Source organism: Chelonia mydas, chromosome 13, assembly GCF_015237465.2.
Source record: "Chelonia mydas isolate rCheMyd1 chromosome 13, rCheMyd1.pri.v2, whole genome shotgun sequence".
Lineage (NCBI taxonomy): Eukaryota > Metazoa > Chordata > Testudines > Cheloniidae > Chelonia > Chelonia mydas.
In genome coordinates, this window is record NC_051253.2 from 28,359,607 (window position 1) to 28,936,322 (window position 576,716).

The 576,716-nt window shown below is 45.1% G+C and overlaps 1 protein-coding gene and 1 long non-coding RNA gene across 6 annotated transcripts; both read right to left on the reverse strand.

The window, feature by feature from the left end:
• Nucleotides 1-51,254: 51,254 nt before the first annotated feature.
• Nucleotides 51,255-56,568, reverse strand: LOC122462800. Its single transcript, XR_006285603.1, has 3 exons — nucleotides 56,431-56,568; nucleotides 54,041-54,181; nucleotides 51,255-52,483 (listed from the first exon to the last, which is right to left on the reverse strand). It is a non-coding gene; the product is annotated as an uncharacterized LOC122462800 (long non-coding RNA).
• A 22,760-nt stretch (nucleotides 56,569-79,328) lies between these two features.
• Nucleotides 79,329-336,503, reverse strand: TOX2 (TOX high mobility group box family member 2). Of its 5 annotated transcripts, none has more exons than XM_037915730.2 (10): nucleotides 336,183-336,445; nucleotides 238,965-239,030; nucleotides 192,760-193,005; nucleotides 135,688-135,834; nucleotides 131,537-131,776; nucleotides 123,012-123,239; nucleotides 101,033-101,113; nucleotides 92,996-93,403; nucleotides 90,492-90,622; nucleotides 79,329-80,427 (listed from the first exon to the last, which is right to left on the reverse strand). In XM_037915730.2, the coding sequence occupies exons 1-10, from the start codon at nucleotides 336,282-336,284 to the stop codon at nucleotides 80,391-80,393; spliced, it is 1,686 nt and encodes a 561-aa protein (XP_037771658.1). In that variant the 5' UTR covers nucleotides 336,285-336,445; the 3' UTR covers nucleotides 79,329-80,390. The 5 variants fall into 5 exon arrangements, with proteins under 5 accessions (XP_037771658.1, XP_037771659.1, XP_037771661.1 ...); XM_037915731.2 differs by lacking the exon at nucleotides 336,183-336,445 and adding an exon at nucleotides 335,683-335,782; XM_037915733.2 differs by lacking the exon at nucleotides 135,688-135,834 and having other exon boundaries at nucleotides 336,183-336,503.
• Nucleotides 336,504-576,716: the final 240,213 nt, after the last annotated feature.

Sequence of the window (576,716 nt, forward strand, 5' to 3'; positions counted from 1 at the left end):
CAAATGCCTCCTGAAGGTTGGAGATGCCATTAGGACACCACATTGCACTGTGCCGGTAGGTACCTCAGTTGTGAGCGACGGTAAGGACAGCTTGCCAGTTTATTTTGGACATGGTGTAGGAGCAAGAGTAGGTTGGGGACCCTCTGGGTTAGTGGGTAGGTAGAGTAAGTGCTAGCAGAGTCCACAATATGACTAGGAATAGAAAGCCCCAAAAGACCCCTCTACAGTAAAGGCTACTGACTGATAAAGAAGGTTCTGAGGCTGCTGCAGGCCTGTGACACTGTAGCTGGGCACTGGTGTGTGCCTGGGGCCTGCTCGCTTATTATTTTACCCCTGGGCACTTGTAACCGTCAGGGGCCTTCAGTTTGAACTCCTGATTTTCCATTGTTAAAAAGCTTCTTCTCTGCACTCACTGGGTACATCACTGTGTTAGTGATGGACTCACAGCTCTGTGTCTGTCCCTGGGGAATGTGCTAAGGGCAGGGGACTTATGTACAGAACTACTGTGTTTTCCAAAGCTCATTGCGGTACTGCAGATGCAGACCCCAATGCACTGAAGGGTTCCCCCACCACCATTGCTCATCTAGGCCATGATTCATTGAGAACTTCAGCACCTAACCTGAGAAGAAAGGCTGGTCTAGTGGGTAGAGCACAGCTGGGGCTTTAGGAGACCCAAGTTCAATTCCTGACTGAGCCACAGACTTTACAAAAGTCCCATTAACTTGGGTGCTTTCAAATATATTATCCTTAATCTGCTCTGTGCCTCCGTTCCCATCTGTAAAATGGGGATAATCCTTCCTGACCTCACAGTGGTGCTGTGAGTATCAATCTATTAACCACTGTGAGCTGGCAGATGCGATGACCCCGAGGGGCCATACGTGTACTTAGGATGGTGACTGAAGCTAGCAAGTTGATCTCCCTTCCCAAGAGTTTGGTCCGACTGCTAGGAGGTTCAAGTGAATCTCCTGCTCCATTTCGTGTGGACCATGGGATGCCATGGTGAGCTGTCCAGCTTCGGGGGAAGGGGGCTTGCTTGGGAAATTCCTGGAGCAAGTCAGATACAAAATACCTGGCATGTCTGATCTCAGCTAGAATCCAGGAGGAAAGAGGCAGCAGCAAAAATGAAATTAAATTGGGAATAAGGTTGATCCCAAACAGTTCAGTGAACAACTGGAAACGTATCTGACCCTTGGATACCCGTTGCTAACGCTACACCATCGTGGGGTGCCTGCCACACAGCAGTACTTGCTGATCCTGTGACATCCCGAAGCCCTGCTGAATAATTCCCTTGTTTGGCGGAGCCTGGAAGAGTAATAAACACAAGGAGATCATGCAGCTAGCACATCACTGCCTGCTGTTTATTCCCTTTCACAGCCAGATTAGAGCCTCATGACGCTAATGACTGCCGCGGCTTCACACAAATCCTCCAGCTTGAAACGTCTGGTAGGAAAAAGCTCTTTTAACATGTCAACTTCTCCCACCCACACGTGCTCCAAATGGCCAGAGGCTACGAGGGCAGAGACTGGGGAAGCCAGGAGAATGTTGCCAGGTTGACTGGAGGCAGAAAAGCTGGAAAGCTACAATGTTTATCTTATGTGGGTCTGTTCACCACAAGTATATATGTGTGTGTGTATGTATGGTTGTATGTGTGTGTGTGACAGAGATGTCCATTTCCTGTAACCACCTTCAAAAAAATCGCATTGAATTCAGTTTGAGTCTCTTTGGAGGTCATGGTATTAACTACAGAGGTGAGCCTGGGAAGTGTTATGAATTTCAGAGGACTTTATTGACCAATGGGCCAGACAGGAATGGACTTTTGGACCAACTGTGTCAAGTGGTTTGCCTGGAGCTCTCTAGCGGGAGGTGAATGGAGATTCCCATCTCCAGTTGTGCAGGAACCCAGCTTTTTGAAGCTATGCCCTCAAGAGGGCACCACTGTCTGCTCATTACCTGTTCCTAAAATCTGCAAGCTGTATATAGGAAAGACTGACCTATGCATGGGGGCCTGGGTCTGAGCTAGGGCTGTTATGAACTTGTAACCACAGACAGGAGCGTCTCCTGCCAGAGCCCCTGCTGGAGTCAGGGATGATCTCTGGTGAGCTTATTGGCATGTGTGTAGGTTCTTTGTTCTTTTTAATAGGTTTTCTCTGCATTGCTTTCACCTCAAGAATAAATGTGCTTGACTAGAAAGAGCTGTGGGGTACCTTATCACTGGTGCAGTTACGTTGTTTCTAGCCTCTGAAGAGAGAAAGCAAAGCACAAATGCTGGCCTGGTTAGGCCATCTGGCTTGCTGGGTATATCATGGTGTAAGCAGTGAACTGCGTAGCCTGGAAAAAAACCCCAGTCATGATGGAGAGAGACGTGGGTCCCCTCCCCAGCGAGGTAGCTGGGAGCCTACAGTGGGTATTCTTGGTGGAGCTCCTTTGCCCCTGCTCTACAGACTGGAATGGCTTGTTGGATGTGAGTAATCTTAGATCCCTGGCTCAGGATCCTTTGGGCAAATCCCCTGGGCCACAGTCAGGGATTCTGACTCCTGAAACAAGATGCAAAATTCCCCCCCACTCCAGCTAGTTCCCCTTCCATTCCCTCACCCTGGTGTTTCCCATCATCTCTCCTGCCCTCTCCCCTCCCCCACCCACCCCCCGGGGCCAGCTCTTTCACTGACGGTTTGGTTCACTGGCTTTCAGTCTGACTATACATTACTAGAGTCTGTGACCAGCAGCATCTCCCCAGCGAGCTCCAGGAGAGGTGACAGAAGCCGTAGCTGCCAGGCCAGTGACAGGCTCCTAGAGGTCTCTTGCAATAGCTGGCAATCCAGTCTCTGGTAAAAGTGGTGCCCCCTCCTCTAGCCAGCCACCCCCGCCCCCATCTCTCACTCACTGCGCACCCTTCTCTCCCCAACCTCAATGACTTGTCCCTCCCTCTCCCAGCCACACACGCTTTGCCGCTCTCTCCCTCTGCCCTCCCAGTCTCCTGTCCCACAAAAGCACACCCTCGCTCTCTTCCCGTTATCCTGGCACGCTTCCCCCTCTCTGCCTCTTGAACTCCCCCTCGCACGCTCAGTCCCTCGTCCATCCTCTCCTGCTGGGCTGGCAGCACTGGAAAGTGATGGCCTCTCTGCCCCGAATGGGAACAACACCAGCACCAGCCGTGCAAGCGTCCTCAGTGTGTCTCAGCTCTGCCCAGGAGGAAGCATGGTTTGTCTGGGGGCGGAGGGGGTTCAGCCTCCAGGTCCCGTCGGATCCTTGGCCTGTCAGCTGAGACTGCAATAACTTGCACCCGTGTTGGCAAGAGTGGTGGTGTCTGTGCTGTGCACACCTCGTCATTAGGAAAGAGACTGAGTCTCCCAGTGGAAACACTTAGCTAAGGGTGTGCCTGTGTCTGTGTGAACATGCGTGCGCATGCCCGCCATTGGCAGCTGGTGGGGAAGGTGCCTGGGCAGCAGTAGAATAAAGATAACTGACTGCCCCGCGGTTTGTATCTATGACCAGCTTGCCCTGTGCTGTTCCCATTCAGGCCGCTTCAATGGGCAGGGCTGGCTTTCCCCGGCTCTTTCCGAAGCTCTGCTTTGCTCTACATTGATTGCGTCCAAATAAAACTACTCAGCCAGCAATAATGCTCAATACTTTATAATGCAGGAGCACAAGGGATGTGAGTTCTGGGAACTGGCTGAGTCTATTGTTTTCTTCTTGCAATAACTTAGCTATCAGAGCACTTTGCTGGGAGCGGGGCGGTAATGCCCCGCACTTGTACTGAAAGGAGCATGAGGCATTGTAAGGGCAGGTTCAATAGTTGTAATGCCCAGCACTGGAGCGTCTCAGAAGAGATTTTATTGTATGGGGCACTAAGTTGATCCATATTCATTCTAGTTCATTGATTTAAGGGCTGCAGTACTGCATTAGTGAGGCTAACCTGACCAGCAAACCCTCAGATCTTGGCTTTCTATTCTCCTCAGGTTCTTGTAGACTAGAGCCATCATCACCATAGTATCTTAGATGCCGCTCACCGAGCTCATTTCATGCCTAATTGTTTTATCACCTCAAAAAGCTTCCACAAATCAATACAAATGGCAGGTTTAACAAATACAACCGCAGCCCTCAAGGGCTTCTTAGCCAGCCTGTTCTGAGCCTTGTCCAGATTGCTGAAAAGAGACTCACAAAGGGTCCTCACAAAGTCTCACAAAAGAGACTCTGATGCTTGGAGCTACCCACCAGAGACTGAAGTATTGATAGGATACACCGGTGGATCGCACAGGCATGGGAGTCAGTGTGGGTTGAAAGTGCACAATAACCTGCAAGATCAGGCCCCTTTTAACAAAATTGAGTACAGCCACTAAAGCAAAAGCCCAGTTGGTCTGTGAATCCCGCTGACTCCTTTTACCAGGAAGCAAAAAACTTGGTGTGATGTTTCTATATTACAGAATTAAGAATCAGTTAACAAGCTGCTGGAGTTTCTCAGGCTTAAAGAAAAAAGCATGTGAATATGGATTAAAAAATTAAAGTGGAAAAATATTCCATTAAATCCTTTCTTTCCATCTAATCTATTTGCCTGCTTGGCTAGTTGGCCTTATCTATCGGGCAGTCGATCACAGCACACACTGTGGTGGTATCTGAGCACCGCTCAAGAGCTCAGAACCAAAATCACAGCAGGCCAGTGGCTTGTGGATTGGAAATTCACCTCTCTCTGGAGACTGGTGCTGGGACACAAACCATGCCATTCTGCTTCTAGGTTAGGGATCTGAATCTAGCACAGATGGTTATTAAATAACTGCAAATTACCACCAGTTGATATCTGTTTGGTGGCCAGTGTGAGGTGAGTTTGGTAGGTCTCAATCTCTTTTTTAGCGGATGCTGGTCTCTGTCAGAAAAATGTCCACCGGCGTTATCAGTGTTATCTGTCACTTAGCTCTACAGAGTGTAAAAAGAAAGTGCAAGTGAACAGACTCAAATCGCTCCTGAGACAGAGAAAAACACGGAAAGGTTAAAAACAGCTAAACAATGAAAAGTGATGGACGTCTATCAATTCTGGAATCCTAAAAGCCCCCGGGGCCAGACATGCAGAAAAGCTCAGCACATCAGGTACACGCTCTTGCTGACTGCGCTCTTTTGAAAATCAGCCCACAGGTGTCACAATGGTGGGCCATGGCTGGGATCTGTGCAGGACTGAAAATCTGAACCCCAACTGTGGGTGCTGCGCAACTGAGAATCTGGCCCTGAGCTCTTTTGCAGCCCTGTGTGTGAATGTCCCATTGACTGCTGTGGGACGTCAGCTGATGAACAGGAGGCCTGCAAGACTGAATGTTTAATAATCTAAGACAGGGGTTCTCAAACTGTGGGTCAGGTCCCCAAAGTGGGTCGCAACCTCATTTTAATGGGGTCACCAAGGCTGGTGTTTGACTTGCTGGGGCCCAGGGCCGAAACCAAAGCATGAGCCCCACTTCCCGGGGCTGAAGCTGAAGCCCGGGGCAGTGGGGCTTGGGCTTCGGTCCCCCTTCCTGGGGTCATGTAGTAAGTTTTGTTGTCAGAAGGGGGTCATGGTGCAATGAAGTTTGATCTAAGATGACCTTAGTGACACAGGTTAGAAACTTACAGCAAATGGGGCTAAATACAGCTCTCAGTTACACCCATGTAGCCCCACTGACTGCAGTGGGGTCACTCGAGAGCAGAATTTAACTTATTCTGGGCCAGCTGTTCATGCTAAGCTTTTGATAGCGGAGGTAACAGGTTTTTGTTAGAGAGATTAGTATATTTTGTTTTTAAATGTTTCCCTGTATAAAAAAAGACATCGGCATTGGTAATGCAAAAAGATGAGCTGTCTGCAAATACTCTTGCAGAGTCCCTGAGCAGGTGTTTACACCTTTTACACATTGATCTAGTAGTGAGAGCCTTTTGCTACGTACTTATTTGCACAATTTTCGCCACTCTGTCAAGTCACATAGCACCAGCACTGAGTGTCTTCTCAAGGATTTCCTTAATGCCCAGGCAAAATGCCTCTCTCACAGCTGCCCTTTTGCTCAAACCATACTACTTAGATCTAGATGCTGAGAGATGCTAAGTGCGCTGCCCAAGGTTACTCGACGAGCCAGGACAGAGCCCCCGGGACACATCCTACATGCCTGGGTTGTGCATTAGCTACATCTCAGGGGTGTTGTCAGGCTGAAGTGCACTGAAATCTTTGGATGCAAGTATCACAGTGAGAGCAAATACTGTTAACTATCCGGGGAAAAAGCCACCAGGACCCATCAGAGTTCATTCACTGTCAGGTCAAACCGGGCACCTCAAATCCTGTCATACCTCAACAAAAAAACACCACCCTAAACAGGAGGTTAGTGCTGAGATATTTACCATTGGATTGAGCCAACCATAGCGCAGGCAAATGCCACACAAACATCTCCGCCAATGCACCTCTGCCCCACCCTCAGCCCCTCACATGGCTCTGCCAATGCACCTCAAACCTGCCATGCCCCGGTATTCCATACCTGAGCGCAGACTGCCAGTCATGCCAAAGGCAGAGAGGTTTTATGATGTGCACAAATGGGGACAAAGGACAAGACCCCTTAAGCATGGTGCACTTGGGACCTCAATAAGAAATTGCAGCCGATCTCCAGGAGAGAAAAGTCAAGGTCCTGTCACTGAGCAGAATTCCAACCTGCCCTTGAGCTTGGCTCATCATTAGTCTTCATCTATTCAGAATAAGCACAATATTCTGCATTTGCAAATGCACTCTCTCTGTCAAAACTATATATCCACCCATGTCCTTCTCTCTACACCTGTCACAGTGCACTCATCTTCTTTGCCTGTAAGGGCTTTGGGGCAGGGGCTGTTTCCTCATAGTTTTGTACATCAGGCCTCTGGCTGTTATTGCAATACAAATAATAATTGATAACAGTCATTGAGAATAACACAGGCACAGCTAGGGATGTGCTAAATATTCAGCAACAGCTGAGAACAAAAGCAGATCACCTAGGTGTCAGAAAAGACAGTAGGCTGTAATTATCCCCAGTGTAACTTCACTGACTGCAGAGATGCAGGCAGAAATTTGAGTTTGCTTTAATTACTACTTCTCCCTCCTCTTCCTCCTACTCCCTTTCACTAAATGTGGTGAAACATGAGCCTTCCCTTTCATTTTCACACCCACGTAGGGTTGTTGCAGAGTATTTATACTGGGAAATCTCTCCTGGTAAAACACACACAAACATTTCTGAATCCCCATCAACAAAGTGAGCAAGAAAACTCCTCTGAGACAGGGTTTCTTGTACTTCGCTCCCCTTTTGCTGAGGGAGCAGAACAAAACAGACATCTCCATCCCAACAGTGTATCCCCTTTAACTAGCGTTGCCAGGCATCTGGTTTTCGAATGGAACACCTGGTCAAAAAGTGACCCTGGTGGCTTCAGTCAGCACTGCTGACCGGGCCACTAAAAGTCCAGTTGGTGGCACAGTGGGGCTCAGGCAGGCTCCCTCCCTGCCTGGCTCCACCTGGCTCCTGGAAGCAGCCGGTATGCCCGGCTCCTAGGCACAGGGGCAGCCAGGGGGCCTCCGCACGTTGTCCCCACCCCGAGCACCGGCTCTGCAGCTCCCGTTGGCCAGGAACCACGGCCAATGGGAGCTGCGGGGGCAGCACCTGCAGTGGAGGCAGTGCACGGAGCGTCTTGGCCCCTCTGCCTAGAAGCTGGTAATGCCAGCTGCTTTCGGCAACCACCTGAAGGTAAGCACCACCCAGCCAGAGCCTGCATCCCCAATCCCCTCCTGCTGGTTTTTGAATGTTATATTCCTGAAGTCAGATTTGTGTCCATTTATTCTTTTGCATAGAGACTGTCTGGTCTGGCCAATGTACATGGCAGAGGGGCATTGCTGGCACATGATGGCATATATAACATTGGTAGATGTGCAGTGTTAGGGTTATAACATTCAAAAACCAGTAGAAGAACACTTCAATCTCCCTGGTCACTAAATAACAGACTTAAAAGTGGCAATTCTTCAACAAAAAAAACTTCAAAAATAGACTCCAACGAGAAACTGCAGAACTGGAATTAATTTTCAAACTGGACACCATCAAAATTTGGGGGGAGGGATAGTTCAGTGGTTTGAGCATTGGCCTGCTAAACCCAGGGTTGTGAGTTCAATCCTTGAGGGGGCCATTTAGGGATCTGGGGCAAAAATTGGGGATTGGCCCTGCTTTGAGCAGGGGGGTTGACTAGATGACCTCCTGAGGTCCCTTCCAACCCTGATATTCTATGAAATTAGGCCTGAATAAAGACTGGGAGTGGATGGGTCATTACAAAAACTAATTTCCCCCTACTGTTACTCACACCTTCTTGTCAACTGTTTGAAATGGGCCACACTCATTACCACTACAAAAGTGATTTTTCCTCCCTTGGTATTCTACTGTTAATTGAACTGTCTTGTTAGCATTGACCCCCCACTTAGTAAGGCAACTCCCATCTTTTCATGTACTGTGTGTATATATATACCTGCTACTGTATTTTCCACTCCATGCATCTGATGAAGTGGGTTTTAGCCCACGAAAGCTTATGCCCAAATACATTTGTTAGTCTCTAAGGTGCCACAAGGACTCCCCATTTTTGCTGCTACAGACTAACACGGCTACCACTCTGAAACCTGCATTTTAATAAGCGCATCAGCCATGAGACCCAGAGAATCTGTTGACCAGACAAAACTCTCACCTGGTGTCCTTGTACTAAAGAGAAGTCATCTGTATAGAGATCTCTAAGCAAGAGCATGCTCTTGAGAATCCATAAATAAATGCAACAGACTAGCAGGATTATAGCATTCTATTTTAGCGCCACTATCCAATAACACTTCATAATCCCAAGGACATTATCTTAACTCAGGAGACTGAAATATGAGTGAATGGTAATTCTACTAACCTTCATGTCTAGCAGGGAAGCAAGAGCAGCAATGATTCCCTGATAGGCCTGTGGCAGAGCTCCTCCATTCAAATCCGTCTGAGGACCAGTATAGTATCTCCTGCATTTATCAAGGGCCCCGTTGCCCTTCACAGGGGACAGGAAACCCCACAAGTTTGACTCATGCTGTTATCTTGCCAGCCTTTGTACATGCTCTCACACACACACACATATCAGTGGTCCTGGCCCCTCAAACCAACAGACACATGATGGCCCTGGGCTGTGCTCAGACATCCTGTGTGTCTTCACTGGGTACTATGTCCAGTCCCCCGACTCCTGGGGCTGCATGGCTGTGAAATCTGCAGATCTGCGCAGGGTTGGATGCATTTTCTTCCCAGTGCTTTTGGCTGTGATGTGAGAAATATTTGAGGTCAAATTTCCAAATGTGAGATTCGCGGTTTGTTTGTTAAATGTGCATGTGCATCTCTGAACCCCACTTGGTGACTTGCAGTAACTCCCCTACCCCCCAGCAGTGCATAAATCCTCACTTGTGTGAGCAAATCTGGGATTTGTACTCTGCTTCTCTAACTCTTTTCCCCTGGAGTTTGCAATAATGATTCAAAGCTCAGAACAGCTTCTAACAAACAAACTGCCAGCAAATTAGTTCCTCTTTTCCCTCCAGGTGCAGAATGTACCCCCCAAATTACCCTGGGCTGATGGCCAGCACTGGTAATATTCATTCTTGAACGAAGCACGGGTTTAAGGCCTACTATTCAGTGGTGTTGGAACAATTTGTGTAGTAGGGGTGCTGAGAGCCACTGAACAAAAGTGTAAACCGTGTACATGATGGAAACCACTTCAAGCCAAGGGGTGTGGCAGCATCCCTAGTTCCAGCACCCATGCTAGTATTTCAAAACCCATCAAAGCTATCTGTGAAACTGTATTCCAATTAGAGAGGAACTGAGAATGCCCCCTAGCAATGGGACAAGGCATAACTTTCTAAATTTCTAACAAAAATGATTTGAGGTATGGAACAGCTTCCATATGAGGAGAGATTAAAAGGACTGGGACTTTTCAGCTTGGAAAAGAGACGACTAAGGGGAGATATGATAGAGGCTTATAAAATCATGACTGGTGTGGAGAAAGTGAATAAGGAAATGTTATTTACTCCTTCTCATAACACAAGAACTAGGGATCGCCAAATGAAACTAATAGGCCGCAGGTTTAAAATAGGGCTGTCAAGCGATTAATAAAATTAATCATGATTAATCGTGCAATTAATCGCGCTGTTAAACAATAACAAAATACCTGTATTTAAATATTTTTGGATGTTTTCTACATTTTCAAATAAATTGATTTCAATTACAACACAGAATACAAAGTGTACAGTGCTCACTTTATATTTATTTTTATTACAAATATTTGCATTGTAAAAAACAAAAGAAATAGTATTTTTCAATACACCTAATACAAATACTGTAGTGGAATCTCTTTATCATGAAAGTTGAACTTACAAATGTAGAATTATGTACAAAAAAAAACTGCATTCAAAACCAAAACAATGTAAAACTTTAGAGCCTACAAGTGCACTCAATCTTACTTCTTGTTCAGCCAATCACTGAGACAAATAAATTTGTTTACATTTGCAGGAGATAATGCTGCCCACTTCTTGTTTACAATGTCATCGGAAAGTGAGAACAGGCATTCTCCTGGCACTGTTGTAGCCAGTGTCGCAAGATATTTACATGCCATATGTCCCTTCATGCTTCAACCACCATTCCAGAGAACATGCATCCATGCTGATGATGGGTTCTGCTCGATAACAATCCAAAGCAGTGCAGACCGACGCATGTTCATTTTCATCATCTGAGTCAGATGCCACCAGCAGAAGGTTGATTTTCTTTTTTGGTGGTTCAGGTTCTGTAGTTCTGGCATCAGAGTGTTACTCCTTTAAGACTTCTGACAGCATGCTCCACACCTCGTCCCTCTCAGATTTTGGAAGGCACTTCAGATTCTTAAACCTTGGGTCGAGTGCTGTAGCTATTTTAGAAATTTCAAATTGGTACTGTGACATTCTGTACCCTGGAGGAGCACCCTGTAACCCCCCATATTCCTCATCTATATATCGTTGTGATATTACATATAAAGTATACCTTGTATGGTATCAGGGGAAAGGTTCTGATCTGCTGAAAGTCATTTATCTATCCATATATGTATATCATTAATGCATATGAAATTATGAGATTGTGTTGTATGGTTGTCACTAAAACATGCTGTAAATTGGGGAATCAGCCCCCAGAGGCAACAGCAAAGCAAGTAAGCAACACCCAGATGGAGTGTCAATCAACGCATCAACAACCATTGTCCAGCAAGGGAGTTACAATGCAATGATTCACCTGCATGATACCACACCAGAGGAATTGCGCAAGCTTGCCTGGAGACTCAGCAATGCCCACCCAGACATGCCTGGACTTGTGCTTTCCAAGCACATGGACTGAGGGTATAAAACCGAACACAGGGGGTCCATGTGGGGCCTTTCTCCTTCACCCACCTACGCCCCAAGCAACAAGGACACTCTGAAGACTCCATCTGAGGGGACTGGCCCAGATTTCAAGCTTGAAATCTGTGTACTATGGATTGCAATATCCAGTGGGGTGAGAAAAACTGCTTAGTCTAGTTGTTGCCCAGTCTAATAGGATTGAGAGTTTAGACTGCGTCCTTATATTTTATTTCTTTTGGTAACTAACTCTGACTTTTTGCCTATCACTTATAGTCACTGAAAATCTATCTTTTGAAATCAATAAATTTGTTTAACTGTTTATCTTTACCAGTGAGTTTGTATGAAGTGTGTGGCAAATCTGCTCAGGTTTTGCAAAGGCTGGTGTATGTCCACTTTCCATTGATGAAGTGGTGAACCAATTAATAAATTTGAACTGCCAATTCTGAGCTGTGCAAAATGGTATATTCCTGGGGTACAGTTCTGGGAGATGGGGGGATTTGGCTCTGGTGCCTTTCTCTGTGTGATTCATGAGTGGTTCTGGAAGCATTCATGCAATATAGCTGGGTGTTTGGGGCTCCACATGCTGTTGTGCTGAGTGATCACAGTGCCTAGAGGGGCTTACTGCTGGTCACTAGCAAAGCATTGTGAGAGACAGCCCAGGCTGGAGAGAGTTCAGGTGGGCACAGTGGTCCCACAGTCCCAGGATGCACCCTGGGGATCCTGTCACAGTTACCTTCTTTGCATGTTGTCACATACGCAGTGAAAGTTTCTTCAAATGAACAACATGTGCTGGGTCATCATCCAAGATTGCTATAAGATGCAATATATGGGAGAATGCATGTAAAACAGAATACGAGACATACAATTCTCCCCCCAAGGAATTCAGTCACAAATTTTATTAATGCATTATTTTTTTAACAAGCATCACCAGCATGGAAGCATGTCCTCTGGAATGATGGCCAAAGCATGAAGGGGCAAATGAATATTTAGCATATCAGGCGTGTAAATACCTTGCAATGCCAGCTACAAAAGTGCCATGTGAACGCCTGTTCTCACTTTCAAGTGACATTGTAAATAAGAAGCCGGCAGCATTATCGCCTGTAAATGTACACAAACTTGTTTCTCTTAGCGATTGGCTGAACATGAAATAGGACTGAGCAGATATGTAGGCTCTAAAGTTTTATATTGTTTTGTTTTTGAGTGGTTATATAACAACAAAAAAATCTACATTTGTAAGTTGCACTTTCATAATAAAGAGATCACACTACAGTATTTGTATATGGTAAACTGAAAAATACTATTTCTTTTGTTTATTATTTTTACAGTGCAAATATTGATTAAAAAATAATGAAGTGAGCACTGTACACTTTGTATTCTGTGTTGTAATTGAAATCAATATATTTGAAAATGTCGAAAAACATCCAAAAATATTTAATAAATTTCAATTGGTATTCTATTGTTTAATAATGCAATTAAGACTGTGAGTAATCGTGATTAGATTTTTTAATCACGATTAATATTTGTGAGTTAATTGCGTGAGTTAACTGTGATTGATTGACAGTCCTAATTTAAAACAAACAAAAGGAAGTATTTCTTCACACAACGCACAGTCAACCTGTGGAACTCTTTGCCAGAGGATGTTGTGAAAGCAAAGGCTATAACAGGGTTCAAAAAAGAACTAGATAAGTTCATGGAGGATAGGTCCATCAGTGGCTATTAGCCAGGAATGGTATCCCTAGCCTCGGTTTTGTCAGAAGCTGGGAATGGGGGTCAGGGATGGATCACTTGATGATTACCTGTTCTGCTCATTCCCTCTGGGACACCTAGCATTGGTCACTATCAGAAGACAGGATAGTGGGCTAAATGGACCTTTGGTCTGACCCAGTATGCCCCTTCTTAGGTTCTTATGTATCCCTAGTGAATTGCCGGGTATTGGACCTTACAATCGGAATCTTGTTATATATAAAAATGATGTTTCCAGGGTTCTCAAAATGTCTTTGTTTTTCTTCTTTCCTTCTGACACCTGAAAAATTGGCCTTACAGAACCAAGCATCTATAGGCAGCGGAAATAACACCAATCCATTTTTTTAAAGCTTTCTAAAATATTTCTAAAAATAATTTTTCAATAAAATATGGAGCATGTCAAGAGAACATGGTGCTATGGTGTGGTGTGAGGGTTTTATTGGCATGGGTTGGGCTGACCAGCACACTCCTGCCAATAGAAATCTTTATATTTCCCCAAAACATCCTATCCTATAGACACATCCTATCCTCTTTATATCCTAAAGATATAAAGAGGATAGGCATCCTAGCCTCCCAAGCCAAATGCGCTGAAACCAGTGGGAGTTTTGCCTGAGGAAGGAATTGGGGATTTGGCCCATCTGTATTATGTTTATAAAATACTGGAAGGTTCTATACAATGTAGAAAAGGTACAAAAAAAGCTGAAGTTTGGGTCTGAGACAGGATGAGGGAACCAGATAGATGGATAGATAGAATAAGGCCTTGTGTACACACAAATCTGCACTGGCTTAATTAAACTGATTTAACCTGTGCAAACCCCTAGGTGGACAATATTATTTCAGTTAAGAGTGACCTACTTTGGTTTCTCTTAAACCTGCTTCCAAGCAACTTGAACTAAACTGAAGGAAGTCTGGTTTAAAACAAAATAAGAGTGTCCAGGCAATCTTTTGAACTGGTTTAACTAAACTGGTTTAAAATCACATTTTGAGTTATGTCAGCACAGCTCTGCATGTAGATGAGCCCAAAGGAACTCAAAATGATATTCTGGCCTGCAAGCCATTCCAGCTGAGGATTCGGGGCTCCTTCTTAGGCAGTTTTCCCTCTGTGCTGTAGGGGGAGCTGTTGTGTTTTCAAAACAGCGGCACAAATTATCAGCAAATATTCTGCTAATTTGATTTTTTCAGAGTAGTCTTTGCAAATGATTCAAAGTTTCATATCTTGCAGTTTGCTCCCAAACTAACTTAAAAGAAATTGAAGATGATCATATCTTTCTCCTAATGACTCTCTGCTGCAATTTGGGACAGTTAGTTTATGAAGTAAATTATAAATGACAGCTGACAAAGAACATTTGTTTGTACCTCACAATCATATTCATACACACACACACACTCCCCCCCCCACCCCAGCCAATGCACTCAAGATGGCTGTGGCTAGGCATTGCACTCTGAAAATACAGCAAGAGAGAGCTTAGGCAGCAGGGAGGATCCAAACTCTGGATCAGCAATCCCTCGCTCTGCAGAAGCTTGCACATTCTCTGATTATGAAAAGCATGCAAGAGACTTTCACGGTTTCTCTTTGGAGGGTGAGATATTTTATCAGTCAGAAAGAAAGACAGACTTTGGACACATTTAGCTCCCACTGCCACTTGTGTAAACCTGAAGTACTGGCTTTTATCTAAATTGACACCAATGCCACTGAATGCAGCATTGGGCCCTTTTATCATGTTTTTTAATGCTCCTGAAATAGTCCGGTCCTACAGCCCCAACATGCGGCTTGAACCCATTACTCACTCCCTCCTCAGGCAAAAGGAGAGTTGGCCTGAGCAAAGAGCATTGTAAGCTGAAGAGGGCTTCTGTGAACAGCTCCATAGACCTGCTGGCCTTTGACTCCGTGAAAGAGAACCTAATGAGTCATCTTTTTAATAGTGGGGGGATTTTCTAGCCCTTGCCTTTGTAGAGAGGCTGGAGAATGTTCAGATGTAAACTGGAGCGAACTGGTTGCTCTAACAAAAAGGAATAGGCCACAGGTCTTACATATGCAGCAGAAGGCTGGGAAGTTCTACAGATAAGCACACGCACATTTCTCTATGAACACCTGGGCATACCCACAATGTGCCCATAAGCATATGCACGCAAACACTCACAGGCACACACATACTCACAACACTGCACATGCACAATTGACTTTGATGGGATTTTTTAAGCAATGGGATTCACTGCTGTCTCCAAAAGAGCTATGTTTCTATTTGGGACCCAAGTGCAGTTCCAGAATGAAATGATACATCAGTGACACAAGACTACTTTCATTTAGTTCTGTGTATTACAAAACAGAAATAATCTTTGTCTTTGATTTTATTTTAGTGTTGTGCAAAGACTTGCTGAAGTGGCTAAGCCAGAGCTCCTAGCAGAACCCTGCTCGCCACCGACTCTGTGTTTGAGGGGTCAGGGTTACATGTCATTTTGTACCAAAATGATTTTCAAGTTTAGACATCAATATTGCACAGATTGTTCTAACATTTCATCTAGATTTACTGCTGCTAATACGTGTACAGCACCGAATGGAGAAATTCCAGGAAACATACAAATGCGCTGAGAAAGTCACTGCTGTTTGAGAAAATCACTTCTGTGGGTAGATTTCCCACCACTACCTGAAACCACATTTGCTTTGGCTCATGTGTGCGCATTTTCATTTCTACTGACATATAAACTCATATTTTCCTGTGTAACTTAAGGATGAAAATGCACCACTTACCTAAAGCAGCTAGGAAAAATCAGACTTGACCCATGGTCTTTTGGAAGGTTTTCATTTTTTGCAACCTTTACTTCCTTTAATGGAACAAGAATATTCCCATGATGGATTTCCAGACTTTCCCCTGGATGGCTACAAATAAAGCACAAGTGACAGAATATTTTCTAGGGGAATCTCTTTCTGGTCACAGTATCAGTTCAAACACTTATAAAGCTAACAGCAGAAAAGCAAGCAAACAACTGAAGAAGGAGGTTAAATATCATTCTAAAGACGGAATTATGCATATTACACTGCTTGCACTAAAGATCAGGTAAAAAGGAATTAAGGAATTATTAGTTAATTTGTCCTCCGAAGAGCCATTTATATTAGTCCTTTATCCCATGTACGTGCCAATTTCACATTTTCAAATATATGTATGAAACTGGCACCCACCTGGGTTAAATGTAAAGGACTAATAAAAAGGACTCTGTGGGACAATTTAACTAATTAGACAGATAGATTAGATAGATAGATGAAAATGTATGTAATTGTTAAAGGAGACAGTGCCAAGATGAAGAATCATATATGCAAAAAACCACCTTACATAATCAAAATGAATGGATTTTTTTAAAACGTCCCATTTGCGTCTTACTACAGCTGGTCAGAAAATGTTTCCTGCCATCTCCACAGAAAATGTTGACTTTGCATCAAAAAAACAAAATACCAGCGATCAAAAGTTTTCCAAGAAAAAGTCAGACATTACCATGGAAGGCAAACACTTTCCGTGACCATTTTTGGTTATGTCGAAAACATTTTATACCGAAAAACAGTTTTGATAAATAATTTCTGCCCATCTCTAGTCATTGCTGCTAGTGCTATGATTATTTTATTTTTGACATTTCACTCGTCTTGGGCAGTGAAAACCGACTGAGATTCTTCCCCTTTGTTTGGAGTCACTTTCTAATCAGTTTCTCTTCCTGTTTCTCAGATACTAGCACAGGGGCCCTGTGTTTTGGCAAGGAAGTATATAAACCATGTCAGAAACTGGCTTTAGTGAATTTTGGTTTTAGAGAAATAATTTCTGATCATGTGAGATTTTATAACCTCCTCTCCTCTCCCCCTACCACTTTTGCGGGTGGGAGGAATGGCCCTGAAACCACTTGGCAGCTTTCTTTCAGTTTGGAAATCTAGATTTAAAATCCCTGGGAGGTTTCTCTGCCTTTGGCTGCCTAGGCCATGTTAGCTTTCTTACCCTTGCCCTAAAGAGAAGATAGCAGCACAGCACCAATTGCAGGTTAATGCTGCTTCCACCGACAATCCAGATGAAATACTACAATTTAAGGTACGTCTACCCTATAGTCCCAGGGTGTGACTGCAGCTGGGGTAGACATTCCCGAGCTAGCTTTAATCTAGTGTGCTGGAGTACTGGAACAGTGAAGACCTGGCAGCACAGGCTTGCTCTGTGAGGAATTACCAGGGTTCCCGGCAGTCTTGTACAGCCTGTGTGGTAGGGTGCGCTGCCACAGCGTCCCTGCTCTGGTACCCAAGCTGCCTAGATTAAAGGTCTCTTGGGTATATCTACCTGACTTTCATCACACCCCCTGATTGCAGTCTATAAACGTCCCCTAAGGCTGAGACATATGCCATACAGTATAATGGCTCTGCGGCCTAAATAGACACAACTCCTCTGAGCCACAGAATTCTGACCCTTTGGTACTGCTGCAGAGGGTCATGTCTTGAGGTACCACTTACCTGGGCCAGAGCTATAACAATTAATGAACGGGCCTGGCTCTGGGATGCTGGGCTCCCTTCTCTGTGCCGTAGTGAACTACTCGAATTCAGGCTCTCCCTATCTCCATCTTTTCCTAAGGCTCCCATCACCATAGTAACAACAGCCTGTTTATCAGTCTCTCAAATGGGTGTAATCGACTCACCTAACCCCAGATGTGGTTTGACGCAATTAATTAATTAATGCCCTGAAAGTGCTTTGAGGTACTCAGGTGAAAGGTGCTGTATATATGTAAAAAGTTTGATCACTTTTTGTTCTGTGTTATGCCTCCCATGTGAAACCTTCTCAAATGTACCACTGACATTTGTGTGCGTCTATTTCTGTTTGTCTCCTCTCTTTAGATTTTTAAACTCTTTGGGGCAGGAACTATTTTGCACTGTATGTATGCATAGCACCTAGCAAAACAGGGCCCTGATCTGGATCAGGGTCTTTGGGCACTACTGCAATGTAAATATTAAAATATAAATTCCTTATTTTGTGTCAGCAGAACTGCCACCTTGTCACTGGCTCAGGGATTTCCTGGAGCAGCTTCTCTAATTCACACACCAGTCGTAATGGGATGATATTTGAAAAAAAATACCAAAGGCAAAGGAAAAGCAAAGCCTTGAAGTAGCAATGTTTAGGGCTTCTCTGGAGAGGACAGTGGCTTCTCAGCTTCAGTTTAATTGCAGACAGAACATTAGTTGTTTTTCAATTTCGTTTCCTTTCTACGAGTAACCCCAGCTTTGTATTTCCCTTAAATTGATTGAAATAAAGTATTTGCACAAATGTCACCTGCATTCAGAAATCTCCTGTTTACTCTCTCTTGCTTTCATTCTGTCCATCTTCTGCAGTGCCTGCTCTTAAGGCTTTGAGTGCTGCCTGTCTAAATTAATGCATCTTGTAGCCAGGATACCGTACAAATTCATTAATTTTTGTACATTGGAAATATGCCTTTATTAATCCTCTAGTCTTGTTCCTCCAATTGTTGAACAGTCAAGCTTCTTTGTGAGCCATCGGCAGAGAGCTCAGGACTCCTTGAGATCCATTAGGTGCATACCTCTGGGAAAACATTATTCATCCAACAAATATTTATATTCATTATAGAAAATAGGCCCTAACTCCCAGAAAGTGTCCTGTTCGCCAAACTCCATTCCAAACCTCCAGCGAGGCTGATCGCTTTAAAATGTGAATCACTGAGACACAGGTGGGCAACTTGCCCTGGGTTTCTATCTACCTAATGTCTACAATCTTCAATGTATTTAGCCTCATCACCCCCGTAGGCAGGAAAATACAATTATCCCCCCATTTTACAGATGGGGCAGCAGGAGACTAATGACTTACCCAATGTCACACAGGAAACCTGTGTCAGATCAGGGAATCAATCCAGCATTTCTGAAGTCCCAAGCTAACATTGTAACAACTGAACTGCCCTTCCTCTCTGTGAGATGTTGAACAGCACAGTGAGAGAGACCTGCACTTAGATGGACTGATTCTGCTCTCAACGGAGTGACTCCTGATTGACACTAGTGTGAAGGAGATCAGGCTCAGCCCCAGGAGCTCAGCAGCTTGGTTCTATGAGCAGATATTAAGCTAAATCCCAAGAACTCTGCTGGCCTTCTCTTGGAGCCCAAAAGGGGTCTACTTATGGGAGACGAGTGCAATGACCTTCTCCCTTCTCAGAGGTGATGGTAGTATTCAGGGGATCTTCATGGAGAGCTTTGCCCATCAAGAGACAGGAGTGAATTTTGTCTCTATTTCCATCAAAAGGAGAACAAAGGGCTTTTAAAATGTCCAGTGACTCTGTTTTACTCATCCTGTGCCATAAGCAAAACATGCTGATGCTCAAAGAATAAAAATTCAATACTACACCAGCCATCACATTCACACTTTGAAACAGGGAACTTGCGCCCATCCCACAGGAAGGAGTGCAATATACACTGGATAGAGATGGAAAGTTGCAAGAAAGAAACACATACTGATAAGCAGAGCAACATTCAGTCCTGGCATCCAGAGGTGCAGCTCTATGGAAATCTATGGCGGGACAGAATTTTGTCCTCTTGGGAGCATACTAAAGAAGAAAAGTATAAGCAATTGCTGTTTGCACTGATCTGCTCCTGGAACTATGGTCACTTGTAGGGTGGGTGAACTCATTCAAGGAAAATGAAAACCCACCTCAGTTTCATAGACCCATAGGTTTTAAGGCCAGTGGGGATCATTAGGATCATCTAGCCCGATCTCCTGCATAACAGAGGTGAGAGAACATCCTCTGGGAAGTTCTGCCTCAAGCCCATAATGTCTGCTTGAGTTACAGCATCTCTTTTAGAAAGAGATTCAGTTGTCGTCTGCACAAACTGTGAAATAAACCAGAATCTATGGTGAGCTTCAAAAATGGTGCATTTATTTTTTCATATTTGTTTTTAATTTTGCCCTGCCACTGCAGTTCCTAATCCAGCCAGGATGGAAAGCACCACACAAAATACTGCAAGAAAGGCTGGCTGCCCCATAGAGCACCTTTGCCCCATATAGCAGGCTGAAGCCCCTCTTACTTGGTGAGGGAAAGGGCCCCCATCTCTAGGCAAAGACAGCAAGGACAAGGTGACTGTGGTCTCTATCTCCTGCCCCTGATTGGGAATCTTGGGTGTGTGGAGTTCGCCTTGCTGTTTGCATGCATGAGTGAGAGCAGCAGACTTGTCCAGGGCTCTTCCCATTCTGGTATGCCATGATGGTGGGGTAGTGAAATAGAAATCAGTAGTGGTTTCCCCTGAACATGCAGTCAAGGCTGCTATCCTCCAAGGGTAGGATTTTGAAAACCTAGCCAGGTCCAGCGGTGGCCACTGCCATAGTTTATCTACTGCCAAGAAGTTGGCAGATCCAAGATTGTCCTAATTTCAAACCCACTCTAAAATTCTGGGATCTGCAATTTTACACAGATTTGCGCATTACTGTGCCAACGTGCTGCTTAGGGGAGACAGGGAAAGAACAGAGAGGGAGACAGAAAATTACAACTGAGAGAGTAACTGCACAGATAGCATCTAGATAGCAGAGCAGCCTCTTGTGCTGGCTGAGCTCCAGGGCGTGGGGGAGAGTGTCTCTTGTCCCTAATACAGAGCACGGTTTCCCTATAGTTAAGAAAACATGTGGGTCCACATCTCCAGCTGGGTTGCCAAGTTTATGCTCATGATTCAACTCCACTGATTCTGGGTTGGCCGGGGCTAAAATGGCTCCCAGCATAATTTAGGGAAACATAAGGGCTGCTCTAAGTTACTCTGCCTGCAGCAGTCCAGAGGGTCTGCTGCTCTGGCCAAGCATCTGTCCCAGCATGTCCACTCCCTGACATTCCCCTTCTTTGCATTGTATAACAAGTCCTGAGAGCAGCGTGGCTAATACTTCTGCCCACCACTGATTGATTTAGGATTTGTTTACAGCATCCAAGGGAATGTAGGATTATTTTTAAAGTTTCTCCCAGGCATGCTACCAACCCATGCTATCTCACAGCCATGCACCACACGAGGAGTCTGTGGTTCAATGCAAAGCCTCAGCTGCCCCATTAGGGCTGGGAATCTGGCTTGTTGTTTTTAAATTAGCCAAACTTAAACCTGGGGCACCTGACAATACACTCAAAGTTGTTTGCAAACCCTCCAACTCCAGAGGATTCCCATGTGTGTGCAGACAGGATGGCCTCAGGGTCAGACAGCTCAGAAACCAACCTTTGGAAGTCCACCTTTTAGTCTTTGTTAACCCTGAAGTGCCTGCTAAATGTACAGCTGCACGTAATATTTCTGCCTGTGGTTTCAGTTTAATAGGTTAGCTCCTGATATGAGTCAGATGAGTGTGTTTCATTTGCAGAAGCAAATGCTCCCAGGGAGCGAAGATAAGCACCCAGAGTTCTCCAGCCCTTGCTGAGTGCTCTAAACTCCAGCTGGCTTTAGCAGACATTGAGGACACATTGCACCTTGTAGGATCGGCCTGTGGGTGAACAGATCATAAGGAGGCTCCCTCAGACATAGAATTAGAGGTGTTCGGTCCCTGCCGAAAGTGCTTTGGAGCCTGTTCCTGCCATCCGCTGTGCTGGGTCAGCATTTCTAAACGGGGTTGGGGTTCCAGGGGCTGTCTCTTCACCACAGAGGTGGGGGAAGGCTGCACCTGCTGGAAACCTTTAGAAATTAATACAAAATCACAACAGGAGCTGGGGGACTGAAACTAGCTGATGTGACTCATCCCCTACAGCCAGACACAGGGTGTTACAGGAGCATCAATGTTATAAAGAAGTCTCCAGGTCATAGCCCTGAAAGAGCTAGTGAAATATTTCTCTGCACTGAATGCCCAGTCAGCAGGGGAACCTGGGTAAATATAATTTGCCATGGGCGATAAACCAGTGGTGACATAATCCCCATGGCTTGGGGCATTTAAAAGTGGACTGGCCAAAGCAGTCAGAAATGGCCTACAGGGAACAATCCTGCACTGGTCTCAGGCTGACAGGCTGCATGGGACCTAGCAGGTCTCCTCCGTTCTAATTTGCGTTATTCAGATTAGGTGGGGATAAGCGCAGTTGTCCCTCGAAGAAGCACCGATCCCACCTTAGGCTAAGCTCCTCATGAGACGCGGCATCAGTTCTCTGGGCCCAGCATATCAGCCATGCGAACTGCTGTCAGAGCGAGAAGCGAAGTGGTTCTTTTTCTGTGTATGTGGAGCCTGTAGCACAGAATCCTCCTGTCTGATGGCGGGAGGGGACTGACACAGATGCTCCAAGGTGCTTCCAAATGAGCTGATGAAATTTAAACCTTTGGGGCCAGATCTGGTGGCTTGGGGTGGGGGACCCTCTACTACAGCTCCACTCATTTGGGTTTTGTCCATGGGAGAAGCAGACCCCTCCTTCTTGCCCTCTCTTCATACAGGCTTCAGAGTGGCCTTCAGAGAAGCAGGCCCCTCCTTCCCAGTCTCCCTCTGTATAGGCTTCAGAGAGGCTTTTGATAGCTGGTGGTGTTTGTCAAAGGACCTGTTGGATGTTTGTGAGGGCTGGACACAGGTCCAAAGAACAAAACCCCCAAAGAAGGCACAAAAGAGCCCCAGCGCATGACTCCATCTCGAACAATCAGAAAGGACCCTGGGGCCCCTCTGCCCTTTTCAGGAGTGTTTTCCTCCCTCTCCCAGAGGTTGGAACCAGTCCTGTAGGTGAAGGCAGATCACTGTCCATCCCTGCTCTGCAGCAAAGGTATTTTCTGTTCCCGGCCCTATGGCAGGTGGCTCCACTGGAGCTGGTAATTGAGTGAAGACATCGTTAGAATGATGTCAAAGATTAATCGTTTCATTTTCCTCCGGGGATGAGAGGGAGCATGTTTTGTTCAGAAGGCAAGAGAACATTATGTGGGCAGAAGGGTCCTTGTCCTTCCAGAGGGGTCACACGCAGCACAGCTCAGAAGGCAGAAACCAGGACTGTACAAACATCAGGTTTACAAAACCAGAGCAGAGACTGGGGTCGGGCTGGTTTGATTTCCTTTGTGTGGTGGGAAATAGGGGAATTGTTTGTTCATTTCATCCAGCAAAACCCATAGAGCCACATTCTGCTTTCATTTACCCCCAGTGAAGATGAATGCTGTCAAGACAGGACAGTGGCACCGACCTTGGGCAAATCACATGATCTCTCTGTGCCCTATCTGTGAAAAGGGGGCAATGATACTCCCCTATCCCACAGAGGTGTTCTGAGGATGAATTCCTCCAAGTCTGCGAGGTGCTGAGGTACTGTGGGAGATAGAATTTGGCGCACTGTTGCTCAGCAGGGAATTAGACATGCCCCTGTTATTTATGGTGACACCATCAAATTCTAAATGGGCAGCAGCTTCCTGAGGGCTGGACTTGGAAGATGACCCCGTGGCGGGAATAATGGAGAGTAAAACAACCCAGGAGTCACAATCACCTGGAATTCAGAGCTGTTGATAAGGTCTGGTTCCCCCAATTCATGGTCTGAGGATGCTCTTAGTGACTCCTCCTCTTTGTAGGAAACATTTTTCTGATGAGTGTATCTCTGTACACAGGGTAACATAAGGAAGTGTTTCTATGAACATGTGGTTGGCAGTCACGTCACTTGTCTGATGTGATTTCATTCCCTGCCTCTACTCACTTTCTTCATACATTGTGGGCTGGTGATTCTGACCCATTGTGCTACCAGCCTGGGTGAAATTCTCCTAAGGAGATGACCAGAACAAGGTTTAGGTACCATGTAATCGCCAGTGAGATTCAGTCTTTCCACACGTGAATTTTGTCGATGTATCTCAGGGTATGGATTGAGATTAGGATCTAATTTTAGATGTTATTGTCTGCAGCAGACTCCTCTGATCAACAGAGATGGGCTAAGGGGATGGTTAGATCTGGATGAGGTTTGAAGGAGGGTGGATTCTTTGTTACTTGAAGTCTTTTAACCATGACATGAGGACGTCAGTAACTCAGCCAGAGGTTAGGGGTCTATTGCAGGAGTGGGTGAGTGAGGTTCAGTGGCCTGCAACGTGCAGAGGTCAGACTAGATCAGGGGTGGGGAACCTTTTTTCTATCACAGGCCATTGACCCACAGGAAAAATCAGTTACAGGCCACACACAGCCCCGCGCGCGGGGGAGGAGCGGAGGGTTGGGGCTTCCCCTGGGGTGGGGCCAGAAATGAGGGGTTCAGGGTGTGGGAGGGCACTCAGGGCTGGGGCAAGGGGTTGGGGTGCAGGATCTGGGAGGGAGTTAGGGTGTGTTTCCTGGATCTGCTGCCCAGGAGCAGAGGTGCATTCCCTGTTCTCTGTAAGGCCCCGGAACCAGTGCCACATTCAGTAGTTCTAGGGCTGTGAGCAGGGTCTAGTAGTTGTATTTGTGGTTTTTTACCAGTTCACATGGGCTTTTGCATTGCTGCTGGAAGGGAAGCCGGCATGCACTCCAGAGCCATGCAATAAAAGCAGTTCAACTCCTGTCTGAGCATAGTTGTTGCACAGAGAAGGGAATAAATTAAAAAATAATTTTAAAATGACAATTTTGATTGTAATAACTGCCAGTTTGATGATCCTCTGCAAAATCCCTGCTGGTGGTGGAACCGCAGCCAAGAATGTAAACTGGCAACACAAATAAAGTTACAGTCTATAGGATGGTCTGGATGGAAACAAGCGTTGATGCAGGCTTCAGACGGGCCTTATGAGGTCTGATTGTTCAAAGACACTGTCGACTGTACTAAAGACACAGTCACTCTATGCACTACCGTGCACCTTGGAAGCCACTGCTAATAGGCAGAGGATGGAGGGCGCAGTCACTTTGCTCAAGGTAACATTCTGGCCCTGGAGGCCAAGCACCAGCGCTCGGGTGATGGAAGAGTTTATTGCCATCTTTCCCTATTGAACTGTTCAGTTATTATTATTCCTGTTAGATGGCATTTATACTACAATGGCTCCAGCCAGGATGGCGGTGCCATGGCACATGCGCATTCTCCCAAACCTCATACAATCAGATTCCAGTTCAACTGAAGTCTTCAAGCTGCCCCCTTAGGAAGAACTGCTGCTTCCACCAGCTCCTCCCATCTCACCCTCAGGCTCAGCACAGCTCCTCCCATCTAGCTGGTATGGCTCCTAGGGACAAAGAGTGAAAGCTGCTCACTCTTAGCTGATATGAACAGTTAGTTGGTCTTAATGGGTAGGATTTTCAACAGCACCTGAGTTAGGAGCGCAATTATCCTTGGGTACGTCTACACTGCAGCCGGGGATGTCATTTCGGGCTCAGGTAGATGTAGTTGCACTAGCTCTGATCGAGCTAGCATGCTAAAAATGACAGTGTAACCGCGGCTAGCTGCCGAATACAGACCCAGGGAGCCAGGCAGGGCTGCACTCGGGTGGCTAGCCCCAGCCACTGTCTATTTTTAGCACAATCAGAGCTAGCGCAGGCATGTCTATCCCGGCCAGAAATTCTACCCCCCAGCTGCAGTGTAGACGGACGTAGCCACTGAAAGTCAAGGTTCGCTGACTGGTCCTCCAAACTCACTCAGGTGGTGTTGAAAAGCCCACACTATAGTTCTACAGAGTTTCTTTGCATGAAACAGTAGCTGACACTTTGCACCCCCGAAGCTCTGCTGGGGGGGATTTTAAGGATAATGAATAAGAGGGAGGTGCTTCAAAAACTGCCTTAGGGTGAACACAAAGGGAAGCAGACTTGACACATCTGAGTGCCTCCTGTTGGACTGTTTTATTAACTGGTATTCAGAATGGAAGGCCATGTTGCAATGGCTGTGAAGGGCACCGGCCAAGCCACCTATGAAAATGCTCTTATGCAAAGTATGAAGACCGCTTAGGACTGGTGGCCCCTTCTGCAGTATAACAACCTTGTTCAGTGCTCCTTCAGATCACACCCAAGGGCATCAGTGGTGAAAACAGCGCTTGGCAGGTCAGATAGTCCAGAGAGTCATGTGGAAAGCATGGCACAAAGGCCTTCTAGGAGACAGAGCCTGCCGAGGACTGTCCAGTAGCAGTTGCTGCCTACAAAAGAAGAAAGTGGAGGGGCAAAGCATCCCCACCAAGAAGAGCAGCTGCCAGTGAGATCAGAGAGGAGCCAGCAGACACCACTGCTAATGGCAGAGGACAGTGGGACAACGCAAGGAACTGACACCAGGGAGGAGAGCCAGGAGCTGCATCAATGAACGAGAGAAAGAGGAGCAGGAGCCAGAGCAGCATGGAAGGTGGAAGGAAGACATAGGGAAGCATGCTATGGGGACCAGGGAAGACAGGACAAGAACAAGGGAAGGCGTAGATGGCTGGAAGGCTGGGAGAGGAAGTGGTCATGGTGAACTGGCAGGGCAAACACCAGAAGTGTTGTCTCGGTCTCCCTCCAGGCAGCATTTATTTAGCTGAGCACAATGATTCTCTCCCAAGAGATAGGCTTCACTCCACCCAATGTGAGTGCTCTTCTCCCCACCCCCAGTCTCTCCTTTGCTCTTTCTGCCCCAAAGACTGCTGGAACCACTCCGCTAAAAGCAGGGATCACACCCCACAGTGTCTCTGCTGCGTCATTGCAAAGTTCAGAGCTTCTTTTCACCCAACCACAAAACCAGACATCAGCTTGCTGGGGATCATTTTCTCAGCAGAGTGAGTCTCTGCAGCAAAGGGAAACTCCCACTTGATCATTATGAGAAACACTAAGTGCCTGGTTTCTGCTTATTAGTGTGTTTATTTTCAGAACTTGTGGCTGTGTTGAGCTCTGCTGCCTGGCATCAGAGGGCCCAGGGACAGCCTCCCTTATCTTCCCAGCACACCTGGGCTCAGCAGTATATTATGCACCATTCAGGCTGATGATCACTTGTTTTATGGCCCTTTTCAACCAATGACAAGTTGAGTGACCAGCAGACAAAATAGCCCTGACAGCCTGACTACGGAATGCAAGCTGAGCTCAGGGCAGAGATGGGGATGCAGCAATGGGTGAAGTTCCCAAGGGCCAATAGTCCAGACTTTTCCCCAAAACTTGGCTGAACTGCTTGAGCCTGCTTTTCCTGTCACTTGCATCAGTATTGTAGTGGTGTAATTCCATGAACTTGAATGCAGTTACTCCTGATTTACACCAGTGTAAGCGAGAGGAAAATCGGGGCCCCCGGAGCTGCAAATTCTGCTGGGAATCTCACAAGAACAGGCTCTTCCATGAGATTTCTGGCCCTGGTTTTTGCTCAAGCTGGAGATAAGCAGGAATCAGCCTTTCTTGGGGTATTTCTGCATTTCCACTGATGGTGCCAACAGGAATTCTGAATCAGGAAGGAGAATTACCAACCCCAATCATTCAAAAAGCATGACTCAGCCCCAGCCCCCAGATCATGAGACTGGATTTAAAATCATCAGATTTTAATAATAATAAAGCTAGGTTCTTTCTATTAACCTTCTAGTTTCTGAACCTTTAGCATTCACGTTTTCAAGCTTTTCTTTGAAACCAAAAGGCCTACTAGATACTCATGGGATCTTTAATGAAAGCTGGATTGTCATGAAATCACACGACTCCTGGAGCAGGGGCTTTAGGAACAATACCGAATATTGCAAGACTTGTGATAGAATCATGAGAGCTGGCAACAGCACATGTAGAGATTTTTAAGTTAGCCAAACCTTTTCAAGCCTCAAAAGAGCAACACTCCAGGTTCTGTCTGTGTGTTAGGGATAAGTCTGGCTGGGTTCACAGTTCCTTGAAGCCCTTGCTGGGCAGGAGTTTCTACACTGTGAGTAGGACAATGACCCACAAGAAACAGAGACATATGGGATGAAAGAAAAAAGGGGAAAGAAAAGCAGGGGAAATAGGTCCCGCCCCTGCAAGGGATGGGTCAAGACTGGGGCAGCCCTGCGGATACCTCATGTCCAGGGCCCTGTAAATACTGGCTACTATTGTTTGCTGAAGGATTGCACTGTGTGCTGAGGAGCTGATCCTGTTGAATAGAGGCCTGAGGGGCCTAACATGCAAGAGCCTGAGCTCCTTCAACTCCTATAGATGCCAATGGGAGAAGGGCCAGTTAGTGCGCAAAAACTCAGTGCAAATCACGCCCCCGTATAGACAAGGCCTAACTCCTTTTCAGAATATATTCTGTTCCGCTGGGCATGAGGGACCAGAACAGGGAAGGCATCCAGCAGAAGAATATCAAAAGACAGCACCAGTGCACGGAGAACATAAATACCATCATCCCAATTGGGAACTCCTTCCTGTTGTTAGCCAGAAGGTCCTGGCAGAAGTGGCCCTATTCATTTCAGAGGGATTGCGTGTGTGAGTAACGGCCCGCCGTTGGGAGTAAGAGACACAATCCAGACCCATGAAAATAGAAAAAAAACAGCATCACGGTGTGTTCAGGTACAGAGTCACACCACCAAGCCACAGGAATAGCCAGATTTCAGAACATTGTTCTCCTGGATTTGAAATGTCCAGTTTTCTAGATTGGCTGGCTCTCTCAGGCCTAGGCACCAATCAGCCATTTTAATGGCTTTAGCCGGCTGCCAGCTGTGTGGAGTGAATTTGTATTTGCTCAGAAAACTCTCCCCCCATCCTAGAGGCCAGTGGAGTGAGAAGGAAGGACTGCCCTGCAGTGAGAGCAGAGTCTGGAAATGTCAGGAGGAGCTGTGAGTTCTCGTCATAGTTCTAGCTCTCACAGACTGACTTAGAGACGCTGTGCAAGTCGCTTCACCCGCCCATGCCTTAGTTTCCTCAGCTTCATAATCCGAATGAGGCCACGTCACAGGGAAGCTGTGAGGATCAAAGGGGTATTGTCAACTTAAAAATCACACTGACATTTGATATTTCCCCCTCTTTTGGTACAAGTGACTCCTCCAAATCCTGCAACTGAAAACAATTATGGGGAAACGTTCTCTGTTCTTCCGTGTCTTTCCTGTGTGCATTTGGCAGCACTTTGCATACCGTCAGCTGTATGTGTCCCCCGTATAGGAAGCTGTTGCAGCCATTTCACTGAAGTTTCTGTGGCTCTTTCACACAGCAACAGAGAAATCACATGTAAAAGCTGTGCAAAACATCTGGGAACCCACCTCTTATCTAGTGGACTCAGGGGTCATGGGCAGAATTTGAAAAAAACTTTTCACTGTTTTTTCAATTGTCTAGATTTCATGTTGACACTCAGGGTTTGTCTACACTAGAGCCAGAAGGGGTAAATTCTGGCTTGAAGTGACATACCCATATTAGCTCTAATTGAGCTAGTGCGATAAACACAGCAGTGTGGCCACAGTGCTGGGAGGGGGCAGCTGCCCTGAGTACAGGCCCATCCAAGACCTTAGCTATACACTTGCTAAGAGCTAGCCTCTCATGACACGTCTGTTTTTAGAGAACTACCTTGATCGGAGCTAGCGCGGGTATGTCTCCTTGAGCCGGAATTTACACCTTCCAGCTCTAGTGTAGACACCCTCTGTGTCCCCTCAATGGTTGTAAAGTGCTTTGAGATTCTTGGATGGAGCACAGCATTATTACAGGGCTGCGGAGGAGGGCATGCTGCTGAGCTGTGCCATAGTAATAGCAAGGGGAAACGAGACACTTTTTAGCTTTATGGTTGAATACAGGGGGCAGCATCACTTTTATGTGACCTACAGAAGATGGGCAGAGATTGCTCTCCAGCTGCTACCGGTGTAAACAGTAAAAAAGGCTGTCATTTGGCCCCTGGTACAGCTGCAACCATTGACACATTTGTATATTGTCTACCTGGGTGTTTTCTGGAGCTGGTCAGAGAAAGTTCAGTAGAACCATACTCTGTTGGAATATATTGTTCCCTCCAAACTGAAACACTCCACAAAATCAGGACAGTTTTGCCAGAATTTCATTTTGGAAGAAAACTGGTGGGGGGGAGGGACACACATGACATGGAATTTCTGACTTTAAACATCCCAGGTGGGCATTTTTGAAACAAAACATTTTGATTTTTCATTTTGAAGCGACTGGTCATTGAGAATTATTTTAAATTGTGTGTTTTAGATAGTGGATATATAACATATAAAATAGAAAATTAGAAAAAAGTCAAAATCAAAATCAGATTTTTCAATCCACCCCAATATAGAAATCTGAGGGGATTTTTTTCCCAGTGGAGCATTTTGAAATTTTCACTTTTTGCTCCAAGTCGGAACAAAGCCAAATTTTGAAATCTCAAAAATCCTTCATGAACTAGAAGTTCAATTATTATCACAGGGTTATCTGAGCTTCTTAATTGCACATGGTTCATCTTGGTTGTGGTGACATGTTCACAGACAGACAGGTTGCTGGGTAGGACTCCATTAACCGGGTCACTCTGGTTACAAGCTGGCCACACATCAACCCACAGAAGTCTTGTTGGTTAGGGTCCCACCCTTGGCACACAGCTCACTGCTATGGATAGAGAAGGGTGTTTTGTATTGGATAGAAATTCTGCTGGCTGCACAGTTCACCTTTGTTTGCAAGGTAACAAAAGCAGAGCCCAGTGTGTAATATGAATATTCATCTGAATTGTTATATGAATTTGCTTCAACTTTGTTTGCATCCCCATTGTCTACTTTCCAGGAATATTCTCTTGAATGAGCTCCCGGGGAAGGAGTTCCTGGGAGGGTCATGAATTTCAAATGGCTCTGGAGAATAGTCATAGAAAGTGAATCTGGAGCTATACATGTGAATATTTTCACTGGAAATTTAAGTTTAAGAGTTACACTCATCCTACCAGGGAACAGAAACAATCCCATATGACCTGTACAGCCAATCAAAACTAACCAACCCACCTGAGATTTGGAATGCTCACGATGAACTGCTTATGGACACGAAAAAGACCAAGGCTCCTGCTCCAAACACATCTGATAGAGCTTTGCAGCATGAAGGCAACCGTCGCCATTAGCCACTTGTGGACAATCCACCTGCTGGAAAAGGCAAAATTTGTCAGATCAGTTATTTGCTGTGGAGCAAGCTGTAAATGAAAGTTAGGCCAGGCGGTGATGCAAATTGTTAGCAAATGTTTTACATGACAGTTATTGTGCGTGTGTTACTTGCATGCGTCTATATGACAATGGTGTAACCCTTCTGCCAGGTGAAGCCAGCAGCAACCAGGGCCGAGTTCAGTATCTAGGGGTTCTTCTTCAACAAGACAACACAGAATCCACTCGAGCCCTCACCCAGTAACCTGGGAAAATTACACGCTACCCCTAGGTGCCTCTGAGAGGCAATACTTCCCCACTCACAAGCACAGAGTCTGAGTGTAAAAAAGAAACTTTTAATGAAAGGAGAGAAGTCACCCGACATTAATTAGGGAAAATGCCGCAAGCAGGATTCATAATAATAAAACCGTGAGCAGGACGCCCACCCCAGAGTGCGTGGGGCAGAGCCTTCCGCCTCATGTTCTTGAGTTCTACAACCAAGAGTTCCTTTTCTCTGCCCCTCTCTGCTCCCTCACCACATCCCACTCACAGTGGTTGTACTTGGTCAGTAAGGACCCAGGGTTCAGAGGTGCATGTGTGTGAGTTCACCTCCCACCTGGGAAAGAAGGCACCTTGCTTGCTCCGCCCTCTGAGCACTTGCTCTGGCTGGCCATCCTGCCACACACACCTCCACTCCGCCGGCCGCCCTGCCAACCGCAGTTCCTCACTGCCTGGCCGCCCCGCCAGCCACTCGTTCTGCTCGCCACCTCGCCAGCCGCTTGTTCGCCGGCCGACTGTCAGTCACCTTCTGCTGTCACCTGCCTTGCTCCTGTGACCTCTGCACACCAGTCTCTTAGTGATTTTCTGCTTTTTGCAGGCTAGGCAGAAACACTGCCCCCCCCAAGTGATTTCAGCTTTCATTCAAGCACTTTAACATAACAAAAGGCTCCTAATGAAGCCTATTTAGCTCTATCTTTGAACAGTGGGAAGGAACAGGTTAAAACAGATAGGGGACCCTTAGGGAGCATCCACACCTCCTAGCTGGGACACTTATCCCCACCCTTCTTACTTTCACAGGGGTCTGACATGCGAGCCTCTGTCTTAGAGAGTTCCTATCAGCTGAGAGTGAGCCCTCCATCGGGACAAGCTCAGCACAGTTCTGCTCCCCTTTAGTCATCCAATGAAGATAACATTGACAACAACATTTCACTACCTCTGCATTCCAGATTTAATAATTTTATTAAGATAATGTTGAACTAAAGGGATTTGTAACCCAACACCAGCCAAAGCTGATCACTTGGAGCTACCCAGCTCCTGTCTGCTAGATACCTACACAGAGTAAATGTGTTCGTGTAAATACAGTCTGCTCCTGAAGTTTCTCCCCCACCCCCACTAGCTGTCAGGGGACAGTTCATTCAGATCTTGCTTACAATGGCATGTGCAAGTATTACTGCATGTAATATTAACATGTCTTACTATGCCACATGTTGGTGTAACAGACCATGAGGTGCAGAGCTGGTCAGGTAAATATTTGTCTAGTGCCAGTGGCTACCTTTACATGGATTCACCTTTACATGGGTAAGAGGTAGAGATTCTAGTGATCATCCAGTAGGGCCAGATTTTCAAAGGTATTTTGGCACTTAAAAATGCAGATAGAGGCCTGGATCCTACTCCTTGCTTAACGCCCACTGATCTCATCACAGCATAATATGAGTGGCTCCTCTGGAACATCTGCACTGAACTGAAAAAGGCAGCCAGCCTCTGCAAACGGAGATGTAAAGGCCCAGTCCCATTTACATAGCTCTGTACATCACACTCAGCCTTAGCCATGGCCCTTCTAAGTCGAGGTTAAGCCATACTGGGCAGTGGTATGAAGGAAGCATGCATTACTGCTGTCTCAGCTCTCCTAGCTCTGTGGATAAACAGGGGACTTCAGCCTTTCGAGCTGGCAGTTGCAGTGGGTGTTGTCCAGGGTTCTTCACTTGGTGCACCCCTCTGGATCCCTTGTTCTGACCTGGTGACCTGTACCCCCAGCCATGGTTTTCATTTTTCTCCCCCACCATCACTGAAACTCAGGCTGGTGGCCCCTCCTGCACCTGAGCGGGTGGGTCTTTCATTGGTGGGCTGCCCCCAGAAGCCGGCATCTTTCCTCAGCAGAGCACATTCACTTTACTCTGTGTCTGCCTGTATCCATGACTCTTGATATTAATGCAGGCCATTAATAGTACAAATAAGTCTAGAGCACAAACATTTATGTCTGTGATGAATTCATTCTCTGTTGTGCCTTTCTTTATGGAGTTTACACTTGCTCTTTAAGGAGGCGAGCTAATTTAGTTCTGTCCTTTCATAAAAGCCATTGTGTGATGGATGAAATGTCAGCCGTCATTAAGCAAAATCGCTGATGTATCCCCCAAAAGAAGAGATACAGACTGCGCTGGAGAAATGCTGCATGCAAGCCAGGTAAGGTCAGCCTGCATCCTTCGCGGGGCTTGTCCGCCTCTCTTTAGCGAGATTGTGACCATGTTTATGCTTATATTCTGGTTTTGGTTTGGCTGCAAGTGGGATACCTTTGACAAACCCACACTCAGGTTTTCCAAGGGAAATGGAGGACTATGGGAGCTGCCATAACCAAACAAAGCCCTGGACCCTCTAATCTGCCATCCCATTGGAAGTGATCAACTCTTTTTTTTCTGTGCAGCTCCTTTTCGGGGTCTGTGAACTATCCCCATGGTGATTTTCTGAGAATGGATTTGTTATTCATCAGCACTCACTGAACAAGTGGGAGGAACAACTGTCATCCTCTGGCTCTTCTGGAAACTGATCACGAACAGCCAACAATCGAAGTGGTGTATGATGGGTCACCTAAATCACATGGTATTGTTTCTGCTGCCTGACTGGAGAACCTGAACTTTTAAAGCAGGTTGAACCGCTAGAAGCAAAAAAACATACCCATTTTCAGAACAGAATTTCTGAGGGACCATCATTTCCATGAAATGTTCAGGTTGCAATGAAAGCTTTTGCCAGTGCTCTGCTGTGGATCAGCCCCACTGCATGTCAGGCCCTCCCTGGGCATTACGAGTGGATAGGAGTTGGCCCAGCTACAGCAACATGAAAAATGCTGATTCCTGAATTTCTCTTCACTTTAGTTCTAATCAGGCCAGAGAAACGGGAAAGGACAGCAGAAAGTGGTCCCTGGTCCCTAGAAGTGAGTGAATGGCTCATAGAGTATCCCCTCCAGAATACGTTCCCTGCACATATTGAAGATGATGCAGAGCTGGACAGAGGCACAGGCCTTTCCTAGGTCCCAGGAGGAGTCATGAGATTAGATCAGAGTCTCGGTTTTCATTAATTAAAAAGTGCAAGTTTCTGACCATCCCAGTTAGCAAGAAAAGCTTGAAAATGAAACCTGAGTTTAGCTGTTCGCCTGAGTCTGCAGACAGCCTGAAACAAGCACTGGGAGGTGTGATCTGCCCTACTCACCTCAAGGGGGTGCTAACTACAAGAGACACCTTTTTGGTATCACTGGCCCAACAGAGGAATCTGTGGATGTGTCTAAACTGGAGTTCTTTTTTCTGTTGAGCTAAGCAACTGCCCGCTACCCAAATGTTCAAAAATTATGGGCCAAACCCCCCAAATAATGAGATTGGCTTAAAAAGGAAGAGATATTTTTAAACAAATAAATGCATTTTGGGTTCTTTTTATTTTCCTTCTGGGTTTTGAGCCTTTAGGGGGCACTTGGGTTCATGTTTTCACTTTTTTTTCTGCACTCACAAGGGCTAGAAACCTACTTTTTAAAATAAAAGCAGAGATTCTCACTTAATCACATGCCTCCAGGAGCTGGGACTTCAAGGCAAACAGAAAATATCATGGGGCCCACAATAAACTCCTGAGAGTTAGTGACATTGCTAATCCAGGCACTCCACAGGTGTTTGTTCCAGGACACAAATGTACGTCATTTACTCCAGGCTGAGACCCAGGCTGGACCACAAGCCCTAGTCCAGATGTGCCCTGTGTGGGGCAGAAGGGGCCTGGCTCCACTCAGATACACTTTAGTGGCTAGGGAAACATTGGACAGCCCTGCTGTTACCACCCAGGGGATAAGGGACCATTTTTGCTTCTGAGGGGAGAGAGTTCCATGCTGCCCTTCCAGGGCTCCATGATGCCCCTGGCTCAGCATCTCTGGAAGATGAGGCAGGTCCCCTAGCCTTTCCCACCACACATGTGGGGCAGAGCCATGGTGCAGATGCAGGGAGCCAAATCCTATGTCATGGTGTGCCTGGATTGCCTTACTCTGGGCCTGGGCCGATAGACGCCTCTCCCTGGCCCTTCTGACCTTGAGCAGCATTACAGAGCCAATTGTTTACACACACAAGTGACTTGCTCATGACCTATCCCATAAATGGGACACAAATGAGCTTCTCCTCATCATCTGGCAGTGCGAAGATCCAGTTTGCCTCTCTTTGCACAGACACAAGGAAGCAGGAGGAGGAAGAGCCAATGCACTGTGCACTCCCTGGCAGCTGGCTCAGGAGCGGAAGGATGGCCCAGGGCTGAGGGTGCTAGCCTACAACTGGAGAGCGCTGGGTTCAATTACCTGCTTAGTCATCAACTTCCTCCATGGCCTTGGGCAAGCCCCTTAGCTTCTCTGTGCCGTAGTTTCCCAGCTGTAAAATGGGATGACAATATCTTCCTGTCTCACAGGGATGTTGCATTAAAGACTGTGAAGTGCCACTAGTCCAGGGAAAATGTGTTAAATAATACTTGTCCATATCTGATGCCCTCAGTAGATCTGGTTAGCATTTCAACAATAAAAAAATTGGCTTTTCAACCAAAATGAATATTTTGACCCCCCAAAGCCATTCTTTTTTAGTAAAAAGTTTGGGGTTTTGGTTTGGTTTTCAGTAAAAATGTTCAGTTGTTGAAAACTGACTCTTCTTTAACCTAAAATGTTTTTTGAAAACAAAACCAGGTACACAAACCAAAATTCCTGATTATATGCAGAGAGAATACCATCATGCAGTGTACACAGTCACCGAGCCATGTAAATACTCTGGGGAGCCAAAAGATACACAAACATATTGCAGAATACAGCTACAACAGAGGGGCCACAGGAAAAAAAAGTAAAGAGCCAGGTGAATATGTCAGGCATCCCAGGGAGAAGAAGGAGAATGGGTGTGTGTGTGGGGGGGGGGGGGGGGGGGGATGGGGGAGGCGGTTGGGGGAGTTGGATCCAGGGTTTTGATTTGGTCCATTATAAAGATAGAGGCATTTATGTAATGAGGATCCAGACCCTGGTTTGCATCTTCAATACCTTCAGACTTCTTAAATAATATTACTAGGTCACCACATAGAACAATTAACACAAACATTTTATTTAGTGGCAGTTAAAGTTGCATCAGGACATGCCTCACCCACTCAGCCCTTCAAAGCAAGAAGATAAGAGAGAAGTCACTTGCATTCTTTGTCACTTTCATATTGACTACACTGCTGATAACGTACTACAACCTGGTCTCCACCCAAGTGGCAGGCAAAATTGAAAGACTGCATGTCTGTTAATTTCTGTGTTTTGTTTATTGTCATTTTCACCATGACACTTCTGTTAAGATGAAAACTCTGGTGCATCTTTAAGCTGGCGATAGCCTTTTTTTAATCTGAGGCTTTCAATGTTTTTCAAAAGAGAAGTGTTATTATTCCAGGGCAAAGTGAGGAGCAGAGAAGATAAGCAATATAGCTAAGGCAACACTGCATGTTTGGGAAAGAGATGGGTCTAGAACCAAGGTCTCCTGGCTGCTAGTGTTTTGCTCACTGACCTACTTTGCTTGTAAGTAGAGGTGTAGAACCACAGTATTGGAATGGAGCCATCTCTAACATCTACCATTGTATAAATTAACCAGGTAGTATTCATGGGGTCTAGGAGCATTCTACAGGATGCTCCTAATACGATCATGAACAGAATATTAAAATAACATTAGAGAAAATGGAACCTTCTTGGCAATTATTTCAGAACTGAGCTGGCAAGTCTGCTGGTTTTGTTCATGTTCATTTGAAAGCCTTTGACACATCAGTGCTGTATGTTTCTTTTATGAATATGCAAATCAAAGCAGTGAAATTACAGATAATGATATGTAGTCAAAACTTTTCAGAAGTTAATGCATATTCCTTATTTTGCAGATTTCTATCACATTTGTATTTGCAAAATAGATGAGATAACGCAGCTCAAGAGAACAGCTTTCCTGTCACGGAAACAGCGATACACCTTTCAAATCCAGCAATGGAGAAGTGCCAACTGCCTTCACATTGACAGGGGTGCCTTTTGGGGGGGAGTGAGGTTGTTAAGCCAACTCTCTTATACTGACTACATTGGGGGTAAATGAAGGACAATTGCCCTGGGAAACCATATAACTGGCTCAAGCAAATAGATCATTGCACACGGAGGCCACAGTTGTGCAGTTAGCTGCTTTGTGTGCACCATTTGGATATCTATTTTGCCAACCTCATGTGGGCTGCTAGTGAACCCAGGTCCTTCAGAGCCAAAAGCCTAAACTCAGCCAAAGCACCAGGCCCCTGAGGTGTAAGCAGTAGCACACACATAAACGTCCTATGCAGACCCGCCATCAGAGCCTCTTCCTAGTGTGGGTTACACACATACAGTGACTTGTTTTGCTCACAGAGTTACTATCAAGGTAGGATTTGCCCTTTCAAGAGAGTACAGAGATTAACAATGGACACAAGGAAGCTGCAAGACTGAACTTGGCTTTGTCTGGATAGTTGCTGTTGCATTATGTTTGTGTTCTAACCATTGATGAGCGTGTGGGGCTGCTACTGTGTGGCTGGCATCGGGGCAGAGTGCCCACATGTCCTATGTTAACACCCCCACCTGCTACCCATAGCTCTGCCATTGGACTAGTATTGATTTACACTCCCTCCTCCCTGCTACTTTAGCTCTGGGGTTTCAGGGATGGTTACAATAATACGTGTGGTATAAATATGGGGTCGTATCCATCACTGTGTTACTCCACTTTTACTCCTGATTGAGTGCATTTACACTGTCCTATGGCTTCACTGACTTTGTGGTGCATCAAGGCCGTTGGTATTTGCAAGTGTGCTAATAATATTAGTGGATAACACAAAGTTGGGAGGTATTGCCAATACGGAGGAGGACCAGAATATCATATAAGCAGATCTGGAGGACCTTGAAAACTGGAATAATAGAAATGGGGTGAAATTTAATAGTGTAAAGTTCAAGGTCATGCACTTAGGGGTTTACAACAAGAATTTTTACTATAAGCTGGGGATGTATCAGTCGGAAGCGACAGAGAGGAGAAAGACCTGGGTGTATTGGTTGATCACAGGATGCGACCATGAAAAAGGTTAATGCATCAGGCGAGGTATTTCCAGGAGAGACAGGGAAGTGTTATTTCCATTATACACGGCATTGGCGAGACCTCATCTGGACTACTGTGTGCAGTTCTGGTCTCCCTTATTTAAGAAAGATGAATTCAAACTGGAACAGGTACAGAGAAAGGCAAATAGGATGATCAGAGAAATGGAAAACCTACCTTCTGAGAGGAGACTCAAAGAGTTTGGCTTGTTTAGCCTAACCAAACAAAGGCTGAGTGAATGAATATGATTGCTCTCTATAAACACATCAGGGGGATAAATGCCAGGGAGGGAGATGAGTTATTTAAATTAAGCACCAACGATGACATAAGAACACATGGATACAAACTAGCCATCAACTAGTTTAGGCTTGAAATTAGACAAAGGTATCTGGCCATCAAAGGAGTAAAGTTCTGGAACAGCCTTCCAAGGGGAGCAGTGGGGGGGGAGAGGAGGGGCAAAAGACTGTTTCAAGACTGAGCTTGATAAGTTTATGGAGGGGATAGTACGATGAGACTGCCTACAGTGGCATGTAGCCAATCTGCGATTGCTACCAGCAAATATCCCCAACAGTCAGAGATAGGACACTAGATGGGGAGGGCTCTGAGTTACTACAGTGAATTCTTTCTCAGGTGTCTGGCTGGTGGCTCTTGCTGCCATGCTCAGGGTTCAACTGATCGCCATATTTAGGGTCAGGAAGAAATTTCCCCTCAGGTCAGATTGGCTGAGACCCTGGGGGGTTTTCACATCCTCTGCATCATGGGACACAGGTCACTTGCTGGTTTAAACTAGTGTAAATGGGGGATTCTCTGTAACTTGACGTCTTTAAATCATGACATGAGAACGTCAGTGACTCAGCCAGAGGTTAGGGGTCTGTTACAGGAGTGGGTGGGTGAGGTTCTGTGGCCTGCGATGTGCAGGAGGTCAGGACTAGATGAGCACAATGGTCCCTTCTGGCCTTAAAGTCTATAAATCTATGAAGAATGCAATTAATATCTCAGTTGTATGAAAAGTGAAGCGCACATCACACAAAAAATACATCAGCCTGCAACCATTCATTTTACTCCTTTGTGCTCTAATTGAAGTTAAAATCAACAAACTCTGCAAACATTTTATCGGCTCCCAGGTAGTTCTGTGCTTGTTCTATCATCCAGCAAACAAATCAGAAACTTCGGTGAGGTGTTTTCTCTCAGTATTAACCTCTGAATGCCACATTGCTGACTTGGTGGTTTCTAAAAGACAGGCAACATTTAAGAATAAAGAAATGACGTCTGTAGGCAGAGAGAAATATTGTAGCTCAATGTGATTCATGAAGGTCATTGTCTAGAGAGAATATCTCCTGCGGAGAGCCAAGCAAAATCACATCTCACCTCACTGGTAAGACAAAAATGCCATCTGAAAAGCAAAACCAAATCTGAGAAGTGCATTGATTTGAAGAATCCACTGTGGTTGCACACCACCTGTATGCACATGCCTGGGACTGAGGGAGGGCAGAGGTATCGGACGAGAAGAGTTATGGAAGGAAGAGGCATTTGTTTTTCTTTGAAGCATACGGTCCTGTTCACTGTTGAGAGACCATTCCAGACTGGACCATTGGATTGGTCTAGTGTGGAGAATTCCTTGATCTTAGGCATCAAAGTGGGGCAGTCAGCTCCCAGCAGGAGAGTGGAGCAGACAACTTTGCTTCATCTTCTTCTGAGCGGCTGCTACTCCAAACTGACTTGTAATGAGCATCCCCCAAGTCAAATCTTTGCTGTGGTTAGAAGCAGTGATGATGATGGATAACGAGAAAGCAGAGCCACGAGAGAGAAACATGAGGAACTCTTTGTATTCGTTTAAAGACACACTAATGGAAAAGGGGACTATGCCTCGTGAATTGAAGACAAAGAAACTGCATCCTCCAGCAGAACGAGGGGTCGGGTGTATGTGCCCTCCCAAGCAGCTATTCCATCCACCACCTCTTGTATAGCCATCTCCCACTCTTGTCTTTGTGCCTGTTTCCATGTGGCCTCATCCTCCCAAAGCCCCTGCACCTCCTCAATGTGGCAAAGTATAGGCTGATTTTCATTCAGATCCCTCCTTCACACACCCCTCTCCTGTAAGGCTTCACAACAATGACCCATAAGAGACATGGAGTACGCACTCAGGATATCCCTGGGGTCGCCTTGTGACCAGATCTTCATCTGCAGCTGATAGAATGCCAGTTCCCTCGGACAGGGGCCCTATCTCCTGCCATGTTTCCCACTGAGCTCAGCCCTCTGGCAGTGTCCCAGTAAGAAGACTGTGACAAATTAATAGCAGGGCACAATAATAATAGCAAATACTAGTGTGAACTGGCCACAGCGGCTCACTAACACAGCCATGCTGTAACTAATGAAAGCTTCCTAGTCAAGACGCCGTGGAAGAGTGAGCTGGTCTCTCAGTTTGCATGGGATGTGGAAGCTGGTGCAGTGACTGCTCTCATCAGACTCAAGGCTAGTCTGAATTTCATGCTTTGCACAGGAGCTGAGAGCAAATTCCTTCCTGACCCCTGGGGGCACCTTCGGTCCTGAAGCAGGGGGTTTGGTTGCCCTCATGTTACCATGCATAACCACAATTGTTATTGAACATCTAGTTATCCCTGGTTTCAGAGTAGCAGCTGTGTTAGTCTGCATCCGTAAAAAGAAAAGGAGGACTTATGGCACCTTAGAGAGCAACAGGTGCAGCTTGTAACCAGTCCTCTGGCTCTTCCAGCTGAAGACAAGAGCCCTTCCACTGAACAGGAGCTGGATTGGGTAGTATGGGAGAAAACAGTTAAGGGCTTAGCTCTGCCCCTTCTCCCTCTCACTGAGCCACTCACAAGCATTGCGATACCCTTCCAAAGCCTCCCTGATGGGAACTTGACCCCGGCTGCGCCATTCACTCCAAGATTTATTTCATCAGCCTTTGTAACAATGAGTGAATGACTGTATGTCTATTTCTCACTGTGTCCTTTCACCTTCCTGCAAGTGACAAACACACAGAGACCTTTTCAGCTGCACAAGGGCCCTCTCCCCCACTTCTTTCTTCTTGCATACACCTACATCCTTCCTGTATTGTTTCAAACCACAAGAGAATAAATTAACTGACAAGCAAGCTTCAGCAGCCCCCCATCAAATGGCAAGTGGAAAGGTCTGTGGCTATGGAGCCGGGTGTGGTTCGAGGTGGACCTTTGCACCTCGCATGCTCCCCCTCCTTGTGCAAATATCACCGGAAACCTGTGGCCTGCTTATTACATAACCACAGCCTGGGTCAACAGAGAAGTTTATAATAACTTGGTAGGGCTTGGGACGTGACTTTAATGAGTTCCGGCCTTTTAAGGTCATTTCTCCCCTCCCCTGCAGCCTGCCCTGGCTGCACGGCAGTTTCGTGCTAGCAGCTGGGGGCTCACCAGCCCTGCGCCCAGGGGCTGGTTTTCTGGGTTCCTCGCAGCGTTCTCACCAGCTGCTATTTTAAGCAACAGGTTTGTGAACTCTTCGATAATCCTTCCCTTCCGCATCAAAGCCCAAAAGGGCTGATTTCTCACTGGCAATAGCAGGCCTTGAGAAGGCAATGACCCCCCCACCCTCCAGACATTGCTGAAAGGGTGGGCAGAGGTTCGCTGGGTCAGAAATATTCACCACCTGGATCAGAACCGGGATCCGCTTCCACACAGATCACTTCAGTGCCATGCCACACACCACCCATCTGGTGAAATTCCCTCCCCCTGGGGCAAGGGAGAGAGACACTCAGGGGCTGGGTATTTCTTTTAAAACTTTGTAAGGTGCCCAGACACTATGGTGCTGGGCCTGGTGTCAGAACTTGAGAGAGAAAGTGAGGCATGCTTCAGTCTCATTTGTCCCAGGCTCCCATCTTGACTGTGGCCTTAACTTAGACTTGGTGGAGGAGTCATAGACCCATAGACTTTAAGGACAGAAGTGACCATCTGATCATCTAGTCCAGTGGCTCTCAACCTTTCCAAACCACTGTACCCTGTTCAGGAGTCTGATTTGTCTTGCGTACCCCAAAGTTTCACCTCACTCTTAAAAACAACTTGCTTACAAAATCAGACATAAAAATACAAAAGTGTCCCAGCGCACTGTTACTGAAAAAATGGCTGACTTTCTCATTTTTACCATATAATTATAAAATAAATCAACTGGAATATAAATATTGTACTTATATTTCAGTATATAGTATATGGAGGAGTATAAACAAGTCATTGTCTGTATGAAATTTTAGTTTGTACTGACTTGGCTAGTGCTTTTTATGTAGCCTGTGTAAAACTAGGCAAATATCTAGATGAGTTGATGTACCCCCGGAAGACCTCTGCGTACACCCTGGGGTACATGTATCCCTGGTTGAGAACCACTGATCTACTCTGACCTCGTGCACATCACAGGCAACAGAACCTCACCCACCCACTCCTGTATTAGATCCATAACCTCTGGCTGAGTTACTGAAGTTCTCAAATCATGATTTAAAGACTTGCAGTTACAGAGAATCCCCCATTTATACTAGTTTAAACCTGCAAGTGACCTGTGCCTCATGCAGTAGAAGACGTCAACCCCCTCCACTCCCCCAGGATTTTTGCCCATCTGACCCAATGGAAGTCCTGGTGAAGAAGCAGCAATTGGAGAAGGGGAGCTAGGCACATTGGCATGAGTTGCATGCACCCTGCTGTATATTATCCTTTTAATCCTTTTCCAAGGTTTTTCATTTTTGTCTCCTGAACACCCTGATGATTCGATATTCTGGCTCCCACAGCAAGACTCCTGGGCCCAAAGCTCCCAGTGTGGAAGCCTACTGGCACCCAGAGAGATGCACCAAGGAGGAATTTGGCATCTACTCCCCATTTTTAAAAATGAGCAGGCAGCGGTCCTGGGATAACCCCCGTTGCTCGGTTGGGGCTTCAAAACCAGAAAGCAAACAGACAGCAGGCTGAATCAAGGTCACCATTATGGAAAATGGAAACAAATACCAAGATTTCAAGGGGAGGCAATGTCCAGTGAAAAGGCTTTCGAAAGGAGTGGGGTGCAGGCAGGGGGAAGGTGGGGACTGAGGCCTGGTGCTCTCCACTCACACAGACAATCCCAGTTGCCACATTCCAGCCGCTTTACCAGGATATGCTTGGGTTCTCTCGGAAGTGAGGAGATTTCTTCATGCGGCCTGTAGGTGGCAGCATTGCAAGCTGATACTGGGCCGCAGGGCTTCATACAAGGAGGAAGAAGAGCACGCCAGCCTTTGAGACAGCAGAGATCTCCTGCTACGCTGCTGGCTCTCTGTGGAACATCCACCATGACTTTACGCCGAGACTTTGTTAGTAGTTTTTGAAGCCCATACGTACCTAACATCAATGAGTGGAAGGATCTCAGGCAGAAGCAGGGAAGCCCAGAGGACACAGACTATCACAGAAGACGATAAAGTTCTGTCCACACCTACGCTGCGGTAAATCTGGAGTAAGTACTCCATCGTCATCAGTTGACTCCAGATCTTGCTCCAGCATCTATACAATGACTCGTCTGAGTGGGAAAGCTCAGACCAGCGGGTTTATATGGGGTCATGGGGGGCAGTGCTGATGAAAGGGCCCTAAAGAAAATAAGGTTGGAGACAGTCACATTGGGTCAAACCCTGAGGTTCTGGCTCAAGTTCTACCTGGCCTGTTCTCAGGCAAAACTCCCTGGGACGTTGAGAGGAATTTGCCGGAGTTAGGGCTGAGTAAGAACTGATTAAAGGAGCTGTAGCAAGAAAAGTGCTTATCTGTTAAAACATTTCTAATATACAGAAAAGCTGGCGGGGCATTGATCCTGGCCGTGTCAATCTCCACTGACCGCAATGGATATTACATTACATTCCCTCCACCCCCCTCAGCTGAAAGTATCCCCCATGTAACATGGATCAGATAATATATTTGGGATTGTGAAGGTCAGCGGTCAATTAAAGCAAACTGTGGTCCATATACTGGGAAAGAGGGCTGTGTGTCCTGCATGGAAACCTTGTTCAGTCAGACCAGGATCCAGGGAGTGTCACTGAACCTCGCTCTAGTAAATACACAGCAGGATCAGCTGAACAATCCACCTATTTAGTGAGCAAAACAACAGGAGGGTCAGCCCACGAGTGCATCCTGTTTGCCCACGTGCTTCTCTGCTTCCCATCCCTGCTCAAGCAGAGCCCTGCATGATTTCACTAGCATGTCACCGATAGATTATACGGCACTTCAGCTTTAAACCCCAGAGCATATTTCATGACTAAAACATCATAATTAGGAAGACTAGGGAGAGGAGGCACGAACAAAAGGCTCCCATGAATCTCCATAACTCTGCCAGCTGAGCACGGGGAGTTTGGAGAGATAGTATATTATCCTAGCGTGGAGGAGAGCCTTGACTCAGGCTTGCTCATCACACTCGTCCACCAAGCATCTGTCTCTTAGGAGTCACGATGCATCCCCAAGGCAAAGGCGCCCGGCAATTCCAGGCAAATTCAAAGCCAGGCAGCTTTTCGTTTTATTTATTTTTGAGCTACTTTGGGACCGTCAAGGGGCATATCTTTAGGTCCAGATTGTGGCCCATCCAGTGAGCCCAGGCGGGCTCCCCTCTTACTGCTCTGCATCAGCTCTCCATGTTGCAGGTAGCAACACAGGACATAGACTGATATATTGCAAGGTCAGAAGGGATCACTGTGCACATCTAGTCTGCCCTCCTGTATAACACAGGCCAGAGACCTTCCCCAAAATAACGCCTGTTTGAACGAGAGCAAATCTTGTAGAAAAACAGCCAGTCTGGATTTCAAAATTACCAGTGCTGGAGAACCCACCACCACCCTGGGTAAATTGTTCCAATGGTTTAAAAGTGTTAACATTTGCATCTTATTTCCAATCTGGATTTGTCGAGGTTCAGCTCCCAGCCATTGGATGATGCAGGCTCTGCAGAGCTGGTACTCCTCCTCCCATGCAGATGAGCAGAGAGCAGGTGGAGTGGGGCTGGGGGTTGGGGGGGAGAGCCTGGAGTTCCACTCCCACAATGCACCAGGCAGCAGAGGGAAGTCAGGAAGCAGGTTTTGACTCTAAGTCACAGCCTGACTCCCAGACTGCAGCATAACAATGTGCTGCCCCCAAACGGGGCTGGCAGCAAAGTAACAATACAGTCTGTACAGGGGGCTCCAATTTCACACCCGTAATTAAGTGATTTGCTCTAAATCTGTCACTGCTTATCAGTAGCATGCCGTCTGTGTGCACCAGGCAGACGTGGCATGCCCCAGGACCCACTGTGCTCACGGGATGGTTCCATCCGGCCCAAATGCACATGGAGGATGCCATTTTATAAAACAAGATGGCATTGCTAAATAGTGCAACCTTGCACACACCATACATGTGAGGTCACGCTGCATGGAGGACACCATTTTGCACGCCTGACTAAAAGTGTCACGGCACGCCGCTGCTACTTACGCAAAACAGAATGGGAAACGTTTGAAATTCCAGTTCTGCTCACCGCCCACCTTTTTAAAGTCCTGGGTCTGGCATATTTTGCCATATTTGGCTTACATTGCATCCTGGGATGAGTAAATCCTGAGCAGTAAATGCCTCTCTGTACTGTGTATCTATATAACGAGATTCCAGGAACGTCACTGTGTGTGTCACTCCGAAGTCTGGAATGTCTGAGTCAGTGTGAAGTGATGGAAGCAGCTACAAGCATGGCTGAGAGCAATTTCTGTTCAGAATTTCACTGGGTTCTGTCATCGCTGGATTTCATGGTCTCTTACTGTCCATGTTTGAAGTTCTCAGCCATTTTAATTTTACTAAATATGCTCATGCTGTGTACAGCTACAATAAGGCATGTATCTATGCCATGCCAACAGTTCCAGACAATTGTGATATCCTCGTTAACTCAACCAGTCACCACCCTCACTCTCCAGTAATTTGCATGCAATAATTTCATTGGTTGTATGATGGAGACTGCAGAGCAGGTGTTTTACTTGGCTCAGCTGCCCCACCTGTGCACCCAACTGCTACTTACACAATTCAGTGGTTAACCCCCACAGATGCAAATCAACACAACCACCTACTCAGCAAGCGGACCAGCACGCACAATAACCCCAAGCATCATGAATGCCTGTTGAGTCAGGGTGAAGCAATGGAAAGCTACACACGTGGTTAAGGGCTCTTTTTGTTTAGAATATCACCAGGTTCAGTCATTGCTGGGATTTGCGGTCTGTTGCCATTCAGTTTTTAAGTTCAGCCATTTTTGGCTTTTATACACACATGGCTTTATGAATTACCCCCATGCGACAACACGGGCCTTCAGCTATTAGTAACACCATAAGCTGGCCTCAGCAGCACTTGGAAATCAAATCCCATGACAGCTTTATCATAGATTTCCATAGCAAAGTCCACTTTCACTCATTCAAAACTTTGCATCCTAAATCTGTAGGAGTCTGGGTTTGCAAAAAAACCAGCACCAGGAGCGAAAAGATAGTCTTTAGGTATACCACTACCTGCACCACTTTGCACTTGTGCAACATTTGTACAACTCCCGGGCGCTACCGCTACATTTTTCGTGTGTGGTTTTTGTCAAGTGTGTTGTTTACAACCCAGGGTGATGTGTAAGGCACACTTGTACTCCTCGAGCTTTTCGTTTCCTTTCTTATTTTCTAGCTGCAAAATCCCCAGGGAATGGAATGCAAAAGCTTATATCAATGCAACGGCATGGCTGCGAGTCTGTACACAAAGGGCCTGCTTTCCAGCCCCATGGGAGGGTGGTTTTTGTGTGAGTGCCGTGCCTAAAACATTACACACTGTGGACATGGAAAGGAGTTGGATGTCAGCAGTCCCACGATGGGCCAGAATCCGTCCCGGTCTGAGTAGTTTCAACTCCATTGGCTTCAATATGCCAAAAACTACAAGCAAACTCAGCTCAGCTGATTTCAACAGGATCGCACTTGCTTGTGCCAGGGTTGAGTCCTAGGAGTTCACTGGTCCCTGCAGAATCCAGTGGACTGTTAGGGAGTAGGCACCGACTGAAACAAAACATAGCGTTGGTACCTACACAGGCACGGAGAAGAGAGAGAAGGAAAAATCAGTGAATCTGATACAGTGACGAGTTTGCCCCCACAGGAAGATCTGTTCCTTGCCTCAGGTAGTCATGCAGGTGCGTACCTCTGCAACAGCCGGGTGCACTAGCTTAGAACAAGAGCAGCAGTGAAAGACCAACTCTATGGAAAAGAGCACTGTGCAGCCGTCACTATGATGACAGGCCTCAGGCAGCCATCCTGAATTGTGAGGTCTGATGGCAGGGTGCACAGTGTTCTCAAAGAAAGATGCTTTACACTTAATGAATTACTATTACTGTTGCAGTGGCACCTAGGAGCCCCAGGCTGAACCAGGCCCCCACTGTGTCAGGCGCTGTACAAACACAGAGCAAAGATAATCCCACAGAGCTTACTTCAAAGAACACCTGGAAGTGGTCTAGTGGGGAGGGCAGTGAACTGGGAGCCAGAAGATCTAAGTTCCATGCCTAGCTCTGTCACTGACTTGCTGTGTGAAATTTGGCAAGTCCCTGCACCTCTCTGCCTCAGTTTCCCCTCCCAACCTTTGTCTTTCTCATCTATTTGGAAGGTAATCTCTTCAGGGCATGGGCCATATCTCTGGATGTGTTTGTACAGCAACCACCACAAAGGGGCCAGGATCTTAGCTGAAGCCTCTAGAGGTGACTGTAATAAAATAAAATTAATAAGGGCCTGATCCAAACCCCACTGAAATAAATGGAGAGACTTTTACTGACTTCAGTGGGCTTTGGACTAAGCTCAGGCTGATGAAGAAGCTTTGGTGGCTGGATTTCTGCGCGTTCACTCATGCTGAGTAGTGTCGGTACCACCTGCCTCTGCGAGCAGTTCCACTGACACCCGAGGGACTAACTGTAGAGTAGGAAGGCACTACGCGGTGTAAGAAAGGGTCACAGAGTCTGTACCTTTCTGAGCAGCACCTATACTTCCCCCCATCCGTGCTCAGCCTGCCCAGAGAATTATGGGCCAGATCAGCGCCCAGGGAATATACCATATACACCAGCTAAGCATTTGGCCCATATATAGAGAATCTAATCCACTGTAGGTATTTATACAGTTCCAATCACTGGAGTATTGAGCCCCCATTGTTCCTGCTTGAATACCCAATATATGTCCTAACAGCACTTGTCTCGATGAGTTGCCTACACGGCCCCTTCAGTGCTTGCCAGCTGCACGGCTGGATTTAGGCACATTACTGTTCTCCTGCACGGGGCTCCACAGTCACAGAACAGGCTGTACATACGAGAGAGAAAACTGTCGCTCGACTCCTACTCAGAACACAGGAAGGTTACTTCCACCCTTCAAAGCTAGTGTTAGACAATTTGCTGCAATAGCTTCCCCCAGTAATATATAGGTATAGGCGACCAAATATGGCAGGTGCCCAGCATGGCTTAACAGAGAAATCTTCGGCGAGCTGAAACACAAAAAAGGAAGCTTTACAAGAAATGGAAACTTGGACAGATGACTAGGGTATAACAACATTGCTTGAGCATGCAGGGGTGTAATCAGCAAGGCCAAAGCACAATTGGAGTTGCAGCTAGCAAGGGATGTGAAGGGTTTCTGCAGGTATGTTAGCAACAAGAAGGTCAGGGAAAGTATGGGACCCTTACTGAATGGGGGAGGCAACCTAGTGACAGATGATGTGGAAAAGCTGAAGTATTCAATCCTATTTTTGCCTCAGTCTTCACAGACCAGGTCAGCTCCCAGACTGCTGCACTGGGCAGCACAGTATGGGGAGCAGGTGAGCAGCGCTCAGTGGTGAAAGAACAGGTTAAGGACTATTTAGAAAAGCTGGACATGCACAGGTCCATGGGGCTGGATGCAATGCATCCGAGGGTGCTGAGGGAGTTGGCTGATGTGATTGCAGAGCCATTGGCCCTCATCTTTGAAAACTCATGGTGGTCTGGGGAGGTCACGGACGATTGGAAAAAGGCAAATATAGTACCCATCTTTTAAAAAAGGAAGAAAGACAATCTGGGGAACTACAGCCTCACCTCAGTCCCCAGAAAACTCATGGAGCAGGTCCTCAAGGAATCCGTTTTGAAGCACTTGGAGGAGAGAAAGGTGATCAGGAACAGTCAACATGGATTCACCAAGGGCAAGTCATGCCTGACCAACCTGATTGCCTTCTATGATGAGATAACTGGCTCTGTGGATATGGGGAAAGCAGTGGATGTGATATACCTTGACTTTAGCAAAGCTTTCGTTACAATCTCCCACAATATTCTTGCCAGCAAGTTAAAGACGTATGGATTAGATGACTGGACTATAAGGTGGACAGAAAGCTGGCTAGATCATCAGGGTCAATGTGTAGTGATTAACGGCTCGATGTTTATTTGGCAGCCAGTATCAAGCAGAGTGCCCCAGGGGTCAGTCCTGGGGCTGATTTTGTTCAACATCTTCATTAAATGTTCATTAATGATCTGGATGGTGCGATGGATTGCACCCTCAGCAAATTCGCGGATGGCACTAAGCTGGGGGGAAGAGCTACATACGCTGAAGGATAGGGATAGGGTCCAGAGTGACCTAGACATATTAGAGGATTGGGCCAAAAGAAATTGGATGAGGTTCAACAAGGACAAGTGCAGAGTCCTGCACTTAGGACGGAAGAATCCCATGCACCGCTACAGGCTAGGGACCGACTGGCTAAGCCGCAGTTCTGCAGAAAAGGACCTGGGGATTACAGTGGATGAGAAGCTGGATATGAGTCAGCAGTGTGCCCTTGTTGCCAAGATGGCTAACGGCATATTGGGCTGCATTAGTAGGAGCATTGCCAGCAGATTAAGGGAAGTGATTATTCCCCTCTATTCGGCACTGGTGAGGAGTATTGTGTCCAGTTTTCGGCCCCCCACTACAGAAAGGATGTGGAAAAATTGGAGAGAATCCAGTGGAGGGCAATAAAAATTATTAGGGGGCTGGGGCACATGACTTTCGAGGAGAGGCTGAGGGAACTGGGATGATTTAGTTTGCAGAAGAGAAGAGTGAGAGGGGATTTGATAGCAGCCTTCAACTACTTGAAGGGGGGTTCCAAAGAGGATGGAGCTAGGCTGTTCTCAGTGGTGGCAGATGACAGAACAAGGAGCAATGGTCTCAAGTTGCAGTGTGGGAGGTCTAGGTTGGATATTAGGAAAAACTATTTCATTAGGAGGGTGGTTAAGCCCTGGAATGGGTTACCTAGGGAGGTGGTGGAATCTCCATCCTTAGAGGTTTTTAAGGCTCAGCTTGACAAAGCCCTGGCTGGGATGATTTAGTTGGGGTTGGTCCTGCTTCGAGTAGGGGGTTGGACTAGATGACCTCTTGAGGTCTCTTCCAACCCTAATCTTCTGTGATTCTGACAGAGGAAATACACATGTTAAAAGGACCCAGCAACAACTGAACCTATTCATTATTATGATGACTACTATTATTTATTTATTTGTTGTACCATAACATGTAACAGCCGCAGTCATGGAGCTGGACCTCATTGTGCTGGGTGCTTTCAAAAACAGAACAAAATATAGCCCGTACCCCTAAAATCTTACTATCTAAGTGCTATTTAAATGCTGTCCTCTCATGGCTAGGCTTAGACACAAGGGAATTTGAGCGTCAAAATGTTCAGAAACAGAGCTAGTCAAAAGTTTTTGAAGGAAAAAATTTCCCACTGAGAAACTGAGTTTTGCCTTAATTAAATGGGTCATTGGGCAAATTTAATTGTTATTAGCGATTTTTATATGCAAATTTCTAAATGAAATTAAAGTAAAATTTTTATTTTGAATTTTATTTTTCCATCTTGGTTTTTGGAAACCATTCCCCACCTCTCAAGTCTGGATTTTTCTCCCCTTTCTTTTCTGTTTTTTGCCACCAAAGGAGTGATGGCCGGGGGTGGGAAGGAGGTTATTTTCCTTTTTGTTCGTGGTTTCCAGTTTTCCACTCTGCAACTTTAAACAAGGACATCAGTGGTGGAAACATGGTGGGCACAGCAAGACAACTGGAATGCCGTAACCCTGCCACAGTTCCGAAGTTGGAGAACTTTTCAAAAGAGACCAGAAACAAAGGAAAAGAAAAGGAAGACAAAACTGAACCCTGGACACTATCACTTGAATCCACTTTGTGGCAAAAAGCGAGGAAGGAGGAAAATGGAAATTTTGAAACTTAAAAAAAAAAATCATAAATATTGAAAAAATAAACCAAAAATTGTTTCATTTCTAATGCTGCAAAATGGAAACTCCTGGGAAATTTTTATGCAAAATTGTTTTTCCCATTTTTCAGGCCACTCTATTCAGAATAAAATGCCAACTCCTGGTCTTGGTTCTGGATTTCCTTCGGAACCCAAACCCTGAATAAGGTTTTTTTGAAGGTACACAAACATTTTAAGTGGAGCAGTTGTGTTCCAGGCAAACTCCTCCACGTTTGTTTTGACTCAAAACAAAATGAATCTTTGAGGTTTCAGTTGAATGTTGCTTTTAATTTTGGGACAAACGGTGCAAAATTCAGAAGGTGTGCAGGCCAATAGGAATCAGCCTCTCTCCCCGAAATGTTATTGAAAGCTATGGGAACTGAAACTGCCGTGTTTCACACTGTTATAGGAAACAGCCCAGAGCAGATAGCTATGAGTATGTTGGCCTTTGGTTGCAAACTCTGGCTGCCTGAGATCACGGTGAGTGTGAGTTGTATCATATTCAGAGCACAATGCAGCTTCTTCTCACGGGTCTCCCGTCAGTAGAGGAGACAGCAAAGCAGTCTTGCATCTTTGCTCCTTTGAAATCAATGTCTAAGGATGCTCGTTCAGGAACCAGAGCGAGCAGAGAACATGGTGCAAGGAGCTCCCCTTGGATGCTCTTTGAGGATGGAGAAGCTTTTAAATATGTTACTCCACCATGTCTCTCCTTTTCCCTCTGATGCTTTTAGCAACAAGAAGCGCCTTGCATAGTGTTATTCTCCAGGGACACACAGTAGAGGCGAGTCAATGTTCATGTCCTTTCTATCATAGTTTTCTGAGACTGATTAACCCAGCAAGTCACAGTGCTGCCCAAACCCCTTACCAGAGTCCTGGCACAGAGGTGAGTAAGGAAACCAGACAAGGATCTGATCTCACCCTTTGCAAACAGCCTGGTATGCACCTATAGAAATATTTGGAATAAATGCACTGAAAGAAAATTCAGTGTAAACCTTGCCCCAGGCCAATAAATATTACAGTATTCTAAAGTCACCAGAAACAATGCTTTGGATCAGGCTTGTGTGGTCAATAAAAGAAAAGGGTTAATATGTTCTACAACACCTTAACCCTGGGTCTCTGCTTCCTCTCCCCAGGCCATTCCCACTCCCTGAGGAATTCCAAACCCCAGTGGCTTCTCCCAGCCCTTCTTTCCATATTCTAAGAGTTATGATCATCCAATCAGGAAACTGAATGATATCACATGACACGTGACCAATCAAAAGTAACAGAGACAGATAAACTTTAGACTATCGAGCATCAGCGCTCCCTAGAGTAGGAAGAAATTTTAAAAAAGCTAGTCTGGCCAGCGATTGAGTGAGATCCCGGACTACTCCCAGGCCTTACCCCTCTCGCCTGCTGCGGGAAGGATCAAGTGAGGCCGCCTGCTCATAGTAAACGGATTTTGGCTTCTTTCTTTGTGTAATTGCCTATTTTGTCTATATTTTGCTTGTTGCTTGTTTTGGGGGCTTTTTCGGGGGTGTGGCTTCTGCTTTTGGGGGGGGGGTTGTTTTTGTTTTTAATTTCCCGCCAGAGAGTGTGATTGGCTCTTGGTTGCACAATCTGTCTTCTCTGCGCATGAGAACACTGCTAAAAAAAACTTAAAACGCTGCCTTTGGTGACAACCTGGCTCTGGGTGCATATGAACACAGAGGAAATTGCAACTTGTTTCCAGAAATTCCAACAGGAGAAAACAAAAATCATTGATTTGCTGTAGACTGTTTGCTCATCTCAAGTAGTCCGTCAGTGCATTTATCCCCCAGCCTAGTCCTGAGCATGAATCACAGACGGACATGCACAAAGGCAGAGCTCCATTACGACACAGGCGCAGTGCTCTGCATTGGTGGCCCTCCATTGCTCCCCTACTGAGTATCTCTTGGCTCTAAATTGACTCCACTAGCTAAAGGGACAGGAATCCTAAGCAGGGAATTACCAAGAAGAGCCAAATGCTCTTGTTGTTTTCTGGTTCCTGTACTAGAGTGGGGGATAGGACTTGTTTTCCTGGATCCATTTAGAAACCCGCGTCCCGCGCATTTTTATCATGATCTGCCTGGGACCTAACAGAAAGAACATAAGAGGGAAGCCTTATTATCCCACAGCCATTACATTAAATTGCTTAGGAAAGATGACATTTTGAGAAAATTGTCCCAACAAGCACCCTCTCCCGGCCCCCACTGCTGCCGTGCAGCTGCGACAGCAGTGGGACTGTGTGTGTAGGTTGTGCGGGAAAGTGTTGTTACACATCATTGTGCTGAATGGGGGAAAATAACCCAATAAAAATCCTTGATGGCAGATATTTCTAGATCACTCTGTGCCTTCTGCTCTTGCTATTCATGCACCAATCACCTACTTCCCCCCAAATAAAGCAATCATGAGTTGCTTGAATCCCTCACACGGAGAATGAGCTCTGAGTGGCACAATAAAGAAACACCTGGAGATGAGGATTGCTCTTAGTTATACTCACCGGCCAAACCATTTTGGAACAAATTCTGCCACCTTCACTCCTGCTGACTTGTAACATACTCCTTGGTTGCTCCCATTCATTTCACTGAGAGTTCTCAAGTAGTAAGGTCCAGATCCCCAAAGGTATTTAGGTCTTTAACTCCTGCTGAAACCAATGGGAATTAGGCACCCTCATACCTTTAAGTATCTGGGCCTAAGATACTACTCAGAGGGAATAAAGAGGGCAGATTCTGACCCTTTAGTTGTATAAATTGATAGACTCCAAGGCCAGAAGGGACCATAGTGAACATCTACTCTGACCTCCAGTATAACACAGGCCAGAGAACTGCCCCAAAATCATTTCTAGAGCAGATCTTTTAGAAAAACAGCCCATCTTGATTTTAAAATTCTCACTGATGGAGAATCCACCACCACCCTTGGTAAGTTCTTCTGATGATTAATTCCACTCACTGTTAAAAATGTACACTTTATTTAAATTATATACATATATAATTTATATATATTACCCATCTACAGCACTTCTATTAACTACTTTATTTTATTATTAATAATAATTATTATTAGTTAAAGTAGATCCCAAAGGTCCCAGACAGATCGGAGCCCCATTGTGCTGGGAACTGTACAAACACATAGCAGAAGATAGGCCCTACCCTGAAGAGCTTATAGTCATAGAATCATAAAACCACAATGTTAGAAGGGACCGCCAGGGTCATCTCGTCCAACCCTCTGCCAAGATGCGGGATTTGTTGTGTCTAAACCAGCCAAGACAGATGCTCTCCAGCCTCTTTTTGAGAGCCTCCAGTGAAGGAGCTTCTACAGCCTCCCTAGGCAGTGTGTTCCATTGCCCTACTGCTCTTACAGGTAGGAAATTTTCCCTGAGATGTAATGTAAATCTGCTCTGCTGTAGTTTGAACCCATTGCCTCTGTGGCAAGAGAGAACAACTTTTCTTTAGGTAGTATTTGAAGACCACTGACATCTTCCCACTTAATCTCCTCTTTTCCAAACTAAACAGCCCCAGTTCCTTCAGCCTTTCTCATATGTCTTTTCATCAAAAGATCTTAAAATGCTTCTGGAAAAGGCAGTGATCTGAACCATGCACCCTCCTAAGTTAGAGAAATAGGGTTTGTGATCCTCGTTTTACGGATGGGAAACTGAGACACTATAGGTAAAATTCTCAAAAGGACTTCAGGCAGGTCTACACTGACAGCTGTGCCTAGACTCTGCACACCAGCTAGCAGGGGTATAAATAGCAGTGTAGAGACTGCTTAGGTGGGTAGAGGGCCTTATACACCTGAACCCCAAGGTATGTATGCTACATGGCTCTCCACATGGTCAAGCCATCCCTACCCCATCTACACTGCCATTTTTATCAGTGTAGTGTCCCACTGCGTCCATCCTTTCCTGCTGCAGTGAAAGACTCTGGCAGGGGGGAAAGGTGGCAGCTCCCTGCTGCTGGAGCCTCTCCCCGTTGCCTGCCCCCGCCCGAGCCTTTCATTGCTGCATGTGAGTGTGGACACCACCTGCCTTTCACTGCAGTGTGTAACTATACATACCCTAGATGCCGCTGCAAGTGTAGACTAGGTCTAAGTGACTTAGAAGCCTGAAAGTCACCAGGACTTAGGCTCTTAAATCACATAGATGCTTTTGAGACCTTTACCCAGAGAGGGTAAATGACTCACTCACGGTCACACTAAGGCAATAGCAGAGACAGGAGCAGAATGCAGCTGTCCTGACTCTAGCTGAGCACTAGGGCTGGGATTTACAAATGGGGCCTGTAATCATGTGCTGCTCACCTCTCACGAGCACCCCCTGGCCAGGTGCACGTGCCTCCCTCAGCTAGTGCTGCTTGCACTGTTGGTTGTTCTGGTCTTCTCAGGTGGGTGCTCCGTGACTCAGCCCTGCAGCCCCATCCCTGGGCTCAGGCCTCAATTAGTGCAATAGGGCCCATTGCCAGACCCTCAGTTACTAATGTCTACGGCCCATTCCTGGGCTAGCTTTCAATTCTCTCTCAACCCTGGTATGGGACCATGCCCCCAGGGCTTCCTCCCTGGAGCCTTTTCGCCCTTAGCAGTCAGTCTCTGATCCCAGCTCTCCAGCTGAGGCCCTCATTGGTCCCCATCTGGGGGTGTATCACAGTCCACAAATGCTCACCCTCTTCAGTGTCTTCAGCCCCTTTCACTGGGCCTGTTAAATTCCCCTCTTTGGGGTTAGGCCACTCCACCAGTGGCCAGAGTGGGGTCCTGGGCCCGCCCACTACTCCAGACCCTCCCACTACTCCGGGCCCCAACCCAGAGACCCTCTAAATAGCAGCCACCCATTGCTTCCCCCTAAATCTGCTGCTACTACTCCTTGGGCCACTTCCCACATGGCCCCTTCACCTTCACTCTTACCTCAGGGTTCTTCCAGCTTAAGTCCCAGTAGCCAGTCAGGAGTTCCTCCCTGCTTCCCCAGCCCCGGCCAGCAACTGCTCTGCTCTGGTGCTGCAGCTTCTTCAGCCAGCCAGGAGCACCCTCCGTGGTCCTCTAGCTCCAGGCAGCAACCTTTGCTCAGGCCCTGCAGCTCCTTTTAACTGGGCCTGCACCACTCTGATTTGTTGATCCCTGTAGCCTCTCCCTGATTGGCTTTTTCCCCCCACAGCCTCTCTGCGCAGTCTGGAGCACTCACCTCTATTGCTTTCTGTGGTGGGGTGTGCTAGGACCGTGAGGCTTCAAGCAGGGGGCCTGGTGGCCTAGTGTACCCTATCACAGGTGCCTAAAAGAATGAGGTGCCCAGATCAATGGGACTGATACAATCAATGGGTCTAATTCCCTTAGCCCCTCTGAAACCCACAGTCTAGTTCACACTCAGCCCCTGTGACTGAGAACTAAGGAACAGGGCTTTTATTATGAAATCTGGATCTCCTTTCTCTGAGCCACTTCTGAGACCTTTCCCTGCACCTTGGGTCTTTTTGCTGAGTTCTCATTTTTACTGGGATCCTTCTGGCACCATGCACAATTCTCCCACCCCCTCAACGCCCATTACAGATCTACAGAGAAAAGCTAATCTGCAGCATATGGGGCAGGAGACTGCCCCCTGTGGCCCTCTGGGAGGCATTACAAGGGCAGTGTGATTTCCACATTGGGGAATATATAATTGCCAATCTAAGTCTTCAAGTGTTCATTGCATAAATGCCTCAGCCTAGCAGATCCACCCATGTTTAGGACATGTGTTTTCTTGCATGTTTGCTGAGCTTGGAATCTGCAGTGTTCACTTACGCTTCCAAGGTAAACTTTTCAGGTTTACTGCATTTTATAAGCACATTTCTGGGGGCACATACTGTCTGACCATAGCAGGTCCAGTTTCAGGGGGTGTTAGACCACTGTGAAGCTTCTAAGATAAGAAGGGGTGTCTGCAGTAATCTGAGTCCAATTACTGCAGGTCTCTGGAGGCAAATTTTCAGAAGGCCCTCAACCTTTCACCTGCAATTGCACCCACAATTAACATGCCCGTCTATATGCACACAATTTTTCATGCCCCATATTGTTTGCAAGAGAATGTGCACAGACAGCTATATGTATAAACATGGGGGCATGAAAAATCCCACCCACGCAGAGTTGAGCAATCAAACCAGAGTTCAATTTCAGAAGCCACTTTTGACGATTTGACCCCCAAGGATGCAGAAAAAACTATTTTCTGAAGTCATAAGACTAGGCTTAGAAGCCATCTTTAGAAGGAGCTATTCCTCTCCCAGAAATGGTTTTAGGCTTCTCTGACCATGACGGCCTTGGGTCACCCCACATACCATGTCCCTTAACCATTCAGCACCACGGCCAGAGCATGAGGAGAGCAATACAGAAACACTCTAGTACGAAGATGAAAACAGGCAGAAACAAAAAATCTCCACTATGTTATTGATGCCTCTCCAATCATTTCTCTGACCCAGTCCACGTTCCATGGAAAGAGCAGGTATTTTATTTAAAGGTGTTTTGAACATTTTCATTTGTGCTCTTTTCTTTGTGACACCCTCTCAGATGTTTGGTGGTTCCAGCTAAGTAACCAGACTTAAGGGGTCTCTAACAGGTGGGCTGACTGCACACAAGTACTCTGGGCTAATTCTATTGCACGCTCCCAACTTCAGGCTGTTTATTAGCTCGCCTGTGTTATTACCCAGCGAATGGAGTCTCCGCTTTGTATCCAAAGGGCTGCATTGTCCTGATCCAGTCCCTTCCGATGAAGCCAGCGTGAGTAATGCTGATTATGCAGTAAGATCGGGGGAGGACTCTGTCAGCTTCATAGAAGAGTGTAACCTATACTCTTTACCCCATCAAAACTAACTGTCATTTTACAGCCATAACTATCTCCCATGACAAAAATTCATTTGGAAAGCAATGGCATGTACATTAATTACACATTGAAAAGCAGTAAAAGTTTTCCTCTGTCCCATCAACTTGCAGCGCAAGAGGCTTTGTTCATAATAAAGGTTTAATGTGATTACATTCTGAGGAACTGTATTATAGCAACGGGACTAACTGCAGTCAGGGGCATAAAACGGGGACGGGAGGAAGAGGGGGCAGAGCTGGCTGCCCTAAAAGTCAAGGCTGTGTGCTGGGACAGGCCTGGAGCACTATCCCTGCAGCTGCTCAGCGGCAATGCCTGGACCAGCTGCGAGTGTTGGGAGACAGAGAGCAGGACAGAGAAGTCAAGTGGTTGTGCTGGCATCCCAAGGGGCAGTGACAGGACACTGACCCATCCAATGGCCTGCCTGTGGGGCGTGTTGTCAGAAATCTTTCTCTGGATTTCTTTTCGCAGAGTTGCTGCCTGGGTGCTCAGCAGAGCCAGAACACAACGGACCTGTTATTAAGTAATCTGACGGGTAGGAATGTTCGGTCCAGTCCCCTGCTCCAAAATGAATCGGAAGCAGTTTGGGGTAGAGGATGGCTTTGTTTTTTGGCTAATGATAAAAGCTAAGTTCTGCTGAAACAACTGTCAACGGGGGCTGTAAGACCTCCGCCCTAGAGCACTGTCGGGGCTTTACAACACAAATATATTTGTTTGCACTAGAGTTAGTTGAAAAATGGTAACAATTTTTCATTAAGAATTTCTAAAACATTTTCGTGCTCCTGACTTTGAAGCACGAGTTTTCGTTTATTTGTCTTTTTTTTCAAAAATGTTTGTTTGAAAATGTTTTTATTCCTGCCATCCCCCGCTCTTTTTCTTTGTTGCCTTTGGAAAAGGGGGTGGGTGGAAAGAGAAAAAAAACCTGTAAAAATAAACCAAAAATGTTTTTGTTTTCAGGTTTTGTTGAAAAACCAGAACATTTTAAAAAAAATGAAGTTTTTTTCCATGACGTTGTGTTTTTTTAAAAAAGCCAATTTCCAATTAGAGCTGGGAAAACATTTTCATCAACGTTTTTTTCCCCTAGCAAAAAACTTGCAGATTTGGTGTCAATTTCAATTAATTGTTTTGCTTTAAAAAGGGGGTTCTAAAAAAGCCACCCCAAATATTTCATGTCAACATTTGTAAAACAAAACCATTTTGACTTTTTGATTCAAAATAATTTTTGCATCAAATTCCTTTAATTTTACTTTTAAAAAATTAAATGTTAAAAATGTTCAAAAGCTAAAGATTTTTTTTTACTTTTTACGTCTCTAACATTTTTGGAAAAAAAATTTTTTTAGTTCAATCCAAATGTATTTTTTTCCACATTTTTTCAGATTTACCAACAAACCACAAAATCCATTATTTCCACAGCTCTACTTTCAGTTAAAACATATTTCATTTGAAAAATTATGATGAGCCTCTTGATGTATTTTAAATATGGTGTACATAGTAGAATGTCCCATCAAAAGGTAAGCTAAATTCTCTTTGTTACTTCCAAGCATTCTCCGTCACTCTGAGAGCAGAACATGTGTTAACTGGTTCAGCATTTTGTAGGTTTCTGAATAGGGTGGGCACAGCACACTGTGCAGCTCGGGGGTGTGTGTGTGTGTGTGTGTAGTAACTGATAATCAAATAGGGACTCCTTTGCTAAATGCGTATGAGCAGCATTGTTTTATTTTTGAGTGGAAAAATGGTCCAGGTCCTTCACCAAGAAATTCATCAAAAGGACCAACAAAACAGATGAACTTCTCCTAAGAGCCATCTGATGGGTGTCAGGATGGGCACATCGGACCCAGTAGCCTGGAGAAAGGGTCAGTGTTACCCTAAAACAAATGTGATTTTAAAAGAAGGTAAACATTGAAAGTATTTCCTACTGAACTGTTTCCCTTGTTGTTATTACACTGTATTCTATGGAGATGGAGCCAATTGCTGGGTGGCTTACCCTAAGGCATAGCATTACTTGCTGGGTCCTGTAGTCTTCACGGACCTCCCTGTTGTTAAAGATGAGAGGAGCTGCAAACTGTTCAGTTGCTTTGCTGGCTAGATACCTGGCAAGTTGCCCCTGCAGCCCTTGGCTGGGTGGCCTCTCTTCCTAAGATGTGATAATTCCATGTGGACTGCTGAGGAGGCTGATGGAAAAGACAAGCTAGTCAGCGTTCACCTTGCTCAGAGGGAGCATTTAAGGGTATTTTTGCCAAGCTTGTTTCACTTGAGGGGTGAGTAGTTCAAACTGAAACGCAAATGGATGCCATGGAAACTACCATTACTGCAGTGAAAGCGAGAGCCAAGGCGCAGAATGAACCTTCCAAATCTCTAGTCCCAGGCAATGCTGCAGCAGAATGAAGGACTGGAGTTTTGGCATTTCAACTGTGGGCTACGAACGAGAGGATGCTGGATGTTCCTCCTGGTGGGGGGTCTCCAGAGCTGCTTCCATTCAGGGACAGAGCAGGACTGATCATTCCAATAATGCTGAGCATCATCTAGATTCCATATGGAGCTTTCCACCCAGAGAACTCACTGATATGGAGAAGTAGCATCATCCCTATTTTACAAAAGGGGAAAACGAGCTGCAGAGGGGTTAAGAAACTTACCCAATGAGCCACTGGTGGAGCCAGGAAGAGAATCCAACTTCTCTTGACTGGTGACCAATCCCTTGGCTTGCCTGCCTCCTTTAGAAAGGCTGTAGTGAGGTTCAGTTACCCTTAGAGGGTACCTATGGCTGTTTGTTGAGATTACTAAGGAGATGTCCTGCATTCATTGAATAGTTTATGGCAAATAAAGATCACCCTATGGGATGCTCCCAAATTGTTCACTTTGATTAGTCGCTAATTGTTATCTGTGCTTTTTGATTAGCCAGCTATGTCACATGATATTGTTCCTGTTGTCTTACTGGTTGGCTGAAACTTTTCAAACAGGAGAATAATGCATATCAACTAAGTGAATGTCATAAGAATATAAGAACAGCCATACTTGGTCATCTAGCCCAGTATCCTGTCTTCTGTCAGTGGCCAATGCCAGGTGCCCCAGAGGGAATGAACAGAACAGGTAATCATCAAGTGATCCATTCCTTGTCTCTCATTCCCAGCTTCTAGCTAACAGTCGCTGGGGACACCATCCCTGCCCATTGATGGACCTATCCTCCATTAATTTATCTAGTTCTTTTTTGAACCCTGTTATAGTCTTGGCCTTCACAACATCCTCTGGCAAGGAGTTCCACAGGTTAACTGTACGTTGTGAAAAAATACTTCCTTTTCTTTGTTTTAAACCTGTTGCCTATTAATTTCATTTGGTGACCCCTAGTTCTTGCGTTATGAGAATAACAATAACACTATTTACTTTCTTAAAACCAGTCATGATTTTATAGACCTCTGTCATATCCCACTTTAGTCGTCTCTTTTCCAAACTGAAAAATCCCAATCTTATTAATCTCTCCTCATATAGCAGCCATTCCATACCCCAATCATTTTTTGTTGCCCTTTTCTGAACCTTTTCCAATTCCAATATATCTTTTTTGAGATGGGGCAATCACATCTGCATGCAGTATCCATGTACTATGTATTTATAAAGAGGCAATATGATATTTTCTGTCTTATTATTTATCCCTTTCTTAATGAGTCCGATATGAAATTATAGAAACTTTGGGGATTCCTAAAGACTCTCTCTCAGACAATGTGGCAGGCTGGCTAGAAGTGTAAGCCATTGGTTAGGTCACTGGCCTAAAACTTGGTGGACTGGTGGTCGGTCAATCCTCTGCTCTGCCACAGACTTTGTGACCATGGGCAAATCACTTAGCCTGTCTGAGCCTCAGTGCCCCACATGTATAATGGGAATAATAGCCCTGCCTTACCGGGGGGGGGGGGCGGGGATTGTGAGGCTAAATATGTTACAGGTTGGGAGGTACTCAGATATTATGGTGATGGAGGCCAGATAAGTATGATGGATAGTTTGAATACTCATAAGCAACAAATCTCCTGACACTGCAGATAACAGAGAATTGAGCAGGCCAGTTTTATTTGCAAAAATATTTACCCAATTTTTTTTGCATTCTTTGAGCTGCTTTACCCACAACTAATAATGGTAGAGTAACAAAAATCTCCTCTCTAATGTGCTTGCAGTGTAATAAACTAACCCCACTTGGAATAAAACCTAACGCAATTACTGTGCCTGGTATTATGCTGATTTATCAAATCGCAGTTGAAAGTCAAGAAGAGTTGAGGATATAGTGATAAAACGGCTGATCTAAAATCGGACTCTAAATTACCCTTTTGCCTGGCATGATATTTCACCCAGAAGAATTGTTATTCCTCTGATCTCTCCTCTTCAAAAATCAGAGTGCAAACTGCTCATTTTGCACTCCTTACCCACTGGAGTAAGTGCTTTCCATGCACTCGGTGCTTTATAATTAGCGATTAAAGGGGCACTAGGCATTTTGGAGCACTGTGCCCAAATAACACAAACAGCATTCAGGGGGGAGAGGGCTGGGAAATCAAACAGAAAATGGAAGCAAAGCTAATGCATTCTGGCGCTGCCAGCCCAGGACAAAGTGCCTGTTACAGATCCTTTTTAAATATTAAGGAAGGAAGAGATTAAAGGCCAGATTCTATCCTTGGTGCCAGTGAGCAGCTTCCAGTGACTTGACTGGCTACGTACACATCCAGGGGCAGAAACTGGCTAGGTGGGGTTTAAGTCAGTCCATGCTTGCGGGTCACAATATCTCCTCTAAACTAGAAGGGCAGGGCATCGAGTCTCCCACCCGCCTGCACCTGGGCAAATAGCAGCACTCGATTGGGGTTGCTCTGCGGTTCATGGAGCTGTCCTTCAGGTGACGCGGGGAGAGGGCTCTTTTCTGAGGTGGTCCAGATGAACACGAAACAGCTCACCTCTGATCTGTGGCTAATCTGTGCTTCTCTCTGCTACCCATGAGCCTAGGACGCCCTTCATAAAGAGAAGATTAGTCCAACACTCTGTTTAACGTTCATCTTCCACTTTGCAGAGCACCCCTGAAGGATTTGTGAACCCAGGCCAGGGACTCTGGTTATACCATGTGCCTACAATGGAGTGTACTGGGTTTGGTGTCCCCTGGAGCGGTTCCTGGAATGCTGGCACTCGTAGGAGTAGGTCCTACTGAGCTCGGTAGCAGCGTGGAGTTTGGTGGTTAAATCAGTGTGGGAGTTCTCAGTGACTTCTGATGCAATCACATTCAGCTGTGCCGAGCCAAGCTCCAGTTACTTGGGGCTGGCCCTGGCCCAGAGACTGTATTCTAATGTGCCTGTGTAGATGTGTGTAGATCTAATGTGTAGATCTCCTGGGCCTGATTCCCTTTGGCCCTGTACCGTATGCTGTCACTTAAACCTGTGTAAAATGCTCCCAAACCAGAAAGTTAGTTTTGACACTCAATCTCCCAGGTGCGTGAAGCTACCCAAGGTCCAAGGCAGGGGGCAGTCACATCTTCAACTGGGGGAGCTGTTCCCTCTACTGTGAAAGTGAAATGCATCAGTGAAATGCACTTGTTTTCCCATCAGATCTGGCCTATCCAGTAGCAGTAAGGTGGTTTCTGTTATTCGTCATTGTGATGGAGCCGGTGGAGGCTGGTGACTTCTGAGAGTGGGCAGGGGAAAAACAAAGCAGAAGGGGGTACCCAGAATCATTTCCCACTGGCAGAAAATGGTGACGACACCTCTGGCTGCAGACGGAACGGGAAATGCACGCTCTGGGCAGAACTGCTGTCTTCTTAAGCTGCAGATCATGTGATCTTGTTCGCTGGAGGCCCTGGAATTTTTCAGATGAAGTTCTTTGCTTTGATCCTTCTTGCATAACATTTTCAATATTACGTGTCAACACTGTTTTCACTTCCATTCCATCATCTTAATAACAATAACAGAAATGTAACAAAGACAAAGTATCCCTCTGTCAGCTCACAGATGCGCCATCAGAGCTCACCCAACTCCACACTCTCCGCTGGGACTTCAGGGAGGATTTGCTGCAGGTACCTAATGCAAAAGGGCACAAAAGATGGACATTTCAAGGGGGAAAACACCCGAGGGAGGCGAATGGCTCAGGAAGGTCCAAGGAGGTATAGTCAGGAGCAATGGGGTGAAATTAAATGGAAGAGTATTCAGGCTAAACTTTCTGTGCCTAGGCCGCTAAGGGGATAGTGGCAAATCAGTCTGTTGAATTATTTAAAACTCTATTGGAGCAAGTATTGTAGAGGACAATTTTGCACCAGCATTGGGACAGATCAGAAGATCAAATAGGTCTTTGCTATCTCTAACTCCCACGATCCTGCTTATCAATAAAGGAGGAGACCTGAGAAGCTCTTTGAATGCTCCTCCTGAGATCTTTACATTCCCACATGTCCTGTAGGTAGGGAGGGTTTTTTGCAGGAAGTCAGTGCTATTCAGGGGAATTCATCCTGGAGGGCAGGTGCAATTTTAAATCTCCAGGACCACTGCAAACAGCAAAGAGCCGGTAGAGATGGTGTGGCAATACATTATGATTTCCTAAGGGGTTCTGGGGAGACAGCCTGGAGGAAAGCTACACTTTGGCACACAAGTTGGGAGGACAGTAAGGAGACAGGAAAGGAGCAGCCTGGTCAGATTCAGCAAGAAGCAGTTCATGATGCGGCCGTCCATGATCTCTTCCCTGTGGCTAATTTTAAAGGCCAAGGGGAAAGCAGCAGTCTAACTCAGGAAAAATACTGACCAAAGAAAGAGACCATGGCACAGAAAAATGTCTGTGGGAGGCTGAATTGACCAGAAGGAACGTGATGGCCTTCACCGAGGAAGATGATGGGATACATGCAGGTACCAGGAGTGGATGGGGGAAGTAGTAAGGGAAAGGAAGAAAGCAACAGAAGAGCGTGGATATAATTTGGTGGCCTGGCCCTTAGCTGTATCACTACAGACTGGTCATGGCAGGTCTCCAAAGATGTGCAGGGTCTGGGCTGACCAGTGCTTGGATGGGACGGGAGAGGGTCTGCCACAGAATGGATGGGCATCTCTGTGCTCACAGGATGGAGGAGGCCCCAGTAAAAGGGCAAGACCAATGCAGATGTTAATGTTCTTGGCTCCAGTGCATGGAGAGCTGGTGGAATCAGAAGTCAGTAGCAATTCAACAAATGTGGCATATACCTCCAAAAAGAAAGGCTGGGTGCTACTGAGCATACCCATTTCCTGCCGCTTCTAGTCCTAGATCTTTGGCATGGCCAGGATCAGCCCACTCCATCTCAGTGACAGAGCAGGGGTGTTCACACTCGTTTAAGTTCAGGGAAGGGGGAGCCCGACAGCCCAATTCCCCAGGCATTTGAAGGGTTAATAACAGGGAGGAATTCAGTGATGAGAGTTGTTAAATTCTCCATGACATTTACCCTAGTTCTACAATATCTTTAATTACCTCTTCATAAAACAAACTCAATTAATGATCTCTATCTGCCTCTGCCTCTTAATTTCTGTCTCTGTTATTAGCCTGATGACTGAAAGCTCTAATTTTCAGCACTGTTTTCTCTCATTTCATATTGCGTGTTGTACTCTGCCCTAGAAGACTGAAGGCTGTACATTGTTCTGGGAACTGAGCAGGGCCAGCCTGAGGGAAAATGGCCCCCTGGGCGAACTTGGCATCCCTGGACCCCGTGAGCACCCCGCATTGCCCTTGGACCCAGCAGCTCCCCCCAGCACCTCCAGGCCCACTACCTCCCCCCAGTGTTTAATTTGTATTGAAAGGGGGGCCAGGGCTCAGCCCCAGCATAAATTACGCACTGGCAGAGCGGCCTGATACTGGGCACCTAGCTCTGAAGGCAACGTCACCTCCAGCAGAAGCAAGCGTGGCATGGCACGTAGTGTATTGCCACCCTTACTTCTGTGCTGCTGTTATGGCTCGTGGTGTCCGGTGCTTGGCTTGCGGCTTGTGGCGGGCTTCGTGTTGTCACACGGGGGCTGCGTCTTGTCAGAGCCCACGGTCCTCCCACAGCCCTCTGGCCACTCCTGGCTCACCAGGGCACCATTTCAGATTGTGGCTGGGGGGTGGGAGGGGACAACTTTAACCATGATTCCAGGGGCTACTTAGGCACCTGAAAACTAGGGTTTATTTTTGGTTTTTTTGCAAACACCAATTTAGAAATTAGCTGACAGAAGCACTGTATCTAATTCCTATAGAAAGAAAGGGAAAAAATATATATACAAACACCAATTAATGCCATATTTTAAGTTTATATGTAAGTTTAGAACAATCAGGAGATAATACACTATCTTTGGTGGAGAGAAATAAAAATAAATAAAATCTGCTGAATTTCTCTAACAGACACACCCTGTGTAACTGCCATTATCTACCCTATTTTAGTCAATTGTTTTTCACTCCACTAAAAATGTATTTACTTAATTTTAACATATGCAATTAAGGGGTTTCCCCTCTTTTATTAAGAAGAAGAAGGAATTTTAATTATTTTGTCATTTATGTCTACCGATCACAATCATGTACATGACTCGCTAACAATTGACTCCATCATTACTATTAGTATCAGAATTGGAGCCACGTTTACTTTTGTACCCATTTTAAGTTATTTTACAGAGATAACTAAAAATACGATTTGAAAACACGCAACCCTTCATCTGCCCAGTGTCTAAAGTTATGTGTTTAGCTATTTTTTTAAAACTGGCACTGCTAAGGTTTCTACGAGCCAAATTTACATTCTAGAAGGATACTATTAGTTGATTGTACCATTTTAAATAATGAATGACAAAGCACAATATGGTAATAAAAGTAATAACGATAATCACTCCAGCCAGGACAGGTTAGGCATTTTAGAATACACTACTCAAATAATTAAATTTAAGCCTAAGAGAGAAATAAAATTATGAAATGCACAGACCAGTCAAAAAACTAAACAGCACTGTAATCCTTAATGAGTTTGAAAGAATAAAATTACTGGGAATATATGTGCATTGCGCATTTTGCAAGGAAGTGCCAAGAAGTAACAACAACACAAGTGTGTGTGTGAGAGATGGAGCATGTATTGCAGGAGTGTGTGAGAGAGCGTGTATGTGTGAGAGAGGGAGTGTGTGTATGACACACTGTCTCTTTAAGAAAGCAATCAGGATCAGGAGCCTGAAGACTTGTTCAGACATGGTCAGCCACTGGCAGCTCCCACTCCGGACCCAGAGAGGCATCAGCACAGACAAGTTCCCCCAGTGCTGCCACCCCAGCTCTGCGGAGACCTGGTACACTGGCAGGGGGACACACCCCGACATCAGCCTCCTGCACAGCAGACAGGATGCTCCCAGTCCAGAGCAGTGTGGCCAGGGGCCGCTCGGGGAGAAACGGAGGGGGCAGGGAACAGGAGCAGCAGCGGGTGCACATGGCAGTGAAGTGGCAGGGGGAGGGTCATCCCTGCTCCGGAGGAATGACTTGGCTGGTCGTCCAACTGCCCCCCTGTAGCTGGGGTCCCTCTGCCCGCTCCAGACGCTGCTGCCCAGGTGGCTCTCGGTGGTCACAGGGGACTTAGGTACCAAACTGTGTGCACAGCACCTGCTTGAGCAGGCCGCCCTGGGCCACCACCCAGCCCACCCACGCCTAAAAGTTGGCCCTGGAACTAAGGTTCTATAAAAAATGTTATTATACACTAGACTCAGCGGAAGGATGGCCCAGAGCCAAGGGCACTAGCCTAAGTCTCTGCTCAAGTCCTGTGTGACCCTAGGCAAACTCTGTGCCTCACAACTTCATCTGTAAAATGGGGAAAATAGCTGTGCCTCACAGGGGTGTTATGAGGATAACTAGACTGAGGAGGGCATGGTGCTCAGAGGCTATGGTGATGAGGGCTACATAAGTACCTCAGATAGATAGAATGGTGCTGTGCCATGCAACAATGTGGCTTCCTATAGGCAAGCATAGGCGTTTGAAGCCTCCACAGAAGTGATTCTGAGGTCAGCCATGATGGAACTCCATTAACTGGCCCAAAGTCACACAAAAAGTCTGTGGCAGAGCTAAGAATTGAACCAAGATTTCCTGTATTTTACCCATGCCATACCCCACGGTATAATTGCTGCATGTCGTTACCCAGCATGCTCCCCCAACCCCGCACACACAGGCTGTGCTCGCCTCTTGGGAGTGGTTACAGAAGGGTTATTTGGTGCTGCTTTCCCTTTGCCAGGGGTGCAGCACAGAAGTATTTTGACTCTTTTCTTTGCTGGGTATCGTGTAGACGTAAATGTATTGTGAGACGCCATTCCTGCAGTATGGACAAATGGTGCTTCCAGCTGGAATGCTGGAGGGACTCCAACTCAGGACACTTGGCTAGCAGCTGGAATGCAGGTTAGGCAAAACTGCCTTTGTGAAAATGTAAGGATTATGAAGGATTTAACTGGGCTGGCATGTTGCACAATCTCATCCTAATTCCTTGGACCCATAATAGCCAACTGCCCTGGATCTGCGCACAGGGCTTCACCCCTGTCTTTGTCCGAGTGACGTCACTGTGCCCACTACCAGCCCAGGCAGCAGTGGTCCTATGGTCATTGTTTAACTGCAGAGGGGAGCAGCAGGGAAGGATGGGGTTGGAACAGCCCAGTCCTGTCATGTGGCTGGATAGTAATTGAAAGATTTAATGTTTTTTTTCACTGGAACCAGTTAATCCTGAGTCTAAATCTGCAGAGGCAAAACACTTGCCATCCCCCACCCAGAGATTATTAACCCCTTTTGGTCTCTCCCCACTGCCAACCATCTTTCACCCCCCTGCACAGATGTCTAACACCAACGCTTTCTAGACCAATGCCAGGACCTGGGAGGCTACTCCAGAATCACGACCCGCCCTCAGCATGGTGAGGCACGGCAGCTGGGAGATGTGCAAACGTCCCTTTATTTCCAGTGGGAAGGGGAGGGATCTAACTGCCAATTGTACCTTCGAAAATCTGCCCCTTGGTGCTTTTGGGAAGGACAGAGAAGGTGTCAGAGACCCTGGAACCTCTTCAGACGTATCCGTGGCAATAAAATACCCATTGTTGGTTTACCCTGAAACTGCATCGGGTTGCCCCAGAGGAAGTGGAACCCAGGGACAGGACAGCTGTGGCACACCCAGGGCTGCGGGTGGAGACGGGGCAGTGCCATGGCAATAGGATGTAGCTCAAGGTTCCGAAAACTCTCCTACCGGTCCCATGATGGGTCAATCCGCACGGACCCTAGCGGCTATTGTTACACACATGAAACAGGAATCCAGCTGGGAGGAGTTTTCACTAAGCCCGCAGGGAAGCTGGATACTTCAGGGATACGCAGCATTGATACAAAGGAAGCTGCATGGGTCCAACTGCTCTGCTGGCCCACGTTTGCAATCTTTCTGTGACCCTCCCCTTTAGACTAGCTAAACAATTTGGAGGTATATTTGGTCCTGCTTCTTCACAGGGGGCCAGACTTGAAAACCTCTTGAGGTTCCGTCCAGCCCTATACCCAGTAGTTCTGGGCTTTAGTCTCCCAGCCCTCACTGCTCCTTTCCTGGACTGCCACTCCGGGTTCCCCTCCTTGCTCTGGGTGTATCAGCTCCCAACCCCCTTCCCAGGGAGTGACTCCCCTTTCCCAGCAATCACCTCTGTTGCCAGCCTCCTGGCTTTTGTAGAAGCCCCGCCTGACCCTTGCAGGTGAGCTTCTCTCTCATTAGCTGCCTCCAGCCTAAAGCTCCTCCTCCCTTCCTCCCCCTTTGCAGCCTAATTAACTGATTGGGCCCACCTGGCCTAATTCAGCTCTGACAGGGCCAGTGTGGGGAGCACACCGCATCACATGCACATAGGCAGCTCAAAAGAGAGCAGCTGATTGGTAAAGAGAGATGTGCTGTAAATCAATGTTCTCCTCCTGCCTTTGCTCTTTCGATGTTTGTGCAAGGTGCTGGATGGAGCGGGAAGACCTCTGGCTCTCAACGAAAAAGTCGCAATATGGGCCACAGCAGTGTAAACTCCCCCACAGTGCTCACAACTGGGCATTGCCCTGCTGAGGGAAACCGCCCCCAGGAAATCATCAGTCTTTGTGCATCTCACCTGATGCCAGTTTGGGGCATGGTTTGTTTGATGGAGACATCATATGGCTACATCTACACTGCTCGCACTTTTGGCAACGTGTAGGGTATGTGCAGCTACGCACCGCAGCGAAAAGCAAGATGTGTCTACTCAGTCAAAAGCTCTGCCAGGATGAGCTTTTCCCCACTGCCTTCCCCATGAGAGCCATTCTCTGTGGCTGGAAATGGTGCTGCAGCAGGACACTACACAGCTAAAAACAGCAGTGTAGACAGGGAGGCATGACTTGGGTAAGGAAAGAGCCATGTAGGAGACATACTCAGGTACATACGCACACCCTTCAGGTGTGTCTTTACTTACCTAAGCTGTCCCTGCCAGTCTACACTGCTGTTTATACCCATGCGAGGGGGGCTACCCCTGTATGGACTCGACGCTCTGCCAAAAGAAGCGTGCACTGTAGATGTAGCCAAAGATTCAGAACTTCTCAGACCAGTCAGGACCATTATGATCATCTAGGCTGATCTCCTGCATAACACAGGGCAGAGAATTTCACCCTGTAATTCCTAGATCATGCCCAATTGGTCTTCTCAGAGCTGAGCTGAGCCCTACCGACTCATTTCACAGAGGTCCCTGGACACGCACTAAATGAGAATGACTTTTTTTCACTGCAGGCATGGGTGGGCCTCAAACCAGTGACCTGGGGTAAAGTCAAAAGTCTTGCCATTAGTGGGTCCAGCATTTCTTCTCTGGAGTAGAAGGCTTCATGTCCCATTACCCATCCCCTGAACCAGTTTGCCTATAACTACCAAATTAGCAGGGCCACACTTCCCTGTTACATAAAATAATATTAACATTCAAGAAAAGCCCCTGGAAGAAGTCCTATCTTCTTTCTGTGAGAATTCCAGCTAGGTTTTCATGTTAATGTTCTCGTTTCATACTTGCATATTTTGAGGAAATCTCCCTGCTTTGATATTGGGAAGGAACTCAACACTTGACAGAAGATCCCAGGCCTTGTTGAGATATCATTTTCAGAAATGTTATCACTCTCCCAGGTTCTATTTTAAAATGGACCAAGATCACTAGCGATACAAAGGCTGATTCACAGCAGCGGGGTTACCCAGAGCACCAGCATGGAAGAGTTTAACTTTTGTTGTCTTACTCAACAGCTCAATTTCTTATTGCTTAGCCAGACTGCTGCAGTCATAGTGCAAACAGTGTCCCTTAGGCTTGCTGAGGGAACTCTGCTGGTTTCGCAGGGAACTGGCAGTTCTTTGCATTTCTCCCCACTGCCCCCTGCTCACAATTATTCCAGGATCAGGAATAAAATACATGGGCCTTATGTTTCATGGGAGCAGGCGTTGGCCCTAACAGCTTCCTACACGTGCCTTTATTTTTCCATGACTGAGGGGGGAAATGGGCTGAAGGGGATCAGCCATGGTTGGTAAATGGGCCAATGAATGCAGGGCTCTCTTCAAATCTCAGTTCCCTGTGTTTTTCACACAGAGAATAAATGTTTTCTGTGGGGAGGGCTGCCACTAGCAATAACATCATGCTGATATTGGAAACTGATGAGAACAAGGGTTTTATGTCAGACTGACAGCAGGATTTGTTTTTTACCTGAATATATTTCATAAAACATCCGAGGCTTCCCTAGAGCTGAAGACATGACCCACCACGTCCCATTGGAGTCTGCCTATTGGCCTAGGCCTCTAGGAATTTATCTTGGTGACAGCTGCTGCATGGAGGGCAGCCGAGGATTGTGATTGCACCAGAGCACACAACCACAGCCAAACACGGATCAAATGGGAGGGTTCAAGAAAGAAGTATCGAAAACTCCCAGCATCCTAACCAGCAGGCCTATCATGCTGCCCACGATTGTCTTACTGTTTCCTTGTACTCCCCCATCTGTCTGTCTGTCCATCTGTCTTAAATTTGGATGGTCAGCTCCTTGGGGCAGGACCATCTTTTTGTTCTGTTTGTGGAGCGCCGAGTGCAATGCGGTGCTGGTCTAGGACTGTAGCTCCTAGGTACGAAGGCAATACTCATAATAAATAATACTAAAAGGCTGCCAACGTTTCATCCAAACAGACTAATAAGGTGCCCATGGCTCATGCGAAACCACAGATTTATTGACAGCAGTGACCAAAGATAAAAAGTTATGGGCAGTCTGCTTCATTTGTCAATGCAATATAGAGTGGCTTGTGCTGAAAGGAAGTGAGAAACAAACTATGAAAGACACACAAAATTGAGAGAAATATTGTCCTTTGTTTCTAAGGGGTCTTATAAGTAGGAAATAGAAATTGGTAAATTTCAGGTAAGAATGTGTTCCTGTAATGGGTGCTTATTCTATGGGATACCAGCTGTGTTAGCGTTTGTGCCTGGAGAACGGTATGTAGAACCCATATAGGTTAAAGATTTAATTGAAATGAACATTTAAGACCCCCATGTGGAAAGGATGGACTCCCTCCTGGCATGTCCTCTCCTGGTTGGGCATGGCATAGCAGCTCTTCTCATCTAGTGCCTATTGCCAAAAGTCACTCCAGCCCTGCACTGGTCTGCCTCTTCTTGTGACTCAGTCCTCTGACCAGGTCACTTTAAACTCCGTCCCCTTCTGGAGTAACAGAAGTTCAACTAAAGGTCCAAGGATGTCCCAACACAAAAGCTCCTTCTGCCCTCTCTTGGGCTATTCTTCAGCCCCACGCTGGGCTCAATAGTCCTTACATTGACCTGTACGCCCCTTCCTCGGGGTTGGCCAGAGGGCCCAGCCCATACTCTGCTCTGGGTTCCAGTCCAGGGACCCTGTCTGAAGCAGCTAGGTCTGCTCCTTCAGACGCACTTCTGTTTCCTGGGCCACTTAGAATCATAGAGCCAGAGGGTTAGAAGGGCCCACAAGGGTCATCTAGTCCAACCCCGGGCCAAAATGCAGGATTGGTTGGGTTTATACCACCCACGACAAATGGCTCTCCAGCCTCCTTTTGAGAGCCTCCAGTGAAAGAGCTTCCACGACCTCCACAGGCATCTGTTCCATTGTCCATTGTTTTACAGGTAGGAAGATTTAATCTAAATCTGCTCTGCTGTGGTTTGAGCCCATCGCCTCTTGTCCTGCCCTCTGTGGCAAGAGAGAACAACTTTTCTCCATCTGTTTTTATGGCAGCCTTTCAACTATTTGGTGACTGCTGTTCTGTCCCCCCTTAATCTCTTCTTCTCCAAAGTAAACAGACCCAGTTCCTTCAGCCTTTTCTCCTATGGCCTGCATTCCATCCCTTTGATCACTTCATAGAATCATAGAATATCAGGGTTGGAAGGGACCTCAGGAGGTCATCTAGTCCAACCCTCTGCTCAAAGCAGGACCGATCCCCGACTAAACCATCCCATCCAGGGCTTTTTCAAGCCTGACCTTAAAAATTTCTAGGGAAGGAGATTCCACCACCTCCCTAGGTAACGCATTCCAGTGTTTCACTACCCTCCTAGTGAAAAAGTTTTTCCTAATATCCAACCTAAATCTTCCGCACTGCAACTTGAGACAATTTCTCCTTGTTCTGTCATCTGCTACCACTAAGAACAGTCTAGAGCCATCCTCTTTGGAACCCCCTTTCAGGTAGTTGAAAACAGCTATCAAATCCCCCCTCATTCTTCTCTTCTGAAGACTAAACATCCCCAGTTCCCTCAGCCTCTCCTCATAAGTCATGTGTTCCAGTCCCCTAATCATTTTTGTTGCCCTCCGCTGGGCTCTTTCCAATTTTTCCACATCCATCTTGTAGTGTGGGGCCCAAAACTGGACACAGTTCTCCAGATGAGGCCTCACCAATGTCGAATAGAGGGGAACGATTACGTCCCTCCATCTGCTGGCAATGCCCCTACTTATACATCCCAAAATGCCATTGGCCTTCTTGGCAACAAGGGCACACTGTTGACTCATATCCAACTTCTCGTCCCTAGGTCCTTTTCTGCAGAACTGCTGCCGAGCCATTCGGTCCCTAGTCTGTAGCAGTGCATTGGATTCTTCCGTCCTAAGTGCAGGACTCTGCACTTGTCCTTGTTGAACCTCATCAGATTTCTTTTGGCCCAATCCTCCAATTTGTCTAGGTCCCTCTGTATCCTATCCCTACCCTCCAGCGTATCTACCACTCCTCCCAGTTTAGTGTCATCTGCAAAATTGCTGAGGGTGCAATCCACACCATCCTCCAGATCATTTATGAAAATATGTGTGTGTGCAGATCCCATGCTTTCCCCATTCATAGAATCATGGAATATCAGGGTTGGAAGGGACCTCAGGAGGTCATCTAGTCCAAGCCCCTGCTCAAAGTAGGACCAATCCCCAATTTCTGGCCCAGATCCCTAAATGACCACCTCAAGGATTGAACTCACAACCCTGGGTTTAGCAGGCCAGTGCTCAAACCACTGAGCTATCCCTCCCCCCACCTCCAAGCGTCCCACCTCCGAGCGCCTTGTGCTGCTTCCCTGCAGCCTGCACTTAACACAGCCCCTTCTCTGGTCCCCAGGCTTCTCCCTAGCGCCTCCATTCTCTGCTGGAATACAGCTCCCTCAGGACGGCCTCTCTGTGCCCCATTTCTAGGCCCACCTCAGGGGCTAATTCCATCCCAGGGCCCTCTTCCGTTCACCTTCCCCAGGTCCTTTACACACAGCTTGACTCCCTACCTCCTCTCTCCTGTAACTTTCCCTCAGGTGCATTCCCAGCTCCTTCACACCAATGCCCTCAACCACAGGCCCATCCCGGGGCACTCCCTCCTGAAGCTCCTCGTCAGGTGAATGCCTTGCTGGGTTTCTTCCCTGGAGGCCCAGGTCCTGCCCTTCTGTTGGGGCTCACTACTGGAGCATGCTCCAGCCTGGTAGCTTCTCTGTGTCTCTCCAGATTCCACTCTGATACTCAAAGGGCTGACAAGTTCCTTCCCTCTCCTGCAAACTCCTTCTACTCAGTACATCCCTTTTTATAGCAACCACCCAGCTGGGCTTCATCACACACTATGCCTAACACCCAGTGGCCTAACTGGGCTCAAGCTCCTGTTAAGCCATGTTAACCAGTGTGGGGTTTATACACTCTATCACACCCCAAACAACCTTAACTCTGCCCTGCTGTGATGCCAGGTGTGGAGGGGTGAAATATGAAAAAAACGAATCTACTTTTAAAGGTCAGTTTAAACTAATCTGGAGACCACAAACACTAAAATGACTCAGAATCATCTACATTAAAAATGGGCTCATGTAAAAAATGTGGGATTTGGTATCAGACCTTGTTCCCTCCCACCCCACCCCAATGATGTTAATAATAGAGTAACAGAATCTTCAAATATTCCATATAGTTAAAACTCTTTAAAATCTACATTTAAAGAAATGAGGCTGTAATTAAGATAAGCTCTTAATGTTCGTAGTATCTAATAGCTATGATTATTATGGAAGTGTTGGTTGTGACTCTAAATTTAAGGTTCTGTTCCAACATGGCCTTAAAATGCTATGTTAATTCCTGTGTGTCTGTACGAGCAGGTGGCCTTTTGGTGTAAAACTTAACATTGCGTTAGGTTTTAGGCCACTTGAATTTTCTATCCTAGCTGTTTTCTCGTTTCTTTTCATGAATATTTAATAGGAAAGGTTTGAAATTGGTCTCTTGTTGACATTTGTCTGTGGCCATCACATTTCTGGTGACTCATATCCTTATAAAACATGGGAGACAGAGCTTTCTGGACAGCTGGTCCGAGACTATGGAATAACCTCCTCCAGGTGCACTGCTGTGACCTTGCCTTCTTTAAAGTAAACACGGAGCAATAGGTTTATTTATATTGAAGAAAAGACACACCCAACCAAAACAAGCCATGCCATTGCACTTCTCCCTCTCGGGAGCGGCTGAGAGAACAAACATGACAGATGTTGGTCACGTTGCTTAATGCTCGACTGGAGGGTGCTAAGATCTACACTGATGAACGGGGTATGAGAACCTGTAGAGAATGGAATATCAGCCGTTAATTCACAGCCTCCCAGTAACTTCTTCATATCAGATGCTGCACTTCAAGAAATGATTGCAGTGAAGTGGTTAAAAAAATCGGTGGAGGCCCAAGTGCAAGCTATTCATAGGTGTCGCCTGGGTCAGAGGAGAGGGGCTGTTTCCCGAGTGTATCTCAGGCCAGATGACATTTGCAGCCCATGCAAAGGCAAAGGCCATTGGAGATGGAATTGCCCAAGCCGGGGGAAGCCACACCAGGGAAATTAGCACTTGTTGATGCAGCAGGGGCACGATCAGCAGCTACTGAACGGCCCATGTGAAATGCTGCCCAGACACATATTACTATAATGTCTGGAGACATCAATGGCTGGAAAACTACAATGCTGCTGGACTGAGGAGCTGAAATAAGTCTGATCCAGGGAGGGCACACACTGCTAAAAGGGGGGAAAAATGTACTGCAGGATTATTTGGTGATTATAAATCATCAGCCACTGCAGGCAACAGGAGAAATCCAGCTCTCACTGAACTCGGGGTCTCTGCATACTAAATAGACCAATATTTCCAGTGCTGTTGTACTGAGAGTGGATTGGATCTGAAGGCGTCACAGGAAGTCCTGGGGTGTTCACAGAACACACCTGTCCGTGGACAGCATTCAGGTCCCCCTGCTGGTGTGTGGGTAGGAAGAAACGTGGACCCTTGGGTGCAACTCCTGGCGCCTGAGAAGAGCCTCTAATGTGGCTACAGGGTGATGGAGAGGAACTGCTCCCTGGGGTGGCTCAGAATTAAGTGGTGGTGAAGCCAGGTCATCCTGCAATAATACCCCTAGGATAAAGGACAGCTGTAGCGAGCCTGTGGGAGTGTTTGATGCTACCCAGATCCAGCCAGGATTGCTGGGTAGCAGAACTCTGTGCAGAGCTGGACCAAGAGGGAATTCTGGGTAAGAGCCGTTCATGTGACAGGGCAGGCGGTGCAGCTAGTGAGACGTCAGTGTCCAGTTTAACCAGTGTTCAAAGCCTCTCACAAGAGCAGAAACCAATAGATGTGAAGCAGTCAAGAGGGTAAAAAAAAGGTAGGAGTTGATCTGGCAGAAGCATCCGTGGAAGGCAATGAAAGGAAGTGACTAGACGAGTCACTCTTGTTATATGCTACTGTTTTGTCCAGGAATAAGGAAGAATTTGGGAGATACGATCAGGTGCAACACTGGATTGTGCTTAGGCTAGGGAATGTTCCTCTGAGGCAGCCCCAACATCAGATTCCCCTGGCATATCAGATCTTAGTGAGAGAGAAGCTAAATCACAAGCTGAATGATGGTCTGAAGCAATCTGCATCACCGTGGGCATCCCCAGCTGTAATTGTAAAAATGCCTAATGGAGATTTGACCATATGTGTTGACTACAGGAGACTTAATTCCCAGGAAGTTCAAGATGGCTGCCAACTTCCCAACATAGCACACCCCCTGGATAAAATCTCAGGAGCAAAATATTTCAGTAACTTTGATTTGGTATCTGGAGCCATCAGATTAAAGTGGGACCGAGGATCGAGAAAATAATACTTTTATTCAGTTCTGCAGAATGCCTTTTGAACTCATGAATGTACCAGGGATGTTTCAGAGGGTAGTAAGTGATCTCACCCGAGTTTTGACTCTAGAGAACCTCATGTACTTAGGTGACTGTTTCCGTAAAACACTGAAGGAACAACTGGCAGGACTGGAAAGGATGCTAAAACTTTCTAAGGAGTCAGGGTTTAAACTTGCAGGAAACAAATAGTTTGTGAGGAGTCACAATCTTCCTGCAAGATATAGTCATTGAGGACAGGTTGGAACAACTGCAGAAACCAAACATTATAAAGACTGGAAGTTTCCTACAAACTGAAGGAGGTGCAGTGGTTTGTAGGCCTCTGCAGATTTTACAGGAAATTTGGACAAAGTTTAACACAGTAGGCAGTGCCATTATATCAGCTAAGAGTGACTGTGTCTAGACAGAGGACCACCAAAAAGAGTTTTAGTCACTAAAGGAAAGACTTCTAAACGGTTTAAACTGAAAATGGTAGAATGCAAAGTAGGAGCCTGGGGTGGGGAAAAGCTGAGTCCCTGAACACTAATGTCTCTGTGCTTTAAGGGCTTCCCTGGCAGTGTTGCTTTGGTGAGCAGTGAAGCTGAGGCCACAGGACTTCGGGAGCCTCTCTCCCGCACTGATGACTCACTACACAAGGCCTGGGCGCCCCACTCCAGAGCTTCGCAAAGCCCCAGAGTGCACTGGGGAGTCTGGCCCTAGAAGTTTAAAAAAAGAAGAAAAATGTTTTGCACGGAAGTAGGGACTCAACCTTTATTATGGAATGAAGAATTCAGTGCATCCTCCCCAAATCTATAGCACTTACTTCATAGCACAGGATGAATTTTCTGAGAATGTATAAATCAATCTGTTAAATTGTGAGGCAAAATTAATTAAAAATTGGTCCTTCAAGCTATTTAGCACCTCGTATCAGACTTTTTTTGTTTGAATGATCTTAATGGAATAACACAGATTCTTCAAACTTCCCAGAGAATTAAAATTCACTGAAATCTTGTCCACAGGTTCCATATTAAAACATTATGTTGTAATGAAACAAAGTTATTAACAGTTGATTAAATATAGCATTCATGGTTGGATTTCGTAGTTTAATGTCCATATATGACCTTTTAGTAATTAAAAAAGCCAAGCAAATTCCCAGACAATAAATTATGTTAACGTCTAATAAGGTTGAGAGTAGGTATCAGAAATTTAAGGGTAAAAAGCCATTGCATATATAGGCCGAGATCCTGTGAAAACATGCACATGCTTCTCTTTACACAGGGCAAATAATCCCATTTAAGTCAATGCGACTGTGTGTAAAATTAAGCATGTGCATAAATCTTTGCAGGACTGGGGCCACAGTCAATGAGGTGAGGCTGGTTTCTATACATTACCTCTGGGTGCTGCCCACAAAAGAAGAAAAGAGTCTGGTTCATTTCTACTTTTCATATGTTTTATTATAAAGAAAGGTAAGATAAGCATTGTGAACTGAATGTGCTGGGTGCTGAGAAAACAGCACCATCCAAAAAAATTAAAAAACCCCCCAAAAACGCACCTTATGATAAATTGTAATTCTGCTTTCTAATTCTTCATAAATAGACAAAAATCATTGTCAGCAATTTTAAATAGATGGACATATGGCTGAAAAAAATATAATAATGCCATACAACATGGATATAAATTGTCCATTTCTTGCTGTACAAATAATAGAAACAAGTTTGGCAGGCTTTTTTTTTGTTTTTGTTTTTTATACACATCTCCCTTCTATGTATAACTAAAAAATGTGCTACACTTAATATAAAATGCTTTTACTATAAAGTAAACTACGAATTTTTTTCCACAAAAAAATCTTAAAGGATGTCTTCAGCACAGCTCTAAAACACTTAGTAAACTACTTACAACTATCCAACAAATTATATTTTTTCATGATCTTTTTCACATTTTTTCCTTTCATATTTTGCCAGCTGCTCTTTCCACCCGCCCATCTAGGAATAGTTTTTACTTTTATTTCTTTTTTTTTCTTGCCAGACATCCAAGGCCTTTGCATGTACAATATTCACACAAACTTCACATTTTCCTGCACAAAGTTTAGTGCTGTTAGCAAGTCAAAGAGTGCATCCTCCTACTGAGCCGGCCTAATGCGGCAGGACCCCAGACCTGGGCCTACGCTGTGTCTAAAAGCAGTTCACTAGGAAAACAGTCCATAGCTAAGCTGATGGCAAGCAGATAAACGGCGTTCTTATTTTTTTGTTTGTTTGTTTTTTTTGTTTGTTTTTTGTTCTTCATGATTTATGAGGTTTGGGCTTCCACGAAAAGTAGACTTTAGAGTTCAAAATAATAAAAGAAAACTGCTCTTAGAGCCTGGAAATGAAGCCAGCAACGAGACGTGTTAGCTCAGCTCTCTCGTCTGTATGACTTGCGTGACGCCCCTCTGGGTGGTCCGTATTATAGACCCTCTCAAGTGTCCTTCCTTTGAGCCTTATTGGAAAGAGATGGTGGGTTTAGGTGAGGTAGAGTGACTTGTCCCTTGGCAGCATGCTGTAAGGGAAACAAGAGACAGAGGGCGGTGAGACAGGCAGCACAGCACTTCTAAAATCAACAACCCTCAGGGAAGGCGCCTTGGAGGGGAGGGCACAGAAATGAGCCGTCCAACAAATCGCGACTGCATCTTTTGAGCTGGTTTATGGTTTTTATGGTGTTACGAGGCAGATTTTAATAGATGTAACTGCATTGGCCTGCATGCGGGTGCGTGTGCGAGCAGCAACATCAATGCCTGATGTGACAAACAGGCAATTAAAACAGCAACAAACTGGGCACTTTTTAAGTCTTAATGAACTTCAAATAAACCTAACGACCCTCCAGCACTACACCAGGTCCTGGCCTGCCCCAACATCTGCTTTTTACAGGGACGCCAAACATTTGCTCTCAGTTTTTATTCTCCTCACACACTTTCCATACTAGGTTCCCCCAAACCAAATACTTTAATGCAATCAGTTTTTAACAAATATCTGTCATGCCTATTAGGCACTGGCATGCATGGGGGAGGGGCGGAGAGAGTGAGCTCTCTGGAGGCCCAGTCCCGCCCCATCCCCATCCGCTGCACAGGAGAGCACCCAGCTGCTTCACCTGTTGCACGGGGCACAGCACCCCTCCCGCTGCATGCTGGTGGCAGAGCCATAGTCCTGTCTCTTGCTGGCCCTTTTGGGGGTTGGGAGCCCTGGGGGCGCACGTAAAGAGCAGCCCCATAGCCCCATGGAGTACAGGGACTGCTGTTCTGAGAAGCCCTTGTGCCAGGTGTCAGAAGGGCAGGGGGAACACCTTGCCTGCTCCCCCAACCTATCTGCTTGTGTCGGTGCTTGCCAGAATCCAGACCGAACAAAGGGACCCGTCTTCAAAATCAATTGAAGTTCGGAGCCTAAATACTTTGAGGATCTGGGCTTTAGCACCAGTCCTAGTGCTCGGTGCTGTGATCAATCCCAGGAAAAGCACAGCCTACACCTGGTAGTAAGTGCTTGCAGAACTGGGCTCTGCATGGGCCCTGCTCTGCCAAGACTTAGGGAAATCTTGGCCCCATTTGAAGTTGATGGGATTTTTGCCATTGACTTCCAGTGCCAGGATTAGACCCTAAATAAATGGGGTTAACTTTACACATGTGATCAGTCTCCACATCTCCTGTCCAATAGCGGTTGTCTCCTTAGGCCTCAAAACAACAACTTCTGAGTATTTTACAGCCACCTAGGCCAGAGAAACTCTTATCCAAGAGCTCCTTTGCTCTGTACGGGTATGTCTACATTACACACTAAGCCTGGTCTGTGGGAGTCAGTGGACTCGGTGTTTCCAAGTCTGTGCTTCAGCGTTCACACTACACTGTAAACCTGGGTTTACAATTGCTAGACCTGGTTTCACAGCCATGCTAATGGGTCCATGCTACACTATGCAGACCCTTTGACTCAGTCTGCGGCTTGAGCTGCGTCCACACTGCAATGTGACAAGCTTGGACTTGAGTCACAGGAGAACTTAGGCTCTGACCCCCCCTGCCCCTTTGCAGGGTCCTAGGACCTAGGTTCTGAGTACTTGATGGCCCGAGTCAGACTGATTTGTGTGTGGACGGAAGGGGGACTTGGGCTCAAACCTGAGTCAGGCCCGGGCTTAGTGTGCAGTGTAGACATGTACTCTGAGCCTGGCACTCCCACCAAAATCAGTGGGCTTACCAGATCAGGTTCCTTGTTGCTCTCCCAATGGTAACACTTCCCAAGAGGAATTCACAACATGATACCATGCAGTTTCCCAGCATGGAACCCACAGAACAGCCGCAGCCCAATCGCTTTTCGGCCAAAATGAGGTCATCTGCAATTTCTTATGGCAATTGAATTTCTAACCTGCCATTAGCAGTGGACTGCAGGTGACCCCAGCTGGTCCCACTGGGAACGTATTAGCCACAAGCAACGGAATGGAGCCATCCAAACAAGAGGCATTCCCAGCTCCAGGGGGTTATGTCATGCAAGTAAAGTACTTAGGGTTGCCAAAAGCGAAGGCATGAACTCTGGAAGGCTCTTTTATGGCTTTCATAATCTACACAAATCTGCTCCAACAAATTTAGCCCCATAAAAAAGTCTGGCTTTAAAAGGTGATGAGAAAAATGATACAACTTTGGGAGATTCTTGTGTGTGTGTGATTATTAACTAGAGTAATAGAGAAAAAGGAATGAGGGCAATGAAGTACTGAAGGCCTGGTTGATGCAGCTGTTGATAAAACAAGAGCAATGGAACACAGCCTGGCCCACACTTCACTAATCTGCATGTTTTATAATTTGCACTTAAAATGCACAGTCTTTCCCTACCGCACTAGCAAAGATTTAATACCAACGAACAGTAGTGAGGTCTTCTAGTACCAAAACTTCATTAATTTTACAATATGCACTACAGAACATTTCCTAGTATATTACAATGCATTACCATAAATAACTGAATTCAAACTAAGTCTATTTGTGATGTTTTATCTTTGCTTTTTTATGGAGCTTGTTCACTCAGTTGCTGATTTGGAAAATTCAGCCATCTGGAATGGCTCTCCCAGTCATTAGTATGAATTAGTGAGCATCTCCTCGTTTGGACAAACTGAGCATACACAAATCTGCAGGCTTGGTTGATATGCATCCCAAAGTAAATTATTCAGCTTTGGTAAGGTGCCCAGAGGATGGTGGGGAAATGGGGCCAATAGCAAATCATAATAAGTAGTTATGAGGGTCATAAAGACTGGACAACTGACCAGATCTTTGAGAAAATACAAGCCAGGCAGATACCACATAACTGGAAAAGAACACATGTGGTAGCATCTTTACAAGGGAAAACCCATCCGTGTCGGTAATACCCCTCCGGTAACATCAGTCCCTACTAATATCATGGTGCAAATACTAAAAGAAAAGCCTCACAGTACTCACCCTGTGGCTCTAGAGTTTTATATGAAATGTAGGGGTGACACAAGCGACTGGATCTGATCAGAGCCTCTTGCTGTGCATGAGACTAAGCGGAGCTGATTCCAGAAGTGCTTCTCACACCAGTGAGGCTGTGGGGAGCATGCAGAGGGCTCCAGAAAGGCAGTGCAAGTGGGGAATCTTTCCCAGGTACAGAGGGATGAAGAGGAGACCATCCCTCACTCTCTCCTTGTAACCCAAGGTGGAGTTGGGGGAGGGGAGAAAATTTGCTGAATGGATTTACAGAATCACAAAGACAATCAGCCCATGGAGATGAGACGTTGTCTTGCAATGTTTGCATCTTGATGTTCTGCCAATACGTGATGCTAACGAGTCATGACAGTGCGTTGTCACGACGTTAACATCACAACTGCAGAACGGAGATGGTTTTTACATCTCTCTTCAACTCCATTTGATGACCTATTAGTTCTTCAGCTTTTCAAGATCAATCACCACTGACCTGGAGGACATCAGCTGCTATAAGCAATCGCCAGCATAGGTTTATAATGAAAACACCATGCCAGAGCTACTGGGATACTTTTTTTCTTTTTACCAAATCACACAATTATCAGATGCAGGCAATGCAATAGAGGGCCTCAATTTGGATTTTAGTACAGCATTTAATACAGTGCCTTGTGTAATCTTATTGAAAATATTAACACTTGCAAATTTCTGTCAGATTGGAAAAGTGGTTATAGGACTGGGGAATTATAATGCCTTAAATCATAAGGAGGTGTTCAATGTAGTGCTGCCTACAAAGAGCTAGATGGGGGAGCTAAACATAAATGAAATCTGCAGATAATGCTACACTGGGAAGAACTGCAACTGCCAATGAGGGCAGAGGAAACATGCAAAGGGGCCTGGAGAGATAAGAAAGATTGGCAGGTAATCACAAAATGAGCTTCAAGCTGAAAAAAGGCCAGCTGATATACTTGAAGGAAAGCGATCTAAAACCCAGGTCTTCAATAGGTACTTGAGAAACAGTGATGGTGAAAGGTTTCAGAGTAACAGCCGTGTTAGTCTGTATTCTCAAAAAGAAAAGGAGTACTTGTGGCACCTTAGAGACTAACCAATTTATTTGAGCATAAGCTTTCGTGAGCTACATCCGATGAAGTGAGCTGTAGCTCACGAAAGCTTATGCTCAAATAAATTGGTTAGTCTCTAAGGTGCCACAAGTCCTCCTTTTCTTTTAGTGATGGTGAAAGAGGCCAAGGGGTGATACAGAAGAGACAACTCGAGTCCGTAGCTTGTGATATACAGTACCTGGGAAAATGAAAGCCACGCAATCTCACAGTTCGAGATTGCAACAAATCAGAGAAATGATAGTCACTCTTTAGGCAGTAATAGGGAGATAGTAGCTATATTATTACTTCCAGTTCTGGGCAACTCAGGACCAGAAAGATATTGAAAAATTGGGTGGAGTTCTGTAAAATCAACACGATAGTGAACTGTTAGGAGGGAATGATTGGTGAAGAAATATTTAAAACACTAAATATGCATAGCTGGGCTGAGTGATAACTGAAGGGATATGTGATCATGATATATCAGTATTTGAAGGGTATAAATGCAGGAGCATAATCATTTAGTGGGATAGAATTAGCAGTAATTGGATTAAACTGAGCTAAGGAAAATTTCAGCTGAATTATCAGGAAATACTTCCTAACACCAAGCAGTTAGTAGATGCAGAATAGTCTTCTGAGGGAAGCACAATCTTGTTATCATTTAAAAGTTGTCTGGACAACAGACTCAAGAGAACAATGCAACACTGGCCGAGAGAATGGCCAAGATGACTACAAATATATAGAAACAAAGCAAATGTATGGATCAGACATGAAGCTTAGAAAACACTAATCTGGAAAGCAAGATGGGATTGTCTGTTGCTTTAGGAAGATTGGTACAATCCTAGCTAACGGGAACCTGAGCACTTTGTGCGTCACATCACCATGGAAAACATTCAGATTCTCGCCAGCCCATTGCTGATTTCTCTCCCCAGATTGTTGCTTTAATTACAGTTATATTGAGCACAATTTTGAGGCTGAAGTGGGAATTACCCGATTTAGTGATTATCTGATAACACTGAAAACTGTGCCACTCAATCAAACCCAATGAGGTGTGAATTTCCTTTATGACAGAGCATGCATTGCCTAAACTTTGTTGATACAAAGTCAATTTATTCATGTGGTCAACAATCCACAGCCACGAGTAGAAATGATGGGAGAAGAGCAGTCCAGTTTAACATTTAATGTGATCTGCAAATTATCGTGAAGTTTGTTGGAGATGCTGTGGAGACATTCAGCTTTCACATATAAGTACCTACATAGACAGATGGAGTTATAGTCTCATTGAGACATATAGGGCTAAGCATTCAAAGCTAAGCCAAATGAGTCCTCCTGCAAAAATGTGTATGCACCATAGACCCTGCAAACCATGCATCATGGCAGCAAATACCAGGTTTTAGTAAGTGCAAGAGGCACAAATTCATTATTGTGGGTACAATCACTGACAAACTGTGCTTACAGTGAAATAAGAATTTGTCTCTGAAATGCAAAAATGTAGCTTTGGTAACTGGGCTTCCAACAGAATGAGTCTCTGTAATACAGTGGTTCTCAAACTGTGGGTCAGGGCCCCAAAGTGGGTTGCGACCCCGTTTAATGGAGTTGCCAGGGCTGGTGTTTAGATTTGCTGGGGCCCGGGGCCATAGTCAAAGCCCGAGCTGCACCACATGGGGACAAAGCCTTCAGCCCTGGAGAGTGGGGCTCAGGTTACAGGCACCCTGCCTGGGGCTGAAGGGCTTGGGTTTTGCCCCTCCCTCCCTCCCTCCCCACCCCCCTCACCCCCCGTCCCAGCTCGGGGTGTCAGGGCTCTGGCAGACTCAGGCTTCAGTCCCCCTTCCTGGGGTCATGTAGTAATTTTTGTTGTCAGAAGGGGGTTTTGGTGCAATGAAGTTTGAGAGCCCCTGCTCTAGTACTAAGCCTTGCTCTTTGCTCGATAGCAACCGTGTTTTTTCAGTCCTGAGCCCTGTCTGTACAAGTGGAAAGAATGGAGAGACAGTCCACACAGACAGACCCATACTCAGTTCAGTTCATTGTTATAATTTGCTGTAATTATTTTCTGGCGTTCTCTGCATAATCGGTGTGGTTTTAATATGATTCTTCCAGGAATCTGAGATAAACCCATGAAATTTGATATTTTCTCTGTGATAAATGCATGAACTTTGATCATGAATCACATGGGGCCCTGTGCATACAATACAGCTTTTTGTCAGGCTATTAAAGAGCTTGTTTTAGCAGCACACAGCTCACACTGGCCAATTACAGTGGTGCTTCTCGCGGCTACCATGGTACCCCAAGTGTTCTGTATAATACACTTTTTATCAAGCTACCTCTATCAGGATGCCTGGAGGGGCGCACTATGGGAAACTTCTCTCCCCACCCAATCCCCAGAAAGCTCCTTCCATGGAGTCTGGGGGAAGGGTGTGTGTGACTTATCCCTAGGCCTGAAAATCCAGCACCTTTCACCAGAGATAAATGCACGTAATATTTATAAAACGAACTCACTGACGAGCTTCGTTAAGTGCTTGAAAGAGGCTACTGAGGACAGCCCTGAATGGTGATGTTCACACTGAGTATCACTTATTTTTCTCCCGAGGTATCATAAATAGCATGAGAACAAGACCTCACTTTCCTCTGGCTTCCCCAAAGAACAAGAGCTACCCCCTCAGAGCCACCTGCTCCTGAGATGCCCAAAGGACCAGCAGGGAGAGCCAGTTGATCTCAGAATGCTGGCCTGACTGTTCGCGCAGTTCATGCTGTGGAAACCCTTCCTGCCCTGACCGGAATCGCCCTCTCAAGCTCCGGAGTGTAAATGTTCGTTTGCTGCTGCTGGATCTAAAGAGGGTTTTGTTTTTCCTGATACATTTGGCACCCAGTGCTGCTCCTTCAGGCCAAAATGTTCAGACATCTCTTCGGTGCCTAGGGCCACATTTTCAAAACTGGCCACTGATTTTGCGTGTCTTAAATTCTGGTGCCCAAAAGGAGATGCTGTGTGTCTGATTTTCACGATTGCTGAGGACCGACACGGCAGCTGATGCTAGTAGGATTGTCAGGTGCTCGGCACCTCTGGAAATGATGTCGTCAGGCCACCTTTATTTAGAGGTAAGCTTTCTTGGGCAGGATGGCCTTTCTGGGATGTGTTTGTACAGCATGTAGCACAAGGGGGCTCTGGTCCAGGACTCCGGCGTACCACTGACATACAGATACATAACAATAAACATCGTCAGAAATAACGAGCGAGTTTGGGTGCCTCGATCGTTGATGCGCAACTTCAGTCACCTCAAAGGGGCTGGCACAAGATGCTCAGAGCATTTGGGCACCTCAAATTTGAGTGCCCCAACTTCAGAGAACTTGGCAAAGATTTTCCAAGATGACGAATCAGTCGTCAGGTCTGAGGTGCCCAAAATTTGAAGCCACTTTTGAAAATGTGGACCTACACAGCTGCAGTGGGAGCTGTGGGTGCTCAGCACCTCTAAAAATCAGGACCCTCTTAGATGTAGGTGCCTGAATTTAGGCACCCAAGTCTTAACATTTTTGCCTTAATATCCAAAAGTACCTTCCCGGGGTCTGGGAGGCAGTTCACTTCATTCAGACTATATATACCAGAGGTTCTCAAAGCCGGTCCGCCGCTTGTTCAGGGAAAGCCCCTGGTGGGCCGGACCGGTTTGTTTACCTGCCGCGTCCGCAGGTTCATGACTCCCCACAAAGGTTTCCCAGAAAAGTCTGCAATAATCCATGTAGCTGAACTGTTTCAAGTAGACAGAAGTCCAAAGCATCCTACAGGCTCAGAAGATTATTTATTTCCCCGAAACAAATACAATGTATGTGCTATCTGGGCTGAATCAAGAGATCGTAATTGCATTGCTGGCACAGAAGAGTGTGGTATTTCCGAAATACCTGTAAGCTTGCTATTATCTATAGTGAATGCATTATGTTCCAGTACAGCACTATACCTCAGTCAAATCAAACAAGCGCTCAGAAACAACCATGCTTCCCCTTCCATACTTTCAGAGTGGGCAGCATCCACATCTCACAGGGTAAACAGGATAAAATGACTCCCAACTCCTTATCACTGCACTTTTGTGCCACGAGGAGTGGATACAGCAGAGGCCGGAGTGCTTTTAATACGCCCACCCCCTCTCAACTACAAGAACTAAGATGCTTCCGGACTTCTAGTTTATTCTTTCCTCAGAGCTTGAATGCCATTGCACTGAACTTTCCATTGACATCCTCAATATTGTAATTCTCATTATGGCATAATGAGAAAGAGCTCTCTTCAGCTCTGCAGAATTTACAGGTCTTGTCCTGAGACATGTGGAGGGCCTGCTGTAAAGTACTTTGTGTGTATTAGGGAGGCATGCTGTCCTTTAGTGCTCAGCCCTACAGAAAAGATAAGGGACATACTACTAGTGTTAGCCAGGGGAGTTTTTTAGCTTAAGTGTTAGAGGCCAATATTTTGGAAGCTGAAAAGACAAGTCTATTGTCTGCAGACATAGTACTGTAATACCACAGCTCCCAGTGAAGTCAAGCATTTTTCAGGATTAGGTCCTGTATTCCCGCCCCCCGAACATGGAACAGAAGCTGTCCAGACAAGAGAAAAATCTTGTTTTCTCAAGTTTGGAGGGCAGCAAATCAACCTCTCTCTGGTTACAAGAAGCTGCTCCTCTTGATTAACCAGCACATGCTGGGGGGAGGCCATCCTTGCTAATACCTGAAAAAGTCTTTCACGTTTTCAAAACTTAAGAAGTCAAAACTAGTCAAGCCGGATTTTTCACTTCAGTGCATGAGAACCATACTGGTAGGGATGAGACAAGAACTGCCCAATGCACATAACAGCAGTGGGTCAGGCTGGCCTGTCCTGCTCAGTGTAAATGTGCCTTTACTGTGCATTTACTTACACAAGAAAATCGCAAGATTCAGTCATTTTCTTTCCTTTTTTAAAAATATTTTTATATTCAATGTATGTGTAATTTTCAAACTGCCCGCTCGCGTGGCATGGTTTAGATTCTTAGCCTGTGCAGAAGGGACAATGGCACAGCTTCATTTACCTTCATTAGCAGAACAACTTGCTGGACATTTTGGGGCAGATCTTCACCTGGTGTAAGCTGGCAGAGCTCTACCAATTTACACAGCTGAGGATGTGTACCCCCTGTGACAAATTGCCAGCACTACTTGAATGGGTCTCGCGCTTTCTCTTCTTGGGGAGGGTTCAGGGCACCATTTCTCGCCCCTGAACTGGGGTATTAACTGCCCCACTAGTGTCCTAGAGGAGGGGAGTGGAGAGGGAGGGTCCCAGCCCAGGGGCCCTAGGGATAGCGGTAAACTGCTTGAACTAGCGGTTCCTTCCCCTGGGCTACTTCCCTCTCCTGCCCTTCAGCTTGTGGGGCTTCCTGCCCTCCCTCTGCACAAACCAGGTGTCCCTTTACGTAGGGTCTTGGTCTTAGCCCACTGCAGCACTTCTCCAAACTCTCCTCTGCTTCCCTCCAAACTGCTCTCTGCTCCAACACCAATCCACTCTGCTTCAACTCCTTCCCTTGTCTGATTGAAGCGGGGGGGAGAGAGGGGGAGGACGGGGACGGTTATCAGGTGACTGGCTTCAGGTGCTTTAATTAATCTATACCAAACTTTCTTCCCTCTATAGGGAATAAGGCTCCCTTCTAACACTCTCCTGCTGTCCTCTGGCCATGCTGTATCACCCCCTTTTTTTTTTTGGTCAAAAAGTGCTGATTAAAACTTTGCTCAGCGGCAGTTGGAAACACTGCAGAAACTGCTTCCACAGCTCAGGAATGAAAGTCAGACAAAGCTAATGGGAATCTTCACTGAGTTATCCTGTTATCATTTTAGTCCTCAGATTCAAGCAATTGTTTTGGGGACAGGACAGCTCACTTTCCCAGAAACCCAGGTTACTAAATAAAAGGAGCACACGAACGTTAAAATAATGCATGTTTTTGGAACATGGCATTTTGATTTCTTTTACATTTTCCTTTCTTGAAGTTATAAACTATCATGTGTCTGATCATAAGAGAACAGTGCAGACAGCTCGTCAAGCATATTAGTAGTACATTGTTTTGTCTACTGGCCTGCAGTGGTTAATTCCACACTCTCTGCTGGAGTAATCATTGTCCCAGTCGGTATTTCCTGGGGGGTTTGATGCACCAGGTGACCGGGGTCCAACACTGTTTTGAAACTCAGATGAAATATGTGAAAAGTCCTGTGTGGGGAGACAATAAAAGAAGGGAAGAAAAAGTTACACCCATACAAACAGGCAGATAAGCAGAAGTTCTAGTTAATGTTTGCCTATGCATGTCCAAATATACTGCCCAGAAAGTATGGGCAGAGCCAAGCTAAGACGAGCGTTAAACATGTGCATAATCTCACTGAAATCAAAAGAACTTGAGCATGTGCTTAAGAACAGAATGGGAGAGTCGAACCATTTCAGAATGATCCCTGATACAAGGACAACATTTACTTCACCTCACTGTTTCTCTCCCATGTTTTTAAGGGCCTCTCTTCTAGGGAGAGCTTTGGTAAACAGCTGCAGAATATGCAACGTGATGAAAGCCTTTGCATCAGCATTCTGATAATGAAAGCCATTTTCCCATCTCAAGTGCGGTTCTCTTTGCAGTAATACATTAGCCTGTCCTAATGTACAGTAACAAGTTGAAGAATATCCACACAAGCAATATTCTCTCCATCAACTGTCATGGCTGGCAATTTAACAGGAACTGTGGGAGTTCATATTATCTGAAAACCTATCATGGTACTGTTTGTGCATGGGTGACCTAATTATCAAATGTTAGGGAACAGATACTAACAATGGAATCAAGGCAGCTACTTGACTGAGAACATGGCTTCTCCCGAAACATTCATTTTTGGTATATAAATTGCTAACAAAATATGCGGAATTAAGCTTTAAAAAAAAAATCTGTGTCCAACCTTGCCTGACACCTCCATTTTAAACGATTGCCATATGATTCTCTCGTATCTCCACCATGGGGTGAGAGCTACTGCTGACTCTATACGGTGGCCACCTTTGCTTACACAGCACCACACCATGCCAATATTGAAATTATTGCTCTGTAAAGAGCGTTTGGGATTTCTGGAGTATGCCAGATATTGCTCTCTTGGATAGGATGTCTTTTAATAGCCTGAGGGAGAATTTTGTTACCAAGGCCCATTTCATATTATATTTTTTCCCACTACTCTATATGCCAAGGTTATCAAATGATCTTTTCTCAAAGTTAGTCCTGAATAGGATGGGCAGAATCATGGAAAAAGCCTTGTTCATTAATTACATTATTTGATTAATTTTGTGAAACATATCTAATAAATAAATGATTCGACAAATTAGTCAGTCAGGTCCTCTGGCTGGGAGAAAAATGGGGTAAAAGATTCATCAAATAAGTTGTCTGACAGCTGTGAAATTCATAGAGCAAGTCCTTCATTATGAATAGTTCACCCAGCTCTAGTTACATGGGAGAATCAGAGACTCCTAGAAATTAGAGATGGAAACAATCTCTTACGTCATCCCACTCATCCCTAGCCAATGCCAGAGTGTTCCCTTTAGGGTATATGATGTACTTTGTACCATTGCCGCCCATTCATCCAAAAGCTCTCTCCCCTCCTGGTTTATTTTCTTCATATCAGAAACCCATGACTGGCCACTCTAAATGTGGGTGCACAGGCTGAGTTTGGACATTGCAAAGCATGGTTTGTTCATCTTAAGGTAGGCAGCCTGCATATGAGCACACAATACAGGAACTACTTTGCTTCCATGCAATTCAAGTTAAGCCCGTTTTTCATCCTTTCAGATCTTCTATCAAGCAAGTTATTGGGTAATTTTTCCCATTGCTGGGAAGACACTGGAAAATCAATCATATTCCATGAAACGCTTGGTTTTTCCCCTCTGCATTTTTTACTTATTTTCTCTTCCCACATGCTAATCTTTGGGGAAAAAAATCCTACATTCACCTCTGTTGTTATCCCAGGAGCTTTCATCCTTTATTTCAGTGCTGTCACATATGCTTTCTTTGCTGGATTTTCCAGGGCACTGCGTCAGATGAACAGAAAGCTCCGCTCCACCCTGCTAAATTCACCTGATGCCCAATAGACAACTATGGGACAGCTTGTCTTACAAGAACTTTTTCCTGGTACATCCTTGACTGCTATGGGAGTCTAAAGGCACATGTACACTGCAGCCGGGATGGCAGATCATGGAGACATACAATGAAAGTCAACAGGATTTATGCTCCTAAGCCGCTTACTCCCTTTTCAAACTCCCACCTTAAAATGTCAGACAAATAACAGAGCTGGGAGGTAACAGAGCCGGGAGGTAACAGAGCCAGCAGCCATCTACAGGAGAATCGCATGGCTAAGGAGTTGACAATGGAATACTTTCTTAGAGTGACATCTTTGCCCAAAGTGCCAGATTAGTACTGTCATGACCTAGAAAATCATTATTAGTAATATGCTCCACCGGTAACATGAAAAACTTAAGCTGAGAGTACAGTCTCTGATGCACAGCAGATCTTGCTTTAAAAATGTGTTTCCTTTTAGACTGGTATTCAGGATCCAGGCCACTCACCTGCTGCCCTGGAGGTGAAGCGTTCATTGGGGGCTGTACCTGTAGTGCCATGGAAGGAGACAAGATGGATTGCTGTTGGACCTGCTGCATGCTGAGTGACTGGTTGAGGAGGGAGCTCTGTGGGTGATGCAAAGACAGCTGCTGATGGAGAGGAGGGCTGATTTGGAAAGAAGGAGGTGGTGAGGCACTGATGCTGGGCAACATGGGTTTGGAACTGAGGGTTCGGGAGAGGCTGGGGTGAGGGTGTCCCCGGTAACTCTGCAGATCTGATGGGGACAGGAATGAGCCTAAGCCAGGATAAGGCGACGAGGCCTGCGGTGGCATCGTATACATGGGCTGTTTTGGTGGTATCATTTTGGAAGGTTGGTTGGGTTGGGTGCTTTTCGTCTCACCCTGGTCGGCAGAGCTCTGAAAGAAAACAGAACAGGGGTCAAGTGAAAAAGGAGTTCTTTAAATGAAGAAAACATCATCATCATCCACCTTCGCCTGTTTCCTCACAGGCATTCTGCCTCCACCTCTCCCACACTGAGGATAGTGCTCAGGATTGTTCTGTGTTTGTATAGCGCCTGACACAATGGGTCCAGGTTTGTGGCTAGGGCGCCTCGCTGCCATGGTACTACAAATAATTCATGATACGGTAATAACAACAAGCTCAGACACAGGTTTAAACCCGACATTAACACACAGTTACCACGTGGCTCTCACTGACTCAGTTTTATTCCCTAAAATCTTGCAGCAAAAGTCATGTTAGTTTCCCTGATTCTCTTCCCCACCTAATACCTCCAGCCCCCTCTCAGACTGTCACCATCACCTACTGCTCTCAGCATGTCACTGATTCCTTCCCGTTAAAATCCCTCCATGCTGATTCTCGTCTCCTCTGCAGGCTCCACAATACAAAGGTGCACAGGTAACACCTTCCTTTCCTTTGTTCCTCCTCCCGTCCACCCAACTCAAGCCAGCAGGCCTGTAAAACCAGACTGACAGCAATATCCAAAGCCAGGAAAATCAAGCCCAGTACTCAGCAGTGGACTCCGAAGCGACTGGAGCACGAGGAAGCCAAACTCCTCAGAACTGGTGCCTGCCTGCAGTTCATTTTTAGACCCAGAGAGATGGGTGATAGAATCGCTTTCTTTTCCAATTAAAAAAAGAATGGCATTGTAACATGCTGACTTCTTCATCGTGTGCATTCCTGCAATCCTGACAGGGCTTCATAAAGCACAACGCAGGAATGGCCTCATTTTGGAACAAAGAGGACTACATGGGATATTTTTTGGCTTGGGCAAGCAGGGTTTTTCATGAGGGCTTTATAATGTAACTAACAGTTTCTTTCTGCCAGAGAAAGAGGGAGCATTGCCTAATCTGACTTTCACTCAACCCAGAGTTGCCCTTCTGCAGACCGATGACTTTTGGATTAACTGAAATTAAGAAAATCTCTCTCTCCCGTCCCCGCCAATTAACTGCCCACACCCATCTCCCTGGAAAGAGCAGCATATTATAGCAATAACTTCAGTACATTTTGTTCCCTGGAAAAGACTCTTATTCTGTCCCACCAAATGTAGGTTCTCACTGCTTCTCAGGATTGAGCCCAACAGCTGTTGATGCAGTAACACAAACAGCCCTAACATCTCACACCTCAGACACACTCCCAGTACTTCTGCCATAACCTCAAGCCTCTCCTGCCCCACCCACCCCCACCCTCCCAAACCAAACCACTGCTGCTGTACATAAACCCTTCACAAGCCCTGCCAGTGCTCCACTGCACTCAGCTGCTAAGTTAACTGCCTTATGTCACTGCCTGTTGTCGGTTCAGGGCAAGATCCTGCGAGTTGCTCTAGGCAGACTTAGTGAGAGGCTGTTAGGCCAGGCAGAACTTGAAATCTGTTAGCATCAAAACTGCCCCTCACATACAGTCACTTTTCAGCTGCTCTGACCCTGACAGTTACGAACACGCTACAGTGTGTGTGTTTATACGATGGCTTTGTTCTCTTGCTGCCCATCGCATCCTCCTCTTTGATCCTGCAGATCAGTCAGGATGCTGGATTTGGGACATCACATTATCTTCCACGGTAACTGACTGTGATGCAATCAACTAAGGCTTAAGACTTCGGTGCAGGACAAAGGAGGAGAAACTGGGTTGGGAGGGAAAAGGCCCTAATATTCTTACAGACACACAGAGACACATGCTTAGAATCCTGCACTGTTGACTGGAATTTTGCAATTGACTTCAAATGGTGAATGATCAAACCCATAAACACACACACAAAAGTTGACACAAAAGTTGCACATGTCCACACCCACAGTAACTGCAGAAGTCCAGTGGTGGTTCTTAAAGGCATGGGAATCTTACATAAGATAAACAATCTTGTCTCGGTGTCTGCACGTAACAGGACTGCACTGGCTAGGGCCCTGTATAGGAGTGCTAGAGCCTTGCATAAAGAGTCAGATAAATTACTGACTGTCAGATGGATCTTGTTAGCTCCAGTCAGGATAGAAATGGGGTTGGAGGGGATCTCTGGGGCAGAGGGAACTAGGCTGGGAAAGATGAGTTCCTGCAGGGAAACTCTAGCAGCAGCTGTGCTCAAAGAGAAAGCTAGGCTGACGTCTACATTTTCTTAACAATATAGTAATACTAGCATCAGCTCTTAGCCAGCATTTTTCATCGGTAGATCTTACAGCACTTTTCAAAGGAGGGCAGTATTATTACCCCCATTTTACAGATGAGGAAACAGATGCACAGGGAGGTGAAATGATTTGCCCAAGGTCACCCAGCAGGCCAGTGGCAGAGCAAGGACTAGAACCCAGGTCTCCTGAGCTCCAGAGCTCTATGTACTCGGCAACATTGCCTTGGGATTTGATTTACCAATAAAACTAAGCCCTAGTAGGAAGGTCTCCTGGGATGATGCAGTGTGTGTAGACTCTATCTGGAGCAGGATTGGGCCCCCCCTGCAATATCCCCTTGTACCTCCTATGCTTACTTGCATACAACAAATACTAAGTTTCTCTAACTGCAAATACCTGTTTACTTATCTGAAGCAACAGGCAAGTTTTTAAGGCACATACCGACACAGGAACTATCTTTGCCTCTAAATGATCTCATTTCCACATTTATTTAAATGTGAAACTCACTCTTTAAAACTCCTGCTCTCTCTAACCCCTCCCCCACACAACAGTGATTATTGCTTTCTTGCTGTATGCACCGAGATACTGCTGCACTGTATTAAAGGCAGCACGAACAGCATTCCAAAATCAGAATAGCCCGGCAAGCTCATACTAAATACATTCAGAGCGGTTATGAATCTTTTTAAACACTTAAACCAGTGAAAGGGACTTAGATTATTTCCTTTTTGACCTTTTCGCCACAGCTCTTAACCTTCAAGTGTGGCTCGGTTAACTCTGAGGCAAGATGCCTCGGTGCTCGCTGCACAGCATGACATGTGTAGCTACTCCGGTTGTAATTACATTCCAGTTTAAGCCATGTGGGGTTATTTTTAACATGAAGTATAATTCTGCACAATATTAACGATAGGCTGACATCACTAAGCTCTCAGTCTGACACAGTCTCACTCCCGGGGGCTGTCAGCCCATGCAAGTTTAACAGGTTTCCACGCCAGGCACCCTTGTCATTGAAGGCAGTCCCAATTCTTAAAGGAAAGTGTATATTCGGTCCCCTCCCTCCACACCTTCAGCAAGGGCAGAAGCTTAGTTTGGTCCTTCACTGTGATGGCGCCCTCTGCAGGAAAGGGCCAACAGCTACACCTAGTTCCATTGCCATACAGTGGACAGTCACATACTACCACAATTGGGAGAGAGGGGGGAGAGAAGTCAGGCTGATGTCCTATATTTAAGATTCTCCCTCTGTGGTTTCACAAGCGGGTTGGGCTTCTCCCTGGCTGACTGTCGAATGCATCCGATGAAGTGAGCTGTAGCTCACGAAAGCTTATGCTCAAATAAATTTGTTAGTCTCTAAGGTGCCACAAGTCCTCCTTTTCTTTTTGTGAATATAGACTAACATGGCTGCTACTCTGAAACTAGTCAAGGAAAGACATTTATTGGTGATCTGTCTCTACGCCTCCCATCTTCTACAGAATGTTGATGAGGATGTTCCGTTTCCTTGTGGACCTTGTCGGCTGAAGCCACGTGCAGCATTTGAGTCACGTTGATGGGCCACGTAGCTGAGCCGTTGCTCCTTCAGAGTTCTGGCTGGCTGAGCGATGTGCATGTGTGATGTCAGCCTGCAAGGGCCATAGACACAGCATAGAAATCTGCCTCTGCTTCTTCTAGAGTGCTAGCCAAAATAGAGATGCACTACCATGGTGCAGGGGGAGAGATAGCACTGATAACAACCACTGAGGGAAGGCAGTCCCCTGCCAGCAAGGCGCTAGCAATGGAAGATACTTAAAAGGCAGCATTCAGAGTATGAGATTTGGATGTTTAGCCAAACCTTTGAGATCTTTCCCATCAATCCATCCCCATTCCTTGTTCCTCCCACCCAGGTCTCCTCCCCTTCCCATGTGAACCTGATTCCAAGTCCTGCTACTATCCTTCTTCAGCAAGGGGACACTTGCCTCTAGCTAGTCTCAACCACCCTAATCCTTGGTTAGGCCCTGCTCATTGGGTCCCTCTTGTTCCTCACATGCCAGTGGCTACTTTCCCTCAGTTCTGTCCTTCTCCATGCCCTTTGCTAACATTTTCCAAACACCACCGAGTCTCAGCCGTCTGTATCCCTGAGTCCAGGCTGCGCACAGCATCGCTCAATCTGATACCCTCTTTCTGACCTGGGACACCTCAGAGCCCATGTGACTCAATGACAGCCGACCTGAGACCCAACCCCGCAGAGATGGCCAGAGCTGCTGAGAACCCACAATGGCTTCATGTCAGAAAGTGCACGGGGATGTAAAGGGGACAGAGTAATTGGGTACAGCGAACAGAATGAAATTTACTGTATGAAACCATGAAGATATAAAGGGGGCATGAGGAACACCCAACCAGCAGAAGGAGATGAGCCAAGATCTCAGAAGTGTGATACTAATGTCCTGGGACCAGAGCTTAATTTGTAACAAGAGAGGTTCCTGAGCTCAAGCAATTTTTTTACTTTCGTAACTGAAGCAGCAAGGCCAGAGGGGCCGGGGCTCTGAACTGCCAAGCTGAGAGGTGGCAGGGCTCAACCCCTGGCACAAATTAAGCACTGCCTGGGACCTCACTGAGAGTGACATTTATATACTTCCAGAACTGAAAGTGGCAGATCCATTCTCTCTCCATCCTTTCTCCTCTGGACTGGATTCCTCCTCTCTAGCAGAGAAGGTTGTTTTTATTTTTTACTATTGCTGTTGCCATGTGTTATTTACCCAGCTCACAGCTGTTATGGCACTAATTAGCTATTTATTTCTTCATTGTTTGGGACGGTACACTTTCCTGTTTTCTAGGAATTCATTCACATTCGCTTTTAACCTTCTCTCCTAACCTGGCATGGGGAAACAGCACCCTTCTCCCCTTCTGGAATGCACCGCAGACTTCTGTTTCCATTTAGAAGGTCTGCCTGAACTGCAGACCTATCCATTAGATTACACCAAAGTAAACTCTCCCTAGCACTGCGCTATGCACAAACCTAAATGGAAGAGAAGAGTAAGCACAGAGGAGCGGGGAGGAGAGATTAGCACAATTCCAATGACAAACTACAGGCACTTTCCCCTATAATGATGGTCTAGAGAATCTACTGCCCGCATATAACTCCCCTCCTCCCAGATCCAGCCCTGTTCAATGGGGCAAGAATAGCTGCAGGACAAAGAGAATCTATGTTGTTTCTATGGAACCTACTGCTGTGATATCGGCGCTCCTGTCTTGTCCCATATTGTGCACTGACCTGGTAAGTCACAACCCAGAAGTAACGCTACCTGGCGGGAGGGTTGATCCTCTGCCCCCGCTCTCCACTTCCACTGATGTTGCCTCTACCTCCACTCAACTAGCATCTGGAACTGCACCCCTAGTCTACTACGGCACCCAGGCCACATCAAGAGAGAGAAGGGGAAGCACTGGGTGCTTCCAGGCATTGAGGCCAACAGGTGCTACTTGAGGACTAAGCTGGATAGGCCAAGGGGCACGATGGGGGGAGTTCTGGTGCAGGAAGAAGCCGACTGCCCTCCACACCATGGGAGACCACCCTAGATCAGGAGCTGTAGTGGGGGAGTGAGGTGGGTGGAAGGCAACCTCCCCACCCGAGTGATGCAGAGAGAGAAATGGGGAAGACAGATTGGGAGGAAAGGAAAGAAAGACAGGACTGGCTGGCGTGGGGAAGAGAAATGGGACCTGGAGGGTGGTCTGGAGAGGACAAACTCAGGGGAGGGGAAACTAAAACCTTCTCTTCCCAGAGAGCCAAAATAAACAACCACTTCAGAGCCCTGTAACACTATCACACCATGGGCTCTGCTCTGCAGATGGCTGTGCTGCTCCTTCAGGGCTCTCCCCACGCAGTGTGAACCTGTGCCCTCCAGAAGGAGTTGCTATTCCTCCCTCACACAGCCAAAGTCTCCTCCCTGCTAGTCCGGAGGTGCCCCGTGTGCTTTCACTGGCGGCAGTGTGAATTCACAGTAACACCACCGACGCCAATGGAGTGACTGGGTATTCACACTGCACAGGGCGCTGGACTCACAGCCGGAGCCACCAGCAGGGCTGAACTGACAGCTCAGCACATGTGGCTCCAGTCCGGCTACTGAGCCCAGCTCCAGAACAGTTTAGGGCTCACCTTGCCACCCCAGCCCTTTCCAGGAGTCAGGAGCATCACTCTCTGCAGTGCTCACGGCCCCTCTTGATTCAGGGGACAGGAGAAGGGGCCTGGGATATGAGAAGGCAGCCACTGGGAGGTGGACAAAGTCAGCATACGTGTTCCCTCCTCCCCATGGACAGAGATGCCCATTGACTGCAGTGGTACCTGCTGATAAGGACACAGATGGTAAACAGCAAGCTGATCAGTGGTGAGCCAGGAGTGGAAATTGGGGAATACACTCACATCTGCAGGTTGTATCTAGGAACCTTACGGACCAGTTCCTTTCTCCTCTCTCAGGAATTAAATCCAGCAGAAGGTTCTTCCTTCCTCTTAGTTTGGAAGGCAAACAGTGTCCTGATCAATGGCCATGGGCACTCAGACAGATATGCTGAAGAGGGTGTACGGCTCACACTACCATTCTAGGAGACACTGGCAAGTGAGGGGGGCACTGGGCTTGGGCGTTACTTCTGTTCTGCACACTCCCATGTAAGGCCATGAATTAATGTACTGAGAGTCCCCTAAGCTGACTTTCCTGTAATGGGTAAGAAAGTCTCCTGTTGTGGGCATGGAAGGGACAAAACCTCCAAAGAGTTATAAAATCACCATAGCCGATCCTCAGCTGGTGTAAATCCATGGACATCGCTGCCCCAATTTATACCAGCTGCGGATCTGGCCCATTATCTTTAGTTCCTTTTGCAAAATGCCTGTATATCGCAAATCCTTTTGCTCGTCAGCCTGGAAGCCAACTGCAAGAGTGGTGTAAAGAATCCAAGCACCATGCTCCGGAATGGTGTAAGTGAGTGACAGAACTGGGTAATGGAATCAAATAACATCTCACCTTTGAGCGATGGCAACGTAGTGCTGACAATTCAGCCCCCTCTGATGGGGGGGCAGGAGGAACCAAGACAAAATGGAAACCTATCTAAAGCTGCAAATCAGTTATTACTCAGTGTGGTTACAGAGCAATCCAACTGCAGTGAGGGATCATGGAAGCCCTGCCTTCAAACACTCCAATGTGCCATAATAAATTAGATCTTATTTTGGTGTGTTAAGGAAAAAAAATTGGCACCCACACTGCATTGTGTATGCTCAAGTCGTGCTGCAGAGCATTTCATTTAGCTCTTCCAGAAGGTATTTAACACTGATATTAGTTTTGATAGCACGGTTACAGTGTATTTCTTACAAACTTGCTCCTCCCCAGAGATTTCCATGAGTTCCAGCTAATTCATCATTGCCACATCCATAGAGATGCATGTATGAAACACATTGTCTGTTACCTTGGAAACCAAGCTGGCCCTGTAGGCTGCCAGAGCCTTTAGATACTCCTTCTTCGCGGCTTCTGTTTTCCTCTTATATGCCTGAAAGGACCAAACAATGAATAATAATTAATAAAGCAAAACAGGGTGCTGTCTGGCACTGCTACATCTCACCCTCCTCAGATGGCCCGTGTCTCCACTGGGCTGTATTGCTTTGTTACAAGGAACGGGGATGGGGCCTTAAAATACAGTGTGCAGGAAAAGCTGATTTCTCACTGAGGTGCTGCTGCCAAGGGGGCGGGGGAGGGAGAGAGAGAAAAATTTGCCCCAAACAAACCCCTAGATCTGAACACCCTCAGATGTTGGGGAAGTTGGGGTGGGACCTTATCTGAACCTTGCTAGATATCTGAACCTTGCTAGATATTTGTACGTGCTCATTGCCATGGTATCTGAGAGAGTGGGTTGGGGAGGTAAGGACAGCCTCTCTCTCATGGCATAGTTCAGAGAAGTCTGTGTTCCTGGTGCATGCCAAAGGAGGACAGCCCTGTCAATGGAGCAAATCTATTACAAAAAATAGAACCCCATCAGGGTCTTATGCTGACCATCTGCCCTAGCCAGAGACCTGTTTCAGAGAGAGGTGCCTTTTCACTCACCCTTTGATTCATGGCCACCAGGGCTGTCAAGCTGTGGTTATCTGAATGAGTGAGATTTTGTCTATTTCATTGAAATACATGGGGAAAGTCTTCATGGTAAGAGTGAGGGTCATGAAGTCAGGGGGAGGAGGTCCGCTCTCGCTGACACTGGTGTGCAATCAATGGAGTCATTCCATACTGTTACCCCATGTGTGAATGAGAACAGAATATGCTCCAGGTACTTGAAAAAGTACCAACAAATTAATTCAATATAAGGAAGCCTCCCAACACTGCAAATTCCAAATGTTCAAAAATCATGAGTCAGGCCCCCCAAAATCATGTTTAAAATCATATTTAAAAATCACAACATTTTCAGAAATCCTAAATTTTGGGTTCTTTTTCTTTTCCTTCTGCTTTTGAGTCTTTAAGGCTCATGTTTTCAAGCTTTTCTCTGCAACCTTGAGGGCTAGAAACTTAATTTTCCTTTTCAAATGAATGTGGAGATTCGCCATGAATTGGTGCTTTGAGAAAAACACTACATATCCTGAGACTCAGCATCACTAAATGGAGCTTTGCAGACTTTAACAAGTCTGATAATTAGTCTCTTTCTACCATAAGAACAATTGTTTTACTGTAGCTGTATTGTGCTGGGCTAATTTTCAGCTCAGAATGACACTCATGAAACCTTAGTATGAAGTCAATAGGCTGCAAGGAACATAAGTATTAGTAGAATCTGGTGTGCTGTTTGTAGAACTGGCACAGAAATACAGCCCTGTCCCATGCAGGCCAATTCCCCAATGGCCCTCAAGGACCAAACTGGAACCAGTTAAAATGATCAAGTAAGAAAAATATTTTCAAATGAAAGAAAAATTTGGGCAAGGGAGGAAATTACTGAAATAAAGTATCTACTAACCTCCCGTGTGAAACCCAAATCTCTCATCAAACAAGTCAAAGTTAATTTCAGTTAGAACAGATTTGAATGCATTTAACTCTTCTTTCAAAACAACAACTTTACAACAGTAAATATGCTGATGTCCACAGGGGATTTTCAGTTCTTTTTCGCCATGTGTTTCTATCATGGCACCATGTATTATAGTCAAGTAATGTAAATGACCAAGGACTCACCTGTGAGCCCAGCTCCATGCCTGTCAGGGGGGCAAGGAGCTATAAGGAGCCCCCTTTCTTCCCTTTGTGGGCTATGTGCACCCAAGATCTGTGCAAAGGGATGAGCAGCCCCTGCGGGGCTATGCCCTTCCCTGCTCAGATGGACAGGGATTGGGCAGAGCTATGGCTCCACCCCCATGCTCCCAATGAATTGGCCAGTGCAGCTGAGTCAGCCTGGAAGGGAGATTAAACTGTCCAAGCTCCAGTCACAATCTGGTTCCTGCGCTGCCCCTTACTCAGGCTGGATTGGAAGATAACCATCTAGTTACAAATTAGTATTTTATTACAGTCAAATGCCAAAGAGTAAATAATGTTTTTACCATTGAGTTCACGCATTTCTGCACACCCTGAAGGCGCCTGCCTGGCGTGTCCCGTTGTGTCATGTCTGTCCACACCCTGATCTTTTTTATCTTACTATGTCTGGTCTCTCAGCCTTGATAACTGTTGCAGTCCCGCAGTATTACCACACTGGGCAGTGAGAGTTCAAATAATTGTGGCCCCAGCAGTATCAGAAAGGCAAAAAAGGAGTGTGAAGTTTTGCAACATGCTATTTCTTTCCTTAGGATTGTAATTTACAAACCATACTTGCTCTAGGTTGAATGCACAGTCTAAGAATGGGATCATTTCTCTTTACACTTCTGAAAAGGATCAACCTGGGAGATGTTGGGCCTGGTCCTGAAGTCCTCGCACATGCGAAACTTCCAGTAAAGTGAATAGAATTGAGAAGGTATTCCAGCCCACAGACATTCATGCGCACTGAGCATATTTAGCAGCCCCACAGATCTAAAGATCACGCAGGAGTCAATATGGTTTCCCAGGATGAAATTTCTGGCTTTTCACTTAAAAAATATGAAATTTGATACAAAAAGTTATGTTAAAAGACCATTAAAATGACAAAGTCAAGCCCTCTAAAGTGAGAAATGGAGAATCAAGGTTGCCCATGCAATCTTAATTTCCCCCTTAGCAGGAAGCTTTATGATACAATCTTTAGTTACGATCACATTTGTTCTACATGGTCCCTGCCTCATTCAGTTCACTGAGTGGATGGTGCAAGAACAGAATTAGAAAGGATGCTTTTTTGTAGTTAAGGCACTGATGGAACCCAGGAGAGCTGGGGACTCTTCACAGACTTCCTGTGTGATGTCTGGCATACATACACAGGAACCCAATTAAGAATACAGAGACATATTTAATTCTGACATTTCCTAATTTTTGAGTGCTAGAGTTTGCAGCCTTTATTTGCTTTTAACATATTTTTTGTTGTGTAATATACATCATATACACTGCCTATATTGTATATATTATCAGGCAACCTTAACAGTAGGTGGTGCTACCAGCCACACCTATAAATGCACATACACATATGCATTATACACATACCGATGCGTGAGTGTTTGGGTGTGCAGGCATGTGTCTAAAACAGTGTCAGGAAAGATGGTTCCAGTTGGAACACATTGTTTTTAATTCATGCTGCAGTCACGTACTGCTTCAACTCAGATTCACTAACAAAGGATCTGAGTGCAAGATTGGGAGGCAGACATTTTAAAGATCATCTTGCGTGTAAAGGCTGAAAATTGGATGAAAGCTAATCAGAAGTGATTTCAGAGCTGAAACTGTTTCTTCCAAAATGTGCAGAAAAACATTCATCTGGTCCCAGTGCATGAAGGACGCCATCCTCTTCACAGGGGCTTTTCAATCCCATGTCCTCTTCATTGGTTTGTATAAAGGAATATGTAATACTGAGGAATTTGCTTTTAATAGATGCTCTCAAATGCAATATCAGATGCCAGTATAACAATGAAATATCCATCCCCATCTCTCAAGTCAGTATATAACAACGACCATATCTGATGGTGATGAATCAAAACCATATTTATTTTCCTCTTATGCTGCTATAAAATACCTAGGATGAGCCTTTCTTGTCTTTGGAAGCACATAAACTAAAAGTGCTCTTGACTCAAACGCTGCATGGAAGCTCAATGTCTTGGACACTCAATGACATGGACACTATTGTCATCTGTACACACAGAGAAGCAGCAATTTAGTGCTTGGGAGAGTGGGGAGAAGAGAGAATTTTAGAGTTTTTAACTTAACAAACAAACAATAAGAAACAAATAACTAATAAGTCACGTGCTTATCACCCCAGTCACTTTGCTTGTGTGTTAGAGCCCTTTCCCACCCCCTTCATCAGTCTTTGTCTTTTTAGATTGTAAGCAATTTGAGGCAGGAACTGCGTCTTCTCTTGTATTTGGAAAGTGCCAGTAACTTGTGGTTGCTACAGCAATCTATTACATGATAATTGAACAAAGAGACCTCATATTAAGAAGCAGTAATAACAGAAGGGAACTTTGTCACAGGATAATGGTCTCCTGCTGCTGAACTAGATTTATGACCCTACTCTAGGCTGATGTTGCAATGTAATATGTGGTGCACTATTTAGGCGGCTGTGGTCCCTAAATGGAAAAACTGCTTTGTGGAAAAGCGTGGAACCAACCTGACATCAAACTATTCCTCCTCGGGCCTGCAGAAGCCCCTCGAGAGATTTTTTTCGTTTTAAAAATAAACGGGCAGTTTCTCCTTTTGACACATTTACTGTGGTGACACTTGGAATGGTCATTTCCGGCGAGAAGTTGCACTTCTGAGCTACTTGTCCTCTTCCTGAAGGTGGCAAGTAAGAGGGGAGCCCCACCGACATTTCGCCTCCTTAATCGATGCTGAAGTGTGCTGAACTCTTAAGGAAACACGAGGCATCCGGAAGCTCAGCACTGCGAGACTACAGTAAGTCACAGATTAATATATTTTGAGAGCCTTCCCGGGGTCTGCACTCTTTCTGAAGCATCCTCCTCCAAGTCCTTCTCACACGGCAGCCATGCGGCTTGCCCTTCACATAGGGGAGGTGGGGAGACTTCTTGGCATGTACTACTTGGAAGTTGTTGCCAAGTCCTGGAATCTGAGATCTGTTAGATCCACTAGGGCTGAGTAACATTAGGGGAAGGTGACTCTGGAAACACTCCAGCAGGAATCTATCTGAAGTAGCTTTCAAAGAGCTGTGTGTATGTGCGTGTGGATTTAGCCACATGATCCTCAGGACAAAATGTCACCATGTCCAAACATGATGGCCAACAATTGTCCTGACACACTCAGCGGTTCTACGCTGACCGTTAAACCATATTCCGTATGACGTTAACACAACTGGTGGCAACCTTGTTTAGGTCACAGTCCAGACCTGACTTTATGTGGTAAAATCCTGGCTTCACTGAAGTCAATGGCAAAACTCCCATTCAGTGGGGCCAAGAATTTACACATTGAGCTATGGGAGTCTTGTGGCTAAAAACACTGCATGACACTTTGAAAATGTAGGGCTTAAGTGTGAACAGCAGATCCTAGTGAAACCGCTTAAAACCCCTCTGTGTTAAAGGAGCTTTGAAGCAGTGTTTATGACCTTTTAAAGTTTTCATTTAAATATTGACAGAACCATGCTACTTTCTAATTAAATCACATTTTCTCCCAGGGATTTTAATTTCAAAGTCATTTATCAGATTTAAAGATGCTCCAAATATTTTACATGTGTTCCTTGATAATCTGTCATGCCTGCTGATTTATTTTGCTTATTCGTAAGCAGAATTCATTAGTCATTAAGGGAGGGGGTGGAGGATGGTGGGGGGGGAGCAAATACAGTTAGTGATTATGAAAAAAAATATCAGAGCTGTAAGAAGCATACGTTGGAGTCGTAATCCTGACACCTCTGTGTCTCAGCAAAGCAGCTAGTAATTGTACCATAATGAAATGTTCTTGTTTGATAACCAGTTAATTAGAGAAGACAATTATTCCAAACCCTGCTGACGCCCGTGGAACTGCTCTGTGGTGCGCACACACAGGATGACAGGAGTAGCGGTATCAATAACCTTTCCATTCCAGCCCTGTTGTTTGAAAAGAAACTGTTTTGTAACGTGGGGCGGGGGGGGGTGAAAAGGAACCCAGAACTACCACAGAAACATTTTACAGTGACAATTACCACCCAACCGACTGATTGTCTTTGCCCAGAAAGTCTAGTTTTTTGGTGAAATCCGGAGGTTTTTTTTTTGTTTTAAATACCAAATATATACCACCAAGGTGCAGTTTGGTATTACTGTTATTTCTGAAGGCAAATTTGGTGCATTTCATAATGAAGAGGATCAAACTGCTCCCCCTTTGCACCCCCACCACATAACTCTATATGACCCATCCGGCCCCATGCCATATGCCCCAATAATGACCAGCCTTCCCCCTTCACCTCTCCACTCTAAATGTGACTGTATCGCTATATAAAGCCATACAGACCATTACCAACATTGCCACCAACCCAGACTGACCACGGTCCTCACTGGGCAGTATAACTCCATATGAACTATCCTACCACACTATAACCATATACAGCCTGCAGCTGTGCATCCTGCCTGGGCAATGTCCTCCATATGGCCCTACCATCCTCACTGCCCACGGGCAGTCCCATATGGACTATCCTATACAGGCCATATAGAGCTGCATGCACTGGTCCTCTCTGCCTTGTACTCCTGATGACTCTCTCCCCACTCAGGCCTTCGCCACCATCAACCCCAAGGTCTCCCAGGTGGACAACTCCTCCGACTTCCTGGGCAACGTCCCCCTCAGCCCCAGGGGCAATGTGTTCTAATAATAATGCCATGAGCAGTAGATAAGGAATACATGCCATACAAAGTAGAAGCAACCTTAAGTGACATGGAGCAAGAAAACTTGTTGTTTTGTATCAACACAGAAAAGCTAAAGATTTGGTACAAGAAAGGTGACACCAACTGGTGCACGGCAAGAAAACTACCCAGGGCCCGACACCCGGAAGTCAAATGTGAAAGCACTGCAGCCCATACGGTGCGGAAGAAGTTTGTTTTTTCTCCTCAGATACTGTAGGAAGAAAATGCCAGGTCTGGCAAGCCCCAGCCTTGTTCTGTTGTTTGCCCCCAGAGGAGCACTTACATGTGTAGGTGTAATATCCTGCAGACAGAACTGCTGGCCTGAGGGTTCACTATGGGAGAGCAGCCTCCAAATTACATAGTACAGTTGAGATACTGCAGTGGTAATAAAGTAAAAAGTGCCCATGCTGGTGATAACAAGTACTGTGCGGTGGCTGCAGAGGGCACTCCTTGTATGAACCCAGGGAATGTTATTTTCATTGGCCTGTGCTCTGTTTCATGCCTAAATCTCCAGTGATGACAAATCAAAAGGTTTCTATATTTTGGAGCAGTTTATCATGATGTAATTAAAATAAAAGCCAAGGTGAAATCACAGATAGGAGACTTTAAAGACAGAGCAAGCTTATAATGTGGGTTTGGGGCTGTACCCATAGGAGGTGAGCATGCAGCCCCTGCCTCGTTCTTTGAGCCTAGTGTTAATGGTGGTTCAAACTATTAGAGCTACTGTGGACTTGGGAATACGTTGCTGAGTAGAGACCTTAAAAAAAGGAAGCATGGGAAGAAGGAGATATGATGCCAATGAAATGTAAGCTAATGGAGGAAAGACAAAGAACAGCGGTGAAACATAAGCCTGGCTTGACATGAGTGATTGGACATGGATGATGTGGAGAGAGAGAGAGTGTGTGCGTGTGTGGGTGTACGTACGCACGCATGATTGCAGTCACTCACTGGGAAAATACCCACTCCATGGCCTGGAGGAATGGCATATCCCAGTGCAGTGAGGATGGATCCACAGGCTAGGGAGGATGGTGACCAGAATGCATGGTGCCAGCTAAGAAATTTGCACACAGGGTGGAGTGGGAGAAATGGTTCTCACGGGCTTGTCCTCTCTTTCCCCTCCTCCCTCAGCTGAGGAGGAAGCAGCTGTTTTGGGTAAGGAGTGGGAGGAAGACAGCACCCCACCTAAGGTATCCTGGGAGAATATCAAGGAAGTAACAAGCACCCACTAGATTTCTGTCTTGGCTCTCTTAGGAGAAGAGTTCAGACTCTTGGGGCTATGTTAAGAGAAGCTCAAGCCTTCCCTCTTTCACCATACAGCCCTGCTAGATCACTTTATCTCTCCAGGGAACTTCACTCATTCTGTTCTCGGGGAGAAACGTTCAGCTTCCCCCAGCCCGTATTCCCCTCAGGGCACGAAGGACTGTGCAAAAGCCTTGGATGGCACTCACAAGGCCTTCCTGTCTGCTTCCAGTTAGTGGTACCAGTCTGGCATCACCCCATCGCTAACAATAGCCAGGTCATTTCATTGTTGCCTATTATCTCCCCACTGAATTACCACGGTTCATCATTGCCAGCTCTCTGTATAAACACTATTACTGGTCAGTATTATGGCCAGGTTGCCTTACAAGACCGCGCTGTATATTGTTCCCAACAAGTCTAGGCTTCACTGTGGCTGAAATGTAATATAACTTTACAACAGGCCTCAGACGCCCTTATATCCTGCAGGCGATATATGCAGTACCCTGTCAGTAAGTGATGTATCTGGTCCAATGAGCAGATGTCTCTGATTAGATGGGTGATCTATTATTTTCTGCTGAGCAAGTAATTTTTTCCTTGGGTGATTTATCCATTTAGTATAAACTCTGTTCCACTCCCCATGCAGTGTATTTATATGGGAATGTTGCACATGCATTTTGCCATGGGTACTGTATATCGCTACTTAGCATAGTGAATGTGTCCATTTCTGTGTAAGGTAGCCACAACGAGCTATATTCTGCTCTCACATTCGTGTAATCCCACTGAATCCCAAGCCTCAAAAATCAGTCAAAACTGCTGCTGAGTTTAACCTGATTTTGCATGAAAGCTATGTGAAATGGTGAATTTCACCTGTTTTATGATGTAAAGCCCAGGATTACTTGAAAGCATTGTTCATGAACCTTGTGCTGATCCTGGTCTGAGTTTCAAGTTTTTAATGAAATCCCAAACCAGCAACTTTCATATGTTCAGTGGTTTCATAATGCAACTTCCATAAGCCTCCATTATTTATCCACATGAAAATGTAACCGTGATGCTTGCAGACCAAGTGCCAGCTCATGCCAAGACTCCTGGGCCTCACTGGACACTGACAAATGCATAGCTGGAAATCAGCCTGGATCGCCTGTGTGTTCATATTGCTAAAATAGATATTAGAGTTACGAGAATGCATTTAGACTTTATGAAATGATTGTAGGATGCTGCATGCCTTAATCTTACTTATAATATCTGTATCCCATCGTATAAGGTAATGTTTAAGTGTTTGCTCTGTACCTATTAACATGTTTGTTAAGACTGTAAATCCCCACAGTTGAGAAGCATTACCAAGTGTGAAATGCTAGTTTACCACAAGAGGCGTTATCTCCTCCCCAACAAAAGGCCTGGAGAGACCAGACAAGCCATTGTGAAGCATCAATGGACAAAAGGTTTTGTTGGTCGCTTCTGCCTGTCTGCGTGGGGGGTGGGGGGGGAGAAGGAGAGGTAGGGTCCATATAATTATGTCGCTCAGGGGTGTGGAGTGTAGATCTTGCCAAAGATTCCTATTGACTTCAATAGGAATTAGATCAAGCACCTTGAGAAATTACTCTAAAAACCTATAGCAGAGATATAATTTTCTATTAGATTCTATAGAATGATGCAAAACACCGATGGACAAGTGACTCTGTGACCTTTAAAAGTTTTAAATTGAGTAAAATATTACTCTGTTTTAACTTAGGTCCATTTTACTCTATCTAAAACTGAGAAAAGCTAACTGAAGGGAAAGACAATTGCCTCTACATTAAGATAAATACAGTATTTTTATATTAAGACAATGTTTATGTAACTCTAAAACCAGGGAGACATGATTCATAGTTACATGAAAGTGCTTGGTTCTGTTTATTCAATAATTTTTTTTATGCGAATGCTGCTCTTTAAGTGGTAGCTGGTATACAAGGCAAATAATTGAGGAAAAATAAAAAAAATAAAGGTGATTAAATAATGAATGTAAACTGTATTTGTGATTTCAAGTACTCTGTAATTTAACTACCACTAACAATCAGTAAATCAAGAAGTTAGACCTATACATATTATTAAGCCCCTTGTCTCCCCAAATACAGAAATCAAACTACGCCCTCATCCCATCACAGTTTGAACGCTGAGGGGAAGGGAATAAAAATCCCTGTTAAAGAGAAATTGTATCCCTATGCTGCCTGAACTCTGAGGGGTGAAGTTTCGAAGCATAAGCAAGGGGTCCCCAGTTGTTTAGCATGGGCTAGCCCTAAAGGACATATAAATCTTGCATGTTATAGCAGCTATTCTCATCTTTTGGAACTTAAGACTGTAACTCGTGTGTGTGTTTACCAGCTTTAACCTTTAAATAACTCTCATTTCTTTTTCTTAGTTAATAAACCTTTAGTTTATTATAGGATTGCTTACAAGTGTTCACTTTGGTGAGAGATCTAGGGTGTACCTGACCTGGAGTAAGTGACTGGTCCTTAGGGACTGGGAGTAACCTGAATATTATTGTGATTTTTGGTGTAAGGGACCATCTATCACTAAGGCAAGCCTGCCTGAGTGGCAAAATAAACTGGAGTGCCCAACGGGGCTGCCTGTGGCTCCATGTTGAGGGTGTTGTAGTGCTTGATTTGTTCACACTTGGTGGATAAAATCTAAGTATACAACACACAACCAGTTCGGGGTTTGTGCCCTGTTTCTTGAGGTGGGGATTCACAGCCATGGGCCACTCCAGAGACCTTGACAGCAACGACCAAGGAAATCTGAGGTTTTCTGTTCTATGCAGGTGTCTCAACGCCCCCATCACCATGTTAGCTGAGAGTCCTTTGGGTCTTTCCCCTGAGATAGAATAGGGCTTTGGCGAGTGAGACACAGGAAATGTGGTCAGGGAAGAGAGGATGGGAGACAAGGGAATTGGGTGCGGGGGGAAGAGGAGGCCACATCATTCATGTAACTTTTCAATATGCAGCAGAATCGCTTCTGGACATCTCAGCCAAACAAAATCTCCCAGCCCTTGGCGATTCACCCACTATCACCTGGAGTCAGGCATTGGCTGCTTATGTACAAGCGACAAGCAGGAGGCAATGATGATACCCTGGAGTCTTCGCCCTGGTACCTCCTGCTGGAGACGAATAGAGTAGCACTGAACTAAGGCTAACTCCTGCCTTGATTTATACATGTGCTATCCACTGACTTCAGGGAGGTTGCACTGGTCTGGGCAGAGTTTAACTACTCTGTTGAACATTAAATTTTTCTAAAGGGGCACACCTGGTCTCTGAAAGCTTCTTGGAGCAGGCTCCATGTTTCAGGTTAATGTATTTCGCTCTCTCTGTCAGGGCAATGACAGGGGTCGCTGGCTTGGAAAACCAAAGGCCACACATAGGGAATGAGGCAGGGTCCTGGGGTGCTCATGGTGAAGAGATGGAACAGGACAAGAACCACTGAACCAGGAGGAGATTAAACCAGGCGACAAGATCAGAGAGGCTGAGCTCATGGAAGAGGAGAAAAATTATATGAGAAGGATGGTTCAGTCAATCAATACAGCTAACTACAGCTGAGCTGTTGGAGGAATAAACACCAAGAGGCCAGGGAACCTCATTGCCATTTTGTTTCCCCCTGATTTGCCTATTGACCTGGTTCAGACTTATAGCATAGGCTGTACCTGGGTATGAAACAGAGTTACCTGCACCACAGATTTGAGCTACATTTATAGCCAGGCTGGGGGACAACCAAATTGTTTGGCTCCCTGGCACAGCTGTATGGGTATCATGGATAGGGCCTTTGTTGCGTCACCTACAGAGGCTGATGGGCACGGTCACAGAGCTCCTCAGCGAGGGCTCTCATCATCAAGAACTCATGCCCTGTAATGACAGCAGTCCCGTGGGACCCTGTGCTATTCGCACCAATTCCAATGCTAGGACTGTGCCTCCCTCAAACGGGAGCGAGGGCCCACTCCCCTCTCCTGCAGGGACATCCTGGAGAACCATTAAAGCATTCTAAGAAGAGCAGAGATCAGATTCTTCCTCCGTTTTTTAAGGGACAGAGGAGTAAAGGCTTTGACTGCCTCCTTTATTCTAGCATGACCTTTTTGCCCACATGTTTAAATACATGCCACACCCTCCAGGTGGAACAGCTAGCCCTACTGGAGAGCAGTGCACTTTGCACCTCATCCCTGGGAACCCAATGCAACAGCCTCTGGCCGACTTACTAGAACCTAGTCAGTCCAGTGAGGTAGCGTCTGAATGGTACCTTTCTGGATAACCTAAGCTCTTCTAGATGGTGCTAACGTTAACTAGATTCCAGCATCTTAATTGCATTTCGACAGGTGGCCTAAACTCCATGCTTGCTCCAGGACAGAATCTTCTCTGCAGAATTAGAAGAGTTCCTTTCAATCCAATCCTCAAGATCTGCCACAGTTAGTGTCAAATCAGCCTGCTCCTTTAAACCTCTCTCTAATATTGTGAATGTAGCTGTTTAATGAAAAAAATAACATTGTGGCAAGGAATTATACGGGGAGCTGGGAGTTGAAGGATTACTAAAGACAGGTACCCCATTTGATGATAATAGCTGAATTAGCATTTCACTTTTGAGTAAAGTATAAGCTATCTCTACAGGAACAGCTGCTAAACTATTTGCAAAGTTCAAAGACTGTGTATTATTATTTTTTTTTTAGTGTCACATTCTTTAGATTCCGGTGTAAGCCTCTTAGGAAAGGCCATGCCAGCTGTTGAAGAATGAAGATTATAATGTACTGTAAAAGTAGTGGTTACGGTATTTAAAGTTATTAATATTATTTATTATATTTATTATTATTTGACGTGGCAAAGTTCAATGCCCGAAAGGGTTAAGGAGGGGAAGGAAATGGTGCAAGTTGTTGAACAGGTGTCCTTGAGCAGTACCCAAGGACAGGGAGATTGCTAATCCTGTATTCCACAGCATGATCAAATCACCAGGCAACAGATATAAATAAAAAAAGGCAGGAAATGAGGAATTTAGATACAAGTGTGTCAGAGGGAAAATGAAGATTCATTGTGAAGAGGCTGGGAAGAGAAGAAGAAGGAACAATCTGACAAAAGGCACAAGTGATAAACCAGAAGAAAAAGAAAGGCTAAGAAATACACGTCCGTGACAGCAGCCTTCTAATCAAAGATGTTCCTAGATTATAGGTTTTCTTGCATAATATGCATTCTGTTTCCCAGTCTGTGTTTGTCTTTCAGTTAGTGGAGGAGAAAGAAAAAACATATTTGAAATGGGATGGAAGCAACCTTTATTTTGCTTATTTCATCAGGAGAAAAAAGCAAATTTGCTTTGTGGGAGCAGCAGCACCTGTTCAATGGCAAATAAAAGGCTACAGCTTTGCTATTCCAGTGCATATAATCATTAGCAACCCAAAGGAGAGAGAGGATTAACCCTCTGCTTGCTGTCAGAGGTATGTGGCAAACAGCAGCGTCTCGCTTCAATTTGTAGAGAAGCCATATGCAGTCTCTCTCAAATTAACACACGCTGCCAATCAGCCAGCTGTGGGAGGGTATTAGATTCTGCCTGCCAGGAGGACTGGCACTGGGCCACCCTCTCTAACTGGAGGGATTGGATACACTGTGTAGCGTGGGTGGGCAAACTTTTCGGCCTGAGGGCCGCATCTGGGAATAGAAATTGTATGGCGGGCCATGAAAACTCACATAATTGGGGTTGCGGTGTAGGAGGGGGTGAGGGCTCTGGTTGGAGGTGCGGGCTCCGGGGTGGGGCCAGAAATGAGTTCAGGGTGCGGGAGGGGGCTCCAGGCTGTGGCAAGGGTTGGGGTGCGGGATGGGATGAGGGCTCCAGCTGGGGGTGCGGGCTCTAGGGTGGAGCTGGGATCAAGGGGTTTGGAGGGCGGGAGGGGGATCAGGCCTGGGGCAGGGGGTTGGGGTGTGGGGAGAGGCTCAGGGGTTCAGGCTCCGGGCGGTGCTTACCTCAAGTGGCTCCTGGAAGCAGCGGCATGTCCCTTCTCCAGCTCCTACACACAGGCATGGGCAGGTGGCTCCACACGCTGCCCTGCCTGCAGGCACCGCCCCTGCAGCTCCCATTGGCTGCAGTTCCCGGCCAATGGGAGCTGCTGGGGTGGTGCTTGGGGTGGAGGCAGCATGCAGAGTGGAGTCCCATGGCTGCCTCTATGTGTAGGAGCCAGAGGGGGGCCATGCCATTGCTTCCGGGAGCCACGTGGAGCAGCCACCAACCCTGCTCCCCAGCTGGAGCGCCGGAGCAGGGAAAGCCCCAGATCCCACTCCCCAGCAGGAGCTCAAGGGCCGGATTTAAACAGCTGGTGGGAAGGATCCAGCCTGCGAACTGCAGTTTGCCCACCCCTGCTGTGTAGTGATCCTGGCCAAGGTACTGGCACAGGCAAGGAATTTATGGACCATCCTTCACCAGCACAGAGATGGCGGCTGGGTTCACTCAGTACCATATATAACTTTCAAATGTAGCATATAGGGACAGACGGATCAATGTATTTGTGATACTTAATGGGCATGTGCTGTGAAACGGTCAGCATGTATTAGAAAGGTGTGACTTGATAATGCAATGGCTCCGCTCAGCTAAGAATAGATTAATCAGACAACCAGATTCAAACCCCTGCCCTTGGTCCTCCTCTCCTGCCTCATCCTGGCCACTATCTGAAAGAGCTTGCACCAAAACTCACCTGCAAGGAGAGCTTTGAGACCGTCTGAAAACAAGAAATGATAAGGTTTGCAATCTTTGTCCAAGTGAAACAGAGCCATCAAGTCCAAAGGGCTGTGGGAGGAGTTCACTTCCAGTTATCCTCTTATAAAAAGTGGAAAGCTCAATGAGGAAAATGATGCATAAAAATATTGCCTGAATTGACTAGTGTCTTGGGAACACTTTTGCCTTCTTTAAAATCACAGGATCATACAAATGTAGGGCTGGAAGGAACCTTGAGAGGCCACCACGTCCAGCCCCCTGCACTGAGATGGGACCAAGTAAACCTAAGCCATCCCTGACACGTGTCCAACCTTTCTTCTTAAAAACCTCCAATGATGGTGACTCCACAACCACCCTTGGAAGACTGTTCCTGAGCTTAACTACTCTTAAGGTACGTCTTCACTACCCACCGGATTGCAAATTTTATAAGCATATGCTCCACTCCATTATCCAAGTCATTAATGAAAATACTGAATAGCAGTGGACCGAGGACTGACCCTTGTGAGACCCTACTAGATGCATCCTCCCAGTCTGACAGAGATCCATCCACAACTACACTTTGAGTATGGTCTTTCAGCCAGTTGTCATGACTTCTAGTCATTTCATCTACACTACTTTTCCCTAGTTTGCTTTTGAGAACATCAGCTATCTATAGCCTTGATCCACCATACCTTGCAGATCCCAAACTCCTGATGACATCAATGGGAGTTGTGTGTGCGTGCAAGGAATGCAAGGCTGGGGTCTCTATGTTATGCCAGCTACACAATAACATTCTGGGGACATATCCCTAAATCCACGGTTTTTATGCCGGAAAAACCTTGTTGGGGTCAATGGGAGTTTTGTCTGAGCAAGAACTCAGTAAAAATTGAGTAAGGCCTTCAGGATTTGGCTCATTGCTTGTCTGGTTTTCATTGTTGTAAGGAACCCTTTATTATGGGGCTAAAGTTATGTCTTTCTGAACACTGGGTTCTGTGGCAGACTGCAATCTTGCCATTCATACTTTGCATGGACCTTACCGAGAGATTATCTCCATGTGAAAAACAATGTAAATTAAATTTCTTTCAGATACTTTATAAACCTTTAAAAAAGTCCATGTCTCCAGAGCTAGTCACGTATTAGAACCAGTAATGAACACTAAAGTGTCTTTTCAGAGGATCTAGTGAATTGTAGTCTAGTAAAGCGACTGCTGCGAGTCAGGATTCCTGGTTTTTATTTCTATTTCGGCCACAGATTCACTGAGTGACTGTTCTAGCCACTCACCTTCTTGGCCCCTCCCTTTGCCCATCTGTTAAATAGGGATAATGATGCTTACCTGTCTATTTACAAAGGAATGTTTGAGTTAATACATTAATCATAGAAACGTAGGCCTGGAAGGGACCTTGATAGTCCAGCCCCTTGCACTGAGGCAGGACTAAATATTATCTCTAGACCATCCCTGACAGGTGTTTGTCTAACCTGCTCTTAAAAACCTCCAATGACAGAGATTCCACAACTTCCCTAAGTAATTTGTTCAAGTGCTTAGCTACCCTTACAGTTAGGAGGATTGTATCATGCTTTGAGATGCTTAGAAGAAATGCCCTATATACTGTATGTTCTAAGCACCAGTCAGTGTTTTCATATATCAAAAAAATTGTGTTAATTTAACCTGTCTTTTTTTCCTTAGCATTTGCTTGGGAATGTAAATGAAGGAGACTGGAAATACGGGCAGCTTGGCCAAGAGAAAGCAAATAGGGACTAAACAAACCATAATCCAGCCAAACTCTTCAAGAGCAAACGTGTCCCATCTCACAAACCACCAGTGCAGCCCCGGAGTCAAAGATAAATAGTGTCCTCTCTGCCAGGGCCTCAGGCAGAGGGTGTAATTGTAGCAGGAGAAATGTTTACAGATGGAGACAAAGCCAGGAAGTTAATATTTAAGCATTCAGACAAGGAACAAATGACTTAATTAAATCAATTAGAAAGAGAGAGAAATTGAGCCACTTATAAAGCATGTGTAAAGAAATGGCAAGTGCCACTGCTCTCTTGTAAAAGAAAATAAGGGAGAATTAGCAGGCAAAAAAAATGGGCTGGTTTAATTCCTTCTGTTAATTAGAGTTGAGCATTCGCACCTTGCTCAGGCAGGGGTTGCACCAGTGTTTCCATTATGTAAACCCAATTTTCAGCTGGGCTGGGTTGAAACTGGGTCTCCCATCCACAGAGACATCTTTAACATATTAAGAAAAGAAGATGCAGTTAGGGCTGAAATTAAGTGGCAGGAATAAAGGTTGAGAAAGCTGCTGTCTCCGAAGCCTGGGTTGGGTTTCTTCTGTGCATCTGTAACTCAGATATGCCTTGGCTCTGTACATGGGAGGGGGCAGAAACCTAGGGGCAATTCCAACCCCTGCTCTGCAGAGGGTCTCTTGGCAGCAGAACTGATGCAGCTCAGCTGTGTAAGGGGGAGGTGGAAGGACTACAGGGCATGGAGTCTGGTATGGCAGCACACAAGGGTATGAGGGGCGCATGGGTGGTCTGCATGAATCCTCCTGTCCTCCTCTTCCACCGGATGCTGCAGAAGGGAAGGCCCCTGGGCGCTACTCCAGCCATTGGGCTAGAAGGGCCTTTACGCAGCTACTCCATTCTCTGGGAAGGCAGAGTCCTCTCCCGTGGCTCTCTGAAGTTAATGGGATTATATCAGGGGTAAATTTAGCCCATTATGTTCCTGGAGGGTCCTAATTCATATGGTGTCATAGGACGATTTACTGTGAGAGTCAACCATAAGCTACAGGGGAAGGTAGGTTTTAAGCAGATTATTAATGACTAGAAGTGAAAGTGGCTCCATGGTTTAGAGATGGGGGGAAGGGCCAATTTCCAGAAGAAGGGTGCAGCCCATGCAAAAAGCACCAACTGCTGTGGACAGAATGGAAGAGGGGGACAGAAAGAAGTCCCAGAATGGAGAAGTGGAGTCTGTGGGCTTGGTTTTTGTCTTGGTTACATTGACCAGGATTACTTCTGCACTACACCAGTGCAACTGAGATCAGAGTCGGAGCCAGGGAGCAGATGGGTATGAGGCCAGAGATGTGGAGGAGGAATAAGGCCCTAGAGAGATCTGAAACGTAGGAAAGCCATTTTGAATTGGTTTAACAGCTGTATAGGGGAGGAGCCAGAGGGAAGGTGACAGAGAGGATAAGACTGGTATGCTTCTCAGACCTGGAAAGAAAGAACATTCCTAGGAACCATGGGAATTGCCAGACCAGATCAGACTCGGGGTCCATCTAGTTCAGAATCCTGTCCCGAACAGTGACCAGTGAAAGATACATCAGAGGCAGGTGCAAGAACCCCTGAAATAGACAGTTGTGGGATAGCCTGCTGCCAAGCGATATTTCTTTCTGACCCCCATTAGTGGTGGTTGTATTATGCCCTGAAGCAGAAGGGTTAATTTCCCTCCCAGAACAGCTCTGTTTATTAAAAAAACCTTTAATATCATATCTCTAGGTATTCTCATTTTCCATATAAATGTTCAACTATTATTGGAATCCTGCTAAGTTCCTGGCCTCAATGATATCATGTGGCAATGAGTTCCACAGACCAACCTCTTGGACTTGCTGAAGTACAGAGTGTAATAATTTAGGAAGACTAGTAGTTAAGGATTTCAGGATTAAGAATTTCAGTAGAGGCCAGGTCAAAGCCAAGATGAATCCCAGCAAAAGGATGGTGCTGGACACCTTATAGAGAGCTAAGATGTAAGAGGACAGAGAAGGTGTGAGGTCAAGAGGAATTCCAGGAGGTCTGGTTGTAGGAGCAAAGCAGAGGGGAATGTGTTAAGTGAGAGCAGGGTCAGAGAAATGGAACAGAGTACTCTTTACCTAGGGGAAGAACTTTGGGGCTGTTTAGTAATAAGAAGTTACGGTGTATTCAGGAGACAAGACCACAGCAGCAGAGAGATGGGAGAGGATCGGATCAGCAAACCATCAAAAGGGTCATTGCCATAGAAAGGGATGTCCAAGACTTTACACGCCATACCCTAGCTGTTAAAGTCCACTGGGTAAATAATAACCAGAATATGGGCTTGATTGTGCAACCACTGATCACAATGCTGGTAATCTCATTGAAGTCAGTGGGACTCTTTGCATGAATAAACACTCATTGACGGGAGTGACTGAGGGTTGCAGCATTGCATCATGTGAAAAGGGCCTATGCACATTCTGACAGCACCCACTAGAACTAGACTGACTATCTGGTTTATCATGTAAAGGACAGGAAGCATGAAAAATCCTTTTTAGCCACAATTTAGAAGTCATCTAAACATTCATTTTCTCAACTGATTCTGGGTTTCTGATGCAGGGGTGGTGGAAGCTTTCTAACAGTGGGGGAGCCACTAGTGCCCGAACTGTGGCCCCGCCTCTTCCCCGAGGCCCCTCCTCACCCCTTCCCTCCCGAGGCCCCGCCCCTGTGCCGCCCCTTCCCCTGACGCCCCACCCCCATGCAGCCCCTTCCCTTGAGGCCTCGCCCCTGCACCACCCCTTCCCCCGAGGCCCCTCTTCTTCTCCCCATCGCTTGGCTTTATGGTAGATAAAAAGTGAGGGGGCCATGGCCCCCTGACCCCCCTGTTCTGATGTCATTTGCAGTGTCTCAGGGTGAATGATGTACTTCTCTCAATTGGCACTTTTATATTTACACAGGTTATAGATTTCTTTAGAACTTAAGAAAACAAAATACATCAAGGAATAACCAATACGAATGGTATGGAAGACAGTATGGAAGCCTCATGCAGCCTGGCAAACAACACTAGTGTGGAGAGTCATGAATCTTTGCAGTTAAATAAAATGGCTTTTACCCCACCGGAGTGAAATACATCCATGCTGTTTGTGCCTGACCCAAAGCAACAGGGACTATTTCCCGGCATAGCTTTCATTTCAATTGGTTCTGTTTATTTGCTGCTCCTCTCTTAAGGGTAGCCACCTGGAATTCTAGCAGTGGGAGCACTGGGAGCTCAGTGACAGAGGGCGCAGGCCCTAAGCTGTCAGCAAGCCTTTAAAGTTAGGGCTCTGTGCTTCAGGAGAGAACGGTGAATTTCCGAACGGTTGGGTTCAGAGACCAATTGCAGAGAATGTCAGATCTCTCTCCTTGTGATAAAAAGACACACGTGCTACCAAAAAAGGGTGCCCTGGGGTCTTCGCAATAGGCAATTACAGGGCTTTTGTAACTGACTCAACATCAACAAGAATAGCTAAACTGAGCCTAGAAATCTCTGCGTGAAACAGACTGAGGGCTGTGTGATGGTTACAGAGTAGGGAAGTTCCCTATGAGATGTTACACTGAAGATCTGCTTCCTGGGCTTTTTTGAAGCCTTGACACTGGATTTGAGGCTGCCAATGTGGAGAGAAGCTATTGTAGTTTATAAGCAAGCCCCAGAACAGTGAATCAGCACATACAAAACTGTTTCCTGTCTAGGCTTATTTTACATGACTGGCTGTAATAACGAGCCCTGAGAATTTCCCTGCTTTTGCATGTGTACGAGGGATTTATATTGTCTTAAATAATGTTTATATTATTCAAATGAAATTACTTCCCAAAGGAAAGTCCCTCCCCTCCTTCCCAATGGCATGAAGGATCTCTTTGAAAAGGACAAAGAACATAAGAACGGCCATACTGGGTCAGACCAAAGGTCAATCTAGCTTAGTATCCTGTCTTCCGACAGTGGCCAATGCCAAATGCCCCAGAAGGAATGAACAGAACAGGTAATCATCAAGTGATCCATCCCCTGTTGCCCATTCCCAGCTTCTGGCAAACAGAGGCTAACAGCCATTGATGGACCTATCCTCCATGAATTTATCTAGTTCTTTTTTGAACCCTGTTAATGGTCTTGGCCTTCACAACATCCTCTGGCAAGGAGTTCCACAGGTTGACTGTGCATTGTATGAAAAAATACTTCCTTTTGTTTGTTTTAAACCTTCTGCTTATTCATTTCTTTTGATGGCCCCTAGTTCTTGTGTTACGAGAAGGAGTAAATAACTCTTCCTTATTTACTTTCTCCACACCAGTCATGATTTTATAGACCTCTATCATATTCCCCCTTAGTCATCTCTTTTCCAAGCTGAAAAGTCCCAGTCTTATTAATCTCTCCTCATATGGCAGCCGTTCCATACCCCTAATCATTTTTGTTGCCCTTTTCTGAATCTTTTCCAATTCCAATATATCCTTTTTGAGATGGGGCGACCACATCTGCATGCAGTATTCAAGATGTGGGCGTACCATGGATTTATATAGAGGCAGTATGATATTTTCTGTCCCTTTCTTAATGATTCCCAACATTCTGTTCTCTTTTTTGACTGCTGCTGCACATTGAGGGGATGTTTTCAGAGAACTATCCACAGTGACTCCCAGATCTTTCTTGAGTGGTAACAGCTAATTTAGACCTCATCATTTTATATGTATAGTTGGGATTATGTTTTCCAATGTGCAAAGCACATTGCACAAGCAGCTCAGCGCTAAAGCTCAAGCTATCTTCCCTTTGACACTACAATGGTATGAGCCTGATCGTATCCCCTGACCTGCACAGGTGGGAGATATTCTCTGTGTGGTTCTATCCCTTCCCAGTGGTACTAGCCTGAGCTACCTCCCCGAACTTGGCTACCTCCCCACAGTCTGCAGGGAGTGCCCCAGGAGCCAGGAGATCCATGCAGGGAGAGAGGGAGGTTGGGGAACATCACCCCCACACCAGCTCTATGGAAGTCAGAGTAATAATACAGCCTTAGACCTAATCTGACCTGACACCATCATTCTAACTCACCCCAGTAGAGTAACTGCCTTTAAAATCCATACAGTTTTACTCTGTGCCCTAGTTAATATTACTGCAGCCATCAGTGTGTTCTCTACATACTCATTTAGGGACTATTAGAAATACTGCCAGCAAGGCTAATTACTTGTGAACTGCAACAGTAAAGATGTGACTAGAGGATGCACTGTGTTAACAGCTGATCACCTAGCAGGTCTCCGACATGTCTACATGCAGTGAGGTGGGATGGGAGTTGTAATGCTAGCTTTGATAGGTCAGGCTCTGAATACAAAACTTCAAAAAATCTGTTGCATGCAGAACTCCATCTGTGTGTGCTCACTGGAGGATGCGATAAGGACAGAGGCACTCAGAACATATTCTCTAGTGGCTTCTGACCCACAGCTCTAACAAATGGCATGCAGCAGGTTGTGAGCATTCCAGGACAAGTCCATAAAAAACTATCTTTGATTCATTGCAGCTGCACTGCATTATGATATAGCTGCTCTTGAGATTTGTGTGTGGAGAGAACTTACTTCCACTGGAATTATCCAGAGGCCAGGTCACACAATTACTGTACAGAATTAGGAGCTCAAAATTGTGCATGCAAACCCTAAAGCCTTGCTTCTAGTGGCAAAGGGCACTTCAACAATACTCCTGAAAAGAGCCTCCATTTTTGTGCATACACCTTTGGGTACCTAAGCTCCAAACGGTTTCTACCATGCTGGGCCAGACTCTAACTCGCTGGAGGTAGAAAAATAAAACCAATTCAACAGCTGTAACAAACCAGATCAGAAACTCACCTGCTTTTGTTCTTCTCCCAAACTGTCCCACATGGATGCAACGATTTTTGAAACATCTCCGAATGTAGCATTTGGGTTTTGCCCTTTGATAGCTGCTTGTGTGTCTCTGAAAAACAGGGCATAAGCTGACACAGGCTTCTGGGGCTCGTTGGGGTCCTTCTTTTTCTTCTTCTTTTGGCTTTTGGGTTTCTTGCCCAGGTCTGTTGATGGTCTCTTCTCTCCAGAAATCTGTAAAACCAAAAGGGACCCAGTAATGACCAGCTCTCTCTGGTTGGAGTTAAAGATTCTGGTGGCATTGGGAAAATGATGAGACAGGAAGCCAATGAAGAAAGAGCACTCATGACAGGCACAGGATGGCGCCTGGCACCACAACCTGACTCTCTCCCCAGTATCATCCCTTTCACTTGTACAAATAGCTTGAGAAGTTTAGTGTTCAACCAAGTGAGGAACTAATAACCCTGGCTAAGGGCAGGCCTAGTGCAGGCAGCTCCTGGGCTTTCCCCTAGCTACCCAGCACTGCCCTCCAACACAGGTATCCCATTACTGCCATCCTGAACCACTTGACCAGTTTGCTGGTTATTCCCGCCTCGAGGTTCCTGATGTACTTGCTGTGTATGGTATCAACAAGACTGGGCCAGCACACTGTTTTTCAACTCCCTCCCACCTGATCTCTCACCAGTACCACTCTCTGATCTTGGTGACCACCCAGCTTCTTATGCCCCTGAAGATTTCGCCACTGATACTACATTGTTAACCCAATGTAGATCAGTTTTTTAAGCAGTGTATTGAAGGCCTTTGGAAATTCCAAATAATGTGTCTCTTTCACCCCATGCTGCTCCTATTATCTCTTCCCCAGAGACATTAGTCAGGTTAGTTAAGCAGGCCCTTCCTTGGTGTAGCCTGTGGAATAACTCTCCCGAAGTTCCACCTGACCTCCGACTGCATGCTTGATCAGTTGTTCAGGAATCCGTCTCAGTCTGTATGTTAGAGGCATTGGGCGGAGTTTGCCATAGCTCTTCCACTGATCCCTTTTCAATATGGGGGGGGGGGGTGTCACTTTAGCTTCTCTCTCATTTTGCACTCTGCTCCCCTCCAGCTGTGCCCAGGTGTTCATATTTTCTATTCACCGCCTCTTTCTGCACTGTGGGATGCTGGGTGTACGGCTCTGGAACTGTCACTGCACTTCTCTCCCTGACTTGTGCTGGTGTCCTGTAGTTTCATGAGTTTCTCACTCTTTGTCCCCCAGTACATTCCCCTCTGTGTGTGGCATGTTTCCCTCCTTTTCTTTTGTAAGCACCAAGACTAAAATGACAGCCTGATGTATCCCCACATTCCTCACGCTCTCTCCTAGGGACACAACCTCCCTCACGGTTTCCACTAAACAGCTCCCCAGATACTTTCACTTGCTCTTGCTTATTTCCCCTAACCATCCCCTGGAGGCTCATATACTCCCTCCCTGTGCCCTGCCCATTTCCTCTGCCCGTGACCTCCCCATTCATTTTGCTTTCCAGCTGGTTTCATTCAGCAGCGCACACATTTTTCCAAAATTCACTTTCACGTTTTTGCTTTCCCCTTTCTCAGACTCCTCCCTGTCCTGATTTCACCCTGGTGAAGTCACGGTCCATCTTTGCCAGTCATTCCCCAACTTTCCTCATTCCGACTGCGTGCTGTGTTCCTTTGCACCAGGTCCACCTTGCCCCCCAGAGCAGTCACGAGCAGGGGCCACAAGCACTACCGGCACTACAGAAACAATACCGACACTGGAGCACCGTGCCCTTTTGGGGACATCTACACTTTGAAAGGCAGCTTGCTTCCCTCCCCCAAATAGTGCAGGGCCTGTATGCACCTACGCGCACACGCGCGCACACACACGCATACACTCCACAACAGGGCAAGAAGCACCTCTAGGGGAATTCACAAGTAAAGTGTAGTATATCTTTATGAAAACACTATACACTGCGTTAATCCTTAGAGACCTGCCAATTTTGTGTTAAACAAGTAGACTCGGCTATCTGAATGCATTCAGCATTCCATGAGCTTTGAGAGCACTGAAAAGACTGAGGTAACATTGATTATTTAGTTATCTGCAGCATCTGGCAAGATTTTAAGGGAGTACAGGCCCTCTCCTGCATTCCTTGCTTACCTAAACATTGACCAAAGACCAAGGGGAGTTTTGAGTGCAGAAGGACTACAGGACCAGGGCTGCATTTTGTTACCTGTGATTACCAAGTCTCATCAGATCACTGTGTTGGGCAGGCCATTTAGTGGGTCATTTAGTCCATTCCCTGTACCATAACAGAACTGAATTCATTCTCCCCGAATTCTTCTTGAAGAGAGTCTAAGACTCAGCCTCCAGTGAGGCAGAATCCATAGCTTCCCTTTTTAGTTAGTGTCACCGCCAAACTTCTGCTTCTTATAGGGTCTGATCTTTGGCCTTGGGCACTCTCTTTGGCACTGCTGCACAGGCCATGCTGCTGAAATGTAACCACCTTTTTTACAGGCTGCTGTTCCAGGCTGGCATGCCCGGGTATTCCAGGGTGCTAATGTAGCATATGTGACAGCTGGTAACCAGAACACACAGTCACAGGGCTAAGAAATAACACGCGGAACTTGAAAACGGAAAGTAAATTTCCAGGTGGAGGGCATTTGCTAAAGAAGATGGTAAGATGCAGTAGGGGTAAGTATATCAGGCATAGACAAAAGAAAATCCATGAATATTGAAGCGTACGTGTTCACCTATAGAGGAAAGAGATACTTTTAAACCACTTTGAACTCATACACTGAGGACCTCTACGTTAGTGAGTTAAGCCACACAACACCCCTGTGAGGCAGGGAAATATTATTAAACACATTTTACAGGAGGAAAATCTAAGACACAAAGAGGTTCGTTGACTTGTCCCATGTCAACAGCAGAGCCAGGAACAGAACCCAGAACCAAAGGCTGCCAGTCCTGTATTCTAACCACTAGAAACACTTCCTCAAAGGCAAAAAGTTAACTAGCATCTCTGCTTATCAAATGCTAACAGTGTTGAGACACTTCTCAGACTGCTCAGCAATTCCATTAGTTAAAGAGCTACCCACTTTATCAGGAAGATGATTTTAAAAGAGGAAGTTACTTACTTTCATAATTGGAAGTTCTTTGAGCTGTGCGGGCCCCTGTGGGTATGCATATGCTCCAGGCCCCGAAGCCAGAGAATTGTGAAAGCAGTGTCTGTCGGTCTGTGCCTGCACCTTCACTCTCCTCATGACTCCAACTGAGGAGATAAAGGGCTGGGCGGACTGACCATCTCTCCAATTCCTGCTCTACTGTGAATCAAAAGATGATCCAAAACAGAGGGGAAGGAGGACGAATAGTGAAATACAGACAGGGACCATACATCTTGAAGAATCTCCAGTAAGTAACTTCCTCTTCTTCGAGCGCTGGTCCCTGTGTGTATTCCACTATGGGTGACTGACAAGCAGTACTTAAGTAGGAGGAAGGTGTGAGAATGTAGATGGCAGAGCCGAACGAAGGGCCACCATTCCAAAGGATGCACTGGTCGGGGAGTCCTGTACTGAAGCAGTGTGGCTGGAACTCCATGTAGTTGCTTTGTAAATATCAAGTAGAGGTATTTCTTGAAGCGATGCCATAGACGTCACCTGTGCTCTCGTGGAATGAGCCCTCCCCCCATGAGGGGACGGGAGATAAGACAGCGGATAGCAGAGCAAAATATAGACATATATTTTACAGATAAATGGATAAAGACAACAAAGCTCTGGACTCTGGCAGTTCTGACCTGGTGGTGAGAAGGAACTGGGGAGGCGGCTGGTCTGCCTCACCCTTTATCTCCTTGGCTGGAGGCATGGGGAGAGTGAGGGTGCATGTGCGGATCAGTGGACACTGCTTTCAAAATTGTCTAGCTCCAGGAATATGGAGCACATGCATACCTACACATAGGGACCAGCACTCAAAGAAAAACACCATTTTATGATAGAAACTAGGCTGAATACCAAGCCCTTAAGCATAAAATGTAACTAGACATGGCTGTCTGTCTGTCTAAAGAAGGCTGCTGTCATAATGGCTTTGTTATTTGATTGCAAGCACCAGAAGTGCTCGGAAACCACAGAGTTTAAGAGGACTCATTTCAGCTGGCACAGTTCTAATGTTCTCTGTTCATCAGCTCTTGAATGGCCATTAAGCTCGGTCTCAGTGCAGTGGCATTTGTCAAATGGACAGTTGCCCATTAGCGAATAAGCAAAAAAAAAAAAAAAAAAAGGGGGGGGGGGAAATGGGACAGAAAAAAGCATTTAATTTAAAACTGCCAATTGGGTTGGAATGGGATTCCTGGGGGTGAAAGGCCACCTTGTTAGGAGGAAAAAATTCATAACAAGGTTTCACTCCGTGGGTGAATTGGATGGCATTTTATCTCATTTTAATCTCAGTTCATCTACTTTTGTTCCGATGGGAAAGAAAACAAACCCTCCAGCAGTTATTGGCCAAAGTGCAGCATCAAGTGGAGGAGCCAAGAACAAGAACCAGCAACTCTCAGCAACTATTAGGACTTTGTGATCATTCTTATTTATACAGAGCCATAAGTGTGCATGGCACTTTACAGACAAATGACAGACCATGTCCTGGCCCCACAGAGTATTTAGGCTCCTAACTTCTGTTGAAATGCCTTTGTGGATTTGGGTCTTACAGTCTTTAGCAGCGTGGATTGTGCAGCTTTCATGGCCCACGTGCTAAGCAGTGAGCAGAGCTACATCACTGTTTAGAGTTCATTTTCTGCTGAAGTATGAATCTGGTACAGCGTAGTACGACATAGTCCTGGCTAGAGGGAGGTGTCTTGCAGGCGGGTATTATGTAGGCTTAAACAACCTGATCATTATTACTGGCACCCTAAACCAAACCTGAACCAAGGCCCAGGTCACAGAATCACATTGGGTAGAGATGGAAAGACCTGTGAGATTATGTAAACCCCCCACTCCCATAATGCCAACCAATGTACAGTGGGATTACTCCCTACAGTGGGATAAATTGTTCTGGGCCATTATGTCTCTTCCACCCTCCTGTCTCCTCCACCTTCACACTTTGCATAAATGCCAGAGACAATCATGGAAGCACAAGGCTTGCTCCCTGTAAGCACCACAGGAGTGCACCCCACCCCACAGGAAGTGGGAGGAGTACAGTCATGACCCCACCCCTCTGCCTGTGGAGCTGGCTGGGTATGATGCTGGGGGAACAGGCTGCAACCTCCAAAGAGTTGGTGCATTAAGCATGTCCCCCCACACCCGGCACAGTTTGCTCGGGGAGGGATTTTATGGGCTGGCTCCACAGAACACCCAAAGGGAGCCAGTGTCTTCCTAGCACAATCTGGCTCTCGGTCTTCCCTCATGGGTTCAGGAGGCTAGTGCCCACAGCAGTGGGAACTGCCCCAAGGATTGAATGCCTTTTGCCAATAATGCAAGTGGAATCACTCACAAGGGGCTGCTCAGAATGGCCTGGATTTGCTGCTGTTGACTTAGAAAACAGCTGTGAATATTATTTTAACATGTGACAGTGCTGTGATGTGTATCCAGCTATAAATGCCCTGAGATAATGCACTTTACTCCATTGGAGAGGCCGGTGTGCAGAACAATCGATGTAACATGAAGAGTAAGCTGGGATAATTCACAGGTTTGGGCTATCACATTATAAACAGGCTGCTTTGCTGTCATCTAGGCGATTCTCAAAGAGTCAGGGGCTTCATTGGTCACATCTGGATTTTATAAAGCCTGCAGAGAGCTTTCTAAAGCAAGGGTAATTGGGACTATACCCACTCCCCAGGCTGGGCGAGTAAGAGTTGGATGCTTAATCCTGGGAACAACCAAGCTCGGAAAGACACTAAACTCTTAGGCTGGGGTATTCAAAGGGAGTTTAGCACTCAAATGCCATTGAAATGTCCATTGGTCTTTCCTTTGAAAACCCCTGTCTTACCGTTTTAATGGATGTGAATTCAAATGAGTAGTCTGTGCAGACAGGGCAGGGACACAAGAATGTTTAGCTTTCCAGACACTACTAGTGAAAACAAAACAGCCGTATTTCTGCCTTGATGCAACAACAAAAACAACTTTTCAGCCATGAAGCGCTGGAAGTGAAGTCACTTAGCACAAAATGTTAGTGTGCTCCTTTGCCCCTACATCTGAATTATCTACTGGTATGTTGCTTGGGTTCCCCCACTAACCCCTCAAGGCTTTGAAAATTCTCCAGTGAAGGGATCTTTCATGATCCCTCTTGCAGTGGGTCACTACGCTTCCAATAAGAGTTACAATTTACTTCAGCGTTTGGTCTCTATCCAGTTTTCACAAATTACTGGCTTTTGTGGGAATAGAAAAACCACCTCCTGGCATCAGGACCATTTCTTATGTGTTAATATGATTTTCTTGGTAGATATTTTAATTCCTGTTCGTTAGAAACTCTTTTTATGATCTGTTGTACAAAGGTCGTTAATGGTCATAAAATAAATGATGGATTGATGCCTTTAAATATTTCCAACAGCTGTGTATATAGAGAAAGCAAACAAAAACGCATAAGCCACTGTGACTCCAGTGCTCTCTTTACACTGTGGTTTCTTTTCTCCAGGAAACATACGACTTGATTATTGCTTTGCCTAACTTGCTATGTGTATACAGGATAGACAAGGTATATATTTGTGGCAAGAAAAAAAATATAGGGCTTTATAAATTGCCTTAGCTATCTTGCTCCAAGAATCTGACATATCCACAAATTCTGTCTCCCTCACGTTCAGGACTGACTCGTTGGACCTATAAGAAATGTATCAGCAAAAAATCCATGACCTAACAGGTAACTCCTGTACTATCATATTGTCAGGCTGAAACCTTGAAGGTGATTGGTAAAGGTACAATGGAAAAAGCTGCTGCCGACACTGAGTGTAGTTAACCTAAAACTCACACTGCACTCTCACTGCAAGAAAGGTTTTAGCTGCAAAACAAATGCCATTTGCTTTCTGTGACCCTTGAGTTGCCGGTGATACAGTCTCTTCTAGCCAGCAGATCACCAAACTCCTCTGGCTGCATAGGGCTGTGCCAAATAGATACAACCAAATTCTAAAACTGCAAAATCTGAGGATTTCATAAAATACTTCTATTTTCAAGCAAAAATATATTTTTATTTTCGCAAGTTAGTTCTCATGAAGATCAGATTTGCATCCACACACACTTTTTGAAATGTCAGGTTTTGAGATGAAAACTTCCATTTTATGAAAAGTGAAATGAAAACGAAGAATATTTTTTCCTGAAGTTTCATGAGGAAGTATTTGCTAGTTTGCTCAGCCCTAATACTAGAGCTAAGCGGTCACTATATTACTTGTTACTGTGGGTAACACACACACGATTTGTCACAATTTGATCTTCAGGAGGTTTTTCTTCTGGGAATGAAGATACATTGACAGCAAGCCAGTGATTCTGGTAATACAGTGTCTTCCTTAGAAGTAGCATCTTTCCGAGAGAGCCGTTCCACGAAGGCTTAACAAATGGGTCAGCACCATCCCAGAAAGTTACAAGTCTAAACATCAAAGTACCCAATGTCAGTGAATGCTCATGTATCAGGTACACAAGACATTATGGCTGTACCATAATCATCTCTGCAATCTGCCCACATGCAAGGAGAGTCAGGGAAGACATGTGGACAACAGCGCAAAGAGTTTGCTCTGCCAGTGCATTTTCTGAGAATGATGCAGGATGACTAAGGTGACCCAGAAATCTTAGCCCAAGCTGTCCTTCAACACTTCCTCCGCACCAGTCCTAATGAAGCAGGTGATTTTTATTTTATAATCTTCCCTACGTTTTACCTCTTTGTTTATCAGTTCTCTTCATCCACTCAAGACAACTGGCATCCTAAGGGCTTCTGACCACTAGCCAAACAAGAATGGCAAGCAACTTTCACTATATCCTGTGTCACCATCACTTTATTAACTGTCCTAGGTAATAACTGGTTGCTAAAAAAATACCCAGGTGAATTAAAAGACAGAGGATGCTTTCTTTGTTATTTGACACGGGTGCTTCTTAAGGACTCTGCAAAATGACACGCTGGATTTTTGCTTCTCTCTTCCAACACAAAGTCTAGTTTTACAGATACAGTCTTTGAAACAGGAAAAAAATTGAGCACTGAACCACGTATTTATTGTCAAAATCCTAATCTGAAAGAACAATGTAGCATGATGTATCTGGCAACTGCAGTAGGAAAGAAAAGACTTAGGGGAGAAAACTTCTCTCAGAATTAGAGACTTTCATTCATTGAGTTGTTATATGCACCAATATAGCACACCAATGTTTGATATGATTTGCAAATCTGCCATGCTTTCCCGCATCCTAGCCCAGAAACGTTCTCTGTAAACAATTGCCTGTTACAGAGAAAGTCTCTGTCTCTGTGCAAAGGAAAAACAAAAGGTCTGTTCTCTTATTAGAGCGAATTACTTCTATCACTGTAAATACTGTCTGTCATTCTCTTATTGTATGTCTGTCAAAACAGGCATGGCTGCACGTACCTTATAATGTGATTCTGTCTCCTCTTCCTGAGTAGAACTGGAGGGAGATGGTGTAGCAGATTTACTTCCTGGGGGTGATGGGGAACCATGGGTAACACCGCTCCTCATACCCATCTGAGAAATCAGTTGTGACTGGCTGAGGGCACTCATGTGACCGGCTAACATCCCTGGTCGATTGATCAGGGGGACTTGACGGTTGGAATCATAGGAAGTGGCGTCTGAGTGGACCATCTCCTGGATCTGAGTTAGGAGAATATTACTTTTTAATTAAAAATGTATTTTATTTATTGTCTTATAAAATTACTTTATGATGAACTAGTATTGACTGATTTAGAAATTATATTACAGAACTGGTAGAGAAAAATCTTCTTCCCTGCCCCTTTCCAAAACAAGAGAAGAGAGCGAGTTGGGCAGCGTATGCTTGTGGTTTCTCCTTTCCATAATTTCCCTGTGGGAAAACAAGGATTACGTCTACACGGCAGCTAGGAGGTGTAATTACCAGCTCAGGTAGATGTAGACACGCTAGGTCTGCTTGAGCTAGCACGCTAAAAATAGCAAAGCAGCGTGACTGTGACAGCATGGCTAGCTGCCTTAGGCTCTCAGGTGGGCTTGTGCCTGGGCGACTAGCAGTGTAGACGTACCCTAAGGGTTTACAACATGAGGGCTTAAATTGTATCAGCAAAATGTGTGCGCGCATGTACCAGCAGAGAAATGCTTCAGGCTATAATAGTGGGAAGAAACTTCTCCCAGGGCAGGCGACGGCCAAACTGTCCAAAGTGGGGTTTTCACAGTCTCCTCTGAAGCACCTGGTCATAGCCACGGGATGTCAAACTAGCTGGGCCAACCAACTGCGCACACACACATATTGTGTGGACGCATCGTCGGCCCTTGCGTTTGAAAGTTCAGCCCTGCTCTACTCAGGGATGCAGCTGCAGGGAGTTGCGATTCCTCGCATGCTGCACATGACCAAATACAACGTGTTATCGCTTAGAATAGTGAGAGGCTCAAAAAATTAACTTCTTCACGTTTAACAAGTTACCACAACTTCTCGGTTCCCCTGCTCCCTGGCTTAAACAGAAAAGTACAAGTAGAAATAAATAAATACATTGTACACTCTGGAGCAGAACAAGCAGAAGTCCCCGGCCTCCCCCAGACAGGCCTGGATTTGGCTTTAGGCCAGATAGCAGAATGTAAGTAGGTTTTATTGCAGAAGTTTGTTATTTGACCGCACTGCGAAAACACAGATTCCAGCCTAACCAGCTGAGGATCTGGCCCCATGCTGAGGTATCATTAGGGAAGTGACTTCAGCATAGTAAAACCAAGAAGATTCCGAGACCCAGAAGCGACTGTGTCCTAGACACAGGGGTCTCTCACACAGTTTGCTCCCATGTGCTGTACAGTCTGGCCCAGGCACACAATGGGGTGTGTTAAGAATGATGCTTGAGCCTTACTGCCAAGAGCCTTACCTGACACTGCTCTGAGTGCAGCATCCCTTTCATGAAAGTTTATGGACCTCCTTTTAATTTTTTGAATAACAGTAAAACAATAGGTGCCAACCCTCCCTTTGTCATCAAAGCCCCGTGTTTACAAAGAGGGGTGCCTCTCTGGCAAGTCTGAGTCCCCTGACTGGCAGAGAAATCAAGAACTTTCTACTGTATTTACTTTCTTAAAACATGCCACCCAGTGCTCCAGTCACTAGAACTAATGACACAAAACAACAAACACTCCCCACAAAGATCTGACCCTACTCCATCATTCATCCTGTCCCCCAGAAACATGTGCCCTGTCCCATCTCCTGAAGGCCAGCAGATTCGGGCTCTGGCAGACTGAGGCAACAAGCAAATTCCACAGTCAAGAGGGCCAAGGATTTCAGAAGTGACTATTGATTTTGGGTGCCCGACTTGGGACACCTTAAAGGCCCCCAATTTACAGAGCGCAGGGGCTCAGCACTTTTCAGTGGAGGCAACCAAAACCAACAATGGACTATAAGGTGGATAGAAAGCTGGCTAGATTGTTGGGCTCAACGGGTAGTGATCAATGGCTCCATGTCTAGTTGGCAGCCGGTATAAAGTGGAGTGCCCCAAGGGTCGGTCCTGGGGCCGGTTTTGTTCAATATCTTCATAAATGATCTGGAGGATGGTGTGGATTGCACCCTCAGCAAGTTTGCAGATGACACTAAACTGGGAGGAGAGGTAGATACGCTGGAGGGTAGGAATAGGATACAGAGGGACCTAGACAAATTGGAGGACTGGGCCAAAAGAAATCTGATAAGGTTCAACAAGGACAAGTGCAGAGTCCTGCACTTAGGATGGAAGAATCCAATGCACCGCTACAGACTAGGGACTGAATGGCTAAGCAGCAGTTCTGCAGAAAAGGACCTAGGGGTTACAGTGGACGAGAAGCTGGATATGAGTCAACAGTGTGCCCTTGTTGCCAAGAAGGCCAATGGCATTTTGGGATGTATAAGTAGGGGCATTGCCAGCAGATCGAGGAACGTGATCGTTCCCCTCTATTCGATACTGGTGAGGCCTCATCTGGAGTACTGTGTCCAGTTTTGGGCCCCACATTATAAGAGGGATGTGGAAAAATTGGAAAGAGTCCAGCGGAGGGCAACAAAAATGATTAGGGGACTGGAACACATGAGTTATGAGGAGAGGCTGAGGGAACTGGGGATGTTTAGTCTACGGAAGAGAAGAATGAGGGGGGATTTGTTAGCTGCTTTCAACTACCTGAAAGGGGGTTCCAAAGAGGATGGCTCTAGACTGTTCTCAGTGGTAGCAGACGACAGAACAAGGAGTAATGGTCTCAAGTTGCAGTGGGGGAGATTTAGGTTGGAAATTAGGAAAAACTTTTTCACTGGGAGGGTGGTGAAACACTGGAATGCGTTACCTAGGGAGGCGGTAGAATCTCCTTCCTTAGAAGTTTTTAAGGTCAGGTTTGACAAAGCTCTGGCTGGGATGATTTAATTGGGGATCGGTCCTACTTTGATCAGGGGGTTGGACTAGATGACCTCCTGAGGTCCCTTCCAACCCTGATATTCTATGATTCTATGAGTCACTTTGGACAACCTTACCCTAGGACCCCTCACTGAGACGGTTCTCCTTCCAGCCCCTTGGCAATCAAACAGGATGTGTTCAGAGGCGCACAGCGCTGTGCATGATCGGACTCACGCCACCGCAGCAGGATGCCCAGATTTTGCCTTCAGGTGCCGCCGTCGGCAGTGTGGCGTGTAAATGGAGTTCTGTGGGCTGAAGTGTCTCCCTGAGCTCCCTCAGGATCCCCTCTTAATGTGACCACACTTGAAAATCGGGCTCTTCATCCCATTAGCCTACAACCACCACAGTTAGGCTGGATCCATGAACACAGAAAACAAACCGCACAACGACAGATAGAGCAAGACAGATCCAGCGTGGCCCTCTAACTCCCCAACAGAATGGTGATGGCCTACTTGCGCCATAGGACAGCTTACAATGTAAGCCACCATACTGTGAGCAAATTCCACTTCAGTCCATGGCCTGCAAGAGAGCTACATCACACTCACACATTCAGGGCCAAGCTCTGCTCCTACTGAGCTCAGTGGCAAAGCTCACATTTGTTTCTATGGGAGCAGGATTATAAGGAAACAGGCAGCAGGATTGGGCCCATATACAAGGGAACAGGCTTGTTTTGCACTCTTCAGCAGCTCAGCCCTTTCCCAGCTTCAAAAGATAACATGTGCTGGGGCCTTAACCAACACTGCAAGCACATCAGACACCAAACTGCAAAAATTCATCTTTGCACCTGTCTGGAAAGTAATGGAAAACAACAGACAGAGCCTGCTGGAAGGGCTGAAATTATAATTGTCCAAGGGCCAGCTGTGTGAAAAGGTGAAAAAAATGAATACTATTCTTTTGGGCAGAGAATCTGTATGTCCGGTTCATATGACAGATTATACAGACGTCAGGCTTAAATCGCAAACACCACTGATGAAAGGTGCTACACAAATCATTCAAATGCAGAAGGAAAAGGAGCAAAATGAAAACAGATGCTTAAATACTCCCAAGCTAAGCTAGGGGGAGAGGCTATGGTGAGGAGCGTTACTGCATGAAGAGCTAAAACGCCCTATTCACCAACAAAAGAAATGTTCATTGTCTAGCCATTTTCAGCCTTACCATTCTGCCATCCATCTCTGAACAAGCCTCAGAATATACAATCAGCCCAGCCTCAAATTGAAGGCCCTTTGGACATGGATGATCCTCCAGGCTGCTGTTCATATAGTGGGATACCATGGTGCCAGGCAGAGTGTGGGAACCTATATACTGAAGGGAGAAAAGACAGATAAAATAGAGATATAAGGCCAGATGTTCAGCTGGTGTAAATCACTGTAGCTCAACCGAAGCCAATGGAGCTAGGTTGATTTACACCATCTGAAAACCTGGCCCATAATCTGTCTATCAAAGGTACTTCTAGACCACCCCATCACTCAGTAACTGAGCACTGACTCACGGTAATTGGCCTCAGGAATATAGTGCGTTCATGAAGAAGAAATCCTGGAGAGGACTGCTGCACCTGCTCAGATCATGCCACATTATAACAAGCCCTTCCCACTGAGAATGAGTCATACTATGAGAAAAATCAGGAAAATTTCAGACATGATGTAAGCGGCTACAGCTCCACTGAAGTCAAATGGGTTGCATCTGCTTACATCTGGGCTGAATTTTGTCCAGCGTTTCTAATTCCAACTGGCTTTTCACATCTTCCTTCAGGCTCTGGGAATTGCAGTAAAGAAATGGCTGTCATCTACGACCATAAGGAACCCAGTGTAAGAGAGACCAAACCAGTTCCCAACCTGCTTCATCACTCTCTTAAAAGTTCCTTTTTGTGGACTTTAATGTTTTAAGTTATATATTTCGGATCAAATTTACAAAGGGCAGAGGACCATATACATACAGACACCAAAAATACACAACCTTACTTATGCATGCAAATCCTATGGTTGTGTGCATAAGTTTGGCAATGCATTGACCCAATTTGCACCTGCAGTTGCATGCACAAATAGAGGACAGAGTTGCCTTTCTATAAATGGAGCACTGTTTAGTGGATGAAGCACAGGTCTCTAAATGAGGACCTCTCTAAATGAGGACCTCCTGCATTCCAATCCTGACTTTTTGCATGCCCTTGTACTTTTCATAGAGACGACTTTCCTGTCATCTGATTATCCAGAATACACAGAGTAATAACTGAGACATGTAGTAATCACAAAAATATAACAGTGAGGGGTTACTGAAGGTCCAGACTCGATGTAATAACAGAATAACAACACTATTATGACGTGCTACTTGTTTGGATCCAAGGTTGTAGAAAAATAGAGCCTTCTTCAGGGAAATGACCAAAGACACTGAACACTTTACTACATGGACCACTTGTCTGATCTAGCAGGGAAATTCCCATGCTCCATGCTGCTCTCCTCCATCACAAAACCCACCCTCCTGTGTCTATGGGAGGACTTTGTGTTGTCCTCACTGTACTGCTTGTTACTCAGTGAAGCTAGCAAATCTGATAAAAAAGAAAACTAGTTTGTATTCCTCTCCCTCCATTAATCCACTCTCTCCCTCACAGTCTCATCTGGGCACGCTACAGCCCTAATCTTGGAAAGACTTAGGCACACACTGAACATTACAGATATGAGTAGTTTTGATATTCAATGGGTTTTTTCATGTTTGTAAAGTTAAGCACATCTCTAAATTTTGCAGAATCGGGACCTAAGCACTGATATCACTGCAGGACTGAGCCCACAAATACTTACTCACACGAGGGACCTTTACACATACAAGCAGTCCCAATTAATCCAATATGACTGCTCACATGAATGAAGACTACTCATGTGAGTAATGCTTGTCAGATCAGAATCTAGAACAGAATTTACTCTCGGGGACTAGTCAAATAACAGCAGCCTCAGAAGTGCCCAGAAAAGACTATGCAACCGAAATCTGTGCTGCCTTTCCTAGAGAAAACCCTACCAGAATTCACATTAGGTTATTTATCCCCTTCCCTCCCACATACAGATCAAACAGTTACCCCCGCCCTATAAACGAGGGAGGCCTATCCACATGTCAATGTCATCAGCAGCGTGCCAGAGTTCTCTTACTCATTTCAGAGACAGAGCTAAGCCAGCTACTTACATACAATCTGATTCAACCACAGAAGAAGTCAGCAGGAGGGAAATCAAACAGTCTTAAATATCTTCCAGACTTTGTGCTTTCTATATTAATCTGATTAATGTTAACATGAGTTTAAAGACCCAGGGTTTTATTTATTAACAATCTTCCGGTAAACCCACTGAGGTGCAATCGCTCATTAACAGGGAAGTCCTGCCAACACCATGAGCAGCACATAAAGTAAGGAATGGAGGGAAGATCTGCTAGGGCTCAGCAGGCTTCAGTGGAAATAAATCCAAATGCAGAAGCAGATTTACTGCTGCAGGTCAGGAATCGAGAGCTCTTCCACAACACCAGACAGCACACTCCGCTCATGCATTCAGATCATACACATGGGGAGAGAACAGATTTTGACAAGAGCAACCCCTTTCTGTGTTAATTACTTAGTGCTGGGATTTAACTTTCAAACAGCAAATATGTCCTGCATAGAAATAACACCAAGAATTTGACTTAGGCTGACTATGTTTCATGCCCTTTAGGGTCAGGCTGCATCACTGTACTCAGATCACATCATTGTGAAAAGATACAAATAAATACATGGAAAACCACAGAAATGTGAGTTAATGACAGAATGACAGCAGTGGCCTGTGCTATATATCTGCAAGGAATTTCCAATGCACACTATCCAGCTAACACATTCCCAAATAGTGGGGCTCACTGGACAGCTGATTGGTCACAGGGCACTGGCCCCTCCTCCTCATTTCCAAATGCTAAATTGCACTGAGACAACTACAAACTCATCAAATACTTGCCTCCTAGAACTTTTCCAGCTAAGTAATTGCTGTAGTGGCGGCAGGGATGGTGAATGATTATGAATGGAATGGGAAAGGAGGGGCCAATGAGACAGTTTCTGTATGAAAGAGGAGGTCCAGGTTATGAAAACGTTTGTGAACAGCAGGTTCTGCATGTTGCTTCTGGGAGTCCTATGCTCAACAGCTATCTCAGGACACAAGCACAAAAAAGATGGGTGGGAATACTGTATGACAGCCAGTCTCTCTTCACCAGAGGCCTAGGACAAGGGCCCTGACTCAACAAGGGATTTAAGCACGTGCCTAACTGTAACCACGGGAGTTTAGTCCCACTGACTTTAGGGGGACCATTCATGCTTACAATTAGGCATACATTTATGCACCCTGTAGAACTGGGGCCCGAGTCATGGGACTCTTGGAAACGCATCTGCCTGTCTACGATATTTCATTCTACAGTTGTCTTTTTAACAGTGAGGATGATTAACCATTGGAACAAACTACTAAAGGAAGTGGTAGATTCTCCATCTTTTGAAGTCTTCAAATGAAGACTTGATGCCTTTCTGGAAGATGCTTTAGCCAAAACAAGTTATTGGGCACAATACAGGAGTAACTGACGAAATTCCATGGCCTCCGTTTTACAGGGGGTTAGACTAGATGATCTAATGGTCCCTTCTGGCATGAAGATCTATTAAACTTTTAATCTAAATGAGGAGGGTGCTGCAGGTGCATTGACTGAGAGGGCTAGTCATCCCAGAAATGGCACAGTAAGGGCTACTGCAGGTCAGAAATTGAGTGTATTTGCACTAGGCAGAATATTCTTGGGGGCCAGGAGAGAACTGGAATAACAAGGGGGTGAGACAAGCAGGACTGAGGTGAGTGGCAGAGCTGGGTACGGGGAAGCTAGTATGGGACCTGTCTGGCTCACACGCAGTGAGTTCACTTGCAAATTTCAAAGGACAAAATGGTAAATTTGTCTTGGATTTTGTCAGTTTAATCCAGAACTTTCATGTTCAAGATGATCTGCCAGCTCCCAAGAAAAAGCATAATTTATTGTCCTTATTTTAAATTTAAATGAAGAGAAGTTTATAAGATCTGTGTTTTATAAATGGGGAAGGCTTTAAAATGTGGTTTAAAAAATCCTAAAAGCTAAAATAGCTCATTCTCATTTACAGCCATTCCAGTCTCTTGGGTAAATACTGTATTAAGACAATTTTAAAAACTCTTATTATGTGGGCAATAGACCACAACGGCTCCATTTATCCATTAAATATGTAATCATACATTTTTTCTTTAAAGTGCATATTATTTATGCAGCAGAGCAGAACAAGTCCAGGAGTGTAATTATGGATAATGGACACGTGCTACAAATTCTTATGAAAAATTTGTGGGAATGGGTTAGGGCCTGAGCCAGTGCCCATTGAAGACAATGGAAACACTCCCACTGACCATAATGGTCTTTGGACAGGTCCCCAGACAGCATATCCATCAGGTAGGGTGGAAATTTCAGCAGCTCTGCTTTTTGTTGTCTTTCAAAGACCCGCATATGATTTTCTCCACCCAGCCCCAGGGGACTCTGGGAGAAATTGGAACTCCAGAAGTACCAAAAAATTGCAAACCTCCATAACAAAGGGCTGGAAAAATCCCTTCACAGCGGGAACTGGCACATTCCCTGACATACTCTCAGAATGCTCCTTAATCAGCCAGGATTGCCTCTGCCTTGTTTAGATTAAATTTCAGTCAAGCTCACTCCCAATCGGCTCCTAGCCTCAGCCAAGCACTGAAAAAGTGAGAAACTGCACCACCTGCATCCAAAGAAAAGGGAACAGTGCTGCGTATCACCAGCCTGCTGGTAGCACTGCCGCCCAAATCACAGCGCAACCGCCACCTGCAGCCTCAGATCCACATTGAGCAGGTGGAGTGACAGCAAGGATTGCCACGGAACCAACGAGGTCTCAAAGTGCTTTGCAGACACTGATCAGCTCTCACAACTTCCTAGGGACAGCATCCTCATTCTTGTTTTACAGATGTGGAAACTGAGGCAGGGGAGTGACTGACCCAAGGCCACCCAGTGAGTCAATGGCAGAGATGGGAACAGCTCCACAGTGTTCTAATCCATAGACATTTATTCTAACCTCTGCACATGCCTCCTCCCTAAAACAAGGGAGACCAGTATTATTGGTTAGTAGTGACAGAAGACCAACAAGGTAAGCACTGCATCCTCACTCAGAGCTGTTGCCTGCAGAGAACTCATGGGGTCACATTTGGAAGGCTACCTGAGCAACCTGGAAAATATATTTTGAAATAATCCTGGTGCACGACATGGGGGAGCAGGTTCCAAAGGTGGGAAGGAAGGGCAGGTGGGCTTCCAACTGGGTCTGCCCTGCTACTGAACTCAGAAAGCTGAGCTCCAGTCATCATTAACTGATACACCTGGGCAGCCTCTTATTTAAGTGTTTCCCAGCCCTTGCAGAATATAAAGATTGTCACTAGCACCTGGAGCCAGACAGGTGGCCCGAGAAACACATGGAGGACAGGGATATGTTCAAGGCGAGAGCATTTCAGCAATCCAAGCTGGAGGTGACAGAGGCACAAGTAACTGGGTGGATGGCAGAATGGTCTCTCATCATGGAGATCATCACCTGGGGGAATTCTTCTGCTCCACCTGGGGGAATTCTTCTGCTCGCAGGAGCTTCCAACAGACAACACATGTTAGCCCACAGACCTCCTCCAAGAAAGAGTATCTGCATCCTCTCTCTCCCAAGACATCTGTTTCCACTTACCCTTTTTCCTCTTTGCTGCTTACTCTTGGTTCCTCTCTCCTCTCCTTCACGCAATCCTGCAACTCAGCCTTCAAGCACCCACTCAAGTAACTCTCCAAATCATGATAATGAACGCAGAGACTCAATGGTACAGTCCGCACTCCATAATCTCCTTGTTTACTGCATTAATAGCTGTTATTTTTCATTCATGACCAGGGCATTTTTACTGAGTGAATGATGGGAGGCTGCACTCAATTGCCCCGACCCTGCCAACCCTCAGAGCAGTCCGACTGAGACCACTGAGCTACTGACGTCGGCAGGAGCTGGCCCAGCCTTTGTCACTCACTAAGCTCATATTCCTTTTCTGAAGAGCATTTTTCAAACAGACAAGGCTGCAGCCATCCCCTGCACACCCACTCCCTTCATTCTGCATGGCTTACTTTTATATCCCTTTACCACAATCACTGATTTTTTAATGTAGGCTGTGATGGGCAGTATTCAGTGTGAAGACGCAGGAGATACAGTCCTGTGTATTCCAGCCTCTCCTTTTTGGAGACCTGGATTTAAATTCTGCTCATTTCAGAAATACTAATAACTTTGATGGTCTCCACTCAGCTTCTAAACAATAATAGTGAGTAGTTTTGGCAAAGAAGGAACGCTTTATTCAGAAAAGGCCAGGGAGCAAAATTCCAAGTCTCCATTCCTTCCATCTCTCCCAAAATGGCCCACCTGCTGGCACCAGCCTAATTAGCTAAATAAACAAAGCAACAACAACTGTCCCTAACCAGAACAAGGGCACTAGTATGATGTGTTCCCCTTACAAAAGCAAGCCCACCTTCACCTTCCCAGGCGTAAGCACCCCATCCCCGATATTATCTATCTCTGCTTCCTGTCATGCTGAATATAACCTATCATGTAGGCTCACTGGCGCAGGCTCTGTGTCTTTATTCTCCATAAAGCTCCATATGCCCTGATGGAGCCAAATGCAAATACATTCATAATTAAATCATCATCATGAGCATACCGTTAAAAAGGCAAAGAAGAGAAGATGGCCTAGTGAATACAGCACTGCCCTGGGTCATAAGGAACCGAGATTCCATTCCTGGATCTGCCACAAACACCCTGGGCAAGTCATTTCCTTTCCCCGTGCCTCAGTTCCCCCAACTGTGAAGTGGAGACAACGATCTGAATTCTGCTCTCCTACGTGTATCTGTGGCTTGCACAGAAAGAGAAGCTGCAAGTGAGTATCCGAGGGGGAATTCGGTCCTGTTTTTTTAAGTGCACTGGCATCCTCGCTACACGGCACTATGGCAATGCAAACTTCTAGACTCCAAAGGACACGTTTGCTGCCTCTGTTTATAAGATGTTATGCATCTCAGAGGAACATGAGTAAAATGTGATGTAGTAGTTACTAAAGTAATTAAATGCATCTTACTTAAAAGATTCCCAAAGGCTGCTCTAATTCAAAGCCAGCCTTTCTTTTTTTTTATAATAGTTTAGGTTTTTTTTAATGAATATGTATATCAGGCATATAAACACTCCAGCTAATCCTCCAAAAAGGAAAGAAAAATAGGTTGACAAACTGCACATGCTCTGAGCTCCTTGTTTATGGGGAAACCAGTAATCTACACTTTTGCAGCACGAGTAACAAAACACCATTAAAAACAGGCTAAAGATTCTGCTTTGGGAATTGGACACTCTGGCAGCAAAGATAATGTTTTTAAATATATCAAGTGCAGTTTTATGTTAACTCCCAGAAAATTCATTGGCAAAAGGCAGCTCTTTCCAGCAGTAAGTAGCACAGAATTAGCCAATTTATTTGGGCAGACAATATGCTGTCATTCCAAGCAGCATCACGCTTCGGACAGTGTAGTCATGAATGAATTATTTCAAGATGGGAAGATACTGACTACTTCTGGCCATTCAGAAGTCTGTGGACTCTTTCTGCAAAATGAGATTTTAATCCCAGTGCCCTGGCTGAATTCCACCGTAGATAATTCTGCCTATCTAAAATTCCCTGTTTCTTTCATTCTGTTAGGAATTCTTCTTCTTTTCCACCTTCTACCCCTATACTGTTGTGCATATGGCTGCTAATACTTTTGCGGTCATGTTGCACCTCGGATGTAGTTGTGTTTGGCAGTAGAAGACTAGATCCTTATATATAGCATATAGATGGTAAAATTCTCCTCTGAAACCATTATCTCTCCTTGCTGATCTCCACTGCATATTTTGTCCTTGTTCCACATGTGGAACTGCTACTCGTGTTGATGAAAGCTGCTTGTGAAGAATAGGCTACAGTGAAAATAGAAGAGAAGTTTGCCCACAGCTTCTATTTCTACAAAGCACTGCGAGTTCGTCTAGACTAGGAAAGGTGACTGACGCGAGCTTGGGGCCAGCTAACACATTGTAGGGGAAAACCCAGGAGGGACCTACACTAGCTAAATCCACGTAGAACAGTGGTCTCCAACCTTTTTACGCACAAGAGCACTTTTTGAATTTAAGTGCAACCCAGGAGCTACCCCTCCTTCCCCAAGGCCCCGCCCCACTCACTCCATCCCCCTCCCTCAATTGCTTGCTCTCCCGCACCTTCACTCCCTTTCACCAGGCTGGGGCAGGCGGTTGGGGTACAGGAGGGGGTGCAGGTGCTGGACTGGGGCCAAGGGGTTCAGCGTGTGGGAGGGGGCTCCTGACTGAGCCTGGGGCAGGGGGTTGGAATGCAGGACAGGGTGCAGTTTTGGGACTTTGGGTGCAGGAGGAGGCTCCGGGCTGAAGGCAGAGTACTGGGGTGCAGGTGCTGGCTCTGGGAGGGGGCTCAGGGCTGCGGTGTGGGAGGGAGTTTGGGGTACAGGACGGGGTCGGGGTGCTGGCTTCGGGAAGGGGCTCAGGGCTGGGGGTTGGGGTTCGGGAGGGGTGCGGGCTCCCGCTGGGTGGCACTTACCTTGGGCGGCTCCCGGTCAGTGGTGCAGCGGGGCTAAGGCAGGTTCCCTGCCTGCCCCACTCCCAGAAGCGGCCATCACCCCTCTGCGGCCCCTGCGGGGAGGGGCACGTGGCTCAGCACGCTGTCCCTCTCTGCAGGCACCACCCCCGAAGCTCCCATTGGCCGCAGTTCCCTGTTCCCGGCCAATGGGAGCTGCAGGGGCGGTGCTTGCAGGCAGGAGCAGCGCACGGAGACTCCTACCCTGCCCCCTCTGCAGGGCCTCAGGGGCGTGCTGGCCACTTCTGGGAGCAGCGTAGGGCCAGGGCAGGTAGGGAGCCTGCCTTAGCCCCACTGCACTGCCAAACTTTTAGCGGCTGGAGATCACGATTGACTGGCAGAGGCTCTGCGATGGAACAGTCGATCATGATTGACAGGTTGGTGACTATTGATGTAGAAGGTGTTTTCCCTTGGGAAAAAAGAGGTTAGGCCAGGGCTTGCTAAAACATGTTCACTAACCCTGACCTGACCACTCTTTCTAGTCTAAAGAAGTCCTGTGAGCCTGGCAACAATAGTTCAATAGTTCAGGACAATGGACAATGATATTGGCCATGCATATCAAAACCAGACTACAAGATCACACCCCAACTCCATGCACTCCAGGAGGTGAGGGGAGGCTCCACTTACAAAATATCTTCAGGGCTACCAAACACTCTAGAGTGACTTTGGTCCATCTCCCAGGATTAGCTCCTATAGCATGTCTCAGACAAGAGCTACTTGTCCTTTCAAACTTCAACTATAATATTATATTCCTGCATCTTTAGCAAACCTAGAACCTGCTGCTATCACCCCAATAGAGGAGCAGCTATTTCAATGGCAGGTTATTTGGGGGATCCTCTGGCAACCCCTCTCTCTGGTGTAGATTATCTCTCCTTAGATTTGTTCCTAAAGAACAAGCCATTACAATCATAATCAACCTGGGAGGGAAATTATCTGCTGAACAGTTTTGAAGCTAAGTTTTCCCAGCAGGCTTTTTCTGTATTGAAGTTTAAATGTAAACGCATCACCATAGTTGAAATGTGTAAAGATGATTTACTTTAAAAAAGAGAGAGAGAGAGAGAGAGACGCTGATAAGAAAATATATCCCCAATTACCACCCCTCCTCTTCTCGATTTGTAACTGCTCCTAATAAACTTTCATGGTCTATAGAAAATGCTCTAGCGCAGTGACAAATTTCTGCTGGAATTTGAGATGTCTTGTTCAGAGTAATAGCTATCTCACACAGGTGCCCAGCTGCTATTGTAAAATCAGTAAGCATTTAATTGAAACAAATGACTATAATAATAGTACATTATCCCTGCAGGCTCATAGCCATAACAGTTTTAATTATTGAGTTAAGAGTCAAACTAATTTATCCTTTAAAGTAACAGCCACATCTTTGGTTCCACCGATCATCCTATTATGAATATGAGGGGAACAGTAGGGAAGGATTTAAAAAGGAAGTGATTTATTTTGGTAGGGGCTGCATTTATCATCTGGTAGAGACCTTCTAGTGCTGTGGTTCCCAACCACTGGTCCGTAAGCCAGTTTTGCTACCTCAGAGAACAGGCTTCCCCTCCCTGTCATAAGGACCAATCCAGCCAGGTGCTGAGTGCCTCTGGTGAGTGGTTGAGTGCCCTTAGTGCTTGTTGATTTCCGGCAGAGCTGAGGGCGCTCTGCACCACACAGAACCACGCTCCGAGGAATCGGCCTTGTTGTGGGGCCCTGGGGAACTGCCACTACGATCTCTCAATCACTGGTACATGTTCTACCCCTTCATAGAGTTTGTGCTGCTCCAAAGCTTAGTCTGGTACATACAAGTCTGGGCTTGAAGGTAGGACCGGTTCCTAGGCAGCTTAGAACATGGAAAGCAATGGACAACAGCTGGTGCAGCAGTATCTGATTCGTTAAAGTCTTCCCGTGCTAGACTGGTATCAGCACTGAAACACCAAATATCACTGGCAAAGTCCCAGCACCTGGAGGCATGTGACTGAATGAATCTCAGCCTTCCTCAAAAAAGAAAAAGTTTCTTGCCCTCATGGTACAGGAGAAAAGGCTAGAAACCAGAAGGCAAAGAAAAAGAACCCAACTTTCACTATTCCAAAAAAATCTTGATTTTAAAACCAAACTCGTGTTTTGGCAGCTGACTGGTGACATAAAGGCTGAGACCCACTGTCCTGATATAATTAGAGTATGATGCAGGCGAATGGAAGCAACAGGACATCACACACAGACATTTTACCACCCAGTGCACGGGAACTAGGAGGCTAGCAGGCAGTGATGGAGACGGTAGGGGCAGTGCCCACTGCCAAAAAACACACAGCAGATTTTAGCACTGACGTGAGGTTTGAAAAAAAAATCTGGGTTTAGACCAAGATCATGAAAGATAAATTAGACAGATAATGTTTGATAACGGAAGGTTTTTAAAGTTTACCTTAAATGTCAGTTACCTTAAACCCTGCTCATTTTAATTAACTCAGGTTTTGCAAACACGTTTCATTTTCTTTGCCACAGAATTGACCCAGGACATTGTCAGCTGAAATCTCTCAGAGAGTCTTCGAGCTCAGATAAATTTATTTCTGCATCTTCACCTGTAATGTTTTTGTTCTGCTTGTTTTTTTACCTTGGGAATATCAGGAATCTCTACTCTGGCCTCCTTTGGCTTAGCTCCAGGACTCAGTAGGGGTTCTAAGAGGATGTTTATTGTTATTCTCATGCCTTAATTGAAGATGTGATAATTGGAGGTTTTAATGGAAGTTTCCTTTCTCTAAAATATTAATTAGTCATTGCCATTAATAGGTGTTAACAAAACAAGAGGTTTTTACTCAGCTTTCCCTCTCTTAGCATTTAGGGTGCCATCATTTCACTAGTTTCCTACAGCCTTTCAGGACAGGTAGGACCTGATTTTCTAATGTAAAAAGAACAAGAAGAAAAACAAAGAAATCAGACTTGAACAAAGAACTTCAAAGTCGTTTAAGTATTATGTATCCATTGCAAAGAAGCAAAAGAGGTACAAGCACATTTTTGCCACCTTTAAACCATGATATGGAAAAGCAGAACATCCTGTAAGCAATATTTTGCAACAGTACCCTTATAACAGACCTCAGGGCTTGATTCTGCAAAATACTTAAACAGACGCCTAAGTTTACTCATACAAATAGCCCTACTGACTGGAGAGGGATAACTCATGCATAAAAGTTTGCAGGAGTTAGCCCTCCATTAACTTATGACAGGAATAAATAAACAGGGATATGTTCTGGTCTCATTTACACTGGTGAAAGTAGAGTAACTTCATTAGCTTCCATGGAGTTACCTCGCTTTACAGCAGGATATTTCAGCTCAGAACAGAATGCTGCTGAGTAAGACAGGATGGTAAGAGGGTTAACAGGGACAAGGAGGCATATATAAAATGTGTGTATTTCTGCTAGAGAGACAAGGTGGGTGAGGTAATATCTTTTATTGGACCAGTGTCTGTTGGTGAGAGAGAGAGAAGCTTTTGAGTCACCAGAGTTCTTATTCAGGTACCTTTCCCAGACCCAAAGAAGAGCTGAGTGTGACTCGAAAGCCTGTCCCACATCAACAGAAGTTGGTCCAATAAAAAATATTACCTCACCCACTTTGTCTCTAATATCCTGGGACCGACACAGCTACAAGTACACTGCATACATGTATATCTGATAAACAGAATCCCAACATTTAAAACAAACATGAAAAGTACCCAAAAAATCTTTCCAATATGCAAAGTTCTCCCTAGAGTCTACAGGCTTTGTGCCATTATGGAGCTGGGAATAGGAATTATATTTTAAAAATGTAAAGACATACATGAGAGATTAAATAATTATTACTGTATTAAATCTTTATACCATCAGCCAGCACATTTTAATGGTCTTCATTAGAAACCTCAGCGGGAGTTTTGCCTGAGTAAGGACTGGAAAATTGGGCCCTAGATAGCACAGGTATCATCAGCATCTCAAATGGTTGCTAAGTTAATAATTAAGGAAATGGGTAACTGTACATTTGTTGATCAAAACAGATGTTATCACAAGTTTCCTCATCCATTGTCGTGTCACAGACAAAGGGAACCTGGTATTGTTTTTGGAGCATACCTGCACGACAATCTGAATTCAGCATTTTGACAGGCTCTGATCTAATGTTATGATATCCTATTATTAGTAGGAAAAGAATCATCCAAACACAATTAACACTTCATTATGAAGATAAATCACTCTGACTTCTGTGCAAGGAAAGCGGCAAAAAACAGGATGGAGACAGCATTTAACAAATGGGGGATGTCTCTCGTTAATATTCCTAGCTCTCTCACACTGTAAGAGCATGACCAAAAGGGATATCCCAGGGTTCTGGAGTGGTTCCTAAACCTTGTTATTTTAATATTATAAAAACATGCCATCATGCACATTTCCAATGATGAATATAACTGTGGACTAATGTAGCAGACTATCCACAGTGAACCCAAATCCAATAACTCTCAAAACCCAGGAAAGTGTTAGTCTCTTTTTAACAGAGAGATTCCTTGTCTCTGGGGCAGCAGAATTATTACACAGATTGTAACATTTTATCTTTCTTTAAAAATCCTGCTAGCCCTTCACAAGGAATAAAAATAGCTTGTGCAAAGCAGCGGATTCGGCTGTGACATTGCTTGCTGGTTAACAATCCATGGATGGAGCTTTTTCCAGCAAAAAAGTATTTTTTGTTTGTTTGTTTACTTTCTGTTGAACAAACAATTTTGAAACCTTTTATTAAGGCAAAGTTACAATAAAATGTTAACCTGCAACCTTGTACTTTACTTATTACTTATGGAGGATCAGGTTAATATTCAAAGAACCTGGCTGAAGATTCTGGCTTGCTGGCTGGGGAGCCCTCCTACTCTGAATACGCTAAACGAGGTCACCAAATTTCTAAATATCTGTCCCCTTTTTGGCACTTGTGTACATACTTTGTGTGAAAGTTTTTCCATTGCAAGGACAGTCAATATTTTACTATACTACAATTCACAGGAGGAGAAGTCACATTTTCCAATAATGTGGTGTTACAAGATCCTGAACCAAATGGTACCAACAGTAACACCCATAATTTCCCCCACAGGCTTTAATTCCCCATAACAGTGAAGCAGTGTGGTCTAGTAGACTGGATACTGCCTGGGAATTAGCAGACCAGGGGTCTGTTCCCACTGACCTGCTGCGTTACTTCACCTCTCCAGGCCTGTTCACCCTCCCACCCTTTGTCTGTCTTGTCTATTTAGACTGTGAGCTCTTCAGGGCAGGCTCTGTCTCTTATGTGTATATACAGCCCCTGACACTATGGGGCTTTGGTCTCGGAACCACTGGAATATAAACAACAACAACAAGAAGTCTGTGTAAGGGGCCTAGCAGCTGGGATTACTACTGAAAACTGAAGAGTTTGCAGTTGATACTGAGGGTTTGGGTATATGAAGGATCCTGGGGCCTCCTGTGCTCCCTAATCATTTCAAATACATTCAGCTGAATAAAATAAAATAAAATCAGAACAATGCTTAGGGTCACATTCAACTCTCAATGAAGCCTGGCACGCGTGTGCTCAAGAATTTGGAACTTATGTTTTCCTGGACATCTTGATCCAGGAAACTTGAGATCTCTGACAGGTCCTAGTGAATGTGTTTTCCCATCGCAACATGTGCTGGAGCCCTGGAGAGCCAGCCCACTTCCTTCCCCCAGTTCATTCGTTCACATGGGGAAGGACAGATTTCTATAGGCATATATTTATGTACTTAATTCTCATTAAACGTCCAGGAATTTACTATACTATATATTGCACAAGACTGTCCGGGCACAGAAAGTGTTGTGAGATTTATTAGGAGCCCTGCTGAGAGTGGGTTTTATATGAAACATCTGGAATGCCATGAAGAAAGGAAAGCTGATAGCATTGGACAGAGCTGAGGACTAGAGAGAGATTCTGAATGCTGGTTTGAGTCAGAGGCTCAGGTGAGAGGAATGCACAACATCCCCTCCTCTACTAAAAGCAGGGGGAGACCCCCCGGCTCCTCTTCCTGACTTGGGATAGCTGCCCAGCCCCACAACTCCCCCTCCGGCTTCATTCCACTTCAATCACTGGCTTGAGTCTCTTGTCTAGGTTCACTTGGGAAAGGTCAAGCGACTGAACTGCCTAGTTCTGAATTATCATTCTGTAGTTTGGTCACTGAACTTGCCTTGCCCCAAATTTGATTCATCCTGCAAGTGGGGTGTCTTGAGCTACACTCAGAGCAGCTGGCATCTTTTCCATGCACCTGCCTGCATTAGGAATGTATTAGGAGAATGTGAGTGAGTGCCTAGGGGCTAGGAGAAGGGAACAGAGTTAAGACAGCAAAGGTCTGATTTCTCTCCCAGCCTGCACCTTGAAACGTCACACCTGAGCAAAGTGCAAGTCAGTACGGCAATATTTTATCCTTAGTTGGTCCAGCTGTAAAGGACTCCACAGGCTGCAAGGGAGGGCAGAACCATGCTGCTAGAGGCTACTATTCTGTTTTCTACTCTGCCTCCAACTTGCTGTGAGACCATGAGAAGGCTATTCAGCCACTGTGTGTTTCATTTGATCCAGCTTTATAACAGGCACAAGCAGCACAGACAGACTTAAGACACGTCTACACTGCCCTGCAATATTGATGTAGGGGGTGTGAATAACAGTGCACCAAAGTGCTGTACTGTAATTCCCCTGTGTGGGCGCTGCAGATGTGAACGTAAAGGTACCGAGTTTACACTGAGTGCACCTATGTATGCGACTAAATCACCCTTGCACTTTCACCAAGATTGGCAGATAAGGAAAAACTCCGCTGGTAAAGTACAAAAATTAGCCGTGGTCTCCGTCAGTTCACCCTTCATGGAATTACTGGGCAAACAGATAAACATTGATACTTGTACAGAAGGTCACAGAGTTTAGTCCTGTGGGACAGAAAGTGGTGGAGTGAACTTCAGAGTCAAGGACCCTCCATGAAGAAGGCCCTGCCCCCAGCTGACATGAAAATCAAGGCACTGTCAGCGCAAATGTCCAGGCTAATCTCAGTTGTCAGAGTATGGTAAGAAGAAGGAGCTGGTAGCCAAGATGTCAAAGATTCCGTCATAAAGGGCTTTGGTAGAGAAAAACCTTTAACTGACCTGGACATGACTAGAAGCCAGTGCTCTCCCTGGAGCACAGGTGTAAAACACGCTCCTGCTGAGAAGCCCATGAAAGCAGACAGGCTACTGCATTCTACGGCAACTGAAGGCCAAGTGTTGTTCCAAGTGTTGCCCAAAGCAGAGAGGACTGCGGTAATCATGTCAGGATTGACAAAGTTAACCCTGATCATTCTGTGTTGCCCCATTTTCAAGAAAGAGGAATGCAAACTGGAACACGTGCAGACAAGAGCCTCTAGGATTATTAGGGCAATGGAAGGCCTATCTTACGAGAGGAGACTGGAAGAGGTGGCTTGTTTAGTCTAGCACAAAGAAGGCTGAGAGGGGATATGATTGCTCTCTATATACACATCGGGGAGGTAAACACCAGGGAGGGTGAAGAGCTATTTAAGCAACAGGACAATATTGGCACAAAACCATACAGGCATAAACTGGCTATAAACAAATTCAGTCTGGAAACTAGAAGAAGGTTTCTAGCCATCGGAGGGTTGAGGTTCTGGAACAGCCTCCCAATAGGAGTTGTGGGGGCAAACAACCAAATTAGTTTTTGGAGAGACCTGGAGAAATTTGAGTGCGATTGTATGACAGGGTTGCTTGTGATGAATTGGGCATGGCATCAGAACCTCATGCTTCAGGTGTCAGGAAGGGATTTTTTCTCCCCAATGTATTCTGGTTTGTTTTGTTTTTTTTGTTGGTCTCCTTCCTCTGAACCATCAGCAATGGCCACAGCTGGAGAAGGGGCACTGGAGGGCCAGGGCTCTAAAGTGGTATCAACCATTCTCTCTCTCTCAGGTGCTTGGCTGGCTGGTCTTGATCACATGCTCAGTGTCTAACAAATCACCACATGTGGGGTCAGGAAGGAATTTCCCCCCAAGCCAGATTGGCCTTGGGGTTTTTTCGCCTTCTTCTACAGTGTGCGGGTCACTTGCCAGGATTATCTGGGTATATCTCACTTAATCATTTCCCTGACACAGTGGGAGTCTCAGGCACTGGTACATCTTGGTCCCCCCTATTCTAGTCCACTGTGGGCTGTAATACTTTGGTTTAATGTCAGATGTTGGTTTAGTTTGTAGTGCTGGTGGCCTGTCTTAGGGCTTAGCTTAGGTCGACGTACCCCGGTGTCTTCACAGCACTGTGTCAACGGGAGACGCTCTCTGGTCGACTTCCCTTTCTCTTCTTGGAGAGCTGGAGTACCATGGTCAACCGGAAAGCACTCTGCCATCAATTTAGCGGGTCTTCACTAGCGGGTCTTCACGATCCCTGATGCATCGATTGCAGCAGCATGGATCTCCCTGTAGTGGAGACTAACCCTTTATAGGAGTTCAGTCTAAATTGTCTGGTCATCCCTTCTGGCCTTAAAATTTTTGACTTTGTGACCACTGAAGCCAGAGGGAGTTTTGCCATTGACTTCAACAGAAGCAGGATCAAGACCCAAAGCAAGTCAATGTATATACTGTGACAATCATGGCTGGTTATAACCATACAAGTGAACTAGAGTTCCATCTAGCTGGAGAAACTGCGATCATGTTTCTTTCTTCAAACTTAGATTCCAAAGGGTAGACGATGATCTCAGTGGTGCAGGAAAAAACAAAGTGGAATGCCGTGTTCCTCTCGTTGGAGGTGAATCAGTTTTCATGTGGCACACTGCAAGTAAAATAGCTGTATGTGCCATACAGTGTGCATAGCTCTAGATCCCAGCTGGAGAAAGTCAAATAATATTCTTCAACTAATGTATTCGGTGAGTTTTATGATATTAAAAAATATTCATATTAGTTCGTTAATTGCTATCCAGCGACAAAACGAGGCTGATAATTCAATGAACATATTTTCAAATCTATTCAATTAAGTCTCATGACATTTTGTGAATAAATTATTTGACAATCTTTTAAAAATCGCTGGAGAATGAACACAATAGAAACTCAACCAGCCATTGCGTCACTATTTCTCACCAATTGTGAGCCAGGATTTTTCTTATGCATGTAACAGGAATTACCTCCTGCTCCTGTAAAGGATGGTTGGGAGGTTAAATAATTAGGGCCAAATCCTGAGCCTGTTGCTTGGCAGAGAAAGACCTAAAAACAGCGAAATGGTCAGTTTCCCTGTGTGTGCATTAGGAGGGGTGGAAAGGAAAGTTCTTAGTTGCAGAGGTCGGGTTCAGGGGATATTTGCAGGATAGACATGGCAGTAAGTTTTCCTCAAACATGTATATAAAGAATTTTCTCTATTCACAGGAAAAGTGCATTCAGTTTAGGATTCACCCATTCAAAAACAAATGGGAATGGAGAGAGTTGAGAGGAGAAGAACAAACATGATCAAAACTTTGCACATAAGACCTGTGAGAAAGGCTTGTGAGAATCAGGAATATATGTTGCAGAGAAAGGTCTATGAAGAGACATGTCTGCAGTTATGTAGAGAAACAAGGTAAAGAGGGCAGGGATCATCATTTAAACTGCAACAGGAAACATTGCACTTAAATATTGGGAGAAATGCAAAAAGAATGTACTAAACTGCCCAGAGAGGAGGTATCATCTCAGTCACTGGGGATATTCAGTCAGGAGGCCAGACACCATACCTTAAATGATAACAGACTCCATCCTGACACAAATGCAGTGAAGAGAAATTATTAATCAGACTGCCAGCAGAAACACCACATCCAACCCAAATCTCCCTATGCAAAGCTGTTCCCTGTGTTCTGGACACAGACTAGGTGAGGCCCGATGCCTCCAAAGAAGCTGTTGAACTGTATCTATAGAGGACAGAGTCTGAAACTTCCACTGACCTTCTGATAATAAATAATAATATTTTGCAATCTCAGGTGCCTTTCATCACAGGGTCTCAAAGAGCTGTGCCGGCCAGACTTTCAGTGCACTACTGTGAGGGGGGGAAGGTAAACTTTGGGCCACTAAGTCTTCTTTGCACAGCCCAAGTGATGCAACGTGGATGTCAACTGGGAAGAAATGACCATCAAAGTTCTCCTGCACAGGGGACGTTATATCTGCTGGCAGAAGCAGTGAAGTTGCCTCTTGTGCTAGCCAGCACCACAAACTCCCTGCGGCATTGGAGGGCATATTGGAGACATGACGGGATGTGGCAGAGGAGCTACACCCGATTCTCCACTGACATAGGGTATCTGAAGGACTATATGCCAGTGGCATAAGCTAGAGTCATGCCTCTAACCACTGGGAATCACTCCAGCCACCAAAAAAGTGCTTTCTCCTCTGACATGGAAGTCAATGACTGCTTAAAAGAGCACAACAGCATGCTGCAACCATTACATTCACCAAGGCTCAGAAAGTGGTGCCCAGGCATCATGTTGGCTCTTTGCACAGAGGTGATTTTCACCCAAAAGGAACATGACTATACATGTCCATCTGAAACATCAGGGAGGATTCAGGGAGGCAGAATATAATTAACTATCTTACCACCAGAAACAGAAACAGATTCCTGAGGAACAGAGTTTGTTTTCATGCGTATAACTAAAAGAATAAAAAACAAAAGCAGAAAAATACGAGAGAGAGAACGTCTTCCATTCAGTATCTCCAGCTGTAGGAGCCTCCCTTGGAGAAGGTTGCTTTGTTTGGTGGGTTTGCCAATCCTTGACATTATTATAATGTGTTTTATAGCTTGAATTATGGTTCACTCTTCTCTTTGCAAAGTTCTGCACTATTAAAACGGATCAAAGTCCCTTTTTCTTCCCCTAGGGCTTGCTCCTGCAAACAATTATGCACACACTTAACTTGAAGCATGTACCTACCTCTCTTAAAGTCAATGGGACTACTCAGGCAGATGTGTAAGTGTTGGCAGGTTCAAAGCTGTAGTGATAGCTGAACTCCATGAGCAGACAGTAAGAGAATTTTGGGAACATAGGGCCTGAGTGCTTGACTTTTCACCCTTAACATTCTGTTAACGTAGGGTTTTTCGTATATAATTACATAGATAAAGAAGGGACTAAGACCCCAATCCTGAGAAGACTTATGCACGTGCTTAACTTCATGCACTGTGAGTAGTTCCATTCATGTCAATGTGATTACTCACTGTGCATAACACTAAGCACATGCCTAAGTCTTTGCTGAATCAGAACCTAGGTTATGTTATTTTCAGGTGCCACAAGCCTTATACTCACATGATGCAGAATTACATTGCTGAAGAACAAGCTGAATCCCTCAGATAACTTGCATGGAATTAACAGGGAACAGTGTGTTGGCTATTGTCATAGGCATGAGAATACTGGACTATATGGACCACTGGTGTGGTCTGGTCTGGTAATTCCTGTGCACCTATGAAAACCTTTCTAACGACTCTCTGAGTTGGACCAATTTCTTCCATGGAAAAGCTCACAGGAGGGAGCAATGCATGTGGAACACGCTAAAGGCTGATGGAGGAGGTAAGAGTGCTCTGAGCCTGGAATGGTGGCAGAGATCTCCCTCTGCCCTCCAACACTAGAGATCTCGCTGAGCTCAGGGAGCCTGCCCAGTGTGCTAGCCTCTTTGTGGAGCTGCATAAAGCTTCAGTGCATTGCAGGATCAGGACTGCAGGTGTTAACACTGACAGCATCAGCTATAATTCCCATGGGAATTTCCAAAGGAAATTATATAGACCATCTGGAAGAAGACTCTATGGAGTGCCCCTGTCCATCCACAGAGTCATACACTGCCCTAGCCCATGGTGCACCACTGGCATGGAGGTATGCGGTTGAGGGGCCAGGAAATGATGCCAAGTCTGTTCCCTCCTTGTTTATGGGGCCCTTGTTGCATGATTTCTGCTACTTCCACCCCTTCCACACTGTGCAGAAGAGACGGCGACAGCGACCATGATGTTTATTTAGCAGTAATACCCCTCAGCATGAACATTTGCCTTTTATTGAACCCTTTCTGCACAGTACCATCCACCTTGTTTTATGTCTCTCCTGGCCTTTCCCAGACATTTTAGATATTACATTCCCATAAAGCAATAGGCTGAAAAGTAATGACAGGCCTCTAAGTTTTATTGCAAGGAGTTAAAAAAAAAAAGTGTGTGATTTCAGAACAGGGAAAATGGGAGGACTATGGAAAAAATCACCCCCTTGGGATTGTGCTCTGTGAATTCATTTTAAAAGCATCCTTCTTCATTGCAAAGTTTAACAGCTCACTTTTCAAATATCATAAAATACTCATTCAGTTATATAACAATGAAGTCTAAATATGTACCCCAACATTTACACTGCACCTTCAAAGAGACAGCTAACAAGAGGGGGCACCCTAACATACACTGGAAAAAACTCTGTCCCCAATTACTTCCCAGACTACCTCAACAAACTCAATGGAATTGCACAGGGTATCAATCCTGGCAGAATTTAGCCCTCTATGTTTCGATCTGATCTACCTGGAAATGCTATAAATTACATTTGAATTAGGGAGATTTGCATTCTGGGGAAGACAGTCTGGGGTTGTTGGTTTGTAGCGTGTTTTTATGACACTGTGAGAGTTACCAGAAACACCAGGATACAGGGATGGAGGATGGTTTTAAGGCTAAGGCACTGGCCCTGGACCCGAGAGACATGGCTGTAAATCCCAGCTCTAACAGAGAGTCTCAAGGCACGTCACTTAACCTCTGTACCTCAATTCCCCATCTGTAAAATGGAGATAATGATATGTGCCTACCGCATAGGGTAAATTAATTAATACCTCTGAGGTGCTCAAATACTACTCTGAGTGGGATTATATAAGTAGATAGTAGAACAGATCAATAGTTTCTCTAATCTAGTACTTTGTCTCTGGCAATGGCCAAAGCTGGATACCTCTAACACAGGTGTAAAACCCTCCAATGCACCTGTCTGTACAATACTTACCCTAGGAGGGGAGGGAAAAGGGATGCATGAGAACTACCTTCTTACCCCAGCTGCTGACCACTTCAGTTTCTGCTCTGAATCATGAGAACTGATAAACATTTTTAATTTTTATCCGAGCTAGGGTAACTGCAGACAAGAATGATGGCAAATGCAAAAAGCGATGTTACTGTAACGTTATGGTTGCACAATTAAAGTAATAAAAACATCAAGAAATGCCACATTTAAGGGTCCAATAGCCTCATTAACAGGACCCATTGTGCCTCCTGTATGTGTTACAGTATATATTTCATGATATGAAAGGTAATATATTAAAGGTGACCTGCAAAGGATGGTTTAAAAAAAATGGGCTTGTGTCCCTCTTGCTTCTTTATGATGGATAAGGGACACATGAACTTCCTTCCTTCCCTTATAAAATCAAGAAAACCAGAGTCTGCTTTTCATGGGGTTTGAAATGCACGGGATCTAAGGGTGCCTAGGTCTGTCTAGGTCTGTTGTCTTTACAACAACAAAAAACTGCTTTGAATGGATCCTTAATTAGCCAAGGTGACCACCTGGGACTCACATAATCAAAAACACTCGCTCCCAAATCATACTCCCCCAAATATTTAATCCAAATTGGAAAACTAAAACCAACATGAAAAGGAGTACTTGTGGCACCTTAGAGACTAACAAATTTATTTGAGCATAAGCTTTCGTGAGCTACAGCTCACTTCATCGGATGCATTCAGTGGAAAAACGTGACCTATTACAGGTTTGATTTTCCCAGTTGGGATTAAATTTTTGGAAGGATGATCTTGATCCATAAGTGTCAGCTACAATGTACTACATTATGGTTACATTATTGTTTTATCATGTTAAATAATTCCAAGCGTCCAAAACAGAAGTGTACTGAGACAGCAGTTAAAGCCTCAGTCATTCCAATAACAGTGAAGTCTCTCTATTTAAGTATTTATAATGTGCCATAATACATCAGTATCTTGGGGTAGTGCGCAGTTAATATTTTGGAACCAGAGTGGCCAAACTCATTAGGAATGACTATAAGCACAAAAGGACAGAATGACTATTTGTCAGTGCATCACGGAGAGGAGAACAACAGGAAAAATATCCATCTCAGTATCATCCACATTAGATGTGTCAGAGGGCCAATGTTAATAGACATGGTAAAACTCAAAGGCAATGACAAACATTTCAATTAGGGTCTTTCGAAAAGTTACCCCTCTTTGTCTTGCACATTGGATCACCAAAATATTTCAGAAAGACTGGCACACTCAACACCACAACTGCATTTCCATCCAATCAGATATTAAGGACACATGCCAAATCAATGTTTACATTCCAGATCAAATCATACATCACATAGATTTTATTAACTTAAAGACCTGGAATTAAACCATAGCACCTGGAAGGGAAGCTCTTTCATTCACTATAAACCAAAAGGCACATGCATGCCATGTCATGCCAAGCCCTGAATATGTTTTGCCTTATGTAGGCCTAAGGATCTTGATTCTCTGGAATATCTCCCAGTCCACAGAACTTCAATGCGTGCTTTCAAAATGGATACAGCCCCTAAGAAGATACAGCTGTCTCCATACATATAACTGGAGAGAGAATATCCAGAAAGAATGAGGTAATACGGGTGGGTGGAGGGAAACACTAGTAGTATCAGCCCATTTGATTGGGGGAAGCACCTCTGCCATTAGTTCTGAGGGTTTGCAATGCTGGGGTGATTTGAGACCCCCAGCTGCTGAACATATTACAGTAGTAGCCCAGTCAGCTTTTAACCATCTGTCTGCGAGTAAGAGGTTTTACCCTTCCCTTTGGATGCAGACATTGCCGCTGTTGTCCATGTTTGTTACCTCAAGATCAGCCTACTGCAATGTCTGCATGGGGCTGCACCTTAAACCTGTTCTGAGACTGAAGCCAGTGCAGAACCACCAGCTCGCTTACTGAGTGGGCCATCTCTCTGGGAGCATGGGACACCACTGCTCCAGACCTGCACTGACTGCCCATTGGTGTCTGGGTGGCGTTTAAGGTGTTGATCATGACATACTAAGTCCTAAATGGCCTGCGATCAGCCCACCTTAGGGATTGCCTCTCCCCCCGGGCCATACTGCCACAGCTGCAGTCAGCAGGGTGCCTGAGCTGGATCCCCCTCATTATAGAAGAGTTGGGCGGCTGGCAGGGCCATGCTCCGTGGGGGCTCAGAGTCTCTGGAACTTGGTCCTCACACCCTGGTCCAAAATAGCCCAAATGTGGTGACGTTCTGAGCAGGCTGCAAGAAATACCACCTGTTTGACAGGTCTTTTGTAGCGGGCTGAGGACGACCTCCCCATAACAATGGGGCGCTGGGAAGGAACTTCTGTGGGCTTCTGTCTGGCTGAGGTCTTGTGAAATTATTACTGTAATGCTGCTGGGATGTAATTGCATTAATGATGTGCTAGGGCACTCAGAGCCTTGGACAGGCACCTTTTCATTATTTAAAATCTAAACAAATCAAATCAGATACATGCCCCCAATTTAAGCAAATAATAACAAAACAAGTACACTCCCCATAATGCCAAGCACTGTAAGCCACTGTACACTTGCCTGCTGTCTCACCCACGCCCTCTCTTTCTAGCCTGATTGACAGGAGCAGCTCGTGCTTGGGTAATCCATAGAGAGCCCTGGACGTTGACACTTTCTACATCTCTTCCCTTTGATCTCTGTATTTGTACCCTGAATGTGATCAGGATGTCTGTGCCCTCCCACGGCCGCCCTCTGCCTGGATGAAGAAAATGGGGATTCTGGGAACTTGAGAAACTTCTTGACTTTTTTAGTAAAGTCAGTTAAAGGGGATTCTCACGTACAGCTGTGGGTTCTCTCGCTCTTCTAGAACAGTCTCAACACCCTAAGCAGTAAAGGTCCACTCCTGGGAATTGCTCAGCGCCCTCAACTGCCATCATCAGCACCGCCACCGCTAGCGGAAGGCACTCAGTACTGCCCAGGAAAAACTCAGCACCTCACTGAATGCAACCCTCTGATGAAAACTTAATCCCAATAAAAGAAGGGAGGAATAATTCCAAGAGCCAGCATGTTGGCCATATAACTTCGCTCCAGGCTTTAAACCCTCTCTGCTAAGATGTCAGCCCTCCAGTTAGGCCAATTCTCACATGGACTGAGCTTCCAGGTGAGCAGCTTCCATGACAGTGTTTATGGAACATCTTAATGTAGTCAAAACAGCAAGGCAGTCCCTTCTGTGATACTGGCAAATATCCCACAATAAACACTTCATTAACATGCCACAACAGCAATAAACCACCCACCACAGGGCCAGGTTTCACAACTCCATTGTGCCAAGCCTCAAGTTCTCTTCTTCTATGGCCTGCAGCTCAACAAGCCAACTGCTTGCAAAGAGCGGAGCAGCAGGCGTGAGTCCTTCCAGAAAGCAGACAGCCCCTCCTCAAACCAAGACTTGAACATGACAGACGGGAGGAGAGGAGGAAAAGAAAATCTACTAAACAAATCTCAAACCAATCTCTATTTCAGATATCACAGCAACAGATGGATAGTTACATTGCAACTAGAGCTGCTCACAATTTTTCATTCCATTATTTTTAAAATTACTGTATTATTAAAATGACTTTTTTGTCTGTTTTCAACTACGTTTCAGGTTTTCTTAAAAAAAAACAACAAAACAACCAAAAAACCAATAAGAGAATTATGTTTCAGTTTTCAGCACCAAAAAATTGAACAATTTTGGCAGAAAAAGATTGGTTTTGGTTTTTTGACAACTGAAATTTTTTGCAGGATAATAAAATATTTCTCAACCAGCAATAATTGTACCAAAGAAGCAGTGTATATAACGTGGGCCTGGGAATGGATAAAGCAGGGCTTCTGGTATCTATTTACATCTCTCCTACTGACTGGCGGTAAAACCTTAGGCAAGCGACTTAATCTCAAACTGTGACTCAGTTCCCCCAAATTGTAAAAAGAAATAATTATGCTTACTCCTCTTCTTTGAAATGGTTGGAGGAGAAGCACTGTATAAGTGCTGGTTATCATTATTGTAAAAGACCTGCAATTACTGCAGCCATTCTGCAGCTGGAACTTGTTGAATTTGAGAAGCAGACTGTCCAAAATTATGAGAAAATTAAAGGAGAGAAAAATATTACCTGGGAGAAATGGGTTACTTTTCAGTCAAAAATTAATGCACTGCATTCCAAATTAACATGTGGGATAATTAAAACCATCTTTCCAATGAATTTATTATAGGATATACAAAGCTAATTATAAATTCTCTGTTGCTAATCCCTTGCAGTTTGCTAATGCAGCGTTGAAATCTCTTTGGCCACACTTGTTTAAATTATTCATTAGACACAGCAACAGTTGTGAACTGTAATTTAAATTGGCATCTCATGAATATTCAATTAGAACAATAAATATTGGAATGTTTTACTGCACACTGCTCAATATTTTGTGCTCCATCCTATGTTTACACATTTTTATTAACTCTTTATAAAGGTGTTACCTATTTATGTCACTGATTACAATAAGAATAAAAAGCCCTACTCATAAATATTTGTGTCGTTGCCTTAAGAGAGGCAAGGTAATTAGGCAAAGCTTCAAAAGTCATAATTAACATTGTGCAGATATTATTCTCCTACTGTTTTGCTTTGAACATGTGGACTGGCACCATTTCAAACACTGTCACATTTACATACAATGCAGCTCCAGCACTACAGCTTTCCCAAGCAGCCAGGGTCATATCTACTAATTCCCATACCCTCACTGGAGAAGGTCCTCAGTGGAGCACAGCTATACAGGGAGGTCACTATCAGGCGCTCCATACCCCCTCCATGCTGCGGAGGATGCTCTGTGCCAGCTCCCTCGGTGACTGTGCAGAGAAGACCTAGGACGTGCATGCATGGGTGGCAGGCAAGCCCTGTGGGTCCACAGCCCAAGATCCAACACAGTAGTTGTGGGCAGTAATAATGGCTGCAGAGCATCTGAGCTGGAGCTCTGCTCCTTGGGCAAAGGTTCTATCTATCACCACATGCCCAGTAGAGATCCCCGCACAAGGCACCTTTACTTGGGCTTTGTGCCTGTGCCTGACATTTGGCTCTGAATGGACCCAGAAGCCAGAAATCTAGTGCACTGGTTTAGGATTCGATCCTGCACGGTACAGAGCATTGCAGCCCCGAGCCAACAAAGCACGTAAGCACATAAATAGGCCCACTGACTTCACTCGAACTTCTTACGTGCTTAGCAAGTAAGCACATGCTGAAGTGCTTTGCAAGATCACGGCCTTAGTGCTCAGAGTCTTGCAGGATCCAGTGCACAATGATCGGGACCATGAGATTTGATGTGAGCTGCAACAGGACTTGCTGGTTGGGCAGCCTGCATCTGTGTACAGACACGAATGGTGCATTTCTGGGACCTGACTTTCTGAAGCACTGAGCACTTGCAGCTCCCTCTGAATTTGACTGAAGCTGTGGGTGCTCAGCACTTCTGAACAGACTCTTGCCAGGAACTGATTTTCCTGGTAGGAAGGAGTCATTTGTTTTGGTAGGCAGCATACAAGGGCAACAGGTGTTGTTTGCCTTTCACCGCAGAGTGCCAGCCACAATGAAGATAACGAGGAAGGTCTTGCCTTCAGTTGAGAAGAATCCAAAAGATCCTGGCAAACTGACTGGCAAGGCATTAGCATACACAGGAACCTGCAGTTCCTAGTCACGTGCTTTGGTGGTGGGTGAGATTGCAAGTGACTAGCTCAGACATCAGCAGTAGCTATTTCACTGTACATATTTACTCTCTACTCTGTAGACTTGGACCAGCCAAAATAAGTAAATAAAATCAGCTGGAAATAAAATCCTCATGTGTGGGAGCGCAGCAGCATTCTGCAGTGAGACACTGCCTTTTCAGGGGGCATTTTTAGCAGCAGCACTAAAAAATAATTATCGAGTACCGTATAATTCTGTGTGCTTTTATTTTTTTAATCAGACAATTTTTATTTAACGTTTGGTTCTACTGTGAAAAGTGACTATAAAATGACATCGTGGAGCTCCATGTTTATTGCTTCTCAGTGGCACCATATAACAGTTGTTCAATTTATAAATTAAATGATGTTTTCCCCCTAACTGCAACCCTGTAAACTCAGCATGGGAATTGAGAATCAAACAGTGTTCTTTCAGACCCAGTTATCCCCACTGGTGGAATAGGCTCTGCAATCAGTACTAAGGACATGATTCAGCAAAGCAATTCAGCACACGATTAAGATCCACCCCTGTTCAGCAAAGCAATAAGATGTAAGCATGTACTTAGCATTTGGCTGAATCAGGGCCTTAGTTAACAATTCTGTTGATGCTGCACAGCACATCCCAATTCACTCTCCTTTAGGTCTATGGCCTCTGAAGGGCAAATGGGGAGAAAAAAGTCAGTGAAAGTTCCTTTGGCAATAAAGAAGGCAGCTGAATATACACAGTATGAAACTTAGCTCTCTGCAAAGGGCCAGCACGAAGCCTGCATACCACTGAGATCTTACTCAAGCTGTCCGGTGCTGGTCCCGCCTTAGGCCTGCCTTAGGCTTTGTACTGTTCTTTGTAGAGAGATGAATGATTCTCAGTGGGGGCAGAACTGCTGAGTAAGAAAATGCTGTTTTTACATAGTCATTTTCAGACCATAGTTTCACTTCAAATGGTTCATTCCCAGAGAAATAAGGAGATTTTACAGCAAACTCTCCATTTGTGCATTCCTATGTATATTAGACAACCGATTGGTTTGTTTAAGTGATCACATTGTTGACCCTCTGTTTTATGGAGTAATCTGACTAGCAAGTGGATAGATCAGGAGATCAAAGGCCAAGCAGTTTATCACGACAATGGAATCTGTTGATTGAGGAGGGAAACAGAGAAGCGCTGATATCTTTGCTATTTAAGGTGAGTGTAAGAAACACAACAAAACAACTAGACTGGAGTCTAGTTTCCAGCTCTACCACCACTTGACCCTGGGCAAAAATCAGGTGCATATCTGCACCTCATTCCCCCATCTGTAAAGTAGCCATAATAATTACTTCCCTCTCTCACGGGGATTCTGTGCGGAAAAGCTACTGAATATTTGTGCGGCACCCAGATATTATGGTGATGGGCCATATACTTAGACAGTTACCATACCTTCCCTTTTTAAAGAGGTTTGCCAAATTCCTTGAGTCAACAAAATAAAGTACAGAGATTAAACAAAAGAATATTATTAATGTTATTACTTTATCAACAGGTTTCAATTAATCTTTTTGGCTACTTTAACAGTTTTCTGGAACTACTGTAAAGCAAAGCAACTTTTAGGCATTTCCGTGCCTTTAACAGTCTAGTCAGTCTCTTTCACATAGTCCTGAATAGTGTTCCCAAGTACCATTAGCATACGTTTACAATTCCTTTGTAAAATGTTTCCATGTTTGGTTATTAATAAATATGAGGTACTATTTCTTTACTCTCCATAAATTGGTCTGGCCAGCAATCATCTTGCCAAAATCTAACAGAATTTTTGTTTTTTAACGGTGGTAAAAGTCTCTGTGTTATATTTTTGTGTCTATCTGAGTTGTCTAATCTCTTTGCCGAGACCACATTTGTCTTCTCTGTTTTATCTTGTAATCAAGCAAATATACGGCTGTTACACTGAAGATGTGATGATGATTTTTCATATTGAAGCAATGTTGCTTTGTAGTTGAGTGTTGCTAAATGTAGATTTTTTTTCCCCACCATCACTTGTTTTTCTGAGCAAGTTCTTCACCATAGGACTCCACATTCTTCTGTGCTGTTTACTTGTGGGTATCTAGGACTAGATTTCTCATGATGAAGTTCTTAAGTTTTAGTAATGCCCAGGAATTATCTGATTTCAAACTATGATCCATTATCTGTAATTACAGTCCTTGGAATTCTACGACATATAAAAATGGAATTAACAAATCGGATTATAAATGGACCTTTGTGATGAGATGGTCCAGTAGTGAACAAATCAATTCCCACTCTGTCTCATTGGACTGAAGTCTTTTCAAACTGTATCATAGGTTCTTGCTGCTCTCAGTCTTTGTATCGCAGGCAGGTTCTAAACTTCCTCACCATTTCCTCAATATCACTGTTCATTTCTGACCAGAATACAGCATCTACAGCTCTTCTGTTTGACTGAGTCATTCCTATGTGTCTTTCATTTACTCTTTTCAATATTTTCTTTCTGGCCACTGTGGGAATTACTGTATCTTCCATGAGTACTTCTGAAATCAATAAAGATTCATTTTATATTGGGAATAAGTCGGTGGGAAACCCTGATGCTTCTATCTATTAATTACTGTGTTTAATCTCTGGCTCTCTGCAGTTCAATCTTTATTTCTAGTGATACAGCACATGATGATTTTATCATGCTTTTATGTACTGATACTACTTGTTCCAGATCATCTGGTTGTGGGTCAGCAATGGAACATATACTCTTGATAGCACTGCTGCAATTATGGGGTGATGTCCTGGCTTGAACTGTAGTGATCTTCCAAAAATAACCACTGTATCCTTGCTAGTGCTTCTTCAAGCCCTTTCTTATGCACTGCAATCAGTGACTTATGGCCAGTTTCAGTTTTGCAGCTTCAACCATAGAGAAAATTACAGAATTTTGTATTGACATGTGCAGCTCATTTTTGATCTGTGCATAATTTCGTCTACCATTGTCGCAGTTCTCCTAACTTATAGCCATCTGGTCCCATATCTCCGTACTAATACAGGTCTAACAATGAGTCAAAGAACTGAAGCACTGGTGGCGGTGTCAGTACACGCTTCAAATACTTTAATTCTTTTTCATGCTCTGGCATCCATGCCCATTCTGTGTCTCAGAGAGACCTGCAGAGCTGGGTATGAACTTATTGTATAATTCAGCATGGCCTGTGGTCTTTGAATTTCCGTTTTATCTTTCGATCGCTATGTGCTCAGTATAACTCACACCTTAGACTGGAGTCTTCAGGCATTATTCCCTTTGTGGTCACTTTCTCTGCTAAGCAGGTGATTTCAGTCATTTGAAATTGACAAAATGGCCTTGTTCAACTTAAGATTTCCTCTTCCTGCATTTTCAAGTACTCTCTTTGGTTGTGGCTGGTGTCTAACAGCTGTGCAGCCCCAGACTATTGTCAGCAGTGTACCCTTTTTCTCCTGCAAGACCTTCTAGCACCTGCGATATTATGCGACAAAACACTTCCGATGCCTACCATATTCCAAAAGGCAATCTGCAGAAGCAGTGTCTGACACATTACACATTGAAAGTAATATTGACAGATGTTGATGCTGCCCAAACCTTGCCAATGTATTTTAATTTACAAAAGAATTTGGCTTCTGCCATCACAGCAAAAGTTTTGTTCCTAGTGGCATGTACAAATGTTCCTTTTCAAAGTTCTTGTTTAGCTTCTTGGGGTCCAGAAAAAGCATTAGTCTCCCCCTTATTTCCTCCACACTTACTCAGGCCACGTCTACACTTACCGGTAGATCAGCACTGCTGCAATCGATGCAGCGGTGTCCATTTAGCGGGTCTAGCGAAGACTCACTAAATCAATCTCGGCGTGCTCTCCGTTCGACTCTGGTACTCCAGCTCCCCGAGAAGAGTAAGGGAAGTCAGCGTGAGAGTATCTCCCATCGACACAGCACAGTGTAGATCCCGTGGTAAGTCAACCTAAGCTACATCAACTTCAGTTACATTATTCACATGACTGGAGTAGCGTAATGTAGGTCGACTTACCGCGGTAGTATAGACAAGGCCGAAGGAGCGAACTCAAGTCTACTAAGGAGTGGCTCTTATACCACTGATGACATCTGTTGCGATGTTTTGCAGCTCCTCCTCAAGGTTCTTTTACAAAGCTTGTGGGACCTGATAGCGGCTGTGTATAATGGGTTCTTCATTCTCCCATAACCAGATCTCGCATGTCACCTGAAGACAGCCTTTTCCTTTGAACATATCTTCCTACCACATGATTAGCTGATTCATGCCTGAGTTGCATTTCTTACTAGAGTTACAGCATACACCCTGCTGCTAGACCAAGCACTTCACACATGTATAAGCCCAAGAGTGGTCACTTTCCTTGATGTACAACCACAAGCTCTTGTTCTAAGGCTTTGCCTTTACACTACAGCAACAGTTCACACACATCCAGGTCTAGAATTTGTTGCTCGCTATAGGCGCTCACCTTTGACTTTTCCAACTTTATTCTCTCTTTGAGCCACTCTAGGTCAGTTTGTTACATTCACGTGGACTCTAGCGTTTATTTTGTATGTCACATATGGAGCAGTTGTGCACCATTTTATTGACCATTTTTAAAAAAACAGGCAGCTTCTTTGTCCACTGTGTTTATGAAGGAGTTCGTCCCATTCCACAGAGGAACCCTCTCATTACTGACCCGGGCACTCCCCTGCTACAGCACATTTTTAAAAAGTGGTTGAGCTTGGTGGGACATCTCTCTACTCATGCCTGACATTTCCCTTTCCCTGGCCATTTTATTCCTGGTCTTATCTGGGAAATCTGTCCTCCATAAATAAAACGTCATCCTAGGGGCTCAGCGATCCTCACACCGTTTCTTTACTTCTTCATAGCTTTTTCCCTTCCTCCTCGGCCAATGCCAGTATGGAAGGCATTGTATATATTCAGCACTCCTGTAATAGCTACAGAACTAGTGACAGACACGTGCGTGTGTGCATATTTTTTTTTTGCTAACTGTCCATTTTTCTAGTCACTGTGGCCTTCATATACTGTTCAAATTGCTGTCTGTATCTCTACCAGGTCTCCGTAGCATTCCCTATGGCGTGGGAGCGGGAGGGGAGGGGGGAGAGATTTACATGTTGCAGTAGCACAAGCTTGGCCATAGTCATATTTAGTTTACTGTTATCCTTGCAGAAATTGGAATTGCTGTCCACAGACATGAGAAATGTAGTTGATCTTTTCCTAGATTCACCAGCATTTTGGGCCTTAGGCTCCTGGTGCCATGTGGTATATCTTTAGAGGCTGAGGCAGTGATTTGGGTAATTCATTTACTTAGCTAACAACGAGGAATAATTTGTATACTAAACAGTACTGATGCTGCTGTAATCTAGCCTGGCTGTATTCTCTGTCTCCAGCTGCAACTGGTTCTCTATGTGAGTGAGTCCATGAGACTGGAGGAATCCTGGCATTGAACAGGGTCCTGCAGGATCAATTTTACGCTTCCTGCTGAAACACAGTCCTGTAAAAGCACACTCACTCAGAGCTCCCCATGCATATGAAGAGCTTGGGTAGATCAGGTTTGCTATGGGTATTTGGACAGAGAGTTCTAAGAGCGGAAGACAGTCACAGCACATGGCTGTACAGATCACAACACAATGGTGAGAGGCCAGAAAGCACATCTCATCTTAACACCAACTTGGGAGTGCTTCCTGTAAATATGGTAACACAGTATGCTTGGTTAGTGATCTCTGAGTCCAAAAGCCTTAGTTTACTAACAGATTGCAGTTGAAACCTCATAAACAGGAAACACATGAGTTACCATCTAAGTAACTTCATCACTGACCATAATTATTTTTACCTTGAATTGTGACTGGTTGAGCAGCCTACTATACCTGTGATATATAATTAAATACACAACAATTGATAAATATAGGGAATAAATGTGGTAGGCAAGTGCTTTTAAGTTAAACAGCAGACCTGATTCTCATTTACATAATGCCACTTTCCATCACTCTAGGTGTGTAAAGAGGCCTTAAAATGAGATTAAATGATATTTATACTCATACTACCCTTTAGATTGCCAGAGCAGCGTAAAGCAGCCTGAGCATAAAGAAGAATCAGGCCCATAAAATCTAATAGATACATACTTATTTTAATGATCCACTATTTATAAATTACAGTAGGTTATATATTACAAAGGAACCTGCTTGCTCTGACATAACTGTACTCACCTAATTTTTCCCTGATGATCCATAGTATCTAAGTATAGTCAAAATTCAGTTACTAATATTATTTATTATTTGCATAGTCCTAAAGCGTGCCAGGTAAATGAGTGTAATGTCGTGACTGCATGGACACCTTTCCTACAACAGATCAAACCCTCTATTTCTTCTAACCATACTGCAACATCCCCATGCAATATGATCCATTAGAAAAGGTAAAGATGCCATGAAATTATTAAAAATGTAGTGCAAATATTCTGCTCTTGGATTTGCTCAATGGATCTCAGGCTCCAAAGCCAGTTTTCAGCCCAGGGGGAGGATTCTCTGTGCTATCTGCTCAGCGTCTATGCAGAGCTGCTCAGAAACAGCCCATTGCTGAAGCTTTGGCCCATAATGTTCTGAACTGCTGGGTTCCTTGGCAAGATCAGTTACTACTCTCAGTTTTTGTTGTTCTAAAAATAAATGCAAACGTTATGATAATGATACAGAGGCAGCCATGCTAGGCAAAGGGAGAGCTTCAAACAGACTTGTATGCCACCGTCAGGGCAATCAGGAGTCACAAGGGATTTCGTTACTGCAAGTCCAGTGAAAGCAGGAAAACTTGAAAAGTAACAGAGTTCCCAAAAGTGAAGGCTCAGCATTTGCGTGAAGTAGATAGAGCCAGCCACACCTTAGAGACCAAGCTGTGACCCTTCCCAGCTATGCTCGCTATGGGAAGTCCCAAGCTTTTTCCTTCTCAGGCGTTTGCTCAAGGAGCAGAATCACAGAAATTGGGTAGGGCTCACACCTGATTCTCAGCTACCTTGTAACACCCCCTGAATTGTGCTGGGTTGCGCTGATTACATAGGGGCAGAGTTGGTCCTGGTAGGTCACCTTTCACCCATTCCACCTTCCATCCAGTATTGTTCTCTAGCCCTTTGCTCAACCTAACCTGTAGTCAACTCAATTCAACATTACTGCAAACACAAACAAGACTCTTTTTGAAGAAGAAAGCTGGTTTACGATAGGCAGGTCATCAGCAGCCTACCCTAAATTAATGCTCACTGGATGGCCAAGGGTCTGTAGACTGTAGTGACTGACTACTAAGTAAGCCCTGCAAATCTGCAGATGTCCATTTTATATCTGCAGATATCTGCATCCGTAAATGCAGTTGTATTGTTTATCATCATTGTGGATTGGACAGTGATCCAAATATTTGTACCTGCGCAGGGCTCTAACAGTGAGACGGTGCTGGTGCAGGTGCAGATACATATAAAAGGTCAAGTATGGATCCAATACAAGTTAATGATCGTGGATGCGCATCAGATGTGGAGCCAAATTTTTGTATCCGCACAGGGCCCTACAACTAAAACATACACTGCTAAAGTGATCAGAGACAGAATCAAGGACAATCACAGAAAACCAAGACAGGGCTGGAGAAATGCCATGGAAGCTCAAATAGATAAGATCGAAGAGCTGCAAACAGGACAGTTTCCAACTCTGAGCAGAAGCATTCTGCAATTAAGCAGGTGGGCTGGCAAAGGTAAAGGTGGTTGCTCTCCACTAACAGAAAATGAAACCTGCATCGTATTAGCAATACCAGCTCAGCTCTTCAGCAGACCAGCTTTGTGCATGAAAGCCAGATGCACTGATGTGATCAACCTCTTTGCATTAGATAAAACAACATTGATAAGACAAACAGAACATTTGCATAGAAAGCTACAAGGTTTAATCTGGAAATGCGCCCACATTTCTCCCTTCCTCTCTTCCCTCAACAGAAAAGAAGAATCAAAGGAGCTAGGACTTGGATGGAAGGGAAAAATTACACAGACAACTTTGATTAGTGTAACTATGTAGAAAATTACAATCATAGTCAGTACTGACTCAGTCACCTTGCCTATCAAGGATCTAGGGCAAATTAATAAGATCAAACCATTATCTAATGACCTAAATGAGATACGGATTGATATAGACCATGTAGAGTGGCTTTATCTACACTATACTTTGTTTTGCTAAAAGTCATTATTAAGTACAAACATGGCAATTGTCAGATTGAATCAGTCTTGCACACTAGTTCAGCACACTGTGTACCACAGATTTATAATATCAAATATACTATAACATCTCTGTATTATTCATCGTCCTATTCCTTATGTATCCTAACATCTTGTTTGCTTTGTTGACGGCTGCTGCACGCTGAGCAGAGGTCTTCGTTGAGCTGGCCACAGTTATGTCATGGTCTCATTCTAGAGCTGCTACAATTAATTTAGAACCATGTAAGGTGTATGTGTAGGTTACAATTTTCCATCTAATGTGCACTGCTATGTATTTATCAGCACAGAACACTATTTGCTATTGTGTTGCCCATTCACCTAACTTTGTTTGGTCTCTCTGAGGTTCTTCACAGTCCTCTCTGGTCCTGAGTAATTTAAATAACTTTGCGTCACTTGCAGATTTTACCACCTCACTACTCCCTGAAATTCACAGGACCTAGTACAGACCTTGAGGCACCTGCTGTTAACCTGCTGGCATGATGAAAACTGACCACTTAATTCTACTCTTCGTTTTCTGTGTCCTGACCTTTTTTTTGATTCAAGACAATACTTTGCCTCTCATCCCATGATTACTTCATTTCTTTAGTGACTTCTTGAGTGTGACTTTGTTGAAGCCTTTTGGATGTCTAAATAAATCATGCCAACCTCTTCTCCTTTAACTCACTATTTTATCGACAAGTTAGAAGAATTCTAAGAGATCAGTGAGATACGATTTCCCTTTGCTCCCTTCCATGCTGGGCTTGGTGGTCCTCTCAGTCTCTGAATTTCAATGGGGAGGGGCAGCTAGCTCTTGTCACTTCCCCAGAATCCTGGGGGCAGGAGAGCGACCAGGCAAGGGTTGCTGCCTCTCCTGAATATGAGGGGAACATGAAGTGCTCACGCACACAGAAGAGAAGGAGCCAGGAAACAAGAGGGCCCAGGTCCTTCTGCCAGTGGAAGGCAGGCCTCCATTCACCTGCAGAGCCAGTTAGCCAGGACACCTCCTGAGGTTGCAAAGCAGCTGCACACCATGAGAGTCTCCACAGCGTTGAGAGCACATTCAGGATTATGCTAGGTGGGAGTTGGGAGGCTCATGTTCTGCAGAACCCAAGACTCCTTGACAACCACCAGAAGGTGACCTAATGTCCAATCCCTGTGAAAGAAACTTGGTTTGTGGAGCCTTGCAGGATTCACACAAGCAGAGGTGAGGCTCACAAGGAGGGTGGGGAGGGGAGATCTGGTCCATACTGCGCCTGCTCTAAGAGAAGACTTCACTTGCCAGAGCTTTCAGTAAAAATAAAGCTTTTATTAGTATTCATATTCTATAGTGACTATTGCATTTCAGTTTGTGTTGGGGTGTCAACGTGTGTGTTTTTGAGTTTTTGAGTTGGAAAGAGAAGACAAATTGCCAGGAATCCAAAGATGCATCCCACCTGACCATGCCTTGCCGCTACAGAAAGCCATTCTAATTTGAGTCTTTGAGTCTCCAAATCTCTTGCTTATGGGTATGGCTGCAACATACTTCTTGAAGGCAAGTGCTTTCCTTTACGGCCCCATCACCTATGCCACTGCATGGGTTGGCTGTCAGATGCTGTGAAGGGCAGCCCTCCTGCCCTCTAAACCCCAACCAAGCAGCATCTACAATTGGCTTCAGCAACACCTGAAGGCTGAGGGATAGGGATTCAAGAATACTACTTCCTCTTTGTCCCCATCCAGTGTTTGGGGGTTCCATCACTGGCTGCAATGGAGGACCGTAAGTGAAGATTGTTACTCTCCTGCAAAGGAGTTTAACAGCTGACTAGGGCAGCTCACTTTATAGTGAGAAATGCCCACTGCAGCGAGAGATCAGTGAGAAGTACAACACTGACAATTTTTATGGATGTTGAAGAACTGCAGCAATACAATCCCACGTTCTCCAAAAGCCAGTTCTGAGAAACCAAACAATTTCCATGGTATAAATGGAAGGATAGTAATGGGATTCTGTAGAGCTGAGAGACAAATATAACAGCCAGATACAGCATTATGGGACGCTTTATAACCAACAGAGTCAAAGTGAAACATTCGGATTCGTAACATTACCAGCTGGCTTCCTGCCATGCATCAGATGGTATGGAAACATATCTCTCTCTGGATGACGAGCCGTTATCTGTAGCAATCATCGTAATTTCTCTTGACACTGCATGCCACATTTTTTTTTTTTTTTTTTACAGTCGCAGGACTCAAACAGGATTCCTTATTTAAAAGGTAGCTTTGATTTTTCTGATCCACATAGATTTAAACCATTTCGATCTGTGCCACTGATGCACAAAGTAGGATATTCAGGAACTGCATCCTCTGGGAAGGTTGAGTCCTGGCCTCCCACTGGGGGCCTGAACATTTTCCATCTGCAGTCAGATAGTTGGCTACAGCTGAAAATATTCAGATTTGCCCCCACAATTTAATTGTAGATGCAAAATGCAGGCACAGATTTGAGGGACTCATACTACACCCACAAAGGGAAAAATCTGACTTTAGATTAATATTTTCCCAGGGCCAAACCCTGAAGTTCTTATTTGCTTTTTACTCTTTTCCCCACAGTGAGAATAAGACCCCACTGAGGCCATGGACAGGGTAAAAATGGAGTAAGGAGGTTAGGATGTAGCCCTTTATATTTACCAGCTAAGAAAAGTCTTACCTACCAATTAGAACCTATTTCTCAGCTCACCAAGAGCACTTGCAGAGTGGCTGATGTAGCTCTCTGATCTACTCACTGCATAACAAAGCATTTTACAGGCTATTATTTTTATTGTAAGCACTTTCTGTTATTTGCCTCTAAAAATGGTTCACATTTAAATAAAAAAAAGACGTATTCACTGTGCATACACCTACACCACTGTACAGTCATCCTAACCCCTATGTCTGAAACAAAAGCCATGGAATTTTCCATTCCTTTGTGCTCTGTAGCCTACAGTATATCTTAGCAGCAATTCAACTGTAGGGATGGCATGCAGGCTGCAATTCCGTATTCTGTATAAACAAACTACTGCAAGAACATTTGTTCATTGCCAATGAAACCTGCACAAAGAAGGTTGGAAGAAAGCAATTTAACACAACGTATATTTTGATTGGAAACAAGTCTAAAAGTAGTTTTTACCCTGCTTTTTGGCATGTAAACTCAGATCATCTTCAGGAATGATGAGTAAATATTGTGAACAGTCCAACTTGATAAGATGCTAAGAGGCGGCAATTGTGAGCAAAGAGATAAATAATGTTCAGATGAAATAATTAAAGATCAACTGTAACATATTTGCAGAGCAGATTTTCAAGAGTGTTACGGGTGTCATCAAAGACTACCCACAGTTACACTGTGGGATTATTTGTAAAAGCACAGCTCTTTCTGAGTCTGTGAGATCATGCTGTTTGAAGTTAAAAATTATCCTACTCCGACTGCCCATTGCAATTAAAATAGATTTTATGTTGAGTTACAATAGTGTGCACAAATACATACAGGGATATAAAGAACTATCTTTATCCCATATATGAGGTCATGACACAAATTAAAACCATTACTTATATTGACTTTATATGACATTGGTGCATGCCACAGAGCTCCCCCCATAAAATAACATCATTTCCATGGTATCTAATGTACATCAAAACGGAGAGAGTAGCATAAAAGTGAAAGGACAACAAACAAACAAAATATGTGGCACAGACTGTGGGATGGCATGGGAGCGCCATGCATTCGGGAAAGCCAGCTGCACCAGACAAGTGGCAATAGGAACTTTATTCCACACTGCACAATTGTACCAATACCCTCCTCCTCTCTACACAAATGGCATATAGTCAGTGGAAGTAAGATACAGTATAATGCTCAGACTCACAGCTTTTGGGATTATTGTCATCTGGAAATTACTAGTGCGGCCAAAAGGATCCCCCATTACAGACAAACTAAATACTCCTGTCTATAGATATTAAACACTTTACAAACATCTTTTGGCCCCATATAGACTGCAGCTTGCAGTTAACTTCTGATGAGACTTCCCTTTTAGTCCCTGCCTTTGAAAAACTGCAAATTGCTGCCACCATTATTTATTGTTCCTAAAGAGGTTATAGTCCAAATATAGAGGATGCAAATTCCAGAACCTGAAAATCTTTAGCTAGACAGCAGTATGACTCTGTCATATTTGATGGAGGAAATTATGATACACTCTTTAATTACAATGGTATGTGCTCATGTAACTAAAGACTGAACGCACTATGATGCATATGCACAAGGGGGCTGAATTAAGATTACATGGACAACCTTAAAAGTTGGTAATTTCTAACTTTTGAGTACTTGACTTTGCAATGTTAACATTCTTTAATGTAGGTTTTCTGGATGTAATTTCCTAGGTTTAAAAAAAGCAAAAAAAAAAAAAAAAAAAAAAAATAGAAATTCCATGTGGAACTGTATTTGACTTCCATATAGTTCATCAACAGGGTTAGGACACTTAGATCCACAGCACACACCTCTGCTACTTGTGTTACCTGAGTAACTGGTGGCAGTAGTAGGTTCTCATCCTACATGTGGGCCAGCCATTAGAGGGAACAGAGCCACAGATTTTGCCAGCGGGTCTCACACGGTATTTGCTGATGGCAGAGGAATGATAGACTCAGGGATCCTTGGTTCTACTCCAGGTTCTGAAGGGAGTGTACTTAGTGGTTAAATAGTCCCCCCACCACGTCCAGTACCTTCTGCCTTTGGCCCCTCCAATCTGTCCTCCTGCCAGTCTCAGTTCCCCAACTCCACTCAGCCCCTTGTCCTAGCCCACCCTCACTATTTTACAGCTCTTTGTCCCAGTCATACCTCTCGCCACCCGAGCTCTTCACCCCTCAGTACTCAAGTCAGACTGATTCCTCCTTCTCCTCTTTGCTGCCTACGTGCCAGCAGGGGGGCACTGAGAGCACAGGTGAGACAATCTCCCTGCTTTCAGCTCCAGTACCTGGTACCTCCACAACCTTTGGCAGCTGAGTGGAACAACTGCAGGAAAAGTCCTGCTCAGCCTATGCAGCTCCTGCTGGATGGAGTATGCTCAGTTGGTGTGTGGCGATGGCATGGTGCGGGTGCAGCCCAGTCGGAACACAGGAGCTGTGCGGGGATGGAGCACGCTTAGAACAAGCAGACTCTTCAGAGAATTTAACTGCCAAACTCCACAGATTCTCTTCTGAGCAGGCGTGAACTGAGATTTTCAGAGGCTCATAAATTGGCCAAATATGGGCAGTTTTTCACTGGGATGGCAAAAGGTCTGTCCCTGATCCCAGAGCAAACCCCCCCCCCCCTTCTAAATTTCAAGCCCCTGTTTCAAAGCATGGAGGCATTAAAGCTACTCAACGAAAAATAGAAAATTTCAGCCTGAAGTGTTTAAGTTTAGCAAAGTTATAAGCATTCATATAAGTATATATACATTCATACTCAGATATATCATTCACATGGATTTTAAATTCATTAGTGGACTAGAAATGGCACCCACACACCCTAAACATATTTACTGTGCCTATTTCCAGCCACTTTATATTGTTCCTGAAAATCTCCTTCCTGCTGTATTATCTTCTCTGCTACAGTAATTCATAGATTTTATTTTCCACAACATTTTTAATTTATATCATGTTTTATTTATGCTACCGCCTTTTGTGAAATCCCAAATTTCAAACCAGACACAAACAGCACACACATAAAGTAGACTTCTCATTATCAACCTGACATAGGAAACACAATTGACTGAAATAAATCTTGGGTTTTATGTCGGTGAGGCGTTTACAGAGTACGTGACATTTTGCAGCAATACAAATTGTACATTAAAAGATAATTTTCCAAACACGATACCAAATATGCACTTGGAGCGTTGCACCATTATGTAGAGTAATACTGAAACTGTGCTTTAACAAATGCTGTTGTTATTTTGGACTAGTTCAGCTTCAAGATTGCATCAGGCCTTGTGAGTAGGTTTAGGAGTGATTAAGTTTACTGTGCACAAAAGCCAGCTATTTGGCAAACTGTCAACACAGCGTAATTGATATTTTAATTACACCACTAATACATACATGCTGCTGCTCACAATGAGCCTCCTCATTGGTGTTAGACAAACAGCTTATTTACGGCTCTGATTATTGTTCCAAAGAAGTTTGCATTTAAATTGGTAATATTCTAAATTGCTATAAAAATGAACCAAATTGTTTTTTGCAAATTCCTAATGGCAGGAAATGGATAGAACAATGCAAACAGAAATGATCATCCCGCTTGGCATACGTTCTGTGGGATGAAATGGGGCACAGCCAATTTACAGCTGAATGTCCAGGAAAATCTCGTAAGGGTGACACCTACTATTAGGTGGTGGAATAGTCTCTCTCAAGTTGTAGAAGCTCATCCTTTGAGACATAATGGGTGGCAAAGAACTGCAGAATATATAAATACCTATATAACTGTGAACAAGAATTCATCATTGGCTAATGGAAGAACTGTTAAAATTCAAAGACCTGAAAGGTCTTTTCTGCCTCTAGCCTCTATGATCCAGGGAAAACACGATGTGTTGCCCAGGTAACATGGACTGCTGGGCCTCCACTTACACATGCTTACTGAAAGGGAAATCAGAGCTGCCATCTATTGGCCAGACCCTGCAGCCTAGTACTTTGGAGGTTGTGGTTAAACCCCTTCTCCTAGATCTGAGCGGACAGGATGAGGCTGTATGAAGAGGGAGATTTTTAAAGGCACTAATAGGAGCCATGTCTCCAAAGGCAATTGTGCACCTAGTTGACCTCTGTGCTTTTGAAAATCTCCCATGCAGTGTGTTTAAAATTGCTATGGGCATTTGGGACCTCCTCTCCTCTAACATCTCCCCTCCCCTCTCTCACATGCCAGCCACACCAGGCTTGACATCCCACTTAGATCCTACTTCCACTTCTCTCTCCTTGCTATTTCCTTTATTTTCCCCAAGGCATGGAATGACCTCCCAGTCCCAGCGCTCAGGGCCCCTTGCCTCTCATCATTCCAATCCCTCCTCAAAACCCTCTTTTCTGTGAGGCCCGTAAGGAGTGAACTAATTACTGATTAGGGAAGGAGGTCAAGGAAAACCTGAGTTGTTTCCCTCTCTGGGTCCCGCAGATAGAGATCTAGCTTTCAGATGATGAACACTACAGAGGAGTGGCTCTCTATTTCGATGTATTAACCGTACTGAGTGTATTGTTGGCACTGAACAATAAGGGTGGGATTTTCAAAGGGATTTTGAAAGATCAATAGGAGTTGTGCTCTTAACTCCCTCCCTCCAGCAAATATGAAAATCCCATCATGAATAATTATTCATCCATCCACATCCCGTGCTCTTCACTGGAGGATCTGAGGATCTGTAATAACAATAATGCCACAGCAGTGTCTCCTATGTAGCTGAGGAACAATATGATATAGATATCTGTACAAATAGGCTAGGGACAAGTAACCCAGCATGCAGATACAATTGCTGAATTTCACATATTAGCATCTTGACCGTTTAATTAGCATGGTTAAAGTGGGAAGCCCTGGAAAGGTCCACACCAGGGGCTGATCTGTACTCATGTACATTCAAAGCTCCCATCAACATAGGGCCTGGTTCTGGGAACTGGTGAGCATCTGCAACTCCTAATTAAGTCAATGGACGTGGTGCTATTCCCACTAAAGCCATGAGGAGCCTTGCCACCGATTCTAGTAAGAGCCCAAAGGGAGTCGTCACCTCTCTGCATCTCCCAGAACCGGATGGAGAGGGCTGAAGCTTCAGAAGACAGCACATGCTCTCTGACTGTGCATGCAGGGGATTTTGAAATGAGGTGGCCATGCACTGATGGGTAGGGTCCTGGCATGACCTGCGAATAGCCACACACAACCTCTTTCAGAGCTGCTCAAGGGCCACCCAGGGCAACGCAGCACAAGCAAATGAGGCACAATGCAGGCAAGTGCAAGCCAAGAAGCGCAGCAAAGTTAAGGGAAGCTGCAAATAAGACTCAGAAAGAGGATTTTAAGCAAATGAAAACAGCAGACCAATTTACTGCAAAGTAAAAGCTACGGCTCAGGCACCATTACTCCCCGGTGGGCCTGGCCTGTTGGCAACAGCAACTGGGGTGGGACCGGAGCATCTAGCACACAGACTCATAGACTTTAAGGCCAGAAGGGACGATCATGATCATCTAAAAGCTTATCTTGGATTGCATCTTCCCCCTGAAGCCACCAGGACAGTGAATTGCTCTGCAAGTCATTCCTCCAGCTCAGTCATAGGGTCCCAAAACAATCTCTGTCACACTGCCACTGACTCAGTCTCTCCACAGATCCAGGGTCTCAGAGGGCAGCATGACTGTGAAATGATCCAGCCACAAGTCTCTGGGCACCCGGGACTCAGTGTGCTGCAGAGCATGTGGAAGAAGGCACATTCAGCACCATGAGGACTAATGCCTACAGCAGCTGTTAGCCGAGGAGGTGAGGGACAGCTGGGGGCAGGAAGGGGGAATTGCTGGATGGCACTGGGAAGGCCCTTTACACAATCCCAGTGCTGAATCCATGTCCATTCCCAGACCTTGACTGCACAGTTCTGGCCTCATTTTCAGCCTGCCTAGGCATACAATCAGTCTTTGAATATAGATACCATCCCATGTACCTCTCCACACCACTGCACACAAGCTGCCTTGAAAGTGTGACCGCTAACCACAGCACTGCTGCTCAACCGCCCCAAAAGGCATAGAAACGCCCAAACCTGAGCTCAAAGCAAAGAATTCAGACAGCAACTTTTAAGAAATGTCCATTCCTATGATCTAGAAAGAGGAAAAGTGTTTTCGGTTTATTTATTTTTTAAGTATGTATAAAAGTAATTTGCTCCTAGACTTGTCTTCTAGGTTCCATGGAGTGAAATTTTGAAACCTAGTGATAAACCCCAGAAAAAAAGGGGGGCTTTCAAATGAAACTGCCAACAGAATCTTAACAGGAGCACACATGGGTGCTGCTAAACTAAGCTCACAAGGAGGTGGGGCAAATGCCTTAAAAGAGTTAGTGAAGGCAAAATAATGTTCATTAAAAATAGAAAAACAACTGAAAAAATATCCTTTGTATTCAACTTCGTACTCGTACATCATAATGTTCCAGTAAAAGCCCATTTTCCCTTGAGATAATAAAAGAATTGAATTTTTCCTTATCGGTCATCTATTTTTCTAGCTAAAGCTATTACTCCCTCTCTGCGGTTGCTAGGCAACAAGAAATATTAATAGCAGCTTTTATTAGCTTAGCTTTAGCAGCAGAGTACCAGAATGAGAAAATGGAAAACATAAATGTGTTACATAAATCTTTCAACCTTTCAGGGTTTGTGTTAGTCTCTGTTTTCATAATGATTTATTGAAGTGATGGTTCATTTATGAGAAAAAGGAGTGTGAAATAAGAAAACGGAACATTACCCTGAAGGACTGTTTGAAAATAAATAATTATAGGAGGTGAAGAAAAGCTGTTTAAAACCATTTTTCTGAGTTTCATAAAATTTAAAAAGACATATTTCTTTCATTTATTGCCTCTGAGAAAAACACTAGCAGGAGACTGCAAACAGGGCTCCGTTTAATACAAAGAAACCTTCACATATGATAGTATTATTATTATTGTCCACCCAGGCCTTATCTTAGGCAGTTTAGTTTTTAAACAGCGAACCACTAATGAGCAGAATTACAAATTAGTTAAAACCCAAGATGTAAAGAATTAGTACAACTCCAGAGAGGCACAAACCATCTTGGGTCAAAAGCCATAAGGTTTCACTCACTCTCTTTGCACTCCGTCAGTCCCTGTGTTGACAAAGTCTGTCCCTACATTAAACTGCACCAATATTAGTGCTGTTCATTGTGTTGTAAAGCCTGCTAATTTGGAATTTAATTTGGTTTGCATCTTGATTTGTGTGGCGTCATGCTCTGTTTTATTGCAGCTGTCCTCAGCAATATGTCTGGTAACTGGAGCACCGTATTTAAGTTTATTTATTTCTGATTGCGTATCACATGTGTTTCTAAACACTGTAACCCAGGAAAGCAGGTCTTCTTGGCTACCACGTGGAAAAGTAAGACATACAGTCCTGGTACCTTATCATTCCATCTTTCCTGTAAAGGATTTCTGCCTACCTGGGTGAGTTCCACTGAATAACACCGAGTTCTTGTTTTTTTTTTTAAAAAAAAAATACACGAGGTGAAATCCTGGCTCAATGGATGTCAATGGACTTCTGGCTGAACAGGTGGAATTTTAAGGCACAGGGAGGGTATCTCCTCAAAATGAACTCTCCAACGAACCTCAGTTATGAAAGCACTACCCCTCCCCGGGAACTAAATCACAATGATATAGCCCCCGACCACACAGACATTTACAAGTCTGACAGGACCTCAGCCATAACTTTCCTCTGACTGTTGCCTTCCCACATCCCGCCTACATACCTCAGCCCATGAGGGCCTTCCACAGCATCCAGCACTGCGAGTATGCAATGTCTTGGGCAGGGGTCCACCAGCAACAATCTGACCCATAATTCTTAGGGGGAAGGAGGAGGAGTGAGACAGAATCACAGCCTGACTGTGAACAATGCAGCCAATCATTCTACATGATTTTCTTCGTTTTAGGGCCATGATAAGAGCAAATTTGCTCCCAAGTTTAATATTTGACCCCTAAACCTAAGACACATGGAAATGTTGTTTTAAATGATAAAGAAACAAAATTCCAGTAGGAACAGGTTTTCTAAAAATCAGTAAAATAAGCATCCTCTCCCCCATACAGGAGAAAAAGAAAGTGAAACTCACTAAGGTGCAATTCCATAATATTTAAGCATTGTGGGATCAGGGGCTAACTTACATACAGAAGCAAAGCTGACTTCCAGCCTGTTCTCGTGCTGAAGTAAAACACAAAAAGGAGATGAATACCAGAGCTAGAGAGAGCGCGATTCAATTTCCTTTTTAATTGTTCAGCTCTAATAATCTAAGCCATGGGGTTTGATTCAGTGCTAGGCTAAGGGATGCCATGGTGATATATGCAGTATCAATGTGGGGGATGGGATTTGGACGTAAAAACACTATGCATTAATTTCATATTTGAAATAAGTCTCATTGAAATAAATTAAATTATTTTTTGTTTCCCTTTCTGTTCTGTGACTGTCTGGACCATTTAGACTGTGAGCTTTTCGGGGCGGGGGCTGCCTCTCACTGTGTGTTTGTACAGCACTTAACACAATGGAACCCTGGTCTCAGCAGAGACCTCTGTATTCTACCATAACAACAGCAATTAAAAAAAACTCCCTGTTCATGACATTGTTCCTTTAAATCCTCTTATAAAGGAATAGTGCTAGATTACAAAGAATACTTTTAATACATTTTATTTAAAATATGTAACTTTTATTTAAAGTAGATAGGAATTTAAGATAGATATATTTATTTAAATAGTTACGCATTTAAATATTTATAAACAATAAATACACTATATCATCTGCCAAGCTAAAAACCACATTTAACAATTTCCATACCTCAAAGAAACAGCAAATGGCTAATACTTGTTTTTCTAGTAAATTTCTAATTAGTTTCCTTTTTGGGCTATTTCCTGTGTTAGAAAACGATCCAAAACTAATTTAAATCAATTATTATCTTTAGAGTGTAAGCTCCTTAGGGCAGAGACCCTCTTTTTGCTCTGTGTCTGTAAGGTGCCTCGTTCAATGGGGTCCCCTAGTCCATGCCTGGGGCTCTGAGGCAGTACTGCAATACAAATAACTAACAATAAATTATTAAGACTTGCACTGACTTCAGTGGGATTTGGATCTGGCCCTAAGGGAGCACACAGTTATGTATGGACTTATCAGCACAGCAGGTCTGACTCAGGAGAAAAAGTGGATTCAAGTATGTGAGCAGTCTGAGGAAAGAGAACAGAGATGACCAAAGGTTTGATCTTGGGAAAAGTTACGCCTGCTAGGTCCCACTGACAATGTGCAGGAATAACAATATTCGGGGTGGGTGGGGGGGCATAGCTGTTTGCAGGATTGGACGCCGAGAAAGAAATTGCTAGGGGGGGTGGAAGGTGTGGGAAATGTCATGAAGAGAGAACCAAGAGGGTGGGAACTGGGGCACCTGGGGAAAAGGAATAAGGCCTGGGAAATGGGGAGAAACAACAACAAGAGAGATGGAGGGAGACACATGGAGCAAAGACACATTCAGCGACAGAAGACAAGGTAGTGAATCAGAAGAGAAAATGCAGCAGCACAGTCACAGGGCTCTGGATGGTTCCATTTGACATTTCAAATGTCTGATTTAATGTTGCTGTTTATTATTTATTATTCAGATTGTGGTTGGGGCCCACACGGCATGAAGCACTTTCTAAACACAAAGGATCCTACCTTGAACAGCTCACAATCTATGGTCTTCGACCATTTGCATTTTTAATGACTCTAGGCTTTGATCAGGGAGAGGGGAGGCTTCATCTCCCCCATCACGCACATATGTACACAACCCAGCCCCAGCCAAAGGAAGTGGGTATTTTTAGTTTCCATTTCTCATTGCGAGATAGGCAGATTGTTTACAGGTGGATTGTTTATTTGGCTTTTATTTATATTTCATTCAAAACTGCCACAAAGTTAAAAGAGCGTTATTTAGGTTGCAAAATGAAGCAGTCGACTGTTAGGAAATTCCAGATTTACAGATGCCCTTGCAATTTTAATTCTGCTTCTTTGTGCATGTATCCTATGCACTAAATGAGATGGGGGTTATGTGGAAAAAACAGCATGTGCTATAATTAAAGACTGTATCATAATGCATATATACCGGGGACTGAATTAAGGTTACATATGCAACTGTAAATCTGGCATAGCCAAACTTCCAAGTTCTTGCAACCTTAATGTTCTTTTAACTCAGGGTTTGTCTACTTGTATAGCACAGCAGCTGCGCTACTGTAGTGCTTAGCGAAGACACTACCTATGTCGATGGGAGAGCTTCTCCCGTCGGTGTAGGTACTCCACCTTCCCAAGAGGCAGTCGGAGAAGCCCTCCCATCAATATAGTGCTATCTACACCAGGGGTTAGGTCACTCAGGGGTGTGGATTTTCCACAACCGAGTGATGCAGTTATACTGACGTAAGTCTTTAGCGTAGGCCAAGCCTTAATGTGGGTGTGGAGGGAGTATACAATTTTCAATTTTGTTGTAACTGTAACAACTCCCCCGTGCACTGGATTTGAACCTTGAACTTCTAGCCCTGGTGCTCAAACTGCTACAGCTTGACCTACGGACTAACTACATTAGCTGGTAGGAGGAGAAATCTTTTATCCCACTCAGTCCAGAGGATGGTTATGAGGAGCCCAGGCTGGCTCTCTTTCCCACAGTGATCTAGGGGAATTTCTACTGCACATGGTGCCCCTAGAAGAAAATATGGGACACTGGAGGGGGGGAGCTCAGCCTGGCCCAACTCTTCCTAACCCTCCAATACAGCTGCTCTGGCAGCTCCCAGGTGCTCTCAGAGCAGTGATTGCTGCTGCTGCGAATTTGGTGGCAGTGTGAGCCCAACCTTAAAATGTTCATATTCAGTCATTACTTCGGCGGGCTGCCAACATTTTCCTGAGACACAGGAGAGACAGAAGTAAAATAAAAGTTGACTTTCAACAGTTTACAGCTCAGAAAAACTCAATGGAATTTTGTTGAACAAACTCTTATAAATTTCAAAGGCCTATTGCTAACCATGGACATTTTTGAGCTTCTCAAATAAAGTCACAAGAATGTTTTATGATGGAAGGTCTTAGGCAGCTTAGATACAGGGGTTGCTACCAGTTTCCCCTATAATACAGTGATCACCACTAAAAGGTCAGCACTTCCTAATAGTTACCATTGTGTGGTATCTAAGACACTGAAGCTTCCACACACACAACAGTGCATGTAACAATAATGTCCTTGCCTCTGCCCCTACCTTGGTGGAACCCGTAGGAGAGGAGCACAGGGGATGGAACTCTCAGCAGTGATACCTTCAACATCTCGAACCTCCTCCCTAAACCCGTCACACACAATGCCCAAGCCCAAGGGAGGAATGCCCCAGTGCTCTAATACCCTTTTCACTGCCATTGTGGACCATGGAAAAACAAGGCTGTGTTCCTGGAGTTGGTGTTTGTTCACATGGAGTTCTGTGATATTCATCCCCTAGGAGCAGGTTTGAAATAACGTGACCCCCAAGTGTTTGAGTCAATGGTAAGTTACAATGGCAGGTGCAGTTCCAAACTGGGCCAGTGGGGGAGCTGTCAATGGGCTCCCATCTGGCTGACCAGCAGCGCTGCTCTCAGGAAGTGAGGTTTAGGGGCTGGGCCCTCAATAGGCTCGGGGGACTTCTCCCCTTTATGGGGTGAACCCCTGGGCAGCCAGGGAAGCCCAGTCCAAAATGGCTGTGGGCAGAGCTGTGTGCAGAGAGGGTAGCCTGGGCCTGGGCAGCACAGGAGGGCCCAGCAGGAGTCACTGCAAGTGGCGGTTCCCGTCTCAGTGCAGTAAAGTCCCATCTGTGGGCCAGGATACACCAACTCCTCCCCTCTTCTTGGGGTGCCTCCAGTGCTGACAGGCTCCGTTCGGCAATCTCACACGATGAGGGATGCAGACATTCTGAGACCCCTATCTAATATTTATGGAAATATGTTTGCACTGCATTGGAAATTCTTCAGCTCTGACCTTGATCACCCTTTGTTTCTGTCAAACATGTTCTTCCAAATCCCTTCTGAAAACTCATTTATTCACAACAGCTCTTTAACCCAACATGCTCCCATTCTCCCTGCTACCCTGGCCATTTTACCTCAGCTTTTTCAAAGGCTGGGGCTGTGCTGCCTCCAGTCACTTTCACCCAATCTGCTCTGGCTGCACCACTCTCTTCACTGTTCTGTCCTCAGTAATCACCCCAATTCGGATGGCACCCTCGCCCACAGTGCCAAGGCCCAGGACGTGCTCTGCTGCCCACCCTCATCACCACAGACACTCCTGATGGACAGAAGTAGCAACAACTGCTGGCTTCAGGAAAAAATCTTTGTGCTCACTGAAGCTGGTCAAAAATTTATTTCAAAACTCTCTTTTTCTGACAGAAAACACCATTTTTCTAAATGACTGGTTTTTGGAGGGGGAGGGAATTTTTCGTTTTGTTTGAAATGTTTTAATTTCTCACCAAAACATTTTCTGTTTTTCTTTTTTTTTCTCACGCACTCTCTCCCTTTTTTCTCTCCCTCTTCACTCCCGTTTTTATTTCCCCCCTATTTTCTGGAGGCAAAAAACAGAGAGAAAGTGGAAAAAAACTGACAATTTGGGGGGGTTGGGTTTTGTCAACAAAACAAATTTTCCCATCAAAAAGTGACCTTTTCTGACCAGCCCCCACACTTTTCCCTGCCTCCCGACTATCCTTATGTTCCTCCCATATCTCTGCCCCTTGCCTATCCCCAGCCCAGGACACCCTCCTTCTCTCCTCCATTCTTTCTAGCTCTCCCATTCTCTTGTCCTCTGCCTTCTCGCTCCCTTCCCTTCACATGTTTCCCACCACCTTCTTTCCTCTCATCACCTTCACCTATTTCCCCAACCTGTGAAAAGTCACCATTTGTATGAACAGTGATACAGGCAAGAGAAGAAAACCCCACCACTACATTACAGAACCATCTACATTACCAAGATGAGCACATAATATAAGAGAGCGAACACAAAGGGTGAACTCCTAATCCCACTCAAGTTAATGGCAAAACTCCCAAGGACTTCAATGGGACACAATTTCCGACATGCCCTTCTCCACCATCCCACCCCCAGCCCTTCTTTCCTATTGTTTATTTAATTCACTCATGTATCTTGTAGGTCAGAGGCTCATCGAATCAAGGATCACGTCCTGTATGTTTGCACAGCACCCAACACAACAGACCACTAATTCTGACTGGGGTATTAGGTGTGATTCATAATACAAATAATTAATAGTAACTGTAATTATGTGCCAGGGTCAAAGGTGGCATGAAAACCATCTCCATTTATTCTCACTGTGTTTGTAACAATATTCCTTAAGATTCAGGCCTGAGAAAGACATCTACGGTTGCATCTCAGCTTTTTGCTTTGCTATTTCATGTTATGATTTTTATTTGTGCAGGAAATTTGCACAATAAATGCTTCCTTACTAGTGACACAGCAGCACGCTTTCTGCGTATCAATGGAGAGAATGTCAACTAGCTTTCAGCATGCTTCAGGCGTTGAAGAAAAGGCCTGAGGGCTAGGGAGGAGAACAGAACAGAACCATCCTCAGAGCTACCCGCCCTCAGCCAGAGGAGCAGGGTAGAAGAACAGAGATCTTGAGAACACAGCAGAGCGGCTCAACGTTGTTCAACTGAAAAACTTCTCCATCAAAAAATGCAGTCTCATTGAAATCAAAATGTTTCACAAAAGCACTGCTATTTCAAGGAGATTTTTCCAAAAAATCATTTGAAATGAAACAAAAGTGTTAATTCTGTTTTATTTCAAATCACAATTTTCATTTTGTTTGTGATTTTGGACTTTAGATTCCCCCCTCCTTTGCCCCTGTTTTGTCCCCACTGAAAAAGGAGGGGAAAAACAGGTTTGGGGGATTCCCTCTCCCTGCCCACCCTGATTTATCAGTAGGACCCTACCAAATTCATGGTCCATTTTGGTCAATTTCACACTCATAGGATTTTTTAAATGGTAAATTTTACGATTTCAGCTATTTAAATCTGAAATTTCATGGAGTTGTAATTGTAGGGGTCCTGACCCAAAAAGGAGTTGTTGCGGGTGTCACAAGGTTATTGTGGGGGGCGGGGGGGGTTGCAGTACTGCTACTCTACTTCTCTGCTGCTGCTGGCAGCAGCGCTGCCTTCAGAGCTGGGCAGCTGGAGAATGGCGGCTGCTGGCCAGAAGCCCAGCTCTGAAGGCAGAGCCACTGCCAGCAGCAGCCCAGAAGTAAGGGTAGCATGGTATAGGATGCCGCCCAGCTCTGAAGTCAGCACAGAAGTAAGGGTGGCAACACTGTGACCCCCTAAAATAACCTTGTGACCCCCCCTGCAACTTCCTTTTGGGTCAGGACCCACAATTTGAGAAACTCTGGTCTCCCCCCGTAAAATCTGTATAGTTTAGGGTAAAAGCACACCAAAGACCAGACTTCACAGGGGGAAACCAGATTTCACAGTCCTGATGCATTTTTCATGGCCATGAATTTAGTAGGGACCTATTTATCAGTGGGAAAAAAGGAGGAGAGTAAAAAAGGAAGAGGGTAAGGGACAATAATCCAAAATGTGAAATATTTTTGATTTTTGAAAACTGAAACAATACAAAAAACTGTGATTCAAAATACAGAGCAAAAATGTCATTTTGTTTACAATTTCTTATAGAAAAATCTGAAGTTTTCTTCAGAGTATTTTGAACAAAACATTTTTATTTGAAACTTTTCAGGGGGAAAAACACTTGAATTTTTGGCCTGTGTCTGGTACAGAGCATTACATTTAATTTATTAATAACAAGAAATATCCATCTATCTAGTTTTCTCCCCCCAACTTCCCCATGCTGAGATTTCTCTCTCATAAGCGCGCGCGCACACACACACACACACACACACACACACATTCAGTGACCGCTCACTCTCTCACTGTCTATCCTGCAGCACTGGAATCCCAGTGGTATCTATTCAATTATTATTATTTTTTATTTGTAATATCATATCGCCTATGAGCCGCAGTCATGGACCAGGTCCCCATGGTGCAAGGTGCTGTACAAACATAGAACAAAAAGACAGTCCCCCGTCCCAAAGCGCTGCCAATCTAAGTATAAGATAAGTGACCACAAAGGGACAGACAGATGAGGGTACAGGGAAACTATATCGGTCAGCATGGGAGGCCATGATCACAGCACACCAGCAGCCTAACCACTGTCAAGTTTTCTGTAGGCCTCTTTCTTCTCCCTCAAAGTTCTGCTCTTCCACAGAGGCAGCCTGTACATGATGTTTGGAATGCCCCATGTGCCAGAGAAATGTGTTGAACCGCATGTCTTCAACATAGGAAGAGGTTTGAAGATGAACACCCAATTTGAGCCAGCCAGGACATATCAGACATTCACATAGAAAGAAGAGGAATAAAAAGTAACTTCCCATAAACCAGTGGCTTTTTGATCCCCTCTTGCAAATCAATCCAGAACCAGGGATGCTGCTGGGGAATCTGGGATGGTTGGCAATGCTATCTAATTGTGTCCCAAGGACACATGAGTCTGCAAGAGGGAGACCAGACATTAGATCTCAGGGAGCAGTCTGAAATGCCCAGGAGCAACTGGCTGAGCAAAAGCAGGCAGCACAGAGAAGGTGCCAGGGAAGGGAGACTGTTGATAGGATGTATTCATAATAAGCAAATACGGAGGTGACCTTAGTTTTGCAAAACCTCCTTGGTCAGGTTACTACTCTGGAGATGTAATACAAGGTCCCATTTTATCAATACCCCTACATTCCAGATACAGAGTGTGCTTCACAGGAGGTCAGACTAGATGATCACAGTGGTCCCTTCTGGGTTTATAATCTCTAAATCAGATAAAATATTTGAGTTTTGGACCATTTTTGAAACACGACCACACAGCCCTGGGAGTCAGGAGACCTGGGTTCTATTTCTGGCTCTTTAATGGCAATGTGGGACTTTTAACAAACTATTTCACCTTGCAGTGCTCCTTTCTGTAAAATGGGGATAGTAATTTTCTACCTCCCAGGGGTATTGCAAGACTTAATGAAACGGTTGGAAAGTGTTAGTTATCAGATTCTTGGATAGGAGACACTACAGGATTGCAAAGCATCCCTTACCCTTATTCCAAATTAATTTTTGAGCAGTAGAGTAAATGTCATTTCCCATTGCTCTCAGTAATGCCTAGGTCATGTCATTTTAGTAGTCCTAGATTTTTCATTAGAGCACATGAAAAAATCCGAGCTACTAGACATAAATTCTTAACAACATTTAAAATTTGTATCCCAAACTTCTCGCAATTACAATTTTTCCCTTTCATTAAAAATATTCTTACTCCAGAAATAAAATAAATAGCAGCAAAGGTAGGAAACATCTGTGTATGCAAAAAAATGTACAGACCATTGTGAGCCAAAGCACATAGGAGGCATGTTAATACCCTTAACATTTGCATTAGTCATTTAGGTTTTGAAACAAAGACCAAATCTCATCTGGCTTCCTGCTGAACTCTCAAACAAGAGTCACCTTCCTAACCGGCTGATGCCCCCATTTCTACACCCAGTGAAACAATTAGTGCTTTGTTACTGTCAAGTCAGTAAACACGTTCCTCCTCAGAATGAATTTTTCCTGTTGCAAATACCTACCTTAAATATGGGTAACTTTCAGGGAGGATCACAGCACTTCAGACGCCCTGCAATGTCACCCAAGCAATGCCTGAAGCACAGTCTACTTCATTAGACCATTACCAAGTGGGTTATGACTTGATGGGCATGCGGGCAGAAGATATTAATGATACAAATTTAAAAATCTGCTCCATCTCTGGGCTTTTATTGTTCCCTCATGTGCGTGCACAGCTCCCATTAATGCTAATCAGGAGTACACATGCACATTGGGACAAACGCTATACTGCCATGAGCACACACGGGAGTCAATGGGATCCCTGTCCTTGCATCCAAAGGCAGAATTGGCCAATTTGTGAGGGAAAAGGGCGGTCAGCCTGTAACAAAAAGTTTGATTGTAGAGGAAAAGTGTCTGACAGGAGGGTAAGAAAGGATTTCATTTGGGCCTAAACTTACAACACAGTTCATTTAGTGATCTACCTCATTACTGCTGGGATCTATGGAGATATCTTTCCCAAAGGCTTTGCTTTAAAACTAAACACTTCCAATTCACTATCAGCTGGAAAATTCAGGATTCCCTGGATTTTTAATTTTAGTGGTAAGGGGGAAACAACTCCTAATCTCTCTATTCTGTTTTCAGCATACTAAGCCCCCTTCTTATCTTCCCTAGCTCAGTCCTGATTTATTGTCAAGATGCTGCATTTGTAAAACAGAACCATAAAATAAAAAAGAGAACATTTCCCAAGGACTACTCCAAAATAAATTATTTCAGCCATTCAGAAGCTGCTTAATAAATCCCACTATTCTTGTTTCTTTGGGTATTTTAGAAACTGATTTATCAATGCAATATCACCTTGCAAAAATGAGACAATCAACACAAGATAAAAATATTGTGGTATGAAAACAGGGGTCAGAAGTAGGGGCTGTGCTTTAAATTAAACTAGGGAAAACATCTTTCATATAAAATTGACTCTTTTTGTCTCAGAAATGAATATTTTAATAAACTAAGTACCTAAAAGCTAAAGAGGAGCCCGACGTAATATTTAATTTCATAGAAAGAGGTCTGTTTTCAATATCATGCTCGATCAATTTTTTTTAAACACACAAACTTTATAAAAAAAAAAAGTGCAGATATGCCAAGGATTTTGGGAGCTTTGGAGCATTCCTAGAGAAAGTGATAATATCTCCTGTGAACACTACTACCTTCCAGACCCTTATCTACTGAGGCAAGGAAAAGCAAATACTCTTTAGCTAGGATGGTTGTGGAGATGCAGGCATGTTAATTAAACAAAATTAGCTCTGTTTCATATTGATGCATTCCAGTGACACCCATGGAAATCAATGATCTTAGAAGCAAATAATATAGAAAACCTACCATGTAGTTAAATCTGCTAAAAGGAAAATTATTATTAAATGACTTCATCATAAATTCCATACAGCTGATGAAATCAAGACAAAAGCTTACACAACATGGCTGGTTCTGTGCTGAACTGATCTCTATACTGAGTTAAATAAGCTCATTTTCCCCTCTCAGACGTCCATTTTTAAATTTTCATTCATTATCTCTGTGCTAGTCCTTTCTGCAATAGGTTAACATGAAACTTCTGAAGATATCGCCTTGTCCCAGAGTAATCCAAAAGGCATTTTAGTATTGCCACCTCTAACCTATGCAGGACTGGGGACTGATCCTGCTCCCCCCAAAGTCACAAGCAAAGCTCCCATTGACTTTGAGAGGACATGGGGTAGGCTCACTTCTTTCACTAAATGGGCTTTTAAACCACAGAATGAGGTAGTCCATGCCATACCTTAACCTTTTTACCAGGCCAGTGAGCAGATTGCTCCAATTTTACAGTACTTGCAATGAACGTGGTGGTATATTTATTATTCAAAAGATCATCAATATTGAAGTGCCCTGGGATCTTTTTTGGATGCTTTGTTTTGGATGATCCAACCAAAGTATGCAAGAAAAATAAAGCAGGCGTACTTCACTCCCTCAAGGCAAGAATCAATGCGTATGACATTATGCACCAAGAGTGAAATACAAAACCACCCCCTGAATATAATTAGGTTATTAACATGGTCCAAAAAGGCACAGAATTTAAAATACAAAATTATGCTGAAAAGCACCATGACCATGCAAATGACTTCTATAGAATCAATCAAACCACCCCCATCTTTGAGATATGCTCCCTGTCCAACTGAAGGCAGCTCGGTGTTCACTGCCTTTATTCAATCCTTAGTTGGAAATGTTTTTTCTAAGAATATCCTTCTATATTCAAACGACTCATAATGACACACAGTGGATTGTATCGGATCAAACAGAACATGATAAAAGAGAAAACTTTACTCACCGTAGGTAGTTGGCTGGAGAGAAGATGCCCATCCTGACTCAACATATTAGACACCATGATGGCTGGAAGGTCCATGTTCTGATAGGAATATGCTGGTATCAGGCTATTTGGAGGGAGGCCGTGGCACAGTGAATGATACCCGGTTTCATGATCCACCAAATGAAGAAGTGAGGGCTCCGGGAGGTTAGGAGGAGTTATAGGAGGGATTTCATAGTCCTCATTATTCTCATTCTGACCATTATACGTCTGAAATAGTAAAAGGACATTTTTACAATGTGTCACTTCCTCGTTGCTTCAGCAAAAGAAATGTTTTGTGATGAAAAAAATAAATAAAAAAATTAACCACAACCAGATAATACAATAATTCCTAAATGACAATTCCCAATCATGTACATAAGCAGGTCCCAGAGCAACATCAGACTATCACAGCATGCTGTAGCTAATATCAAGATCATCCCAAATCAAACAGAAGGGCATTTCTCATGGCCTGAGCTTCAATTTCTATCACTAAGGTATAATGTCCTGCCTCCATCTGCTTTGTAGAACTCTCATCCACCTCAGCAGAAAATTCTGTGCATGGATCAATGTCAAGATATGACCAAAAGAACTAAATTTGCAAAAAGGGCTCTAAGCTTGCTTCTTGAAAGGGTATTTTCATGCATAAATCTGGTAGTAATACATACAACTGCTGCATTTGTAAGTACAAATGCTTCTTTGGACACACAAATGAGTGTGCAATATTTATGACTAGGATTTCCAAAGGGGCTTAAGGGAAGTAAGCACTCCACTCCCATGGAAAGTCAGTGATGGTAACTGAGCAGCAAATTTCTTTAGGCTCCTTGGAAAAACCCACTTTTTATCTACCAGTTGAGAGACGTACTCAGAAAAGTGGCTGTAGCATCTTTTTCAAAAATGAGTCTCAAAAATTTGACTGTCCCAGGCATGGAGACCTGCCCATATTTACTTTATTGTGCAAAGATATTTAAGAATAAAAATACCTTTAGCTAGCTCTTTTCCTGATGACACTACCTTGAAGAAGAACACAACTGTGCAGATAGTTTGATTGTGATCATTTCCAGTTCAGTGGGATTTATTAAAACATTTCCCTGACGTGTGTTAAAAATTAATCTGAAATTGCACCCATGTAATTCTCCTGAGACAAAATATATTAGATCTACAGTAAATTTAAAATAAATGTGAATCTTACAATAAAATTGTTAATTGTGGTATGGAAGACCATTATAATAGGTTCTATTTTAAAGAGAAAGCTTATTCTAAAGATATCCTACATCATATATGACTATACTATATGAAATTCTGATTATCGGTAGTGTTATACACATGGATTTTAAGATCAGCTTCCCAGATCACCTAATTTCATGGTTGGATTTTGATTTAATATTGACTTAAGACCAGAAATCTATGTGTGCAAAAATGGTTAAACACTACAGACTATTAAGCCATTGCCCCAAAACTCTCACACAAATCCTCATCTTCCATCACCCCAGATTTAAAAAATTATAAAATAAAAGATTTATGTAACTTGAATTCTTCATGAAATGCAGCAGAGAGCAAGTGAAGAAGAAGCTGTCTGGAATCTTGTTATGAAGCACCAGTTGGAGAGTGCATGAGCTTAAGCGTTCTGGCACTTTCTTTGGACAGAAACATCGACAGCAATGGCACCATCCCTTCGTCACTCTTCACGGAGGTGCAGGGAGTTTAACATTTTCATTATCCTTAGCAAAGGTGATTCCCCTCCCTTCTTTGTCTCCCCTATGTTGTTCACATGATACCATTGCAATAAAGATAGTGATTGGAGCACTTATTGTGGGGCCAATTCTGTGATTTATATGCCCTCAAAATTCCCATTGACTTCACACGGTGTACATAAGAAATGGGGGCTCAAGGTCTATACTACTATATATTAGTATCAACACAGTTCTCAAGCGGAGATTCCTGTTCAGTTATTCTTCCAGCCAGCTTGTCTAGCTCAGATATTACACTGGAAGGGGCGGGGATGACAGGCTGCACATAAAAGAGTATAAGGCCGATGGATTCCATTTAATAGGTTTGGTAGTTAGTTTTCATTTGGGTTACACAGTTTGAAGTGCACTGATTCTTTCCCAGATATTTAAGAGGATTTTGTTCCACGGTATAGGGAGAGGGATTTGAACAAATCATTGTGCAGCAAACTTCTTCCAACTGGTTTATTTTGGTATCAGGTATATAAACAAGTGGCTTTGCTGTACTTAGTTAAATTATGTAAAATCCACTCCAAGTTTCCTAAAGCGCTCTTCAAAAATACAAGTTTCTTGTGTTTCTGCTGAGAAGCTTGCTAAAAGGCTTTGAGGAGGTTTTGTCAGGAGTATGGAAAACCTGTCATCCCTGCTCACACCCCCTGCGCATTTCTGTCTCCTCATTCTATTCAGCTCAGAAAACAAGAACTGTCTAAATCACAAAGCTTTCCGATTCACTACAGTATTATGCAGTCATATCAAAATAAGGATCAAAGCAATACACAATCAGAATCATATTAGACAATATCCAATCAACATAATCAGACTTCACGCCTGCAACCATTCATACCATATCAGCTAAGAACAATTTTCCAAGCCTATATTTACTCTATACGTGTTTTAAAAAGACAGCTAGAAAGATAAGGCAGAGAGATTCAATAGATAGATACTGTATATAGGTGGAATCCATGATGATGATGTATTGTAATACACACTGTTTATTTTTACGTTTGGGATGACTGAATCCATACGGACAAGTGGTGGTTTAAAGTCACAACTGAAGAAATGCTGTCCTCTAAAACTCGTCTCAGTAACAACCAACTCCCCTTTCCTCATCAAGTGTGTTATACAACATATTTTGCATTTTAATGTTATTTTAGATTAAATTATGCAGTAGATTATTCATTATAATACACACTACAGATTAAATTATAGATTATGTTAAATTTTAATTATTTACTAACACAAACTCCCCCTTGGTTTATATTTAAATCAATTCATCCCACCAGGGACTGAAAGATGTCACCACAGTGAAGCTCAACTTCCCTAAAAGGTGGCTTGCTTGATTAAACACCTCTACCCTGATATACCACGACCCAATATAACATGGGTTCATATAGAATGCAGTAAAGCAGGGTCTGGGAGGCAGACGCTGTGGGGGGGTACTTTGGGGGGCCCCGCAGGCCCAGAGTGGCCCGGGTGATTAGTGGGGGGCTGGGAGCAGCCCGCTCCACTTCCTTCGCCGTGGCCCCAGCCGTGTCAGTCGGGGGAGGGGGCTTGGGGGACGGGGTTCCCCCCGCCACTCACCGGCAGTGGCGGAAGCGGAGAAGCCTGGCCCCAGCCCAATCCACTCCACCAGCTCCCAGCCGCAGTGCTCCGCTTCCCACCGCCGGTGAGTGTGGGGGGCGTCCTTTCCCTAGCCTCCCCGCACTCACTGGCGGCGAGAAGCGGAGTGCCGCAGCTGGGAGCTGGCGGAGTGGAGCGGGCTGGGGCCAGGCTGCTCCGCTTCCCACGGCTGCCGGTGAGCGCCTGTCAGGGGGCGGGGATGTGGACAGGGGTCAGGGCAGTCAGTGGACAGGGAGCAGGGGGGTTGGGTAGGGGGTGGGGTCCTGGGGGTGATTAGGGATGGGGAGTCTCTGGAGGGGGCGGTCAGGGGACAACGGGCAGGGGGGCCAAAGCAAGTTCTATATAACGCAGTTTCACATAATGCGGTAAGCTTTTTTGGCTCCTGCGGACCACATTATATTGGGGTAGAGATGTACTACAAATGCGGAAGAGGTAGGGTTTTCCACTTTCAAATATATTGAGCTAGGCTGAAATGAGGAGCCTGAATCTGCACGACTACCATCGACTTCTGGGGTGGAGGGGAGAGTTGGGTGCAAAGTCCGTGCTTGATTCTGCAGTAATAGGCACATGTTAAAATTAAGGTTGCCAACCATACGGTTTCTACTTGGACAGTCCAGTTTCTGGCTTCTGTGCCAGATTTTGAGGGTCCTGGCAACTCTAAATGGCACCTGAACCAAAGGCCCAAAGGCAGAGGGAGGCACCAGGGCATTAACCCACGCCAGCACCTGCTCATCTGGGGCCACCTCCTACCTGCAGGCAAGTTCCTTGAGATTATCTAATTAGCGGTGTGGGTGGGAGATCAATGGGATGGGGCCTTGGGGGAAGAGGCAGAGAAGGGGGCGGGGCCTTAAGGGAAGAAGTGGGATGGGGCAGGGCCTTGGGGGCGGAGTCCAGTTACCAGGAATGAGAAAGGTGGCAACGCTGGTTAAAATGGAGTGATGATGCCAAGGATCCATGTATCTTTCCATCTTTGCAATATGTCGGCCATATGGTAAAAATGGCTGCATTTCCCCCCTGCCCCACCCCCAACTGCACTTCTCTCTTCATTGTATTCAGACCCTTTCATGTCTTTATGTGATGCTGATAATAGGGCTAGAGTTCAAGGACCATGTCCAGTATGTTCAGCTCTTATGGAACTAGCTAATCCTTGTGTAGATTGTACCTGTGCAGAGACTCATTTCTAGGGTCTTTGTGGGAGGGGAACTATGGGATGGGGTGTACTGTGGGAGAAACAAATAAATACTTTTTACATCAATTGTTTTAATTGCAATTAAATATAAACTTGTTTCAAAGTTAAAGTGTGAATTTATGACTCAATCTCAAAGACTCAGCTTACCCCACAGCCTGGCTAGTTTGTGACTTTCAAGCTATAGCCCAGCAGGATGCAGAGGGGCTATGATACAAGGGTAGCTGTTGAAAGGATTCTGGCTGACTCAGCCAGAATTCAAGCTGCAGCAGCCTCTCTGCCATCCTTTCAGCAGGTACCACATGCCTTCCCCTCCACAGGACGCCAGGGCAGCCATGACTCCACCCCCAATTTACCATGCCCATTCCACTTTTGCATAGGTAACTTTGCATGGGCTGCTAAGAGGGAGCAGTGTCTCTGATCCTAGTGAGATCATACCCCTCTCTCATAGATCACAGAAATATCGGGCTGGAAGGAACCTCGAGGAGTCAAGTCCAACTCTTGGGCTGAGGCAGGGCCAAGTAAACCTAAACCATCCCTGACAGGTGTTTGTCCCACCTGCTCTTAAAAACCTCCAACGATGGGGATTCTACCACCTCTCTTGGAAGCCTGTTCCAGAGTTTAACTGCCCTTAGAGTTAGAAAGTTTTTCCTAATATCTAACCTCAATCTCCCTTGCTGCAGATTAAGCCCATTACTTCTTGCCCTACTGTCAGTGGACCTGGAGAACAATTGATCACTGTTCTCTTTATAACAGCCCTTAACATACTGGAAAACTGTTATCAGTCCCCCACCGTCTTTTCTCAACACTAAACATGTCCAGTGTTTTTTTTTTAAAACCTTTCCTCAGAGCTTAGGTATTCAAAACCTTTGATCAGTTTTGTTGCTCTCCTCTGGACTCTCCAACGTGCCAACATCTTTCCTAAAACGTAGCACCCAGAACTGGACACAAGTGCTCCAGCTGAGGCCTCACCAGTGCCAAGTACAGGGGACAAGTACTTGCTGTGACTTACATACAAAACTCCTGTTAATACACCCGAGAATGATATTCACCTTTTTTCTAACTGTATCACATTGCTGACTCATATTCAATTGTGATCCACTATAATCCCCAGATGCCTTTCAGCAGTATTACCACCCAGCCAGTTATTTCCCCATGGTGAGTAATGGGAGAAGAATCTGTTCCACATCCTGTACAAGACTACAGCCTATTCAATTGAACAATATAAATAAAAGCACACTATAAAATGGTACTGAACAGGTACTGACAAGTCAGTGGATCCACCAGCTTTATTGTTGTTCGTTGATCAAGGAGCCTATTTCCTGTTTCCTCTGCACCCAGGGGCAGTTCCAGCCCGTTTAGTATCTTTCATGCAAACTGCGACCCCAGAGACTCTCTCGAGTGGGTTCATTAACAGCTGAGAGAGACACAAATGAAGAGGAAGGAGATTTTCAAAGGCACAAATGGCAAGTAGGCACCTAATTCCCACTCACTTTCACGGGGAAGAAGAGATGCATCAAGCTGAGGTTGGTAAGGAGAGTTGAGGAGGTGCAGAGATGCAGGGGGCTGCTCCTGACCGCACATGCCAGTGGCCTGACTGGGGATGAGCAGAGTGGAAGCCAGAGCTAGAAGAGAGTGGGGAGCAAGGAGGGCAGTCAGCTGGAGCAAGTGCATGAAGTCCGTGGGGAGACCGAAAGGGAGAAGAGAGACCCAAAGCAGGCTCTGTTAGGCTGGCTACAGGAAGTCCATGGAAGGTTGTTTATAAACAGAGGGAGATTTTGAATTGCACAGAGGGCAAGTGGGGTTGTTTCAGGAGGGTGACTGAGCATTAATGCTTCTTTCATGCATATTCAAGCAGCAATGTTCGGTACATGCTGAGGCCTGGGAAGCAGGGACATAGGGCAGGGAACTCCAATTGCCAAGATAAAGGAAGATGAAAGCTTAGAAGAAGAGTTTAACAGAGGGGGAGGGGCGTGAATTTCAAGGGGCAACAGAAAACAGGGAGTTGTGCTCAACTCCCAATCACCTTTGTAAACGAGAATTAATTGGTCCCACTGAAAAACTGCTCCCTGTAAAATTTCAGAGGAGGTGATTGCTGACAAACTCAGGTTCATCTCAGGATTCAGGTGGCTGAAGAGCAACTTCTGCCAGCTCGTTGGTTCTCAGGGGGTAGGCAACACACCGAAGAGCCCAGAGTGCCTTCGCTGACCTAGGGGAGGCACCATTCAGAGGGCCAAGAGGGGAGGCTATGGAGGTGGAGGATCTTTTTCTGGAGATGGGGGAAGTGCTGAGGACAAGAGAGATCCTGAGGAGCTCAGTGAAAAATGAGGATGTCCTCAGTACCCCAGGAGTTAAGAGCCTGACTTTCTTCTAAGGCAGTGGTTCCCAAACTGGGGTTCATGAACCCCTGGGGGTTTGCAAAAAAATTCCCTAATGGCGGACAGAGCTATCCCTAGGGACTCCGGGCAGCACAAGCCAGCAGCCCGGAGCCCCTGGAGTTCTAAGAGCTAAGCAGATCAAAGCAAGCATATCTATCACACTGAGCAGATTTAAACTTCAAGACTCATAAGAAATGGAAAAGGAGGTGGATATTTTTTGCTCTTTTTAAAATTAAACAGGCAGCTAGTATTGTTTTTAAAACTATTATGAAGAACAAGTTTAAGCTTTGTTGAAATGTGCATTGTTTTCCTGGACTGCTCAAGACCTGAATGTTTGTGAAGGAGAAACTCTTTGAGTTGGCTTCTTAAATACCTTCATGCTGTTTCACATCTGATACTTCTTCATGAAACCTAGGAGCCTTGTCTTATAACAGGCTTATTCAAAGTGATACAAGCTACGAAAGTGAGATCTTGGAAGCGTGTTGCCGTTTTCATAAATAAAAATACTGTAATGATAAATAATTGACAATAAATAATGTGTAATAAGCATGTCATAAAAACAAATTTTCTATTTCCAAGAGCACTGCTTTTATAATTTATATTCGGGTAAAGGAGAAAATCCCTGGAAATATTCATTTTTAGGAGGGGGTTCGCGAGACTTAACCTTTCAGTGAAAGGGGTTCACAGGTTGTTAAAGTTTGGGAATCACTGTTCTGAGGCTTAACCACTCTCCCTTTTTGTGCCCACCATTTCGGTCACTTAGACACTGAAGCGCCTGAAGTGTCATGTATTTGGACATTACTACAGATACCTTAAACCGCATCTGCAAATTACTGGGGGTGGAAGAACAGAAGCCAGGATTTTTCCTTTAAGATCATTTGGGCCCAAAGATTAGTGAGTTTGAAGCAGCACTGAGTCTTTTCAATGCAAACCTCTAACACTGTTGTAACACAACTTAAGCGTATGTGACAAAGGAACATGATGCTTCTGCTGCTTCCAATGCTGGAGAGAAACAATTGCAGTTCTGTTCTGCTCTTATCAGTGTGCTGCACAAGGCAGCTTCGCAGAGAGGTTAGGTAGGCGGGATGCTGGAATCAGATCTCCCCTTCAGCTGGGAGAATTCATTGGACATTCAGCTGCTGCAAAATCTTTGCACATGGGAACGTTGTGCGTACAGACTGCAGGAAAAGTGGGAGGAACTTGTGCCAATAAACAACTGCCCTGTCTTGTCTCCTGCAAGTACAGAACTTGCTGGGCCACGTAGCTCTAGAGTGCCAGGCAACTTTTCCTCATGTGTTAACCCTGGATTTGCCTGTTTCTGCCCTCTTGCCAGTTATAGGCAACATCACACACATGGCTTCCAGAGCATGTTGTCAGACAGTCCCAGGAAGGGGGAAGTCCCCATCTCCCTCTTAATAAATTAACCTGAAGCACCATGCCATCCATTCTACTTCTCTTCCCTGGGTGGGTACGAGGAGCCAGAAGACTTCTGCCCTGGGGGATGGAAAGACCATTTCTGTGGAATTACTCTCCTCTTTCAAGACACTATAGAAGCCTCCCAGCAAGGGCCCTGTGTGATGCATGATGTAGGTCTGGGGTGTGAATGGGCTCTGGGGAACGTTTTTGGTAGTGACATGATAGCTGCCTACATCCCCAGCTACACAGGACTGTGGTGGGTATGTGAAAAGCTGACTCAGGTACCTTTCTCCTCCAAGCTGTGGAATCTACTGCCCTTCCTGGGAGGGGCTCCAGGTCCAGCAACCTGTGGGGGAGTCCATTTTACCATCATAAAAAGAGATGGGCTGCTAGGAGGCTGGTGGGGCCACTGTGGACTGCCTGCACCTCTGCTGATTGCCTGAGGTGTACATGGTTCTTCAAGGGTCTGCTCTTTTGGGGGCCTGAACCCCCAGCTACTTCCTCCGGCCTTTTGCCAGAGCAAAGGAAGCAAAGCTCTCTCCCTGACAGATAGGAATGGGCAGGTTTCAGAGTAGCAGCCGTGTTAGTCTGTATCTGCAAAAAGAAAAGGAGGACTTGTGGCACCTTAGAGACTAACAAATATATCTGAGCATAAGCTTTCGTGAGCTACAGCTTATGCTCAAATAAATTTGTTAGTCTCTAAGGTGCCACAAGTCCTCCTTTTCTTTTTGAGGAATGGGTAGGAAGCACTGAGAAGAGAATGTTGGAGTTTCCCCATCCCCTGTGCATTAGCAGATCACACAGGGGACAGTACGGGTTTCTCTCACCCTCCAGCCTCCCAATAGTGCGGAATAGAGTGTGTGTTCCTATGAGCAGAGCACAGGCTTGGGAGTCAGGAGTCCTGGGCTTCATTCCCAGCTTGTCCCATTTCTCTCACCCAGCGGCAATCTAACAAGGTTGCCATGTGTGACAAGCACCCAAAACAAGGAAAAAAAAAATTCACACAGGAAACTCAGAATGCCGTGGGAGTCCTTCCTTCAGCACAAATGCCTCGAACACCTCTGCTGCATGATTCTTAACTGCTGCCATAAACCATTTTCAACAATAAACCTGTGAAAGGTATGGAGCTTTGAGACTAAAATGAGTGACATCCCTTGATATGACAGAGAGCTGAGCGGTATGGTTCCATTGCTAACTCATGGCATGACCTATGGGACAGTTCTGGGGCTATGGCTGTCGGTTTCTGTGAATCCATGTTGCATTTCAGCCTCCATTTTGGCTGTGTCCTTGCCTGTACACTATAACCCTTGTGCTGGATTGTATCACTCTGTTGTTGGTGGGCCTGGTGCCGAGATGTCTGACTCTGCATGAGAGCCAACAAGGGGGCACCAACTTTGAACGACCCTCTGCAATGGGAACAATGGATTTGCCAAAAAGGGAACCAAACTAAAGGAAGTTGGTTCTCCCAGTTTGTGTCCAGGGAGGCTGGACTTTAACCACCTGACCAGGGCTTTGAAGCCGGTCAGTGACAGAGTAGTCTGAAACTTTGTTTAATGGTAGAATGTGACCTCTTTCCCCCGCAGAACATTGCCAGGAAGCAGGAGACCAAAGGTAAGAGGGGACTACCCACCTCACACATGGACCGGCCCCTTGGCTCACAGAAGCAGTGAGCACAGACACACACAGGGTGGAGCATGTAGGTGTTGATTTTGCATAGATCTGCATAGCTCCAGCACTGCTAAGAGTAAAGTGAAAGAGTGTGTGTAAGAAATTCCTGTGCAAAGCCTGTGGGTTCCTTGCTTTATCTGCTGTGTGTCCCCGAAGAGTTAGGCGACACATCCCACTGCCAATGAGGATGGAGCTCTGGGAGATTGTAACCTTCAGCACTGGTCTCTGGCACACCCAGTGGTCTGGGAATAACAGGGATTCACAGGTTGGGCCAAATACAGCAGACCTGTGACCATCCACAAGGGGGATCTCAGCCAGGGCTATAACTGCTGGATTTTCAGAGATGCTAAGATCTCACATCTTACATGGACCTTATGAGAGTTGTGGGTGCTTAGAACCTCTGAAAATTAGGCCCTTAACCTTCCTGGGCCTCAGCTTCTCCCCACATGGAAAATGGGGACAGTAATGCCCTTCTTTAAAAAGCATTTTAAGATCTACAGCTAGCCAGCCTCATCTCAGCATGTTATTGGTCACAGAGAAGACGACTTCACCGTGAACCTGGGAACCAATTCTTCTTTGAAACATGCCAAATATCCAGTGACCCCAGTTCTCCACTGAGTCATGTTCTCTGTGATTATCTGTTAGGATCCAGGAGTTCCAGCCAATCTCAGAGATTATTATTCACAGTTAGAGGGGGAGATTTTCAGCATTATTGCCAGTAAATATTTGCCCTGTGAAATAACGTTCACAGGCAAGCTTGAGTCTGAGAGAGAAAACGGCAGAGAATTTATTTTCGGTGAACTGCAAGGAACCATGGAGAATGGTGTGATCCACCCCACCCTAACAGCAGAGACAATGCAAAATATTCAAATATGTTTACTGTAAGCAATGCCTAGGAAATTTCTACATATCACTTTGTCATTTATGATGGAAACTCCCTCATCTATATCCGGTTTATGGGATTGTACAGTAAACTGTCATGCAAAGGAAACTGTGAGATGAGAGTAGCCATCCACTTTCCTGCTTCTTCACCTCCCTCCAGCCCCAGCTGAAATCATCACTTTCCATGACACTGGTCCTCTGCAGCTCTTTCCTTCTCTTTTCAGAGGTATCCTTGAATTCAATGCACAGCCAGATGAAGCACTGCAGTGCTTGGAGTGATACGGTGCTGTGGACCAAGTATACCAAACAGAAACACTGGTAATAATGGTTGGCAAATGGATATTATAGACTGAAGAGAAATGAGAGGAGTAAAAGAAGGCAGTGTGATCACTATGGATGTCAGGGGAAGGACACACTGCTGGTAGAGAAGCAGTGGGCAGGGGCACATGCCCCTTCATGTCCCTTTGGCATGATGCCTTTGCATAGTACTGGAGAAGGAGATCTTCTGTAACACCTGGGATTTCAAAACCTCAGTGCCAAAGAAATGAAGCAGCACTGATTTTCTGCATCAGCAGTTGTGTGTGTTGGGAAAGGAAATCGATTTGCTTCATCTTAGTGTGTGGAGATCTAGCCTGTTCTCCGCTGATGTATGTGGAAATAGGATACCTTCTGCTATATTTAGACTACACTCTGAAATACGCATAGATCCACGACCCTTCCTATAGTCACAGATGTGAATTGCAGGGCCTACGAAATACATTGAGTACAGTTGGCCGAACACTCTAAAGAGACATTTGTGAATAGTCACTCTCATACAAATTGCTGATGGCCTTTGACAGTATTCACTGCTCCTTTCCCTCAGTTGCACTCCTTTCCCTCAGTGCAAATGTTCATGTGCACAAGTTTTTGTTCATAAGAATGTAGGTGGAAGGGGAAAGGGGCACAAATACTTGTGAAGAAGTATATTTCCACTGGAACTGTTTGCACAGTTCCAAACTATGACATGAAAATTATCTTTCTGAAGGTTTTAAAGGGAAGGCTAATATGAAGCTTATAATGGAAGGCAAGTCTCAACCTTAACTATGGCGCCTCTGAATAATACCAATTGTCAATGGGACCTAAAAGCCCAATGACTAGGTATAAATAATATGTGGTTTTTAACCATGCACGAGTTGTTTACGGGTTTTTTTAAAAGATAAATTTAAATAGAATGAAAGCCAGAAAATGTGTCAAAACTATCTCTGATCTGAACGTCCATATCTGTACTTCGTTTACACTGGTGTAAATAAGGAGGAAGATGTGATGATGATGATGAATTATCTGTATTACAGACACACCCAAAGACCTGATCAGGGCCTCGTTGTGCTAGGTGCTAGACATGATACAGAAGTCCCGTCCCCAAGGCCTTACAATCTAAGACCCTGATCCTGCAAAGACTTACATTGACTTCTGGACTACTCAGTGTGCAAAGAGTTTAGCACATGAAAATCTCTGGAGAATCAGAACGTACCTAAAACCTTACAATATAAATAAGAGCTTATACTGAATGTTGACTTTAATTCTCAAAGCTCCAGCTGACTTGCATCACAACCTCAAATGGAAAATAAAATAAAAAAAAATGTTGCTATGTACAATTTGTAGCAAAAGAAACCAGTCCTATTGTCGGCTTTTAAACAGTCTCTCTACCCCATCCCTTTTTTTAAACAGTATCTTATCCAGACCTGAAATTCTGTCAGATAGAGTGGATAGCATACAACTATAACTTCTTATTATGTGTACAGTGATTTTACAAATTCAGTGGGGAATGAAATGCAATTTTGTCAGACTTGTCTGTGTTCATAATGACCAAGTCAAATTAATCATCGTGGATAATACTCTTGTGTCAGCCATTCAAGAGATTTTTTAATAGAATTTTTCTGATTCATGTCTTGCAGTACATCAGATCTGTAGTACTGCAGCACTTCTAAAAATCAGTGCAATTATGGCTTCTTGTTGGCCTGTCATTTTCCTGGAATAAAAATGTCTCTGCAAAAGTCACATACTGTACATAAACCAAAATGAAAAACAAAAATATAGTTACAATTAGACTTGATTTTTTTTTCTTTTTTTTAAGATTTAATGTCTTCTGGAGGCCATTACTCACAGGCACTATATAAAGGTACAGTGCGTGATGCTGAAGATGGGCTGTTTTATCACAACACATACCAGTTTTGTGCTGGTTGCCATTCTTCCTTTGATTACGCTGTGATTTAGTGTTTTTGTGGGCATGAAAATGATTATCCCATAGAATAAACATAGAATAGGTAATGGGTTTACAGTCAAATTACTGTGTTTTATTAAAAATATATCCTGGAAAGTCCACACAGGTCCCAGAGGGCTCTTGGTCAGGAAAATCTCTGGTTCAAGAAAAGGTTACAGTTACCATAAATGCAGACAATACATGCACGAAAGTAGCAATGCAGCATGCAATGGTATATAAAGAATTAGTAAAGCTACTTTTATCCTCTTGTGTGAGGATAGAGGCCCAGAATTCCCCAGTGACAATGCCAGAAATGAGTTTTGGAAGTAGTTACCCTCAGGAAAAAAGAGGAAAAAATTGTAATCCATCACAGTTCCCAACCTTTTCTGCTTTTGTTACTAGGCTTTTTGAAGTACAGCAATTGCTTTGTAAAGGAGTACCCAGGAGGAGCCCAGCAGAGCTGCAGAATGTCCCCAGTTACAAATCTACACAAAGATTTGGGGACTTCTTCCTCCGGATACATGCTCTCAAGCCCCACTGACTTCATCTAGGAGGAGAACAAACCCTTTGATAGAAACAGCATTTTTTAAAAAATAGAGGAAAGAATGGAAACTACACACATTTATTACAGGAACAACTGACATACTGGATCAGACCAACAGGCCATCAAGACAAGTATCCTGCCTCTGAAAGTGACCAGACTAGATGCTTCTGAGAAAAGTACAATAAATCCATAATGAACAATTACAGAATAATCAGCTCCTTGGGCAAATTTCTTCTTACTAGAACTTGTCAGCTGGCAGTTGGCTTATGCCCAGCAGCATGAGGGTTTAGCCTTCCCATATTATATATAATTTAACTATAGATGTTCTCATCATCCATAGAAAATGTCTAATTTCAAAATTTCTACTAAGCTCTTGGCCTCAATATTTAGCGACAGTGAGTTCCAAGAATAATTATACAGTGTGTAAAAAGTATTTCCTTTGACAAGTTTTAAGTTTGTTGCCTTTGGTTTTTCACTGAAATATCTACTTAGAAGATAAGGTAAACATGAGTGCCTGCAATATCTTCGTTCATCAGCAAGTCCTAGAGCTTTAATATTCTTTTCTCCCACTGAGCAGACCAGAAAAGGGCCCCAGGTTTGTTGGAGAGATTTTTGAACGTGCTCATCTTGTTGGCTTATACAGAGTTAGGGCAACACTGAGCATGTCTGAGAAATCCCACCCTCTGTCTTTGTAGTCAGATTTGGAGGGTCTCATCAGATTCATGTTAGATCCTTGGCTGCTCTTGAATTTTTAGGTAGCATCTGTGACCAAGAATGCTTTTCTCCACTTGTGCTTGATGAGAAGGATGTGACCATTTCTTTCAGATGAGTCAAATTGTTGCTTTTCTTGGCTATTCATGCTATCGTCTTAAGAGCATTTGCGTACATCATGCAACTGAAGGGTTCTGTCTACAGTTTACTTTGCACTCCACTGGCTGACATCTCTAGGTGCCAGTGCTCATTGTTACTTAGGCATGACTTTTGTTACATGCTGTGTATTTTGTTTGAGCTCAGTGGAACTATCAGCCATCTTAATATTACTGTTATTGCTTGCATGATCTTAAAAAATATTGGGGATGAATTACACAGCCAGTGTCAGCATCTTAGCTGGTGCCAATTGGTGGAGCTCCCTTCCACCAATCTACACTAGCAAAGGGTCCATCAAATACTGGTGTCTGCAAACAGAGATGGGGCCAGACTCTCTCCCTTAGTTTACTAGTATCTTGGGCTGTGCTGGACAAAAGAAATATTAAAACATAAAACATTTGACAGGCACAAATTTTATATATTTTTTTCATTCATGATATACTGCACGTGCATAATGAGGTGATCACAGTATTGCATAGAGATGCATTGTTGGACCATACCAATTTCATATTTTGTGTTGAGCAAATGCAGCTGTACATAATTATACATAATACGGTACATGCAGGTCAAAAGATAAGGCTGCTTGAAAACATTAATGGAATTCATGCAGGAAAGAATAAGTAACAAGCACTCTAAGAAATTAATGCAACCTGGCTCCAGTGAAGCAGGAAAATAAGTACCCAAAGGAGGAACAATACTATGCTGCACTATGCATATTCTCCTTCCCTTTCCATCTTACATAATATTTCCCTAGTGTACAGAATTTAAATGGTTCTAAAGAAGTAGTGCCAGTTTTAATGGATAGTTTGGAGTAGGTTTTCAGCAGACTTACATCAAAGCACATGCTGCCTATATTCCACTGCTCAGGGCCAATATGCACTTCACATGGCTGTAGTACTGTGTTGCAAATGGATTTCAGTAAACACTACTTTATTTAAGGCGCTGTGGAATTAAAGTGATCAAATATTGCTACAATGAGAGGGCTACATACTAACTTGATTCACCCGTGGTTTCCGCTGAAACGTCTCATGTTGCTTCTTAATTTGTCAATGAAGATTCAAGACATAAGGGGCCAACTGTTCAAAAGGAGGCATGACTATTCACCCCCAAATCCTGTGCGCACACACGCCATCTACAAAAACGCACATCCGTATGCACAAAAACTGATTTATGTGCATAAACTAGTGTGTTACTAAAGGGTCATTCACAGGAGCATGTGAATTTTTGAAGATGTAGAAGAGATGCCCTCCTCAGAAAATAAGATACAGTGTTTTCCACATCAGATCCTTAGCGAATATCTTGGACTTTCCCACTAAATGACCCACCAGTACATAACTGGTGTGCCTTGATGTGTGTGAGTCTCTCTCTCTCCCTCTCACACACACCCCTCTCATGTACAGCGTGATATTCTGTACTCCTTGATGTATTTTTATTATAGATACAAAATCTCATGGAGTTTAGAATATCCAAATGAAGATTTAGAATGGCCACATTACGCACAATACCAAGACAACTCTGGGGGGATGGAATATGGCAGCTGTTTAACAGTCTACAGCAACAGTTCTCGAGATTTTTATGTAGGGAGTGAAGAATAATGCAACTGAAATCAGAGGGAGAGTTTTAGGTGGAAATTTGAGCCACAAAGCTGGAATTAGCCACATTACACTTGCAGAAAGTACCATTAGATATTTAATAACTGTACATAGTCAGGCCTTCGATTTTTACCTCCCATCCAAGATATGAATATGTGAGGGATCTCTGTGACATGTTCTCATTTAAACAAGGCCTAGACCAATGAAACAGCTGCTGAATACCATGACAAGATGACCACTGTTACTGTGCAGCGCGTTTTGGAAGTTGCCATTTATTTCTGTAAAAACCACTGAATAACCTTTGCTATTCCTCAGGCTTTAACCATAAAATAGATGGAACCCACCAGTGTAGGCAAACCGCTCTCCATATGTCCTGGCAGCTTATAACCATCAATTCTGTGAAGCTCTGAATGCTAAGGAATACAGGGCCAAGCCTGGCCCTACTTAAGTGATTGCCAGATCTCCCACTGGCTTCATTGTGGCCAGGGTTTGGCTCATACTGAGAAAGACACTGAAATAAAGCTGAAACGTAATCGAAATGTGAAGAGCTAAACTCCATATTGGCATAAACAGGAGCAGCTCCATGCATGTTGGTGTTCTAAAGTAGGCACTAGCCGTGGCTGTAGGACAGCAATGCTGTCACTCTGGATATCTCAACACAGTAATAAAAGACGTGGTTGGCCCAGGTCAGCCGACTTGGTTAGGGTTGCAGAGCCCGGGTTCCAGCCTGAGCCCAAATGTTTCTACAATTTTATAGCCCCACAGCCCGACCCCGAGTTAGTTGACTAGGTGCTGAGACTTGGTGCTGCAGGTTTTTGATCGCAGTTTAGACCTACCCTCTATGTCTGGGGAGAGGGATTTCTTCCCCCTGCCCCATAACCCAGCTGAACTCCTCAGCACACAGCTCATGTGCTGGGCCTCTGCACACAGAACAGGGTTTAGCCCTGGTACTATTCCAAGCATGCCCCCCCCGAGAGGGGCCAAATAACTGAATGCAATTTAGGCGAGCATTTGCCAAGGGTTCTAAAAGAGTTAGGCTGCTAACCACTGACCATCACTGGGAGCAGAGTGTCCATTGTTATTATTTATTGTCGGTATTACCATAGCGTCCAGGAGACCCAGTTGTGGACCAGGACACCATTGTGCCAAGTGCTGTATGAATACAGAGCAAAATGATGGTCCCTGCCTAACTCTGGGAAGTCCCTTTGCAGCCCTCAGCCTAAATCACTACGGAAAATGATTGGACCTAACCCACTTACTTCAAAAGTTAGCTTTGGGCCCTAACAAGTAAGCTGACAGTGTTTCAAATCGGGGGGAGGGGGAGAGAGAAAAGAGCATGGAAAGAAAAACCTAACAAAATACAATAGAAGCAATGCCAATTCCCCTCCTCCTCCATCCCCAGATTTGATGTGTCTGATTAGCACAAGTAACAGACAATCTCGGGGAAAGCTTGCATAATGTGGTGCAATCTAGCACCTCCCCCAGGGTGCCCAGCTGCTGCAGAAGCAATTTCACAGCTCATCATCCATTATGAGATTAAAATAATTTTTTTTCCTCCCGTGAAGTATTAATAAATTGTGCAGGCAGCCCAGAGTCGGTGCCGTTTACACGAATGGTAGTGAATCACCTACCTAGTTATTTCTTAATGGATGGAGTCTCTGCAGTTCTCCTAATCCTGTAATTTAGGAAACCAAACACACGAACCTGCACACTTTGCTGTTTGTTTGCATCATCATACCCTGCATGCCACGAGGCTCATGCTGTAGCGGTAGGATGATGAGAACCAGGAGTATGGGAGGGGCGAAGATACTCTAGTGGATTCCCATGGTAAGTGTATAAATCCAGGTTACTTACTACAGAACGACACCAAAGCATCCATGTCGATCAATACAAAAGAGGAAATGCACTTAAAAAAATAAAAAGTCCAAGTCCATGTTCAAATCCCTTCTAGAATTCACTTACATTTCCCTGTGGGGGCAAAGTCACTGAAGCAGCACTGACACAATACAGGCTCCTTGGAACCTACAGTGAAGATGTAAAGCTGTAGTCAGAGCACCACTAATGGGTCTTCGAACACCTCTGCTTTATTACAGCATCACACAAAGCAGGCATGTTTAATGTTTAAACTCCCACCAACTAATGCCTTCAGCAAATAGGTATTTATTCAGTGCTTTTTGAAGCGCCTGTTGCCTGGGCAGCTAGACGTTGCTTTTACACACACACACACACACACACACCCCCCCCCACACACACTTAAAAACAAATAATACATACACTGTCCCTCTGAGCACCTCCAAACAACAGTAGCCTGAAAGCCCTTGCCAATCCATCCATCTTCAGATTGTCCAGAAGTTGTTAGGTGGGGAAAATGAAATTAACCACATCACTAACACAATAAATCCACCTTAAATGCTGCTCTGAAGACCATCAAATTCAGGATCTGGCCCCAAAGAAATAAGAAGGGGTGCTGAAGACCAGGCCCCTTCCTGCCAGTCTGGGACAGCTGAATTGTAGGAACCAACAGCTGGAACATCCTCTCTATGTCTTAACTGCAGTGAGCAGGTTTGGGTGAGAGGCATTCTGCAGTAATGGGCAATCTGGGTTTCGTTTGTAATCAAGCACACACTCTCCTGTTGAAGCTGTTCTACTGTGGATAAATAATTAAAAGATTCACTGGAGAAGGGGGACTGGACCCTGGATCTCCCACCTCTTAGGTGGCTGCCCTAACCACTGGACGACAGAGTCATTTTCTGTCTCTGTTGTCCAATGAGTGTTAAACTGTGGATAAATACCTGAATACATAGTATTCATTGGCAGAGAGTGAGAGAATAAGTCTGTAGTCCAGTGGTTGTGGCACTGAGGTGGGAGACCCCAGGTCCATTCCCCTGCTCCAGTCACTCCTCCATTATTTATCCATAGTGGAACAGCTTGAAAAGGAGAGACTGAGGGAGACCCACACCAGAATATCCCACAGCCCAATGGTTAGCGCACCCACCTGAGGGGGACTTGATCGGGGTCTCCCTCCGCTCTCCCCCTTTGGCACAGGGGAGGAATTGAACCTGGGTCTCCCATATCCCAGGTGAGTACTTTAACCACTGGGATAAAAGTTATAAGGTGAGCACTAGGGTAAGCTGCCACCTCCTCATGGGTGACAGGTATAATAGGCCAGGGTCTAATAGGCTTTGCCTTCCCTGGCGCTGCCACTGACCCGCCGCCAGACAACTGGGCCGCGGTGCCCCCCCACTTCCCCGAGTCCTCCACCGCCTCCTCTACTCATGGGAGGAGGGATAGCTCAGTGGTTTGAGCATTGGCCTGCCAAACCCAGGGTTGTGAGTTCAATCCTTGAGGGGGCCATTTAGGGATCTGGGGCAAAAATTGGGGATTGGTCCTGCTTTGAGCAGGGGGTTGGACTAGATGACCTCCTGAGGTCCCTTCTAACCTTGATATTCTATGATTCTCCTCACCCGACCCCCGAACGTTGCCACTGCTCGCCGCGCTGCTGGGGCTGGCGGCTTCGGGGGAGGGCCTTCAGAGGCGGGAGGAGCTGGTGCTCCCGGAGGCTGCCTGCTTGGCCCATGAGCCTGCTGGCTCGGCCTGGCCCAACTCTGGCAGCACTGGGACTGGCGCAGCGCTGGAGCCGGCCCAGCACTCCTGGGGGGCCAGCAGCTCAGCTGGGCGCTGGGGCCGGGGGGAAGCGGTGGAGCAGGAAGGCCAGGGCTCCACCAGGGTGGGGGAGGCCCTTAGGGCTTTTCTTTTTAGGGGGGGATTCAGGTCTCTGGTGTGGTGGGGGTTGGTGGGGGCGTGGTGTGCTAGAAAAGGTAGGCAAAAATGCAGACAAGTAGACAAAAGGTACTAGACGTGGTCAAGAAGAGGAACCAAGACATTGAAGAGCATTTAGTTCCAATGTATCATGATTGCCATGGGGGAAAAATACATTTTCCAAAGGTATAGTGCATAGTTAAAGCCAAGAGCATCTGCGTGTTTGGAGATCAGCAAGGCCATGAACAGCAAATGGTTTCTGACAGGCAAATGCTAATGACAGAGTTGTATTCTTCAAGCTACAGAGTGGAACATAATGCAATGTTATTCCCACAGAAATGTGCGGCAATGTACCTAAGGAAAAGGTATAGAAAACTAAAGCAAAGCTTGGTTCACAGTTAGGAAATATATTACCAGTACCAGGGCAATTAACTGCTACAAACTTCTTTTTAAAAAACAGTATTATTTACTGTGACAGGAACAGAGGAATTTCTGACAAGTCACTGTGAAGTGTTTTTTAGAAAACTTTTGTATTTAGCATGACATAAAATTCATCACATGAATCTGAAGCTGCAAAGATAAGGAGCTAACTCCTCAGTGGGACTGAATGGGAGGGCGAAGAGTGCTTCTAACCCACATTTCTACTCTATCCTGGAACCAGTAAAGTTAAAATGGTCCCCACATAACTGAAAGCAGCCTAGGAGCCAGTCTCTTGTATGTCAATCTGAGCAAATGTTTTAAGAACTGTTCTTCCATCTGAGGATTGGCCAGATGACTGGGCACTGAGACCCTGCCCCAATATGCCCCAAACATGCCCACTATGCAGAGTGAGTAGGAATAGGTAGCATAGAAGAATGAGAAGACTGACAAGGACATTACTTCCCATGAGAGTTCAGGGTCTCAAACATTAACAAATACCAGATTTCTAAACTGAATGGGAAGAAAAGTGAATAAAAAAAAATTTCTATGACACTTATATAACGCACTGTCCAGAATGGCAGCCTGGCACTCTGGAAACAGATAACAGCTAGTAGCCTGCCACAGTTATTAGCTACAATCACATATTGTGGAAATGGACAGCCACAGGTACTATGACAGCCAAGATTTACTTACAATTCCTGAGACATTCCAGATACTGGTGGATACAGGGGGAAAGGTCAAAGCTCAATTCCTCAAGGAACAGATGAGGATATCAGAGGATTTAAATCAAAGCCATTATCGCCTGAGTCACCAAGTACAGGCAGAACCTGGCTGAAGCCATGAGTTAATCAGCCTGGAGTGAGATGTGTTAGCAACTGGATCCTAAGAAAACCTGCCAGACATTTAGGGGCTGAAACCTTATAAAAATGACTCACTCATTAAGTGACTTGGGAAGGCTTTTCAAATGTCTTCACTGGTAATAAAGAATGTTACTATAAAGTTAAAGTGGTGTCCTTAGAGAAAATAAAGCAGCCAAAGAGGGGGAACGGGACTGTAAGGGGAGGCAGCAAGTTACAAGTAAAAGAGGGACTAAAGTAAGTGAGATGATACAGTTAGTCATGAAGTCAAAATGTTAATCCTCGTGTTAAGCCCCTGGACTTGCCCAGCGCACGCTAGGGTTTTAGCTGACACATATTCAAAATGTTAGGCTATTCAAGGCCTAGGTGTTTCCATAAGCTTGAGCAGACGCAGTCGGAGCTGAGTGCTCATGCTGTTCATAAAACCATCCCAACCAACTTGCCTCCTGGGATACTTACTAAACTTTACCAAAAGCACATTTATTTCTCTCCTCAAGCCCAGCCCCAAATCTGTTCAGAGTGGGACAGAGTTCTTTCCAAGTGTCAATTTCTTTGATAACTGCATTTGAGCCAAATGATTTTGTCTTTCACCCAGTTCTCCCCAACACAAAATCTTTTCCTCTTTTCTTTCAAGATAGCCAAAGCAATAAAGGAAGAATATTGGTAATCAGGTGTCACTAGGGAAAAACCTGGTGGAAAAGAGAAGGTGTTACATTTTCTTTTAACTTGTACATTTCTCCATATCCTTGAAAGTCGAATACTGAAAGTCTAAATAAAAGGACAAAAAGGAGTACTATGCAGAATATTCAGATCCCACTCTTTGGCGTTCAGAAATTAAACACCATAGCATGATCTGCTTGAAGAACTCTGGAGAGCTTTCTGCATTTTACATAGCTGCTTTCCATTTTTGATCCACAGCATCTCTGTGCAAGCATGATACATTCATTCCCACTCAAGTGCATGATAATTTTTTTCCTTTATATATAGTTTCTCATTTGACATTTTATGGGCCAGTTTTCTCAGAGAAACTTATTGAATTGCACTTGCAATGCTTGCCTACTGCTTGTCATTAGTATATGCCATATGGTCATTTTTGCACATGGATAGATAAAATATCCCTCCTGCACGTGGAACTCCTGTTAACTGCACATACAAAATAGGCATGCAAAATATGCAGCTTTAGGGCTCAACTTTCTCTAACACTCAGGCACTGAATACACAAGCATTCTACTGATTTTGTGATATCAGCCTTCTATGATTTTGCTGCAGAATTAGAGAAGGAGAATTTGCCTTTCCTTGTTAATATCAATTGAATTTCTTTTCATTTCCTCAGACGTGGAATATCTGGAGCAAAAATCCTGCTCTCGGATGCATGGGTGGGTTATCAGGTAAGAGAAAACAGTGGACATCTTCCTTCCCTTCCAGCAGCAGGACAGGATTTCAAATGCATAGCACCCAGGCCAGTGCTCAAGGGAGTAAGAGCCATCAGGTTGGGAGCACAGTCAGTCCCCTGGCTCTCTCCTGCTTGCTGCAGTCAGCATCACGCATTAAAAGGGATGCACACTACTGCTTTTCAGAGCAGCAGATTGATGTGCTCCAGCGGGCCATGCCCCGCCCAGGCAATATGGCTCAAGATCCATTACATCTGTGGCTCTCCTCTGCTGCCCACTTCGCATGTCCATGAACAGCTAGGGCAAGGCCTTGCCCATAGTGTACATGAAAGACAGTGGCCAGTGAGTCAGACAGTCTACCAGTTTCCCTAGCATAGCTCTGCCAAAGCACCAGAAGCAGCCCTGAGCACCTTTTGAACAGAGACAGGAGACAAAGTTCAAGTATGCTAGACGGCATGGTGGATGGAGACAAATGTCCATCTAGTCCATAGGGACTAGAAGAAGTGGCTTCCAACATCTCTCTCATTTGCTACCTTCAGAGTTCAAAGGTAGCAGTTAGCTGGCGCCCTACAGCAGGAGAAGTCCAATTGCCTGTAAGCTACACTACAAACTAAGCCTCGGAATACAATAAGAAGTGGTAGCTCAAGGCAAAAAACAGTTATGCTGGGGTTTGTAATAGACCCTTGGCTGTACAAATCCCCAGAGAGTCTGCTGGCTGCCAGGATGTTCAGTGGCATGTAAGTGCCCCCCTGAAATCCTACTGCAGTTGCTTTGGAGCCCCCTACTGAACTGTTCATACAGCACCAAGGACACAGCTGCCCCACACAGACCTGTCAAGTGGAAGAGCCTTCTTATTAAATTAACTGCAGTGGATGAATGGTGGAGAGAATTGGGATGAAGGGAAATTTGTTCTACTGTGATTTCATTTTCTTATTTTTCTGAGTGATACTGCACCCTCATTGCAGAACCACCACCATCTGGGAGAGAACAATGAATGATACCGCTTTATTTTCCAGAAGAGATGTGGATTATCAGCATTACAGGTGCAAAAGTAAATGTAAATCTGCTTTGCTCCCAATGGCAAGCCAAGAGCTTTAAGTTATGTGAAAGGAAACACCTCACCCTACATTCAGTGAGCATTTACAAAATCAAGATCAACTCAGAGTCTTCTTATACTTTGTATTACACAAATAACAGATGGAGAAAAGCTCCTTGGAATGGGGTCGACAGCCTGGAAGAACATACAGCACCCTATTGCCATGCTTCCCAAGCAGAGCTCAGGGGAAATGTTAAAACGTTAGCAGCCACATTTGGATCTGTTTTGTTTATAAGTCATCTGGAGTTCTTTAAATAAATTTACTAAATTGTCTTCCAGAGACAAATGGCTTCTCCCCCCATCGCTTAATAAACTTTCAGGGATATCTTTATTGTTATGTCTAATTTTAGAGAAAACTAACATTTCCTGAGATTCAATTTCTCTCATAATTGTTGGAAGGAAACTAAATTGTCTGCTGTAAACATTCACTGTATTGTGTCAAAAGAATCTTTATTACAGTCCACTGGGAATACTAATAAAATTCCCAATCCAAGCCCTTGCTTGCATTTTTTTCAGTTAGCTCTTTTCTCTTATGTGTTCATTAATGTCAGTTCAAACAGTCTGCAGCCTAGATATGAGAACTTAAAATATATTATTTAACAATCAAAGATAGAATAAAGACTTGTGCACAGTAAGATCCTTTTTTGCTTTTTCCTTTGCTGCCTTCTATTACAGAAAGTGAGAATGGTTATTCCATTTGTCTGTGTGCGTGCTTAGAGTTGATGAAAAAAATCTCATTAGTTTAGTCTGACATATACTCAATGCAGTCTATGTACATATTTTTTTTCATTTTATTCTACAGCTGCAAAATGATACTAAATTTCATCAGATTGGAACGAAAACTATGGTCTTGGAACATTTCCCTTTAAGGGTCTTATATTTATTCAGAATTCATGAATCATTTTCCAGTAATACAACTATAATTATTCTTAAAGTGTTATGTTTGAAGGTTTAATATGAAATTCTTGCAAAAAGCTCTTTTTCACTTTGATAGTTTATAATCTTCATGGTAATCAGATCAGTTAGCTCCTTCACACAGCAGCCAGGAAAATACAATTTAATATGAATCTCACTCTTCACTCATGTTTTAATTAAAGTAATAAAAGCCAAGTCATATTTTGCCCTTTACAATGTACACAGACACATAGACCTAAGTTACATAGCACCAGCTCAGACATTTTTGATTACTGCCGACCGATTTCTTCATTTATGATTAATCCAACACAAAATTTTTCAAAGACTCCCAATCATAAAAAGAAGTGCCATTGATGAACAAGGCCATGCACTTCATTGGGGATAGCTCAAGTGCAACCCCTGGCGACACAGTATATCTAGGCAATACAGCAATGCACGCTGCAGAGACAATGGGCGAAATTCAGGCCTGGTGTGAGTGGGCTCAGCTGCCATTTACTTCAAATGGAGTAGCATCCACTTACAGCAAAGCTGGATGTGGTTCTACACATCCCAGCTCTTCATCTCGGTTCCAAAGGCCAACCTGCATCTGAATATGGAAGATTAGGGCAGCCTCAATTTACTGCAAATATTTGCTCCCATCTTCTTTAACATTAATAAGTAATATAATGCCATACCATAGGTGGACATGGTACTTGCATAGCGACTGAGGAGACCATACCATATGGCTCCATTTGCCACCAACACTCACTACCCAGCACAGGGATTACTACCATGAGTAATCCTATTGACTTCAGCAGGATTAATCAGAAGACTAAAGAGCATGCTCAGCAGCAAGTATTTGCAGGATTGGGGCCTTAACTGAGTGTGAGGAAGACAGAAAGTAGGGGAAAGGCAGGGGTGGAAAGAGTGCATACACAGGATGTTGGGATTGCCAAGGTGGCTTGGTTTGTATCATGTCCCGTCTGAGAGCATCTTCAAGAATTGAAGGCTCAGGTGACCTGTTATTTAACTACTAGAGTAGATAAATTCTAACGCAGCTAAGAATGATGTACATAGGTTCCAATCAACATCGAAGTGGCACATTCCAAGCCATGTTAGTTTTGGGGAGCTTTATTTTTATTTAGGTTTTATGTATTACTTAAGGCTGCAGGACAATGCACCTCTTGGTTGGGCAAAGTTTGGGTATACCAAGACGATACATTACACAGATGAAAGACTGAACAGAGGAAGGAGGGAAGAAGTGACCCTACTTTAAGACCCTAATGGCCATGCTCAGGAAGAAAGGTCGTAGGTCTATTAATGAGATGAGCACTGCAGAATAAATTAAAGGTAGACATACACTTCATGCAGCTTCTGGTAGAAGTTCTACAGAAATCAGGTCTCATCAATGCTCAACACAATCCCCACAAGGGAACACGGTGATGCCTGTGAAACTGCACTGAAGCTGCTATCTGCCATAACACATACAACAGTAAATCTTCAATCAGCTTCTCTAATGGTGAACAGTGAGGGATCCATCATCCCTGGAAGAGAAACAACAAGAGCTCTCACTGAAGGCCAGGGCATGAGAACACTCCTCTTGTTGCCTTTCTCCTCAACCCAGCCTTTTTAGAGGTCAACCCTGATCTCACAGAGTTAAATGGAAGCAGGACCAGGCCCTTTGCAGAAAGAAGATTTTCAGGCTTAGGTAGTTAATAGGGCTGGGAAAGTACTGAAGAACCCATAGCAATGGGTGCAACTGGGGGCTGAGCCAAAGCCCATTAAGTGAAGAAGATTCTTTCTACAGATCAATGGGCTTTAGATCAGGCCCTTGGTGAGCTGGAGTGGAGTCTGAATCCACACAAATAGAAGAAAGTTGTCGTGGAACATAAATGTTGAAGGCAGGTTCGGATTGTGGAGTCTCCTTCCTGTTTGCACAGGCCTCCATCCAAATATTGAAGTGGAAAATAATGCCTTCCTGCTTGAAGTAACTGGCTCCCAAGTAACCTTCTGACAGTTAATCACCCTGCTATGACGGAAGGCCCAAACACAAGCTTGGTCCTGGTGCTCAGATATGAGAAGTAATCAATCAGTTTGAAGGGAAACTTCACTCAGCTGCTCAGTCATTTTTGGATTCTCACACTGCCTATGATGCAAAAAACAAAACAAAACAAAACAAAACAACCAACCCTCCCCTGTGCAAGGACCCTTTCCTCCCCTCCCCCCACGCCCAACTCACAATAGGCCAAAGTAGAAAATCTTACTTGTCACAAATCATGTGATAACATAGTTATCAGTGCTCGGAATCAATCATTAATATGTAAAGTCCTGACTTCCAATCAAACTTTATCACAGTGGGTAGTTGTGGAGACAAGCAGTGAAGAATTAACATAGTGGAAGGATTTGGAAAATCTGAAGACAGAAATAGCTCATGCATAAAAGTTATTGAATTGTCAATGTCTAAAGTAACAACAACAAGGAGTCTGGTGGCATCTTAAAGACTAACAGATATATTTGAGCATAAGCTTCCGTGGGTAAAAACCTCACTTCTTCAGATGCATGGAGTGAAAGTTACAGATGCACACATAAATATACTGACACATGAAGAGAAGGGAGTTACCTCACAAGTGGAAAACCAGTGCTGACAGGGCCAATTCGATCAGGGTGGATGTAATCCACTCCCAACAATAGATGAGGAGGTGTCAATTCCAGGAGAGGCAAAGCTGGGTCTGTGATGAGCCAGCCACTCCCAGTCCCTATTCAAGCCCAAATTAATGGTGTTAAATTTGCAAATGAATTTTAGTTCTGCTGTTTCTCTTTGAAGTTTGTTTCTGAAGTTCTTCCAATTCCTCAGACAGAGAAAAACACCTACAAGATCTTTATCAAGCATTCTTAAAACTACAATACCCACTGAGGGAAGTGAGGAAACAGATTGACAGAGCGAGACGGGTACCCAGAAATCACCTACTACAGGACAGGCCCCACAAGGAAAACAACACAACACCACTGGCCATCACGTACAGCCCCCAGCTAAAACCTCTCCAGCACATTATCAATGATCTACAACCTATCCTGGAAAATGATCCCTCATTCTCACAGATCTTGGGAGACAGGCCAGTCCTCGCTTACAGACAGCCCCCCAACCTGAAGCAAATACTCATCAGACCACAGAAACACTAACCCAGGAACCAATCCCTGTAGCAAACCTTGTTGCCTACTCTGTCCCCATATCTACTCTAGTGACACCATCAGAGGACCCAACCACATCAGCCACACCATCAGAGACTCATTCACCTGCATGTCTACTAATGTTATATATGCCATCATGTGCCAGCAATGCTCCTCTGCCATGTACATTGGCCAAACTGGACAGTCCCTACATAAAAGAATAAATGGACACAAATCGGACATCAGGAATGGTAACATACAAAAGCTAGTTGGAGAACACTTCAATCTTCCTGGACATTCTATAACAGATTTGAAAGTAGCTATACTTGAACAAAAAAACTTCAGAAACAGACTTCAAAGAGAAACAGCAGAATTAAAATTCATTTGCAAATTTAACACCATTAATTTGGGCTTGAATAGGGACTGGGAGTGGCTAGCTCATTACAGAAGCAGCTTTGCCTCTCCTGGAATTGACACCTCCTCATCTATTGTTGGGAGTGGACTACATCCACCCTGATCGAATTGGCTCTGTCAACACTGGTTCTCCACTTGTGAGGTAACTCCCTTCTCTTCATATGTCAGTATATTTATGTCTGCATCTGTAACTTTCACTCCATGCATCTGAAGAAGTGAGGTTTTTACCCACAAAAGCTTATGCTCAAATATATCTGTGAGTCTTTAAGGTGCCACCGGACTCCTTGTTGTTTTTGTGGATACAGACTAACACGGCTACCCCCTGATATTTGTCTGAAGTGACTGTCACTGTTAAAGAAAAATAAAGCATGGTCCGGGAAGCAGCAATAACTGACTTTAGAGGTGCAGTAAGTGGGCTTAAAAGCAGAGAAGAGGCCTTTATTATAAATATTACACCTCTGTTTCTAAGGTGATCTGCTTCCTTGGAGGGTGCATTTTTTCAAGGCTTACTGCACTTTTCCTGCTTTCAGTACAGCACCATCCCCTGTATCCTATTGACCACAAAATATTTCAGCTGTGCTCTAGGGGCATGCAGTGATTTCAAAGTTTTCAGAACTACTAGAGACGCTGTATGTTATGGGATACCATTGGTGAGTTGATCTTCACTGATTCAGCTTTCTTGTATGTCATCTTCATCAGTCTTTGGAGTTTCTAGATCAGCAGTACTACAGGACCGACAGACATTCCAGCTCTGATCCATGCTAGGAGTTCTTCACCAACACCAAAAGATCCCTAATTATGACATTTACTCTTGTATGTTCAGCCAAATCTCAGGTGTGTTTCCTAGCACTCTAAAAGAGTGTATTATTGCCCCTTATATTCTCCTTCTAACTTGCATAGCGAATGTACAATTCTGGAACCTTATATGCACCTTTTCTTATCTAAGTGCTAGATCTGCAAACATCTTGATGTTTTGAGGCTGACAAAGGTTTGGTTATTGTAGCATAATATACCTTGCAACTGAGTCTTTTCCTCTTAGGTTCCAATTCTTCCATAATAAAATTCCTTGGATTTAAGGTCCAGCCAATGAAGCTGTATTAAGCAGGATTTCTCTCAACTTTTGCCAGTTGTACATCTTTGGAGCGTTTTCCCCAACTTCCTCATGGCTCCTGCCTTTTGTTTACATCTACTAATCATTTATCTCTGTATCTTTTCAGAACATGGGGCCAGATTCTCCGCTGGTGTAAATCAGTGCAGCTCCACTGAAGTCAATGGATCAGCTCCCCAGCTGGCATAAAACAGTGTACCTCCACCACAGCAGTCAATGGATCAATGCCAGTTCACAGCAACAGAAGACCAGGGCCTTTGTCTTAAATCCACTCTCTCTCCCCCTCCCTGCTGATCAACAGTCATGTCCTAGAGTTGCAAAATATTGATTGAAGCCTGTATGCCCCATTCTCAGCCATATTTGAATCAGACCTCTACTCCAGAGTTTGCCTAACAGATTGTCCTTAGTCTTGCATTCTTGCAACCATACTAATATTCTCAGTCTATTTTCCATCTCTAATCTTATTGGGCCAAAATCACCACTGTTTTATGTGACTGCAATTCCAATCAAGCCAAAGAAAATGCACTTATTCACACCAGTGAATTTGTCCCACTGTCTCTAAGAACTTCTAAACATTATTCCTTTCCTGATTCTCCTCTTACATATACTGGTTTTATACCGGTGCAACTTCATGAACTACTCTTGATTTACACAGCTGTGTTAAGAGAAACAAGTCCCCAGTTTTCTCTAATGCCCCTATCTATTGGAGCTTACTCTCAGAGAAAGTCTTTTACCTCTCTGCCATTAAGAAGACTTTTGTTTTTCAATTTCGTTGGCTCTTCTTGAGTCACCTCTTCCCAAAGTTTTGCCTGATATTTGGGGGTCTCCACAAATCGTAGATTCTCTGTTCACCTGACACACCTAACCCATGTGAAGACTCCAGTTACTGTTTCCTGATGGTTCTTCAAGAATAAACAATCTGAAGAATCATGCCCTCATGTCCAGAGCAATCATGGGTCTTTAATTCTAAACATCCTAACACGATTTGATTCTACCACCCAAGCCAGTGGAGTTACACAAGCTCTACAATTTGGAGTTAATTCACAAGATTCATGAAAATTATGCACTGCTTGGTATGTTTTCCTTCCTGCAGATTTGGTAATCTTTGTCTGTCCCTCTGTCATGTTGCAAAGAATTCTCAGCCCTGGTCTACACGACGAGTTTAGGTCAAATTTAGCAGCACTGGTGGATCACAAGGGACGTTGAAAAGTACCAGTTATTTTCTGGTCTGGGAAGTAAGTCCCTTCCTGCAGCTGTTCAAACAGACCAGAGTTCCTGAAGATGCGAGCATCATGTACCTTTCCCAGCCATCCCACTTTAATGTCGGTGAAACGTCCCTTGCAGCACCATTTAGCAGCGTTAGATTGATTTAACCCTGCACCCGTCCATCCGACGAAGCCATTTTTGTCGACTTAAAGGGGTCTTAAAATCGATTTCTGTACTCCTCCCCGATGATGGGATTACCTCTGAAATCGACATCGCCGGGTCAAATTTGGGGTAGTGTGGATGCAATTCAACGGTATTGGCCTCCAGGAGCTATCCCAGAGTGCTCAATTGTGACTGCTTTGGACAGCGCTTTCAACTCAGATGCACTACCCAGGTACACAGGAAAAGCCCCGGGAACTTTTGAATTTCATTTCCTGTTTGGCCAGCATGGCGAGCTCATCAGCACAGGTGACCATGCAGTCCCAGAATCACAAAAGAGCTCCAGCATGGACCAAACGGAAGGTACTGGATCTGATCGCTGTATGGGGAGATGAATCCATGCTATCAGAACTCCGTTCCAAAAGACGAAATGCCAAAATATTTGCAAAAATCTCCAAGGGCATGATGGACAGAGGCTACAACAGGGACCCGCAGCAGTGCCGTGTGAAAATTAAGGAGCTCAGGCAAGCCTACCAAAAAACCAAAGAGGCAAACGGCTGATCCGGGTCAGGGCCCCAGACATGCTGCTTCTATGATGAACTGCATGCAATTCTATTGGGGGCCCCTACCACTAACCTACCCCTGTCTGTGGACACCTGCAAGGGGGGAGTCTCATGCAACAGGGCTGAAGATTTTGGTGATGAGGAAGATGAGGAGGAGGAGGAGGAGAGCACACAGCAGGCAAACGGAGAAACCGTTCTCCCCGACAGCCAGGAACTGTTTATCACCCTGGAGCCAACACCCTCCCAAGGCGGGCTCCCGGACCATGAAGCAGTAGAAGGCACCTTTGGTGAGTGTACCTTTGTAAATATAATACATGGTTTAAAAGCAAGCGTGTTTAATGATTAATTTGCCCTGAAGACTTGGGATGCATTCACAGCCAGTACAGCTACTGGAAAAGTCTGTTAACGTGTGTGGGGATGGAGCATGGAAAAAAGGAGCGAAATGATGGTCTGCCATTGCTTTCACGGAGGGAGGGGCGACTGACGACATGTACCCAAACCACCCGTGACAATGTTTTTGCCCTATCAGGCATTGGCAGCTTAACCCAGAATTCCAATGGGCGGCGGAGACAGCGGGAACTGTGGGATAGCTACCCACAGTGCACCGCTCCGTAAGTCGATGCTAGCCATGGTAGTGAGGATGCACTCTGCCGACTTAATGCACTTAGTGTGGACATATGCAATCGACTGTATAAAATCGATTTCTAAAAACTGACTTCTATAATAGCAACCTAATTTTGTAATGTAGACATACCCTCAGTTTCTTGTGTGGATAGTAGGTAACTACTTTTCTAACGGTTTGAGACCGGTGTCCAACTCCTTCAGCACCTGAACCCAGCATCTCCAATCCCAGAAAGCATCTTCATAAGAGTACATTGTTCATTAGAAGGAAGATTTGCTTCAATTCTAGCTTTATCTCTTGAACTCGCTTCATTCTATTTAGTCCCTGAGATATTTTTGAGGTGCACCTTTATTACACTAATATCCCACACCTCCCACAGAATTCACTGATGAGCATATACAACCTTGCTTTTGGCTCTGTCACATGGTACTGATGCTTCTTAAGGTTGGGTCAAAAAATTCTGTCTTTGTCCTGATTCAAATTAGAGATTTTTGGCAAGTTCTTGGGGGGAAAAACCCTACTCTTTTGAATAACTAGAGCAAGGGAGTTTCTTGGGTCAATATATATACTGTTTTATATATATATATAAAAACAGACACTGCAGTGGTCTTCGTCAGATCTCTAATGCAAGGTCATTAACAGTTTGCAGCTGTTATTTACTTTCAGGTACCCAGAGTTTCACTCTTCCCATTGTTGTTGTTCCTGATCCAGCTGGTGTCAAATGGGGACCTAGGCAGATTGGTGAAATGTATGTGTCCACCTGTCCACAGATGAAATTCAGCCACAGTATATTGTCCCTACAAGGCACTCTCTGTACCATCTGACTTCTTCTCAGATATCTACAATTGTATTTGATGCTATTTTCCCCCAGAGTAACTGCAGTAGAAACAGAGACTATTCCTTTTGGCTCCAGGAGCTGTTCAGTTACATTATCTTTTAGTCCTGTGAGACATTGTGGCTGTTCTTTCAAACACAACCCTACTGTTAACAATGCAGGAGTTCTTTGAGACCTAGAGGTTGAAGACAATGTTTATTCTACTGTAACACCAAGGTAATTTTTCCCCATTTAAACAATATAGCCAATCTTACACCCAGATATGGATGCTTCTACTTCCACAACCTTCATTGCTATCAGGCTAAATTACCGTAATGCCTTCCTGGCTGTACCCTCAAAAACATTTAATTGGCAGATAGAAGCTCATACAAAATTCAGGAGCTTAGATCTTCACTTGTACTTGCATTCATCTCAATATTACTCCTGTTTGGACAGATCTATATTAGTTGCTTATTCCACTAACCTCAATATAACATTATTTTCCTCATTTTTGAAATACAGTTTATGATATTGTTGCTGCATAGTCTGCTGAGGAGGGCATTTCACATATTCTGGTGTGTCCCCTGTAGTCTGCTGATAAAGCTCCTCTGTTTTTGATCCTCCAACACAGCATAAAAATTATACAGTAGTATTTGAAAAATAGCATATGAACAGTGAAGAGAGTACTTTTAATGCACGCACACAAGGGGACAGAGATAAGACTCCCTGTTCAACCTTTACTTTTGCATTTCTTGACTTCTTGATATTGCATTTTTTAACCATGTAACTAACTTTGTGTTAACATTTTGTTCATCATGGAATTCTAAATATATCCCCACCCAATCTAAATAAAATTAATTTTTCACTCTTTCAATTAGGAACTTTGCATATTAGTTCTTTTTATTATAACAATAATGGTTGGCTATTTTATTGTCGTGACTTTTATTTGTAAGATGCATTATAACCAAATTGTTGTTCATCACGAACCTCATAAATACAAAACTTGCGAAGGGTAAAAGCAAAGGAGAACACGCTGCTCATCTCATTCATGCACTTCAGTGAAGCAAGACAATCAGGCCAAGGAAGTTGATAGAATATTGGCTTACATTTAGAATCACCAAGAAATCAACAAGCCAGTAGGACAAATAGCCTACTGTTCGAAGCCTACTATAACAACATCAGGGTTTTTTTTTTAAACAATCTGGTTGATGTTCCTCTGACCCGTGTCTTCTTTAAGTAGCCAAGATCAATTGATTACAAAGATTATGAAAGACTGCCTCTTCCCCCAGAAGTTTACACAAACTCAGGTCCCTGAGACTCATTAAATGGCATGGGAGGCTGAAAATTCATCAGGATCCTTGAATGGAAATCATGCCAAGAAGCCTTCTCATAGCATCATGGACCACTTTACTTTCTTTTTGCAAATACAGACTAACACGGCTGTTACTCTGAAACCTTTACTTTTCCTGTATTTATCCACTGTTCACTCTTTAATAGAGCAAGATTCAAAATAAGGGTCACCTCTAGCTGTCACCCATACATGCAGAGAGTCTCTTGGTTTCTTACAACAGCGTTATCAAATGAGCAGTATCATCTGTCGACAGCTAACACTGAAAGGGCTGGAGGAAACCCCTGATCTGTGTCAGCACTGAAGTCTTGGCAAGGATACCGAATTCATCTTACTTGCACCTAGTAACACCTACGTATCAGCAGTAAATGGACTGCTGGTATTTACAGGGTGCAGCGGAGTCGTAGCCGTGTCAGTCCTGGTCCAAGAAAAGAGATTACCTCACTCACCGTGTCTCTCTGGTATGTATTGGGGACATACATGCATCCTGGCATGCATATAAGGATTTGCATTTGTGTGTCATGTTTGGAAACAGAAGGATATTTCAAAGAGCCGAAGATCTGTGACAATAAGGAAGGAGGGTAAGAGTCCATTGCTGGAGCTTTAGTCACAGGAGTTGGGAAGTCTCTGCTGCTTGCAGGTGGCCTGGACTGGCATAGCCATTCCCATTTCACTGTCTAGCTGCAGCACTGCTGTGTATATTTGGCTGCTCAGCACACCTGCTCCCACGTCGAATAAAACCCGTATATTGATTGTATTTCTTCTTTTATTGTTAAATGCACCCTCTCTCCTTCCCTCTAATGGGTGTAGGACTGCACCATCCCAAAAGCGATGGATGGTCAAATCTTTCTCTAACAGTTTTTCTCTTTCTGTGACAATGGAGTATCTCGAACCCTAGCCCACTGGACTAAACATTGCTATAGCCCCGGCTCTGCTTCTTCTTCAGCACATGTTGGCTCAGAATTTTTTCCCCTCCCCTTACCAGAATCTACCCAGGACCAGTGCCCATGTGGTAATGCTCAGAGCATCCAAGGCTGATGTCATGTTAACAGGAGAGAAAGCCAATGCCCTCTCCCCTTTTACCTTCCACCCAACACCCCCCATTACCCTCTAGTCTCTGCATACATAACTCTCTCCTCCCACGCACTCACAGAGTTGAAGTAACAGCTAATCCGTGCCCTGCCTCTGACTGCCTATCTGCAGTCACTGTTCCAGTCCTATCCATGATCGGGGAGTCTGTTTAACTAACCAATCAGCCCATTTCCAATGTTCTTAGGCTAAGGAACAATGTTCATGCAAATGCTTCTCAAATGCCTTTAACTTTCAAGTTCTGAAAGGGAGCAGTGATAAACACACTACCCCTGGTGCTGGTTGTTCGTACAGATCCCTAACTTTGATACACAGCATGCACCCCAAGCACAGGAAGCAACACTGAATAACTAATCAGTGCAGGCAAGAGAGGCAGGGCAGCACTGAGGGCGAAAGAAACTGTCTGGGGGACAGCTGCCAGCTGGGAAGGCCAAAAAAAAAATAATCACACTATAGAGGAACAGCCTTGCCAGAGGAACGGCTGTGTAACGACAGGTCCTTGGCAAACCGTGGCAATGGGGAACAACTCTGATCCCAAAGGGAAGCATCCTGCAGAGCCGATGACATGTTGGGTGTGTCTGACCTGGGCAGTACAGCAGCAAACTACAGGTGCATAAATCTGGGACCAGTTTCTGCTATGTAGAGGAAGAAAAAGAGAAAGAGAACAAAGAGCAGGGAAGAAATGGAGGAAGAAACAATTGTCTGTGGAGATGAAGGAGAGTTCTATAAAGGAAGTGCAAGCTCAGAGTTGAACTCTTCCTCTTGTTCTCTCTTTTCTCTCCCCCTCCTCATATAGCTTTCCCCTTCTTTCTTACCCTCCATCATTTCTCATTGTAATGAACGGAAACTCCTCCCCATTCTTCATTTGGCATGCGTCAGTCACAGGTGCAGTTCACCAATTAAGCCCTCCTGATTGAAGCACCTCTGTGTTCCTTTGTGGTGCCTGGACCCTTGTTTGATGAACTTCCTATTTTTGGCGGGGGTTGGGGGGAAGTCTATGTGTGTGGGGGTAACTGTATTCCTTCCTCTTCAGTAGGAACACACACGTGGAAACACTCCTGGGTTTCCTCCTGTTGTGCTTCTTTACCTTTTCTCTCCCAGTGTTACTGCGATGCTATGATGCTGGTGGCAGTTCTGAATGCGTTCAGGGTCTGTGTTGTTGGCAGTGCGGACTATTGGGGTGAGTTGTCACACACACTGAAGTGTTGCACTGGAACTGCCTCGTGTAGACCCTGCTAGCATGAACTAACGGGTACCTAGTTTGCAATAGCAGGGTCTATACAGGGCAGTTACAGCACAACACATTAGCATGCGCTGCAACTTTCCTCCTCATAGTCTGCACTTTGGGGCTCTGTAAACAAGCCCTAAGGCTCTGGTGTGGAGTGGGCTCACTGTATATATCTGCCCACAGTCCAGTCTTACTTTATATACAACTCTTCTCTTGACATTCTGTTACAATTCAGTTGAAACTGGGTCTTTAGGGGAGGAAGTGTAGTGCATCACCATCATCACAAAGTTTTACAGCACATTTTATAACCTCGGGTTGCCAAAGCTATCTCCGTCTAATCTGTAATACCAGCAATATATGGGGAAGTTCCTGGTATCCTCACTAGTCTCTAATTATGCTATTATTTACTTTTATATTATTGCTTGTTTACCAAACTCAGTTTTACTGTAATGGCCAATTCTTCATAACTAGCAAAACTATTGTTATGTTAAATGAGTGTTCTAAATGTTATTTATTATTTGATAAAAGCTGCGTAACCCTGAATGAGGGCATTAAATGGCAAGAACACTGCTTCAAATTCCCATTTTAAATAAGTCACCATGACAGCTGTGCCTTTATAAAACACATTATAGCGGCACCGAGACCCGTATGGCTCAGGGATATATACAAATTATACAGTTTCTGTCATTCAATCAAATAAGAGGGACGTTTTGACCCAAGAAATGAGTCAAATACAAGTTGTAATTGAACACCCAACAGAGGCCATGATGGTAATGCATCTTGACATCTGATCAAACAACCCTGACCATTTGCCCCCCAAGATCAGTGAGATACTGTATCTGTTATGACTAATACAGACCAAAGTTTAAAGATTATGCAAATAGATACAGTAGAGAGATGTTGATTTATACACATTCACACCGTGTATATATACACACACACACACACGCACTCATCCCAATTTTATTTATATGCACATGCGTGCGCACACACACTATAACTATCTATCCAAGTCTCTCTCTATAGATATATGCTTGATTCTATTCTCACCTATGCCAGGTCTCCATTAGTGTAACTCCGCTGAAATTTTTTAATCCTGATTTACACTATGTGAGATAAAATTCTGGCCTTTATTTTATATACACACTAACACATATACACAAACAGATTCCTTTAGGGCCAAATTTATCACTGGTATAAATGGGTGCAATTCTATTGACTTTGAATGAGGTGCTCCAACTTACACCAATGATTAATTTGGCCCATGCAGTAAACATACTAACTGCTTTACAGAAAATAAGTGGATTTGTGAAATCAGGTGTCTTCACAAGCCGACTTGTGCAATTCATGTTCTGAAAGGAGATTATTTTCACCCAACTCCAGATTTTCAGCATTTTGCATCTAATCTGTACGTTAGTTACCAAAATTGCAGTGCAGTTACAGAAATCTCATACTTCCAGATCAGACTTCCCTGTGCAATTTGTTATGCACAAATGCAGTTCTTAAATACTAAGCTCTTATGTTTTCTGGTACGTTGGAAAGCAGCATGAGTGCCGCAGCAGTGCAATGCCATCAAAATAGCATTACTGTGAAGATTGGGGCCCATCTATACAAAGCTTTTGTACCAATTTAACAATAATATTTTCTAAACTGATAGAGTTAAATCAGTACGATCCCTAAGGTAGATGCAGTTTTACCAGTAAAAGAAGATGCTTGTGTCGGTATCACTTTTTAAACTAAACTGTATGGATATAAACCCCTTTGCAGCAGTATAGCTGCAGCCAAAGGGAGAGGTGTACCAATGTAACCGGTGTAGGAACTGATGTAGTTGAATTGGTATAAACTATGTGTAGACAGGCTACACTAGTCGCAATGATGGTATTTTTATAGCATCGCACTGCTGGAGCACTCATGCTGCTTTACAACATTATTACGTATCGTATCTGTGATTGGGGTGCCCCGTGCCAATCTATAACACCCTTCCTCCTTTAAAACACTCTTACCATCCAGTGCCCAATTAGACAGCAGGTAAAGACAAGGTGGCAAGAGAGAACCTGGCCAAACCGTCTCAATTTCAAACTCAGCAAAGCTTTTGGTATTTTTCTCTGTCTCACTAACAGAAAGAGGGGGGAAAAAAAAAGACTCGCTTCACTCATTCAAGAGCCTAGTGAAGACAGAACGGATCATATTGCTGTCCCCAACAAGACAAGGTAGAATCATCCCTATCAAACACCTCTTACCATCTCCAGTAGGATGCCTGAAGAGCCCCTTTCCATTGATCTGCATTGTAGCATAGTGTATCTCACTACAAATTAGACTGTACTGCTCTGACTAACATGCATGAGGTGGGAGAAACTGCAAAGTAGGCAGGCCAAGGTCTGATTCTATTCACAGTTCTGCCACTGCTTCACTACAGGTGATCTCGAGCAAGTTATTCACTGTGCCTGTTTACTCATCTATTATACAGAGACAACAACCCCCCACTGAATGCATCCGATGAAGTGAGCTGTAGCTCATGAAAGCTTATGCTCAAATAAATGTGTTAGTCTCTAAGGTGCCACAAGTCCTCCTTTTCTTTTTGCGGATACAGACTAACACGGCTGCTGCTCTGAAACCTGTCATTAAAGGGTACTGTGAGCTTTAGTTAGTTAATGTTTGTAATGCGCCTTTAAATTCTCACTGTAAGTGGAAAAGACCATGAATACCAGACCAACCAGCCTTATACACGTATCAAACTGCATTCCGAATTTCTTAACCTTTGCTTTCACAAGCATTCACATTGCTAGACTAGTCTCTCCATTTGTTTTTTAATTATAGTCCCACTTCTGTCTTATTTTGCACAGTACACTGGATGACTGGTAACCTACCTGTACATTCCTCAGGATTTTACATTATTTAGCTACTCTTCGGTTCAAAAAAAGGAAACTGACAAGGGTGAAGAATGACACTCTACCATCTTTATCGGACACAATAGATACTTCACTCATCTCAGGGGTCAAATGTCCACGGTCGTTTGATCAGATGTCAAGTGGAATTAATACCACGGCCCCTGTTGGGGGTTGAATTACATTTCGCATTTGACTCATTTCTGGGGTCATATGTCCCTCGTGTTTGATTGAACAACAGGAATTATTCTCATGGAGCAGTTTCTACCACTGTGGCTAGGGGTCTGTCAGCATTTCCATTATGCTGTAGGCCTCCATGTTCATGGGTTTAGTTCTCCACTGAGACAGCCTCTTTCTGGCATGAAAACATGACATATAATGAATAGCCTGGGAGCGAATCTTTCAAACATAAGGTTCAGGGAAATAGTGGATCGGTGAGCTTTAAAATGTACATTGCTGTTGTTTATATAAAATAGCAGCTCTGGAACATGCTACCGCTCAGAAGGAAAGAAGTGTACACACAGTTAGAATAGGGAATTGGGCTCTGAGCCTCGCTTTACCGCTGAGAGACTTTAGAAAAGTACTCAGGACACAATTCTGCAAGGTGCTGAGTCACAGGAGCTGAAGATATGAAACCCATTACTGGGGCTGCTTATCACAGAATCAGGCCCCTTAATCTCTCTATGTCAGTGTCCCCAGTTGTCTCAATATCCCCAACTGTATCTACCTGATGGGAAAGGAAGAGGTTGAGAGGCTTAATTAATGGTTGGTAAAGCACTTTGAAATTCCTGGATAGAAAGTGCTAAAAAAGAGCAAAGTTTTAACATCATCAAATTGCAGTTACAAACACTACACATGGAGGCCATTTAAATCCAAAAGGCTAACAGCCATTACGTTCAACAGAAAAATGATTGAATCGTAAATCTAATCCCCAGGTGGTATTTTGGAACAAAAGTGCAGGAAAGTACAACACTGCACTTTAAAAATTAGCTACAGCATGTAAGCAAAAAAGAGAGTTAGTTCTTAACCACCATAGACATATAGGGCCAGATTCTCCACTGCATCCCGCTAGCCTAATCCTGGACTGGAGTAACTCCATTGATTTCAATGGATTTCACAAAGTGACCCCAGCATAAAACTGGGGTAACAGAGAAAATCTAGCCCATATGTTTAAGCAAAATTTTCCTGCCCAAAATTAGCTTTTGTGGTCTATAAAACAGAAAATCCATTAACTTAGAATTTCTCAGGTGTCATTGATTAATTTGATCCGAACGATATACTCTGACCATCACTGATGTGCAGTCACCTCTGGGATGGAACGCAGCATCTACGGTAAGAACATAAGAGCTTCCATATTGGGTCAGATTATGGTCCATCTTGCCCAGTAGTATGTCTCCGATAGTGGCCCATACCAGAGCTTCAGGGCGAGTGTACAGAACAGGGCAATTATGAAATGATCCACCCACCTTCCACTCCTGGCATCCAGTAGTCAGAGGTTTAGAGTTGCATCCCTGACCATCTTGGCTAATAGCCATTGATGAACGTATCCTTCATTAAACTTATCCAGTTCTTTTTTGAACCCAGTTATACTTCTGGCCTTCACAAATTCCCAGGGCAATCAGTTCCATGGGTTAGTTGTACGTTGTGTGAAAAGATATAATTTATTGTTTGTATTAAACCTGCTGCCTATTAACTTCATTGGGTGACCCCTGGTTCTTGTGTTTTGGGAAGGGGTAAATAACACTTCCTTATTCACTGTCTCCACACCAGTCATGCTTTTATAGACGTCTTGCATATTCCCCATTAGTTCTCTCTTTTCTAAGCTGAACAGCCCTGATCTTTTTAGTCTCTCCTCAAATGGAAGCCATGCCTTACAGTGCACAGTGGCACTATGTAAAAGTTCAGAACAGGAAATGAAGAAAAAACCAGATCCACTGGTTATAACGTAATGGATGCTACAATTACTAACTATGGTTTCTATTGATCCCCAAGGAGCGTGGGTTCTGAATGGTGTCCCACTGCATGCTATAAAGCTATACCTGCGGTGGTGACTTACCTGTCTCTCAAATGTGACTCTGGAGCTGTGCTCCTGAACTTGTAATGTGCTTGGCAAACACTAAATCACGTCTGGAGCGCTCACCGTAATAGAACCCTTGTGTCGTTAGTAATGAAGTCATGGCCAGTGTAATAAAACACTCCTAGGTAAACAAGCAATCATGCGAAAGTAAACAATGGCAGGGCTAGCGACTAATGAGGGTGGAAGCTGGGAATAGGGAATGACTGCTGCCATTACACAGCAGGTAAAGCTCCTTTTGGCAACTCTGGAATATGCTATGAAACCTCACGGTAACATGGGGATGCTCTCAGGGACCGAATTTCTCACACTCCTTCCGCCCTGCTTCTATCCCTGCTCTCTTCTCCCCCCCGCCAGCAAGGATTAGTAATGGGCTCCGGAGCAGGGCAGTGAGAAGCGACAGACTGCATGAGCACCCACACCACTGGATGTGCTTGGAGGCTTAACACCAGCATTGGCAGGATAATGTCTGTACCAGTAACCTGATACTTTGCCTTGTGCTCTTCGCTCCTTCCTTCTTCCAGGTCCACTACTCCTCCCTGTCAGTCAGTCCAAAGGCGTGGTGCTAGAAGGTGTCAGCTGACATGCCCCAGAAGTCTGGTGTAGAGGAGACACCCCGTACCTTTGATATGTGTTAAGCAGCCAAACTGAAGCCTTGTGAGGCACGTAGGGCCTTGTCTAGACTAGGATGTAAAGGTATGTCATTGGATGAAGTTACCTAGTTCCATCTACCAATGCACCTTTAAAGGCCAATCAAGACAAAGCTTTGGCCTCCTCCCAACTTTTCTCACATTGCCCCCTAAGCTCCAACAGCCTTCCTCCCACTTCCCATATAGCAAATGCCCCCACTCTCCTCCCAAAGCCTGGCCTTCTCTCGGGAAGGCTTCCCACACTGACCCCAAACTAGATACATCTCTGTTCTGTCTCAGATTGTTATTATTAGAAGCAGTAGTATTTGTATTACCATAACATCTCAGAGACCCTGTCATGGAGCAGAACCCCATTCTGCTAGGGGCTGTAGAAACACAGAACAAAAGGATGGTCCCTGCCCCAAAAAGTTTACCACCTAAGTATGGACTGCTGGCCCCCAGGGCTGTAAAGTCATACGGTGATGCCTTTTAGATCCCCAGCCAGGACTCTGGAGGATCCAGAAAATAGAATGGATCCAGAGACTCCATCCCAAACTTTGCATTGTGCCTGTGCAAGCTGGGACAGGACTTTCAGGGCCAAGATCCTCTGGAGGATGCATGAGATGTAAGGTACAGGCAAGTGGTGATGGTGAAACTGGTCACCATGTAGCTTCCCATGGCCCCAGACGCATTTACCTCAGGATCTGCATAATAACTCCTGTTGCTGCAAAACACATGGCCAGTGGTCTGTCTGGGTATTGATGAGAATGCAGCTTATTTAGGACAGGGCAACGCCGCGTGGGGAGGAATGAGCCAAAGTTCACTATAGCACAGGAGCAGTGGGAAGTGCTCTTTCTGCAATTCCTAGCCCTCTCCAGGTCTCCCACAGAGGCTCATGGGCTTTGCTTCCTTCACTTGCAGTCTCACCCTCCTTATCGTCATCCCACCAGCTCCTCCTCTTCACTGGTTCTGAGTACTGCAAAGCATTATAGGGGCTCTGGACCCAGGAGCAGCCTCATCTTCACCCATTTGGTGTGTATTTCTTTCCCTCTATCCACAGTGGGAGGTCATCGTGCAGCAGGGGCAGAGCATGTCCCTACCACAGTGCATGTCCACTTCACATCCTGCTGTGTCTCTGAAAGGTGCCTCCCAACCTTCCATGATGCTTCTCTTGGTTTTACCCCTGCCCCCTTTGCCTCTTGGCTTCCTCCTTTCCCCTCGTCTCTCCCACTCCTTTCTCCTGTTGCCTCTTCCCATACATGCCTTCCCCTGTTACCCCACCTATGTTCCTCCCAGCCCTCTCTAGTCCTGTATGCCCCAGTGCGAGGGAACCGAGCAGCCCAGGAGGAACAAGCATGGTGCCATAGAGCAAGGGTGGGCTTTGCAGACAGGGGGAATATGCTTCTCTCTAGAGGCATCAAAATGGGAGCCCAAAATGATTCTGCAGATTAATTCAGGGAAGACACTAAATGTGCTCTCCTCCTTCCCATGCAGATTGACTGGGAAAATGTCAATTTATAGGGCTGCAATAAAAAAGAGCAAAGAGAAGAGGCAATAACAGGAAAGCAAATAAGAGCCACAAAGTTGTCCCAACAGGTGTGCCAAGGAGAGCAGCTGAAAGGGGTCCTGCTAGCAAAGACAGGAGCAAAGGACACCACGAGCCCTGAGCTTTCTCGCAGCTCAGCTTACAAGCTGGCGGGCCCCAGAGAGAAAAATATTCTCCCCAGCAGGAAAGAAAAGGTGGAAAAGGCAGCTGAGCTATCATGCAAGTCAGGCTACGAGGCCCCAGACTGGATTGACAGAGTGCCATACAGAACGCTAACAGACACATACAGCGCTGCACACAGGAACCGTTAATTACCCCTCTGCCTCCTTAACCATGCTGCCACTGACCTCCCTTCCTGGATGGCAGCACGTCCCTTCATGCTGGTCTCTCTATAACAAACACCATCATGCTGACTCCGCCGACGTCCTTCCTCATATCTAGCATGCTACCCTCTGCAGCATTGAAAGAGCTTGGCAAGATACCCCACCCTTCACAAACTACCTCTCATGTTGCCAGCCAGTAGGCTGAGTGGTGGAGCTTAAAGCTCTGCTTTGCTTTTCCTTTGAGACATAGAAGATTCAGCCTCCCTGCCCTTCCCCCAGGGTGGTCTCTCTTTTACAACAGACTGACATAAGAAATAACCTTTTGTTTTTTGCTGATATGGTGTTGTTTGGGGGAGGGGAAGGGGTGGAGAGGGTTATGTGTTTTAGAAATTTTAGTGTTACCCTTAGCTGATCCTATGTCCAACCACAGTTAATTTCTTCCGTCTTAATTTTTTTAAGTTTATTTGGGGGATTGGTCCTGCTTTGAGCAGGGCGTTGGACTAGATGACCTCCTGAGGTCCCTTGCAATCCTGATGTTTTATTATTCTATTTTGTGTTTTAAAACATGGCTTGAATTTCCATTTGAATTAATTATTTACTAGATTTAAGAGTTTAAATTTTTTTTTTAACCGTCTCCTATTTTAAATCTGCACACTTATTCCCAAGTGCATGACAATGTGTCTTTCCTTATGAGAAAGTCGTCTCCTTTGTCTAGGAGAAATTTACTCATCATTTCTTAGCAGTGTTTCTTATTCTGGTTTCCCTCATGTTACCCACATAATAAGGAAGCAAGATATCACAAGGTCTGAGAGATAAATTTTATCACTTTACAATAGGAAATACAAATGGTTCCTTTTGGCTGCAGTTCAGGTCCCAGTACAGTCCATTCTCCCACACTATATTACTGATTTCATATTCAAAGTGGCCAGGTGAGTCATGCTGCACATTGGACTGGGAGCTTCTGACCTTTCTTGATTAGTATGTAAAGTTATTGCTCCTCGAGTTTTTTCTAACACAAGGACTCCCAGCCCTTCTTACGATTCATACTCCATTAATACACTTTGGTCTCCATCCCGAAAGATGCTAAACACCTGCAGTCCCAGTGGCTTTAGTTCAGACATTTGAGAATCATTTGTTCTTTTGCATCTGATCCTGATAAGCAACAGACAATTCCCTTGCTGTTTCAGCCCCACAGTCCAAGCGTGGTGGGTGTACAGCGCTTTGCTGGGGCCCTTTTTGAGGAAGCCCTTTTATAATTCCTGGACAAGTCAAATGAGAACAAGCACTGATGATCAAAAGGGGCATCCCCTTCCTGTCCTGCCATGCACAACCTGCACAGTACTCTCGGAAACGTGTCACCTATCAAGAACTGCCACTGGGCTCCCAGCCTGCAAGGCACTGTGTGCTCTGGCTCTGAAGTCAGTGGGACTATGCACATGCTTAAAATTAAACACACCTTAAATCCTTTGCTGCAATGGGGCCAGAATGCTCAGAGCCTTGTGGGATCAAGCTCTTTGAGATCAGACAACACAGGATGATTGGAGCTCGTCAGCAGCACTATCCAGTTCCCAATGAAAGAAGGGTTAACTCAAGCTCAGCTTCCCCTTTCCTTGCCCAGGCGCTCAGGAAGTGGGTGCTTGGAAATCTGAGGTGGGAGACTGTCTTTGGGGAGGTCAGACTGCACACCCAGGGTGAACCCTAGGCTGGGGGTTTTGGTCGCTTGTTAAGTTTATCTGGCGTATTTATTTTATTGTGACCATGTTCTCAAAACACAAGGCACTGCTCTTGCTATTTATTTGTTTCTGCTGAGTCATTTTAACACCTGACAACTGCAACATACATGCCTTTTCCACCCTCAGAAATCTCTTGAGCAAGAGCAGCCCCTCTCCTCTGGAGCCGGTGCAACAGAACCATTCCATGCAGTCTCGGAAAGCCTATGGCAGAGCGCCTCTCTCTCTCTGCATGGATCTGAGAAGCTCATGTACGTTACTTCTCAAGAAGGCAAACAATTTTTCTTCTTGTCTTCAGTTTACCATTTGTTTTACATCAAAATGTATAGCCTTGACGAGGTACGTAAGAAGCCTGAACAACAGGAATGTACCGTAACCTTGTCCCAGACAGCAGATAATAGCTTCCGGGAACCAGGAAGCTGGTAGTATTTTGTGCCTGGATAGAAATCCTCACATGGATTTATTATGAAATCTGTGATGCAATAACTTAACACAACTTTACTTGGCATCGTTTACAATGGACACTGCTATGTTACACTCATGACAGCTCATTGGCACCAGCAGTGTGGCATGGATGGAAATGAAAGCAGAATGTGTCTCTCTGGGTTGAACTTTCCAAAGCAGTCAAATGACTTAGGAGAAAAAGTCCACTGAAAGTCAATAGGACTTCTGCTCCTGCATCGCTCAGGCACTTTGAAAATGCCACCCTCTATGTCTTCACAGCCCACATAAGCGAAGTGACCCTTACCTGATTCGCTGATAGGAACTCCTGATTATTGTCATTCATTCCCATATACATGTTCTCTCCGTCAAACTGGAAAGACAAAAGGAAGTGACAGTTAGTGAAATGCAGAACTCTGCCCTTGATGGGCTTTTTGGATCCCATGCATTTCCCACCCCCTCAACATGGAGAATCAAGATCTGAGGAACAAAATAGTTATTTAAAACAACTAACTGTTTACTCAACTTCTTGCCTAGGGTTTTTGGGCCTAGGTTATAACCTCAGCTACATGAGAGTTTGAAACAGACCAACAGTACACACTCAAAAAGGAACCATCCAAACAGACCTAAAGTACTGAAAGGCACCACAGCCTACTGAGAATAACTGACTTTCCAAATCCTCCCATCTCTCAGACACCTCGTTCAGTTACCCCCAGCCCTCTCTCACACAAAGCCCCTCCACGGAAGGCCATTCAGGAAAATGCTAGGCAGAATTGTTTGGTTTTGTCAGAGGGAAAGTAGGGGGATAAAAATTATACTTGCAGCATGATGACAAGCTAGCTACACTCTTAGCATGGCACTGCAGCACAGCTCTGGATCATATATACATTCCAATAAAGGGAGACGTTAACGTTGATTAGAATGCCAAAGCACTGCTGTGTTAATTTTTAGAAAAATCATGAATTAACCATTTTAATCAGAACCATACAAATCAAAACCATAGACATAGTTGGAGCAAAGGTTAACCAGGCTAAGAGCTTACTAAAAATCACACTAAACCTTCAAATCTTTTATTCCTTATTTCTTTTCCCGCCACTGCTAAGGGCAAAGATGTGTAAGTCAGAGCTACACTTTTTCCCATTCAGCCTTCTTCACAGTCCTGTGCCAGCAAAACTGCGACTATGTATGATGCAAAGATCACGCATTGAATGTGCAAGATTATCTGTAGCTAGGCATGATTCCTACATACTCCTTGAATAACTGATCCCAGGTTTATGAGGCCACACAAACAGACACCGTCAAAATCAGGATCTTCAGCACAAATTACAGGCCTCTGCCACTAGAGCTAAAACTGCTCCACTTTAGCTATGTGTAAGCAGTAGGCTGCTGAACTGGCCAGGGCCAGCTACCCAGGAGAGATAGGGTCACGCACACGAAACCACTGTTACACGTTTATCCATTATCCACGCATGAGACTGGCATTTTTTGAGCTGCATGATTCAGTCAATGACATCACTATTCCTGATACCACACTTGCCTCCATGGTTACAAAACCAGGATAATCGCGAGCACTGAGTAGGAAGCTGTTTGGGAAAAGAGGCAGGTTATAAATGGGAGAAGGTATCTGTTCATCAGCAAATTGTAACCGGCAATGAGGAGGCAAGCACGGCAGTTTAAAGGGCTTTTGACGAAATAGTCAATCTCTAAAAGTTAACTGGAGAGCAGCATTCCTTTTTTCCCTTCTATTGGAAGACACAACACACCCTGCAAATCACAGTGGGCCCTGGGTCTGTTAATTCAAATCAACAAGCAGGAGCTAACGAGCTAAGCACCCTGCATTCTGAAGCACTGTTCTAGACCCTTGTTATAGGCATAAGGCCATGTCACATTGACCAGAGTCTTTATAAAATATGGAGGAGAGGTTCACTATAGGCCTATATTTGGCTAGAAGAAGCCTTAATTGCTTTGGAATGAAAATGTCTTGAGGGCACAGAGAAATCGTTTCTTCTTTTCAGTTTACAAAGCTCTGGGCGGGCCTGATTCACCTTTGCATTACTCTAGTTCTGCACCAGTGTAACACTGTGGGAAATCAGACCTCATGCCCGCAGGGAACTTTCTTTGTCTATATCAGCTGGAAACTTGGCAAGAAGCCATTCCCTTTTCACTCCGGCTCTGACTGCAGCAGGTCTCCTCCCTGTGGCTGGTCAAAGATGAGTCCATTCCAGAGGCAGCTTGAGAATGACCTGGCTACGTTTGTACGATCAGCTCAATGAGAATTTACATGCCCCCCTTGCATTCAGCACCAGACAACTAATCCAGTTACTAGACTCCAGAACCTTGGAGCTACAAAACTCTTCCTGTTAATCAGCTGGAACAACTCTCTCAGAATCAGAACCAAAAAACCCTTCCAGAACTGCCTCTGTCTCAAGGTATTGCTGGGGCAATTCCTGAGGCTAAGTTCACAAATTAATTATGACAATACAGTGGGATATGCCTTAAAACGTTTCTGAGTTAGAGTCAGTGGTATTGGCTCTAAATTACACAATATTCTTAGCAAGAGGGGGAGAGAGTCCTGATGCCCTTACAAGCCAAAGGATGACATGGAGATGCTTGGCCACTCTGTGTTTCTTCTGCTCCTGGCTATATAACAGATACCAGTTGTGCATTAACTGACCGGTAAATGCCTAGTGAATTGCTCACACAAGAACAATTAAATAATACAAACACAGCCAGATGAAGATTATCAGTCTGACTATAGACTATTAATTACACTTCAGCTTCTCAGACTTGCAAAAGATTTAGCCACCGTAGTCCATGGAGTTTGGAAAGCCCATGGGAACAGCACAGCTATATCCCCACACAGCTGTGTGTCAGGGTGGAGACACACCTTTTAATGGCCAGATTAGCCCCTGGAATCAGAGAACAAGCCAAACTAAAAGAAGCCAAATTACACAAGATGGTGTGACAACCACTAACCTGCACTGATGGTGTAGCACTGCAGCAGCTTCGTCAGGGTTAAAAGGTGAGCCCAGTGAAATGTGGGACAGATTCCCTTACAGTTAATGGTGGAGAGGAAACTCCATGAGATCAGTCACAAGAGACGAAGAGCAGCTCCAGCTCCTGGTGACTTCCCGAGGAGTTCTGGGCTGGTCTCTCAGAAGTTGACCATGTGTTATTACATATAAAAATACTAATTAAAAGTACTTGTAAAATATCCATCTCCATATCTGCATGCTTTTAACCCAGTTCAGATGTAAAGCCATTATGTTTCTCCAAGTGTTAAGTTTCCCAAGCAGCCATGTCGCCCAAATACTCCACTGTCTCCCTGACTCACCACACCTTTAAAAGGCAGAGCATGCAGAAGCTGTAGGGTGGCTGGCACAGAATGCTAGACAACCTGGTAGAGAATGTTCAGACATTAGAAAGCAGTGGTGGGGCTGTTTGAGAGGGAGAAGCTCATAGGACTGGCCATTATTGATATTTATGACAAACAAACAGTATAGGATAAGTAGCTTCTTCACTGGGAAGGGCACTGGAGTGGGAGTCATGAGACCTGGGTTCTGTTCCCAGCACTGCCACTGGCCAGCTGGGGAACCTTGAATAAGTCACTTCCTCTCTCTACACCCCAGTTTCCTTATTTATAAAATGGGGATGATCATAATTCTCCACCTTTCATAAAGATCTGCAGACAAAAGGCATGAGATAGTTGCTAAGTATTCATCACTGGGGTATGCTCCACTCTTGGCTGCAGTATGCTCTCATCTACATTGTATTTGTACCAGTGTTTTGTCTGGTTTACACCAGTGTAGGATAAGAAGCAAGGCCACAGGCTGATGACTGCCTCTGGTCCTGTGCAGAGGACCAGGATGTAGGCAACACTGGAGATTAAACCTCGTTTTGTGGATTTAAGTGGAGCATAGTCTTGTGCTGACCTTTGTCTAAGGGTGAATTTCACCCTTTCTAACCAGTTTATAAACTCCTGGAAGTCACTAAATCCAAGTAATTCCAGTGCACCAGGCCTGCAATAATTTTCTAAACCAGCATGGGCACATGCTCCCTAAGAGGGGACAAAAGGTGAGTGGGAGGGTATGGCCAGGCATTTTAATTGTTCTCCAGATTCTTGGTTTTAATTTAAAATACAAATTTAGTCTCTAGCCATTACGGTTGCTAAGAAAACCTTGAAAATATGACCTCAATGGAACATATGCAGAGATTCTACCTGAGTTTGCAGAGGTTGCCATACTCATTGCCATACCAACGAGACCCATTGTTTCATGTTCTCTGTGTATCTACATCTTCCTACTGTATTTTCCACTGCATGCATCCGATAAAGTGGGTTTTAGCCCACGAAAGCTTATGCCCAAATAAATTTGTTACTCTTTAAGGTGCCACAAGTATTCCTCGGGTTTGGTTTTGTTTTTTGATGATGATCTGGAGAGAGTCTGCCGAAGTGAATAAAAATAGCTCTTTGTTTATATAGGGCACGATGGGGTGTTCACCCCACACCAGAAAGGAAGGGGTTAAAAGCAGCCCTGGGAAGCTGCGCAGCGAGCAACTTATTGGAGGGAGGCTGCACGGAAAAGCCTCAGTGAGCTCACACAAAAGGAGCTGCAGGGCCAGAATGAGTCTGTTGGTGTAGGGGAGAAAGGATTGTGTTTCTAGTGGGCTGCAGGAAGGTAGCACCTTGGACAGAGCAGTTGCTGGCAGGGACCAGGGGGAGCAAAAGAGCTCCTGGCTGGCTGCTGGGACGCACTGGGTGGAGGCCCTGAGAAGAGGGTGACGAAGGTGCTGGAGCCACAGGGAAGTCACCCAGGGAATTGAAGCAGCACTGCCAGAGAAGTTAGAGAGTTGCAGCAAGAGGCTGCTACCCACATGGTCCCTGGGCTGGGACCCAGAGTAGCGAAAGGGCCTGGGTCTCCCCGCCCCACTTCCCACTGGGGAAGTGTCTGAACTATAGAACTGGGAGATGCTCCTCTATCCCAGATGGTGACACGGCCAGAGGGCCAAGTCATGAAGAGGAAGCTGCGATTCCTGGACTTAGGTGGCTCTGCAGGTGGAGAAGATGGTGGAACAGGCACCACCAGAAGGGGGCGCGCCAACCGAGAGAGCTAATCCCCGAGACGGCCAACTGGGGGTGCTCTAGTGAGTGAATTCCACTACACGGTGAAAATAAAGCATAGTGGAAAGGAGAAGGATTTCACCTACTGGAGATACTGTCACCACGAGGTCGTCATTTCCTCTGCACACTACACACACTGGCTGCTGCTAACAGCCTGTAGAGCGGACTGAGTCCAAGTGCTCAAACCACACCCTGAATTTAGCCCTGATGCAAGTAACTTCATTAAAATGCAATGGCCCAGGCTTCAACCTCCATCCCATCCGTGTAAATCTGGAGGAGTTCCACTGGTTTACAGTGATGTAACCGAGATCAGGATCTCGGTCTGGTGGAGCTGAACTCTGACAGCAGGGCCTTCAGAATGCAGAAGATGAAGTCTGCTCTCGTTTACACCAGTGCAGAGTGGGTATAAAGTGCTACCACACCAGAACAGTAGCTGTTTCACACCCACTTTGTGCCAGTGTTAATAACGACTCAGCCCCCAAAAGACATACCGCCCTCTAGAGGCTGGGGTTCTGGCTGTTCAAGCGGTTTGGCATTAGCAGAATTCAGAGACCAAGAGCCTGGTTCTGAGCTCATTTAGGACCAATTCCAGCAATGGGATCAGCTAGCTCAGACCCTTAGGTCTGCACAGAAAACCATTGACACAGTGGTGGACCAAAAAGGCCCGCTCCAGCTGATTCCATTGCAGGATCGAAGCCTTGCACTGGTGAAAATCAACAGCACAAATACATTTGGCAACACCCCAGACATTTGAAAGCTACCGCGCCATGGGTGTGCATATTTGGATGCTGAAGGCGAATCACATGACAAAGCACTTTGACAAGCAGCTCCATGTATATATTTAACTTTTTCTACTGGGGAAATTATTTCTACCACTGAAACAAATCTGTTATTCTAACAGTAGAAATTCTCAGCAGTAGAAAAACTAAAACTCTTTCTAAGTGACAGTATCCCTACTGTCCTATAAATATATATAAACTGTACAGATCCATCTCCAGTATCTTTTCACACACACATGCTGCTCACTTTTCCACCCATTTAAGGCCAAATATTTTGCAAACTCAGGATAAGAGCTATTTGCAGCACCTCTTCATAGGAAACCTAAAGAAAATAGACCTCATTTGGAAGTTGATTTTATATACAAGTCTTTCTCTGGAGCAAATTCAAAATAGGAAAAGCTCTCTCTGCATCATTCTATTTGGCAGAACAAATTTGTTTTATTGCTTTATACCATTTCCTCCCATCCCCCACTCCTTCATAATAACTATAATGAATCCTGTCCTGAAAATTACTGGGCCACTGATTGCCAACCTGAGCAGTGAGGCTGAAAATCAAGACTCAAAATGCAGTGGAAACTTCGGAACTTCCCCATTGCTGATTAGATTTTTTTCCCCTCCAGGCTACAAGGGTGCAAACAAATTTATTAGAAATTCTCAAGTCAGGATATTTTTTCAATTAGATGTTTGCCACTTATGCACTAGCCAGGTAGAGCAGATAAATAACGTGCTCTCTTGGTCGCTCGCTCTCATCATTATCATTTTGCCACAAAATGCATCTGAAAACAAGCAGTCCCATTATTCCACACTGATTTACTGCAGAAAACAAACATTTTAATATTTGCCTTTTGTTGCCGTTATTTCCTCCCATTTCACTTTGGAGTAACTCCTCATGCATGTCAGCATTCAAATCCATTTCCAGATCTGAGAGCATACAGTCATCATACTCCATCTCTGATAAAAATCGATCTGGCTCATTTTTGAATGATCTAGGCATGCTGAGAGCTGGATATAACTTTCTCCTAGTCCTCTTTAATTTGAAAGAAATGTAGTCTTGTTCTATTGTTTTAATCATTCTTCTGCTTTTTTTAAATTATTTAATAATGGCCACTGTTTGGTAAAAACTATATTAAATAAATCAATGGGTGGGACTAATTCTCACCTTCGTTAGTCATTTACACCCATGTAAAGTGAATGCAAAGTAGATGCAAATTGTGATCATAATGATTTGGTAGCATTGTACATCCAAGGTGTGAATGACAATGCCAAGCAGTGAACAATGCGGCCCTGTGTATCTAAACTTGGAAATGAGGGGTTTCTTTTTATGTACCCTGGGCCTGATTCTTATCTGACTTGCACTGGTGTAAATTAGTAGTGTCTCCACTAAAGCCAATGGAGTGATTCTGGTGTAAGTGAGATCAGAACCAAGGCCCCTATTTTTAAGAGAACCCATTTCTACACAAGCCCAACTGAGATTTGCCTTACAAAATCAACACGAGATTTAAACAGCTAGATTCATCCATCCCAAAAATTTCAGGAGAAAAAAGCCAAAATACCCTGGAACCCTGAAATGTAAAACACATAAACAAAGAACATCTAATAGGTGTTTCAGCTGTGCTGGCCACATTTACTCCCACTGTTTTAATTTTGGAGTCAATGTATATTAAGTATGAGGCACACCCATCTCAGAGAAGAGGTTATAATCCTACTGACCTGTGGAAGATTTCCAGAATTGAGCTCATGGGGCCTGATTTTCTATGGCTTTGCAACATGTGTGGCCATTTCCACCTTTGCAGCATGGCTGTAAAATGCTACCACCAGTGGGACTGAGTAGAGAATTCTGATTTGTTAGCACAAAGGGTGCAAATGATGACAAGACGTAAAGCAGTGGAGAACTGGGACCACTACCAAAATGGGACAGTGGGCTTGATTCTGCAAGCCTTATTCAAATGAGCAGCCCCCCTGAAATCAACTGGGCTATTAGCACAAGGACTGTATGCCCAGGTAAGTGCGGCAACATCACACGTGTTGTCAAATACTTTAGGTCCATAACTCAACCTATATGAAGACTGTTCTAGTCCGTTAGGAAATGTCTTCCAAATGCTAGGTACCTTGCCTTTTTTTAGTCCAATTTGTTATGGAGAATGTACAAAGATGTCCATTCTCTTAATTCAGCTCTTCCCAAGGAAAGTGTAATTTGCACACCAGCAGCAACGCCTGGGGGAGCACCCTATACCTGGAACAGAATTGGCATTTTTTTTTAAATTCTTCTTTGGGTTGGCTTTTGTCTACTTGTTGTTTTTGCAGTATGATGGGTGTTTTGACTTATAAATGTGCCCATGGGTCACTATGGGTGCATGTTAATACGATGAAAATGAATACAAATAATAAAAAATGAAGATGAAGCCAAAACTAAACCAAAGCAGTTGTGAGATCTTCAGTTCTAGTTAAACAAAGTATAAATGTTTACCATTCAGAATGGACGAAATTGGTAAGACATAATTACTTATTTCCAAGCTTCTGAGAGGAGTTACCAACTCTCACAGATCACATGATGTCATAAACCTACAACTAAGGGTAGCATAAAATCCCTCCTTTACCTGTAAAGGGTTAAGAAGCTCAGATAACCTGGTTGGCACCTGACCAAAAGGACCAATAAGGGGAGAAGGTACTTTCAAATCTCTGGGGGAAGGTTTTTGTTTGGGGCTTGGGTGTTCTCAAAGAGAGAAAGGGAGACAAAGAGAGACCAAGCAAGTAATCTAGCTCCTACTGAATGATACATCTAAACTTACAGAAATAGTAAATAATAGCAAAGGAAATGCGTTAGAGTGTCTTTGTTTTAGCTTGTGAATTTTTCCTGTGCTAAGAGGGAGGTTTATCCCTGTTTTTTGTAACTTTGAAGTTTTACCTAGAGGGGAATCCTCTCTGTTTTAAATCTTATTACCCTGTAAAATTACCTTCCATCCTGATTTTACAGAGGTGTTTATTATAAAGAAAACAAAAGTAAAAGAAAGTTCTATTTTTTAATAATCTGATTGGTTTTTAGTGTCCTAAAAACCCAAGGGACTAGTCTGTGCTCACCTGGTTTACCTATTTGGTTGGTAGATTATTCTCAAGCCTCCCCAGGAAAGGGGGTGAAGGGGCTTGGGGGGATATTTTAGGGAAACAGGAACTCCAAGTGGTCCTTTTCCTGAATCTTCATCTAACTCTCTTGGTGGTGGCAGCAGTACCCATCCAAAGACAAGGAAGGATTTATGCCTTGGGGAAGTTTTTAACCTAAGCTGGTAGAAATACGCTTAGGGGGTCTTTCATGTGGGTCCCCACATCTGTACCCCAGAGTTCAGAGTGGGGAGGGAACCCTGACACATGATATTTGGTGATTTTCTTAAAGCTTCAGCTTCTGGAGTCATGGGGTGACATGAGATTCTCAGCTTTCAATTTTAAAAAAGGAAATTTCCAGTTCTCAAGTTTGCAGAGAAAAAACTGGAAAATGTGAACCCTAAAGACTCAAAAGCCGCAAGGCATACATCTGGGTTTTGTTTTTTTTTTAATCTTATGATTTTTAGGCCAATCTTATGGAGTCTGTCTTATGCTGGTTCAATGCTTGGAATTTGCCACACTGTGACCATTTAAAAAAGAACTAACTACAGATACAGAGTCTTTAACGAGTGACTCATGACCAGGACAGCCCAGGATAACAGTGCCCAGAAGTCATCATCATCAGGTAGCTGTTGCGTGCCCCAGGAGGAATGAACTGGGCATCTCAGGTGGTTTCTAGAATCCAGGTATCCACATCACAAGAACCTTCATCTGTTTGCCTCGGCAGAGAAGCCAGGAACCAGCTGAGTCTACAGAACGAATCCCCCTCACCTCTCTAGAGACCATCTGACACTCTGTTGCTGGCAGAAGCTTGCACTCGAGTCAACCTGTGTCTGGGTTTCAGCCTCCAAGAAGGTCAATCTAGCATCCCTGCCAGCCCTAAAATCATTAAGGTTAATGGATGAAAATAATACTGTCCAGTGAATTCCTTTAAACTGCTAGGAGTAAGCAAAGAGATCCAAAAGCCCAGGTACAGAATAGTTTTAACGTTACAGTTAAAAAAAAAAAAAGTTACTTAAAGAAGTTTCATCAGATCATAGCGGCATAAACGCTACTGAGATGTAAGGGGATGCATCTGATCAGGTCACGCCCAGTATGCTGGCAAACGTAACTTGTCTTTGCCAGTGGATTACAGATGTTTTTTTCCATTGTGAATTATTAGCAAACCAGAACTATTTCAAAACCAAAACTTTTTATGAAGTGCAAAATGTATCCCTCCTCAAATGCATTTCTGCCATAATATTTATAGGCCCATGTCTGCAGAACTCCTCATCCTGCAGAGTGTTGGAGTGAAACTAAGATGCCAGCTGAACAGACGAAGCTTTATGGATGTGCTGGAATGTTACCACTAGAACAAACATCTCCAAACACTGTCAAGAGCCTATTTTGTCAACACACATTTCTGTCAAGTCATAAGGATGTGAAATATTTGCTTCTGCCCTGCCCCCATCATACTCTGCTACCCGCAGGGCCGCAAGTGTGATTTCCTATAGGAGTAATTTAACATCAGACACCTTCAAGGAATACACAACTGAGGTTAGTCTAATCTCTTTAACTGCAGTTTCCCCATTAAGGTCTCTACACAACCTCTGGCCCAAAGTGATCTATTTAGCATTATTTATTTGTCCACTGAAATGCTTGGATTTCCCCTCACTTGGACCTGTCAGATGGGGTCAAAAGTTCAAAAATAGATTTACTTAAACCTCCAGAATGCTACTGCAAGGACAGCACATTTCCATTTCCATCTAGAGCACATCCATCCAGGTTTACCACTTACTATAGTTTACCTTTCAGAGGAATACGTTGAAACGGCTACATAATAGCACAGCATGCATTAATAGTGCTATGTGCCTCGCACGGCTATGCAAGCCTTGGTGCTACAAAAGTAACCTGTCTTTTATTTATAGAGGATTTTACACGCGGTTGTTAAATATTATTATGTATGAAGTTAGAGGAATCGTTGAACTCTATAGACCACAAGCAAGCAGATTACAAGAGCATCCTTATAAAGGATCAAAACTCAAAAGACAGTTTTAAAAAGCGCTTATCAGACGTATGGACTTATTGTGGGACTATCGTGGTCCGATTGTCAAACTAGCCTCTTGCCTTTGAACCAAGATTTAAGGTTGGTTGTTTTTCATATCAGGAAAAAACAAATACTAGCAGGTGATGAAAACAGAGGAGCATTTTATTTTCAAAACAAAATGAAGTCATAACATAAGGATTTTAAAACACATTAATAGTAATTACTTTGAGAAATTATAACAAATCAATATACAATATTTATTTTTTAAATATTTTAAATTATTTCATACTTAACACATAGTTTAAAATCATTTAAACCCTTTGTCACTCCAATACACTGGCCAGGTTTTATGAGCCCAGCTCAGAATGGTGACTAATTTTAAGTATATGAGCAGTTCCACTGAAGTCAAGTCACATGCTTAAACTTAGGCACATGCCTAAGTACCCTGCTGAATCTAGGTGTCACAGTATGGCTGGCCCTTTAACGGGAGTTGGGTCGGTGACTCATCAGCTGCCTCCCAGCTGAAGCTGACAGGCCAGGGATCAGGTGATAGCTTGAAGATCATCTGGGCCTCATGAAAGTCTGCAAGAACTCAGCCGCTAGGAGTAGGAAGGCTCCAGGAGGAGCCTGCACGTCAGAGAAGAAAACCCAGTTTATATATGACTCAGATGAATGGTCTGCAAAGTGTAATCCTGCAGGGAGCAGGCTAGGAAGGAAAAAGGAGCAAAGAGGTTAATCTCGACTCCCAGATGGATGGCTTGTGGACTGTAAATCTGTAGGGAGAAGACAGGCCTCCACAGAAGACCCCTGGTTGGGGAGAAGCAAGAGGACTGATATGATGAACTTGAGTTATTTTTAAAAGGAAAAAGGGACTGAAATCTTATGGCTAGAGGGAGTTCTTTGGTGCACAGGCCACTGAGTTAGCCCACTGGCTTACACTGAACTGTAGAGATAAATTTATACACTTTCATGGAGGAGTTTTAGTCAGCAGCAGTTGGTGGGACTGCAAAGAGCATGGTTGGTTTGTTTTGCTTTGTTTTGTTTTAAATTGGGAGGACCACCACCCTAAGTCATGTTTTTTATCATGGATGCTCTGGCTTTACTGCCTTGCCTAGAGCATCTGGTATTTATATCCATTATGGCATCTAGTGCTTAGAGCAGCAGATCAGAATCAGGCCAAATCCTGGCCAAAAAGTTACATTGGTATAAGTCTGGAGCAGTCTCATTGCAATTCCAGATGAACTCCCCTGAAAGCACTGGGTAACTGAGAGCAAAATCTGGCTCTGGGTTCTATTCATGGCTCTATTACTGTCCCATCACTGTATGATCTTCATTTAGCTATGCAATTTGTGCAAAGCCCAAGAGTGGATGCAGTGAGGACTGCAACATCCCAGGAGGTGCATTGGGAGAGAACATGCCTCTTGGGGCTGCTCAGTGGTATAGGTGGGGTGCCCGTGTGCAGCTGCAAGAGAGGGGGGGTACTGAGTCCCATCTCCGGCCCGGTCCTTGCTTGGTGATTGGTTCCCCATGAGGGACGAGGGCTGTGCAGTCTCTGCTCACAGGCACTGCCATTGGGATAGTAATGATGCTGAGAGACTGGGCTGTGGAGCCATGCTCAGCCATTTTGAGAGGTTGGGTGAGAGCCTACAGGGGCAGGGTGAGATCCAAACAGTGAGCAGTGCTAGAGGAAAAGGTGTTTGTGCCCAGAGACACTTGTCATTTCAGCGACTCCTGCTGGTGACATTTCTGCAGGGCCATGGCAAAAATCAAAGCTGCCTCCACCCTAGCAGATCTTCAGCACCAGAGTCTGTCAGAGTCCTATGCACAGTACAGCCCTCACCTTTAAACTTCCCAATTTTATCTTAGATAAATGGATCCAGGGCCAAATTCTATGCCAGCGGAGTTACACCATCAGAGAAGTGGGCCCAGTGTCTACAATCCTCCCTTGTAATTTTCCTACACTCCCTGTAGGAAAGATCTTGAGTGCTGCAAGTACTCACGTAATGTTATTTAATTATCTAGGGGAACATGCACATTTTTGATGGCAATTGCTGTACACCAAGTGCCAAATATTATTGTTATTATTTTTCACATTATTTGGCAGGAGTAAGGACCTAAAATAATTTAAGCAGATCTTCAGATCCTTCAAAAGAGTGAAAATGCTTCACAAATAAAAACCCATCCACTCAAATCTACGGGCAGCAGGAGAATTTAGTCTTAAGCCCTGACATAGAAATAGATTAATTTTTTCCCCATTTCATATTCTAATTACAATCCTTTTATTCCCCCCTACCATTTTCTGTTCTCATTACAGTCTTAAAATTGCTCTGAAAAATTCTGTACCTTATTCTGCTTTTCCTGCAATCTTTGTCATGGAAATGAGAAACAGAATGTATAAGCATGAAAATACTGCAGAGATCAAAATTCTGGGCTAACCCTTTCACGCCTGACTGCAAGGAGAGGAGAAAACAGTATAAACAGAGTGGTGAATCAACCCCTCACTGCATCTTCATTTGCCCAATGCTCAGTCTGCATTTCCTACTCCCAGACCAAATGAGGGATGGAAGGACCCCACAGAAATGCAACACTAAATAGGCCACGTACTGCTTTCAGTTACAACTGGGCTACAGGTTGTTTTTTGGAGTTGCAGGGCTGCCACTGAGGCCAAAGTGTGGCCTAATCTATTCAAATATTATTCAAATAATCAAGTTTGTCTGCTATTTTTCAGCCCACCAGGCACTCAGGTGTCTTGTGTAAAACTGTCCAATATAAACTCTTACAAATCATACTTCACTTTGCAAAGCCTGGGCTTGACACTGCTCTTTCTTATGTTGGTGGAAATGAGTAACAGTTTTACTGAAGTCAAACTGATGTGAGCAAGTTCAGAATCAGGCCCCATGGCTCTTTGCTCACCCCAGACTCTGGCTGATTTTGCTAGGAGTTTTGGAACGGGCAAAGAAAACCACACAGGACCACAGACCTGTCCAGGAAACACTTCACCCACCAGTGCAATGCAACCTCCTCTGTGGCAGTGGTTGGGTGACAACACAGTGTTAACACCTCAGAATGACTGTTCAGGAAAGGAAGCAAAGGAAGATTATTTATCAAACTGAAACTACGGATAAATGTCAATGGGCAGAATTTGATTAACCAACTAGAATTTGACAAAGACCCCATGGTTTTAACACTCCGACCATTATATGTAGTGCCAGGGGATCCTAGAACATACCAACGGCCATGCTGGGTCAGATCAATGGTCCACCTAGCCCAGTATCCTGTCTTCTGATAGTGGCCAAGGCCAGATGCTTCAGAGGGAATGAACAGAACAGGGCAATTATCGAGTGTCCCGTACCCTGTCATCTATTGCCAGGTTCTGGCAACGGGAGGCTTAAGACATCCAGAGCATGGTGTTGCATCGCTGATCATGTTGGCTACTAGCAATTGATGAACTGACCTAATTCTTTTTTAAACCCAGTTACAGTTTTGGCCCTCACAACATTCCCTGGAAACGAGTTCCACATGTGACTGCGCCATGTGAAGTAGTACTTCCTTTTGTTTTAAATCTGTTTCCTACTAGTTTCATTTGGTGACCCCGGTTCTTGTGTTACGTGAAGGGGGTAAATAACACGTCCTTACTCACTTTCTCCACACCCGTCATGATTTCATAAACTTCTACCATACCTCCCCTTTCGTCATCTTTTTTCCCAAGCTGAAACATCCCAGTCTTTTAATCTCTCCTCATTCGGAAGCTGTTCCAGCCCCCTAGTCATTTTTGTTGCCCTTGTACTTTTTCCAATTCTAATACATATTTTTTTGAGATGGGGTGACCAGAACTGCACACAGTATTCAATGTGTGGGTGTATCATGGATTTATATATTGGCATTATGATATTTTCCATATCATCTATTCCTTTCCTAATGGTTCTAACATTGTTAGCTTCTCTGACTGCCCACTGAGCCGATGTTTTCAGGGAACTATCCACTATGGCTCCAAGATCTCTTTCTTCAGCAGTAACAGCTAATTTCGACTCCATCATTTTTTATGTATAGTTGGGATTATTTTTTCCAAGGTGCATTACTTTCCATTTATCAACATTGAATTTCATTTGCCATGTTGTTGCCCAGTCACCCAGTTTCGTGAGATCCCATTGTAACGCTTCACAGACTTAACTATCTTGAGTAATTTTGTATTGTCTGCAAATTTTGCCACCTCACTCTTTACCCCTTTCTCAAGATCATGATGAATATGTTGAACAGCATTAGTCCTGGTACAGACCATATGGGGACCCCACTATTTACTTCTCTCCATCGTGAAAACTGGCCATTTATTCTTACCCTTTTTTCCCTGTCTTTTAACCAGTTACTGATCCATGAGAAGGCCTTCCCTCTTATCCCATGACTGCTTACTTTGCTTAAAAGCCTTTGGTGTGGGATCTTGACAAAGGCTTTCCAAAAGTCCAAGTATATAATATACACTGGATCACCCTTGATCACATGTTTGTTGACCCCCTCAAAAAAATCTAATAGCTTGGTGAGGCATGAGTTCCCTTTACAAAAGCCATGTTGACTCTTCCCCAACAAATCATTTCCCCCTACGTGTCCGATAAGTCTGTTCTTTACTAGTTCTTCAAAGTCCACAAGGGAGCCGAATGTCTGTTTTACATCTCCTCTGAAAGTCAGCACTTTAAGCAGCACAGTGCAAACAAAACCCATGATGAGCTATTCGCTCAGCACTGACTTAGAGGGGAAGAATGTCTCCTATTGAAAATACCCACATGCCTTCCAAAGATACCTTGGGTTTTCTTTGGGGATCTCCAATCCAATCATTGACCATGCCCAAAGTTGTTTCGTTTGTAAGATACGATCACTGGCCAAACTGACTTGGCTGTAAGTCTTACATGCACTGCTTCCTTCTCGCTACTGAGCAACCACCACATCCTGCATTGCTTATCACACTTAAATAGGTGCTAAAGGAGTTTATCTGCAAAAAGCGGGCATCTAGTAAATTGCTCCTTCTCCGACCAGAGGTTGCAGATGGAAGCCAAATAATCATGAGGTTGGTAGACCTGAGCTTGCATGGAAAATATCTCATGCCATGTGCCTTGTTTAGGGAAGAAAGAGGGTAAATTAAGGCAGCACATTTACTGGCAAATGGAGTAAGTGACAATGAGATTGTGTATTCTACTCAGCCAGTAACACTTTTTGTATTTCACAGGAAACTCAGAGAGGCAGCAAATGTACAAAGTTCTAAAAGAACCCACAGAGCATGTAAGAAAGGAAGTATATGAGAGTCAAAGGTATCTAGAAACATTGTTTTTTGAAAGATAAAACCTGGAGTCTGAAATAAAAATAGAGACTGTATCTACCTGATTCTGAACCCGATACAAGTGTGGTTTTACTGTGGAAGTCTTTCAAGGAGATGCTGGTTTTGATACAAAAACAACAGCTCTCATTGCAATCAAAGGTAACATACAATAAATGCCATATGAGAGTGAGAACACTCAGACTGAGCATCAGTGTGACAGGAAAAAAAAGGTACTCTTGAGTTTCAGAGGTTCTCTTGCCTTAGTATTTGGGGGCAGTTCATAGATTTCATTGATCCCTTCTGGCCTTTGAATCTTTGTGATCACCTAGCCTGATCTCCTGTATAACACAGGCCAGAAAATTTCCCTCAAATAATTCCTTAAGCAGATCTTTTGGAAAAATATCCAATCTTGATTTTAAAATTGCCAGTGATGGAGAATCCACCACCACCACCCTTGGTAAGTTGTTCCAATGACTAATTATTTTCACCATTAAAAATTTACACCTTATTTCCTGTCTGAATTTGCCTTGCTTCAAATTCCAGCCACTGAATTATGTTATACTTTTCTATGCAAGATTGAAGAGCCCATTATTTACTCCTGGGGGAATTCTGTGCTACTGTGTGAATGCATAATTAATGAGCCATGCATATTTTTAATTTTTTGTGCAGAAAAAAGCTTCTGCCGAAATGTTGCTGCAGTTCCGCCTTTTGCCCACCAGAGGGCGCTGTGGTGATAGAACACAGCAACAGCTCCCAGCCAGCAGGGGAAGAGAAAGAGGCCTGCCTTCTTTGCAGCGGGCCAGGTCAGGAGACAGGGGCTATGACAAGACAAACAGTGTGGGGCTGCTCGGGGGTCAGACAGGGGCTCATAAGGGCTAGTGGGGGAAGACAGACTGGGGCACGGGCTGAATGGGAGTGAAGGCACAGGGTCACGGGGAGGGAGGTGCAGGGCCACCTGGGGATGGGGAGGAGGTACAGGGACACATAGGGACAGGGGAGCAGCTGGATGGGGGCACAGAAACATGGGGACAGGAGGAGGGGGAATAGGGACAGAGGTGGCTGGATACAGGCACAGAGACACATGGGGATGGGGGAGGAGGGTACAGGGACACATGGGGAAAGGGGAGTGGCTGAGTGGGGGCACAGAGACACATGGGGACAGGGGGAAGGGGTAGAGGGCCACACGGGGAGAGGGGGAGTGGGTGTCTGAGTGAGGGTGGAGGGACACATGGGGGTGCAGGAACCCATGACACAGGGGCAGATGTGCCTGAGTGAATCGGAGAGGCTAGAGGTCAGCCAGGGTCTGAATGGGGGAAGCTCCCTAACAATCCCTCTTCACGCCAATGCCGCCCCTTCCCCCCCAAAAACCCTGTTCCATACTTTTCCCACCCATACCCAACAACCCTCCAAGTTCACACCCAGGCTCCTTCCCAACAATTTAGTTCCCTCTCCTTCAGCTCCTCTGTTACCCCTGACTCCCCCAAGCCTTTGCACTGCTTCTGAGGGGTGTGGGAAATACGGTTCTGTATTGTAGTTTAAATGAATTACTCAGAGTTCTGTATTAATATGCCTAGTAAGGAATCTATTTGTCAAAAAACACTTCCTGAATCTTTTTTGTTGTTTATATTGTTACAGACATACTTGCTGACAGGTATTTTGAAATAAACACGAAAAAAATTGAAACTGGTATGATTATATTGTGTTATTTTGACAAATAAAATATATGGAATTTTGCAGAATTTTAAAATATTGTGCGCAGATTTTTTGGTTGCAGAATTTTTAATTTTTTGGTGTAGAGTTCCCCCATGAGTAATTATTAAATATTTGTTCCTCATGTAGATACTCATAGACTGTAATCAAATCACCCCTTAACCTTTTCTTTGTTAAGCTAAATAGATTGAGCTCCTTGAGTCCATCACTATAAGATACGTTTTCTAATCTTTTAATGGTTCTCATGCTCTTTTTTGAACCCCCTTCAATTTATCAACATCTTTTCTGAACTATAGCCACCAGAACTAGATACTGTATTCCAGCAGTGGTTGCACAAGTGCCAAACACAGCAGTAAAATAAAACATGTTTTCTAATCCTTTAATCATTCTCATGGCTCTTCTCTGAACCCTCTCCAATTTATCAACATCCTTTCTGAACAGTGGCCACCAGAACTGGACACAGTATTCCAGCAGAGGTTGCACAAATGCCAAATACAGAAGCCAAATAACCTCTCTACTTCTATTTGAGATTCTCCTGTTTATGCATCCCAGGATCACATTAGCTCTTTTGGCCACAGCATCACACTGGGAGCTCACGTTAAACTGATTATCCACCACGAATGCCAAATCTTTTTCAAAGTCCCTGCTTTCCAGGACAGAATCCCCCATCTTGTAAGTACGGCCTACATTCTTTGTTTATGTTTAGCTATGTTAAAATGCACCTTGTTTGCTTGCACCCAGTTTTCCAAGAGATCCAGATGGCTCTAAATCAGGCACTTATTCTCTTCATTATTTACCACTCCCCCGATTTTTGCCATTTGCAAACTTCATCAGTGATGTTTTATACTTTCTTCCACTGATAAAAACATTAAATAGCATGGGGCAGAGAACCGATCCTTACAGGACTCCCCCTGGAAACACACCTGCTTGATGACAATTCCCTATTTACAATTACATTTTGAGACCTACTAGTTAGCCACTTTTAGTTAGCCATTTAATGTGTGCCATGTTAATTTTACATCATTCTTGTTTTTTAATCAAGATGTTGTGCAGTGCCAAGACAAATGCCTTACAGAAGTCTGGTCTATTACATCAACACCATTACCTTTATCAACCAAACCTGTAATCTCAACAAAAAAAGATATAAACCCATGTTGACTTGCGGTAGTCACATGACCCTCCTTTAATTCTTTACTAATTGAGTCCCATATCAGCTGCTCCATTACCTTGCCCAGGATCTATGTCAGGCTGACAGGCCTATAATTGCCCAGGTCATCCCCTTTACCCTTTTTAAATATCGGCACAACATTAGCTTTCTTCCAGTGTTCAGGAACTTCCCCAGTGCTCCAAAACTTAATGTTGATTTTCAATAACGGTCCACAAGCTTCTCAGCCAGCTCTTTTAAAATTTTTGGATGCAAATTATCTAGACCTGCTGATTTTAAAATGTCTAACATTAGTAGCTTCTGTTTAACATCCTCCAGAGAGACTAGAAGAACAGCATGAGTGTTATCACCATATGATGAGACTTCATAATCTGTTTTCTCCCCAAACACAGAACAGAAATATTTATTGAACGCTTTTGCTTTTTCTGCATTATCATCGATAATTCTTCCATTTCCATTTCCATCTAGCAACCAACCAATACCATTGTCAGGATTCTTTTTGTTCCTAATATATTTTTAAAACTTCTTATTGTTGTCTTAACTCTGTTTGCCAAAGATTTCACCTTGTGTTCCTTGGCTTCCCTTATCAATTTTCTACAATTCTTAATTTATATTAATTACTGTTAACTTCCCCTTTCTCCTATTTGTTTTATACTTTGCAGCTATCTCCACTTCCCCACGAAATCAGGTCAGTTTTTAACTAATACATCCTTCTTTCTCAACTGTGGCTTTTGGGGCATCTAGTAAGATGTTTTTAAATGATTCCCAATTATCTCTTACATTTTTCTGATTATATTCTTCCTCCCAGCTGATTAGACTCATAATTGTTTTCAGCTTTATGAAATTAGCCATATTAAATCACCAAATACATGCATTACTGGTCTGGACTTTATTTTGCTTCTACATTATAAATGTGATCAAGTCATGATCAAGTCCATGTCCACTGAAGGTAGGCAAAGAAGTAATTGTGTTAATCTGCAACACAGGAGATTTAGATTAGATATTAGGAAAAACTATTAGGATAGTTAAGAATTGGAACAGGTCACCAAGGGAAGTTGTGGAATACCTGTCACTGGAGGTTTTTAACAACAGGTTTCACAAACACCTGTCAGGGATGGGCTAGGTATACTTGGTACTGCCTCAGTGCAGGAGGCTGGACTAGATGATCTCTTGAGAAATGACCTCTTCCCACCCTAAATTTCTATGATTCTATGAACTGAGGGGCAAAAAAATCTCAGAAGTTTACAAGGAGATAGCCATTCACTTTACATACCAAAGTTTCAGTGAGGTCTCAGAACTGCAGCTTCTATTTCACAGATGAACAAGTTTGCACACACAAATCATTTGAATGCACAGTTTTTGCGCACACACAAATTGTTGAATGCACAAATGAAAAATATACCTGCTCTTGATTTGCACTCAGTTTTGCATGTAAATGAGTTTTGCAGAGGTACATACTATGATTTTCAAAAATGCACCCATGCCACTACTAGCTATTTTGAAACTTTTACCCTAAACATTTTGAAGCACAAATTTACGACGGTGCCATTTTGGGGGGCGAGGGGAGGTAAAAAGAAAAAGAAAAAGAGGAAGATCATTTCACTGTGTGATGAGAAAACGCTATTTTATTTAAAAGTAAAAAATCAAGGGCTATGATACGATTATTTCCTAACTGCTACCCGTGATCTGGAAATCTGGGCATGTCCCATCTCCACTTTGGTCTCAAACAGCAACCTAATTCTATAGAAGCAATGTGTTTATTAAGGAAGTTCGCCTCACTCACTTCTCCCTATTTACACTGTAAGCACATTGGGGCAGGGACAGTATCTTACTAGGTATTTGCATTGTTCCCAGCAAAATGGTGCCCTTATCTTGGTTGTTCCTCATGTAGATGCTCAGATTGTAACCATATCACCCCGTAACCTTTTCTTTGTTAAGCTAAATAGATTGAGCTCCTTGAGTCCATCACTATAAGGTACGTTTTCTGATCTTTTAATGGTTCTCATGCTCTTCTTTGAACCCCCTTCAATTTATCAACATCTTTTCTGAACTATAGCCACCAGAACTAGACACTGTATTCCAGCAGTAGTTGCACAAGTGCCAAATACAGTGGTAAAATAACCCCTCTAGTCCTACTTGAGATTCCTCTGTTTATGCATCACAAGATCGCATTTGCAGCACATGTTCAGCTGATCATCCACTACAAACCCCCAAATCTTTTCCAGAACCACTGCTTCCAGGATACTGTCCCCATCCTGTAAGTATAGCCTACAATCTTTGTTCCTAGATGTATACATTTACATTAAGCCACATTAAAATGCATATTATTTGTTTGCACTGAGCTTATATACATCTTCTTTGAAGTGCATTTGAAAGCCACATGCTGAAAGATATGGTATCCCTCCACACTGCAACTGGAACTGACTGAACGGGACACACAGGGGGAGGAGGTTTGGTGTTGAGTGCACACAACTTATGACAAAGGGTGCACTTTACAGCGAGTCTGCAGTGGTGTAGTATACATGACTTTCCACAAACTGCTCAAATTGGCCCGAGTCTAGCAACTGCCACAACTAGAAAACCAAAAGCAGATAAATAGTTTTACCTGCAAGGGAAATATTCCTTAAGGACAAAATCCACCCCAAGCAGAGAGCCAGCACAAGACGGTGCTTTGAGTATCAATGACTGGAGCCCTTTATACCACCAACCTGCTTTGCAGCTCCACTGCAGAAGCTAGTCCAGTGTGTTTATTTAAATGTGGGATCCCACATACATGAGAACACTGAAACCATGATAATCCCACACTGCACTTTTGTTTCAATATGCAACCACTCAGTGACTCTTCTGTGTATATTTACAGCAAATGAAAACAAGGAGCCAAATTCTGCTCACTATGGCACTGCATGGGGGCATATTACAGGAAAACTTTGCAGATAACATTAAATGCAAAAAATAGTTAATACAGCATCAAGGTTGAGATGTCAACTGCACAAGATTCAGGAAATGCAAAGCTATGGTTCCTGCACAGACTTTAACTTAGCCACAGTTCACATATAATTTACAAATCTGATTTTACTGGGTGTCCATAGGCAGTAATACAAAATTTTACAGATGAGCCTGCACTAAGGGGCTGGGTTAAATTTGCTAATCAAAACCACCATTCTACAGTTCCAGATTTTGGGGCTGTAAAATCTCAGCCATAACATTTAATTCAACTAGATTTGTGCAGTCACTGTCCAGCCCATTTTGCCCAAGTAGGGTGCAACTTCACCCCTTAACCTCAGCACATTTTTAGCGAAACTCTTTCCCCTTGGATCACTTCTAAACTGAGTAATTTCTTTTGGATACATAATTGTGTGTTCATCTTCCTTTAAGTCACTGTTAATCTTCCTGATGGATTTTGCTGCTACTTAACTTTATCTCTATGGCAAAAATAGAGAATATTCTTATTCCCTTGATCAGGAAAATTCAAAACAAAACTTAAATCAACTTTTTTATTTAAAAAAAAAATGTATGTCAACATTAAAGAGACCCTAAATTAACAGCAAGGTAGCTGGAAGAGGAAAGTTAACAAAAGAAACAAATTTCATCAGAAATACTGACCCTGATATTCCAGTTCGTCATTAGAAATAAGTACTTTCTACATAATGTGGCTTTGCAGTGTAGTATTACAGAATTGACCAACCTCTATCAATGGCACTGGAAAGTTTACAGGAAATTTTTAAAAAGTGTCTTAGGGTGAGATTTTCACAAGAGTCTATTGCCGTTAAGTACCCAAATCCCAACGAGTTTAATGAGAGTTGGAAGCCTAATGACTTTAGACTCTGAAAATCTCAGCCTAGTCAATCTGGGCTTTGATCTACATGTGAAATGTGACGCATAAAGAACAAGAAAAGAGGTTAATAATGTGACTTGAACCATGGCACGTAACATCCATTGCTAACCCATAAAATCTGAAATACCCTCAACTTAGAATCTGTTCTACTTCTCTTTTCTTAACTTTACCGTAAAAGCCTCTTTTGATATAATGACAGCAGATATGATATTATTATTACTACCTCCACCAAGAAACTTAAAGCCTGTTAATGAGACAGTGAAAAACGAACTTTGTCCAGCTAATTAATGTAAAGAGGAAAAAAAAGAATCCTCACTGATTTCAGAGAAGAGCTGCCTTTTTCTAAATAGTTAAAAGCTGGACTGACAGCTTTAAAGACCGGCAAGTGGAGAGATCAGATAAACGTGCACAGCACAAATCTGTCCAGTGCTGTTACAGTCTTTCTCTGCACCACTTCCAGTCCATTAAATTACAATATTACTATAGATTTACAGCAAAATTATCTTTTATCTCAGCTTCTTTTAAAGCTATTTGACATTTGCTAGTATTTTCTATTATAAATCTAATTGCAGATTCCAAACAGACCAGGGCTCATTAAGCCTTAATTATGCACATGTTGTTTTCAACAAACATTTTCATTTGGACTGCTGTGAGCTGTAATTGTTCAGAAGGCACCACCACTTCAGATTACATACTTTGCTGGGATGGCAGAAGCTTCTTAGAAGTAGGTCATGGTTCGGATGAACAAACAATTTGGAACCTGTGGAGTTTTGGTTAAGCCGTTTCTCCAGTGATCCAGGCAAACTAATGTCATCTTGCACAGAAGAGCTGGCAAAGGCAAACTGGCTCTTACGTGGATGCTCGGGGCAGGGGATGGGTGCTAGGAATGAGTGCAGGGAGTGATCCCACCATACCCCCCTGAGGGCTCGGGGTGCCTGAAAAGTGGCAGAGGAGATAGGATTATGGCTCCACTCCTTGGTGCCAGCTCACAGAGCAGAGCCAGCCCAGCAGGAGCTATGCCTGCATGCTGTCCAGGCAGGAACAGTGCACACGTTGCCAGGGAGCAAACGGAAGAATTTGGTCTCTGGGAGGAAGGATTCCTTCCCCAACGGTGGAGTGCCAGCAACAAGGGCTTGTGCCTGACCTGAGACCACCACTCATGGTGCAACACACCCTACACCAAGGTCCAGTTGTGATCAAACAGTTGGTAGGGTGACCAGATAGCAAGTGTGCAAAAACAGGACGGGGTGGGGGCGGGAAATAGGCATCTATGTAAAACAAAGTCCCAAATATTGGGACTGTCCCTACAAAATCGGGACATCTGGCCACCCTACACTCAGGCCCTGTAGCCATGACCAGCTCCTGACAGCTGTTTGGTGGCCCCAGCCTATTTCCTTGAGTTCACATTACAGCGGCCTCTCCCCCACTGGCAAGACCTGGCAACAGGGATGGGTCAATTCCTTTGCCTATTTTCAGACCCACATCGTCACTGTAGGTTTGGAAGGTTCAGTACTAAATTAAAGAGGGCTGTGTTTGTGTTCTACTTAGGAGAAACAGAACAAAGAAGCAGAGAGGGGTATAGAGAAAAATACTAATGAAAAATAGATACAGTGTCTATAGCCCTCACCAACTATCCACTGGAGACCGCCAAGCTTTTAACTCCAGCACAGAGTACCCTGCTTCCCTTTATAGCTGGAAAATCATAGATGTATAACTTGCATCAGCACTAGCAGAACAGGTTTAAACTGCATGAGGACAAGGTCTGCGTCCTGTTTGGGGAACCCAGAAGCAAGAGAAGAGGTTTGCAAACTCCTGGGCCTAAATCTCACTTATCCTCAGGATTTGCACCCACTTGAAAGCAGGGGCCTTAGCACACATTAGATCAGGGATCTCAAACTCAAACCACCATGAGAGACACATGAGGACGAGTGCATTGGCCCGAGGGCCGGATCACTGAAACCTTTTCATACAACGATACAAAAGTATAGTCAAAAATGAAAAAAAAAAAAAAAAAGAAGAGTAATATAGTATGCTATTAAAAGTCAATGTATGAATTTTTTTAAAACTGTAATACAAAGAGGGGTTTTAATAAAATATAAACACTGAGTAATGCATCTCACTCAAACAACAAAACATGCATTTACTTTTAGAATACTTCGGGTAAAGCCCCCACCCCCACTCCACCCCTTCCATGAGGCCCCGCCCCTGCCCTGTCTCACGCTCGGAGGGGGGACGAGGGGGTGCAGGGTGGGGAGAGGAGCTTGGCTGCTGGTGGAGTCGGCGCCTATGGCGGGCCACAGGGAATAACTCCACGGGCCGCGTGTTTGAGACCCCTGCATTAGATTAAGGCCCTCCAACTTCGTCAGCCACAGCCATCGCTATTCAGCTGCCTTGATGGGCCGGGGTGAATGGGACATGGGGCTGGCCTATGCCCTCACTTCTGGAGACGATCCCCCCGAGGCACAGATGAGGAATAGTGATGGTGTGGGGGAAACTTACCGTGCTACTGTCCGTGCTGTATCAAAGTTCTCAAGTCTGGCCCTGACTTCAGCTATAGGAGTAAGGCCAGCGAAGTCAGTGGATTTACTTAAACCACAGACTTGAGTGCTTGCTCAATTATGAGGATGTATTTACTGAAAGGTATTTCTATGGAGTTCCTCAGCGCTGAGTATTTGAGGCCCTTCACGTTAAGGAATTTCGGTTTCCAGGGCTGCGTACTTGGCACTTACCACTCGCACTGTATTTATTTTAAAATGTCAACTGTGATCTCCTCCACTCAGCCAAGGGCAGGAGGCACATGACCGTTTTTTAAAGGGACACTGTTCTTTAAGGCTTCCTGCCAAGCAGCACAGATAACACTGTAACCAACTCCCTGCCTGGTCTTAGCCTCGCCTACTGAAAAGTCTGCAGGAGCTGGCCGCTCCAGCTAGGTTGGGCAGGCAGGTTGTCATGAGGAGGGTCAGCAGCTCAGAGAAGAGGAGGGTGATTTGTTTCTTGTAACAGAGGTAGTGGCTATCAGTGTTCTGCTGAACACAGCTGTGTTATGAACTGTGCATGTAAAGGTCATCTAGCCTTTTCTGGACCTTCCTTGAGATTGAGTTTTTACTGGAGACAACTAATTTAAGGCTAGATTTTCAAAAGCAGCAGCCTGAAGTTTAAGCTCCTAAATCCACATTTAGGCACCTGCCAGATTTTCGAAAGTGATGCACCTCCAACAGCTCCCACGTCAACAGGGTCTATTCAGTGTTCAACACTCTTGGAAATCAGGCCTATATGTGAACTTGGCTTTCAAAATCTGAGCCTTGGAGTCTAATGTATAGTGCACCTAATGTATAGTGCACCTGTGCAGGGAGCAGCACAGGACAGTTACATGAAGAAATAAAATATCTTCTGTTCTTCACATTTGTTTTCCTCCAAGTGTATGATACAAGAAGTTCTCAGTAAAGATCTATAGTGCACTGTCGGAAGAAAAATGCATCAGAGTAAGCATGAAATTGTATGTCCGTGCCTTGGGGGTGGGGGGAGGGGGCTTTTAAAGTTATAGTTTGACCTAAAAAGTTTTTCTAGGTCATTTGCACTTGGCATCTATGTGCCTGACCTACTAAATCTTACACAATAAAATTACAGAGTTCATTTCTGCCAGTCAGTGTCAGATCACTCATAAATTCAGATGCAATATTTACAAAACCACTATTCATATATTCACAAATAAGGTCTTATTAGGGTCCTTCTGGAGGTGAGTTATTTGCCCTGTTCTACATTGACTCATGCTGACAAAGAGAAGTTTAAAAGCTGCTTTGTCAAATTAAAATCCAACCTTTAAATTTTCTCACAGATTCCTTATTCCCAAATCACACAGGATTTATGATAGTGCTACCACTGAAAACTGCATTGTCAACATTCTCCATAACAGTCCTTTTGCCAAATACACAGGGGAAATGGGAAACACATCTAGGGCTAGCTCCTTTTACTGACACTGGTGCAATCTACTGAAGTCAGTGTGGTTGTACTGGTGAAGTGAGAGAGAAGGTGACCTGTAGTTGACTGCATAAACTAGGCAGGCATCACCATTTCTATTGCAAAATACACACATAAAAATCTTCAAATTTTCCATCTGTTTGATTCTTGAAGTGCGACCACAGCCCGACATGGACTTGCTTAGAGGAAGAAAATCTAAGGCCTTGTCTGCACTAAAGGGAAAAATCGATCTAAGCTATGGAATTTGAGTTATGTGAATAGCGTAACTCAAATTGACACAGCTTAGATCTATTTACCACGGGATCCACACTCTGCGACATCGATGGGACATGCTCTCCCATCGACTCCCCTTACTCTTCTCGATCAGGTGGAGTACAGGAGTTGACGGGAGAGTGATCTGCAGTCGATTTAGAGGGTCTTCACAAGACCCGCTAAATGGACTGCTGATGTGGCAATTGCCACAACATCGATCCTCCTTAAGTGTAGACAAGCCCTGAGAAGAGGCATTGACCTCAGGGAACATACATTTTGCCCCAATCATTCAGTTTGTTCCCATACCATTGACATGTCCAGTGGAAAAGACAACAAATGTAACTTGGCCACTCTGTTACAGAACACTGCAGTGGTGAGATCTGATAAGGACAGGGAGGGAGGTTGCATTTTCTGACTTTAGGCTTGGAAGGTTTAGATTTTTACTGGTAAATGTCAGTATGTGTCAGTTACACACACAAACACATGAAAAAATATTTCCATTGACAACAGAAATTTACACAGACAGAGACAGACAGACAGAGACAATGTCAGAAAAATGCTGCTTCGGAACTTATAGAGTTTGATTTAAGAATATTTACTTTGTGTATTTTGACATGTGCTGTTGACAATTTGTCTTTAGCTTTGATCCTCAGTATCTACAGTCAGTAAATAATCATCATCTGACATCCTCTCAATTTCCCACAACTCTGAAAATTTAAAATACATAAAAATTGGATAAAATGTTTAAAAATAAACATTGATATTATTTGTCACAATTGTAACAAAATAAAAATCGAATTTCTGCCAAGTCTCTCACATATTTTATGCATCTGCCTGTTCTATCAGGACATTCCAATTCCTGACACCAAAGAGTTTTCTTAAATCAAAATTAATATTAATTAATTTTATCTACCCTTGTTTATTAAATGAATGATCATGAAAGGTGTTATTTGGCATATCTATCTAGGTATTCGTATGGCCTGCATCACCACAGTAGCTGAGCGTCTTACCCTCACGAATGGCTTTTATCTTCACAGCACCCCAAGAAGTAAGTATAATCCCAATTTTACAGATGGGGAAGTGCAGTATAAGGGAGATTAAGTGACCTGCCCATTGTCACACAGGAAGCAGAAGGTTGAGCTGGTACTTAAACCCAAATCTCCTGAGTCCTGGTTCAGTGTGCTACTCATTAAAGCATCCTTCCTCTGCATGCTGGAGTTGGCTGTATATATCATTCAACAGCTGGGTGTGCTGACCCACAATGATCTCCAACAAGGCTACATGAAGTACACATTTTCAAGTGACTTAAGGGCTGAAGTGCCTAAATCCCATTGACTTTCAGTGAGGCTTAAGGTCTGAAGTGTCTAAGTCCCTTCTGAAATGGGATTTAGGCACTTTGGAATATTTTATGCTACGTGATTTGCTCCACGTACACACAAGTCAGTGACAGAGCTGGGAGGAGAAAGAAGGAGTACAGATGTCCCATCCTTTGCAACAACCACTCTCCTTCCATAGGTTAATTTATTGGAGCTGGCTGAAAAACAGAGACCATTTTTTGTGAAAAGTTTTCAATTTTTTCATACTTTTTTTGTAGACACTTAGAATTAAAAAAAATAACTGACCAGCTCTATAGTTATATACAAAATTGGGGCTTTAAAAAGAAAAAATAAACTGCAAGAGAAACCAAAAAATTAACCAAGTTCCCCCCAAAATGTTAAAGCCCCAAAATAAATAAATTCAGAAAATCCCCAATACAGGACATCAACATATCCACGAAAAAAATGCGAAATTTGCTACAGCTTAAAATGCATCAACATTCACCCATAAACCTTCTCACGTTTCCATCCTTCTACTCACTATTGTTGCTAATTAACTATCGTTCTTAAGGATGCTGGTGGATCAGCTCTGCTTCAACTTGATGTTCTGTGGGGGGAAAAAATGAGCAGGGCAAATTGATAGCAGCCTCGTTAGCCCCAGAGCAATGAACTGGGAGGCCACCGGCAGGTGTTTTGCTTTCACTAAGGCCCAAGAAGGCGTAGCAGAGTCATGAGACAGACAGAAGAGGAAGTGTGTATTCATCCACAGAGATTACCCTCAGTTAGCTGCACAGGAACTAGGAAAAGGCATTGTGGTGGGGAGAAGCAGCTATGCAAAAGTTCCCCCTACCTTTGCACCAGTCCAAGCTCTTTTTTCCTTTCCTATTCCAGGAGCTGTAGCGCACACGGCAAGGTAACAATTCAGCTCCATGGGCTTGCTTGCCAGGGAGTGAATCCAGCCGCTCCTCCAGAGCCATGGATGGTGGGCAATGGGGAGCTGGAGGTAGGGTGGTGCACAGAGGGTTTACACCCTGTTTGTGGTACAGAGCAGCAGGCAAGGCACAGGAGGGGCCAGGGCACAAGCGTAGCCTATGTGTGGATCCTTCCATTTCCTCCTCCACTGGAGGGAACAAGCATGCACCTCCTCTGAACAGGTAGAGAGGATTCCTCCTTCCCTGCCATCCTGCACATCTCCCCCAGTACCTGACCCAGCCACTCAAGACAGGCACCAAGGGCAGGACTTGAACCCATGTACATGAACCATTTGGTAAACGTTAGAGATAGGAAAGGCATAGAGCCAATGTATTGCTGCCGTAGCACAGGGGCACGGGAGGGAAGGAAGGAGGGAGGGAGGAAGGGGGAGAAAATGGACAGGACTCTTTTCCCCTCCCAGCTGGCAGCAACTGCATGTGTATAATAGTGTAACTAGAATCGCACCAGTAGGAGAACACTGGCAAAGCTATAGCAAGTCCTGCTGCTCGCTCACCACATTCCTTGCAGTCCCTCCAGAGGTGCGATGCCTGGCCAGGGCACAACGCCACTCCGTACTGCCACTCGAGGGCTGAGCTTACTACTCCTGCTCCCCACAAATGCAGCTCCCCTGCCAAAGAAGTTTAACTGAGCTGCTATCATATTGGGAAAAAGAAAAGGAGGACTTGTGGCACCTTAGAGACTAACAAATTTATTTGAGCATAAGCTTTCGTGAGCTACAGCTCACTTATGCTCAAATAAATTTGTTAGTCTCTAAGGCATCACAAGTACTCCTTTTCTTTTTGCGAATAGAGACTAACACGGCTGCTACTCTGAAACCCATCATATTGGGCCATCACAAATTGCAGTTGAAGGCTCTATGGCTAAAATGGATGCAGAAATGAAACCCTGGAAATCAGGAATTGTGCAGACAGCACTCTTTGAGCTCAGCTCTAGCGCGGGAATGAACAGGGTATTTCCCAGTCCATCACAGCGATTTTAAATCCCAGAGTGGCACCTTATCCTGTATGCTACCATAGCAGGAAAGCAAGGTCCCCTGGACCAGAGAGCATTCTAGAGACAGGGTCTATTTGTTAGGCCCTCAGGGAGTCTAAATCAAACTCCTTAACAATCAGATTTCCCAGCAAATAAGATTATTCTCCCTCCTGGGTCCTCAAGTGTTTTTGGGCAAAAGTGATTTCCACTGAATTCTACTCATCCTAGCTTTGGGATTCACTCTAGGCTCCCAGCCCTTCTAGACTGCATGTTCTACTTCTATTTCAATTATGCCTATTCAAAAAGCTTTTTCTCTTCCAAATTTGTTCATAACTGTTGAAGATGGAGAATTCTCCTCAGCCTGAATCTACAGAGAGCAACAGAAATTATTCTGGCTGTGTGTGCTGGATGGTACAACAGGCTTAGACTCTGTTTCAGCTGAACTCCAGTACACAGATGAAGGATTTGCTGATTTGAATTTGTATTATAAAGATCTAAGTGTCCTAGAGAGATAATGCTGCTTAATTTTTACTGCTAGACTGCTCTCCCTTGTTCTGAACAGAGTACTCTACCTGTTTCCATTGACAAATGTCCCCATGCAATCCTCTAAAGCTATGCAGACAGCACCCTCCCTCCACTGCTAATTACAGGCTTCATTGTGCTAGATAATTCAGCACAAGTGAAGCTGAAGGGACAGTAATGTATTGCCAGACCATGTTTTGCTGTTGACTACAATACAGAGAAATTAATCATCATCTTTGTTTCTGTGCATAGGGATGGACACTTCAGTGTTCATGTGAAAGTAAAGCAGATTTGGAGCCTCAAAATGAAACACAGTGAAGCTCAGAAGCAACAGAAACCCTGCAGCACCTGTTTATGTAAAATAGAGAGAGAGAGTCCTTGTGAACTGTACCAGAAATTGCATGCAACAGTCAGGGCCAAAGGATGCAACCAGAGATGACGCAGGCAACCCCAAAGTGAACACCTGTTGTGCAAATTGTGTTTACCATCAATATCAGCCAGGACTGTAACTTAGTTCCTGCTCTGCTTTCTTTGCAGAAACACATACTGTGAGCAGTGCCGAAACCATCGTTTCATTCTGACCCCACTTGTCTCCAAGACCTTTCCAGTTCATTTTGAGTATCCCAGGGACTGGACATACACTAAATAACACCTAATTTGTGTCTGTATTTGACAGGTCACCATTGCCAGGCAGCATCAACTGATTGTGTTTAATTATCCTCTGCTGAGCATTGAAATTAGATTCACGCTTTCCCTTCCTGGCAGTGGAAATGACACCAACAATAACAATACTCTACATTTCTATAGCATCTTCCAGCCAGAGCTCTCAGCAGGCTTCGCTCAAAGGGGACGAGAAGCACCCTGTACAGGTACCATAGAATCTAACGAGGTAGAATATCTGAATGGGGAAGACCACACACATCAAATGTCACATCAGAACAAGGTCTTGAGAATACATTTTTCAGCATCTTAAACTATTGCTTCTTGTAACAGTTCTGGTGCACACAAGAGGAGACACTATTCTTGACTTATTCCTATGAAACACAGAGATGTTTCTTCAAGAAGTAACTACTGCTAAGTAACAGCAACCATAATATAATTGATTTCAACATCCTCCGGAGAAGGAGCATACTAAAACCTAGCATTATGACATTAAACTTTAGAAAGGGGGACTTCAGCAAACAAGAGAGAAAGACAAAAAGACCCTAAAGTCAAAAGTAAAAAAATCCTTAGACTTAGTATTGCAGCTACTTAAGAAACCAAAACTGGTCACTGGTGGCATGAATAACCCCGAACAGAAAAAGCACCAAGGAGGCAACAACAAAATCATATGGTTAAATGGCAAAACTCAAGAGGTATTCTAGCCTGCACCTTTCAAAAATGGAAATCCATTCTAAATGAAGACAGCAAAAAGGAACACAAACTATGGCACTGAGACTGGGAGGGCTAAGAAGGAATTTGAAGAGGAAGGAGACAAACATAAAAACGAAAAAGAAATTCTTGAAGTATGTCAGAAACAGGAAACTTGTGAGAACTGGAGGGACTGCTGGACCACCAGGGGAAGGGGACAAATACAGAGGATAAGAACATTGCAAAGAAGCTTGATGATTAATTTATACCTCTCCCCATTAAGGAAGTTACAGAGATACCTTCCCCTGATCTACTTTTTTTTAGGTGATAAAGATGAGACAGTGCCAGATACTGAAGTGTCAAAAGAGGAGGTGCTGGGACATATTAAAGAGCAACAAGTCACCAGGGCTGAATGGTATCATCCAACAGTTCGGAAAGAACTTAAGAATTAAATGGCTTATATGCAGCCTCTCATTAAAATCAACTACTAGATGGATGGAGGCCTCAGGATAATACATATTACACTGGTCTCTAAAATAAGCTAGTGGGGTCATCCTGAGAATTTGAAACAAGTGACCCTTACTTCAGTACCAGGAAAACTGGGGGAAATGATCATTAAGACGAGAACAGTCAGACACCTGGAAGAGCACAGTCCCATGTGGAGGCTGAGTAGCACAGCTTCTGCAAAGGAAAATGGTACCTCTCACATCTACCAGAGCTCAACAACAGAGTGGATAAACGAGAATCAGATGCTGTAATTTACTGGGATTTTCAAAAGAACATTTGACAAAGTCCTTCTCAAAGCAGTCTTTAGAGCACTGAAGCTTTGTCTATATATCAGAGTTGTCCCTGGTTAACTAATGTGAGATTCTTAAATTCATTTAGTTAAACTGGTGCAAACCAGAGTGTGAATCCTCTTAATCCAATTTAAACTTTTTTAATTATGTGGTTTAAATTTGTTAATGAATACATTTAAGCTTAATCAACATAAACCTGGTTAAACAGAATTAAGAAACACAATGGCAAAGGAAATTCAATGTTGATAAACCACCTTGCATGTTTTTTGATGAGATGACAGGATTAGTTGATCAAGAGAACAGTGTTGATGTAATATACTTAGACTTCCAGAAGACAGTTGACTTGGTGCTGCGTGACATTTTGATTAAAAACTTAGAATGATATAAAATTGACATTGCTCCCATTAAATAGATTAAAAGTTGGCTGACTGGTCTGAAAATGTCCTTGTAAACAGGGAATTGTCATTAAACAAGTGTGTTCCTAATGAGGTGCCACAGAGGGGCCCTGTAAAATTTAACCTTTTTATGAATGACCTAGAAGAAAACAAAGTCATTACTGATGAAGTTTGCAGATGACATACAAATTAGGGGAATGGTAAACAATGACGGGGGCAGATCACTGATATAGAGAGGCCAAGATTGCTTGGTAAACTGGGCACAGGCAAACAATATGCATTTTCATACAGCTAAATGTAAATATATACATCTAGGAACCAAAAATGTAGGCCAAACTTACACAATGGGGGACTCTATCCTGTGGCCCTGAAAAATATTTGGATATTCAGCTTAACATCAGCTCCCAGTGAGATACTGTGGCCAAAAGGGCCAATGCGATCCTTGGATGCATAAACAGGGGAATCTCAATTTAGGAGTAGAAAGGTTATTTTACCTCTATATTCAGGACTCGTGCAACTGCTGGTGGAATATTTTGTCGAGTTCTGTTCCCACAATTCAAGAAGAACATTGACGAACTGGAGAGGGTTCAGAGAATCGCCACTAGAATAATTAAAGGATTACAAAAAACTGCCCTACATTGATTGAGCTCCTTGAGTCTATCTATTTAGCTTAACAAAGAGAAGGTTAAGGGGTGACTCAATTACAGTCTTAAATATCTACATGGGGAACAAATACTTGATAATGGGTTCTTCAACCTGGCAAAGAAAGGTGTAACACCATCTAATGGCTGGACATTGAAACTAGACAAATTCAGACTGGAAAATTGGTTTACATTTTTAACAGTGAGAATAATTAATCACTGTGATAATTTACCAAGGGTCGTGGCAGATTCTCCGTCGCTAACAATTTTTAAACCAAGATTGGATGTTTTCCTAAAAGATCTGCTCTAGGAATGATTTTGGGGCAGTTCTGTGGTCTGCATTTTATAGGAGGTCAGACAAGATGATCGCAATGGTCCCTTCTGGCCTTTGAGTTTATGAAATCTATGAAAACTAATGCACTTTGGAAGAAATCATTTGAACTACTTATGCTCCTTACTGGGTTCTAAATTAACTGTCAACACTGAAAGAAAAGACCAGCATGTCACTGTCAACCACTCCATGAAAACCTCCACTCAGAGTATACCAACGGCCAAGAAACAAACAAAATCCATAAAGAATGGAATAAGAAATAATACTAGAAAGATTATAATGCTATTATCCAAACCAATGGCACACCCTCACCTGGAACACTGTGTTCAGTTCTAGTAAGCCCTGTCTGAAGAAAGATGCAACAGAAATGTGCACGGAGTGGGATTCCGAGAACTGAAAGGACTGGGACTGCTTAGTTGAGACAGGAGATGAGTAAGAACGGGCATCAGAGAGGTATATAAACTAATATATGGTATAAGAGAAAGTGAATGTAATGTTCTTAGTCACCATCCTGTCACAATGTCAGAACTGGAGAACATCTAATGAAATTAAAAGGGAACCAATCTAGAAGTGATAAAAAGGAAACACACAGTATAATTAGCATATGGAACTCACTGCCACAAGTCATCACTGAGACTAAGATTTTAGTAGGATTTAAACAACCATTAGAAATTTACATGGATATGAGAATATTTATTGTTATATTAAAGAGGATACAAAACCATAAGGGATATAAATGCTTATGCTTCATGGCACTGACCACCCACTAACATATGGGGATTCAGAGGGAACTTGTCTTACGGTCTCATCCTTCACCTTACTCCTAAAGCATCCACTACTGGCCACTCCTAAACAAAGACTCTTTCCAATGTTTAATAAGATGTAAATCATGATTTCTATGCAGATTTGCATCTCTGCCTCCCTTGAATCCAAAGAATGTTTCCCTTGGTTACTCTGTGACACAGCCACACACGCAGACATTTGGCTAGAACCCGACCTAAATATTGGGATGCACCCAGCTGTTTTAGCCCTGAGTGATAATGAACACAATGCAGACACAATACATCACTGGCTGGGAAACTATTCTGTGGCATTCAAAATCTGAGCTCTATTACCACATATACTATGGACTCCCTGTGTGCCCCTAGAGAAGTCGCTTCTTTTCCTCGGTGTCTGTTTCCCCCAGCTGTAAAATGGAGACAATACGTACCTACCTGTATTAAGGATTTTGAGATTCTCTGGTGAGGCTATGAGGTTTTACTTACACACAATCTGCAAACAAAATTGTGACCTATGAAGTCCTACAATTTCTATTTCACACCTCCAAATAATTGGTTGTGTAACGTTGATACATTTCTCACACAGGGCTGGGTCAGAACTGTCCTGAGTCATAGTGAAACAAATCAGGGCACAGATTACAGAAAACGGAATTGCACACTATACCAAACCAAGAAATCTCAAAGTGGAAAATAAAACCAGTAGGAAAATAGAGGAGGGCAAATTCATCCCTGGCATACCTGACTTTAATGCAGTTATACCAAGGATGAATTTGGCTCATAATCTTCTTCCCAAAGGAAGACAGTACCTTCAGGAAGGCACAGTACAGTGAATTGAAAAGGCCAAGACAAGGAGAAGTAAGCACTAGTGTCAGTGAGGCCCTATTCAGCTCCAGTTCATGGGGCCTATAAAGTACTGTGGCTCTCCCTCCCCGAAGTTTGGCAAAGTGGAGAGCCTCCTTTGTAGCATGTGGTAGGTGGGCCTCAAAAACCAAAATGTGCCGGGTCTGACAGCCTTTCACTGGCCTGTGTAAAATACGTTTATGAATCTGGATAGAGCTGTGCTCTCATCACAAAAACCACCCTAGCATTTTAGTGGTAACTGGCCCACTAGTTTGCAGCCGCACCCGGGTATTAAGGACTGAATGGATCATGGAATCTGAGATCCTCACTCCTGCAAAGCCAGGACTGGAGCGCACTGGTGGGCTTGGTATGGAAGATGTTCACCCTCCTGTTACGTCATGCTGTTCCTCTTTGGTGGCGACATGGCGGAATCCAGTCTCAAGCACTTTATATTTTCAGATTATTTCACTGTTTTTACACAAAGCAATGTGAGGGGGCAGTGGAGGGTGGCTGGCAAGAGAGGGAGAGGGGAGAAAGCGGGGATCTGTGTCCCCAAAGCGGGTAAGGACAACAAGGGAAAGCAGTAGCCTGCCCCAAATGGACCGGTACAAAGCATGTATCCCACACGCCTAAATACACTTGAAAAATGGGCTGCATAAGACAGGAACTCCAGTCTAACTCGCATGGCCAGAGCTTTGCAGCGGGTTATCAGAGGTCTCCAAGAGCTTGTCACCCTTGGGACTCAGATTTTGTACAGTTTGAGCTATCTTTTAGAAACATTCCCCGATATTTTATGCAGTAAGAGGCTCTTCTCCGTTATCAAGAAGGCAGGTCATATCTTTCACCAGCAAGCAAATGAAAGGGCTATGAAAGCAATTACACTCCCATTTCTTATGGCATCATAGGATATGGTGACACTTCAAGAAAACGTGTGTTAACGAGGCTTAGCTAACCCGCTTGAGCTAACTTGGGTTCAAATAGCAGCGAAGACATGGCAGCTTATTTTAACTCGTGATAGCTCAAGTTCAAGCCTATAGGGCAGCTTGAAGTCAAACTCGGGCTGCTAAACCAGGTTAAAATAAATTCCTGCGTCTTGGCTGCTATTTTAACCTGAGCTGGCCAATGCAGGTTAGCTAAACCGAGTTACACACAGCTTTTTCTGCCCTGTAGACCCTTACTCAGAGGGGTGGGTGGCCTTTAATCATCTCTTGGAGAGACATTCCCTTTAAGCGTCTGTCCTGATAATGCAGCTGGGAAGGTTCCCTGATTTTATTGCGCTTCCTCACTGTGTAGCTTTGCTTGTTTGTTTTTACCATCCAACTTGCTGTGTATTATTATTTGTATTTCAGTGGCAACTCTAGAGGCCCCAGCTGAGATCAGGAACCCACTGTGCTAGGAGCTATGCAAATTAACAGCCCAAGATGTTCCCTACCTCAAAGAGTTTACAATCCAAATGGGGAGGGAAGGGGGGGCCAGGGGAAGGACACAACACACAAGCAGAAAGAGCACATTTCGTTTCCTACATTTTCTAGGGAAATTAATTCAGAACAAGAGTGATAATGAGGTGAGAGTTGCAGAGGATAAGGGCCCAGCATGCTTTACACTCAAAACAGCAGCTCCAACCCCACTGATCTCAAGTGCTTATGCTGTAAGGATGGAAAGCAGGGCAGCAAGCAACTTCTCAGGTATCAGAGAGTGGCCTAATACTATTAAGGCCTTCTAAACATTTTAAGGTGCAAGCACTGGACAACAGGCAGCTGGTGAAGACTTTATGTAAGACCCTGAGTATCGCATGATTTTGTGGCTTTGGCCACAAGCGTGATCCACCACTGGTGCAGAATTGTGATGCAGAATATCAGTTTTCATTTTGAAATGTATGTCACTGGCCGTTATGGCTGCAAAGGGTAACCTTCAAAATACAAATGAAATGTAAACTGCTATGCTACGTGAGCCTGCAGAGCTCATAGAAGGGCAAGCTGTTTCCACTCAAAGCAGTGGGGTATTAACACCGAGTCTAATGACAACTGAAGTGGCCACATTGTTAAGCCTTCTGCACCTGGTAACTTTCCAGGCCCATTCAGCTCTTGTGCTTTATCAGAGTTGCTGGATGCACCAAAGAGAGGCAGTGGGGCAGCCAATCATTGCCTGTGGCTGCTGGGGTAAGGAGCAAAGACTTCTAGCCCTATCACCAAGCAAAACATCTAGTTACCTTGCTTAACAGGTAAGGGGGTGGGGGGGGGAAGAGAAGCATCTGCACCCTACTGACAAAAGGCAAAACCTCCTGAGACCCAAAACCCCAACTGCTCCCCATCTTTCTGGGTACCAACACCCCGACTGGCCCCTCTCTGGCTACCACAACCTCAAGCTTCATTTCAGCACCTCATACAATGCACTGATGAGCTTTAATTACAAAAGTCTGAACACGCTAGAAAAATGAAAATTGGGGAGCAACAGGAAATTAACTGAAGTGGATATCTGAATAAATACGAAGAGATGCCTTAGTGATGGGGTTTATTAATGGTCATACCGAATCCAGGAAAAGCCTCCAGTTTTGAATACACTGGGACCTGCAGCCGAATTCCAAGCCTGCTGCCAAATATAGCTCCAGCTTCCTGTAAAGGCCTTAATTTAAGCAGTTTCTTGAGTTTTTGAATAGGCGGTCCCATTCGAATCTGAATGTTAAAAAAAAAATAATTTTTTTTGAATGAAGCCTGCAGCCGGTTAAAACAAAGCCCTGGTAAGTACCTTTCCAAAGAGACTGCCACTCAAATATTATTTAAGAGTGACTGAAAATACCAACTGATAAACTCCCCTGCAGGATTCAAAGAACAATATATTCCACACCGCAGTGCTGTGGCCAAGAATATATTTGCAGTGCAGGAACACTGCAGCAGCAGCAGCAACAGAAACCCTTGCAAGAGTAAATGAGGTTATTTTGGCAGCAGAGCGGATGTAGCAAACAAGCCACTTTAACTGAATATGGTAAACAGAGATGGAGTGATTATAGTACGGGTGAATGTAATACGGTTCTGAGTTACTTTGTATTGCCTCAACTGACCACAATATCTGATAAAACCAATGGAAAAAGTTCTGGTTTCCTCTTACATATAATTGATTATCTTAATGCAATCTACAGTTTTCACACACACAAAAAACCTGAAGTTCAGTTAGTGGGTGATGCTGACAGAAATAACATACAGCAATGGCGTTTATTTTTGTTTTGGTTTATGGGCTCACAACTGAGGGATGCAAAGCTATCACCTGAAATAACCAACTTGGAAGGTATGTGGGGGGTTTTGTGCTTTGTTTTTTTATTTTAAGACATATATTGGCGATGATCCATACATGACCAGCACAGATTATGGCTTTTTTAAAGACATTGAGGGTGTTTTCCCCCAGGGGAACACCGTATGTTGCTCTCCATTCATCAGATCTACCTCCAGGGTGTGTTTCTTGACAAAGAAAGGCTGTCTTATTTGCAAAGAAGATGTTAATGTGCCAACGGAATGCGACCAGCCTGCCAGAGCTGGGAAATAAAATTATGCCCCATTTCTTCCTTATGCCCCTTCCCGAAGGTAATGGATCCAGCACTGTCCTGCTGTGCAGGGAGCTGGGCAAAACATGGACAGCGTACCTCACCCACACCACCAGAGTAGAGATTTGGGGAACACAATGGGCCAGAAGAGAATGGAGCCATGGATCCAGGACCCTGCCTGTCCTACATTCAACTGCCCCTGCAGGGGCATGTGTGGTTGCCACAGAGTGACCCCCTTGTGCTCCCCAGCCTAAAAGGGGATTTCAAAGCACTGACTACTGCAGAAATCCACTACATGAAGTTTGTACTTAGATTTTCAGAAAGCCTTTGACAAGGTCCCTCACCAAAGGCTCTTAAGCAACGTAAGCTGTCATGGGAGAAGATGGAAGGTCCTCTCATGGATTGGTAACTGGTTAAAAGATAGGAAACAAAGGATAGAAATAAATGGTCAGTTTTCAGAATGGAGAGAAGTAAATAGTGGTGTCCCACAGGGGTCTGTACTGGGCCAAGACTGATTCAACATATTCATAAATGATCTGGAAAAAGGGGTAAACAGTGAGGTGGCAAAATCTGCAGATGATACAAAACTACTCAAGATAGTTAAGTCCCAGGCAGACTGTGAAGAACTACAAAAGGATCTCACAAAACTGGGTGACTGGGCAACAAAATGACAGATGAAACTCAATGTTGATAAATGCAAAGTAATGCACATTGGAAAACTATACATATAAAACAATGGGGTCTAAATTAGCTGTTACCACTCAAGAAAGAGATCTTGGAGTCATTGTGGATAGTTCTCTGAAAACATCCATTCAATGTGCAACAAGAAGTACTTGTGGCACCTTGGAGACTAACAAATTTATTTGAGCATAAGCTTTCGTGAGCTACAGCTAACTTCATCGGATGCATGCAGTGGAAAATACAGTGGGGAGATTTTCTATACACAGAGAACATGAAACAATGGTGTTACCATACACACTGTAATGAGAGTGATCAGGTAAAGTGAGCTATTAACAGCGGAGGGGGAGGGGGACCCTTTTGTAGTGATAATCAAAGTGGGCCATTTCCAGCAGTTGACAAGAACATGTGAGGAACAGTGGCGTGGGGGGGGGGGGCGGAATAAACATGGGGAAATAGTTTTACTTTGTGTAATGACACATCCACTCCCAGTCTTTATTCAAGCCTAATGTAATGGTGTCCAGTTTGCAAATTAATTCCAATTCAGCAGTCTCTCGTTGGAGTCTGTTTTTGAAGTTTTTTTGTTGAAGAATTGCAACTTTTAGGTCGGTAATCGAGTGACCAAAGAGATTGAAGTGTTCTCCAACTGGTTTTTGAATGTTGTAATTCTTGACGTCTGATTTGTGTCCATTTATTCTTTTACATAGCGACTGTCCGGTTTGGCCAATGTCCATGGCAGAGGGGCATTGCTGGCACATGATGGCATATATCACATTGGTAGATGTGCAGGTGAACGAGCCTCTGATAGTGTGGCTGATGAGATTAGGCCCTATGATGGTGTCCCCTGAATAGATATGTGGACACAGTTGGCAACGGGCTTTGTTGCAAGGATAGGTTAGTGTTTTTGTTGTGTGGTGTGTGGTTGCTGGTGAGTATTTGCTTCAGGTTGGGGGGCTGTCTGTAAGCAAGGACTGGCCTGTCTCCCAAGATCTGTGAGAGTGATGGGTCATCCTTCAGGATAGGTTGTAGATCCTTGATGATGCCCTGGAGAGGTTTTAGTTGGGGGCTGAAGGTGATGGCTAGTGGTGTTCTGTTATTTTCGTTGTGCAACCGCAGTCAAAAAAGCAAACAGAATGTTGGGAATCATTAAGAAAGGGATAGATAATAAGACAGAAAATATCATATTGCCTCTATATAAATCCATGGTAGGCTATAACAGGGTTCAAAAAAGAATTAAATATATTCATGGAGGATAGGTCCATCAATGGCTTTTAGTGAGGATGGGCAGGGATGGCGTCCATAGCTTCTGTTTGCCAGAAGCTGGGAATGGGCGATAGGGAACGGATCACTTGATGATTACCTGTTCTGTTCATTCCCTCTTGGGCACCTGGCATTGGCCACTGTTGGCAGACAGGATACTGGGTTAGATGGACTGTTAGTCAGACCCCATATGGCCATTCTTATGTTCGCACAGAAGAGATAATCAGGCCCTGAAATGAAATCCACCCGTGGTTGCAAACATACAGGCTGTCATCGGGGAGAGCTATTGACCTTTGGTATCAAAAGCACAAGCCCCCAAAGCCTGGGATAGAGAAAAACAGTAAGGAGTAGGCTCTCATTCTCCCCGCGGAGCAGCTTCACTCGGCCAGCATATTTGACACAAACACATGATTCTCGATGGGCTTGCCTCACGTTTCTAACATATGTGCACAAACATTCTGACATGTCCTGCACTTGAGAGAGCTAGAATTAAATATTCCAGGTGTCTCCTCTCTCCACAGCACCCAGCTTGGTTTTCAGGAGTTTGTTCAGAAACAACTCAGGATGCTGCATTTCCGGATGGACCTTTCCAACTCAAACCGAAATTCAGAGACTCATTTGCTGGCACAATTCATAACCCAGGGAAATGGGAGAAAGTGGATTTCATGACTAGAAATTAATGAACAAAGTTACAGTGGTTCACGCCACCAGGAAGAGAAACCAACAACAAGAATAGTCCGTGCTTGAAATGTCTGAGTAATTACTCTGAGTATAAATGCATGGACTGTGAATTGAACACTCTCCACCGGTGCTGCTAGGCAGATGAGCCGCAGCAAGGCTCTTTTCTCGCTGCCATTGTGCATCCAATGCGCCTTCTAGACTAGAACAAGGCTAGCAGGAGTGCAGGAGAGAAGCTGGGTACCCAGATACTGGCCAAAGGACATAGTCTACACATTTAAACACAGACGTGCAGCCACTGGGATCCTATGCACAGACCCCACCCCAATCCCACAAACTATTCCTGCTCTCCGGGATTGTTCACAAGGCTAGTATCAGCCATGATGTGGGCACACCTTTACACTGACTGGGCAGGATACTGGAGCTCCCATTTGTCGTAACGGGACATTGTGTCTATTCCCAGGTCCCTGCAACAGCATGGACCAAACGCTCTCCATTTTTGGAACCATGATTTCTGCTTGTAGCCTCTACTTATGCCCCCAAAATAATATGCTGTGGGCCAGCCTGTGGGCTGATTCCCATGCCATAAAATCCGCTGATTTCAGCAAGACTACACAGTGCAGAATTTGCCCCACTGTCTATTAATCTCATCTTAAGAGAAATATCAGGATATAATCTTCTCTCAGTTCAAATGCATGCTCCATCCCTCACGTCTCTCCCTCCTTACTAGGCATTATGGTCTTGTATTGACAGAAGAATTTTGCACAGTTTGCAGGATACCCCTGAATGTGACAAGAGACACCACCCTTGAGTGGGGAAAAAAAGAGGACTTCATATCCTATGCTAATTCTGATGGAGCGGACAGACAAGAGTGAAGGAAGAAAACTGTGATCTGCTGGTCTAAGCACTGGGATACAATAACTCTGAAGTTCTAATCCCAACTCTAACACTGGATTTTCCTCTGACCTTGGTCAAGTCATTTAGCCCCTCTGCCTCAGAGTGCCCATTGAGAAAACAGGAGACAATAATCCTCACCTCCCTCACAGCATGGGTTACATGGACAACTGGTCACAGTTAGCGTACTCCTTGGTGGAGAGTGCTACATGACAGCCAGTAGCAGCCCGTAGCACTAGGTGAGTCTGAGCAACTGTGGCTGACGGAGAATCAGGAAGCACCACTCATATCACACGGTGTTCCACTTCCAAATAATTCTCAGCTCTGCACCCATAACCGCCAACATTTGAGTCAATGGAGAACTCTTCAGACTGCACAGAATGGGGATGCTCCCGCATACAGAATACTCCACAGTGCCTTGGCCTAGCTGAGACGTATAAAGGAGAAATGGGGCTGGAAGAGGAAAGGAAAGCTAGGAGTGTGAAGAAAGAGCAGGATGGCAGTAGAAAGGGAGACAAAGGTGCCCCAGAGAGGATATGGGAACCCCAGTACATTCACTAATGTCCCACACCTGCTACCAGCTCTGGAGGACTGGCACTGGACTGATAGGGCCAGGGGAGCTGTAGTGTATGCATGTCACCTCTCCAAAGACAGAACCTGCACACAAAGAGTTGAGCTTTTGTATCTGGAGTCACACACTCTGCTCACTACAGACAGAAGGAACTGCACTGTGACCAAAATAAACCTGGGCCAAATGCACCGTGTGTGTGTTGAATTGCACCAAAGAGGAGTTTGGCCCAGGGGTGCCAGAAAAATCTTTGTGATGTAAGATTGGAAATATAAACCAACAACAGAGATTCCTGTTTGAAATTAAATTTACTTACAGACACCGAACATAGCAGAACCTGTGATTAATATTTTCCTCCTGGTGCACAGAACATGACAAAACAAGAATTAATGAAATATGAAACTGAATCGGAATTACAGCAAGTGTAAAAATATTGTTTCCTTCCACCCCTGTTCCCATTATTCCTCAGAGAGGTGAGAGGTGGGTAACAATGTGTTTGAAGACTGTTGAGTTTCCCTTAACTAGCTGCCTTCGACACTCCTCGTAATTGCATTAATTAATCGATACGAACATGTGTCAGGATTCTAGCTCAAGCTTCTGTTTACCCGGCACATTTCTGAAACGGGGAAACAAATGACAGGTACAGGAATGGGATGATATAGGAAGGAAACAACACTTCCACAGCTGTGTGAATGACCTTGACAACACAGCAAACTCTGATTTGCATGAACTAAACATTAGATTAGAAAAGATTTATACTGGCTGGCCATGCTACCTGAAACACTACACCCTGCTGGCACACATGAAATGGTTTCTGCTGACTCCCTGGCGCAGGTGGTTTGTCACCAAACACAGACACATGAGAGGTGAAAGGCTTTCTAGAAAGAGGGGATCTAGGGTGCAGGCGGAGCACTCTGGACAGCGGAGGTGAAGTGCAGCCAAGCCTGAGGAGAAGACTGAACTTTATGTTGTCTTCTACTACTGTTTCCTGTGTTAATAAGCCAAAGGTCCAGAAGTGGGTGAGTTTGAACTCTACTCCCATCTTCTCCCATTTCAGAAAGGGCCATACTTCCTAATGTCATAACCTCTAATGCTCTGCAATTTCAGTGTAATTTTCCTTCTTTCCCTCCCTCCAATGCCTTGGGAGAAAACCAATTGTCCATTTCTCATTTTACTTTTCACACCAAAGGCACAAATAATTAGTCAAAGGACCCTGTTTTAAGTAACCACTCAAAGGGGCAGCAAAAGCCAGCCAACTAACAGAAGTAGTTCTTTAAATAATGACTAGGAAATGACTTAGAGACACATCAGTTAAGATAGGGAGCTGACTCTTGAGGGTGGGGTCCTTCGTGCAGGTTTCACTGCACACAGTAATAGAGAGACACTCTACTAATTGCCCAAGTCCAGCAGTAAAATCCCTGCAGTGTTCTGAGGGGCAGCCAGTCATCTGTCTAATGAGGATCATGGGGCAGGCATGTCAGCCACCCCTCCCCAACAAACACACCTGTCCAAACTGAAGATACACACACTGAGTATATTAGTAACCCCAATGCACCTAGCATTTTAAATGCAGGAGCTGGCTTCAATAGGAAATGGATTAAAATTAGTCAATTTCCTTTTGCAATTAGCCCTCACTGCTGGAGCAGGGACTGTGGCCAAGGATTTAAGCAGCTACACAGCTCTCTAAAGGCCCCATGAAATGATCAGGAGGCATTCCACTGAACTGACAACAGATTGGCTCTGGGTGAGAGAAGAGCTTCGTGAAACAGAACATGCTTGGCCTGCGAGCCACCTGTGCAGGGCTACTGTAAAGTGCTTATTAAACGATAGCAGCCCGCAAGACGTTTCCAAATTATACATCGGAGTAGCAACTGTTGCTTATGCTCAGAAAGAGATATCACTGAACAAGAAAGAGATGAAATAACTTTGCTTTGACCTGGAAATAAGGCTCTTTTTAAAAACAAAGACATATAATTTAGGTTTTACAAAGAAAAGTTTAACAGACTCTAATATTCATTGTTTTAATGATATTTCTTACATTTCATTTTTCTCTGTAGCTCTCCAGCACAACAGCATCACGCTAACACAATGAAACCAGAAAGTGAAACTGTCCACTCACATACACATGCACAAACTGAATCGTGTCAGTTTCTCTTTAAAGATTCCAAGACACTTTAGAGTCCTATTCCCTTCTCTTTATGACCATGTAGCTTCCACTGAAGTTAAATGGAACCCCACAGACATAGAGCCAGACCCTGCAATTGAGTATCTGCACAGGCAGAGCTCACTGAAGTCAATGCAGCTTGGCGCAGGCAAAGGCATCCATCTGCTTGGATCCAGTAGCAGGATTTGGCCAAGAGGTGTGAGAACAGACCCTCCCCATGTCAGAAGCAACCTATGGAAACTGGGCCCAGGTCAGTGGCTGAAGTTTCAGAAAGGTGCCAAAAACAGTAACAGAAATTACCCTTTGAGGAACGTGAGCACCTTGAGATTCAAATGGTGATATGATCAGTAAAAATACCTGTGATGGATTTCAGGACTAAATTGCCAGGGTATCTTCACTGTATAACACAATCGGATGTGCAACAGACTCCATCAGTTAATATAAATGGTGCCATGTGACAGTACAGCAGCTACTACCCCTGCCCAACTGTAGACTAAATTCACTTTATTTATTTATTTAGATTTACAGAGAGAGAGAGAGAGAGAGAGAGAGAGAGAGAGAAATGCGTATCTATCCCTATGCTCTAGGCACCTTTGGCATACCTAAAAATACAACAAAATTATATCTTAAGTGCACCATACAATTCACTACCAACACCACCAGCAAAGAGACCACTCAAAAACTCCCAACTGCCTCTCCCTTCGACACCAATCATAGCATGTTGCTACCCAGCATCCTAGGTCAATGTAAGGTTTGTTCACTAGAACACTAAAAATGTTTATTTCCTGTAAGTGTATTTTCCAGCTCCTCACTTTTGGTCCATAATAAATACAGGGAGGGGGGAAGCTTAACTCGGCCCGCTGCACCCCATGTAAATAGATATAGCTCCCGAATAATACTCTAATCAGTGCATTTCAGTGTAACAGTTTGTATTTTTGCTAATGGCTGAAAAATTAATAGGATGACAGATCAAGTACAAAACTACTGAATTTTCACATCTACAAACTAGACAAACAATCCCAACAACATTCACGGTCCAATAAGTGCATAACTTTGATTCCAGCCCTACGGCAAGTTAATTAAATATGCCACCACACTCTACATTCCATGACCCCTTTAAAATCCACCTCTGGTCCGAGATGCCTTACAGGGTGTGTTTTTACTTATCAAGCAAGTAAAGCTTCAGGTATATTTCCTTTGCTGGAAGAATGCTTTGTTTCCAGTGATCAGCGGCCAACTGCTCAGAGAGTATCCAATACAAGACCAAAGGAAAAGAGGAGGAAGAGAAAGGATTTTATAAAAACATATTATTTAAGACTACAAAAATGCACCAGCCATCTAGTAGCTGAAGGACTAACCTACTAGCCAGAAATGGATACAAAAGATGAGATGACAACAGAGCCCAGGAACAAAGCAACAGAGAAAAGACTACCATTCCTACATGCCTGTCCTTAAAGGATTTCAAAGTGCTTTGATCAGAGGCTCCACCTCTCTTAGCAACCCTAGCTATTCAGTGTCTACTGAACATGAAACCCCTTCTAGATGCTAGAAGGTAAGAAGAACTTTCACCCTTTCCCCACGCCACTCCAGAGTCTCCTGACTGTCAGGGGTATTGATCTCTGCTACAGTACTCCTCCACTATCCTCCTGGAAGGTACCAAGGTTGGGGAGCATGAATGGCTATTACTCTGCACCTCTCCAACCTTCTAGGGTTTTCTTGGGTCTTGTTACTCAGTGAATAGCTCCATTATCTGGCTCTGTTGTTTCTCAGAGCTTTGGCTAGAAGCAGAAGAATGAAATTAACCTGAATCCTGTCCCTCTGCTCTGCACAAAGAGCTCTGAAATTGACCAGGGCACTGGAATCCTCTGTGTGAAGACACAGGAAGAGAGCACCTTCATCATTTTGGAAGGTAGCTTTCACATCTCTCGATTTTTCAAGCCCAGCAATTAAAACACTTAGAAGACGGTTTCCTCTATCCTCAGAGCCTCAAGATTTACTGTATCTGTTACTTGAATTCAATGTATGACTTGTCCTACCAGACATTATGTAATGAGGTTTTTGTGGTCCACAGCACTGTTCTTTACTGATCCTTTTGTTGATATAGTCATCAGCAAGGATCAAGATGCAAATGTATTTAGAAGAGCTTTGGATAATTTTTTTTTATGTACTATGAAAACTGAAATTCCCTGCATTAATCTGCAAGGAGAATAATGATCTTACATTCTTAAGGACCCCAAATTCTATGAATTGTGCTGTAGGAACTGATACACCCACCAGTGAAGTACAGTACCTTTTAGAGGATGTGCAATCACTGTTTAAAATCACACAATGACACAACAACATGGTAGGAGACAGAAGGAGAGAAACAAGGGATCAGGTTAGGGAAATAGACTGCATTTCCCCAAAGGGTTATCTGGGTAGGACACCAAGGCTAACACTCCTACAAATGTACCATGGCATCTTTAATGACCACAAGGGGCCAGGACAACTGTTTTACATACAAACTGAAAGACAACACTTCCAGCTGCACAGTGCCCCATAATGCACAGGCATGGTTTCAGTACCAACTCAAAGGAAAGAGTAGGAAATCACCACTTTGAGCAGCAGCTGGGTTCTCCCTGAAGGCATCCCACCTCTGTCTCAAACCCACTCTTCCTTCTGAGCTGAGAAGATCACAAATCAAAGTAGTATGGCTACAGAAAAACACAGGCCAACGTTTTCAAAATGTGGGTGCCCGAGATAGGCACCTAAAGCTATACTAAAGCACTGAACTAAGTTTGGTCAGATTTTCACAAGTGCTAAAAACTTGCAACTGCCATCACCTTGCAAGTGGAGCTCAGCACCTTTGGAAACCAGATCAAACTTACGTAGATGCCTGAACGTTGAGTTAGATGCCTAACAGCCAACATTTTTAGTTTCAAATTCACTAGCAGCTTTACTGTCTGAATGACCACAGGATGAACTACCAGGGCCAAATTTTAAGTCACAATATTTTACCCATGTAAGGCTGGGCATTCTGGCCAGTTACAAATGATATGGGGGCTGATTTTCAGAAGCACTGAACACCCAAAACTCCAACTGGAGTCAATGGAAGTTGTCAGGGCTAATTATCTCTTGGACTCACGCCCAAGTTGAACAGTAGCTGATGGGGACTTTTAGGACCTGGCTTAGTGATTGGTTTCCACCTGCCCTCCCCATCACCCTTTGTTGCGCCTGCAAATTTTTGAAGTAAAGTTTGTGCCTGCAGTGGTTTCCAGGCCCAATTAATATAATTTAGTCATGTTAGTAACTGACTGTCAGTGCAAATCAACTGATATTCATTGTGCCCATAAATAATCAGGGGTACAAAACTGTGGGCCAGTTTTTTAAAATCAGTATTACATAATGCACAATGTTGTAATAAAATCTTGCACTGGTATACAGTAACACCTTTCCATTGACAATTCCAAAGCACTTTATAAACATTAAAATTAATTAAGCCACTCAGTTTCACTATTCAGTAGGTAACTGACCTTTGTGTGAGCTAATTATTATTGGACCCATTTCACAGGGAACTGAGGCACTGAGGGTTGAAGCAAATGGGCCCATGGTGCACAGCTAGTCAGAGGGAGAGCTGAAAAGAGTGCAGAAGTCTTAGCTACCAGTCCCAGCCACTAGCCCAGACTCGTTCCCCTTAAGATGGGAAGAACAGCAATCATAGTTATTTTCCACTCTTTGAAAACAAAATCATACTAATGCTTTTTAGCTGCAGGAAGTAACTGAGCCAATAGTTATTTGATTAAAACAAGAAACACAACAACATACTCTGCAATGCTTGGACATGATTGCTCGAACCAATGTGGTTAGTGTCAGGTGATAAATCATATGCCCTTTAACTTGTGTATCACAGCTGCATGCACTGCACTACTGAAGGTAATAGCTATAACCAAGATTTCTACTGACAGATGATAAATCAGGTGCCCTTTAACTTATGTGTATCAGTTGCAAATTTAGTTAATTAGAAATTCATGCTCACTTCTTTTTATGTATTATTTCCCAGTTGATTTACACGAGCTGTCATATTTGACTACTTCCCACAATTAAGGTTCTCAGAAGCTGAACAAGCACATGCATATGGTGCACAGAACTTCACTGGAGAGCTCAGAGTCCTCTGGTGTTTTACAAGCTAGGGAAGTTATCAGCTCTGCAGAGAAAGGATCAGTAGCTATCCTGCAGTCAGACAATATTGACTAAAATGTTCCATACAACAGGGGAAGTTGCTCTCCTGTAAGTGAGCCATGAATGCCAGAGAATAATACAGCTATGGAGCATAGGCACTAGCCTCAGTGTTACCAATAGAAACTGAAGTTTCTTTAAAATCAGTGAGCTTACTGATACCTGGAGGAACATAGAATGGACAACACCAGGATCCTGACTCCAACAGCAGCCAATACTTGATGTTTCAGAGGAAAATAACAAAAATAAATGATAATGTACTTCATCAATTTTGCAATGCTGAACAAAGAGGGATTTCCTCCTTGGCCTCTGCAGTGATCAATTTGCACCCTATTGTATGAATGTGGATCACCTGCATTTTAGCATGTGTCATAGCCAACAGTTATTATACATAAAAAAGTTACACCGATCTTTCAAAGAGACAGCCAGAACATTTAAGTCAATGACCCTACTGCAGCAGGGACTTCTACAGGTTGCCTAAATGCTATGGGTGAAAGTCACACCTCCAGCACTAAGCCTGAAACTGAATTCACTTCTTCAGCCTACTGGCTGGGGTTGTGCAGTTGAGGCCATTACCCCAAGCAGAGGCTGCACAGGGTGATAGGGCTGCTGGATCTGGTAACTGTGAAACATGTTAACTGCTCCCAGCCTGTCCCTGAATCTGTGTATGCCTGTTGCCTGCAGCCAGGTCAGAGGCCTCCTGAGAAGTTGTCCTACCCACAAACCACCTAACACCCCCAAAAAATCCTCACTATAAACCCATATCACTTTCTTTCAGTGAATTTCCCCCAGGGTAAGAGCACATTTCTGGTTAACAGTTCTAATTTTACCAGCCTACGAATCAAATTCAGCATAGAGAGATTAAAGCATTGCCTATTTGGGCCTATGAAACCAACAGGTGACTCAGAGAGTAAGGTACTACATAGATTGAGCAAGCATGGCAAACTCCGATCCTTTGTGAATATATCCTGTACTTGCCTACTGGCATCCCAGACAGAGCAGTGTGCACCACAATTTGGAAACAAACTACATGATTGACACAAACGCAGAAGTTCTTAGTCCTCCAGGATAAGACATGAGGATTTACTTTTTTCTGTGCTTGGACTGAAGATAAAACTTGGTAACTATTTCTGCTGGTCTCTCAAAAACCTACAGGGCAGAGAGAATGCCTTGGAACAAAGATTGCCATGGCATTCTGCACACTCAGCAAAACCCTCCCCTCCTGGCTATACACAGCCTGATCCAGTTGAGCTCTCATATTGCCCAACCACCCACGATCATTTCCACAACCACCAAAAGAATTTCTCTTTGTAACTAACTCGCTTGCCCAGTAACTTTTCCATGTGGTGGAATGTCACACTGCGTCATAGTAGCACCTGGAGGCTCCAGCTGAGATCAGAGCCCCACTGTGCCACACCCTTCAGTCCTCTTTTGTTCCCTGCCATGGAAGATTTGCTTCTGTAAGGACTGCAGGATTTGGCTTGTTGGGCCTGACCCAAAAGCCCAGTGAAATTAACAGAAAGCAGTCATTGACTTCAATGGGCTTTGGATCTACTGTGAACTTCTAACGAGTACAGGGTAAGACCAGTCCCTGCTCTCACGCTCTACTACAGTAGAGCCATAAGCATCATGCTTTATTTACTTTATGATGCGGGGCAATGTGTAGCTACTGATCCAATCACAGAAATCGGAGGAATTAAAAAAAAACCCAGGACATTCTTTTTATTGGAGCCTTTAATGGAAATGGATTTTTCATGCCTTACTATAGCTGTACACCTCGTGGGTGCAATCTGTTAAATCATAATGGCCAAGAACGTAAAATCTGGACAGTAACAGACTGAAGAACCCAATGATGATTCATCCTGGTGATATTCTGAACAAAAAGAGCCTCCACCCATGCTAACCGCCATGGCTCAGTTTCCCCATCAGCAAAGAGGAATAACACTATTTATCTACCACATGAGGAGGTTGTAAGGATCAGTTTATGGTTATCAACACATTGTGAAGGTAAGTGATATACAGCCTGATTCAAAGACCACTAGAGTCAATTGGACTTTTTCCGTCATAATGTAAAAAAATGAAAAGTATTCACTGGTGAATAGAACAGACATGTTTAAAAGTAGAACACTTTACATGAACGCAAGAGAAATGTAGAAAGTGCAAAAGGGGAAAATGCTCAATCCCTTGTCCTGATGTAGGGGATTCATGGACGTACATGACAGGTAGATGGAAGAGAATGATCCATGAGCTACCTATTTCACAATGCAATGCCAAGAAGGGTTTGCAGGGAAATGTCTCAGGTGTCCGTGTTTTTATTCCTAGTTTTAAAAAGAAGTAATAGGTCTTCAATTTTCAGCATGGCTAAAGGTCAACAGAAAGGTGCTGCAAGGTTCCCTACTAGAACTGGTGCTGTTTAATGTATTTATTGAGGAGGGGAGCAGTGAGGTGGAAATATTTACAGATGACACAATTATTTAGATTAGTCAGCACTAGAAATGACTGTAAAGAGCTCCAGAGGGCCCTAAAAAAAGTGAACTGAATGAGCAACACTTTGGCAGATTAAATTTAGTGGTGACAGATGCAAAGTAATGCACACTGAAAGAGATACTTTGAATTATACTCATACTTGATGGGTTTAAAATTAATTGTAAATACTGAGGAAAAAGAGCAGGGCATCACTGTGGACAGCTCAGTGAAAACCTCTATTCAGTATGCAGCGGCAAACAGAATCTTAGTATGCATAAAAACAGATCAGATAATAATACTGTAATGCCATTTATCTAACTTAGCGGGAGCACTGTGTTCCATTCTGGTCATCCAACCTTAAGGATATACCAGGAATCTTTATTTTCAGGAGTTTGACAGATAATATTGATTTTCCTTTCCAAGTATTTTTGCAATATTTTTTCCAACTTACATTTTTGCACTTCCAAGATTATTTTTTACCTCTAATACTAACGGATATTTGTTTTAAAATGTCATGACTGCAGAAAATTCGTAACATTCACAAATGCACCATAATCATAATAATTTCATAGTGCTCGTCTGCCAGACAGAATTATCAGCAAAAGCGGGCACCAGTTATCTGCCAGAAAGGCATATGATATGTTCTTCATTTTCTCTCTCTGTAAACTTTAGTTATTAATGATGGTTCCCCTCCCCACTCCACCCGATCTCTCTTCCCCCTCCCTCTACTGGGAGAGAGAAATCTGCTATTACCACCATTTGCTGATTTAAATCTAATCCTCCAAGTCTACATGTAGACAAGCATTTGCAGGACTATATCCATTGATATAGCCAAGAAAGGTTATGCTCTATAACTTAATCTGATGCCAAACCATGATGTGTGTCTCTAGAAAATCTGTGCTGTAAATCTCAGTGCTATAAATATGTCACCAGAATTAACTGAAACCACTAATAGGTCATTCAATGAGCTTCGGAGTGCATGGAGGGCATAAGTAGGCTGCTTTTCAGGCGCTCATGATTGATGACACCAAAAATTAGCAGGCTGGCAAGCAGGGACTCTCTGAAACACTTCTTTTCTCTGAGCAGAGGGATTCCTGCACTAGCCCATGAGCGATCAGGAATATTTAATACATTTTATACTTTAAAAGAGAATCATCCTACTACTGTCAAACAATTTTGACCTCTTCCTGCTGTACTCAGGGGTGACAAGTTTCATCCCAAATCAGCTGATGTAAGAACTGAGTAAAGACTTCAGTATCTAGCCCACAGACCTTGAAGAGGAAGTTGAACAGATCAGTAACATCTAGTTCAGGACTGTTCTGTACATCGTATTCTCTGGGGTTTTCTTCAGTTCAATTTCAAATGACCCAGACATTGGTCTTAATTGCTTAACTTTATTCCATTATTCTTAATTACATCCCCTCCCTTTTGACCAATTCCTCTCTCTCCTCCATTTATACACCATTTAAATCCTTGTACATGGTTATCGAATCCCTTCACCTCAGCCAAGCAACACACATTCATGTTTGTGTCTTCTAATAAGTCAGCTCCTTCAGCCCCTTAATCGTTTGCGTTGCTCCTTTCTCAGTTCGTTCCATGCCATCTCGCACTGAGGTTCCCTAGAGCTGTCCAGGGTAACCTAGGGGCAATCACTGAAGGGAGCCACAGTACAGTCCTGCACAGTTTCAGCATTCTCTCCTCCTAAGCCTGGGCATGGACATGGGCATCGTTTAGTTGCTCAGACTGCATCTCAGTCTGCTAGTTGACATGTTTTGATGGAACGTGAGTGCCTCCGCAGATTAGGAAACGGCTTATGTAACATGAGTAGCAGCTGCACAGAAGCAGAGCAGAGCTGGTTTCTATTTAACTTTTTCCTGGTCATTCACTGAGCTGAAGAAAACAATGCCCCAAGTATGCAGAAAACCCTCAGGAGAACTGCAGCCACCCACCCGCTCATTAGGAATAACTGGGCTGTGCTCTTCATTTAATCTCCGTTTGTCAAGGACCATCAGCCTGACCCCTTGAAACAACATCTGTCTTCCAACATCTAGGAAATAGCTGTGAACATGCCTGGCTTCCTGAAGCACACAAGCACATGTCTGAATTTGTTTCCACTTTGGTGACATTCAAACAGACAATGTTCCTTTTGATACATGGTAGAAGCATACCCTGTGATCTGGCTTTGATTGAGTAAACTCCAACCTCTCCTGCAGCAGCCAAAACACAAACCTCCAGGGAGGCCATTTGAAACAATGTAAATTTTCCCCTCACTTTTCAGGCTGAAGAACAACAAGAATAGGAATGTCCCAGCTACCTTCAGCGCAAACCTGCCCTGCTTCTTGCAGAGTTCGCTGACAGCAAGGCAGCCCGAGTGAGTGTCCAGAAGCTGACGTCAGACATCTGTGGCAAATGTAAAATTTTTGATAGTGCTGCACAAGTGAATTCTCCTTGTGTGCAGGCTCCCAATGAAACACTATTTTCCCTGACATGTGAACAGACTCCACAGTAAAGCAAAGGAAGAGCATCCCACTTCTGTTTTGAATAAAATCCATCCTGTACAAGCAGATTAGGCTGTAATCTTTTCCATGCCCAGTAACAGCCATGCAGCATCTTCTGCCTGAAGGCACAATTTTCATATCTGCCTAAGAGGAAATCAAGACAAATCCTCATTCTTCCATAAGCCAAAGTAGCAGCATCAGCACCCAGGGCAGCTGCAAGATTTGACCCAGATAACAGAAATAAGGTGCATAAAGAGATGCCGCAGCCTGATATGCAAGAACAGGGATGTACTCAGACTATGCAGAATACAGACCAGGAAATTCTGTGGAGCCCTTGCTTCTGTCTTTCACAGAACTCTTCAATGTACAAGTTTATCTTCAGAGCCATACTTTAAACTACAATCAAATGGACACTGCAGCAGAGGCCTTCCCTGCACCCCAACTTCCCACAAGGGGTTAAATACCTTAGTCTGTTTTAGGAAGAGCAATACACTCAGAGCGGCCTCTGAGTCAAAGTTTGGTCTGTGGGTGCACTAATGAATCATCTAGAGTCTCATGGAGCTAGGGAAGGTTCTCACACACATAGTCAGCATCTGTACTGTCCTCTACACAGCAGCCCTCACCACATTTCACCCCCAAATCCACAGCTGCTCTTTTCTGAGACTTTAATTTAAAACTACTCTTGTTCTGGAGATGGCTTTTTATCTGCTTCCAAGTGATGGCAGACTCATGTGTGTCCTGCAAGTAGGCATTTAAGTCCATCTCTGATATCTCCCCTAATGCCACCCAAAATGCCCCATGCAAATTCCAGAATACACACCAAACACAAATCTGGCTCTTCCAGTTCTTCTCAATTAACCGGATTCTTCCCTCGTCTTATTTGTATGGTTATTTATTATTTGTGTCAAGTGCTGTATAAAACACAGATATCAAGCTCCAAAGGGCATGAAATCTAAAAGATTTACAGAAGGAACTACGTGCTCCTTTATCAAATCAATGAGCAGGGATTCTACTACAAAGTCCTGATTCAAGAAACACTTGAAACCCAAAATTTACTCAAATGTAAAAACCCTGGGCAACCCCACCAAGGTAATTGGGTTCGAATGGAATGCAAACCAGGGCAGAGTTTGATTTTCAGTTCACCAGAACCTAGCCCATCACACACCGCTCAAACACAAAAGAATCTCTCTTTAATCCATCATCCTTAAAGTCAAATATGTGGGTTATCCTCAGAGCAGCTGTTATACACATGCTGTAATTACTGTGGTTGGGAGGCAGGTGTACAATAATCTCAGACCATGGAGAATATTATAACTTGTAGCACTGTAATAAGAGCAAGTGATTTTGAGAGGCAGGCTGAATTAACAGGCTCACCTTAAACAGAGAAGCAGGCAGCATTTTCAAGAAGAAACAGGATTTCTCCTGTTTCTTTACCTCTAGCACGTGCTGTGTGGTATTTTCAAAAATCTACAGCTGCCTTTTTGTCAACTTCCAGCACTTCAAGGATTAAGTTTCTTTTAAAAATCCCATTTCCCCAATTCCAGGGTGTTGTGGTTAATTTTGTTTTGTGGGCTTCTTTTGCCCATATTTTTCTGTGGCTTTTCTCTAGGCCATTGAGCCTGGCTCTATTATAATTACTGTCACCGTAACTTGTATAGCACTCAGTTGCATTGTGATTGAATGTAAGCGAATGCCCTTTACATTCTTTGGTTGCTAGGTCTGGGCTCTGCTCAGGGAACCCTAATTATTATTGGGCATTGTCTACACACCTGTCCAGCCAATGACTGAGTGCAGGCTTCCAAGCCCTAGCAAGGGAGAACACCCAGCAACAACTATGCCAGATCCCACAATGCGAGGCACCTTAGGGTTTATCTGCACCGTTTTTGCACCACTTTAGAAACTGCTATATTACTTGAACAATAACCCTGAGTGTTGACAGTTATAATGCTATAAAAGTGCTTATAATGGTATAGCCAAGTCCCCACCCAGGGCTATATTCATTTAGCTATATTGATATAAAAAATCACAACTGAAACACTTAAATCAGCATAAAAACTGTGTGTAGAACATGTCTTCCATCAGATATCTGGACTGAGAGCCACCCAAGTGCAGCAAAACCCCATCTCCCATAAAAGGAGGAAATTCCGAATCCTACATACTCCACGTGGCAGCATGGGTGTGCTGTCTTCACAATAGCAGGGTAGTTCAGAATGGAAATTCACAGCCCTTTATTGCCAGATTTTGAGTTTTTCCTCATAGTGCCCAATGGAACTAATCTGTGGGGACATCCATCAGCAATGGAAGAAGGAGCTGTGACAGTCATGGAATTGCATGTAACGTAAGAATACTGAGATGTAATAATTCTATAAACAGTGTGTGTGACCTGGCTAGGTGAGGCGAAGTGAAGTTATTATATGTTGGGTTATAAGTGTACATTCCTGTATGTGAACGCATTGTTCTAGCTTAGTGGGGGCCTGTGGGAAGAACAAACAAGAAAGCAATTACAGGACAATGACATACTTCCAGGCCCCTAGCTGAGGACACACAACTGAGACCTAACAGATCAAAGGGCTGTAAAACAGTTAAAAAAATGACTGGGTCTCAGGGGAAAGTGGGGGCGGAGAGAGACGCACAAAAGGACTAAGCAGCTTTTAAAGGACTCTCCCCTTTAGGCTGGGAGAGAGAAATGGTTTGAGAGTTAAGGGGACAGACTATGCCCTCCGGATCCTAGAGGTCTCAGGGGGTCTGTAAGAAGCTGAGATCCATCAGGATCGCCTTGTGGAAGATGGCTAGCCACCTGGTAAGACAGACATACGTAACGTGAGTTTTATTGCTTTAAGATGTGTTTTCCTCTGAAATGCTTTAGCTCTAATAAATAATACTTTGCCTTAAAAAGGCTGTCTAGTCACTGGGCACCCTGTCATTGCTCCCAGAGAGCAGAGAAAACTGCAAGTACTGCACATATGTCGGACACAGCTGATACACAGGGGCCTGCAACCCATGGCCCTGTCTGATAGTGGGAGAAAGGTGTGATTTCATCCCAAGAAAGGTGATGGCCTCAGGGGTGTGTGTGAAGGGGGTGGGGGGTGCTCAAAGAGACCAGGAGGGGTTAGAGGTGAGGTTAGACCAGTAACCGTGAGGGAGCATACATCTTAAAAGACTGTAAAGGAAGGGCTTTAATGAGTTACTGGCTCTTTCCCTCATTCCTGGAAGTGATTTAACTTTTTACCTAACCTAGTGGGGTCTAGTGCTGGTTGACTGCAACAGAACAGGGTTTGTGAATATTCACTCAAGCTCTCTTCATGCCCCTTGTCATTTGCGAATGTTCAGGCGAACAGTCACTCAATTATACATCTGAGCATCAATCACGCTGCAAACAGCAAATAACCAAAGTGAACAGTGTGCAAACAAATAGACTGAAATTCATTCACATAATAAACTGCTCCTCAAACAATTACGCAAAGCATACAGATTCAGTAAAAATATCAATGTTTGTTTGTAAGCAACTCATGAACAGAAAAAAAGGACTAAATTCAAAAGAGAATATCACACGCAATGAACAACGTGACCAGCCCTATTACAGGTGTATAATTAATCCATCAACTCAGCACAACTGTGTGTGTCCTCTGATTTATATTGGCTGTAGGCCTGACTCAAAATCACTTTTGGTTTTGCTTTAAGTGAGAAGGGCAGTTGGAAATCTGCAAGAATGATGCACTTTCACAGGGGTCTCATAATTGGAGAGAATCTCATCTGAGGATGTTATGTTTATACTCTTAGAAAACTCCTATTTGTCTGACAACATGAAGATAAGTTTCTTTGAAGCTAGATGCCATTTATAGATCAACCGCCATTCTCTTCCGAATGGAAATGAACTGAGCGAGCAAAGGCTCAGAGTTGCATAACTATCTGGCTTTCACACTGTGGGCAGGATTGAAAGGTTACACGTAGACACAGAATACTGTAACTGCACAGTTGGAATAACTTGGCCGTGCTGTCCTCTGTCATATTGAAATGCTAATGAAAAGGCAGAAAACTTAGCGAAGGGATTATGTCCAGTGCATACGACAAATAGCTAGGGGCTTCATTCTGATTACAGTCCAATGTAAATCAGGAGTCAATTGAAGTAAATGGACCTTCACCGGTGTAAAACCAACGTGAGATCAAAATCGGGCCGTAGGTCTGCATTTAGATGGGTTAAATTAGGATTCAGTTTTCCATTGGTGGGGGCAATGCTGGAAGCAGCAGTGCAGACAGGACTCAGACAGGTACTGATGTTTCATTAGAATTGTAGCATTTTACACCCTCTTTGCCCAGGTTTAAATGACTACACAGGTGCAGGGCAGCAGAGAATCAGGTCTTCTCTTTAGAGAGGTACTCCCACCTGACGTAATGAGCCACCTGTCTTCATGAGTCAGCAGAACTTATTTAAAATTTTCCCAGCAAGATCAATACTTGCTGACAAGGTAGAGTGGTTCAGGTAAACACTGCCAGCCCGTTACACCATTTTGATAGTGGAATGTAAACGTGGGCAAACATATTACAGATTGTCTGTTTCTCATGTGCTAAAGATACTTGTTCTTCAGCTTCATCTCCTGATACACCCTAGGAATGTATATGCTGTATCCTTTGCCTACGTTTGTCTTGCAGTCAAGTAATTCTAGTTTCAGGTAATCTTGTACACAGTATTTGACAGATCAGACCAATTAGCCCAGTATCCTCCTACTGGAAATGGTCAATATCTGATGCCTCAAAGAAAAGTGAACACAACCCTATAATCATGCATAAGCCAAAATGTCTGAGTTATGTCATAGACTATTCATGTGTGCTGCTGGAACTGTAAGCTGCCAAAACAATGTCAGATGATCAGCCCTGACAATGCCAATTGCTGTATACTATTGACCCTTGGCAGCACAACACACAAACAATTGTGAAAGTGACCCAAAAATGCAATGGAAAAGGAAAAGTAGTATGTAGCAAAATGCATTATGCAGCTCAAACACTAAACATGGAAAGTCAAGACTCTAGTTTCCCCTTGAGTTGTGTACACATGCATCTCTCCCACTGCTATCAGTGATGGTTGCTAAAATGGCTCAAAAGAATCATATTATTTAACCCTCAGTGGATATAGTGCCTCCATCCATCAATCTCAAAGCATTTTTCACACACTAAGCTACACAACACCCTTGGAGGCAAATACATATTGTTGCCTTTGTACAGATGGGTAAACTGAAGCCCTAAGAGATTAAGGCTGAGATTTTCAAAGGTACCTAATGGACTTAGGTACCCAACTTCCACTTAACTCAAGGGGCACTGGGTACCTAACTCCTTTAAGCACCTCTTGAAATCTCAGCCTAAGTGATTTGGCAAGGTCACACTGTGGGTTGAGCTATGTATAGAAACCAAGAATCCTGACAGCTGGTCTCCTGCTCTCTCCATCACTCAACAACATTTCCCAACTCCCTGCAATAAAACATTGAAATTTTCGTATGCACTAAAATAAGAAGCCTTTTTAACAATTCAGCAGTTACACACCAGGTCAAATCCAGACCTAGCATATGTGGATTCTGGTTTCAGTGAATTCAGTGGAGCTGCACTTGCTTACGTGGAGTCTAAATGTGTCTACTAATGTCATTAGCTGGTGAACAGTATAATTTTAGAATGTGCAGAAATGGTTCCTTTTAAAAACTCATGTGAATCTGTATTGTGCAACTGACTGCATGCCTACCAATCACTGCATGTTCACTATGAAATGGAAAGTCAGCTGTCTTTAGAAAACAATTAATCAGATAGATGTAACTAGTTCAGAACAAAAACTAAAGCCACTTATGCTTGCGTGCTCTGAAGTTTCTGGGGCATTCATCTCTTGTTTTTGTTTCAAATGAGAAGTAAAAGCACATTTTCCTCTCTCTTTCTGTGTGTGTGTGAGAGAGTGTGTGTGTGTGTGAGAGAGAGAGAGATCCCTTGGTTCTGCTTGTTTCCTTCAAGGCTGGGGGTGAGCTCAGCAGCAGCAAGTTGCAACAGGAAAATAAGACAGCTGTCTCTGAAGCGCAGCTCAGGTTTAGTGCTGCAATTCCTACGTATTTTAATGAGAATTAATTCAGCTAAAACCCATGTCCTACTGTGAAAAATTGAAGGGGTAATTGTTCAAGGCCAGTCCATAGCCGTCTTACTCCAACTGACTAGTATGTACTCAGGTGACTACCGTTCCATGGGAGTACTCACCTGAGTAAGTACTATTCAACATGATGGGAGTTACACGGTGGATCCTAATGGTATAGAGAGCAGTTCACAGCCATTTCCTAATTCCTAAACACATGAGGGACAGGTTAATCCCACAAGATGAATTAATTATAGGTGTAACTTGATTGACCTCAATGGAGATTCAGCCCTATGTACTGTACATGCAAGTGGAAGGCTTACAGCTTGCCTTCAAAGGAGTCCATTTCATGTGGTTGCCAACGCAACAATACCCAGAGAAACTATTTCCACCTCACAGGAGACACCAGGCCTTCCACTCACTTCGCTTACACTGGTTTTACACCAATTTAATTCCACTACCTTCCATGGAGTCACAACCACTGGATGGCAATGTCAATGAGAGAAGAATCAAGCCCCATTGTGTTGCCTTGCTAACCTGAGCAAAGACCATTCTACTCAAGTCTAATTTAGCCATCCCAAATATTTTGTACTACAGTAATTGGAACTACCATTTTGTCTCTCTCTGAGGGAAAATGTAGAACAGCTAGAGAGCACCCTTTCCAAATATTTTTCATCATGTTAGGGGTCACTTAGAATACTCTAGGAAAGCTTAAAATTGACATTTTCTAATAATTTTTTCTCCCATTCCTTGCAAATTTTCAGTCACATGGATGCTGTTTCGCAAGGATGCTTAGCAGTGCAGCTGGGTTAATGGCATTGATTATTGTTGTTCTTTTTTAGAAAGAAAGAGTACGGATGCATTTGTTTTCAGGAAGAAAAAGAGTTGCATAGACTTTGCAAACATAGGTCAAGTCTGGGGCCTCCCAACAATGATAACCATAGGCATGTCTACACTGCAAAGAAAAATCCACGGGGCCAAACCTCAGAGTCTGAGTCAATTGACCCAGGCTCAGACTAGGTGCAGTCAGTTTTTCTTTGCAGTATAGACATACCCTATAGTACAAGGTTGGAATCTCACCTATAGCTTCTTTAAGGTTACACTCTGATACTGAATAGCCAATATTGTCAGCTGAAGTTGTGCCATTTTGACATAGTAAGCTCTATTTTATCTTCAGTTCCATCCATGCAAAGCCATTGAGCCAAACTCATCCCTGATGTAACTCCACTGACTTCACAGAATTAAACAAGGATGAAGGACACACTGAGCCCATAACTCCCTGGGTCATGCCAGTTTCTGCCCCATCCTCATTGGGGATAAGTGACTTCAGTAGCCCCCATGGGATGAAATGTGTCTTTCTGAGGAGCCAGGAGGAATCAGGTGTAACCAGTAGGTAGAAAATCATATTTTAATAGAAACATAGAATATCAGGGTTGGAAGGGACCTCAGGAGGTCATCTAGTCCAACCCCCTGCTCAAAGCAGGACCAATCCCCAATTTTTGCCCCAAATCCCTAAATGGCCCCCTCAAGGATTGAACTCACAGCCCTGGGTTTAGCAGGCCAATGCTCACACCACTGAGCTATCCCTCCCCCCATTTTGTTGGAAGACTGAGGTAAAACAGGGAGGGGGCCAGCTTGAGCCAAAGCCCTGGTGTCTGGGAGCCGAAAGGTTGGGCTGGGAGGAAACGTTGTGTGTCTAAAACTGAAGCAAATATAGGAAACATGCAGCCATTAGCCCGTTTCTAAATGATGTGTGGTTTGCTCTCCAAAATACCCTCCTGGCCTCCCCTTTGCTATATCTGCCCCTTGCCCATCAGTTTTACTGCTGCTCCCCAGACCATTGCTGGGCATTTAGACATCCCAGCCCGAGGACAGGGAAAGAATCCTGCTTGCCAGGACAGCGACAATTCTGATGAAAGCCTGGCTGGCACAGCACGGGCATACAGTATGTTCCTCAGGGTGCAAATCCTCCAAGGGGCCCAGTAGCAGTAATTGAGTACACATGTGGGAGGCAAATTCAATCTGTTCCCAACGCCACATTGTAAGCAGAGAGCAGCATGTCAACAGTCTCCTTTATTCACCTCATGGGCACTGTCAATGGCAGAGTCCCGCTGTGCAGCATGCCCTACCAGTCACCAGTGGCTCTGCAGCATCTCTCCTGGGACACTTCAACACACCAGGGCGGCCAGGGTGAAGCCACAAAACCCCGTTCTCAGGGCTGGTGTATTGACACACCACAAATCAAAACACAAATCCCACCTCCCAGGGGCACCAAGCTCAGTCTCCCCAAGTCTCTCCATCTGGGCAAAGGTGGTTCTTCTCCCCAGAGGTCGTATTAGGTTATTCAACACTGAACATAAACTCCAGCCTCCTCAGCTATTTCCCCAGCCCTCTCCTCTTTAGACTTTAAACTCATCAAACATAAACTCCAGCCTCCTTGGCTACTTCCGAGCCCTCTTCACTTCAGGGCAGCAGGAGCTTCCCAGGGCCCTTCTCTTGGGCTTCTCCCACACAATTCCAGGCCGCTCCAAAGAGTCGTTTTTCCGGAGCTCAGTCTCTGTCCTGTTGGCCCTTCACTGACCCTGACTGCATCGGGCAGCGCTCTCCAGCAGCACCTTTGTCCCTCCACCCCGCTTGTAAGTGCCCAGCTCCCCTTATTTCTCTTCCTGCTTCCCTCCTCACAGCTAGGGTTAATTACTACAATCAGACCACTTTCCAGGAGGCACTCAAGCTTTTATGAAAGTCCAGTGCCCTTCTTTTAAACTTAATTAAGTGGCCCAAACTGGGGGTGTGCTGATCCAGCATAGAAGCACTGGCCCTAACTCACCCTTAAGGGCCGGTCACCCTACGACCAGCATAATGGGAACAACACAGCCAGACAGGAGGCCCAGCAGCTAGAGATCAGCAGGCAGCCATGGACACAAGAACATTCCAAACGTGTGAGCGTGTGTCAGAATCGCTTTTTGTTTTTTCTTAAACGTTCGATAACACTAATAAGGGCAAAGTGATAGTGAAAGTTTGGGAGATTACAAAGCACATCAGCATTTACCTTGTAGCACAGCAACAGATACAAATAAGATGTCAGTCTGTGAGTGCAGAGACAGAACCTGCATGTTAAAGCAACACCGTCTGGGCCCCTGGATACACACACCGTGGGCCCTTCCTCTGCTGCCAGGTAATCAAACAGAAAGGGGAGGGTGTAAAATACAGAATAATCCAGGGATCAGTGGAGCTATGCTGATTTACACCAGCGGAGAATCTGGACGCAAAGGCTCTATGTCGGAGAAATATTCCATTTGAAATCTAGGGATTTCACTTCATGGAGTTTTTTTAAAAGTCCTCTGTTCCCTTGGAAAAATGAGCTTTGTGGTTCACACACAATGCTTGAGTACACAAAGGAGCTGTTTAGGGTAACAAAGGGGATAACTAGCAGTAATGAGATGAAACTGAGCAGAAGTCAATTTTAAGAAATTATCAGGAAATATTTCCTCATGATGAGAGCTGTTAGGCTGCACAATAGTCTCCCAAATGAAGGTCCCTTGCCTGGGACATTTACAGATGGACAAAACTCTGAAAACTCTCTAAAGAAATACAGCCAGAGCCCAGCACTGTGAATGGTGAGGAGTTGCACCACCCCAAAGAGAACTCCAGGGGGCATCAGGACAAACTCCTCTGCTGTAGCTACATTGCTTTTAATGCAGGAAATACAGACACACAGGGTCAGGGAAATGCATTATGGTTGGGGAAAATATCTAGAAAAACAGCTTGAAACTGCAATCAGACCCCACAACTGCAGTGTAGACAGACCCTAACACATGCAGTTTTACTAGAGGATCCTGCTATTTAGTGCATCCTTCCCTGGTTTCTCCCTCCACACTCTAAATACAGCTTTTAGGCCCTACAGACCTGACTCTGACCTCATTGACACAATCAGACATTAGAATCCAGATGGTGCCTCTCCCGGCATCATGTGGGTTTGGGAGAACCCTGCAGAGAGAAGCCAGCCAGAGACTCTAGCCACGAGGAGCAGAAAGCAACCAAGGCAGGGACCTTGGGCCTTTGTAAAACTTCCTGTGGTTCTGACTTGGCTTTCTCTGCCCTGTGCTGATTGACTGTTTGCTCCGATCCTCTTGCACCCCTTCCCTCGCAGTCTCTTCATCTCAACTTCACTCCACACCTCTCCCTCTTACCATCCTCTCACTTGCCCTTCCCCACTCACTCTTCCTTTTCTTTCCAGTCAGCTGAAACCCTCCAACCGAAACACATCCCCTTCCAAAAGGATAATTGTGGCACTAACATGCCATTTGCTGCCATCACACCGTTCACTCTGCATAGAGCCCTACCAAATTCATGGCTGTGAAAAATGCATCACAGACAGTCAAATCTGGTCTGCCCTGTGAAATCTGGTCTTTTGTGGACTTTTACCCTATAGTATATACAAAAGTACACAGTGTTTCTCAAACTGGGGGGTCCTAACCCAAAAGGGGTCGCAGTATTGCCACCCTTACTCCTGCGCTGCCTTCAGACCTGGGCAGTCAGAGAGCAGCAGCTGCTGGCCAGGTGCGCAGCTTTGAAGGCAGCGGGTGGCATGATATGCAAGGGAGTTGTCACTACTTGGGGGAGGGGCTGTCACAGTCTGAAATATTTTCAAAGGGAGTCCCAGCAAAAAAAGTTTGAGAATCCCCGATTTAGCAGACTCCATTGTCCAGGGTGACCTTTAAATGTAACAGTACAGTACTTGTATATATACTGTATGAACACATCCGCAAAATTTGCTATTTATGCCATGACCAACCCACGAAAAATGTGTGATTTCTCTGCGATTTAAGTAGACCCCTAACTCTGCAGGCGTTATCCTTCCCCTTCCCTCACCCTGGATCTGTCTTGACTATTTAGACTGTAAGCAGGGTCTCTCTACCACTCTGTGTTTGTGCAGTGCCTGACACAATGGGGCCCCACCCTTGGCTGACCCATAGGCACTGAAGCAGGACCAAGCCATCCCTGAAAAGGTCTTTGCCTAACCCATACATACTGAATGCAATTAACACAATTAAAAATAGTGTAACTGCAGTGATTTCAGTGAGTTACCCAGTGCTCCCATGCACACCAATAGTTTCCCAAAATTCTATTATGCTACTAATGCTTGGAAATATTCAGATTCTCTACATTCTCCTAAACCCACATCTTGACCTTGGTAAATGCTGAATCAAACTGTGGTTTCTACCAAACTAAAAATGACTGAAGCAAAACAAGTTTTTGGATTGCAAAGAGAAAAGAAAAAGAAAAATGGCTTTTCCTCCCCCTCCCCTTCAATATTTATCATATGCTTAGCAAACACCTGCCATGCAAACAGCCCAGGGAGAAACAGAAGGTGCAGGGAACTCACTCGACAGCAACTCAGACACAACAGGAAACAAAACTACTGGTAAGAACATCAGAATGATTCTCTGCAATAAACCACACAGAACAAACCTCATGCACCTTCAATGGCAGGACACAAAGACAAATTCTGCTTCTAGTTACACCAGTGTGAAGCTTCAGTATCCTCACTAATGTCAATGATTCGGTCTCAGTGTACACTATAACCAGAGTGAGAAGCCCAGCCAATGGTGCCAAATCCATGCCAGCTAACCTGAGCTTCTGGGCTTTTTGTATAAATGCACATTTAGAACGCTTTTAATTGCAATAAACCAATCTCTAGGCTTCTGAGTTTGCCACTTGTAACTGCCCTAAAAAAAACCACAAGTAATTCATGGTGATACTGCAGAAGAGGAGAAAGAGAAATCACAGAAAAGTAAATAACGAAAACACTAGGCAATTTCCACTGGAGGATTTGAATTCACTTTACAATAATTAATTAATTCTCACTAACCCCAGGCAGGGAAGTATTCTCCTCTCCTTTTCACAGTTGGGTGAACGGAGGCAGAGAGAGGGTAACAGACACGCACAAGGTCATACAGAGTGGGGAACAGAACCTCAGTCTCCTGCTTCCCAGCCCTGTATTTAAATCACAAGACAAATCTCTGCTGGCTCAAGAGCTCCCTGTAGCTCAGTTAATTTTGTTATGAAGCTACCTCAGATGACACAAATGAAGTGTTTGTTTTATGATAAACACACAGGAATCAGAAATATTGTGGAATTAAAAAAAAAAATTAAGTTATCTGATTTCAGACTGTGCCAAACCTGTGTAAGTCTGAAATAGCTCCCCAGACCAAAAATTTACATCAGCTGTGACTGAGAGCAGAATTTGGCAGCTCAGGGTAATCATATTATCCATATGTTGTTTTATTATAAGGTCAAATACAATAATGACTTATTTCAGAATTAGAACCAGAGGTTTGGAAGCCTGAGGAACTGAAAGTATTGACTTTGGCAAGGGCTGCCCCCTCTTACACCAGTGAGAGATTTGGTCCCATAGATCTATTACTCAAACTATCAACTGCTAAAGAAAAATGTACATTAATTACATCCTAAAACCAAAATAAAATAAAGTCCCTAAGCACCTCTTGGGGGATCATTTTCCCATCTACGTTACTGGGTAATAAACATGAAGTTCCGTTGTCGTTCAAAGTTTAATTTATCTGGGTTGTTGGCACAATGACAATACACAGTGCTGCCTCTTGGGAAGGCCTCACTGGAGAGTAGAGCAGAAATCTCAACCCTCCACCAGGCATGCTAAAGAGACGATGCGTTACAGGAAGGATGCCAGATGTCTCACTTTTTCAGCATCCCCACTGGCTGATCAACAGAGCAATGCGGGTGTCACTTCTAGGAACTGGGAACCATCATGAAACCTAATGTAAAGGGAGATGCCTGAGTGACAGGGAAGAGAAGCGGCTTCCATTCCAGAGGCAATTTCTCCTCACATCACCAAGTGCAAATCAGACTCCTGCAATGCTGAAAAATTAACCATGAAAGACAGAGTGCGCTATTCCAGACCTATAAATCATGACAGCATCATCTACACAAAAATGACTCCATTGGACAAAGTGTCCAAAAAGGCATTTGGACCAATCATTTCACATTATGCTCTGAGAATATTTTTTCCTGTCACATAATATAAATTGTATAAGTCCAGTCACAGATGGAACTCTCTATAGTGCCTTATTTATGGACACATTGATAGATGTTTTCTTCACCGAAGTCACATTTGAGAGATCTAATCTCAACAATTTTGCTCTCTGAAAATTTGGCCAAACCTGTGAAAAGGTGGTGCGCAAAACTCTGCATGTGTACATGCAAAGTCAGACTTTTGCATCTAGTCCCTTACTTAGTGTGTGGGGTGCATAAAAGCCCATTAGAACCTCAAAATATGGACTTTTGTGCATGCAAATAAGGCATGGGGGTTTGCAGAATAAGGAGTGCAAAGGCCTCTGGTGTTATTTGGCTCAGTAACTGTCATCCCTGTGTTTTCTGAGTACTGCAATTTTAAATCTCACAGGACACTTATGTGCAGCAACTAGCAGCCATTTTGTTTTCAGTTCAGTGGACACTGTTACTAAGGATTCCCACACACCATGAACCAGGGGTGGCCAACCTGTGGCTCTGGAGCCAAATGCGGCTCTTCAGAGGTTAATATGCGGTTCCTTGCATAGGCGTCAACTCCAGGGCTGGAGCTACAGGTGCCAACTTTCCAGTGTACTACAGGGTGCTCACTGCTCAACCCCTGGCTCTGCCCCAGGCCCCGGCCCTACTCCACTCCTTCCCCCAAGGCCCCAGCCCCTTCCCCTGAGTCTTCTGTGCCCTTGCTTTCCCTGCCCCCTCCACCCCCCCAGCCTCCTGCACACCACAAAACAGCTGATCATGGCGGGTGGGAAGCGCAGGGATGGAGGGTTAGGTGCTGATCGGCGGTGCTGCTGGCAGGTGGGAGACACTGGGGGCGGGAGGGGGAGCTGACGGGAGGCTGCTGACGTGTTACTCTGGCTCTTTGACAATGCACATTGGTAAATTCTGGCTCCTTCTCAGGCACAGGTTGGCCACCCCTGCCATGAATGCTTCCATGGAGACTTGACTTTGGTCTTTCTTGGGTTTACTCTTGATATACAGTAAAGCTCATTCTTACTGAAAGTATCTGTTTGCTCTTCGTGTATGCAGAAACATAACATGGCTCTTAAAGTTTTGGTTGTCAATATTGCTCCACACATCCACAGTGCACATTGCAATCATAGCCTATGAAGTATACCCCTCCACTTTATGCAACTGGCCCTTTGGTCTGTGCGATTGTTTTTCCCCAGGGTGTGAATAGAGCTAAATAATACAACAGAGATAATATTGAGAAATCTAGTCTTCTTGACAAAGAGGCCCTTCCCAAACATGAAAACCACATACTGATGATTGATGCAATGGCCACATTTTCAAACTGTTAAATTACTCCGACCGCCCTGCAAGCCAAAACAGAGCCTCTAAATGAGCACGTACAGCTGTCTACAGAGAAAAGGGTTAACAATCTTATCTTAGGCCACCAGAAGAAATTCCAAGTAAAACCCACAGCACACAGGTTTCCTGCTTTCTAACCCAATGCCCTATTTATACACCTCTTTCTTCACAATGCCAGTGACAGCTTTTTCCTCGTTACAGGCATGTTTCCTGCTTTTTGAGTTACTTTTCATTTGTAGCTCATTTCCACAAACTCAAAAATATATTTTCAATAGATCATGTTAAATGTATTGATAAGCTCTTTTGCAACTTTATTTTATGCTATTGGGAGTGTGGGAGCAATTTAACCGGCAATAGAAAAATCATATATTTCAAGCCTTTTAACAGAATGCGGCAAAGTTTATCTCTGACTGATAAGGTAATGCCTTGTTACTACTGTGACAAATAAAGCACGTTTCCAAAATACAAAGTTCCTTATATAACAACAACAAACTTGTCTGTTCACAGTGACCTTCAAAGTCTTGAACCTTAATCAAACGATACAGCAACTAACATTTTGTAATCAAGTCTGGGCAGCGATCAAGTATGACACCAAAACAGCCCTGATTTCCAATTCTCCGTGTTAATTTTTCATTCCTTTAATCTGATTAGCCTGCACTTTGAAGAGACTAACAATGCACTTTTCTGTCTGTAACTTGCACACAAACCAGTAAAGGAGTCTGGTTCTGCCATTGCTCCATGAGCACACCTCAGATTTTATTTCCCCATAGTAAAATGTATAGAGGCAGGAAAAAACCTGATGAGCTAGATGAGACCTATCTCCCAGCCAGTGCAGTAATGGTCCCTGCAGAATATCAAATGAGAGCGCTGTGTTAAAAAATAGCAGGCGTAGGAGACTGATTTATAAGGAAAGACTAAGGGTATGTCTACACTGCAATTAGACACCCGTGGCTCTCTCATGTCCACTGACTCAGGCTAAGGGGGTGCTTAACTGCAGTGTAGACGTTCACAAACAGATCTCTGGGATCCTCCCACCTCACAGGATCCTAGAGTCCAGGCTACAGCCCGAGCCTGAAGATGTACACCTCAGTTAAACAGCCCCTGAGCCCAAGCCCCGCGAGCCTGAGTCAGCCACAGGTTTTTAATTGCAATGTAGACATACACTAAAGGACTCATTCTGTGCTGATTTACATTTTGTACTACTCCACTGACTTCAGTGAGGTTGCAAATGATTCAAGGCAAACGGAATTTGGCTGTTAAAGAGCTACGGGTACATACAGCAGGTCAAAATGACAGTGAAGGGGAGAGAGGAGGACGAGGAGAAAGATACAGAGATTCTCACTGTGTTTATTTTAGAATTGACAAGGTGCTCAGATACCATAGTGATAAGTGCAGTATAAATGGGGCAGGAGAGAGAGAGAGATACTAACTACTTATTACAAACATTTGAATGGTGTAAATGCCATGGATAGAGAGGAATTATTTATGTACCAGGGCCCAGCTGGAAGTAATGGGATGAAATTAAGTACAGGAAAATGTAAACTAAATAGCAGGAAAAACATCTGGATAGTAAACCATCAGAACATGTAATAGCCTCTCAGGGGAAGTGACAGAAACCCTATTGATTGGGAGACATTTAAAACTAATAAGTACTAGAAAATGTCTTGTAAGGCCTGCATTGGCCCCAGAGAGAGGGACTGCAAGATCTAACAGGGCATTTTCATCTCCTACTCCTACAACTCCACATTATACCCTACCCATCTGAAATTACTCAAAGGCAGCCGAACATTGGCAACAAAACCTACCCGCACCTCAAGGGCCTTGAACAGTGTCCATGCAAAGTGCAGGACTGGCAGCACCTCCTTAGAGAAAGGCAGGAAGCCCACGAAGAGGGGTTCGAACTGCTGCAGTGAGAAAGCAGCACGTTCATTCCCTTCTTCAAAAGCTGACCAAGGTTATCAACAAACACACATTTGTTAAAGCTTGATATGTCAGTGTTACAGGTCCCGATTCCTCTCGACCACTCATCAGACTGCAGTGAGGGAGCCCAGCCACTGGAGCCCCAGGCATTTTAAGCCTTTGGCTCCTGAACAGAGTCCAGCCACTGCCCCAGTCTTGAGGTTCCTAGGCACATTCTCGGGGTGCAAACTCTGTGTCTAGTATTCCTTTCTGAGAGCTGGAACCCACCGTCCACATACCTAAGCACCCTTCAGACTCCCCCACAGCTTAAACACAACCTCTCCCAGACCTCCATCCAAAAAGTGTGAGACTTCTTGGTTACCGTTTAACCCTCTGAGGAGTCTTGTGGCAGTTGTGAAGCAAATAATGATCCTTCTTTGAATGCTGTTAGACTCCTTCACTTCCATATTATCCCGTGGCAGCAAGTTCCATGGGTTAATCATACATGGGGAAAAAAAGAGTATTTAACCAGCCATGCTGGCTGTTAATTTCTATGATGTGCTCAGAACCATTCTGCCACTTCCCATAATGATTTAAAACTTTTTCCCTGCTGCTTTCTTTTTTCTACCTCTGGCATTGAAAAGCCTCTAATTAAAAGGCAATGCACTTCAAAAAATAAAAAAAAATAAAAAACCATTGCAAAGAAAAAAATAAAATTCAGTCAGAGCTCTTCACTCTGAAAATATTAAAGTCTTGGGAGCACAAGAAATGGTGCTTTCTAAAGGATGCTAAGCATTCAAAAGATTAGAGTGCAGTGTGCAATTAAATGTGTTCATAAACCTTTTTCAGAACACCTAAAATCTTACTTCCGTATGAGCTTAAGGTCCTCCCACTGGGAGCTTACTAAGTGGTTTACTTTAAACCTGCATTTCAAATATTCCATACCTTTCACTTTTATAATACTTCAACATATGTTAACAGTAGCGGAGTTAATAGTAACGGACTAATTTTAAACCTATGATTACTAGGGCTGATTTATATAGTAGCTTCACTTCACAATACTGTGAATCATGCGTGTGGGAATTGCCAAGTTCAATTTTAGCTCTGTCATACTGAGGCATTCGTTTTTATGCCTCAGCTGTTGCCTCCTCCATGCTAGAGGGGTAAGTGGATAATGCAGTCATTTTCACTGTTAAATATCATAATATTATGATACCCTATGTCAGATCCTTACAAGCCTTGTGAGCTGTACATCATCTATTAACTAAATACTTTGTAAAGATAAATGATTGTAAAGGATTTTATTATTCTAACTTGCTCAGCCTCTACCCTGCACGCTGAAACATTTAAATTTAACCGTTTAATTCGTCGCCAAAACTGATGTGCTCCAACAGCAGCATTGCCACTCAGATACATTCATCATGATATTGTGACAAAGGTGGCAAAGGGATCAAATCAATAGTTTCATTAGAACAAATATCTGAGGTGAGATTTCCTGCAGCAGAGTTAAACATAAGCAAATCCACAACGCATAGGCAATTCACTGGACCAGATCCTCCAGTGACTTCAATGGAGCTGCACTAGTTGAAGATACAGCCCGAGGAGTTTAAGGCACTTGAGTACAGAGAATTGTTACTGTATTGTCTCACACATTATCAAAAAAATGCAACAACGCCTTTCAAGTACAATAGGTTCAAATATCTCTTCGTGGTCAGGCCAGGTAACCCCCAGATAGCCAGGCACCTGCCTGCAAAGCAACAGCCCGAGCACATGTTCTGACAAAGAGAACTCCACCTCTGACATGCAGGTTTTACCTGGGAGATACAGACAATTTGCATGGGAAAAGCAGCATGACTGGAGGTTTGGACAGAGCTGCTTTGCAGGAGTCCAGAAACTCTGGCAGATACATATAGGCTTTAGCATGATCCTTGCTGTGGCTTTTGTCCATCCTCCATCACAGCTCTATTTACGTTACAGAATGTGCCTTATCCACATTCTAGATATCAGCATTAACTATGAGCATAAAAACAGCATAAAAACAGACTAGTCTAGCCCTTTACTTCTGTCCCTACCAGGGATAAACCCACCCTGCATGCCACGCATATCATATCTATCACAATTTCGCCAAATGCATGCCACGCCCTCCAGGCCAACAGGAAATTTGAGAAGTCTGGGCATTTTTGCATGACCTTTTTCTACTTTGCTGCTTACTCAGTACAGGAATTACTGACTCTGGATTCCAGTTGTTTTAATTCCACAGTATGTGGTTTAAAAGACATGCCACAAGAACATTGGATGGCTTGGGGAAATGGGCCTGGAATACAGAGTAACTGTCCTCTGCACCACCAGTTCAGCTCCAGACAATGTCACACTTATTACTGGTTGTTTGATGGCCTAAGTGAAATGGATGGCAAGCTTGGCCCACTTCCAAGTGGAGAGGTCCCACTCAACAAACTGCCATCCCAGCTGGCACCTTCCTTGGCAGTCTCACCAGACAGTCCATCAGCCCTGAGTTGTCTACACTAGACTCTACTTCTGGAAAACTCCCAGCTGTGCCACCACCAGTACAGCCCTACTACTAGAGTGCAAGCACCAATGCAGACTAGCCCCCAAAAGCACTCCCACCGTGACCCCGGGCCCCCTTCCCCTCACAGGGCTCCCACCGTGACCCCGGGCCCCCTTCCCCTCACAGGGCTCCCACTGTGACCCCGGGCCCCCTGCCCCATACAGGGCTCCCACTGTGACTCCTCCCCCCCACAGGGCTCCCACCTTGACCCCAGGCCCCCTGCAGCTCTCCCACCAGGACCCTCACATGGCTCCCATTATGACCACGGGACCCCTTCCCCGCACTGGACTCTCACTGTGACCCCATGCAACCTGCCCCCCACAGAGCTCATACCGTGACCACTGGAAGCAGAGATGAACCAGTGCTTGCAAAAGTGGGAAGTGTTACAAAAAAGGTCTAAAGTAGCTAAGGCCAGAGAGACTTGGCCCTGGGACCCTCCCACCTTGCAGGGTTGTGGAGCCCAGGCTCCAGCCCAAGCCCAGAAGTCTACATAGCAATGAAACAGCCCTGCAGCCCAAGCCCCGCAAGACCGAGTTGGCTGGCATGGGCCAGCTGCAGGTGCTAGTTGCTGCATAGACAGACTCTCAGAGGGATGGGAGAGTGGTGCAGGATGCAGAAATACCAGTTCTGTGCATGCTGTGGGCTCCGCCACTGACGGGGAATTCTCAGATGGCCAGATCTGGTGGCTTTCCAGACCCTTTGCACTGACAGAGTGGCATCTCCGAGAGAATCCAACGTTCTGTCTCTTTCAATGACCCTCAGGCATTTTGTGTACCAAAGAAGTGTGCTCCTCCAATGCCTGGTACAGACTCCAGTTCAGAAAATACGAACTTTGCATCAGATATCCCAGTCACCTGCTGGCATTTTGTCATCTCCACTGACCGTTGCTGAGATTGGCACAGGCCTTCCACTCAGAACTGAGCCTTCTGAGCATTCTGTTTTCGCCTTCTGCTCTAGTCACATTAGAAAGATAACATTGGGGAGGATCATTAGGAAGACAGTGCATGTAATTAACATGCAGCATTTGCTCCAGGACAGTTAACTTCATCACCTTTTTTCATTGTATTTAGTGGTGACGAAAGGTGTCAGACCAGCCGCACTAGCAAATGAAGTCTTCTCTTAACCCACAGAATGCAAACAGCATGGGCAAAAGCACTGCAAGGTTTCCTCACTGCCTACTCCACCACAGGTCCAAATTTAAATTACACACATAAATTTTTTTGTTGTCTTCTAATGATTTCTTTCATGTTGTGCAAACTCTCCATTCAAGAGAAGGAGGAGCTCCTGCACAGCAGCTCTCACTCTAATAGGAGGCTTGGATATCCACAGCAATTAAAAACAGTTCATGTCAAACACCAGCATCACTGAGTGCACAGGGAATGCAGGATCATGCTCCATTCTTGGAGAATCCTACAAATCTAGGGGCACTCTTATCTGTACAGCACCTTGCACAATGGCACCCAATGGAGCCTCTAGGCACGACTGCATTACAAATAATGAATAAATTGAAATAATATTCCTAGGCCTCAGTCCTGTGTATCGGTAGAGCCCTGCACCCATGAAACTCCAGGGAAGTCAATGCAGCTTCACCCACACATATGCTGTTGTAGAACTGGGACTCTAGTGTATGAGACACACACAACTGCATGCAGAGAAATCAATGAGGAATTTGCATACTAAAAATAGACAGCTACAATAATAACAATGCTTAGCACTTATACAGTATTTTTCCTTTTCAGAACACTTCACAGTCATATTTTAATGGCTCCACACAACACCACCATAAGGCAGGGAAGTATCTCCATTTTACAGATGGAAAAAGTGAGGCAGACAGGGTGAGCTGCCACAGTACACAAAGGTAGTCTGTGTCATTGATGGGACTGCAATCCAGGAGCTCCAAATGCCCAGTCCTGTGCTCAGACTACCTCACTAAACCAACCTGACTTTTACATAAAACTATATACTAGTGAGTACACAGAAATCCTTATGAAAAGTAACTACTATCCATGATCAGGAGCTAATTTTCTTATGAAAATATCTTGGTCATTCCTATAGATTTTGAGAAAATCAAAGGCTATTAACTAACTAACGTCAACACTAAACTTAAAATAAAATCTAGATGCCTCTTTGCAAAAAGAGCACTTGAATTTTCTTTTCTTGCTAATGTTTTTAAAACTGTTTTAAATCCTGCCTATTGCTAGGCAAAAACAAATTTTTCTTGACCGTAATAATTTTTGGTAAAAGGAAAAAAAGAGAGGTAGGTGAATAAGGTTGGGTGAGTCTCATATCCCAGTGTTACGTCACTAACCTGAAGATTTATACAGGTCTGAAAACTTACTTGCAACGGAAGTGTAGACAGTGGAGCTACAAGATGTTGTTTCCCTAATATTTTTTACATTATATCATGTATTGCTTTAAAACAGCCTCTGCCAAATTTTCAGAAGGGCCTCAGTTCACCCTCTATTTGTGCATCTGGAATTTTGGTGCATTGTCATTTGGACACCATTGGAACTGTATGCAAAAACCCTTTGCACTCAATTTTGTGCATACAAATGGGGCTTTTGTACATGTAAAATTGCTTGCACAACTGAGTGCTCAAAGTTTTCTGGACAATCACTTGCACATTCAACATAAAGAGAGCCCACATTTTGAATGTTTGTATTGTACCGCTTATTTTATATTGAGATATAGTTAAGGAAAAACCCAAATTGCAGGAGTAAACTGCTCCTCAGCATCATTTCAAAAGAGACTCTCTCTAGATCAGAAATAATTAATACTTCACCAAAGCTATCATAGAGATATACTGAAATATGGAAAAGTTACATCTTAAAAAGCAGCAGTAACTTGGTTTCTTCCTCAGGAACTTGGCTCCTTCCTCTTCCAATGAGTGTTGCTTACACAAATGGTCAACAAACAAGTCATGCAACACTACAGGCTTCCTCCCAACGATGCCCAGTTAATTCCAGTTTTGAATGCAAGTGCTTTAACCAATTTCATCACTAAAGCGAAAGGGGAGGAGGGAAAGAAAGAATTACATCAAGGACCAAATTCTCCACCCTGCCCCCAGAGATGCGTCTGTGATGTACATCCCAATGTCAAACTGTCAGCTCCCAGCATTCAGTCTGATGGGGGTTTATTTGCTTCAGAGAATGAATTCACTATGCACTCAACTAAGGTAACCCCATGAGCTTTAAAACAATATTCCCTGATAGAGAGATTGCCACATCCGTAATTTTTCCTGTTTGGGATTAATATTAAAAAGATAAGTATAATGGTTACTTATATGAAACAAACATCAACAACAAAAATGGATATTGATTATCTGCCCTAGAGTGACTTCAATTTTTCTTCCCTCTTTCATTGAGATATCATATCTATCACAATTTTGCCAAATGCATTCTATATAAAGATGCTGTACATTAAAAATATTATGGTAAAACGTCCTTTGTCTTCACGACACATGGAAAGACTCCTTTTAAAACACATGCTTCACTCCAAGCTCTCCTTTCCCTTATTTTCTGGAAAAGCAGAATTCTAATGGCCTTCTAAAAATAGCAGCCTTTCTAAATTATACAACATGATGTACTTGACAGTGTATTTGTAGTTGGCATTGAATTACTGCTAGACTTTCATTTCTCTCACCCATCCCACCATAGTCTAAAATTATCTGGACCCAATTCTGATCACAGTTATACCAGTATAAATCCAGAGTAACTCAATGGAAGCGAATAGTGTTACTCCAATTGTACACTGGTGTAACCAATTGGTAACTGGCCCTTTAAGTCAGTCCTCTGTCATCCTAGAAGTTGAAGCAAACTGAGAGTTAAGTCCTATTTTACAGCTCTTGTAATTTCACATTACATTCAGGATAACTGCACCTGGCTCTAGCTAGCACTAACAGCTCTCTCTTTCACGAGCAATAGAAATCATCAAATTATAGAAAGCAAGAAGCACAGCAGCACTAGCCAACTTTTGCTGGATCCCTTAGCAGCTGCACTATAACCGGCTTTGAAGTGAATCAACACATCAGATACCCACAAGCTGTCTCATGCACCTACAGAGTTATTGTGAAATGTATTGAGAGATTTGCTATGAGTTCTCATGTTGAGTCCATTTTGTTCCATAGTATTTAATGGTTATAGGACAGCTTTTGCCTAAGTTCATGGTAGCCTTGTCTTTACCTTGGATCTTTTTGTCTTTGGTCCAAAAGATCTATCTTTTCATAATAAACTGGGCAGGAAAGGGTCGCATATGAGTAATTGTTTTTAAGTGTTAGTTTTACTAACAGGTAGGGAAATACCTGCAGCTTTGAAATCCACCTTCACCACAAAATTCACCACATACACTACAATAGTGACTGTTTCCTTCTTGAGAAGCTCAAGTAGTTGGGCTGGGCATGGAAGAGATGGCTCTGCACACACTCTATGGACACTACTGCAGTCCTCCACCTCTCTTGTGCACCCCAGCCATAACAGAGGATCCATGATATGGTGAATTCCATAGCTCCTCTGTCATCCTCCTGCGATGTACACCGATTGCCCGTGTACTCCCTGGACTCAGCATCGTGCAGGGAGTGAGCTCACGCTATTCAGAGCTCCCTCAAAGTGTGATCTGCCCAGTTTCCCCAGGCAGGGAATGTGCCATGGTTGTGGGGGCAGGGCAGGAGCGGGAGGGTAGGTTTGCCCCACAGTACACGTGCAATATCTACTGTAGAACATGTACCACGCATTCCTCGTACTACTACACCCTGTTCCCATTACCTGAGGACTAAGGGCACCTCTCTGCTTGAAAGTGTTCCTCCTCCCCCTTTTTTCTATTTGATTTACACAGCTATATACAGTTGCAAGGCAGGCTACCCCACACACTGCAACCGCATCTCCTAAGTGCTACAGCCCAGAGCTGGAGGGACCAGCCCTGCAGTTAACACTCAGTCTCTGTGGCTCATTCAAGCCTTGACCTCTCTGCGGAGACCAATATCAAGAGACCCAATTAAATGCCTCCCAAACTGGCACAATCTCCCTACATTACACGGGTGCAGCGCACGACAGAGCGTTGGCAGCAGTGTAATGAGTTACACCATTGAGAATCTCTAGTCTATACAAGCATTTAGCAGGTTAATGCATTCCTTGGATGTTTTCCCCCCTAGTAAATCTTTTGTTCCTCAAGAACTTAATTTGATTATAGACAGTACAGAGAAGGAAAAATAAAGAAGATGAGAACTCCACAGAAGAAATTATTTCTCTAACTCAATCCAATGCTGAGCATTATGTTAGAACAAAAAAGGATATGATTAATTCACTTCTGCTGCACTGTATGTGGGACACAGCATTATTTTTATGAGTCACACCAGCAGTTCTCAAAATGAGGTGCTCATACCACTGGTGGTACCTGGCTTGGCTTAGTGTATAGCACGTGAGTAAGAATCCATTATAGCTACAATGAATCAAATTACAAAAATTAGACATGGCATGCTAGGCCTTAAAGACTGAAGTACAGAGCTATACAGTAACCACCATCTTGCATGTACACAACTCATCTATCAAAGCAGAGGGCCATATCCTCACATAGCGTAAAAGAGCAGCTCTACTCAGAGTCAGTGGAGCTATGCTGATTTTTAACAGCTGAGGAGCTGGCCCATTATTTCTTTTACTTTGTGGCACTGTGGATTGACTGGAGACTGAGATGGGAATTATCAACCTGCTAAAGGCTAATGCACTAGTCTCTCTGCTCCAGAGACAAATTCTGCCTTCACTTACACCCACACAGCTCCACTGATCTTTGTGAAGTTGCACTGGTGTAACTGAGCCTTTCCAATAGGTTCACATCTTGTCTTAAATCAGAAGTGGAGAGGGTTTTATCCTAGTCCCTTACAGAAGTTCAACAGCACCATCAGGCCAGTTCAACAGGATTCACTTCCCACTAACCCAGTGGTATCCCAACTGTGGTGCATGGAGCACAGAAAAGTGGCTGGTTACACAGCACTGCTGGCTTTCCTGCTTTTTTCCCCTCCAGCAGCCAAATCCAATTAAGAGACATTTAGAAGTGCATTACAAATTCTACTAACACCACTTTTCCGTGTAAGCAATTGTTGTAGTTGCCACAGAGATGTTATTCAAGCACCACTGGGAGGGGAGAAAGCCTATCCAGTCATGCATGGCAGAGGTGGTGCTCAGCAAACAATTTCTCTATTAAAATATGGTGCCTGCCATGAAAATAGCTGAGAGCCTAACCAGTCTAATGGAGAGAGGCCCACATGGAAAGGTCATGATAAGTCACAGTCAGAGCTGTGGCTTTTGTTTCAGTGATATACTGCATGGTCCTTCATGAGAGTCAGCTAAAGAACTTGTAGCAGTATTGTGACATGAACTCCCCCAGACCTCAAGCAGGAGACTCGGAGCATCTTGTTCTAAAGCCAAAAATTAGTTTTAATGTGCAATGGCTGTGGTCTAGAAGCCCAAATCCCAGCCTACAGTGACTTATGGTGCTCGTTCATAGCTCAAGCTGAAGCTACCTGAGATAACAGAACTACTTATTCAGATTCCTCTGAATGCCATTACTGATATCTGTTTCCTCCCATTAGTTGCTGAGCCAAATTCACCCACGGTGCAATTCTACTGAAATCAGTGGAGTTAGTGCAGGGGTGAATTTGACCCAGTGTGCTTAGCAGTGTCTGCTGTGAAAGTGTTAGGTTGTGATTCAAGGCTTACATAACACCATCAAATGCTTCTGCAGAAGCAAGTGGTGCTAGCAAGGAGGAACCAAACATCAGAACTGGCAGACACAGCAAGCAGACACGCCACACCAGCCCCAAGGCAGGAAATATGTGTATAAGATGCACAGATAAAAGGGGGCGGGGGGGGAAAACTGGACAAAAAGAGAGAAAAATGGTCAGTGTTTAGCAAGTCATCTCCCTGCTCAGTCAGTTCTCTGAACTCAGTGGTCTCTATTGACCAAGGCCTGGTCATTGTCAAACTGTGCTCTGAAACATAATGAAGCAGAATTTTCTTCTCACCTAGGGCTCGATGCTGCACTGAGTAAGTTGTGAGAGATGCTAAGCAGTTTCAGCTCCCAGAGAAGTCAATTGAAATGGAGGGTGCTCACCACCTGGTGGGACAGCGTCCTGTGAACATACAGCTCCACCAGTAACTTTGTCTAACACCGCACCAAAAGGTTACACCATTTAGTTTCATTGCCATAATTATCAGAGATCCGTGAGCCTTAGATAAGCTTATTTAGAAAACATAACTATAACAGCAGCATCTTGGCATATTAAATGTATAATTACACAAGCTCACCTTCACTTTATTATTTTTAAGCAAATTTAGTGTGGGTGTGAGGTGACGATAGAACTGGAGACCGTTTATCCACAAAGCAAACGCAACAGAAGCAGCACAAGCTTCCCCACATTGCCTCAACACTGTGCCCCAGCTCTGACCCACAGGGGCCACCATAGGGATGAGAGCAGCTGATTCCCAATGGTCCATTTAATCCTTGTTCTTTCTGCTGAACTTGACCACGGAAAGGCCCATTAATACCACAGTGCATGGAACTTATTTATGGTGCGGATACCTATTCACACACAATTGCACTGAGATGCACCAGTGCTGTTTCACACAGGCTGCCTGACCAGCGTCCAATGATAATAATTGGTCACTGCTAATGCGAGCCCAGTTAGAACCAAGAACCTAGTGCTGTAAGGCTCTGTAGTGGTTCTTAAATCGCCAGAGCCATCCAGCTTTCACTATAATGTTGACATTTAGTGAGAAGCTCTCAGAATCATCCCTTTCTAAAACAGAACATGCTTTCCAATCTGACACATGGCACTATGACATTTTACCTCGAGTTGAGGATCTGACCATGACCCGAAGAGAAGGATGTTGAAATTCAAGCTGTCCCATGTAACTAAGGCAGCTGGGAGCACTGCTTTGCAGCTAATGGGCACTTGTTTTAAATGTTGTTATACAGGAGGGTTATAACATTAAAGGAACCTAAATGAATAAAGGTTTCAGAGTAGCAGCCATGTTAGTCTGTATTCGCAAAAAGAAAAGGAGTACTTGTGGCACCTTAGAGACTAACCAATTTATCTGAGCATAAGCTTTCGTGAGCTACAGCTCACTTCATCGGATGCTGCATCCAATGAAGTGAGCTGTAGCTCACGAAAGCTTATGCTCAAATAAATTGGTTAGTCTCTAAGGTGCCACAAGTACTCTTTTTCTTTTTAAATGAATCAAAACACTTCAGGTTAACCCAAAAGTAAGATACGGAAGTTTCCCTGAAAAACTGTGATTTGTCCCTCCTGCAATTTCCTGTTGGCAGCAACAACTAGCTCATCTGACTGCTTACACCCTTCATATACTTCCAGCAAATCAAGATTCACAACTTGCTTCAGGACCTTGCATGACCTTACTGGAAGTATAACCTAACATTCCTCAATTCGAACATACTGATTTGTTTTAGTATATGAGTGCAGAAGAAGTGTGTACCCTGGATTTTGGGATCATAAGAACATAAAAGTGGCCATACTGGGTCAGACCAAAGGTCCATCTAGCCCAGTACCCTGTCTTCCAACAGTGGCCAATGCCAGGTACCCCAGAGGGAATGAACAGAACAGGTAATCATCAAGTGATCCATCCCTTATCACACATTCCCAGCTTCTGGCAAACAGCGGCTGTGCATGCCATCCCTGCCCATCCTCACTAATAGCCATTAATGGACCTATCCTCCATGAATTCTTTTTTGAACCCTGTTATACCCTTCCATGGATTTCTATAGCGGCAACAGGATATTTTCTGTCTTATTATCTAGCCCTTTCTTAATGATTCCCAACATTCTGTTCGCTTTTGTGACTGCCGCTGCACATTGAGTGGATGATTTCAGAGAACTATCCACAGTGACTTCAAGATCTCTTTCTTGAGTGGGAACAGCTAATTTAGACGCCATCATTTTATATGTATAGTTGGGATTATGTTTTCCAATGTGCATTACTTTGCATTTATCAACATTGAATTTCATCTGCCATTTTGTTGCCCAGTCATCCAGTTTCATGAGCTCCTTTTGTAGCTCTTCACAATTTGCCTGGGACTTAACTATCTTGAGTAGTTTTGTATCATCTGCAAATTTTGCCACCTCACTGTTTACCCCTTTTTCCAGATCATTTATGAATATGTTGAATAGGACTTGGCCCAGTACCGACCCCTGGGGGACACCGCTATTTACCTCTCTCCATTCCGAAAATGGACCATTTATTCCTACCCTTTGTTTCCTATCTTTTAACCAGTTACCAATCCATAAGAGGACCTTCCCTCTTATCCCATGACCGCTTACTTTGCTCAAGAGCCTTTGGTGAGGGACCTTGTCAAAGGCTTTCTGAAAATCTAAGTACACTATATCCACTGGATCCCCCCGTCCACATGCTTGTTGACCCCCTCAAAGAATTCTAGTAGATTGGTGAGGTATGATTTCCCTTTACAAAAACCATGTTGACTCTTCCCCAACAAATTATGTTCACCTATGTGTCTGACAATTTTGTTCTTTATTATAGTTTTAACCAGTTTGCCCAGTAGTGAAGTCAGGCTTACTGGCCTCTAATTGCCAGGATCACCTCCCTAGCCCTTTTTAAAAATTGGTGTTACGTTAGCTGTTCTCCAGTCATCCGGTACAGAAGCTGGTTTAAATGATAGGTTACAGACTACAGTTAGTAATTCTGCAATTTCACATTTGAGTTCCTTCAGAACTCTTGGGTGAATACCATCTGGTTCTGGTGACTTATCACTGTTTATCAATTTGTTCCATAACCTCCTCTAATGACACCTCAATCTGGGACAGTTCTTCACATCTGTCACCTAAAAAGAATGGCTCAGGTTTGAGAATCTCCCTCGCATCCTCAGCCATGAAGACCAATGCAAAGAATTCATTTAGTTTCTCCGCAATGGCCTTATCATCCTTGAGTGCTCCTTTAGCATCTTGATCGTCCAGTAGCCCCACTAGTTGTTTAGCACGCTTCCTGCTTCTGATTTACTTAAAAAAAAAATTGTTATTACTTTTTGATAGTTGTTCTTCCAATTCTTTTTTGGTCGTCCTAATTATATTTTTACATTTCATTTGCCAGAGTTTATGTTCCCTTCTATTTTCCTCACTAGGATTTAACTTCCACTTTTTAAAGGAAGCCTTTTTACCTCTCACTGCTTCTTTTACTTTGTTGTTTAGCCACAGTGGCACTTTTTTGGTTCTCTATGTTTTTTAATTTGGGGTATATACAGGGGTGAAAGTAACTTAAAGGATTTACCCGTATTCTGGCGTTCTGAGCAAGGGGCGTGGCCTCAACCGGAAGAGGCAGGGACCGGACCGGCTTACTTTCACCTCTGGGTATACATTTAGGTTGAGCCTCTATCATGGTGTCTTTAAAAAGCTTCCATGCAGCTTGCAGGGGTTTCACTTTTTGCATTGGACCTTTTAATTTCTGTTTAATTACCCTCCTTATTTTTGTGTAGTCCCCCTTTCTGAAATTAAATGCTACAGTGTTGGGCTGCTGTGGTGTTTTCCTCACCACAGGGATGTTAAATTTAATTATATTATGGTCGCTATTACCAAGCAGTCCAGCTATATTCACCTCTTGGACCAGATCTTGTACTCCACTTAGGACTAAATCAAGAATTGCCTCTCCTCTTGTGGGTTCCAGGACTAGCTGCTCCAAGAAGCAGTCATGGGAGTTCATGGGAACTTATGGAAGTTCATTCTTACTCTCCACTGGTAAAAACACAGGACTCAGGCCTTCAGCTAATCCAAACATATATGCATAATTTGAAAGGCAAGTTGGTGAGTCTCCAGTTTGGACCAGTTTAAACAGGAAAGTCATGAGTGTGATATTCTGCTGCCTTGGAAAAGGCAGGAGGGCTGCCAGGCTTGGAGAAACTAATCATTTTTCTCTAAAATTAAATTGGAAATAAGGCACAATTTTTTAACGATGAGAGTAATTAACCATTGGAACAACCTATCAGGGGAAACAGCTGATACTGTATCTCTCAATGTCTTCAAATCAAGACTGGATGTCTTTCTGAAAGATGTTCTAGCCAAACACAACTTATTGGGCTAAAACAGGGGTAACAGAGTCAGACTAAATAATCTAACAGCCCCTTCTGGCTTTAAAATCTAGGACCCTTATTTTCACTTCTGTACTCACTTCCTCTCAGACTTGCTGTCTATGACCACGACCTTTGCAAAGAAACAAAACTATACCATGGAAAGTCACATACATTGGGAGAGCACCCCTCCGGTGCCAGATCAGGAGTTTGCAATATGCAAGTATTTGTACAGGAAAAAGCTTTTCAAATCTCAATCAGCTCTGGCACATTTTACAAGGAATTAGATGTTTCGCCTTTTATTAGTATGGATTAACGCCCTTTTTATTATTAAGTTCCTATTTACCATCTGATTGAAGCCATCACCACCGATGTAGTATATAGAATTACAAATCCATTATATATATATATATATACACACATACACAAACACAGAGTTTAATGACATTTTCCTTCCTGCTTCTCATACCTAGAAAGTGCCAAGAGAACCATTTTAAAGCAATCTTTGGTGTATCTAGACCAAGGTGCATCTGACAAATGGAGACATACACAATTGCCAAGTCATGCCAAGTACAGCAGCAGCGAGGCTACCTCTCATGTGTAAGGCCCAACTCCTGCATCTGGCTCCACTGGCAGACCCTGCACCCACCAGAAAGCCCACTGAAGTCAATGGTGAGGAGGCAGCTGTCCATGCTGGGCCAGTTGCAGGATTGAGGCCTAAATCTGCCGATAAACTGCATAAGAGGTTTCAGTTCCATCAGACGAAGGACTGGCCAATATAGCCCAGTGAAGACTGAGATCAAATGAGAAGAACATCTATTTAGTTTGCATCCACATGCACACAAGTTAACTATTTGCTACTGTACTTTCACAAGTAATTAAAATTTAAGAGAAAACTCCACCTGTGTTATTCATGTTAGACTTACTAGCAGGCTACTCTGCCAGGGAAGAGAAGGCCAAGTTACAGCCATTCTAATACAGAGTTTAGAACGTGGTAGGCTTAAGCAGCTATAAAGATTATAAATTTTTCCCTCTTCAAAGCCCATTACTAAAGTGACACACTGACTGAAAATAATTTTCAAAGACCAATGTTTCAATCTGCTTTAAATCAAATCCCAAAAAGCCTCTATGCGCTCTCTGGCCAGGTAGTGGCTGAGCTGCCCAATTTTTAGGCAGATGGCCTCCCACAATTAATTTGCCACCTTGTTGTAGAACCAGAGGTTGTCAATTAGTTAATAAATAACAAACGTGCAGTTAGTCTTCAGTTTACTTTATGACTACATAGTCTTTTCTTCAGGGCAGGCTCTTTATCTTAAAAAAAATTGTACCACTTAATAATGAAAACACTGCTTTGGTTTTCTTGGCATACAGTAAATGTTTCCTTGGTTTTAAGATTTGTCAGGTTCAAAAACAACATGTCACCACTGTCCGTCTGGTGTAGAGGAGACCAGACCATAATTCCAGTGCAGGTTCCTAAATATACACAGACTGAAGCTTGGGTGACCTCACTGTCTGGCTACAGGGTTCACTCCATGGCTCTTGTTGGAAGGGTTTTCTTTTGCTGTTTGATTTTCAGTCAACAATGCTTATCACTGGTAAGGTCTGCCAGCCATTTCTGAAAGCTTGATATTTTTAACACTGCATTCTTCTTCATTTAATGTTCACTACTTACAGACAAGATAATACACTGGGCGGGGCGGGGGAGGAAGAATTACCTTCCTGAGTTTAACATGAAACCACTGGCAAGCAGAGCTCAGAAGTAATGGAAGTGACTGTTAGTTCCTAGTGTGATGACAAGCCACATTTTTCTGTGGTCAAAGTGCCCATTTTTCAATTTTTAAAGTATTTCTACTTTTTTTTTTTTTTTCCAATTATATCCAAATGCTTCCCCTACCCACCCCAAGTGCAGAGACAGGCCAAGATAATTCAATTAAACTCTATTCCAGCTCTTGACAAAGAGTTTTCTTAAAAGTTTTCATAAAATTATAATCACTTCCACATTGACAAAGTCTCTTTCCTGCCGATTAAGGAATCTTGGGTACCCTGCCCCCTTTAGACAATAGGGTTACAAATCCAGCTCCCCTTGGGATTCCCTAGAAAACTTCTATTATGAGATCATTTTTACACTCCAGATTAGTGTGGTTAAAATTGCTCACCTTATAAAAATGCAATGTTAAGATAAACCTCTGTAGAAGATTAGAACCATTTCATATTCTCCATTGTTTTATTTCTTTAACAGAGAAAGTGTTTATCTGTAAATTAAGGAGCGGTGATGGCATATAAAGGAAAAAATGAAGTCCACTAATACAGTGCTGGCAACTAGTGCCAGACAGACACCCCTTGAGCCTGAGCACATGTCTCCAGAGAACAGATACAGCTGCCCAGGCACGGGCAGTGCAAGCCCCACACACACTATTCCTTACCATTGCACCTCATCCCTCATTTCTTTATGCTGATGTGGTGCCTAGAGGCCCAGTCAAAAACCAGAACCCAGAGAGCTCACAATCTCGGATTAGTCAAAATCCAAAACTGGGGGAGAGGGGAGGAGGAGGGCGTTGTCCAAAGCAAAATAAAGACGAGTAAATCCCTGAGCTGGAGAAACCATCTTTAGGGGTAAGAGGGTAGTTCAGTCTATGTGACCCGTTCAGTCACTAGTCTTTCTACTGAGACTGCCAACCAGAATGCCAGAATAACAGCAAATGTAGTAGTGTAGACACCTGTCTAAAACCTGGACAAAGGCCCACAAACTCTTTTCACACATCCCAGGGAGCAGCCATTCAATGAGAACAGATTTCAATCAGTAACAACCTGAACTGGATTTGAACTGAGAACCTGGAAGCAAAAGGTTCCAGAACATACTTTCAATCCTGTTACTCTCCCACCCATTTCCCTTATTTAAATTGATTTTGAAATCAAGAAATATTTAAATGGCTTAGAATCTTCTTAAAAGTATTAAAGATGGCCTACGCTGTACCGCCACCTCTCTCTGGATTAGTGCTAATGGGAATGAAAATTATTTGTGTGGTCAATGTTGGTGTTGCTGTCAAGTTGGTATTGAAGCCAGGAAGTGGTAGGTGAGTTCTGCAAAAAGAGAGAAGGCAGAAGAGATAAGCATAGAGGAGACAGGGATCGGAGACTTTGAAGCAAAGAGCCAGGAGACACAAAGACCGAATTTTAGAAGATGAATGAAGGATAGGTCAGAGTGAGGCGGTAATAACATTTGCTGTTTTCTAGAAGCTCTTAAGGGCTTTCCAAACACTAAACTTCAACTTAGTGACAAAGGGAAGAATTATTCCCTCCATTTTACAGGTAGAAAAGCAGAGGCTCAAAACACGTAAATTTTCAGAAGTGACCAGTGATTTGGGATGCCTCCATTTCTGGATGCTCAACTTGAACTACCTTCAAAAGCTCCAGATTGCAGAGAGCAGGTGGCCAGCACTTTCTGATAATCAGGCCCCTCTCAGACTGGGCACCACAAAAAATGGAGCTGAAAATCACTAGTTACTTCTGAAAATGAAGGCCTCAGAGACATGCTCAGTTCAAACAGCAATAAAATCCACGTCTCCCAACTCTGACGCAACGGGGACCTGAAGCAAAAAGGAGAAGAGCTGAGCCCAGAGAAAGAGGAAGATAATGACTTCCACTAGAGGGGAGAGAAAGAGAAAAACGGGGCTAGAGGAGTGGAGCAAGAGACAGGCCAGGAGAGGAAAAAGACAACGCCTCTGCAAGGAATCCAAACAGGAATGGAAACAGAGTCAGACATTTTTGGTATATCTTGTGGGAAGAAAAACTGTGTTAATCTGTCTAATCTTCTAAAAGAGCTCCCACAAAAACAATGAACCCTGTTCTGCCATCAGACACTGGTGTGGGTCAAATCCAGAGTGAGTGGCGGAATGACATTACAGCAGGGCTGACTTTGGCCCAGTGGGAGCCGTGCATGCATAGCCAAGGCCACAAGTGTGCCCAATATTGTTTTCATTTTGGAACAGAGTATCTCCGTTTCCATAAAAACACTGAAGTACCATGGCTATAGATTTTGCAATATCCAGTGCCATGATCCTTTGTGTCAGGGTAATGTCTATAGCAGAGTGGAAGTGATACAAGTACCTTAGCCAGTCTTAAGGATCTTTTACAGAAGTTAATGGGACCGTATCTGCAGCTGGTGTAAGTCAGCACTGCTCCATTGACTTAGAGGAATTATTCACACTGAGGATCAGGCCAGATATTTCCACTTTAATTTCCTTGCTCTTGTGAGGTTAGCCGACCCTTATGAACACAGAATAATCATTTCACAAGGAGTGAGAGGGTAAGTTTTTAAGGCAATACAGAAAATCTACATATTACATTAAGCACTCATGCAATCCAGCCTTCTTGTGACCACGCTATAATTAGAGGTCAAGAAACTGCCTCAGACTAAAAGTCACCTGATTTCCTCAGATAAGGCTTCTGAGAAATAGCTCACTACCCAGTAGAAACTGATTTTCAAATAATCATACCACAATAACAATTACTGATATAGGGCCCTAATTTAACACTTACCTAACAGATACATACAGCACAGAGCTGAAATGAAACCATACAGTAGCCAGGAAGAGATTTAATTATATCTACAGAGGTCAACCAATCTATGCAAAAGATTACAATGGAGGATGGATATTCTGTGGCATAATGCAAAGATTCAGCCTGCAGGCTACACAGGAGACTGTTCCTTTCTGGGGGTTTTTTTCTGATGGATGCCATTTCTTCTTTGAAAAATGGAACTATAAAAGAAGGGAGGATGCACATGACTAAAATATTTAAACCTACTCATATAAGTGAGTCAGACAGATGATTTAACACCATTCTCAACCACATCTTTATAACAATTTTGATTATTGCTCATTTCAGTGTATGTTGCATTGTAGGTTTCTCCCTCCCTACACGAAATGAATCCCAAAATATAAGCCTTAATTATAAAAAAGGTGTATGGAAAAATCACAAAAGGGGAACATTAAAACTCAAATCTCCCATTAAGAGTTAATGGTAGCAAAACTGGAATCATGGAACCACTTCACCCATACTTTAGCAATGCAAAATAAAACAGAAAGAAGCTAGAGAAGATGTTGTAGGCAACAGCTAAAAACAGAAGCCTGATAGTGACTAGATGGAAAATTGTCTAGGAAAACACATTAGCAGCATAATAACTTATTTTTAATGTAGAGCAGTTAGGAAAACACAATTATATGCTTCATTTATACTGAAAGATATAATCCAACTTATGGTAAAAGCATTTAGAGCGCTATTCATAAAAAGGATGAACATAAAGGTAACTGGAAAAAAAATTCATTCCACATCTAGGGGGATGACACATTCCCCCCTCTCCTCCACCCGCCTTCCTGATTCACAACAAAATGCTGCTGGCTTGAATAATCTGCATATGGATACAGAGTGGTCCATGCCTCTTCTGCAGATTAATACAGACATACAAGGAAAGCAATAGTGGAACATGCAGAAATACCCTAAAAAGCAAACAATCCTACTTTACCCGTAGTGAATAAAACAAATAGCAAAAGTAGGACACTGAAAGAACAGGGATAAAGAGCATAGCATGGGTCACAGGTGTCCTCTACATTAACAATCATCCCTGGAGCTAGCAGGAATAATGTGTGGGGTACACTTTTATAAACCACTATAGAACTGCTCCTTTTTATGAATACGAAGTGAACTACAGTTTGTCACCAGTAATGCTTTTTTGACTGTACATGCACAGAGACAGATTCTGATCTCTGTTATACCACTGTCAGTACACAGTAACTCTGCTGACATCAATATTTAGTCCAGATTTATGGCTGCATAACCACAATCAGACTCTGGCCCAGTGATTTTAAGGAAAATGTTCATAGTCAATTTGAAAAATCATAAATAAGTAAAAGAAACTTTAAGATTTTGATCCATTATCTTCAGTGTGCCAACTCCCTCCTCACTACATGCGCATAAAACTTTTATGGATCAGGCCTTTAAGGGATTTAATCAGAACTGATCTTCACAACCATATTGTTATATAAACCACCGTAGTCTTCAAGATATCTCTATTATTCCGAAAGCAGCTAGAATAAAGCCTTCTCTCTACACATATAGCTAGAACAACAATTTCTATGAATGGATGGGCATTCATTATTTAGCTCTGAATTTCTGATTTAATAAAGCCCACGGCAAAATAGAGCTTCAAACACTTTCTACTATGCAGATAGAATGCATAAACCATCAAAGAATATGCTATAGGAAGCTGGGATGGCCCACTGAGTGACTCAGATAATTCCCAAGACTGTAGGTCTTTGCCCATCTTCAGGGAATTATTCAACATTTGCTATCAAGAGGAGTTCCCTGCACAAAGTGAGAATAAAATAAACTCCAAATTAAAAATTTACTGGACATTTTATTCCCTATCCAATATTCTCTCTTGAAAGAAAAAAAGATTTATGTTTCTTCAAAACAGAACTGGCTTAGAAAGTAAAAAGGAACAGAAAATATTTTATCTTTCAGCATGGCAAAGTAATAAAACACTGAAAAAGGCCAGTGTTTATCACTGCAATTTACAATGTACAGTAAAAGTCAAAACAAAACAGAATGTTCCATAAAAATGTATTCATTAGATTGACTCTGTTTTATACCAGTAGGGCAGATTCAGTTTCTAATGAGTGTTTGTTTTTTAAGAAGAAAATGTTGGTACAAATTAATACTTATCTCATGGCTTGTGGGTTTTAATTATCTATAATTTATGACAGTATATTAACAAAATAGTTTATCAATTTAAGAACTGAGAAGGCAAAATACAGGGAAGTTATGGTATATCTGAAGCAGCAAAGTAACCAATAGTTTTCTTAGAAAGGCTTAGGGCAGTGGTTCTCAACCAGCGGTCCAGGGCCCCCTAGAGGCCTTCGAGCAGGTTTCAGAGGGGCCTCCAAGCAGGGCCAGCATTAGACTTGCTAGGGCCCAGGGCAGAAAGGCAAAGCCCCACCGCATGGGGCTGAAGCCCAAGTCCCTAAGCCCCACCACCTGGGGCTGAAGCTGAAGCCTGATCAATGTAGCTTGGGGGGGGAGAGGGGGGAGCCATGTGGCATGGGGCCCCAGGCAATTACCTTGCTTGCTAGTCCCTAATGCCGGCCCTGGTTTTACATGCAGAAAACCAGTTATTGTGGCACAGGTGGGCCGTGGATTTTTTATAGCATGTTGTGGGATGGGTCGGGGGGGGACGGACTCTGAAAGAAAAAGGTTGAGAACCTCTGGCTCAGGGCACAGGTTTTGATTATGCTATTGACTTCTAAAGATGTTAGACATGTTAAGGCGTCTACAGCTTTCCCTTGACGTGCGTGCATAACTCCCATTAAGAATAATGGGAGGTGCACCAAGCAGAGCATATATTCCTAGTGTTAAAAGAGAGATACTCTCTATACCAGAGAGTGAAATATACCATGAGTTAGACAACATAAACTATGTTCAGTAATTATGATTACCAGGTTGTTTGCAAATTTAATATCAAGAACTTTTTAATATGCACAGTTATAGTTAAGAGGGATCTATATTTAAATTTCTTTATGTAGGGAAATATACAGAAACATACTCATTCACTGTCAAAAGTTCCTTCTAGAGATAAGAGGCAAGGGCACTGGAAGCCCAATAACACATCCAGTACATTACAACATAACACTGCAGCCTATAGCCCATAAGACAAAGAACAGTCCTGATCCTGCTTTCCTCACTCAGGCAAGATCCCCACTATCTTACTTTTATTCAGTAGCAGTTTTCCTGAATAAGGATTGCACAACTGGGCCTTTAATTAAAATAAGTAATATTCAATGTACCTGAATTATTCATTACATACATGCCAACAATTCAGCTAATACAATGTACATGCTCACTGAGGGCTCTGGGAGCAGGATAGGGCCCTAGGACAATAAAACTGCAATTTACCATGAACCCGTTATACATAATTTACTTACCATGGATTTCAAACACTGTTTAAAAGCAAAGGACACATATAAATATTCGTTTCAACCAAAGTGGGCATGAACCCAAGTTTTTCATGGAGCAGGCAGGGGTGTGTAAAAACCATCACATGACGGAGTGTCAATCATCTTACATGCCACAGGTGTGTGCTGCCTTGGTCACATACATAATATATTCACAATAAAAAATAACACAACTTGAAAAATAAGTGGCTTCTTAGAGTCTGAGGAAAATGCATCATAATACACCGAAGCACGTAAAAAACCCTTAGCCTGCTGGGGAGATCTTCCCCCCACCCCAGTAGGTGGCACTAAATGTAAAAGAACTGATGTGCATGCAGGAGTAGGAGGTGCCAATGCCAGGCACCCATGCCTCAGGGTAGATGGTTGGAATGGGACTGAAGTAGGAGGGCACTCACAGGCTACAGTAATAGGTATCAACAGGAGTGCCTGGGCAGGAGGACAGGTGTGGTTCCACTAACCATTCCACTTCCCCAGAGGGAAGGTGGGAAGAAGAGCCACATAATGAGGCCAGAATTTGCCCTACATGAGCTAGCATTCGCCATTGCACACAGCTAATGGAGGGCCCCACTCCCATGAAGCCCATTGGGAGAGCTTTAGATGCACAGGCAGTCCCTTGCATGTGGTGCTGAACATATGCCCCCATTTCATTCTATCTTTAAAAGCTCCTGTCTTTTTTAAAATGGAAATGCTGATGCATAATAGGCACCTCAATAGTTGTAAAAAGGAATTGCAGCTCACTGCAGCGCACAGATGAGATCGGAAATCTCATGATAACAATATCATGTTCAGTAAGTGCACAAAACAATTACATTAACATTTCAGGATGCTTTGGGCTAAAGAGTGTTTCCTCAGTGAGCTTGCTGGTTGTACTGAAAGTGCCTATTGGCTCAGCCATAGCACCGGCAGAGCTATTGTTATGCTCTCAGCTAGAGCTATTTATACACTGTGACACTGCGCACTCCTTTCAATCTTCGTGTTTCTCCACATACTCAAAAGGCCGGGGGGTGAGGGGGGGGGAAGAGCCCACCTAAAACTAAAAGCACTTTAGTCCAAGAGCTTTAAACTTACTTCTGAGCTTTGAGATTCTCAATGCAGATGTTTCAGAGTAGCAGCCGTGTTAGTCTGTATCCGCAAAAAGAAAAGGAGGACTTGGGGCACCTTAGAGACTAACAAATTTATTTCAGCATAAGCTTTCATGGGCTACAGCAGATGGAGACTTCAAGCACAAGAACCAGCCCATGGAAGAGGAAGCATGAGCCAGGCCCAAGAGTCCTTCCCACCTCAATCTGCTTCCAGCCCAGACTCTCGTCTAATAATAGAGAAGGGGGATCATGCTGAGGAGCTGCCGCTCACCCACAGGTCTGAATTAAGGGTTAGAAGAGTAGCACATAGAATGCAGCACCACGTTACTGCCCTCTCCTTATTCACAGCCAGCCCAAAAACAAATTAACATTCGTAATGGTCATGAGTAGTGATAATTAAACTCCTTTAAGGCGTTCATTCCGTCTTCCTTCAGACTTTACACCACATCTGCCTTCTCCGTGTCTGTATCTGTGTGTGTTGTTCAATGATGAGCACTTTGTCAGCACTAAACACACAATACATATCATGGATGAGTGGAGGGGAATCTGTATATGATGACCAAGAGTCTCATGAAAGGGGAAGATCTCACAGGGGGAAGCAGCCTTTTGCTTCAGAAGAAATACGCACACACAAGGAGTAGCTCTCTACCGAATGCCTGGCAAGGTGGATCTACAGAGAAGAGTGGACCACCAGTAACTGCACAACAAATTGAGCCTGCACTGTGCAGAACAGGATAGGAGAATTCAAACACACAGTAGCCAGGTCTGTCCCCACACCCCACAAACATACCCTGGAGTAGAACCAGATGATGCACACCACCTCCTGTTCATCTTGCTCAATCTTTATATTAAAATTAGCCACACTTGCATCTCTCTGCACTTGGTCCATAAAACAAAATTCAACCCAGTGGGCTCTCATTTAAGGTAAAGTTGGCCCACTGTGCATAAGCAAATGGCATTTGATAGCTCAGAAAAAAAAAATGTTCTAAACATCAGGGAAAGGGTTAGTATTTTCCCTTCTTCCTCTGCCTGTCTTAAGATCTTCAGTAGTAGTGACAATAGCAGCACCTGGTGGCATGGTCAGTACCCTGTACGTTCCTGTGCAACATCCCATCCAGCTTGACAGCGCAATGGCTAGAAATTTACTTATTTTACTCTATTAATTAGAGAAAAGTAGCTCCTTCTGTGCTCTCAGAGCATTGCACTCACAGCAGTTCTCTCGCTGGATGTACAGGTATTAACAAATAGCTCCAAACTGATCACAACAGTCTAACCTGCTCATCCCACTGTTGATTCCACAAAAATGGGCCCCACAGAATTTTCTCCATCGCTCAAGTCAAAGTTTTTGGAGGCACATATTAACTTTTACATTGTGACTTTCCACTACAGGGCACTCTGCTCTCAAACTGCCACAGGAAGAGCATATCACTCAGGTTACGGACAAATGAGCACTGCCCCAATTAGAGCTTTAGATGAATAACCCATGCAGCATCTTCTACATCAAAAAAACTGGAAAACAAGCTAATTTCTACAATCTTCTTAATAATAATTAATAGTATAATTATTATTATTAAAACAAGCAGTATTTTAGAGTTGTAGCTCTCAGGGTCTTCTGCTTATGTACTCCTGGACACCTTTCACGATTGATATTTCTGTACTAATGAAAATGTATCTTCCCTCCCGTGCAGCTGTTTGCCCAATTTTTAGTATTTTCAGAGTGATCCTGTTGTTTAAAAAAAAAAAAAGAGGGGCAACCAACAAAAGTGGGGTGGACGGAAGTAATTTCCCATTAAAATTGTTCAGCTTCAGAGAAATTATCTGGGCATTTTAAAGAAATGATTATAGATTAGCAAGTCTAATTCAAGTTAAACAAGATATTTAAATGACCCAAACAGCAAAGAATGCTTAATACGTACAGTTTACAAATGAAAATTCATTTGCTAAGTCTTAAGAAACCATATTGCTTTTTTCTTCAGTTCGATTCAAAGTGTTACCGTAGAAAAACAAATGGGCATTCTAGTTGCAGTTCTGAAACATTAAAACTTTCACTACTTTCATTAACTTTTTAAATATGAGCACCAGAACTTGGCAATATGAAACCCAGACCCAGCTAGGCCTTCAAGCTTATCCATATAAATAATCCTCCAAAGATTTTACTCCAAACTGTTATGTTACTAAAATGTTTACGTGTTGTTTTCCTCAAACCCGTGGAGCAGGGTGGCACTTGCAGAGAACTACCTGTCCCTCCAGTGCTGAATCCATCTATCACTGCTTTATCCTCTTGCTGCTCTTGGATGAAGGATTATTTCCTAAAATACCTCTGGCACTCTCGAATACTCCCCACCAAATTCCTTGCTAGTTACAAAAAAAAAAAAAAAGCGGGGAGTGGGGGGGTGTTTTTCCGTGCAGCAGCAAGTGGAGAAATCTAGGTTAGAAAGATTGCTATGCTGCACTGTAACTCTTATGAAATATACATAACTCAGGTCTGTCTGCTGTGTTGAACAGAAGTAACTGCGTTGAGCGGATGAAAAGGCGAGCGAGATACTGACAAGTGCGGGGGCAAGAACCCGGAGTCCAAAGCCAGAGTTCCGAAAAATGCAAACAAATGTACCAAGAGCCGCGGCCCGGCAGCTAACCACGCCGGGGAAGCCAGGTTTGCGAAATACAGGAAAAAACACGCCGAGATCCCTTTGGGCAAAGCATCCCCGTGGAGAAGGGGTGAATAAAGGCACCGAGCACACAACGCGGCCACACTCACCCGAAAGCGCGTCTCTCCTAGCCCGTGCATGCTCCAGCCCGAACCATCGCCCCAGAGCCACACTTCTAGAGCACAAGCCGCCCCCCGGGCGCCCGCAACTCCCCTGCCCGTCCCCACTCACTCCCTCGCTCCCACACACACCCCAGCGTGCGCGCTGCTGTCGGTGCGGTGCTTTGTTTTCCCCTCCAGCCACCGGGGGGGTTCGCAGGCAGCAGCCCCGGGGGCGCGATGGGGGCAGAGGCGGCCCCGCCGCTGCCGGCCCCCGGGGGCTCGCTGCCGGCCCGGGCGCTGCTCTCGGAACTAGTTTTGAAATTCCCTCCGGCCGGGCGCCGGGGCTCGGCCGCCTGCGGCACTGGGCTGCCCGCCGGGGGAGTTCGGCCCGTCCGGGGCGGCGAGCACCCGGGCTTGGCCCGCGCCCGCCCGCCCGCGGTGACAGGTCCCGCCCGGCAAGTTTGCCGGCCGGGCTGGGCGCTCGGCCCGGACCCCCCCGCCCGCGGTACCTTGTTGCAGTGGTAATAGTCCAGGGGGCCCAGGCAGCCGGGCTCGGCCCCGGGCAGCGAGGCCACCGCGCTGGGCGCCGAGGGGTAGAAGCGAACGTCCATGGCGGGGCTAGCGGGGGCGGCGGCGGCACGCGGAGGCTCCAGCGGGCATGGAACCGGCTCCTCCGGCGGCGGCGGCTCTGCCTCTGGCTGGGCGTGCGGCAGGCAGGGGCGGGGCGGGGAGCGGGGGGCAGAGCCGGCTCCTCTCCTCGCTCGCTCGCTATTGTTCCAGGCGCCGAGCCGCTGAGCGGGGCTGGGACGCTCCCCACCCCCCCACGCCCGCCCGCCAGCCAGCCAGCCAGCCGGGGAGAGGGGCTGCCCCCCCCATCTCCCCACAACTGAAGAGGGGCTGGGACCCCTCCCCAAACTCCCCCCACGGGAGAGAGGCGGGGACCACCCCAACTCCCCCCATGAGAGGGGCTGCCCCCAAGCTCCCCCCACCGGAGAGGGGCTGGGACCCCCGACCCAAACTCTCCCCCCCCCATAGAAGACGGGAGCACTGGGACACCCAAATCCTCCCACAACTGGAGCAGGGCTGGCACCCCCTACCTCAGTTCCCCCCACGGGAGAGGGACTTGGACCCCAGAATTCCCCCCACATGGCAGGGGCTGGGACCTCCCAAAAGAAGAGGGGTTGGGACCCCTCCAACCTCCACCACACAAAGGAGAGGGGCTGGGACTCTCCCCCCACATCCTCCACCAAGAGAGGTGATGGGACTCACCTCCCAAATCCCCCCGCCCAACTCCTACAGACAGGAGATTGACTGGGATTCCCCACCCCCACCCCAAAAAAGGGGAGTGGCTGAGACTCTTCCTCACCCTCCCTAACTCCCCACTCCCAAAGCAGCAGAGAAACTGGTCCTTCCCCCTCCCCACCCCAGCTCCCCAACAGGAGAGGGAGTGCAACCTTCTCATCAGCACCCTTCAGGAAAGGAGTTGGGACCTCTTATCCCCACCCCCAGTGGTGCTGGCACTCCTGCCTCTCCCCCTCCCCTCAGAGCGTCTAGTTTTACACTCCTCTTGCCCCAGTCCTCCAAAATACTTAAGTCTCCACCCATCCCCAATCTCTAGAGAGGGTCTGAGTTTCTCCTGCCCTCTCCCTACAAAGGTCAGAGCCCCTGTTTGCACCTGCACTTCTGAAAGGGGCATATTTTCTTTCTGCCCTACCATAAAGAGGTTGAGTCTCCTTATCTCCTCCCCTCTCCAGGAAAAGGAGCAGGGCCTTCCTCCCTGCCCATCCCCCAGGAACATGCCTCAAGTCCAAAGCTTCTGAAGTGGTTTCTCATTTTGGGTGCCTCAAGTTAGGCTCCATTACCAACATTTTCAAACCCCGGGGCCTAAAATCAGGCACTTATGATCACAGTTAGTGACCCACTAAGTGACCTGATTTCTAGAGATGCTGAGTACCCACAGCATTCAATGACTTCAGTGGGAGCTGTGTGTGCTCACTTCTTCTGAAAATCAGGACCCCACAGGTGTCTAAAGTTGGCACCCAACATTTAGAGGCTATTTTGAAAGGGGGAAAAGGTCCAAAACTCTCCCTCCTCTCTGTGCATCCCAAGGACAGGTGCTAATCTTGGTCCATTTCATCTGAGTCACCTGCCCCACTCACCAAGGAATGCGGGTGACTCTCCCATCTCCTGCCCACTCCACCACAAAAGTTTCAAAAGTTTACAACTGAACATTGACTTAATACAGCTTTGAAACTTTACTATGCACAAGAAAAATGCTGCTTTTAACTATCTTAATTTAAATGAAACAAGCACAGACCCAGTTTCCTTACCTTGTCAAATATTTTTTTAAACTTTCCCTTTATTTTTTTAGTAGTTTACGTTTAACACAGTACTGTGCTGTACAGTATTTCCTTTTTTTGTGTGTCTTTACTGCCTGATTGTGTACTTTCGGTTCCAAATGAGGTGTGTGGTTGCCTGGTCAGTTTGTAACTCTGGTGTTCATAACTCTGAGGTTCTGCTGTGTATGGGGCGGGGTTGGGCTATGCATAACAGGCTAGTCCCTCTGAGGACAGGCTGGGCATGGGCATGGGCTGAGGTAGTTTTGTTGGACTGTCACCTGGGCACCCTCACACTGGCTCCTCACGCTAGGTTCTGGCACATCTCTCCATTTTGCGGTCCATTTTCTCTCTTTTCTCCTTTTCCATTCCTTTTCTTATTTGCCTTGTCAGGTTTTTTTTTATTTTTCTTTGTAGATTTTCTTGTTCTCTTATTTTTTGACTCTTTTCTTCCCTGTTTAATTCCTCCCTGAATGGGCTGAATCCCTTTTCTCCCCCATTCAACGGAAAGCTACATATTGGAGAGGGCATCTATTAGTGTCATCCACGGCTGGCTGGGCTGAGCACCATGGGTGCAAGGAGAGTAGCTGGGGCCTGGCAAGCTTTTGCCCTAGGCCTGATCTAAATTAGGTGAACATAGCTACAGCTCACAGGGGTGTGAAAAATTCACACCCCTGAGCGCTGCAGCAATTCCGACTTAACCCTCGGAAATTCTTTCGTCAACCTAATTACCGCTGCTTGAGGTACAGCAGTGGCAAAACCCCTTCCGTTTCTGCAGGAGGCGTCTGTGCTACGGTGCTGCAGCACAGTAGCTGTTGTAGCACCAGTAATGTAGACATGGCTGAGCCTGCAGACAGGCATAAGGGAGCTGTTCCTGCAGCTAGTTCCATAATAGGAGTCTCAGGATAGGCCTGGTAAGTACTCGACAATACATAGGATCATATTCTGCTCTCATTTACACCACTGCAAATCCATGGACTTCTGTGGAATTACTCTGGATTGACATTAGCATAAATGAGCAGAATTTGGCCCAGGGAGAGGCTAAGCTATGCACTAGAGCAGGAGTGGCCAACCTGAGCCTGAGGAGGAGCCAGAATTTAGCAATGTACATTGCCAAAGAGCCTCAGTAATACATCAGCAGCCCCCCATCTTCTCCCCCCGCCCCCGCTCCCAGCGCCTCCCGCCCACTGGCAGCCCCACCGATCAGCACCTCCCTCTCCCTCCACACACCTCCCGATCAGCTGTTTTGTGGCGTGCAGAAGGTTCGGGGGAGGAGCGTGGGCACTGCAGGCTCAGGGGGAGGGTGTGGGAAGGGGTGCAGTGGGGGCAGGGCCTGTGGCAGAGCCAGGGGCTGAGCAGTGAGCACCCCCCGGCACACTAGAAAGTTGGCGCCTGTAGCTCCTGCCCCAGAGTCAGTGCCTATACAAGGAGCTGCATATTAACCTCTGAAGAGCCGCATGTGTCTCCAGAGCCACAGGTTGGCCACCCCTGCACTAGGGGCACGCCCTGTGGGAATGGGCCAAACACAAGGGGAAAGTGGGTGAGAGGTTGGATCCAGACTTTTTAATACAACTTTTTAATTTCCTGGGATCCGTGTTTCTGGTGATGATTAGTAGGTTCTGATGTTCCTCACCAGAAAAGGGGTGTAGGCCATACAGTATCTGGGAGGGTGAGGAGGACTATGCAGCACTCTCCCTGGTACAAGGGGGTGGGGACCCGTAACAAGCAGCTGAAGGAAAGAAGGGAAAAGAGGGTGGTCATGAGAAAAGGCTGAGCTGAGCAAAAGCTCATAGGACTACTACATGGGGGAGATGAGCACTGGAGAATGTAGGGTGCTACAGTGTGGAGGGGTTGGGCCATGGGGCTGAGAAAAAAAAGGAAGACGAGTTCTGCCCTAAGTAAGGGTTGGGATGTAAGAGAACCAAGAGGTCTGTTGCGGGAGGAAGAGTTGCTGGGCATGTCAGAAAAAGGCCTAGCTGGGGGAAACAGGGATTTGTCTGGGGAGAGTAAGCAGAGGGAGCTGCTATGGGAAGATGCTCAGCTTGGCCAGACACATGCTCTGTCACAGCAGCTGCGCCAAGCCTGAAGCCTGACTATGCATGGGGCTAGCTGAAGCAAGCTGTTGGCAAGGAGGACTCATCACTCCATCATGTTCCAGTTCTCAGTTATTAATTACTTATTAAAAACAAAAGCGAAGTTTTGGGTGACTCCTGTGGAGAAGGCAAAGGGACTGCCTCAGGCCACAGTAGCTGCAGGATAGCTAACATTAGAACCCAGTGGAGATTTGGGGAATCTTTAATAACCTGTTTTAACTCTAAATTGGGTTCTAATCTGTTCCAGTAACCCAGACTGATGAGGAGAAGAATGTGGGTGGGGTGGGGGGAACGTTCAAAGTTGCCATGTTTACTTGGGTCCATGTCAACTATTAGGTCTTCTCCAGGAATTACAATTAATATTGATATTTAATACTTGGCACCAACAACCTCATAAAGGAAATTAGGTGGAATGAAAATCAGAGACTGTGAGTTCACAGCTCCCTACCCTGCACAGGATTATATGAGCACTATCTGCTGTCCTGAGCTTAGGCACTTACTTTTCAACTATCCAAAATCATTAGACCAAAATATGCCTCTGCTCTGTGCAAACCTGCTGTTATTTTAATTTTTTTATGCCAATTATTGACAGTAGAAATGACAATTCCCTAATCTGGCCTCTGGGAATTGTTCTGTATGCTAGTATGTGACATAGAGCATTTGGAAAGAGCCAGTAAAGAGAACTGGGGCCTGGAGAACCACAGCTTGCACCAGGCAGGGTGGTGTAGCCAGACAGCCAGCCCCCCCCTCAGACCAGCATTGCTGGAAACACACGGGAGCCAAAACAACAGGGCACTTAACATAAATTCCAGCACAGCCTTTGAAGCTGTGAGAAGCACAGGTGTCCTGCTACAATGTGCCTCTGGGAACATATACAACGATTAGGCTCACAGCAGACAGAGAAGCTGTGACAGACATGGCTCTTAGCCCCTACTAAATAGCGTGATGCACACACCCCAACATCCTAGGTGGGAAAATATTTACCCTGATAAAAGAAGTGTCCAGTAGTCGAAACTTATTGTTTCTCCCTTGCAAGTGTGAACTACTCTTGCGAGAGCTGGCGTCGCCCAGACAGACCAGCCCCAATTTGGCATAAGAAAGGAGAAAGAGAATAAAGGAGTACAGAGGTATAAGTATGGGACCTACAGCACCATGATTTTTGAGTGCTTTTCACTATCTATCTGCTGGTCAGATAAGTGACAGCCTCCCAAGGCTTCTGCAGCTAAGAGGGTCCCTAAGCCTTGTCCCTTATTCGTCTTTCCGCGGAATTGAGTGACCGATCCTGGCTTGGCACCGCTGGAATCGAGAGATGCAAGGAGGGTAAGAAGCACCCACACCTGATCTCCTATCTTTAGTGTACACATATTTTGAAATAGAGCTCTATACTTTGTTTTCTTTCTTTGGGATTGTGGCTTCAGTTTTGTAACTTGTTTGTGTGTGTAACATCTCTACATTTAAATAAGTAGGCACTAGCAATTTTGTAACCACATGATTAGAATCTAGTTTAATAAATTTTGGTAACCATTGTGCATAAGCCTGACTTGTTTGTCTGGTTTACTGTAAAGCAGCCAACACAATTAAAGAACCTCAGCCGTTTTGGCTATAAAGCCTGGCCATTAGGTGAGAGTACTAAGAGCCTAGCGTTGAGTTGTGCCGCCTCCACGGGGCAAACTCTTGGGGCACCTGTCAGTCAATCCTGGCTGCCCGCTGCGAAGGAGCTCTGAGCTCTAGCAGTTAAAGTCACGGGTGTGGAGAGGCTCTTAGTGCTGCCATTGGGGCACCTGTCAGTCAGTGTTGACTGCCCGCTGCGAAGGAGCTCTGAGCTCTAGCAGTTAAAGTCACGGGTGGTTAGGACCTTGGGGCATCCGTCAGCCTAGCCCGGGCTGCCCGCCGCGAAGGGACAGTGCGTCCTAGCGGTTAAAGTCACGGATGGTATAAACGGGCATAGCTGGCACCTCACCAAACATCCCTGGCCATCGGCTAACAGGTGGAGAAATAGCAATTCCATAGTTAAGGAAGGCATGAAATGGCTCTTCCATTTTAACCCCTTATTTTCAGTCACATTGAACTTTTTAATTAACTTTTCTTTTGCAGCTGAAATTTCTCCTGCTTCATAATTATTAAAGAAATAAAAATAGCAAACGCTCTCTTCGCCATCTGGTAGGAGTAAGCTTGTGTAGACCATAGAATTTTTCAGTGGGTATACTCTGTGTGTGTGTGTGTGTGCAAAGAAATTATTAGGGAAAAGGCAGGTCAAAGTAATTAATCTTGTATTTAGTTCTGAAGGCAGCCATGGAGCAAGTTCCATAGCATCAGCCCATCTCTTGTGAAGGTTTGGTCTTCCACATTCATGAGCCTCCCCTGACTGATCAGCAATTTCATTGTTCAGGTGGAACGTAGCTGTCATAGACGCTGAAGGAAGAGGCAATATCTCAGGTGGCTAAGGTAGCCGGGGAACAGAGCACTGAGGTGATACGTTTGCAGTGCACTGTGTTGCTGAGCAGATGGATTCCTGTGTTTTGTATCAGCTGGAGTATTTTCAGGATGTGTGGTTCCATTCCTAGATATGAATGGCAGTAATCAAGCTTTGAGACCACCATTGTGTGGATCATCATGATCAGGTCTGAGTCTGTGTTCTCTGGCAAGTAACTGATAGAAATGGCCATTTTATTTATTTATTTATTTAGCCGCCCAGCTGTTTGCACATCCAATTACAATGAGGAGGCCTAGAGGATCTCAGTGCTGCAAACCCACCTAGTCTGTGGATGGAGGTCTCTAAGTTATGGGGAGTTTTCCTACCACCTGTGACAGTGTTGCAAACTCTCACAATATTTGGTGTTTTTCTTAAAATCTTAGCTCCTGGAGTCAAGTGATTACAAGAGAATCTCAGCTTTCACTGATATTAAAATGAAATTTCTAGCCCTCATGATTGTGGCAAAAAGCTTGAAAATGTGACTTGAGTGCTGTCTAAAGGCTCAAAAGGCAGAAGGGAAATAAACCTAATGATTTCAGGGGGCTGATTTGTGATTTTTGAATGCTCAGGGTTACCAATATTGTGTTTAATAACCACCTCTGCTTTGCTTTCAGACATTCTCTATTGTTTTTGTAAAGTGCTTTGAGATCCCTCAATGGAAAGCACTATGGAAGTGTATATTATTTTACAGTACAAATTCCCTGAACTGCAGTTTGCTAATCTGCACATTTAGTAAGTCTCACATACCCAAAAATGGTGCTGTCTCCCCACTTCTCAGCAGATGCTGTAGTGAAGTGGCAAAGAGTCCTGTGGCATCTTATAGACTAACAGATGTATTGGAGCATAAGCTTTCGTGGGTGAATACCCACTTTGTTGGAAGCATGTAGAGAAATGTCATATTACAAAGGCTTCATTATTTTTGTAAATCTACCCCAGTACAGAGACTAGTACATTATGAAGTATAAATAATTAAACCTAAACGAGAGTTGTCAAAATAACTGAACAAAGTGCATTTTCTGGTGCATTATTTTGGCTTGTTTATTCACAAAATTCAGTAATTAGTGAGGAGCCTCTCAGACATTAGTGTGAATTAGCAAGGTTTTACTGTGTTATTATCTTTATTAATTATTATCATTCTGATATTTCATATATCACTGAGACATTGCTTGCAACTCCACAGTTAAGGCTGCACTGACTTTTTCACTTCAAGCAAGATTTAATCCCTGTATTGCCCATGAAAATTAACACATTTCATCACCAAACACATGGCATCTCCTCAGCAGATACAAACTGATTTTTTAAACAATTATTATATTAAATCAGCCCCATTCTAAACATGTTAAAATCACTCTCTTTCAAAATATAGAAATATTTTCCTAACATCTTCTCCAATCCCTAGAGCATAAGTCTCACAACACTCAGAGACGTCAAACGTTGTCCATTCATCTCCCTTCACTAGACCTCCTACACGGAATGACTTGAAAAATCAGTCATCACAAAAGAAAAGGGTTATTCCTCTCAATATCTCTAACTGTTTTCACATACACCAGGGGAAGCTGGCAGAAAAAGCCCTTTTCATCAAACAAATGGCCTCGTAGCTCCTGTCCATTAAATCATTCAGTGCTTTTGCTGGCGGAACTTTCAGAAAGGACCATCTCCCAGCTCTTCTCTCCTGGACCCCCTAGGCCACAGGAAGTTCACAGGAGGGCGCTGCTCTCCTTTGGACTCCCAAAGGTCCACAGGAGAACTCCCTGTTTATGCACTTTCTAAAGTGTGCAGGATGGAAGCTCCTGACCTGTGTCTTTGCACCCCTTGTGAAACCTCCTCAGCCACTGCTCTTGTGTACAGTACCCACTCTGGTCCAACTCCCCAAATCCCCACTTCACCACCCTTAACGGCTTTGTCCAGTTTGTTCTTGTAAAGGCGCTAATCCTGAAAACACATACTCATGAGTTTAACATATTGCAGCCAATGGTATTACTGGCAAGAGGAAATTTAAGCATATGCATTTTTCCAGCACTGGTACCTAAGTGCTTAGTTTCTGCACATACACAGATATACTTATAAAATGTCTCTCTATAAAAGCTAAATGCTTATAGTTTCCAAGAAGATATGTAGGGGTGGGGATAAAAGAGTAGTGGACAGGGAGCAGAAAATGTCTGTTTAGAACTTAAACAGGGATGGAGACTGAGCATCTGGAGAGCAGAGCTAGAGAAGCTGGGAAGACACTTAAACAGTTATCTGCTCTGCTTAAAACTTTATGGGAGATATTCATAGGTGCATTTGGGAATTACTATCTGTTGTGCCTTTGAAAATCTGCCCAGCACACACCTGGCAGAGAAAGCCTTAAGCCAAAGTTTTCAATACTTGGAACCTAAAATTAGTCTCCTAGGTCTATATTTAGGCACCTGCTGGATGATGAGCACTACTTCCTACTGCCTTCAATGGTAGCTGTTGGGTGCTCAGTACTTCTGAAAACCAGGCAGGTACCTAAATATGGACTTAGTAGCCTAACTTTAGGTGGTTAGTTTTGAAAATCTTGGCCCATAATTCCTGCCTCTTTGCCCTGTACCATAACCACTAGACTGTGACTCTTACAACTGCACTCTAGTACTACAATTTGGAAAACAAACATTTTCCCCAGTGCAATTCTGTGTATGCCAAAGGCTACAGAATAAAGGGCTAAGCTGTGTGTGTGGCAAGAAGTAAACCAGTCTCAGTACATCTAAATCAGAGTCAGAATATTAGGGAGTTCTTGAAAATTATAGCTCATTAGAGGTTAGTTACAATCAGAAAAGTGGCCAGAAAAATGTGAAGTTCCATATTTGTTTTCTCTCAGCGATGCCCAGCTCAAAGTGACCTTACCAGCTAGCCCTGAAAACTCAGCTCAGCTCACCTCACCTCACACATCACCAGGAATAAGGAATCTGCAACCAGGATGTAGTGGGAAATGTTGCTGATGATGCACAAAGCAGAGGGAAAATCAGCTCCCCCCTCCCCTCCCCGCCCCCGTTGCCGTATTAGCCTGTAGAACTAAGAAGAATAAACACAGTCAGCTCTTAAGGTCCTTACTCTAGACCCAGTTACTGCAGGGAAATCTGTGGAAGGGGTGTGGGGGAAAGTTTCCAAGATTCTCCCAATTTTCCCCAAATTGTTCTGCCAAGGGGGTAGAGTTGTTTTCCCCACCCCCAAATCCACTCCCACCAGTGGAACCGGCTGCTGGGCTGGCTCATGAACTCCAGGAGACCGGGGAAAGGCCAGGGCTATCTGCGTGGAGGTTCTTTCACCCCAGCAGCACACCTAAACTCCCTGATAGTGCGGCTCCAATGAAGCTGGTGAGCGCCCCAGGGTTTCCTGAAGAGGGGGATCCCTGTCACAGAGAGATGGGGAATTAGTACAGCCTGGACTCTATTACCATTCCTGGGGAGTCTCTGTGGGCCTTCTGAGAAGACAAGGCATACCTCCTACCCTTGGCCTGCTTACTCCTTGCCCCCTACTCGCTTGCAGATTCCCAGACCTACAGATGGCCCTCTCCAGGGCCTGTGGCAAAAGGTGGGGATGTTGCCATGTATGTGACTGACAATCCTTTTCACCTGGGAGCAAGGCGTTCCTCATTCTGAAGGGAGGTTTGATCAGACCCTCCATTTTCACTCAGCCATTACTTGAACAAAACTCCTATTGAAATCTATGAATACAGATTCAGCAAAAACAGAGCAAAGACCTCAGGAGTTGGCCAAACATCAAAACAGTAAATGAACGCATCTCAAATACACAAAGAGCCAAATTCAGCTTGGCACAAGTAAGTACAATTCCAATGAGATCAGTGGGGTTGCATTATTTACACCAGGACAGAATTTAGCCCCAGAAAGCAGACACACCAAGTCAGAAGGTGCAATTTTGTCATGGTCATTTTTAGATCTGTGTGAATCCTGCAAAAAATAGAATGTTTTCATTCTCCTTAGCCATGCTTATGCCTGGAAAAGAAATTGCAGGGCTGTATGCACAAGTATTCACAAAGGCTGAATTTTAAATGTACACATTCAAGCATTCAGTCAAAGAACAAAATACCATGTGACTTTTCTGTCCAATCATCTTTAGGCAATACAACTAGAATTTCAAGTATCGAACTCTTGCAGAGAACAATTTGAGATCAAACTAAAGTTAATTTTTTTAAAATAATAGAATAAATCTGAATAACAAATAATTTTGAGAGAATCCTGTTGTCAGGTAGATATTTTAGGAGCAGAAAAATAGGCTAAATTTGTCAGATAAATTATTTGTTTTGAAATATTCACCCAGCTCCAACTGCACTTTAACTTTAAAAACGTATATTTTTTTCAGCTTATCCTTTAAAATGCCTGTTTAGATTGATTTTTAAACATAATTTAATACTGTACAGTTTATTGTTTTAAAATATGGATATTAATTTAGTGCTGTATTACACAGCTCTACCTTTGACATTTAAGTCTTATCTCCAGGTTGTATCTGAGAACTTCGAATCACACTATTTAATTCAGAGCTACACTTCTCATTTCTGCAAGGAAGTATATAGATCTCCAATATTCAGTAGTTTCATCAGTGTTAAGTTGTCTTGGGTTATTAAAAAATGCTGAACAAATGAATAAAACCAACTATCAATAAATACAATGCAAATTAATACATTACAACTGCAACCAAACTGGATTAACTAAATCCACATTGCATCTGGATTTACATGTAACACAAAATTAAATGCAGCTGAAAAACTTCCTATTACATGGGCCTGATTCAAAGCTCTCTGAAGTCAATAGAAGGATTTGTTTAATGCAATGGGCTTTGGATTATGAGCTGTGTGAGTAAATAAAAGCATTCATATAAACTGGATTTGATCCATAAAGCAAGGTTACCCATTTGACATTTTACGTCACGTAAAATCTAAAGTAAAATTGCATATCTCTGCTTCCAAAACAGATGGCATTAGCCTTCTTTTTGGCTTGAGGTTTTTGGTACCTGTCCAAAAAAAGGAAAAATCTTCTTGACATCCTTATAAATGCAGCTATTTAACCACCTGTCAGTTTGCTTTGGATCCCCATTGAATTTCTGACAGGAAAAACATTATTTTGTCTACATGTTATTTCATGACACAAGAAATGCAGCACATACACAAAGTTTACACATTGTGTGAAAAGCTATTTAAAAAAGAGAGGAGAGTTGTTCCGTAGTACCAAGGCAATTACTGTGTAATTAATGTCACTGATAGGACACAACATTACAAAAACCCAAACAAAACAAAGCACAAAACACTCCCAACAGTCTAGGAAAGGACTAAGGATACTCACATGATAATTTACATCATCCTTATTTTGAACAAGCACAAGAATCTAAGATCCAGTCACATGTGGGATAGCTCAGGGTTTATGGGCTCAATCCTGCAGACCTTCCTCACACAAAAATCCCATAATCAACAATAGATCAAATCAGAAAGGCTCACGTCTTGCAAACCACAGGTTAATAGGATTATCTATGTGCTTGAAGTTATACACATGCTTAAGTGCTTTGCTAGATCAGGGCCAAATGCTTTCATCAGTCCCTATTAAGGACTTTTGGCTTTGGTCCAATATGAGTTTTATGGAAGCAAAGTCTATAGGATCCTACAACTTGCATTTTTTATTTCATGGAAATTGAAAAGATACTTTTTTAGAGTGCCTGGAGGACTGGATTTTGCAAAGCGTAACATAAATGGTTCACATGTTCTTACGTAAAATTATCACACGCAAGAACCTATTAACTTCAAATTAAAGTTGCACTAGTGGAATTCCTCACAACAGTGCAAACATCTAAAGGGCATGAAAGGAAATGTAAAAGCAACATTCACACCCATATAATAATGATCTCCAAACATTAGCCTACCACCATCACAGTATTCAAACACCCCAAAATACTAATAACGTCCCTATTATGCTAACCTTCTGTTCAACGTTAATATCCCCCTCAATGCACACATCAAAGAACTCAACACTACACTGCAGTGTATAAATTAACTGCAATCTATTACATGGCTCTTTTGTTGTATAAACATACTATGATTATACATATGGAACATCTGGATAATATTTGTACATGGTTGTGTCTGGTACTGTGTACGGCACAGCTGATTACACAGTGGAGAGAGGAAGGATCAAAAGATATCTAGGACCCTTAAGCAGAGCCCATACCACCCAGTACAAACACCTTCCCCCGATCCTCTCTCAACTCCACTGGCACCCATGTCCCCTGCCTAGTGAGTGCAGTTTAGTTGAGGGTGAGTCCCTCGATCAGGGTATGCCAAGCACATTTCCGCTGCCCTTGATTCACACAACAAGGATAACAACCCTTTATTACCCCTACCCCCAATAACAAAGTGACTTGTGATCCAACATGAGCCAAAAGTGATCATTTGGGCAAAGCAGCCTCATCATGCTGTGCACCTGGGCAGAGTGGGCATGTCTATGCCAACAAGGTTGGTTCACGAAGTCTTCTTCTCCAACTCATCACTAGATGTCAGGGGACAGCTCATGCAGACCCTGCTTACATCAGTGACAATGGAAATACGCAGTAGATGTTTGTGTTTTTAATAAGTTTTAAGTGTGCAGTTAGTTTACTAATCTTCCACTGTCTGGTGTAAGGTATCTGGAAATGCTACTTTTTCATTTGAAGACTATAATTCTCATTAATTATTAGATAATGTAGCCAAATTGCAAACTATTGGTGAGTTTTATCATGTTTCATGAAAGTAAACACTACATATTTTACAGGGCCAATTACCAAACCATTACACTGGAAGAAACCTCAGAAGAGGAGATCAACTCTTCTTGATGGGTAGATATTATCCACACCAAGTGAAATAGTAGACACGGGCTGCTTTCTCTTAATACTTATTCCCAGAAAAGCTGTATTTTGGGATAGTCCCAAAACATGAGCTTCAAAATGTCAACTGCTAAATTACAGGACCAGTATTAATTGTCTCTATTTTAAAGTTCCACCAGGTGATGGATAAGGTCTAAGCTGCATTTGATATTGCACATTAAGCTGGTTAACACAAAAAGACAGTTTATGGTTTTGTTACCAGACCTTTTACCAGAAGTTTTTTTTTTTAGTGAAATGCTGACCCTACTGAAGTTGATGGAAGTTTTGCAATTGCTAAAGTTAGACTCCTTGATCCATATTTAGGCACCTGCCTGGTTTTGCAAAAGTGCTAAGCACCCAATAGCTCCCACTGAGGTCCATACGATCTAGTGGGTACTCATCACTTTTGAAAATCAGCCAGGTGCCTAAATATGGACTTAGGAGCCTAGCCTGGCAATGGGTTCTATTACATGATCCGTCCTGTGCTTTGAGTGTGATCATGGACAAATCACGCAACCATTCCGTGCCTCAGTTTCCCCATCTTACAGACAGAGATACCGATTCTTCCTTGATACCTGGCGGTGTTAGGATGAATAGATTAATGTCTGTACAGTGCTTTGGAAAAATCAATGGATCTGAGCACAGGGTTTAAATTGTGAAAGTATACAGTATAATCAGACAGGACTCAGCCATGTTGCTCTCAGTTTCTCTAGGTTTCTGTATAAAAGCAATGACAATGCAATCCAAGATGTGGGGTTTATACAAATAATTCCATGTTGAGCACCCCTTAACCTGTGGTTGATAATTGCTTTGGGGGGGGTTCTATTTTTGAGTGCCCAACTTGTGACAGTTTAAAGGGAACTGATTTTCAGAGGCCAGGTTGCTTAACTGATTGAAGTTCCTTTAAGTAGTTTTTAAGTTGGGCACTAAATATTTGGGGCACACAAAACCAACAATCACTTTTGAATATCTTGGCCACAGACTTTGTGTGAGCTTTGGAGGTGCTATGCCTGCAGTTCTCGGTTCTGTATGTCAGCTTTTCTGAATTGGCATTATTAATACCAGTATGTCAAGTCAAGGTTTATAATTCCTCCAGAACATGTAAGCTTTCCCCAGGCAACTGTAAGCAAAGGAACGGACCACGTCCTACAGTGTAAATATAGGCCCTTTTCTGTACAGAATGAATTTGAAGAATAAACCCCAAAGAAAAAGAAAAAAGTCAGGAGAGAATAAACAGAGAAGTGTATCTGCCATACATTTCTATATAGAGAAGAAAATGTGGTCTCGTGTTAGAGGATTGGAGGCCCTGGGTTGTATTCCTAGCTCTCCCACAGGTTCACTGCATGGTATTCGGTAAGTCACTTAACCTCATTCTGTCTGTCTGTAAAACGGGTACAGTGATACCCACTGTATCAGATGCTGATCTCTGTTACAGGGGAGTAAGCCAACAGTTGGGTGTAACTTGAAATCAGAATCTGACGTGTGTGTTATGGTCCCCAGTCTACTGGCAGGCAAATGAAAGCACAAAGGGCTTAAGTAGGTGACTTGCTCAAAGTCAGGTGCTGAATTAATTGCAGGGTGGGGGGAAGAACAGAACCTCTGGTACTGCCTCGCTGGCAACCATCCAACTCAAAAGATGATGGTGTAAGGGCGAAAGCTGTTCAGTTACTATCAGTCGTGCCACAGCATCACGAGTGGCTAAACAGTCCAATTCTCGCGCGACTGTTCTTGCCACAGATAACACAACTGCCTAAGGTGTAGGGCCAGAAAACGAAGCTGGTGCACTGCTAGCACTTGAGGCCTACTTTGCTTTCCTCTTCGCTCTTTGTGCTTTCCTCTCTCTCAACCATCTGTCTTCAACCTCTTTGGCTCCCTGGTACAGCTTAACACCCACAGCCCTCTAGTGTGGCCTGTTGCTAGCTGCATCTTCCAAGTTTGTGGTGTCGCTTTTGAAAATCTTTGGGTCCCACTTGCAAACATCCTTGAACCTGAGCCTCAGTGGCCTTGGAGCATCAGCAAGTTCTCCATTCAGAAGATCCTTTGGGATATACCCATGGTCCACGAAAAAGCCAGTGGAGAGGTCTGTATTTGAGAATAGTGATTAGACTCAATAATTTTGCTTTCTCAAGTATTTCGATGTCAGGAACTTTGGTTTGCCACCTGATATTTAAAATACAATGAAGACAGTGGATGTGGAAGGTGTTTAGCCTTCTCTCATGCTGGCTCTATGTGGTCCAAGTCTCGCCACCACACAGCACTGTACTCAGAACACACGTCTGGTAGACCCATACCTTGGTGTGCAATATCAATTTCCTGTTTCCCCATACCAGTGCTTAACTTGTCGAGAAAGAGGGGCTGGGGGCTCAAGCACAGTTTGCCAAAAGGAGAATGTCCTTTTGCAGCGCACGCTGCTCCATGCCAGCCTGCGTGTCCTTGCACGGATGGTGCACAGAGGGTGCCATAACAGAAGAGGAGTTGGGGTGCAGTCCCAGCATGAAAAGAGGGGCTGGGGCTAAGCCCTGGCACAAATTAAGTGGTAGCTGCCTTTCTGATGCAAGAATTGAGCTCACCATCTAGAGATAAGTTGTCCAATACAACTGATTGTAGATAGCAGAGCTTGTGCACAACTTCTAGTGCAGTGCCCGCTATTACAACTTCTGGTGCAGCCAACACCCCATATCTTAACCATTGTCTTCTTGAGATGGGGTCCTGCCTGCTGATCCTCTAATAGGCTGGATTCCTTCCCCTCTACTGAGGGCTAGTCTACACTACAGCTGCGCTGCTGTAGCACTTCAGTGAAGATGTTACCTACGCCAATTGGAGGGGTTCTCCTGTCAGGACAGTAATCCATCTCCCCGAGAGGCGGAAGTTAGGTCGACAGGAGGATTCTCCCATTGACCTAGTTCTGTCTCCACCAGGGCTTAAGTCAGTTTAACTGCGTCACTCAGGAGGGTGAATTTTCCACCACTCTGAGCAATGTACTTATACCAATCTGATTTCCTAGAGTATGCCAGGCCCCGACAGGCACACCGCTCTCTCAGTACTGTCCTGACTCAGAAAGGAGTTTATGGAAATATTTTTCTTCACAGTAAAATTTGCAAATTCCGTGGCCTTCTGAGGAATTCCTTTGCACTTACACTGATGTGAACAAGATCAGAATTGTGTGTGCCTGCAGGGATGTTGTGGGCCTTCAGTAATGCAGTGTTTGCAAAGTCCTTTGAGATCCCCAGCTGACAGTCACGCCATTTTTGAAGTGCAGAGCATTATACTGAACAATTTTAGAAGTTTCTATAACTAAACCTTTCAAAAACTCTTGGAACCACTTATCGGTCTTCCAATCCAGTTACACAGCAGGGACAATTAATCTCTGGTGTCACTCCCCTGATGTCAGTTGGATTACACCAGGGGTAAATTTGGGCCCCTGCCTTTGTTTTTACTTTGCAGTAGCCCAGCAGAACTATTGCTTCTGATTTCAGGGATATCACACACTGTGACCAACTTTAACAGTTTCTTCAGTATTCTTCCTCCTAAAGTGAAGGAGTCATTTCTTATAACTACCCTTCTGAATGAATGTCTCAGAGGCTCAGACTCTGAAAGTGATACAATTGAATCATCTCGCTAGTTCATTTTGAGGGGTGAAGCCTACGCTGTCTTCCTCTAACCAGAAAATTAATCTCTCTCAGAGCATCTCTCAGAGTCTTCAGTGCAGCACAGTGGTTTTTGTTCTATAAATGATCTTCGGAGCTAGGAATTCTTTACACTTCAGTATTTTGGTGGTGTTAGAGCTCTCTTGTTTGTACCCTCAGTCTAGTGGCAAGACTGGCTGCTGATCTCGGGTAACTAATTCCTTTTATTTCTTTTTTACCAGTTTTGTGTGGCTTCATTTTGCAATGAAGACAAGAAAAATGATCTATTGTGAGATTTGCTGATTGATTTAGGATTAAATGTCAAAATTCATTTTATTTCAGTTTCATTGTCACAAATTTACCTAATGTTTCAGAGCCTGCGTTCTTGCTTCCATCCGACGCATTGCTGTCAGACATTTTGTCTTAGAGCTGGAATTTCCCCCTGTGTCCTTTGAGTTACATACACAAAGCGTATTTGAAAAGTATTTTTGCATATAGATATGTGTGCCCATACACACACGTGAGAGATAGAGAGTCAGAGAGAGATTCACAGACAGAGTTTCACAATGAAAAATCTTTATTAAAAAAGAGTTAAGATTGAAAGCATGTTTTAGTGGAGTCGAGCTAGCAATCAAACAATGTAATATTGTCTTTACAAAAAACCCTACCCCTTTAGCAAAATAAAGGTGTTAAAAAGCCTGGATATGAAATCCAGCTAGTTCCCCAGTTCCACCTAATCCTTTATCACTCCCTATTACCTAAACTGGTTTAGTGGTGGATGATGCAGAGAAAATGGACTGAGAGATAGGGGAGGCTTTTACACACACTGAAACATCAAACACTCAAAGTTTTATATTTAAAAATGTTTGAGCATCTAAAGGTTTTTAACATGAATATAAGCTCCCCGTCTCCCTACCCCACTCCCATTCAGCTCCCTGTACCCCATCCCATCCCCCCACTCAGCTGCCCATCTACGGGGAAACTGAGGCACAGAGCCCTTACCCAAGGTCAGTCAGCAAGTCCATTGGCAGAGCTGGGACTAGAGCCAGATCTCCTAAGTTGTAGGCCAGTGCTCTAGCCCAGCAGTTCTCAACCAGGGGTCTAGGGCCCCCTGGGGGGCCACGAGCAGGTTTCAGAGGATCCCCAAGCAGGGCCAGCATTAGACTCACTGGGACCCAGAGCAGAAAGCTGAAGCCCCACCTTGCGGGGCTGAAGCCCAGGGCCTCAAGCCTTGCCACCCAGCGCTGAAGCCTGAGCAACTTAGCTTTGTGGAGCCTCTGGTGGCATGGGGCCCTAGCCAACGGCCCTGCTTGCTACCCCTTAACGCCGGCCCTGACTTTTATATGGAGAAAAACAGTCGTTGTGGAACAAGTGGGGCCTGGAGTTTTTATAACATGTGGGGGGGGGGGGATCGGGGGGGGAGAGGGGCTCACAAAGGAACAGGTTGAGAATGCCTGCTCTAGCCACACTGCTCTTCTAATGGTGCTATTATTTTTCTTCCAAATCTCTATGTTGTCAGAGATGGGGTGACAATAGGCCTGCCTCCTCTGGGCCTGCCTCCTGCCTGGCTACTCCTCTCCCTACAACAGGCAGGACAACGGAGTGCTCTGGGGCACTGGGGGATGAAGACGATGGTAGTGGCTGCACAGGAAGGAGGGAACTGCCCCTGGAAGGTCCCCGCCATGCATTTTGGGTGGGAAGGCCCCACCATCCCACATATAGTTTAAAAACCCAACAGATATTTTAAGCCTGGGCTACAAACAGCTCTGTTAATTATTAATGCCCAAAGATGTTTACATTATTTTCACTGTTTTGGTTTTTCAATGGGCGTCATGGGCATGCTCTGAAGAGTCCGTTCTGCTCTTGTTTACAGTTAGCGTCACTGTCCTGGGGTGATGCTCTGGCACAATGCTGACCTATTCAATTGCAAACGTTACAAGCATTTAAATCCAGATGTAAAAATCAAACAAATCCACATACCTGTTTTTCCTGGAATTAATCAACAATTTAAAACCAAAAAACATTTCTGTTGCCCATAGATTGAATGGGGGCCTGAAACCAACTGACAGCTTCCCTTTAAACAATGTTACAAAATGCTTCCTGAGTCTCCTTCCCCAAGGGGCAAGTTAGAGATCACCATCTGATCAGCTGATGAGCATGCCATCCCGTGATATGTCAGCACAGCCATTCAATGAATTGGAGAAATGGCAGAAGAGGCCATGGGAATGATGGGAAATGTTTGCAAAATATTTCCCTGGTATTTCATTTTCAACAGCCTTTTTGTTTTTAACCTTTCCATCAGAAGGGACACGTCCTTGGATGGGCGTACCCAGCCCCTGCTGAAGTCTGTGGGAGTTCCATGTATGCATCTAAGGGTAGAATTTAGTCAAATACATACAGAACACTTCATGCCCTTAGTATCATGGGACCAATGGGAGTTTTGTGCACATGTGGCCTCATCCAAAGCCCACTGAAGTCAATGGGAATCTTTCCCTTGACTTCAGTAGGCTGTGGGTCAGGTCTGCAGGGAGAGCAGAAGATGAGAGATAAAGCTCGGAGAGTACTATAAAAATGATTAATAATTTATTTGCTGAGTTTGTTATTATTTGTCTAATAATGTATTTTAGAATTAGCATTCAGCTGGCAACAGAGCCAGGCCAATAACGCAAAAAGTTATAGTTGCACAATTTATTCATTAAATAGCAGCAAAATCCAGTGAATAGGTCGTTCATTAAGTAGTAGTCCAGAGAGCAGGATTTTGCCCTGTAATCCACTTTTACAAATGCCGGGCTAAATGCATCTCTCACATCCCCTGGCAGAACCCTTCTCACATGAGTTTGGCTGGGTTGATGTAACTGAGAACTGTCTTTTGTACTCAGTTTTCAAACTCTTTCCTTTATGCCGGTCAGTTTATTAACTATTCAGAGATTGGAATGCACAACCAGCAAAATGCGGACTGACTGATCTAACTGTAGCAAGCTCATGTTTGGATTATTTGTGAATAAATCCTTTACTTGGTTAAGGCTGGTATGCTAACCCTGTGTTCTCTGGCTTGAGGTTTGCAGTTCACCTCTGCTAGTTTTAATGTGCACTTATTTCTACATTAACATTTTTATTTGAAAACTGGCAGACAAATAGGAACAGATCACACCCCCACCACCACCCCCCCCCCCCCCACACACATACTTATCAAATGATGCCTTAAATGTTTGTGTTGAAAATTTTGAAAAAGATCTGGCTCAAGCTGTAATATTGATTCTGGGATGTCTGGAATTTACCATTCTTCCTAATTCCAATACAGTGTTTTGAATGATTTCTGCGTATATTGACAGAGAAATATGTTGGCTCCTTGGGTAAGATGGGACCTTAGAAAGCTGAAGTGCTTACAACTTATGACTAGAAAACTGTCAGAGGCAAGAGTTTCCAATGGAGGATTAAAAAATAATAAATAATAATAATAATTAATAATAAATTAATCACACCATCTAAATTATACCTCTGATGTCAGTCCAGGGGCTGTGTTGATTGTGTTCTTTGGAGTCATAGAATAAACAGTGAGCAAACCAGTGTCTATATGAACCTCACTGGTTTTGTATTTGCAGGAGAACTGTGGATCTCAGAAGTCACTTAAGCTGGGAATGTGAAGGGATACAGAAATCTTTAGATTTGCATATACAATATTGAGATCATGAGAATGTCAAATTTAAATGCAAAACTCACATGTCTCATGAATAAATCATGAATGATAGCAAGACTGATTTATTCTTCTTTTTCTTCCAGTTGTCATCCCTCTCTCCCCCACCCCCCACCCCTTCTCTTCTCTACAGGCACTCAATGAATAGGCCCTAATCTGCAAAACAGACAATTTCTTCTTTCCTTCTGCAGGAAATGCATTGATAGATGTGACTGCATAGGAAGCTGTGGGCTCCTCCAATGTTAAAACATGTATATGTGTTGTTTATACTTGGTTAGGAAGTAAAGAAGCATCATTTCCTCCCTCTCTCTCTCTCTCTCTCTCTCTCAAGAGATGCCTCAATACCATGGCAACAGCCTTCAACCCTTTCCTTGTATGACACAACCAGATTTGGAAAAGGTTAGCTGTGTGTTGTAATCAAATCCAGGCAGGTCAATCATGTCAGGAGATGACTTTCCATGAACTGTAGAATAATGAATGAATAGATCACACAGGACTTTTTTCTTTTTTTTGCCATTGTAAGTGCTTGGAAATGGCTCTGTGACTTTGCCTCTGGTGAACGAGATGGCTCTGAACAGTTACAGGGGTGTTGGAAGGAGGGGATGTCACTTGAAACCGGACCTTGTTTGTAGCTGTAATGAGTGGAATGAAAAGGTTTTGTGTGCAAAAGGCAACCCAACAGTGCCGAACTCCTTGTGAAACACATCATCTCTGGCTGCCTACACCTGCCCCTGCTCCCCCTTGCTGTGGCTGTCTCCTTTACAGCCTTAAGATAGTCTTCCCATACTCCTGCTTTGAAAACTAGGATTCAGGTCCCAAGCAGCAATGGGTCACTACTTAGCAGCACTGGGTGCATAGCATTCATCACAGCAACGTTTCATCAAATGTAGGGCTTTGTTTAGCTCCAAAGTCTTTCACCAACTGTTCCTGATTTCTACACATTTATTTGTAAGGGTTTGCCACGTAATTTGGGTAAATAATTTTCCATTTGTGTGCTGTTCACTGTGACAATTTGCTGGTCACTATGTGTGGTGTTTGATTGGTCGCATAGTGCATTTTCTGCTTACTGATTAGCTGACTAAAACTTTTTGCTAATGATAACAAGTGACAAATAGCGAATAGTGCACTTCCAGACCATATAATAAAACATAGATAATAAACCATATAATAAAACATTCAGCATTCACAAACATCTTCGCCAATATCAGTGGTGTTCAGAACATTCATGGATAACTATTATTATGACTCTATGATCCGCGGTGAATTAAACAAATGTTGCTATATTCCTGAATATAGTCACCATTGTGTTTTTTATTATTCACTTCCTGTTCTAAACTATTGTGTAGATTTACTATGTGCTGTTAAAGAACTGCTATGTTTCACCTCAGACATGGCTGCATTTCAGTGCTGGGCCAAGACAGCCACACAATGGACTGTGCACCTTCTCCATCCAATTTGCCAGCAAACACAAATCCCTTTACTACACCTGTGAGAGTGTAGTATTGGTATCATTTGTATTTTGGGATATCTTTTTCTGTGATTGTAATTTATAATAACTATCGGCTAAATTGTGTAAATAGTGTAAATAGGCATAGTTCCACTGACCATCTGAGGATCCAGCCTTATGTGTAGTATGTGTGTATATATTAGAATTAATTAGATTTTACTATATTATTACGAATGGCACCGGAGCCTTGGATAAGCATGTGTATTATTTCAGATCTAGATAAATAAATACATAATTTAAAGACTACATTAAAAGAATGTTAATGCTGCAAAGTCAAGCACTCAAAAGCTGCCCAGGCAACCGTAATTTGGCCTTCCTGTGCTTATGCCCGAGGCAGACACTCAAATTGGAACATTTCAGCTCTAATGGTTAAAAGTTTGGCAAAGTTATAAGCAACCGAAGATGGGGTGTTATAATGGGAAGTGTCTGGCAACCTTAATTTAGATGATACTACTGGCTCTGCCTGTAATTTCTGACTTGCTACACAGACATGTTGTGTGCTTTAACTAATGTTGGTAAAATGCTTTGTGATTCTTAGAGCAAAGGCACTAGCCAAACACAAGGTCTGAAATGTTGCAAATGATGAAGCAATCTTCCAAAGCTCTGAGAGACTCTAGTACAGTTTTCGGGATTCAACACGCTGTGTTCCACCTCTGGTTGACAAAGTATATGAAAAAATGGCAATGTGAAACAATGCTACCATTTCATGCTTGTAAGTGTTACATGTTAACACCCCTTGAAGTTTGCCTTTTTATTTCGAAACAGCTTATTTGGTGGTGCCAAGTTCTGTGTATATATAAATCAGTTTACTTCAGAAAAGGAAAAGTATACAGAGTATAAAAGGGATTAGAATGATACCAGATTCCCAAGCTTGATAAAACTGATTTTTTTTAAGACTGACTTTGAAGTGAAAATGAAGTAAATCTTTGAAATTTTTGAGTCAGAAATGGTGTATTTATAAAAGCCACTGAATGTAAACAAGTGGCCTGGTTTTATGCTGTGTTGAATGATGGAACTGTATGAATAATCTGGAAGTGCAAGTCACTTTTCTTTGTTAATATCCTGGGATGAACTGAGGCAAAGTTTAATGTTCAGAAAGGGAAGGGGCAGAGATCATTGACTGGGCACTTTCAGGCAGGAAAAATAAAAGACAAAATATATTATTTTGTGCTCTCTGTTTAGTTGAAATTGGACACAGAAAGATTACTATGGTTCTTCAAGCAAGAATTAAGCTTTTAGTTAGGGGATGACTATGCACATTAGATGATGTAAAGTTAATAAATAATAATAACACCAAGCTCTTATATAGTGCCCATCTTTAGGTGCCTAAATATCTTTGATAATCTGGCCCTATGTCCTGGGAAAACCAGTTAGATACATGTGGGCAGAAATCAACTGTAACTGACTAATAATCATGTAACTTTAAAAAGTGTTCCACAAGTAATTGACTAGTTATAGGGGTTTTTTAATTGCTAAAAAAAGATGGATGTGAGGATAGGTATCAAGTTACTAGAAGGGGAGTGACTATGTAAATTATATGATGTGATATTAGTAGGAGAGAGTCTGTGCTAATGGCTTGTGTTAAGCCTCCAAGTATACCCATTGTGAATTAGAGTTCAGGTCCTCAAAGTTATTTAGTTGCCTAAATCACCTTGAGGGTCTGGGCCTACATATTTCCAGAAGCCTTACCAAACTCAGACTGAGCTGTTAATAAAAGTGCCATGATTCTCTCCTGACTAAACACTGCACTTTACAGACTGGTAAAAAGAAAATGGGCCAGAACTTAATCTCATTTACAGTAGTTTAAATCCAGAGTCAGTCCATGAATGTAAACAAGGTGACTCTGGATTTAAACTGGTGTAACTGAGATCAGAATTGGTCTATATTTCCCTGCCCTGAGGGGCATACAGTCTAGGTAATAGACAATGTGCAGTTGAAAGATGAAGAATGGGATTGAATAAAGCAGATTATTGAGCAATTATATTTGGGGTATGTATTTCTGGTTCTTCAAGGTTATGTATGTTTCAGCTCGTTTATTTTAAAAGAGCACAGAAAAGTAATGGAGAATGGACACTATGTCTTAATCGAAAGTGGTCCCATTCTGAGGGAAGCTAATCCGTCGGTGTGCATGCTCCATGCACAACAGAGTTTACCATTTGAATTTCCTGGGGCAACAGGCCTTCTGGTCTGTCATCAGGTCTTTTATGCAGTTACTCTACAGCTCACTGAACCAGCTGTGGGAGGGATCATGCTGGCCACAGTGATAAATCTGCCTTGGGAGATAATGTGTTAGATTTTGCACAGGGCCTCCACGCAGATTCTGCCAGCAGCCACCTGCATAACTTACAGCAGCCTTCTGACGGCTGCCTATGGGATGCTCAGCAGCTATGAATCATTACAGTGCAAGGTGCTGAGGCCACTCCCCCTCCTGCCCCCAACAGGCTCAGGTTGGGCCGGGATCAGGCACTATGTTTATAATGCAGGCAGGGAGATTATACGGATGACCCAGTGTGTGCAGGCATTTCAGACTAGTATTTGGTATTTAGTATTTGTACCGTGATAGCACCTAGGCTGCTCAGTCATGGACCAGGGCCCCATCGTGTCAGGTGCTGTACAAACAGAAAACAAAAAGATAGTCCCTACCCCCAAAAGCTACAATTGATGTCTGAGACAAGAGACACCAGGTGGATACAAATAGATGGGAGAACACAAGGAAACAACGAGACAGTATTGGTCAGGATGATGGACAGTCACCTCAGCACCCCAGCTATCTAACTATTGTGATATTTTTTGTAGGCACCACAGCTAAAAAAAGGGTGTTGACTGATATTTCTCCCCGCTAAACAGAAAATACACTCATCTCCAGTAGTGGATGCAAAACTCTTATTACCATGCACAGGTATCCCAAGTGCATAGGTATACATGTAGGATTTGTGCGGCCAATTTTGTGTGGGCCACTCTTTTTCTTGGCAGGTACAGTTAGTATTGCCAACCACAAACATCATGAGTCAGGCCCCCAGCAGTACGAGATTGGCTTAAAAATAATAAATATTGTTTATTTACCTTCTCATTTTTGAGCCTTGAGGAGTCATGTTTTCAAACATTTCTCAGGAGCCCCGGGGCTAGAAACTTCCTTTTTTTTCCCCAACGCAAGCTGAGATTCTGATCTGTTCACATGACTCCAGGAGATGGAGCTTTAAGAACAACATCAACTATTGTGAGATGCATGAGAAACCGGCAGCTTTGAAAATGTGTCCATAGTTGTCTCATGACATGGCTGCTAGGGGAGCCATACATTCAACATGCTCAGCCCTGCAGTCCTTAGTCACCTACAATTCCAACTGGTTTCTCTTACATCTTCCATGGACAACCCATCTCAGCCAATCAGCTCCCTGAGGTTTTACTAATCAGTGAATTGTCCCTGTGTTTAAGTTGCCAAAGAAAATGTTTGTAATCGAACATCCACAGTGTTCAGGTGGAGGTGGAGGGCTCCCCAGCCTGATGCTGCAGGTAATAGGATGTGGACCCTTATGTCTTTAGGGTGGACCCTGCTCAAACCTGGTCATAAGCAGGTTGGTAATGGGCTTGGGCTGGGCTTGATCAAAAGCCAAGTTTACTTATGGGCTTTGGATCAGGCCCCAGAACTGTTACCATGTGAAGGCTGTGTGGTGGGGGTCTATGAAATGAGCTGCTGGTGTCAGTCCAATACCCAGCAAAGAGGTCCCCAAAGCCCCACCCTTCAAAACACTGCAGTCACAACGCGCAGTCTTGTCAGCAGGCTCAGCCATGAGGACAAGGATTAATGTTATTTTGTTAATAAACATTTGTGCTTGCTAGTCCTGTGTATTCACACAATGCATTTCAAACATAAATAAGACATGTTCCCTGCAAAGGCGAGCTAACAGGCTTAATAAGATAAGTCACAACATTTAGGAGAGGGTAGATAATGTTGCTAGGCTCTCTCCACTCTAGTGAGTGTAGGATGGATAGATAGACGGAGGGGACAAGTGTGTGGCTGAGCATTTTTTATTGAGCCTTATGACTGATCACCTAAATCACATGGTATTAAGTCTGTTCCCTACACAGATGCCAGGACTCACTTACAACCAGGAGTCACTTTTTTTTCTGATTCCAAATTATCTGCAAAAGTTCCTAATTGTTCGACATGAATCTATCACGTGAATTATAACAGTAATAGAAAGAACTTTTTGCACTGGCTGAGGGAGCCCATCTGGTACAGATACTCTTTTGAATAAATAGTCACACTGTTGTCCAGGAGGCTTTTGCCTTCTGCAAATGGTGCCCTGAATGAAATCTCCCCTCACCTAAATTTTGGCAATTTTAAAATCTCATTTGCTATGTAGACAATTGGGCCTGATTCCCTGCTGCCCTGCACTTTGTGTCATTTACATCTATGCAAAGTACATGTAAAACCCCACCAGATCAGCAATCGCCACTAACACCAGAGACCATGTTTTGCACCAACTCTGCACCTGTGAAAAGGGCCACATACCATGCAAGGCAGTGGAGAATCAGTCCCCATGGCACCACTTTTTCCTCCCCTATACCTCTGTGGAAGTGAAGAGGATACAAGTGATGGAGCTCTTTCCAAACTCCACTGCCTGCTTCTCATATTACAACCCTCCACAGTCAATTTGCAGCGTCTCTTAAAAATCATGCTCAGGACACTGCCCGAGGCAGTTGTGTGTGGTTGCCAAGTAGCTACCATAAACTGATATGTGTTCCTCTGCTGTGAGGGGCCCCAGTCGCTGCAGATGATGGTGTATGATGTATGATGTTGTATGAGACAATTTAAAATGCTATCGAACAAACAAACAACAATCACAACTTGCCGTTTACTTTCCATGTGGTAATTGTCTTCTGCCTTTTTTCTTCAGTCTGTTACCTTTAGAGAATGCTTTATTGCATGCCGGTGATTAGCATTTTGTAGTTAATTGAAAGGACACTGTCAATTACTCTTTGGAGCTGTTAATTTTTCTTCCACACCAGATTGGGTTCATGGCACTCAGGTGCACACTTCCTGATTCAGGAAAGTACTTAAGCATGGGACTTTAGCGTGTGTTAAGACTACATCTTAGACAGGGATGCTTTCCCGAATTGAGGCCCTAATGATTATCTCAGGGGACAAGTTAGTCCTTATTTTCTAGCTACCCTATAGGAATTAATATCAGATACCAGATATCTACATTGTTTGAATAGCATCAGGATCTCCTAGAATCAACTCTTTGGGCACAAAAGGTGGAGCCATTCTTCCTCCAGATAGTTCTTCTGCTCAACCCCAGTGTCAGGGCAGAGTTTGGCCCCGTGTAGATCTCAATCTCATTTTTATTTATTTTCCTGACGTTTAAAATATTTCATCCCTATTCAGTTTTAGGAGTAATTATTATGTCAAAGCAGAAGGCATTCTGAGACCCACTAGCAGATGCTCTGCTGGCATTTCATGCTTCCCTACAGCACTATAGCTTCACAGGCATTCATGAGTTCTGTCTCTGAAGGGAACTTTTAAACAGCCACAGGGGAAGGAAACAATTTTCTAGGTTTAATCTCTCAATAAGTGCAAAAACTCATCCATGATTTCTGCTCCTCCCTTTGGGATCGCTTCATTCAGCTCTCATTTCCGAAAGACTTCTACTTCAAAGAGTTGATAAAGACCTACAGTAGGAGAGCCTGGATCACTTTTATCTTTGGGGCAAAGGAGAAAAACTCCCAATGAAGTAAACAGGAGCTGCACCCACTTATGACAGGGATAACTTTGGCCCCGTGGCTTTAGCAAAGAGTTGGCTTGATTCTTTCTGTATCCATTGTAGCATGGTGGGTAGGGGTATTCCCGCTACTGTTCTTTCCAGCTTTCTTCCAGTGCTTTGACTTGATTAGCACATTCTTTTTCACTCACATTTCCCTTTACCACCAGCATGACTTGTCTATGCCAGACAGTTGCACTGGCTCAGTTTAAATCCATTCTTTTTCTAAAAAAAACAATCTCATTTAACTGGTGCAGATGGTTTAATTCAGTTTAAGAGCAGCTTATTTTGGTTTCGCCTAAACCAGATTCTAAACGACTTAAGCTAAACCGAAATAAGCCTGGTTAATGAGGAAACAAAGATGTCCGTGCAGCGGTTTGCACCAGTTTAACTACATTGGTTTAAAGTCACACGTTAATTTTAACCAGTGCACCTGTCTCGTGTAGATGCTCCCCGCTGTAGAGAAGCTAGCGAGCATGTGGGTCAGGCAGCCTGAACTCTTCTCATTTCCCACGAACAGTCTCTTTAGGTCAGGACTGACACACAGTGGTAGGGCAGCATGAAGGACTTACCATACTACCATGTGGTACTTATTTTGGGCATGAGCAGGGCTTCAGGCCAGGGTTCTCAGTCTGGTGCCTTTCATTAATGCTTAGAGCTATACACTATACAGTAACTCGGACCAAGATGCGCTGGAAGTCACACCTTTGGGTTATTTTGGAACAGGTCTCGTGCAGACACTTATTTTGAAGTGAGCACCCTGGCTTAAGAAAAGCAGTTGTGTTTTTTTTCTGAATTAAATTATGTTCACACCCAGACTTGCACTGAAATAGCTAAAGTCATGAATTACAACCCAGTTAATTATTTCCCTTCCAGTTACATTGAAGACGAGACCTCAATTCATTTCTCTTTAATTTGTAAAACAGGTAAAATTCTTTTTCTTCTTGAATTTTTTAGGAATAATTTCCCAAACTCCCTAAAATCGCTGACTCTGGGAGATTCAAATGCTCACTGTGGTAATTTCTCTGAATAGTTCACATAGGGATTCTTATTGATCACAGACTCTGTTCACCTCACTCAGCATGTTTATTTCCTTATTTTCTGAGAAGGTCACAACTTGATCTCATTATTTTGCTTAGTTTGCACCCTTTATATTAATCTTCTCAGTTATTAACGAGTTTATGATTATAGGGGGCTGTGCTTTACTTTGCCTCCATCAGCAAGTTAGGAGGTTTGTACAGTCTGGCCTAAATATTTTGGGATGGATTGTAAAGGTATTTAGGCATTCATTTCAATGGGAGTTCAGTCCCTAAATACCTTTAAAAATCCAGCCTTTTATGACAAGTGATAGATTTTTTGTGTGTGCAGGAGGGGAGCAGGGCACTTCCTTATTTGCTCATGTATTTTTGATTGAAATCAAAGAACCTGCTGATCGTTACAGTCCCATGCTTGACATGGTCCCTGCACTTTTCTGCTTCCGCACTCAGATTGAAAAGTTTTTTCCTGCCCATTACAGAAATGGGCTGAAATTCACACCTGGAATAAGCAGGCTCAACTCTATTGACTGCAGAGGAGTCACAATCACACGCGCCAGCTGTGGATTTGGCTGATAAAATTCAGGTGCAGGGTTTAGCTATGATGTCTTGGTTTGGGACCATCTCCACAAATGAGTATGGAGAAGGAGAGAGATTTCATACAGAACCCGAACGGGTTTAACTTAAATCTGTTAAGAAACAGTTTAGTTAAACTGGTGCAAACTCCTGTGTGGACTCTCTTCTATCAGTTTAAAATGGCCCTTCCCAGTTTAATCTGCACCTGTCCATGTCCCAAAGCAATCTACACCAAGAGAAGCCAAGGTTAAGTCGGTTTCAGAATGTCAAAAAGCTGCACTGATTAAGTCGGTTTCAAATCACATGTCTAGTTACATTGGTGCCATTTTGTGTGTACACCAGACTCACTGAAATGTTTACCAACAGATCCATGATCTGCTTCACCTTTTTGACGTCTTACCATGACACAGAAGCATTCATGAACGTGAGGATGGTTGGCAGATCATGAGGGAGACTGGAAAGCTTTTTGGACTACCTATCCCTGGGGAAAATCTCATCTTGCTAGAAGGAGGTTTTAAAATAGTCTCAGATATGAGTCTGAAAGAACAGAATTGCTCTTCTTCTTATATTCTCCTTAACATCCAGGCTGGGTCACTTCCTGAACCTGAGCAGTCTAAGAAGCTTTGTCAGACATTTCAATTTTACTTAGTTGATAAGGTAAATGACTTTAGGCTACATTTTTCTTCCAGTCTGAGAATCTGTCTGGATCTGCCTCCTTCCTGTGTATCTATTAGCCCACATAAATCAGGCAATTGTGATTTCTCTCATTTGAATGTGCTCTGTATTGAGGATTTAAATAAGATTGTCCTCAAGCTCTGGACAACCACGTGTAGTCTTGATCCTTGGCCTTCCTCATTTATGAAAGGCTGTTTTTAGTTTCTTGCCCCAATTTTAACTCACACAGACAATCTCGCTTTAGCGTTTGGCAAGTTGCCAATAGATCTAAAGTCTGCTATGGAATTTAGTCCCAGTGCTAAAGAAACGAACTATGCCAAGGAAAAGTATTGCTAATTAACAACCTATTTTCAACATATTTCCTTAGTTCTGATCACTGGAAAAATTCACTAGTTTCTAGTCAGCTTCTTCATCACCCAGGCTATCACTGAATTTCAGTTAGGATTTCAATCTTCCCAAATACAAAGGTGACTGTCCTCAAACCTTGCTTTGGCAAACTCTTCTTCCTTTACCTTTAGACTGATCTGGAACCTGAGAGACTGTTTAATTTTATTTAGCTCTGGCTGGAACTGGGTTCGGATGAGTATTTTCCCAAACTAGGTACCTAAAATTAGGACACCAAGATTTTCAAAAGGGACACATGGTTTTTGGGAGCCCAGCTTGAGGTGCCTTATAGGGGACTAATTTTCAGCGGGTAAAGGCTCAGCACATTCTGAGAATCAGTCCTCTTTACGCTGTCTCACTTTGGGTAGCCAAAAATGGAGGGATTCAAAATGCTAATCACTTTTTAACATCTGTGTAAAGCTACTGAGTAAGTTCTGATGACTCTCTGTGATAGGTGAAAGATAAGAGAATTGGGTGTGACCCTTTGGTCAGAGGGAAGTCCAGGAAGAGATAGGGGAGTCCTGCAGGAAACCCTAGGAACAGCCTGGGGAGAAAGGTGAGGGTGATGTTGCTGTTCTGTTGTCATTGTTATGTCAGGTTTTGCCAGGTGGAGCTGTTACATGTAATCTGCCAAGTTCTTTTTATTGGCATGCGAGTAAATGTTCAGTCTTGGGAAGACATGCTCTTTGCTGTTAGTTTTGGATATGTTTGATTTGGTTCCCTGTGGAGGCGGTGGTCCTTGGAGAGGGAACTGTGCAAGTAGCCTGAAGGTTTTCTCTCTGCTGTGGTCTCTGATTAGAGCATTACAAGATATTCTCTGGGAACAGGGCATTGGTGTGGGGCTATGAATCCTGGAAGAAGGGATTACCCTGCATGCTATCTGACCATCTCATTTCAGGACTGGCATATATATATGTGTATACAACAAGTTACACTTTAAATATTCCCAGACTCCACGATACTAATTTCTCCTGCACGAAAAACTGACCTGCAAGGCCCAGACATGTGCAGAGAGGTGGCACAGCATTATCATCTGAGTTACCAATAAAGCCAGATGTCCCAGGAAGGGGGTAGGAACCATTTGCAGCATGTGCAGACTTTGGGCCTGGGTCTCTGTTCTTTTACAGGCATCATTCCCCTGAAGCCACAGGTTACACTGGTGTACAATTGGGTGTAATGGAGTGGTGAGTTAGGCCCAAACAGGCATGGTGGGAATGCAACCTCTTCACAGGGTCACAAACTTCTTTGGCAAAGTGTATAAAGCTACCAGTCCTCTGTGCCCCTCAGTACCTGTGGTGGGTGGGCTAGGGAGTAGGGGGGAGTGGGCATGTGTAACATTTCAGATTACAAAGTCCTTTTTATCATGTATCTGTTTCTTAGAGCATTTAAATAACAACCTAATGCAGAGGAGAAGGGGAACGGAGGCAGCTGGACGGGGAGGGATCAGGATGGGGGCTAGAGAGATGTATAGGACAGGATGAGGGATATTTTCCTTATATCTTTGCAGTGGGAGTTTTGTATTATTTGTAATAAAAAGAAGGAAGGTCACAGGACTGTAACTACACTGGAGCAGATTCTGTTTGTGATTAGATCCACTGGAGTCACTGCAGATTTACACTGGTGTAAATGGTCCCCTGCCTCAGGATGAGCTGGTACCATCACAAAGCGCTCGAGCTTAATTCCGGTATTGTGTAATGTTATTTGATCCCTTTGAATGCTCCGCAATTCAGTTAACTAATGCATAGCATGAGTATGTGGTACGGCTAGATAGGCCTGGGCAGAACCCAAGGTCCCGAATTGGAACCAGTCTGTTCGGTTGATCCCTGCCCCTCCGATGGGCTGAACCAAAGCCATAGCTTTAGACAGCCATAGCTTTAAAAGTCAGCAAGCTCAGTCTTCAGCTGTGCCAAAGGCATACCCAGTGCACCTAAGGGGGGCGAAGCTAAAGACTGCTCTAAGCTGTCTTTCCACTTGCCCCCAATCCTGGGGGCTAACCCAGATCCTGGTGCAAGATAGAGCAGCCTAAAGTCTGTTCTAGCTAACACTACCTTGAAATGGTCCCCAGTGGTTGTTAAAACTGAAAGGCCAGGCTAAAGTACTCCAGCCCTGGCCCTTTGCCACTCCTATCATGCCCTAGTATGCTTAAATGCCCCAGGTTAACTTAAATAAGGTGTATTACCCACACCGCTATCTAGTGGCTGGGCACTATAATACAGTTCAGCATTCCATTTCATCTCCCCCTTTAAGTTCTACATTCCTACCATTTACAATATTTACACTATCACACGGTCTCTGAAGTTCAGTATGTTTCAGTCTGCTAAGTGTCTCTGAATCATACTGGTTTTTTAATTACACAATCCAAATGCATAACAACTTGATCTGGCTGTTCATTAGTTGTGACATCTGTCACTGGTCAGTTTGGAATCCTTGGGTCTTCTACTTCTTGTTCTGTCTCTGCTATTCGTAGAGTTTGCTCTGTTGACTGTTCTGAGGAACAAACTGTAGGTATTGATGACAGGTTTCAGAGTGGTAGACATGTTAGTCTGCATCTGCAAAAAGAACGAGCAGTACTTGTGGCACCTTAGAGACTAACAAATTTATTTGGGCATAAGCTTTCGTGGGCTAAAACCCACTTCACCAGGTGCATGCAGTGGTATGGCAACCACCATTTTTTCATGTTCTCTGTATATATATTTTCCTACTGTATTTTCTACTGCATGCATCTGATGAAGTGGGTTTTAGCCCACAAAAGCTTATGCCCAAATAAATTTGTTAGTCTAAGGTGCCACAAGTACTCCTTGTTCTTTTAGGTATTGATGGTTTCCGCTGAATTCTCCTCTGCTGGTCTCAAACACATATGATCTGGCTGCTGCATTCTTTTTATTTATGACAGCTGGAATTGACAATCCTTTTTCTTCATCCAGCTTGACATGATCATGGTCACCAGGTTCTAGATCAGGCAGCTCTGAGTGTAGTCAGTTGTAAAAGTGTTCTTAAGCTCTATTTGCTTAAAAAAAAAACAAACAAGAAAACAAACAAACAAAAAAACCACAAAAACGATTTGGCTACTCTCTTCATGACTGGCCACTTTGGAGACAGATTCTTTTTCAAAGTTGGAACAGTAGTTCTGAGTTGTCTTCCCAGCAGGATGTGCGCTGGATTTTATCCAGTAGCAGCTATTGGTGTTGATCTGTAACTCAGAAGAGTGGGGCATAGATCTTCCTGCTGTAGGATTTTCTTGGCAATCAATACAGCTCTCTCAGCCTCTCCATTTGCTTGTGAACAATGTGGGCTGCTAGTAATATGATCATCATCATATTTCATTTGGAAATACTTCAATTCTGCTGCAGCAAATTGTGGTCCATTGTCCATCACTAATTTTTCTGGAATACAGAAATAGCAAAAGTGCACTTCAGTTTCTCGATAACACTGTGACGTGCTATGTCTTTCAGGTACATTATTTCTCTATACCTGGAAAAATAGTCCATGATGACCAGGTAATAATGTCCTCTGAATTTGCATAAATCCGCAGCAAGTCTCTTCCAAGATCTGTCTGGTAGAGGTGTTGTTGTTAAAGGGTTTTTGTGATACTTTGGTCTGTTCTGCAATGTTCACATGCAGACAATTTATTTGTTATGTCCTTGCTGATGCCCAGCCACCATTCTGACCGATTGACCTGCTCATGGCATTTAGTTAAATCCTTGATGTCTATCATGGATGAGGTTTAGGATTTTTCTTCTCATTTTGTTTGAAATTACAATTGTCTTTACATTTTACATTCCAATTACAATCGGAATTTCCAATTGTCTTTAGTCATGAGCCCATTTGACTTCCTTCATTGTTCGCACACAGTAAAGTAGTCTCGTCCCTTTCTTAATGTCCTTTAGATACTTGGGGCAGCTGCCCCAATGTAATCTAGAACTTTCCAAAGTTGCTTATCTGTCAAGGTTGCTTTTTGTAGCTGGTTTAATCTCTTTTCTAACACTTGTCTGTATGCATTCACAACTGCCACTTATGCCTTCAAGTCATCTTCAAGATCACAGGTAATGAAGTGTGATGCCGAGTTCCATGACAGAGTATCTGTTACTTACAGTTTATTCCCAGGAACATATTTAGCAGTTGGGTTAAATCACATTAACAACAGCAATAGATGTTGGCTTCTCAGCAGTGCTTGATCCAAGTCTTTTTAGTTGGTACATTCAATTCTCTAATTGGTTTTACTTTCTTAGGGCTGGGACGAATTCCATCTTTCTTTGTTCTCAGTCCCAAAACCTCAATTTGGGGTACGTGGAAAACACACTTTTCCTTGTCTGGATTGACAGATTAGGATTAGAACTGTTGTGTTCTTCCATTGAAGACCCATATTTCACAATATCATCCGTGAAACTACAACTCCATTTGTGTTTGTTAACAGTGCTGCCATCTTTCTTTGGAAAACTTCAGATGAACTGGTAATCCCAAAAGGTAATCTTTCAGAGAAAAATCTCCCAAAGAGCGTGATAAATATAGTCAGTTGTGAACTTCCTTTAGCTAAAGGAACTTGCCAAAATTTGCTGGAGACATCCAGCTTGGAGGATACTGTAGCTTGTCCAATGTTGGGAGGATATATTTTTCTCTCACAACTGCTTCATTAAGTCTTTGACGATCCATACAGATTTGCATTTTCCCATTTTTATTTATAGATGTTACCATTAGGGCACACCATGCTGTTAGCTCAGAGATCTTCTCGATTACGCCAATTCTCTTTAACTCAGTTTCCACTTGATGAAGTAATGAGACAGGATTTCTGAAAGGTGTATCACACTATATGATTCAGCATTGTTCTGTCAGGTTATTTGTACTGGATCTCCTTTCACAAGTCCAATCACCAAATATTCCATTGAGTTTTTCCACCTTTCTTTCTAGGCCCACCGTGGCCCCCACACTATGTCCGAGAAGGCTGTGGGTCTGTGGTTCTTTGATCACACCCACTCTGAATTCAGTTTTTGTCTTTGTAGGTTGTTTCTGTGATGAACAAGTCCATGCAGTTCAGAATCTCTCCAGGGCTAGTCAAAGCTGGGTCTGGTAACTTCAGCTCTGGGAGGATGTGATGGGGTGTATACTCCACACAGGCCCTGAAGGGGTTATTATGGGCCTGAGGGGCCAGTTAGGGTACCTGGCTGCACATGGAGGGAAAGCCAGGCTTAACTGAACAGGAGGCTTAACTGGGCTGGAGCAGGCTATAAAGCCAGGAAGCTTCCAGCAGAAGGAGTCTGCAGGAAAGAGTCTGCAATCACTGTCTGGGAGCAAAGAGAGGGAAAGTGAAAACCCAGGAGGGAGAATAAGTGCCAGGGTTCTAGCTCAAGAAGAAGCGTCAATCCCAGAGGCGTTGTGCGGAAAGGAAGCTTGAGAGGGCTGGATCGGAAGAAGCCCGGGTAGCAGCAGCAAGGGCCTGTGCATACCTTGGTTGCTTGTTATAGGGACCCTGGGCTGGAACCCAGTGTAGAGGGTGGGCCTGTGTTCCCCTACCAGCTACTGGGAAGTGGCACAGGAGCATTGGAGAGCCACAGAGAGATTTTGTTACCCTGGGAGTACTACAGGGACCTTCCTGGAGGGCTGAGTGACAAAGAGGGAGCACCCTGATCATGGAGAGAGAGGGGCCACAGTGCAAGGAAGGGGGCACCAGACTGAGTGGAGCTAATCCCCAGATATAGCCACAAGGAGGCGCCCCTAGTGGTAAGTGAACTCCTTCATAGAGAGGTTGAAGATGATTGTAAATCCCTTCTGAGATGACTGTGACGTCTCCTCCTGAGTCAGTTTTAAAGTCAATAGTCTTCCCATGAATATTCAGTTTCACTCTCCTGACAGGATCTGTGTCATCGCAAGTGATAGATCCCAAAAACAATGGCTCTTGATTGTTGGTAATGTGAGTGAACTCCCTGACTGTTGTGTGGCAAAAAGCTGAAAAATGTCCATAATGTGTGTATTTATTACACTGTGTGTCTCTGGCTGGACATGCATCATCTTTTGGAATATGACTTCCAGCCTACATGCACAATGTATAGAAAAAGTCATATCCCAAGAGATGATACATTTGCCACACAAAACAGTCCGGGAGTTCACTCACATTACTCATATTACAGACAATGCAGTGTCTCCCTTACCAGGGAGTTTTCTCTACTTGCCTCATGGGCTTTATATTAATTATGTTTTATGCTCAGGTGTCTGTTTATAGCTTCTAAGCTAGCTTCAGGTTTTTCAAGTTGCTCCTGCCTTTTGTTCTGTTTTTTGACTAGTTCAGACTGATTTGCTTTCTGTACAGCTGTGACTACAGTAAAGTCTGTAATCAGCTGTAGCTGCTGTAAAACATTTTTATCTGTTAACCCAAAAACCAGCCTGTCTGATATTTTCATGTTTTGAATTCCCAAAAATCAGTTTTCAGCCAATGTATGCAGAGCTCTTATAAAACATTCAACATTTCCCCCTGGTTCTTGGATTCTCTGGTGAAAACATGCTCTTTCATAAACCACATTGCTCTGAGGAAGAAAGTATGCATCAAACATAGCCAGAACTCTTTCTTAGCTATTTTTGTGACTGTGGAAAGTCAAAGGATATAAAGATATGCACTGCCTGATTCCTCATAGCCTAAATTAAAGAAGATACCTGTATGTCTCCAGTTTCCTTGTGGAGCTTGTTTCGAATGCAAAATCTTCCATAATACTGCTTCCAGTGTGTCCACTGTGATTTTTTCTGAAAGCTGAAGTTCTCTGGGTCACTGAAGAGTGGCGTGTTGATGAGATCCTGCAATCTTTGTTCCTTCTATTTTCAACCTTTGTTGCTGTTTTCCTTCTGTTTTTGTTCTCCTCTGGCACTAGTTTACTTCTGACACCATGTCATTTTCCTGCACCAGATATGGACTGGGTACAGCACTTCCTTATACACAGCAGATGTGTTCATCATAAGATCATTTTATGCACTCCCAGGTATGGCTGGGGTTAGCTTAAATAAGGTGTTTTAACCACAGCACCACTTACTGGCTGAACAGTATACTACAGTTTAGCATTCCATTGCAGCGGCAGGAGGAGGATTTATAAGCTGTTCTGGAGTGGGGCTCTGCATCTCTCCTGTTGAAGCTGTTTCACTTTGTATAAAATACTTAATAGTCATTGAGCCAGAGAGAGGAGAGAGTCTATAGCCTTGTGGTTAGGACACTTGCCTAGAAGGAGGGAGCCCCAAGGCCCTGCTCCACTGAATATTTATTTATATAAAGTGCTAGCTTCAACAAAAAGTGAGACTGAGAAGGCCCTGCCAACAGAACAGCCTCTGTGCTAATTGTCAGGATGCTCACCTGGGAAAAAGAAAAGGAGGACTTGTGGCACCTTAGAGACTAAACAGTTTATTTGAGCATAAGCTTTCGTGAGCTACAGCTCACTGCAGTGAGCTGTAGCTCATGAAAGCTTATGCTCAAATAAATTGGTTAGTCTCTAAGGTGCCACAAGTCCTCCTTTCCTTTTTGCAAATACAGACTAACACGGCTGCTCCTCTGAAACCTGTCACCTGGGAAAGGGGGCACCTGAGCTCAAACTCCTGCCCTTGAACATGGGTCTCCAACATTCCAGGCAAGTGCCCTAACCCCTGGGCTAGAAGTTATCAGGTGTACAGCAGCTAAAAGTTATAAGTGCCGTCGCTGCTATTTTGTGACTCTAGTAATAATAATAGTAATAATAAATTCTGTTACAGTGCTTTTCATTAGTAGATCTCAAACTGCTTTACGAAGGAGGCCAACAACATACACTACAGCCCCCCTGCCCCTCAAAAAAATTTCCGGACAAAATTATTTGGTGAATTCATGTCAAATTCACAAATAGTTTGGGGTCAGCCAATGCTACATGTTTTGGGTGGATAATACATTCTGGGATGTCCTACTGCACAGAGAACTGGGAAGAAGAGGGACTGGTCAAAATAGTTACACAGAAAGAATTAGAAAGTGCTGTTCACATGGCAAAACAACTGGACAGCACTGGTTCCAGGAAGACAGCCATGCCCCAGACTGGGCCTCGGGCAGGCATGACACAGCTGCTATGTTTTAGTTAAATTGTTTATGGACACTAAGCATGCTCAGTGCCCGGGTAAACAAAAAGTTTTACAAACTTGGTTAAAAGCTGCAGTGGAACCAAGGCCTTTGGTTTTGGAAACCCAGCTGCAAATCTCATGAGCAAATCATAGGAGAACAAGCTTTCTCAAGATTTTAGCACTGCCTGGTCCCACAAGAACTGCCCTTTGGTGCTGCTGCTTAATCTCAAAACTACTGCAAGGGTAAGCATGGGGAAATGAAAACAAAATCTTAAATGCATCAGCACTCAGGATGTTAGCAAAAAGCTTTGGGTTCTGGAGGTTCAGGGCATTACCTCATTTATTATAATCAGAACTGGCTGCCCCAATATCACGCAACCCAAAGCTTTCAAAAATCATGAGTCAGTCCCACCCCCCCATGTGAAAGAACACCAGATTTAAAAAAATATATAAATGAAGGGTTGCTTTTATTTGCTGTCTCATTTTTAAACCTTTTGGAGGCATATTTTCATTTCTCCTTCACACCCAGGAAGGCTAGAAACTTATTTCCTCTTTATAGACTCATAAAAATGTAGGGTCAGAAGAGATCTTGAGAGGTCATGTAGTCCAGCCCCATCTGCTGAGGCAGGACTAATTAAACCTAGACCATCCCTCACATGTGTTTGTCCAACATGTTCTTAGAAATCTCCAATGAAGGGGATTGCACAGTCACCCTTGGTAACCTATTCCAGAGTTTACCTATCTTTACAGGCAGGAAGTTTTTCCTGCTATCTAACCTAGATCTCTCTTGCTGCAGATTAAGCCCATCACTTCTTGCCCTACCTTCAATGGATCTGGGTCATGCCTCTCTCCAGTCTCTAGCACCGCCCTTGCCCATGGTCACTCTGGCGTGGTAGCCGTCTTCTTTCTAGTAGATAGTAAGTCAGCCCTCTGGCTAAGTCACCTGTCTAGTGTGACCCTCTGGGGTAACAGAGTCCAACAAAATATATAAATCCAACATCTGCAAAGGAAAAGAGGCTTCATCCCATATCCAGGTCCCTGTAGGCTGTGTACCCTTGCCTCAGGGCTTACAACATCTCTGTCACCCCTCCCACCCTTATTTCCCAGGGCATGAAGGGAAGGTGGTTGTTGAGGGAGGTCAGGCCCTCCCTCTCCACCAGGCTCTAACCCAGGACCCTAGGCATGACAGCAATAGCAACCACTCAACAGTGCTCTGGGGCTGCCTCCCTGGGCCACTTCCTATAACTTACCACGCAGTCCAGGGCATGGTCAGAAAGCCTTGCAAATGATCCACCAGATGACAGAGTGAAAGAGTTCTTTAGGGCTATGGAAAAGCTGGTCCCTCCTGTAGAGCTTGGGGTAGCTGTTGCTTGCATTTCTTACCTTGCAGACCTGAAGCTTTTGCTCAGGAGCTCCCAGAGCACGTCTGTCCTAGCCTGTCTGCCACCTTCTGAGCTATCTGGGTCTCTTTTATATTCCTCCCGCATCTGGAGCAGTCTCTGCAGATGCCAGGGGTGGGGCCACCTGGGCCCAGAACTGCTCCTTAACCCCTTCTATCTCAGTGTAGGGTTTATATACCCCTATATCTGCTTATATACCCCCTAAACCTAAATCTCCTTAGCTGCAGCTTAAGAAGATTACTTCTTGTCCTATCTTCAGTGGACATGGAGAACAATTGATTACTATTGTCTTTATAACAGCCCTTCTACAATGAAAACTGAGATTGCTGCAGGAAACTGGGGCTTTCAGAAGAACACCAAATATTGAGAGACTCAGTAAAATTGCATGAGATGGCAACACCGAATCGAAATCATTAGCATAACCAAAGAGAGTTTAATTCCATTCGAGTTAGTGTCTCCAAACCCTGAGGTTGGTTCATTTCTTAAGCCATTTGAATAGCTTGACTGTCTACGAAAAGCTTTGCCTTGGAGAATTCCATTTGAATTCCTTGTTTCTCTGCTAAGCACTTTGTCCTTTGTACTAAGGAAATATCTCTGGAAGACACATTCAGTGGGCCCACTCCTGTTCACACTAAAGCAAAAGGGAATTTGGCCACTGACTTCAGTCGGGCCGAGTAAAAGGCAAATATGGGAATGCCATTGCTTATGCAATCCACCTCCACTTGAATACCAAGTCCTAACCCCTGGAATAGAAACATTAGAATTTTTGCTAGCTAAATGTAACATTATCAAGTAGTGTCTCAACTTTCTCATATTTTCTGCCATCTTAAAACTGGCATGTGCCTGGTCCTGCTACTCTCATGAAATCAAATTTCCTACTGCCGTCATGGGGAGTTTTGCCAGGTGAGCACTGCAGGATTAGGCCCAAAAGGAATATTCTCTGTCAAAGTGTTTTATCGCAGCATGCAAGTCTCAAGAGAATTTGTGCAACGGAGGTGAACAAGTCATTCAACTTTGCCCATTTCCCTTCTGCCTCTTCAGGTCTGGCTAACTCTGCTACCCCAATTGCTACTTTCTAGTCATTAGTTGTCTGAGATGTTTATCTGGAAACATAAAGCGATCGTACAAATATGTTACAGTAGGAGAGGGTTAATATCCTTCTGAGTGCAAAATGCCCTCATGGGAATGGAATGCGTACTGTTCGTAAGTGGTTGTGCCCCAGAATCCTCTGAGAGACTCCTAACTACTGAATGTTAACGATCGGTATTATTAAAGAACAATTGATGGCCTGTAACCAAACAACAGAAACTAATTACTGGAAAACTTTTATTGTCCTTTAATTACTGGGCCTCTTTGTCAATTAGCAAAAAGGAGAGAGAGAGAGAAAGAGACTCATTTTATAGCAACAATAAATTTTCTAGAACTACAGTCATCAGCAGCTGAAGAAGTGAGTCTATTAATGCACAATATTAAGGCACAATGTTCACTCTAGCTACTACGTGAAAGTGTTTTTCATTTTAAAGAGTGAGGAGTTCTGTGAATGTTCAATGTAGTTTTCCTCATAAATTGCACGGCTGCTGCACACGATGGCTTTAACTGTCAAAGTAATTTTAATCCTTGACCAATAGATTCTGTCTTTGAGATTCTACTGTTAACTTGGCATCATGCCCACTGTAACATTTGAGCAGCATAAAGTGGCTAGAACAGGAGGAGAGAAACTGGTCCAGAGGCTTTAATGGGCAGATAGACATTGCTGTAGCAAGGGTCTTTGATCATGGAAAAAGTAGCTCACTCGTCATCATTATAAAATGCTCTGCTGAAGGAACCTAACTCCAGAGTCACCTTAGACACAATACACCTATTAAGGCAGTTCCTCTGTGTACTGGCAACTAGGTACGTTAATCTGTTCTGGATGGGAAGGCCAACACACTGATCCCTAAACTTGATGACATCTAATACTAGAGCAGGCTCAACAATATTTACAAATCACTTATTCATCTATTTTTTCCCTGTCAGTTGTCCCATAAATGGTGTGTGGACACATTTTTCCCCACTATTCAACCAGCACTGAAGATGGTCAAGCAATAGTCAGCCAATAAATTAGCCAGGATTTTTTTTCTGTCATTCAGCAAATAATTTATTCACAAATAGTATTTTCTTCTATTTGGCCAGCTCTGGTTAGTGCTTGCAGTCCTGAGGAGGGCACAGTAAGGGTTAATGAATCAGAGGGTCAATTGATGCCTTTGTAACACCACTGACTTTGATGGTATAAACCAGGGAGTAATTTGGTGCTCTGTTGGTAAAGCACTTCAGAGATATAAAGGGCTACATAAGCCATGATTTATTAATTAATCTATTAATTATTAATTAAATTATTATTTATTTATTTATTTTAAATCACTGGAAGGGAGTTACTAATGGACCCAACTGATGATATTATTAGCATCAGAATCACTATTAATTGATTTCACACCTTCTGGACTCAGCTAGATGCTCTGGTAGCTGAACTTTGAAAGCATAAGGGGACATCAAACGTAAGCTGCTTTTGTCAGGGATGGGATACCCCTTATTGAGGAAAAACTGACAGATCATAAAGCACCCTGAGCGTAGCAATGTTGGATGGATCTCCTTACTGGAGCATGGAGAAAACAATGCCATGGAAGAGAATGACTCTGCAAATACACAAGCTTACTCAGCTTTAAACATGAGATTATTTCTGTGGCCCTCACAAGCAGGATCAGCTCCAGAGGAATTATTCATAGGAATAAAATTAGGAGTTTATAGGAACAGCCCCCAAGACAGTAAAAGAGCAGGGAAAGCACTGACTCTATTAGAAGGGAGGTATAATTTAGATTTGTAACAGATGTTGGATACTGTGACGGGGTGTTCACCCTACACCAGTCCTGAAGGGGTTAAGGTAGGGTGGATGGGCCAATTAACAGCATAGGCTGCACCTGGAGGGGAGCCAGGGATCAATAATGTTAATTAAGGATGAAGCTCACCTGGGCAGGAACATGCAGGGCTTCTAAAAAACTAAGAAGCTGAGAACATAAGGGGGCAACAGTCTGCAGTCACTCCCTGGCAGGAGGGAGGTGTGTTGAGGGTTACAGTTCTGGCAAGAAGCCAAAGGGGAAAGTAGCCACAGGGAGTGGAGCAAGCTTGGATGGGTGGTAAACCCAGAGGTGTCAGAAGAGAGAAGGAGGAAGTAGGTCAGAGCCCAGGGAAGTAGGAACTAGTCTGGGAGTAATTAGACCATAGCTGGGGAGCATAGGGTTCCTGGGCTGGAACCCAGAGTAGAGGGCGGGTTCCCCTACCAGCTGCTGGGCATGTGGCAGAGCCTTGGATGTAGAACGGAGAACTGCCTGGAACAGCAGAGGGACAGCTTGTCCAGAGAGATGTTGACAGACCCTGGAAGGGGAGAACTAAAATAGCCTGGCTGGAGGGCTGAATCACATGGAAGAAGATTGCCCTGAGTCCTGGAGGGTGAGATTGAGACAATGGGCTGAGCGACTGCAGGAAGGGACGTCAGACCAGTGGCGAGTTTCTCCCCAGATGAGCCACAAGGAGGAATGCCAGTGGTGAGTAGAGAACCCTGTTATAGATACACTGGACTGTCCTCTATGGATTGTCCTTTGCCAACCCAATGCCCTGCCTTTGTCAGGTTCTCTTCTGCATGTTCAACATACTCCAATGACTTGAATTTGTGGTTGCATTGAGATAAGCAAGTAGCTTGTAATTTTGTCACAGCCTGTCTTACTTTAGGCCACTTGAATAGAACACGTTTTGAGCTATTTGGAGAATCCAGAGTAGCTCCTGCAAGTGGCCTAAACAGAGACAGTAACCTACAGTCTTTTGATACTTCATCACATATATGATGATGCAGAGGAATAGTTAATCCCATAAGGAGCAAGCCAAGCTAAATGGGATTTCTGGAGTGTACCCTTAGGGCATTTTTCTACAGAGGTCGGAGTGATTTAGCATCGCTCCCAAAATCCCTTCTCTGCCTTCTCCTCTTCAAGAGGATTTGAGGCAAGATTAGTTGAAAAGGCCAGGTGGGAAAACTCTGCACAATGATGTACATTATGCGCAGTATCTAACAGGTGGTACGAGAATGAGGCTTATCCCGAACGAAATTAGCCCAAACCCCAAAACTTTTTTGTTGTAGAAAACCCCAGTTTTTAAACATATATATTTTTTGACAAAAAGTCTAAATTTTCCATGGGGAAAACCCCTGTTTTCCAATAATCCCTATTAAACTAACAATGAGGCAGATCTCTCAACTTGAGGATCTTTCTGCAGAATCTTTCTGTTTTGAACATCACCATCCAGTTGCTCTCTGTGCAGAGTCTAGTGAGTTTATATACAGCACTGGCCATATCTGCCCAATTTCCACAGTGCTGCAGTGAATGCCTGCACTCCATCTAAAGAGCAGTAGCAAAGGTGACAGTTCCACCCTCCCTTTCACACATTCACCACAATGAGGTGTTAACATCACAATTTAGCCCAACCGCTGTTAACACAGTCAATTATTTTAAAGGGTGGTAATTTCCTCCCACAAAATGTGTCTGTATTTTAGCTGAACTGCAGTGCAAATCTGATTACTTAATCCTCAAAACGCCAGGTAGAAGGTATATATCAGGGAGTTTGAGAAGTAAAGTAGGCACGTCCGATCATGCAATTCATTTTGCTGGTGCAAAAATGTGGATTCAATTTGCAATTGACAACAAAGAGACCTGGCTTCAATTCTTCTGAAAATGCCCTCCCCCACCCTTCCAAGTGTTGCTAACTCTCAGGAGTTGATTGTGAGTCTCCCCATATTTGAACTGCTTAACACCCCACTAGGGTGACCAGATGTCCTGATTTTATAGAGACAGTCCCGATTTTTGGGTCTTTTTCTTATATAGGCTCCTATCACCCCCTACCCCCGTCCCGATTTTTCACATTTGCTGTCTGGTCACCCTACACCCCACATCCTTCAGCCACATTTTTTGGTAAGGGCTTGTCTACATTGGCACTTTACGGTGCTGCAACTTTCTCACTCGGGGGTGTGAAAAAATCCCCCTCATGGAGAATGTAATGCTTTAACGTTGGCAGTGAAAACGTACCCTAAGTAATTTCCTAGCCTTTGTGGTTTTTGGAGAGAAGCTTGAAAATGTGACCTGAGCACCCCCTCCCCACCTGAGCACCCAATCCCCTCTCTCCACCCCCAAATTTATTATTTTTAAAAATCTCATGGTGGTTTGGAGCCTGAATCATCATTTTTGAACATTTGGAGTTGGCAATACTGTAATAAATTACAGGTGGTAGCTCACGTCTCTGTGGCACCTCTCATCTCCATAGATTCCAGGCTGCTTCACAAGCAATACCCAGAAATCTCTTCACTCAACACCACAATCAATCTGTTTTGTCCACATGAAATGACAAGGTTGGTAGAACCTAGCCCGTATGGAATTTGCCAGGATGCTAGTGCTACTTTCTGCTCTTGGGAAAGTGTGATGGGATCATTAATGAGCCCAAGTGATCAGGACCATGCTTCTATGTCTGATTCAAAAGATGGATAATGGAGCACACTATGTATCAGAGACAGACACTCAACTGGGCCTCAGAGACTTTTTCAGATTATGGTTTTAGTGCCCACCATCCCTCTTTTTTCCCCTCACATGGGCTCCTTGCTTGAGAGTCTTCCAAAGTAGAAAGTCACTGTCATTCTCATTGACTGGTTTGTGTGGGCAAATCAGGGGGCTGCATGCGTGAATGGGTAAGTATGGTAATATATGCATGCAGTTGTGGTAACTGCACACACAAACTATAAATGCAATGATGCATGCATTTTTGCTGGCCTAATTTGTATAAAAACCCAACCCTTCATACCTAATTGGGCTGTAAGTCAGTTTCATGGAATTCCACACACCTAAACAACTCTCCTGTCTTTCCAGAAATGTGCAAAATTCTTTATTTCACAGTAAAAAATGTGTCAAACAGCAGCCAGCTCACCCGCCTGCAGTATTAGCGCTTGATGTCAGTAACAGGAAACCCATATTAGAGATAAGGACTTGCTATCAGAGCCAGGGCAAATCAGGGTGAGTATCTCTGCAGAGCCTCACTCTCCCTTTGCCAGGTGGTTGGAAAACCCCCATTTTGCCGAGCCCAACTGCTTAGCTCCAGCGTGGGAGCTTGCCATGCTACACGCCGATCCCATCCCTGGGATCCATACAGTTTCAATGAAATGATACTGACCTGACTCAGCCCTTTGTCAGAGCTGGCACCCTCCCACCTCTTGTGAAGGTGAGAGTAGCTATTAGAGCAGGAATCTCATGCATTTTTCCGAAGTACAACAGACCTGCTGTGTTTAATTATGATGCTGTATCTGCTTTCACATCCTGGGTATTTTTAGACCTGTCAGTTTAAAATCTGGGATTTAGTGCACAGGATCTAATGGATTGTTCTCTCTTTTGCTTTCTTTGGCACTCATGTCCCCTCAGTGAAAGCAATATGCACAAAACAGACATAAAACCATTTTTTTTTTTTTTTTTTGGAAGGAGCTGTGAATCTTTTAGGGCAGGTGAAAAGGAGAGATGGTTTCACAGAGGTTTAAGGCCCAAAGAGACCATTATCATCTAGTCTGACCACCTGTATAACACAGGCCAGTAAAATTTCACCATCCGCCTTGTACTGAGCCTGAGAACTTGCATCTCTTCCAGAAAGGCATCCAGTCCTGATTGGAAAACTCCAAGTGATGGAGAATCCACCACTGCTGCTGGTCGTTTGTTCCACTTAATCACCCGCCCTGTGTGTGCTGTCCGGGAATGGGCAAGATGAGGACCTGCATCCCCCGTCACACTATCCTGCCAATGCAGAATAGTGGTCTGTGCACAGTGCTAATGAAACCCAGGGTATGCCTACACTGCAACCGGTAGCCCGTGCCCTAGCCGGGGCAGACAAACAATAGCAGTGTGGATGTTGTGGCTCTGGCGGACAAGCGGGCTAGCCACCTGAGCTCAGACCCAGAGGGTTGGGTGGGCTTGAGAGCCCACACTGCTATTTTTAGTGCACTAACGGAGCGAGTCCAGCGGGAGGCTGGCTCCCAGCTGCAGTGTAGACATAGCCATAGAGATACAAGGGCCCTGCATGGCATGGTGGTACCTCTTTAGGCTATCCTTGGCTGCTCAGGAGACGGCACAAGGAAACTTTTCACTACTCCGTCACCACTTCCAATCCAGGCCAAGGTGGCAGTGGCCAAAAGTGGTTACCATCTGACGGCTGACTGCGAGGGTCGGTGGTCTCAGTCCAGTTGTCCGATTCAGAGGTTCTCAACCTTTCTCTTTCTGAGCCCCCCCCACCGCCCCAAACATGCTATTAAAACTCCATGGCCCACCTGTGCCACAACAACTGTTTTTCTGCTTATAAAAGTCATGGCCGGCATTAAGGGGTAGCAAGCAAGGCAATTACCCGGGGTCCCATGCCATAGGGGGCACCGCAAAGCTAAGTTGCTCAGTCTTTCACTTCAGCCCTGGATGGTGGGGCTCGGGTCCCTGGGCTGCAGTCCTGCACAGTGAGGCTTTGGCTTTCTGCCCTGGGCCCTAGCGAGTCGAACATTGGCCATGCTTGGCAGACCCCCTGAAACCTGTCTGTGCTCCCCCCCCAGGGGCCCTGGACCCCTGGTTGAGAAGCACTGGCCCAGAACACAAAGCCGATGAACACCGTTGGCATCATCCTTGTGGACAATCTCAGCAGAGAGGCCAAGGACTGAATGGGCCGTGGAAACTGGACTGTCCTCTCATGCACAGAGAGAGATGCTCCCGGGTAGAAAAGGGGGAGTATGGGGGGCTTCCACTACTGCCGCCTTTCCACCTGCTCTGTGGAGAAGCAGCGGGCTTCAGTCACCAGTGCTGAATTAATCAGGGAACATTCAGAGAAAGAAGTTGTTGCCTTACCAGGCCGGAGCCACTGGGCTTTGGTTTGGAGGGGGATGCGTTCGCTGTGTTACGATGGGGTAAAATTTTCAAAAAATTTTAAGTGATTTAGGAGCCCAAGCCCCACTGACTTTCAATGAGACTGAGGCTCTTCAGTCCCTTTTGCAAATGAGGCTTAGGCACTTTTGAAATTTATTTCCCTAAGTCTCATTTTCAAGAGGGATTTAGGGCTGAGTTTCCAAAGGCATTTGGACTCCTACAGGTGCAGATAGGTACCTAGTGGGATTAACAAAGTGCCTAAGTGAGTTAGGTGCCTACTCCTATTGGCATTTAATAGGCATTAGGTGCCTAATCAGCTTAGATGTTTTTGAAAATCCCAGTAGGTGCCTGTGTGCATCGTTAGGTGCCTAAACACCTTTGTCAATCTGGCTCTTAGGCATGTAGGAGCTTGAATCTCATTGAAAGACAATAGGATGTTGGCTCCTAAATCACTTAGGTGCATGTAGAAATTGTACCTGATGACAATACTTCCCTTTGCATCCTACAGTGTGCACTGTGTGTGAAATGGAGTCTCAGCAGCTTGGCTAGGGCAGGACTTTAGCCCAGTGTCCTACCGCGTGTACTGCTCAGGGGCCCGGCGCTGCTAAGCACCCTCCATGCCCACTGACCCAGCTGAGGGCATTCAGTACCTCCCAGGAGCCGCCCAGCACCCAGTAGGAATTGATCATGAGCCACTGTAATGTGGGAGTTTCACACCAGGGCAGACTAAATATCCGCAGGATACTCACTTGGAAGAGGCTGAAGACCCTAATGTGTTACTTTTCATAATTGTTTCCAGTGGGGCGTAGGTGTGGATTCCAAGCACCTTAGCCTTGTTTCACTTTTACCAGGGCGACTGGACTGACTCCAATGGTCTTAGCCCGGCTTACATCCGTGTAAGCATCTGTCTCAAATGTCCCTAATTTCAGGGGACATCACTCATTTTAGGCTCAAAGTTATTTACATTCCACACAGATTTGGAGTTGCCCCTTCTGAGTGTGCATTATGGTACAATCTTTAATTACAAAATCACATACTATTTTTCCCCAGGACCCCAGCCTCATTTAGAGGACTGGGTGTAGGCACAAGGGGGCCAAATTAAGGTGCCTGGGCAGCCACAGAACTGGCATTTCCTAACTCTTGAATCTTGACTTTGCACCCTAAAGAATATTCTTTTAACATAGCCTTTTGTGTCTCAGAGATAATATATTGCAAATTCAGTGAATCTGTTACAAAGCAATTAAAAACCACTCCGTTCCTTTGCATCCCCTTCCCTTTGGGGGTTCCCTCAGTGTTTGACCAGGTACCCAAGAGTTCCTAGGTTCAGCAAAAGATCTCAATAGTCCAAATGTCTGAATTAAACATAACTAGGTGAAGACCACCATATTAGCTCCTTTTACACAAAAGACCTTCTGTTGTAACTGGCCTGGTATATGCTGACATAGAGCTCATTCTTCTGAGATGTACACAGCTTTTATGCTGTGCTTTCCCTACATGCCTGAATGTCCCATTGGCAGGGTGAGCAAAGCATCCAACATGCGAACTTGTAGATTGCAGCCTGCAGCGTAGAATTTGATCCTTCATGTTTTTACCTTTTTTTTTACGTTGTTTTTTCAGTTTAAACTCAAGTAGGGAGCAGCACAACCGTTTGTTTTTCTTTTTTCTTTACCATCAAGCAAAGATCAAAAGTAAGGGGGGGGGGAATGGAATGGCATCTGTAATGTCCAGCATAGGGACAGCTAAGATGAACTCCACTTCCTTTTGACACTGTGACGGTGCTCTGGGAGATTATAAGGTGGAAATAATTGAGACAACACACAATCCTGCCCTGAAACATGTTCTTATTTTAGCTGTACAAGAGCTGTCTGCCTGGCACTGAGTAATTCATGGGACCAGACTTTCACAGTCAGGCTTTGTGAGGCCAAGTTAAGACCCGTTTTCGTAGTTAACACCCATCGCTCTCAGAAGCAGAAAAGAAACATTCGTTTCCTGTACATGGCATTTCCTATACAGCGGTTACTGACCCTCCTTTTAAAGTGACTGCCTTGAGCCCCGAAACTGACTCTTGTTTTATGAACATCTCTGTTAATCTCACTGTGGCAGAACAAGCCATCTGGCCAGCGGAGGGAACACAAATCATCACACCTGGAAGGCACAAACAAGAAAGTAGCAAGTGGACAAAAGGCCATGTTGAAAGCATTGGGGGAGGCAACCAAGGAATGGAGATAAAAACAGGCAGAAAATTAATGACATGGGGCCAGATTGGGCCCAACCCTGCATGGGCACTCAGAGATGAAGTAAGGGGTCTCCTCCATCACCCTGTATCACAATCAGGTATGGGCATAGTCTGCCCTTGGTTCAGGGCACAGAAGGACTACGTAAATCTAGCCGAATCCTCAAACCAGGGACCAAGGGAAGCGCTAGGGCTCCACCAGCAATGCTGGCCCCAGCTGGGTGAGTGCACACTGCCTCCTTTCCAAGGGAGTTCTGTGTAGCTCCAAAGTTTCTCTCTCACCACCAGAAGTTGGTCCAATAAAAGACATCCCCTCCTCCACCTCACCTCTCAGAATTGGATTGACATTACTCCGATGACATTGCAAATTGCAGAGCTAATATTAAGGATGGGATGGAATCAGGACTCTGAAGCAAGGTGCCCCTGAACTGGATCTAAGCTTGCACCTTGCTGCTTAGGCCCATGATAGGCTAATGTTTGAGTTACCAACAATTCAGAGATGTACCACCAGATGTACCGTGTTATTCACAATGCCAAGTGCATTCTTGTGAGGAGATAACAATGCCAGTTGGTCTATTTTTAATTGAGTTCCTTGACAGAACATTTAGCTGTTCCTCTTAGAGAAGAGTTTTGTAATGGGATCCTATCATGTCAATTTGGAAAGAGTTCCAACCTCCCACAACTGAGAAGTATAAAACTATTGGCAACATATGGCATCCCCGTGGAGCTATTTAATTGCACAAAGGGCTGCCAAGAGATAAAAAGGGACTAAGAAAAAATAAAATAAAAATACTACAGTGCTATTCTTCCCTTTTCAGCAAAACTGTTTGTTACATTTTCTATATCCTGCCGAAGAGCAGGCTGGGTTGCTTAGTCAGTTGTTAATAATCTACTGAGAATTTTGCCTGACGAGGTCACCATTTTGAATCCAGCCCAAACTGGTAATGATGGAATGCTGGGATTCTGCAGTCTTGGAATTTACTGCAGAATTCAGCCTTTCAAGGATCCAGCAGAAACCCTGCAAGGAATGGCTGTTTCTAGGGAACTTTTGGTATCTTTCAGAGTAACAGCCATGTTAGTCTGTATTCGCAAAAAGAAAAGGAGTACTTGTGGCACCTTAGAGACTAACCAATTTATTTGAGCATAAGCTTTCGTGAGCTACAGCTCACTTTATCGGATGCATTCAGTGGAAAATACAGTGGGGAGATTTATATACATAGAGAACATGAAACAAGGGGTGTTACCATACACACTGTAACGAGAGTGATCACTTAAGGTGAGCTATTACCAGCGGGAGAGCGTGGGGGGAAAAAACCTTTTGTAGTGTTAATCAAGGTGGGCCATTTCCAGCAGTTGACAAGAACGTCTGAGGAACAGTGGGGCGGGGGGGGGGGGAATAAACATGGGGAAATAGTTTTACTTTGTGTAATGACACATCCACTCCCAGTCTCTGTTCAAGCCTAAGTTAATTGTATCCAGTTTGCAAATTAATTCCAATTCAGCAGTCTCTCGTTGGAGTCTGTTTTTGAAGTTTTTTTGTTGAAGAATTGCAACTTTTAGGTCTGTAATCGAGTGACCAAAGAGATTGAAGTGTTCTCCAACTAGTTTTTGAATGTTATAATTCTTGACGTCTGATTTGTGTCCATTTATTCTTTTATGTAGAGACTATCCAGTTTGGCCAATGTGCATGGCAGAGGGGCATTGCTTGCACATAATGGCATATATATCATTGGTAGATGTGCAGGTGAACGAGCCTCTGATAGTGTGGCTGATGTGATTAGGCCCTATGATGGTGTCCCCTGAATAGATATGTGAACACAGTTGGCAACGGGCTTTGTTGCAAGGATAGGTTCCTGGGTTAGTGGTTCTGTTGTGTGGTTGCTGGTGAGTATTTGCTTCAGGCTGGGGGGCTGTCTGTAAGCAAGGACTGGCCTGTCTCCCAAGATCTGTGAGAGTGATGGGTCGTCCTTCAGGATAGATTGTAGATCCTTGATGCCCTGGAGAGGTTTTAGTTGGGGGCTAAAGGTGATGGCTAGTGGCGTTCTGTTATTTTCTTTGTTGGGCCTGTCCTGTAGTAGGTGACTTCTGGGTACTCTTCTGGCTCTGTCAATCTGTTTCTTCACTTCAGCAGGTGGGTATTGTAGTTGTAAGAATGCTTGATAGAGATCTTGTAGGTGTTTGTCTCTGTCTGAGGGGTTGGAGCAAATGCGGTTGTATCATAGAGCTTGGGTGTAGACAATGGATCGTGTGGTGTGGTCTGGATGAAAGCTGGAGGCATGTAGGTAGGAATAGCGGTCAGTAGGTTTCTGGTATAGGGTGCTGTTTATGTGACCATCGCTTATTAGCACCGTAGTGTCCAGGAAGTGGATCTCTTCTGTGGACTGGTCCAGGCTGAGGTTGATGGGGGGATGGAAATTGTTGAAATCATGGTGGAATTCCTCAAGGGCTTCTTTTCCATGGGTCCAGATGATGAAGATGTCTTCAATGTCACGCAAGTAGAGCAGGGGCATTAGGGGACGAGAGCTGAGGAAGCGTTGTTCTAAGTCAGCCATAAAAATGTTGGCATACTGTGGTGCCATGTGGGTACCCATAGCAGTGCCGCTGATCTGAAGGTATACATTGTCCCCAAATGCGAAATAGTTATGGGTGAGAACAAAGTCACAAAGTTCAGCCACCAGGTTTGCCATGACATTATCGGAGATACTGTTCCTGACAGCTTGTAGTCCATCTTTGTGTGGAATGTTGGTGTAGAGGGCTTCTACATCCATAGTGGCCAGGATGGTGTTTTCATGAAGATCACTGATGGACTGTAGTTTCCTCAGGAAGTCAGTGGTGTCTCTAAGATAGCTGGGAGTGCTGGTAGCATAGGGCCTGAGGAGGGAGTCTACATAGCCAGACAATCCTGCTGTCAGGGTGCCAATGCCTGAGATGATGGGGCGTCCAGGATATCCAGGTTTATGGATCTTGGGTAGCAGATAGAATGCCCCGATAATGTCACGGCAAACCTGGTGGCTGAACTTTGTGACTTTGTCCTCACCCATAACTATTTCACATTTGGGGACAATTGTATACCTTCAAATCAGCGGCACTGTTATGGGTACCCGCATGGCCCCACAGTATGCCAACATTTTTATGGCTGACTTAGAACAACGCTTCCTCAGCTCTCGTCCCCTAATGCCCCTATTCTATTCCTCCCCCCCCCCCACTGTTCCTCAGACGTTCTTGTCAACTGCTGGAAATGGCCCACCTTGATTATCACTACAAAGGGTTTTTTCCCCCGCACTCTCCTGCTGGTAATAGCTCACCTTAAGTGATCGCTCTCGTTACAGTGTGTATTGTAACACCCCTTGTTTCACGTTCTCTATGTATATAAATCTCCCCACTGTATTTTCCACTGAATGCATCCAATGAAGTGGGCTTTAGCTCACGAAAGCTTATGCTCAAATAAATTTGTTAGTCTCTAAGGTGCCACAAGTCCTCCTTTTCTTTTTGGTATCTTGTTACTTAACTCCAAATATTAGTGACATTCAGTCTAGTTGCATGTAACAACAGGACACGGTTCAGAGAAGCAACGATTGCCTCCTGGAACAGCTAGTTCTGGACCATGGAAAAGGAGAGGCTATTCTCAGCTAGACCTAAGTAACACGTAGGTGTTGGTTCAAAAAGTAACTATAGTTGTGCAACTAAGTAATAGTGACCAAAATATCAAGTTCAGCAGACTCGCGGGAAGGATCATCCATCCCACAAACTAGCCTGGTGCCATGACACCTTAGAAAGGGATATATATATATATATATATATATATATATATATACAAAAATTAGGGCTGTCAAGCGAATCATGATTAATTGTGTGATTAATAGCACTATTAAACAATAGAATACCGTATTTTAAATATTTTTGAATGTTTACTACATTTTCAAATATATTAATTTCAATTACAACACAGAATACAAAGTGTACGGTGCTCACTTTATATTTATTTTTAATTACAAATATTTGCACTGTAAAAACAAAAAAATTATTTTTCAATTCACCTCATACAAGTTCTGTAGTGCAATCTTTTTATCATGAAAGTTGAACTTACAAATGTAGAATTATGTCCAAAAAACCCTGCATTCAAAAAAATAAAACAATGTAAAACTTTAGAGCTTACAAGTCCACTCAGTCCTACTTCTTGGTCAGCCAATCACTCAGACAAACAAGGTTGGTTACAATTTTCAGGAGATAATGCTGCCCCCTTCTTGTTTACGTTACCTGAAAGTGAGAACAGGCATTCGCATGGCACTGTTGTAGCTGGTGTTGCAAGATATTTACATGCCAGATGCACTAAATTTTCATATGTCCCTTCATGCTTCAACCACCGTTCCAGAGGACAAGTGTCCATACTGATGATGGGTTCTGTTTGATAATGATCCAAAGCAGTGCAGACTGACGCATGTTCATTGTCATCATCTGAGTCAGATGCCACCAGCAGAAGGTTGATTTTCTTTTTTGGTGGTTCGGGTTCGGTAGTTTCCTCATCAGAGTGTTGCTCTTTTAAGACTTCTGAAAGCATGCTCCACACCTTGTCCCTCTCAGATTTTGGATGGCACTTCACATTCTTAAACCTTGGTTCGAGTGCTGTAGCTATCTTTAGAAATCTCACATCAATACCTTTTTTGCATTTTGTCAAAGTGTTCTTAAAATGAACATGTGCTGTGTCATCACCCAAGACTGCTATAACATGAAATATATACAGAATGCGGGTAAAACAGAGCAGGAGACATACAATTCTCCCCCCAAGGAGTACAGTCATAAATTTAATTGACACATTTTTTTAACGAGCATCATCAGAATGGAAGCATGTCCTCTGGAATGATGGCCAAAGCATGAAGGAGCATATGAATGTTTAGCATATCTGGCATCTAAATACCTTGCAATGCTGGCTACAAAAATGCCGTGCGAATGCCTGTTCTCACTTGCAGGTGACACTGTAAATAAGAAGCAGGCAGCAGTATCTTCCATCAATGTAAACAAATTTGTTTGTCTTAATGATTGGCAGAATAAGAAGTAGGACTGAGTGGACTTGTAGGCTCTAAAGTTTTACACTGTTTTGTTTTTGAGTGCAGTTATGTAGCCAAAAAAAAATCTGCATTTATAAGTTACACTTTCACGATAAAGAGATTGCACTCCAGTACTTGTATGAGGTTAATTGAAAAATACTGTTTTTTGTTTATTTTTTTTACAGTGCATATATTTGTAACCCTAAATAATAATATAAAGTGAGCCCTGTGCACTTTGTATTCTGTGTTGTAATTTAAATGAATATTAAAAATGTAGAAAAACATCCACAAATATTTAACACATATCAATTGGTATTCTATTGTTATAAGTGCGATTAATCATGATTAATTTTTTGAGTTAATCGCATGAGTTAACTGCGATTAATTTACAGGCCTAATATAAATATTAAGTGAAAAAGGCTTTAAAGTTAAAAAGTAAAAATAATTAAACTCAATCATCCCCTAGCAGCATTGTGCTCCTCCCAAAAAAGAAAGGACACAAGACAGGCAAGGAAAAACGGTATGCCTCAATGGCTATGTTCGTGGGATTATTTGAACCAAGCAGGCATCCTTTAAAAAATGGAAATCAAATTAAACCAATAAATAGGAGCATAAACTATGTCAAGTAATATGAAGATGGAAATCTGGAGGGCTAAGAGGGTATTTGGAAAGGAAACAGATGATTAATAGAAACCAGCACCAAGAAATTCTTTAAGTACCTCAGAAGCAGGAACCCACTGAAAACTGATTTAATTCATTGGACCATCAGGGGGTAAAGGGACCAAGTAAGGAAGGTAAGGTCATTGCAGAGAAGCTGTATTATTAGAAGTCTAAATAATAAGTTGGGTGAACTAGAGTGCCTAGTATTAAATGAGGATATTGATATAACAGGCATCACAGAAACCTGGTGGAATGAGGCTAATCAATGGGACACAGTAACACCAGGGTACAAAATATTGCGGAAGGACAGAACAGGTTGTACTGGTAGGGGAGTGGCACTATATGTGAAAGAAAGCGTAGAATCAAATGAAATAAATATTTTAAATGAACTAAATTGTACTATAGAATCTCTATGGATAGTAATTCCATGCTTGAAAAATAAGAATATAGCAGTAGAGCTATATTACAGACCACCTGACCAGAATGGTGTTAGTGACTCTGAAATGCTCAGGGAGCTTAGAGAGGCTATTAAAATAAACTCAATAATAATAATGGGGGATCTCAACTATCCCCACATTGACTGGGTACATATCACCTCAGTAAGGGATGCTGAGATAAAGTTTCTTGACACCTTAAATGACTGCTTCTTGGAGCAGCTAGTCCTGGAACCCACAAGAGGAGAGGCAATTCTTGATTTAGTCCTAAGTGGAGCACAGGATCAGGTCCAAGAGGTGACTATAGCTGGACTGCTTGGTAATAGTGACCATAATATAATTAAATTTAATATCCCTGTGGTGGGGAAAATTCCACAGCAGCCCAACACTGTAGCATTTAATTTCAGAAAGGGGAACTACACAAAAATGAGGAGGTTTGTGAAACAGAAATTAAAAGGGACAGTACCAAAAGTAAAATCCCTGCAAGCTGCATGGAAACTTTTTAAAGACACCATAATAGAGGCTCAACTTACATGTATACCCCAATATAGTAAGAGAACTAAAAAAGAGCCACCATGGTTAAACAACAAAGTAAAAGAAGCAGTGAGAGGCAAAAATGCATCCTTTAAAAAGTGGAAGATAAATCCTAATGAGGAAAATAGAAAAGAGCATAAACTCTGGCAAATGAAGTGTAAAAATATAATTAGAAAGACCAAAAAAAGAATTTGAAGAACAGCTAGCCAAAGACTCAAAAAGTAATAGCAAAATTTTTTTTAAATACATCAGAAGCAGAAAGCCTGCTAAACAACCAGTGGGGCCACTGGACGATCGAGATGTTAAAGGAGCACTCAAAGACAATAAGGCTATTGCGGAGAAACTAAATTAATTCTTTGCATCGGTCTTCACTGTTGAAGATGTGAGGGAGATTCCCAAACCTGAGCCATTCTTTTTGGGTGACAGATCTGAGGAACTGTCCCAAATTGAGGTATCATTAGAGGAGGTTTTGGAACAAACTGATAAACTAAACAGTAATAAGTCTCCAGGACCTGATGGTATTCACCCAAGAGTTCTGAAGGAACTCAAATGTGAAATTGCAGGACTACTAACTGCCATCTGTAACCTATCATTTAAATCAGCTTCTGTACCAAGCGACTGGAGGATAGCTAATGTGACACCAATTTTTAAAAAGGGCTCCAGAGGTGACCCTGGCAACTACAGGCCAGTAAGCCTCACTTCAGTACCGGGCAAATTGGTTGAAACTATAGTGAAGAACAAAATTGTCAGACACATAGATGAACATAATTTGTTGGGAAATTGTCAACATGGTTTTCGTAAAGGGAAATCATGCCTCACCAATCTACTAGAATTCTTGGGGGAGGGGGGTCAACAAGCATGCTGACAAAGGAGATCCAGTGGATATACTGTATTTAGATTTTCAGAAAGCCTTTGAGGAGGTCCCTCACCAAAGGCTCTTAAGCAAAATAAGCAGTCATGGGATAAGAGGGGAAGTTCTTTCATGGATTGGTAACTGGTTAAAAGATAGGAAACAAAGGGTAGGAGTAAATGGTCAGTTTTCAGAATGGAGAGAGGTAAATTAAATTGGTGACCCTCAGGGATCTGTACTGGGCCCAGTCCTATTTGACATATTCATAAATGATCTGGAAAAAGGGGTAAACAGTGTTAGGATATAGATATTCAGGCCTGTCTGTAAAGGCCTAGACTCTAAGAATTTAGGTGTATTCTTATCACTTGGCTAGTTATAGAGGTATAAAAGAATCAAAATCACTGTCTGCCGGTGTAAGGTCCTTCTCTTTTACTGTGACAGTCTGAGGCCCTGTTCTTAGGCTAAGGCCTTTGGCTAAGCAGCAGAGGCAGCCATAAACTGGGAAGCGACTGGTCACATCCTCACATTCCAAACTAGTCACATTGAAATAAGGTGCTATTGGCCTGTTAGGAATACAATCCTGTCCTGATAATGCCTATCACCTCCAGAGAAAGGGAAGTGCCTAGAAGATGTAAAAGGAAACTTAGTTTGATAGCATCCTGTCTGGCAAGAATTCACTTGTCAATAGCTGGGATGTGAAATCCTCACTTCTGTATTGTTTTGTCATTATAGTTCCCACTTTGCTATTGTTTGTCTGTATAATCTGTCTGGTTCTGTGATTGTTTCTGTCTGCTGTATAATTAATTTTGCTGGGCGTAAACTAATTAAGGTGGTGGGATATAATTGGTTACATAATCATGTTACAATATGTTAGGATTGGTCAGTTAAGTTTCAGGAAAATGATTGGTTAAGGTATAGCAAAGCAGAACTCAAGTTTTACTATATAGTCTGCAGTCAACCAGGAAGTGGGTGGGTGTGTGGGTGGGGGAATGTGAACAGGGAATGGGGGTGGGGAAATTGGAATCATGTTTGGCTAAAGAGGGAAATGGGAACAGGGAATGGGGGTAAGGAAATTGGAATCATGTTTGGCTAAGGGCAGGAATGGGAACAGGGACACAGGTGTAAGGCTCTGTGGTGTCAGAGCTGGGAAGGGGGACACTAAGGAAGGAAACTAGAATCATGCTTGCTGGAAGTTCACCCCAATAAACATCGAATTGTTTGCACCTTTGGACTTCGGGTATTGTTGCTCTCTGTTCATGCGAGAAGGACCAGGGAAGTAAGTGGGTGAAGGAATAAGCCCCCTAACAAACAGTGAGGTGGCAAAATTTGCAGATACAAAACTACTCAAGATAGTTAAGTCCCAGGCAGACTGAGAAGAGCTACAAAAGGATCTCACAAAACTGGGTGACTGGGCAACAAAATGGAAGATGAAATTTAATGTTGATAAATGCAAAGTAATGCACATTGGAAAACAATCCTAACTATACATACACAATGATGGTGTCTAAATTAGCTGTTCCCACTCAAGAAAGAGATCTTGGAGTCACTGTGGATAGTTCTCTGAAATCATCTACTCAATGTGCAGCGGCAGTCAAAAAAGCGAACAGAATGTTGGGAATCATCAAGAAAGGGCTAGATAATAAGACAGAAAATATCATATTGCCTCTATATAAATCCATGGTATGCCCACACCTTGAATACTGTGTGCAGATGTGGTCGCCCCATCTCAAAAAAGATATATTGGAATTGGAAAAGGTTCAGAAAAGGGCAACAAAAATGATTAGGGATATAGAACGGCTGCCATGTGAGGAGAGATTAATAAGACTGGGACTTTTCATCTTGGAAAAGAGGTGACTAAGGGGGAATATGATAGAGGTCTATAAAATCATGAGTGGTATAGAGAAAGTAAATAAGGAAGTGTTATTTACTTTTTCTCATAATACAAGAACAAGGGGCCACCAAATGAAATTAATAGGTAGCAGGTTTAAAACAAACACAAGAAAGTATTTTTTCACACAACGCACTGTCAACCTCTGGAACTCCTTGCCAGAGGGTGTTGTGAAGGCCAATACTATAACGGAGTTCAAAAGGGAGCTAGATAGATTCATGGAAAATAGGTCCATCAGTGGCTATTAGCCAGGATGGGCAGAAATAGTGTCCCTAGCCTCTGTTTGCCAGAAGCTGGGATTGAGTGTCAGGACATGGATCACTTTATGATAACCTGTCTGTTCATTCCCTTTGGGGAACCTGCCACTGGCCACTGTCAGAGGACAGGATACTGGGCTTGATGGACCTTTGGTCTGACCCAGTATGGCCATTCTTATGTTCTTTGCATCAATCTTCATCACAGAGAATGTTAGGGAGATACCTATTTATGGAACCCTACCTCCAGATCTATTCTGTTCAGATGAGACCCTGTCAGGGATTGAGTTGTCAGAAGAGGAGGCTTGGAACAAATTAAAGAGTAACAAGTCACTGGGACCGGATTGGATTGCCTAAGAGATCTGAAGGAATTTAAGAATTCTGCAGATGAGCTGCAAACAAAAATATCCAATCTCCCACTAAAATAAGCTTCTGGACTGGCAAAGTAAAGGGTAGTAGATATTGCACCTACCTTTAAAAGATGCTTCAGGATTGACCGTGGAAATTACAGACCAATTGTACTTACTTCTGTACCAGGTACATTAATAGAAACAAGTATTAAAATTGGATTATTAAGTATGTGGATGACCATGATCTGACAGTGACACCGGCAGGGCTTCTGGCTGAGATTATTGAGTTGGACTTTCAAAAGTCTTTGACCAAGGCCATAACAAGGATATTAAACACTCCTGCTGTAAGGCACAGATAACTGACAGGAAGGGGGTCGGAGGAAACTTACCTATGGTCAGGCTATCCCATAGCTTCCATTCTGAGGTTTCTTGCATGATCCTCTGAAGCAGCTGACACTTGGCACAGCCAGAGACAGGATTCTGGACTAGTTGCACCTGTGGTCTAGGGAATTGCCAGATCAGACCAGAAGTATAAACCTAGGAAGTGTGAAACTATACCTGGTGCCATACTTGACTGACCCGAGCAAACTCCTCATTGGCAGTAGATGGCCTCTTATCCTACAGTTTTACAGGTGCAGATCTAGGGGAGATGGTTTACTTCCTCTGGGTCTACACATGGAAAGGACCCTTTCCTACACATGGAGCTCATGCTGTCTGCACCAAATTAAGAGTTACTTGTTTCCATGACACCATCCCTTGTACCATCCCATGGACCACAGAGGGGCAGAGTGGGTGTGACCATCTGTACCCCTATGTTCACCCCTTTTATAAGATTATGATAAATTATGACAAAGTATGCCTTGTGAGATCATTTTAAAAACTCATAATGTGCTGATCATTATTGTTCTGGTAAAATATGTGTGGCAACATTGTGTAAAGTTATAATATTCTACTGTATGATATTACTAAGATATGTTCCAAGTCTGGAAAGCAGTCACAAACCAGTTCCCCAGAGACAAAAGGCTAGCTGATGCCTCAGCCAGGTGTCAACAAAATCTAATGCACTATCACCTGGTTAAGTGGCCAGTCTTCGGCAGGAAAGAGGATGTGGGCAAAAATCTACATCTTGACAAAGAAGCAGCGGTGGTTTCCAATCCACACAGATGTCCCATCTCCTAAACCTGAGCTGGAGATGATCCTCAAAGAACAGAAATAACTGTAAGAAAGGAGAACCGATACCCCAAATTATCTCTCCCTTTCTCTCTACCCACGGCATCAATAAGACTTGAAGAACAAAGGAAGCAGGATTGGACGGGGGGGGGGGGGGGTGGGGGGGGAATCCTGATTGAAAGAAATTCAGCCAGTAAGACTGCTGAAACATGTGGTGAGAAAGACTTTGCTTTGAATTCACTTAGCTTGTTAAGTTAGGCATTTTACTTATTTTCTTGTAACCGGTTCTGACTTTTATGCCTCATTAGTGGTAATCTCTTAAAATCTATCTTTCTGTAGTTAATAAACTTGTTTTACAGTTTTATCTAAACCGGTGTGTTTGGATTGAAGTGTTTGGGAAACTCCATTTGGGATAATAGGATTTGTGCATATCATTTGCTAGTTATAAAATGACGGACTTTATATGAGCTTGTATCGTCCTGGAGGGGGCGGGGCAGCACAAGACGTACATTTCTGGGGAACGCCTGGAACTGAGAATTTGCTGGTGTTGCCAGCAGTGTAATGCATGAGTGGCTGGCTGTAGCACTCTCATAGAATAACTGGGAGTAACTTACCAGGAGTAGCGGCTCTCACAGTGAAGCAGTGTAAAAGGCACCCCAGATTGGAGAACTGAGGCTACACAGCTGTTCTTTGCTCTAGATCGTACCCTGGATAATGTCACAGTGGGGTATCAGAAATGTTGCATGCACTATCCCCCACCCAAGCAACCAGGGGTGAATCCACTGAATGATAATGCAGCCTAAGGTGGCAATAACTTTCCATTACACCTTCTGCACCATAGGGACCCTCTATGAGGGGGATTTGAAGGCAGTCCACAGCAGTGAGGCCCCATAAAGGCCAGGCTGCCACAGCGCCAGGTTGGGGAGCAGAGGGCCCCAAAGCCCACAAAAAGCACTGGAAGTTGGACACCTAACTAGCTTTGAGGATCTGGGCCAGAGCCTTTGGTAGATCCCTGAGATCCACACAGATCCCTGGGGATCTGGCTATTCTGGGGACAGAGACACTTCCTCCCCCAACTCATTGGAATGATATTGGAAAACTCTGCCAGGGAATCCAAGTTGGTAGGATTTTCCGCAAGAGGTGGCAAATATGGGCCCTATTTTTAAGTCAGGCTTTTTAACACCAATAAACAAGGTGATTCCCCAGTTTTCCTGGTGGCTGAGGGTAAAAGCACCTAATTCCCAAGGATTTTTCCAGTGACATTTCAGCTTCTAAGTTACTGTGGCACTTCTGAAAATGCGTCCTTGAGTTTCTAGCTCGACATGGGCCTTGACGTCTGGGGGAGGAGCAAAGCTAAGTGCATTATCTTACTAAGGGACCTCGCATCTCCCCCGTGTCATGTATTATTGAGACCAGGATTTCAATAGCAGCAAATTAGTATCTCATGAGTCCGTTTGGTGGACCAATCTCCCTAACGCAGTCTACAGAGAAATCCAACTATGCAGAGCCGACTCCGCAGTCACAATTAATGAGCTCGAACCAAAACTTCCTTACTCTTTTTAAACAAGTGACCCTTTGTGGCTCTGTAAGTGGCGAGGCACAAATGGGACATATTCTCTCGTGTTTTCCTCTTCCAGGTTGCCTTTTCCTTACAATGGACTGGATTTTACTAGGGAAAAAATGTTTCAGAGGTGAAATAATAAGTTAGATTGGTGAGATTGGGCTGATGAGACTGAAAAATCATTTATAAAAACCCCCTGTGTTTGCTTCTGTTCATCTGAGCAGCAACAAAGAGGCTTCTGTTGGACATTCATTTTTTTTAGTTAAGTTGGGCTGAATCTCATTAATAAAGGAATGATTTTACTCTGAAGAGCCTGGAGAATTAGAAAATAAACTAGAACACTGTAGCCTGAACAAGTGAATTAAAAGAGCGAGACAGAAAACCAAGTGTATTTCACCAACTTCCCTTCTGCATTAGAGCTGACTTGTCATTTCTAAGACAAAGACTTATGTTGTTATTCTAAAAGCATTTTGAAGTCTACTTAATGGGCCAAATTCTGATCTTGGTATAAATGGATTTGAATTGCACTTCTCTGGATTCATGCCAGTGTAAATGGACTTGAATGGATCCCCCCCTCCCCCCGATTTACACCACCATCACTGAGATCAGACACAGGACCAATATGCAGAACAGCTCACAGCCAAGGTTCCCTCTGGGCGTGAAACAAATGGCTGTAAAACCTCTGAGCACAGCCTCTCCCATTCCAGCTTCCTCCCCTTCTTATTGTACCACCGCCCTCAATCCATCTGCCCCTCCATTCCTTCTCTCTCCATGGACTCCCTCTTGTTTACTGGCACACTCCCTTTCACTTTCCTCTGCCCTCTCCCGCTCCTCCTCTCCCATCCAGCACCCTCCCCTTCAATGGCTGCCTGTGTCAAGGTTCCTTCCCCACTCTGAACTCTAGGGTACAGATGTGGGGACCTGCATGAAAACCCCCTAAGCTTATTTTTACCAGCTTAGGTTAAAACTTCCCCAAGGTACAAACTATTTTCCTTTTTCCCTTGGACTTTATTGCTGCCACCACCAAGCGTCTAACAGATATATAACTGGGAAAGAGCCCGCTTGGAAACGTCTTTCCCCCCAAAATCCTCCCCAAACCCTACACCCCCTTTCCTGGGGAAAGCTTGTTAAAAATCCTCACTAATTTGCATAGGTGACCACAGACCCAAACCCTTGGATCTTAAGAGCAATGAAAAAGCAATCACGTTCTTAAAAGAAGAATTTTAATAGAAGAAAAAGTAAAAGAACCACCTCTGTAAAACCAGGATGGTAAATACCTTACAGGATAATTAGATTCAAAACATAGAGAATCCCTCTAGGCAAAACCTTAAGTTACAAAAAGACACAAAAACAGGAATCTACATTCCATTCAGCACAGCTTATTTTCCCAGCCATTTAAACAAACAGAATCTAACGCATATCTAGCTAGATTACTTACTAAGTTCTAAGACTCCATTCCTTTTTGTTCCCGGCGAAAGCACCACACAGACACACACAGAGCCTTTGTTTTCCCCCCTCCAGCTTTGAAAGTATCTTGTCTCCTCATTGGTCATTGTGGTCAGGTGCCAGCGAGGTTATCCTAGCTTCTTAACCCTTTACAGGTGAAAGGGTTTTTCCTCTGGCCAGGAGGGATTTTAAAGGTGTTTACCCTTCCCTTTATATTTATGACAGCCTGTTAAAAAGGAAGGGAGGGAGAGGGGCAGGCAGATGTGGGAGCCTCAATCCCCAGAATGGTGACACCTGAAGTGGCCAGGGGGAGGAGGAGCTGTGGAATCCCTTTGCCCTGTCCCCGAGAGCAGCGGCACTTGGAGCCCAGTGGAGACTCTGCTGGATGGTGGGCACCAATCTGTGCAAGGAGGCACTATGGCTGCACAACCATCTGGCCTAGAAGTCACCCTACTCCAGACAAGCCCCGGCATGATTTTACGGCTACCAGTTAGAATCTGCTCAGTAGCAATAGCAAGTGATGATCCCCCTCTCTTCTAGTGGCAGTATTTCTCTGAAATAATTAGCCACACTGCCCCTAATGCAAACACCATGTTTCCACTGTGCCGAGGAGGCCCTTCCTGCAGCAGGCAAGGATGTCTGGTGCAGATTGCCCATTTTGCTGCAGAATTTCTCAGAGCAGGAAATACTGTGAAAGGGCCTCTTCACTGTCACTGGATGGATTGCACCTTGAGATTGGTTTTTTGGATATTTGAAAACAGAGAGGGGAGGTTGCACCTGTGTCTCCATATGAGAAATGGGCTCAGGGAGGACATGCAGAAAGCTTAGCTTTAGAGGACAGTCTTGGTTTAAAAAAAAATCAGATCTGAATTGCAATCTCAGTAATGCAAGCTCATTTAAATGTTACTCAGGCCAGAGCTGCTGAGTTTGCACAGGAATTGTAGCTAACATATTTGAAAAGCATGGGGGGTTGTTTTTTTCCCCCCCAGAACGTTGCTGTAAAAGTTTGCTCTGGGCTGAAATGTGGCCCATGAGGGCACAACTGAAGAATGAGGCTGCTCCGTTTTTTACAAAACGGGAACAAGAAAAAAATGAAGTTTGGCTGTGTTTTGTTGAATTATAAGGTGGTGTCACAGCACCGCGAGTGGGAGGGAGGGGCAGTGTGGGAGAGAACACAGATGATGGAGAGTGGTCTGGCCAGAGGGAGCTGGCACAAAGCAGCTGGAAGGGTGGTAAGGATCTGGCCTCTCCCTCCAGAGAACATCAGTGCTGTTATGCCAATGAACTTCTACGTAGAGATTATACCGGAGTGGCGGGTCTCCAGCCTCTGTCCCTGATAAGGTTAGATGCTTCTGGTTCGGGCCCATCTGGGTCAGCCTCATTGTTGCAGGGAAATTATCATATGATGAAAAACAGTGGAGGAGGGAGGAAAGGAGATTTTTCTCTGTTCAACCCTAATGTGAAGATTCTGCTACTGCTCCCAAGGCTGGTGGTGCCAGCCAGCCCTCCACCCCCACAGCCTGCTGTGTAGTCCAAGGGCTTGTAGGGACTGGCTTAACCTCTTGCTGGCTCTCCAGCTTCCCAGCCCCATGGCTGGCTCTTTACTAGTATTTAAGCTGAGGCAGCCTCCAGCAGCCCTGATGGAAGGCAAATATTGTAGTTGGGGGAACCTTCCCCAGTGCTCAGGCAGGAGGAAATTATGGAACCTATGCCAGCTTCCCAAGGGGAAAGGGGGAGTGAGGCAGGGAGTAGCTGGGATGAGGGACAAGTGTTGGTGTGGTTCTGTGAGGGAGAAATGGGGGTGGGGAACTGGAAAAAAGAGAAGCGAGGGGGGAATGGGCAGAGTGAAAGAGAAGGGAAGAGAAGGACAGTCAAGGACACCAGGGGAAAAGAAGAGGGGAGGAGAAGAGAGGAAAGAGGAGAAAAGGTGAGGGAGCCTGACACAGAGGAGACAGAGCATGGGGGGGGTGTCACATAGGAGAGACAGAACTGGGGCATGTCACTAGGGTTGCCAACCGTCCAGGATTGGCCCGGAGTCTCCAGGATTTAAAGATTAATCTTTAATTAAAGATTATGTCATGTGATGAAATCTCCAGGAATACATCCAACCAAAATTGGCAACTCTAGGTTTCACACTGGAGAGACAGAGCCGGGGTGTGTGTGTGTGTCACACAGGAGAGCTGGGGCTGGGTGGGAAGTGTCACACAAAAGAGACAGAACCGGGGGGGGGCTGTCGAGCCGGGGCCAGGGTGGGGGATGTCACACAGGAGAGCTGGGCCTAGGTTGGGAGGTGGTCCTGCAAACCTCCTACAAGCCCCTCACTTCCCCTTTCCCCTCCCTGTCCCACTCTGAGCAGGCTGAACTGTCATTGCCTGAACAGGGCTCTGCTGCTGAAACCCAGCTGGGGCTGAGGTAGAAATAGCTGCCACCATCCCCTTCACCTCCCATATGTCTGACACTGGCTCTGCCCACCTCTCCAGGTGCTGCATGTCCTGCTGGCTGGGGTGCAGCCACATCAGCCAGGCCTCTCTCCAGGCACCACGCCTTGACTCCCCAGCCTGTCTCTGCCTTCCCTCTCTCCCCGACATGCCTTTCCATCCACCCTGGCACCGGCCCTCCTGCCTGCCTCTCCAACTGCTCCAGCTCCGCCCACCCCCTGACCACACCCGGTGCCTGAGCATTGGATCCCCATGTTCATCTTCCCAGTGAGCCTTTTCTCTTAGTGTCCCCTTCCCCACCAGATTGCGAGCTACTGTAACGTACATGCTGAGGGGGCAGAAAAGACTTGGCCATCACAGCAGCTTAGATCCCCTCTGTGCGGGGCAGTAGCTATTACATGATAGAAAAAGTTTTCATTGTTCCAGTCTGAATTTGGAAGGAGGAAAAGTGCCAGATGAGTGGCCCAATTGGGTTATAGTGAAAGTACCAAAGAAAGGAACTCTCTGTGATTGTAATAACAGGCATGGTATCACACTTTTAGCTGTGCCAAGCAAAGTATTATGTAAGATCATAGTCCAGCGTATATCAGAGGCAGTTGATAGCGTTCTCAGAAAAGAGCAAGCTGGTTTTCGGAAAGGGCATGGATGCACAGACCAGGTCTTCACTCTACGAAACATAATAGAACAGTGCTTAGAATGGCAACGGCAACTCCACATAAATTTCACAGACTTTGAGAAGACTTTTGATAGCGTTCACAGACCAGCCTATGGCGCATTCTGCGGGCATACGGAATTCCTTTCCGTATAATCAACGTCATCAAAAGCTTCTATTTCAACTTTACATGCAGTGTTGATCACAGTGAGCTCAGTTTTGAAGTCAAAACAGTAATACATCAGGGGTGTGTCATGTCTGCAATCCTCTTCAACATTGCCATCGACTAGGTAATGCAGCGTACAACAGAAGACAGCCAAGAGGCATTAAATGGACACTCTTCTCATCCCTTGAAGATCTGGACTTCGCAGATGATGTCACTCTCCTATCACATTCCCAACACCATATACAAGAAAAAACAACTCGACTCAACGCATTCAGCCAGCAAATTGAACTGAAAATCAACCGCAATAAGACAGATATCATGTGACCTTTAATACTGCCTCACCATCACCAGTACGGATAAAGGATTATGTTCTCACCAATGTAGAAACATTCACATACTTGGGCAGCACCATCAGCCAGGATGGTGGAACAAGGCAGGACATCTGGAACAAAATCAATAAAGCCAGGAATGCCTTCAGCAGCTTAAATACAGTCTGACAATCATCAAAATACAACACCAAAATCAAACTCAAAATTTATCAGAGCTGCGTACTTTCAACACTACTTTATGGTGCAGAAGGCTGGGGACAGAGAAAGTAGGACATGTCCAGACTGTCTTCATTCCATACAACCTGCCTCAGAAAAATCCTCCATATCTTTTGGCCCAGAACAATCTCAAACCAAGATTTATTGACACAGTGCAGCCAAGAGGATCTGAGCACCATCATTGCCAGGAGATGTTGGAGATGGATTGGTCATGTGCTTCGGATGGAAACTGATTCCATCACCAGAGTATCAATCAGATGGACACCTGACGGCAAGTGAAAACGAGGCCGCCCGAAAACAACATGGTGAAGAGCTGTGGAAGCCGAGCTGAAAAACCTGGGGCACAGCTGGGAACCATTGAAAGACTTTCCAGAAACAGACAGGAGTGGAGGAGCTTCGTCACTGCCCTAAATGCCAGAGGCGTAATAGGAACATGATACTGATGAAAAGTGTAGGACAGGGAGGAGAGGCAGAGGGGTCCGCTCTGCTCTGAGCTGAGGCTGGCCAGATGCTGTCTCTGTACTGTGATGACAGGTTTACAGGTTTGATCCTTGGGACTGGTTTTGCTGTCATTCCCTATGGAGGCACCTGGGGAGCAAGCAGAGGTGCCTGTGACGGCTTTGGGACTGAAGACGGTGACTTTCTAGCAACTCCTGGGACTGCTTTTATCCCTGCGCATCTGGGGGAGGCAGCTTCCACCCCACAGCATGGGGGCAGTGCCTGATCATGATTCTACCAATGATGCATGCTCAGGGGCGACAGGAAAATTACACTGTGCTGGCAGGGAACCCAGGCATGGCCATATGAGAGAGAGGTTGGTGCTGATTTCAGAGGAGGTGTGGGCCTTTAGAACTGGAGTTTCCCCCATCTTTCATATACACGTCTGCAAGATTTTGCTGTTCCATGCAAAGCCAGTGTGTTACACTCAACTGAGGAAAATCAAGGAACAGTAATAGGATTGGCATGTAGTGCATCCACACAAGAATTAATTCAGGGAAGGCCTATCACCTCTGTTATGCAGGAGGTCAGACTAGATGATCACTGAAGTCCCTTCTGGCTTTAGAATTCATGGATTTCAGCTCTTTCTTACTGCTTTAGAAATTCAAAGCGGCTGGGAATAAAAGTATCACTCTGCCCGCACCTGCAAATTCAGCTTCAGGTTTCTCCCAGTGTGTTGATCAGAACCTCTTCACTTGGCTCCCTAATGTAATAACCATTCCCTCCAGGGGTTTTTGAAACCCATGCAATGTAGATGTGCAGCAAGCACTGTTATATTCAGCACCACAGCCTTGCCAGGGGTTCCTGCCCAAACCTCCTATGGAGGAGCGAGGTGCATTCAGAGCAGTGGGGACTGCGTGTCATGGTGCCGGGAGCGTTACCACCACAGAAATGCTGGGCGCACTCACTGTGAGGGAGGAGCACCCAGTCAGCTGAGGTTATGGAAACTGAGCACCATTCACGTCAAGAAATTATGATCATGAGCACCCCTCTAGGCAAGTACCGGAAATACACTGTTCATTCTCTAGTCAGTTCAGTTTGAGAGAGCTTCCTTTAATTATACAGCAACTTCCCCAAGCTGATGCACACTTCAGAGTTTAGCACTGCTTAGCCTTGCCATTCACCTGTAGCTTGTGACCCCATCGACCATAACTAGCATCGCAGCTCTCTTGTCTGTAGACTGAATGATTACAAATTACTGCCTGGGGTTCTGTATTTATTGCCTCTCACTGACTGCCGGTCAGATTTGCTCAGTTTACAAGTCAAAAGATATTTTGTCTGACTTTAGGGGGCCTGGGAATCAAGCTGGGTACCTTCAGCCTATTCTACTATCCCCCGTAATTGAGGGACTGATTCTGCTCTCACTTACACTGATTTTACTCTATCAGCGTCGGTGGCATGATTCCTGATTCACAACAATGTGAGTGAGAGGAGAGCCTGGCTCAGACACTAGGCAGTCAGAATTTAGCTGACACTGTTCCTGATGAAGCATGAAGCAAAACCGAATCCAGCTCCATCTCCAGCCTGTGGCTGTCTCAGCAATGAGGCACTAATGGGGGTAAAGATGTGTTGTGGTAGTATACCACAAGTAGACACATGGGGCGAAATCCTGGTTCTATTGAAGTCAATGGCAAAACTCCCCTTAACTTCAGGATTCCACCCATGGGGAGAAGTTTGTGATGAAGAAAATGCTATTCTCCGTAGCCACTAGAGCCACTATTTAAATTCATTTTGCATCAGAGAGTAATTTCCCCCCGCTGTTAAAGGTTTCGTTTGTAGTGCCTCTCCATGTCTCTTGATTTGATTTCCTTCACCTTTTTTTCTTCTGTTTTTAATAGGCTTCCAGATTTGTAAGAGATTAAGAGATTTCTTTTCTGCTTCGTGTCTATGTTGTTGATTTGTGATATTTGCTTTTGGATCTCTTCTTTCTTTGATACCACGTTTGTCTGGGTCGTCTTTGCACTTATCCTTAGAATATATTCTGAGCTGATTTGGTTTACTTTATTGAGTACTTTCTGAAATCTTTCCCTTTGCACTCAGCTCTGTTATCTGAATACATCTTAGGTAATTAATCAGCCTCCCATTGATCTGAACTCAAATTTCCAGCTTTCTTAGACAGTCATTATGTGTTCTGAATAGATGTGAAAATGGGTGGATGATAGAAATCATACCTGACAAACAGCCCATCCAATCTTGACCCATTCTGTCTACTCTTTCCCTCCTCCTCCCAAATGAGCAGAGCAAGAACATTCAGTAGGCAGCTGTGAGGCAGAAGTATTCAGTCTAACAAGGGCTCTTCTTCAGATCAAAGTTCTGTGTACACAGTCTTTGCTGAATTGAATAAGATCATGGGTGGAAGGCTATTCAGAAGTAGCTACTGCTACACTTTTTGCTTTATTATGAAGCACAATGAATACTAATACCTTACATTTGTGGAATGCATGGCATCACAAAGGATCCCAAAGCACCGCAAGGTGGATAGCAGAGATCAATCCTGCATTGACGCAGATGGATAATTTGACAAATCCTTTCCATCTCCAGCTTCTATAGATCCATACAAATATGACACCACATGCAACAGTCAATTTCTCTCACCCCTGAAGCTCAGCCAGCTCTGAGGTAAAATCCCAGACGTGTAACTGTGTCCAGAGATACTGCAGAGCAGCTTTGGGCAGGGAGTGAAGAAGAATACTCGATCCAATTTAAACTAGAGACGGAATTGAGGAAGGCAGAATGTTGGCTCTTGTCTTGACCAGCTGTGCCAGCCTATGTGTACCACAGTGTATCGGGGGAGTAGGGAAGATTTGGGAGGGACTGTCTCTTCCTGGCACACTCCCTCCTCAAATTCCCCCCAGGATAGTGCACCTCCTGTCTGGCACAGCCAAACCCCGAGTAAGGTGAGCACCCAGGAGGAAGGAGCCTGGCTTCACAGAGGGCCACCTTGCAGACTGTGCAGTGAATGAAGCAGATCTCCACGGAGTCCTGTTCTGATTCCGTGCTCTCCGAGGACGGCATGGCCAGTGGTGTCAAGCCAAACAGAGCCAGATTTTGATTTTTTTTTTCATATTTAACCCAACAAAACAAAAAACAGGGCAGGGGTTGTCACTTCTCAGCCTTTCCCAGACCATGTACCCCATTACAACATATTTTGGGACCCACCTCCCATCCAGCCATAAAGAAAAGGAGGGTGACACCCTGATGCCTGTTCTTGGCCCCCACGGAAGGGTCATGACTAAGGCTGGTCAAAATTTTTCTGTCAAAATGTTTTTCAATGGGTTTTCAACCACCCCCACCACAACAAAAATCATAGAAAGTGAATTTTCCTCAAAAACTCTTGATTTTATGTCAGATAACCAAACCCCCAAAATTTTCAGCCAAAAACATAAAGATTTTTTGGTTTTCAGCAGTTTCTGGCCAAAAAACTGGGGGAAAAAAATCACTTTTCAGGTTTTTGGTTTTTTAAAGGAAAAGTTGCAATTTTCCACTGAAAATTTTGATGAAAATAAAAATATTTTGTTTTCACCAACATTTTCCATGCACACCCCCCCACCCCACATTTTCCAACCTTCTCTATTTGCACGCCCCCCCCCTCCCCAGGTTGAGAACCCATGGCCTAGGAAATTCCATAAAAATAGCCGAGTTACGAAAGTATTAATGTTGTGCTTCCAAGCACTTAAAAGCCAGGAAACGCTTAAGTTATGGCTGTAAATGCAACCTTCATTTGTTGTCCTTGTGCATATGCCTTACGACCCAGTCTTTCATTGCATGATCATATGCTACTTCTCAAAAAACAAAATAACACACTATTTTCTAAGAGTTTGTTAAGTGAATAGGATCCTTTGCCTCATTTACTGTGTATCTCCTATATAAATGATTTTCATGGACTCTGCCTAGCAGCAGCAGTCAAACACACCAACACGAGATGCTTCACATGAGTACCTAAAACTGATATGTATGTATTGCATGAGAAGTATTATGCAATCATAAAGATTGTATTGTAGAGCATTAGCACAAGAAGGCAGAATTCTGCATGCCTATCTGTGCAACCTCTAAGTTCCCTTGATGTTGTTTTTTGACGGAGTTATAACTTACTTGTTGACTAAATGGACAGCAACACATTATCTCTCCTTTCCACTTTCTCCAGCACCACTGCAGCTTCAGGCATTTCCTGACAACTGGATTTAAAAGCAACTCCAGCTTTCTTGAATGCTGGCTCATTACCAGCACCTTTGTCCTCAGCATTATTACCCAAACCCCGTTATGTGGGCCCTATTCATTCAAGACATTTTGGGGTCATCAGCATATTTCAGAGAGCAGCTTTGATGCAACAGACGCTATTCGGGAGGAAAATGTTTCCTGTATTTGCAAAGTATTTTAGGTCCTGTACTCCTGTACCTCATTTCTCGTCATTGCTGTAAATGCTGTTAATGAGCTTTCTACTGCAAATCACCTCTGAACTACGCATTGCATCACTTTTTACACAACATAGTGCACTCCTATGATAATTAGCACCTTTGGCTAACAATGGAGATAGCATATAACACCGTGACAAAGAATTGTTGAATAGAGTGGATCTTAATGGCACATATTGAGTGGATAGAGATTGCGCATACCGTAGAACAGGCATGAATTGCACATATCATAGAGTGAAAATGAATTGCATATAACATTACATCCTCATCCTCCTGATGAAGCAAGGTTGGAGGTCTTTCCAAGTCAAAGGACTAGGTTCTGATAACTTTATCTCCATGTCCAGTTGGCAGCCGGGATCAAGTGGAGTGCCCCAAGGGTTGGTCCTCGGGCCGGTTTTGTTCAATATCTTCATAAATGATCTGGAGGATGGTGTGGATTGCACCCTAAGCAAGTTTGCAGATGACACTAAACTGGGAGGAGAGGTAGATACGCTGGAGGGTAGGGATAGGATACAGGGGGACCTAGACAAATTAGAGGATTGGGCCAAAAGAAATCTGATGAGGTTCAACAAGGACAAGTGCAGAGTCCTGCACTTAGGACGGAAGAACCCCATGCACCGCTACAGACTAGGGTCCGAATGGCTCGGCAGCAGTTCTGCAGAAAAGGACCTAGGGGTGACAGTGGATGAGAAGCTGGATATGAGTCTACAGTGTGCCCTTGTTGCCAAGAAGGCCAATGGCATTTTGGGATTTATAAGAAGGGGCATTGCCAGCAGATCAAGGGACGTGATTGTTCCCCTCTATTTGACATTGGTGAGGCCTCATCTGGAGTACTGTGTCCAGTTTTGGGCCCCACACTACAAGAAGGATGTGGAAAAATTGGAAAACGTCCAGCGGAGGGCAACAAAAATGATTAGGGGACTGGAACACATGACTTATGAGGAGAGGCTGAGGGAACTGGGATTGTTTAGTCTGTGGAAGAGAAGAATGAGGGGGGATTTGATAGCTGCTTTCAACTACCTGAAAGGGGGTTCCAAAGAGGATGGATCTAGACTGTTCTCAGTGGTAGCAGATGACAGAACAAGGAGTAATGGTCTCAAGTTGCAGTGGGGGAAGTTTAGGTTGGATATTAGGAAAAACTTTTTCACTAGGAGGGTGGTGAAACACTGAAATGCGTTACCTAGGGAGGTGGTGGAATCTCCTTCCTTAGATATTTTTAAGGTCAGGCTTGACAAAGCCCTGGCTGGGATGATTTAGTTGGGGACTGGTCCTGCTTTGAGCAGGGGGTTGGACTAGATGACCTCCTGAGGTCCCTTCCAACCCTGATATTCTATGATTCTATGATTCTATCTCAGTCCACAATAGTTTCAACAGGGCTATTTCCAGAATAACAAACTATCCAGTGTGAACCAGGGTCCCAGACACTGGCTGTGAATGAGGTCTAACAAAGAAATCTGTGTTACAAGAATTCAATTTAGGAACACAGGGAATGCCGTATCAGACCTGTATCCTGTCTCAGGCAAGAGTCTGTACCAGAGGTTTCAGAAGAATATGCAAACCCCCTCAAATTTAGTTTATTGATGGGTAAAGCTCTCTCTCTCTCTCTCTCTCTCTCTCTCTCTGCATATATTCTCATAGATAGCATAGCACCATGGTGGCAGAAATTGTTAGAGTTAAGGTTGAAAACCCATTTCCAACAGTATTTACCCCCCCCCTTCACACATTCAGCTGGTTGAATAATAGCTGTGAATAGTTTATTTCAACTAATTTCCTCTTCACTAATTGCTGAATTTGCATGAAGACACTTTTCCTGCTATTCAGCCAGTTCAGTGGTTGGCTGAAAAATAATCATCAGTAACATTTGTCATGTTTTTTCCCCATCCGTTGTCAAACAACGCATTTGTGGACCCATTCTTCCAGTATTCCACCCGCTCTACTCACTCCTTTCCAAAACAGTCCCCTGAAATGTTCCATGCTCGGTCTCTACCCAGAAGTGATTTAACCTTTTTGGGGAGAGTGCAGGGGGAAATTTGCCTCAAATCCCATCATCCATTTTTGAGATGGGCAATTTGGAGAAGAGCTTTTCCTGTGTCAAAGCAGAGTTGAAGTTTGAATGGTGTAACGTGGCCTGAGCACAGTCTCCTGAGAACCTCAGAGCCCAAGACTCTGGAGCTATTCTGTGGAAGAGCCATTTCCATTGCTCTGTAAGGGCTTGATCCTGTAAAGTGCTGAGCACTCTGGCTCTGACCATTAAAGCACACAAGCAGGTGCTGAAATTTAAACACAAGGCAGTCCACTGAAGTCAATGGGATTATTCACATGCATAAAGTTAAGCAGGAGTTTATGTGCTTTGCTGCATTGGATCCAGAGTATTCAGCACCTTGCAGGATCAAGCCCTTGCTGTATATTTAGGGACAAACTCTCCCACATAGGGCCAGGCATAGGGCAGATTTTATACCCCCCCCCCTGCCCTTTCCAGCTCCACCCTTCCCATGACCCCACTACCTTCAGCATGCTTTGTATCATGCAAGGTATTGATTCTTCTTGCCCATCCCCCCAGAATCCAGTTCCCCCCACAGCTCAGCAAACATGTATTGGTTTGGCTGTCTGGTCTCCATGCCCTTGAACAAGCCTAGCAAAAAAATCTCAACTGCATATGCTCAGATTGCAATTTTCAAGCACTCATAATGTGGTCAAATCAAACCCAATTTCCTGCAATACAAAGCCCCGAGCTGCTCCCCAGTGACAGTTATTTCCCTGCCAAATTGCATCTTTTCAAACCACAGCCAATTGGGCTGTAGAGCTGCCAAAGAAAAAGGTCACAAGGATTTTTTAAACAAGTGTATTCTCCTCTTTCCTCTTATTCAAAAATGGCTCAGCCAGCTTTGCGCCAACTTTCAAAACAAAACAAAAATCACCTTTGGGCAGATGTGGAACATGGGACATTTCAGCCCAAAAGGTAACGTTTTGTAAAGTTATTATGAATATCTAAAAATAGGAATTTCTAATGGAAACTTTTTCAACAATAGCCCTCGCTGCTCCCAGTATAAACCAGAAGCTGCTTTACTGAAGTCAATGCAGTTATACGAATGTATGTGAAAGGAGAATCAGGCCTCCTACCTATAGCAGTGACTGCTGCTTCTGGTATAATATATTACATGCATCAGTTTTATTTTAAAGACTGTACAGTTGTGTCTCTTATTAGTTCATTTTATGAGACATATATGCTGTGCCTGGGACAGGCATCTCTTCTTTTCTGAATGAGGGAAAAAGACTGGACTGTAAGAATACTGTAAGAGAGCAAACAAAGAATATGTAGAAACGGCAGAGCGGCAGTAATGGAAAATTTTGAGCACCCAGGCCCAGAATGGAGGGCATTAAGGAAAGAATGCTAGGCTAGAAGCTTGTTTATGGAACTGGCATACGATTGCTTTTTAACTCACGATGTGTATCTGCTGAGAGCTATGTGACTTGTATTCAGAGTTGTGGTACATAGGGTATGGGAAGGGGATCTGCCAAATTCCCGTGCCCTTGGTGTTAGCTTTAGGAGAAGGGGAAAAGACAGCGGGGCTAGATTTAGGGGCAGGTGACCCAGGTGACCACCTAGGGTGCCAGGCTTGGGATGCTGGTTTTGTTGTTAGCGACAAAAGGGGAAACAGAATGTTTGAAGTAAAATGTTTCAAGCGTTCAGTAAGTGGATTCATTTTTCACTAACCTCCTAGAATGTTCTGGACCTTTGTAGAATCTTGTGGAACCTTCCAGATTTTCTGAGAACTATATTTCCCTGGAGCCTCCTGGAATGTTATCAGTCATGCCCTCGCAGGTACATAAGGGACAGGGTATTGGCAGTCAGGCAGTGAAATATCAGAATGAAGTGAAGTGAAGTGAGAGCCCAGCTGCAATATTGTGAACCTTGTTTTATTGTGTAATTGTGAAAGTGTACTTGTGTTTTAAGACGAGAAGAGTGTAATAAGTAGTGACTAATAAAAGACATATTAAATGAGACACCAGCGATATCTATCGAACCCCTGTCTACACAACAATATAAAAGAAATAGTGTTACGTCTTTTGCCATGCTTCACATATAATGTTTGATGACAGTCGTGAGTGTTGAGTGCAGCTTTTCGAAGTTCAGGCTCATTAAAACATATCTTTGATTGACCTTGTCAACGAGAGGCTGACATCGCTTGCTATTTTATCGCTTGAAAATGCCATTGGCCAGTCTTTGGACGTCTCTGACACTGTGCTTCAGTTCGTGAGGCAAGAAAAGCGAGAAAAGCGACCCTTTGAACTACAGGACTAGGGGTTAACATTCTAAGGCAGTCTGTGGTGGGGTGGGGTCATGATGCAAGTCAACAGTGGCTACAGAACTTTCAGATGCGGAAGGCCACAGTCCTGGCGTTGTGAGCTGAGACACCAGAGCGAGAGCTGCTTGGACAGTGGAGAAAGGAGTGGGCATCAAGCCAGGTGTGCCAGGCCATTTGGTACATCCTGCTGCATGGGACTGTGACTCTGGACAATGTGCAGGAAATCACTGAGGGATTCAATGCAATGGTCATCTCAAACTGTGGTGGGGTGATAGCCAGGATGCATAGCCCTATTGTAGCCCTGCCCCAGGTTGCTTCTCAGTGCACAAGCAGAAAGGGGTACTTCCTCATGGTTATGCATGTGGCAGTGGATCACTGAGAACATCTCACTAACGTTGGTTGGTCAAGAAAGGTGTGTGATGCATGCATGTTTAGGACTACAGACCTTTTTGAAAACATGCAAGCAAGGATTTTTTTTGCAGACCAGCCCATTCACATTGGTAAGGCTGCAATGCCAATAGTAATTTTCAGGGACCCAACCTATCCATTCCTTCCCTGGCTCATGAAGTCATACACCGGCCCCCAGGACAGAAGCAAGGAAAGATTTGAGTACTGATGGAGCAGGTGCAGGATGGCTGTTGAATATGCATTGACAGAAGGCTGCTGGTGCTTCATGATGAGGCTGGATATCAGAGAGCCCAATATTCCTTGCCGTGTTTTACATAATATTTGTGAAGTAAAGGGAGATAAGTTGCTGGCAGGGTGGAATGGGTAGGAAGTAGAAAGATTGTCTGTTCATTTGCTTAGATTCATAGATTCCAAGGCCCAAAGGGACCCTGTGATCATCCAGCCTGATCTCCTGTGCAGCAAAGGGCAGAGAACTTCCCCACAATAATGCCTAGAGCAGATCTTGTAGGAAAACATCCAATCTTGATTTAAAATTTGCCAGTGATGGAGAATCGACCACAACCCTTGGTACGTTGTTTGTGAAGGCCAAAACTATAATTGGGTTCAAAAAGAATGAGATAGAATCATAGGAGATTAGGGTTGGAAGAGACCTCAGGAGGTCATCTAGTCAAACCCCCTGCTCAAAGCAGGACCAACACCAACTAAATTATCCCAGTCATGGCTTTGTCAAGCCGGACCATAAAAACCTCTGAGGATGGAGATTCCACCACCTCCCTAGGTAACCCATGGATAAGTTCATGGAGGACAAGCCCATCAATGGCTGTTAGCAAAGACAATTCGTGATGCAACCCCATGCTCTGGGTGTCCTAAAACTTTATGTGCCAGAAGCTGGGAGTGGACGATGTGGGGATGCATCACTTGGTAACTCCCCTGTTTGGTTCATTCCCTCTGAAGCATCTGGCAATGGCCCCTGTTGGAAGACAGGATATTGAGCTAGATGGACCATTGGTCTGACCCAGTTTGGCTGTTCTTATGTTCCAATGGTTAATTATCCTCACTGTTAAACGTTTACACCTTATTTCCAGTCTGAATGCATCTAGCTTCAACTTCCAGCCTTTGGATTATGTCAGACCTTTCTCTGCTAGACTGAAGAGCACATTGTTAAATATTTGTTCTCCATGTAGGTACTGACAGACTGATCAACTCACCCCTTAGTCTTCCCTTTAAGATAAATTGATTGAGCTTCTCGAGTCTCTCACTATAAGGCACACTTTCTAACCTTTAAACCATTCTCCTGGCTCTTCTCGGCACCCTCTTCAATTTATCAACATCCTTTGTCAACAGCCACACATCAGGGCACTAACTAGAGCACACTGAAGTTTTGTGTGGCTGAGGGAGGTCGTGAGCACACACTCTGGCAGTGTGTTATTGAAGGAAATGTGCTGCTGGATGCTCTTTTGTGTTACTTGATGAAAAGAAAAACTTTAGTTGGCTTCCATACGAATTGTACGTGCCCTGTTAAAACTGTAAAACCTGTAAAGATGGGAGAGATGATGATTTGGGGAGATCACATGGTGGCTTTGTAAGACAAAGTAAATAAATCTTGATTTTCACAAAACCCAACGTTATTGAACAGTGCAGTCAATGAAAACCATTTAAAACAATTGATAAGCACAGTGCAGTGTGTGGAGTTCTCCTGCATGAGTCCAAGGTCAGCATGCCTGTACTCACATCAGTTGGGGTCGAGTGGAAGGGGTACTGCGTCAGGTCATGCAGGCACCTTGCAGGGGCGGGCCTAGCCCATGGCACAAGAACATGCATTGCAATGATGACTGGGGTGTAAGTCTCTTGGAATTTTGCTCCATAATATTTTGTGTTTGTTGTCTGAAGAGCTGCAATACATTCTGGTGCACTTCTCAATGCATCACTCATTCCTTCTCCCTTTCCTTGAGCATGTGGTACCTCCAATCCCTTGCATCTTGTGAGCCAGTCTCAGAGCTCCAGAGAAGAATTGAGATCATGTCCTCCCTTGTCCATTTCTTCTGCTCAAGGTTTGTCTTTCAGCAGGTGTGCAGGGGCCGCCTCTCAATGATACCCCAGGAGACACATGAACAAGCTGACAGTAAGACTTTGGCTATGTCTACGCTTGGAGTTGGGGGTGTGATTTCCAGCTTGCGCAGACATACTCACATTAGCTCTCCCTGAGCTCGTGTGCAAAAAATAATAGGGAAGCTGTAGTAGCGTGGGCATCAGAAGAACAGGGCTAGCCGCCCCACATACAAACCCACATGGACCTTATGGGTACATCTTTGGGGCAGCTAGCCTGTGTCATCCATGTTACTGCAGCTACACTGCTATTCAATGAGAGCTAGTGTGGGCATGTCTGCTTCAGCTGGGAATCACATCCCAAGTGTAGACATCGCCCAACGTTAGACTGAAAGGCTTACCAGACAAGGAAAGATAAGTCAACCCTCCCCTGAAATGTTCCCATAAAGAGATTCATAAAAGTAGGAACTGGGTCAGACTTCCTTCAGGGCTGCTAGCTTCAGGACATTACAGATGCTCCCTGGATAGTGAGTCTATGGGGCACTGTTCAAAGCTGGTAGCTGTGCGGGATGAGGGGTGAGCTGCCGGGTGTCCCAGGTAATAAGTATAGGGCTATTGCAATAAATGTTGCTAAACTGGTTACAGGCAGCGGTGATCCTAGCCAGGGAGGACCTGGACCTGCCGATAGTGGGGGAGCAGAGTGAGGGCAGCAGCTTCAGCAGATGTTACTGAGCGTGCTCAGTACAAATCAAGCAGCAAATGGCAGGGGATGACCTAATGCCCCCCCTCCCCCCCACACGTCACCTCTGATCCTGGCTGATATATTGCTCCGGGGGTGACAAAGGCCCAGGAAATGCAGCTGCTTAGGTGGCTCAAGATTGTCCTGGCCTGTTATGCTGCCAGCTCTTCACAGCCATGGTACCCCAGAAGTAGGGTTGCCAACTCTCCACGATTTCCCTGGAGTCTCCAGGAATTAAGGATTCATCTTTAATTAAAGATTATGTCCTGTGATGAAACCTCCAGGAATATGTCCAACCAAAATTGGCAACTCTTCCCAGAATCTCAGTGCAGAGTGTTGTAGAAAGGTCCAGCCCCAGGGGCAAAACAAGGCTGCCCTTCCCAGAAAGTCTGGGCACAGGTTAAGGGGTGCCTGCTTCAAAAGTTTACTGAGATTGTGGAGCAAAGGAAGATACATAGGAAAATAAACTTAAAACTCTGCAAGCGTAAAAGGGTTGGCACTACTGCTTCACACCAGCAAGCAACACAAAGCTCTGCAAAGCCTCTACCTTGTTCTGCCCAGAATCCAAGCACAGCATGCGAGAGGTTTGTTATGGAAATGGGCTCTCAGGGTATGTCTACACTGGGCTAAAAAACCCATGGCTGGCTCGGGTCAGCTGACTTGGGCTTGTGGGGCACGGACTGAGGATCTGAAAGTTGCTGTGTAGCCGTTAGATCTCAGTCTGGAGCTGGAGCACTGAGACTCTGTGATGGTGGAGGGTCCCAGAGCTCAGGCTCCCTCCTCAGACTGAACATCTATCCTGCAAGTTTTAGTCCCTCAGACCCACCCCTGCAAGCCCAAGTCAGCTGATCCGAGCCAGCCGCGGCCAGGCTGTGGGGGTTTTATCCCCTGTAGACGTATCTTTAGACTGGAAAACTGAAGCACTGTTTCTTGCAGTGTTTACATGACGTGTTTAGCTTTCAGGTTTATTCATAACAATCCTATCCTCACAGTACACTGGCAAGGATTTTTGTAATTTTGCTCTGTCCTGTATTTGAATGCTCACATATCGATTTCAGTATATTTCTGTCCATGTTTGCAATGCATTGATTTATGCTGCTAGAAATTCTATCTGGCTGCCCTGCCAAAAGCATGCATACAGAAATGCTTCTATGCTCATAGTCTTTAAATTTTTATAGTCTTCTCTAATTTAACTGCCAGGGCATGTTGTAAACTAAACTGGCTACTTGAAAAGGCAATTCCTTTTTTCTCTCTCCGCGGGCACTTGGCCGCCATTTTTGAAGGGGGACGAAGTGGGAAGGTGGGAGACAAGGGCCTATGAAGAGAGAAAGGAAAGTGAAACCATACTTTAATACACCTCCCTGAGCTCCCTTTCCTTTCCTCACTGGGCTCTGTGTCCAGGCTCATCTGGGTGGGTTTCTTCTGGGTCTCAGAGAGATCCTCACTCTCTGTAGGGCCAGCAACCTCCTTGTTCCTTTCCTTCTCGAGCTCTTTGTCGCTGGCCACTGTTTGGGTTCCTTCCTCTGGGTCTGGTGTTCACTGTCACCCATGGGAGGTGGTGGGGGTCCACACCAAGTATAGCATCCAGTGCTGCATTGAAGCAGTAGGTGTCTAGGGGGCAGCCCCAGGTTTCTGGTTGGCTTCCCTTTTCTTTTGCAGCAGTTCCTTCCCCTTTGCCTGGCATTGTTGCTCATCCCAGTGTGACATTCCCCAGGGTGCAATCTGGACTGTTGAACTGTGTCTCCTTAATTCTCTAGCCTGGGGTGCCTTTTACACTGCTTTACTGCCAAAACATCCACTCCTGGACCGTTCACACAGTCTTCAGCATGCAAAGTCACTCCCAGCTATGTTACATGAATGCTCTGACGAGTCACTCATGAATTACATACAGGGCGACACCCCAAATTCCTAGTCCCAGCTTTGTCCCCAGAAACGTGCATCTCGTACTGCTCCGTACCCTCCTGAACAATACACGCTCATAGAAAGTCCATCATTTCATCACAGGAAAACGATATATGCACCAGCCTTGTTATCCCAAATGAAGTTTCCCACACACTTTAACCAAACACAGTGGTTAAGATAAAACAATAAGATAAATTTATTAACTACAGAAAGATAGATTTTAAGTGATTACAAATAATGATGCATAAAAGTGAAAATTAGTTACAAAAGAAATAGATAAAAAGCAAGCTATTGGCTAACTTAAACTAAGAGAGACTAAAGCGAAGGTTTTCCTCACCATACACTTTCAGCGTGGGAAGCCTCCCACTTAGTTCAGTGTCCTTCAGATATTCACTGATGTCATGAGCAGAGAGATGGGAGGAGGAGTGAAATCATGTGTTTTCCTCCCCTCCTTATAATTCAGTTTCTTGTGCTAGAAACATCCTTGCTGAGTATGGCAACACACAGTCTGTTGTGGATATGAGGTTTGAACCGTCCCTGTGATGAAATGTAAATTTCTTGTTCAGGCCTTCCTGTTGCTGGAGAATGGCTGCTTAAGCAGGTGATAGCCCTTTAACACTGGCTGGAGGGTGTCTTTGTCTCTGAAAAACTGGTTTGGGCCTACTTTTCTTAACCTTGGAGCCTGTTATAATAATGTTATGCAGTAGAATCTTGTAACTTTGCATTCAATGTTGATACACATATTTTACCAGGACAAAAATATTCAGCAGAGTATGATTTTTCCAATGATGCCTCACAAGGCATACCTTGTAAAAATGTATCATAATCTTGTAAAAGTAGTGAATATAATGGTACAAACAGTCACACCCAGCCATGCCCCAGCTGCTGCATGCCCTCTGCAATGTCCCAATAAGACAGCTTTATTTCCATGGCTATTCCACAGCTGGGCTTGCACTGCTCCTTCTTCCCACCAGCTGAGGAGATCCAGGATTTCTTTCCTGCACCAGGCAGCAGCATGAAGTTTACCACTAGCTTTACATGGAGCCATGCCTGTGTACTAGCTAAGGTGGGCTAGCAGAAGGAGAGGCATTTCAAAAACATGCCGGGAGGGCTTTGGGTCACTGTGACCCCTGGGGAGCAGATTTCCAAATTGTGAGCAGAGCAGTCACTATCACGGGGACAGGGGCATTGTGGGACTGCTCCTGGAGAACTGCTTTAATGGCACAAGTAATGCAGCGTCCCCACTGGCATTGTACTAGTGACACAGTGCCAGTAGATGTCGTCTGTCTTTCAGGGAGTTGGTTTTCACCACTGGCAGAAAGCCAAGGTTTTACCAGCACAACTCTAAATAGATGCACGCAGAGGTCTGCTAAAATAAGGCAAGTTTTACTGGTAAAATTTTTGAGTATTGAGCAGGCCTCACTATGCCTCCGTTCTGTACACAGATGGGTGTCATGGCCGCTGCTCCGAAAGTCAGGCCGCTTTGATTCAGGTGCCTGTGTCCAGATTTGGGTGCTGACGCGAGGTCCCCAAACATGAACATTTGACACTGAAGCTAAGCAGCGTGTTGATGCCGATTTCAGGAGCGGTAGAGCTCAGAGCGCTGGTTTCAAACCGGCGCAGGGCCCGATCCAGGCCCAGTGAAGACAGTCGAGATCCTCGCATGGATGTCAGTGGGAGCTGGCCTGAGCACTCAGCTGGGCACGTTTCTCCTGAATGGGTCCCTCAACCCACCATCCATCACAGCTCACTGATGAACATAATCTTTGCTAACCCAGTGCTGGAACAACCCTCCCTGGCCACCACACACACAGGCCTCTGCTAATGCACCTCCGTCTTCACCTTCAGCACCCTCCGCGATTCCAGCCTAGGCCTCCCCCCACACAGCCCTCTTTCACTGCCCCGCAATCCTGATCTGCTGCCAGCCTGCTATTCCAGTCCCTGTTCCCTCCACCCCAACAAATGGCTTGTCCAATGCCCATCATCCTGATCTGCAGCACCCCTTGCTATTCCACTGCTAGGTCTCTCCTGAGCAAAGATCCTTTGCTGAGCCTGGTTGTCATGCGGAATAACACGCTTTAAGAGGCAGAGACCATTGCTCCCATTTTCCCATGGGATGCTGTAACAGGGTGTGCTAATCAGGAGCTACCTCAGCACCCGGTCACTCCAATACTCACCAGTATACAGAGATGGGGACCTCATGGGAAGACAGAGGGTGTAAATTGCCTGAGCAGAGCTACAACTGAAGGGCTAATTGAAGGGGATGCAACCCCAGCAGGTGGGATTATACAAACTGACAGGAAGGAAGTGCTGGAAGGGGGAGGTGCCCAAAGGATGGCAGAAGTAGGCAGCACTGGCTGCTGCTGCTACTACTCCTGTACGCTTCCCCAGAAGCAAAGGGGGAAGCTAGCGACTCACTGTAAATATAAAATACCATACAACATGGGGGTGGGAAGGAGACCTGGAGTGGTTGTGGTCTGTGGTTGAGGCCTGAAAGGATTCACTGGGGACCACCCTGGGACTGGTGCAAATTGGCATACAGCTGGTCATGCAAAACCTGGCTCTAGCCAATACTAAAAGCTCTTCCCTTTCACTGGTACCAAATGCAACTAGATAATTTTAAAATAAACACGAGAAGCAAAGGAGAGCGCACATAGGAGCGGACTTATTTGTTTAAAGAATTCCATTTTCATCCTCGAGGAAGGTGTATGCGTGGCTTTGCTTTCATGTAACAAACCACATTTAAAAGCAATTGCTTTTGCAAATACACTATCAAACTTGGAAATTACTGAGATAATGCAGCTTTCGTCTCTGGATGCTCCAGTCTGCGAGGAAGCACAACAGCAGCTCTTGATGAGGACATGAATTTGTTATGACAGTCTAATTTTACAAATCCATGGCTGCCTTATGGCAGAATTATACAGACAGATATTTTTTTAAAAAGCCTAAGGAATCACAAAATGTATCATGTCACTGGTGAGAAAACAGTCTTGCGGAGTCAACTCTCACAGGTCAGTTCAAGGTACTACCCAGCTGCCTTCGACAGCTCAGCAAACAGCATGCCGGAATGAGTGCTGTACACATTTTGCATGTTTAGACTGATTGACAACGTCAGTTCTTTGCTGCATGTGTGCTGGGATATGAGTTGCTCCACGCTAATAAGAAGTGACAGATCTTTGGGGAGAGAGCAAAGAAACAAAAATCACCCTACCCGTTCCTCTGCTGCCCGCCCCCCGCAATCTTAAACAATAGAAATCCTGACTAGAACCTTCATGCAGTATTGTTATGCCTGAATGAAACTGACTTTCCAGGCCAGCATCAGAACCATGTGGGTCTCCGAGAAATAATCTCATCATCATTTCTATTGCTAAACCTCTATTGGGAAGGGGCGCAAAGACAGCAATATATGTCTGGATAGGTTTTCGGATAGACGCCCGCTGTGGATCCTGCAGCTGAAATAGAGAGAAGGGAAAACAAAACATGGTAGGGAAATGAAGCAGCAAAGTTGGCTCCCAGGCGTGGTGTGGAATAGGAAACTGAAGTGAGCAATCTGTACGGTCAGGATGGAGGAATGGAGAGCCAGAGGGGCAATCTAATTGCACAGACAGCACTGTGGGTAAGTCAGGGAGTGATGGAGTGAAGGATGTGGTATGGGAACTTGCAGAAGGGACATGGATAATGGAATGGCTGACAACACACAGGAGAAAATCAAATGATTCTTAGTTCTATGAACTGGCCGTGCCAAACAGTGCATCAGTCCCCCCACTGCACTGTTTGCTCAAAAGGCCAATGAATCATTTGGGGTTAAGGAATTCTATTGTAGACACAAAGCAAGATACCCCAAACTCATGGGCATGTGCAGCATATGATAAAGCCCAATTTGTTGCTTCTGACAAATGATCTAAGGATCACGTGTCCGGCTCATGACTGAGAGGGATATTGCCACATCACTACCGTTCACTATCACTGTGTAAATCTCTCTAATGTGTCATTGATATAACAGTCTGTGTGACAGGTGTCACCCGTAAATCTGATCTCAGTACATCCATTCCCGCCTGGGATATCACTCACAATCACGTACAAAATGTCTGTTTGCAGCGGCGAATCGGGGAGGGAAGGTTTAGATCCATTTCAATACTAGTATCCGATTATGCAAATGAGCAAGAATAGGGTGGCATGGGCGTAACCATATTTAGGTTGTTCCCTTGCAGCCTTCAGTACATGTGGGCATAGCTCCCTAGGCTGAGCCTTTCTAACCATCTATGGGATTTAGATACACAATTAATGCCTTAAGTTTTATATTTGAAGGGCCTGATTGTGCCCTGTTTTCCACTTCGATGTTATTACTTACACGTGAGTAAAAGCCTTCCATCCTGATTTGGCAGCATTTTGCACTCACTGGCCCTGAATGTGTGTGTCTACACATGTGGCGCTGGCTGGGAATTTTTTTTTTTTGACAAATTGTTTTTTTTGATTGAAAAATGCCTATCTGTCAAAACCGAAATTGTTCACAAACCAGGGTCTTGTTCAGCAAATTCCTGACTTGAAAAATGTGTAGAAAAAAGTTTCAAATGGTTTGTTTTGACACTTTTTGAATGGAAAATTCTGCTTTTCCATTTTGGAATGAACTTTCGTTCTCAAATTTTAGCTAGCTAGCTAATTAGACGGAAATCGATTTTACAAAAGAAAAACGGTTAAAATCTAAGCAAAACATTTTGAAATGATCAAAACAAAATATTTCAATTGACCCAGAATGAAATTTTTCTTTTTTTCAGTTTGCAAATATTGGCGCTTTCAAATTTTCAACCTCATTCGAGATCAACAGTTTTTCCTAATTTTTGAAAATATTTGCAGGATTGGAAAAACATTGCCTCCTCAGCCCTAGACGCAAGGTGTAAACCAGGGGTAAACCAAGGTGTAAACATGGGGTAAACCAGGCCCTCTGTCTTCTCAACATGTGAACATTAACATAGTTTCTTCTCCAAAATAGTACAGTTTCTGGCCTGAGTGTCTGACAGAAAACTCACCAGTAACGGTACATAATGATATTTCTGGAATCTGCTAACCTGTAATTACAGTAAGGATGTTTGCGGGATGCATCTAAGCAACATATGAAAGGATGGTTTTTTAAAAAAATTATTTATATTTATTTATTTTGTGAGGAGGAGTCAATGATAGCTGTTCTGTGGAGTCTGTGGTAGGAAGAAACCATACAGACTGAAAGAGTGAGGGAGGAGTTCATGACAAAGAAATTAACAGATACTTCAGAATAACAGCAGCAAAAAAGGGGCTCTCCTGTGTTCTGTCTCTGAAAATGGCCAATTCCAGCTACTTCAAGGGAAGGGACAGTAAACCTTGCAGTGGGCAGCTAGGGAATAATCTGCCCAGAGAGCACGTTTCTTCCTGACCCTCATTGGTTAGCTTAGGCCCTGCACCATGAGGGTTTATCTCTCTTCCTAAATGCATTTCAGAAATTGTGAGGAAGTATGGTCCAGTATAGGGCACTCACCTAGGACTTGACCTAAGGTCTGTCAATTCCCTCCTCTACCACAAACTTCCTGTATGACCTTGGGCAAGTCACTTAGGCTCTCTGTCTCAGTTCCCCATTTATAAAAAACGGAGATAATGGCATTTCCTACCTCAGTGATGTGCTGTGAGCATAAATATAGTCAAGCTTATGAAGCCTTTTGCTATCCCCACCTGAACAGAGTTAAGAATTATTGTTTTTAATTATTCTTATGCCTCTAGATATTCTCCTTATTCATAGAAATGTCCAGTCCTTTTCTGAAGCCTGCTAAGCTTGTGGTCTCAATAATAACTCTTGGTAACGTGCTACACTGCGTACAATGTTCACATGCCAAAAGCAAATGGGCCTGAATTGGCATATCAGATTCAAACAACTCCAAACTTTGTAGAAGTTTGAATTTAAGTTCTGTGGCTCGTGCTTTGTCTCTAGTTTGAAGTCGTGTACAAATCGGACAAAAGGACATGCAGTCAGAGAAATCAGCTCTGCTTTGTAAGCATCTGTGTGTATGTGATGCTCATAATGAGCTGCTGGAAGGAGATCAGATCACTCATTCATAAGGAAGAGGAGATGAGAGGAAATGTGGAGTGAGCGTATGAGAAGTGAGTGTGGGGGAACTTAGCAAGAAAAGTATTGTAGTTTTTAATGAGGATGATGATTATGTGCAAGCAGCTGTTTACTGATCAGAGACTGAGGGCTTAGTTGATCAGGGATAATTATGTCTCTCTCTCTCTCTGGAATGTGGAGTTTTCCTACTTTCTGGCTGGGAAGGTTGTTCTGGGCTCCAGAGCCCAGCATCCAGATCTACAACCTCAGCTCCAGAGGGAAGGGCATGTTAACAATGCTAGCAGTAGATTTTTGTCCCCGCAAACTGGGGAGAAAGCTCTTTCAAGAAATCTTCCCAGAAGCAGCTGCCTGATTACGCCGTATTGTCCTCAGTTCCTCCAGTGTAACACAGAAACTTTCAGGCTTGCATGCAGCCATTGCTTACTTGGCTATGGGATTCTGCGTTGCTTGGTCCGCTATTTGGTTCAGTAAAACACTCTGGAGATTGTATCCCAGAATCATTCATCTTTTACAGAATGGCAACCTCTCTTTTGAGGTGCAAGTTGAGCCCTCGTTGTTACAACCATTAATCTGAGTACTTGAGCCTCCAACAACATCAGTGCATGTGTAGGCAGTGAGTGCGCAGTACGAGTGCTCAGATTGGCATCTCATTTTGTGGGCAGAAACCCTGCAGATGCTTGCAAGAGGAAAAGATGGGCATCAGGCTTTTTTTCAGTTGTACCGTAGAGCGTCAAAATGTTATTTATTCATCTTGTTTGTTCCATTCAGCCAGCCTGATGAGAAAATACATGACTGCTATACACCTGCTTAACAGAAAAGCTCCTGTTAGTGCCAAATTATTTTTCACCGGAAAGAAACTTTGTGAAAGTACAGTATTCGGTTGTAAAAGTTTTTTCTTCAGGGAAATGGAGTTCTCTTTTGTTCCACCAGCAATGCAGACTGAGACAGTAACTAGTGAGTGTTGAGAGTATTTGAACTAGTTTTTATTAGAATCCTAAACTAGACTCTATAGGTAGCATCTCTCAGTGGAATACAGTCATCCCAACTTAAAAGCTGTAAACATGCATGGTTCCCTCTATTCTATCCATCCATAAAGCTGAATGGAAAGGGTGTTTTAAATCTGGTTCCAAAGGGAGTTGTCAGTGACAGATGTGCCTTTCTTTGCTTTAATTAAAGGAGGTTAACTTGATTTGCAAGGAACACTGGGCAGGTTAGCAATCTGCTTCCAGTGGTGAATTGGATTCAGTCCATAAAGTGAAAGGGGTATTAGCATTGGCTGAGAATGTAGCCTAACTCCATCATCTTTCTACTTGTCTAGAGCTCTGTCGTCCTCTTGGGGAGTACATGTAACTGCTGTAAACAGCTAGGAGGGTGACCTTGTGCATAGAGGGGAACTCAGACTGTGCCACGTAGTCCATTGTCCTTTTAGAAAAGTCCTATCAAATTTATTAGAGATGAAACCAATGGGATTCCATCAAAATGTAATAGAGTTTTATAAAAAATGGCTTCTAATAAGCTGTAGAATTTAATAGAGAATGAAACCATTTCTATCAGGGTTTTTTTTTACCTACACTATAGTTTATTATAACAGGGGGTAGAATTCTCTAGATCAGTGGTTCTCAAACTTTTTTTTTCGTGTACCACTTGAAAATGGCTGATGGTCTTGGCGGCCCACTCACCGATCTTTCCAAATGTTGTTTGTACTGTTAGCTAACTATTGTAAAGCGCTTTGGATAAAAGCGCTATATATAAAAATCCTTAATAATAATTAACGTATTTTTGTTCTACAAATAATAGCCCACAACTCATATTTTAATATCAGTAGTCTCACCTTTCTAATGCAATGGATGTGCCCTCTCTCCCCCACCGCAGCAGCCCCCGAGCGGGGGCTGGGAAAGAAGGGGGTCTCTCTCCGGCCACAGCAGCCACAGAGCTGAGGCTGGGACGGAGGGCAGTCTCTCCCCAGCAGCTGCGGCCCTGGAGCTGGGGAAAGTCACCTCTTTCTCAGGGCTGCCACAGCCCTGCACATCCCAATCCCCCCCACCCCCTCTTCTCACCCCGCTGCCCCCTCCCACCGACCCCCTATTGCCCCCAAGGCCACCACCTCACCTTACATGTGCGCCTTCTCGAGGGTCCAGGCACCTAATTAGTGGAGACTGCGCAGCTCCACTAATTAGGTGGGTGGCCCTTCATTCTCTCATGTGTGGTCACCCAGGCGTGCACCTTAGAGGGAACTATCCGCAGACCACCTGAATGGAGCTCGTGGTCCATGGACCACAGTTTGAGAACCTCTGCTCTAGAGGATGGTTAACAAAGCATACAGAAAGGGATTCTCTATTGCATTTTGTATGACTGCTCCATAAGGGCTTTGGGGTGCAGCTGTACCAATGTTCTGCTGTCATTTGCATTAATCCTGCAAGGCCCCAGTCCTACAGACATTTACACGTGTCTCTTTACCGGCGTGCGATGTCCCTTTGAGTTTGATCAGGAACAAGGAGCCCGAACCTCTTTAGCCTTTTGGGAAGCTCAGATATGAATCTGACCTTGGCCCTGCCGCCTCTCTACTTAAAAGACATACACACAGTTGTAGAAGTTACTGGGAATTCAAGTCCTCTCTGCTACATGTGAAGGGGATGGGAGGGAGAGGCTGCTTAGAGTCTTCCTCCCATGCCTCAGGGATTGGCGGGAATGGCCATTGCAGCCAATGGCAAAGCCCACGCTGGCTTCAGCGAGAGCACAGCTGGCCCCCTAGGTGGGCAGCAAGCTGCCGAAACAAAGAGGCAAGGAGAAGCCGCCACTGCTTCTATGCATGAAGGCAAGTCCTAGTAGCAGCCAGCGATGCTGGAGGTTGGGTGACCTGCTTCTGTCCTCTATCACACAGCAGGGCTGTGTCGATGCGAGAGGAGGTGCTCAGACATGGCCCCTGAGGAGATGGCATTAGAGAGAGGATCAGTGCTGGTGTGTATGTGTGTGTAAGAAGGTGTTAGAGTTCTAAGCAGTCATGGTGGGAGCTAGGCTGTAATTCCTCATCTTTCCCACCCTCCCCGTACCAGCACTAGTTGTAGCCCAGTGGGTGACCGTATCAGCCTCACCATGTGAATACACAGTAGGTAAAAAAACTGATTCCTGAGATATTGGTCAAACATTAATGTTCTGAAAAATAAACAGGCTTTTCCTGTAGCAAATGGGATAAACATAAATTATCCCCAGATCAGGAGTGTTCCTCGCAGCACTGTGCCTCTTAGTGACAGTCTGTTCCTGAGCTCATAAGGAATTACAAGTTCCATATGCAGCCGTACATGTGCCTGCTGCTAGCCAACTCTTCTGCATGCTCGCCTGTGCGCTAGTGCTCCTGTAAGAGATGCCAGGCTTGGCACGTGCAAGCTACTTGCATTTTAAAGACATAGGGCCAGCCAGGGTCCGGGCTCAGTGACACTGTATCGAATAAAATGGAGGCAGCAGAGTTCCAGGGTGTATCTGAAATCAGACTCTAGCTTATTGTGTGCCAGTGGCATCTGTCCAAAATATGGGACAAGCGAGCACGTGTGAGTGCAGGTGAGCGTGCACAGAGCCAAACACAGAGGATACTATTGTACAGGGTGCTCTGGGGCTGGCCAAAGGTGTCCATTTCAAAACGTTGTGCAGTAGTGTAATGATATGTGCTGCAGCTGTTGTGTTGTTATTGAGCCATTAGCTGCCTCTGTGCACCGTACAGAGTTCCAGGCAGGGTGGGATCCCAGATAAAAAAAAAAGGAAGCAAAGCTGGAATTTGAAGTGGGTGGAAGCCTAGTCGCTCGGTCTCTACCATATAGTTCTTTGTACAACAGACACCTACCTGAGAAGGATTTTGTTTTGATTGAGGATTTGATTCCCTATCACAACAGACATCCAGGTGTATTCCTGCCCTGCCTTGCACCATCATTTATGGCTGTGCTATGTGGGTGTAAAATGCTAAAATGGGTGCAAGTGAGTGGAATGCTCCAATCCGGTAGCACTTCAGCCCCACTTTGCATAGGTGCAGATGACTCCAGAAGGTGCCGGGCGGCCCACTGTGCTGTCCTTGTGATGCACAGCCAACTACTGCAGCTGGGTATGACATTTACTGAGCTTGGGTCAGTTGCTGTCACCTGCAGGAGCTGCAGATTTTACTCCAATTACTGGCACAGGGCACTTCAAAACCAAAGAAATCATAAACAAATAAAATACCTTGGACCATCCAAAAACCAAGTCAAACAATCCTCGTGCTTGTTCCATTGCTGGTAGGTGTGTGTGGCAGGGCTCTGTGAGTTCAGACTTACAGAGTCCCCAGAATTCTTTGTGGGTGTGTGGGGGTTACTGCCTACCCCTTCAGGAAATGGCTGGAGACCCCGCTCCTGAAAACCCCCTGGACTTTGGGGAGCTGGGAAGGTACAAGGCCATCAGAGCAAAGGCCCTATATATCCATGCCAGGGCCTGACTCCCCCATTTTTTCCCAGCCAGAGCAGCCCTTAGAGAACAGGCCCCTACTAGATGCTTTCAAAGAGTAGAAGTCAGAATTAAGCTTAGAAGTCCAAAACTCGGTGACTGCTGGGCATTTGGAGGAGGGGATGAAGCCTGGAACAATTCTTCTATATTCCATCACAGGACGCTTGTTCAGCTGGGATGCTCTTCCCCCCTGGAGAGGGTCACTGCATCCACACCTGCTGGTGAATGTATGCACTAACATGTACAGGAATAAAAGTGCTGAGTCCATGTCACTGTGGTGCGTAGGGGCAGGGCCAGGAAGGTGGAGCCCTGGAGCACTGTGTGGTGAGGTGTGCCTTGGGCTGCCTTAATCCAGCCCTGTGAGGGAGGTTCCTGGGCACGCACCCCAAGGGGAGCAGCTATTCCCAGGGGAAGGACCCAGGCCTGGAAGTAATTCTGAGAGGGAGTCTGGTGTCTCTTCCTCCCACTGGCGGGAAGCAGAACACGTAACTGCAGCAGCAGCTGAGTTGTCTCCAAGAAACAGACCAGTGGACCTGTGTGCCTGTGGCGGCCGGGTCATGGGAAGCCAGGCCCAATAGTCAGAGCCAGAGTCTTCAGTCACAAATTGGGAACCAGAGTCAGGCTGGGTCAGGATACCAGGGGACCAGAGGCAGGAACCAAACTGGAGGCCAGGAACCACAAGTCAGATACAGATGTCAAGCCATGTTGGATGCCAGGAAATAAAGTGCAGAAGCAGGGAGCCCAAGGCACACTGTCCAGAGTTGTTCGGACAGCTCCCTGTTCCTGTTGCTGGTTTAAAAAGGGCCAGCTGGTCAATCAGCCACTCTTGGACTCTGCCATTCAGACCTCAGGGGTGGAGCCTCACTCTGGGCTTCATGGGTTCCAGGTAAGCCATGGTCAGCAGGCAGCCAGGTGGAGCATTGGAGTGTGGCTGCTCCTGTGGGCCTGGGTCCGAGACCCAGGGGTCATGACACTGCTTGCTGCCATTGCTCAGGGAGTAAGCCTGCTTGTGCCAGGTTGCCATTAGGCAGACTGCCAAGCCATGTGTCTCAGGTGCCCAGGTGCACAGCACAAATTAGAAACACTGAACAGTCAAAGCCAACAGCTTGTGAATGTCGCATCATCTGAAAATGATTCCTCCAGTGCTGGGCATGTAATGACTCCACGGGCAGAAAGCTAGAGTCGGCTGGTGAATGATTCTCTATTGAAACCATGGGCTAAACAAATTCCTCATGAAAGTTGTTTATGGCTGAAGGCGCGTCCGGCCAGGGCCGTCACTCTCTGGGGCGGCGGGGAAACAGACCGCCTCGCTACTTCTGTCAGGTGTGTTGGGGAACTAGCCTGCCTGAGCAAAGAGTTCAATAGCAAAGCCCAGGCTCCTGGCTCCGATCGGCCTGGGAGAGGGGGAGACTGCCACCCGCGAGATGGGTGGCAGGGGGGACGCAGGCCCACCCACTCCACTGCGTCCCAGCCTGGGGCCCTAGCGGCCTAAGACCCGCTGCTGTGTCAGTGGGGTTCCTGGCAGCAACCCACTGACATTGGCTCTAGCAGTGTTGCAGCCTGACTAGGGTCGGCTGCCCCTGGGCTACCTCCTACCTCCCCCTCTAGAGGTACCTGGGTCCGGCTGGCATCCTCCAAGGGGGTCACACACCATGGGCTCCTTGGGGTAACTGGCGCTCGGTTGGCTTGGCGGCACCTCGGGGTAACTGGCGAACAGCAAGTTTGGCAGCATCTCTGGGCTCGGGCTAGCATCAGGCATTGGCTGGTCTGGACAGTCCTCGGGTCGCCTGCCGATCGCCGTGGTCTCCTGGCTGGGAGCTCCACCACATGCATCTGGCCTCTCCCGTGGCTGTGTTTCAACTGAGCTCTGGGGTCGGGCTTTTATACCTCCGGTCCTGCGCCTTGACCTCTGAGGGGCGGGTGCAGGGTTCCCTGGCTCCGACCACTTTGGCGTCCAGAGAGGCTCATCATTCTCCAGGGCAGCAGGGAACCAGGCCACCTCACTACAGTGGCCAATAGGTTGATTGGTTCTAGCAGCCTCCACATCCCCTGGGGGAGGTGGGGAGGAGGCAGGAATGGGGTCAAACTATAGGGATACCTACTGTTGATGGGAAAAAGTAGGGAAAACTCTGCCCCTTCCCGAACTGTCACATTTATAGTGTTGGATTTTTGAGAGACTTGGCATGGCTCATGCATTTAAGATCATCACATCCTTTTGCAACTTGATGTTCTAGCTATTTAATTTTCTCAAGCACAAACAAATCAGAAATGAAGTCTGGTCTGAAATTGCTGTTTTGATGTTATGTGACATTTTCAGATGTGCAAGGTAACAATGTGTACAGGGCACCAAGCAAGGAGCTTGCTTTCTGTGCTCGAATTCTCAATTGAGACATGCACTTTCAAAGCAAAAGGACCTTGCTTGGATGGAAAAGTACAGAGCCCAGTACTCTAACAAAGAGCTGCCTAGTCACTGTGCTGCTGGGCAGGGAGCAGGACACGGGCCCTGTGATGAACCGTTATAGCATTCAAAGTTATTAAAAGTCACTCAAGGATATTGGATATTGCCGTCTAACTGGGCCACACAGATGGGATGGGTTCTGGCAGAGAGGGGTGTTTCTACCTATTGAATGTGTGAATAGGCTGCTGTGCATTGAACCTATGCACGCGCTTTGCAGTAGTTGGCTACTTTGCAGTTCTGGACCAGGTGGGACACCCAGCAGGAAGCACTGGAGTGATATGTTGCTTTGTCTCTTGGTCTGCCACAGAGCTCCAGCATTGGCTGCTACACGGGGCAGCCATGGGAAAATAATGCCAGGACACTGATGGCCTTTCCATTGGCAATACTCATCGCTGGCAAGAGATAAAACCCAAGTTGCACCTCCTGGCTGCAGGTGAGCTGGCAGTGGGTTTCGCCACTGGGAATGAACGGTGCCCATAGCATCTGAACGGAAGAGATTGCACATTGGTGATGTTACGCTGCATATTGGATCGCACTGCAAGGCTCCACAGGCCTAACTGAGTGATCCACTGAGCTGCTTCTTACATCAGAGATTCAGAAATGTCAGGCTGGAAGGGACCTCAGGAAGTCATCTAGTTCAGTCCCCTGTGTTGAGGCAGGACCAAGTAAAACCCAGACCATCCCTGGCAGGTGTTTGTCCAACCTGTCCTTAAAGACCCCCAACGTGGGCATTCCACAGCCTCCCTTGGAAGCCTGTTCCAGCGCTTAACTACCTTGAGAGTTAGAAAGTTTTTCCTAATATCTCACCTCAATCTCCCTTGCTGCAGATTACGCCCAACACTTCCTGTCCTCCTGTCAGTGAGCTAAGGCACAGGGAAGGACTGAAGTGCCCATGTAGGTGAGTAGCATTGTCTCTACCATTTCTTGACACCCCCTCAACCTTGCAGCTTCCTGCTGCTCTTCACAGGGCACTCACCCTGATCTCTCCCAGGTGTTACTCGTTCTCTCATCAGGATTAGCTAGCCCAGGGGTTCTCAAACTGGGGGTCGGGACCCCTCAAGGGGCCGCGAGATTATTACATGGGGGGTCGTGAGCTGTCAGCCTCCACCCCAAACCCTGCTTTGCCTCCAGCATTTATAATGGTGTTAAATATATAAAAAAGTGTTTTTAATGTATAGGGGGGGGGTTGCACTCAGAGGCTTGCTGTGTGAAAGGGGTCACCAGTTCAAAAGTCTGAGAACTCCTGAGCTAGCCCCAGCCCCTAAGGGACAAGCCACCCTGGGTCTGTCCACACAGCAAAGAAAACCCAATGGCTCAGGCTAGCGGGGCGTGTAGACTTCTGGGCTCCACCTGGAGCCCACGCTCTGGGACCCTCCCAGCCCACAGGGTCCTACAGCCTGGGCTCCAGCCCAAGCCCAGAGATCTACACAGCCAATGAAACAGCCCTGCAGCTGGAGGACCCACGAGCCCAGGTCAGCTGGCATGGGTCAACCATGGGTGTCTAGTTGCTGTGTAGATGTAACACCAGGAAACATCCCCAGTGAATCACTGCAACATGAAAATGAACCCCGGGAATGTCAGGGCCCAAGTGGAGATGTTCAGCTGTTTTCTCCTTTGACTGAATAGATAAGATTCTTGATTATCCAAAAACATGGAGAGAGGCTGGGCCATTGCTACAAATTAGGAGAGGTGGTTCTTTGTTTAAATATACTACTCCTATTTGAAAATATTTTGAGAGGAAAAAATTAGCATGCAATTTCACTTATGACATTATCTGCTTTTCAAGCAGGGGGTAGGAGGGAAGGTTTACATTTGTGAGACAGCCAGGGAAAAAATGTACTTTGCAAATTCCCTCTTATTCAGTTCAATTAAATAAGCTCTTAGCCTCTCAGGCACATCTGACAAGAAATGTTTTGTCTTGCGCATACACACACACACACACACACACACATGTAAAGAAGCAGCATGCATATTCTCTTTTCTCTCTGTTTTGCCGTATTACTTTGTGATTTAGAGACGAACTAATAAATTGTCTTGTTTCTGAGTGTGTAGCTAGCAGCACAAATAACAAGTCAAAGAATTCAAACTTTGTGTCCAATATACTGAGAAAACACCAACCTCTGGCAAGGATGACCTAAATTACTATTAATTATAGTGGTAGGACTAAATATCTGTGTGCCATGTGTTTACAACTGTAGCAATAAACAATTTGTTCTCAAGATTATTATGAACCGTTTATATTTGGTCTACAAAAGGACTGTTTGTTCCCTAAAAACCTGCATCAGGAATTGAATTGTGAAAGGAAAATAAAATGCCTGCATGAGCAAAACAGGGCTTGGAGCTCCTCCATCACAGGACGCTGAGTAACTCCTCCACTCCAGAGCTAACTGGAATGGCAGCATGAGTCTTCAGCAGATTATTGGAGTCAAAACGACTTCACGGAACTACCAGCATCAAAGGAGTCAGGAGCAAGTCCTTATTCACCCTGGCGTGTAACTCCAAAGCCATTTGACTCTGAGGATGTTATAGTTTCCAATATTTCCATCTGCAAACTACAAAAGGATCATTTATCTGTCAGAAGCCATCCAGGTGCTACTGTCCAATCCTCCTGCATTACTCACCATCTGCTGGCATCTAAACACTGTAGGAAGAGAGTCTATCTACTGTGCAGGACACTCCTGATTTTGCTAGGGAAGGCCCAGCTCAGCTAGACAATACTGACATGTTGCAAGGTTTCAGAGGGCAGGAGATCTCACAATATCAGATCATCTCCAGTGGCCTCCATTTTGGGTCGAAAATCTCACAGAATCAGCGCAAGACATTTTGGTGCAGCAGAATCCAAATTCTAACCCTAGCTCTGACTGAACCTGACACTCAAACATTAAACTCTAGCTTCTCTGGAGCCGAACACAACCCACCTTCCGGAGACTCATTGTACTACTTCATTGGGTTTGAAGCTGGACGCAGGCCCACGGGCCTGTGCGACACACACTCTTGTGAAAGCTACAGCTACATCCAAGCCTCAGCTTCTCAGAGTTCACTCATTTACAATGGGCCACACTGTGCAAATACACCCACTCATGTTCATGGGCCACTCACCTGGGGAAAGCGATCATGATTTGGCCTGAAATGTGGCTGGAACAAAGTTTCATTTTGAAATGGCAGGGGAAAAGGAGTCTGAGATGTCACTGGTCAGGAGAAAACCAGCTTTGAAAGGTGGCAGTTCTCTTAATCAGAGATATCATTCCCCTTAGGAATTCATGGCTTTGGTGAAAACCCACAACAGTTCTGCACGCTTAGGGCCAGATTTTCGGCCTGGCTTCCATCTACTGGGGGCAGAAATTCAACACCTGCATTTTTATGTTTGCAATTCACTGAAGGAGTAAAAATGCATCTGTAGTTATTAGATGATACAAAATCACACCCACCCAAATGGAGAAAAGCACTGAAAATCTGGCCTTCAGCAACATGACTTGACTTCCACATTACTGTGTGTGTGTGTGTGTGTGTGCAGATATTTTGAACAGATCTTATCATCTTGGAATGGCCATGAAAGGCCTGGTCCTGATCATAACAGCAGGAATTTGCTTTGGTGTCCCTGGACAAAAATACCCGTTCCCTCTTTGCTCAAGAACAGTGTTCTGTGTGCTTGCTTGTTACCTTCTTCCCCAGAGACAGCTGCATTTCAGAGATGCCGCACGTGTATAGTGAATCCTTAGGAATTAAAGATGCAAGGCTCTAGATGCACCTACCGTATATGCAAAATACTGTTGCATTAAAGAATGTAAAGCAAAATGATGATTCCTTACCTGTACACCCTTCGAAATGAAGGTCACTGCAGCTAGGTACAATCTGTGCTCGAGTTCAAGCGTGTTTAACTTTGGGTGTTCAGTCCCAGTGCTGGGAAATCATCCCCTCCAAGAAGCAGCAATTTTCCACTGTTACCCAAAAGCTCTAGCCCTCCATTTCTTGCACGTGAGTACATGGCAGTGCAGTCGAGTTGCTGTGCTGGCTGGAATGACGTTTGTCTTGACGGGGTATGGGAGCCTAGTTTAGGTCAGGCTTAGCTGGCCAATCCTAGCTAACAGCACCTAAACTCGACTGCAAAATGCTGAGCATTCGATGGGGCACTTACACTCCCCGAGCGCTGCAAGAGAGTGGCTCCTCTCATCTGAGAAGGACCTTGAATTAGAAAATTACTCTGAGGGTATCCAGGGGCTGGGGCTGCTCTCCCTGCTGCTGGGGAAGGAGGAGGCAGTGCATGTAAAAACCAGCAGCGGGGTGTGAGCTGTCTGTGCAATCTCTTCAGTGATATGCAGACCCGTCTCTTCTATTTAATGAATGTCATTATTCCAGGGCTGGCTTCTGCTCGCCCACCGATACACAGACCATGAAGCTTCAGGAGGCTTTCTACTCTGAACACTGCACAGAGAGGTTACCAGCTGACTGCATCACAACTCGCAGCCCACCACTACCTCTGAAATGCCCTAAAATGCCTTGATTGACAGCAAGACCAGAATGAGGCTCTGCAGAGGGAAGTTAGCTAACAATTCTGGTGGTAATGCATGAGGCAGAATAGACTCCAGCTCAGTCTTCCACAACGGGGCTGTCTCTGTAGGGCTAACACGATTAAAAAGTAGTCAGTAAAGTCAACAGCTGGAGGTAAAGAGGGAGAAGATCTGTTGGGTAAACTGTTCTGGTTTCACATAGTCACTTTTCTAAGTTTAACAGCAATGTAAGTGTGAAGAATGTGTAAGTGATAGAAGCAAAGGACACTAATTGTGTTCCTCACTATGCACATTAGGCTAATCAGACAATTAAGAACAATCAGTGATGCCACTCATTGCCCATCAACTGTCCATTTGGCAGTGATTTTACTTTCCATTAATACTGCACTCTGTAAAGTGTGTGTGTGTGTGTATGGGTATGGGTATAATGGATGACAGATTCCTAACAAGAAGAATTCAGCTGTGAAGTCAAGTTCAAGAGCAAGATAAAATGATTATCCAAAGAGTGAATGGTCAGAAGAACTGCACTGATACTTTTTAGTCTCAGAAATGCTGGGAGTAGCTTGTGGGAAGCTCATTGCAGACCAAACACAGCTTGAGGAACTGAAGATGACTAGGGACGGGCCAGCTCTTATGGACTTGGAGGTATTGAGAAAGATTTTTCTTGGGTTCACATTATTCATTGGAGTTTGTGACAAGTGCAGGGTGAAATTTCTCAGATGAACAGTTTGTTGTCATTTCGGCCAACCCAAAACTATTCTCGAGTTGGACCCGATCAGTTTCCACTGGGAAAAAGTTTTTCAGGGCCAGCTTCAGAAAACTAAGTCAAAGAGAAAGTAGGTGTCCCCCTTTATAGCCCTAGCCTAGTGGTCAGGGGCCTTTCCTGTGATGTGAGACACCCTAGTTTAAATCCTCCCCTTGGACCAGGAACTTGACTTCCTGTGAGCATCCTAACCCCCAGGGGTGGGCTGCTCTCAGTCTCTCCCGTGGAAGCTGTTCCACTTTGTATAAATACTGAGAAATTCATTGGAGCAGTGACTTGAACTCAGGTCTCCCCCTGCCAGGGATGTGTCCTAACCACCAGGCTCTACTGCTCTGAATTACTTCTTCTGAAACTCTCCCACTTTGAATAGCTATTTATGTAGTGCAGCCTCTTTCATTCAGTGAGTTAATGCATACGTTTATTTCGATGTGTTCAGATGTGCCCATTCAGCACCATGGTGCTTTCCCCATTCTATTCTCTCTGGCGCCTTACACCACACCTATCCCCAAGGTGTCTTAGCACCTTCCCATAAAGACAAAACAACAACTCCCTCCTCTTCCTTTGTCCCTCCACGATCAACGCTCCCCCATCACCGCAACCCATTTACTCCTGTTTCCCCACACAAGAAAGGCCTGACACCTCTTGGCATTGGTACCTCTGTGCATTGTACCTACGGGGTGGGCTTTCCAACAGCTCCCAGCAAGGGCCTAATGCTGCTCCCATTGGAGTCAGAGGGCGTTGTACTGTTAACTCCGACAGAAGCAGTGCTAAGCACTTTTTAAAATCCATCCTTGGAGCCCAGTGCTAGGCAGTCAGAAAGCCTCATGTGCCTTTCATATCTGGACACAAACCCTCCTGGGAAACTAACCCTCTCCAGAGCCCATTCATAAACAGACTCACAGAAGTTCCACCAGCAAGCAGGAACTCAAAGCAATTCCTTTCTGATAAAAATAGCCCAGCAGAACTAATAGCAGCAGCCCAAGTTACTTCCCAATAGAGCTAATGCGGTATTTAGGATCATCAGCACAGACCCCTGTAGCAATTATTTAATAAGCATTTAGCACCTGAATTTCAAAGGTGCTGACTCCCTGCAGTTCCCATTGTCTTCTAGGGAAATTCTGGGTGCTCAGAAAATTCAAGCCCTTAATGTGTATAATTTATTTTTGTTAAGATGCTTAGATATCGGGAGACAAATGGTTTGGGGCCAGGTTAACTGAGAAGCCCACTGTTTCCCCATTCAGTTGCGGGAGGCACACAAGTGAGGGTTTAAATGGGAGGAGGCTGTGGCCACATGAGAGAGAGGTTCATACCTCCTATTTTCAGAAGTGCCCGAGGCCATCTGAGGCCTGTGAGAAGTAAGCAGTGTTTTTTCACGCAGAAACCTGGAGGTGCTGGTGGAGAAAGTCTCCATTCAGTGCTTTGCTGGCTGGTGCGGTAGCCTTTCCACGGGAGGCAGAGAACAAACCCATGCGTGGGGGTATGACATTGATTAGTAGAAACTGGCACCACATGGAATCCTATACAACAGTGAAGAGCACACAAGCAACAAACTAGTTGCTGCTAATATATGAATACCATTAAGAGGCAGAACTAGCTTCTGACATTTGCCTATCGCCTACACAAGGGGAAATGCTGCAGCAGGTCACTGGAGATAGCTGGGTGAATTTTCTCTCATACTGGAGAATGCAGGGGATTGTTAACTTGCGTTGCATCCCCATTCCAGCCAAAGCGTGATGTTTGCTTGTGGATAGTGCAAGAGTATCTATTCAAGGTTTCATATGAGTCATGGAAACTCTTGCCTGTCCCATGTGTGATCCTTGCTTCATGCAATTTTAATGCGCAGGCCCAACCCTACTTAGCCTGTGAGTTCTGAGATGACAACAGGCCAAGACTGATTCTCGGCCAGACGGCCGAAATAAAACTTGCTAACAGAGGAAACTGTTCCCATGTGACTGCAACATTTTTTGGCATGGCTGGTTCAGGCAAAGTCATGCACACCACGGCTGCCTTTTTATGGGGTGAACGTACCCACATGCTAGATCCTGCTACTGCAAAAAGGACACAGTATATTACAGTATCAGGAGTATCTCTATGAGTGAGGCAAAATCTTTATTGCCTTTAAATCCAAAAGTTCTTCAGTGCAGCCAGAGCTGTTCCACAACCGGGTCTATGTCTTCTTCCAGCCCCAGACAGCAGCACTCAAGATAAGACCACTTTCATTTTCCATTCCCCCAGCCTCTTTCAAACCACATCCACCAGCTGCCCAGCTCCTGGGGAGAGGAGACCCATCGCAGTGTTATTCAGAATACAGGAAGATTGTATTTTTCACATGTTTCTTAAGTAGTAAAACATGCTCACCGCTGGGACTCAGGAGCATGGGGCTCTCTCCTGGCTCTGACTTGAGGTCAGGCATTTCGCCTTTCTGTCCCTTAGTTTCCACATCTGTACCATCAAGCTGATGAGTCTTACTTGCTTTGTTCTTTAATATCAAGGGGTGACAAGAGTTGACTATTCTCCTTAGTTAGAGCTGGGGAAAATGGGGCACACCGGGACTTCCCCACGACCACGCAGGAAGCTGAAGTATAGCTGGGATTAGAATGCAGGTTTCCTGGCTGCCAGGCCTGTGCCTGAGTCTCAAACCAAACCTCCTCCCTAGTCCTTGAAGAACTCTGCCGGCCTTCATGGAGTGGCTCGGCTGATTGCTGCTCTCCGAGCATCTGCTTGCACGCCTCCTATCGGCAAGGCCAGCCCACAACATTTTGTCACCTGAGGCAGGGAGCTCAAATGACACCCCCAGGCTGCCTTGCTTGGGCCAAAACTTGGAAAGGTCTCAGTTCTGCCTTCTTCCTGTTCTACTTCTCTCATGGTACTGCTCTACCACCTACCCCAATAAAGGAGAACTAACATCTTAAAATGACTTGTCCAAAAATTTTAAGTAACACTTAACTTTCAAACGCCTGAAGAGCAAATGTAACTTTTCTTGTCTGCATAGTAAACACTGGCATTTTTATCTGTTTGAATAATCCAAGTGGTGCTTTCCGTGCCTTCTTGGTTGCAAAGATTTGAACTGCTTCCTGCTGAAGGTCCACAGTCTGGGCCAGCTCATGCTCTATTGAGATGGTTGCAAGGCCGACCAGCCTCTCCTGTGTCATTGTGGAGAGTAGATGTGTTTTTATTAACTTCAGCTTGGAGAAGCTGCGTTCTGCACTGGCAACTGTTACAGGAAGTGTTAGAAGTATGCGCAGACCAACAAAAGCATTTGGAAAGAGGGTGGTCATCTTATTTGTGCACATATATTCCAGAACAGCTTTTGGAGTTGATCCTGCGCAAATGTTTTTTTGAAAGGGCTTTTAGTTCATCACCTAAATCACTCGCATCAATATCGCACATGTCATCATGTGTCAACACGGTCTCTAGTGCCCTGCATTGCTGGTGTAGGTCTTCTTCAGGTATAGTGAGGAGTTTTGGAATATCATACAACATCCCAAATATACTGCTGTGTTCCTTGAGCTGCATGAAACGTTCTTCAACTGACTGTATTGCGCAATCTAGCACCTGGTTAAAGAATTCAACTTTGAATTGTTGTTTGGGGTCTCTTCTGGGATTATCCCGTGCCTTGTAATCAAAATGTCTTCTTCTTCGGTGACTCTTGTATTCTTGAATGGGTGGGAAAATAGCTTCAGTGTGAAGTTCCTCTGCCAACTTCTGTGCACTCTTCAGAACATTTTGAAATCCCTCATCTGACCGGTAAAACTGTAGGTATGACTTTGCTTTGTCCAATTGTTCCATTACTCCAGATATATCAAGGTCAACACCTTGGAGTCTCTTGCTTACAACATTTATTTTAAACAGTATGACATGCCACAACACTAAGCCACACAGAAATTTGAAGGTATGTATGTTTCTGGTGATTCCATTTCCCTCTGCCACTGTTCTCCCACGAACAGTTCCTGTCATAGAATTATCCTCCATAATGGCAACTATGGCATCCTTCATCTTTTTGGTGTTTGATAGGCTTTATTGCCTCCACTTGACTTTCCCATCGTATGGCACTCAGTGGTTTCAGTGTCAGAGAGGATGTTCCCAGATGTTGCTACAAGATTTGCCATCGATGAGTTGATGCAGAGAAAAATACATAGATGCTTTGAATTACATTAAAAAATTCAGCAGCCGCACTATAAGTCAGTAAATTCTAGAAAATGCTCTCTGACAGTCACCATTGCAGGGACATTTTTACTATTTTCACATTTTCTGTTGTTGATAAAAAACGCACCATTAAAGTCATTTGTTCCATATGGCTGATGTCAGGTGTGCAGTCCAGAATAACAGAGTAATATCTTGCTGACTTCAGATCTGCCACAATCTTCTGTTTGACTTTTGTTGCCAGTAACTGTATGATCTTATTTTGAATTGGTTTTCCAAGGTAGTAGTGTGTACATTTCTTGGGTGGTGACTCTTCTTAGATGCTCCTGGAGTACAGCATCAAACTCAGCCATCAGCTCCACAATTTTAAGGAAGTTTCCATTGTTTGGCACATACAGCTGATCTGAAGTACCACACAATGCTAGGTTTTGGGTAGCAAGCATTCTCACAATGGCAATGAGCCTTTTCAGAACATTTTGCCAGTAGAGAGACTCTGATGCAATCTTCTCTTGATGCTGATCATCTATGGTGGCCTTTAACCTTAGTCTCATCTCAAGCTCTTTCCACCTATGGAATGCTCTCTGGTAATTTGCTGCCTTCTCATGGCATACCAGATTTCTAGCCAGATTTTTCCAGTCCTTTGTTCCTGTAGAACCCAATGTGGCTGGAGCATTAGACTGGAAGAGTTTGCAACAAAAACAGTGTGCAGCATTCTAGGGTTTTGAGTACATAAGCCATGGCCTCTCCACTTTGTCACCATTGGGGATCTCATGCCAGTAATGTATTGGATGAAAACTTCTATTTTCATTGTCTTTGGAGAACATGAAGTTTTTCACTTGCTGTAGTCCATGCAGTACAAGGAAGTCCCTCAGCCTACTGCTCAAGTGGGTCCACAGTTCTGGATCATCTAAACTTCCGGAACTAAACTCAGCAGCAGCTGTTTCTTGCGCCTCTACCACACTCTTCTCTGATCTACACTTTTCTTCAGGAATGTGCATGGGTACATCCATTTGAGATGGAGATATGGATGCTGCAGTAGCTGCCCCGTCACCTGCACTCTGACTAACTGGAAGATCAGGCATCTCCTCACCATTCACATCCTCACTGGGGCCGGAATGCTCACCGTGAACATTTGTGTCTATGTATCTCAGAAGAGCTCCTTCCTGATTAGATAGAAAAGCTTCCTTTGTTTTCTTTCTTTTACTGAATGCTACCCCAGAGGGGCGTTCTCTTCTTTCACTCATGACTGCTGTTCTGTGCCAGCTATAGTGGCTCTCAACACTCAATTGAAGGGGACAAATAAGCAGGCTGGTAGCAGGGCCTGAGTGATGGAAGATATCAGCGTCTTAAGGGCCTAACTGGCTCCTACTCCTTCAGTTGACTGCCTGTTCTCCTCGAGTGGGTTCAGGGAAGCAGCAGGAAACAGGATGCTCCCTGAGAAGCTGGTGTTAATCAGTCCAGGCTCCTAGGGGTGCTAGAGAGGTACATAAGAGGCTCCTTCTCCTTTCTCTCCCTGTAGCTCTTGCTGCTTTCTGTTGTTCCCTCTCACCTTTTCTCCTGCCTGCCTGTTATGTCTCTTGTGCCCTCCTTCCTCCAGCACAGCACTCCACTATCTCTGTGCATCTAGAGCAGAGAGAATCCATATGCACACCAGCAGCAGACACAATTTTCTACACTCTGGGTCCTAGTGGCCCCCCCCCCCCCCCCCCCCCCGCCAGTCGGGCACCTGAGGCGGCGCCTCAGTTTGCCTCATGGTAAGGCCAGCCCTGCCTATCGGGCTCAGACAGTGTGCAGCGGAACAGCCTGCGTGTGAGCCGGCGATCTCAGACTCCTCTTACATCACTACTTCTTTTGGCAGTTCAGCTAACACCAAGGGAAAGACCTTGGGAGACAAGCCACCGATTTATTTGGTCTTTAAACTGTGAAAGGCTGTTGGCTGCTGTGTGATCTTTGATAAACCCAGGGAGCAGCTGGGTTGCAAAAGTCACTTCCAGTGGCTGAGACCGATGCTTTCTGGCACGACACCAGTGAGCTCTAGCACTCCTTTCATCACATGTTTATTCACATGTCCTGCACATACTGATAGCCACAGAGATGGCCTCTGGTTTTGGGCCCACAAACAATGGCATCTGCATTTTTCTGCCTGCAAAACCTGTGGACACAAGTATCAGTAGTGAGGGCATGCGTTGTCGAAAGTTGCCTATTATTTTGGGTGTCCACTTTTGATCACCTTGGGTCTGATTTTCAGAGGTGTTGAATACTTGCAGCTGTTGTTGACTTCCAAGGTGCATCCTCAGTATTTATTAACTGCCCAAAACATTCGTTAATGCAGAGTTAAGGGTGCCCAGAGCTGCCTCATGCCCTTCCAGAATGTGGAGAGTAGGTGAATCTTAAACTGCTGGAAACCAGGATATGCAGAGTTAAGGTACATACCAGCCCTGCCCGGCTGAGATCAATCCCAATTGGGTGATGGCAGTTTGGGGAGGATCAGAGCCATAGTTTGAGCCTCAAGTGTGTTCACAAAAATGTTATAAAGAACTATTCTGATACCATGTGATATTTGTGGTGTACTGAAAACTGTGTTAATATTATGTTCTATCACTTTAAATTCTCAGGGGATTTCCAGGTCTTGCTTGCAGACATGGGGCTCTGTAGGGGAGCTAGGATCAGGGTCAACACTCTGCTGGGGAACAATATGGAGTGAGTTGTGCCTCTCTGCCTTTGGGAGCAGCCTGCTGTGTCTCTCTCGGGTTTGGGGTTCCTGTGCGTTATTATTCTGAATTCTAAGAAATAACAGTGTTACACTTCAGCCTTCCAGCAAGAGTAGTTTTGTTTTTATCTAGCTTCTCTGTGTGTGTTGTGAACATAACAATATTGTGAGAGAGCTGTATCTCGAGAACCCCTTATTGAAATGTCCCCAAACCTGGACCATTCACCATTCCCCAAACCCTGATGAGGCACAGCAAATGTCAAGGCAATTCAGCCATGCTTGTGGATTTTAGAGTGCTTGGAAAAACTGACTGGTGAACAGTAATTGTACAACAGTAGGTTTCAGAGTAGCAGCCGTGTTAGTTGTATTCGCAAAAAGAAAAGGAGTACTTGTGGCACCTTAGAGACTAAATAAATTGGTTAGTCTCTAAGGTGCCACAAGTACTCCTTTTCTTTGTACAACAGTACAATCTCAGTCTTAACGATAGCGATGCTAGTGTAGTTTGTATGCACTTTCCCCATTTGCACCTGCAGATCTGGTAGTTACACATCTAATTATGAATATTTGTACCCATAGTTCACTGCAAACGTGTGGCTGTGTTATTAAATATGTACATGGGCCCTGAAGTGTGTAACAGTGCATTTTAGAAATAATATAGAGATATTAACAATAATAACATCCTTAACCCTGAGATTTCACTCCCAGGAGCCACTTTTCCCTTTGACTCAATCATTTAGTGAAGTTCTGATCTGGACACATATGCACCAATACTGAGATGAATTTACTGAAGGTAAGAACCAAAATCTTGCATTATGCCAACTTCAGTCATTTCCCTTTTATTCCATCCAGACAGGAAAGTTGATTTTAATACCAAAGAGCAGTTCATTCTTTTATAATCTCTTGAATTAATTATATGTTGCTGTATCTGGGACAGCATATTTCCAGCATTAGGCCTGTACTGTGGTTTTCGAACCAGGAGCCACTAGATTTCCTGTACAGTTCCTTCACTGCCACTGGCAAGCAGTAGCACGTATGTTCTGCAAGGATCCAATCAAGGTGTCCTTTTCTTACCATGGAAGTGTCTGGGAGTGATTCCTTAGTTAGGGCTGTGTTCTAAAATGGGCCTGAAAAGGGGCAAACATTGCTGGTTTTGCTGAAATTAAGGGGTTTATCAGTGTACAGTGTTAGTTGTTATGCTCTTTGCATTTTCTGTGCGATTTTTCATAAGTTTCTCTCTATATATTTTTATTACGAATCATTTAAATTTGGACTCCGGTTGGAACGTTTCCTGTCCATAGTTGACCAGTAGGTATTTCCAAACTCTGTCTATCTACACAAAGCTGGGCAGAGAGGTGGGTCCTGAGAAGGGGATTTTTTTTTTTTTAAATATTGAAATTGTGGTAATTTGTAGTTGTTGTTCATGTTAGAACTGAAACTTTACAGGCTGTGCACACAAGACTGATTGATGGGGATGGAGGTGGGGGATCGCAAATCTGATTGCTGGAATGGGGGCAGGCACACACAAACCTGATTGATTGGGGTGGGTGCACACAAGCCTGATAGGTTGATTGGAGCTGGGCTCACACAGGCCCGATTGTTGAGGATGGGGGCACGCAAACCTAACTGATTGGGATTGGGCGCATCCGGAACATTCTCACTGAGGAGCTAGGCTTTTCTGTCAGATTTTATCTTAGTACAGAGAACAGTTAAGGTGGCTGGCAGATAAAATATTCTGTCAGGAGCTGCATATCTAGTCCTTACAGGTTCACCCCTATGATTAAACTTTAAGAAAACGTAGGAAATTAATACACAGAGAACTTTGTTATGAAGTGGCCAGAGTTGCTGCACACACCACATGCCTGACAAACCCCACAAAAGGAAGGAAAAGCCACCTAACAGCACAAAGGCTCTACAGCTTTACACACAGACCTACGCTGTACCACCACAACAACTGAACACCACTGACCACATACCACAACCTTAACTCTGCCCTTCTAGGGATGCCAGCTCTTCATCATCCCTTTTAATCATCCTTCTGCACACAACCTTTTACCAAACTGCCTCTTCCACCACAACCAACTGCTACACCAGACTCCCACAACTGCTAGTGTTGGGAAAGAATCAAGCAGGCAAAAGGGCATGTGCGGAAGGGCAATGGGGGGAAGAGTTAAGGTTGCAGGGTAGGATGCATGTATGGTAGCTGTGATAGTCATAGGGTGTGTGCCCCTGAGAGGAAGAGCAGAAAGTATGTACTGCTATGGGGCTTAACTATTCATTCCCCTGCTTTTGTGGGTTTGTGTCAGGCATGTTGTGTACAGCTGCTCCGAGTGTCTCACAACAACATTTTCTGTGCATCAATATACTTAGGTGCTACCTCTGGCTCAGAGGGTGCAGCACATGCCTTTATAAAGTGCTCCGTCTCCTCTGTGTCGTTAATGAGCAAACTTATCATGCGAGTCACCCGAGGAAGCCGGTTCGCTTGTCCTGCCTTGTCACCTTTTATTATCACACTCTGATGAGAGCGAAACCTGTCCAAGTCAGAATGGCTGATCCAAAGTTCTGGGACGTCACTGGGAGTCTTTCCAGTGATTCCAGCAATCGTGGGCTCAGGCTCTCATTTCTGGTCCTGCTGCTGAGGCCCGGGTTTCTCACTCCATTTGAATTCGACTGCAACGCTCACCCTGCCCCGCCTCTGTTGCGAGGCCTTGGCTTTCTCACTGAGTCACAGCTCTCTTGGGCCCCATATCAATCACATGGCCAGCTTCTGTTTCCACCTTCTCTGAATTACTGCTGGTTCCCATCACTGCTGTCTGAGCTTCTCTGACATGGAGACATTGATTCATGCACTGATATTTCCAGCCTTACAGTCATTCTCTCTTCTTTCCATTCTTTTCTGCTGTGCCCAGCTACCGGCTCACCTTGAATGTGCTAGGCCTCTCTCCCCCAGCCAGGCTAGTCCTCCCTTCACTGGCTCCTTATGAGGTCCTGCACTGAATTTAGAAGCACTTAGTCCAGGCTTTATTTGAACCTGTGGTACGTCCTTCTCTCTGGAGTCTGATTTGGTAGAATCATGTTCTCTTTTGCCATCCTAGAACATCTGACCAGGGCCTTTTTGTGGCCCCACTGCCCAAACGTAAACCATGTTAGGTCTTTAGTCTCTGGATGTGTTTTTTTTTTCCAACTTGTTTCCACACGCCATAAAAAATCCACTAAATCACCAGCAAACTTCAGATCAGAACTGACAACTAAGCTTTTTAGATGTGCCTATTCCAGTGTATGTAATTAACATGTCTTGTTTTCATCATTTATATTTTATTTATATGCTTTTATATATTGTGCGCATCTCTGAGAGGGTTTTCTTTTTATGAATTATGCTTTATAAAACAACAGCACTGATGCTGATGAAATAGTTATTACTGGCTATAGACTATCTCCTGTACTGTACCTATCACTGCAGCTGGCAGTCTGTCATTGTTCATTATGAACCAGCTACCTATGACAGACAGACAGACAGACAACTCAGTGGAAGGAATCTGCAAGCCAGGAGAAGAAACAGAGAGTGATGATGATGTAGCTGATAAAGAGAGAGAAGGATCCCTTTGCCACAAATCACAGAAACAGAGGCTTCAGGGAGAAAAATAACAAACCTAAAAAGCTGCTGCCCAAAGGGGCTTTCACTGATTTCAGGCATTTTGTTGTTCAGCTCAGTTCACTCCAGTGCGCGGCTCTACCAGGTTGTTAGGACAGAAGAAATAATTGTACGAGTGTATTTTGGTTTGTTTGTTTGATTGGTTTTAATTTAGTTACCTGAATGATCTTTTTGTTCATGTCAAGCTTGGCTTAAAAAAGGTTAACTGAAAATGGATAATTGAAAAATTCCCCCCCTCCGGCCCCTTGGGCTGATTAACTCTCTGCCAAGCTACAGTCCCAAAGGAAGTTTTATCACTACTTATAATGTACTCCTGAAAAATATGGGTTTGCAGTGGAAGTGCTGAGACAGCAGCCTCTTCTGTAAGGCTGGAAATGGAGAGCGTAAACACAAAAGCTCTTTGAAGCAGCCTGACCAAGGAAAATCACTCCCCAATTTGGGGGTATTCTTCCTAGTAAATACTTTGATTAAATGGGCTAACCATTCTCCTTAGTAAAAGGAATGACTCAAACAATTACAACTAGGACTGGAAAGTGAGGCAGCTGCAAAAGAAATTAAATCCACACAGCATCACGTCTAGATTATTTAGAAAATGTATTACGACCCACGCAATGTGACTCCCACGGAGGCTGCTGTTCAGCGGAAAGGGTGGAGGCGCACAAGGTTGCAGAATACAGTTCTGATCCTGGGCTGAGCTGTACTGGGGAACATGAGCATGAGCAGAACCTGCCTTGGCCCTCCTTTGTGTGGATCTGAGTGCAAAGGAGACAAGAACTTGTTTTTAATACCCCAGGGCCCAATCCAGCATTCCTTCCATGGCCAAACTCCCATTAATGATCATGTTAATAGCCCAGTCAAAAATAACTTGATTGTTAATATTGAAATTAACAGGAGAGGTTTGTGGCCCATTCCTGCCCCAGCTTGAGTTAATGGCAGAATTCCCATTGAGTCCAATGCAAGTGGAAATGGGCTATAAAATACCATCTTGCCATTCTGTGTGCCTGAGGAGAGAATAGGAGAAGTGCTTCTCCTACTTATCCATGGGGCTCTGTCTGGTACTGCTCAGGGTGGAGGTCAGACAAAGGGGATGTCTGTACTGGAGCTGGAGGTATAATTTCCAGCTCAAGTAGACGTACCCATGCTAGCTCCGATCGAGTTAACGTGCTGAAATTAGCAACGTAACCAAGGCTGCATGGGTGGTGGGATGGGCTAGCCACCCGAGGGGGATTTCCAGGTGGGATTGTACTCAGGGCAGCTGAGTGGAATGGCTACACTGCTAGAAATTACACCTCTCACTGCAGTGTAGACATACCCTAAGCAGTGGGTACTCCTCTCCTCAAGGTGCAGCCTTGATGCTCATGTGATGTGCCATTTACTGGATCCCTTCACTTGTACCTTCCCATTAGGCAGCTTTCAAAGCTGTTCAGATCCAGGGACTAGGTCACGTCAAGCCCCCTCAATGGAGGTGGCTGGCCAGCACAATGTTCTAAATATCACCCCTCCCACAGGAAACCCAGCCGTTTTGATACTGTTGGTTCTGTCCCGATGACTCATGTTGACATTTACATGACAAAAAGATGACTTGCAATGGTAATTGTAGAGAAGTTCAGTCTCACATGAGTCAAACCAACAAAGACCCAGACACACGTGGGAAATTCCCTGAGAGGCTGCCAAAGAGCCCTCAGTGTGTAACAAGCCCTCAGGGAGCTAGACCCTCTTCTGATTCGCAGCTGGGATTCTGTATTCACTGTGGACTCCTCGTCACCAGAAATATACCAAATAATGGGAGTGAGCTCAGAGACGAGCAGCGCAAATGATCAGAGGGTTGGCGGGGCTGGTTTACGAGGCAGGATTAAATGAACTTCATACAAATACCTTGAGTAAGTGACCCCATTATTATTATTCATTATTTGTACTGTGGTAGCACCTAGTGGCCCCATTCATGGACCAGGACCCCATTGTGCTAGACGCTGTAGAAACACAGAACTAAAAAGATAGTACCTGTCCAAAGAGCTCGTGCCCCAGGTAAAGCCATAAGCCATAACTGTCTGCAGGTGTCTGAAGAGTGTAAACACCAAGGGATGGAGAGGAATTAACTAGAGCAGTACAAGTAAGTCTAGCAAGCAGCAATGGGGCAAGATCAATCCTTTGTCTTTCTGTGATGCCTTTGCTAGAAGGTTCTGGAAGCATTGACTCACGAAGGCATGTAACACCCCAGCCTGGAAGGGCTCTCAGCTGGGTAGGAGATCTAAGGAGTTAAACCTTGTACTTGCTGATGTTTGGGAAGAGCTTGACATGTTGTTGGATCTGTCAGTATGTAGCTCAGTCTTTATTATCCTTATTATTGAATTGTTTTATTTTTTATTTTTAGAAAAATAATTAGTACCACAACAGGGCTGGGCCTGGCTTTGTCTTCACCCACACAACCCCACTGATGCTCATGGAATGAAAGGCAAAATATGATCCTACACGAGGAAGGTTCTGTAAGTAACATTACATCCATTTTACAGATGAGGAGACCAAGACACAAAGAAATTAAGAGATGTGTCCAAAATCACACAGTTAGCCAGTGGTACAGCTGGGGGCAGAACCCAGGTGGGTGGCCTCCAGTCTCCTGCTCTCACTGCTAGACTGTACTTTCTCTAAAGTTCATCTTCTTGATTCCAAATTAATTCCTTTTTCAAACGTTATATTGCTCCCAGTATAACTAGGAGGAAGTAACCAGGGGGGCAGCCATTTTGGACTTGATTCTGACTAACAGGGAGGAATTGGTTGCAAATATGAAGGTGGAAAGCAATTTGGTTGAAAGTGATCATGAAATGATAGATTGCATGATTCTAAGGAAAGGAAGGAGTGAGAGCAGCGGATGCAGACAATGGACTTCAAAAGAACAGACTTTAACAAACTCAGAGAACTGGTAGGTAGGGTCCCATGGGAAAAATGTAAGTGAAATAGGAGTTCAGGGGAGCTGGCAATTTCTCAAAGAGACAATATTAAAGGCACAACAGTAAATTATCCTGATGTGAAGAAAAGACAGGAAGAATAGTAAGATGTCAATATGGCTCCATCAGGAGCACTTTCATGACCTGAAAATCAAAAAAGAAATCCTACAAAAAGTGGAAACATGGACAAATTGATAAGGATGAATACAAAAGAACATTATAAGCCTGTAGGGTACAAAATCAAAAAGGCTAAGGCACAAAATGAGTTATATCTAGCAGGGGACATAAAAACAATAAGAAGAGCTTCTGTAGATACAGCAAGAGAAAGATGAAGGAAACAGGTCCACTATTTAGCGGGAAGGAGAGCTAATAGCTGATGACATCAAAAAGGCTGAGGAGATTAATGCCTATTTTGCTTCAGTCTTCACTAATAAGGTTAATTGTGACCAGATGCTTAACACCATCAGTATAAACAAGTGGGAAGGAACACAAGTCAGAATAGGGAATGAACAGGTTAAAGTCTATTTAGTTAAGTTAGATGTATTCAAGTCAACAGGGCTTGATGAAATTCACCCCAGAGTACTGAAGGAACTAGTCAAATCAATCTCAGAGCCATTAGCGATTATCTTCAAGAACTCATAGAGGACAGGTGAGGTCCCAGAGGACCGGAGAAGGGCAAACATAGTACCTATCTTTAAAAAGGGGAAAATAGATGACCTAGGGAATTATGGACCAGTCAGTGTAACTTTGATACCTGGACAGAGGCTGAAGCAAATTATTAAACAATCATTTTGAACATAAGAACATAAAAATGGCCATACTGGGTCAGACCAAAGGTCCAGCTAGCCCAGTATCCTGTCTTCCGACAGTGGCCAGTGCCTGGTGCTTCAGAGGGAATGAACAGAACAGGTAATCATCAAGTGATCCGTTCCCTGTCGCCCATTCCCAGCTTCTGGCAAACAGAGGCTATGCACGCCATCCCTGCCCATCCTGGCTTTTAGCCATTGATGGGCCTATCCTCCATGAACTTACCTAGTTCTTTTTTTGATCCCTGTTATAGTCTTGGCCTTCACAACATCCTCTGGCAAAGAGTTCCACAGGTTGACTGTGTGTTCTGAAAAAATACTTCCTTTTGTTTGTTTTAAACCTGCAGCCTATTAATTTCATTTAGTCACCTCTAGTTCTTGTGTTATGAGAAGCAGTAACTAACACATCCTTCTTTACTTTCTCTGCACCAGTTAAGTTTTTGTAGAGTTCTGTCATATCTCCCCTTAGTCGTCTCTTCCAGGCTGAACAGTCCCAGTCTTTTCATCTCTCCACATATGGAATCTGTCCCCTAATCATTTTTGTTGCCCTTTTCTGAACCTTTTCCAATTCCAGTATATCTTTTTTGAGATGGGACAACCACATCTGCACACGATATTCAAGGTGTGGGCGTACCATGGATTTCTATAGAGGCGATATGACATTTTCTGTCTTATTATCTGTCCCTTTCTTAATGATTCCCAACATTCTGTTCGCTTTTTTGACTGCCGCTGCACATTGAGAGGATGCTTTCAGAGAACTATCCACAATGACTCAAAGATCTCTTTCTTGAGTGGCAACAGCTAATTTAGACCCCTTCATTTTATATGTATAGTTGGGATTATGTTTTCTAATGTGCATTACTTTGCATTTATCGACATTGAATTTCATCTGCCATTTTGTTGCCCAGTCACCCAGTTTTGTGAGATCGCTTTGTAACTCTTCGCAGTCTGCTTTGGACTTAATTATCTTGGGTAGTTTTGTAATCTGCAAATCTGCAAATTTTGCCACCTCACCCTTTACCTCTTTTTCCAGATCATTTATGAATATGTTGAACAGCCCTGGTCCCAGTACAGACCCCTGTGGCACACCACTATTTACCTCTCTCCATTCTGAGAGAACGTAAGCATCTAGGGGATAATAGTGGTATAAGACATAGCCAACATGGATTTGTCAAGAATGAATCACACTAAACCAACCAAATTTCCTTCTTTGATAAGGTTGCTGGCCTACTAGGTGAGGGAAAGCAGTTGAAATTATATATATCTTATATATCTTATATATTTCCTTACGTCACCCCTCCCTGCAGGCAAGCCTCACCCTAGGTGACAGCCCATCCTGCTTTCCAGACAGTCTCTGGCAGTCAGAGGAGCTGCTGTGGTTTCAGAAGCTCGCTGGAGAGGGCCTGGCATGCGGTATGCCGCACGCAGCAGCTGCTCTAGCTATAGTGGTGTTATGATCCTGTGTGCCAGGTCGCAATGCCACTCATTCAAATTTGGACCTGCTGCCTCTTGGTTCTGACGGGGGATAGCCAGGCAAAACCTGAGTGATGCTGCGACCCTGTCATGTATCATGACAGAAGGAAGACTGGGGCAAATTTGAGTGGTACTGCAAGCCCATGTGCTAGGCCACACCACCACTCACTTACATTTGGCTCAGCCACCCCTTGGTCATATTATTCCATGGACTTTGGGGGGTTCTGGGGCCTCCTCCCCACTCCCAGGTAACCCTGTACCTGGATCCAGTGCTAGTCAAAATTTTCATTAATCGCTTGGCTAACGGAGTGGAGAGTATGCTTATAAAATTTTCAGTTTATACCCCGCTAGGTGGGGTTCCAAGCACTTTGTAGGAGGGCAGGATTAGAATTCAAAATGACCTTGACAAATTGGAGAATTGGTCTGAAATCAACAAGATGTAATTCAATAAAGACAAGTGCAAAGTACTTCACTTATGAAGGAAAAATCAAATACACAAACACGGGATGGGGAATAACCGGCTAAACAACAGTACTGCTGAAAAGGATCTGGGGGTGATAGTAGATCACAAACTGAATATGAGCCAACAAGGTGAAGCAGCTGGGAAAAAGGCCACTCTAATTCTGGAGTGTATGAATGGGAGTGTTGTATGTAGGCTTGCCAACTTTCTACGCGCACAAAACTGAACACCCTTGCCCCACCCCCTGCCCCACCCCTCCTCTGAGGCCCTGTCCCTTCCCCGAGGCCCCATCCCCCACACACTCCCTCTGTCGCTCACTCTCTCCATTCACTCACTCATTTTCACCATGCTGGGGCAGGGGGTTGGGGTGTGGGAGGAGGCGAGGGCTCCTGCTGGGGGTGTGGGCTCTGGGGTGGGCCAGGGATGAAGAATTTGGGGTGCAGAAGGGGGCTCTGGGCTGTGGCTGAAGGGTTCACAGTTCAGGAGGGGTCTCCAGGCTAGGGCTGGGGGTTGGGGTGTAGGGGTGTGTGTGAGGGCTCCAGCTGGGGGTGCAGATTCTGGGGTGAGGCTGGGGATGAGGGATTTGGGGTGTAGGAAGGTGCTCTGGGCTGGGGAGTGGAGCCAAGGGGTTTGGAGTATGGAAGAGTGCTCCGGGCTGAGACAGGGGGTTGGGGTGAGGGAGGGAGTATGGGCTCTGGGCTGGGGTGCAGGTTCCAGGGTAGGGCAAGAAATGAGGGGCTCTGGGTCCGGGAGGGAGCTCTGGCCTGGGGCACAGGTTTGGGTGCGGGGGCGGGGGGAGAGCACCGGCTGGGGATGCGGGCTCTGGTGTGGGGCCAGGGATGAGGGATTTGGAGTGCAAAAGGGGGTTGGGGCAGGGGGTCGGGGTGTGGGAGGAGTGAAGGTTCCAGCAGGGGATGCGGGCTCTGGGGTAGGGCCGTGGATGAGGGGTTTATGGTATAGGAGGGGGTTGGGGCTGAGGGGTTCAGAAGGCAGGAGGGGGAACAGGACTGGGGCAGGGGATTGGGGCACGGGCAGGGTGAGGGCTCTGACTGGGGGTGCAGGCTCTGGGGTGGGGCTGGGGATGAGGGGTTTGGGTGCAGGAGGGTGCTCCGGGATGGAATCAAGGGGTTCGTAAGTTGGGAGGGGGATCAGGGCTGGGACAGGGAGTTGGGGCATAGGAGGGGGGTCAAGCTCTGGGCAGTGCTTACCTCCGGCAGCTCCCAGAAGCAGCGGCATGTCCCCACTCCAACTCCTATGCAGAGGCACGGCCAGGTGACTCTGCACACAGCCCCGTCTGCAGGTGCCACCACTGCAGCTCCTGTTGGCTGTGCTTCCCAGCTAATGGGAGCTGCAGAACTGGCGCTTGGGGCGGGGGCAGCATGTGGAGTCCCCTGGTTGTCCCTACGCATAGGAGCTGGAGGAGAGACATGCTGCTGCTTCTGGGAGTTGCATGGAGCCATGGCAGGCATGGAGCCTGCCTTAGCCCCACTGCGCCAGCAACCGGACTTTTTATGGCCCGGTCAGTGGTGCTGACCGGAACTGCCAGGGTCTCTTTTCAACTGGGTATTCCTGGCAACCCTAGTTGTGTGTAAGATATGAGAGGTAATTGTCCCACCCCATTCGGCACTGGTGAGGCCCCAGCTGGAGTACTGTGTCCAGTTGTGGGCCCTACACTTTAGGAAAGATGTGGACACATTGGAAAGAGTCCAGAGGAGAGCAACAAAAATGATGAAAGGTTTAGAAAAGCTGACCTGTGAGGAAAATTTTAAAAAACTGGGCATGATTAGTCTTGAGAAAAGAAGACTGAGGGGGCACCTGATAACAGTCTTCAGGTATGTTAAGGGCTGTTATAAAGAGGACTGCGATCAATTGTTCTCCAGGTCCACTGAAGGTAGGAAAAGAATTGATGGGCTTTGTGACAGGGTGCTGAGTGAGAAACACTTAATCAGCCCCTGCCACTCCAGCCCTAATCAAGGGGAATGGATTGGGGCTGGCTGGATAGCCCTGTGCCTGCCTGGTAACAGGCAGCACCTGCCAGCCTTATTAGCCAGGGGCTATAAAGGCTGGGAGGAAGCCAGAGAGGAGGAGGAAGGGGTGAAGAGAAAAGCCAGGCACAAAGGGAGGTGGGAACCTTCTTTGGTCTGTTGCTGGCCAGGCCTGCTCTTGGCAAAGCTGGCTGCAAAACCTGTACACAGGTGGAAAGTGGTGGCGGGGAAAGAACTGTAGATAAAGAACATTGGAGTTGCATCAAGCTGAGGCGATCCTGACTGATTGGAGAGGGCAACAGGGGCCGAAACAGAGGGGCCCAGCGTGCACCTCGCTACAGCTTAATCTGCAGCAAGGGAGATTTAGGTTAGATATTAGGAAAAACTTTCTTATTATAAGGGGGTAAAGCTCTGGAATAAGCTTCTAAAGGAGGTTGTGGAATCCCCATCATTGGCGGGTTTTAAGAAGAGGTAGGACAAACACCTGCCAGGGATGGTCTAGGTTTACTTGGTCCTGCCTCAGCACAAGGGGCAGGACTAGATGACCCCTCAAGGTCCCTTCCAGCTGACATTTCTATGATTCTAAGATTAATTTTTAAGACATTCACTAGCAGCACTAAGCAAGCAGGGTGCTGGTTCTGTAAAGCTTTTGATACTGTCTTGCATGACCTTCTCATAAGCAAACTAGAGAAATGCAACCTAGAGGGAGCTACTATAAGGTGGGTGCATAACTGGTTGGAAGACCATTCCCAGAGAGTAGTTATCAGTGGTTCACGGTCATTCTGGCAGGTAATAATGAGTGGAGTCCCGCAGGGATCAGTTCTGTGTCTGGTTCTATTCAATATCTTCATCAATGATTTAGATAATGGCATACAGAGTACACTTACACAGTTTGTGGATGATACCAAGCTCGGAGGGGTTGCAAGTGCTTTGGAAGATAGAATTATAATTAAAAGAATCTGGACAAACTGGAGAAATGGTCTGAAGTAAATAGGATGAAATTCAATAAGGACAAATGCAAAGTATTCCATTTAGGAAGGAACAATCAGTTGCACACGTATAAAATGGGAAGTGACTGCCTAGGAAGGAGTACTGCAGAAAAGGAGCTGGGGGTCATAGTGGACCACAAGCTAAATATGAGTCTACAGTGTAACGCTGTTGCAAAAAAAGCAAACATCAGTCTGGGATGCATTAGCAGGAATGTTGTAAGCAAGACACAAGAAGTAACTCTTCTGCTCTATTCCGTGCTGATTAGCTGGAATAATCAACTGGAGTATTGTGTCCAGTATTGTGTGAGCGCCACGTCTCATAAAAGATGTGCACAAATTGGAGCAAGTCCAGAGAAGAACAACAAAAATGACTAAAGGTCTAGAAAACATGACCTATGAGGGAAGACTGAAAAGATTGGGTTTGTTTAGTCTGGAAAAGAGAAGACTGAGAGGGGACATAACAGTTTTCAAGTACATAAAGGGTTGTTACGAGGAGGAGGGGAAAGAATTGTTCTTCTTAACCTCTGAGGATAGGACAAGAAGCAATGGACTTAAATTGCAGCAAGGGAGTTTTAGGTTGGACATCAGGAAAAACTTCCTGTCAGAGTGGTTAAGCACTGGAACAAATTGCTTAGGGGGGCTGTGGAATCTCCATCATTAGAGATTTTTAAGAGCAGGTTAGACAAACACCTGTCAGGGATGGTCTAGATAATACTTAGTCCTGCCATGAGTGCAGGGGACTGGACTAGGTGACCTTTCAAGGTCCCTTCCACTCTTATGATTCTGTGATTCCCTCTGTCTGTTGGGAATGAGCATTCTTCATATTGTTTGGTTGTGTATTTTTGAAAGAAAGTTATATTCCTGCAGCCGTTGTAATTTTAATATCACCTCTTCCTAGATGGATTGGCTGAACGCTCCGTGAAATCCTCTCCTGTGCAAAAAGCCAACAAGAGTGAGGACCAGAGGAATGCGAGAGAGGAGAGTCAGAGCCACTTTTACTTTCCTTTTCAACACTGGGCTTTTCATGCTGTAGTGGCAGTGAGGCTAAAACAGAAGTATTTTGGTAAATGAAGGTAAATGCATTGAATTCAGGCCGATCCCCAGTCTTGGCTCCCACAGCAAACAGAACTCAGCTCACTTGCACATGTGGCATTTTGCATTTTTGCACGTGCTGTACATGCAGTTTGAAGTCAGGCCTCACCACGGTTCCCATAGGGTTGATGGCCTCTGTAACTGGGCCACCCGCAGACTGAGGGACCCAAGCTGGTTTTCTGTATGTTCCAGGAAGAGTATTGAGAGGTGTTGGACTATTCTACTGATGGCCTTGGGGGACATTCTAATCATTCATTGCCCTTGACCATTAATATAATAGCTTCTAACATCCCCTCTTCCTGCACTTGTTGACTACCTGTTCTGTTCATTCCCTCTGAAGCATCTGGCATTGGCCACTGGCAGAAGACAGCATACTGGGCTAGATGGTAGCCATCTTGGCCATTCTTATGTTCTTATCTTCCTCAGAGATCCTCCTCTCTACAGGGCGAGACTGCCAGCTCCTCATTCTGTCTGATGAGCTCTTGCTAACATTCCCTCCCTGGGAAATATGTTTTCTCTGTGTGCAGTCTCAGCTCTGCGCTGGTAGCTGGCTCAGCTGGAGTCCAGGTGCTGGAGAATTATCAATCTCATCATCTCAAATGGGGAATGGGACCAGATGAGATCTGAACTTTCTCAGTGTGCAGCGGTGTTTGGATCTGAGGGTCAGGCCCATCTGCAGTCTGAACATGCTTTAGTGAGTGTTACAGTTGAGGAGCGTGCTAGGGCTCCCACAGGGACCGAGCAAAGAGTGAAGGACAAGAACAGGCAGGATGTCTCAGTGGTGATGTGCCCTAGAAGTTGCCACCTGCAGAGAAAAACACTCCACACTGGTAAATTCAGCTTTGTTTCTAGCTCAGAGCCAGGCAGAAAGGTGATTCAGCAAAGCCAAAGTATGTAACCCTACAGCTGTCCCTGTGAGCCACATGTCAGCACAGGTGGCGAGAATCAAACCAGGATGCTTAGGGCCTGATTTCCCAAGCCCAGGGCTTTGTGAACGTATCCAGTTTGCATCCACGGTCATGGTATGTGTGCACATAAATTAGGTATATGATTCCACAAGCATTTTTATGCATCACCCTAGGCTTCTCCCATTTTAAGATCAGGAACTTGAAGTCCCCAACAAAAATAAAGGGACACCACATGCAGTCCCCCTAACCCAAACCAGCAAGAGCTGTGCTGAGCTTCTCTCAGCTGGAGGTCATTACCATACATTAAACATACAGTCTTCACTTCCAGATCTATTTATAGCATGTTGAGCAATCACAGTCGTATGAATTCCTTTGCCATCTGCATCAGTTGTGAAAAAACAAGCCAGTCAGGTGGCAGAAACGTCATCCTGTAGGCAGAGGGTGCTTTTAGCACATTACGAGTTTTTCTTTTTTTCCCTTTTTTGTTCATTTTTTTGCTCCAAAAGGAGACGCCCAAACCACAAAAAGCATTTGATCAAGGACCAGAGCAGCAGCCCCAGCAATTGTTTTTGTCAATATCAGGAGAGTGGCTGAAAGTGATGTATTTGCAACATATATGGTCCATTGCCTGATTAACTCAGAATGAAAACCACCCAAGCTTTGCGCTGAAATCAGTTAGCAATACGATATCTCCAAAGATTGTGCAATTACTTTTATTTTTTTCTGAATGGTTGCCAATAACTGCAACTTTCACAGAAGATAAAGATCTTTTCTGCTTCATTACTTTTGAGATGGCACATTAGGATCAAATGTACCGTCCTATTAAATAAAACTCCAGGAACACTATATATAGCACCATACCAAATGTGGCCTGGAGAGCAGCATTGATCAGATTAGCCCAGCTTGTTGTTTACATGTTGAGCAGTTAAAATATTCTTGCCATTAAAATTTATACTCTTTTTGTAAACTTGTGTGTGCTGTGTACCGTACACACACACACGCTTTCCACTCTTCCTTTCCCATTAATTTGTCTGTGGGTTTTAACCCAGGTAAGCTGGCCTGATTCCAAGTGGGCCAATTACATTCTACCTCATCTAATCTACTGCATTTATAGTGTCAGGTGCTATTGTACCTAGACGTCTTACTTACCTGGATTCCTTCTCCAGGTTCAACGGGATAAGCAAACTCCAGAGAAGGGCGAAAACTGTTTCTCTTTGTATTCCAGCAGCAGCACCCGGAGAGATCAGGGCTGTGTTTTGCGAGGTGCTGTACAAACAGAATGAGACAATGCCTGCCCCAAAGAGGTAACAGCTGAAAGAGACAAGAAGGCCTTATAACCCCCATTTTACAGACAGGGAACTGAGACACTCAGCTACGGTCACAGAGAGCAGTAGCAGGGCTCAACCCCAGGTCTTCTGAGAGCCCTGGCCCCAGTTACATGTATTGCCCCTCACCATCCAAACTTGGCCGTTGTGGAAAAACAGCCACTGTCCAGCCCCAGGCATTTGGCCAGTCACAGATGTTGGGCTAGTGCCATCGCCAGGGCATCCCGGAACACACCGATGACACCCACTGAGTGGGCGCTGAGTGATTGATGGGCACAGCTGGCAGGTGTAGGGGCAGTGGTCAAAAGTGCCCAGTGATCCAAAGGTGCTGAGTCCCAAGAGGGGAACAGAGCCCTTCTTTTTGGGGGGTGGGGGTAGGGAAGGATAAAGGTTGGGTGAGCTGTCCCTGCCCTGTGCCTTGCAGATGGTCAGGAGGGGATGCATTTGCTCAGCAACTGCAGAGCTGCTGAAGGAGGTGGGGAACTCATGCAAAGGAGCCTGCCCCTCTCTATGCCCCACAGGTTCCCTGCAAAGGCTACTGCAGCCCTCGAGCTGCAGTAATCCCCCAGATCTGCCTTGGGGAGGAGGGGAGAGGGCATTGGCCATAGCAGGACGTGGCTCAGACGGGAGATGGCTGTGTGGGGGCTGCTCTTCTGCCCCGGTAACTGTAATGGCACAGGAGGGGGCCCACCTTGACTGACAGCTCGAGATTAATCCTGAGAGAACACACCCAGCAGCAGTCCCCACTGCATAGACCCCTGGCAGGCCCTGCTCCCTGTAGGGACGGGGCAGAGCTGTGACAGAGGCATAGCTAATTCCCAAGGAATATGTGGACAGCAGCTCGCAGGAACTGTGCAAGACAATAGAGCCCCCAATGCTGACACACAGGTGGGAATGGTACAGCGCAGTCCCCAGGCTTGTAAATAGGATGCGTGCATGGAATTCAGCTTCCTGATCACCTTACAGACCCGCCATCGGGAAGGCCAATGGAAGAGACCAGCCCTGCCTGATAACAGTCTGTCTCCTATGGTTTTACATCACTCCCCATGAGGGACAGAGCTATACAGATTTGTACTCTATGTATAGCTATATATTCCCAGGATCTCTGAATGCTGGGCACCCCTTTATTGCAGCTACTTCAGGCTGATGTTGTTCAAGGTGAGCAGCCCCTCTAGTTCCTCCTGCAGTAGAAAAGAAATCAGACATCAGCCTCATGAATACATAGGATTTTCTTTATTGAGGCTGCTGGACCATTGACAGAACGAGGAGTAATGGTCTCAAGTTGCAGTGGGAGAGGTTTAGGTTGGATATTAGGAAAAACTTTTTCACTAGGAGGAAGGTGATGCACTGGAATGGGTTACCTAGGAAGGTGGTGGAATCTCCATCCTTAGAAGTTTTTAAGGTCAGGCTTGACAAAACCCTGGCTGGGGTGGTTTAGTTGGGGATTGGTCCTGCTTTGAGCAGGGGGTTGGACTAGATGACCTTCTGAGGTCCCTTCCAACCCTGATATTCTGTGATTCTATGAGACAGACCCTGTGGTTCTCATTGGCTCTTCAGCTGCCAGACTGACTCACACAGTGGTGCATCTCACTAGGTTTAGTCCTAGCAGTCCTGGAATGAACTGTTGACTCCACATCCCCCATCCTGTCATGCTAGGGACACCCTCTGCTTTGCTTATAGCCAACCACAACTTTCCATCTTCCTCCTTGAGGTGTGACTCTCAGGACAGAAGACATGACCTTCCCCTCTCCACTGACTTTGCTTTGAAGGCTATGACATTATTGATTTTGCAAACAGCCGGGGAACATGGGGACAGGACACAATGCGTGTGTTGCTTCTTTTAGTAGCTGAAAGCAAGGAGGCAGAGCCAGCGCCATACAAGCAGCCAGCTCTCCTTGACCACTGTGGTCATGTAGCTGATCAGGAATGGTAGGGGAGGCAGGGTTGGGCTGGGTGATGGGGTATGGGAGGGGAGCTGGGGGCCAGGCCATGGTGAATGAGCAGGGTAATGAGTTCATATGAAGTGGGTCTTCACAGTGGCACCCAAGTGACTGGGAACTGCAGGGGTCTGCAACATGTGCCCAAGGTCACGGGTCTACAAAAACATGGTCCACATTATGGAAAAGTTTGCTCTGAAGGGCCAAATGTTGAAAAAGCAGAGGCCCAGCTCTGCCAGCAGAAAACCTGTATAGAATTAAATTCAAATGTGTGCACAAATTAGGTAAAGGGATATCTATTTGCATATAAATTGACATGATTTGCATACACAATTGCACTAACTGCACACTCTCTCAGATGTGCTATTGCACAAGCACTGTTTGCACTTATTTAAATGAGTATGCTTTTTGGGCTCCTCCTGGCCCCATCCTTCCACAACTGGGAGAGAGGTGGCTGGGAGGACCAATCTGGGGCACTCTCCCCCCACCTCCCCATCCACTTTATGCGTCTGACCTTACAATGCTTCCTTTCCCCTTTCACTCACAGAGGATTGTCTTGTCTCCGTGAAGCATTTTGTGGTGCTAGGTACAGAGGACACAAAGTAATAAACGTATTGGCTTGTTTTTATACTGGAACCTGTTCAAACAGTAAAATGAATCTTGGATCAAGAAAAGTTTAAAAGATAGTAAGTAGGAGTTAATGTACCTCAATAACATTTTTTGTAGACTCATTACCTCTCTATTTACCCTTCAAGAATTTGCTTCTGGTTTATAGCACAATATGCATTGAGGAGAGACATAAACTGGGCAGAGAAATGCCAGTGAAATGAGAAAATAGAAAGTTAATGGTGAAACTAGAGTAGGCTAAATTAATTTACTGATTATATGACCATATCCCATCAGTAAGACATGAATTATTTTGTTTACAATCTTCAGGTTGTTGCCTGGCTCTGCTACCCTTCACTGTTTTCAATTTAAACTGCAGTGATTGTAAAGAGAAGAGAAAATAAACCAAATGTTCCCATTCCACTTATAAATTTTATGTTTATAATCTTGTAGCCATCCATGGAAACCATGCCTGTTATTCAAGTGCTTCGCCTCCCTAAGCTGAGCATAATTATTACTGATACATCTGGATGTTTAACTACCTACTACAGCCTCTTGAATTCCTTCCAGATTTAAAATATCCATTAACACAGGAGCAGAGCCACATGGAATCATAGAGGAGGGAGAGAGGGGAGGTCTCCTGTCTATTACTTAAATTCTTTGAGGATTTATGACTTGCTTACCACCTCCGGAGGTAATACACTGTTACCTAAACTGGTATAATTCAATTGGAAGGATGCAACAGGTTTCTTTCCTTTTACATTGAGCTCTCTGTGAAGAGCTGGATAGCTCTCAGCTGGACTGGCATATGGGAGAAAAGCAACTCATTTGTCCCCTCGAGCTGCATGTGGCTGAGCCCCGGATGTCAATGGGAATTCCACACATGCATAGGTGCTGATTAGATGTTAGTACCTGATTCACAACACCTGGACTTTCACCTGGAGGTGATGTTATCCTAGCCAACAGAACACGGTGTAAAACCCTGTCTTGATATGTTGCACAATTCTGAGATGAGTTTTTCTTTCTCTGCTGGTTATTTCTGATTAAAGTCATTCCACAGCGACAAGGTCACCCACCTGCTTCAGGTGTCACTGTGAGCAAAGGAAGGTGTTGTAAACAGGTGCTCGTGGTGTGCACATAAGGGGTACTCCTGTACGGCTAAACTGACCTGCAGTGGTTTGTCCATCCCACTCCCTGGACCTGTCTAGCCCTAGGAAATAACACTGAAACCTATGCTTGAGATGTTTGTAAGTTTGGTGCTGGACTATCAGCCGGAGAGCAGCACGGACACCAAATGAAAACCAATCCTAGACGTGGGTTAGAAAAACAGCTTGGGAATGGAGACGGGTTCATCCATAGACCTTAATTTTTCTCCATGTTGGTTATATTTGATTTGTGGTTTATTTCTCTTAATGTCAGAATGAGCTGTGGCCAAAATGTTCCAATCTGGTTACCAGAAGTTGGGGATGTGGGGCTTGACCAGCTCCCGGAGATGTGAATGGAAGTCCTTCCATTGACTTTAACGGGAGACGAGTTGGACCTTGAAATTCATAGCTAGGCAGCCGGCCTTTTCTTCAGAGGGGGAGTGTTCCATGCAGCCTGCACAGGAGGCAATTTTTGCACCCGTGTTTGAAAATGTCACTTTACAGTTATTTATGAAAATAACTGTGATACTGAAGATTTCCTTAAAACAACAACTCCATTAGCACCCAGTTAGTCCGTATTATATACTTACCGACCACTTTTTCACCTGTGCCCAAAAACATTCATACAGACCACTGACCCATACACGGGAACAGTTATTTTTAACCAGTGCCCCATCAGCTCCCATTTTAAAGAGCATGTTAGTCATTCTTTTGTTATTGCCTCATTAACTGCAGCATATTCCAGTCCAAGGTGCACTGCACTGGCCTAGGTCCAGTGCAGTACTTTAAAGATCCGTCATAAAAAACGAGGGCTGACTCTTCCCTATGTCTAGGGCTTGGAACACGTTTTAGGAATTCTTGGTTTGTAAGACAAACGCTTAGGCGCCAAGTGTTTGATGTCTTTCTGTGAAACCATTATTTGCCCTCAAATAGAAGGGGAAACAACATCTCTTTGATCATAGTTACTTTAAAGTGACGGAGTGAAGGGGTAAGTGAGATAAATTAAACTGTGAGAGAGAGCTTTCCAACCAGCAGTTCACTACATTCAGTCAGGCAGGTAAGTTCAAGGCTTTCAGCCCTAATCAAGGTACAGTAGCTGAACCAAGAGACTCAAATTTAGTATATTAGCTCAAACATCAGCTGCCATTCTAGAGTCAGTCACCAAATGCAAGATGTCTTCCAATGCCCCTTCATTGTTTACCCTGCCACCACCACATGCTACACTGAACAGAATCCTGTAAGTCACTAGCACTGCTGCTTCCCTCAGATCTTTCCATCAGTGGGTCAGGCAATTATGAGACCTCAGGCAAAAAAAAAAAAAAAAGAAATCTCATTCTCAGATTGCCTCCATCTCTCACAGCCCCATAAAATCCTCACATGCCAACCCTGAGCAATGATGCCCCGGCATTATTTCAAAGGCAAGGGGTTTCTACACCCGTTTCCTTCAATCTTCGGTGGCATCACGAATGGAACTTCTGAAATGCCTCCTGCAGAAATGCAATTTGTCTCTGCACAAGCTTATTCCGATTGTACAGGGTTGCCAGATGGAATTTCACTTTCTACATATTAAGCCGCCTGGATGAGCACAGGGAAGCTATACAGGACAGGCCTTGTGCTCAAGTATCAGTGGGTTCACGTTTCACAAAGGCAGTGGACTGGACTGGAAAATCCCATCTGTTGCTAAAATATTTGTGAAAATTGGATGTTTTGATTGGGTTTTTCAAGGCTGGAAATACCTTTTGTCCCCCTAGCTACCCATTGTAGGCCACAGCTGGGGCGGGGCAGGACGGTATGCTGCACAGGGCACTTAGCACAGGGCGTGAAGTTCAAGTGCCTGCAGCCATCCTAAAGCAATGAGAAGCACAACCCATTGAACCTGCACCAGAAACATGACTTGTAAACATGGAGTTTGTGCTCCCCTTGCTTCAGCTCTTGGGGCTTGCCCACCCTTCTGGGACACATGGTGAGGGCTGAACTCTGCAACTAGGCCTTGGTACTATATGCATGCACTGGGGATGCAACTTTCAGTGGCCGCCCCCTCAGTCCATCTGTGGCTCCTGTCCAAACAGAAGTTAAAAGCTGCGAGGCTTTTAGCAAAAAGAGGGGATACGATGTATAATACTCAGAGCAGAGGACTAGAAGCCAGCACTCCTAGGTTCCATTCCCACCTCTGGAAGGAGAATGTGATCTGGGCTTAGAAGAGCATGGGATGGAAAGCCAGGCCTCGTGGGGTGGAAAGTGCCTTCAGATCCTCTGGTGAAAGGTGCCATGTCAGTGCAAAGCCTTCTTCCCTCTCCTCAGTAAAGAGGCTTAAATGCCCAAGAGCTGTGTGGGAAGGGCTGCTGAACATACAATGGGTGCTACAAATGGCCTCTCATACTAGGGGAAGCAGTTCATGTGGGCTCAAGCCACAGCTAGGCCCCAGCAGAGCTCAGCATTAATATCTCACCAGAGATTCTGGGAGGAATTGAAATGACCACTTCAGAGGAGAGAGGGTGGTGCTGGCTCAGCCCAAGTGCTGTAAAGTGGCCGGAAATTGCCAGTGGTGAACTCCCCCTGTGCACACTACAGGCAGGTCTGGCTCCTACACCAACTGACCCCCACCACCCACAGCATAGGGGGAGCAGATGTACTGAGTTCTCCCAGAGCAGGCTGGGAATTGGCAGAGCAGAGCTCCAGGGTGCCCGAGCCTCCATTGGTGTAGGTCTGTGATGGGGTGTTTACCACACACACGTGGGAAAAGGGTTAATGTGGGCCTGAGAGGCCATTAACCCACCTGGTTGCACCTGAAGGGTGGGCCAGGCCCAACTGAAGGGGAAGCCCAGCTGGGGAGGAGCTGGGTGGTGCACTTAGGGGGAGGAGACCCGGAGGAGAGGTAACTGGGAGTTTCTGCTCTTGGGCTAAAGGCTGAGAGAAGCCTGAAGTCTGGAACAGGAGTGGGAGGGTCCTGAGCCAGGATGAAGCCTGGGAGGCTGTAATGCTCAGGGCAGAGGAATCTGGAGGCAATATTGCCACAAGGCAGTGATGGTGAAGCCTCAGGGGGTTTGGCTTGGCCTTTGTGTGTGCAGAGGGAGGGGAGGCACTCTGCAGTCCTTCTCCTGGCAGTAGGGAGTGAAGACACCTGCAGGGAACAGAAAGGCTCTTGCAGGGAGAGGAGAAAGCCCAGGGAAAGGTTTGGTAGGAAGAAGTCCAGGGTGACGGTCATAAGGGTTCTGGTGGAGTGAACCCAGATTGCCTGCCCGAGGGTCCCTAGACTGGAACCCAGTGCAGAGGTGAGCTCCCCTACCAGCCACTGGGAAAGTGCCATGAAGCAGGGGATGTCATTAACTGGAAGCCCTGAGAAAAGGGCATATGGACCCAGACCCAGAATCGAGGGTAGCAGCCTGGATGGAAGGATCAGCCATTTGTATTTGTTGGACTTTCTGTGACCCTAAAAGGAGAAAGACTTTCAAGTGACCTGGCAGGAGGGCTGAGTCGTAAGGAGATGCAGGGCCAGAGTGACAATTGGCAGGGGGTGCTAGACAAGAGAGAGCTGTTAGGCGCTGGCCAGTCGGAAGGGGGCATGCCAATGGTGAATCTGTCCTTCTGCAGGGTCACTGAGGGACCTTACTGCAGCGCCACACAGCAGATATACTCCTCAGCACCTCAAACTTACACCAGGCACGCTGGTGCGGAGCCAGCTCCCTGGGGCCACCACTGTGTCTGAGTGGTGCTTGGGTGGGGCAGAGGAGCAGAAGCCACTCAAGACAATCTGACTCCCCAGGCAAACCTTCAGTATTCAGCCCCCTGGGACAGAGGTTCTCAACCATGGGGCACCCCCTGGAGGTATGCGTCGGACATTTGGGCGTGAGGGCGACGTGCCTTCCAAGGGTGTGGTGGTAATGGTAAAAGTGTGGGGGCCAAGCACCAGGTCACAGTGCCACTTGCTCAGGTTTGGCCTGGCTGCCCCTTTCTCATGACAGGGGAGGCCAGGCCAAATTTCAGTGACCTGTTTGACAGGTCAGAGTGCCACCCAGGTTTGGCCTGGCCACTCCTGCCACCCTAGGCAGAATCTGCCACCCTAGGCAGCTGCCTAGTTTGCCTATAACAAGAGCGGCCCCTGTCCAGCGGCCTCTGTATGCAAGTGCTGAGGAAGGTAAATTGGCTGCTGGCCAAATCCTCTGCTGGAACCTGGAGCTGGAAAGCAATTCTGTTAGGTACAAATTTCAATCCACCAGTGCAGGTGGAAAATATTTTCCAGTAGCTCCACCTACCTAATCCTATGTCTGCTGAGAAATTAATTAAGTGCATCTCTTATTCCCAAATCAATTATGAGGCTAAATTTACCGTTTCTTTCTCTGATAGAAATAGAAAGGTAGAGCTTAGTTGTGTATCAAGAAGCTATGGTGATTTCCAGTACAGGTAGAGGAACTGAATAAACTCAGCTGGACTGATGTGTTTTTCTCTACGCTGCCAAATGGCCGAGAGGAGTGAAATCATGGGCGGTGCGTGAAAATTCCCTTGGGGGAGGCTAGCTCCTTGTCCTACCTCTTCTCTCATGGCTCCGCCCACACTCCACCCCAGGCCCCGCCCCGCTGACTTACTGGTGCACCGCTCGCCTCTTCACTCCCCCTGCCAAGTCCCCCAGCCCCCCCGCCTGCCGTGCCGCTGGCTTGCCCCTCGCCTCCTCACCCTGCCTCTGACCCTCCCACCACAAGACCCTCCCCTCCTTTCATCTTAAAGCACTAATAACATTCCCCAGGGGAACTGAACAGCTACAGATCAATTGCCAGATGGACTCTCCTCTGTGCGGTTAGAGTTCAGTGTATACTGTAGAGAGAGACATGGCTTTTCAGCTTGCGCCAAACTGATGCCTAATCTCTCCTTTTTCAAGTGTTTGTTGATGACCGCCTGCATTAAGGCAGTAGTTTAATCACCTTTCTTACCCAGAATTCCCTGCCAGACTTGTTTACTTAAACGGGGTTTGAATAAAATGACTCGATCAAGAAATAAACTCACTGGCTATGTCAGCTCCTCCTTGAGCCAGGTTAGTCAAAAATACTTCTGCTGGGTACAGAGCATGGGAATTACTGACCAGTCATTTGGAAACTGTTTTTAACCCCAATAACACTTTTTCCTACAATATAAAAGTCAGCTGAATGTGGCCAAAGGCTTCCTGGGCAAATGCCTGTTAAATGGCTTCATTACCACTTCAGTGGCCCCTTTAACAATTTCAGTGATCTGCTACTAGGTGTCTGGAAGGCTTTTTCACTTGGCCCAGGTGTCGGGTGGCAGGAGCGGCTGTGCTAGGGGAGGCTCAGCCTCCCCTTGCCTATTATACCACTGCCCATGAGTGAAATACTGTCTGCATGATTTGACAATGGGAAAATGTCTATGCCTATTGATGTTGCTTCCAATAACTGGGGGAGATAACTGGACCACGGAACAATGAACCAAACTAGCACAATGTTCTGGATAAAAATGAAATTTTCCAGCTCTTTAAATTACCATTTCTCCCATTCTTCTCCTTGACTTCCAACTCCGCCTGTTCCGTTTTCTTTTCTTTGACCCTGGCTGACCCATGTAACCCTCCCTCTCTGTGATCGTAGGCTTGGCCTTTTCCTTCTTCTCCTTGACTTTTGGCTGTACCTTTTCCTTCTTTTTGATTTTATTTTGGGTGTCTGTCTTTCTCTCATTTTTTCACACCCTCTAGCTCAGGACTTCAGTCAGGAGCTGAGCCCCAAGGTAGGGTTTCTTGTTCAAGATGACCAGTCGGGACCAATGTTGCCAACCCAAGCGTTCAAAAATCATGAGTCGTGCTCCCAAAAACCAGGAGATTTTAAAGAATAACAAATTTTATTTGCCCTCTGGTGATGGAACATTGCGGTCACATTTTCCAGCTTTTCTGTGCAGTCATGCAGGCTAGAAACTTAGTTTATACAAAAAATGAAGACTGAATTTCTCAGGAGATAACCTGATTCCAGCAGCTGCAGTGCTAACAAAAACACCAGATATCACAAGACTCATGAGAGTCAGCGACATTGAAGACCCTCTGCCCCGTCAGGCACATCATAAAATTTGTCAGCAGCATCTTAGTTGTTATAGTCTCAGTCTTGTTCCTGAATCTGGGGGAAGGGAGATCAGTCTCTTGACCTTAGCAGTAGCTTTCATCTGCTGGGAGTTCTGTGCTCGTTGAAGCTTTAGATCAATTGTTCCAAGCTGTTTGGCTGGTGTCACATTTCCAAAAATCTTTGTGCTGTCATACGACAAGTGGGACTGGGGAAAGAAGGTCCATTTCCAGAAGACCCAAGAATACATGTAGTGCAAAATGGCTCAAGAATACCAGGAATGCAAAGCCACCTTTTACCTCCTTTCCCCTGGAGGTGGAACCCAGTCAAGCCTGGCACCATGCAGGGCAGCAATTTAGGCAGCAGCTTGGGGCAGAGTGGTCTGCATGACCCTATCTCATGTTGTGGCACAGGCTGACAAACCTGGTGCTCTCCGTCAAGGACACAATGGAATTGCTGCAGCAACAAGGGAGTAGTATCCAATGGCCCCTTTTTCTTGAACTCTCGTGTGAAATAAGCATGAGTCCCTTGCCAGCTGGAGGTGCCACTCAAAATTCCTACTTAGCCCCTTTAGATTCCATTTGGCTATCAAAGTTGCAGTGTGCCATCTGGGTGAGCATCGAGGGGTAACTATAGGAGATTTCCTCTCCCCAGCTATCTGCCCGGCTGGGTCACTATCTCCATGTATGCACTTTAGAAAGAAGTCCCAGTACTGGGTTTGATCTTTAAGAATACTATGACTTTCTAAAAATGCATGAAAACAACTGTGTTTAGAAATGTCTGCACTATGGCTCACAGTTACATCTATAGCCTTCTGAGAGGTGAAGTTTCCTCTGGCTAAGGAAAGTCTTGTGCATGAAAATTTCTGTTTTCTTACAGCTCCACTTATTCTTCATTAGAACACTCACCTCAAACGGATACTAAGAGATCCAATTAAATAGTGATTTGTGAGCATGAGTTCTGGGCTGGTGTTACCCAAAGTGTCACTTAACAGTTTCTAGTTAAAGTGAAAATTGGTGTGTAGGAAGTGAGCATTTATTATCAAATGACCTGTATTGAATTTATACCCACTATGTTGGCTTCAACTAAGGATTCATGTGTTTGAAGTCTTTCTTTCTTCTGCATGGAAAGGATGTTTCTGGGGCTACAGCTTTGGCTGATTCACCCAATCAGATCCAGACAGTTCCTATCACTTCTAATACCATGCATGCTTTTTGTTATGATCTGTGCACCAATAATAATTAGTAACCTGACTGGGAGTCTTCTGGCAAAGTCAACACAGAGTCATCCTGGCTCTGAGCACTGCAGCTCCCAAATAACCTGCAGGAAACCACCCCTTTGCCAAGGAAGTTGACTTGAGCTTGAGTTGAGTTGAGGGGAAAGGAGTCCAGGAGAGCTGGCTGTATTTCAAGGAATCCCTGTTGAGGTTACAGGGACAAACCATCCCGATGAGTCGAAAGAATAGTAAATATGGCAGGCGACCAGCTTGGCTTAATGATAAAATCCTAGCGGAAACCACCCCTTTGCCAAGGAAGTTGACTTGAGCTTGAGTTGAGTTGAGGGGAAAGGAGTCCAGGAGAGCTGGCTGTATTTCAAGGAATCCCTGTTGAGGTTACAGGGACAAACCATCCCGATGAGTCGAAAGAATAGTAAATATGGCAGGCGACCAGCTTGGCTTAATGATGAAATCCTAGCGGATCTTAAACATAAAAAAGAAGCTTACAAGAAGTGGAAGGTTGGACATATGACCAGGGAAGAGTATAAAAATATTGCTCGGGCATGTAGGAATGATATCAGGAGGGCCAAATCGCACCTGGAGCTGCAGCTAGCAAGAGATGTCAAGAGTAACAAGAAGGGTTTCTTCAGGTATGTTGGCAACAAGAAGAAAGCCAAGGAAAGTGTGGGCCCCTTACTGAATGAGAGAGGCAACCTAGTGACAGAGGATGTGGAAAAAGCTAATGTACTCAATGCTTTTTTTGCCTCTGTCTTCACTAACAAGGTCAGCTCCCAGACTGCTGCGCTGGGCATCACAAAATGGGGAAGAGATGGCCAGCCCTCTGTGGAGATAGAGGTGGTTAGGGACTATTTAGAAAAGCTGGACGTGCACAAGTCCATGGGGCCGGACGAGTTGCATCCGAGAGTGCTGAAGGAATTGGCGGCCGTGATTGCAGAGCCATTGGCCATTATCTTTGAAAACTCGTGGCGAACGGGGGAAGTCCCAGATGACTGGAAAAAGGCTAATGTAGTGCCAATCTTTAAAAAAGGGAAGAAGGAGGATCCTGGGAACTACAGGCCAGTCAGCCTCACCTCAGTCCGTGGAAAAATCATGGAGCAGGTCCTCAAAGAATCAATCCTGAAGCACTTGCATGAGAGGAAAGTGATCAGGAACAGCCAGCATGGATTCACCAAGGGAAGGTCATGCCTGACTAATCTAATCGCCTTTTATGATGAGATTACTGGTTCTGTGGATGAAGGGAAAGCAGTGGATGTATTGTTTCTTGACTTTAGCAAAGCTTTTGACACGGTCTCCCACAGTATTCTTGTCAGCAAGTTAAGGAAGTATGGGCTGGATGAATGCACTATAAGGTGGGTAGAAAGTTGGCTAGATTGTCGGGCTCAACGGGTAGTGATCAATGGCTCCATGTCTAGTTGGCAGCCGGTGTCAAGTGGAGTGCCCCAGGGGTCGGTCCTGGGGCCGGTTTTGTTCAATATCTTCATAAATGATCTGGAGGATGGTGTGGATTGCACTCTCAGCAAATTTGCAGACGATACTAAACTGGGAGGAGTGGTAGATACGCTGGAGAGGAGGGATAGGATACAGAAGGACCTAGACAAATTGGAGGATTGGGCCAAAAGAAATCTGATGAGGTTCAATAAGGATAAGTGCAGGGTCCTGCACTTAGGATGGAAGAATCCAATGCACCGCTACAGACTAGGGACCGAATGGCTAGGCAGCAGTTCTGTGGAAAAGGACCTAGGGGTGACAGTGGACGACAAGCTGGATATGAGTCAGCAGTGTGCCCTTGTTGCCAAAAAGGCCAATGGCATTTTGGGATGTATAAGTAGGGGCATAGCGAGCAGATCGAGGGACGTGATCGTTCCCCTCTATTCGACATTGGTGAGGCCTCATCTGGAGTACTGTGTCCAGTTTTGGGCCCCACACTACAAGAAGGATGTGGATAAATTGGAGAGAGTCCAGCGAAGGGCAACAAAAATGATTAGGGGTCTAGAACACATGACTTATGAGGAGAGGCTGAGGGAGCTGGGATTGTTTAGTCTACAGAAGAGAAGAATGAGGGGGGATTTGATAGCTGCTTTCAACTACCTGAAAGGGGGTTCCAAAGAGGATGGCTCTAGACTGTTCTCAATGGTAGCAGATGACAGAACGAGGAGTAATGGTCTCAAGTTGCAGTGGGGGAGGTTTAGATTGGATATTAGGAAAAACTTTTTCACTAAGAGGGTGGTGAAACACTGGAATGCGTTACCTAGGGAGGTGGTAGAATCTCCTTCCTTAGAGGTTTTTAAGGTCAGGCTTGACAAAGCCCTGGCTGGGATGATTTAACTGGGACTTGGTCCTGCTTTGAGCAGGGGGTTGGACTAGATGACCTTCTGAGGTCCCTTCCAACCCTGATATTCTATGATTCTATGAGCTCAAGTTAGTGACAGAGCTAGCTCATTGAGGACCAGATTGCAAGCAGGAGAGGTTATTCTACCTCTGTATTTGGCACTGGTGCAACCACTGCTGGAATAGTGTCCAGTTCTGGTGTCCACATGATGTTGATACATTGGAGAGGTTTCAGAGAAGAGCCACAAGCATGATTAAAGGATTAGAAAGCATGCCTTAGGGTGATACTCAAGAAACTCAATCTATTTAGCTTAACAAAGAGATGATTAAGGGGTGACTTGATTAGAGTCTACAAGTACCTACATTGGGAACAAATATTTGATGATGGGTGTGACGGGATGTATCCCGGTGTGAAGCCTGGAAGCTGTTGGAACTGCTGAGCCTAACTATTCAGCTGGGTTGGCCTCTACCCCTGCTCTGCTGGTGACATACAGCCAGCCCCTCTGAGCCTGTTATCACTCAACACGACAGCAAGTGGTGCCACACACCCAACTGAGTTACCTGAGTGCTTTACTTAAGCCACTCATGGACCAACAATGGAGGCACCAGCCATTTTCCAGTTCCCCAGCCTTGCACCCCTACTGGATCATAAACCCCAAATTGTACTGCCTTGCACTGCACAGGGATCTTTATGATGCAAGCTCTTTAATTAGTCCGCTCCCACCTCGATGTGGGGAAGACATGCACCAGCCTTTGTTAACAGAGCTAAGATTCCCAAACACTTCACTCAAAAACACACCGGTTAAGATAAAACACAAATCAGGTTTATTAACTACAGAAAGATATATTTTAAGTGATTATAAGTGATAAACAGATCAAAGAAGGTTACCTAGGAAATCAAACAAAATCGCAATCTAAGATTTATACAAACTAGATAAGATGTGAATCAGCGATATCTCACCCTGATTGATGATACAAGCAGGCTTACAGATTCTTGAGGCAGAGGTTGCATCTGCTTTGCAGCCTGGGTTCCCCTCTCCCATTCAAAATCCTTTGTTTTCCAGAGGTTCTTTCAGGTGTTGAATTGTGGGGGAGTGAAGACAAATGATGATGTCACTCCCCATCTTTTTATAGTTTCTTTCAGCTTGCTGGAAAATCTATGCACATCACATGGGGGACCCACCCCCATTGGCCAAACATTCTCCATTCTCGGAGGAGGCTTCCTTATACAGAGTTCCTGTGTTAGTGGATTCTTCCCTTGATGGGTGTTGATGACAGCAATTAACACTGTCTGGCTACTCCACTGTTGTACCTGAAAGGCTGGATGGGGTGTTTCCAGTAACTCACACATAGCAAGATTTCATAACTTTGCATACAATGATAGCACGTACAATCAAATGAGATATTAATGTTTAGCAGATCAAGACTTTTCAAATGATACCTCACAAGGCACACTTTGTACAAAACATATCATAATTAAATCACCATGGTAAATATGGGGTGCTTTGGGGTGCAGAGTGTCAGAATGGGTTTTGCAGTCTAGCAGAGAAAGGTATAGAATCATAGAATCATAGAATATCAGGGTTGGAAGGGACCCCAGAAGGTCATCTAGTCCAACCCCCTGCTCGAAGCAGGACCAATTCCCAGTTAAATCATCCCAGCCAGGGCTTTGTCAAGCCTGACCTTAAAAACCTCTAAGGAAGGAGATTCTACCACCTCCCTAGGTAACGCATTCCAGTGTTTCACCACCCTCTTAGTGAAAAAGTTTTTCCTAATATCCAATCTAAACCTCCCCCATTGCAACTTGAGACCATTACTCCTCGTTCTGTCATCTTCTACCATTGAGAACAGTCTAGAGCCATCCTCTTTGGAACCCCCTTTCAGGTAGTTGAAAGCAGCTATCAAATCCCCCCTCATTCTTCTCTTCTGCAGACTAAACAATCCCAGCTCCCTCAGCCTCTCCTCATAAGTCATGTGCTCTAGACCCCTAATCATTTTTGTTGCCCTTCGCTGGACTCTCTCCAATTTATCCGCATCCTTCTTGTAGCATGGGGCCCAAAACTGGACACAGTACTCCAGATGAGGTCTCGAATAGAGAGGAACGATAGTGTCGAATCACGTCCCTCGATCTGCTCGCTATGCCCCTACTTATACATCCCAAAATGCCATTCGCCTTCTTGGCAACAAGGGCACACTGCTGACTCATATCCAGCTTCTCGTCCACTGTCACCCCTAGGTCCTTTTCCGCAGAACTGCTGCCTAGCCATTCGGTCCCTAGTCTGTAGCGGTGCATTGGATTCTTCCATCCTAAGTGCAGTACCCTGCACTTATCCTTATTGAACCTCATCAGATTTCTTTTGGCCCAATCCTCCAATTTGTCTAGGTCCTTCTGTATCCTATCCCTCCCCTCCAGCGTATCTACCACTCCTCCCAGTTTAGTATAGCACAGCATTACCAAAGCATGCACCAGTGTATAACAAAACCCATAGAGGCATCATGTCTAAAACATCAGCAGCATCAAGTGTGTCTGCCATGGGAGCTCAAGCAGTGGTGCAGAAGGGAGAATGCAGATGGCAAAGCCATTTGGAACATCCCTGGCAGGGACAGTTTGTAGCCAAGCCTCCTTGGATCATAATGGGATAGAGTTCTGAGATCTCAGGCAGGCAAAAATCCCAAGAATGACACCTCAGTAAGGGCCTCAGGATTCAGCCCAGTAATAATGTTTAGCGCCGATACAGTGCTTTACATCTTTAGTGTCCCATGAGCAGATGATGACAACTTTGGTCATTAACTGCATCTTTGTCTGCCTCTGTATAGTGCCTAGCACAATGGGCCCTCAGTCCTGGTTGGTGTTGCTGGCACTGCAGTGATAGCAACTGTGAGGAATACGAGTGTGAGTCACAAGCCTGTCTGGGAAGGAGGCAAACGTTACCCTTTTAGGGGAAGCTGAGACAGAGCAGCCATGGCCCCACCTTTTCAAAAGTGCCCCCTCATTTAGGGTTTCTCCATTTCTGGTTCTCCAATCTGAGACACTTTGGGGCCTGATTCTTCTCCCATTCACACCAGTTTTCTTCTGGAGCAACACCACTGGCTTCAGTGAAATTAGTCCTGATTTACTTTGCTGTTAGGAGAAGAATCCAGGTTCTAAGGGTCCAATCCATTGCTTCCCAGCAGCTCCTGAACAGTGGCTATGTCGGCACAAAGTGACAGCAACGCAGTGATACAGCCCCTGAGGAAACAGCATGGAATTAGGGAGTCTTTAGTTCCCAGCATGTGCAAAGCTCACCAGGACATCTGTGATCTGATGATGGGGGGACTACAGCGGCCAGCCCTGGAGAGCCAGGCTCTCCCTGTCTCACTCCACGTGTATTCTCCACTGGGTACTCAAAGGATGACAGGAAACACCACTGAAATAAGACAGTCCATTACCTCTGTGAAACTAGACGGCTTCCTAAATGGTGTGAGCCACACACTCACAGCCCAACGGAGCTGCTTCCTTGTGAACTGGCAGCCCCAAAACTGCACTCAGCAGGAATTCCATTCCTGGTCCAGCCCCTGTGGGCTGTAGGCAGGGATGGCTCCTCTCCCCTTCCCCGCTCTCCCCCAGCTGGCTGGGGGCATGTCTGTAACTATGGGGATGGTTTCCAGGTCTGTGTACTTGGGTACCCTCTTGCCACCTAATTTCTTCTGCCATCACCTGCTCCTGTCCTGAAGCCTGTGGGTTTGCCAGTCTCCAGTGGTGCCTGCTTTAGCACTGCTCCCCATTCTGCTTTCAGGCAATATTAGCAACTGTAAATCAATCATTTACATATGCTAACGTGCACTTAGCAGACATTTCCACTCACCTCTGAGCAACCAGGAAATCTGCATGAGCACTTTTGAAAATCCCTGCGCACTGGGCACTCAGCCACTCTGAGCACAGCCAAGCCCCAGCTTCGGATTCTCTGGGTACCCTACTGCCACTCGAGCCCTTAGACACTGCCCGGATGGCTGTCTGAGCCACCTGCCCACACCTTAGGAGCTTTGGGCTTTATTCTTAGCCTTGGCAGCATGGAAACCAAAGACTTGCAGGGGCCATTCCAGAGGCAACCACTGAGAGGTGGGGCCAATCCCGGTGGAGCTCATGGGTTGCTTCCAGGTAGGAATGCAGGGTTGGCTTATACAGCGCCCAAGATGGCACATGAAATGATGAAAAAGCAGGCGCAGAACCAAAAGGACTCTCTTCCTTGTGCCTTGTTGCAATGTTTTAGAGCCAAACAGCTCCCTCGCCTTCACCTGCTCTTTCACCCGGCCGGCTGAAACACAACCCAAACCTGCCAGGTGTGACAAGGGTTCTAGACAACATGCATGTCACTGTTCTCCTAGGATCGAAGCATTCGATGGGGCCTCATCCTGCATTTGCAGAGAGGTGGACCAGTGATCCTAACAGAATCCCATCTACGGTAGAGACAGGAAATCACCTATGTTTCTCACAGCCGCAGCGACATTGTCTGGGAATGCTGATTTTCTGGCTTCTTGTCACATGACTCCACAGCTGGCAGCTGATGTGGATGGAACTTTTCGAGTCTGCGTGGGCTACTGCCCTATGCTGCTATTTTCCACTGCCCTACAAACGCACACGGGAGTGCAGTCTGCTCCCTTTCATGTGCCTGAGAATAGAATCCCACGCAAACGTAACCATATCAGACCCATGCAAAAAAAACCCCAAACCGCCATTTTAAAGTACAAAAATACCCTTTTTTTCCCCCTCCCTAATTCTGGCCCAGAAATTTACTCCCAGCCTGAGAACAAAAGTGTTAAATCATATAGAGACAAAAGATTGTGATAATAGAAGCTAACAAGTGGTCTCTCGATCTCACCCCAAGCATCACTGGGGCTGTGGTAGAATATTCTATCTTTCTCATTCATTACAGATTGCCAGAGATCACTGGCTGTGAAATTACAAACGGGATCTTTGCGCAATCAGCAGACACGGGCCTCCCAGCATCTTACTCTGAATTTAGACCATTTTGGCTGCTCATAGTAGCTTTTGGTTCTGGCTTTGTCGTCTTTTTAATACACCCTGATTGGAAAGGAAAACCTTTAGAATCCCAACATGGATGTGACTGTGCCACCCTGCTCCTTAATTAACTCTTTTCTCTGCTGATGTTTCTTCTGATATCCTTATCCATTTCCCTGCAAAGCTCCATGCACGTCTCCCTCCCTCATGGTCTTCTGATCAGCCTTCTAGAACTGTCAGGGCTGGAAGGGGTCCAGAGCAGGTCCTATTTTCCTTCCTCCAGGGCCTTAATATTTCAACAGCATCTTCAGCATGGACTTATCAGTCCAGAACTTATTATTATTTGATCATACTTTATACTGAGGTTCCATTTGTAAATGGTTTGTAAAAGGTTAATACATTATTAATAGATGTTACAAGCAAGTTACAGACAGGACTGGTATGCTTATTGATGGTTAAAGGCACATCAGTAGAAGGTGGTATAGGCAATTATAAGCAGCCTATTTGCCTGTTGAACTCTACAATAAATCTATAACAATTGATTAACCATTTTTTTAAACATCTATTAATCATTTATTAACCCTTTATAAACTGGATATAAATAGAACAGTAATGAAAGTGTGACCATGATTGGTGTTACAGTAGTGCCAAGGGGAGCTGGGCAAGAAGTGACTTTCCCTTACTGTGAAGTTTTGTGATTTCAAAATTTAATCCCAGGATGAAAGGTCAAAAATCTCAAAAAATTTCATTGATTGATAATCCAAAAAAAAAAAATAAAAAAATCATCTTCGGTCAAGTCCACTGTTTTTGTTTCAATAATCCAGGAACTTTTCATTTTAATTTTCACCTTTTTAATTTTGTTTAATTTTTTAAAATATAAATTAACAAAAAATTCCACCCACAGTGTTGTTTCAAATTAAAAAAATAAACTTTTTGTTTTAGAAATAACTTCAAAGCCTTTTTTCCCCCCCTCCCCCCCAAAACTGCATGTCTCAGGAGATTCTCTGGAACCGATCCTTTCCTGCGACCAGATCCGTTCGGCCAAATCAGCATTTTCAGACGACAAAACATTTTGTCAGAAAATCCCCAGCTGGCTCTAGTGCCCAAAAGCCCCCGCTGAAATCAGGGATCCATTGTACTTTCAGCTAAATAGGCCACACTAAGGTGGGGTGGGAAAGACATGCCAGGGAGCTGAAGTTATTTGCTTTAGGTCTCTGGCAAAGTGGGGAGTGGAAGCCAGGCCTAATAAGCCTTAGTATAGTGTTGGAGCCACAAGATCACAGCGACTTCTACATTTCAGGCTCTTCTGAAATTTCCTTTCATCTTACTTCTCTACCCAACTTCCTCACTCATTTTTCTTTGTCAGCGAAATCGTATTAATTCAGACTCAACAGCTTACCAAAAATATTTAAGATGGAGAAATAACTAAGGAGTCCTTCTGCTTGCCGTGTAGTAAGGGACATTCCTAAAATGATAAATTTCCTTCACGAACGAGAGCAGAAATGTCCCTGAAGTCCCCATTCTCCGGCCCCCTCTGATTATTAGGCTGGGAACTTCTCCCACTAGCGTATTGCCTTTGGACATTCTGGCGCACACTCATAATGGAGTAAAGACTTTCCCCAGCTTCCTCCACCATTTTGTACATAGCTGATGCCAAGTCAGCAGCAATCTGCAGATGCTACTCTCCCACCCCGTCCCAGATCAGCAGAATATCCCATGCTTTGAAAAGATGTTAGACTGTCAAGACACAGGAATGCAAACAGTGGCACATCTGATGAGCAGGGATCCATAGATAATGCTACTTTGCCCTCTGAATCCAACCCAAATAGGTGTAGCATAATTAACTAGTTAAAGATACAGCACACCACACAAATATTACATACACTCTCCCACCTGCTGTCTCTTCCCTGTCCCCTTATTTATGTCCCCTACTCTGTCCCCCAGATCCTTAGCAATCACGCCTGTCTGCCAATGGGTCCCCAAGGGACCTGCAGTTGAGACCCACCCCTTTGAGAGCTCACACTGTCTCTCTGGATTGTCAGAGAACGGCATTGCTTCCGCAGCTCGTGCTGCCATGTCGTTCTATGATTTAATTGATAGGTCTCGATTCAGATGGGCCATGCACTGCTTCCACCCAGCATGGATAGCCTCCCAATTCTGATGCTTACGAACCCAAAAGATCAGATGCTTTATCTGAAGCTCTTTGTATTGACAGGCAGGCTGGAAATCTTGCACTAGCATGTTCACAGGATAGGAAGTCTCATTCCAGCCAGGTATATCAGGGACACAGCCTTTTTGGGGATTTCTGTTCCCGGATCCTAGCAGAGCCATGTGACTATTTGAAAAGGAAGAAAAAGTGAAATTAACTTTCTTCCATCTCCCCCCAAATGTGGGCGTTTTGAGCAGATCCCACAAGCTGGCCTGGTTTGGCCACCTGTACTTGACGTTCGTTCTTCTGTGATGAATCAGGTGCAGGCAGACAGCAGTTTAAGATTGGAGTTTGGTATTTAGCATGAATATCGATTTTAAAAACTTCCAGTGGGTGAGCTCTGCTAGAGTGTGGAGTAAGCTTCCAGGCTGGAGATTGTTCTGTAGGAAACCATCCTTTGTTGGCATGGGAAGACTGGAGTATCGCCCGTTGCTGATCTCTAGGATTGTCATTGTTCTGCACTTCTCCGATCTCTTGGGGCTAGACTGTGCCACAAGGACGCAGGCCACAGTGAGGAGTGACATGATGCTGTGTCACTCCCGGGACAAGCCTATCCCTCCCTGCTCTCCACTTGCAATGGGAGGATAGAACTGTACCACTGGCTGAAAGCAGCAGCAAAGGACACTGCTCCTCTGCAGTACCTTGGAGGGGTGGACTCAAGTCTCCAGTCCCCACTCCACTCTCCAACTGCTCCCCCACCTGCTCAGCAGCTGCCCCAAGCACACCCAGGCGCAATGCCTGGATTGCTGGTGCATGGGTGTGAAAGTGGAGGAGGGGCTTGCCACCTCGCTCGCTATCTGCAGATTACTTGTTTGCAGTCTGCAAGTTCTCCTACTGCAAGCAGGGCTGGAGGCCTTATTCAAGGACAGAATGGCAGCTTGACCTGAAAAAAGTGATTTTCTCCTCCAGGTTGTGACCTGCACTGAAAACCCCTCTCTGTGTTTTACACTCAATAGTTAATTTCACACTCTTTGTTTCAGGCAATGCTGCTTGATAGGAGCTGACATGCTACTACCTTCAACTGCTAGAGGCTGCTAGTCTCCCCCCCCCGCACGAATTCTGAGCTATCAACTGGCTTTAGAAAGATTTCTATTAATAACTGGAGAGTAACCCTCAAACTCCCTCTTCTGTAGGATGTGGGGGTCGCAGAGCTGCAGCCGTCAGCCAGTGTAGCAGCTTCCGATGTCTGCAAATGAGCCACGCCACTGAAGAAAAGCATATATTAAATGGGTTAAGAACTGGCTGATGGACAGATCTCAAAGAGTAGTTGTCAGAGAGGAATGGGGATGTTTCTAGTGGGGTTCTGCAGGGATCGGTTCTGATAGTGTTTAACATTTTCATCGGTGATCTGGAAGTCAATACAAAAACACTGCTGATAAAATTTGTGAACAACACAAGGAAAAGTGAAGTGAAAAGTAATGATGAGCACAGGGCAGCCCCACGGAATGATCTGGACCACCTGGTAAACTGGGCCATTCAAACAAAATGTATAACTGTGCAATTAGCTGCATGAAAACACACCTAGGAGCAAGAAGAAAAGGAGTACTTGTGGCACCTTAGAGACTAACAAATTAGAGACTAACAAATTTATTTATAAATTTAATAAATTTCTTAGTCTCTAAGGTGCCACAAATACTCCTTTTCTTTTTGCCAATACAGACTAACACGGCTGCTACTCTGAAACCTAGGAACAAGGAGTGTCGGCCATACCTACAGAATGGGGGACTGTACCCTGGAAAGCAGGGACTCTGCCCCTTAGCTCCTTTTATAGTGGACAAGCAACTCAACATGAGCTGGCAGTGTGATGCTGTGGCACAAGGGACCAGTGTGATCCTTGGATGGATAAACAGGGGCGTAGAGAGTAGAAGTAGGAAGGTGGTTTTCTACCTCTGTCTATGGCTCTGGTGAGACTGATCCTGGAATCTTACATACAGAGCTGGTGCTCTCCTTGAAATAAGGATGTTCAGTAACTGGGCAGGGTGCAGAAAGGAGCCATACAAATTATTTGAGGACTGGAGAAAATGCCTTGCATCGGGATGGAAAGAGCTCAGTCTGTTTAGCTCATCAAAAAGACCGGGAGGTGTCTGATCACTGTGCATAAATGCTCCCCTAGGTTGAAAATGCCAGGTAGGAAAGGGGTCTTTCATCTCGTGGAGAAGGGCAGAAGAGGACCCAATGGGTGGAAGCTGAAGCCAGATGAATTCAAATTAGAAATAAGGCTCCAATGTGAGTTACCACTGGAACAAACTATCAAGGGAAGCAGGGGCACTGGGACAATTTGTACAGTGAGGGGGGGGACAGCTGAGAGCCATTGAACCAAACTGTAAATCCTGGATATGATGGAAACCACTGCAAGCCAGGGGGACCCCTAGTTCCAGCACCTGTGAAGGGAATTGGTGGAGTCTCCATCTCTTGATCTGGGCTGGAGGCATTTCGGGAAGACGCTTTAGCCAATTGCAAGTTATTGGGCTCACTACAGGAGTGACAGGATGAAGGTATCTGGCCTGGGTTCAACAGCAGGTCAGACTAGATGGTCTAATAGTCCTGTCTGCCCCTACCCACCATGACTGGGTGTAGAAAAGAACCACTGGGAGGTATAGCGCCAAACCAGGGCTGCTTGGAGGGCACAGATAAGGCTGAGAATAGCCATGGGAGCTCTGCAGCTGCTCACACAGTGACTCACTCCGTGAGGGGCAGGCCCCAGGGTGCCAGACAGAGGGGAGGTTTCAGCATGGGTGTGAAGAACTACAGGAACTCATACCAGCCCTCCCCCCCACACACAATGCCAACCTGCTGCTCTACAGGCAGAGACAGCTGGCTCCTTGAAAGCCCCCCACCGCCTCCCCTTCTCCTGTTGCAGGAGCAGTTCCCAGGGCCGAAGGCTCAGGCACTGGCTCATCAGCCCATGCGTCTCTCCTCTGCTGCCATGGCACTCCGCTCAGCCTTGCATGGCACCGGGGGGAAGGAGGCTGGGGAAGGAGGTCAGGGCGCCTGGAGAAAGAATGCAAGGGAGGGAAAAACCAGCAAAAAACATGTAACAGAGCAAAGGAGGATAAAAGAAAAGGGGAAGGAATACAAACACAGATGGACGAAGAGGAGAAGGGACTGCAAAGGAGAGAGGAGAGAAAATGGAGGGCAACAAGGAGAGATGGTGCCAGGGCTCAGTGTGAAGGGACATGCTGGGGGTTCCCAGGCAACAGTCACCCATAGAGGACCCAGCAGAGCCAGGCTGGGCACCGCTGGCATGGGGTGGGACCAGCAGAGCCAGGCTGGGCACCGCTGGCATGGGGTGGGACCCAGCAGAGCCAGGCTGGGAACCACTGGCTTGAGGTGGGACCCCACAGAGCTAGGCTGGGCACCGCTGGCTTGAGGTGGGACCCAGCAGAGCCAGGCTGGGCACCGCTGGCATGAGGTAGGACCCCACAGAGCCAGGCTGGGCACCGCTGGCGTGAGGTGGGACCCCACAGAGCCAGGCTGGGCACCGCTGGCATGAGGTGGGACCCCACAGAGCCAGGCTGGGCACCGCTGGCGTGAGGTGGGACCCCACAGAGCCAGGCTGGGCACCGCTGGCGTGAGGTGGGACCCAGCAGAGCCAGGCTGGGCACCGCTGGCTTGAGGTGGGACCCCGCAGAGCCAGGCTGGGCACCGCTGGCGTGAGGTGGGACCCCGCAGAGCCAGGCTGGGCACCGCTGGCGTGAGGTGGGACCCCGCAGAGCCAGGCTGGGCACCGCTGGCGTGAGGTGGGACCCCGCAGAGCCAGGCTGGGCACCGCTGGCGTGAGGTGGGACCCAGCAGAGCCAGGCTGGGCACTGCTGGCGTGAGGTGGGACCCAGCAGAGCCAGGCTGGGCATCGCTGGCTTGAGGTGGGACCCCACAAAGCTAGGCTGGGCACCGCTGGCGTGAGGTGGGACCCCACAGAGCCAGGCTGGGCACCACTGGCGTGAGGTGGGACCCCACAGAGCCAGGCTGGGCACCGCTGGCGTGAGGTGGGACCGCGCAGAGCCAGGCTGGGCACTGCTGGCGTGAGGTAGGACCAGCAGAGCCAGGCTGGGCACTGCTGGCGTGAGGTGGGACCCAGCAGAGCCAGGCTGGGCACCGCTGGCTTGAGGTGGGACCCCACAGAGCCAGGCTGGGCACCGCTGGCATGAGGTGGGACCCCGCAGAGCCAGGCTGGGCACCGCTGGCGTGAGGTGGGACCCAGCAGAGCTAGGCTGGGCACCGCTGGCGTGAGGTGGGACCCCACAGAGCTAGGCTGGGCACCGCTGGCACGAGGTGGGACCCAGCAGAGCCAGGCTGGGCACCGCTGGCACGAGGTGGGACCCAGCAGAGCCAGGCTGGGCACTGCTGGCGTGAGGTGGGACCAGCAGAGCCAGGCTGGGCACCGCTGGCGTGAGGTGGGACCCCACAGAGCCAGGCTGGGCACCGCTGGCGTGAGGTGGGACCCCACAGAGCTAGGCTGGGCACCGCTGGTGTGAGGTGGGACCCCACAGAGCTAGGCTGGGCACCGCTGGCGTGAGGTGGGACCCAGCAGAGCCAGGCTGGGCACTGCTGGCGTGAGGTGGGACCCCACAGAGCTAGGCTGGGCACCGTTGGCACGACGTGGGACCCCACAGAGCCAGGCTGGGCACCGCTGGCGTGAGGTGGGACCCCGCAGAGCCAGGCTGGGCACCGCTGGCGTGAGGTGGGACCCCGCAGAGCCAGGCTGGGCACCGCTGGCGTGAGGTGGGACCCAGCAGAGCCAGGCTGGGCATCGCTGGCTTGAGGTGGGACCCCACAAAGCTAGGCTGGGCACCGCTGGCGTGAGGTGGGACCCCACAGAGCCAGGCTGGGCACCGCTGGCGTGAGGTGGGACCCCACAGAGCCAGGCTGGGCACCGCTGGCGTGAGGTGGGACCGCGCAGAGCCAGGCTGGGCACTGCTGGCGTGAGGTAGGACCAGCAGAGCCAGGCTGGGCACTGCTGGCGTGAGGTGGGACCCAGCAGAGCCAGGCTGGGCACCGCTGGCTTGAGGTGGGACCCCACAGAGCCAGGCTGGGCACCGCTGGCATGAGGTGGGACCCCGCAGAGCCAGGCTGGGCACCGCTGGCGTGAGGTGGGACCCAGCAGAGCTAGGCTGGGCACCGCTGGCGTGAGGTGGGACCCCACAGAGCTAGGCTGGGCACCGCTGGCACGAGGTGGGACCCAGCAGAGCCAGGCTGGGCACCGCTGGCACGAGGTGGGACCCAGCAGAGCCAGTCTGGGCACTGCTGGCATGAGGTGGGACCAGCAGAGCCAGGCTGGGCACCGCTGGAGTGAGGTGGGACCCAGCAGAGCTAGGCTGGGCACCGCTGGCGTGAGGTGGGACCCCACAGAGCCAGGCTAGGCACCGCTGGCGTGAGGTGGGACCCCACAGAGCTAGGCTGGGCACCGCTGGCGTGAGGTGGCACCCAGCAGAGCCAGGCTGGGCACCGCTGGCACGAGGTGGGACCCAGCAGAGCCAGGCTGGGCACAGCTGGCATGAGGTGGGACCAGCAGAGCCAGGCTGGGCACCGCTGGCGTGAGGTGGGACCCCACAGAGCCAGGCTGGGCACCGCTGGCGTGAGGTGGGACCGCGCAGAGCCAGGCTGGGCACTGCTGGCGTGAGGTAGGACCAGCAGAGCCAGGCTGGGCACTGCTGGCGTGAGGTGGGACCCAGCAGAGCCAGGCTGGGCACCGCTGGCTTGAGGTGGGACCCCACAGAGCCAGGCTGGGCACCGCTGGCATGAGGTGGGACCCCGCAGAGCCAGGCTGGGCACCGCTGGCGTGAGGTGGGACCCAGCAGAGCTAGGCTGGGCACCGCTGGCGTGAGGTGGGACCCCACAGAGCTAGGCTGGGCACCGCTGGCACGAGGTGGGACCCAGCAGAGCCAGGCTGGGCACCGCTGGCACGAGGTGGGACCCAGCAGAGCCAGGCTGGGCACTGCTGGCATGAGGTGGGACCAGCAGAGCCAGGCCGTGCACCGCTGGAGTGAGGTGGGACCCAGCAGAGCTAGGCTGGGCACCGCTGGCGTGAGGTGGGACCCCACAGAGCCAGGCTAGGCACCGCTGGCGTGAGGTGGGACCCCACAGAGCTAGGCTGGGCACCGCTGGCGTGAGGTGGCACCCAGCAGAGCCAGGCTGGGCACCGCTGGCACGAGGTGGGACCCAGCAGAGCCAGGCTGGGCACAGCTGGCATGAGGTGGGACCAGCAGAGCCAGGCTGGGCACCGCTGGCGTGAGGTGGGACCCAGCAGAGCTAGGCTGGGCACCGCTGGCGTGAGGTGGGACCCCACAGAGCTAGGCTGGGCACCGCTGGCACGAGGTGGGACCCAGCAGAGCTAGGCTGGGCACGGTTGGCACGACGTGGGACCCCACAGAGCCAGGCTGGGCACCGCTGGCGTGAGGTGGGACCCCACAGAGCTAGGCTGGGCACCGCTGGTGTGAGGTGGGACCCCACAGAGCCAGGCTGGGCACCGCTGGCGTGAGGTGGGACCCCACAGAGCCAGGCTGGGCACCGCTGGCGTGAGGTGGGACCCCACAGAGCTAGGCTGGGCACCGCTGGTGTGAGGTGGGACCCCACAGAGCTAGGCTGGGCACCGCTGGCGTGAGGTGGGACCCAGCAGAGCCAGGCTGGGCACTGCTGGCGTGAGGTGGGACCCCACAGAGCTAGGCTGGGCACCGTTGGCACGACGTGGGACCCCACAGAGCCAGGCTGGGCACCGCTGGCGTGAGGTGGGACCCCACAGAGCTAGGCTGGGCACTGCTGGTGTGAGGTGGGACCCCACAGAGCCAGGCTGGGCACCGCTGGCATGGGGTGGGACCCCACAGAGCCAGGCTGGGCACCGCTGGCATGAGGTGGGACCCAGCAGAGCCAGGCTGGGCACCGCTGGCGTGAGGTGGGACCCCACAGAGCTAGGCTGGGCACGGTTGGCACGACGTGGGACCCCACAGAGCCAGGCTGGGCACCGCTGGCGTGAGGTGGGACCCCACGGAGCTAGGCTGGGCACTGCTGGCGTGAGGTGGGACCCAGCAGAGCCAGGCTGGGCACCGCTGGCATGAGGTGGGACCCCACAGAGCTAGGCTGGGCACCGCTGGCATGAGGTGGGACCCAGCAGAGCCAGGCTGGGCACCGCTGGCATGAGGTGGCATTTCTGTGCATGCAGTCCCAGTTCAGGTGTCCCAGCAGAGCGGTGTGTTACTTCCCAGGCGCTCTGGGGCAGGGGCAGTGGCAGGATCCCCCCAGCAGTGGTCCTTGGCACAGCTGGCTCTGTCTGTACGTGAGGCACTTGGTGCGGATGTCAGGGAGGTCCCAGTGGGAGGCTGCCATGAGCCATGCTGGAGGCAGCCATGGGAGGTGGGGAAAGCATAGGGCGTGAGTCAGCTCTTCACACGTCTCTGGATGAGGTGCTTGCAGGCTGGGTGCGAAGGAGGAAGGGGCCATGTGAGGGGGAAGCCCGGGCTTGGAAATGCTCTTTCTGGTTTTCATTTCCCCGTCAGACAGGAGCTGCCCCGCTCAGAAACGAAACTTACTGAGTCGGCCCATTGTGTGAGCCTCGGCAGCCACCCCAGGGTCAGGTCCTGCGCCCATGCCGGGCACCTACAGTGTGAGAGTTGCCATTAGGGCCAGGCTGTGCTGTGCACACCATACACTGTGCTGTGGGTGCATGCTTGCCCGAGGTGCAGGTGTCACTGGGCTGCTCATGGACACAGGAATCACAGCCCAGGAGGAGATGGGGAAGCCAGGGAGTCCCTGTGACATTGAGCCAGGGAGACAAAGTGGGGAGTTGGGAATATAAGTGTGTGCTCTGCAGACTGGATTCGCCATCTCTTCCCATCTTCATGTTTTATGTCCTTAGACCATCTCTTCTCTTGTAGCAGCCATAGGCTTCCTTGGCAAGCAGCACAGCGATGTTTGAGTTGGTCGTTTGCTTTACCCCAAGAGAATTGCACTGGGATTTAGTCCCTGTGGGAAAATATATCTCAGGGCTCGGCTCCCAGAAGCCCAGCCCCCCCTGCTTACTGAACACTTCCTCCCAGGGGTGGGCAGACTCCGAAAGGGCAGAGCGAGGTTTGGGGAGGGTCACTCTCTGGGACCCAGGGGAGCCCCAGCCAAGCTTGCTAGAAACTCACGTTCCTTCTGGGAGCTATTACCTAGAGCTGCGGGGCCTCCATGATGAGACTAACCATGACCCACAAAGGGATAAAGCACGGAGTTCTGACCTTTGTTCCGATCCATGGGCGATAAAGAGTGCCTGGAAAGGGGGATAAATAGCTGGGTCAGGTTTGGTCTTCCCCGGTGTTGTCAGATGGCTCACTGGAGGTCACAGAGAGGAGGAGTGGGAGGTTTTTCTGCCTCTCTCCTGAAGGGGAAATATTGGATCTTTAACAAGGGAGTTTCTTGGTGAGAACAATTTTCTCCTTAGTGTATCTCGGGCATTTGAGTTATTTAGGGTATTTGCACTGTAAGCTCTTTGGGGCATTTGTTATATGTTTGTACAATGGCTGGCACAGTGGGGCCTTGGCCTCTAGGCACCATACAAATAATAAATACTATTAGCAATAAACTGAAAATCTAAAGGATTTCAGCAGTTTCAGTAGAAATCTTAAAAAGAAAAGGAGTACTTGTGGCACCTTAGAGACTAACCAATTTATTTGAGCATAAGCTTTCGTGAGCTACAGCTTTCTGTACAGCTCACTGTAGCTCACGAAAGCTTATGCTCAAATAAATTGGTTAGTCTCTAAGGTGCCACAAGTACTCCTTTTCTTTTTGCGAATACAGACTAACACGGCTGTTACTCTGAAAGTAGAAATCTTGCTTTGCATGGTGTTCCTGCTGTTTTTATTGTGCCAGCTCTTCTATTGTTATTAAAGCCTTCCATGAAAAGCAGGGAGCCAAGACTCAGAGTTCGACTGTGAAAAATAACCAGAGTCACCTCCCCGACACAAATAATAAACAAACAACTGTGAAGCCTTCTTCATCCATCATTAAAAACCAAAAAGAGGCCGCAAGCGCATGCTATTGGTATTTTCCTTTGCATGTCATTTGTAAAGACCACCGTCATCCAACATGGAACCACATTGAAAGCCAGTAGGTAACGAAAGCAAAAATATTTCTTTGAATGCCTCCACGGGTCCTTTACCAGATTAAACAAGTCTACTGTTCAAGAATGGGCATTTTAATTGTTCAGCCATAGTGCAGGCAGGGGTATGGTGTTGAGTGACTTCATAAATCTAGCTAATTTGTACAGTTATCTTAAAAGAAAAACTGTAATTAAAAGCAAAGTCCTGCTTCAGACTAAATTATTTGATTAAATATTATGCTAGGTCTGATTATTAATGTGTGTGATAACTATTTAGCAGCTTGATATTTATTCAGCAGGTATTAGTAATAGCACCCAGAGCAATATTTCCCGTAATGCTGGGCCCTGAGAAGAGTCGAACTCTTTTCCTCTTGTGGTTTAGCTCTGCCTGGTAATTTCCACAGATTTTCTGCCTTTCTCTTAGCTTTCGGGTTTAGTCAAAAGCCATGCGAAATCGGCATTATTTGGCCGTGACGCATATGGGTTTTTTAGCGGGGGGAAAAAGAGTCGTGCCATCTCCGTGACCGCAGAGCAAAGGTGCTGGCTGGCTGTATTTTCCCTTTGTGTCAGTCAAATGGTCCTCTCCTTCCAATGCGATGTTTTCTAGCAAACCATCTCCAAAACCACTTCAGAATAAATATGATCACCTCACCCCACACTTCTCCACCCACCCAGGCCAAACCCAGGGAACTGGCCTTTACAATGCAGGAACAAAACCTGTGTTGAGGGACACCACAAAAAAACAACAGCCCACAAAGAACAATGAGAAGAGGAGGGGGCCGTTGGGCATTGAACTGCCACTGCTAGGTTCACTTTCTGTAACCTCAGAGTCAGCATTTCGGATGTCAATAATTTCCAACAATCAGCACTGAGCTCTGCTAATGAGAGACACACGTAAATTTGGGTCTCAAGCTCAGTAAAATGGAAAAGGCCTGTTAGGTCACATCGAGGCCAACTTTCCCAACCCTAACACTACAAAAGTTGCCTTCCCTATATTCTCCGGGGTTTGTGCAGCCTAATTTTCAATGATTGGGTGAAGGGGCTTGTTCCAATTCCCAGGTAAGACTAGCCACAACTGGACAGATCTTGCTGCTAGGCTTATGTTCCCCATTAAATCCCCTTGGTTTAATTGTATTCCATTACTGTCTGGGAACAGAGGAATCAGTGAATATGGAGTGAAAGTAACCACAATATGCTGTTGCTCCCCACTGTCTCCTCTTAGGGCCCAGTGAGATCCCCTCACAGCCCAATCTGTATTGAAATTGGAAGATATTTGGGTCTATTTCTTTCCCTCATTTTCATAGGTTGCTGCACTTCCTGGTTTTAGACCAGGCCAGAATTAGGGCTGCCACCCATGTTTCACTTGGGTCATCTGCCCCGTGCACTCTAGGCACACAGGGCCCTATTAAACTGTCCTTGTTCTAGCTCTTGCGCCTTGCCGTAGCATCAGGATGTGGCAATTGCCTCATTGTGACTCAGCAACACTACACAATTATTTCATCAGGTTGGCAGAAAACGCGCAGTACTCTGCGAAGCGAAGATGTGCAGGTGCCCAGAGATGGGATGATCTCCTGGGGTCTCTGCCCCAGTTCCGGGACATACTGGAACCCAGGTAAGACTTTTGGACACTTGTCGGAACCTTGGCGTCTTTGGAGTTCTCCCATCACTAATAACCAGCGTTAGAGGTTGATGACTGCCCTGGTTTTCCCTGCAGCTGGGTCAGGCACATGCACTCAAGTGACTGGGATTCATTTATGTGCCCTTACAGACTTTTTTTTAAGACACACAAAGTTACCATTCAGCATTTGAATGGTCAAGTAAAGAGATCTGCCAAACTCTCCCTGCTCAGAGACCCACAAACCAAGGGCAGAGATTCCCCCAAAACTTGCAGTGTGTGAGGGATTCTAGGAAATTATGCTTACAGGAGCAGGATCTCATTTTCACCAAACTGTGATGTATATAAGCTATGTACGTGTTAGGACCCTGCTTCTGTGCACTGCACCTCTGATATCTCTAAGGACTCTTCAGGCTGCAGAAAGCAGCAACCATTTTGTGTTCTGTTCAGTGCAGACTGTTACCGGGGGAGCATACACACATTGTGCTCCCTCTTGGAGACTTCACGTCTCTTCTTTCTTGTTTGCATAGTCTCTTGATCTAAAATAAAGCCTGACAAAGTCTTTTATGTATGGAGAAACATCATAAAAATACTTGCTATTTACCATAAGCAACATTAATATTCAAAGTAAATTGTTCAGAGTTATGTGTCGATATAGTGAAAGGTCCCGGGCCCAAATTCAGCTCTCATTTACAAGCCCCCATGAACACAGCATGCATGGGTGTCATAAGAGCTGAATTTGGGCCCCTGTTTCTCTACATCCTGTTGTGAAAGGGTAAAGTCCCCCCGCCCATCCAGAACCGAGAAGTAGATAATCATCTCCTTGAAGTGACAGCTTCCCCTTCCTTCTCATCTAGCACTGCCAGCTATGAAAGCAGGTGGGAAAGTGTTAATGTTTGAAACACTTCCCTAGGAGTCTGGTTTTGGTGCCTTTGTGCTTTCTGTTCTTCCTCTTCCTTCTGTGTCCTGCTGTGTCCAGGGAATGTGTGTGAATGATCCACCTCTTAGACATTGAGCTCTCAGCAAACCTACCAGGTTTGACGGCTGAGTTCCAAGTGCTAGAGGTGGGTATGCTTCTGCCTGCCTCCCCTGTCCCCAGCTGCATGTTAGAGAGGGTTTTACAGCTCACCAGAATGGTTGTGATACACAAAGTCTGGAATGGGTTCCTGGTGAGTAGAGTGATTGTAAGTTAATCAACTTTCAAGCTTCAGAGTGCAAACTATTCACCTCTGGGGGTCAGGAAGCAATTCCACAGACTCATCCATTCACGAGCAACTCACACAGAAAAAGATCACTGCAATATTGTCATGTGAAGTCATTAAGGGGGATGGGGCATCAGACCTAGCCACTGCCCGGGGCGGAACACCAGAGAATGAACTCTGATCTGGGCTTGCAATTCCTATCTTCCAAAGGTTTGCTTTAGTATTTTTTGTAAATGTAGTTCATATTTCTAAATGTTCAGACACAAGGAAACCAATAACAGGCTTCATCTTCTAGGAAACAATTTTAGCCAAAACTCCACTGGAGTATAAAGAGGTATACATGTGGGAGATATAGATAAGCCCAAGTATCACAATCTAAAACTCAATATAATCCAAATATTTTACCAGGCACAAAATATAATAAAAGGAAAGAAAAAGAAAATCAAATAACTAACTCCTTTCCCCATCATGCTCCATATCACAAACTAACAATTATCACAGTCAACACACCTTGGTACTCCTGCTTTCAATAGTAATAATACTTTGCACTTTTACAAGACCTTTCATCTCACCAGGGCGTGTGCATTACCAATATTAATTAATAAAGCTTTACAAGACCCCTCTGTGATACATGGAGCTCTACACCTATCACTGAAGTGTCCACCTCTGGGATGGCCTGGAGCAGCTGTCTAACTGTGCACAGAAACATTGTACAGTTAGGAGAGGCAGGGAAGGGAAATGCTGTATCCAGCTGAAACTGCAGGGGAATGTAGAGAGGCAGAACACATTTGCATGTGCTGAGATTTGGCTGGGACACTGGTGTTTGCTGTTTAGATACAACTGATTGTTTCAGGATTGAAATGTATATGGTGACAACCCCTACCATGGCTGAGAGTATTTGAGTCCCAGGCATCATGGAATGGCCCAGTTTCCTTTACTGCTGTTTTATAACAGGGTTTGGTGTTTTTTATGAGTGGTCTTGTCGTTAAGGCACTGCACAAGAACACAGTTTGGTTCCAGCACTTTGGGCCTGATTTCCAGAAGCACTGAGAACTGTAGTCAACGGGATCTGTGCATGGGCAGCCCCTCAGGAAATCAGGTCTTAGTTCTTTGAAGTTGACCCTCCCCAAAAATCAGCGGCCAATTCTTCAAAATATAGGTCACCACCTCTCTCTGCACCTCAGTTTCTCCAGCTATGAAAAGAGGGATAATAAGACAGCCCCACATTGGAATTTATGGATGGAAGGTGCCATGTAAGTGCTAAGAATTATTATTATTGCTCCAGGGTAATGCAGGAGTATATCTCTAAGTCCTGATGTCTGCAAAAGAAGATGGGAGCCTCTCAGAACAGCAGGACTATCTCCCCTGAACAATGTCGGTTAACTGGTTTCGTTCCTCCAGAGAAGTAGGAGCCACAGGATTGAAGGAAGATTCAGAAATATTCAGCAGCCGCTTTCCATGAGGCCCCTCACTGACTCGGCCTGCGGTGGGGACATATAAGTTAATGTTCCCAAAACAGCTGCCAAGAACCCAGCATCCTCTTCACATACCCAGGAGCCACACGCTGCTGGCTGGGGTTTTATGGATTGGCAATTCCTTGGATTGTGCGCAGGGGTTGAATGAATGTTTGTGAGCACATCTGGCGGTGCATGCTCTGACACAGCCAATGCTATACGTGCACGAGAGCTTTGCATTAAGTAACTGCTGGCTCCTGAGGGCGATGGGAGCATGCACGACAAGCACAGCATCCAGAGAACGCTAGCAAGAGGAGAATAGCAGCAGGGGGGAGTACGATTCCGCAGTGGGCACCGGTGAATTACACTCTCAGAGGCTGTGCTATCATCTCTCCTGGACCCCTGGCCCTCTAACACTTGCTCAGACCTCTCTGGATTTCAGCAAGGCAATACGTGCTCCCAGATGGAATAATCATCCGGAATGTAGGCCACTGCTTTGCTCAATATGCCCAACACAAGGCTGCATTTCAAGAACCAGATTTTCCCCATTCTTATTGTTCTTGTTCCTCTGCGTTACTTTCATCAATCGCTTTTTCCAAAGACTTTTATAACATTGTTTGCAATGGCGGTATGTGTATGTCTAACTCCACCCCTTCTCTTTTCTAGCAGAGCATCTCGTTTTCCCACATTTTCTATCTTCTCTTCTTTCAGCTTCACTGTTTTCTCTTTCACTTTAGTGCTGCTCATTTCCCCTTTTCCTTTCTTCTTCTTTCTTTCCCTTAAGCCTTTTCTCTTCCCTTTACTTCTCTCAGCCCTGCAGGGCTCACACAGCTCTGGGAGAAGGAGCTGAAGTCCATTCGCTCTTAGCATCACCAACAGAATTGTTTACTAGGTCCCAATCAGTGATGCCTGTGCGAACCCACTGACAGAAAATGTGGGTGTACAGATGTCTCCAAGGGCAGAACCTTTCTGTCGGTGCTGATGATGTGTGGGAAGGGAAGCCCAGCTTGACTCTCAGATCCCAGGCTGAGTTTTCAGTTAGAAAGAAGCTCTTTGATACAGTTTATTTGTAACTAGTTGTTGAGAATAGCCCAGTGTCCCAGGTCTGGTCCCCAGCACTGCTGGGAATCAGGTTGCCTGGAATGACAGGCAAGTCTGATAAATAATTTTGACACAGGCGAAGCATTTAGTCAAACAACTAACTTCAGTTCAAGGACAGAATGGATTTTGTCAAACACCTTTCTTTTTTCTGTCAAAACCAAAACTAAGTGTGCAGTCCTTTCATTCTGTCACCACAAAGGTGTTCGTTCAGGCTGCTTGCTTCAGTCTATGTAAAAAAATGCGGTTGTCAAGTGGCAGGCAGGGGATTGCTCTTCCCTGGGTTAGCAAAGACACGGGCAGCCCCTCATTTCCTTGTGCTGACTGAGCAGGGGCCCCCCTCTTGTTGCCACAAGTGAACGTTCCTCAGCGTGGGGTTTGGAGTGCCGAACGGGAATGGTCACAGGTCCGGGGGGAAACGGTCAGGCGCATTCCCTGGGGCACTGTTGGAGGAGGAACTTGGAGCATCACCTCCTTCCAGAGCGCAACAAGACTTTGCCTAAGGAGAGGTCTGAGCTCTCCCTCCCCTGCCCTGCACCCAGCCTCGCGCATTCCTCTCCTGCTGCCCCACAACCAGCTCTGTGCTCTTCCCCCCACATTGCCCCACCCACACCCAGCTCCACACTTACCCCCTGCATCCAGCCCCATCCCCACGGTATGCTGACCTCACCCTGACCCCTGAGCTCTTACCCCGGAGGCAGTCAGGCTAAGAGCACCATCTCCACCAGGGGCCAGGCAGTTCTGGGAGCCCGACCCATCCTCCTTCCATGTCTCTGCTTCCCCGGGAAGCACCAAAAGCCCAGATCCAACCCTCCCCCCGGCTGGGGGTGCCCGGTGCCCTGCTCTGCTTCTCCCTGGGGCTGGGGGGGGGCGGGTACCCATGGGTGCCAGAAGGACTGCAAAGGTGGGGGTCCAAGCAGGCACATAGGGTCATAAACCCTCTCAGGTTTGGCCCAGCCATCCCTCTGTGATGATGGGGGCAGGTCAGATTTCCAGCTCCAGTCAGGGGTGAAGGGTTCCCCCGCTTGTTGTGCCCCTGACTCTTTAACAAAGAACCCGAAAGCCTGGGAGGCAGGCAGCATGGTGGGACACAGGGCTGGGAGCAGGAGCCCTCATTTCTAATCCCAGCTCTGACCAGCTAAGTGACTCACCTGTTCCCCCATCAGCAGCATCCCTTTGTCTGCCTGGCCTTGTTACGGCTGGTGTGAGAGAGCCTGGCTCACTCGGCGCAATAGATAGCCCAGTTGTCTCCAGTGGGAATGCATCTGGCATGAGGTACTGTTCAGAGTGAGTGAGATGTCCCAGTCCTGCCCTTACATTGTAAACGCTTTAGCACATGGATGGTCTGTCATTGTGTATGTACAGTGCCTGACACAATGGAGCCTCTAGGCACTACTGTCAGATCAATAATAACAAGCAATAATTAAGTGAGTTTCTCAACAGCCCTACAAGATAGGTCAGTATTATCATCCCCATTTTACAGAGGGAACCGTTGAGGCCCAGAGACAGGAAGGGACTCAACCAAGCTCATGCAGCGAGTCAGTGGCAGAGCTGGGAACAGACCCCAGAACTCCTCCGGGCCAGTCCTGTGCACTAACCACTAGACTCTGCTTCCTCGCAGAAACAAAGCTGGAGGAGCAAACCAAAAAATAAAACTAAATTGGATTGATAATTTAAAAGAACAAACCCCGTTGGTACAGTTGCATTGTAATCTGTCACCCTTACACATACACTCATTTCCTAACCACTTCCCAATCCACTTCTGAGTCTGCATGTGCGTTTGTAGCCTGATTTTTTGTACAGCTCCATGCTGGGATGTGTTTAAAGCTGTATGCAACAGGTAACATGCTAAAAAGTGGAGCAGTGCAAAAGCTTCAGGTGTAAGGGTCTGGAACAATAAAGTCAAAAGCAACATAGCAGCAAAGCTGATGGGCAGCTGGTCTGATCCTCTGCAGGGATCAAGCAAGTAGATTAGGGTTGTCCCCAGAAATTATCCCCATGGTACGCTCCATCAATCCCTGTGGTGCCATCCTGGCTGCAGCTGCTGGCCCCAGAGCCTCGCCTGCTGAGTCCGTGCCACGCTCAGCCCCTGCCTTCCAGCCTGGCGCGCCCTGCTGCCCATCACTGAGAGGGGACATGGGATGCTGGAAGCAGGGTGAGGCCAGGCAGGCCACCTGCAGGGACCCTGGTGCAGGAGCCAGCCCCGTGGCAGCTGCAAGGAGGAGCAGTGCAGGGCACTCCCACTGCCCTGTGTTCCCACTCAGCTTTGGCCCTGCAGCCCCTTTGTCATGATGTGGGATGGAGACAAAGTTGTGTGGGCGGCATTGTGGCCTAGCGCACGGGGGTTGTAGCACCATGCAGGTTTGGCCCCGCCAGCCTTCCTTCATGACAGAGAGGCTGCAGGGCCACACCTGAGTGGCACTGCGACCCCCACAATGCTGTTTACTCTATTTTGGCCCCACAGCTTCCCCATTACAATGGAGGGCTGGTGGGGCCAAACCTGAGTGGGCACTGGAGCGGCTGGTGCTGCTTGTCCTCGCCCCTGCCAGTGGTACGCACCGTGCGCAACGTGCGTATGGCTGCGGGTGCTACCAGTGGCAATCACAGTTGCTTCCCAAGCCCGTTTCTGCCAGCAGGCGAATGGATTAGCTAACTGAAGGGTGTTAGCGGAGTGAGTTGAACGTATATATATTGTTTTGGCAAATAGTAAATTCACCAAAAAAATTCATCGTTTGGGTCACCCCGACGATTCACAAATTTAGGCTGAATTCGGCAAATAGTTTTGGCCAAAACAACCTGAAAACAAAATGTTGGAACCGTCAGAATGAACTGTTCTGCTGTTTCATTTCAAACGGATAGCTCTTTTCAGCATGTTGCTTTTATCAGCTGTGGAAAGGGTTTTATCTTTTTGGTTTCCTGTTTCATTAAGAAAAAAAATCAGCTGCAGGTCAAAATGAACTGAATTCGTGTTTGGGATTTGAACAGCCACTGAACCAAAAAAACAATTATTCGCGGTGCTCTCGTGCTGGTTACGGAACTCAGATCCCCGACACTGGCAGGATAACTTTCTTCCCTTTTTCTTCCTCTCCATCGTCTGCCATACTCTATCCCAGTGGCGTGAGTACCAGCCCGTCGCTGCCTGCATGAGTTTGTAGGAAAATGTCCCTTGATGATGAGGTCTCAGTTTACCTGCTCCTGCTCTGCACCAGGTTTCTGTGACCCTCAAATCAAGGGGAGGACAAGCGGTTTTCCATGCCTTGATAGAGTCAGACAGACTCCGGATGTTCCTAAGCCAACCCTGCCAGAGACAGCTTATTCCCAGGCTCATAAAAATACTTCTGAAGAGCAGTTTCTTTTTACTTGGGAATGGAGCCAATTGCACCACATGGCAGGGATTACAGGCTGGGGTCCCCCCAGCAAAGTCTTCACCCCCCGCCCCCAGCCTCAAGTGGTGACCGCTGAACACAGTGCTATCCGATCCACCTACTTGGGGCCCTGAGTCTCCCCCTTGTGTTGTCATTTCCATGCGTGGACAGGGACAGTGGGGGAGACACACTACAGGACACATTCCCCTCCCCGCAACCCCCGCAACCCCTGTATGCCTCTAGAGGAATGTGAAGGAGGAGGAAGTGGAACAGCCCCCGGTGGAATTTCCCCAATGCAGGGTTGTGTAGGGCTGCTGTAAACACCCCATGCTGCTGACCCCAGGGCTTTCTGGGACAAGGTGCAGTGGCCTGAATGGAGCAGCCCACGGGCAGTCATACAAGGCTGCTGTAAATTAAAGGAATCCCTGGAGCAGCTCAGAATTAGGAAGGTGCATATGCGGCTCCAAGTCACCCTTGCCCCTTCTCCAGCTGGGCTCCGACTCCTGGTATGTGGCATGGCACAAGATTGGGCCCTGCAGTTCTGACCCACTTTGAGCTCTCTGTTCACAGGCTCAAATGACAATACAAGGTACCGGGCAGGGGAGGGTCAGACCCCACAGATTTCTGAGGAACAGTGTATGATCATATCCAGCAAAATGCAGCTCAGTGTAAGCTGGTCGTTGATGGCTTTGCCCCCTTCCTTGAATGAAGCATTTTGGTTTAAATGGGAACTTAGAATCGTAAAATCATGGAAGTGTAGCACAGGAAGGGACCCCAACAGATCATCTAGTCCAGTCCCCTGCATTCAAGGCAGGACTCAGGAATAAACTAGACCATTCCTGACAGATGTTTGTCTATCCTGTTCTGAAAAACCTCCACTGATGGAGATTCCACAACCTCCGTAGGCAATTTATTCCAGTGCTTAACCACCCTGATAGTTGGGAAGTTTTTTCTAATGTCCAACCTAAACTGCCCTTGCTGCAATTTAAGACCACTACTTCTTGTCCTATCCTCAGAGGTTAACGAGAACAATTTTTCACCCTCCTCCTTGTAGCAACCTTTTATGTACTTGAAAACTGTTATCATGTCCCCCATCAGTCTTCTCTTCTCCAGACTAAACAGACCCAATTTTTTCAATCTTCCCTGGACACAATACTCCTGTTGAGGCCTAATCAGTAGTGTGAGTAGAGTGGAAGAATTACTTCTCATGTCTCCTGCTAATACAGCCCAGAATGATGTTCCCTTTTTTTTGCAATAGTGTTACACTGTTGACTCATATTTAGCTTGTGATCCACTATGACTCACAATCCCTTTCCACTGTACTCCTTTCTAGGCAGTCATTTCCCATTTTGTCTGTGTTTTTGATTGTTCCTTCCTAAGTGGAGTACTTTGCATTTGTCCTTATTGAATTTCATCCTATTTACTTCAGACCATTTCTCCAGTTTGTCCAGATCATTTTGAATTTTAATCCTATCCTCCAAAGCACTTTCAACCCCGCCCAATTTGTAGGATCTGCAAACTTTATAAGTGCCATTATATAAATCATTGATGAAGGTATTGAAAAGAACCAGACCCCACCGGATATGCCCTTCCAGCTTGACTGTGAACCACTGTTTACTACTCTCTGGGAATGGTTTTCCATCCAGTTATGGACCCACCATATAGTAGCTCCATCTAGGTTGTATTTCCCTAGTTTGTTTATGAGAAGGTCATGCAAGACAGTATCAAAAGCCTTATTAAAGTCAAGATATACCACATCTACTGCTTCTCCCCAAAGTTTGTTACCCTCTCAAAGAAAGCTATTAGGTTGGTTTGACAAGATTTCTTCTTGACAAATCCATGCTAACTGTTACTTACCACATTATTATCTTCTAGATGTTTGCATATTGATTGCTTGATTATTTGCTCCGTTATCTTTCCGGGTACTGAAGTTAAGCTGACTGGTCTGTAATTCCCCGTAATTTATTCTTATGCCCCTTTTTATAGATTGGCATTATATTTGCCTTCTTCCAGTCCCCTGGAATCTCTCCCACCTTCCATGAATTTTCAAAGATGATCGCTAATGGCTCAGAGATCTCCTCAGGCAGCTCTTTGAGTATTCTAGGATATATTTTATCGGGACCTACAGTCTTGAAGACAACCAACTTGCTAAGTAATTTTTAACTTGTTCTTTCCCTATTTTAGCCTCAGATCCTACCTCATTTTCACATTCATTCTGCTAGATGTCTGACTGCTACTAACCTTTTTGGTGAAAACTGAAACAAAAAAGTCATTTAGCACTTCCACCATTTCCACATTTTCTGTTATTGTCTTTTCCCCTCATTGAGTAATAGGCCTACTTTTTCTTGGTCTTCCTCTTGCTTCTAATGTATTTGTAGAATGTCTTCTTGTTACCCTTTATGTCTCTAGCTAGTTTAATCTCATTTTATGCCTGGCCTTTCTAATTTTGTCCCTACATGCTTCTGTTGTTTTTTTAAATATTCATCCTTCATAATTTGACCTACTTTCCACTTTCTGTAGGACTCTTTGGGGTTTCAGATCATTGAAGATCTCCTGGGTAAGCCATAAATGAATAGAACACCAAGTCCCTCTCCCTTCAATTCTGTAGCTACGGACATTGCTGATGTACAACAACTAAAGGAAGGAGATTTGTGTGGACATGCCTGTTTAAATGACAGGCTAGATCCCATGAAAGATCAGAGCCCCATGATGCTAGGCACTGTATACGCACACATAATCAACAGATGGTCCCCACCCTGAAGAGTTTACAGTTTAAGTCTAATATCGGAGACAATGTGGGATACAACACACAGAGGGGGAAACACAAGGTAATAGTGAGAGGATGAGGCTGAGCTGCTACCTGTCCCATTGCCAGAAGAAGGGCCTGGCAAGAGTCTTTGGTGCCTGTCTGCACAGGAGCTCACCTCTACGCAAATTGCTCACAACCAGCATCTTGCAGCAGATAACCAAAAATGCAGGAGAGCTTAGGGTCTTTTGAAAATGACTATGGGGCCATTGTGAAGAGGGCTGAGCATCTCAGTCCCTCAGATCACAGGTGTGCATATGACAAAGCCTCTACAAGTGCCACTCCCTGGTTCCCTTGCTGGCAGTATCAGAGTCCAAGGGCTGAAGGGATCATGGAGACAACTTCTCCAGGAAAGTTCACGGATGGGGCATTTTAGGGGCAATAGATTACAATGTGTCATCTGTGGACACCGAGAGAATCTCAGTCTCCAGCTCTGTCACATTCACCACGACACCTTTTGTGCTCCTTGTATTTACTAAAGAAATGAATTTAAAAACTGGCACACCTAGAGGTCCATGCGGGGGTTAGGGTAATAAGTGATCCGTGCATCATGAGGGACACATGAAATGCGCACACAGCAATGCACACATCACCTGGTTCAGTTAGCTGGCTTTGCTGTCATGGTTACCAGAGCGTAAGACCAGCCCTGTCTCTGAGGGTGTGTGCTGCATGGACATGGGTAGCCTGGACTGTAGCTCAACGGTACCTGTGCAATAGCCAGTTTTCCTTTTCCCACATTTGCTATTATTACTAATGGAAAGGCTAATTCACATATTTCTGGCCTGATTCTCTGCTCACGGTGGTGTAAATCAGAAGTAATGCCGTTGAAGTCAATGGAGTTATACTGGTACAAGATTGATATAGCAGAGTGGAGGATTAGACTATAACTTCTAATGTGATATAAATCCAGTAGCCAAATTTTTTTTTAAAATCTTGTAAAATGTACTCCATGTAAATACAGAGCATATCTATTCTAGCACAATGGCTCTGTTTGGCAGGAACAATTTTTAAATACTAAGTTGCATCTTGAGCTAAAAATCAGCAATGGATACGGCTGAGACTATCTGTCTGACTTTTTTTGGTTCATGATCTCAACGTCATAGCTATACTTTATTTTTTTAAACAATAAATTAGTGAATGGAAGAGGGTGATGCTATGTACACTGGCTTTGCCCCGGTATAATTAATTAGTTCATGGATATAAACAAATTTTTTTAAAAACCTAAGATGCTCCCTCACAATCTTCAATCTCACAGTATCCTGATGAGGTAGGGCAGCGCTGTTAGCTCTGTTTTATAGATGGGGAACTGAGAAACATAGTGACTTGCCCAAGAAAGTTAAAGACAGAGCAAGGAATTGAACCTGGGTCTCTCAAAACACAGGCTTATGTACTAACCATTGGGTTATTTGTCTTCCCCAGACAAGCTGATAGATCACATACATGGCTCACTCACCAGGATTCTGCCCACTAATGTATCTCATAGGCCCTTATCGCAGGCAAGCTTCAAACAGCCCACTCAGAGACATTTCTTCCTTATCTTTCCGCATGTTGAATTCCACCCCCATGTTACAATTGCCCCAGGCCCAGGTTGAGCACGAATCAGCCCTGGGCCGTAACAGGTTTTCCATCCATAAAAGTGTCTCCCCTTTAGAATCTTTTCTCTCCCCACCCTTGGCAGATCAGTGTCATTCGAGGGAGGAATTCCTGCTGGAGGCCCCTGCAGTTGCTTCTCATTCTGGAATGGCCTGGGAGAGTGAATGTCGAACACATTTATAGAAAAGCTACTTTAGAGGTTCTTACAGCTCCCTCTGAGCCTTCTCCAGCTGGACTCCTGGTAAAGAAAGAAGTCTGGCTTTACAGGTAAAGGGATTTGGAAAACAATCCCTCCCAAATTTTGATCACAGTTTATCACATGGCTATCACCTTGACATATGTGATGGATCTATAGCTGAGTGTGGATTTGTGTTGTACATATACATATACATTGTGTTTACACGGCCATGTGGTAGTCAAACATCTCTACATTTCTGGGACAAGAATAAGCCATTTCTCTAGCAGGCTGGTTTAAAAAAGCACTGGCAAACGTTTGAATCTGCTCAGAGGTTAAAGGTGACCCCAGAAGGCAAGAGTTAGTGCACAGAGTGTAAGCAAGATGGTCAGAGGTGCATAATAAATGCAGTTTATCACATATAGCTGGCGTTTATGTCCTGAATATCCCCAGTGAACACAAAATCCAGTGCAAGATTCCCATCCTGATATTGAAAACCCTCCATGAGATTCATGCTGGCACCTGTAGAGGTCATCTCGCCCCTGTGACCATGACGTCCCATGGCAATCAGGTTCCATCTGAACCATGAACCTGCTATCCTAAAGCCCCACAGCCAGAGGAGCGGGCCGTAGACTACAGAAATCACTTCAGCACAGACAAAGCATGACCAGTGGTTCAGAGCTAACTGCAAACCTTATCTCCAAGTGCGCTTTCCCTCAGTCAGTTCCCCTTGCATGCAAATACTTTCTCTCACACTGCTGCTGCTCTGTTGCCTTTTATATGCTGTCTCCAGCTGGAGCATGCCCAGCACAGCCGAGGGGGCGTGGCCTCCTTGGCCAAGAGAGAAGGGTTAACCCCTGCTGCACCAGTGCTGGGCTGATAGACCCCGTCACACACACCCATAGCAATGGTCTAATCAAGTAGCTGACTGGTGCCTACTAGGGAGGAAGAGAGAAAGCTATTGATATTGTTTGTTATTTTTAATTCTTGAGTGGGGCTGCTGCAGGGATGGGAGAATAAAGGAATCTAGGCACAGTGATGCCTCCACAGATTGTACATACACTGCTGTGCTGCATAGACACTGCTGCAGTTATCATGCATAGTAGCCCAGCACACCTGTGCTCTCTGCCCACTAGTCTACCCCTGCCAGGATCCCTTCCAACCTTCCAAGCTGATGGGCAGCTCCACACAGCTGCCAACAAAAAAAAAAATTGGCCACAAAAATGTTTCTGTAGTAAAGTGGTCATTAAGGGGTTAACTGTGTTACTCAGAATATTTTTGGGGACCTTACTCCACCCCCTCCCTCAATTCTTGTTTCGTCAAGGGGCACCCTCCCCCCCTCCACCGCAATTTGTTGTGATGCAATTAAATAATGCAGCAAGTGCCCTGCTTGCAGTCGTGGGAGTAGACATATTCGTCTTGCACTGTGGTTGCTTTTCAGGCATTTCCTTCTCACTCACAAATTCAGTCCGGGACCTGAGAGACCATGTTGCTGGAGCTGATACATTCCTGAGGAAAGTGTCAGTTTCAACATGTTTTCCACTGAAAAATAGCCACCCAGCTGCACCCAGCCACTGCCCCGCGCAGCCAGGCAAGCTGCCCCGCCGCACAGAGGGGCAGGTACCACACTCCCTTGTGTGCAAAGCTGTGTACGGGGGAGCTGCAGACATTGTGCTCCTCTGAGCTAGCCCTGCATTACTGCAGTTCCACAATGCTCCAACCTGCACCAGGGCCTCAACAGCACAATAGAGCCCAGCCTATAAGAACAATGATGGATCTAAACTATACTTGTAAAGGAAACTAAAACCAAGAATGGCAAACATGCATTTCATTCCGATGTAGGAAATGAATAATGAGTTCATTAGCTACCAATTGATTGATAAAGGGCAATCTATTGGAAGGTCTAATATGTGTAGCCAAAATTAGTTTGCCATGTAATTAACTAAAAATTACTTAAGCAATGCATACTTAATTATTATCTTAGTACAGCCGACTTGTAAGAAATTTCAAGCATTTAATTGGCATTTGATAGAATAGCTATAGCAAGCTAATTAGGAATCAAATTATGGAATGTGCTAATTGATATTTAATAAGTATGTCAATTGGTATCTAACTAGCCAATATGTTATAGCTATCTTGGAATATGTCAAGTAAGTGCCTAAAGATCTCTTTCAAATAGATTATAAATGTAATCTATTAAGGATGTAATTTGCAACATTTTTTGATTATGGATTGTAATTTATTTGCTTTCTGAATGTGCTCCTGCTATTTGCAGACTTATTCATACAATATAAAGGATCAACTCTTTCCTATATAACCTACTTTGACAACTGATGCTTCGCTGGGGCCAGATTTTGCTTCCACTATACTGATGTAAATCCACAGTAACTCCACAAAACCCAGTGTAGTGCTTCTGAAATGTATGCTGGCGTAAATCTGGTGTAACTGCATTGAAATCAGTGGAATGACTCTGAATTTAAACTGGTGTAAATGAGGTCAGAATCAGGCCTGGTGCCTTTTAAATGATCAGTAAGCATCATCAAGCCAGAGAGAGGTTAGACTAGACTAGGGTGCAAATAACTCACCTGAACAAGAGAGCTAAGCTAGTTTTCTAGCTGTCCTAGGGGTGACCCTGGTCTCTCACTGATGTAAATCAGGAGTGACTCCACTGAAGTCAATGACGTTACACACGTGTAAAATTAAGCATGAGAGTTTTGCCCTGGAAGTTGTTTCCCAACAATAGTAACAAGTGTTACTCGCAGGGTAGAGTCAAGAGGGGAGTAGTGTGATCAGCTGCTTAATACAAGGGAGTACCTCTCAGTACCTCTCAGGAGGGCGTTAGGCTCGCACAGTGATTTCATAACAGGATTTACTTTTCCTTAAGCATTTCAGTCTGACTGAATTCACAGGGAATTGCACTAAAGAGTTAATGTAAAGGGTGATGAGGGCTGTGGGTATTTTGTTCTGATGATTTCTTTGACACAAGTTCTCATTTCCTCTTGCCTTCCCTAGGTCTTTCCCCCCCCCCCCAAAGCAATCCACACATCTAGTTATATCATGTATAAGTATAAGGTTTGTATTATGATAGGTGCAGCACATAACATTAGTGTCATTGCAATCCGAGCGCTTTATCTTCATGAATAAAGTACCCAGCTGCTCTTGAATTGAACTGGAAAAAAAAAAAAGCTACCACTCTTAACAGCGATACATTTTCAGTTACTAATAACAACAGTTGCCATGGAAACAGTCGGTCCAGCGTGAATGTAAGGATTTGCTTTCAGGTCAGTGCTGTATTAGTCAGCAGCCTTTCAAAACCTCGTCTCCCAAGCACTGAAGTCTCCCATCTAATTTACTCTCTACGGCACTTTTTCTACATTGTGAATTACAGGAAATTAATTACATTTTCTGACAATTGCATGCAGATCCTTTTAAACTCTGCTCTTCGGATAATTACTTGGGAATGCTTTATAAAGTCCAAAAGAAAACTTCATTCTGGTTTGCTTTTTGGGGGGCATAGCAAGAATAATAATAAACCAAAATCACAATAATAATTAAAAATAATAAAGCACTGGCTATACAGATGGGCAAGTATTTGGGAAGTTCATTGTTTTCCTGCCCTTGTTGTGAGCTGACAATTCATGCTGCTTTCTGTGGATCTCCTTTTTTAGCAAATTCAGTGCCAGTGAAAGGGATAGGATTGAAACCCTGCACACTGAGGTGCTGTGTTTATCCCCAGAGCAGGTACCACAGAAGCAGAGGCACTGCAAGTGCCAGTACCATCCCAAAAACTGGGGTTGGGGGAAGATTAAAAGAACCCAGGATTGGTTCAGCAAGTCCAAGAGATCCCCTGATTTGTGTCTGGAATTTCCATTGTCCTCATGAATGAGCAGCTTAGAAGATACAGCTCTCCTAACTGGAACTGATTTTGCCAAACATTTACAGGAAACTGGTCAAAAATGCAGCATCCCCACTACAAAAATAATCTAGAAAAAGGGCTGGCCTCCAACCCCGAATCTGAGCTCTGGAGCGGGTTAAAGAGCCAGAGCAGGACCTGGTTCCCAATGTGCAGCGTGTGCTCATCTCAGCCAAATCCTTCGGGGCCAAACTCACAGAGGTGCTGAATACTCCCAGTGCCAGTTGATAGCAACAGGGGCTGCAAGACCAGGCCCTTTGTTCCTAATTAAAATGCCCCACTTCCTCTCCCAAAGGGGGGTTAAGCTTTCCCCGGATGCGTGGGCTTGCTGAGCAGCTGAGCCCATCCCTCGTGCCCAGCCATCTTTGTAATGCCCCTCCCACATAGCCATAGCCCCTGCTGTGTCCTGATGCACAGACTCACATTTATCTCTGTTTTATAGCATGGTATCTTAGCACCAAACTTTCTGCAAAATGAAAAAAAAGAAAGAAAACTAACTGGTCCTGATCCTGCTCAACCCAGCATTAGCTCCAGCGGCTTCAGCAGAGCTCCTCCTGATTGCTCATCCAATGCAGAATCAGGCCCGCCAATGAAGCCGAGGTCTTGCTCCTTCTTTTTCCCTTCCCTTATGCCAGCTGTCTCCTTCTCTCCATTGTTTTCCGTGCCTCGTTCTCATTTTCCCAGGCTGGGTATTTTTTTGGTTTCATTTTATTTTCTCTCTAGGGCCAGTCTTGTTCTTCTTCTCTCCTTTCTTGTGAAGACATTAAAAAAAAAAAAAAAAAAGCAAGCTCGCCCTTTACTTTCCATGCTGGCTGGGCAGCCCCGGAGATCAATGGCCTTTTCATTGCACCACGGACAGCTCCCCTCCAATGTGCGTCACCCAGTTCCACAGAGCCCAACTCCGGGGTCAGTTTAGTCTCTCTGGCCCATTCGCTCTTTAGCATCTCTGCTGACTTTGCCAATTGTGATGGCAGCCCCCATCCATTTCAAGCAGAGACCCGGCAAACTCATTTCAGAGTTACTGGAACAGCCTGCTGAGAGCAAGTGTTGACTGGGGCGCAATACAAGCTTCTCTGCTAGTGGTGAATTGCTCACAAATCCCTCATCAATCCCCAGAGCCACCCAGCCCCTCCTACTTACTTTTGGGCTGCCTCTGCCTTTCTTTGTCTCCATATTTCTCCCACATGGCACTTTCCTCTGATGTTCTTCTCTATCAGACCTTTCACCCTGTTCCATCTTCTCTCCTTCCATCCTTCCCCTCTTCTTTCACTTGTCCTCTCCTTCCCTTCAACTCCTCATTCTCTTTTTATTATGAATTATGTTTATTATGGTGCTGCCTAAGGCCCAACCAAGAGTGCGTTGTGCCAGGCACTGTCCAAACACCAAGCCCTTCCCCCAAAGCCCTTACAGTGTAAATAGCCAAGACAGACTCTGGGTGGAGGAAGGGGTAGAAGACACCAGCAGAGTGAACAGTGTGACGGCAGCAAACATCCTGTTCGCTCCACCGTTGGGGAGGAGGGGGAGTGAATCAGGAGGAGATCCGCCACAAGGAAAGAAAAGGAAAGGGAAAGGGGACACTGAAAGGAAGGGGAGAGAGAGTAATGGGTTCAGGTGTGGAGTGGAGGTAAGGAAGAGGGTTGGAGCAAACAGCCAATCAGCAAAGGCAGAGAAAATTCCATCCAAACACTAATTCACTCACTCTTCTCTCCTTAGTCATAAAGAACACATCCGAGATCTTCTGACCAATTTCAATGAATTCAAGTCAGCATGGCTGTACGCTGTTCACCCCAGGGTGCTTAAGGAACTAGCTGAAGAAATACCAGAGCCACTAACAATAATATTTGCTAACTTGTGGATGACAGGAGAGATCCCAGACAACTGGAGAAGAGCTAACGTAGTGCTCCTCTTTAAAAAACGGACAACGAGGAGCCAGGAAACTATAGACCAGTCAGCCTGACTTAGATATGTGGGAAGCTACTAGAGTAATGTATAAAACAATCAATTTGCGAATACCTGGAGGATGAAGGGCTGATCACTAGCAGCCAGCATGGATTTACCAAGAACAAACCATGCCAAACCGGATTGATTTCCTTCTTTCACAGGGTAACTGGTCTGGTGGATAGGGGGAATGTGGTAGTTATAATATACTTGGACTTCAGCAAGGCTTTTGACACAGTCCCACATGACATTTTGATAAGTAAGCTGGAGAAATGTGGGCTCAACAGAACTACCATTAAGTGGATACAGAATTGGTTAAACAACCATAAACAAAGAGTAACTATGAATGGAATGATGTCAGCCTGGAGGGAGGTCCCAAGGGGGGTTCCACAGCAATCTGTTCTGGGTCTGGTGTGATTTAACATCCGTATTAATGACCTGGATGTAGGTATAGAGAGTATAGAGATCAGATCTGCAGATGACACAAAGCTGGGGGGGGTTGCCAACACTTTGGAGGATGGAGCTAAAATTCAGAGGGATCTTGATAAATTGGAGAACTGGGCAATAGACAACAAAAGAAATTCAACGAAAACAAATGTAAGGTGCTAGAAATAGGGAAGAAAAACCAGACACACAAATACAGAATGGGGCGTAACTTGGTTGGCAGCAGCACTGCTGAGGAGGATCTGGGAGTTGTGATGGATCACAACCTCAACATGAGTCAGCAATACAATGCTGTTGCAAAAAAAAAAAAAACAACTGCAATTTTAGATTGCATTAACAGAGGCAAAACAAGCATGTCACAGGAGGTGATAGTACCGCTCTACTTGATGCTGGTTAGGCCTGAGCTGGAGTACTATGTCCAGTTTTGGTCACCAATGTATAGAAAGGATGTGGAGAAACTGGAAGGGATCCAGAGGAAAGTGACAAAGATGATCAGAGGGATGGAATACAGCCATACAAGCAAAGGCTGAAGGAACGGGGTCTGTTTAGTTTGGAAACGAGGAGATTAAGGGGGGACATGCTAGCGGTCTTCAAATACTTGAAAGGCTGCCATAAAGCAGATGGAGGAAAATTGTTCTCTCTTGCCGCAGGGGGCAGGACAAGAGGCAATGGGCTCAAACTACAGCACATCAGATTTAGATTAAATCTCAGGGAAATCTTCCTACCTGTTAGAGCGGTCGGACAATGGAACAGATGCCTAGGGAGGTCGTGGAATCTCTTTCGTTGGAGGTTTTCAAAAAGAGGCTGGAGAGTATCTGTCTTGGCTGGTTTAGACACAACAAATCCTGCATCTTGGCAGGGGGGTGGACGAGATGACCCTGGCGGTCCCTTCTAACCTTCTGGTTCTATGATTCCTTCCCACCAGCCTCCATTGCAAGGAGTGTGAAGGGGCACATTATTCCACCTCCCGTAAAGGGCCTGTTTGCCGCTCTCTTCCTATGCCACCCTCGGCCCTCCAAGGGATGTGCTGAGACTGCCAAAATGTGCTATGGGGAGTGGGGAACTGTGCTGTTAGCTGGAGCCCGAGTAGCGCTGGGGCTTGGTAATGGCCAACGGCCCCTTTTCACTTGAGCTCTCAGGTTCCAACCCAGCCATGTGTGGAAACGGCCAAAAGTTGTTACTGTCTAGAAGTTGGCTCAACGACTGACATGAAACCACTGGGGAAAGGGGCAGATCCTAATGCAGCAGGTAGAAGGACAGCTGCTACCTTGCTGTGAGCACTCAGCTGGGCCTCTTCATGGCATTCTCAGCGAAGACAGACAGAAGGACTGGATAGGCCACGGAAACTCTGCTCCCCTCTCCACTCTCAGTGTTGCTGTGAAACTAACACACGGGCTGGCGGAAAAGGTAAAACTTGGTGCTGGAGTATGGTGCTTTCTAGGGGAAGGTGGGCTCTGCTGGCTCAGGGAGGCCAGGACATGTCCCTCATGAGGTCTGATCGTGATTTCAGAGGGAGTTGTGGATTTCATTGTTTCTTGGGAACTGCCTGGGTTAATGCAGTGAGACATGATGCAAATTTATGCTCCTGGGAGCACACTGGAGCGCAGGGCCCATCTCTGTCTTAATTCAGCTCTGCAGACTGGGCTGAGGAATGGGGGTGGGAGGCTTATTTAGAAAAAGAAATGATGAGCCTGAGTTAGGATGTTCTGATCTGGACCCAAACTTCCCCACAGAAACATCCTGCAGTGAGCAGATGAGATGAGAAGGAGAGATCCTGATTAGCAGTGGCCCTAGGAAATGTCAGATCCCAAACTCTTCCATCTCCTAGCTCAGAAACAGTCCAGTGGAGGCTGTGAATGGAGGCAAGTCTATTATGTCTGAAGCGCTGTAGAGGGGAGCAGGCAGAGGGGGAAGGGAGGGTTCACACTAAAGAGAGCGGATTTCTCAGCAAAGTGAGTTTATACTACACTCTGCAGTGCTGCTATCATTGTTCAAATCTGCTCCATTGTCTGGGTCATTCCCACATATTCCAGTGTGGTTGAATGGCGCAGACAGTTGGTTGAACCTTTTGTACACTGTCATAAAATAAATAAATAAATTCCAAATAATAATACATTAAAGTAAAGAAGACTTAGCAGATATCATTAAAGAAATGTTTGAGTTTTCATTGCACTGAGAGTTGTACTCGCTGAGCTGGAGCAATGGTATCATAGCTCAGAGATCCATCCAATACTGTATTTATGGATTCTTAGATCTTTATAGGCATTTCTAGTGTCCACATGTCGGACATGTTACCCTCAGACATCTTAATCTTATCACATACCGCAAGATGGTATTCAGTCTACTAAAAGATCTGATTATGTATTAGTATATTGATATATTTAATTATATTATTAATTATACATATTATAATAAGAGCTAATATTATGATCAGTTAAAGATCACAACTCAGGGGAAAGGTATCAGTCTAAACCCAGCTGTACAGCCACACAGCTATGGGACTCTATGTATGCTAACACATTCGTGCATTAATCTACGACTCTCCTCTGCATAAATCTTCCACCAGATGATATTTCTGAAAGACACGGTAGAGGAGGAAGCAACAGAGTAACTGGGGTGCAAAGTGGGGAGCAGCTTTCCGCAACTCATGGGAGAGCCAATGGGGAAAGATGACTTCTCTCTGACTGGCTCCGCATTATGCATGTGGCTCGCACTAAAACTGGTTCTTCTTGGCCACAGGAAAAGGTTTGTACATATCAGTTCAAAGGGACTCGGAAATCTACAATCACAACAAAATGAATCAAGAGTCCAGGAGAAATTATTTCTCTCTTTGTTCAAAAGACACTTGTTAGGAGCCTATCTTTAGCCCATTGAAGCCAAGGGGTGTGGTGGAGGGGTTCCATTAGCTGTGGTGGCCTTTGGATCAGGCTCTGTCTTTCTCCTGACCGTTGCTACATAGGAATATGGGAATTGTCAGACTGACTCAGACCCAGGGTCCAGCTAGTTCAGTACCTTTCTCTGTGGCCAGCATGAGATGCTTCAGAGGAAAGTGCAAGAACCCTGCAGTAGGCAGATGTGGGATAATCTACCTGTCACATTAGGGCCTGGTCTAGATGAACAGTTAGTGCGCATCATGCTGGGGTGTAAATTTACAGCACACTAGCCAGCCATGTGCTAGTGTCCTTGTGGCCCCTGCTGTGCTTTGATCTACTGTGTTTGGTCATAGGTCAGTGAGCGCTAGGGCACTCCTAATGCATGGTACCAGGGTCCACACAGACCTACACACCTAGTGCCTGGCAGCCTAGTGCACTGTAGATTTACACCCTAGCTTCCTGCCCACAAACTGGTCGTCTAGACAAGCCCACTGCCTCATCCTGCTCTCTAAGAGGTAGAGATTGGCTTAAGCTCTGAAGCATGAGGTTTAACTTCCCTTCCAAATATTTTGTTAGCAATAACTATTGTAGTCTGTATTTTACCTGAATTTAGACATTTTGGGTCTGAATTTAGACATTGGCCAGGCAGAGGAAGATTCATTCTTCGGGTAACCTCACTGAATTCACTGGGTTTACACCAGACACAAACTGGGCCCCTGCTATCAGACTTCTAGTTCTCAATATAAAGCAGATACTGCAATGGTTGTGGTGTTCTGACCCGATCTATCGGAACAAGGTGTGAAATTGGAGGACGTGAGAAGTTCAGAGTTCCAGCGTACTCTGTAAGATGAAGTCAGGAGAGCCAGCAGGAACAGAGACAAGGAACAGCAGCAGACGGGGAGCTGAAACCACACTGGGATTACCCTCCCCACAGCACCCTCCCACCCCCCAATCCAGAACTGTGCAGGGGAGAGACCGCTCTGGGCTTCTAGGTTCCCATGGCATCACCCCTCTCACTGGTCATTGGTGCTTGGGAAAGGAAATCCCAGGGAGGAGTCAGCCAAGGACACAGGGCATATCGGACACAGGAGCTGTGACGGCAGCGCATGCAGACGTAGCCGAGCTGGCTTTGAGTGACCTAGCTTGAATGACACGAGCAGTGACGCTGCAGTGCAGCTGGTTGCACACGTTAGTCTTGCCCAGCCAGGACCCTGGGTACATACTTATGAGGCTGCCACCCCTGCTGCTGCAGCTTCACCGCTATTGTTATTTGAGCCAGTTAGAGCCAATCTAACTCAGGTATGTCGACATGGGCTGCAATCACACCTGCCAGCTGCAGTGCAGAAGGACCTCAGCCGCAGACTTCAGATGCAGACGAACGACCTCATCAGTGCCCGGCTGCTTTCTACAGAGTTTGTGCTGAACATTCCGCCCCCCCCTTTGCTGATTGGCTGTTTGCCACAGGCCCTGCCCACCCTTCATTGTCTCTTTGCTCCACCCCCCCCCCCATGCTCCCCTCCTTCTTCCCCCTTCCTGGATCTCTTCTACTCCCTCCTTTCCATGACCCTTCCCCCTTCCTGTGTCTCTCTGTTCCGCTAATCCCCTCCCACTGACACTCCATCCAAAATACTAAAAACAAACCCAGCCAAGCCAACCCGCCTGGCATTAACATGCTGTCTGTCAGCCATCGCGCTGTCCTCTGCTTCTGCATCACATCCCATTCCACAGCCCTGTGTCTGGCTTGTCACGTTAGACGGCTAACTCCCGGGGGCACAGATTGTCTGGCAGGATGTGTACGTACAGCTCCCAACACAATGGGGCCCTGAGCGTGGATAGCACCTCAAAGCACTACCATCAGCCTAATAATTGAAAGTAATCAGTAATAGTTATATTAACCTCTTACCTTCCTATAGCCCCTGCCAGCCTAAAGGAGCCCAAAGGTCTTTATACACTGTACAGAGATCTCATCCCCGCTGACATGCAGCAGCTCTGCAATAGCACATGGCACACTACAGAGCCTGTTAGGTCAAGAAGTGAAGAACAATCCTGAGTCCAGGGGAAATGCAGGCAGAGGCAATGTAGTTACCTACACTGGAATTTGGTCACGTCACAGGCTTCCACCCAAAGCTCTTAGTAACAACTGCTCAACACCTCAGTTTTACACCTCATCTGCAAGACAACAGTTCCGGTAACACAGAGCTTGCTTCTGTACTGATCCAGAGGGGAAAGCGCCATCTGTTGACCCACAGTATCGATCTTACTTCTCTGCAAGCCTGGGCTCTCTGAGGCCTTTCTCCATCCCAGATAAAAATTAGTAAATGTAGGCCAGGCATGAATAATGATCGAACACCCCCAAAGTCTAACATGAAGCTAATTCCTTTTCTGGATCATTGGTCAGATGTTTAGAAAACCTTGCCCTTCATATGGCTGTCTCACCTGGTTCTGGGTTCCTATTAGCTCTTACAAGTTGAGTAGAGCTTATTTGGGAGACCTCTAATACACACCTAAATGATGCTGGAGGGCCTAGCTTTTTTCCCTGGGGGCATTAAAAGCCTCACTTGGTCATGAAGTGAGATGCAGAGCCTGACTACTTGTCGTCAGGAAAACTTATATGGTCAAGCCTGCAAGAGTAAAAGTATTACCCCTCGTGACCGGGCCAAATTCCAGCTCGAATGATTGCATTCTGCTGGCCTCAAACACCCCTTGGTGATGCCATTTGGAAAACATCTTTCTGCCATGCACAACTGTAGCGGTGCCATCCAGTGGAGAATGCGTTTCACTGGTGAGCTCTGTGGAGAGTTTGGTATGGCCGCAAATTACGTTTGTGAAGTGTTCTGGAATCCCTTGGGGAGGAAGGCTCAATAGAACTGTCAGGTTATGAGCATTTCTGAGACCCCATTCTACAGCTCCTGCTTCTCTCCTTTCCTGTCTAGTCATTCTCCTTGCCCCTACCAGAAGTTATAATGACTCCTATCATCTGCTACTTAGCTGCCATATTTTAATAGACCAGTCCAGCAGGGCGCTCAGCTAATGGCCAGGCACATGAATGGAGTCAGGGTTGCCAACACGGTATTTCAAAAATAAGGGACTGTATACTTGGCACCCCCATCCCACCCCTCCTCCCGATATTATTATCATCATCATCATCATCATCAATAAGCAGGACTCACCTCCATTCGCCAAGGGTATTTCTTGCTTCTTTTTGCAGCACTCAGCCACTCTCAATCTTGCTATGCAGAGATAAAAAAATAAGGGACCTCCGTTGCAAGAAGGGACTGTTGGCAGCACTAGTCAGGAGGTACAGTGGCAGGAAGTGGGCAGAGGAGCCTGGCAGACAGCCAGATTGATGGCACTAGTATTCTTCTCCAGTCCCTATGTCTGCTGCCGAGTCTGAACACCAGTGTAAGGAGGGTTGTGATTAATAAAAAATTACCAATAGCCTGGGTGCAATGGACAATTGGATGAAAACTAATTTTTCCACCAGCAAACCTCTGTTGTACTGTTTCACAAATCCTGGTTCTGTTTTCTTAACTTTGCTCCAGTTATCATGCAGGGAGCCAATTGTGTTTTTCACGCTGGTCCAGGTACCCCAGGTAACGTAACATTGTATTGTCTCCACATCTTTACTCCCTTAGGGTCAGCACATTATGCCTGTCTAGGCTCACTATGTTGGCTCCCAGTTTTAGGCTTCTAGGGCCACATCCAAAAGACCATTGATGCCAATAGAAAGATGCCTGTTGACTTTAGTGGGCTTTGGATCAGGCCCCCGGAGTGCTAGACTGTCCTTTGGATGGCACGTGGCGGAACAGTTTTGAGAACAGGAAGTCACCATGTAATCAGAAAGTCATGGTGATTCAGAGATATCAACAGACAGCCAATAAGGGTCACAACACTCTGCATCAGCCAGGGTGGGCCCCTGACCTGCGCAGCAGGCCTCGTCATTTGTGTGTGTTTTAATTGCTTATATTTGTCTGTGGCTCTTAATACCCAGATCAATTTATGAGTACATCTCAAAGCACTTTACAGTCCTTATTGTACTTATCCTTACAACTCACCTAGGATGTAGGGCAGTATTATTATCCCCATTTAAAAAAAACAGATAAGGGCCCGGGGCACAGATAGGCTAAGAGACTTTCCCAAGTTCACACAGGAAGTCTGTGGCCGAGCAGAAAATTGAGTCTCCCAAGCTCTAGGCCAGCGCTCTACCCACTGGACAGTGCTTCATCTCCTGTTTGCAGTTGTTTTTTGGTTTTAATTTCATTTGATTTTTTTAATGACCCTTGTCATGTAACAGGGCCACTGATAACCCTGAGCCATATCAGATGACTGAGGCCAGAAAATAAAGTTCCATCTCTTAGCAGCTCTCCTGTGAGTCCCGTGTTTAGCACACGCCTCATCATATTGGAGGAAGCAAAACACTTGCAGTGTATTGAAACTTATTCCAATTTTGAAACCACTTTGCCAGGCCATCAAGCCATGGGCAGAGGCTCATTCCAGGAGCTGTTTACTTAATAAATTAAATGTGGAGATTTGGAAACCCCTGTTCTCTCCTATATTACTCATTGTTTACTCAGTGACATTTGAGTCTTCAGCAACCGCAATAAATGGGAGGCAATCTGATACAAAAGGCTAGTAAATGAAGGCGCACAGAGACTTCCTCTGAAATTAGCTGCAGAACAATCTAACATATCATTCCACCTCAACTTGCAGAGAGGAGAACTGGCCAGGAAATATAGCAGCTGTGCCAGTCAACCTCTGATTTTTCCAGATCCAAAGGGAGGATTTCAGGAGTATATTGCCTGTCTTAGTTTTTGCTGGATCTTCCCTGGTTCAAGAAGGCAGATCTGTATTCTGCAAGGTAAATATAAAAGGGATCTTATAAAGGACTCTACTGCCAACTCCAAGAGTTCAAAAACATGTCAGGCTAAGGCTCTCCCAAAATTGGCTTAAGAGACTTAAAAATCATGAGGTTTTTTAAAAGATAATGAATGTTGGGTTCTTTTTATTTGCCTCCTGGTTTTGAGCATCAGGGGGCACTCACTGCACATTTCCAAGCTTTTCTCTGCAACCACAAAAGCTAGAAACTTCCTTTTTTCAAACTGAAAACAGAGATTCACACGTAATCCCTTGACTCAAGCAGCTGGGGCTTTCAGTTAAACATCAATAGTGTGAGTCTCATGATAAAATCTTGAGTTGCCAACACTGGAAAAAGTACCTTTCAAGGCTCGCACATTGTCAAACCAAGCTCTAGATCTCAGTACTTCTGGATATCTCTGCTGGACCAGATCCTAGCTTCAGATCCCAGAGGACAGAGAGGATTGCTCTGGTCAGAAGCATGGTAGGCATTCAGCAGCACTTGAGATACCACAGACTGCCTCAGGGAAAATTGTGGTTCCCTCTTTCAAAATGGCCACTGCCTCCCTTTGTTCCTAAAGGGTTCCCCATCTGCCATGAGGGTAGCTTGGCTTCGCTCTCACTAGGAACAATGGGAGTCAGTGGCCATTTTGAAAGGGAGGTCACTATCTTCCCTGAGGGCCCCTGTTGTTTCAGTCCCATTGAGAATAATGAGAGATGACAGCCATTTTGAAAGAGGGCCGCTCTTTATGGAACTCTCTGTAGAATAACTTTATGCATCAGGTCTCACAGAAGGAGAAACTCTTCAAATGTAGCCAATGTGCAAGACTTCAGTGAGTTTTAACTACGTGGGAAGTTTGAAGAGTATGTGATATTCTGTTATGAAAATCATTCAGAACAGGGGGGAAAAAGGGTCTGACTCAGGATACCAAATTTCTTAAAGGACCCATTTTTACATGATTTTTAACCATAAAACTAATTAACAGATTTACTTGTGATTTCTCAGATAATCCATTCTGTGCTCAAAGTATAAGAGCTGTAAACTTGAGAAGGTGCCAAAGGAGCATTCAAGGAAGACAAGGCTGCTGCAGAGAAGCTAAATAAATTCTTTGAATCAGTCTTCACAGCTAAGGATGTGCGGGAGACTCCCACACTTGAGCCATTCTTTTTAGGTGACAAATCTGAGGAACTGTCCCAGATTGAGGTGTCATTAGAGAAGGTTTTGGAACAAATTGATAAATTAAACAGTAGTAAGTCACCAGCTCCAGATGGTATTCACCCAAGAGTTCTGAAGGAACTGAAATATGAAATTGCAGAACAACTAACTCTGGTATGTAACCTATTGCTTAAATCAGCCTCTATGGCAGAAAAACAATGAGGAGTCCAGAGGCACCTTAAAGACTAACAGATTTATTTGGGCATAAGCTTTTGTGGGTAAAAAGCCCACTTCTTCAGATGCATCTGAAGATTCTTCCATGCATCTGAAGAAGTGGGTTTTTTACCCATTAGTCTTTAAGGCAGGGGTGGCCAACCTGTGGCTCCGGAGCCACTATGCTGCTCCTTGTATAGGCACCGACTGCGGGGCTGGAGCTACAGACACCAACTTTCCAATGTGCCAGGGGGTGCTCACTGATCAACCCCTGGCTCTGCCGCAGACCCTGCCCCCACTCCACCCCTTCCCACACCCTCCCCTGAGCCTGCCATGCCCTCACGCCTCCCCCTCCTCCCCAGAGCCTCCTGCGGGCCAAGAAACAGCTGATCAGCAGGTGTGGGGACGGAGGGGAAGGCGCTGGGAGTGAGGGGAGCTGATTGGGGGCTGCTGACATATTACTGTGGCTCTTTGGCAATGTACATTGGTAAATTCTGGCTCCTTCTCAAGCTCAGGTTGGCCACCCCTGCTTTAAGGTGCCACTGGACTCCTCGTTGTTTTTGTGGAAACAGACTAATGCAGCTACTCCTCTGATACTTGGTACCTCTGTACCAGATGATTGGAAGATAGCTAATGTAATGCAGACTTTTTAAAAAGGCTCCAGAGGCGATCCTGTCAAGTACAGGCTGGTAAGCCTAACTTTAGTACCAGGCAAATCAGCTGAAACTGTAGTAAAGAACAGAATTGTCAGATACATAGATGAATATGATATGTTGGGGAAGAGTCAACACAGCTTTTGTAAAGGGAAATTATGCCTCACCAATCTATTAGAATTCTTTGAGGGGATCAGCAAACGTGTGGACAAGGGTGATCCAGTGGATATAGTGTACTTGGACTTTCAGAAAGCCTTTGACAAGGTCCCACACCAAAGGCTCTTAAGTAAAGTAAGTTGTCATGGGGTAAGAGGGAAGGTCCTCTCATGGATTGGTAACTGGATAAAAGATAGGAAACAAAGGGTAGGAATAAATGGTCACTTTTCACAACGGAAAGAGATAAATTACTGTGTGCCCCAAAAAGAAAAGGAGTACTTGTGGCACCTTAGAGACTAACCAATTTATTTGAGCATAAGCAATGGTGTCCCCCAGTGATTTGCACTGGGACCAGTGCTGTTCAACATACTCATAAATGATCTGGAAAAGGAAGTGAACTGTTAAGTGGCAAAGTTTGCAGCCGATACTAAATTACTTCAGACAGTTAAATCTAAAACTGACTGCAAAAAGTTACAAAGGGATCTCACAAAACTGGGTGACTGGGCAACAAAATGGCAGATGAAATTCAATGTTGATAAGTGCAAAGTAATGCACATTGGAAAACATACTCCCAACTGTAAGTCCAAAATAATGGGGTCTAAACTAGCTGATACCACTCAAGAAAGATCATGGTGGATAGTTCTCTGAAAACATCTGCTCCATGTGCAGCAGCTGTTAAAAAAGCGAACAGAATGTGAAGAACCATTTGGAAAGGAACAGATAATAAAACAGAAAATATCATAATGCCATTACATAAATCAATGGTACACCCACACCTTGAGTACTGCGTGCAGTTCTGGTCACCCCATCTTAAAAAGATACATTGGAATTGGAAAAGGTTCAGAGAAGGGCAACCAAAATGATCATGGGTCTGGAACAACTTCCATGTGAGGCGAAATTAAAGAGCCTGGGACTGTTCAGCTTGGGAAAGAGACGACTAAGGGGGGATATGGTAGAAAATCTATGAAATCAGGAATAGTGTGGAGAAAATGAACAGGGAAGAGTGTTGCATTGAGTGACCCCTTCACATGACACAAGAACCAGGGGTCACTCAATGCAATTAATAGGCAGCAGTTTTAAAGCAAACATAAGGAAGTATTACTTCACCCAACACACAGTGAAGCTGTGGAACTCATTGTCAAGGGATGTTGTGGAGACCAAAAATACAACTGGGTTCCAAAACAAAAATTGGATTAGTTCATGGAGGATGGGTCCATCAATGGCTATTAGCCAAGATGATCAGGGATGCAACCCCATGCTCTGGGTGTCCCTAAATCTGTGAGTGCCAGAAGCTGGGCCTGATTGACAGGGGATGGAGCATTTGATAATTGCCCTCTTCTGTTCATCCCCTCTGAAGCTTCTGGCACTGGCCACTGTCAGAAGACAGGATACTGGGCTAGATGGCCCATTGGTTTGACCCAGTATGGCCACTCTTATGTTATATGCTGTATTTGTTATACATAGCAATGATGCTGAATAACTGTTTTAATTGTGCAAAATTCAATTCAACCTTACCTGTGGAAAACCATGACTGGCACGCTCATCATTCTAAGAGAGAAATGGCTATGATAGATCAAAGATAATCTATTTCACTTTCGTTCTGGGAGGAGCACATACTAATATGATTCATGGGTGCCTCATCAGTTGTGCTCGATAGGCTAAGCAGTGAACTTCCAATATATGAGTGGTATGTGTACAGAAGGGATGCCGAGCAAGGGGGACCAAAATCACTGGTCACTTTTGAAAATGTTGGCCAGGGGTCTCCAGGATAACACCCACGTGACTAGATCCTTCGCTGCTGTAAGCCGATGTCAGTCCACTGAAATCACTAGATCTATGTCAGTTTACATCAGCTGAGGGTCTTGCCCAAGATCAATTTGCACCAAAGGCAAAGCAATTCTGCTAGCAGGCAGACTACTTTCCATTGATGGACAGGACTGGTGAGTATGGAGGTTCTGCACTATGCAGTGAGTCATGCCTTCATGGGTAGGATTCAGCCCCCAGCGTGTTCCTGCACTGCACTTGAGTGACATGAAGAAAAGTGTCTGTGGGCTGCTGCCCCCTACAACAGTGCACAGAGTGCAAGTGACAGGGAAACCTGGAGAAAATCAGGGTTTTGATACTGCAGCATTCAGAGGAAATTGAATATGGACCACTCTGACTCCTCCCCATGCGCTAGGGACTGGGCCCGAGAGCACAGAGCTGGCAGCATCACCACCATCGCAATGTGACCACATAACTTCAGGTCATTGCAAAGCAGACCTGAGCCTTGTGCTGCATATCTGGCCTGAGGTAGGTAGACCCTGAACCCTAATGTCTAACCTAAATCTCCCTTGCTGCAATTTAAACCCATTAGTTCTTGTCCTGTCCTCAGTGGATAAGGAGAACAATTTATCACCCTCCTCTTTGTAACAACCTTTTACATATTTGAAGACTGTTCTCAGTCTCCCCTCAGTCTTCTCTTCTCCAGACTAAACAAACCGACTTTTTCATCCTTTCCTCATAGGTCATATTTTCTAGAACTTTATTCTTTTCTTTTTTTTTTTCTTTTTTTTTTTGCTGTCCTCTGAATTTTCTCCAATGTCTCCATGCCTTTCCCAAAGTGCGATGCCCAGAACTGGACACAACATTTATCATTGCTGAGTAAAGTGGAAGAATGACTTCTAATGTCTTGCTTACAACAATTCTGCTAATTAATGCCAGAATGATGTTTGCTTTTTTTGCAACAGTGTTACATTGTTGACTCATATTTAGTTTGTGATCCACTATAACTCTAAAATCCTTCTCTGCAGTCATTTCCCTTTTTGTATTTGTGCAATTGATTATTGAATGTCATCCTGTTTATTTCAGACCATTTCTCCAGTTTGTCCAGATCATTTTGAATTCTAATCCTGTCCTCCAAAGCTCTTGCAACCCCTCCCAGCTTGGTATCATCCACAAACTTTATAAGTGGACTCTCTATGCCATGATCCAAATAATTTATGAAGATATTGAATAGAGCCAGACCCAGGACAGGTCCCTGCAGAACCCCAATCAATATACTCTTCCAGTTTGATGGGAATATTCCTAGACAGACATTCTCCCCCTACTTTAATATTGTTAAGGGTTATGCTTAAGGTACCGTATTTTCAAAGTCAAAAACCGGGGCACTGTTGTGGCAACATGGCTAGCATCACTAAATACTTCAGCGCTTCATGTTCCATCTACTTCTTTGGATCTGCTCCCTTTGGGCTGGGGAAATGGATCAGTGGGGCCATGAAAGCAAGGCAGAGATCTCCCTCTTCTTGCACATCCTTCTGACATTCACTTTCCTCCTCTCTACGGTTCTGGTGACTGTAACGCAAGGGACACTGGTACCGTCATGTACCTCTGACCACCCAGAGGCTAAAACAGGGGTTTGCACTGACTTGAGTGGGCCATTGACTCAGCTATAGCAATGTTGCCACCTGATAACTTATGGTCAGCTTTGGCCTTGAACAATGGCTGGCACAAACTCCATGCTCACTACCTCATGGGAGTGACCCAAGAGTTACAGCAAGATGTGCCAAACATGTGGTTTTTTTATTGTTAATAAACCCCAATGTTTTAATGGAGGAATTGAGAAAACAAGGCATTTCAGGGGTCCCTGAGACAAGTCCCTGAGACACCACAACCTCATATGAACAGCCAGGACAGTCCAGCGAAACCAGCACTGTGGCCTCTAGTTATCTCGCTGCACATACAGAGTTTCTTCTCATTGTACTGCAACAGCTTCCAGTGGATGTATAGCTAAGGTGCTGTCTATGCCGAAGAGGATTCAGACTTTATTCATAGCTCACTACTTTCCACCTTTTTATTATTCTGTTATGGGCACTGAGAACCTTGACAAATGTGTCCCGGACAGGGTGTAGATGCAGTTTTGTTCTCACCAATATATGTTGTATTGAAAAACAAAATGACAACAAATTGTGAGCTTAAAAAAGCAAGGCCCTTATATAATGTATAGCGTACATTGAAATAAAGGAGTCTTCAAAATGATCATTTTCATATGCCACAGGACTGCTCCTGCCATCAAGCTGATGTTTTGTAGCAGTAGCTAAATTTGCCACTAGTCACGCAGGCTAGGGCTGTGGGGTTTGTTTTTCGAATTTGTTTGCAGGCAGGAATGGGACTCTTTCTGTTTCTTCTCCGTAGCCTCTGAATTGTTTTTTGCAGACTGAAATGGAGTTTTTTGATATAGTGAATATTTAAACGCTGGGAATTTGCAGGACAGAGCAGACAGAGACTGCCTCTTGCGATAAGAGACATTGTTGTTGTGAAGAATTCCTTTAAGATTCCATCTTAATCATTCCGCTATTGAAATGGAAGAATAAAGTAATAAATGGTTTGAATAGACTTGATTAAAAAGAATAATTATATTGCTCGGGGGGGGGGGGGGGGGGTTACATATATAAACTGTTTGTGGTTTTACATTCTTACCATTGGCCTGTGAGAAGGGGGTTTTTTGCTGTCAATGAGTGTGTGGCTAGCCTGGGTGAAGGAGAAGAACCTCTGGCAATAGATTGGAGCCTGCAGTACCCATGCTTTGGTAGATGAGGGAGCCTGTGGCAAACTCAGCCCTGGGTAAGCAGGCACTGTTTCCTTTGACTTCAGTGGGACCCACAGCTACAGTGGTCCTCGTGTCCCGTTGTTACCCACATGCCAGGCAGGTCCATGAGCAGAAAGAGACTTCCAAAGATGGGTTCATCCCTGAGTCAGGTGGAAAGATGGGGCCATCCATGTCTGGCACTGCCCTGGATTCGGCATGAGCATTGCCCTGTGGCCATTTGGGAATGGGATCAGAGGCCGGATGCAATGTAGCTGGGGTGCTGCTGTTTTCCATGGTGCCATCCCTGTTCTGCGCCCAAATTTCCAAATGGAAATCTGAGCAGGAGGCAGCACAGTGCAGAGATGTATTACCTCCCTTTGGGTCCCCTCTTGGCCCAGCCAAAGGCAGCATGATTCTAGTAGACGCCATGCTGCCATGGGGAAGGAGTGGACAGTGGAGCTGCAGCTGTCCCTGGGTGAAGGCTCCTGCCTTAGGAACCTGCAGCTCTCCTTTCTTCTCATGCCAGTGCATAGCAATCTGCATGGGACATGGAGTGAGGAGCACAGGTGGCAGAAGGGAGGAGACAGTGCCAGCAAACTCCACTGGGGCAACCTCCCTGAGCTTGCTTGCCTCCAGTGAAGCAGGCCAGAAGGAGTGATGCTGTTTCAGACTCCATCAGCCCCCCACCCTGAGCCAGTGCCTGGAGCTGGGTCAGCAGCCTGTGTGCTATTGAGGCCCGGTTGCATGTGCCTTCACCACAGGGCGGGTTGCTAGGCTGATAATAATGATGCGGTTTATCCAGCACTCCCACTCCTTCGGAACACTTGGGATGCTGTACAACCAGATTTAAAGTGGCAGGAGCCTTTTAATTAGAACTGGCTGAAAACAGATTTTCCATCCCATGGGAAATTCCGAGATTTCAAATTTTGTTTCATCCAATTCGGGCTGAAAATTAGAAAATTTGGAATTTTTCACAAAATGAAATATTTGGAAATAATCTGTTTTCACCTTATTGTTCTGACTTATATTACAGCATAAAAATAATCAAACACAACATTTTGACCTTTTCAAAACAAAATGTTTTGGCCTAAGCTTTATTTCCTTATCTATTAATAATTTCACAACATTGATATGTTCCCATGAAACATTTCAATTTGCTGAATTTTACATTTTCTGGAGGGAAAACTATTCTGTTGGAAAAATTTTGACCAGCTCCACTTTTAACTGCTAGGGTACTGAGTTCCCCTGGCCCATCCCCCTTCTCTGCTGCAACCTTTGAAAATCTTTTGCCACAGCAGAATGCACCTCCAACTTGTATTTCACTTTTTGACTCAGATCAGAGAGCAGCTGTCTCTCTCCACTTCCCTGCAGATCTGAGCACGGAAGCTGTATTACTAAGGCTTCGTTATTTTTGCAAAAATCAACTCCAGTGCATTATGAAGTGTTATAAATAATTAAAGCAAAACTAGAGTTGTCAAAATATGTGAACAAAGTACAGTTGGTGATGCATGTTCCTGGCTTGTTTGGGGTTTGTTTGCTCACTTGCTGATTCTCAGAATTCATTAACTGGGAATACGTCTCCCATTCATTAGTGCAAGCTAGCGAAGTTCAGCTGTCTAACACAGGGGACTACACATACTTCTCCCAGGTATTGGGTCTTTTTTTCTCTGGCAGGCACCACACAACAGATTTCAACTAGGAGCTTTCAGAAAGATAGTTCCCTTCTCTCTCTTTGGCCCCCTGGAAGGGTCAAGAACCAACACTCTTTTCTGCGTCCAAAAGTTTGGCTTCACTCTCTTGCATGCTGTAGCCTTTGTGATCCCAGTATCTGAAAGGAGTGTCTCATTGTATTGCATAGTAACCATTCTTCTTCTCTTCACTCCATACTCTTTTTCAGAGGGTCCCCTTTTTGTTACCATGACAACAGGGATATTTCTTCCCTTTCACTAAGATCTGCTAAAAAGCTGGTTATTAAGTTAATTTGGCCAGTGTAGTGCTGCCGAAGGAGAAGAGAGTCCTGCTTCAACAAAAGATGCCATCCTCTTCTGGTCTCTGTGCCAGTGGGAGATCTGCCGTCAGGTGCTCATCTTGGCCCCTCTGTCCATTCCTCCCACTTTCTTTCAGAAATGCTCTAAAAAGAGAGAGAAATTCCAGACATAGAAAGAAAATAGTTAATATTGAGCTAAGGAATAAATGTCTCTCTATTCATCCATTCATTCATCTCCATCTATCTGCCTCCAGGTTTTCTATAGCATCCACTGCAGTAATAACTAAATTCTTTTCAAGTTTACTGGATCTGCATAACAAGGTTCTCGCAGGCCTCTGGAGTGTGGAAACCTCAGTGACCTCCCATGGCTTCCTAAATGCCACTAATATTCTAATTTGTCCCCTACTTAGCTCTTGTAACCTCCAGCTTCTGCATGACAACTTGCATCATACAGCTACTCAACACCTGCAGCAGGGGTGGGGGATTGAATGGGGAGGAATTGTAAAACAAATTAAATTGTATATCAAACTAAATCAGCATAAGGTAGACTATATTAGTTGGACTATAAGGGATCAGCTGTGGGTAGAAAGCTCGGGGGATCTCTGCTGCGTAGGTCTGTGGTCCATGCTGCATAATGTAGATCTAACGTACCACATTGGACACAGGGCCTTGAGAACAACCAATAAACACTACATAGGATATATCAGCCATTTGAAGCTCCCCAATAGCTTACAAGCTGCAAACACCAGCTGGCATTTCAGCGTTTGCCTGTTTCTTCATCAGCTACAATATTTTTAACTGCTTTTACTCTCCCACAATCCAAACTGCAAAGAGGTCCCATGAGAGTAAATGCTGAGCACTTTCATGTGGTTATTGTCACGAGGAAAACCACTTCCTTGTGATTCACATGTTCTGCTGCTCTCCCTTCATTTCTCCCCTGGTTTCAGAGAGGTAATATTGTGCTGGTACATGCCTGGGGGATGGGCAAGAGATGAGAGACAAAGGGGCAGGAGAGAAATATCTCGAGATAGAGCTGATTGCAATGGCTCATGCAGAAACTGAGCTTCGGATCAAGGCTGGATGATCAGGGTGATGTCAGAGCTAAAGGCTTTGTTGGATATGGCTCACCTTTTAAGGTTACCAAAACATGAAATTGACAGTGTTGGGCTTAGAATGACAGTGCCATTAAAAGCCTCTTTTTTGTTTCTCCCTGGCTCACTTTCTTTTTCTCCTGTATATTACCACAGCTGTTTGAAACCTTTAAAGCCCAAATTCCAGGAGGCAAAAGCTAGTAACAAAAATCTCCACAAGCCTGGCTCTTCAGATGATCCAGAAAGTCCCCATTATCTTCTGCTCCCGAGGCCAGGCTGATGGGAATGGTCCTCTGACTGCCTGCCCTTCAGTGACCCATGGGAGGGATGTTCTTAGCAGCACTTTGCCCAGTGGTCACCCTAGCTGATAAGAAACCAGGCTGTGGTCTTAAAAATGGACAAGGATGTAATCTGTGCTGCTGCTTTTAAAGGAGAATGGATGAATTACATGCAGCTTATTGGCTCTGGTGAGTGACTGCAGAAAATCAAAGAATCTGGAGAAGCCTCCAAAAGTTCAGGTGCATAACTGAGTCAGAACTCAGGAACAAACCTGATCAGCAACTCCCTGCTCCTGCACAGTGGGAAGTACTTGAATGGGCTCTCTCGGGGTATTTCTAAGCTACAAGGCAGTGATTGTAGCACAGGTGGGTATAGCTGTGCTAGCATTAATCTAGCTCGCAGACGTAACAATAGCAGTGAAGACGTGACAGCATGGACTTCAGCATGGGCTAGCCACCCAGGTACATACCCAAGGTCCCAAGCTACCCCACAGTGAATCCTGTGTTGCTGTGACATCACTCCTTGTGTTACCTGTGTTAGCATGTGCCTGCCTGTGCTACAGTCACACCTTCACTTGCAGCGTTGACCTAGCCTCGTTGTGTTTCAGCTTCCAATCGATGACACTGGTAAAGAATCACACAACGACTCACTTGCTATTAGCTCTGAGCAAGGAACTTTATTACAATAAGGAAAACAGCATTAACCCCAGGGCTGGTGGAAATTTTTCCATTTAAACTGTTTTGGACAGAAAATGGAGTTTTCAATTAAAATTTTTCACCAGAAGTTTGTGCTTTCAGCAGAAAATCTTGACATTTTGTCAACAAACAAACCCCCAAAGTTTCAATTCAGAAATGTCACTGTGATGCCGCATGTGGGTGGTAGTTTGGGTGCTGTGCGGCCGCGTTCTCCTCTGTGGGCCAGCCCCCGTGACTGGACTACGTCTCCTGTGATGCACGACCAGGGGCTCTCACCAAGAGGAGAGACCATAGTGCATCATGGGAAAAGTAGTCCAGTCAGGGAGCCCTCCCCATAGAGGAGAATGAGCACATGAGGTGTCTGAGCCACAATTCCCATGAGGCATTGCAATGGTATCTTTTAACCCTTTTTAAAAATTTTCAGCCCAGAATTCAATTTTTCATTTTTGTTGCTGAAAATTCAAAATTCGCAGAAAAAAGAATCCATTTTCTGACCTGTTCTAATTATACAGGAAGCTGCTCTCTCTCTCTCTCTCCAGAGCTTCTGCTTGAATCCTACCTCGTTGCTCCTCCTGCCTGGCTTCCTGCTGGTGCACATCTCCTCACATCCCCTCTCCACCCTGTGTATACAGCCTTTATAGAGGTCAATGCCCTACATACCCCATGGACAACATGCCCCATGCGTTCAGCTTTCATTTTCCTGTAGTACCATACGCAGAACGCTCAGCAGTCCTACTCTGTTGCTCTTTGGAAGACTGAAAAAGGCGGTCTCCTCTCCTTGCCCCAAAGTCCAAGTTGCAGCCTAGTGTATCTCCACCTCCTTACCCCTAGGCACACCAGAGAAATTTGCTGTTGCTTATAACACACCTGCTGGTTGCTTATAACACACCTTGTGTCCCCACACAAAAGTGCTTGACCCAGTCACAGGTGATGCCAACACCATTGCAATGGCAGTTGCTGGGAGCTGTGCTCACCACCACTGCATCCTGCGCTGAGCTGCCCAGCACTATTGCAATGCCGGTGTAGACCAAAAGCACCAGCATTTTAGCTACCCCAGTGCAAAGAGCTCACTCTGTTTAGTTGATCAATAAAAAGAGCAGCAGATGACTTGATCACAGTATGTAAATATCTTCTCAGGCTGAAAATACCACATGCGAAAGGACTCTTTAATCTAGTGGAGAACGGCAGAACAAGAACCAATGGCTGGAAGCTGCAACCAGAGAAATACAAATTATAAATAAGGTACAAGTGTTTAACAGGGTGGGCTATTAACCATTGGAACAAGCTACCAAGGGAAGTGGTGGAGTCTCCATCTCTTCATGTCTTCAAATCAAGACGGGCTGCCCTTTTGGAAGAGGCTTTAGCCAAACACGAGCTATTGGGTACAATACAAGGGTAGCTGCGTGAAATGTAAAGGCCTGTGCTACACAGGAGGTCAGACTGGATGATCTAGTGGTCCTTTCTGGTCTTAAACTCTATGACCCTGTGCAATGATCCTCCCGGTTTGGCCCTATGATGTCCCTTCCACCCTTCCTGTGACTTTCCTTTGAAGTCTGCAGGATCAGGGATCTATTCCTATCCCTTGGAGGTATGCAGAACAAGCTCCCCTTTGCTGAGGGCCTCAGAGGGACCATGCAGGAGGCTAAGACCCTTTTTGATCATAATGCTATTCTGGACCAAGTGCTAACCTGACTCCAACGAGCTGGCATAAAGTTGAACGTGGCCAGGTGCAGTTTTGCAAAATTCGCTGTAGAATTTCTAGGGTGTTCTCTGTCAGCCGATGGAGTGAAACTGACACCTGAATGGCTACAAGCAGTTGCTTCACTCCCATTATACACTGTTCATTCCTTGGCCTAGCTCACTACATAGGTGGCCATGCTCTGCCACATTTTAGTACCCTTGCCAAGCCACTATGGGATTTATCCCAGGGCCAGTTGGTGTGGACTAAGGAGGCAAAGCAGGGTTTGGAAACCCTGCATCAAGCCCTTTGTTGGATCCAACCCCTGTGCTTATTTTGGTCCAAGGAAGCCTGGAGTGATTCAAACTGATGCATGCAATTGGCGGGACAGCCAGTTATATTTGTGTCCCATGCTCTCACCTCAATGGTAGCAAAATATTCCCAGACTGAGCTAGAGTTCTTGGCAATGGTTTTTGCTACTGTGCGTTGCAAAGTCTACATAGTAAAAAGAACTTTTACCTCAGAAACTGATGGTTTACCTATTCTGGGCCTCTGTCATGAGGCCAGTGATCTGCTGAGTGGGAGGCTACAGCAGAGGCTTATTCAGTTGCAGCAAACTTTAACTGGATTCATATCAAAGGAAGACATGATTTATTTGCCAGTGCTCTTTCAAGAAATTCTTCTGGGCTGGCACCCTCGTGTGCAGAAACAGCAGAGTACACGGCATGCTTTTTACTGAAAGATATGCCAGTTGACTTAGAGGGGACCACTGATGCCACTCTTCAGGATGCTGAACTGCACAAGACGATAAGTGCTGTACAAGTGGGTTGGATGGATACAGTCTTAAGAGAACTTTGTCTGGATTCTACAAAATTCATTCTGAGCTCCTGGTGAAGACACGTGCTACTCAACACACCTTATACAGAGGAGCCCGGGTGTTTGTCCTAGCAGCATTGCAACAAGCAGTCCTGGATGTGGCTCATCAAGCACATTTGGGGATTATGAAGATGAAGGAACTTCTACATAGTTGTGCTTGCAAGCCAGGGCTGCACTCAGACATTGAGCATCATATGAAGGCATGCTCAGGGTGCCCTTTGCATAGAACTACTGCTCCTCTGGCCCCTTTGAAATGGGTAGTCATAGACAGACTGTAGCAAAGAACTGCAGTGGCTATTACTGGCCTCTTGATTGTACTACATTGCTACACACTATTGATTGTTATAGACTATTACTCACGTTACCCCTTTGCATTCCTAATTTCATAAGGCACCTCAAAGGAGGTCATTTCTTGCCTAACCACTTTATCTGTGACGTTTGGCCTCCCAGAGAGCCTTGTTTCAGATCATGGAACACCTTCTGTATCAAGAGAGTTTGAAGGCTTTCTGACAAGTATTGGCACAGTACATAATAAATCTGCTGTGTCCCATCCCCAAGGAAATGGGACAGTGGAGAGCTTGCATGGGACTCTGAAGAAGCGTGTAGCTCATATACTGGAGGAACATTGAGGTACCTTCTTCCCTATTGCATTGAGTCATGTTTTATATGATATTTGGAGTACACCTCATGAAAGTACTGGAGAAACCCTGTTCTAGTGGCTCATCATCTGACCTATGAAGACCAGTTTGCCTGGGCTGATGTACCCCTTCCTCATCCTTGGAGCCAACAGCTGACGCTAGGAAATATGTAAGTTTCAACCAGTGTAACCATGCAAGAGTCCATGGGATTGCCATTGTGGGGTGCATCTGAGTGGACCGTCGTGACCATGCTTAGGGTCCTAAGAAGACACAGAGCACTGAGCAGTGGCAGCAGTACTACTGGGAACTCAGCCACTTCGGCATTTATTATTTCCAAGTGTGCTGAAGTCAACGCAAGAGAAGTAAAGCCTGAAACAATCAGATGGGAATCAGCCTCTGCAGTCTTCAACTGGCTGCTCTTTTCTATTGTACTGTTGCTCATTTCATTAGACATCCTGCAAAAACTCTCTCAGAAAACTCAGGCCCCAACTGAGATTTCAGGGTGAGATTTTCATCCTGCTCCAGGCTCTTTATACTGGGGAAAGCTCTAAATGGCCAGTTCCAGCCAAAAGAGAATTCTTCTGGTGTCAGCATTACAGCTACCTTCTGAGGACCCCCTTTCAAGCCCTGGCCATAAACAGGGGGAGGAATAGCATGTATGGGGTGGGACTACCACCCCATATCACTATAGAGTTTCTGGGAAGTGCTGATTACAGGCTACTGTAACTTACACAGGCCCCAACAGCTATCTAAATTATGCCAAGAGGTGCAGAGGAGCCCAGAGGTGGGAGGGCACTGTGGTGTAGTCTGTGTAAACAGGAAATGAAGACAGTCTTGCATTCGCCCCAGCCACGATGTCCTGGGTCTCTGTAATCTTTATAGGCTCACAGGTGGCTCATACCCAAAGTGAGAAAAAGGAGATTTTCAGATTCATGAGAGGACACACCTCACCAGACCCTAGATCGATGCAAGAAGAGACAATGAGACTAGCCAGACCAGAAGCAAGGTTGGGTACTGCTCCAAGAGCTGAGAGGGCAAAGGTGGCTAGCAGATGAGTAGCACGCCCTGGAATGGTGGCTGGTAACACAAAGGCTCAGGGCTGGATATGTGTCATTCCATTAACTTCAATGGGCTTTGAATCAGGGCCTCTGAGCTTGCAAACAAACATGACAAATTAGATGTCTTCAAGTCACCAGGGGCTGGTAAAATGCATCCTAGAATAGTCAAAGAGCTGACTGAGGAGATATCTGAGCCATTAGCAATTTTTTGAAAAGTCATGGAAGACTGCAGAGATTCCAGAAGATGGGAAAAGGGTAAATATAAAAAGGGAAATAAGGACAACCCAGGGAATTACAGACCACTAAGCTTACCTTCTGTACCCGGAAAGATAATGGAACAAATAATAAAGCAATCCATTTGCAAACATCTAGAAGATAATAAGATGATAAGTAACAGTCAGCATGGATTTGTCAAGAATAAATCGTGTCAAACCAACCGGATAGCTTTCTTTGACAGGATAACAAGCCTTGTGGATGTGGGGAAGCAGTAGACATGGTATATCTTGACTGTAGTAAAGCTTTTGTTACTATCTCTCATGACCATCTCATAAACAAACTAGGGAAATGCAACATAGATGGAGCTACCATAAGGTGGGTGCAAAATTGGTTGGAAAACCATTCCCAGAGAGTAGTTATCAGTGGTTCACAGTCATGCTGGAAGGATATAACGCAGGGGTGGGCAAACTTTTTGGCCTGAGGGCCACATCGGGGTTTCAAAACTGTATGGAGGGCTGGGTAGGGAAGGCTGAGCCTCCCCAAACCCTAACCCTATCCGCCCCCTCCCACTTCCCGCTCCCTGACTGCCCCCCTTGGAACCCCCGACCCATCCAACCCCCCCACTCCTTGTCCCCTGACTGCCCCCTTCCGGGACCCCCTGCCCTAACCGCCCCCCCGGGACTCCACCCCCTATCCAACCCCCCCTGCTCCCTGTCCCCTGACTGCCCCGACCACTATCCACACTCCCGCCCCCTGACAGGCACCCTGGGATCCCACTCCCTATCCAACCACCCCTCTAAAGCCCCTTTCAGAATGCAGCCCTGCGAACATGGGCAGAGGACTCAAGAGGAGCAGGGGCAGCCACGCAGCCAGAGAGAAGTGGAGGTTTCCCCATCAAAGCGCCGCTTTTCTCCGGCCACCCTGTGCTCCTCCTGAGTCCTCTGCTCGCATTCACAGTGCTCCTGCCACCCGCACTGCCCACCTGCTCCCCTGAGGCTGCAGGTGAGCCTCCCTTCCTGCTCTCCCCTGCCCCCGCAGTGCAGCCCCCCTGGAGGGATAGCAGGGAAGGGGCGAGGGGATAGCCTCCCCGTCCAGGAGCTCAAGGGACAGGCAAGGCCATAGTTTGTCCACCTCTGACATAATGAGTGTGGTCCTGCAGGGATCAGTTCTGGGTCTGGTTCTGTTCAATATCTTCATCAATGATTTAGATAATGGCATAGAGAGTACACTTATAAAGTTTGCGGATGATACCAAACTGGGAGGGGTTGCAAGTGCTTTGGAGAATAGGATTATAATTCAAAATAATCTGGACAAACTGGAGGAATGGTCTGAAGTAAATAGGATGAGATTCAATAAGGACAAATGCAAAGTACTCCATTTAGGAAGGAACAATCAGTTGCACACATACAAAATGGGAAATGACTGCCTACAAAGGAGTACTCAGGAAAGGGATCTGGAGGTCATAGTGGACCACAAGCTAAATATGAGTCAATAGTGTAATGCTGTTGTAAAAAAAGCAAACATCATTCTGGGATGTATTGGCAGGAGTATTGTAGAGACACGAGAAGTAATTCTTACGCACTACTCCATGTTGATTAGGCCTGAACTGGAGTATTGTATCCAGTTCTAGGTGCCACATTTCAGGAAGGATGGGGACAATTTGGAGACAATCCAGAGAAGAGTGACAAAAATGATTAAAGGTCTAGAAAACATGACCTATGAGGGAAGATTGAAAAAAAATGGGTTTTTTAGTCTGGAGAAAAGAAGACTGAGGGGGGATATGATAAGAGTTTTCAAGTACACAGAAGGTTGTTACAAGGAGGAGGGTGAAACATTGTTCTTGTTAACCTCGGAAGGTAGGACAAGAAGCAATGGGCTTAAATTGCAGCAAGGGAGGTTTAGGTTGGGCATTAGGAAAAAATTCCTTACTGTCAGGGTGATTAAGCACTGGAATAAATTGCCTAGGGAGATTGTGGAATCTCCATCATTGGAGATTTTTAAGAGCAGGTTAGACAAACACCTGGCAGGGATGGTCTAGATAATACTTAGTCCTGCCATGAGCGAAGGGGACTGGACTAGATGACCTCTCGAGGTCCCTTCCAGTCCTATGATTCTATGACACACCTACTAACTCACAAACCCTGGCTAGCTGAAGCTCTCTCAGCTGAGGCCTAGGACATTAACACTGAAGCTCCTGCAATTTGATTTCTGTTGGGGAGGTAGTGGACCTACCAATTAAGTTGGCAGGTCCACTAACTTAAGTTAATATTTAGATACTTCTATAGCCTTACAAGGTGGCTGTTTAACTCAGACCAAGAAGAAACATATGATTTCTTTAGTATGTGCATTCAACCCTGTTTTTAGCAGATCATTAATACTGGGCATTGTTTGTGAAACCTCTTATTGCTTCTAGTGAATCCCATGAAAAGTGACACGCTGGATTATTTTGAAGTGCATTGGATTGCATTGGGTCTTAAACACTGAATGCTAATGATTGGCCATACATTGTCTTGTCCTGTTTAGCTGGTGCTGATAAAATAGAACTCGGTTTACTCACTTAGTGCTGAATCCTTTATATTACGAGAACATAAAAAACATGGGCTTCTAATATTGTGGGGTGGCTATCTGGAGAGTGCCTTGAAGATTTTATCTAATCTGAATGTAAGTGACCTCTCACCCTGTGATGGGGCACCTGCACCACACTGGGCTCTAAGGGATTAATAGAGCCCTAGGGAGGCTGTGCAGGAGGCGGCCAATCAGAGAAGAGCTGAAGGGAGCAGCCAATCAAGACCAAGCAGGCCCATATAAAAAGGGAACTGAGAGAACTGCCAGCACCCTGGACAGAGTAGTGCTGCTAGCAGAGACCAGGGGAGCGAGAGACAACTCCTGGCTGGTTGCCGGGGTTTGCAGGCTGAAGCCCTGAGGCAAGGGCAAAGAGGATGCTGGGGCCACAAGGAACTGGCCAGATAATTCGCTGCAGCAGTCACTAAGGGAAGTGGCTGAACAGCGGACTACAGGTCCCCTGGAAGAGGGGAGCACAGTGCGTAGCATGGCCAGAGCACTGTGTCACTGAAGAGGATGCCACGGTCCTTGGAGAGACGTGGGTCCTAGAGCAGAAGTGACACCAGCAAGGCACCACCCAAAGAGGGTACACTAACCACTAACACGCAGAGCTAATTCCCAAGACAGCCAGCAGGAGGTGAGTGAACCCTGTCACACACCCCCACATTCAGATGTCCATGGGGGTTGAGAAGTAGACTTGTGAGTCACAGGAGTTGCACAAGATTGGGGCTCCAGAGGAAGGGGACGAGGTCTGGGGAAGCAGGGGACTTGTGAGAGGGAGTGAAAGAGGGGACTTTCCCTACATCCAATGTTCATCCTGGGAACTCAACAGTTCTGGAGAGGTGGGGTTGGTGCTGTAAGGAGATGTGGCCCTCAAAAGGGGAGGAGGAAGGGAACCATAGGAGCCATGCTAAGAACAAAGGGATAGGTACCTACCATGCAGGCAGTGCAGTGGATGCAGGCGCGCTGTGCATGGACATCCTGCATTTCTGAGCCTGAAGCAGAGTGCCTCATGTGGACACACTGCACCATTGCAACATGTGTGGGTGTGACTGTGCTGCTGGAGGCTGAAATGGTTCAATTCCTTAGTGTAGTCAGAAAGTTAGAGTGAAGTGAGCTCGGCTGCCTGCATGTTACATAACTGATAAAAAGGAGGCAAATGGCATGGCAAAAATATGACCCTGGCCTTGAACAGGAAATCGCAGTATCTCTTAACCTTCAAAGATTTGGGTGACAGCTGCCTGACCTGCAACACTCTGAGTGGGAAGCTCCTGAAAATCTTCTAAAGTGGCTGTGACAATTCTCATGCTCCTGAGTTGGTGTGCTGCGTTATGTTGTGATACATGCTGTCAGATCCCTCTTGCTGTGATACACAGCGGTATGTGTCAGCCTCACAACCTCCATGAAGAGGGGTGAGAGCAGCAGAGGAATGTGTACATGTGCCTTTAGGGAAAAAAACAAGGTTGAATAAAGTGTAAGAAGAGAGAATATCTGCAAAAAAAGATACTCACTACTCTGGATCTCCGTCCCTGAGTTACAGATTTAGGCCCAGATCCTCAAAGGTATTTAGGCATCTAACTCCCATTGGGAGTCACTCATGTAGTAGTGACTGAAGTCAACAGAAATACCTGTGCCATCAAGGACTGCCTCCATGACTTATGGTATGTCTACATTAAAAACGCTACAGTGCCACAGACGCTGCACTGCTGTAGGAGAGACACTTACTACAGTGTCAGAAGGAGCTCTTCCATCGCGGTAGCGAATCCACCTCTTTGAGGCGGTCGCTAGTTTGGCGGGAGAATTCTTCTGTCGACTTAGCGGTGCCTACACTGGGGCTTAGGTCAGCTTAACTACATCTCTCATGGGTGGGAATTTTTCACGCCCCAGAGCAGTGTAGCTAGGTCAACCTAAATTTTAGGTGTAGACCAGGCCTTAGAGTCTACAAGGGCAAGTAAATGTCTGATCCAAAAAAGAAAACGAACAAGAACACACATCTCTCCATCCCTCACTGCCTAACTGCACTAATTAATTTAGTAATGATACTGTGTACTGTAATTTGGTTAATTCAGTAATAGGATATACAGCAGCAGTCATCTTGGTAGCAATGATCGTCTTCCATTTTGGACTGGTCCTGTAAGGTGCTGAGTGCTTCCAGCCAAGTGCTATGCCCCTGAAGCTCCCATTGACTTCTGCTGTGCACTCAGCACCTCATCAGATCCAGCCCGTAAATAGCTACAGATAAAAAAAATAAATGACCTTTATTGCAGAGGCTGCAATTTCTAACCTGAATGAAGTCACTTGAAACTGAGCCTCTGATTGTCAAGAGCAGTTAAGCTCTCATCTGCTGTCTCTTGTTTATCCTGTGCGTGTTAGGGTCCCTTTCCCATTGTGACGGGAAAGCTCATTTGCTGTTCCCTGCATATGGAGGGTGTTTATCTTCAGATTTTTGTTCTCTTCTAGGGTTTCTTTCTTTCTTTCTTTCTTTCTTTCTTAATGAATATTTGGCTTGTTAGTCAAAAAGCTGGTTTTTACACATGTAAAAAGATGCTGAAACTGACAAAACAGAAGGTTAACACTAACAGGCAACTGTAAATGGATTAGAAACCATTAAAAAAAAGCCCCTCAACAAAGCTGGCATTTGTGTAGCGAAAACAGAAGGACTTCTATGCTGAAATGAATTACAAAATAAAAATGTCTTGTATGCTGTATCTTGGGAAAAGAGGGGTTTGGGGGGGTTGATGGTTTTTTTCCTTTTCTTTTACTGAGACACTCAGGAATTCAAAATAAAAGGATCATGAATTATTTCCAAGAAGAACATTCATGGCAATGCTACAAAGAAAGAGTCCTGAAATAGCTGTAATTTCTTCTAGATTTTTTGTCGCTGCTTGGCAATTTCCATGAAAAAATCTGGTAGTTTTGATTCCTTATTTGCTTGTCTTCTCAATCTGTCAGCAAGGAAAAACATGAGAACACACTACACACTTTTGCACATCTCTCTCTCTCTCTGTATATAGATACATAGATAGATATAGATATTCTAGGAAACCAGGTTTTTTTAATTTTCTTTTTACCATAAGCTATAATATTTGCCCTCTTTAGGTTATCATTCTATATTTACAAGTCATTTCTACTTTAATCCTTCGATTTATAAGCATTCTTACAGCAAGAGAACTCTTTCACTAAAAACAACCTTTATTATTCCAGGTAAAATAATTTTCTAGGACAATGTGTCAGGAAACCCAACACATCCCTTCAATTACTGCTGTACTGATTTTCTCTGAGCTACTGGACAATAAGTAGCTTTCAGGGAAGCATTAAGTAGATTTGCCCTCAAGGGTTTGCATTTCAGTAGAGTGACAGTTATTTTCATAAATACAAAAACACACACACACACAAACCCCCAAACCTAGTAAGATAGACAAACAGACATTGGCTAGACAACTGCTTATTATCTGCGAACCTTGATTCAGATAGGAAAAAACCCAGTTTCTAATGTCTTCGGATGTCAGCGTATTATGATTTATGCTAGCACACAGTGTACCATGCTTTATTATAGACGGGAAAAATTGAATTACTGAGCTAATGTATGTCCCCTTTTTTCAGACGGCTTTGATACTAGTCTGAGGATATAAAATACATCATTAGTTGCTTTTAAGCTTGTCTCTAACGATGAAAAAAATAACGGGGCATGAAACCCAGACTTACCAAAACAAAAATAAAAACACAGCATTTTACAGACTTTACGTAAACATAATGTGACAATGCACTTTCTTTCATTCTCTGCTATGACAGTTAATTCCAGACCAGGAAAACTGTCAAAAATATTTAGTTCTGCTTGGGCTGAGTTAATTACAGGCCCTGGGGCTGTGCTGACTTTCTCCTGCTAATGGCACTGTGCTACAGGTAAAAATCCATTTGCAAGAATGTTTTCATAGCTACAGATCTAATTTACTGAATATCAAATATTTATGCCATTGCAATTAAAGTGACAACGTTCCACCCCCACCCCACACCCCCCTTCACCATGCAAGCTTGGGCTTTTTAATAGAATTTATTATACAGTAAACATTTGGTAAAAAGTTTTGCTAGCACTTATCATGTGAAAGCTTTGAATATTTTATTGATTTTATTTCTTTTGCCCTCAATTGCTTTAAAGATGGGAATGTTATGAACTTCTGCAGCACATAAAAGGCCATTTTTTACTGTCACATCTATATGGGTGAGCGTGCAAAGCTGAGTCTGAAGGAGGGAAGCTGCTATTTAACTCTGTAATATTCATTTGTTATTAGGGGGCGTGGAGGGATGCGGGCGGAGAGCGTGAATGGCTGAAATGTCAGGGAGAATTTGACACGGCAGGGATTCTAGTGGTGAAGTGGAAGGAAAATAAATACATGCTAATAATGGAAGCTCTCCAGCTCATTAGCAAATTAGCAGGTGAGTGGCCAAGTAACCCAGGCCCTGATTTTTCTCTCACTTACGGCTTCACACTAGTGAAACTCCAGAAGTCGTTGGAGTTGCTCCCAGTTTACACTGGTGTAAATGAGATCAAAATCAGGCCCTCAACTGAGAGCAACTTCTCTGTCCTGTCTTCCCCCCTCACTCCCCTTTGCTTTTGAGTGACAGAATTCCATGTCCTGTCAAACCAGAGTAAAGGGGTTGTCCCTGCATGCAAATGCGAGCACTCCTGACTAAGCAAATCCCCGCTCTTCAATGCAAAGTGAGCAAAACCACTCCCAGCTTGGCACCGGTCACACAGATCACAACGCTCAGTGCGTGGAATGATGTTAACGCCAACCATTTCTCAGCAAAGTGAAGGGGCTAGTGGATGAACCTCCCCTCTGAGTGCTGCTGTAAATCTCAATGAGCTCCAGTGGAGTTTATGAGGCTACGCTGCGTTTACACCAGGGTAACTCGGAGCAGAAGGCGTTCTGCTGTTTGGTTCATTGTTGGTTCTTTTGCCAGAGGAGGTGCCAAATTCTGTGTTTATGTCAGTTTATACCATCCATTGAGCTGTGCTAATTTACACCTGCAAGGAGTCTGGCCCGAGATTTGGCTCAGTCACTATTGGCACCAACTGGAAAAAAAATTTCCGTGTGAAAATTTTTGATGAATTTTTTTCATTTTCATCTAAATTTCGAGTTCAAAAGCTTTGGGTTCTTTACTGAAACCTTTCTATGTTCAGCAACCCCTTAAAATTTCTCTTTTTTATTGACAAACCTCACCTCCCCCATTTTTTGATGAACATTTTGAAATTTTCACCATTTTGTCCATCAAAAACACATCTCTAGGGAAAACTTTTGACCTACTTTGGTCAATATGTGGCCAAATATTGCTAGGCTGCATTCGCCTCATGATCCTTTGTACATTTTAGCACAGAAAGACCTGCCTAAAAGTTTCCCAAATGCTCACCTCTATGCTGAAAGAAAATCCTGTAGAATGAGGGAAGGGGGTTCTGCAGGTATTCCAAGCAATGGATGAACTGTGAAGAAAGAGAAGGTATGAGCTGACTTCAAGAAGACGGAGTCTGGGGCCAGCCATTCTGTGTGGTCCATTCCATGTCCAATACAGCCCAGATACTGCAATCAATATCAGGGCCTACTCATTAGCAAAGTGTTGCTAGCCCTGCTGAGGCTGCACCGGAGAAAGTGCAATGCGGAGAGAATTAGGAAAGTGTGAATGCAGATAAGTCATCTAAAGGGCAAATTCTGCTCTCAGGAATGTTGATGTATCTCTGGAATAATTCCATTGTAGTCAGTGAAATGACACCTGTGTAAAGCAAGAGAAAATGAGGGCAGGATCTGGCCCTTTGTATCCAGTTAACATGCCCACAGTCCAGCTTTTGGTATAAACAGTGCACTTCCAGCCTGAGAGGTCACATGCCATTACTTTAATTAGGTGACTTATACTGGAATAGTCTCTCTTTTAACACATCATCTTAAAATGACACAAATGAAATGAAAATCTATATTGATAAATGCAAAATTATTTATATAGGAAGGAAAAAAAATGTGAACTACTCTTACACCTTACACGGGTCAAGTTAATTGTGTCAACCAAGAAAGGGACCTGGGCATCTGTCAGGGCCAGTAGTGTGGGCTCTCTGACCTACTGGTGGGAGCCCAGAGTAGGGTCAGGGTCAAGGTCATATGATGGGTCAAGCAAGACACATCAACTAGGGTCAGTGCAAGGAAGCATTTTTATGCCCAAATTCAGCAAGCAGGAGTAATGGAACTCAACTGTTCTGACAGTGGTTTAGAAAGCAGCAGAGATATTGTTTGAGCACCTGGTTGCCCCATTCCAATTGACCATTCGGCTGAGCGTGGTATGCGCTGGACACATGGGGTCAGATGTCTACAAAGTGAAACACTTCCTTCCAGAACCTGAATATGAACTGGGATCCCTGGTCTATGGTAAAATGGTCAGGAGGCCATAGAGGTGGAAGATATGTGTAACCAGAAGGCATGCAGTGGTTTCCAGAATTGGGAGACATGTGCATGGTACAAAATGGGCCATTTTGGTAAGCTGGTCCACGACAGTCACTATGGTGTAGTGGCCCTCAGACTTGGGTAGCTCCACTATAAAAATCAAAGGTTATGCATGACCAGGGCCAGAAAGGGGTCTCAGATGGCATCAGGAGGCCAAAAGATCTGCTCCAAGCGGTATTTGTTTCAGCACAGGTGTTGCAGGACCTGCTGTAGGACCGAACATCATCCCACATTTGTGGCCACCAGAATGAGAGGGCTACAATGCTCAAAGTCGTAGAATTCTCAAAGTGACCGGCACAGAGGTATCATGATGTATGTGCAACATGTTGGGGAATTGCTGGGGACATATAGGCAGCTATTGACATAGAGGAGGTTGTTGACCCAGGAATAGTGGCGTAAGGTCTGCTGAGACCTTCTTGGATGAGGTTATGAGTTTAAAAAAAGGATTGCTAGGGAGGGCTGCTTGAAGCATGGTAAGGAAGTCTGAAGATACAGATCCACAAATGAAATTGTGTGGTTTTAATATGCCAGCTGGTGGTTCTTTGGCATTGGTGGATTCTGTGTAGCATTCCCTTTTTTGTGAGAGGGCATCAGCCTTGCCATTCTTGTTGCCTGGATGACACATGATTATGAAATTCCATCTCAAGATGACTAGGGCCCGATGCAACTGCCGCTGATTCAGCTCCTTGGCAGATGATAGGTATTCTAGATCTTTATGGTTGGTTAAGACTAGAATACCCCCCTCAGGGTAGAGACTCCAAGTCTCCAATCCAACCTTAATGGCGAGTAACTCCATGTCAGCTATTTCATAATTGCATTTGGCCCTGGTGAGTTTTCATGAAAAATATGCAGATGGATGTATCTCATGCTGGGGCCCAGTTCCTTGGGATAGTACCACCCCAATTGCTACATCAGAGGGATCACAATCAAAGATAAAGCGTTGGTCAGGATCAGGGTGGAGCAGCATTGGGACAGAAATGAAAGCTATCTTCAGGCATTAAAAGGCCTATCAGACCTCTGGGGTCAGTGAAATCTTGCAGATTTGCGAATGATGGCAGCTACAGGGGCTGTGACCTCTGAGAAGAATGGAATGAACCTCCTGTAAAAGTTGGCAAACCACATGCACATCTGAATGTCTCAGATGTTCCGGGGTTCAGACCACTCCCGAATTGCAAACACCTTTTGAGGGTCCATCCGTAGTCCATCTGCTGAAAGGATGAACCCCCAAAATTTGACAGATGAGTGGTCAAATATGCACTTTTCCAGTTTTGTACATAACCTGTGCTGATGCAATTGTGTGAGGACTTCACAGACATGGTGGTCATAGCTTTCTTAATCGCTGAAATAGATTGAGATGTCATCTAGATATGCCACCACAAACTGGTCTAGGATATCTCAAAATATGTCATTGATCAGGTCTAGAAAATGGCAGTAGCATTGGTGAGTCCAAAGGGCATTACCAAATACTCAAAGTGTCCATACTTTGTTCTAGAGGCTGTCTTACACTCATCTTCTGCCCTTATATGATCTAGATTATATGCTTCAGTTTGGTAAACACCTGTGCTGACTGTACTTAGTCCAGGAGATCTAGGATTAAAGATAAGGGGTCTAGTAGAGAAAGAAAGAGCTTGGAGCACTGAGCCTAGTGCAAGTTCTGAGGCTTGAACCCAGACGCTATGAACCAAAGTTAGGTCATGTATTAAAGCAGATGTTTGCAAGTTCACTGTCCAGTATATGAACTTCGCAAAGTTTTTGCTAGTGTACTAGGCACTAGATATTTACATAAATATATTCCAGCTAGTACAGATATATCCCACTCTAGTACAAGAAAAGATGGTTTGGCAAAATAATGAATAGGAATGCTTTGTCCAAGATATCAGGAACAAGGGGACGTAACAAACGGATGCCATGAAACATGTAAGGTGGTATGTACATTGTTTATCCTAGTTGTTTGTCTCAGGTTATAAATGTCAGGGTACTTCACCTTATGTGCAGCCAAGGGGATGGCAGAAATTCCCACTGCTGACTGAGCTGTTCCTTGCCACTGGGCACTCATATGTTGGAGTAACTGTAGCTCCTATGGGATGCTAGTTCTGTGCCTGGAGGGAAATAAAACTGGCTGAATGCCTTTGTCACCAATCCATGCCAGTGGTCTTTCTTTATGAGTAACATTGAGGTCTGCTGAATTAGCAGACTACACTATCTGCTAGTACTGATAACACTGGAACTCAAAGGACACAAGCACTGAGCAGCCTGAACAGCATTACTAAGGCAATGACATTCCAGCTTTCTACACTTAACTACAAGAGGTACCAATTGCATATAGTTATTTGGTTCAGTGCTTTGTGGTCTATGTAGAGTCTTAGAGACCCGTCTTTTTCTTCTTCACAAAAACTAATGGCTTGCCTGCAGGGGAGGAAGAATGGCACAGAAAACCTTTAGCTAGGATTTCCTGGAGGTACTCCCTTAACACTACTAACTAACACTGATAGTTTAGACATAGAATATATACATCCACATGGAGCCTTGGCTCTAGACTGCAGGTCAGTGGGGCAACTGTAGATGTGATGCGAGGGTAGTGAGTCTGCATTCCATTTTTTGAAGACATCACGGTAGTCTTGATATTTCACAGGAAGTCACGGTTCATTGTGTGGGGATGGCGTTTCTAAGTCTGACAGGGTTGCCACCATGTGGGGGGAATGTCTGGGTTATCAAAGTGGAACCCTCTGGCTTTGTTTCTAGGGTTTTGAATTCTTGAACAAGAAGGCAATTCTTCCTACAGAGTCTAGATGAGAAGGCAATGATGCACTTGGACTACAGAATATGGGGGTTGTGACAAATGAGCCAGGGTGTCCCTCAAATCGGGGTGAAATGTGGGGAGGAAATAAGTTTAAACTGTAGGACTTTGTGGTGCTCCTCAGATGCCACTTCCAGTGTTGCGGTTTCCTGTGTAACTAGGTCTGATGTCATCTATAGTTTCTATCAGGTCCAGGATAACCTTGGGTTCTATTGGGAGACTGAGGAGTCAGGAAATGGAAAAAATCCATAAAATTGTCCCCCACACCCAAATCAATCAAGGTCCTTTGTATAGGAAAGGCCTGCTCTACCTCTGGGTTCTCCAATTGCAGGGCAATCTATAGAAGTGGAGATGTATGAGGAATTCCTGGGTTAGCATCATCTCAGGGTTTCTCCATGGTGGTAATGAGTCTCAGGGCTCCTACTGGGTGTGAAGTTAGCTTCTTCCCTGTCATCAGCCTAGTAGGGGTTTTGACAGGACACTTGGATAATTCATACCCTGCTCCCCCACAATAGAAGCAGAGGTTCTCCCATCTTCTACACTCTTATTTACCATTCCATGTCAGCTGGTATGGACTTGACCAAGGGCAAGCTCACATGGGCCTGAGAGCTGAGCATTGGATAAGTGTAGGAGCTAGGAGGGCTCCTTCTATGTTCCAGTTGTCATGCATACAGTTGTGTTCATCCAGATGCAGGGTCCATGAAGGCCCCTAAACTGGTGGGGGGAGGTCCACCCATGCCAGCTTATCTTTTGGTTCTTTGAAAAGTCTGAGATAAAACTGATGGAAGAGTCCACCTCCATTCCATGTGGTACCTATGGCCAAACATGTGAACTGGGTGACATAGGAAGGAGCTGACCCAGGGTTTGCCAAAGCTTTCATAAAGCAGACTGCTGAGTGGACTTTGTGAGGGTCATCAAAAATACTGGCACACGCTCATAAGAATGAGTCTCAGTTGGTCAGTACTGAGTGATTTTGTTCTAAAAAGTGAGAGGCCCATGCCAGGGCCTCCGTGGTAAGCAGGCTTAGTACTAGCCCCACCTTTACTTGGTCTGTGACATCCTCCTGGGATTGGAGCATAAACAAGCGTCTGCACTGGGTAATGACCACACAAAACTTACTGTGGGTACCATCATATCTCTCCAGCAAAGGAACTCTGGGGCCAGTCACCCAACCCAGTGTATAAGAGAAGTTGAGTGGTTCCCTGCAGTCTCTCTGAGAGTTGTAGACTGTCCTGAAAGGGATTATTTACTGTTTGCAGCTGTCATAGTTGGTCCCTCGGTTTCTGGTTTTCTGCCTGAAGGGCAGCGATCTGCTCCTGAGGACTCACAGGGTCTGGGGCGACAGCTTTGGTAGTGTCCATACTCAAATCAGTGGTTCAACAAGTCCTGGAGGAGTCCAAGGTTGGACTGAGCAAGCTGTCAGGTTCCGTAACATGAGCTGGCTGACCTAGTGGTGGGAGCCAGGAGTAGAGTTGGGGTCAGGGTCATGCCAAGGGTTAAGCTGGAGTTGGAGTCAGAAGTCATGCCAAGGATTAAGCCAACTCAGCAAGTGGGTCAGGGGGAGGAAGCAGGAACCAGGAGTGGTTACAGGAACAGGGATACGGCCTGATAGCAGGAACAAGGAACAAGCAAGATAGCAAGGACAAGGAGCAGGAACCAGGCAAGAAAGTCAGGTCTCTCAGGGTGTATCTACACTGCAATGTAAGACCAGGGTTAGTAAAACTTGGGGTAGCACACCCTGGGTTTGTTAACTCAGGGCTTGAGCATCTATACTTATTTGTAACCCCTGGTTAGAAATTGTGGAACTGTGATGTTCACCTGGTGTTATCTGGACCGGTGATCTGCTCCCAGTCCTTGACTCTGGGAACCAGCCTTACCCTGATCTGCTGTGAAAACCCAGGGTGGATAAAAATCAACGATTTCTTTTAAAAAATATAAAAAATTGGATTTTTTTAATAAAGTGCTCTTTGAGGAAAAAACCTATCTAAAACTAGTTTTAATTAAGATACGTTATAGCTCAAAAATATCTCATCACGGAATAGGGATTATAAATTCAAATTCTATAGTATGAGACAATATATTCATGTAATGTTTAAGAAAAGTTTTGTGAATGAGTTCCAATAGTTCATGGATTAGGGACCCAATCTTATGGGGGTTCCACAGGCTTCTGTATCGATTATTTAGGTTAATCTTTCTATCTACCCAATGAGACTCAGTGCTCAATCTAGAAGATACCAACAGAGATGCTTAGTTTTGCAGTTTTCAAACTGTGGATTTGTGTCTCCAGAGGTGACAGGCTTGTTAACAGCAAAAATGTTTTTAAATAAATAAATAATACATAGAGATTAGAAATAACAGACCTCAACTCTATTGTCCCTCTGCAAGTTTTTGTACACAGAGTCAATCCCTTAGCTCTTTCTGAAAGTGCAAAGTTTCAAATAGTTCAATGAATAGAAGATTGTTGGGGACAGAATAGATCTGGACAAGGAGAAGAAGTCTGGAGATAAATGTGAGAAGCGAGGGACATATGCTTTTTTTGTTAAAATATTATGTTTGCTGGTGAAGAAAAAAATCCAGAATACTTAAAGTTGTTGTTTTAGTTAAATAAAACAATTTAAATGTCTGTCTGGTGATGTTCTCCTCCTAATACAGCATGGCAAGAAAATCCTCCAAATATTAATGATTAACCTGTTGAATTGGAGATAGTTCACCTCCCAATGACTTCATAAATATCTGCTTCAATTACCTTTGGTAAATGACATAACCAAACAATCATTCATTTTCTGATATAGCTGTAAAACTAATCTGAAAAGTTTTCAAAATAAATTACTGTTTAAAAATGTATAGTGTGTACCTTCTAAAAATGAAACCTACATCTATCTCTGAGTTGTGAAGAATATGTATTAAAGTTATAACAACCAACAATAATGCACTTTTATGTAGAAAACCATGATTAAATCGAGTCTTCCATGATTAAATCAAATCCACCCTGTGAGAACCCCCACTCCTGGGCTGTTCACGCACAGCCTCTGTCATGTAAGCTGCTTGGATTGTGCAACTGAATGACACTAGCCAATATCTCTGGTCTCAGATACAACCCTAGGAACCTCCATCTTGCAGTGTCCAGTTGTGCCCGCTGGATGCTGCAAGCTTATATGAGTTCGTCTATTTAACTAAGAAATTGATATGTACCAGGCTTGTTATCCCAAAGGGAGTCTCTGACATGCTTCAAACCAAGTTCACTGCTTCAGGTAGAATAAACAAACAGATTTATTAACTACAAAGATAGATTTTAAGTGAGTATAAGTCAAAGCACAAGAAGTCGGATTTGGTCAAATGAAATAAAAGCAAAACACATTCTAAGCTGATCTTAACACTTTCAGTGCCCTTACAAACTTAGATGCTTCTCACCACAGGCTGGCTCGTTGCCCTTCAGCCAGGCTCTCCCCTTTGATCAGCTCTTCAGGCGCTTGGTGGTGGTGTCTGTAGATGGAGGTGGAAGAGAGAGGAAGAGCATGGCAAACGTCTCTCCCTTTTATCATGTTCTGTCTTCCCTCTTGGCTTTGCCTCCCCCCTTCGGGGTCAGGTGAGCATTACCTCATCGCAGTCCCAAACTGGCCAAGGGAAGGGGGGTGACTCACTCCAGAGTCCTACAGATCCTTTGTTGCTGCCTAGGCCAGTGTCCTTTGTTCCTGTGAGGCTGGGCTGGATTTGTCCCATATGTGCCCCGATGAGGTGTGAACTGCCCCTCTGTTCCCAGAGAGTTTTGCCTGGGCTTGTTTTAAGCCATGAGGACACATTTTCAACCTCATAACTATATACATAAAATTACAACCTATAACAATAACTATAACATTACTATGCTCAGGGCATCATGAGCCTTCCGAAGACACCCAACATGACAAACTTTGCATTGGATACCACACAATCATTTTATAAGGATGAACATGGGGTGCAGGGTGTTCCCACGAGGTACAGAACGTCACAGGAGCCCTCGGTCCCTAACTGGGGTCCCAGTGTCTACATTGCATTATTCAGGCCCAAATCCAACCACCTATATCCAGATTTCCTAGCGCCCTCCCAAAATGTGGCTGCTCTAGCCCTTTGTTCATGGTGTAGTTGGAAAAACTTGACTGTCCACCAAACTTGACTGTCCAGACAACTAAGAAAGTTGGCCCATGGGACTATGGAATATTTTTGGTGAGCTCCCAAAGCACGAGTCTGGTTAGGGTATATCTACACTGGAAAGCAATAGACCTTGAACCCTGGGTCCCAGTTTGATGTAAGCTCACACTCTCTACCCCCTTGTGGTCCTGGGACCCTGGGTCCAAGGATTTGTGTGTAGATGGAAGGCTGGTTAGGCTTGAGCCTGAGTTTGTACCCTGGGCTTATATTGCAGTGTAGATATACCCTCATGGGGCTAGGCAGCAATAGACTTAGCAACAAGTTGCTCAGACAAAGGATGGAACAGGAAGCTTTATGCTTCGTGGTGTCCAATCAGCAGCCTGCTTTTAGCCATCTGACCTTGCTGCATTAGCAAGTGTAATTTCTGGTATTAGCAGCAGTTCCCTCACCAGTCCTTGCAGCTTGGGGGTGCTCAGGACAAGGCTCCCACTTGGCAGCATGTGATTTGAGGCCTGACAGCCTCACTGTAGACAGCTCCATGGAGACTTCTGCTCAACGTGCATCTGCAATTAAAAGAAAAAGTTAGGAATCCTAAGGAACGAGATGGAGAATAACAGAGAGACTATTAACATAGCCCTATATAAATCAATGGTATGGCCTCATCCAGATACTGGATGCAGCACTAGTCCCCCCCTCCCAAAATGGATATTGTAGAATTAGAGGGGTTTGGAGAAGAGTGAGGAGAATGACCAAGGGGCTGGAAAAACTCTCCTGTGAAGAGAGATTGAAAAAGTATTGTTGCCTTAGAAAGGAGACAAATCAGAGAGGTCATGATAAAAGTATGTAAAATACTGAATTGTCTAGAGATGGTAGATTGGAAACATCTGTTCTCCCTGACTCACAACACAGGAACAAGGGGACTGTCACTGAAACTACAAGGTAGAAAAATTCAAATTCAATAAAAGGAAATGCTTTCCCCCACAATATGTGATTGGATTGTGGAACTCACTGCCACAGGAAGTCATTGAGGCCAAAAATTCTACAAGTTTTGAAAAAGGATTGGGCATTTATATGGATAATAAGACTGTCCAGAATTGTAATAGTTAATTCTAACAGAGTCATAGAAGGGATATTAAATCTCCTGCTTCAGGAGACGGGGGTTGGGGGGCAGATCATCCCATATCTTCCACTGCAGGTTTCCTTCACCTACCTCTGATGCTGGCCACTGACGGACAGGATTCTAGACTAGACAGGGCTTGGTTCTGATCCAGGCTGACAATTCCTATGTTCCTAAACAACATGCTCAAGAAAGAGAATTGCACTAGTTCATAGCCATAGGAGTGCCGAAGGACTAGGGGAAAGCTGTAACAGCTATCAAACATGGGCACAAGGTAATACAAAGAATACAGAAAAAAAAATCTGATGATCAAGTTGGTCAAATAACATTTGGGGAGAAACCTGACCTTACTGTAGCTCTAGTCCAAGGAATACAACAGTGACACAGGACATGGGGTAACACAGCTGTGAGCAGAACCCTCTTGAGGATTTGAAAATGTTCAATTAGCTTTATTTGGAGCATTTTTCATTTGCGCTCAGCTCTGCCCTTCCCAGCTCCAGTCAGTGTCCGAAGTGAACGCCCTAGGAATTCCAAAAAACAGGATTTGAAAGATTCAGGCTCGAGAGGCTCAGACAAGGGCTCCCCAGAGCTCTCCAAACTGAATGGAACCTCTCAGCTCCTGGAGACTTGCCTAGCTAGTCTAGCCACCTGAATGACGTTCCCCAGGATCCAAGACTTCTCAGGCGACCGTGGTCATTTAAGTGGTGGAGAAGTGCTATACTGTGCACAGCGCATGGCCCATGGATCACTGATAGATCACAGCCCATTACAGGGGGCCACTGGGTGTCACACTGATCTGAGATGGGTCAGAATCAAGACACTGGATCTGAACTCCTCTGGGGATGATCAGAGCTGAATATAATGGCCCCATCCCATCTTTACCTCTGCTGCCTGCGGATCTTAAAGAAGGAGACTGCAATCGGTGTCAAGTACACCCCTCTCTCTGCCGTCACATATTCCAGGGAGGGCACAGTTTTTCCACCAGCAATCCCAGGTAACTATAGTGGGTGAGATACCCTCCACTGCAACCCTCAGTTAAGTGGTGACACCAGGCAAATGGTGGGGAAGTGAAGGCTTCCCTGAATAGTGGTTTGAGACACCATTGCTTCATTGCTGCAGTATTTGAAGGATCTCAGATTTCATTGCTATAGAACCATTTAGGGAGCTGGACCTCTGCAAATGCCCTTCCTGAGTATTTGCTATCAACAGACACCTTTCCAGCCAGGCAGATGTACAGGCAGAGCCATTCCAGCAGTGCATCAGAGTCACCTAGTGATCACTCATGGTACTGCAAAGCGTCTGTCTGCATGCACAGCCTTAGGTATGTATAAACAGAGATCAAATCATTTGCTTTTGCTATTTAAATTAGGGATGGGAGAATGGCATTTCATGAAAGGAAAAGTCTGTTTGTTCTATTTCAGACAACATTCAAATAAAACCAGCAACTTCAGAGGCAAGATACAACTGAAAAGTTTTTCACGGCTGTAAAATCAAATAGAAAGGGAATCAAGATACTACATTACTTGTTAGTTATGAGTAGAATGCATCACAATGTCCTCCATAGGGAGAAACACCATCAGTAGCATGTGACCTGTTTTCAGACAAACACCTGACATTAATGCCCTCTTCAGCTATTCAGACATGAACACATTCTTCATCAGAGAAAATGAAGACTTTCTGGATAGAAATCAGTGTTTGGTACTGCAGGCACAGCATGCTGAAGAACCAGAGAGGGCAGTGCAGAATGGGGAAGAAAATTGGCAGCATCTGACCTTCAGAAGAAGAAAGAGGAGAACCCATGTACCCCCAATGCAGACAGAGGTAAGAAACTGTTTTCAGGCTTTCTTCACAGGTACTATGGCGGAGAATGGTTTGGAAGAGTCATCCGACGGAAGGGATCAGAAGGAGACCCCATAGACTGTAAGGCAAGGGATCCATTGTCCTAGGCATGGGGGTTTCATGACCACCACTCCCAAGAGGAGGAGATGGGTGGTGGTGGTTGGGGACTCCCTCCTAAGGGGGACAGAGTCATCTATTTGCCGTCCAGAGTGGAAAACTCAAGAAGTGTGCTGCTTGCCTGGAGCTAGAATTCAGGATGTGACAGCGTGTCTGCCAAGACTGATCAAGCCCTTGGACCGCTACCCTTTCCTACTTCTCCATGTCGGCACCAATAATACTGCCAAGAATGACCTTGAGCGGGTCACTGCAGACTACATGGCTCTGGGAAGAAGGATAAAGGAGTTTGAGGCGCAAGTCATATTCTTATCCATCCTCCCTTTTGAAGGAAAAGGCCCAGTAGGGACCATCAAATATTGGAGGTAAATGCATGGTTACACAGGTTGTATCAGAGAGAGGGCTTTGGATTCTTCGACCATGGGATGTTGTTCCAGGAAGAAGCCTTGCTAGGAAGAGATGGGATCCACCTAACAAAGAGAGGGAAGAGCATCTTCACAGTAAGATGGGCTAACCTAGTAAGTAGGGCTTTAAACTAGGTTTGCTGGGTGATGGAGACCTAAGCCCTGAGGTAAGTGGAATACCAGGAGGAAATACAAGGAGGAGGGTGCAACAGGGGAGGCCTCCTCATTCATACTGAGAAAGTAGGGCAATCGGCTAGTTATTTTAGGTGTTTGTATATGAACACAGAAGCCTGGGAAACAAGCAGAAGAACTGGAAGTCCTGGCACAGTCAAGGAACTATGATGTGATTGAAATAACAGAGACTTGGTGGGGTAACTCACATGACTGGAGCACTGTCATGGATGGGTATAAACTGTTCAGGAAGGACAGGCGAGGGAGAAAAGGTGGAGAAGTTGCACTGTATGTAAGAGAGCAGCATGATTGCTCAGCGTTCCAGTATGAAACTGGAGAAAAGCCTGTTTAGAGTCTTTGGTTTGAGTTTAGAGGGAGAGTAACATGGGTGATGTTGTGTTGGGCATCTGCTATAGACCACCAGACCAGGAGGATGAGGTAGACAAGGCTTTTTTTCGGACAACTAACAGAAGTTTTCAGATCACAGGCCCTGGTTCTCATGGGGGACCTCAAACACCCTGACATCTGCTGGGAGAGCAATACAGCAGTGCACAGATAATCCAGGAAGTTTTTGGAGAGTGTTGGGCACAACTTCCTGGTACAAGTGCTGGATGAACCAACTAGGGGTCATGCTCCTCTTGACCTGCTGCTGACAAACAGGAAAGAATTGGTAGGGGAAGTAGAAGTCGCGGCAACCTGGGTAGCAGTGACCATGAGATGGTTGAGTTCAGGATTCTGACAGAAGAAAGGAGAGCAGCAGAATATGGACCCTGGACTTCAGAAAAGCAGACTTTGACTCTCTCAGGGAACTGATGGGCAGGATATGAGGTGGAAAGGAGTCCAGAAGAGCTGGCTCTAATTTAAAGAAGCCTTATTGAGGGTACAAGAACAAACCATCCCAATGGTCAGAAAGAATAGCAAATATGGCAGGTGACCAGCTTGGCTTAACAGAGAAATCTTAAGTGAGCTTAAACACAAAAAGGAAGCTTCCAAGAAGTGGAAACTTGGACAGATGACCAGGGAGGAGCATAAAAATATTGTTTGAGCATGCAGGGATGTAATCAGCAAGGCCAAAGCACAATTGGAGTTGCAGCTAGCAAGGGATGTGAAGGGTAACAAGAAGGGTTTCTACAGGTATGTTAGCAACAAGAAGAAGGTCAGGGAAAGTGTGGGACCCTTACTGAATGGGGGAGGCAACCTAGTGGCAGATGATGTGGAAAAAGCTGAAGTACTTAATGCTTTTTTTGCCTTGGTCTTCACAGACATGGTCAGGTCCCAGACTGCTGCACTGGGCAGCACAGTATCAGGAGCAGCTGAGCAGCCCTCAGTGGTGAAAGAACAGGTTAAGGACTATTTAGAAAAGCTGGACATGCACAGGTCCATGGGGCTGGATGCAATGCATCCGAGGATGCTGAGGGAGTTGGCTGATGTGATGGCAGAGCCATTGGCCATTATTTTTGAAAACCTCTGGTGACTGGGGGAAGTCCCAGACGGTTGGAAAAAAGCAAATATAGTGCCCATCTTTAAAAAAAGGGAAGAAGGAGAATCCAGGGAACTACAGAACAGTCAGCCTCACCCCAGTCCCCGGAAAAATCTTGGAGCAGGTCCTCAAGGAATCCACTTGGAGGAGAGGCAGGTGATCAGGAACAGTCAACATGGATTCACCAAAGGCAAGTCATGCCTGACCAACCTGATTGCCTTCTATGATGAGATAAGTGGCTCTGTGGATAAGGGGAAAGCGGTGGACGTGATATATCTTGACTTTAGCAAAGCTTTTAATATGGTCTCCCACAGTATTCTTGCCAGCAAGTTAAAGAAGAATGGATTGTACGAATGGACTATAAGATGGATAGAAAGCTGATTAGATCATTGGGCTCAACGAGTAGTGATCAACGGCTCGATGTCTAGTTGGCAGCCGGTATCAAGCGGAGTGCCCCAGGGGTCGGTCCTGGGGCCAGTTTTATTCAACATCTTCATTAATGATCTGGATGATGGAATGGATTGCACTCTCAGCAAGTTCGCATATGATAGTAAACTGAGGGGAGAGGTAGATATGCTGGAGGGTAGGGATAGGGTTCAGAGTGACCTAGACAAATTGGAGGATTGGGCCAAAAGAAATCTGATGAGATTCAACAAGGACAAGTGCACAGTCTTGCACATAGAACAGAAGAATCCCATGCATAGCTACAGGTTGGGGACCGACTGGCTAAGTGGCAGTTCTGCAGAAAAGGACCTGGGGATTACAGTGGATGAGAAGACGGATACGAGAAGTGTGCCCTTGTTGCCAAGAAGGCTAACAGTATATTGGCCTGCATTAGTAGGAGCAATGCCAGCAGATCTAGGGAAGTGATTATTCCCCTCTATTCAGCACTGGTGAGGACACATCTGGAATATTGTGTTCAATTTTGGGCCCCCACTATAGAAAGGATGTGGACAAATTGGAGAGTCCAGTGGAGGGCAACAAACATGATTAGGGGGCTGGGGCACATCACTTATGAGGAGAGGCTGAGGAAACTGGGCTTATTTAGTTTGCAGAAAAGAAGAGTGAGGGGGGATTTGATCGCAGCCTTCAGCTATCTGAAGGGGGGTTCCAAAGAGGATGGCACTCATCTGTTCTCAGTGGTGGCAGATGACAGAAGAAGGAGCAATGGTCTCAGGTTGTAGTGGGGATGGTCTAGGTTGGATATTAGGAAAAAACTAGTTCACTAGGAGGGTGGTGAAGCACTGGAATGGGTTACCTAGGGAGGTGGTGGAATCTCCATCGTTAGCGGTTTTTAAGGCCTGGCTTGCCAAAGCCCTGGCTGGGATGATTTAGTTGGAGTTGGCTAGGCAGCAGTTCTGCGGAAAAGCCGAATGGCTAGGCAGCAGTTCTGCGGAAAAGGACCTAGGGGTGACAGTGGACGAGAAGCTGGATATGAGTCAGCAGTGTGCCCTTGTTGCCAAGAAGGCCAATGGCATTTTGGGATGTATAAGTAGGGGCATAGCGAGCAGATCGAGGGACGTGATCGTTCCCCTCTATTCGACACTGGTGAGGCCTCATCTGGAGTACTGTGTCCAGTTTTGGGCCCCACACTACAAGAAGGATGTGGATAAATTGGAAAGAGTCCAGCGAAGGGCAACAAAAATGATTAGGGGTCTAGAGCACATGACTTATGAGGAGAGGCTGAGGGAGCTGGGATTGTTTAGTCTGCAGAAGAGAAGAATGAGGGGGGATTTGATAGCTGCTTTCAACTACCTGAAAGGGGGTTCCAAAGAGGATGGCTCTAGACTGTTCTCAATGGTAGCAGATGACAGAACGAGGAGTAATGGTCTCAAGTTGCAATGGGGGAGGTTTAGATTGGATATTAGGAAAAACTTTTTCACTAGGAGGGTGGTGAAACACTGGAATGCGTTACCTTGGGAGGTGGTAGAATCTCCTTCCTTAGAAGTTTTTAAGGTCAGGCTTGACAAAGCCCTGGCTGGGATGATTTAACTGGGGATTGGTCCTGCTTCGAGCAGGGGGTTGGACTAGATGACCTTCTGGGGTCCCTTCCAACCCTGATATTCTATGATTCTATGAGTTGGTCCTGCTTTGAGCAGGGGTTGGACTAGATGACCCCTGAGGTCTCTTCCAGCCCTAACCTTCTAGGATTCTATGACTCTATAGTCTAGCTCATCATGATTTTTGTGTTTCTTTTTATATCATTTTCATAGACTCATAGATTCCAAGGCCAGAAGGGACCACTGTGATCATCTCATCTGATCTTCTGTATAGCACAAACCAGAGAACTTCCCCACAATAATGCCTAGAGCAGATCTTTTAGAAAAACATCCCATCTTGATTTAAAAATGGTCAGTGATGGAGAATCCACCACAACCCCTTCCTAAGTTGTTTCATTGGTTAATTACTCTCACTGTTAAAAATGTACACCTTAATTCCAGTCTGAATTTGTCTAACTTGAACTTCCAACCATTGGATCATATTAAATCTTCTCTGCTAGATTGCAGAACCCATTATTAATATTTGTTCCCCATGTAGGTACTTACAGATTGTAATCAAGTCACCTGTTAACCTTCTCTTTGTTAAGCTAAATAGATTGAGCTCCTTGAGTCTATCACTATAAGGAATGCTTTCCAATCCTTTACTCATTCTCATGGCTCTTCTCTAAACCCTTGCCAATTTATCAACATCTTTCTTGAATTGTGCACAATATTCCAGCAGCAGTTGTACCAGTGCCAAATACAGATGTAAAATAACATCTTCTCTATTCCTACTCGAGATTCCCCTGCTAATGCATCCAAGGATTGCATTAACCTCTTTGGCCACAGCATCACACCAGGCACTCGTGTTCAGCTGATCATCCACCATGTCCCCCAAATCCTTTCCAGAGCCACTGCTTCTGAGGACTGAGTTTGAAACCTATTTGGGCACTGTGGGGTGGAATTTTCTGAAGGTTTGTTTGGTGGCATTTCTGTTGGAACATGACATTTATCACCCATGCATTCTGTGGTCTGGGTAAAGATTGCGTATTCCGAAAAGCGTTGTGGATCAGTGGTTGTGCTGTGTGTTTGTGACCAGGGACATCTTGATGCCAACTGGCAGAGGGCACCGATGTGCATATGGGTTACAGGAATTCCCTGAATCTGGTATTTACATGCTAGTTCACCCAAGAGTGTCATGTGGCAGCTCTAATGAAAGCCTGTGTTATACTGGCCGTCAGTATCAATGTGAAATGCATGTACAGTTGTTGTGTACGGAGTTATGTACACACACTGAAAATTGTGCCCTTAAGGTCTTTGTCTAGGGATTGATCACCAGGAAAAGTGAAAAGCAGGTTTTTCTCTAGGCAAGAAATGTTTATCCCTCTGTCCATTTACAAGTAAACTGAATATTGTCTGGTTCATAATGGGCAGCTGTTAGCATTCTAAGTCAGTGTTAATGAAGAGCTGGCAGTGACTTCAAAAGGAAACTAACAGGGAGAGGTAAAAAGTGGGGGCAGGGACCCTATCTCAATGTGACCCTCAAAGGTTTGCTGTTTGGGGGGCAATGAGGACAGCTTGGCATCCTTCATCTAGGCCTGGTCTACACTACACTGTTAGGTTGACGCAAGGCAGCTTACATAAACCTAGCTGTGGATGTGCCTTCACTTCAATCTGGGTCCTGCTGATGTAAGTGATACACCAATTTAATAACAATACCTCCCTGAGCAATATAGAGTCAGGGTCGATGTAGTTAGGTTGACACAGGGAGAGTGTAGAAACTGCATTACTTATGTCAACCATTGCTGGCCTCCAGCAGCTGTCCCACAATGACCACTCTGGTCACTGTTGTGAACTCAGCTGCCCACAGGTCATGGAGACTGGAAGCTCCCCCCCCCCCCCCTTTAAAGCCCCACAAAGTTTTGAAATTTCTTTCCCTGGTTGCCCAGCTTGGCGAGCACAACTGACAACTCTCCTTTGCTGAGTGCAGCTGCCCAGCTGACCATGCCAGCTACATGCTTCAGACGTGCTCCTGCCTGAAGTAGACAGGAGGCGCCGACTCCTGTCACCTGCCATAGATCAGCTGTTTCACAGCGTCAGGAGGTGCTGGGGGATGGGGAGGAGCGAGGGTGCAGCATGCTCGGGGGAGGGGACGGAACGAGGCGGGGAAGAGGTGGGGCGGGGATGGGAAGAGGCAGGGTGGGGGTGGAGCCTTAGGGGAAGGGGTGAAGTGGGGGTGGGGGTGGGAGCAAGGCCTGGGTGGAACCAGGGGGAGCACCCCCCGGCGGATTATAAACTCAGTGCCTATGGGTACTGGATCTCCTGGGCCTGTGAGGAGGAGCAGCTGTGCAGGCACAGCTCTGAATCAGCCACAGAAATGTGGACATTATGAGCAGATTGCTCAAGAGATGCAAGCGAAGGGCTATGACAAGGACCAGCAGCAGTGCTGCGTGAAAGCCAAGGAGCTGCAACAGCATACCAGAAAGCCAGCAAGGCCAACAATCAACCTGGTGCCAAGCCACAGACCTGTCACTTTTACAAAGAGCTGCATGCCATCCGCGGTGGAGACCCCACCACCTCTTCCAAGAGCACCATGGATACTTTCAAGAATCCTGAGTCACATGCCCCTGCTGTGAACCGTCAGGAGGAGGAGGGGCATAGGGGACAGGTGACAGGGGGATCCTGCTGCATAGCGAGCCCAGACCTGTTTTTGACTCCACTGCAGTCCAGCCAGTCCCAACAGTCCAGCAAGGGTGAGCCTGATGCAGGGGAAGAAACCTTTGGCAATTGTGCAGTTTGCTTTGAAATTACAGGGATGATATGCCCAAAGTAACAGGACACATCATTTGATTTATTCATTTTTACTTGTGCTAGAAGAAGGAGTGGAACGACCAAGAGAGGTAGAGTTGCTATCTGCTTTTCATTCCCCTCTAGAGTTAGGCAGTGGGGGCCACATGGAGTAGTTTGTTTATGTGCACCGGGATGTCCTGTGACTCCTGTGTAGTGATCTCAATGAAACTCTCATGAAGGTACTCTGCAATCTTCTGCCAAAGGCTTCTTGGGAGGGCTGTCTTATTTCTTCTGCTATGGTAGGACACTTTCCCATGCCATTCAGTGATTATTTCAGCAGGTACCAATACAGTACATTGGTTAGCAGCATATGGGTTTGGGTCGCATTGGAATGCCAGCAGCAGCAGCAACCAGGCTCTTTCTGCCTCTGTTATACTCAGAAGTGAGATATCAGCTAAAATCAGCACCACCTGTGGAAAACGGTGCCAGTATTCAATTCCATTGCCCTATACAACTAGAATCACTGAGCTCCAATCTTGTAAGTAAACCATGCCAGCAACCCTTCAAATGACCAAAGGTGCATTCAACTCAACCCATTCACAGTGCTTGTGCAGAGGCTGCAGGTTTCAGGGAGCTGATCCACAACAGGTACAGACAAGATTTCCTCAAGCTCAGGGCAGGTGGGGTTGGGAGGGCCTCAGAAACCTGGATGCCCCTGGGGAGCACCACAGTGATAACTGTCAATTCCCTAGATTTGTTATGTTTGCATCGCTGTTTGCTTATCTTGGGTGACCACAGTTGGTGACACAAGGTAGTGTTTTTCTGTGTTAATATGATACAGTTACGGGACCACTCTAGACATATATATCAAGTAGGGCCAAGGTAATATACTGAGTAATAAGTGGTACAATAATGCTGTCTGCACTTAATTTTTTAAATAGGAACAAGCAAAGTGCCAGACTGGATCAGACTCACTGTCCATCTAGCTCAGTGTCCTATCTCTGACAGCAGCCAGCACCATCTGCTTCAGAGGAAGGTGCAGGTACCTGGCAATAGGCAGGTATGAGCTAATATGCCCCACATTAGGTCTCCCTTGTAGTTAGTATTTGTCATAAGCCTTGAACCATGAGCTTTAATATCCCTTCCACAATGTTAGTTAGCAATAACTATTCTGACTGGATATTCTTGGTATCCATATAAATATCCACTTCTCCGTTTTTTAAAGCCAACTCAGCATGGCTTTCCCTGAGTGAAGATCAGAAACGGCTGCCTCCTCTGTGTTAGATCAGTATAAATCTGGGCTTTCTCTCTTTGGGCCCAGCAGTTTGTGTCCCTTATCCCACTCGATGGGGTAACTGGAGGGCCTGGAACATGAGACTGCTATCTATGTTCACAACATACCCACTGGGACTTCAGATAAAAACATAGGTACTCTTGTGGGAAGACTGCAACATAACACTGTTATTTCTTAGAATTCAAAACAATAATACACACAAGAACTCAAAAACAGATTGGGAGACAAAGCAGGCTTCTCTCTAAAACAAAGATGCACAATACATCCCATCTTACTCTAGGCTGGCTGGCTGCAGACCGATTGCTGCTAAGTCCAGATCACACACAGAACCCCTAGCCTGCAAGCAGGACCCAGAAACTTCCGTGAGCATTTAAAGGGACAGCTTACAATTTCAATACGCCACACAGACTTGGTACCAAGACAACAAACTCCACAAAAAACTTTTCCTGCAGTAGAAGTTCCAGAACATGTGAGCTGATTTTACTGAAATGTGTTGAGTTCTGGAACAAGTTACACACCATTTAGCTTGTGATCCTTGGGATTTCTCAGGATAAAGCTACCACAAGCTAAAGAGAGAGTCTAGAGATTCGTTGGTTGTTTCTTCAGTTCTGCACTGAAGGATTTCTGAAGTGTTGCTGACACATTTATTGTTCACTTTAGTAGGTGTTGATCGGTTAATACTGGCCATTAAAATACAAGGTTATGAAATTTCGGGCCAGATCCTGGGGCCTCCACTCTGTCTGCTTATGCTGAACTGGCAGGAACAAAGCTGGTTTAAGCAGCCAGGTGGGGATTTCTCTGATGTAAGGGGAATTCCTACGTGGCATAGAGACAACATAGGGCATAAACTGATTGCTATAGCGGTTGGAAACGCAATCTCACACTTATGCACTGTATTTCAAGAAAACGAGGGCATGAGATTTTCCCCCTTTCCCCTTACCCCTGAAGCATGAGTATCTCCTGTTGGAGGCAGGAATTTGGACTTGATCCAGTATGGCAAATGGCAGGAACCGACCCATCTCAGGTATCTGCTACCCGCATACTACATTTCACCCCTAATCTTAGTTAGAAGAAAATTAGTGGGAGGGTTCAGGAAACCATGATTGCAGTTTTATTGGCCCTTCATGCCAAAGGCAGAATCTGTCAGGTTGCCAAGAAGCAGCAAGAGACTTTTCTACGAGGATTCCAAAATGTGCTCTCCTCGCTACATCAGCCCCTCCGCACACTGCAGCAGAAAGCGACGTGCCGGATTCAGAGCTAGATCATGGTATGTTAGCCCGCCAAACTGCACAGCGCCCCCTGGCTCCAGGTTACTCATGGAGGGAAGATGTTTGTTTATTGTGAGAGCAAATTAATCATGCAGCTGCTAGCAAAGGAAATATCCCCTGTGGGTACTGGATGAGGGAAGGGCATACTTCTAATAGGAAGAATAGAGCTGGGAGCCTTTCCTCTAACTGAGGAGGAGCCAGCCCCACCTGCAGCACCTGTGCTCTGCAGAGCATGAGGACTGCACCCTGTTATCCTCCCCAGGGGCAGTAGCCACCCCAAAAGTTGCGGGCAAGGATAGGGAGGAGGCAGGATTGTGGTTCCCACCCCACCTTTTCCCTCCCCTTCCCTCCCCACACACAGCACAGCTGACTGGTCCAAGAGGGGAGTGCATGCTGCACTCCAGTACAAGGTGTGGCAGTGGGTGTGCGCCCCAATGCAGAAAGCTCATGAGACACAATGCTCCCAAGTGCTTTGGCTGGGCTGGTGCCCTGCAGAGAGCCCCTGTGTATCCTGTATAAACTGGAGTGCACCTTAAATTCCTGCCACTCCTAAACATGTAGCCTCATGGATGGCCCTGAGCTGCAAATGGCAAGGCACAGTGATGCATCTCCCCATGCATGGGAAGACAATCAGTTTCTGTCGCATTAGGGTGCACGCTTCCCCTCAGCACCGAGTAGCAGCAGCACAGAAATGTGCGCGCCAGCTCTAAGCTGCCACTTGCCGAACTCGGTGCGTCAGTGCCAGTTGCACACGCTGCATGCTGCTGAATGACTCGACTCCAGCCCAGTGCCACCTACACAGTCACTAGTATATTCGTAACGCTGGGGAGTGGTTTGGGGATAGTCTGATGCTGAATCCAGAGTGGCTGTCATTTGGTCACTGGATGCTGCTCCACTTTCCTGCAACTCTCCTGGCCCTGGGACTCATTGCTCCATTTCCCTAAGGAGCTTCACGGAATGTATTAAGTCTCAGTTTGCAAGACCCATCAATCCTTAGCCCTATTTGCATATTTTGCCATGTTTTTTAAGATGGGAAAGCCCTTATGTAAGTGACAAGGACACCCCACCCAGCCCAGCCCAGCCCAAGCACTCTTAAAATTCCGGACGTGGAGCTAACTCTCTATCAAGGACGCGTCCCCACCAGAGCAGCTCCTTTGGAGGTAGCATGGGAAGAGCTTTGAGCAGGAGCGTTCAATGCAGTCTAGTGATGACAGGCTCTCAGCCCTCCAGCCAAGGCCTTCTGATTATTTCTCCCCTTTTGGGAGTTCCAAGGGAAACAAACAATCCAAGGGCAGCAAAAGAAATTAACCAAAAGGGCAAAACCTGTAGGCAGTTCCAGCCAGGTCCTTGGCCTCTCTCCAACGTTCGCTGAGGTCTCCAGCATAAGCTACAGCACACAGTCCCTTCCCACCTTTTTAATAAAGGTGACCTGGGCTCCCTTTCTGTAAGGGCAGAGGCTCTGCTAACTTCCAGGCCTCTTCCTGGGAGCTGGGAAGCTCAACTTCCTGCTCCCCTCCCAGGATTGTCCATTTCTTTCTTTCTTTCTTTCTTTCTTTCTGTCGTTCTGTGGCACAGCAGCCTCAACACATGAGGCTATGACCTCCACCTACCCCTGTTTTGACATAAGCAAAAACTAAATCCTCTCACCCAGTCCTGTCTCTTTAAAAAAGCAAAGTAGTGCTTTTTCAATGCTACCCCGCTGTCTCGGTACTCTCCCCAGCCCCTTCAGATTGTTCTTTCACCTTGAGACGTCTGAGTTCTTCATCAAGAATCTTTCCTTCTGTGCCATTCTCCCTGCATTGCCAGAGCAGATGCTCACCTGTTTCTTTAACTTTCCATGTGTCACACAACCCAGCTGGGTGCATGTTTAGCAAATGTAAATCACCATTCAGGTCACAGTGACCTGCTAGCACTCTAAAGATAGTTACTTTGCTTCTTCGATCATAGCTATTAACCAAACCATTATGCTAAAGTTGAGGACATACGTCATAGAACGTCCACCCTTTTTTCTCTTTGCTCCATAGTTCGTGCCATTCCTTCTTAAGTTCTCTCCTAACCAAACTTTTGATTAATGGGATCTTTATATCAACCTCCTCATTTTTAAGACATTTTGGGCTGCTTTAGATACCAGTTCATTGCCTGGTCTCCAACACATGCCGAAATCCACACTACTGCTATATGTATACTTAATTGGACCCTCTCCGTATTTAAGAACAATATTTCGTTGATTAAGTCACTCCTAATTTCCCAGACTCCCTTTCTGATTATGATTTATGATTGGGCGTGCACCCCTTATCCAGGTCAGTGCCAACAATATGCCCATCAATTTGGCTGTCACAATGGCCACAAAACTGAATAGTCCGAGATTTCTTAATTCAGGGATACAAAAGGCCATTCTCACTCCACCCTTATTGTCATCTCTAGAGCCATCAGTATAGATCTGGCAATGCTGACCCCATTTGCCATGTATAAACTCATAAATCTTAAGTATCATATTTGACAGTCCTGCTCTTCCATTTTTTTTATTGTATAATTCCAAATCCACAACTGGAGAGACAACCGTCCAGCTGTCGTTTGATTTCCCATGACTATAGATTTTCATTTCTTCCAGTCCTTCCTTTTCACCCAGGCTTGTTACCCACCTTTTGATGCCGTTAACATGTGGGAGTTTGTGGCACCCAGTTACATCTTGTCCACTTAATCCCCTCCGCCCTCGTATATTTGTGTAGTAGTCTGATCTCCACTGTCTCCACTAACCTTAGCCCGAAAGGTTCAATCTAATAATTTCATCCTTCAGTTTATAGGCATTTCTCTGGTCGCTCCTTGCAGCACACACAAGTGTCGTAATGCTCGGACCACATGTGATTGGCAGAGCTTGGGCTTGGGTTGGCTCTAATTTTTTAGTGTTGATTTAGAAGCTGAATTAAAGGCTTGGCATCCACAATCTATCACTAGTCTAATTAGTGCCCTATACAGCATCAGCAAGATATTCTCATCTACACCCCAATTGTTCCCAGGAATACTTTAAAGCAGATTCATCCTATTTTTCCCTTTAGTCTTGATATTATCTGTATGACCCTTCCAAGTTAGTTTGTTATCAAACACAACTCCTAAGAAGGTAACATTTTGAACTACCTGAATTGTTTCTGGAAAAAGTTCCCTTCTCGCCCACGCTTCCTTTTGGTGACGATCATTCCCTTTGTTTTAGCAAGTGACAACTTAAATCCCCAGGAATTGCCCTGAGCGCCTCAATTGGTTCTTTCATAGAATCATAGAATCATAGAATATCAGGGTTGGAAGGGACCTCAGGAGGTCATCTAGTCCAACCCCCTGCTCAAAGCAGGACCAAGTCCCAGTTAAATCATCCCAGCCAGGGCTTTGTCAAGCCTGACCTTAAAAACCTCTAAGGAAGGAGATTCTACCACCTCCCTAGGTAACGCATTCCAGTGTTTCACCACCCTCTTAGTGAAAAAGTTTTTCCTAATATCCAATCTAAACCTCCCCCATTGCAACTTGAGACCATTACTCCTCGTTCTGTCATCTGCTACCATTGAGAACAGTCTAGAGCCATCCTCTTTGGAACCCCCTTTCAGGTAGTTGAAAGCAGCTATCAAATCCCCCCTCATTCTTCTCTTCTGCAGACTAAACAATCCCAGCTCCCTCAGCCTCTCCTCATAAGTCATGTGCTCTAGACCCCTAATCATTTTTGTTGCCCTTCGCTGGACTCTTTCCAATTTATCCACATCCTTCTTGTAGTGTGGGGCCCAAAACTGGACACAGTACTCCAGATGAGGCCTCACCAGTGTCGAATAGAGGGGAACGATCACGTCCCTCGATCTGCTCGCTATGCCCCTACTTATACATCCCAAAATGCCATTGGCCTTCTTGGCAACAAGGGCACACTGCTGACTCATATCCAGCTTCTCGTCCACTGTCACCCCTAGGTCCTTTTCCGCAGAACTGCTGCCTAGCCATTCGGTCCCTAGTCTGTAGCGGTGCATTGGATTCTTCCATCCTAAGTGCAGGACCCTGCACTTATCCTTATTGAACCTCATCAGATTTCTTTTGGCCCAATCCTCCAATTTGTCTAGGTCCTTCTGTATCCTATCCCTCCCCTCCAGCGTATCTACCACTCCTCCCAGTTTAGTATCATCCGCAAATTTGCTCAGAGTGCAATCCACACCATCCTCCAGATCATTTATGAAGATATTGAACAAAACGGGCCCCAGGACCGACCCCTGGGGCACTCCACTTGACACCGGCTGCCAACTAGACATGGAGCCATTGATCACTACCCGTTGAGCCCGACAATCTAGCCAGCTTTCTACCCACCTTATAGTGCATTCATCCAGCCCATACTTCCTTAACTTGCTGACAAGAATGCTGTGGGAGACTGTGTCAAAAGCTTTGCTAAAGTCAAGAAACAATACATCCACTGCTTTCCCTTCATCCACAGAACCAGTAATCTCATCATAAAAGGCAATTAGATTAGTCAGGCATGACCTTCCCTTGGTGAATCCATGCTGACTGTTCCTGATCACTTTCCTCTCCTCTAAGTGCTTCAGGATTGATTCTTTGAGGACCTGCTCCATGATTTTTCCAGGGACTGAGGTGAGGCTGACTGGCCTGTAGTTCCCAGGATCCTCCTTCTTCCCTTTTTTAAAGATGGGCACCACATTAGCCTTTTTCCAGTCATCCGGGACTTCCCCCGTTCGCCACGAGTTTTCAAAGATAATGGCCAAGGGCTCTGCAATCACAGCCGCCAATTCCTTCAGCACTCTCGGATGCAATTCGTCCGGCCCCATGGACTTGTGCACGTCCAGCTTTTCTAAATAGTCCCTAACCACCTCTATCTCTACAGAGGGCTGGCCATCTCTTCCCCATTTTGTGATGCCCAGCACAGCAGTCTGGGAGCTGACCTTGTTAGTGAAAACAGAGGCAAAAAAAGCATTGAGTACATTAGCTTTTTCCACATCCTCTGTCACTAGGTTGCCTCCCTCATTCAGTAAGGGGCCCACACTTTCCTTGGCTTTCTTCTTGTTGCCAACATACCTGAAGAAACCCTTCTTGTTACTCTTGACATCTCTTGCTAGCTGCAGCTCCAGGTGCGATTTGGCCCTCCTGATATCTTTCCTACATGCCCGAGCAATATTTTTATACTCTTCCCTGGTCATATGTCCAAACTTCCACTCCTTGTAAGCTTCTTTTTTATGTTTAAGATCCGCTAGGATTTCACCATTAAGCCAAGCTGGTCGCCTGCCATATTTACTATTCTTTCGACTCATCGGGATGGCTATCTTAAGTCCTCTAAGTTTGGCCCGTACAGTCATCTGCAAATAGAGTAATATGTATTCCTGCCTGTGTGCTCTCTCATTATAAGCATAATGTTAGACATGGTAGGGCTGATAAGACTCCCCATTAGCAAGTTTATAAACATTCGACACTGCCAACCCCACCCTGACTTGTACGGTTCTATCACTTAAGAAGTCGCTTTTCCAGCAGAACATTCTTATTATTATTCCAATTGTGGCCAGTTTATACAGCAAGCCTTCCCTCTACAGCATGTCATACAACGTCCAAAGAGACAGCTCTCATAAACTCTCTGTTCCTCATGCTTTTTTGTATTTCTCTTTCTAATTTTACAATATGAGCCTCTGTGCAGCTTCCTTTCCTGAATCTACTTTGTTCACTCTTTATAATTTCATTTTTTCCAGGTAGGCTACTAATCTCTCATGTGTCATTCTTTCAATACTTGTGCCCACACATGATGGGAGGACGCTAGGTCAATGTACATCAGGTCTTGTGAGTAATTTGCCAGGTTTCCCTACCAGTATAATCACCACTGGCTTCCATTCTGTTGTTGGTTTTCCTTTTCCTCGTGTATTATTCTGTCATTTCAATAAAACTCTTAAACTTCCTTCCGGTAGGGGCTTGTGCAGGTGCAGTGCACCAGTAACAGGGCCCTCCATAGTGCACATCTCTGGGCAATCGCTGCACCCTGCAGGTGCTCAGGGTCAATTGACCTCCAGCCTTGTGCTTTACCAGAGCGCCAGAGGCAGGCTCTAATCTCTTAGAAATCCAGCCATGACCGCGTCTTGTTGCTTAAACCTCAGCTTCCCCAGCTGCAAATTTACATCCTCAGCATTGACTCAGCTAATGTAGCTGTCACTTAGGCATTAGTGATCTGCCAGAAATAGCATTTGAGACATCAGCTATTAAGGACTGGAGTCTGATGGCTTCCAACAGGAGAAATTGGTCCCAGAGCGTCCAGTGGATGGAAGGTGTGCTCTCACCCGTGCTCACCTTCAGAGCCCCTGGGTGTTGCCAATGCATCTCTAAATACACTTGCCCAGGCACTTCCTGACATCATACTGGGGTGGTCTGGCTGAGATCCTGCTCAGCTCCCTGGGGCCAAGGGAAGAGGTGAATCAAAGTGGCCACAACCTCAGGTGCACTCAGGGATTGGAGAGGGAGCCAAGAATCCCCAAGCATGGGCACACTGGTGGAAAGGAGACATGGCCAGGTGCTTCCAGACTGCCCTGTAATGAGGGCTCTGTTTTGGGAAGTAGGGAGTCCAGGGGAGTATTTCCCCTTAGATGCTGAGTTCTATGCTGTGCAGGAGCAGGGAGAGCGGGGAGCCCAGGGGATGTGCTGGCAGAGAATCCCTGAAACTGGTGTGAGCATCCTCTGGATAAAAAGGACCTGCAAAGTTCAGGGCATAGACATTGTAAGCTGCTTAAGAGGCCAACTCAGGAGCAGACTACAGAGGTTTAACGACTGCACAAATACTCTCAGTCTAAATCAAACTCAGTCCCTCCTGCTCCCAGCAGCTGAGTCCAGAGCTGGGGGTCCATGCTGTGCTGGCAAGGACTGAGGACAACATGGACACCCAGAGAAAAGCAGAGGATGCAAGAACATGATCTGTGCTAGGGCCAAACTCTGCCTCATGCCCACCCTGGGCAGCCTGAGCAAAGGCCTGAAGTGTTTCATCCACTGCCCTGTGAGAGCATCCCCCTCTGGTGGCTTTAATGCTGACTCTGGGAGAAACCTGCCAGCACCTCTTCCTTAACCCTTCGGGCACCAGGTCTGGAGGGGCGGGCTCTCAAACCCCACATAGCATTCATTGCACCATAAGTCCCATGGGACTTGGAGACAACTGACATGTGGCCTTAAAATGGAACATGTTCCACTCTGACAGCGCCATGTTGCAGTGGTTCTCACCCTGTGGTCAGTGGCCACTGGTACTCTGCAGAGCTGCCAAAGAGCTGACAAATCATGTCATCTTGGCTCTTACTCCTTGCTTCCAGCTTCTCCATGTAAAGGAGAACATGGAGGCCTGTTAAAACAACTGGAACCAAGGAAGGGGAGAGAGCAAACCGTCACATCAGAGGAGGAATAGGGGGGAAAGGAAGTGCTCTTAAAGATCAGGACCAACTCCAGAACTATAAAATAACAAAATTCTTTCCTGATCTGAGAGGGTGCTGATAGCAGCTATAAACAGAGCCTCTAATGACAGCCAGCACCCTGGTCACTTAGAACACACGGAATACTGGGTGTAGTTAGAGTAGGAGGGAATTAGGCAGTCTGATTGAGTTTGAAAGGTTAGAGGGGATCCTTTGCACCTGTGGCGGTATGAGGAGAGATTAAAAGGACTGGGACTGTTCAGCTTGGAAAAGAGATGACTAAGGAGGGGTACGACAGAGGTCTATAAAATCATGACTGGTGTGGAGAAAGTGAATAACGAAGTGTTATTTACTCCTTCACCTAACACAAGAACTAGGGGTCACCCAATTAAATTAAATGAATAGGCAACAGGTTTAAAACACACAAAAGGAAGTACTTCATAGAATGCACGGTCAACCGGTGGAACTCATTGCCAGGGGATGTGGTGAAGGCCAAAACTATAACAGGGTTCCAAAAAAAACCTAGATAAGTTCTTGGAAGATAGGTCCATCAAAGGCTATTAGCCAGGATGGGCAGAGATGCAACACCATGCTCCGAGTGTCCCTAGCCTTTGTTTGCCAGAAGCTGGGAGTGGACAACAAGGGATAATTGTCTGTTCTGGTCATTCCCTCTGAAGCACTTGGCATTGGACACTGTCAGAAGACAGGATACTGGGCTAGATGGACCATTACTCTGACCCAGTATGGCCATTCTCATGTTCTTATAGGGAGTCTGATGAGCTAATGAGGTAATTAGCTCACTAGCTAGGTAGCTCAGAGGAGAAAGCAAGCAGTATAAAAGGCTGAGCCAGGGAACACTAAGGAAGCCCCTTCTATCTGCTGCTATATTGTGTTGTACCTGGAGCATAAGGAAAGAAATAATAATAAAGACACTTGGTGAAGGTACCTGGTGGAGCGTGTGCTTTTAAGTGGCAGGAGGGCTGACCAGCCGGGGTTTCTAGGGCTGGAATAAGAACCTGTCAACACCTGTTAATGCTTTTCCACATCAAACGATTGCTGTAGGTGTCACAGGGACATTCCACAAGCATGGATGGGTGGGTAGCAGGGTCCAGGGGATTGGGAACAGGTGGGAAGGTGTCCATGATGAACTCTCTCTACTAACACACAGTATATCAAATGCCCATGGGGCAGCAAAAAGGAAATTTGGTTTATTTTGGGGATGAGCTTGTCATGCTGCCAGGCTAGGTGCCAGCTTACGCCATGGTCCCCGGCTCTCAGCCGGACACTGACAGTTACACAGCTGGAATCTGTCTGGCTCACGTTGATAAAATAGATATTAGAATGATAAAGAACGTGTTTAGTGTTTAGACTCTATTGAATGCTTGTGAGTTGCTGCCTGCATTAATCTCTCCTGGAATATCTGTGTTCCATATTGTAATGTAATATTTGCACAATTGTATTGTGAATTGCCACACAGGAAAGTGACACTAATTAGTGTGCTCTTCTACAGAAGTTGTTATGCCCCTCCCAAAAGAGAAGACCCATAGAGATCAGACGGGCTGTGATTGGAGCTTACAACTGGAAACTCTTTACATCTGGATTGAGAAACTGTCAACAAAAGGATTAAAGATTCATATTGTTCTGCTCTCTTCACCGTGAAGACGGAACTAAAGATCTCTGTGCTGCCTGGGCTCTGGAGGGGAAGGTGTTTCTAGGCATAAGCAAGAGAATCATCCACTGTTTAGCCTGGGTTAGCCCTAAAGGATACATAGAGCTTGCTGATTATAGAAGCCTAAGATTTTAACTCATTCATGTGTCTATGTTTGCTTGCTTTAACCTTGTAAATAACTCTCCAATTTAATAAATCTTCATATTGTTTATTATAGAATTGGCTACAAGTGTTGTCTTCGGTGTGAGACTTAAAGCACAGCTGACCTGGGGTAAGTGACTGGTCCTTTGAGATTAGGAGTAACCCGAATATTGCTAGGTTTCAGAGTAGCAGCTGTGTTAGTCTACATTCGCAAAAAGAAAAGGAGGACTTGTGGCACCTTAGAGACTAACAAATTTATTTGAGCATAAGCTTTTGTGAGCTACAGCTCACTTCATCGGATGCAGTCCACTGAATGCATCCGATGAAGTGAGCTGTAGCTCACGAAAGCTTATGCTCAAATAAATTTGTTAGTCTCTAAGGTGCCACAAGTCCTCCTTTTCTTTTTTTGGTATAAGGAGTCATCTGTCACCAGGATGGCAAGACAGACCAGAGCACCCCACGGTGACTCTGGTAAAGCACCTGAGGAGTTTGCACTTGGTGCAGTTAGTTGGTGAAATCTAAGTTTACAACTCACAACCAACATGGGGATTGTGCTCTGGTTTTTAACAGGCTGCCCTGAGCTTGGTACTCACGCTCTTGTATCACCAGTGAGACGTTCACAGAGATGACAAACTGAGGCTCTGCTACTGCGCTATGCGACCGTCAGAGAGCACCTAGTACAGGAGTAAAGGGAGCTGGCCCTGGTATCTTGATCACATTCCAATCCAGGCAGTTACATCCTGCCTCATTCAGACGTCAGTTGGATTCGATGCTCTTCTTCACTTCCTGTCCTAAACAGTCATGTATTGCTGTGTGAGCTGTTGAACAGCTGTCATGTTCCATCCAAGAGGTGGGTGCATTTTCATGATGGGTGAAGTGATCTATGTCTATACTGCCGACAAAGCAATTTGCCATCCTTTGAAATGATAGGAGCTAGCTAAGTGCAAGTCATTATCATTATCTTTCAGTGTTTACTTGATAATGTTCAATTAAGTCCTAAGCTGCGAGGTATGAATAATTGAAAGGTACATATTGGCTCTGTGGAGCAGATTAATGGATAGTAACAAGGGACAGGAACACAAACAAGACCGATCCAGGCTAGGATATGTAATAGTTCTGTGGGGCGGAATTCAGAGCATTGTATAGAGAACTCTCCCCTTTCAAATACGGCTGACTCAGAGGTTCTTGGGTATGGGGCCAGCACAGAGTTCCAAAGCTGCCACCGCTGGGACGTGCCATTCCAATCCAAGACAAAACCATGCTTCTCTGAAGGCAAACCCAACCTGGAGGCTGGGATTTCAGTTACCTGCAGAGCCCTGCTCTCTACCCGGCGGAGCGGAGATGACAAGATCAGCTATCCAGAATGCAGGCAGCTGCACCGCTGACATATTCAGGGGAGATAGAGCAGGAGGGATGAGAATGAGATGAAAAGGAGCCTCGCCCCAGAAAGGGTCACCCAGGCCCCTGCTGAAGAACCAGATGTGCCATGAGGGGCACTGCCCATGTCAGAAGGCTGACGGCCTCCACTGGCTCACTGCGCTGCTGTTTGTGGAGAGGGGTCCTGCTGCACTGGCACCTCTCCTGAGAAAAGGCCAGGGGCGGAGCTGGCCAGGCAGGGGAATCCTCCAGACTCTGCCCACCCCAGTCGCCGCTTTCAGCAGGGGGTGCCCGTGTTCACAGTATGGTCATGATCTTGGCGCTCCCCCTTGAGGGGACTCACATGCCTGCCTGGGCTGCTCAGGCTGAGCTCCCCATCTGGTTAGACAGATACGTGGGGGTGCAGCCCAGCCACCAGCACCGAACTGAGCCCATGGTGCCGAGCTTCGCAGCCTCCCAGCCCCTGGTCTCCCCTCTGCGTTTGGCTGAGCAGCTGAGATGACAACGCTGATATTCAAAGTTCAGAGCCCCACCCCAGTGCCTGTCCTGACCCCACCGCCTGTGAGGATCTGATTTCCCTCACTGCTGGAGGGAGGGAAGGCTGGCCCAAATTCCCAGCTCTGGTGAACCCCCCTCATTGGCCCCCTGCCAGTACCTGACCCCGCCACTGCAGGATGTGGCCGAGGTTGCAGTGGCTCTGCTGCAGGACATGGCTGTGACTGCAGTGGTTCAGCAGTACCCGTCCCAGCCCCCGACTGCAGGGGGTGGCTGTGAGGGCCATGGCTCACCCAACCCCCCTCTCTCCCTCTGTCCTGCATGGCTGTGAATGCGGGGGCTCACCAGAACTGGACACCCACCCGGCAGGGCGTGGCGGTGGGTGCTGTGACTTAGCAGTACCTCACCCCCACCTCGTGCAGGGCATGAGCGGGCCCTCAGCAAAGAGACACAATCCCCAGCAGGCCATACACCCCAAAGCTCTCCTTGAAGAGGTGCTAAGCCTCACAGGAGCAGGGTTCCCGTGCTTCAGGGATCTTATACTCTGCTCACATGCTGCCAACTCTTGCAATTTTATTGCAGGTTTCATGACATTGGGTGTTCTTCTTAAAGCGCCAGTTCCTGGGGTCATGTGATTGTGTGAGACTTTCAACTTTCATTTCGAAACAAAGTACACTTCTAGCCCTCACAGTTGTGGAGGAAAGCTGGGAGATATGCCCCCTCAGGGCTCAAAAGCAGGAGAGCAAATAAAAAGAATCCCTAAAAAATCTCATTATTTTCAAGCTAACCTCATGATATTTGGGGACCCTATCGCCTGATTTCTGAGTGCTGGGGGTTGGCACAACTGCACACATTGAGGGCTTTGCCACGTCCTGCCAGGCTAATGTGCTGCAGACCACACAGGACCTTGCCTAGCAATGCTACAGAACTGTGCTAAGAGCAGCATGGATTTGTCCAGGCTCAAAGACCTCCAGCAGCCCCAGCAGACGAGTGAGCTGGAGGATCGAGAGGGAAAAAGACACTTGCTGGAGGCTGCTACTATTGAAGTGGCCACAAAAGCCCAGAGGGACTATAACCTCCAGACTCAGGGACTGACTGGTACCAGTACAGACCTTGAGCGAGGGGACATTGGCCACAGTAACCATGTGCCTTAACAGCCTCCAACGGTGGAGGAACTGGCAAGTCATAATTGCAGGGACGCTGCACAGACAGCGCTGCCTGAGAATGTGATGCTTAAATAAGCCTCCCAGCCGCTCAGCACCCACCAAAGAGTGACGGAGGGAGAGGTACCAGCAGTGAGAGCAGAAATGCCAATAACAGTTCTGTCAAAGAAGGGGCAGGGAAAGAAGTCGTAGGGGAAAGGCCAGGGAACTGAAGGCTTCTGGGGACTGGTCCTGGTTTTCAGGCGTCTTCACACGAACCAGGGATGGGATTTGGACTCTCACGGCTGCAGCATGCAGTGACCACAACCACCCCCTTGGCCAGCTAGGGGACCATTCCCCCAGCATGGCTGCTGTGGCTGGCCACTTAGCACGTCCTGGCAGAGGGGATGTCGGGGAGCCCCTGGGACTACTGTGGGGCAGTGTGGCTGTTTCAGTGGGTGGAAGGGGGAGGGGAACCCTCTCACAGTTCTCAGTCCAGGATCAGGGCCTGTGATGGGAGAAATTTGGGCTCCCCTGCTCAGAAAAGGCATAACACAAATGGGGACTTTGGTCCTTTGCACTTGAATGGTAAGTGGTGACCTGCGACACCCAAGAGAGGGCTATTGGCAGGGACAACTGAACCAGGGGACCGGGATCTCTGGGGCTTAAAACATGAGCCTTGACCACCGGAGCTGTAGCACCAAGCCAGGAGCAGGCTCACAAAGGCTGGTGTGGCCCAGCCCCCGTCTGTGTTGGGATAATGGCACTGAGGCCCACATCCTTTCAGAGAGAGCAGGGAGCTGGAGAGGCGCCAGGTTCAGCTTCAGAGAGGATCCCTCTGGAAGGCAGCCGTGAGCTGGGGGGATGGAAGTTCCCCATGCCTGCTCAGCTGGTCGGGCAGGGGTCTCACTCCAATCTATCCTCAGCACCCCCTCCTCCGGCAGGACAGAGTGAGGAAGACACAGGTTGGGAAGGGAGGCTGTTTCATTCCCAAAGAGCGAAGCTGAACGCAGGGTACGTTGAGCAAGCAGAACCTTGTTAAACCCTGTGCACTGCTCTCTCCGTGTGGCTGTGTGTGTCGAGTACCACCGGTGTCCCTGCAGTAACCGCAGTGGTGGATTAGCCACTGGGCCAACAGGGCCTGTGCAGGGGCCCCAGTCAATTGGGGGTCCCCAGAAAAATGGGCACCCCCGCACCCTGACCCGCTCTGCCCACCTGGCGCTCCTGCAGGGGAGCGGGGGAAGCCCTGCGCCCCGACCCTGCTCCCCGGCAGGAACACCGGGGGGGAGGGGCAGGGGGGACTTCAGGCAGAAGGGGTGGGGAGGGGTCCCCACTTGCTCTGGCACAGGGCCCCACAAACCCCTAATTCGCCTCAAATAACTGCCCCGCCAGGGGACAGGGGCTGTGGCCCCCTCTCCTTCCACTGATCACAGCACAAGGGTAAAGAGGGCTTTGGAAAGGGGCTCCCCTTGCACTCCCATGTACACCTGACTCATGCTCCTCAGCTGCCTAGAAATGGAGGGTGGCTATAGAAGAAGGTCTGGGCCCCTCTGGGCCCCTGGGAGTGGCATAGGGGGAGGTTAACTTGTTAAGAAGTCTAATAGGGAAAGCCCTGAGGGCCAGATTCACGAAGGGACTTAGGCAGCATAAACCTGAGCATTGCAGGCCAGGTGTCCTGCTGCCCAGTGGAATTCACTGCCCTGAGCTAGGTGCCCAGGCTCCCTACACGGGGTCTGGGGAGAGTTAGGCGCCTAAGAATGGGATCCACAAAAGCCAGCACCCTGAGCAGGGAGCCGCCTAAGCTAGCCCACAGGAAATGCTGAGGAGGAAGGGCTGGCCTAAGCTGCTCCCCTCCAAGGGAGTTAGGCGCCTGTCTTTGTGTGGGATCCATAACCAGGAACCCGTCCCTGGAGTTAGGCGCTTAAGCTCTTTTCTGTAAGAAATTAAACTGCAGCTGCTGCCTTAGTAGCCTTCAGCCTAATCATGTGGGAGACCCAGGTTCAGCTACTCCTCCGCACCAGGGAGGACAAGGGATCAGCACTTGGGCCTCCTTCCTCCCCAGTGAGGGCCCTAACCACTGGGCCGAAGAGTCACTTGCACTCAGTCTGTGGCCCAGTGCATAATTAATACACCACAGAAGAGCTTCAACAGGAAAGACTGAGAGTGACTCCTACCAGCATGCCCCACGGCCCACTGGTTGGGGCCCTTCCCTCACGTTCAAGTCCTTCCCCTCCGTTAGGCCAAGGCGGGACTTGAACCTGTGTTGTGCTGTAACCATGGGGCTAAAGATTACGGGGCGTGGGGACACCGCCCTGGCTGTTTTGTATGTGTTTAGGCGTGCTCGGAGTATGCCTACCGGGTTGGACCCAAAGGCGAGTTAGACAGGGGAATGCCTGGCTCCCCCTGCTGGGGGTGTCAGAATGCGGACGGCAGCGCCGAGGCTCAGTTGTTGGACTTTAGGCACTTTCCCCGCAGAAATGTAGGTGCCAAGGGACCTCAGGCACCCACCTGGTGAGGTGGCAGCTGAGCACGTGTTTGTGAATGCCAGTGGTGCCTAAATGTTGGACTTAGGTGCCTAATTCTCTTTGTGACTCTAGTCACAATTCTTGTGCCACCTTTGAGCAGGTTTTCCTGTAGGGCTAAACAGTGGCAGAGCCAGGTTTTGCAACGGGGGGGCAATAGCCGGAAGGTGAGGGTGTGTGTGGGGGGGGTAGGATATGGGAGGGCAGGATGGGGCAGCTGGGGTGGAGGTAGGACATGGGGGCCAGAGAGGAGCAGGAGGACTACAAGAGCGGGAAGATGGGGGGTCAGGGGGTGCTATTTACCTGGTCACTGCCCCTCCAGCGGGGGCCCTCATCCTCATGCTTGTCCACGGAGACACTGCCGGGGGCTGGGGTCAGCCCCACTGGTCTGGGCCCTCCAGCTGCATGATCTGTGCTGAGGCCTCTGTACATGTGTACAGGTGAGGCCTCCCTTAGTGTGCACTGGGTGGTGTCTGCTGATGCCCATTAAATGTGTTATCACTCTTTGGTCTAGTCCTGTTTCAAAGAGGCCTCAAGAAACGGTTACTGCTCACATGTCAGGGTGCGCACGGACCGTCAGTTCACGCCACAGCAGGCTAGTGCACAGTTGATCACCTCCCAGCTTGCTGCAAATCTGCCACCCTAGGTAGCTGCCTAGCTTGCCTATGCCTGGAGTGGCCTCTGTGCATATAATTGTTGAAAAGGCATCATACATACACCTAAAGTCTGCCGGGGAGTGGGTGCTCATCCCCTGGACCCCCTACTAGCTTCACCACTGGGGCTCAGTTCTTTTATTTAATCTATGCACAGGATTTAGAGTATTTCCCAAATCCATCCAGGAGGTGAAACCCCACATTGGAATCCCATTCTGTGTGTTTCCCCGACAGTCAGGCTTTGCTCCTGGGGGGTTACTACAATTGCCATTTTGGCTGGTTAATCTGGCTTTCTCTGTAGAAAGGGCGTGGTTAGAAAATTCCTTAGGGAGCAGATTTCTGGGCTTACCCAAAACAGTAGTAAAGGGTCAAAATCACACGTCCTAAGTGAGAGGGGAAAGGACAAAATGCGCGAGAGCAACACCAAAGATGCAGCTAGTGTTTCAACATACGTGGACATCCCTTGCTGGATCACAGCTCGGAACTGGGACCTTTAAAAACATCAGTGTGTCCCTTTAAGAGTCACTCTCGCTTGTATCAACTCCCTGCTGCAGCTGTGACGGAGACTAACAACTGGTGAGCCCACTGTTAGCTGCTTTTTGTGATGCCACTTCTGCCCCCATTGGCAATAAAGACGGTGGGATGGAGCAGCAGAGTGGAGATAAGAGGAAAGATCATTGGTTAAATCCTCCCCTCAGGTGAGCCGTGTGTGTAACAGAATGAGACACAGCAGTGCTACTTAATCAGCGCCGAAGCTCAGGGGAGCTTGTCTGAGGTCTTGCTGCGCTATAGGAAGCCGGCAGGCTTAATGAAATCTTTCATTCATCAGTAAATGCCGCTGTACGAAGTGTAATTAATGGATTTACCAGAGCTGGAAGTAGCCCAAACTGAAATCTAAGCGTTTAGATTCTGAGCAGCATCCTCTACACTGTTAATTATAAGTTGGTTACCAGAGTGAGCAAGAGAGACTCGCTCGTACCTCTGGCTCTGGCGGGGAAGTTGTCAGCTCTGAATTTTTCTCTGGCGAAGTGATTGATTTTAATAGCAAGAGATCAGCACGTTTGCTGATCAGGAAGCACCAGCACCAGCAAGGCAGCCTGCACCGAGGGCCTGATCCAAAGCCCATTGAAGTCAGTGGTACTCTTTGGATAGGCCCTGAGAGCGTGCTACAGGCCAACTTTAGAGCCAAGGTGAAACCCCAGTGCAGCACACACAGGAACAAGCAATGTGAATGCACCTGAGAGAGGACCTGGACTTTAGATCTGCTCCCTCGGCAGCCAAGAGGTTTGGGGCAGCAGCTGAGGCTTCGG

What these genes read in the sequence shown, in the direction of transcription:
- TOX2 (XM_037915730.2), bottom strand. Translation starts at nt 336,284, where the DNA reads ATGGACGTTCGCTTCTACCCCTCGGCGCCCAGCGCGGTGGCCTCGCTG. An exon ending in CAGAGATGGATGGCAGAATG is followed by an intron (nt 131,777 to 135,687) that starts GTAAGGCTGAAA and finishes CTCCTAACTCAG; the next exon opens with ATCCAGGAGATGGTCCACTC. An exon ending in GGGCCAGCTTGGTTTCCAAG is followed by an intron (nt 93,404 to 101,032) that starts GTAACAGACAAT and finishes GTTTTCTTTCAG; the next exon opens with AGCTCTGCCGACCAGGGTGA.